Raw genomic sequence first — 576,716 nt, forward strand, 5'->3', positions numbered from 1 at the left:
CCCGATTCAGTGGTCCACTCCAGTCGCCGCGGTGCTGAGTGGCCGTGCCGGGTACGACGACGTCCAGCTACGAAGTGCGGCCAGGACCCTCCGCGGTATCGCTGCCAGGTGGAGACCTGACTGTACGGGAACCTGTTACTGCCGTTACATGAATGATACATTCGTCGTTTGGCTCCACAGATGCGACCTTTCAGGACAGTTACTCCATCATCTTATGTCGCTCCATCGCAACATATAACATAGCACGCAAATGGAACAGTTTTGCGTCCTCCAGCTTCTTGATGTCCTCTTGAAACGGAAACCATGTAACAACCTGGAACACAGTGTATACAGGAAGCCTACGCATACTGCACACTCTGATCGGTTTCTACTCACCTCCAGTAACCATCACAACTCGCAATTATGTACACTTGTTCACAGAGAGCGATCAGTCTCTCACCAAGGACGCTTTCCATCTGAGATGAAGCACCTAAAGACACAATTCCGAAGAAATGCGTACAGCAACAAGCAGAGAAGGCATGCTTATAGGAAGCCTTTACCTATATAACAGCAGGGCGAAAAAGAAGAGCACAAATCAGTACCAGGCAACACGTTTGTCATCAGTACATGAAAGTCATCAGACTCTCGAAGTGACAGCAAAATCAAATGTGTATTTTTGCCAGCTCATAAGACACCTGAAATACTAGGTTCGCAAATACGAAACAGTGATCCAGTTACTGTCAAATGTTTTTTATTCCATTCCATTCTTCGATCACAATATAAAGTCCTTCGACGATGACCATGTTTTGACGATGCCATTATGGCTTTATCACGTTATCACATAGTGTAGAAGAGGTCTGAAGATGGTCATTACTGACTGGAACCGGTCATCGTCGAAGGACTTTATATTGTGATCAAAGACTGGAATAAAAATATTTGAGGATGGTCTAGGCCTTCGAAAATCAGGTCTCTACGGAATCTCCTGCCAATACAGCAAGGCATATATTAGGGAAACAGTACACGCAGAAGAAGAGAGGTGGCGTGTATACAGGGTGGTCCATTGATAGTGACCGGGCCAAATATCTCACGAAATAAGCATCAAACGAAAAAACTACAAAGAACGAAACTCGTATAGCTTGAAGGGGGAAATCAGATGGCGCTATGGTTGGCCCGCTAGATGCCGCTGCCCCAGATCAAACAGATATCAAATGAGGTTTTTTAAATAGGAACCTCATTTTTTATTACATATTCGTGTTGTACGTAAAGAAATATGAATGTTTTAGTTGCACCACTTTCTTCACTTTGTGATAGATGGCGCTGTAATAGTCACAAATGCATAAGTGCGTGGTATCACGTAACATTCCGCCAGTGCGGACGGTATTTGCTTCGTGATACATTATCCGCGTTAAACTGGACCGTTTATCAGTTGCGGGAAAGGTCGATATCGTGTTGATGTATGGCTATTGTGATCAAAATGCCCAACGGGCGTGTGCTATGTCTGCTGCTCGGTATCCTGGACGACATCATCCAAGTGTCCGAACCGTTCGCCGGATAGTTACGTTATTTAAGGAAACAGGAAGTGTTCAGCCACATGTGAAACGTCAACCACAACCTTCAACAAATGATGATGCCCAAGTAGTTGTTTTCGCTGGTGTCGCAGTAGGAGACAAATTGCGCGAGAATCGGGAATCTCAAAAACGTCGGTGTTGAGAATGCTACATCAACATCGATTGCAGCCGTGCCATATTTTTATGCACCAGGAATTACATGGCGACGACTTTGAACGTCGTGTACAGTTCTGCCACTGGGCACAAGAGAAATAAAAGGACGATGACAGAGTTTTTGCACTCGTTCTATGTAACGACGAAGTTTCATGCACCAACAGCGGTAACGTAAACCGGCATAATATGCACCAATGGACAACTGAAAATCCACGATGGCTGCGACAAGTGGAACATCAGCGACCTTGGCGGGTTAATGTATGGTGCGGCATTATGGGAGGAAGGATAATTGGGCCCCATTGTATCGATGGCAATCTAAATGGTGTACTGTCAACATGATGGATGTCCGTCACATAGCTCGCGTGCGGTTCAAGCAGTATTGAGTAGCATATTTCATGACAGGTGGATTGGTCGTCGAAGCACCATACCATGGCCCGTACGTTCAGCGGATCTGACGTCCCCGGATTTCTTTATGTGGGGAAAGTTGAAGGATATTTACTATCGTGATCCACTGACAACACCTGACAACATGCGTCAGCGCACTGTCAATGCATGTGTGAACATTACGGAAGGTGAACTACTCACCGTTGAGAGGAATGTCGTTACACAATTGCCAAATGCATTGAGGTTGACGGACATCATTTTGAGCATTTATTGCATTGATGTGGTATTTAGAGGTAATCATGCTGTAACAGTATGCGTTCTCAGAAATGATAAGTTGACAAAGGTATATGTATCACATTGGAACAACCGAAACAATATGTTCAAACGTACCTATGTTCTATATTTGAATTTAAAAAACTACCTGTTACCAACTGTTCGTCTAAAATTGTGAGCCATATGTTTGTGACTATTACAGCGCCATCTATCGCAAAGCTAAAAAAGTGGATGAATCAGACATCAGATGAATCAGACATCAGGGGACCAGAACCCCCATCATCATAACCGTTTTTTTTCAGATTTCTTACGTGCCACCGCACGGTCAGATCGTATACGCTGTTTCTGTGGGCTACGTGGCATGGCGGCCTCTGCAGACGAATGTGAGGGAGGAGCTATAGGCACAGCGTTCTGCCCTTAGAACAAGGTTCATGTACTGCAGGTCCAGTTATTAATTCTGTGGAATTACCAATAGAACAGGTGATACTTGGTCGCTAATTTTTTCTCTTCAGGAGTGGTTGTAGGCGGAATATTCGGGAAACCGTCGGCGTCTGAAGACGAAGGAGCAGGAGGACGATGCGTTGTCGCAGACTGTAACGGAGGATACAAAGACGAAGGGGGGAACTCCGCTCCCTCTCCACACACAGTCAGCTCAAAAGTAACCACGTTGCGAGCAGGAGGGATGCCGGAGATAACTTCTTCGCCACTCACCGTACCACGAATGGGAGGTATCGTAGCATCGACAGGAGCAGGGTACACAATCGATGTGGAGTAGGTTGGTGCAAAAGGCACAGCCAAATCCTCAGCCGCACCACTTGAGTGCGTTGTCGCTTGTTTGCCACTGTCATGGGTTCTATCCTGGGGGCAATAGGATTCTGAGCCAGTCGCGGAGGTAAAAGCGGAAATTCTGTTGCACGAGACTTTTTGTTCATTATGATCTGAAGCAGAAGTAGGTCCGGCGTCAGCAGTGGAAGGAACAAGATGAGCAAGTCTATTTGCGACGCTGCATTAATGACGGCTTTAATACAAAAGCCCTCCGCGGACAAGTTGACCGAACGTGTCCACTTTTATTACATAGGAAGCAGGTTCCTTCTTGACCAGTATATATGACACGAACGCGATAACCACACACTAGTAAATGTGATGGAGCAAGCGTTTGACACGCATTTCCTTGGAACGAATTCCACTATAACACTGTAATCTGTGTTGAGTAGGCCGACGTTCACGACGGACGCTTTTAACGTTACCATAAGGAGTCAATATGGCCTTTAGTCAATATCAGCATCTGTGAGAGACACCATACTACCGGAATTATCGCGATGCTTGAACAGGACTTGAGCATCAATCGCGACAATAATCTTTCAAGGTGCAGGGGATCCATAAATATCACGTAAAAGACGTACCCGTCTGCGTCGAAATAAGTGGTGTACACCTGATCAGAGTTCACATGATTTGCATCGACAGGACAATCGTGGATTTCTAGAGACCCAGGCTGCACGTGTTGCGCTGTTTTATCCAAAGAGAAACTCTCAGTACCTTTCCGTGTAATACATGTGGAAACCAAGGTAGCCATAGCGGAGCAGCCGACGCCGCTGTAACTGGACGAACACAGACAGTAAGGCGGAGTGGAGGCGCTATGACTCACTCGACAGACAAAACAACACTAACGAGGTAAACTTCATACAAGCGAAGCTGCGGAAAGATAAATCAACAAGAATCTTCCCGCTCGGCGCTCAAAGCGGAACTGTGGTCTCGGCTAAGCAGGCGGGTCAGTTCCCACCTTCCTCTTAAGATACGGGGTGGTCCATTTAAGTCGGGCCAAATATTTAACGAAAGAAGCGTCAATAGAAAAAACTACAAAGCACGAAACTCGTCTAGCTTGAAGAGGGAAACGGCGCTATGAATGGCCCGCTAGATGGTGCTGCCATAGGTCAAACGGATATCAACTGCGTTTTTTTAATAGGAACCCCCATTTTTAATTACATATTCGTGTAGTACGTAAAGAAATATGAATGTTTTAGTTGGACCACTTTTTTCGCTTTGTGATAGATGGCGCTGTAATAGTCACAAACATACGGCTCACAATTTTAGACGAACGGTTGGTAACAGGCAGGTTTTTATTAAATTAAAATACAGAACGTAGGTAGGTTTGAACATTTTATTTCGGTTGTTCCAATGTGATACATGTACCTTTGTGAACTTATCATTTCTGAGAGAGCATGCTGTTACAGCGTGATTACCTGTAAATACCACATTTATGCAATAAATGCTCAACATGATGTCCGTCAACCTCAATGCATCTGGCAAAACAGTAACAGGTTCCTTGGGTTTTTCTTCAGTACCCACCAGTAACCGGAATAAGATTCTCTCCCACATCGGAGTTTGACATCAGTTCGAATAGAAATCATACAAGAAGTATCTTAACGTATTTAGCCGTCAGTATGAGCTGAGGTATACCGAATGGTTCATTATTTTCCTTTTATTAATAATGGTAGCCTTCGATATGACACACAGGGTATTCAGATCTGGTGCTGTAAATTGCAACAGTGTTGGTAAGCAATAGTCGTAAGAACGACATAAAACAGAGTTTCGTCATTCTACTACTACTGCCGAACTTCACCTTACAGCACCACATTTGTGGATCATCTGTTTCTCACATCGAAACCAGTCATCATTAATAAAAGAAACAGTGTTCCAGGCAGTGTTTTCCATTGATTGTAGAGACTACAATTTCCTGACTCAATTACGGAATCTCAGGTGTAAATTTCCAGACCAGCAGACATCGCGTTATTGTTCTGATTCAAGTTCTAGACCTCTCCTGATTGTGGTCCGTCCGTCGTACTGAGGCAAAATGGCCGGCACTGGGATTCACATTCTCCATACTTCCTCTCTGTAACACTGCAAACAGGACACAGCCTTCCACACTCCCTCACCACAGAGACCAGATACGTACACTTTTAACTCTTGCAAGACCGATACGGATACAACTGGAAAGCTCGCGCAAGAAATGACCTAAATTAAAAGCCAAATGTATGGATACAGTTTCGATTACGTGATCAACCAACTCGATTTAATGTTTTCGAGTTTTTCCCCCATAATTTCAAATCTTTGGTGAAATGGTTTCTCCTAACAGGCTATGAGCGACACAATAATGCGTTCTGTCAAATACTATACGTTCCTAGTATTGCTTTACAACTTTTGTCCTTGAATTGCGTAACTCTAAACTTTTTTCTGTTTTCTTCATCTTAACTGTTTTTCGATTATATAACGAAACAGGAACACCATTGAATAAAAGCACAAAAGAATTCTTCAAACTAAGTTCGTTAAATATAAGTCTATTTCTGTTATTGTATTGGTTATCCCTCTGTGATTTTACTGGAATAACAGTTGTACGTTAGAAACACAAGGTTTTGACTGGGTAGCCAACATTCTTTAGTAACAGAAGTCAGGAGCCCAAGACAGAACTGACTCTTTTGCTCACTATTAGTACTTCGGTCTCATGGACTGGAACCGTGGTGGATGCTTTTAGCGCATTAAAGACTACTGTGAGGCTGTTTTCAACCTGGTTACAACTGATTTAGAAGAACTTATCATTAATAAACAATAGCAAACTCTAACAATATGTTAATAATTTCCATTACGATGCTCCCCCCCCCCTTCTTCATAACGAATGCTTTGGAGGTAATCCTTTAATTTAACATCTCTTGCCTAACTTCTCCGAAGTTACCATTAATTAACCAATTTTATGCAATTAAAACTTTACAAAATTAACAAACAATATTGTTCAACTACAACTTTACAAAATTAACAAACAAGTTTGTTCAATTACAACTTTACAAAATTAAGAAACAATTTTGTTCAATTACAACTTTACCAAATTAACAAACAATTTTGTTGAATTAAAACTTTACCAAATTAACATACAACAATCTGCCTTCATAAATATGGTGCAGTATTTCATGCATTAAATTGCACTGCAAAACTGCTGTAGAAATGAAGTGACTTCTGGAGTTCTTGTTTTCTAATACTCAACTTAGTATCACTCACAAGGGTAGTTCTGCTTTTGTAATCAGTGTTGGTTTGAAAATATGGTTCATGTAACAATAAAATGAACAATGCATATTAATATTAGCATTTAGCGTGCATATTGCGGTTGTAATCATTCACTTAGCTTTCTGTCGTTCGATAGACGATCTAACAGGCTCCAGGAGTACTTAACATTCTGTGATAGTGTAATATAACTGCATTAATTCATCACTGACACTGTTGTGAGGTTCACTGTGTGTTGTATGTGCAATATTTCCACAAACGACCTTTCACAGGACTTGTTTTACGTCAGTGTACTTAACGTGAGTTACTGGTTTCTGTTTTTAATGTGACAGTCAACATTTGTTTGTTGATTACTGAAAAAAAAATAGTCAGCCGATACTCGGAGGATATTTAAGTAAAAGAAGTATTTAATCCAGCAGGAGCATTATATAAGCTTTCGGCTAGCTTTACGGCAGGATAACATCCTTAGCAAGATCGTACATCTTTCATTGTAGATCATGAAGTCTCCGGTTTTTCAGTCGACCTGTTTGGAGTCATATTGAGATGACAGTAAACCTGTGAAACGTACTGCTTCAAAAAAATGGCTCTGAGCATTATGGGACTTAACTGCAGTAGTCATCAGTCCCCTAGAACTTAGAACTACTTAAACCTAACTAACCTAAGGACATCACACACACCCATGCCCGAGGCGGGATTCGAACCTGCGACCGTAGCGGTCACGTGGTTCCAGACTTTAGCGCCTAGAACCGCTCGGCCACTCCGGCGGGCTGTACTGCTTCATTTAACCGTTTTCATGAACACAGTCACTACCTTATATTCGTAGTTGGAATAAATATATTTTATCGCATATTGTTCGTTGAATTACGTGATGTTCCTCTATTGTTACACTGTAGCTGAGGGATTATCGTGGCTCAGTGACATGGCGTTTCATCCCGGTGGTTGTCCAAGCTAATCTGTGCACCTGAGTAGCAATGGAAAGTGAAAGGCGTTTCCACAGGCAGTGCAGTATACCATAACCAGTAATATGGGAAGTGTTTATTCTTTCTGTATACCCAGCGAGATCTCAAATTTTAAGGAAGTACTCATACAGATGTCTGTAAAGGAAGTAACCAACTGATCAGAGGACGATGTTCGTTTGCACTATTAATCGCAATGGTTACTTCCTCTCAGCTAATCAGCCGAGAAATACACTCCTGGAAATGGAAAAAAGAACACATTGACAACGGTGTGTCAGACCCACCATACTTGCTCCGGACACTGCGAGAGGGCTGTACAAGCAATGATCACACGCACGGCACAGCGGACACACCTGGAACCGCGGTGTTGGCCGTCGAATGGCGCTAGCTGCGCAGCATTTGTGCACCGCCGCCGTCAGTGTCAGCCAGTTTGCCGTGGCATACGGAGCTCCATCGCAGTCTTTAACACTGGTAGCATGCCGCGACAGCGTGGACGTGAACCGTATGTGCAGTTGACGGTCTTTGAGCGAGGGCGTATAGTGGGCATGCGGGAGGCCGGGTGGACGTACCGCCGAATTCCTCAACACGTGGGGCGTGAGGTCTCCACAGTACATCGATGTTGTCGCCAGTGGTCGGCGGAAGGTGCACGTGCCCGTCGGCCTGGGACCGGACCGCAGCGACGCACGGATGCACGCCAAGACCGTAGGATCCTACGCAGTGCCGTAGGGGACCGCACCGCCACTTCCCAGCAAATTAGGGACACTGTTGCTCCTGGGGTATCGGCGAGGACCATTCGCAACCGTCTCCATGAAGCTGGGCTACGGTCCCGCACACCGTTAGGCCGTCTTCCGCTCACGCCCCAACATCGTGCAGCCCGCCTCCAGTGGTGTCGCGACAGGCGTGAATGGAGGGAAGAATGGAGACGTGTCGTCTTCAGCGATGAGAGTCGCTTCTGCCTTGGTGCCAATGATGGTCGTATGCGTGTTTGGCGCCGTGCAGGTGAGCGCCACAATCAGGACTGCATGCGACCGAGGCACACAGGGCCAACACCCGGCATCATGGTGTGGGGAGCGATCGCCTACACTGGCCGTACACCACTGGTGATCGTCGAGGGGACACTGAATAGTGCACGGTACATCCAAACCGTCATCGAACCCATCGTTCTACCATTCCTAGACCGGCAAGGGAACTTGCTGTTCCAACAGGACAATGCACGTCCGTATGTATCCCGTGCCACCCAACGTGCTCTAGAAGGTGTAAGTCAACTACCCTGGCCAGCAAGATCTCCGGATCTGTCCCCCGTTGAGCATGTTTGGGACTGGATGAAGCGTCGTCTCACGCGGTCTGCACGTCGAGCACGAACGCTGGTCCAACTGAGGCGCCAGGTGGAAATGGCATGGCAAGCCGTTCCACAGGACTACATCCAGCATCTCTACGATCGTCTCCATGGGAGAATAGCAGCCTGCATTGCTGCGAAAGGTGGATATACACTGTACTAGTGCCGACATTGTGCATGCTCTGTTGCCTGTGTCTATGTGCCTGTGGTTCTGTCAGTGTGATCATGTGATGTATCTGACCCCAGGAATGTGTCAATAAAGTTTCCCCTTCCTGGGACAATGAATTCACGGTGTTCTTATTTCAATTTCCAGGAGCGTATGTTCATCTCAGAGCGACGTTTCGACATGTTTCTTACTTGTCTCCGTTATGCCAGAAGATGACAAACGTTATTCCGAAAAGAATTTACTATTCTGTTATTTTCCTAAGAAAAGTCGTCAGAACTATGCTACGTGTTTGACATTGTAGGATATAAGACACCGAATAGCGTCAAATGCTTTTGTGCGTATTGAGTACTTTTTATTGTGAACGAATTGGAAAGCGAAATATATATTGTTGTGCAAGTGACTACGTACCTACCATCTAAGATCCGCAGGTGGAGACGGGTTGAGTCTCGTTTCCAGGGACCTTCCTGGTGCGTGACGTCCTTGGGGCGTGTGCGATCGATGTAATGGCACCATTACCAGATCCAATGGCTCGTAGCAGCAGGAGATGAACGCGTGCGATTTCGCTCTTGTCGGATCTTCGGCTGTCAAGAACGAAAAAGGCCGATGGTGGAAGAACTGAAGTAGCACAGGGGGCCGCGATTTTGCTACTACCATGCAGATTTTTTAATGAACCATACGCATTATTCGTAGCATCCGCTTTATCCTGGCTTAATTTGTAACTGACCCTCGTTGTAATCGACTGTATGATTACATTTTTAGTTAAAAGTACATCATACTCGTAGGTTTGGGCGCGAAAACTGCGTTCTTGCTTTCCACAAAGTTTGAAACGAATTTTCATGTTGTCCTATTAGTTGTTACTTTTATAATCTGCTGGAAATATCCCCAGGCAAATCTGTATTGATCAAGTTTTTTGATTTCTCCATAACTTGTTCTAGTAGTTTTGATCGCAATAAAGAATTAAATTAAAATTTGATAATTACCCATTTCTGTTGACTAACAAACATCTTCAGATCGTGCCTGATAAGGAATCAGTTCCCTTGCACAGTGTTAGCCACAACACCGTCGTTATTAAGTGGAATATAGGTCGTGATCAACACAGAATCAATACTTATGAACAGTGCTGGTCAGAGCTCCTTCGTTACTAGGTGTAACTCACACATGCTTACTGAGGAATCGTTACGTAACTACACTATTGGCCACGCCTTCTTTAGTAAGTGTAACACGTCAATAGTAAAAATTTCGTGAAAGTGTGGCCAATAACGTGTGAAAGAAGATATAACTACTTGCACCCTACACAGATTTGAACGTCCTTACAGTATTCAGTTTGGTGTCCGTCATATACTTCCTTCTGTTAACAGATCAACTGCTCCTTGATGCTTCAGGACATGTCCTATAAGCACGTATTTTCTTACAGTCGAACTGCCCCAAAAACTTATTTTACCTACCATAATGACAGATGCTTCATTTATTCATCTAATCTTCAGCATTCTTCAGTAGTATCAGACTTAAAGAGATCCATTTCTCCCTTTATCTGCACTCTATGGTCCATGTTTCACTTCTGTACAAGGTTAAGCTCAAGGCAAATACTTTCAAAAAACTTCCTAACGTACTTGTGTTCGATATTAACCTACTGTTGCTTCACATTTGCAGAAAGGCTTTCCTTCTCATTGCTGGGCTCCATCCTTTAGTTAGTTTGATGCCCAAATAGAAAAGCTATCACTTTAAGTGCCTAAATTCCTCACTCAATTCTCTGTGCATCAACTGATTTGATCTGACAACACTCTAATATCCTTGCTTAATTTTTTGCTTATATTCGTTTAATAACTTCTTCTGCGCTCCGCTGATCTTCCAAGTCTATTTCCAGCTTAGACAGAATCATAATGTTATCAATGAACATTGAAGTTCTCATGCTTTCTCCCTGAACTTTAATTTCACTACCCCACATCTCCTTAGGTTTCTGTATTGCTTGCTCAGTGTACAGATTGATAACACGGAGGACAGGCTACTACCCGGTCACATTTCCTTTTACGTTACTGCCTCCCTTTTCTGCTGGATCTTTCATTACAATTAAAATATCCGCTTGGCGCAAATCCACTGGGCTGATAGCGCCGTGTGGGCTGCTACCTGCTGTCACCGAGAAACTTCACCCATCGTGACAGCACGAGATGTGGAGCCTGCAGTCGACGGCAGTGCAGACGGGGTATCCACCAGTGAAGGGAAGAATGGCGTTAGACCGTTTGAAACTGCTTAACTTTTTGATTCCTAGACAAAAGCGTCCCTGGAGTTTGTTCCTTTCCCAGGTTAAGCCAGTGCATGTTCGGGGACTAACTGTTGGGCGCTACCTCTCAAATAAGGGGTATTCAGAAAGGAAGGTGTACAGGTAGCCCCTAAGGCATTTAGTCTTCTTGTCGAAGAGTACGGTCTTATGATGTGTGAGGCGCTCAGGCAAGCTTACCTAGTGATCCGCACTAATCTGAAGAAAGGAGTAGATTCGTCCTACGCTGTTTCGGATTTTTCCAGGGGAGGGTGCGTGAGATTTCCACCTAGTGTAGCTGAGAGAACTCAGCCATCGAGAGAGGCCGAGATGGGGAGTCTGCAGGCAGCAGTAGAAACTGCCGAATTTGTGGGTTACATGACCACCTGAAATATAAATGAGGTGTTTAAATAATTAAAATTCAGCTACTCACGGAGGTGTAATGTGGACCGTAGTTATCGTATAGCAAGTAATTTTGGTACATACGCTAATGCGTTAAGGTGAAACCGGTTTTCGCTGAAAAAAAAAAATAGTTCCAGTTTTGTCTACCACGTTAAAATCTGGCGCTGTACACAGTTTGTATGACGATTTATTTGACAAGCAGTAACGTGAACAGTATGGCTATCGAGAGGAGAGACCATGCGGTGTTAGTGAAACAGTTTTATGAACGGCAGGGATTACAGCGCTGCCTTAAGAGAGTGTCGCCACTTGAAAGGCCTGAGGAGAGGCCCGGTGTCATTAAATGGTTTAAAGAAGATGACTTTGAAGTTCGAAAACAAGGGTGAGCTGGAAGAGGAAGGCATCCTATCTGGATCGAAGTTACAGAGGAGGCAGCTGTTGCTGTAATGACCACGCAGCACGTGCCCCGAGTAATGATAGTGCTCTGCAGCGTCACGAGAATTGTCCATCCCATGGTCTATAGCACAGAAAGTTTTTCAATAAATTTTATACTGGTACTTGTACAAGACCAGTCAATCCAGCCACTGAACCTCATGATCCACGACAAAGTTTTGAATTTGCTGTTCACCGTGGAACGAAGCTTATGACTTCGGCCGGGCAGTATTCTATGGAGTAACGAGGTACATTTTACACTAGAGGGTGCAATGAATACACAATCGATTTGGGGTACTGTTAAATCGTGTTGTGCACGAAGGGCCATTGCTCTCGTCTTATGTGACTCTGTGGTGTGAATTGACACGCAGCTTCATTCTCGGTCCGTTCTTCTGTGAGGAGGATACACCCAGACGATCTGCCAGGTTTGCTGTGACGGCTACGTGGTATCCGGACCTCCTTGTACAGCGTCTGATTCCTGCTTTGTAAAAGTTGAAACCACCACCGTTTTCATGCAAGATGGAACAACACATCATGTCGCTCACCCCGTGAAAGATCTCCTTAATGCAACCTTCCACGAACGTGTTATCTCCAGATGTTTCCCAGATGCATGAGCTGTAACATCACCTGATATAAATCCATGCGTCTTTCAGCTCTAGGGACATTTAAAAAAGGAGTTTATGAGGGCGCCTTTCGTTTCTTCATGATGATGGCCATACAGAAACACTTTGTTCATATTCCATCAGAACTTCTGCGAGCTACTGTTGATCACATCGTTTTAAGGACGCAGCATCTCGTCGGTGTCTCCGGCGCTCATACTGAACAAATCGTGTAAGCAGCGGCTAGTAACAAAACCAACATTGTGCCTTTCTCACGTATTTGACGTTTTCTGCCCGTGTCACATTCCTAATCCGTTACGTATGGAAACATTTCAATAAATCTTTTTTACATTCACAGCGCCAGATTTTGACCTGGTAGCCAAAACTGGAACTAATTTCGTTCCAACGTAAATCGGTTCCGCATAACGCATCAGAACATCTATCAAATTTCGCTGCCACAGGATAATTGCAGTCCAAACTGGACCTCAGTGAGTAGCTGCACTTTAATTACAACTACCCGGTACATTTCCGGGGTGGCTAAACAGCAGACTTTCATAAGCAACGACTTCTCCTACATTATTTTCTAGCTTCATAAGTTATCTTAGTTGTTAAAATTTGTAAACCTAGGTTTGTTTGTCAAATGATATTAAAAGTAAATGTCGACTAGACCGCTCGCCGGGTGCAAGTCTTCCTATTTGACGCCACTTCGGAGACTAGCGCCTCGATGGGGATGAGATGATGATGATTAGGACGACACAACACCTACTCCCTGAGCACAGAAAATCTCCGACCCAGTCGGGAATCGAACCCGGGCCCTTAAGATTTACATTCTGCCGCGCTGACCTCACTTTAAAAAAAAAAAATCTCATTTTGTTCGTTGCATCTGCTGGGGCGGCCGTCTTAAGACATCCGTTTAAGTTCGTTGTTGATCGATTAACTCAGTTTTCTTTTATTACAGATGGCAGCTAACCCTCTGACCGAACACGCTCAGCTACCGTGCCGGCACCACTCAGCTACCGGGGGACAGACGAATGGTATTAACTGTTTATGAAAACAGTCTTGATATTTTGTAAATTTTGTGAATCAACAATTCTTGTTGCTAATAACGGCTATTATGTTAACTTTAATAGTTGTAAGATTAATAAATTATTAAGAGTGGTTCCCGTATTGAATTTACCACAGCCAGTCGATCCATTACTCACCCAAGTAAAATTCTTCCTGTTCCACTTTCAAAGCTATCGTCTCTTAGAACGCAGTCTGGTTTTTAACTATTTATTAGAAAGATAAATACCACTACATGTGGGAACACTGTAAGTCCGCTTCTGCATGGCCTCCCACGACACATTTTTGTATCGTTCAAACTAGCAATTTTCGGACGATGAATAGAGGAGAGCGCTCCAAATTTGCTCTCTTTAGAGGCGTATGGGCTTAGAAGCAAGCAAATGGCAGAAGAAAATCAAGTTGCAGCGAAAACACAATGGACGTTAATAAAGTCTAAGCAGTGCGTTAGAAAGCACGATGAGCTGAAGGGCATGGCAGCACAACACAATAATTCTCCCTTTAACAAGATCGTTGGAGACGGGTCCCTACATCAGTGAAGATAAATAGAAGAAAATGCCTATAACTTCACTGTGGAAACCTTTACTGATGCGAAAGTGCAGAGGAAATTAACCATTATTTTGATCTGTAACACGCTCTCTGTCTCTGCTATTGAATCCGGCTCTGTAGCTGGGCACTAACACATTTTATCTTGTTTGCTCTGTTCCACAAAGCACGCGAAACTGTAACTTAAGGCCAAGTCTATTAATTTAGGCAGCAAGACGTTTTATTTGTAGTTGATTTTAAAGTACCTATTACTGAGTAGAGTAACTCCATCTACTATGAAGTAGTCGAAGATGTCGAAGCTACGAACCAAAGGAAAACAGCTTAAGTTATTGCACTAACTTTGAATGAAGGCTAGTCGTAACACATGGCAATTCACTATTGATTATTCTCTCTCCATGCAAGCCTGGGGTATCCTCAATTGGTGCAGTGCGAATGAAAATAACCAAAGTAGACTAATTATCGTGTCGAAAGATCACACACTTCAGATATCGCACAAATAGTAAAAATGGCAGCATTAAGTCTTTGAACAAGATTCTGAACGTCTGCTTTCCACGACATTTTACTATCTATCCAAACACCTAGAGATTTGAACTGTTCAGATTCACGAATCATATGCCCATTCTGTGAAATTAAAACGTCAGGTTTTGTTGAACTTTAAAAACTGAGTGTTACTGTGATTCAGCGTTAGTTTATTTTCTACAGCCATGAACTTAGGTTATGAACTGCACTATCTGAAACCGAGCCAATGTTCCACACAGAATGCTTTATTACCAAGCTACAGAAACAAACAGCAAACAGAAATATTTTAGAGTTACCCATAATACTAGAGGGTATATCATTTATATAAATAAGGAACAGAAGTGGCCCCAACACTGATCGCTGGGTCACCCCCACTTGAGCGTACCCCACATCACAGCCACTCTCAACATTGTGAATAATGACAGTTCACTGTCTGTTGCTAAAGTAAGAGGTGAACCGATTGTGAGCTACTTCCCGTATACTGTAATGGTCCAACTTCTGGAGCAATATTTTCTGATCAACACAATCAAATGCCTTAATTAAATCACAAAATATGGTTAGCATTCGAAACCTTTTGTTTAAACCATCCCGTACCTTACAGAGAATGTAGCATTTTTAGTTGTTAAACGACTTCTAAAGCCGAACTGTACATTTAATAGCAAATCGTGTGATATAAAATGATCAATTATCCTTACATACACATCCTTTTCAATAACTTTAGCAAACACTGATGTCACAGAAATAGGTTTAAAGTTATCTTCATTATCTCTTTATCGCTTTTTATAAAGCAACTTTGCTACTGAGTACTTTAATCGATCACGAAACTGACCATTCCTAAAGTAAAAATTACAAAAAAGTTAGGCCTACATACAATTTTAACCATGTAATTAAAAATTGTATTTCCGAAAGCAAATGCTGAAATGCAATTATTGTTGTTCAACAGACTCAGAACATACAGTTTAATGTCCTGTAAAATTTCATGTCAATGACTACACTGGTTCCTGAAATATAGGGAAGCCAAGTCACTAAATTTTACATATTTGGGATAGGACGTTCCAACTCCCCTTAATATTTCTGAGACTTGTGACGACTTCGCACTCAGAGGAAGACAGAGTATGTTAAGAAACGTATTTATTCAATAGAAAGCTCGTTGCTGCGGTAACTCCCTGTTATAGGGTGAAAACTCGACTCAACAAAGAATTAATTGCTGATTTTTAGATAGGCAAGAAGAATGAGCGGCTTTTAGCGTCATTATACGAACAAATTCAACGAGAAAATACAATGCTGAAAAATAAAGTACTGAATAAAATATTTTATTATTTTTCTGACAGCAAGACATTGCATCTTAGCTGTCAATGTTATTCATCAAGGTTAGCCCTCTTACAGGGCGAAATCTCGACTCACCAAAGATCTAACAGCCAATTTTTTTAGATAGGCATGAGGAGTGGGTGGCTTTTAGGATAACAGTACAAACAAATTGAACGCGAAAATACAATACTGAATAAAATATTTTATTATGTATCTGTCAGCAAGACATTTAATCTTAGCTGTTAATGTTATTCATAATGGTTAGCCAATTTAAGTGAGCCAGTCAGTTGTGGCTCAAATGGTTCAAATGGCTCTGAGCACTGTGGGACAGTTGTGAATCGCAGCGATTTAGCCTTTCAGCGCTGTGAGGCATAGGATTTGCGTGAGTGTGGAAGGTTGGCTGGGGACTGTGCAACCACGGGCATCTAATCAATCTTCGTTTCACTAAACCACGATTAGCAGTACTAGAGCATACAGCAATTTCCTGTGTTCAGCTTTAGATAAAATGTGACACCTAAAAAATTATATTATTTCGAAAACTGGACAATAGCAATAAATATCAAGAACTCATCCTAAGATAAATTTATACGCTATATAGAAGTAAGACTATTGCTTCTGCCCACAAATGACTTTATAAGAGAGCACCAGTTTAAGTGGCGACAACAAACCGTATGTCTCACAAGAATAAGTGAAAGTCCAGTACTACAAACACCTCCATGGTATCCCAAACTGAGTACAGATAGGACAACACAGTCTCAACACAATATACGTGGACAAGCAACATAATGTGTAATCTACAAAGTATATAAACAGGCAAAAGGTAAAATGATTTATTATGAAAACAAAGTTCTGGATTTCTAAATCCACATGGCCTTGCTATGTTCCTCACAACAACTATACCGGGTCAACTTCGACTGTCCCAGCACGCACCGTCGCGCTATACTTCGGTAGCCGTAACCCCGACAGATACCGATTCCTGCCAACTGCAGTTATGGCACACACAGAAGCATATATCATCTTATGCTCTGCGTTGTACCAGTGTAAACGCAAGTCTCAACCATCCTCCCACAATGAGCTGAGGTTTATTTCTGCCCACCGGAAGGAAGACAACATCTGTTGCCGCAGAGCAAAGAAACACGAACTTAATTACACAGGCCTACTCCCGCAAGTTGATAACTAAGATTCGTTGTGTAAGAGCACTTATCATACTCGTTATTTAGTCAAACATGTTGCTGATCACTGCAGACTATGGATAATCTTTTCATAATCGTAGAGCCTACCCTCAAAATCACCCTCTCTGGCTATGTTGTCTATCATCAAGTTCGTTACACACACAAATCACTCATAGCACATCTGAAAGAAAAGAGTAAAATTAATTGTAGCTCTAAAAGATACAGTTCAGTTATCACACGATAAATACTATCAATCCAAAATATACATTGTTTTCTAACGCCATTCTAATAGAAACAATTTTCACGAGTACTGTTATGGCATGGAAGCACAAATACCTGAATTTCCACTATAAGACAAAGAAATGGGTAAATTTTCAAGCGTGCTACAGTAGCATACTGCAAGAAAACAACACATCAAACGCAAACACACTATTAACATTTCGTGGTCCCATTAAGGATTTTATCCCTTGATAATAAATAACCACACAAGAATTGATATGGTTACGCTTCCCCATGTAACAAAAAAAAAAAGAACTGGTTGTATGAAGTAGTATAGCTCTCAGCCGTACAGTGAATTTTGCACACCAGGTTTGCCATTCTGGCAGCCCAGTTTTATATCAGCTTCTTCTTAATGAGCAGACTGAAATAACATTTATATAGATCATCAAGTAAAGCAGACTAACATGCTGATAAATATTCAAAAGCTGCCAGTCTAGCTACTCCTGTAAACATTATGTATTCGGAAGCTAATTAATCAATATATTAATGTTCCATATAACTACTCCTGACAAGGTCGCCAATTGAAAGCCAAGCTCAACCTAAATTGCAAGTTGTTTACAGCTGTTTTTCTTCCAAGCCCATATAAATATGAGCAGAGATATCATTTATGTGGCAACTATAATGCAACAGAAAACAGACTGTAGAATAAGAGAAGGAAATCATTGATCACAAGTTTGATTATTTAGTCCCACACAAACGTAAAGGAACTTGGGAGTGCACAGACTATAAGCTGTTTGCGTAATTCCTATCTTGATGTTAGAAATCATTCACACCGTTCACATGTATGTGCAGTTTGTATGTTCAATAACAACTCTCAAAATAATTACTGTACATTGCGCGCATTCAAAAAATAAATAAATGCATACTATTGTATTTGCAATGCTTTGCTAAAGCCAAAAGCATGTAGCGATCTCACTACGACAATACAGCAGCATAAAATGAAAACAGCGCAACCATCAGTAAACGCTGCCCACGTAGGTCACTGGAACCAAAGCAGAAGCGAAAGGTAAGTATCACTAAATGCTTAAGTCCGTCTGTAATAAACTGAACTCTCACTGTAAGACCTCAGATTGGCTGCCATAATCAAAGAGCATCCAGTGAGACCTGTCAACCGTCAAGCTACCAATAGCCCAAATAACTATTAAGGTCATCGATACATGTGTTCAATACATGTGCTTCTCTTTGCATTTGACAGGATTACGTCATGTTAAGGTGTAAACGAAACCAGGCGAAAATCAAACTCGTTCCAAGGTATAAATTTCTTTCAGTCTTTTCGTGTATGCTATTACCTAACACAAGATCGTCATAGTCAAGTAGTTAAGAACCCCTTTAAGGTCCCAAACATAGATGCAGTTAAGTGGTGCGAAGAAAATTTTGCACTCGGGATCGTTCATTAGAGCCAGGTCATAAGAGATTCAGAATGCTTCCAGAGTCAAACAGCAATTTTTTTGGGAGCAGTGGTTCTGAAACTGGGTATTTAAAAATTATGAAATGTAAATTCAGTTATGTTAGGAATAATTTACTAAAATGTTTTGTAAGTTTTTTTGTAAGTAGTCCTAAATTACAGAATTTGGCGCAGCAATACTAAGGATGACACGGCAGCTTGTACACACTCCTTGGACCTTCACGACCTGGACGAGGAGCTCGTTAGATGGCGGAAGTGCGTATTGAGATGAAACTATCATCTGCAGAGAACATGTGACATGTCATTCTGAGATGTTAATTCAGTAACGCTAGGCTGGTTTCCACGAGTACTTACATCGGTGACGGGAATAGGTAAATACCTCGCACAGATTAGCGAGGCACCACCATTGCGTCCTCTGTTGGTCCCTGTGTCACATCCTTCTCCATATCTGTGCCGTAAATGGAGCCTGACGCTTCAGGTGTATTGCGGGAAGAACAGCCCGCAGGCGCCGCCCTCGCCCGGTACCCGCAGCTGAGCGGCCAAGTTGGCGCCAGAGATTAATTCAGTTGTACGCCGCCGCCCGTATTCGCTTCCCATTATAGAACTTTCTACAACCATTAGGACAAGTCGTGTAATTGGAATTTCCCGAGTGATTTAGGCGGCCTATTAATTGCCGCAAGGAGTAAGTTAGAGCAGTCAGTCGGCGGCGAGAGGCGTCACCGAAGACGCTCAGTTTAATTATATTGGCTGTCGCCGAACATGGCTAAGGGGGCGTCCGTCTTGTAGGCACAGTGGCCGAGAACAGCGTAGGCCCACTTACTGTGTAGAATCCTGCGCTTTAGTTGCAAGCAACAGCCTTTGTCGCCGACTGCAAATTTTTCACACCATCGATTCAGACGCTATAGCAAGATTCCAATCCTAGAAACTAGGGAAATCTCTGTCACGTGTCAAGGTCACAATGGCAGCTCTTTCCATGCAAGAGGAAGTGTTGAAGGGAGATCTCAACTGTTCGTACAGATGGAGAGGGTGTTAAATGTGAATTTCAAATCTTACGATTTCTCCAAAAAGATAAGCTAGTGTTCCTTCTCCTTCTAATATGATCGCTGGTTTATTTCGAAATCTCGGTGAGGTAGTTTTCTGGCGATGACACGTATTATGCGACAAAAAGCCTTCTACGTTTCGGTAAAGTGGCACCTCACGTTGGTCACAGCATCGCAGAAATTTCTGCCCTTCAGTGTACAGGGTCACCTGTAATAAACGTCAGACCCATTTCTCTGTGATGTTCTGGCAGCTAGTTACAATGTTGTTTATCCAATGTGTTGCCAAACAAACACCGCTCATCACGTCTTTCAAGCGAAACCTACTGTTGACGGAAGGCATTGGTGTGCTTCCCCTCATATCGCTGCTGGAGTTTTGGTTATTCTTCGTGTTTTAATTTCCCCTTTAACACATATCGAGGAGCTAATACCGCGCTAGACTAATTTGGGACAGATCAATCGAATGAATACGTCAAATTCCGTTTCAAAATTAATTTCGTTTGTAACAGGAAACAAGACGTGTTCCGTCGACAATAGGCGTCGTAATGACAGACGCGATGAGCAGTTTTGTTTCGAACTACTCCACTTCCACACTGAAAAACTAAATTGTAAATATTTGCCGAAACACTACAAAAAATGTCTGGCAACTCTTAGGAGTGACACCCACTATTTATCCGTATCCTCAAGTGAACACCTATCGTGACTATTCTGAGTTCTTCTCTAGGTGCCAACAGATACTAGGATACATATCCTGTTCTCCGCTCTGTACTTTACACGCTGTCTACTTAAGTTATAATCTCAATAGCACGTTCCGCCGTCTTCTCCCTTGGCAATGTGATGAATACCTACCTCACCAATAAATCTAACAATATGCGTAATAAGCCTATGTGTTGATATGGTCCTCCACGATCAATGTCTCACTAAAAATGCTTCAGAGTGCTATTGTGCACTCATATAATAAAGCTGGTTTCGATGAGGCTGCGAATTCGGTCTACTTTGTCCGGCATCTCGTCTCCTGAAATCGTCTAGAGGAAGCGGACGAGGAGCTAATGTGGTTTCAGATCAGTCTGCAATTTCCAAGCGGTCTGAAGCAAATACAGAAATAAAAATTTCCAGTGCTCTTATCAGCCCCAAACACTGTCACAGGGTACCTATTAAAAGACGCGGATTTTAGAACTCGGTTATGATACTTGTAAGAGACTCAAGGAACTCAGGTTTTGAACAGTACTTGTTTATTGCACTGTAAAATGGATCGACTGGGTTCAAGGGGTAAGAACTAACGAAGTTAGCAGTCTAGCAGCAAATTAAAATGCACAAATTTGCCTAAAGCACTTGAAGTGAGAAAAAAGTCGTTTACCCGAGACTGGAGTCAAGCGTCACGGAGTTGGTGCTATAACGTTATAGCCGATGAATACTTTGGATATTACTCGTTTAACGAATGATTCTTGAGGAGTTCTTGCAGTACAGTGCTTTTCCCGCTCTGCAGTCGGCCGAACGATCCTACCGGTACTTTACAGTTACTGAGGAACTGACATGAGGTTTTGCACCGGCTTGGTGCCTTCGGCCAAACACCGTCACGTCCTTCCTCTTCTACCATACAGGCGGGATGTTCCTGGCCTTTGGACTGACAAACTCCTTTCCTGACACCTTGGACATTCAGCTGAAATCTGGAATTGACTACCCTTCCTTTTAGGGCTAACAACAGCAGTGTTTCATGTCATTTTGCTCCGCTCTGAGAGTGGACACATGTATCTCTTGAAAGGGGGCCACAATCTCAGTAGCTTTACTCGTTTTCCACCTCACACTAACCTGCGCCAACCCACTGAATTTGCAGTTCTCTGTGGGAAGAATTATATTTTATGGATATACTGAAGCACTCCTATTTATGACTACAGTCTAGTGTGGCATCTGACGACAGCGTATAGACTTACGAGGATACCAGCTAATTTTTTGAACGAAATCTGCACCCCTGAGACAGTCCAAGATCGTCTGCAGGTACAATCTTCTTCCGTTACTGTTTACCCATTGTAACCTAAACGCTACCAACTGAACATGCCACCTTTCTTATGTACCTGGTTTCCGGTCTAAAAGTGCTGTCATGGCGAAAACAGCCTCAAGCTGAATCAGTCGACTAGTCGTCAACCGGCGACAAGCGGTAACTAGACGTCTATGCTATATAGATTGCTGGGAGTAGAGGTACAGATATTGTGATAAGTGGTACCTTGATAGGTACCCACTACAGTGTAATAGTTGTTATTACTGCGTCTAACCGTTTTTTCGCAAACACGGGAGATAGTTTACTACCTAATGTTCTCTGAAGGGTCGCAACTGCGCCACGAAGTGGACTGCACCTGTTCGTCTAGACTTTCCATTCTGCATCCACGTGTGCACACTTCAATATCAGACCTACTGCCCACGGGAAAATAAAAATTAATGGCTTGCTTGTGTCACGTTTAATTAAAAGTAATAACCAATCTAAAAACTTACCACTCGTAATACCTATATAATTATTAGTCTGCAAATGAAGCAAATACTGGTGTAACGTCATTCATTACACTGTCCTCAAGCCTTGACAGAAATATCTGCACTTATCTGTACTGTTAACACTCTGTATAATCGAGTGAATCCACTTTCTACAGCTACATCGAGGTACATGTAGGAAGACTATTCGGAAAATAAGGAACGACCGCTCGCGGAATAGAAACGACACTGAAAATCCGATGAAGCTTTGCACAGATGTGTTGGACAGTGTTTGTAGCATGCCTGTAGATAGCGTCCGCCGATCTTTTCAGTTCTGAGCGCACACTGAGCACATAAAGATGCCTAGAAAATGGCATCTCCCACCAACAATGAGGGCCTGGTGAGAGATTTCGCCCGATTTCATTGAACCCCACATAATGTATCTGTCATCCAGTTCCTTCCTCGTGACAGTTCTCGGCCGCACGTTGCAGAGGCAATGAGGACGCTCCTGCAGCGTGTTCGATGGGAAGTGTTTGATGATCCACAACACAGCCCGGAACTGGCTCTCTTTGATATTCATCTCTGCTCGATTGAAGTGCTGACTACAAAGAAAAAAAATTTGTCACAGACAACGAGCTACAGCCCTGCGTAGAAAATTGTCGGAAAGCACAGGAGGCTGCCTTCTATGACGAGGGTATTGGAAAGTGGATACAATGCTAAATATGTCTAAGTCGGAGCAGCGAATATGAAAATAAAACAGTTTTTATTTTCACTGCAGTTTTCATTCGCCACCGATCGTTCCCGACTTCCCAAATATCCCTCATATAGTGTCCGAAAATCATTGTGAAGTGCTTGGGAGAGCGTTTTAGTACCTGTATGAATCTCTTCCCTTTCCAATCATATACAGATATCGGGAAGAGCCACCGGCTAAATGCCTCTCTTCTAGGTTCAAGAATACCGCTAGATTCTTTACTTACTACTTGTTCCTGAAACATTGTAAAAATTCTGTCGTGAGGAAACTGGAGTCAGTCTACAAGCGTTCGTTACTTCAGGTTGCCACATTTATGCGAGCCTGTCACGTGAGCTCAACAGACGTGTCCTCATTCGTGCCGCCCCTTTCTGCTAGTCCTACTTTATTTGGTCGCTCACATTTGAGCAATGTTCTAATACGCGATGGATAAGTGATCTGTAAGCACTGTTCTGTGTAGATTGACTGCCTTTTCTCAGCGTACTGACAGTGGACTGAAGCATGGTTCAAATGGCTCTGAGCACTATGGGACTCAACTGCTGTGGTCATAAGTCCCCTAGAACTTAGAACTACTTAAACCTAACTAACCTAAGGACAACACACAACACCCAGCCATCACGAGGCAGAGAAAATCCCTGACCCCGCCGGGAATCGAACCCGGGAACCCGGGCGTGGGAACCGAGAACGCTACCGCACGACCACGAGATGCGAGCCGACTGAAGCATGCCAGTTGCCTTACCTACGACAGAGACAATGTGATCATTCCATTTCATAGCCCTAGAAAGTTTTACACTTAGGTATCTGAATTAGCTGACTGTTTCTTTAGAGCTTTGACAGCTATGTAGATCCTGTAAAGGATCATGTATTCTGTCACAGGATGTATCGATAGAAACGAGTTAGATGTAATAGAGTATATTCTGCTACATTTGATAAACAGATATGATCTGACCCACTATGTGTTTAATTACATACATCAAAAAAACGTTTTAACAGATATGATCCGACCCACTATGTGTTTAATTAACACATTAAAGTTTTGCATCACCCCGGTTGCCATCACTGCTGAAGATAGACGTTACTGTCGATATTTTATCACAGACCGTTTGACAGTTCAGAGATGTCACTAAATCCGCCCAAAGATGTAAACAACCGCACATGAGCAGCTCCTATTAAACGGAGGGGGTCCGACAGCCGATCAGTTCCAGTCATTCCACCAGGAAGTAAGTACACGGCTCGTGTTGTCTGTAGTTCAGCCATGCCTAGACGGTCAATACCGCGGTTCGATAGTGTCCGCATTGTTACTTTGTGCCATGATGGGCTCTCAGCAAGGGAAGTGTCCAGGCGTCTCGGAGTGAACCAAAGCTATGTTGTTCGGACATGAAGGAGCTACAGAGAGACAGGAACTGTCGATGACATGCCTCGCTCAGGCAGGTTGAAGTAGTTTAGTGATGCATTTTCTTGTCATCTTTGAGGAAAAAGCTTTCAGTTGTATTTTTTGAACTATTTCGTATTAAATTATCCTCATGTACAAACAGTACACATTTTGAAGACAACACATTTATGTATTTCATTTGACTGCGGTTATCATCTGGCCTAGGGTGTAAATGTTGGGCTAACCAGGTTTTGAGAACTTGGAAGTGCTGTAGAAAAGTGTAAATAATGTAGAATAGCGCTTCCGACCACATCATTTGTTCTCTAAAACCGCCACGACATTTCCCTGTCGCATGCGATTTTAGTCAATATCAACAGACTTTTGACTATCTTAAGACTTTTGCAGGTGTGCATTCACCATTTCTCCATGCCGTTTCTGTGTTTACCAATAGTCTTTGTCTAATGCATCATGTAAAGGATAATCATAGCTTCAGGAACATCTTTAGTTTTAATAGATACTGTTGTTTTGTCACTATCTTTAAATTAGTTAGTACTAAAGGCCTAAATATAGGCTACTATGTTTGGTCTAAATTTAGGCTATAGCTAGATTTTGGACCATACTAAAGGTCTAAATGTAGGCTACTATGTTTGGTCTAAATTTAGGCTATAGCCAGATTTTGGACCATTTTTCAGTATGAGCAACCAGCGCCGTTTTCATTCTAGAATGTCGAGAACAAACCCCAAATATTCATTCTAAAACCATGATATATCACACAGGGATATAGAAAGAAACAGAGCGAAACAGATTTCACCGAGGCGATTCGGAAGTCGAGAGGTAAAATTCATGGCGACAACTTTCTCAAGAACTCCCATCCACTTCGGACAGTGCTACTCCAGCATCATCTGACATGTCAGTCCCTTTAATTCACTAACCTCTGCCAAACATGTCTGCCTCATCGGCTGTTGGTCCATACGGCATTGGTCTTGTTCTTACGAAAAACAAAGCAAAAAGCAACAAAGGACCTAAGGGTTCCGTCCTGAGACCAGACAATGCTGACAAAGCAATGTTACAAAAGAGTCTTTACTGGAGAAAAAATGTCTTTTGATACCCTAAAACGTAATGCTAGAAAAGATAAACTGAAGTTTGAAAAAGGAGTGTCAAATCTCATCCAAGGAAGTTAAGGATCAGAGAAAAGAAAGAAAAGATATCAGTGGAAATGTGCGATAAAAGCAAGAAGAGTGATCAGATGAGTTACATGTAGATGAACTGGCCACACCCCTCATTGATGACAACCTGAGTGACATAGGCTTCCCTGCTGGAAACACCAGTCAGACACTGATGACACAAATGCCTGTTTTGCGAAGTAAACATTTCTGATGATGTGCATGGAGAGTTTTGTGTTACGTGCATTATGTGTAATGTGTGGTGTCGCAACGAATAGGCAGGAGCCGATAAAAACATTTATATTTGTGACTTCGTCGACAGAATGTAATGTTTTATGCCGTGTGAGCACATTCTTTGATAAACCACAGGGATTTAAAGACAAAAATAAGCCGTATTGCTTTTCGGCTAGTTTATAAAATGTTTCCGATATTGCTTTCTGTAAATAAACAGTATTTCAGTCGTTTTACTAAATTTTTTCAGCGATTTCCCTATTTTTAGGAGTAGCCAAAATTCGGCCCTCATCTCTAAGTTGTGTCAAATTGCCAACTTTTTTTTACATTCGAAATAAGAAAAAATGTGAGACTAGGTTATATTTTGACATAATGATTTCAAACAGGACATTTCAAACTATACTTTAATATAACATTCTTTAATTTACTTTGAACAGAACATGAGCTAGTCTTAAAAAGTAAATAACAGCCCAAATTTGGGCCATGTCCTCTGCATATTTATGGTCCCTGCAGAACCTAAATGCTGATAAATTTCTCTGTTGTCAGGTGTCAGTCTGGGCTTTAGGAACCGTAAGGAACAATCCACGGAGTCCTCCAAGAGAGCTAGACTGAAAGAGAAGCGGGGAGCCGGTCGCGCCCGTTTCGGAACCTGAGCGATCAGTATTTACTCTGCGTGAGCAGTGTAGAAACGGCGCCGGGCGGCGCTTTAAAATGTATGACGCTCTGTTTTCGGTGCTTTTATCGGGTCGGGCGTAAGCGGGCGGCAAGCGGAGCTATTGTTCCGCTGCTCAGCGAGACAAAAGACGCGGATCCCGTAAACAAAATTTAAGGGGGAGCGGAGCCGGCGGCGCGAGTTACAATGGACCGGCTGCCGCCTGCGAGGGTAAATAGCCCGCCGGTTAGGGTGCCTAATGCCGCCGCCCAAAAGCACAGCGGGGTCGACTGTCGCGTGCAAACAGGCTGCCTGCGGGGGCGGCGATGGTGGAGGTGGGGGCAGGGGCAGTAGGAGGGGGAGGTGGGCACTGTATACCTGGCGGGCAGGTGGCTCCCAGGTCTGTAATGATCTCGACTGTAACTTCATCGTAGAAAGATACGAGGGTCGAGTAAAATGAAAACCTTAAATATTTTTTTAAATATTATTTATTGTGCAGAAGTGGTACAAAGCTGTATCATTTTTCAACATAATCTCCCCCACGCTCAATGTAAGTCCTCCAGCTCTTACAGAGTGCATAAATTCCTTTAGAAAAAAATTCTTTTGGTAGTCTGCGTAACCACTCATGCATCGCGTGGCGTACCTCTTCATCAGAACGGAACTTCTTTCCTCCCATTGTGTCTTTGAGTGGTCCAAACATATGGAAATCACTTGGGGCTAGGTCTGGTGAGTGTGGTGGATGAGGAAGACACTCAAAATGCAGGTCTGTGATTGTTGCAACTGTTGTATGGGCAATGTTGGGCCTTGCATTGTGATGTTGCAAAAGGAAACCTGCTGACAGCAATCCACGTCGCTTTGATTTGATTGCAGCCCGCAGATGATTTTTTAGGAGATCTGTGTATGATGTACTGGTGACAGTGGTCCCTCTAAGCATTTAATGATCCAAAATGACGCCTTTTTCGTCCCAAAAGAGAGTCAGCATAACCTTCCCTGCTGATGGTTCTGTTCGAAATTTCTTTGGTTTTTGTGATGAGGAATGGCGCCATTCCTTGATCGCTCTCTTTGTTTGCGATTGGTGGAAGTGAACCTAGGTTTCTTCCTCAGTAACGTTTCTTGCAAGGAATTCATCACGTTCTCGTTCAAAGCGCCGAAGAAGTTCTTCACAAGCATCAACGCGTCGTTCTCTCATTTCAGAAGTCAGCTGCCGTGGCACCCATTTTGCAGACACTTCGTGAAACTGGAGCACATCATGCACAATGTGGTGTGCTTACCCATGACTAATCTGTAAACATGCTACAATGTCACTGAGTGTCACTCGGCGGTTTTCCTTCACTATAGCTTCAACTGCTGCCATCTTCTGTGGAGTCACAGCTCGTTGTGCCTGAGCTGGACGAGGAATATCTTCCACTGAAGTCACATCATTTGCGAACTTCCTACTCCATTCTTAGGCTTGCTGCTGTTACAAACATGCATCATCGTACTGAACCTTCATTCGTTGATGAATTTCAATAGGTTTTACACCTTCCCTACCGAATAACAGAATGCTGTTCTTCCCTGGTGCAAGTACCAAGTGGGGCGGCCATCTTTATACTGATACTGCGACGGTATGTGTGCATCTGCACTATGCTGCCACCTACAGGCCATTCTGCACGCTGTTTGTAGCACGCTTACCAACTTACAGGATAACGGCGCGAAATTTCGGTTTGTAATTACAAATTTAAGATTTTCATTTGACTCACCCTCGTACGTATTCAAGGAATTATTTTTTGTATGTTAGAAAGACCACTGGACGTTCGGTCGATACATTGGCTGTCATTACTTCATTTCGCTTCATGACCTTCATCGACTCAGAACGCAAATGAGAACGCAAGTAGACCTATGCAGAATACCTTTATTTTAGACAGCTCTCAGCCATCGCAGTCCACATACCCTGTATGTTGATGTATTCTTGTAAAGAGGCTGTTCCATTTATTTTGACCAACACAAATAACTTTTTGTCCAGTTGTTGTTGTGGTCATCAGTCCGACGACAAGTTTGATGCAGCTTTCCACGCTACTCAACTCTGTTAATGCCTCTTCATCTCCGAGTAACTTCTGCAATCTACATGCTTCTGAACCTGCCTACCGTATTCATCTATTTGTCTCCCTCTAAGACTTTGAACCCCCCTTCCCCCCCCCCCACCCAACACCACACTTCACACTTCCCGCATGTGCTATATTGGTGATCCCTTGCTGTCTCAGAATGTGTTTTATCAACCGATCCCTTCTGCTGTTCACTTTGTGCGACAAATTTCTTTTCTCTCCAATTATATTCAGTACCAAATCATTAGTTACGTAATCTACCCATCTAATCTTCAGCATTCTTCTGTAGTATCACATTTCTTATGTTCTCTTCTTGTCCATTTCTCACTTCCAAACATAGCTACGCTCTGTACAGATATTTTCGGGAAGACTTCCTGACACTTAAGTCTATACTCGATGTTAACGAAATTTCTCTTCTTCTGAAACGCTCCTCATGTCACTGCCAATCTACATTTTATATTCCCACTATTTCGGTAATCATCAGTAATTTTGCTGCCCAAATAGCAAACCTCATCTACCGTCGATGCAGTATCACTGGAATATTCTGCGATGGCGCGTATGATGGAGGCCAGTACCGAAGAGTGTCATGCTGAACAGGACCCCAAGTGCACTTCAGCGAGCCAGGGGCTGGCTGGGCGTCTTCAGCCGACAATAACAGCTGATTGTCCTGCCCCATCAAGCTGACCAGATGCGCGACAGGATCCCAGGACGCTGCCGCTACTGTGGGTCCAGACGGGCTGAGACACGTCGCTGTTGCAGACCCCGACAGGCTGGAGGCTGGAGGACGTCGCATCCGCTGATGAGCAAAGAAGCAAAACCGTTACAAGCCATGACAGAAGCACAAAGACACTCACACGGCAGTAATTCCCTTACTTCTTACTTCTTACTTCTCCGCGGCTTCGTCGTATTCCGTTGCTGCTGTGGCTGGACGGCGCTGGACGATCTCGACTGGCGCTTCATTCTGGATGACTGACTGTAACTGAGGCTGCAGAGCTGCTGGGCCCGCCTTATACCCCGTTGGCTACTGCCACTTTCCGATGCCTCTGGTGGTCTAATTGTGAACTAGACGAGTCGTTTGGTCCTCTTGATCAGAGGTAGATGTCTTGTGAGGTGGAAAACTGACTGAATTTCAAAAATGGCTTGCAGTTATAACAACAGCATTTGTCCGCCTAACTTACAGAATGCATCTTGGTACCTTTCCGTTGCATAGCTATTATCTCTTCTTCAGGCACTCATCCAACATAACTCCTTCCATTCTGCATTTGGGAGGCTATGGGTGCAGCCCTTGGCTGTATGCTTACAGGCAACATGGCTGTTAAGCTCCTTCCGGTCAGACACCAACAGCTCTTCGACAGAACACATTCCGCACAGCTGCGAGGATGGGTTGGAGGAGGGAAACTGGATGGGGATGAGTAGCTGCTCTTCAGTGGTATATAGCACGTACACGAATATGCTTCCACTGAAGGGAATTAGCAACAACTGCGTGCCTCTTCCGCTTTGGAAGAGTCAATACTTGAAAAAAGATTACGGTTAATAAAATGAAAGATCCACGCAGTGGACACCAAATGAAAAAAGCTACTACTTATGTTTCTGATCTAGATTGCCATAAAAATGCGAAGGAACAGTTAACCAGAACTCAGGGAGAAGTTGTAGTTTAATTCACAATCGATTTATTGATCTTAAACAAGACAAGACCACAAAATTATTAAAGAAACATCATACAAAAAAATATTTATTTAACAAAAGCCTTACTAAAATGGTATCTATGGTAGACAAAGTGATCTGCTGAGGATCGACACACGACACTAACCGGAATACTACTCGCTCTATCTCACTTCATACAAATGAATCCAGGTTATGGCATCAAACTACGTCACCACCAAGCACTTATATTCTACCATGGAAAAAAAGGAAAAATATGGTTCGAAAGAACAAAGTGCTCTAAGTCGCACCCTAGCATTGGCCACAAGTCTCACCGTTTAGGCAGAGACCTGCAGTTCTTTACAAGCGAAGCGCCAGTACAAGAGACTTGTACAAGAGTCTGACGATCTCCCTTTCTCTGTGTTGCCTCCCCAGCGCGGTTCCAAAAGCACATTTCTCTTTTTTGACTTCCCCCAATTTCGCACAGGGCAGTCACGAGCTGGAGCCCGGCGTTCTAAGCTCGGTGAATGGTCTTTGCACTGCAGACCGATTTGACCAAATAGAGACTTAAAGTTAATTGGCAGAAAACGAAAAAAAAATCAGCTTTTCTGTCTCTTTCCCACACGTTTTCCGTGTCTTTTGCTAATACAGTACAGGGTGGAAGCACAGCCCTCCATAAACAGCTTGTTATCTCCCCTGTTGTGTCCTTTTCAAAGTTTGCAAAGAATGGCCATAAACTAGCACTGACAAAACATGTTTTGAAACAGAGTCTGCACGTCTGGGCAGCAGTTTTCCTGTTCCACGGACATTTGCAGAACGTTTACATTTCTTTTGGCGGCTAGCTCGCTAACAAAGCCTACAATGCACTTTCAGTGACTTTTCGGCACTAGCCGTATACTTGGACGTCTGCCCCTGTCTGTGGCGCCAAGCTTAATGAGTTTCTGCACAATACTACAGCGGCGCGGGCCGTCTGGAAATGTCTCTTCATCGTTCTCCGGAAAAAATGCGATTTGTCGCCCCCCAACTCCCTGCTTTTACTACAGTCGTTTAAGTAGGCACCCTGTTCCTTTGAATGCAGCTAGAGTTTACCGTATTTCATTCCCTAGAGCATGCAAACAAGACCATAAGCTGGCCGTAGTGGCCGAGCGGTTGTAGGAACTTCAGTCCGGAACCATACGACTGCTACGGTCGCAGCTTCGAATACTGCCTCAGGCATGGATGTGTGTCATGTCCTTAGGTTATATAGGTTTAAGTAGTTCTACGTTCTCAGGAACTGATGACCTCTGATGTTAAGTCCCATAGTGCTCAGAGCCATTTGAACCAAGGCCATAAACTGCTTCTCAACATTTCATCACAATGTATTAAGTGAAATCGCCATAGATCGTATTCCCCTACACCAAATCAGAAGTGAGATTGCCCTGCAATCTCTCATACTTCATGTGGAATATCTCGGCAGTTTGAGCATGAGCATGAGCACGTATCGGTTGCGACACTCATCGTGGCTCCATTCCTCTGCACTGTCGCAATCTGCTGAACTGGAGTCCTCTGCTCCTTTCTCCTACACTCTTCCATTATCATAGTCTTCCATTCCACATGTAGTGAACTGTGGCTGCAGTCCTCCTTGGAATGTGTGCATGTAATACAGCTATTGAAAGGTGCTCTATCCTTCACATTCATCTCATTGATCGAACATATCACGATGCTTCCACAACGACAGTCCAGCATACACTGAACGGATCCCACCAATTCTGGTCAAACGAGTGGAGCAAAAAAAGGTCCTACTCAAATTTGTATTTCCCACCAATTGTCAGGTGGGGAGTTGGATGATGGGATGGACACGTGAGCACAGCCCTGGGACGATGAAATTCCCACCAGTATTGGAAATAATATTGCAACATTAAAGAAATTGTAAACGCCTTTGCTAAAATATGTAAACAATGAAATTTTTTACCATAAAACAAACAATACTATGAAGACGTTCTACCCTCTGGGACTACCTCGATATGACAACAAAATCAATTACAATCACGTTAAACTATTTACAAAATTGAAACAGATTTCCACTTAAGAAGACTTTTTGTCATAATTTAGACCCTCCAGACGACTGTCCCATCTCTAAGAACTTTCTACAAAATTGTATCTAATTCAATTAACTTGCTGTGCAGCGCTTTATACTTGACTTGGAAACTTTTCTTCTTCCACCTTGCTAACCTTTGAGTCACTAACCCTTTTTGTGACTGTCACTGATAGCGATGCACCACTCCGGCACTGGTCCTACCCCACACTTGTCCCATTTCGTGCCCTTTCTCCGCCGCTTTCACTCACCGTCGGTGGGGCCGCGAGTTGTGTCTGGCTAGGACGTTGCTCCCGTTCAGGGCGCTGGGGCAAGCACCCCCGCGTCAGCGGCTTCCTTGGCGTCACCTTACAGTATCACCTATGAGGAGTCGTAAGGTCAGTATTGCCTTGCCTTTTCCTATATTTCTCTGCAATCGAAACTGAGACCGAACGAGATGGCGCAGGACACGCACTCGGGAGGAGGACTGTTCACCAGCCGGAGTGGCCGAGCGGCTCTAGGCGCTTCAGTCTGGGACCGAGCTACCGCTATGGTAGCAGGTTCGAATCCTACCTCGGGCATGGATATGTGTGTGATGTCCTTAGGTTAGGTAGGTTTAATTAGTTCCAAGTTCTAGGGGACTGATGACCTCAGAAGTTAAGTCCCATAGTGCTCAGAGCCATTTGAACCATTTGAACGACTGTTCATACCCGCGTCCGGCCATCCAGATTTATATTTTCAGTGATTTCCCCAAATTGCTCCAAGAAAATTCCAGGGTGGTTCCTTGGGAAGGGCATGGCCGATTTCCTTCACCGTCCTTGACACAATATGAGCAGATACTTCGTCTCTAATGACCTCGGTGTCTGCGGGACGTTAAACCCAATTTTCCTTCCTTCTTTCGAAAATGATGTTCCCCGAGGTCGGTTTTTACCAGTTTTCCCATTCTTGTTCAACTGAATGTTCGGAAATTTTCACACCTGTATGCGCCTGCTTGCTTTGGAATTGGAATTATTATATTCTTCATGAAGTCTGAGGGTGTTTCTCCTCTCTCATGCATCTTTCTCAGCAGATGGAAGATATTTGTCATGACTGGCTCTCCCAAGACGAACGATACTTCTAACGGAATTATGTCTACTCCCGGGGCTTTGTCTCGACGTAGGTCTTTCAGTGTTCTGTCAAACACTTCGCGCATTATCAAATCTCCTATCTCATCTCCATCTACGTCCTCTCCCATTTCTATAAAACTGCCCTCAAGTAGATCTCCATTCTACATCTGCAACCGACCGCGGTGGTCTAGCGGTTCTAGGCGCTCAGTCCGGAGTCGCGCGACTGCTACGGTCGCAGGTTCGAATCCTGTCTCGGGCATGGATGTGTGTGATGTCCTTAGGTTAGTTAGGTTTAAGTAGTTCTAAGTTCTAGGGGACTGATGACCATAGATGTTAAGTCCCATAGTGCTCAGAGCCACATCTGCATCTACATAGATACTCCGCAAGCCATCGTACGGTGCGTGGCAGAGGGTATCCTGCACCCAGCAGCAAAATAAGGAATGTATGAAGTAAGACTTATTTTGGATGCAACGCGGAAAAGAAGCAAGCATTACTACCTTTCTTTTAAGTTCGTTCGTTAGAAATATGTGAACAGCAGTACGTCCCTTCCTCTAAAACTATTGCAAAACATCAGAGTGTATCATTCATGTAAACATGACGTTAGTAATACTGTAACACAAAAAAAGACTTCGGCTTTCGTTTACTATCACACACAGTGAGTATCCGGGATAACACAAGTAGTGCGCCTGTGGAGTTGACAGAAAAAAAAAGAAGAGACAAGGAATATACACCTATCGTTGAGGCAACCACATTCAATTGTAATTATGTGTGCTAACGATGTCCATAAACGAAACGAAGGTAGAAATGCGTTGCCTTGATTTGATACTTCTCGCTTCCAGAAATGTCACAATAAGAAAAGAAAATATCTGCAGTGTTCTTGTCAGGACTATGTCTCTACAGGGTGTTCGGAAATTCCCGTTAAGAACTTCCAGAACTTGTAGAGGGGAGTGAGTACGCAATATTTTGAATAGGAACTCATCTCTTCAGATGTTTAAGTCATGCACTTCTGCTTCACGAAATAAATTAGGCATGACACAGTATTAGTATTAGGAAGCATTATGAAAGGATACGTAAGTAAACAGCCATTTATCGCTAATTCACAAAAAAATGGCTCTGTGCACTATAGGACTTAACATCTGAGGTCATCAGTCCCCTAGAACTTAGAACTACTTAAACCTAACTAACCGAAGGAGATCACACACATCCATTCCCGAGGCAAGATTCGAACCTGCAACCGTAGCGGCAGACTTAAGTGCCTAGAACCGCTCTGCCACACCGGCCGGCGCTAAAGCACATTTCTTTGTATTAACACTTCAACATTTCGTGTTTACATTATTGCGAGACAAAAGGAACTCAGCAATCTTTACCCACAGAACAGTACCGACGCATTGCAACAGCGGCACGATGTGGCGACCACCACAGTTGTTCACACATTATACATAGGAAGCATGTTCTCGTACACGCTCTCCGTCCCACCTGATGCACACTATTTAAACTTATGCTAAGTACAACACACACACCCATACCCAAGTGAGTACTCGAACCTCCGGCGGGAGAGGCCGCGCGATCCATGACATTGGGCTTCAAACCGCGCGGCCACTCCGCGCAACCATGTGTATCCTATTGTCTACCAGGACAAGCAGCTCTGACACTTTTCTCTTTCTCTCAGCAGACGGGGGACCGTCGCTCATCTGAACTGGAACTGTCGTAGAACGGAAACGGTACGTTCCCAGACATGGGTTCCTACGCAAAGTATTATGTACTCACTCCCCTCTACAAGTCCTAGAAGTTTGTAAAGGGATTTTCCGAGCACCCTGTATACAGTTTGTCTTCCTGTGTAACTTCACGTCTACATTCAACCCCAGTAAAAGGAAACTAATGGTGTTCCACTTCTGGATTTACTGTACGAAGCACTTCGTTTGAAAGTACTACAGTACTGTACTGCATGTACCTGTATTGAAAATAAAAACTATTGCTGGTATTTTATTCATGAATGATTAGCATCTTCACCTTCTCTTTGTTAGTCAATATTGCACTCACAATAACTTTCAAATGTAGGTCCGCCTACAGAAGGGCTATTGATACAGCGTCTTAAAGACTGATTAGTATCGTAAGTTAGAGTATTCAGCATGAATCGTAAATATTTTAGTTAGATTTATTTTCATGCATATTGTAGTCTTAACGAATGAATCAACTACAGAATAAATCTGCTGTTAGTGCTTGCAGTAATACTTTAGCAGTCGTGGAACCAGTAATAGGAGTGTCTGGATTGTCAACATTATGTTTGTAGTAGTATGAAAGTAATATTCTCAAATAGTTCAAGTACATAATGCCTCATAGCTTTTAGAATCTTGCCGAAACTCATGTTGCGCACTGTCACTTGCTATTAAACTCTTTTCTATTGCTACTAGTTCTAGTTTTTACTTATCATCACCCAGCAGAAGAAGTTTTCTTATAATAAGAGTTGTGTGGATAATACATCATTTCCTACGTCACTCAATAACGCAAGAATAACGAACTGAACGACAGAACTAAATGTGTAAACATTAAAAATTTAGTTCTGTCCCACAGTCATTGTTTTTCAGGTTAGATTCAGTCGCATTTAAGTCATTTATTTATTCACACACAAAAGGTAACAAAACTTCCTTTGTTAGATAATGATTAGCAAAACTCAAAACTGGCAGCAATAACGAAGATTTTTATAGCAGCTGACGACATGCAAAGTGATTTTCTACGACTAGTATTTTGTAATAGCACTGTGCAACGCGTAGTAATTTAAATGTAATAATTTTCGTTATTCACAAACACGAGAACAAGTTGTCTTTGTGTTCTTTTTGAAATATATGGTTACTTTTACTTACTAAGGCGAGAAGTTACAATAGCCGAATAAAAGTTAACGATAGAAAAGGTACATCTTTGGAGCACGGAGCTACTTCTGTGGATTTTGGGAGGAATGTACCAGTGACACGATGCATAGTGCTCAGATACTGGCTGTGTTGTGCTTGTGATGCAATAGTTCAATTCAGTACCCCTTTCCGTCAGAGGAGATAGAGTGAGACTTATGCTTTGAGGATACTTTGAACTCTTTTTTTTTTGTGGAAGTTATTGAAGTTTGCCGGCACGGTAGCTCTGCTTGTTCGGTCAGCGGGATAGCAGCCGTTTGTAATAAAAAAAACTGACTGACTGGATCAATAATGACCTTCAATGGGTAAAATGGGACGTCCGCCCCAAACAAATGCAACAAAAAGAATTAGATCAGAACGGCGACTGTCACACAAGTAATGAAATAGTACGAAGTAATATAATTGTGAGTCAGCTTTTGACCAACTTCTGGAGAACTTTCGCCATTATTTCTTCCGCATTTACCTTCCTACTAATCTAGGAAATAAGTAGCTAGTATTGCACAATGTTAAATTCACCATTGCAAGTGGACTCTTTGGCCTAAATGTCTACCACTTCGTTTCCCTGTTACACCGTACTTGCGTTTATCTAGAAGAGGCCTACATATCGTAATACGCAAATGGTTGATTACTTCTTTCGCAGTATAGATGCTTCAGGACACTAAATACTGATGGAGCATGTTGCAGATTTTGTTCAATGATTCTACGATCACCGTCAGAATCTTTATGTCCGAAGAAAATACACATTTTCCTTTGTTTTCGAAAGTTGAGCCTCTGTAAGCGGCTCCTCAGTCAAGAGGCATCCTTGTATATGGGCCACACACCACTGTATTTGCAGTAGGATACTACGGGCGGCTCCACCCATAAAAATGAAGTTTTACCAAGTTTCCAGGTGGAAGTAAAAGTCTTGTTTAATGCAATGATGTGCACAGTAGTTTGTTAATTGCTATCTGGAGAAGATACATTATTATCAAAATCAGCAAAATCTTCCTGTTTTCCAAGAAACAAAGAAATAACTGAAGTAAGTATATATTAGAACTAGAATGGAGCATGGCACAGAAGTTTCCGTCCCCTAACTGTACAAACATCGAAGACTGTTACGGAATTCACCCAATGACATCGTATTTAAACACTGTAATGGCTACGGTGACATCATATTTGATGACAATTAACTAGCATGATTGCAGGCTACGGTAAGCACCTAAATATTCTTCCAAATGCGTAGCAACGCCACACTTTCTACACTGCCATGCCCTTCACTTCCTCTTTCTTCTGCGACCACAGTTCGTCATTTGATGCGCTTGGGTTTAGGAAGAAGTCTCTGATGGCATACATCTAGAAGAAAATGTTGTTTGGAAGCGAGGGGTTGAAAATACAAATAACCGCGGAAGGTGATTCTGGAGTCATTTGAAATATGCTATGATAAATATTAAACGAAATGTGAAATACGAGAGAAAAGGTTCCACAACTAATCGTGGAAAAACAAGCCTAAGGATATCTTTACTCAAGAGGCAATGCGGATATGTGACTTCCACTGCAGAATTCATTATAGTTATCTGTTCCCAGGAAGAAAAAAAGAAAAAAGTTGATGGGAATAACTATAGACCTAAACAAAATATTCTATGGAAAAATGTTTCCTGATGTAGATGTAGAGAGTTTAAAATGTTAATGCGAGATATGTTATAAGTGGTCGTCAAACAAGTCGGAAAGGTGATTACTAAAAGAAATATTGAGGTCAATCCAGTGCCTCAACTTCACTAGTTCTTTTGTAATTTGTTTGTACACGTAGATTACAGAAAACAGAACGCCGGAAATAAGTCAGCGATAATGAACAACATAATGAATGAAACATCTGTATGTACCGCATTTTGTTCTGCTACATAACCCATATTAACTCTTTCGGCAGAGTACTATCATTAGATTCAACAAGAAAGAAGCAAGCAATACACAATGTATTGTCACATTTTGGATCAAAATTTATCATTATAACAGATGATGTTTTAACTTCACTCCCCATGTAATTTGAAGTTAAATTATTATGACTGAATAATATCCAGATAGTTGAATGAAATTTTTGAACGAGAGAAATCGCTTTCCCAATATGTTTTACACAATTAGTTCCTACACTTCTAGGTAGAATTTTGCTAATATTTTGAATTCCCAAGTCTATAAAACAAAATGATTAGAACTTGCAGTTAATAATCTTCCTCTATCTGTCTCTCGATATCGAAGTCACGACCTGGAATAAAATCTCTGTGGCTCTGCAGAATTCCGGCGATCGTCGATTCTCAAAATTCTCAAAATAATCAGAGGCGCAGTCGTACGCCTTGGGGAAGCCGTCTTGTGTTATGTACTCACAGTGCAGAATGCGAATCAGTGTCCAAGTTTTGTATCATTTTCGATAAAGTCCAGAATTTAATTTCTTGAAATAGAGTTTAAACGACCCTGGTGCAGGCTCTACTGATTTTCCAAGATGCAAAGTTCAATACGAATTACGACAAACCAAATATTTTTTCGAGCCATAGACAAGGGAGGAATTAAAATAGCCAAGGAATTGAACGTACGTTTCTCAGTCGTGAAATTTTATTTTTCCATAGATGGTTTTCCTAGCTACATTTCAGAATACATCATCCTCTAATATGAGATGCAACGTTATCATAATTCACCAAATTACTTTCGGTGTTCAAAATGGCAACTTACAACAACGCTGCTAATTAGAATTCCACTGTGATTCTACTCTCCGCAATTCTCAATCAGAAGTAAGTCAATAGTACACGTAATGTTCCACATTCTATCCACAGAGTTTTTATATTGCGAGTCAGAGATAATCTGTCTCGCCCAGTCATAATGAGTCTTTGAGGAATATAAATTACTTGTGTGGTTGCACGCAAAGATTTGTTCAACAGAAATCAAACGGGAAGAGGTGATACTGAGATATGCAATATTTTTCTGAACTTCTTAACATCATCGATGGGTGGTACTTTCGGTTCAGAGTCACACATAGCTGACAGGCACACTTACTCTGGGAAATGTCTCTCACTTAATAGCGAAGCGCAGTGAAACAAACGCACAAACTTCTCTTTAGATAAGTAGCTCCAGCTTACAAACAAACTTTTCTCATTTCTAACGGATTTTACAAAACTTTACACGTAAATCCCTTCATTAGTGTCAACATCCTGCACCGCCATTCCAATGTTCTCACGCCTGTTCCCGCCATCGCAGTACGTCTTTAAACTTTAATGTATTGAATTTTGCACATAGTGAATGCAGAGCGACAAACGTTTCTCAACAATATTAATCACACAGAAAATTAAGCAAGTATTTTATGAATGTAAATACTTATCTTTAAAATACTGAATACATACGTGGATACACTCTGTTATCAGGGCATTATAAAGTGTTACAATGTGTATTATCTCGTTGCAACTAGCGTATAGAAACAGTAATTCATATCGCTGTTAAGAAATTTCTGTGCCAGTCTCATAACACACACATTGCAAGCAGCGCGTTCTGGATTCAAGTTATGGATCAATAGAGGACTAATGTCTCGCCCCATTATCTAGCTTGTGCCCTCAAGAAGATTAATGTCATGGATGTCTGGAGCTCCTCAAGCTGTACTTCCATCTACGGACAAGTTCCAGACTTTCCGAAGGCACAACATTTTTCTCACAGTGACACTTTTACCAAAGTCGCCATTTAGATACTGTCACTGATGTAATCGAAGTCCCATACTATAGACGGCTGAAACGCCCATGGGGAAGGCTGAAAGCTGTGGCTCTTCGGACTGTTGGTTGCAACCCGCTGTAAAGCACGTATACGGCAAGTGAAACTTTTGTCTGTGCTGCAGGACATCGTGGGCGGAATAAAAATGTGGACGCACTGTCGTTAGGGTATATTTTCCATTTTCTGTTTTGTTTCATGCACCGAAAACTGCTGCATGTGTTAGCATATAAGTCTCTGAAACTTTTGCTCCAGGGCCCCCGTAAAAGAGCTGACGATTCCTCAATAACTTGATAAGCCAAAATATGCCATTCGACGAGGTGACAGGAGCAGTCTCTTTCCGGCATAGAATCTACCTTATTGAATCCCTCGTGAATAAAATATGTGTATTAAATCTTACACTGAATATAATATTCACAGTTTGTTTCAAGTTGAATTTCAAAGTAAAGTTCCACACATCCATTCACTTCAGAGCAATACTTAAGAATATACTTCAACTATTAAGATCATTTCTCTGTGTTTACTGAGAGGATTATGCCGTTAGTTTGAAGCATGTTTGGGTTCTCAGTCACAAATCTTTCAAGAGCGAATTAACACCACGTATGGCTAGAATGCTTTACATTTGGATTAAAAACATAATTTTTACTAGCTTACCCCAAAATATACGCCACTTGGTCTCAATAAGCTCACGTATTTTGGAAATTTGTGGTAAGCTTCTATGGAACCAAACTGCTCAGGTCATCGGTCTCTAGAATTACACACTACTTAATCTAACTAAAACTGAGTGTGGTAGAACAACTCATTGATGGTACCTGGAGACAAAAATCGTATTGTAAAATTAGACTCATTCAGAACAGGCTGGATATTGTTAAAACGTGACTTCGCTGAGAACTTAGCATCTGTCCTGTGTCCGATATTCCTTGTCTTCTGCTTCTGTAATCATACATGCATGCGATGTGTGCATATGTGCTTTATTTTAAGTAATGAATTAAACTTTGCTTCATTCCAACACGTAATTTGCTATGTTACTCAATTCCTTGTCGAGATCTGTAAGAAACATGATCCGCCAACAAACAATGAGAATTTGAAATTAGCAACTACAGCTAAGCGAAGGAATACACGCGTCCTTATTTAGAAGCCAGAGGAACGCCTAATATGAAGTAATAATGAAGAAGATAGAGAGAGAAGAGATGGATGGGAGGGAGGGAGACTTTTGTCGTATCTCCAGTATACCCAAATAAAATATTCAAAATTGTTAGTGACGAAATATTACTTTAAAAAGGTCGGTAAAGTAATCGAAGAAAGGTTTAATGAATTTCTTAAGAAGACAGACTCTATTTCCTGATGTATTCACAAAATTCTGATACTGTGCGGTACAGTATTCATCGTAACACTTTCAATATTTTGTGTACAAGACATATCATTATCTCTTCGAAGCGGCACTGTGAACTTCGTGTTGCCAACCTGCATTTTATGTCCTCTCTAATTAGGTCCTCATTAGTTATTTTACTGACCAAATGTTCGATGTGATCAATTACTTACAGTATCTTATTTCCTAGTCTAATTCTTTACGAATCGTCTAATTCAGTTCGACTACATTCCAGTACCGTTGCTGTACTTTTGTTGAAACTCATCTTATAACATCTTTTCAAGGAATTATCCATTCATATAATCGATCTTCCAAGTCATGACCTGTCTCTGATGGAATTTCCATACCATTAAGCAAACAAAAATGTGTGTGAAATCTTATGGGACTTAACTGCTAATGTCATCAGTCCCTAAGCTTACACACTACTTAACCTAAATTATCCTAAGGACAAACACACACACCATGGCCGAGGGAGGACTCGCTCGCCGGGACCAGCCCCATGAAGCAAACCTCTTTGCTTTATTTCTCAGCTTCATCAATACAGGTAGTATGTCTATAAGACTTCTGATACACCTTGGAATGCAAGGAATGATGACTTCACAAGCCAGACCATTCTGATCCGTGACGTGATCACTCCTATCAGTGAGGTCACCAACCTTATCAGTTAAGTCATCATCATCATGTGACAAGATATGTCCACTTCCGCTGGCAGTGCCAACTCCCCTCCCTTACGCCTTCCATCGCAGCATTTTAGTCGCCATTAAATTCAAAGAGCTACTCAAAACCCAAGAGGGTGCGTATAACACAGTTGTGCTAGGTTATGGTAGTATAAAATTAAAAAAGAAATAAAAGTATCCAAGACGGTGGAACTAGCTCAGTTCTGATTTGTACACTCTCCCCTCACCCTCCCCAACCCACGCCATCTGTTCCAGGCATATCCCAGTACTTCGCAGCCTATTAAAGTGAGACAAAGTTAGTACAGTCTGGAACCGCAATTTTGGCTGTGCTCAGTAGTACGTGAACGATATGAATTTTCCACTTTGATCAAAAGTTTGCAAACGTCAGGAATTATTTGTTAAAAATTACATTTGCTTTATTTCCACATCTAACATACGTCAGTAAAACACATTCTCTGTCTCTGTGTCTCTCTCTCTCTCTCTCTCACACACACACACACACACACACACACACTCACACACTCACACACACACACACACACAGACACACACACACACACACACACACACACACACACACACACACACACACACTCACACACACACACACACTCTTGAAAAGCCACATAACCTGCATCTGAGCTCCACTGAATAACGATACATTAAGAAAGGTGTTCCCAACTATGTTTTCATTCCTCACGACAAAACAATTGTTTGTTAACTGTCTTATCGCAAATTTCATTTGAAACTACGTATGATTCGCTACGGAATATGAGAACGCGTATGAAACATACTATCCAGAAACAGTTACAAACCAACATTTTCTTATGGAATGTAATTAATAAATTATAAATATGTAGTTGTTGAAGCTGAATTTTACTTTAAATACTATCCTACAAATCTTCAAAGAATGGCATAAAATCAACTGCTGCCTGGTGCTAATGATACGTGTTGTCGCCAATACGTCACGGGGTTCATACTTCGGTGTGTCTACCGAACTTGATACAGAGACTCAACTTAACTAAATTCCATTTCTAAATTGTTCTGTGATTCTTGGCAATGTCAGTTCAACGTTTAAAATATTTGCAAAACACACCAGGAACACAAAAGACGCAATGTTTACATCAAGCGTCGCAAATTCATTTTTTACAGAGACATATCCATCAAACTGGTGTCTAAAACATGGTTGTGAACTCTAAAATAAGAAACGCAATGCCTAAATAGCTACAAATAACATGCTAAACAGATATTTTTGGCCTGAAAGGTCGGTACTAACCAGACGGGCAGAAAATATACGTTTTATTTAAATTTTAACATGCATTTGAACTGGTCACAGCAGAGATAAAGTAACAAACAAACTTAAACGGATTGAAATTTTTTCCAATACAACAGTTAACAAAACTGAAACTAGATACTGCCCCAGAGACAGCATGATTGGAGACAATAACAAGACTCTGAACAATAGTTGCCCTCTTGGTCCACAAAAAATAATAACGCACAAAATGTCTATCACAATCAGTCTGATCGAAATGGTACTAACTGCCAATTCACTACAACTTTTTAGACCGCCTGTATCAAATAACGACACTGACAGAGCTAATACGATAAATCATGGAAGTAGGTCGGACTGGATCCGACCGCCGGCTGGAGTGGCCGAGTGGTTCTAGGCACTAGTCTGGAACCGCGCGACCGCTACGGTCGCAGGTTCGAATCCTGCCTCGGGCATAGATGTGTGTGATGTCCTTAGGTTAGTTAGGTTTAAGTAGTTCTAAGTTCTAGGGGACTGGTGATCACAGTAGTTAAGTCCCGTAGTGCTCAGAGCCAATTTTTTTTTTTTTTTTTTTTTTTTTTGGATCCGACCAAAAATACATTTGTAAGAGGGACTACTTGTAGATATGACAGAAACTGCCACAACAACTACAGACGGTTACTACATCCCGGTGACACCAGTGGGGGGAAAAGCGTAGTATCAACAACGACGCAGGAGAAAGAAAGAGCCACAGCGGCGTGGTGTCCTGATTGCTGGAAACCTGCGCCATAGGCTCTGTTGGTGCTACGTGATGGCAATCAGTGCCTTGGCAAAACAAGTACGCACCATTTCTTTCTAAATACCTCTCATTTTTAGAAAGATGCTGTTATAATTTCCTTGCACGCTGTGTGGTTCTTTAGTGGATACAACAGCTAGGAACAGATGGCGTTCATGAACAGAGAATTCATATAGTAATTTATTCTATATCTAATGTCAAGTAGTAAAAATAATACATAACTTTGGTGCTGTAGTTGCAGCGTTAGCGGCTAACAGTAGATTTGAATGTACAAATGCATCCGGATACAATAATATTTATAAATCTGTCACTCTTCTACAAAATGTCTATTCAGAAGTTGTCGAGCCTTGGCCACTATGAAATTATGTAGATGTCATTCAGCTAGAAAACACGCAAAATGAGGTCACTGAATGAATGTTCGAACTTAAGTACGCCCATTGCTGGAGCTTAGGAGAGGGGATGGTTGCATCTCATTGGCAGCGGCGTAATAGTTCGTGGCGGCGCCCTCACGCCGCTGTGCCAGCTTTAGGAAACGTGGCGGCGTAATTGGCGGTAAGCGTATTTGAAAGTGGCAGCCACTCATCCGTATTCGTCTGCGTGGGCATACTATCGCCGCTCACCTTCATGTAGAGAGCCAAGCATTACTGCTAAGAGCTGTCTTCGTCTATGGGGTCCACGGCGGCATTCCATGCCTTTCATTTCGACCTGCTCTGAGCTGCGAAACTGTGTATAGTTGTCACACACGCAAACCACTCGCTCGTCAGATCAGTGTTCCCGATGAGTCGTTGGCATCATTGTAGGCTGTTTACCTCAATGCTTCCACACCCATCATCTTCAGCCAAGTCCCTGGAGGGCGTTGCCACAACAGAGTGTCGTTACAACTGTTATAGTGTGTTCACAAATAAAATTTATGTTTAATGAATAACGTTTACGTGATGTCCATTACGATTATCCGGGCTGTTATGCCGTGGTCGGTTGATGAATTCTGTGGCGATTCCCAACGTTTCGTCTCCGACTGCGGGAGACATCTTCAAGGGGGTCCGTAGCTCGATGGAAGGTCCAACACACACACTGGCTCGCTACTGACTGCAGTAGCGAGCCAGTGTGTGTGTGTTGGACCTTCCATCGAGCTACGGACCCCCTTGAAGATGTCTCCCGCAGTCGGAGACGAAACGTTGGGAATCGCCACAGAATTCATCAACCGACCACGGCATAACAGCCCGGATAATCGTAATGGACATGATATTTCCGGCCGTGAAAGTCTACGTTTACGTGATGACTCGTCATCCCCCCACCAACACAGCCAGATTCCACTGGTACTACGCACAGGGTGGTAAACTACCAGTTCCTGACAATCTCATTTCCACCAACTACCATAGTGTCTACCTCCCCCAGGCCAATCACAAAAGTTACTCTCAGATTTTAGAGTATGGCGTACATTTACTTACAATAAAATCTATCTCTGCCTCAAATAACTTCTCCATCTATCCACTATTCACAGCTACGAATACTACTATCAAAACTACTGTAACTCTATATACAATAATATCACAGCAATTACATGGATCTCTGTACATATGTGTATACCCGCACCACGAAGAAATTCTCTGAATGAGACGGAAGTAGATAGACGTGATGTTCATGTACAGTCAAACAAATGATTACATCTTCAGAAAGAGCTGGACGATTTTTTCAAGAGAAAGAGCTTCATAAATTAAGCAAGTCAGTAATACATTGGTCCATCCATACAGCCAGTTATTCGGCTTGGCATTGAATAAAAAAGGTGTATGTCCTTCAAATGGATAACGTGCCAATTTCTGTCCAGCTGGCGCATTAGATCTCCAAAATCCCAATCAGGTTGAAGGGCCGTGCCCATAATTCTCCACACTTTCTGAGTTGGAGAGGGATCCGGCAAACTTTCTGGTCAAGGTAGTGTTTGTTAAGCACGAAGACAAGCAGTAGAAACACTCGGCGTGTGTGGGTGGGCACTATATTGCTGAAATGTAAGCCCAGGATGGCTTGCCATTAAGGGCAACAAAACAGAGCGTAGAATGTCATCGACGAACTCCTGTGCTGCAAGAGTCTCGCGGATGACAGCCAAAGGTGCTCCAGACCATCGCCCATGGTTGTCGGGCCATACGGCAGTCAACAATCATGTTGGTAACCCAACTGTGTCTACATCTACATCTACATGATTACTCTGCAATTCACATGTAAGTGCTTGGCAGAGAGGGTTCATCGAACCACAATCATACCATCTCCCTACCATTCCACTCCCGAACAGCGCGCGGGAAAAACGAACCCCTAAACCTTTCTGTTCGAGCTCTAATTTATCTTATTTTATTTTGATGATCATTCCTACCTATGGAGGTTGGGCTCAACAAAATATTTTCGCATTCGGAAGAGAAAGTTGGTGACTGAAATTTCGTAAATAGATCTTGCCGCGACGAAAAACGTCTCTGCTTTAATGACTTCCATCCCAACTCGCGTTTCATATCTGCCTCACTCTCTCCCCTATTACGTGATAATACAAAACGATCTGCCCTTTTTTGCTCCCTTTCGATGTCCTCCGTCAATCCCACCTGGTAAGGATCCCACACCGCGCAGCGATATTCTAACAGAAGACGAACGAGTGTAGTGTAAGCTGTCTCATTAGTGGACTTGTAGCATCTTCTAAGTGTCCTACCAATGAAACGTAACCTTTGGCTCGCCTTCCCCAAAATATTATATATGTGGTCTTTCCAACCGAAGTTGTTCGTAATTTTAACACCCAGGTTCTTAGTTGAATTGACAGCCTTGAGAATTGTGCTATTTATCGAGTAATCGAATTCCAACGGATTTCTTTTGGAACACATGTGGATCACCTCACACTTTTCGTTATTTAGCGTCAACTGCCAGCTGCCACGCCATACAGCAATCTTTTCTAAATCGCTTTGCAACTGATACTGGTCTTCGGATGACCTTACTAGACGGTAAATTACAGCCCCTCCAGACTCGTCTTTGCTCATCATCAGGATTCAGTTCAACCAGCCCTCAACAACGAAGACATTTGTACTCCAGTCAAAGAGATTTCACGCAGAAGATGTATCTGGAGACCCCTGAGGACAGTAGTGAGACATCAAACTGACTGTTGCCTGCCAAACTGCCCAGAAACCAAAAGTGCTGGTCTGGGAAGCCATTTCTTTCCATAGGAGGACCTGTTTGGTTGTTATCCTTGGCACTCTTGCAGCACAACGTTGGTCAGCAAGGCCGCCGGATCTCTCCACAATTGAGAATGTTTGGAACATTATGGGCAGGGACCTCTAATCTGCTCGGGATTTTGACGATCCAAAGCGCCTATTGGACAGAATTTGGCACGATACCTTCAGGAAATGCAATAACTCTCAATCAGTGCCAAGCCAAGTAACTGTTTGCATAAGAGCCAGAGGTGGACAAAAGCGTTATTAGTTTGTCCACTTTATTAAGCTCATTCGATTTTTTGTCAAGGAGTGTACTTTTGTGTTACAATTCCATCTAGATTTCAGCGAGCCCTAACGTTTTCTGCAGTGTCGCTCTGAATGTCTTGAATATCTTCCATCAGCCCAAATTGATAGTGGCTCAAAAGTTGGAGGATAAAGCAGGTAATTCTAAGATATTGTACTCTTAACGGGCACACTACACTTCCCAAGAAATCTTATTTATCTATTCGCGTTCTTTATTACTGATTCCTTGAGTTAATTCTATGCTGTTTCGCAGTGCAATATTGTTCCAAAAATCTGCCGTCGCGGGGTAGCTCCGCGGTCTATGGCATCTTGTCACGGTCCGCATGGCTCCCCCCGTCGGAGGTTCGAGTCCCCCCTCGGACATGGGTGTGCGTGTGTCGTCCTTAGCGTAAGTTAGCTTAAGTTAGATTAAGTAGTGTGTAAGCTTAGCGACCGATGACCTCAGCCGATTGATCCCATAAGACCTTACCACAAATTTCCAAATTACCTAAAAATTGAGACGAGACCCGCGTTCCCGTACTGTGCCACGCGCGGCCACTCTAACATCAGAGGTTGGCACTAATCCAAGCATCTGCTACGTCCTCGGATCTATTAAGGAAGGGGGTAGGCGGGAACAAGATTGAAAGAAGTCATTAGACTAGCACCACAGTGCCAATTATCTCTGCGCATTGGAAGAAACATTCCAACATAGACTGTGAGTGGACTATTTCCGACGGGAAATTTTGCCATAATAGAAAGAGAAATTACCGCCAGTGATCTGGATATTTGTGGTCTTGGTGACACTCAATGGAATGGAATTGACCATTTCATGACCCAAGGGATCAATACTACGTACTTTTCAGGGAGTAGTGGTCAGCTGTGTTACCGGTCATGAACATGTTGATGACTGCATCATTTCTATTAAATTGAATGCTTCTCCGCGTAGAAATAGAGGAGTTTCATTAAAAACTGGAGCAAGTCCTTAGTAAGACCCGTGACGCAGAACAAACCATAATTCGAGGAGACTTCAACACTAAAACTGGAAATGCCATTGAAGCAAAGCACCTACATCTGTGGTAAGACCTTATGCTCTAGGTGAGAGAAATGAACCAGGCAGGTGTCAACTGGTGGTGGATTTAGATACCAGATTGACGTTATTCTAGTGCAAAGATGTTCGAAGTGCAAAGATGTCTTGGGTTGTAAGACCTTTCCTTTCAGCCGACTGTGATCACAACCTACTGTCCATGAAAATGCTGGTGTCATTCAAATCCAACAAGAAGAACGGTGGAAGACAAGTAACAACCAGAAACTAGAAAGCTCTTCGGAAAATTGGTGAACTTGTAATACCAAAATCCTACATTAGTCTTCGTAAGGAAGCACCAGCATCAAAAACATGGAACCAAATAAAGGAGGTCGTTTCCGACAGAAGCACGATCACAAAGTGCAAAATATCCTTGGTGATAACTGATCGCTAAACCGAAGAGAGAATCAATCTGGATCAAGAGATGTAAAAGAGACAAGCACAATGGAATGGTTCAAAGGACAAGTCATGCTTCATTCGCGGTATATTGATGTGCTAGAACAACACCATAATCGTTATCAAGTACCTGAAGTCAACAAGAAAACTCAACACCGCAACTAGTGATTTTAATCTTCGTACGAGGGTTGCAGGCGATGAAAATGTGACCCAATCGGAGACCAGGAAGATGCTATTGCGGCGTGTAAACAGTAATATGAGAAGTTGCAGTCTAGAATTACCAACAGTAGGGAGGGTCAATCAATTGAGCAAGCTACATCTGAATCTTTAATCTACGGAGCGAAATGAACACAGTTCACGTTTTGAAGTACTATGAATCCCCTGGTCTAGACAGTATATCTGGGGAAATGAGAGAGAAGGAAGTTGTCGACCTGCTACATTCATATTGTACAAGAATATGGGAAGTTAGGAGTAGTTAGAAGACTGCTCAAAGTCTCTCATCATCCACTTACACAAGAAATCGTCATTTCGGAATTGCTCCATCTACCGAACTATTGCTCTCATATCCTACGCAAGTAAAATTTTGCTCTACGTCTTGAATCAGCGTTTGAAGCCGTGTATTCAGCCTCACAATCCACAGAAGAAGCAAGTTTTCTTGAAGAAAAAGCAACTCATGAACGGATTCTCAACTTACGACAAATAATCGAGAAATAGCGAGAGTTCTGTGTTCCTGTTTTCATTTGCTTCCTCGACTACAGGAAAGCCTTTGGTTGTGTTATCTCCGAAAAGTTGTGCCAAGCGTTCACAGCGCTCAGTGTCTCACAACACTTGACAGCATCGATCAGCAGTCTATACAGTGATCATCTCCCAGCTGTTATGACATGCGCAGACGCTTGTGTACATCAAAAGATGTCAGACTGAATTGTGTTCTATCCTTTTAACTGCACAACATCAATGTATAACATGCCATTAGTTTACAACACGCAGAGAAATGGTATAAAGCAGTTTTCTTTTAGTGGGTTAACCATTCCTAACGCTTTCAGACCCTCTGGCTGCAGTTGTCTACATTAAATTTTACACTGTCTTAGTTGCAACTAAACTATTTTTCCCAACGAAAACCTGAGGTACACATTTGTGAATATTCAACCGTTTCATCGTGTGCAAGTGTTGCCAACTTTTGCACACTTGTATATAAAAATACCAGCAAGTCAATGTAGCAGTGCGCAGCAATTGTGACCACCAGAATGCACGAATGTGGTTGGTTCGATATATTCCATTGTATTACTGAATACTGTTACTTCTATTATTAAGTGATAATTTTACTATTTATTAGAAAGAGGAATATTTCGTAATTAGTTATTTTTAGTCTATAAAATGAAGCCAAGTATACGAAGTATGTTTTGAAATTTGGTACTTACTTTCGTATAAATTTTGCATGTAATATCATTAAAAAATCACCTAACAGCATTGCCACATAAAAAAACATTTTCCGTCCTCCAGAAAAAATTCATGTCTGAAAGAGATAATAACAGGCCATGAGTGCTGCATTTGGACGTACAAACAGTTGTGCAGTATGTAAGTCAACCAAAAGGAACATGTTACTTCTGCTTTTACACACAAAACACTTCCTTTATCTCACTCTCTCTCTCTCTCTCTATCTCTCTCTCTCTCTCTCTCTCTCTCTCTCTCTCTCTCTCTCTCTCTCTCTGCGGCTACAAGCAGAAGAAGTTTACATAATTCACTGGAAGATGGTCTTGATCATTGATCTTTGTCGCACCAGGAAACACATTCTTTCGTGGAAATAACTGGCAAATATTTTATAAGGAGCGCTCGCCAGTAGCGATGCTTGTCATAGGTGGGAAAAACACCTAAGAAAAGATTTTCATACACCACATAACAATTCAGCAAGTTTCTGTTGCGGTTAGTCATTAAAAATTATGTGCGAATAACAGGCGATTTGGGACCCATTTCGCCGTCGACCGCGTTGTGTTCGCGAGGCCGCTCTGTCCCGCCGTGGCGGCCTCCCGCGCTTCAGAGGCCATGCCGGCGGGTCGGCGGCGGGCGCAGGCCGCAAGCGTGCGCGCTCACGCGGCCTCTGTTTGCACGGCCGTGTGCGATCGATGAGTCAACTGTCGCCGTGGGTTACGACCCGACCCCGCAGAACAATGTCCCCAACACAGGTCACTCCGGGTTTCTGGGATCAGCAGCGCCGTTTGCACACCTGCCGGGACTGCTGTGGACCCCGATTACAATCGCGTAACTCCACTACAAGTCCAATAAGCTGCTACATTCTTACGCACACATCGCGATCTGGTAACAAAGGTATCTGGTCCTGCTCGCAAAATTCGCCAGCGTACACGTTCTTAACACTTTTCGCTCCCATCCAAGTACATTTGACAAAAATATTTACTAATGTCTCAGATACTTCACAAGACTGCGGCACCAAACACATTTATTGTGGCCAGCCACCTATGACGCTTCTGATCCATTCAAGAATACGATATAATAATATCTCTTTTGCTTCTTTTATTTACCACAACAAAGTAGCAAAATAACACGGCACGCTCGTATCAGCACACCTATTCGGACTACAATAACCAGTTATTAGCCAGTAAACTTTATTTAAATAAAATGAAAACTACAACTCACAATATGTTGAATTTATAGTTCGGAGCCAGCGGCAAAAAGAAAGTGAAATATATTTAAAAGCGTAAATTCTTAATAAAAATATAACATTAATATATGAATGCCTGAAGGTAAAACGTGAACAAATAGGCACTGCTAGTGAAATTATACCTCAACTGAATTTAAATTTCAGCTCTAAAAAAATCGCAAATCCATTAAAAACTAATCAACACAAGGACAGAACCAGCCTCTTGTCAAGGGGACTTTAAGCATGACACAATTTCACAGCATTTAAACCAACTTATCTTGGATAAAGTACCTTCTACATCCTCTGACTTAAATAGCATGATTTACGATTACAAATTTTTCTCAAGGAAGGATCTTTCTCATCAACATTGTGTCTTAGCACTACAGGCCCTTGAGAGAGCGTAGGCCCCGCTGACGGCAGCAACATCTGAGACAGCCTCGGACACGACGCAGACAACTTGAACTCTATAATATATGGAGAACCAAATAAATTTACAGTCAAGCAACGACCTGTGAACCCACCAATCTTTTACTCAGCACTAATATAAGGTAGAAAACATTGAACTAAACGATTAGAGCAACCAACTGTTTCGTTAAATACCACACAGCTCATATTGTGGCTCATATAGACAAATTTTCAGACATGGAGGTGAAATTTAATTATCACTATTCGGCTTGGCCGGCCGGTGTGGCCGAGAAGTTTTAGGCGCTTCAGTCTGGAACCGCGCGACCGCTACGGTCGCAGGTTCGACTCCTGCCTCGGGCATGGATGTGTGTGATGTCCTTAGGTTAGTTAGGCTTAAGTAGTTCTAAGTTCTAGGGGACTGATGACTTCAGATGTTAAGTCACATAGTGCTCAGAGCCATTTTTGAACTAATCGGCTTCTACCTTACCTCTGTACATAACCATAGTACTAAAGGGCATCACATTGGTATTTTATTACACAATTCAAGTTACAAAGCGTTGAGCGATTAAGAGGCTTAACTAAACTATGTATCGCCGAATACCACTAATGTGTACAAACAGATTTAAAGTTTACAGTGTTTATAATGACAGCTCCCAGATGCCACATAGTTTAAGAGTCACTAGCAGAACTACAGGAGCTTAGCGTTTGTCACTGCCTTCACGTTAAAACGTTTTAAATGGTATGTGTCTCTCACGACCATAGAAAGCCCATTTAAAAGGCACAACCAACTGATTGAAACCTGCAGAGCAATACAGAAGGGGCAGAACTCCGGCACTGCTGAGCCGAAAGTAAAGTATTGCAGCCACCACATGGCAGGGTTTCCAACAGAAAAATAACTGCCAACAACTTGGTATTTCGCAGCACAGAACTTAAAACGGCCCTCCCGCTACAAAGGAAGGCGTCTATGACAGCAGCATGAAGGTTGGAGATACTGCGTGATGCCACAGGACAGGACACAGCCACATCCAGGCCTAATGGCCCTCGAACAGCAACAACTTCCACTGCGGATGCAGACAACCCCATTTGCGCTACGCCGACTTGGAATCGCCGTGTCGGCGCCCTCAGCGGTACCGCTCCTTCGCATCTCGCCAAACCAACAGAGAGCCCACAGTGCTCCAGGGCTGACTGCCAGCTGTGACCGCTGTAGCCGTACCACGTTCGGTACACGAGAGCACTGCCCTCTGCCGAACGTGCTCGTATCTCTCTCCAACCACACTGGAAACCGACGTGTCAGCCCGTCTTAGCCCTCTTCTTTTAAGCTTCACGTGACCAACCACGCCACGTCAAAGCAAGCTAAGGTGATGAGCCGAGCCGGCAGCTGTGGCCGAGCGATTTTATGCGCTTCTGTCTGGAACCGCGCGACCACTACGGTCGCAGGTTCGAATCCTGCCTCTGGCATGGATGTGTGTGATGTCCTTAGGTTATTTAGGTATAAGTAGTTCAAAGTTCTAGGGTACTGATGACCACAGAGCTATTTAAAGAGCCGACAAATGGCTGGCGCCAGAGATAAACAGAAGGCGCCACGGCTCAATTTCCAAGAGCTCCTAAGAGTAGATGCCTATCTGTAGTTGTAGTGAAAACCAATAAACGAAATCTTCGCACTTACTCGTGCTAATGGAAATTTTCAGCATGTATTTTTTTACAAAAAAAAAGTTCAAATCTGTGCGAAATCTTAAGGGACTTAACTGCTAAGGTTATCAGTCCATAAGCTTACACACTACTTAACCTAAATTATCCTAAGGACATACACACTCACCCATGCCCGAGGGAGGACTCGAACCTCCGGCGGGACCAGCTGCAAAGTCCATGACAACAGCGCCCTAGACAGCTCGGCTAATCCCGCGCGGCCATTTTCTTTACAGCAACATATTTCAACGAGCTTAGTCGTGACGTGCCTTCACATTAGGTATGGATTACTTTTACAAGAGAAATAATGTGTCTTGAGAAACAGTTCCCTAAAATAATGTTTGCCTATTCAGTTTTGCCTGCCGGACTGATTCCCCTTATTGTTAACCTTTCCGAAAGGTCTATATCTCCTAACATGTATTTATTATACTGTTCCTGAGTTTACCTGTGTGTTTGAGTAACCCTAAGCGGACGTTAAGAAATTATTGATCCCTGATCGCCTGCTTTCAGACCCAAGTAGGAGCAATTCAGAAACCTAACGGTACTGTTTCAGAAGTTTCACTCTAGCATTCAACTTCGTTTGATTTGCAACCGTTTAATTATTGCCAGCTTAACATCTAACAGTGTCATATTAATATAAATAAAAAATTACGTCCACGACATTCCTCAGGCAATCGAATTGGGCCTATTTGTGTTCCACCCTTGATACACGTTTGATGTGTTCACGTAAAGGTTTCTACCCTGTTAACCGGTAATGACCATCACAGACTAGTATCAGAGCGAGTGAAGCAGCATCAGTTTGCTCTCTAACTGATGTATATATGAATTTATAGCTAAGCTGCAGCTTCCCGTCGGCCGCCTTTTCTTTTTTCAAATACTTTCAAAAGGGTTTTGATACATGAGGAACATCGAGGCTGTGTAGGAAACTGCTTCTCATTTTTCCCTTTCTTACACGTAAGAAACACCACGGTCATCTGAAGAACACATCACAGTTTGTTTTGGTGGGAGAGTTAGTGACAGACAGAGGATTTTAATTGGTCTTGGAATCATGTTCTGCTATCCCGTCAGTGAAAAATAACCATGAATAACTATGAGCCATCAACAGCAAAGGATTTGATTGCGCGATAAGCTAAGAGACGTCATCAATTATCTCACACATACTACAACTGAGCAGGCAAATAACACTTCATATCATCTACATCTACATCTACATATACATCTACATGACTACTCTGCAATTCACATTTAAGTGCTTGCCAGAGGGTTCATCGAACCACAATCATACTATCTCTCTACCATTCCACTCCCGAACAGCGCGCGGGAAAAACGAACACCTAAACCTTTCTGTTCGAGCTCTGATTTCCCTTATTTTATTTTTGTGATCATTCCTACCTATGTAGATTGGGCTCAACAACATATTTTCGCATTCGGAAGAGAAAGTTTGAAATTTCGTAAATAGATCTCGTCGCGACGAAAAACGTCTTTGCTTTAATGACTTCCATCCCAACTCGCGTCTCATATCTGCCACACTCTCTCCCCTATTACGTGATAATACAAAACGAGCTGCCCTTTTTTGCACCCTTTCGATGTCCTCCGTCAATCCCACCTGGTAAGGATCCCACACCGCACAGCAATATTCTAACAGAGGACGAACGATTGTAGTGTAAGTTGTCTGTTTAGTGGACTTGTTGCACTTCTAAGTGTCCTGCCAATGAAACGTAACCTTTGGCTCGCCTTCCCCAAAATATTATCTATGTGGTCGTTCCAACTGAAATTGTTCGTAATTTTAACACCCAAGTACTTACTTGAATTGATAGCCTTGAGAATTGTACTATTTATCGAGTAATCGAATTCCAACGGATTTCAGACTGTTTTTTAGGTGTTGTAAGAATATCAGTGTCATGGCAGACGACATCAAGATAATTTTTCCACTGCGACAAACATAATTGTACCAATGCAATGAATAGTTTAAACATATTATGTGTGATTTCTTCTGCTCACCTGATCATAAGAACCATAACTTCTCAAGACATACGAGCATACGGAACCCCAAGCCTATGGATCAAATTTGTGTAGACGCTGGTCTCTATAATATGTAAAACAAGTTTAAAAATGACTGAATAACATAAGCAATTGATATGCAAGTTCACTACCTTGCTACTGCAATACCGTTGCACATAACATTGACATGTAAATAAGTGATTTATGTAATAATACAAAATGGCTCTGAGCACAATGGGACTTAACATCTTAGGTCATCAGTCCCCTAGAACTTAGAACTACTTAAACCTAACTAACCTAAGGACACCACACACATCCATGCCCGAGGCAGGATTCGAACCTGCGGCCGTAGCAGTCCCGCGGTTCCGGACTGCAGCGCCTAGAACCGCACGACCACTGCGGCTGGCGTAATGATACAATACATCAGAGTGACTTGTATGTTCAGGATTTAAACACGCAATGATAATGAGACGAAACAGCAGGCGTGGCAAGGCTAGCCGAAAGACGTCCGTGTATCTTTTATCGGAGAACGGCAATGAGGATTTATGTGAAAGAGTGCACATAAGTCTAACTCCAACAGAGGTGTTAATTTTGTAAACTGTGGTAACAATTTCTGTACACAGGGTCGGGAAGCAAAGGTGCCAGGCACAAACCGCTTACTTTTACACTAGCACCAGCTGTTAGTATTTGTTATTAGTCAGTGGAAAAACTAGGACAGCCTCTCTATACCAACTACCTATTGCCCTTGCTGTAACTAGTGACACTGGTAACATTAGGTACTATGCTCTCGTTTTTCGTCACGTGACCAGTTACGTTTGTATTACTCCTCATTACTGTCAGGAGAGAGCGCTTACTGCTGACACAACTCTCGTACGATGGACTGCGAGTTGATGGGTAACCACTGATTAGCTTACAATGTAGTAGCAGGCATGTAACGATTTAGCAAGAAGATTGAATTCAAGTGCCATAAACATGGACGAATCCACGTATTTTGACTTACCACCGACAGTGTACAGAATAATAGAGCTGACATCATTCATGTGCTACACAATGCTATTTCCATACAACAGTTCTATCGTACCCTCCTCATTTAAGGGTTGTAACGAATGTCCATAATAATTATTTGTTGGATGTATTCCTATATGCTTGCCCCAGCAGTTCTACCTTCTGCAAGTTCCTAACTTTGAAGGCTATTCTTCGATAATACGTTTCATAGCCTACTGTTCCTTCTTATCAATAATTTCTTTATTTTTTCCTCGCCCATTCTGCAGAGACTTTTTTATTTCTTATTATCCCAGATTATTTCCAACAACATTCTGCATCACCACACCTAAAAAACTTCATTTACCTCTTATTTCGTTTGTACGCTATCCATCATTCACTTCTGTATAATAATTCGCTCCAAAAGTACAATCTCAAATTTCCTCTTCAAGTTAAGGTCAATGTCAGATGCTAGTACATTTCGTTCGGTCAGGAATCCCATCTTCGCCTGTGCTGGTCTGCTTATTACGCCCACTTTGCTTCGTCCATCATCATGCGTTATTTTGCTTCCAGGGTAGCATAAGTTCGTCTCTCCGTGCAATTCGTGATCGCTAACTTCATTTCTGCTAACCCTCATTACTTTTATCTTTCTTCAGTTCACTCTTTATCCATAGCGTGTGCTCATTAATTCTTGATTTCATTCAGTGCTCCTTCAATTATTGCTCGTTTTCACTGAGTATAGTAACGTGATCAGCTATCTGTCACTGATATCCTTTGATCCTGAATTACAGTACCACTCTTATATCTTTCATTTGGGCCATTGTTCCTTCCACGAGATTAAACAGTATGGGTGAGAGACTACGTCTCTCTCTACCAGTTAATCTTAATTTTCCTTCTAAGCTACTGTGCATATTGTATATAACTTTTCTTTCTCTATAGCTGCCGGCCGCGGTGGTCTCGCGGTTCTAGGCGCTCAGTCCGGAACCGCGCGACTGCTACGGTCGCAGGTTCGAATCCTGCCTCGGGCATGGAAGTGTGTGATGTCCTTAGGTTAGTTAGGTTTAAGTAGTTCTAAGTTCTAGGGGATTGATGACCACAGATGTTAAGTCCCATAGTGCTCAGAGCCATCTCTATAGCTTTCTCCAATTTTCTCAGATTTTCGAACTTCTTACCTCATTTTCAACTCTCGAACGTTTCTTTCGAGTCATCAGACCTTTGATTTTTCTTGATTTTTATGACGTCTTGGTGACATTGTAAAGTGCAAAGTGAGAACTGCCTGTCCAGTACCCTTATGTTTCCTAAAGCAAAACTTAATAACATCAATAGTTCCTCCCCTTCTCTCGTTCTCCAAGATAATAAATTTCAACAAAACAGGATTAGTTAAAGAAAAGCATATCTTCAATCGCAAACAACGCCCAGGAAGTAGTGACCAGCTTGAACACTCTACCTTAAAACACTGAGCGTATTTATGAAACTTCGCCGGCCGAAGTTGCCGTGCGGTTCTAGGCGCTGCAGTCTGGAACCGCGAGACCGCTACGGTCGCAGGTTCGATTCCTGCCTCGGGCATGGATGTGTGTGATGTCCTTAGGTTAGTTAGGTTTAACTAGTTCTAAATTCTAGGGGACTAATGTCCTCAGAAGTTGAGTCCCATAGTGCTCAGAGCCGTTTGAACCATTTTTTTCTTTATGAAACTTCTAGCAGGAAAGTTTTTGCTGCAGACGTCCCCTCCAAATACTTCCTGTACTTCATAAATATAACGGGTATGACTTATTTTGTAGCCCTAGACTCTATTTTTAACACCGTCTTCTTTCGTTGCATGGGATGTATAGCAAGTCGCAGTATGAACCCACCTCGTCATGATCCCTGCAGTATACAAAACGGATATATACATTTTGAGAATTTGTACTGGAGGTAAATTCAAAGATATAGTATTTATACAGATTTTTTTATAATTTTGAAATATCAAGCTTATACACCTGTTGTGATATGCACTTTTACCAAAAGACACACCAGATAAACATCTACATAGCTCATTCGATCAGGCGACGGCAAGTACCACTCATTTTTCACTTCATCTCTAATGTCCCTAATGTTCATGAGACGTTGACTCTGGCTCATACCATAGCAGAATAGGATAGTATAGTGCCACACTGCAGATCGCTTCTACGTTACTCTGGTACGCTGCTTCTGCCTGGGAAGAGAAACATGGCGGGGCTGCCGTGTTTGCGATGCTGGTCGCAGCGGACTGAGTCAGCGGCCGCCCCTGGCAGTCCGACTGTCTGCAACACTCTCCTCACAGCCCGCCTACCTACTGGGGTTCCGCACTGTAAACTACGGAGACCACAAACACACGTCAGTGAAACGCTCTCGTCGCTACCCTTCGTGTCTGATTTGGTACTTAAACCTCTCGCAACAGCTCACTAAACTCAAGGAACAAGCTGGGTTCGCACAACGATGTGTATGGAAAGCAGCTGTGATAATCTTCCTTTTTTCTTAGTTTCATGTCGAACTGCCTTTGACTGTTATTTTCAAATTTTGTGTTTGTGCTATTGTATGCGTCGACGATAATACTGTAGACAGCCATTTTCTTTTGGCTAATGACTGAAACTATGTATGGACTGATGATGCAAAAAATGCCATACCAAGAAACAACTGATTTAGAGTGACGTTGTAATTTGACAGGTTAATGTAAGCGCGAGATAAGTCATTGTAAAAGACAAATCCTGGTACATTCATAACCACTGTAATCGCCAGAATATTGAATGCAAGCATGAAAACTTGCATGCATTACATTCTACAGATGCCGCATGTCAGTTTGTGGGATGGAGCTCCATGCCTGTTGTATTTAGTCGGCCACTAAAGGGACAGTTAATGCTCGTTGTGGATAACGCTGGAGTTATCGTCCGATGATGTCTCATATGTGCTCGAGTGAAGACAGATCTGGTGAGCAGACCGAGGCAACATGTCGACATGAAACTTCCTGACAGATTAAAGCTGTCTGCCGGACGGAGACGCGAACTCGGGACCTTTGCTTTTCGCAGGCAAGTGCTCTACCAACTAAGCTACCAAAGCAACACTCACGACCCGTCCTCACAGGTTCAATTCTGCCGGTACCTCGTACCCTGCGTTCCAAACTACACAGAAGCTCTTCTGCGAACCTTTCAGAACTAGCACTCCTGGAACAAAGCATATTGCGGAGATATGGCTTAGCCACAGCCTGCGATATGTTAACAGGATGAGATTTTCACTCTGCAGTGGAGTGTGCGTTGATATGAAAGGCAAAGGTCCCGAGTTCGAGTATCGGTCCGGCACACAGTTTTAATCTGTCAGGAAGTGTTCTGTGAAATTTGGAAGGTAGGAGACGAGGTACTGACAGAACTGAAACTGTGAGGACGTGCCGTGAGTCGTGCTTGGGTAGCTCAGTTGGTAGAGCAGTTGTCCGCGAAGGCAAAGGTCCCGAGTTCGAGTCTCGGCCTGGCACACAGTTTTAATCTGTTAGGAAGTTTCATATCAGTGCACACTTCGCTGCAGAGTGAAAATCTCATTCTGGAACAAGTCGAGAATGTGTAGAGCATGTTGGGTGACAACAACGTTATGTGGGCGAATGACACCGTAATAGAAAACACGCTCTGGAATGCTGTTCGTGAATGGCAGCTCAAGAGGTCGAATCATCAGATTGACGTACAAATTTGTGGTCAGGGTGCGTGGGATAACTACGACAATGCTCCTGCTCTCATAGAAATCGCACCCCAGACCGTAAATCCAGATGTAGGTCCAATGTGTATGGCACACAGTCAGGTTGGTTGCAGACCCTCAATTGACCTCCTTCTTATCAGTACACGGCCATCACCATCACTGGTACCGACGCAGAAGCAGATTTCATCACAAAACACAACGGACCGGTACCCTGCCTCCAATGAGCTCACAAATGATGGTGATTTGGGGTCAGGGCGTCTGTTTCGTAGCTGTTCTTGGAGTGATCGACTTGTGACAGTTCCTTGTGCCACTGTGAAGCAAACTGCAACTCACATTGCTGTTGCAATGAAGTACGATGCGCTAGAACCATACGCCGAACACCATAGTCTCTCTGTAGTGCGACGTGGCCGTCCGGAGATCAGTCTTTTTGCAACCGTACACACTCGTGACCACCGTTGCTAGCAATTACGTACAGTGGCTACATTCCCGGCAAGTCTTTCTGGAACATCCATCTTCTCGTAGCCCTCTTACACGACCTCGTTGATAATGGTGTCTTTGTCACTTTAAGGGGCTCCGGAACGCTCTATGCTTGCAATGTTAAAATAACGCTTATAAATTACATCTTTCCTCACAAAATATTTGAGGTAGGAAGTTGAACTTTTTACAGATTATTTATTGCAATATGGGCTACAACTTAACACAGGGATTTTACAAAATTTTAGTTCAGTTATTAAAGATGATTTTTTTTCAATTGTAATGAAAATTCTCAACATTTATTTGCAATTTTTTATTTATATATTCAAAAATATACAGTTTTTTTTTAGAAAAAGTCTGTGTTAAATTATGCAGAAGTTACTGTGTAACATTTACTGAAAGTTTGAAACAAATATGTTTGGAAGATCCTTAGAAAACATGTAATTAGTATGAGAAAATAAAAGTTTTGGGAATCGAGCGACAAAGATTGGATTAACTTTTTAGTGCATTCCAGGTCCATAGGATGGATTATCTTCATCCTCTGCAAACTCCTCCTCCAGCTTCCTCTTGTTCCTCCTCCTGTTTACTCTTGCTTGTATTTCTAGACTCTTTACAGCCCTGTCTGCAGCCCGAAGGCGTTCCTTGTCTAAAGCAAGCATCGCTCGTATCATGTTAGAACCTATCTTCATTCCCATATTTCTAAATACCTTGCACATTACAATGTTGCCATAATTGAAAGTCGCGCCAGCATCATACACACCAAAGTGAAGTGTTTCTATTCCAACAAATACAGTCTTGGGGATTCTCGACCATATAACACTATTTACACTTTCATTGGGGTTTTGAGTTTTTCCGTGAATACACTTTTTCAACAGTTCAGGTGCTGCTAAGTCTCTGAAAATAGGTTTTATCACCTCCATTATTGCATGAGGCAGACTATGCTTATGAGTGTACACTTCACCAGTTAGCAATCCTTTGTTATATTTACACCAACTGTCTTCTTCTTTGGGACACAAGCTATGTTGGGCATTTTCATCGGTTGAAGAAGTATGAAAAAAAGAGCCCAAACAGCCTTCTTCATTTCGTCGACACTTTGTGTATTTTGCCTAATAGCCATTCCATAATAGTTCTGTATTTTGTCAATTACACTGTCAGTTAACCTTCCTTTCCAATCCAACCCTTTACCATCACTGAGTTTTTGTTTTTTGTACGAAGCTTTCAGTCGCCGAAGTCTTGTTCCCATTCGCTTCTGTACGTGTCCAATACACTCAAATTTCTGCACTACAACATCATCACCATAGAGCTTCTGTCCTTGAACATGTTTGAAACTTTTAGAATCACCATCACCAACGTAATAAACATATCGCACAGCGCCACAGTGGGTCACGCCCATGTAGAACACATTTCAAAAAAAATTTAAAACTAGTTGTAGTCTTCGGAATTGAATAAATTATATATCTATTAAAAGGTAATAGTCTGCAGATTCAGAAAACGCAAAAAAGTAAAAATTGAACTTTTCATGATTTTGAGCCTTTCCGGAGCCCCTTAAAGGCATTCTTTACTAACATCAACTCACCACGTCCAATGTGGAAGGTAACTAATGTCAGCGACCGTTACATTGTGTATTTAAAGCAAACCTTATTTGCATTCTCATAGTGGCGCTACTAGCGCCAGGCTTATGCGACTGGCGAGAAATTTGAATAAACGACATGTTCCAGATGCAGAAACATGCCTTCCAACTTTCATTTATGTCACACAACTCCTTCTTGGTGTTGTGATTTTTTTTTCAGTCAGTGCAATAGTGGAACGAATGGAGAAGAGAAGTAGACCAAGTCAGACAAACATGCGGTAGTATAAACGGCATGCTAAATTTGAATAACAGAAGCAGCTAACGATACTATGGATAGGAAGGTAGAAAATAGAGTGAGTTACAGCGAATATTTCAAACCTTGTGGCTCCAGCATGATTCTTGAGTTGAAGAAAGCAGATCGTGGCATGTCCTTCAGAACTGTTACAGAAATTTGTCGGGCAGTAGACAGCTCTACTCCAATTGTTGACACAACTGGTTCAAAAATGGTTCAAATGGCTCTGAGCACTATGGGACTTAACTTCTGAGGTCATCAGTCCCCTAGAACTTAGAATTACTTAAACCTACCTAACCTAAAGACATCACACACATCCATGCCCGAGGCAGGATTCGAACCTGCGACCGTAGCGGTCGCGCGGTTCCAGCGATCGAATAAAGGGTGGAGCCACGGATCGTAACACATCTTAAATGTAACGTCCATTGTTCAGAGTGCCGTCAGTGCGAACAAGAGGTGACCGAGACGTGTAACCGATGGTACCCCATACCATTACGCCGGGTGATACGCCAGTATGGCGATGACGAATATACGCATCCAATGTGCGTTCGCCGCGATGTCGCCAATCACGGATGCGACCATTATGATGCTGTAAACAGAACCTGGATTCATCCGAAAAAATGACGTTTTGCCATTCCTGCACCCAGGTTCGTCGTTGAGTACACCATCGCAGGCGCTGCTGTCTGTGATGCAGCGTCAAGGGTAACCGCAGCCATGGTCTCCGAGCTAATAGTCCATGCTGCTGCAAACGTTGCCGAACTGTTCGTGCAGATGGTTGTTGCCTTGCCAACGTCCCCATCTGTTGATTCAGGGATCGAGACGTGGCTGCACGATTCGTTACAGCCACGCGGGTAGGATGCCTGTCATCTTGACTGCTAGTGGTACGAGGCCGTTGGGATCCAGCATGCTAGCAGCAAAGTCGCGATACGATAGACCGCAATCGCGATAGGCTACAATCCGACCTTTATCAAAGTCGGAAACGTGATGGTACGCATTTCTCCTCCTTATACGAGGCATCACAACAGCGTTTCACCAGGCAACGCCGGTCAACTGCTGTTTGTGTATGAGATATCGGTTGGAAACTTTCCTCATGTCAGCACGTTGTAGCTGTCGCCTCCGGCGCCAACCTTGTGTGAATACTCTGAAAAGCTAATATTTGCATATCACAGCATCTTCTTCCTGTCGGTTAAATTTCGGGTCTGTAGCTCGTCATCTCCGTGGTGTAGCAATTTTAATGGCCAGTGGTGTACATGACCTGCGCGTAGACATCTGATGATATATGCATGGACAAAGCGACTACCCAAATGTCGGATTCCAGATACGCATACTCATTAACGTATTTCGTTACAAAGACGGTCAGACAAGTTGTTAAGGGGGTGGTTATAATATTTGGCTCACCAGTGTATATACACACATCAAAAGAAGTTTTGAATCACCTCGGTTCGGAAAGTTCCGGAACCTGTACAGAAAATTCGAATGGAGATCAACATAAACATCATTTCCGCCCTTTTTATTGCTCATGAAAGCCACATATTGCATGTTGTACCTTTGTACACAGCGGTAGCGGTACCCAGTAGCACGTTCTCTTGCATTGATGCATGCCTACATTCTTCGTGGCATACTATCCACAAGATAATCAAGGCACTGTTGGTCCAGATTGTCCCACTACTCAACGGCGATTCAGTATAGGTCCCTCAGTGTGGTAGGTGGGTCTCGTCGTCCATAAACAGCCTTTTTCAATCTATGACAGGGCGATGTCGTTATGCTGAAGGAAGTCATTCACAAGATGTGCACAATGGGGGTGCGAATTGTCGTCCATGAAGACAAATGCCTCACCTATATGGTTCCGATATGTTTGCACTATCGGTCATAGGATGGCAATCACGTATCGTACAGACGCTACGGCGTCCTCCATCACCAGCGGCGTACGCCGGCCCCACATAATGCCACCCCAAAACCGCGGGGAACCTACACGTTGCTGCACTCGCTGGGCAGTGTGTCTAAGGCGTTCAGCCTGACCGGGTTGCCTCCAGACACGTCTCCGACGATTTTTTAGTTGAAGGCATATACGACACTCATCGGTGAAGAGAACGTCCTGAGCGGTCAATTCGGCATGTTGTTGGGCCCATCTGTACCGCGCTGCATGGTGTCGTGGTTGTAAAGATGGACCTCGCCATGAACGTCGGGAGTGAATTTTCATATCATGCAGCCTATTTCGTGGCTTCACGAAAAGCATTATTCAAAATGGACGACGAGTGGCTTTCAGGGTTACTCCGAGCCATAATCCGTAGGCAGCGGTAATCCATTGCAGTAGTAGCCCTTGGACCGCCTGAGCGAGGCATGTCATTGACAGTTCCTGTCTCTCTGTATCTCCTCCATGTCCGAACAAGATCGCTTTGGTTGACTCCGAGACGCCTGTACACTTCCCTTGTTGAGAGCCCTTCCTGTCACAAAGTAACAATGGCTTTTGTGAACTACAGACACGGCGTGTATCTCCTTCCTGAAGGAATGACTGGAACTGATCCGCTGTCCGATCTCCTCCAGCCAACAGGCGCTGCTCATGCATGGTTGTTTACATCTTTGGACTAGTTTAGTGACATCCCTGAACAGTCAAAGGGACTGTGTTTGTAATACAATATGCACAGTCAACGTCTATCTTCAGGAGTTCTGGGAACCGAGTTGACGCAATACTTTTTTTGATTTGTGGAGAATAAGTAAGAGCGCTGCAGGACATTGCGTTAGAGAAAAGTGAGTCGCAGAATTGTAAGTAAAGCAACGGTAAATATCCGCTTTGTTTTATGTAAATTATTCATCGAGCAGATCACAGCACAGATAGAAACTGTTGTAAATTACATTGAAATATGTGGAGAAGATCCGACTCTTTAGAAATTGTCTTTCGGAAGACTGACAACAGTCACCATCGCTGCTAACAGCTCTCAGCATCACATTTCGGCTGACATCCACCGATGCGTGACATCTTTATTTCGATTACTTTCATCTTATTTACGACGAGCCTAATAAAAATTTCCAAAACTGAATGAATTACTGAGACTGGAGGTTTCTTTGAAGACTTACTGATATCTCGACTCTTGTGTTTACTATGACACCATTCGTCAAGCACTATAGATGCATCTTCAAAATTTTGCGACAGTATAAATTAATTCAAGCCTTCTTCCTATCTACGAATTATAGCGAGAATGATATAGAATATTGACTAAGTGGTCGACAGGAAACGTAAGTATCGTGACTTGGAGCAAAATCAGAAATTGTTGTGTGATATGTAAATGTTCCGCATCGTTGGGCCGCGAGACAGAGTTACCCTCAATCATTAAATTGGCGTCCACCTGCTCAAAAATGTCCTCTCGTTCTGTGGAGTCGGAACATCGTGTTGGTTAACTGTAGTGCGACTCGCCGCGGTTTTGTGAGGACGGGCGCGCTAAACAGGTGACGCTCGCCACCGCATTTGCTGCGTTACCCCCGGCGTTGCCCGCCGCGTTTGTGAGCTGGCGCGTTAACAATTATTCCACTGTTTCCTGCGTTTAATGTGCCCATTTCGTCAACCATTCGGCAATTATTTCGGAAATTACAGGGCATGTAATCGATGTGTGCTGAAAACGGCCTCGACAAATTGCTTTCCCCGTGTTCCCACATTGCAGAACACACTCTCCAGAAGCTACCAGCGACATGTTGACATCTCCTTCAGTTACGCTACAAGGACAGTGGTCACATTTCTTCTGCACCTCCTACGATGTACCTGCTATAAAATACTTCCTATATGCAATTAGGTTACCATTATCATGAAAATCTCTCTTCCACGATTTTACACTGAGTACTTTTGTTATGAGTAAGTTATTGTAACGAACTGCATAAATCGCAAGACATTGCACATTCTTTGTCGCTTAACTGACTTACGATTTTGAAAATACGTATAGGACTATGAAGAGTGAATATGAGTATGTGACTGGTTTTCATAGAGTCTGCTATGAACAATCACGGCTAGAAAGACTTGTGCCACTGTACGCCTAGCAAGGAAATTATCTGTACGTGTATGTACTGACAACCAGTCTGCCAAGGGTAGCGTTGGGAAGCAGTTTCCATGACGTCCCACAGTTTATGCCCAACACATATACTACTAGGTCGTAGGCCAAATTTATGGTATCGTGGCTGTTCTGACAGTCATTCTATTGTTAATGTACGCTTCCAAGATCCAGTCAACGCTAACTGAAGTCTGTCGGACCATTCCACATGTGAACGCTAGAGGATTACACTCTGACCTCTTGACAGCTAACGCTATTTACCAACTTCTTCTGGGGTTAGACGTTAACAAGTGTTAGTGGGGAGCATGAAGCAACAAGGAGCGACACGCGTGCTGGCGGTTCTATTTTGGTTTGATTTTGAAGTTTCATCCTTTTTATCCATATTCCATGGTGCATTTGTGTGACATCTTGCTGTGATGTACGATGCATCAACTAAGACTCCACCGACAACATTTTTCATGTTTCTCAGGGATATTTTCTGAGAATTTTAGTACAGGAGTCTTAGAGAGACGTTCACTGGTTGTTCCGAAATGCGTCTCTGAATTGGTGTGGTTCTTCTTGATTTCAGGAACTCTGTCAAATTGGTTCAAATTGCTCTGAGCACTATGGGACTTAACATCTGAGGTCATCAGCCCCCTAGAACTTAGAACTACTTAAACCTAACTAACCTAAGGACATAACAAACATCTATGCCCGAGGCAGGATTCGAACCTGCGACCTTAGTGGCAGCGCGGCTCCAGACTGAAGCTCCTAGAACCGCTCGGCCACTCCGGCTGGGGAACTCTGTCAGAACCTCAGTCTTAGACCTGACAACCTTTGTGAAACCTGCTCCTAAAAGGTACGGACATCATCTCCGCCACTGGAGGCTGGATGGTTTGATTCTCTTCCTAAAGCCGCCGTGCCGTGCTGCCTGGATCAGACTGCAGGTTGCACTGAAGCAGACTGTCCGCTCTATATCCCGCGTGGTGCCGAGCCTATAGGTGAGCATCCTTGCGAAGGCGTTCATGCGTGTCATCCACCAGTAGTCAACATGCAGAAGGTTTTTGACATGCTGATACTGTAGTGGATCACTGCTTCGCATTCGTCGTCGTTATGTTTTCAGCTTTAGCAAAACCCGGCACCTAATGGATTTTATTCTTGAAGAGAAATAAGCGAAGAGTTCCAGAAGGGAGGGTGGCGTGAAGTGTTCTGGGCAACCTTAGCAAATACATCCAACAAGTTACTTTAAGTGATGGTCCTCAGCTATAGGCTTCACAATTTTGCCTTCTGTGAGGGTTGAATTTTGTAGACAGTTTTGGGTTCATCGGCGTCAATACATTGTTTTCTGGAAGCTAATTGTAGGATTTGGCACCGTAAGCATTCTGGAGAAGACATCGTAGTTCGCATGTTGTGCTGTAGACCAATAGTAAGTTGTGGGGCGGAAAAATGCTCCTATCGGAGTGTGGTACCATTGTCTCATTCTACCTTCCGCAGCACCTTTAAAAATTTTCCCAAAAATTTCGGTAAGCGAACGTATCCACCCTTTATTTTAACGTGCAACTCATCTGTCACTTACACAAGCTCCCCTAATTACAACTTCAGACATCCACTAGTCCATCACTCTAAGTCGCTCATACCCATCCTTTACCATTTACCCACTTTCACTAACTCTTTCAGCCCAAACTCATTATAGTTATCTCTTTGTGTATCTCTGACTGTCACTGTCTCCTACAGCCCCAGTCTCCTCTGTTCGTTGCTACTACAGCTTTCTCCTCTCTCTGTCACTGTCTCACTCTCTCTCTTACTGTTACTATCTCATTAGTCCTTCCCACCGCTGCTGTCTCTTCTCACTATCACTCTCTCTCTCTTCCTCGTTATCATTGTCGTAGACTTCGCCTCTCTTTACCTCTCTCCCACTTCCACTTCTTCCTTCTCTTCACTCCTGTCCCACTGGCACTGTCTCCTTCACTCTTTTCCTAGCACTCTTCTGTCACTATGTTCCAATGTCACTGTGTGTCTCTCCTTCTTTCACACTGGTATTGTCTCAATTGCTCATTATACAGCACAACCACTGTCTCCTATCTTCCAGTACTTAAAACTTTTCCGTCTCTTTCACACTGTTTCTATTGCTTTCTCTCTGAGCATAAAAAGCACGCGTATGTCCGCATGCCAAAATTTTTGGAAACAATTTTAAAGTTGCTGAAGAAGGTAGAATGAGGCACCTAGTAGCCCATTTTCAGGCACGCTTTTTAAAAAGGAACTTATTCACCTTTTTCTTCTCCGATAGCAGCATTTTTCCGCTGGTTCCTTTCTTAACCATGCTACAGAAGGGCATGTCACTCATGAAAAAAAAAAAAAAAATTTAATGTGTCAGTTACATTTTGATGGTTTACTTACGTGAGATTGAAGTAAAGAAAAACTAATTTTATACCTCAGAATGGACTTCACGTGCACAAACGTTTTCCATGAGCTTCAGTATAGTGTTCCCAGAACCCTTGTAATGGTAATGTAGACATTTTACAGTATTTTTCTTCGTGCTAAGCCACTTTATAAACTACCTTTTCGACTCACGCCGGATTTTAGTGCGTATTTTACGTGTTAATGTAAGGTAACTTTGAACCTCTGTGTTACGGAAACGGCTAAGGAAATCAAGAAAATTTTCAAATTTGTTCGAGAGGAGGATCTTAGGAATTTATCGTAAGAATTACACCTATATGCTGTGCATAGTCGTCTAGGCATCCGCGGCTCGGTTTTGGTGCACAAATACCACGTTTTTGTGGTGTTTCTCAATTATGGATAAAGATTTTTAAAAACGGGAAGATAGTACTTCTAGATAAACGTCTAGAAAATATACTGTTGAAATTTGAGCAGTTTGCTGCGGTTAGTTATTTGGACATCCGCTGCTAACGGGTTTGCTCAAGAACTGCCCATGAACTAAATGATGCTTCCCTAAGACCCTCAAACACACCGTAGACCTCATCTAATGGAAAAAGAGCCAACCAATTTTCTCCATTCGCCTGAGCTAAAGAAAGTGTGCAATATTAAAACTTTGACCCTGTACTGTAGGGTAGTTACAGTAAGCCAATTCTACTGTTAGGTATACAAATGGTCCCTAGCCCAACAGCCATCAAAAACAGTTGACGCTACCTTCTATCACCAACAGAACCCGAGGCGTGAGCCCCAGAAAAAATTCCGTTTCCATGAGCGGGCTTTTCCAACATACTGCTAGAGCATGAGAAAGTCAATTAATATCAATGTTTGTCTTCCTGGTCCCGGCAAATAAAGTTTTACATATGTCTGGATCAATGGCTTAAATTTACAAACATTTCTTCAAATCTTCTTTCAGCTTGCCAACAGCTTTCCAATACCACGTTTCAATCTACCGTTTCGCCGAGAAACAAAAAAAGGGCATTTATGGCAAACACAGGCCGATAGTTACACCCATCGTAGTATGACCACAGATAAATGATTAAAATAATCCGTTAATAAACTCCCTTGTTACTACCACGTAGCCAGTCTCTATCGTAAATAGAAAAACCTATGCCGAGGTTAGTTCTCTTTGTCTGCAGCCGACATCACAAAGGTCTTACACCGAGCATTTATTGGTTTGTGCAGTAACACGGTCACGACGATGTACAAGAACTTACGTGCATCAATTCCTGATATGCTGGACGGCGGGATAGCAGCAGGTATGAGGTAATAAATATCAAAGAAGTCGTCAGCTGTAAGTTTTATAGTATACCGATTTCAACGATATAATACGCCATCATCAGGCCATAACAACAAATTTACAGAAATTTTAACAATAATAATTAGATAGAATAAAGACAGTATCTGTAGTACATAAAATAATATACAGGGTGAGTCACCTAACGTTACCGCCGGATAGATTTCGTAAACCACATCAAATACTGACGAACCGATTCCACAGACCGAACGTGAGGAGAGGGGCTAGTGTAATTGATTAATACGAACCATACAAAAATGCACGGAAGTATTTTTTTTAACACAAACCTACGTTTTTTTAAATGGAACCCCGTTAGTTTTGTTAGCAAATCTGAACATATAGACAAATACGTAATCAGTGCCGTTTGTTGCATTATAAAATGTTAATTACACCCGGAGATATTGTAACCTAAAGTTGACGCTTTATTGCCCAGGAGGACGATAACAAACATTGATAGTAATTGATATTCACATTAAAAAAATAATAGGTATAACAAGGAGCAATCAGTGAATTATTATTGGAAGAATATCTTGGTACATTAGTGTTCAACAGTTCCTTGGTTTTCTTCACATGATGTGAGGATTTCAGTGACTGAAGACTTATTTTCCCATTACATACAGTGTAATGCAGTTTTCTTTTTATTTAATGAATATTACCTCCGTCGGGAAGAAATATTTATTCTTCGACTTGACTCGCACTTTTCTTTGCGTTATTATAGTGTAATGCTATTAGATGAAAACAGTCTTGGTTGCAATTTTAGTTTTTTTATATTTTTTTAAATATAATGCTCGTTTCACAACAATTCCCGCAAACGTGACGTCATTTTGACTTCACGCTCTAATAGCCACTGACCAAAGGAGACTCCACAAAGCAGAAAAATCTGTGTTGGAAGCCACCAAAGAAGCAAGTATATTACGTGTGAAAGAGAAAGGAGGATGAACAACATAGGAAACGAGACGAATATGGACTTGGGATGCATTAATGCCATGCAAGTTTAATAGAAAAAGCAAGTTTTAACTTTAACTTGAATTTGGCGAAAGTTAAATTATTTCATGTTTTGGTAAAGTTTAGCTAAAAGCTAAAGATAGATAGCTGAAATTTTGTTACTGTCTTAAAACGTATTTAACTAAAATTGGACTATTCTTGTGACTTTGTAAATAAAATACTTTTTTGAAGAAAAACCCTTCATAATCATACATAAAAATTTTGTACTGCAATTTATCACAGCACTAATTTTTCAATAGTCTCCTTTAAAGATAGTAGTGTAAAGAACTTACTGGAGAAAGTAAAACTACTTTGTGTTTTAAGTAACGTGTACCTATGATGTACATAAATAATTAGCATCGTTTTTTTCACTTTCAACGAAAAAGTGTGAGACCTAAAACTGTGGTTCATACATAAAAATTTTCCCAAAATATGACTTGAGAGACGGGAAGCGTTATATGGGCTCACAAATCCTATACATTGAATAACACTGTTTAGAAAAAACAGTTTTTTTTCAAGATCCACCCTGATATTCACAGACCAGTCCCCTTAATTCCCTGTCCGAATGAAACATAGTTATGCACTTTTAATAAATTTATCATACACAAAATACCTAATTATGACTGTTGTCACCAAGTGTTGTCAAAACTGAAATCTAACAGATCTTTTTGTTTCAGCTGATCTAACAGTCCATGTTAATATATTCATCTACAGCATAGAAGGAGTTGCCTGCAAAAAGTCTTTCAAATTCTGTTTAAACTTTGATTTCTCTGAAACAAAGTTTTTAATAGTTGGTGACGATTTATTGAAAATGTGTGTTCTAGAATATTAGACCGCTTTTTGGCCCACAGTAAGTGATTTTTTATCTTCATGTAGATTGTTCTTATTCCCAGTATCGATACTACGTATTTAGCCATTGCCTGGAAATGGAGAGATACTACTTGCAACAAATATCATTAAGGAATAAATTTACTGGGAAACAGTGGTTAGAATCCAAAGTTCCTTGAACTGCTTTCAACATGATGTTTTTGAATTTACACCATAAATCAGTGTTATTACACACTTTCGCACAATAAGAACTTTTGCTCGGTTTGACGAGTTACCCCAGAATGTGATCCCAAATGGCATATAAAAATGAAAGTGAACGAAATATGCTCCTACATCTGACATCATACTCACTGCAAATACAAACCTGTTTAGACGTTTCAGAAATTCTGTGGTGTGCCCTTCCAACTGAATTTATTATAGAATTGTAATCCCAAACAATTTAACACTGTCAACCTCTTCAATCTACATGTCTTCTTATGTTATATACATGCTGGAAGGAAATATCTTACAGGTTCTGAACTGCATATAGTGGGTCTTTCCAAAGTGTAATGACACTGAAATAGCTTTAAACAATTTATTAATGTCAACGAAAATTTTATTAGCAGCCATTTCTGAATCTGTACTTCATTTACCACTTATTACAATATTTGTACCATCTGCAAACGAAATAAACTTAGCACCTAGCACTGTAATAGACGAGACTTTATGAACGTAGACAAGAAAATGCAACAGCCCCAAGGTGCAACCTTGAGGAACACCACATGCAATTATTTCACAATTAGCTAAAGACTGACTGCATACTCCACAGGTATTTCGCAACGACGCCCTACGTTTTCTGTTAGTTAGGTAAGACTTGAATCATCTCGCTACACTACCGGTAATACCATAATAATGTAATTTTTTAAGAGAATGCTCTGATTCACACACTCAAAGGCTTTTCAGAAATCACAGAAAATGTCAGTAACGTCTAATTTCTTAACTAGTGAGTTAAGGACCTTCCCACTGAAACACCCACTAAATCACGCAGGGCTAACAGGTAATTAGGATTGTGGAAAAGGCCAAAGGAGTTGCTATCGGATTCATTTCACATTTGTAATTTATTATCGTTTATTTCATAAATACACTTTTGAGACAATAAAATTTGCTTCGAGGATTAAGGCCTCCAAACAGATGCTTTAGAATAAGTTCAATTTTGAAAAGACATGACACACAGTTAAATTTACGAATAAGATAAATCGTATACTATATGAGATCAGCATACGGAGTGGCTGAGGGCCGCCAGATTAAAACTTCAAAATTACAAATGTACTGTGATTACTGAAGGCAGAAGGATACAATGTTTTACGATGCTAACAGGGCTGATGGCCAACAAGGTGCGCAAAATGAGACAAACAAACGCAATAAGATGGCTGAAGGATGCAAAGTTAAATTCTGCAAATTATGCTAATATACACTACTGGCCATTAAAATTGGTACACCAAGAAAATATGCAGATGATTAACGGGTATTCATTGGACAGATATATTATACTAGAACCGACATGTGATTACATTTTCACGCAATTAGGGTGCATAGATCCTGAGAAATCAGCACCCAGAACAACCACCTCTGGCCGTAATAACGGCCTTGATACGCCTGGGCATTGAGTCATACAGAGCTTGGATGCCGTGTACAGGTACAGCTGCCCATGCTGCTTCAACACGATACCACAGTTCATCTAGAGTAGTGATCGGCATATTGTGACGAATCAGTGTCTCGGCCACCATTGACCAGACGTTTTCAATTGGTTAGAGATCTGGAGAATGTGCTGGACAGGACAACAGTCGAACATTGCCTGTATCCAGAAAGGCCCGCACAGGATTTGCAACATGCGGTCGTGCATTATCCTGCTGAAATGTAGGGTTTCGCAGGGATCGAATGATGGGTAGAGCCACGGGTCGCAACACATCTGAATTGAAACGTCCACTGTTCAAAGTGCCGTCAATGCGAACAAGAGGTGACCGAACGTGTAACCAAATGCACCCCATACCATTACGCCGGGTGATACGCCAGTATGGCGATGACGAATACACGCTTCCAATGTGCGTTCACTGCGATGTCGCCAAACACGGATGCGACCGTTATGATGCTGTAAACACAAGCTCGATTCATCCAAAAAAATGACGTTCTGCCATTCATGCACCCAGGTTCGTCGTTGAGTACACCATCGCAGGCGCTCCTGTCTGTGATGCACCTTCAAGGGTAACAGCAGCCATGGTCTCCGAGCTGATAATCCATGCTGCTGCAAACGTCGTCGAACTGTTCGTGCAGATGGTCGTTGTCTTGCAAACGCCCCCATCTGTTGTTTCAGGGATCGAGACGTGGCTGCACGATCCGTTACAGCCATGCGGATAAGATGCCTGTCATCTCGACTGCTAGTGATACGAGGGCGTTGGGATCCAGCACGGCGTTCCGTATTACCCTCCTGAACCCACCGATTCCGTATTCTGCTAAAACCGCAATCGCGATAGGCTACAATCTGACCTTTATCAAAGTCGGAAACGTGATGATACGCATTTCTCCTCCTTACACGAGGCATCACAACAACGTTTCACCAGGTAATGCCGGTCAACTGCTGTTTGTGTATGAGAAATCGGTTGGTAACTTTCCTATTGTCAGCACGTTGTAGGTGTCGCCACCGGCGCCAACCTTGTGTGAATGCTGTGAAAAGCTAATCATGTGCATATCACAGCATCTTCTTGCTTTCGGTTAAATGTCGCGCCTGTAGCACGTCATCATCGTTGTGTAGCAATTTTAATGTCCAGTAGTGTATATTGCAACAAACGGTAAAGCAATACATTAAGTTTTAAAATGCAACACCAACGGCGGAAGGCCCACAATAACTTGTAAATTCTTGCAGATGAAATTACAATAACCTTTCAAGATCAGAAGGCGATAATGTTTGGACTTGAAGGAAACTCTGAGAACATGTTTCCAGGGTTGAAGGCCCACAACTAACCTTGCCAAATTAAAAATATAAGACACAGTTGAATTACAACAACATTAACACTGCCAAAACGATAATTATGAGAATGGCACTCAGGAGTCTCCAGTGGATCGGCCTGCCCTCCTTCACTTAGGCGAAACTGGTGGTGAGTCCACCTACACGTAATTCAACGTAATTCATGCGAATCTAACCAAGGGACAGTCGCGGACCGACCGACCAATCGCTTGCTTGCCACGACGAAGTACATGAGAACTCAAACACAAAAGGTTACGAACGTGATAATCGACAATAATGTATGTATTAGCTGTCAAAATTACACACCATGTTGTACAACGACAACAGGTGAGGAAAGGACGCTGCCTGAAATTTCGTTAGTGGTCAGGGCAGGTAACCGGAACACTAATGGCCACAAGGCAGAAAATTCCGCTGTTGCACTCAAATTGTAGTCAACCAATACAGTTAATTGCACCGCATGGCGGCTAAATTTTATTAATAGAAACACTCGGTGTTGCTCACAGGAAATCCTCCCAACAGCGAACCACTGAAACGAACCACCACAACATGAATGGATGTGGCTTGAATAGTTGAAACCACTACTCGACTTTGACGTCCTGGGTCGGTGAAGCTCGTAGCGATTGGACAGCTCCACACGCCCCGACACTGCGCAGGGACCGGCAGCGGACCCAGCCGGCTGCACGGCGCGGAGATAACTTTCCTGGTCCGCAGCAGCCGACCGACCACCTTAGAATGCCGATAACATCTAAAACAGTCGTCAGTGGACATAAAGCTAACTAGACACTGTAACGGAACATATTAAAGACTTTACTGTACCGAAGTATGCGATACCCTCCAAATTCAACCGGTTTAACGAGTATTTATGATTATAGAAAAGTTAGTGTGTATGTTAACAATGATTGCATAACATGTCTCCATAAACAGTCAACCCATTAAATTATACTGAGTAACTGACCCACACAGAAGTTTATATCACTTGATCACTGATACAGCAAATGTCATCATGTAAAAACACTGAGTTCATCTTAAATAATTAATATGAAGTACGAAAAATAGTGGACAACTTAGGTATTTTGGATCTCCTTAAATAAAAATCACCCAGTGAAACCTATTTGTTCATTAGGAGCGTTTTCACTCAGTATTCACGTAAGCAATCCTATTTTAGACGAAAACCAATGTAATTCTTAATAATTCATGTTATTTACTTATTTATGCAAATTAGAGAAGTCAATTGACAAACTTCTAAAAAACGGCCTTTTTGTAACAAAGAATTATTCTGTCAAGTCAACGAATCTGTCTGTCATTTTAATAACATGTTAAATTATGTCACTCGATGCAAATTAATAACTTTTCTGCACAAATTATGATAACAGATGTACATGTGACTTGTAAACTATATCTCTTTTTAGTAGTTCTTTGACAATGTTATAAATACAAGCAGCAAGAAGGGTCGGGAGGCAGTCGGAATGTCACTTTGGTAAAGTGTGTTTGTGTGTTATTGTTTGAGGTGGATAAACAATGCAAAGAACATGTAAAGAAAATACTACTTTGTGTCGTGTCATGGTCTTTGGTGGACAGTGGAATTAAGATGGCCACCAGAGTAATAAATATTTGAAGTTTACATATTTGTTGGTTTCGTTCGTTCTTTATCATCAAAAGCACATAAAAAACACGGGACCTCATGTTTGTAACCCTAGACAACCAGATGTAGAGCCAGCATCAGCATCGAGAGACAGCAGCGATCCAGCAAGTAGCAGCGATTACTACAACACAATGCATTTTAATTTCGCCAACCTAACATCAAGTGCTAACAAGCTCCGTAAATGGGAGTGAAATAGTGCGATTATAGCAATTAGCAATATCTACGACCAGGCGACCATTACAACACGCAACCTGATAAACACTGCACGAATACCTGAACGATACTCAACAGTTACTAAGCACAAACGAAGACACATCGGGAGTAGTTTGCGCACGCACACATACACACACACACACACACACACACACACACACACACACACACACACACACAGCCGACTCACGTACGATCAGCGAGCCAAAACGCGTCGTCTGTTAGGACGACCGACCGACGGTCCACCAAGGCCGTGGCCCGGTTCAAGTGATGCGTGGCGGCAATGGTCGGGCGACCCATGTCGACGCAGACCTCACTGCTGCTCCAACCCGACTGCACTAGTGCCACATTGCAACTACTCGACTGGCAGGTCCGGACTGCACTCCAGACGCGTTCCCTCTGACTGGCAGCCCGAAGTCGCGACCCGAACAGACAACGACAACAACAGACAACAGACAACGACCGAGCAGTGATAGCAGTCGAGCAAAGATACTACGAGAGGGGGTACATCGATACGCACTGCTAACGCCCCTCACGGTCAGCAATGCAGCAACTCACTGACAGTAGTACATTAAATTAACATAGTGAGGTTGAAGTACGTTAAAAACAGGGTGTAAATACATGATGGCGGGAACACGAGCCACGCACGGCTCACCCACTGTACGTTTTAATAGCCTTCCCTTAAGGGACACATATTGTGACTTGGAGAATATATTATTTGCATTCAGATGCTTAATGAGACACTTGAAAACAACCTTTTCAAATATTTTTGAAAAAAGGCGACAAAAGTGAAAGTGGTCAATAGTTTGAAGGGTCTCCTTATCCACCTTCTTGTAAATAGTCTTAACTTCAGCATATTTTAGCCTGTCCCGTAATGATCTTCAGATAAGAGGCTTAATACACAAATAACTTAAGACAGAACTCAACTAGCATGAGCGCTTTTTGATTAACCTTATCGATATGTTGTCATAACCACTAGAATACTTTGATTTTCATTTCATTCGTGATGGATGGTACTTCTTTGGAAGAGGTGAATGTTGTTTCAATTTCACTGAAGTTATTTGTAAAGACTGGCCTCAGATACGACATTGGACTGTTTACTAAAACTGGCAACACAAAGTTGGCAGTGACAGAAACAAAATACTTCCTTAAGGAGTTTTCAACTCTACATGTATTTGTTATCAATGTGTCATTTATGTTTAGAGTTATCTGTTCCTCTTCCTTTTTTGGTCCCACCTGTCTCCGTCTTCACTATATCCCATATACTTTTTATTCTGTTGCTAGCTGTATCTTTTTCTCATAATAAAGTTCCTTAGATTTCTGGATTACCTGCTACAAAATTTTGCAGATTTTTTGGAATGCATTAAATGCTAACTTCAGAGCTATTTCTAGATAGTAAGTAGATACAGTCTCTTTTATGTCCCACGTGATATCTTCATTCTTTGTGTAACCAATGGTTTGTTTTTTGACTTCTGTATGGTTTGAGTTACCTTTAGGGGAAAACAATTTTCAAAAGTGGAAGTAACATTGTTAATGAATACTTTGTATTTTTCATTTGTGTCAGAAATATTGTAAACAACTATCTAGTTCATGTGTTAGAGCAGTCTTCTAAAATTATCAATTTTTGGCTGATTTATTACATTCCTGTACTCTGATTTAATAGAGGTCGCAAAGCAGAGGGTTGAGTCATTTGTTAGTTGGGGCCGATGCTTCTAAACAATACCCATCATGGTGACTCTAATTGACGGTAATAAGTTTCATTTGTTCCCTTGGAAATTTGAATTATAGTGTTTTTACGTGTCTTTTTTTCCTTTCTTTGTACTGTCACTCCGTTTTGTATGTAGAGGAGCTAATCATAGGGAGTTGCTAGGAACCAACTGTAGGCGGTGTAGTACCTGTTGTCGGTGTACGTTTTTAATGGACTCAACGGATGTATGAGTCCTTCTAGAAGTAGTTTTGTTGCTACAGAGTATTTCTTGGCTGTGTGATGGCAGTGACAATGTATTCCTGTACGTGGGTCAAAGCGAGAGTCACAACCCTTATTCAAACTAATTTCATAGTGTAGCAACAAAAAGGGTTAACGTGGGCTTGCTAGTAAATGTTTACAGATAAATCTCTGGAGTAATTCGTCGCGTGTGCGAAAACAACAGCCTTCCAATAATTCCCATACACACTCTACGACAGTAAGTATGACACTCTACGAAGAATTGTCGGAATGCGACGGAAATCGGTAGATGTGATGTACATGTACAGACAAACAGATGATTACAGTTTCAGATAAATTGGCTGATTTATTCAAGGAAAGAGTTTCACAAGCTGAACAAGTCAATGAAGCGCTGGCGCAACTCTGGCCTTTCTGCAAGAAGTTACTCAGCTTCGTATTGATTGAAAGATTGTTGGGTGTCCTCCTGAGGGTCGCTGGTCATCGAGGCCCAGTTAGAAGCCGGACTCATAACTCAAGACAATTCTACTTCACTCAGTAAGATTCCAGGCCGAAAATGTGTCTGGAGACGCTTCGGACAGTGGTGGGTATACAGACCTCACTATCGTCTGCCATATGGCTAGGCAACAAGGAATGTTGGTCTGGGATACCATTTATTTACATAGTACGACCTCTTTGGCTGTCGTCAGCATCACGCTTACAGCATAGCTGTACGTCGACGACATTCTACGTTCCATTTTGTTGTCTTCCTTTGCAAGCCATCCTCGGCTTACATTTCAGCAAGATAATGCCCTCCCGCTGAATGCCAATGCTTCTACTGCTGGTCTTCATGCTTGCCAAACCCTAACTTCGACAGCATGATCAACAGATCTCTCCCCAGTTGAGGACGTTAGAAATGGCTCAAATGGCTCTGAGCATTGTGGGACTTAACTTCTGAGGTCATCAGTACCCCAGAACTTAGAACTACTTAAACTTAACTAACCTACGGACATCACATACATCCATGCCCGAGGCAGGATTCGAACCTGCGACCGCAGCAGTCGCGCGGTTCCAGACTGAAGGAGGACGTTAGAAGCATTAAGGGCAGGGCCCTCGAGCCAACTCGGAAATTTGACAAAGTAACGTGTCAATTAAACAGAATTTGGCACGATATCCCTCAGGAGGACATTCAATAACAATCAATCAATGCCAAGCCAAATAACTGCTTACATAAGGGACTGAGGTGGACCAATTGTAACACCTCCGATTTAATTTTCGACCCGATCTGATCTGATCTGATCGAATAGCAGCCCAATAATTATTAATTAATGTGACCGTGTACCTAATGGGGCTGGCAATCGGAATTGACTGCTACGGAGTTGTTACTTTCCAGTTTGTCCTTCTCAAATGCTGTAATAATGAAATGTCTGGTAACAAGAAGAACACCAACACAGTTTCACTAACCAAGAACCTATATTCGTCTCAAAAACACAAAAAGGAGGAGACAGCCACTGCCTTCGTCATACATATCTAATTACGGCTAATCTCAGCACAGGCTTCTCGTTATTCATTATCGTCACACGCAAATTCAACACTGCAATCCAACACTGCAATCCAACACTGCAATCCAAAATGATGCCGGCGCGGTAGACGCGAAACCAAAATATCGGCACTAGAAATATCACTGATCACTCTCGTAATTGTACTTCTTCACTTTCCCGGTATTATTCTAGCACAAAGGGGTTAAACCGCGGCGATGGCCACTCCCTTTGTCGGTAAAGCCTTGCATTACAACAACTGGCCTCCACACAGCTCGGCCCGCAACATGGGACTCCCTCTACTCACACTCGCCCTCGCAACACGACACAATCGATTGTTTGCCCTATCGACCTGTGCCGAGTGCAAACTTATAGTAAGGGCCTACGGACCCCTTACACAATGCATTATTGACTTTCTCCATTTATGAAGCTCATTCTCTTGAATAAATCATCCAATATTTGGGAAATTGTAATCATTTGCTTGATTATATATATACATCATATTTACCGATTTCTGTGCCATTCTGATAGTTCTTTCGTGATGTGTCGTTTTTCTGTCTTCGAGTGTACTTTTGTGCACAGTTCCATCTAGACTACGGCAATGAGTAACTATTGTAGCAGTGAGACTCTGAAATTCTTCTAAGTCTTCAATCAGTCAAAACTGATAGTGATCCAAATAAATTGGAGCAGAGTTCTACAATAGGTCATCCAAAAAAAATTGTGTGTCTTATCCCTAGCATAAACACTACACTTCCAAACAAATTTTATTAACCCATTCGCGTTCCGCACTGCTCATTCCTCGAGTTAGCTCTATGGCGTATCGTGTCGCAGTACTGCTCTTAAGAACTGAGACGAGTTCTGCGTTCCCCGGCTGTTCCGCGGGCGGCCAGTGTGCCACCGAAGGCTGGCGCTCGGCACGCACCTGCTACGCCGTGCCTGTGGTAATCGCGTCGCACGCGCATTACACGCTGGCTTCCGCTAAGCCGGCAGCGCACCCCGCGGCAGGCAAACACAAAAGGAGCGCAAACAGCCGGCGCGCCTATCCGCCGGCCGCGGCTTCGGCGTGGCTGTTGATTGCAGTGGCCCGGCTCTGCTTTTACAGTCCGTTTGATTGACGGAGCTGCCGAGACAAACGAAACAGCGGACACTGGCTTTGTAGTAACAATCAACATTTCAGCTGAAAACCATTTTTTCCTCCCAGAGTTTATGTTGGTTGTTCATCCACAAGATCACTACATGCTGGAAATGCAATAAAATGTCTCAAGATTATTCTGTATTTCTGAAGTCTTTTAGATTGATAACCAGTCACTCATACGCATCAGGCGCTATTTTTCTGTAACAACTATAACAGACACCAGACATGTACACAAAGTTTCTGCAACCATATACTGATCGGCCTATAGTTTGTACTAATATTTTTCGTCATTGGCGCCTGAGTAGTAGGTGCACCACTGCCGTCTCATTTTTAACACTCAGCCTTCCTTTTATGCATGAATCGCACATCTATAATATATTTTTCCGTTTGTAGCGTCGTTGTCACGAAAAGCAGAACCCTGGAATTAGAAATCCGATAGCCTCAAGAAATCGTTTGAATTTTGAATAAGATTTTACTGTGATGTTTTAGTATGTGTAGAATTTTATATGTGTAACCCCTTACACTAGTGAATCAATGAGTCGTACTTCCTCCTTAAGAGACTTTATTAAATAATAAAAACGATACAAAACTAATAAAAAATATTGATGCACATGGTTATACACAAGAAGCAAATCACTTCCTATGAAATATAAAATGGGAACAATTTATATGTAAGTTATAGGGTATACACTCTGTTACAGTCATTTTGTGCAGTTACCGGTACTGCTACTACCCCAGTTACGACCAAGGTTTTCGGAAGCAATACCTTGCTTACCAGGTGAATGTCGGAAGTCCCCTGCCACACATTTAACACACTCACGATTGGGATTCCCTCTACCACACTCCAAGGGTTGTAGGACATTCGGCTCTAAAGAATCGCGACTACTTAATGGCCCAGACCTCAAATGACTAATTTTGATGCGCAAAACTGAAGAAAATGGAAATATATGGTTTAAATATTAAAAACGAAACTCACTGAAGAGCTTTCAGCATTACAGTACATGATGATACATCGTTATATACCTCAACCTCTGAACTTAAGAGGTTGTTGAAACATCAACGTCACCGTTCTAAAATTAACTGAAGATCATTACTTTCAAAATGAACCCGTTCCATACACATCATCAACGTCTCCGTTCTAAAATTAATTGAAGATCATTACTTTCAAAATGAACCCGTTCCACGAACATTAAGTAACTGTTTATGCTGTGTAGCCATTCGGTATCAACACAACGTGTCCGTCAGAGAACAGAGGTCACAAATTTCTAGGTAAGCTGAAGATCCCCTCATGCACCAAAACATTAGGATCATCTACATCTACATCTACACCTACATCTACTCTGCAAATCACATTTAAGTGCCTGGCAGAGGGTCATCGAACCACCTTCACAGTTCTCTATTATTCCTATCTCGTATAGCGCGCGGAAAGAACGAACACCTATATCTTTGCGTACGAGCTCTTATTTCCCTTATTTTATCGTGGTGATCGTTTCTCCCTAAGTAGGTCGGTATCAGCAAAACATTTTCGGATTCGGAGGTGAAAGTTGGTGACTGAAATTACGTGAGAAGATTCCGTCTCAACGAAAAGCGCCTTTCTTTTAATGATGTCTAGCCCAAATCGTGTATCATTTCAGTGACACTCTCGCCAATATTTCATGATAATACGAAATGTGCTGCCTTTCTTTCAACTTTTTCGATGAACTCCGTCAATCCTATCAGTCTCCTTAGTAGACCTACTACATTTTCTAAGTGTCCTGCCAATAAAACGCAGTCTTTGGTTAGCCTTTCCCACAACATTTTCAATGTGTTCCTTCCAATTTAGGTTTTTCGTAATTGTAATTCCTAGATATCTACAGCCTTCAGATTTGACTGATTTATCGTGTAACCGATGTTTGACGAATTACTTTTAGCACTCATGTGAATGACCTCACACTTTTCGTTATTTAGGGTCGACTGCCAATTTTCGCACCATTCAGATATCTTTTCTAAGCCGTTTTGCAATTTGTTTTGCTCTTCTGATGACTTTATTAGTCGATAAACGACGACGTCATCTGCAAACAACCGAAGACGGCTGCTCAGATTGTCTCTCAAATCGTTTATATGGATAAGTAACAGCAAAGGGCCTATAACATTATCTTGGGAAACGCCAGAAATCACTCCTGTTTTACTCGATGACTTTCCATTAATTACTACGAACTGTGACCTCTCTGAACTCACAAATCCAGTCACATAACTGAGACGATAGTCCATAAGCACACAATTTCCCTACAAGCCGCTTGCGTGGTACAGTGACAAAACTCTTCCTAAAATCCAGAAATACGGAATCGATCTGAAATTCTTTGTCAATAATAAGCTAGTTGTGTTTCACAAGAACGATGTTTTCTAAAACCACGTTGACTGTGTGTCAGTAGACCCTTTTTTCTTTTCGAGGTAATTCATAATCTTCGAACACAATATATTTTTCAGAATCCTGTTGCATATCGCCATTAACGAAATGGGTCTGTCATTGAGTGGCTTACTCCAACTAACTTTCTTGAATATTGGTGTGACCTGTGCAACTTTCCAGTCTTTGGGTACGGATCTTTCGACGAGCGAACGGTTGTATATGATTTTCATGTATGGAGCTAATGCATCAGTATACTCTGAAAGGAACCTCATTGGTATACAGTCTGGACCAGAAGACTTTCTTTTATTAAGAGATTTAAGTTGCTTCACTACTCCTAGGATATTTACTTCTACGTTACTCATGTTGGCAGCTGTTTTTCATTCGATTTCTGGAATATTTACTTCTTCTTCTTTTGTGAAGGAATTTCGAAGGCTCTGTTTAGTAACTCTGCTTTGGCAGCATTGTCTTCGATACAATGTCCACTGTTATTGGGCAGAGAAGGCATTGATTGTTTCTTACCGCTAACATACTTCACATACGACTAGAATCTCTTTGGATTTTCTACCAGTTTTCGAGGAAAAGTTTCGCTGTGGAAACTGTTATAAGCATCTCGCATTGAAATCTGCGCTAAATTTTGACCTTCTGTACAAGATAGCCAATCTTTTGGATTTTTCGTCCGTTTAAATTTAGCATGTTTATTTCGTTGTTTCTGCAACAGTGTTCCGACCCGTTTTGTGTACCAAGGAGGGTCAGCTGCGTCGTTTGGTTAATATATTTGGTATAACTCTCTAAATTGCTGCCGATACTTTTTCTTTGAATTCAAGCCACAACTAGTCTACACTTATATTATTAATTTGGAAGGAGTGGAAATTGTGTCTCAGGAAGGCGCCAAGTGAATTTTTATCTGCTTTTTTGAATTGGTACATTTTTCGGTTATTTGTGGTGGATTTGGGGGCTACAATATTCAGTCTCGCTACAACAACCCTGTGTTCACGAATCCCTGTATCCGTTTTGTTGCTCGTTATTAACTCAGGATTATTTGTTGCTCAGTGGTCAAATGTGTTTTCACAACCGTTTACTATTTGCGTGAGCTCGTGAACTAACTGCTCGAAATAATTTTCAGAGAATGCGTTTAGCACAATTTCGGATGGTGTTTTATGCGTACGTCCGCAATTAAACATGTATTTTTGCCAACATATCGAGGCTAAATGAAGGTCACCACCAATTTTAATCGTATGAGTCCGGTAAGGGTTTGAAATAAAACTCAAGTTTACTTTGAACATTTCAGCAACTGTATCATGTGAATTGGGAGGTCGGTAAAAGGATCCAATTATTATTTTATTCCGGTTACCAACAATAACCTCTGCCCATACCACTTCACAGAAACTATGTACTTCAATTTCGCGACAAGGTAAACTACTTCTAACAGCAACAAACACGCCACCGCCAACCGTGTTTGGCATATACTTTCGGAACACCGTTAGGTTCTTCGCTAAGATTTCGGCTGAGATTATATCCGGCATTAGCCAGTTTTAGTGCCTATAATGATTTGAGCATCAGTGCTTTCTATTAGCTCTTGCAGTTCTGATACTTTCCCAACACAGCTACGTCAACTGTTATACCGATGTTTCCTGTATCTACGTTCTTCCTGTGTTCGGCATGCACCCTTTGTGACTGGTGACATTCTTGTGTTTTCCCGAGCACCTCTAACCTAAAAAACGCCCAATCCACGCCACACAGCCCCCGCTACCCGTGTAGCCGCCTCCTGCGCATAGTGGACACCTGACCTATTCAGCGGAACCCGAAATCCAACCAGCCTTTGGCGCAAGTCGAGGAATCTGCAGCCTACATGGTCGCAGAACCGTCTGAGCCTCTGATTCAGAACCTCCACTCGGCTCTGTACCAGAGGTCCGCAATCGGTCCTGTCGGCAATGCTACAAATGGTCAGCTCTGCTTCCATCTTGCAAGCAAAACTGGCAGCCTTTACCACTGCTCTTAGCCGCTCGAAACCAATCTCTTCTGATCCAAAGTGACACACATCATTGATACCGACGTGAGCAACCACCTGCAGTTGCCCGCACCCTGTGCTCTTCATTTATCCTTTATTTAGCTTAGCGAGTGACTTCTACTAGCTGGGTATCTACTTTATAGTTATTTTAAAAGTAAAACCAATTGCTCATTTGCTTAAAGTATATTCAGTTCAATCTTTCAATAATCAAAAGTAAATTGCTTGCCTTTTTCCAAATTTTACATCATGTTACACTGAGGTTACTGAACGTTTTCACTTTTTTTTCATAACAAATTTTAAGTTAAGACAGTTATTTATTCAACCAGTAATTTCACTTAACTTTACTTTCAAAATTTGGTATTTCAGAATGAGGAACTGCAAACTCAGTACTTTCTGATTCATTTATTTTCTCGTGAATTGTTGTGCTGTGAAAAAGCGTGACAAGCTTATGTTGCCACGCCAGTGATTATTTGCCTATATTTCTTTGCCATTACCTTTCTCAAGCGGGCTGGCGACCGTTTAATTATCCGATTTTACATAATCAGTGTTTTCTTTGTGTTATCAGTCTTTTTTGCAGTAAATAGCACGTGCCTCATGTGCGGTTCGTGAGCGATTGCATTATATTCCACCCATTTCAAAATCATCATCTAAATTTTGCTTAAATTTTGAATAGATTCTTCCTTGAGACGGATCTGTTGTATACTTTCCTCCAACTAACCGGTGTTATTTTTATTCGGCAGCGGTAGCCTTTTTCACTGTGAAACTTCATTAGGCACATGAAATCACGATCAGTTATATCGCAGTCCAGTAGGCTGATTAGGAAGGGGGAAGTTGCAAGCCTACTGGACGTGTGTAGTGCTACCCTGCCACTTTCCACACGTTTAACGGGTCGAGTTCAGCGCCGGAGCATTGAGGTGTTTAACGCGGAGTCTTTGGAAGATGCAGTTCAGGGGGAAGTGGTTGTGTTTGGTTACGTTTTTCGTACTCTAACTTGGGCACACTGATTCACGTTACAATCAACATGAATCAGGAAGTTTATTCCATCATTCTCGGTGGCCAAATGTGGTCCTTTCTTCTATTCTCTCGTGGTATCTTGCGTCAACAGATTTCTTGTTGTACGAAACAGTTGGAATCACCATCGCACGTCGATGGGCTCACTAGATCAGACGACTTAATGTCATACTAAATACCTGGTACTATTTTCATCAGAGGGAGATACGTAGCATTTCATACCCTAGCAAATTGGTAGCTCTGCGGAATAGAATCGCCAGTGATTTAATCAGGTGAATAGCGTATACCTGAAGGAACTTGTGTAACTTTTATCTCGCCGAAGTGGCGGCGTTAGGAAGGTTCAAGCCAGTATTGGAATGTATTAGTGTGGCATACCGCGCGGGGTAGCCGCGCGGTGTGGGGGGCCTTGCCACGGTTCGCACGCCCCCCCCCCCCCTCTCCCGGGGGAGGTTCGATTCCTCCCTCTGGCATGGGTGTGAGTGTTGTCCTTAGCGTCAGTTAGTTTAAGTTAGATTAAGTAGTGTGTAAGCTTACAGACCGTTGACCTCAGCAGTTTGGTCCCATAGGAACTTAGGCTACCACAAATTTCCAAAAAATAGTATGGCATCCCTCGGGCGTGACTAATGCTTTATCTGGTACGCTTATTTTAACTCTCTCAGAGGATAGTCTTAAGAGCTTAGGAGTAGATCGGAAATGCTGTAACATGAAATTATTTTTATTGTGTCGTTAGCGTTTTGTACAATATTATGTTATTTGGTTCAAGACAAGAATAATGTGAAACAGGAATCTGTCAGGTGGGAGAGTGATGTTGAATATTTCTCATGAACAATATGAAGGTACGTTTATCGGTAAGCCAAACAGCTATTGACAATTGACGGGTTTTCACTGGATGAATGGTGGAGTTGCAAAAATTAATACAAAGATAGTTGTGTATTGAATTCTGCAAATGTTTCATTACGAAATTTGTTGGTAGAACAACAAACTAAAATAACTCTGGCATTATTCGACATTAGTATGGCATATCTTGTTCTATTAACAAAATTAGTGTCCACTTTTTTACAAAGTAATTAGTGTCCAAGTACTGAACTGATAAAAGAATAGCCTTAAGCACTCTAATATTTTCAAGTGACACAAAGACTGATTACTATAAATTTTGATGCCATACTATGTGTTGTGCAAAATTTAAATTTTCTGAGATCGTAGTGTGTCTATTTGGCACTTCCACGAAATCTGAAATTATTTTCTGTGGAAATCTGTTAATTATGAACAGATAGCGCTGCTATACTTATAGAAATCGAATGGGATGAATTACTAATTCGGGGAGATTCTCTGTAACCTTAAAAGCGGCGTTTTCCGCATTAACATTTCCACGGCATCAGACTATTGACGCAGAGCACTGTTTTCCATATTCATCAACAGTCCATGTACCTGAAACAGTTTTCGCAGTCGTATTGGACAATCTGCGCTTGGTACATGTGAATAAAGTAACTTTACATTACCAAGTATCGAGTTATTACTGGAACTAAATTTTAATCCGTAACACCAACAATTTTACGAGCGCACCCACGGGCCACATCATACGGTATTTGCATGCATTAATAATCTGTTATTTTCACGTTCTATTATAAGTAGATACGAATATTTTTGTCGGTAGTTCTTCTTCTTTTTGGTGGCGTTTACCCCTCCTTAACACGAGGTTGGTATACTAATTTTTGGACATGGCATAGTACAGGGTGTGACCGGCTACCCTTCCTGTTATCATCGCTTTCCTCTTTGGCACGGAATTTGTGTAACACAACTGTCTGCGTCTGTTGTTACATCATGTAAAAGTGTGCGAATATTTCCAAAATGTTTGTGAATCTTAAGCGTATGTACCAGCTCCATGTTAATCTAGTTGGATGTAGGGAAACCACCTAGAATTCACATCCAGGCTAGTCGCACACTGATCGTCGTCGTTAATCTCCCTCCCTGAATCACCGAAGCGGTGATCTAATGCCTGCGGCTATCTGCGCGGCTGATTATGTTTGTCTGTAATTCGTTTCGTCAATTACGGCTCTTTGTGATTTCGAAAGTATTTGCATCACGTCTAAACCATTCCTATTTACTCCTACAGGCAGACGTACTAAGTAGCAGCCTTGTAGTCTCTGCGGCTTATCTCGAAGCTGTCTGCAACTGACTTTCTCAATGCAGGGCAGCGCTCAAAATGGTTCAAATGGCTCTAAGCACTTTGGGACTTAACATCTGAGGTCATCAGTCCCCTAGACTTAGAACTACTTGAACCGGACTCACCTATGGACATCACACACATCCATGCCCGAGGCAGTATTCGAACCTGCGGCCGTAGCAGTAGCGCGGTTACGGTCTGAAGCACCTAGAACCGCTCGGCGACAGCGGCCGACAAGGTCAGCGTTCAGTATAATATTACTATGAGATTTAAAACCGTACCCTAGAGCGTGTTGAACGTCAACACTAGAAAAACTATTGCCTTTAAGAATTACGTCGTTTTCAGATGTTTTTATGAAATAGTACTTTGTTAACAACTACTAGTTAATTCCCAGCTTTGATCGATGTGAAATGTACCTATGAACATAACATCATACCAGAATTAAATAGAAGGCAACGGCACTGGCTGCAGTCCATCCTCACAAACAGTATCAGAATCACAATAGATTTAGGTACGTTCTCATCGAAAAAGGTACAAAACAGATGCCGCATAATTCATCCACAGATGTCCGTCGGAGTACACTACTTAAAACACTGGGTGGTTATAGTTAACCTTTCCCTATTTAACACGTTATAACGCGGAAACTAACTACCGTACGAGTACCAAATTTGCGAGAATTTATATCCAGGACATGGGGAAGAGAAACAATGCAGAATCAATTCAATTGAAACACTTAATGGGCTACTACGGTACATCATGCCATTACATACCGGTACCATTACCGCTACAAAAGGGACTCCGTATGGCATCCCTTAGTGTCCAGAAGATTTTTAAAGCGCAGTATTTCATTCTGCACAGCAGGACGAAGCATGTCCGTAGGTATGCTGCGTTTCAGATCAACACGTGTGTGAACGTTCCCTTGGTAAACCTTGTCCTTCAGGTAGCCCCACAACCAGCAGTCAGAGGGAATGAGATCAGGTAATCGTGTCGGCCAAGCTTTTGGAAACGAGCGGCTGATAATTCGATATTTTCCAAGTGTTTTTCGGAGGAGCAAGTGAACTTCACGAGCCATGTGCTGTGGGGTCCCACCTTGCATTAAAGCTTTTGAGTTGAATGTGTCTCTCCTGTAGGGCGAGTATGACATGCTGGCGAAGCATATCACAGTAACGATGGCCAGTCACACTGCACGTCCTTGGTCCTTGAGCTCCAACCTGTTAAAAAAAAATAATGGGTCAATGATGAACTTAGCCGTGAAGTCACACCGTATGTTGACACGTTCACTATACGGAGGAACTTCATGCATAGTGACTGAAGGTGAAGATCCCCACATTCGGCAATTCTGTTTGCCCATCCCACCTGTCCGAGAAAAATGCGCTTCGTCTGTGCATAGGATGGTCCACGGCCAGGGCTCATCAACTTCACTCCTTGCGAGAAGTGAAGAGCGAAGTCAACATGTCGTTTTGCGTTATGTCCTGCAAGCTGCTGTACGCTATGGGTCTTGTACGGATACTATTTGAGAACAGTTCGAAGCACCTTCCGCACGGTGGATCACGGGACGTTCAACTGTCGTGACACAGCACGCGCACTGTCTGACGATCGGGAATTGCGCGCAAGCGTTGTCTGCCATAGCAACAGCGATTTCATCAACCATCTGTGACGCAAACTGTCGTCGGCCTTTTTCTGGAGCGACGCCCAGTCTCCAGGTGATTCTAACTACTTCATCATGCTCCGCATAGCAAGTGGAGAAAGAGTACCCTTCCGTAATTCTTTCAGCCGGCAATTTTCTCGAAATGCAGCTGCAGCATTACTGCTGTTTTGATAATAGAGCTTCACCAATAATGCCCTGCTGCTTTTGTCCAAGCTCATGTTGACACATCAACAAGTGCACTGCGACTGGTCAGGTGTGTGAGACTATGAATCACGATGACTGGTCACTGCACCTGGTGGCCAAAGTTGGAACTGGACGGTGGCGCTGTGACGCATGGAAATCATGCACCCCATACTCTGGACATTAACGCTATCAAGTTTGGTACTCGTATGGTAATTAGTTTCCGTGTTATAACGTGGTACGTAAGGAACATTTAACTATAACCACCTAGTATATGCATGACTTAATAGTAGGTACGAGAAGAACGGTTACAATAGATAATAAGTGGGCTACGCAATAAGTGAAACGCTGTTAAATTGTTCATATTTTATTTCGCTATGGTTAACTGGATGGACTCTATGGTCAAGAACAAGCCACCTGCCTATGATAATATAATAAAAGCAAGCAGCATTAGTGAACGATTCAAGTCCTTAGCTAAATTTTATATTCATTTATTTATGTTTTATTTTGTTTCTTTCATCTACGAATGATTCATACTACCGCACCTTTTCTGTCAGAATTATATACGAAGTGTATGAGAAAAGTAATGAGATTGATAACACCTCGGGCGATTTGGCAAAGCTGTCTTGTTCTACTTGTGTAGACAGATGTCTTCATACCTTGCAGATGCTCGGCCCAAGTTTTAGAACCGTAAAGCCGAAACGTGATTTTTGAGACCTCCATTAGTGAAGTTATTTTTCTGTTGTGTGTTACGAAAATGGAACAGCACCGTTATGCCTCAAGTTTTGTGTTAAACTTGGGGAATCCACGAGTGCCCCTTGGAAAGTTTAAGCAGGACTATGAGGAACGTTCCTTATCAATACGACAAGTTTTTCGCTGCCACAAATCACTTTTGGAAGCCGGAGGACACGTTGAAGATGAACCTCGCTCAGGGAGATCTTCAGCTTCGGATTTAGACGAATACATCGAACATGTGTATTCACTTGTGAGATCAGACTGACATTTAACGATAAGGATAACTTTCAGCGTGCATCAAATTTTGAACGGAGTTTGCCACATGCGAATAGTTTGTTCCAAACTGGTGCCGGAAAGCCTCATAGCTGAGCAGAAGGACAGGCAAGGAAACTTGCGAGTTGATCTTCTTGAGATGATTGGTAATAACCACGAATAGTTCAGTCGTGTAATCACAAGTGATGAATCCTTGGATTTTTTAGTGCGATACTGAAATAAAGCGGCTATGTGAGGAATAGCACGACCGAAAAAAGTTCGAATGAGCAAATCAAAGAACAAAACTATGCTGATTTGCTTTTTTGACACTAGGGACATCGTGCATAAAGAATTTCTCCCTCCGGGAGCAACTGTCAACCAGGCGTTTTACAAATATGTCCCTGAAAGGCTCAGTAAAAGGTGAATCCATTGAGGTTAGATATTGCAGCCAAGTGGTTCCTGCATGATGATCCCCCTATGTCACATGGTCACTTTTATCACGAAATTTTTTTCCCTCTATAGGCATTCCAGTTCTTCCACAAGAGGATCTCCATCCTTGTGCCTTTTTTTCCTTTCCCGTTATAGAAAGATCTCTCAAAAGCATGTCATCTTTGGATTCTGGAGAAAATACTAAAGACTGTGGCCGATATGTTAAAGGTGTTGAATCTTTTCAGCGCTGCTGCCAAGAATGCGAACGACTCCAGCGGTGTGTAGCTACCGAGGGAAAACTACCTCGAAGAGAACAATATTGTTGTTTGAAATATATAAGAATTCTGATAGATAAACAATCAGTCTCATTACTTTTCTCACATACTTCGTAATAACGAAAACCGGCCCAGGTGCAAACATGCGATAGTATGAAACATAAAGTTTTCAATTGAGATCCGTTCTAATTCTGTTCAAGGATCAGCTAATACCCTGAAAGACAATAACTTTTCAGAACGTTACAGTTTACGACTTACCGCACACTTGCACCTGTCAAAGGAAGTGTTACTCGTGGCTTCTTCGTACTCGATTGCAATACTACACTCGTCCCTGAAGTGATAAGCGAATTCCTTCAGGCACTGCAGGATAATCTCGTAAAACATAGCAAGACTTTAGAATTCACTGGTGATCTTGGACGCCAAGCAAGGTAAGTATTCTACAGGATGAGCCAAAACATTACAAACACTGCACTCTCTGAAGCTGAATGACTGTCTTCGGGCACGTGGCAAACTAAGCGAAGTCATGACTGGACGGCGAGTCAATGGAGACCAGTCGCCTGGTCAGAAGATGGCTTTTCTTGTTCCCTTACGTCGATGATCGTGTCTGGATACACTGTCATCCAGTCGATAGGCTGCTGTAATTTTATACCACATACGTATGGTGGTCAATGGGACCGGTATAAAGCTAAGATGGATTTTCACCTGAGCTTCTATGGGACCTCTGCAAATAATCGAAGACACCACATGAACTGTGGAATATGTGAACATTATTGCGGGCCACCTTCATCCCTTCATACTTTTTGCCTTCCTAGATGGCGATGTCATCTTCCAACACGATAACTGCCCCTTTCACAATGCCACAATCGCGCTAGAATAGTTTGAGATGACAGTGCACTCACTTTGACGTCTCGGCTGCCAGCTTCCCTTATCTGAACACGGTACAACATGTGCAGGCCTCCAAACCACCGATCCGTACTTTATGGGAATTGCGTGATTCGGTGCTGAATAAGTCTAGAAACTTACCAACGATATGTCTAAGCGATGTCACGAATAATTACTGTTCTGTAGCGCACAAAAGGCTGTTCATCATGTAGTCTTAAGTTTTTGGGTCAGTCCCCGACAGATCACCGATATCAAGCGCTATTAACCTTGGTTAGCACTTGGATGCGTGACCGTCATGGACTACCTAGCGCTGTTAGCAATCGGGGTGCACTCAACCCTTATGAGCCCACCTCAAGAGCTACTTGATTGAGTATCAGTGGCTCTTGTCGCGAAAACTGCCAACAGTTGGGAGAGCAATGATTAGTCAGGCACTGTGGCTCCCAGAATACTTTTGATATCAAATAGACAAGCAAATTAATTAAATTGATCAATTAATTATCCAAATTGCCAGCCCAACCCCAACTCACAGATGATGTCATGTATTTTCCCCAGCTGGCACGTGCATCCCCGCCCCCTGCCCCTCCCCAACCTCCCTCTCGCCCACCTACCCTATTGGCTGGAATTTCGAATTTTGATGAGAATTTCGAATATTGGCGGGAATTTCACTGTCCCGGGGCCGTCCTGACGTCTCACCCCACCCGGAACTGGAACCCTGGTCCTCCTGGACAGAAAGCCCAAATGTACCCCCCCCCCCCGCCCCCAACAAATTGATACTATCCAGATGCAGGAGGGAAATGTTAGGTTAGTGTGCTTTATTTATTTTTGTTGGGAAACTGAATGAAAGGTCGCGTGTAATTACATAATTAATCATAAAGGTCGGTCTTAATTACACGACTCTGTGCACAGCGCCACACAAGGGGCGCCCAGTATCGCAATGCAGCTCGAAACTGACGATGCCATATAACTGCTGTTATTCCACTGGGAAAAAAAAAATTCGCAATGCCACTCGAAACTTGTGGCAGATGCACTCAAACTTTACTCATCACCTACAAGCTGGCGAAAACAAGGTTGGAGTGGAAATTGCTATCCTTATTTTGTGGTGGGGATTGCGTTCAACTGAGCAGATGTTGGTGTTGAAAGGAAACAAGATTAATAAGTGTATTACCTGTAACCGTACAGTTGAGGTCTGTATCTATCGCTGTTTGATGTCAGAGTTCGCTACAGACGCCTCCCCCTGCACTGGTCGACAATCACCCAGCAGCCCAGGTAATCGAAGCGTGTATATGCTACCACAGCTCATGGAATTTTTTCACTTTTCTAATCAATTACACATTGAAATTGCCATGAAAAAAATCAGCACTCGTAATCAATGGGTTATAATACAACACTTGTTGGGGGGGGGGGGGGCGGGATGGAGGTCTGGGGAAAATCGTTGTCCCAAAAAATTGCAACAGGGCACACGTGGGTGGTAGTTGAATGTGAGTTCTCCTCGATGTACGATCAGGAACTAGCGAAATTAAAGACACTCTTACCTGTCCTCATCCCTTCCTCTCCTTCCCTCCTTTCACATATGGTGGGGATATAAGCTTTTTCAGATGGTAACTGCTACCACGCAGTGTGCTCTTCTCTGTGGCACAACGCCCTCCTGCATGAGGAGGCGTACGTGGTCCCTGGGCACGTCCGGCCCATCTTGGGGAGATTGTGGCTGTACAGTTCAGGCAACTTCTCTTCGCCAACATAAAATGTTTTAACGGCCACCAAACAATGGTGAAATGAATGATGATAAAATAGAGCTGTGCCCTAGTCAGAGCGCAGCTCTGTCCAGCGACCACACACATAGTGGGCCCGCCCCAGTACTTCCTGCAGTCCATCGTTCTGCCATGCAGAACACTTGTCAATGCACTTCCTATAAAAGAGCATTCATTAAAATGGAAAACACAATCGTGACAATAATAAATGTCCTTTTTCAGACATTTCAGACATGTGAAATAACATTACATAACACAGCCTTGTACTCCATTTGCTCATAAGTCGGAAAAACACACAGTAATTTCACATTCAACAACAAGAAGCTATAATTCGAGAGGACATTGCTGTTTCGTACACAATGTTAGGTCCCGTTTTATCAATGTGATGCTGTATCACACTGGCGTTTACGAAACAAATCATGAGAGCCTGTCTGGTAATAAAACCTAGTGTAAGATTTCATCGCACCTCTCTCTTCCGAAACATCTATAACAAAAACCATTTGCATGTTAATATTTGACATTTTCGCTCCATAATTCCCCTCTAGAGATCTACCTGTTATCCAGCAGATAATCATTCACATTAGGAACAGATTCGTCCGTTCTAGTTTTGTAAGCAATTTGATCATCACAGTTTGTTTCATGCAATCTACTCACATGTCAGCAAAAACACTATTATTTCAGGTTCCAAGAAGAACTATAGTTGATGTGGTGCCTGCTTTGTAGTTAGAGGCTATAAAGTAAAAACTAATCCAATAATAGCAGTGACAAATATTTTTAAATAGCCAATCGTGACGATAATAATAAAAAATTCATGATTCCACAAGAATAGTTAATTTCTATTAGCTTTATAAGCAGAATAGTGTAGGTTTGAGAGAATTATCTACATCCAGACTTTAACTGGGCATACCACTCCCTGTAATAGAACCTCTTATAAGATTTCACTGCATCTCTATCTTCCAATAGATCGAGAAACAAATACTGTCTTCGTATTGACATTGGGCATATTACATATAAACATATGGCTTCACGGAAGCAGGTGGCCAGTGGTTGAAGCCCCTTGTACAGACCCGTGTAAAGTTTTATCAGTGGTACCGAAGGAAGACCATATCCAACAGACTATCAAACACAAGAGAGGAATCCTGTGTTTATCTTTCATAAGCAGTTCAATACATTGTTTTCAACTGTAACACAGTGTATCACTACAGTTTTGTACACTGCCATACCCTTTGTCTTTCTACCATGACTTCGAGATCTGAGTCAGGTGATAAACTGATATTAACATGTTTCAATCAATTTGCTCTCAGAGAAAGCTGAACAACACATGGTGTAAACTATGCTGCTCCCACAGTACACAGAATGGTAGAAATAAAGCACAGAGGTGGTGTTTCCCATTGACAAACATTTGGAAGACATTGCAATATGTGGAAACTGGATGAGTTTGTGGAATTGTAGGGAGTCTCCAAACAGCTATCCAAAGGTGAATGATCTATACAGTTAACCTCATCTTCCACACTGATAGAATAGCATATGTCTTGGTGTTCCATATCAAAGAGCATTGATTCCCCATTTTGCAGTCATGCACATGGTTTCTCTTTCAGTGTTGACCATTGGTTGAAGGTGCTATTTGCAGCACGTAATAGGTACTAAAAATAAAAAGAAATACTGGTATTTATTGGTGAAAAAAAAATGTGGAGGAAATCACAGAATGGGGAAACAGGACGAGTCTGCGCACTGAGGAACACTTCCAAACAACTGTCCGAAGTTAATGACCTCTATAGTTAATCCCATGCTCCACAATGACAAGTAGTAGGTACTACTACTACCAAGGCTCTCTCCGTCTCAACCATTATGTGGCATTGAGAGAATACCAGTGAAGAGATGGGATGGGAAAGACAACATTGATTTAGAACGATGTATTCTAATACACACGACAGTTGGCAGTACGATCAATTTTTGCAATTTTACCAGTTGTCCTGTAATTTCAATTCCAGCCAATGACAAAGCACAATGTTTTACAATTTCTGTATCACCGCTTCATCACCCATGAACTACTTTGCAAGTACCATATACTAGGTTGGGAATGCAGATATCCATTTGATCATATACACTAAAGCATACCAGTTGTTCCGTAATTTCAACACGAGCTAGTGACACAGAAAAATGCTTCCTAATTTATGTATCACCGCTAATTCACACCTCCACTACTTTTCAAGTACCATATACTTGATTGGGAATGGAGATTGATGATTGTGCAGTATGTTCATTCGGTCATATACACTGAAGTATACCAGGCAGCGCCCTATACCGATATAGTCAGGTTATCTAAAAAAATTTCCTATGTGGATAGGCGACACAGAGTATAAACTCAGAGTATAAACTCAGAGGCTGACAGATCCCCCATACATTGTTCCTGACTAATCCTGCGTGCAACGTAATCGCCAAATGAATCCGCAACTGACCACAAGTATAAGGATCCTATACCAACTAAATTCCACATCTCATAAAGGAACAGAGCGATCTGTGTTCGTAACTTTTGTTCCGTACCAATCTTACCCATTGCACCCATCCAAATGCAAAATATCTTTCCACGTGCATACGTGTGGAGGAGGGAAGTACCCCTTATCAGTGTATAGTAGATATCAGAGTTGAGATTTTTGCTGTGATACAACAGACGGTTAAGAAGAAACGTGTGGTTTATATAGGACGGAGCTGAAGACAGGTGGAGTTTGAACCATTTCAAGTAAATCAACAGCGCTATTAATTGTGAGGTATTATCCCGCCGTCTGGAGGCAGTACCAGAAAGATAGGAATGTGGAAATGATCGTAGAGCATAAAAACACACTCCTGAGCTACACAGTTGTGCACCTAAAAATGCTATATTTTTAAAGCCATATGGCTTACTAAGTCTTAGTCGTGCGGAATGGAATGGCCTTAATACTCTAATGCAAGATACACTCCAGGAAATTGAAATAAGAACACCGTGAATTCATTGTCCCAGGAAGGGGAAACTTTATTGACACATTCCTGGGGTCAGATACATCACATGATCACACTGACAGAACCACAGGCACATAGACACAGGCAACAGAGCATGCACAATGTCGGCACTAGTACAGTGTATATCCACCTTTCGCAGCAATGCAGGCTGCTATTCTCCCATGGAGACGATCGTAGAGATGCTGGATGTAGTCCTGTGGAACGGCTTGCCATGCCATTTCCACCTGGCGCCTCAGTTGGACCAGCGTTCGTGCTGGACGTGCAGACCGCGTGAGACGACGCTTCATCCAGTCCCAAACATGCTCAATGGGGGACAGATCCGGAGAGCTTGCTGGCCAGGGTAGTTGACTTACACCTTCTAGAGCACGTTGGGTGACACGGGATACATGCGGACGTGCATTCTCCTGTTGGAACACCAAGTTCCCTTGCCGGTCTAGGAATGGTAGAACGATGGGTTCGATGACGGTTTGGATGTACCGTGCACTATTCAGTGTCTCCTCGACGATCACCAGTGGTGTACGGCCAGTGTAGGAGATCGCTCCCCACACCATGATGCCGGGTGTTGGCCCTGTGTGCCTCGGTCGTATGCAGTCCTGATTGTGGCGCTCACCTGCACGGCGCCAAACACGCATACGACCATCATTGGCACCAAGGCAGAAGCGACTCTCATTGCTGAAGACGTGTCGTCCCTCCATTCACGCCTGTCGCGACACCACTGGAGGCGGGCTGCACGATGTTGGGGCGTGAGCGGAAGACGGCCTAACGGTGTGCGGGACCGTAGCCCAGCTTCATGGAGAAGGTTGCGAATGGTCCTCGCCGATACCCCAGGAGCAACAGTGTCCCTAATTTGCTGGGAAGTGGCGGTGTGGTCCCCTACGGCACTGCGTAGGATCCTACGGTCTTGGCGTGCATCCGTGCGTTGCTGCGGTCCGGTCCCAGGTAGACGGGCACGTGCACCTTCCGCCGACCACTGGCGACAACATCGATGTACTGTGGAGACCTCACGCCCCACGTGTTGAGCAATTCGGCGGTACGTCCACCCGGCCTCCCGCATGCCCACTATACGCCCTCGCTCAAAGTCCGTCAACTGCACATACGGTTCACGTCCACGCTGTCGCGGCATGCTACCAGTGTTAAAGACTGCGATGGAGCTCCGTATGCCACGGCAAACTGGCTGACACTGACGGCGGCGGTGCACAAATGCTGCGCAGCTAGCGCCATTCGACGGCCAACACCGCGGTTCCTGGTGTGTCCGCTGTGCCGTGCGTGTGATCATTGCTTGTACAGCCCTCTCGCAGTGTCCGGAGCAAGTATGGTGGGTCTGACACACCGGTGTCAATGTGTTCTTTTTTCCATTTCCAGGAGTGTATATTTGTCCACATCAGACATACAGCCACCTTGCAAGTTCCCTACTCCAATCACAACGGGTGACAGGCTTTAAGAGGTGAAAAATACTTTCTTCTACACTGTTCTGATGTCCTAGGAAGGCATCGTCAGTGTATATCCATAGATAGAGCTGCTTCTAAACCAACTAGAATCAAGTCAGGAGACTGCTGTTCTGTCTCTTAGGAAATTAATGTTTTTATACGTCTTTTTCAGTCAGAAACATGTGTAACTCAATCGCACTTTGCGCATCAGTCATGCTTATTATTAGTAACAGTAGCGGTTTTGACGGATGCGGCTATGCCTCACTAGCAAATAAGAGAGGAAAAAACGACATGAATATCTTCGTTAGTTGATACATAGACCTACCACACACGCCCTGTTGCACGGAAATGCACACAAAGAAGTAGTAACTCCTTATGAGGGAGTAAGCAACACGATCTACCCCGATGAACCATGGACCTTGCCGTTGGTGGGGAGGCTTGCGTGCCTCAGCGATACAGATGACCGTACCGTAGGTGCAACCACAACGGAGACGTATCTGTTGAGAGGCCAGACAAACGTGTAGTTCCTGAAGAGGGGCAGCAGCCTTTTCAGTAGTTGCAGGGGCAACAGTCTGGATGATTAACTGATCTGGCCTTGCAACACTAACCAAAACGGCCTTGCTGTGTTGGTATTGCGAACGGCTGAAAGCAAGGGGAAACTACAGCCGTAATTTTTCCCGAGGGCATGCAGCTTTACTGTATGGTTAAATGATGATGGCGTCCTCTTGGGTAAAATATTCTGGAGGTAAAATAGTGCCACATTCGGATCTCCGGGCGCGGACTACTCAAGAGGACGTCTTTATCAGGAGAAAGAAAACTGGGGTTCTACGGATCGGAGCGTGGAATGTCAGATCCCTTAATCGGGCAGGTAGGTTAGAAAATTTAAAAAGGGAAATGGATAGGTTAAAGTTAGATATAGTGGGAATTAGTGAAGTTCGGTGGCAGGAGGAACAAGACTTTCGGTCAGGTGAATACAGGGTTATAAATACAAAATCAAATAGGGGTAAAGCAGGAGTAGGTTTAATAATGAATAAAAAAATAGGAGCGCGGATAAGCTACTACCTACAACATAGTGAACGCATTATTGTGGCCAAGATAGACACGAAGCCCATGCCTACTACATTAGTACAAGTTTATATCCCAACTAGCTCTGCAGATGATGAAGATATTGATGAAATGTATGATGAGATAAAAGAAATTATTCAGGTAGTGAAGGGAGACGAATATTTAATAGTCATGGGTGACTGGAATTCGAGAGTAGGAAAAGGGAGAGAGGGAAACACAGTGGATGAATATGGATTGGGGGAGAGAAATGAAAGAGGAAGCCGTCTGGTAGAATTTTGCACAGAGCATAACATAATCATAGCTAACACTTGGTTCAAGAATCATAAAAGAAGGTTGTATACATGGAAGAACCCTGGATATACTAAAAGGTTTCAGATAGATTATATAATGGTAAGACAGAGATTTAGGAACCAAGTTTTAAATTGTAAGACATTTCCAGGGGCAGATGTGGACTCTGACCACAATCTATTGGTCATGAAATGTAGATTAAAACTGAAGAAACTGCAAAAAGATGGGAATATAAGGAGATGGGACCTGGATAAACTAACTAAACCAGAGGTTGTACAGTGTATCAGGAAGAGCATAAGGGAACAATTGACTGGAATGGGGGAAAGAAATACAGTAGAAGAAGAATGGGTAGCTCTGAGGGATGAAGTAGTGAAGTTAGCAGAGGATCAAGTAGGTAAAAAGACGAGGGCTAGTAAAAATCTTTGGGTAACAGAAGAAATATTGAATTTATTTGATGAAAGGAGAAAATATAAAAATGCAGTAAATGAAGCAGGCAAAAAGGAATACAAACGTCTCAAAAATGAGATCGACAGGAAGTGTAAAATGGCTAAGCAGGGATGGCTAGAGGACAAATGTAAGGATGTAGAGGCTTATCGCACTAGGGGTAAGATAGATACTGCCTATAGGAAAATTAAAAAGGCCTTTGGAGAAAAGAGAGCCACTTGTAGGAATATCAAGAGCTCAGATGGAAACCCAGTTCTAAGCAAAGAAGGGAAAGCAGAAAGATGGAAGGAGTATATAGAGGGTCTATACAAGGGCGATGTACTTGAGGACAATACTATGAAAATGGAAGAGGATGTAGACGAAGATGAAATGGGAGATACGATACTGCGTGAAGAGTTTGACAGAGCACTGAAAGACCTGAGTAGAAATAAGGCCCCAGGAGTAGACAACATTCCATTAGAACTACTGACGGCCTTGGGAGAGCCAGTCCTGACAAAACTCTACCATATGGTGAGCAAGATCTAGGAGACTGGAGAAATACCCTCAGATTTCAAGAAGAATTTAATAATTCGAATCCCAAAGAAAGCAGGTGTTGACGGATGTGAAAATTACCGAACTATCAGTGTAATAAGTCGCAGCTTAAAAATACTAACGCGAATTCTTTACAGACGAATGGAAAAACTGGTAGAAGCCGACCTCGGTGAAGATCAGTTTGGATTCTGCAGAAATGTTGGAACACGTGAGGCAATACTGACCCTGCGACTTATCTTAGAAAATAGATTAAGGAAAGGCAAACCTACATTTCTGGCATTTGTAGACTTAGAGAAAGCTTTTGACAATGTTGACTGGAATGCTCTCTTTCAAATTCTATAGGTGGCAGGGGTAAAATACAGGGATCGAAAAGCTATTTACAATTTGTATAGAAACCAGCTGGCAGTTATAAGAGTCGAGCAGTATGAAAGGGAAGCAGTGGTTGGGAAGGGAGTGAGACAGGGTTGTAGCCTCGCCCCAATGTTATTCAATCTGTATATAGAGCAAGCAGTGAAGGAAACCAAAGAAAAATTCGGAGTAGGTATTAAAATCCATGGAGAAGAAATAAAAACTTTGAGGTTCGCCGATGACATTGTAATTCTGTCAGAGACAGCAAATGAATTGGAAGAGCAGTTGAATGGAATGGATAGTGTCTTGAAAGGAGGATATAAGATGTACGTCAACAAAAGCAAAACGAGGATAATGGAATGTAGTCGATTTAAGTCGGGTGACGCTGAGGGAATTAGATTAGGAAATGAGACACTTAAAGTAGTAAAGGAATTTTGCTATTTGGGGAGCAAAATAACTGATGATGGTCGAAGTAGAGAGGATATAAAATGTAGACTGGCAATGGCAAGGAAAGCGTTTCTGAAGAAGAGAAATTTGTTAACATCGTTTCTGAAAGTATTTGTATGGAGTGTAGCCATGTATGGAAGTGAAACATGGACGATAAATAGTTTAGACAAGAAGAGAATAGAAGCTTCCGAAATATGGTACTACAGAATAATGCTGACGATTAGATGGGTAGATCACATAACTAATGAGGAGGTGTTGAATAGGATTGGGGAGAAGAGAAGTTTGTGGCAGAACTTGACAAGAAGAAGGGACCGGTTCGTAGGACATGTTCTGAGGCATCAAGGGATCACAAATTTAGCATTGGAGGGCAGCTTGGAGGGTAAAAATCGTAGAGGGAGACCAAGAGATGAATACACTAAGCAGATTCAGAAGGATGTAGCTTGCAGTAAGTACTGGGAGATGAAGAAGCTTGCACAGGATAGAGTAGTTTGGAGAGCTGCACCAAACTAGTCTCAGGACTGAAGACGACAACAACAATAACAAGCAACACGATTAGCAGCCAGAGTAAATGTAACAGTCTTATTACTGTTTACTTTAGTATCATCACATTTCTAGTAGCATTCCTCTTGCAAAGAGAATTCCTGATCTGATGTTAGGTAGGTTTACTCATGTGTAGGATAATATAGCAGTTTAGTCCTAACACTGCGTCTCTCGAGTCACCCTCCTCTCTCTATTGAAGGCGGTATATAAGCATCTGTCCACTCTCCTACAGAACACTCTACGAAACGGCTTAAGTCTGAAAAACGCATTAATTTTTCTCCTTAATACTTTAGGGATAACATTGCTTCTGAGAACCAACCGTAATTCAGTGATATCCGTATTCGACTGCATGTGTAAGAACAGAGTTCTGGATTGGGATACTTACGTTACACCGCCGTTAAGGTAGCCCGTCTGTGTAATACTGATATCATCTTTGGTAAAGTGTGTGTTACGAAAACCAACGTAGCTCACAGAGGGAGAGGTAGGGTCAAAAGTGAATGCAGACAAAACGTATTTTTAAGCTTCTCTCGGTCTTAAGTCTGCGGATACCCACAACGCACCTCAGTCCCCCGCACTTCGTGATACTTTTTCTCTGATTTTATGTATTCTCAGTCAATGTACCTAATTTTCCTAGTTTTTCACGATTTTACATATTTCAGTTCCCTCAATTTTATTTATTTTCTCCAATTCGTTATAATTGTACCAGGTTGTAATCGATTTTTACAGATTTGATGCCATTTATCCGATAGTTTTCCCTAGGTATATTGTCATATTGTTGGCATACCCATGCGTTATTTGATTTTATACGACGATATCTGCGTGTCCTATACACGAGCCTAGTAAAAACTCCTAAGGATTCCAATCTTCCCGATGATCTACATGCATGAATTTTGGATAGGAAGATCAACGAAATGTATAGTAAGACTCACCTCGTACCTAGTAGCCTGAAAATAAATCCGTGTACTGCTACCAACACATTAGAGAGCTTGGTTTGTCTGCATACTCATGCAGCGATGCCCTTGATGGAAACTCAAAGTTTGTCACAGTTCTACACGTCCATTTGACTTCCACTCTACCATGTAGGGACCATCAACAAGGAGTTGACATGTGTACTGAGTTTATTTCTGCAGCTGTTCTCATATTTTCTCCCGTAAGTACTGTATATGCTCTCATTGCTTACCAGAGGTGCTTCGTTACTTTTTTTTAATTTTTTGTACTTTCCAACTCTGATACGTCCCCACAACCGTATCAGGACAACTACAAACTGTAGATTTCGGGTATTTCTTTTTGTCCTAATAATAAGTTATTCGATAGTTGACAGTGTGTCGACTGTACTTTGCATCCTGGAACGTGCCAGTTTCCCTTGTCCGTACGTACAGAGTGCGCATCCCTCGCAGTTTATAGACGAACAGCTAGCAGGTTATGCATTCCAAGCGCAACCTTCCGGCACTAACAACTCTACAGACATGCGTATAGATACTGTGCATCCATATTACCCATCGCGGAGTCTCGATTTCAACCACTTATACGTTAGTTTCGACTCTTCTCTAGCCCTGAAAATGGCGAAAAACTCTTCGAAAAACAATTCTGTAGGGGAAATAACCAAATTTAAATTCATCCTGCTAAAGAGCATAGCATCTTCGACGCAAGTTACATACCGATATTTCGCAACAACTTTGTCTAGATTCTCCAGTAGTTACAACAAACCGAGACATCCTGCTGCGCCTTTCACACATCCTTTTATACTCTTAAAGAGCAACGATGACGGCACATGATCTTCCCAGTTCCGCTAGAATGTACCCTACAAATGCGTTGTGTTGACCAGTTGACCACATGCCCCTCAATATGCGCATCCAGGCACACCTATGGGGCCGGAGACGACAGAGCGCACAGCGGTCTGCCTGTTCCGTTGGGTCTTCCGAGGCCTGTTCGGATGGAGTTTAGTTTATACTTTCGCATTGGGTGTAGTCTTATTTATGCTGATGTGTTGGGTGTCTTCACACGTCAACTACAAAATGTGCCGGTACCCTACCACGCATCTACCACATTCCTCAACATTAGGCTTGGATGAAATTTGAGCTCAATTAGACGGGCATTTTATCCGAAAGTTTATACTTTAAATAGATGTTTACTAACTAGAACAACATATAATACTGAGACCAGTGGCAGCTCGTAATCACACATTCGAAAGCATCTCGCAAACCGCTCGTTTGCGTACCCAGTCTCCTGCGAAGTGCTTGCTTCAGTTATCTCATACTTGCGTGGATGTCAGTTTTTACTAACGATTGAGACATACAGGGTGCCCCAAAGAACACCGAAAACTTTAAGGACAGGTTCCCTACACCACAACAAGAAAAAAGTCTAGTAATCAAGGGTTCTAAGGCACATACCTTAAGAGATATGAGCACTTATACCTCTTCGATACTGCGAAACACATCTCTTCTACCACAGGCTCTTTGCTCGTCATATTTTGAGATCAGGTAGTATGGCCCAAAACAATAAGAAAGTACAGTAAACATGGGTTGTAAAATTAATATCTTAAGAGCTATTTATACTTGTTCGATAGAAGTGCTGTGTTTCAGAGCAGCAAAGATGAACAGGTGCTCATAGTTCTTAAAGTATGCATTTTATACCCCATGTTTAGTAGAAATTTTTTTCCTTGTTTTGGTCATTACTTTCTCCTCCCCAGATATGGAGACCAAAAACCTTTCAGTAGAAGAGACCAGTTTCATAGTATCGAAGACGAACAAGTACTTACACGTCTTAACATATGAATTTAATGTCCTTGTTCACAGACATTTTTTACTTATTTCTGTATAAGGAACCTGGCGGAGAGAAGAACTTGTATGTATGAAGACTCCATGTTATATAATTTTCTTTAAGATTAATATCTTTGTTTCTCCATTTAAAAAGAAATAATTTAGCAGTTACTTCTTTTCATCAACAGTGAAGCAAAAATATTCAGTAGAACAACGTAAACCGCCACATACGTCTATTACATTTCTTAGAAGTGCTGCTGATACAGAATCCACGCTCAGCATATTACGTATTTGCTACTACGTGAGGATCTTTTATTAATTGAGGGGTCTCGGCAAGAAAATGCCAAGCCACATTTTTGGTCAAATGAAACAAACTGTGTCATTTTGTACAATGAGTTACACTGCAGATGACGGCATCAAGTGGTTCTGCAAAAATCTCATTACATGGCACTGTTTTCAGGTTTCTGTTCTTGCCCGAATGCTTCACACATCTTCCGTATCGGCAAGTCAATGTTAAGCAACACAACGAATTGGATGAAGATGGCTTCTGGAAAGAAACTGAACTTTTCTACGGAAAATAGTTATGAAGACACAGACGCTCTGAATATTTACCACTTTCTGAGGACGAAGTAGTATCATAAAGTGAAATTCCGGTGTTGCTTGACGTTATATTGTTCTAATACTTCACCATGTGTATTTGGTGGTTGGACAACGTGTGGGTTTCTGTTTTATGAGACACGTTTCTGATACTTATTTACTTGCCTTTATGAAATGATTACAGTATACATTACTTCACACTATTTAGGTTCTTTAATTTTTTGTTATATATATCAACATATGCCAAAAGTAATATCGTTGCTTCGCACTTTCTTGATCTAAAGATTCGAAATCTACATTCATGAAAAATTTAACAGGTATTCTGAATGGAAGAAACATCAGAAGTAAAAGATTGTTATTATGAGTTGTTTACAACAATATAACTTTAATATATATACATATATTTATTCTTGTTAGGGTGACAGTAGCTCTGTTTCTCGAAGAAAACCGGCATGAAATGAAAGATTGCCATTCAGTAGTGCTCCAAAACAACAAAGCTCCAGAAGAGGTTGCAACTCACGAAGGAGGTTCATACGAATAAGAACAGAAGAAATGAAGTTCGTGAATATACATCTACAGCAGATAATCCTGCTCCAGCAACAGCAATAGAAGAAATGTGTAAATGTCCGTCAAAATGCTTTCAGTTGGATAAAGAAGGAATAAAAAATGTGTTTGTTTGAGTTTGGGACTTGGGAGATTCAGATAAGCAAAATGCCTACTTCTCTGGCAGTACAGAAGCATGTTCTGTAAAACGGAGATAGAAAAAAAATTCTCCAGAAAATTGTTACAAAAATAGTATTTTCGTTTTTAGAGTGAAGATTAATGGAAAGTCGGTGAGAGTTTGTAAAACATCATTTATGAGCATTCATGGCCACAGAGGACATATCAAAAATATAACATCAAGAATAGAAATTAAAGTTTGAACATCTCCTTCTGATAAATTAGGTAAACATATCAACAGGTCTAATGCTTGTTCTAGTGATGCAATGAATAGTGTCCATGCTCATATTAAGTCCATTCCCAAGTACTGCTCTCATTACAGTAGGTCACAAAATCCTGAAACTGTCTACTTATGCAGCGATATGAATATCACACTGTCGATACTGCAAGAATGCAAACGTACAAGCAGTATCTCAAAGTTAGAACAGAAAAATAATCAGTGAAGAATATAATGTGGGCTTTAAATTTCCAGCAGTAGAGACAAGTAAAACATATGACTCCCTCCAGATAGAGGTAGAAAATGGGACAAGGGAAGGGAAGGCTGCCAGATGTATAAAAAAGGAATTGCACTTGCTTTATGCTGTATCCTTTCAGTCCAAACTAAGTGAATTTTCAGAGTTGTCCACGTATGATCCTAATACACATGTCATATCCATAGATTTGCCCGCTAATATCTGTTGCCTTCTACTCCAGTAAACCGTTGGCATGTAATGTTCAAATGATGATTGTGGACAGAATATTGGACATATGACATTGGTAGCTGCATTCTGAGATATTTGAAAACAACAACTATTTCAGCAAAAAAAGAAACAATATGTATTTTCCAACAACTGCAGGAGTTAGAATAGCAACTGGAATATAATTACAGTTTGCAGTTATCTGAGCCACACAAAGCGGTTTGAAGAAATTGAGCATTATTTCCTTATTCTTGGACACATTTACTCGCCCTCTGATGGAGACTTTGCTAAAATTGGAAAATATCAGATGGGACAACCCAATGTATACTCTCCATCACATTCGACATAAATAACTGCTTCTTGTGGCCGTAGACGCAAGTTCAGTGTCATAAATATGGAAAGTGGTGATTTCTTTGACATAACAAGATTGAAAAATGCGCTGCTTATTACTAATAGGAAACAATGTGTTAGTGGTGTTCAGCTTAAATTCTCGGAGGCTGTATGCTTCAGATTTGAACATACCAACCCATGTGCCATGAAACTGAGAAACAGAATGAACATGGAGTTTGAAGAGGTATCCAGAAGGCAGACAGGAAACCCAAGTACCATGGCTCTAAGACCGAAATATAGTGGACCTGTTGAAATTAAGAAAATCAAACTGAATGATGTAATGAAGCTAATGGATAATGTTCCACCAGTCTATCACAGCTTTCGTCGCAACTTGCTGCACGCTGCTGTTAGTGAGGAAGATAATGGAGAAAGAGGTGCAGAAGTATTTTATGTCATTATTAATCAATTTTTGAAATGCAACATTGTCTGTTAAGAAAAAAAGTAAATAAACATTTGCTTGTAAGCACTTACAATGTTAATTCAATATTTTTCTAATACAAAAAAGTGGTTCAAATGGCTCTGAGCACTATGGGACTTAACTTCTGAAGTCATCAGTCCCCTAGAACTTTGAACTATTTAAACCCAACTAACCTAAGGACATCACACACATCCATGCCCGAGGCAGGATACGAACCTGCGACCATAGCGGTCGTGTGGTTCCAGACTGTAGCGCCTAGAACCGCTCGGCACTCTGGCCGGCTTTCTAATACAGGTTACGTTTTTCATTCAACATAGGTTCCAGGCAACATATCATCTTATTTTAAAATATTAGTTTCTATATCATGTAGTTTAAAATATTTATTTTATGTTTCGTAAAACAAATGAAAATATACCAGAGAAATATACTACATGTGTTGAACCAAAATTTAATAATTCACTTGACTTGAGGATTTGCTCAAACATTAATACGGCTTAATCTCGAAAGCATAAAAATACGGCTCGGTACTTTCTTGCCAGGGCTCCCTCAGTTTAAACAGCGAAAAACCTGCATCCTCACATTATTTTAAATTCAGGCAAAAATTTTTGTCTTATGGTAATAAGTCCTCATTAGGAGAGAGATTTTCTGCAATAGTGGACGGAGGCAACCCACTTCTCTCTGTACTTCTATGCAAGCTATAAAATATAAGCACAAATTTGCATCATTTTGGCTTGTTACTCTGAGTGTATGATCACGTAGCTTCAGTAATTATACAGTCATACATTTCACCATGGGGGTACTGGTACTGGTATTGTCAAAATACCTTCGACATAAAATACCACTTGGTATTCCCCCTAAACTCGAACAGCATTCCAGAGGGTCTGCAGCTGATGTTCGAGACTTGAAAAAGTCTCTGAAACCATATCGTTTCATTTACTTACAGATTTACCAATCATGGTGGGGCAATTATCATCACAATGGGCAGGCATTCGGGGGTACAACATTTCAAATTTCCATCAGGCCACGCAGATTTATGTTTTCTTTGAATCTCCTAAAGAGCTCCAGGCAAATGCCGGTATGGTTCCTTTAAAAAGGGCACAGCCGATTTTCTTCCTCATCCTTTCGTAATCGGAGTTTGAGCTGCGTCCCTAATGAGCTCGCAGGCGATAGGACGCTAGACTCTAATCTTCCTTCTTCCCTTCAGTTCTTTGAGAGTACCTCTTACTAGTGATCCTAACAGCAGTGCTATTCCTTCAGAGGAATATCGTTCAGACGTAAAAATAAAATTACATCGTCTAGGATTTTCGCTTTCTTGACAATGTTATCATATGTTACCGTCCTATTGCTGTTTTGTTTTCTCTTTTATCAAAGAACTAATTTATTTCTTGGCACCATGTTTTAGTGGCGGAGAAATTTTTCAATAAAAAATTACCTTGGCCAACACTTTTCAACCTTATTCGTTTACCGTATCAGATGAATAGGTGATGTACTGGGCTGCTCTTGGTCAGCTCGCCTGGGACAGGTGTGACCGCAGAGCAGGGAGCAGCCGTGTTGCGGGCGGCCTGCCATCTCAGGCGCCACCTGCTCCACCTCCACCCCCCGTCGCCCCGTCCCAGCCACGCCCAATTAATGCGGCAGCGACTGGCGACCGGTGCCTCCTCGGCCTTCCTAATCAACTGGCGTGTAATCTCAGCCACTCGCCAATTAGGCTCGGAATGAGCCCAAATTGGGGCTATCGCCTCCGAGTGCGCCGTCTGCTGTGCCTGTGCTGCCTGTAGCCTTCCCTCTTTGCGGTTTCTCCGCATTTGGCCAGCTACGGCTGTGCTTTGTCACCTGCTGTACCGTGCTCTGGTACCTCGCTGTGAACATTACCTTCGCATAAGCGCTGTTAGATGAATGCAATAATTTCGCAACCTGTACATTTGCAAAAATACCATTAAGACCTTGGCCGATTAAAATTTTAATGACACTCTTATTACTGGTTAAACGACACTGAAGTTATTTCTAAGAAAATGATAAACAGTGCACATTATTTTCAAAGATAGAATCAGACTGACCTTTAACGTCCTACTGACGTCAAGGTTGCTGGAAACAGACTAGTATCTCATTTACATTTGTACAACAAGAAAAATATTAGGAAAGGATAGAATCTAGGGCGGATCCCACTCTGTTAATTAGCGCATCACTTTTCGTAAGCCCTCTAATATTCTTTTCGTACAAGCAAACCATCATCTTCTAGTAAAGAACATTATAAAGCTATACGGCATAATATGGAAGAGTGGACATCCCTAAATGTGCTCTAATATCCATTGCTAGTTAAAAGACAAACGGACTTCGAAACACGATTGTTTAACTAAACGTGTTTTATACGAAGAGAATCATTTGTGCTACTATAAGAAATAACGAAGAAGCAATATGCCGCGAATTGCTACGTCATAACAGAGGTTTTTAACTTACTGAAGTACTGTTGTTTCAGCCTGATAGAATGTTAAGAACGAGCACAATTCGTGAAATGCACTAAATTTTAGTGCGATCACATTATAAGTATCAAGCAGGCTGGATGATCCTTCTGAAGACTTGTCATCTCGAAAGATGAATATCATACTCTTGATACTGCTGATAATGAGACATTCGGCCTTCGTGTCAGTGACAGTCATTTCCCAGTGCAACGTCGATCAGGAAGACAGCAACTCTCAGCATGTAGCAGGTAATGAGAAACGTCTGTATGTCTAACTCTAGGCATCATGTTTTGGACAGAGCAATATCTGTAAAAATTTTCAGAATTTTCAGCAACGACGGATACATCTGAAACAGGATGCGGCTCGTTCTGATGCTTTGGCACACAGGAACGGTGCAGAAAATATACAAAGAAAGTACTTAACAGGGGCCAAATAAAACTGAAAAATTTGGATACTTTTTTTTCATTAGTTTTCTGACTGATTTCATTTCTCCTATGCTAACCTCTTCATCTCATAGTAGCACTTGCAACCTACATCCTCAGTTATTTGCTAGATGTGTTCCAATCTCTGTCTTCCTCCACAATTTTTGCCCTCTAAAGCCCCCTCTAGTACAGGGAAGTGATTACCTCATGTCTTAACACATGTCCTATCATCCTGTCCCTTCTCCTTATCAGTGTTTTCCACATATTGCTTTCCTCTCCGATTCTTCGCAGAACCGCCTCCTTCCATATCGTTTCAGTCCACCTAATTTTCAACATTCGTCTGTAGCATCGCATTTCAAATGCTTCGATTCTCTTCTGATCCGGTTTTTCCACAGTCCATGTTTCACTACCATACAATGCTGTACTCCAGACGGATGTTCTCTGAAATTTCTTCCTCAAATTAAGGCCGATATTTAATATTTGTAGACTTCTATTGGCCAGGAATGCCCATTTTGCCGTTGCTAGTCTCCTTTTGATGCCCTCCTTGCTCAGTCCGTCATTATTTTACTGCCTATGTAGCAGAGTTCGTTAACTTCGTCTAGTTCGTGACCATCAATCCTGATGTCAATTTTCTCACTGTTCTCATTTCTACTACTTCTCATTACATTCGTCTTTCTTCGATTTACTCTCAATCCATACTTTGTACTCATTAGACTGTTCATTCCCTTCATCAGATCATGTAATTCTTCTTCACTTTTACTCAAAATAGCAATGTCATCATTGAATCTTATCATTGGTATCATTTGGCCTTGTATTTTAATTCCAATCCTAACCCTTTCTTTTATTTCCATCATTGCTTCCTCGATGTACAGATTAAACTGTAGGGGCGAAAGGCTACATCCATGTTTTATATAATACGAGCACTTCGTTCTTGGTCGCCCACTCTTATTATTCCCTCTTTACTGTTATACATATTGTATATGATCCGTCTCTATCTATAGCTTAGGCCTACTTTTATGAGAATTTCGAAAATTTTGCACCATTTTACATTGTCGAACGCTTTTTCCAGGTCGACAAATCCTAAGAACGTGTCTTGCTTTTTCTTAGGTCTGGCTTCCATTATTAACTGCAACGTCAGTATTGCCTCTTTCGTGCCTTTACCTTTCCTAAAACTAAACTGATCGTCATCTAGCGCATCCTCAGTTTTCTTTTCCATTCTTCTGTATATCATTTTTGTAAGCAACTTGGATGCATGAGCTGTTAAACTGATTGTGCGATAATTCTCGCACATGTCAATTCTTGCCGTCTTCGGAACTGTGTGTATGACGCTTTTCCGAAAGTCGGATGCTATGTCGCAAAACTCATACATTCTACACACGAACTTGAATAGCCGTTTTGTTCCCACATCCCCCAATGACTTTAGAAACTCAGATGTAATGTTATCTATCCCTTCTGCCTTATGTGACCTTAAATCCTCTAGAGATGTTTTAAATTCTGATTCTAATACGAGATACCCTATCTCTTCTAAACTGACTCCAATTCCTTCTTCTATCACACTAGACGAATCTTCCCCTCATAGAGGCTTTCAATGTATTCTTTCCACCTATTCGCTCTCTCCTCTGCATTTAACAGTGTAATTCCCGTTGTATTTTTAATGTTATCACCCTTGCTTTTAATGTCACCGAAGGCTGTTTCGACTTCCCTGTATACTGAGTCTGTCCTTCCGACAATCATTTCTTTTTAGATGTCTTCACATTTTTCCTGCAGCCATTTCGTCTTAACTTCCCTGCTCTTCCTACTTATTTCATTCCTCAGCGACTTGTATTTCTGTATTTCTTAGTTTCCCAGAACATTTTTTATTTCCTCCTCTCATCGATCAATTGAAGTATTTCTTCTGTTACCCATGGTTTCTTCGTTACCTTCTTTGTACATATGTTTTCCTTCCCAACTTCTGTGACGGCTCTTTTTAGAGATGTCCATTCCTCTTCAACTGTACTGCCTACTGAGCTATTGCTTATTGCTGTATCTATTGCCATAGAGAACTTCAACCGTATCTCGTCATTACTTAGTACTTCTGTATCTCACTTCTTTGTGTATTGATTCTTCCTGACTAATGTCTTAAACTTCAACCTGCCCTTTATCACTGCTATATTGTGATCTGAGTCTATATCTACTCCTGGGTACACCTTAAATCCAGTATCTGATTTCAGAATCTCTGTCAGACCATGATGTAATCTAACTGAAATCATCCCATATGAGCTGGACTTTTCCAAGTATACCTCTTCCTCTTGTGATTCTTGAACAGAGTATTAGCTATTACTTGCTGAAACGTGTTACAGAACTCAATTAGTCTTCCTCCTCTCTCATTCCTTTTCTCAAGCCCATATTGTCCTGTAACCTTTTCTTCTACTCCTTCCTGTACAACTTCAGTCCAGTCCCCCATGACTAGATTTTCATCAGCCTTTACGTACTGTATTACCCTTTCTATATCCTCATACACTTTTTCCATCTGTTCATATTCAGCTTGCGATGTCGGCATGTATACCTGAACTATCGTTGTCGGTGTTGGTTTGCTGTCGATTGTGATAAGAACAACAATGTCACTGAACTGTTCACAGTAACACACTCTCTACCCTACCTTCCTATTCCTTATGAATCCTACTCCTGTTACACCATTTTCTGTTGCTGTTGATATTACTCTATACTCATCTGACCAGAAACCTTGTCTTCTTTTCGTTTCACTGATACCTACTATATGTAGATTGAGCCTTTGCATTTACCTTTTCAGATTTTCTAGTTTCCCTGCCACGTTCAGGCTTCTGACAGTCCACGCCCCGACTCGTAGAACTTTAGCCTTTCGTTGATTATTCAATCTTTTTCTCATGGTAACCTCCCCCTTGGCAGTCCCCTCCCGGAGATCCGAGTGGGGGACTATTCTGGTATCTTGCCAATGGAGAGATCATCAAGACACCTTCAATAACAGGCCACATGTCCTGTAAATACACGTTACGTTTTTTTAACTCAGTGATTTCCATTGTATTCTGCATCTTCATACCGTTGATCATTGCTGATTCTTCCGCCTTTAGGGGCAGTTTCCCACCCCTAGGACAAGAGAGTGCCCTGAACCTCTGTCCGCGCCTCTGCCATCTTTGACAAGGCCGTTAGCGCAATGAGGGTGACTTCTTATGCCGGAAGTCTTCGGCCGCCACTGCTGATTATAAATCAAAATTTGAACAGCGGTGGGATTCGAACCCGGGACCGAAGACATTTGACCCGGGACCGAAGGCATTTTGATTATGAATCAAAGACGCTACGCATACGCAACGGGTGCATACATGTTATCAAACAACACAGGGATTGTTACGACACAGAGTAATATATGTTCCAAGTTATTACATTTTTAACGGAATTCAAGCACCTCGACGTAAGATAGGCTGGTTACGCCATGATTAACGGCGAAACAGGAAGCACCGTGTCGCAAGACAGAGGGGCAGCACAGTCTGCAACTTTGCAGTAGCTGAGTGAGAGAGAGTATACACAGCTGGAAAATAGAAAAGGACAGCGACTAAGCAAAGTAACATGCACGCTCGTTCGTGCGGAGGGATTCCGCAAGAAGCATAAGACACGGCTAGGGAAAGCACTTGTAGACCAATTCAACAAGCTGCTAAGAGAGGATTAAAGCAAGGGTAGCAGAATAACGAGGCTACATGCAGTCATCGCTAGTAAACCGCACCTCACAGAATACTAAGCCCCAACACCAAGTAGAGGAGAGCGGCACACGTCAATTGGAACGATGGAGTCCGTGTCAACGACGTTCCGTTCCGTGACCATGTTATTTTAGTACGTCTTGTCTCAGATCAACCAGCGGAGTACTAGCCAGCCATGGAGTGCTGCGGAGCTGAACTGCACTGACGAACTTCATACAGCCGGCCGCTGGTGGCCGAGCGGTTCTAGGCACTTCAGTCTGGAACCGCGTGATCGCTACAGTCGCAGGTTCGAATCCTGCCTCGGGCATGGATGTTTGTGATGTCCATAGGTTAGTTAGGTTTAAGTAGTTCTAAGTTCTAGGGAACTGATGACCTCAGATGTTAAGTCCCGTAGTCCTCAGAGCCATTTTGAACTTCATACTGTACCAGGTGCTGTACTTTCTGAGTGCGGAACGGAAGACGACGACCAGGGTTCTTGACGGACCTCCCTAGGGTACGCCTAACCCCCTACGGGTGCGGAACGTACCAGGCCGGTAGTACTGGGTTCAACGTCTGTCACCTACACCACACCGCGGATGGGGTGGTCCATGGGAGAAGAGGCACAGGGTGGGATCGAGTACACTCCCTCAGCCGGTAACAGCTACCCATGCTGTACCAGGCTGGGCTAAGCATCCGTATCGACGCAAGAGGAACGTCTTCTCGCTAGGACGCAGGGGCAAGGATTGGCAGAGCGTCCGACACCGAGAATCTGTCCGTGACGACGACAAGAGGCGACTACGGCCAACAGTGCACCACCCTTTGTTAAGTTGTCACAATAAACGATTCACTGAGTAAGCATGTTTTCTTAGTGCCGAGAGCACTTCCAGATGATTCATGATATCGTGCAGAGGCGTCATCCGCTCGGCCCCGCTGTAAAATTTTACAGATTATGACGGTCATAAATAGCAAGAATTCCAATAGAAAGTAATCTTGCAAGATACAGACTGAAAATAGATATACAGAAACAAATTCTTCAGTCACAAAAAGAGAATTACTGTTAACAATTTGATATAGGCAAGCAGTGTAAATATCAAAACTCTGAGGAAGGAATATAAATGAAAATGTTACAAGGAGTAAGGATATTAATAATTGTTCTAAAATATGTTAATGAGGATAAGAAAAGGTAAAATGCGATACGACTGACTATTGGATACACAAAGCACATGAAGGAAGCAAAACAGAAACTTTCGTCAGGTACACAAAAAATAACAATTGTTTACAGTGGCAAAAGGTACACTAACAGTAGAGGAATAATTATATAAGAATTCTAAATTTTCTTTAAATGCTACGAAAAACAGTCTTCAAAGAGAGAAAATTCAGTTTTCGGTGCATTTGACAAATTGAAACACTGGGACAAAAGGTATGGAGGTACGGACGGGCTGAATATTTCAGTCTCATACCACAATAGATGGCTAGTTGTCCAGCAACCATTGAGATCAGGCGTTATAGCCGTCTCACATTGTCGCCTCTATATTTTGTGTACCTACTGAAGTGTCTTAGATGCAAAAATAGTGCTACGTGTGAACAACATTACAAATATAATTTTACACACCTTTCGGTGTGAAGAGATGAATGGCGTCTGAATACGACGGTATATCAACAGACTCAAACGTTCATAACGGATGGCAGGGACAAAGAATCCAGTGACATTTTTTTAAGTGCTTTATCTGAAAACTGCCTTGAGCAGTTAAACAGAGAACCTACTCGTGGAGATAACATATTAGACCTTCTGGTGACAAACAGACCCGAACTATTTGAATTAGTTAACTCAGAACAGGGAATCAGCGATCATAAAGCGGTTACTGCATCGATGATTTCAGCCGTAAATAGAAATATTAAAAAAGGTAGGAATATGTTTCTGTTTAGCAAAAGTGATAAAAAGCAGATTACAGAGCACCTGACGGCTCAACACAAAAGTTTTGTCTCAAGTACAGATAGTGTTGAGGACCAGTGGACAAAGCTCAAAACCATCGTACAATATGCGTTACATGAGTATGTGCCAAGCAAGATCGTAAGAGATGGAAAAGAGCCACCGTGGTGCAACAACCGAGTTAGGAAACTGCTGCGGAAGCAAAGGGAACTTAACAGCAAACATAAACATAGCCAAAGCCTTGCAGACAAACAAAAATTACGCGAAGCGAAATGTAGTCTGAGGCGTTCAATAAATTCGAAAGTAAAGTTCTATGTACTGACTTGGCAGAAAATCCTAAGAAATTTTGGTCTTATGTCAAAGCGGTAGGTGGATCAAAACAAAATGTCCAGACACTCTGTGACCAAAATGGTACTGAAACAGAGGATGACAGACTAAAGGACGAAATACTAAATGTCTTTTTCCAAAGCTGTTTCACAGAGGAAGACTGCACTGTAGTTCCTTCTCTAGATTGTCGCACAGATGGCAAAATGGTAGATATCGAAATAGACGACAGAGGGATAGAGAAACAATTAAAATCGCTCAAACGAGGAAAGGCCGCTGGACCTGATGGGACACCAGTTCGATTTTACACAGAGTACGCGAAGGAACCTGCCCCCCTTCTTGCAGCGGTGTACCGTAGGTCTCTAGAAGAGCGTAGCGTTCCAAAGGATTGGAAAAGGGCACAGGTCATCCCCGTTTTCAAGAGGGGACGTAGAACAGATGTGCAGAACTATAGACCCATATCTCTAACGTCGATCAGTTGTAGAATTTTGGAACACGTATTATGTTCGAGTATAATGACTTTTCTGGAGACTAGAAATCTACTCTGTAGGAATCAGCATGGGTTTCGGAAAAGACGGTCGTGTGAAACCCAGCTCGCGCTATTCGTTCACGAGACTCAGAGAGCCATAGACACGGGTTCACAGGTAGATGCCGTGTTTCTTGACTTCCGCAAGGCGTTCGATAGACTTCCCCACAGTCGTTTAATGAACAAAGTAAGAGGATGTGGACTATCAGACCAATTGTTTGATTGGATTGAAGAATTCCTAGATAACAGAACGCAGCATGTCATTCTCAATGGAGAGAAGTCTTCCGAAGTAAGAGTGGTTTCAGGTGTGCCGCAGGGGAGTATCATAGGACCGTTGCTATTCACAATATACATAAATGACCTTGTCGATGACATCGGAAGTTCACTGAGGCTTTTTTCAGATGATACTGTGGTGTATCGAGAGGTTGTAACAATGGAAAATTGTACTGAAATGCAGGAGGATCTGCAGCAAATTGACGCATGGTGCAGGGAATGGCAATTGAATCTCAATGTAGACAAGTGTAATGTGCTGCGAATACATAGAAAGATAGTTCCCTTATCATTTAGCTACAAAATAGCAGGTCAGCAACTGGAAGCAGTTAATTCCATAAATTATCTGGGAGTACGCATTAGGAGTGATTTAAAATGGAATGATCATATAAAGTTGATCGTCGGTAAAGCAGATGCCAGACTGAGATTCATTGGAAGAATCCTAAGGAAATGCAATCCGAAAACAAAGGAAGCAGATTACAGTACGCTTGTTCGCCCACTGCTTGAATACTGCTCAACAGTGTGGGATCCGTACCAGATAGGGTCGATAGAAGAGACAGAGAAGATCCAACGGAGAGTAGCGCGCTTCGTTACAGGATCATTTAGTAATCGCGAAAGCGTTACGGAGATGATAGATAAACTCCAATGGCAGACTCTGCAGGAGAGACGCTCAGTAGCTCGGTATCGGCTTTTGTTAAAGTTTCGAGAACATAAAGCAGTATATTGCTCCCTCCTACATATATCTCGCGAAGAAACCATGAGGATAAAATCAGAGAGATTAGAGCCTACACAGAAGCATACCGACAATCCTTCTTTCCACGAACAATACGAGACTGGAGTAGAAGGGAGAACCAATAGAGGTACTCAGGGTACACTCCGCTACACACCGTCAGGTGGCTTGCGGAGTATGGATGTAGATGTAGATGTAGAAATGTTCAAATTGGAGTGAAAGCAACACAAAAGTAACTTTCCATTTTTTTAAAGATTATCTACGAAGTATGACAGGTCCCCAAAATTGTACCAATGCTGTATTCATGCTACATGACAAAAAAATACTAGGCGATACTTATCAGCTACCTCTCTGCAAAATCACACGTATTCAGTAAATGTTTAACTAATCAAACAGAGAAAATATCAGATAATTCTGTCCTTGGAGGTGGACATAGCACAGAGGATTACCGGCAGCTCATGAACTAAATTACAGAATTGAGCAACAACTATGAATACTACTATCTGAGCAATTTTGATAATTTTAGCTAAATCTGTGCTGTCAGCCCTTGAAAACCAAAGCAGATGTTCAAAATATGTCAGTACACAGAGAAATATAATTTTAAGTGCTACAGTGACCATTAGGCTTCATCAGAACAGTGAGCCATATAACACTGAAGCAGGAATCAAGCGAGGTTTCACTTAATTAAAAATATTCTTACGAGTTTGGAAGAAATTACAACCGGGAAACAGATGCCTGTTAATGGCACATATTTGCAACACCTGATTTCACAGGCGTCCTTATACTGTTTTGTTCCAATGCAGATAAACGTTAACAGTGGCTAGAAGAGCTTCATAGAGCAAGTTTCAAAGAGAGACTCAGAAAGAGTAATAATTAGGCTAGAACGTAGAGCTTACGGCACAAATAAAGCAGTTCAAATTAACAATAAAATATTAGAAAAATATGATCATATTTTGTACTTAGTATATTTTAAGGCAAAGACTGTATGTACAATAAAAGAATTAAACTAAACAAGCAAGATGCCTGTAGTGCTTTCAGCAAACTAATGTTTTTTTCCAAAGTTTGTGACATCTTTCCAATCGAAAATTTGTAATATTTGCTTATTTCCAGATTTGTCTTCGGACAGATACACATGAAATCGAAAGCCATTTATGAATCGAGGGTGACCCAGTGGTTCAAAATGGTTCAAATGGCTCTGAGCACTATCGGACTTGACAGCTGAGGTTATCAGTCCCCTAGAACTTAGAACTACTTAAACCTAACTAACCTAAGAACATCACACACATCCTTGCCCGAGGCAGGATTCGAACCTGCGACCGTAGCGGTCGCGCGGTTCCAGACTGAAGCGCCTAGAACCGCTCGGCCACACTGGCCGGCTGGTGACCCAGTGAATACTGAACAAATTCATGTTAATAATCGCTAGCAGAGACTGAAAGACAATCACATTATCAGTGAATAGAGTGAATTGGAAGGCTTAATGTTACTGCAATTCAAATCAAATGGAACTTGGCAGGAAATGTAACATATAGATGTGAACTGGATGAAGAAAAATCTCTGCTGGAGATCAAGAAGCGAGAAAAGGTTGAGACGGTGACCTATAAGAAGTTGAATTGGTAACGTCACAAATGTAGCGCCCACAAGGAAAGACGCAATGTCGGGTCATGGTGGACGGTCGTTGAAGTCAGGATCTTGACAGTTCACCACTGGTGAGCGCTGGTTATCAGCAACTAGATAAGAGATGGCTTGTCTGATGCCCCAGCTGCTAAGGCGGTCGGAAAGCCGAGCGGTTCTAGGCGCTACAGTCTTGAACCGCGTGACCGCAACGGTCGCAAGTTGAATCCTGCCTCGGGCATGGCTGTATGTGATGTCCTTCGGTTAGTTAGGCTTAAGTAGTTCTAAGTTCTAGGGGACTGATGACCACAGAAGTTAAGTCCCATAACGCTCAGAGCCTTTTGAACCAGCTGCTAAGCAAACGCCATTAACAAAGTAAACATTTATTGTTTAAAGAGACACAATTGTCCTGATTCACGAGCCAGATACAGTGGCAGCAGGGCGGTGACAGCCCACACCCACACCAAAATGAGCTGACGCCAGAGTGTAGAGGACCGTCTCGGCGGCAGAGAGAGCAATGGCGTCAGCGCCCAGCGACGTCATGGGGTCGCTGGCCACGCCGTACTGTCGTTGTCGTCCGCGCTCTCTGTAATCACTGGCAGCTCCAGAAAGTAGATAACCAGGGGGTACTGTTCGGATCACAGATGGCAGCCCAGAAGTCTTTGTAGAGTGCATGCAGTCATGCTGAGCTTTGCAGTAATCTCGTGACAGGAAAAAGGCCAGCACATCGAAATCTGCCAGCAGGAGCGGAGATGGGCGCCAGCAGCGACGTGCCCCCACAGTGACGGATGATGGTCTTCTCCCTGGACCTACTGACCAGGCCGCCAGAGAAACCACACAGTCTTGACCTTGTAATACCACAGTCACTTTCGGCAAGTCGCCGCGAGCAGCCGTGGAGGACGAAGGGGCCGGACTCTCCAGGGCGAGCTACGGTCGTAGGTTCGAATCCTGCCTCGGGCGTGGATGTGTGTGATGTCCTTAGGTTATTTAGGTTTAAGTAGTTCTAAGTTCTAGGGGACTGATGACCACAGATGGTAAGTCCCATAGTGCTCAGAGCCATTTGAACCATTTGATCCAGGGCGAGCCCTCGGATGCAGTCATTCTGCAAGCACACAGCAGGAAGCTCACTTAAGAAGGGACACGGTGCGAAGGGCCCATCTGACTACGAGAAGAATGGCGAGGGCTCATCGACACCAGCAGCCACTAGCACTGAACGACAAGAACGTACGCGCGAAAGCGTCTGAGTTCTTCGGGTTTTGTGGCAGTCATTTTACCTGCCTTAGAAAACAGGAATGTGCCGACAATTTCAGCACCCTGCGAGCACAGGGAGGAGAGTGCACAAAGGGCGGTAAATGGCGCAGGGAGGCGCGTGACAGAAGCCAGCATTCTTAAGAAAACGTGTTTCCCAGCGGTGGGTACATTCCTTGTAAATGATAGACGCCGGCAGATTTTGAGACGGAGCCCAAACGTGAGTCTGTCCAGGCTTCACGTAGAGATAGTGGTTATAAAGAAGTATTGTGTAGCTGCTCTCCCAACAGCCTCGGAATGCAGGAAAACTTCTCAAGAATGTGTAATCATGAAAAAGATGCCGATTCACGAGGCACACGCCAGCCAACACCAGATAGAAAATTTCCACCCTGCACAGAGAGACGTGGCGAAGAGACGGTGGTCTGTCATTGAGCTACATTGAAATTTTCGTCCGCTAATGACAACGCCGAAAAAGAAGTATGTTTCGAAGAGGAGTTGAGCTGAAAGATGGATGAGAAGCGACATGTGGGGATTCGTGGAGACACCGCGGAAGTGAAAGGACATGGGTGCGCTTCCATCCACCGCCAACATCCGACACCGTTGTACCACAGCTTTGGCCACAGACTTGGTGTTTGTTTGTAATCGTTAAACTTTGTTATATTAGTGATGTTTGTTTGCAATTATTAACGTTTGTGATATTAGTGATTTGTCTGTTTCTTTCTTATGTGTCTATATTGCCATACGATAAATAAAATAATTGGCCACGCAACCGACAACGGGCAGACAACGCAGAAATCGTACCTGGGACCCGCCGCTACGCCGCGATTGCCGATGAGGGCACCCGACACTCGCGGCACATCTCCGAGGCGACGCGCCACACCGACCCAATTCCTGCCTCCGAGAGCACTACACGACCAACGATAATGAGTAATGGTGAGTCGATTCGTCCCCTCCTCATTCCCTTTAAAAACTGAGTCGTGTTTACGCCTAGTCAAATCGGCTCTGAGATTTATAATTTGGTTTTTGTTTGTCTAAATAGCACGAAAATAAATACATTTCTTTCATGCTTTGAAAATATAAGCAATGTTTTACATTCATACATGACCCCTTAATTTTCTACCCTTTGTGTGTAATTTCATTTAATTATTGATATCAATTAATTGTTGGCCGATAACGTGGGGCAAACTCATCAGTCATCTGCTCATCATTTCTTGTTCGGCAGCAGAGAGAGAGTAATGTCTCGAGTTCACTACATTTTGTGGCGCCCAGCGTGGGGCGACTTGATTGGTAATTTTCATGGTATCTGAAGTCACAAAAATAATCTCACGAGTTCACTGCAACCTGGATACCAGTGGTGCAGCTCTCTGTCACACAGATGGGATTTGCTGTCCATCAGACGTTGTGAAGTCCTAGACGATGATAGAATGACTGTGAACTGAGTAGATTCTCAACAAGAACAGTATTAATGTTTGTTATACAGCTTTGGCCTATATGCTTTGCTACTTCATCTCATAAATCAGCTTTTGATTCCCTATGCTTAGTATCTATTTAAGAGCCTAATTTATCTAACTTATGGTCTAGTTTGGCAATTAATTCTGACCATAGTTCTTGAAGATAACCCTTAACTCACTGAACAGTTTTTCGGCCCACCATGGACCATCATTGAACTATGGTGTCCATATAACCTACGGTATACTATAAAATGAACGTCTCAAAAATTATTTTACTCGTACACTATGTGATCAAAAGTATCCAGACACCTGGCTTAAAATGACATACAAGCTCGTGGCGCCCTCCATCGGCAATGCTGTAATTCAATATGGCGTTGGCCCAACTTTAGCAATGATGACAGCTTCCACTCTTGCAGGCACACGTTCAATCTGGTGCTGGAATGTTTCTTGGGGAATGGTACACCATTCTTCACGGAGTGCTGCACTGAGGGGAGGTATCGATGTCGGTCGGTGAGGCCTGGCACGAAATCGGCGTTCCAAAACATCCCGAAGACGTTCTACAGGATTCAAGTCAGTACTGTGTGCAGGCCTGTCCATCACAGGGATGTTATTCTCGTGCAACCACTCTGCCACAGGCCGTGCATTATGAACAGGTGCTCGACCGTGTTGAAAGATGCAATCGCCATCCCCGAATTGGGAAGATAGTGCCACGCAAAACAACAAGGTGTGCAAAGACCCTCCATGAAAAACACGATCGCACCATAACACCACCGCCCCCGAATTTTACTTTTGGAACTACACACGCTGGCAGATGACGTTCACCGGGCTTTCGCGTTACCCACACCCTGCCATCGGGTTGCCACGCTGTTTACCGTGATTCGTCACTCCACACAACGTTTTTCCACTGTTAAATCGTCAAATGTTTGCGCTCCTTACGCCAATCGAGGCGTCGTTTTGCATTTACCGGTATGATGTGTGGCTTATGAGCAGCCGCTCGACCATGAAATCCAAGTTTTCTCACCTCCCGCCTAACTGCCATAGTACTTGGAGTGGATCCTGATGCAATGTGGAATTCCTGTGTGATCGTCTGCATAGATGTTTGCCTATTACACATTACGAACCTCTTTAGCTGTCGGCGGTCTCTATCAGTCAACAGGCGAGGTCGGCCTGTACGCTTTGGTACTATACGTGTCCCTTCACGTTTCCACTCCACTATCACATCGGAAACACAGGACCTAGAGATGTTTAGGAGTGTGTAAATCTCGCGTACAGGCGTATGACACAAGTGACACCCAATCACCTGACCACGTTCGAAGTCCGTGAGTTACGCGGAGCGCCCCATTCTGCTCTCTCACGATGTGTAATGACTGCTGAGGTACCTGATATGGAATACCTGGCAGTATGTGGCAGCACACTGCACATAATATAAAAGAGTATGTTTTTGATGGTGTCCGGATATTTTTGATCACATAGTGTAATCTGCCGCGATGTCATAACGCAACCGGCGCGTAGATCACTTGTTGACAGGAGTGCTGGCGCTGCCGACGGATGCCCGCGAAGTTGAGACTATGTTACGCCCCCTCAACTACGAAGTCGCCATTTCACGCAAAACCGCCCCTGATGGAGTTAGACGTGAGGTACGTCGCACACCCATGTGAAGATTAACTGAGTGGAAAACTCCAGTGTTTGACGTACAGTCTCAAGCCGTCGTGTCGCTGCTGACCGAACAACTTACTAACAATGTATTAATTGTATTAATTTAATGCTACTAACATTTCGGCATTCATGGTGAAGGGGTAACGACTTTGGCCATCAATCACAACATCCGTGGTCACGGGTTCAGACCCCGCCACTTCTTAAGTTTTGAATAAAAGTAATCAACAAGCGATCGAAGTGTTTCAGCATAAAAATGACGTTCGCCAACGACCTTGCGAAAGAGAGCAGAGGACGCGGACTGAGGCAATTGGAACTCTCTTTCCCTTCGATGGGAAACTGTCCCTAAAACGCATAAGTATCAGCAATGATCAATGGCTTCAGGATGCAGAAGGCAACGGAAACCGCTGAATCATAGATACATAATGTGTAGCTACAGGATATGTGGCCTATAACTGAAAAAGTGTCATCTTGATATCTCCATGGCAAAAGATTCCGGACTAATGCCTCATTCGGATCTCCAGAAGGAAACTACTAAGGAACAGAATATAATGAGAAAATGACTGAATAACCAACGGAAAGATAGCGCTCTGCGAGTCGAGGCGTGGAATGTCAGTTGTTTGAATGTGGTACGAAAGCTAGAAAGTATGAAAATGAAAATACAAAAAAACTCTATCTACACACAGTGCAGGTCAGAGAAGTGAAATGGAAAGAAAACAGGGATTTTTGGTCAGATGAATGCAGGCTAATATCAAGAGAGCAGAAAATGTTGTAACGGGAGTAGTATTTTATATCAATAGGCAAGTAGGGCAGAGAGTGAGTTACTGCTACCAGTTTAGTGACAGGGTTGCTCTCATCAGAATCGACATCAAACGAATACCGAAAAAAATGGTTCAGTTATACATTATGAAGAGATAGTGAAAGTATATTAACATATTCAACGTATTCTTCAGTACGAAATGAGAGATGTAGGCTTCATAATCATGGCAGATTGGAATGCGATTGTAGGGGAAGAAGTAAAAGAAATTATTACTGAAGAATATGGGCTTCGTAGTAGAAATGAGTGAGGAGAAAGACAAATTGAGCTCTGCAGGACATTTTAACTAGTAATAACGAATACTCAGTTCAGAAGTAGGAGGTACACTTGGAAAACGCCGGAAGGTACGGGAAGATTTCAGTTAGATCACACCATTGAAATTCCGAAATCGTATATTGGGATGTAAGACGTGCCCAATAACAGTTACAGACTCAGATCACAATTAATTTCGAAGAGTAGGTTGACGTTTAAGAGACTGGTGAGGATGAAAAAAAGTGGGTAGAATAGGGATACGGAGATGTTAAGGAATGAAGATCTCAAGGCTCTAGATACTGCATTGATGAATAGCTCGTAGGCATTTCAGTTGAAGAGGGATTGATATCTCTAAAAAGAGCAAAGACAGAAGTTGGACTGAAAAACATAGGTACAAGGAAAGTAACTGCGAGGAAACTATGGGCAGCAGAAGAAATACTTCAGTTGATCGATGAAAGAATGAAAGACAAAGATATTTAGGAAAAGTCAGGAATACTGAGAAACAATTCATTTAGGAACTTAATAAACGTGAAGTGTAGAGAACCTAAGCCAACATGAAAAACTCAGAACAACCTTCGGTGAAATTCAAAGCAAGGGCGACAACATTAGGAATGCAATGGGATGAGTTTCAGACGAGTTAAGATCAAATAAGGCAGAAGGGATGGATAAAATTCCATAAGAATTTCTAAAATCATTGGGGGAGTTGCCAACAAGATGAACACTTACGTTGGCTTGTAGAATGTACTGGATTGCCAATATACCATCAAATTTTCGGGAAAACATCATCCACACAATTCCCAAGATATCAAAGGACAACAAGCGCGAGAATTATTGCATAATAAGCTTAGCAGCTCATGCATTAAAGTTATCGCTGTTAGTAGTAGTTTATCCTGTAGTGACGTAGAAGTGGATAGTTCCTGTGAATTATTATCGGTGGAGGTTACACTCAACAATCGAGCTAGATTAATAATTGGCTGCTTTTACCGACCTCCCGACTCAGCAGTATTAGTGACAGAACAATTGAGAGAATATCTGGAACACATTTCACATAAATTTTCTCAGCATGTTATAGTCTTAGGTGGAGATTTCAATTTACCAGATATAGACTGGGACACTTACATGTTTAGGACGGGTGGTAGGGACAGAGCATCGAGTGACATTATACTGAGTGCACTATCCGAAAATTACCTCCAGCAATTAAACAGAGAACCCACTCTTGGAGATAACATCTTGGACAAACAAACCAGAACTTTTCGACTCTGTAAGCGCAGAACAGGGAATCAGTGATCATAAGGCCGTTACAGCATCCCTGAATATGGAAGTAAATAGGAATATAAAAAAAGGGAGGAAGGTTTATCTGTTTAGCAAGAGTAATAGAAGGCAGATTTAAGATTACCTAACAGATCAAAAAGAAAATTTCTGTTCCGACACTGACAATATTGCGTGTTTATGGAAACATTTCAAGGCAATCGTAAAATGCGTTTTAGATAGGTACGTGCCAAATAAAACTGTGACGGACGCGAAAAACCCACAGTGGTTCAACAACAAATTTAGGAAACTACTGCGAAAGCAAAGAGAGCTTCACCGCAAGTTTAAACGCAGCCAAAACCTCTCAGAAAAACAGAAGCCAAACGATGTCAAGGTTAGCGTAAGGAGGGCTATGCGTGAAGCGTTCAGTGAATTCGAAAGTAAAATTCTATGTACCGACTTGACAGAAAATTCTAGGGAGTTCTGATCTTACGTTAAATCAGTAAGTGGCTCGAAACAGCATATCCAGACACTCCGGGATGATGATGGCATTGAAACAGAGGATGACACGCGTAAAGCTGAAATACTAAACGCCTTTTTCCAAAGCTGTTTCACAGAGGAAGACCGCACTGCAATTCCTTCTCTAAATCCTCGAACAAACGAAAAAATGGCTGACATCGAAATAAGCGTCCAAGGAATAGAAAAGCAACTGAAATCATTCAACAGAGGACAGTCCACTGGACCTGAAAGGATACCAATTCGATTCCACACAGAGTACGCGAAAGATCTTGCCCCCTTCTAACAGCCGTGTGCCGCAAGTCTCTAAAGGAACGGAAGGTTCCAAATGATTGGAAAAGAGCACAGGTAGTCCCAGTATTCAAGAAGGGTCGTCTAGCAGATGCGCAAAACTATAGACCTCTATCTCTGACATCGATCTGTTGTAGAATTTTAGAACATGCTTTTTGCTAGCGTATAATGTCATTTCTGGAAACCCAGAATCTACTCTGTAGGAATCAACATGGATTCCGGAAACTGCGATCGTGTGAGACCCAACTCGCTTTATTTGTTCATGAGACCCAGGCTCCCAGGAAGATGCCATTTGCCTTGACTTCCGGAAGGCGTTCGATACAGTTCCGGACTGTCGCCTGATAAACAAAGTAAGAGCCTACGGAATATCAGACCAGCTGTGTGGCTGGATTGAAGAGTTTTTAGCAAACAGAACACAGCATGTTGTTCTCAATGGAGAGACGTCTACAGACGTTAAAGTAACCTCTGGCGTGCCACAGGGGAGTGTTACGGGACCATTGCTTTTCACAATGTATGTAAATGACCTAGTAGATAGTGTCGGAAGTTCCATGCGGCGTTTCGCGGATGATGCTGTAGTATACAGAGAAGTTGCAGCATTAGAAAATTGCAGCGAAATGCAGGAAGATCTGCAGCGGATAGGCACTTCGTGCAGGGAGTGGCCACTAACCCTTCACATAGACAAATGTAATGTATTGCAAATACATAGAAAGATGGATCCTTTATTGTATGATTATATGATAACGGAACAAACACTGGTAGCAGTTACTTCTGTAAAATATCTGGGAGTATGCGTGCGGAACGATTTGAAGTGGAATGACCATATAAAACTAATTGTTGGTAAGGCGGGTTCCAGGTTGAGATTCATTGGGAGAGTCCTTAGAAAATTTAGTCCATCAACAAAGGAGGTGGCTAACAAAACACTCGTTCGACCTATACTTGAGTATTGCTCATCAGTGTGGGATCCGTACCAGGTCGGGTTGACAGAAGAGATAGAGAAGATCCAAAGAAGAGCGGCGCGTTTCGTCACACGGTTCTTTGGTAAGCGTGAGAGCGTTATGGAGATGTTTAGCAAACTCAAGTGGCAGACTCTACAAGAGAGGCACTCTGCATCGCGGTGTAGCTTGCTGTCCAGGTTTCGAGAGGGTGCGTTTCTGGATGAGCTATCGAATATATTGCTTCCACCCACTTATACCTCTCGAGGAGATCACTAACGTAAAATTAGAGGGATTCGAGGTTTTTCCGGCAGTCGTTCTGGAACAGGAAAGGGAGGTAATGACAGTGGCATGTAAAGTGCCCTCCGCCACACACCGTTCGGTGGCTTGCGGAGTATAAATGTAGATGTAGATGAATGAAATTGAGGACGTGTAACATGACGATCTGCCTTACTTTCGGAGAGCTAAAGTCAGCGGTGGGCAGTTTTGATGCTGCGGTTGATTGTGGAAGGAAGATTGAAGAAAAATCAAAACAGGAAAAGGCATTCGACGGTGTAAAATAGTGCAAGATGATTGAAATTCTGAGAAAAATAGCGGTAAGCTGTAGGAAAAGACGCATAATATACAATATGTACAAGAACCAAGAGGGAACAATAAAAGTGGAAGACCAACAACGAAGCGCTCTGATTAATAAGTGTGTAAGACATGAATGTAGTCTGTCGCCTCTACCGTTCATTCTATGCGTCGATCAAGTAATGATGGAAATAAAACAAAGATTCAAGTGCGAGATAAAATTCCTGGTGAATTTATATCCGTAAGATTCGGTGACTACATTGCTATTCTCAGTGAAAATGAAGAAGAATTACAGTACCTATTGAATGGAACAAACAGTCTAATGAGTACAGAATACTGATTGACAATAAATAAAAAAAAACATTAAAATTATGAGAAGTAGGAGAAAGAGAACACTAGAAACTTAACATCAGAAATGGAGATCAGGAAGTAGTCAAGGAACTCTGCTATCCAGGCAGCAAGGTAATCTATGTGGGACGGAGCAAGGAGGACATAAAAGGCAGTGGCAAAAAGGGTGTTCCTGACCGAGAGAAGTCTACTGTTATCAAACATAGCTCTCAATTTGAGGAAGAAATTTCCGACAAAGTACGTTTCGAGCTCAGTGTTGTATTTTAGAGAAACATGGGTTGTAGGAAAACTTGAACAGGAGAGAATCGACGCATTTGCGATGCGGTGTTACAGAAGGATGTCGATAATCATATGGACTTATAAGGTAAGGAATGAGGTGGTTCCCTGGAGCATAGGTGAGGAAAGTAGGACATGGAAAACACTGACACGAAGAAGGGATAGGATAACAGGACCCCTGTAAGACATCAGGGAATAATTTGCATAGTACTAGAGGGAGGCATAGAAGATAAAAAGTGAAGGAGAAGACAGAGACTGGAATACTTCCAGCAAATAACTGAAGACGTAGGTTGTAAGATCAAAAATGGTTCAAATGGCTCTGAGCACTATGGGACTTAACATCTATGGTCATCAGTCCCCTAGAACTTAGAACTACTTAAACCTAACTAACCTAAGGACATCACACACATCCATGCCCGAGGCAGGATTCGAACCTGCGACCGTAGCGGTCAAGCGGTTCCAGACTGAAGCGCCTAGAACCACACGGCCACACTGGCCGGCCTAGGTTGTAAGTGCTACTCTAAGAAGAGAAAGTTGTCACAGGAGCGTAATTGGTAGCGAGCCACCTGAAACCAGCCAAAAAAAGAAAGGATAATGGCAGAAAATTCGCCACTGTGGGATTTCTCTTATTTGATTGAGATAATTTGCTTTGTTCCTGCGTCTGTTATCTGAATCAGAGTCCCGTTCTCGAGTACATGAATAGATCTAAAATTCTGGCTCGTGAGAAATGTGCGGCCGGCCGCGGTGGTTTAGCGGTTCTACGCGCAGTCCGGAACCGCGCGACTGCTACGGTCGCAGGTTCGAATCCTGCCTCGGGCATGGATGTGTGTGATGTCCTTAGGTTAGTTAGGATTAAGTAGTTCTAAGTTCTAGGGGACTGATCACCACAGTAGTTAAGTCCCATAGTGCTCAGAGCCATTTGAACCATTTTTTTTTTTTTTTTTTTTGTGAGAAATTTGCAGCAAATAGGGACCTTACAGTCAAAGTCCCCTAACATGTGCAATGAACAATTGACTAAATTATCTATTTACGACCCTAAATGTAAATCTGAGTGGCTGTTAAATAAAGCTCATCCCTTTGTAAAATTACAGCGTCCAAAAAATCTCTATATTTTTGAAGGAGTGATCTGAAGAAAATATCATACACTGCCTTCATTTCGTCATATTAATCATTACACTTCAACATTATGACTTAAACACGAAATAACAGTCTTATCCTGAAATAAACTGGTACATACGTTCTGAAAATAATTATTATAAGTACTGAGTCTCGTAATCACTGACTAACGTTTAAATAATTCAAATTCAATTAATGAACACAGTGGCCTGGTACAATTATGTGAGTCTCATACGAATATAAGTCAGAGATAGGCGTGCATGTAATATCAAATTTTCGTTAAACGGTGTTGGTCTACAGGTGCCCCTTGTCCTTACCTTACATCCACTGTTGAGCAACGACAGGTACTTCGTTGCGCAGCGGGCTGATTTACTGCGTGGTGATGCGTGAGTTTGTTAGAAAAAGTTGTAAAAAATAATAAAGCAAATTTTTTGCTCCATTGGTAACTTAATTCGGTCAGTCAGTAACATCTTGTAAATCGCCCAAACCTTATTACTACCTTAGAGGAAAGAGGGAAAACTCCTTGGACGGCCAACGTAGGTGGACCGTCACAAGTTTTCTCCACTGAAACCGAAGTTCACAAAATACTGTATGCCACTTCTTTTAACAGCGCTGTCCTATTATCCATTTAATTAAACCTCTAAACACCTTGAACGACCAACCGTCTGATCATCCGCATGCGAGTCATCTCAAAGTCACTTTCTGTGTCCGATCGTACAATTATTCACTACCGCCACTCGCAAACGGCTTTGCCGACGGCCTCCTACTACTCGCGGTTTTAAACGTACCCATTGCTGAAGCCAGAGGTGCACTTTTACGAATTTACACAATTCGCCGATGATATTTCTCACTACGTTCGTATGCACATATCGATATTCGAAACAGTTCTGAGAGTAGTAACCTAACAACGTCCAAAATGATTTACAGTACATATAAAAAGTAGATCTAAGAAAATCAATGTCTAGGTTCTCCTTATTCTTGTACCTTTGTGCCACATCGGTGCATGGTCGGCACGGTTATTAACTGATTTGGCATTGTCAGTTTCCTCCCAGTTACCCTCTCCCCCATAAGGGACGTGTACTCCAACTGTCTGTGTGTACTGTTATTCATGTCAAAGTTTGCGAAAGTCCTCTACATGTTTGCGTATCGTGAAACTGAGGCGTGACGCAGGTACGAGCCCGGCACTTGCCAAGTGAGATGTCAGAAACCGCAGGCTAGCCTGCACACTAACCATCGTCGTTAATGGCATGGTCGGGCCGATGCGGGCTGACGAACCTCCCAGTCCCGGAGGCTGCGCTTTAACACGCACGGCTATCTCGGACGGCTAAAATCAGCTTCTTCCGTTTTATTACATTTTGTAACAAATATTTTACGGTAAATAATACTTTTACAAATATAAGTAAAAATAGAAGCAAAGAATTTGATCACCATTTCAGCTAGAATTGAACAGAATAACGCACCTAGTTCAAGCTATTGTGAGGAACTCTGTTGTCAGTTGGACAGCTTCCACCGCTTATACTTACCGCAGTACGCGGAATATAATCAAGAAAGTATTTCTTGTATGTAAAATAAGTAAAAGCTGTTAGCAACAACATCAGAAAAAAACAGTTGTACAGCCGCCCGGGTTGGCCGAGCAGTTCTAGGAGCTTCCATCTGGAATCGCGCTTATGCTACCGTCGCAGGTTCGAATCCTGCCTCGGTCATGGATGTGTGTGATGTCCTTAGGTTAGTTAGGTTTAAGTAGTTCTAAGTGTAGGGCACTGGTGACCTCAGATGTTAAGTCCCATAGCGCTCAGAACCATTTGGCAGTTGTACAGAAGTTTTAATTTTGAAATTCGTTCCTGAAAGACGAAATTCACAGTGCACCTCTTCCATTCAACCTCTAAATTATTGTTCACATATTTTTAGATGTCAGAAACAACTGGAGGGAATGATTCAGTGGGTGACATAGTTGTAATACATTTGTTGTACCATACATAGGAAACGTACTTAGGTCCATAGTTAATAATATTTATTGCGTCCTAGAACAGATTAATGTTGAGAAACTTGAGAGACCAGTTTGAATTACTATGATAAGTTACTGTCTAAGATAGTGATTAAAACTCTATACAGAAGTAATGAAATAATGGTAGCTTCAACAAACATATAAATACAACAGAATCAATCAAAATTCAAAAGTTAGAAAAGCAAAGTTTGATATTTTTTGGTTCATTCATTACCAGTGTTTTACAAGAAAAATTAGAGTGAATAAATTTGTAAAAGCGTGACTACGAGCATCATATCGTGAACATTGGGAATATCCGAAAAGAATGCTGTAGTTCTATTTTAAACATAATACTACACAGTGCAGTTAAGAAACAAGTGAAAGTATGACATAAGAAATGGAGAGCTATGGAACACAAGGACAGGACACCTGAATTTGTGAACAATTTAAAGGAATCAGAAGAACGGCCTGGTGGGTGTGACACGTGTTTGAACTCACATGACGGTATAAGGTCTTTTGTCTCGTGTCTCGGTAGGTCGCGGAGTGGGCCCCCTCGGCGCAGGACACGTGTTTTTCACGTGGGCTCCGCGCGTCGATCGGCCGCGCCCTGCTGCAGCAGCCGATGCAGCGCTAACAGCGACTCCGAGATTATTAATTCAGCGGGGAGTCGCTTCCTATTACCAAAGTTTTGGCAGGCTAAGAGGCCCGCCAAGGGGAGGTGGAGGCTAGGCATTAAGACAAGTTGTCGTAATTGGATTCCCTGGGGAAGGAGCGGCCAGTGAAGGATTTCCGCGCCCTGGCGGCAACACCAGCCCGAGCGCTCCGCCCAGCGCCGCGGCGCGGTGACTCCGGAGCTTCATCAGCGGCGTCCTCTCCAAAGAGGCCGCTAAGTGACTGCGCGTCATCAGGGCTGGCGGCGGGCCGTCCTTGGCTGGCCATGTGAAGGCTGGCGCTAAAAGGTCATGGATTAGCACGGGGAGACTGAAGGGACTTTGAATTCCTGTTTCCTTCCTGGTGTAGTTACCATCGTTTACTTTACTCTACGAAGGACGCTCGGGTAGCAGTTGTGATCTTGGGACACATGCAGCACAGCCTTTATGCTGATATTCACTCATAAAACCATCGCTCAGTGAGATCACACAATTTGAACATAAAACCTTTGTGTGGTTCGGTTTGGTGACTCGTTATATTATGAGCTGAATTTCAGTAAAGCTACACTATGTAGATCGTTGGGACACCCCATGATACTTGAGTGGAATTGAAGAACAATCATCATTACTCCCAAAAGGCACTTCAGACTGTCAATTCAATTACATCATTCTATAATGCATATAATTTAGGAACGGGCAACATGAACCAAACAAAGTATTTAAGAAGGAACGAGTCGTACTACCCTCTGTGCTATTACCAACCAAGTTCACATATCACCACAAGTATAATAAAAATCTTGCTTTCATATCGGCCTCTGGTCAATGTGTATGGAAACGAGCGTTTGGCGTCATTGGCCGGGAGGCCCCTTGCGGGGAAAGGTCCCGCCGCCTTGGTGCAGGTCTCATTACATTCGAGGCCACACTGGACGACCTGCGCGCCGCATGGGGATGAAATAATGATGAAGGCAACAAAACACCCAGTTCCTAAGCGGAGAAAATCTCCGACCCAGCCAGGAATCGAACCCGGGCCTGTAGGACGGCAATCCGTCACACTGACCACTTTTTTTGTTTTTTTTTTTTTTTTGTTCGGTACTGTTCGTTGCGTTTGGTCTGCGAGGACGTCACAAGACGTCCGTTCACGTTGATCGTTCATTGCTTGACTCAGTTTTTTTATTACAGAGGGTGAGCAGCCCTCTGACCGAACACGCTGAGCTACAGTGCCGGCAACCACTCAGCTATCGTGGCGGACTGGTCAATGTGTGAAAATAAATGACGTAGTGACACTGTTCAGTTGTATAAAACTATATAAAAAGAACACTAAAAAATGAAGAAATAGCCAGTTATAACCACACTTCAGTACCTGTCATCTTAAATAATATCACTAAAATCTTTCTTTCTTGTATTCTCCCTAGCTGAGATGAATTCCGTGAGTATGTTTAAGAATAATATAAAATGAACACTGGAAAAAGAGCCACGCATTGCAAAAATTCAGTACCAATTTTTCGTGAACTGTAATGATCTTACCGAACCAAACCCTTAATGTACTCTAATGTTTGGTAAATAAGTTTACAGATGCATAATGGTGAAATTTATTAGGCAAAGCTTAACGAAATTCTGTACCAATATCACATGGATTGTGATGATTTTACTGAACCAAGAGGTTAATATATTTTGTAGATACGTTTGGTAGATAATGGTTGGCACATAACGTTTCCATTTTCAAGCTGAAGCGTCTCGATTTCTGCTACACTGTTTTGGCAGGGTAACCAACATTCTCCAGGCTGTACAAATTGCAACAAGCAATACACCAACGGTTAATGATGTTGCGTGCGTCTAATTTTGAATTCCTCTTTAAAAAGCATCTTTAATTTCTAGGTGTATAGTGTTTCTTTACAAATTATATACTTCAGAACAGACTTTCCTAAAGTGTTCTTTTTAATAATATTGTCGTGAAATACTCTAACATTCTACGTGGTGTCTTTTTGTTCTAAGTCGTGTCTCCCTACCACTTTCGCGCAACGACGCTCTGAGCCTGTTGTTTAGGGAATTGACTAGTTTCAACCTGGGACCTGTTGCTCGTAAGGAGACGCCAGACCACACATGACATGTAGAGTTCAGGAGAGTTCAGTCAGACTAGCGATGATACAACCAAATACTTAATGATTTCAGAGTCAGCTCCACTGCGCTCACTGTAAAAGAATCTTAATACTAACTAAATTTAGTGGAAGGGGTTTAAGGATTTCCTATTTTTAGTTAGCTGGTAGCTGGTAAAATAACGTCGAAAAAGCAGTTAAGTTTACCATTGGAAATTGTATTCTATTCACAAAACATTGTTTATGAATTGCACTATTGATAAAAGGAAATATTTTAATACAGAATGATAAAAACACTTGGTTTAAGAATCGTGATAGAAGGTTGTATACATGGAAGAACCCTGGAGATACTAAAAGGTATCAGATAGATTATATAATGGTAAGACAGAGATTTAGGAACCAGGTTTTAAATTGTAAGACATTTCCAGGGGCAGATGTGGACTCTGACCACAATTTATTGGTTATGACCTGTAGATTAAAACTGAAGAAACTGCAAAAAGGTGGCAATTTAAGGAGATGGGACCTGGATAAACTGAAAGAACCAGAGGTTGTAGAGAGTTTCAGGGAGAGCATAAGGGAACAATTGACAGGAATGGGGGAAAGAAATACAGTAGAAGAAGAATGGGTAGCTTTGAGGGATGAAGTAGTGAAGGCAGCAGAGGATCAAGTAGGTAAAAAGAAGAGGGCTAGTAGAAATCCTTGGGTAACAGAAGAAATATTGAATTTAATTGATGAAAGGAGAAAATATAAAAATGCAGTAATTGAAGCAGGCAAAAAGGAATACAAACGTCTCAAAAATGAGATCGACAGGAAGTGCAAAATGGCTAAGCAGGCATGGGTAGAGGACAAATGTAAGGATGTGGAGGCTTATCTCACTAGGGGTAAGATAGATACTGCCTACAGGAAAATTAAAGAGACCTTTGGAGATAAGAGAACCACTTGTATGAACATCAAGAGCTCAGATGGAAACCCAGTTCTAAGCAAAGAAGGGAAAGCAGAAAGGTGGAAGGAGTATATAGAGGGTCTATACAAGGGCGATGCACTTGAGGACAGTATTATATAAATGGAAGAGGATGTAGATGAAGATGAAATGGGGGCTACGATACTGCGTGAAGAGTTTGACAGAGCACTGAAAGATCTGAGTCGAAACAAGGCCCCCGGAGTAGACAACATTCCATTGGAACTACTGACGGCCTTGGGAGAGCCAGTCCTGACAAAACTCTACCATCTGGTGAGCAAGATGTATGAAAAAGGCGAAATACCCTCAGACTTCAAGAAGAATATAATAATTTCAATCCCAAAGAAAGCAGGTGTGGACAGATGTGAAAATTACCGAACAATCAGTTTAATAAGCCACAGCTGCAAAATACTAACACGAATCCTTTACAGACGAATGGAAAAACTAGTAGAAGCCGACCTCGGGGAAGATCAGTTTGGATTCCGTAGAAATACTGGAACACGTGAGGCAATACTGACCTTACGACTTATCTTAGAAGAAAGATTAAGGAAAGGCAAACCTACGTTCCTAGCATTTGTAGACTTAGAGAAAGCTTTTGACAATGTTAACTGGAATACTCTCTTTCAAATTCTAAAGGTGGCAGGGGTAAAATACAGGGAGCGAAAGGCTATTTACAATTTGTATGGAAACCAGATGGCAGTTATAAGAGTTGAGGGGCATGAAAGAGAAGCAGTGGTTGGGAAGGGAGTAAGACAGGGTTGTAGCCTCTCCCCAATGCTATTCAATCTGTATATTGAGCAAGCAGTAAAGGAAACAAAGGAAAAATTCGGAGTAGGTATTAAAATCCATGGAGAAGAAATAAAAATGTTGAGGTTCGCCGATGACATTGTAATTCTGTCAGAGACAGCAAAGGACTTAGAAGAGCAGTTGAACGGAATGGATAGTGTCTTGAAGGGAGGATATAAGATGAACATCAACAAAAGCAAAACGAGGATAATGGAATGTAGTCGAATTAAGTCTGGTGATGTTGGGGTATTAGATTAGGAAATGAGACACTTAAAGTAGTAAAGGAGTTTTGCTATTTGGGGAGCAAAATAACTGATGATGGTCGAAGTAGAGAGGATATAAAATGTAGACTGGCAATGGCAAGGAAAGCGTTTCTGAAGAAGAGAAATTTGTTAACATCGAGTATAGATTTAAGTGTCAGGAAGTCATTTCTGAAAGTATTTGTATGGAGTGTAGCCGTGTATGGAAGTGAAACATGGACGGTAAATAGTTTGGACAAGAAGAGAATAGAAGCTTTCGAAATGTGGTGCTACAGAAAAATGCTTAAGATTAGATGGGTAGATCACATAACTAATGAGGAAGTATTGAATAGGATTGGGGAGAAGAGAAGTTTGTGGCACAACTTGACCAGAAGAAGGGATCGGTTGGTAGGACATGTTCTGAGGCATCAAGGGATCACCAATTTAGTATTGGAGGGCAGCGTGGAGGGTAAAAATCGTAGGGGAAGACCAAGAGATGAATACACTAAGCAGATTCAGAAGGATGTGGGTTGCAGTAGGTACTGGGAGATGAAGAAGCTTGCACAGGATAGAGTAGCATGGAGAGCTGCATCAAACCAGTCTCAGGACTGAAGACCACAACAACAACAGCAACAACAACATGATAAAAACCAACTGCTTTCAACGAAAATGTGAACGGTTATTCCCTGAGTGGGTTTCCAAGTTCTACAATGGATCGAAGGATGACCTATACCATATTACATCTATAATCTAGGTTTAAATTAAGTTTCACAAAAGAGAAAATTATCAAAATGGTCTACACTGAACCTCAATTATCTTTAATTACTTATCTAACTTGTCGTAAATTACAGTGGTTGATGTGTCTTCTCAATAATTATATAACAGAAAAATCATCGCGTTTCAGATTTTAACTTATGTAGCAAATGTGAATACCATGAGCTTCAATTGACGATCGACACTAGTATTACGTAAAAATGGGATGTAACAGATGAGACTTCTGCAGTGCTGAGTGAAGCCTTATGCGCTCAAAAATGCGGCATCGCTTGCGTTCATTACCTTGTCGGTGTCCGTCAGGGGGCGGTGGGCGGCACAGCTCCACGCACCTCGCTGTCTCGGAAGCAACTCTTTCCTAACTTCTCCTTACTACAATTTACCGTAGTTGGTTTATAAAATACTATCTGGCTGTGTTTTCATCTGACCAATCAGGGTCTCAATGTTAACCTTAAGCTTCGCCTACAAAAATTCTGTCTATACAATGAGAAACGTTAAACTTTTTGTGGTGGGGCAATATTTTTAACGTTTGCAACGTAACAGAGACGCGAAAAAGTCTCACGCTAAAACTTGCAGCTGGTATGGCCATTTTATTGTTATCGTAAGATCTATACTGTTCTTTTGGAGGTCTCTATCTTTTAACATGGGCTGGGGGTGGTCCTGGTGGTTGGCTGGCGACGTGGGTGTCCGTCCCTTTTCTTAGGGCCTTTTAGCTTAATACGGTTCTGCTCTCGGCTTCTGTTCTCGTTTCTTCCCTTGGAACTGCGTCTGTTTCACGGTGGGAAGGTATGACATGCATTTAGACGTTCTTGTGTTAGTCTGTGGTATTCCATTTGCTCACTCGTTGATCGCATTACTTTGGTTAACTTAATGTCAGGATTTATTCAGAGCTATGTGACATACTGCCGGATTTGCTTATCATGTCAGGGTTTTCATGGAAGGTGTTGGATTTGCCGGACACCTTACATATCACCACCCTTCGAACTTAATTTTTGCACTGAAGTTAGGCAATGATTGAATCGTTGTCTAAGTCAGTCAAAAATTATTCCTTTATCAAAATTTTGTTGCCTACTGTTAAGCCACATTATCTTGGTTCAATGCTACTTTGTATTACTAATTTATATTTTTATATTCTTCCATATTATTCTCAAAAATATGTTTATTTAAGAGCAGAATATTTTTATGTTATTATAATTATTATTTCTTAATTATTTTCTTTCTTTCTTTAAGTGTGAAGTTGGTTTTTAAGAAGTTTGTTATCGAAAGTGAGGAGTCTTTTACATCGATTTTCTTAGAAATATATTTCCTCGTCAGTATTCTCCTAATTAATTTCGTCCCAACATGATATTGTTATTTTCCTGCCTTCGTTTTCATATGGTCCCTGCGGATTTGTTTCTTCCTTCTTCTCTTCTCGTGATAAGGCATTTACTTCTGTGTTCAAGGTGCTGCAATTGTCCTGGGTCGGTGCGTCATTCCCTTTGGCATGGGCGCTTAGCTGTCAGTTCGAACGTTTTTCGGGGTTTGATGGTCTTACCTCCACCTCTTCTATCTGTATTCTCTTTTCTTGTTCAGCTTGTTGATATTGGTTTCTTTGTTGATAATTTGACGGTCTATTGGCACTACCATACCCGTTCCAGTTGTCGTTATTCCCTCTGTAATAGTTGTTGCCGTTCCTGGGTGAATTATAGTTATTGCCATATTCTCTTCTAAATCCATAACCGGTTCTTTGTTGAAATCTATTGTCGTTTCTTGGTGTGAAACCACGTGGTTCTTAATTATTGTTTCTTCGTACTGTGTCTTGTGGATTCCACTGCTTTTTGCTTTCGTTTTCACGTGCGCCTCGTCTTTTTCTTGCGTCATCTTCCGAAAATATGAACTCTAGTTCCCTTAGGGTACCTTTAAATGCTTCGACGTCATTGCCTCCGCGACCTAATAATGATTGCTGGTATTTCAATGGTAGCTTCATCGCGCATAATTTAATCAACTCTCCGTCACTGTATGGTACATCTAAGCATTGATTTTTCTTTGCCATTAATTCGAAAAATTTCACGTGACTCTTCTCTCCTGAATTTTCAAAATATGGGTTCTGTAATAATTCGTACTTCACTCTGTTCTGTGCTTCGCTGGACCAATATCGTAAGAGAAACTTCTGTCTGAAACCTTCGTACGATCGGCGTGTCGCTGCAACATTCTACATGGTTTCTGCGACTGTTCCTGACATGTGTACACATGTTGTGTTGTGGTCTTCAGTCCTGAGACTGGTTTGATGCAGCTCTCCATGCTACTACATCCTGTGCAAGTTTCTTCATCTCCCAGTACTTACTGCGTCCTACATCCTTCTGAATCTGCTTACTGTATTCATCTCTTGGTCTTCCCCTACGATTTTTACCCTCCACGCTGCCCTCCAATGCTAAATTTGTGATCCCATGATGCCTCAACACATGTCCTACCAACCGATCCCTTCTTCTACTCAAGTTGTGCACAAACTTCTCTTCTCCCCAATCCTACTCAATACTTCCTCATTAGTTATGTGATCCACCCATCTAATCTTCAGAATTCTCCTGTAGCACCACATTTCGAAAGCTTCTAATCTCTTCTAGTCCAAACTATTTATCGTCCGTGTTTCACCTCCATACATGGTTACACTCCATACAAATACTTTCAGAAATGACTTCCTGACACTTAAATCTATACTCGATGTTAACAAATTTCTCTTCTTCAGAAACGCTTTCCTTGCCATTGCCAGTCTACATTTTATATCCTCTCTACTTCGACCACCATCAGTTATTTTGCTCCCCAAATTGCAAAATTCCTTTACTACCTTAAGTATCTCATTTCCTAATTTAATTCCCTCAGCATCACCCGACTTAATTCGACTACATTCCATTATCCTCGTTTTGCTTTTGTTGATGTTCATCTTATACCCTCCTTTCAAGACACTATCCATTCCATTCAACTGCTCTTCCAATTCATTTGCTGTCTCTGACAGAATTACAATGTCATCGGCGAACCTCAAAGTTTTTATTTCTTCTCCATGGATTTTAATACCTACTCCGAATTTTTCTTTGGTTTCCTTCACTGCTTGCTCTATATACAGATTGAATAACATTGGGGAGAGGCTACAACCCTATCTCATTCCCTTCCCAACCACTGCTTACCTTTCATGTCCCTCGACTCTTGTAACTGCCATCTGGTTTCTGTACAAATTGTAAATAGCCTTTCACTGCCTGTATTTTACCCCTGCCACCTTCAGAAATTGAAAGAGTGTATTCCAGTCAACATTGTCAAAAGCTTTCCCTAAGTCTAGAAATGCTAGAAACGTAGGTTTTCCTTTCCTTAATCTAGCTTCTAAGATAAGTCGTAGGGCCAGTATTGCCTCACGTGTTCCGATATTACTACGGAATCCAAACTGAACTTCCCCGTGGTCGGATTCTACTAGTTTTTCCATTCGTCTGTGAAGAATTCGCGTTAGTATTTTGCAGCCGTGACTTATTAAACTGATAGTTCGGTAATTTTCATATTTGTCAACACCTGCTTCCATTGTGATTGGGATTATTATATTCTTCTTGAAGTCTGAGGGTATTTCGCCTGTTTCATACATCTTGCTCACCAGCTGGTAGAGTTTAGTCAGGACTGGCTCTCCCAAGGCTGTCTGTAGTTCTAATGGATTGTTGTCTACTCCCGGGGTCTTGTTTCGACTCAGGTCTTCAGTGCTCTGTCAAACTCTTCACGCAGTATCGGATCTCCCATTTCATCTTCATCTACATCCTCTTCCATTTCCATAACATTGACCTCAAGAACATCGCCCTTGTATAGACCCTCTATATACTCCTTCCACCTTTCTGCTTTCCCTGCTTTGCTTATAACTGGGTTTCCATCTGAGCTTTTGATATTCATACAAGTGGTTCTCTTTTCTATGAAGGTCTCTTTAATTTTCCTGTAGGCTGTATCTATCTTACCCCTAGTGAGATAAGCCTCTACATCCTTACATTTGTCCTCTAGCCATCCCTGCTTAGCCATTTTGCACTTCCTGTCGATCTCATTTTTGAAACGTTTGTATCCCTTTTTGCCTGCTTCAATTACTGCATTTTTATATTTTCTCCTTTCATCAATTCAATTCAGTATTTCTTCTGTCACCCAAGGATTTCTACTAGCCCTCGTCTTTTTACCTACTTAATCATGTGATGCCTTCACTACTTCATCCCTTAAAGCTACCCATTCTTCTTCTACTGTATTACTTTGTCCCATTCCTGTCAACTGTTCCCTTATGCTCTCGCTGAAACTCTGTACAACCTCTGGTTTAGTCAGTTTGTCCAGGTCCCATCTCCTTAAATTCCCACATTTTGCAGTTTCTTCAGTTTTAATCTACAGTTCATAACCAATAGATTGTGGTCAGAATCCACATCTTCCCCTAGAAATGTCTTACAATTTAAAACCTGGTTCCTAAATCTCTGTCTTACCATTATATAATCTATCTGAAACCTGTCAGTATCTCCAGGCTTCTTCCATGTATACAACCTTCTTTCATGATTCTTGAACCAAGTGTTAGCTATGATTAACTTGTGCCCTGTGCAAAATTCTCCCAGGCGGCTTCCTCTTTCATTTCTTACCCCCAATCCATATTCACCTACTACGTTTCCTTCTCTACCGTTTCCTACTGCCGAGTTCCAGTCACCCATGACTAATAAATTTTCGTCTCCCTTCACAATCTGAATAATTTCTTTTATTTCATCATACATTTCTTCAATTTCTTCGTCATCTGCAGAGCTAGTTGGCATACATACTTGTACTACTGTAGTAGGCGTGGGCTTCGTATCTATCTTGGCCACAATATTGCGTTCACTATGCTGTTTGTTGTAGCTTACCTGCATTCCTATTTGCCTATTCATTATTAAACTTACTCCTGCATTACCCCTATTTGATTTTGTGTTTATAACCCTGTATTCACCTGACTAAAAGTCTTGTTCCTCCTTCCACCGAACATCACTAATTCCCACTATATCTAACTTTAACCTATCCATTTATTTTATGCAGGATGATAAAAACCAACTGCGCTCAACAAAAATGTGAACGAATATTCGCTGAGTGGGTTTACAAGTTCTACAATGGATCGAAGGACGTCCTATGCCATATCACATGTATGATCTAAGTTTAAATTAAGTTTCAAAAAAAGAAAACTATCAAAATGGTCTACAGTGACCCTCAATTAACTTTAATTACTTATCTAACTTGTCGTAAATTACAGTGGCTGATGTGGCTTCTCAATAATTATATAACAGAAAAATCATCGTGTATCAGATTTTAACTTACGTAGCAAATGTGAATACCATGAGCTTCAATTGACGATCGACACTAGTATTACGTAAAAATGGGATGTAACAGATGAGACTTCTGCAGTTCCGAGTGAGGCCTTATGTGCTGAAAAATGCGGCATCGTGTGCGTTTATTATCTTGTCAGTGTTCGTCAGGGGGCGGTGGGCGGCACAGCTCCATGCACCTCGTCGTCTCGGAAGCAACTCTCTCCTAATTTCTCCTTACTACAATTTACCGAAGTTGGTTTAAAAAAAACTATCTGGCTGTGTTTTCATCTGACCAATCAGGGTCTCAATGTTAACCTTAAGTTCCGCCTACAAAAATTTTGTCTATCCAATGAGAAACGTTATACTTTTCGTGGTGGGGCAATGTTTTTAACGTTTGCAACGTAACAGAGACGCGAAAAAGTCTCACGCTAAAACTTGCAGCTGGTGTGGCCCTTTTAGTGTTATCGTAAGATCTATACTGTTCTTCTGGAAGGCTCTATCTTTTAACATGGGCTGGGGGGTGGTCCTGGTGGTTGGCTGGCGACGTGGGTGTCCGTCCCTTATCGTAGGGCCTTCTAGCTTAGCACGGTTCTGCTCTCGGCTTCTGTTCTCGTTTCTTGCCTCGGAACTGCGTCTGTTTCACTGTGGGAAGGTATGACATGCATTTAGTCGTTCTTGTGTTAGTCTGTGGTATTCCATTTGCTCACTCGTTGATCGTATTACTTCGGTTAATTTAATGTCAGAATTTATTCGGAGCTATGTGACATACTGCTGTATTTGCTTATCATGTCAGGGTTTTCATGGAAGGTGTTGGATTTGCCTGACACCTTACAATACGTATAACTGTTTGGTACGCAACTTAGCAGTTAAATTATAGCATTTGGGTGTTAACAATCGCTTCAGCTATGGGTTGCGCTAAAAGCCACATCCTCAGAAGAACATATCATTAAAATATATGATTATCGGTGGTTTGTTTTGACGTGCAATGAGTGATGGGGAAAAAAGATTTCAAGCTTTCCGCTCTAATGTTTTAATCATATTTTCAGCTGAAAATGTGACTTTCAGCACCACGAAACCTTTAGTGCCCAGTATTAAAGGACCAAATATAGCTGAAGCGCTTATTAATGCTCGAGATGAATACCCATAGCTGTGTTGCCCGACCTACAAGGTTGCCTATGATTACTCCAGTTTGTTTTTGCTACTTTCATTACGCTGTATTTTATACTGAAGTGCTATACAAGGATTTAACAAGGGGGAAGTAACTTTAACTTTTTTTACGTTGAAGTAAAGGTAAGGCACGCAAGTAGTGGTAAAATAAAGTATCAGTACACAAAATAATAGATGTGTATGTATACAGACGTATGTGTGTGTTATCTCCAGCACAGCAACTACAACAACATCAGCCAAACGTTGTACACGTTGGCAACTTAGGTAATGTCGGAAAATGAGGAAAAGTGATGTGAACCAATCAGGGCTCACCGTTTAAAGACCACACGCTGTCAATGAAATAATTTCACAGAATATTAAAATTACAGGGCGCAAATGATTAACCTACTAAATTTATGACCGTATCGATGGGTAAAAACTCGTGGAAGAATTTCATCTTTGTTCAGAAACAAATGTGCGTTCCATTTTTAAAATCGCATTTGCATTGTACATATCTGGCACCGTTGTGCCCCTCATGGGTGATTGATCATTATCGTCCTTTTGGCGGTCGACTCCAGTTGCTGTTTTTAAATGGCGACAGCATATTCATCAGATCAGTACCAGACAAGAAAATGTAAGGTGAGCTGTGTGCGTACAATAATTTCAACAATTTCTGTTGGTATTACAACTGTTTCATTGTCATCTGAAATCAACTATGTGCCACCGTCGTATTTATCATAGGCTGGTTACCATACCAACAGCGATAGTTATACAAACGATTAACAGTAAATTCCTCTTCTATTTTTAGTACTTGTATTATTGCATATGAAAAGTGATACATTACAGCCACTGGATATTTCCTAGCCTGCACGTAGTCCTATTAACGGCGTACTAATAAATTTTCCATTTCTGAATCAACAGTGACAAGAGTCCAATGGAGCCTCTCCAGGATTTTAGTCACAGTGTTCTAGCTCTTCGCGTCCGATACGTCTTCGTCACTTAATAATTATTGCTCTTCCTATTCTCCAGATCACTGGAATACGCCTACTAAAGACTCACTAATTAAGAATAATTTCTTAAGGAGGAACTATTTGCTGGGCTTTTTGTTGTTTCTATATTCTTCCTTTTTTGTGCTGAATAGTGAACTAGCAGATTTTTGATCTATGGGATAACAGACGTACAGTTTTGTAGTAGGTGCACTTTCCCACGTAAAGATTTTAAAGTATTCGAATTATAATTCCCTGTTTCCAATCACTATACATTACAATTTGATTCTAGACTCTGATTATAAATCCATACGAATAAAGATGAACACTTCCGTAAATTAAGCATTTTATGCCCTCTTTTGGAATACCGTCGTCCGATGAGCAAAAAATCCCACCAAGGCGCCTTTAACAACTCATAATAACAAGACTCAGCCTAACGAAGATAGCTTACAACAGATCTAGGAACGTCGATCATAACACCACCATGCAAACAGACGAAACTTCCAAAATCAGGCCTCACCCTTGAAAGCCTTGGTTCACTTATGGGGAAGGAGTATTAACTACAGTTCCTCGTCAACACTAGGGCTTGTGAAATCAGAGTTGAAGAAACTGATACTCCATGAAGGAGAAAGAGAGACATTTTCAGTTGTACATCATCATAAGGAGAACTCCCATAGTGATTTTTCACTTGTAGTTACGACGAAATACCTTTTTGTAGCGGCACGGTAGGCCATCAGTCCAGAATATTGTGCGACTTTTTCAACACAAAACTCATTTCTGGATGTAATTTGAAGCGCGCTAATATTATCGGAAAGCGTTTCCAATAAAATGATTTCAACATCTGCCTTTCATCCGAAGTAATGAGCGAATATCACATTCTGTGTACCGTCCAACTGTGACGCTAGCGCGACGCTTTTCGATTACATTCCCAAAGCCATCCAGTTAATTTGGTGGCTCATCGCGGCGTGGCCGGATGTCGCCACACACAGAGCGGGTGTCCTCCTGCCTGTCACGTGTCACGTATCTGTGGAACTCTAATTAAAATTCATTAACTCTTTATCAAATAATCTTTCCCGTGTCGGTTTAACATTTATTAATGTTCTACAGCGATAACTCTTCATTTCCTTGGCTGACATTTTTTTCTGCGCATTTGGTCATATTAATACATCTGTTCTGTCAAGAATTCCATAACTTTCTATTATACTTTAAATTTAAATGAAAACAACGTGGTCATGTTTCTGTATCCGTTTATTACGATTTGATTTTCTACCCTTTATGATACTAATTTCAAACGAGGTCTAATATTCATAAATTCATGCAGAGAGGAATAAGTTCTAATGAAGTGTATCTAACAAATAAGGCTCGAGTATTAAGGAACTTCGGATGATAATCAACGGCTCCTAACACCAACAGTTACTACGTCATGGCTTTGTAAATATCACGTGGAAAGAAGAGACCACAGGAGACATCAACGAAACTATTGACGTCGTCCGATGGCCCCAAAGTGATAAGTATTTTGCATCGTAATGAATGACTCTTGGGAGGCATTTATAGAACATGACTACAAAGAGAATGCTCTTGCGTAATGAGACCACTTATAGTGACAATTGGGACCTCTTAACTTCTGCATGAGTTTCCACAACTTATTGTTAAAGGTATTGTGGATGGAGGAAGAATACACAGCTTCTCTCAGCTTTTATTCAGATAATACAACTGCCGAGAGAGTTTCAAGATATTTCAGAGATATGAAGTACTTCACTGTAGTAGATCATGAATCTGACTCAGACATCGATTACCGTGGGACTGTGGAAACTTAACGCTCAGTTTTTCCATTAGAATTTAACAATATAAGAAACATGGTCATTTTGTTAGTACTGACTGCGAAATTTTAGGGAAGTATGTGGGGGAAATGAGACTATAATGACGTACTGGAGTAAAATGTTATAGTGAGGCTCCCAGCGAAACCAGCTAAGTGGCACCACCTATACTAAGCTATATAGAAAGGGCGACTGGCAACCCTGTCCCTAAGTAAATGGCGACGAGCTGCCAACTTCCGTTTTGGTATTGTGAACGAAAAACTACTAGGTAAGCCTCAAACTTTTTACTTGGAACTGTGAACGGAAAACTACTAGATAAGCCTCCTTCTTTTGACTTTTATTCACAAACATTCATTCATTAGAAATGTAGGTAATTACATGTTTGAGAAAAGTACAAGGTATCTTGTAGAGCGTACTTTCATCTATGTTTTGAGCGGCAGAAGTTTCTGCTAGAGCACGCAGTAGTTGAACGTTTCTCAAATGAATCAAAGAAGGGGTTTCAGGTCACAGCGATAGACTATGTGTCGGGGTAAAATGACACAGTGTATCATTTTACCCGTACTTCTGTTCTGTGTAACCTTTGATATTATTTAAGATATATATTTTACGTATTTGTTTAAATTTAACAACAGCAGTATGTCACTCTTCAAAAAAATAAATGAAACGAAACATTAAACATGAATTGATAAATTTGCAATGATACACAAATGAAATCGATTAACGGAGACTAATTTACCCTTTGGGAAGTCAGGCGATAAAGTAAGACAGTCTTGGGATACGGTGCAGACGCAGCAGCCTTTAGATGCTGTTACCAGAGGCGTAATGGGACTGCTGCGGGCGTCGAAAGCATTTGGAGTTCCCCAGGCTACGCTTAGAAGACGAACTTTGCGTGCGAACAAAATCTTTAGTGACGTTTAGGAAGGACTGGCTAGATTCCAGCCAACTCTCAACGCTGCACTAGAGAATGAACTGATGCAACACCCAAACTATTGGAGCTGCGCATGTATGAATGACTATGATGGAGGTGAGATAACTTGCATTCCAAACAGGTGGGAAAAGGAAAGAGAAAACTTAATTTTGGAAAAGAAATATTCTACGAAAAATCCTTTTCGGTGACAACAGTGATGCTTCCGAAGATTATTTCTGTTTGTACTGCTTCAAACCATAATCACACTCGAAACCCGGAGAACACTGGTTAAGGTGTCACCGGTGTAATTTGTGAGTACACACTGAATTTGCTGAAATAAGCCACAGAACGAAAAACTTTATTCGTGATGTCTGTAAAGAGATGGAATTGGTGACAAACATTTTTTTTTTTTTTTGAACGGAACTTATTTTGTTGTTTCATGGAGTAAAATTCGGATTTCTACTTCCTGACATCACTTTTTGTACAAATGAACTGAAAAATCTTAATTGATACTGTTGAAGAATTGCTTCTCTAATAGTCTTTTATTTGTTAAGTAAAAACCTATTAAATATATAAAATATCTCATGTTTATCGTAATTTCCTATTTTTTCTTACTCCTTTGTCATTTTACCCTGACATCGGTCTAAACTGACACATTTCGCACTTTGTGCAAGAACGTCAAAAATGTATGGTGTACATTAATTTAAAAGCATGGAACCAAGACAGTGAATGAAGCACGATCTTGATAGAGATTTTCTTAACTGCGTGGCTTATGAAGCAATAATGACCTAAAAACAAAATGGTATGTCATTTTTGCTGGACTTCCCCTAGTATTTGGGAAAGCAATTGTTCTGTTTACCCGTTAAAATCTGTTTCGCAGGGGAGTAGGCACGAGATAAAGTGAAAATAATGAGTTTGAAGCAACATTAAGTTTCATCACAAGGGGTCACTTCCCGCAAATGTGATTCACTCCAGTGAAGTACTTAAGCAGCTGAAAGATAATGTGCTAGACAACAAGAAGTTGAGTTCCATGTCCAACTTTGTGTGTGTTCGTGTGTGCGCACGAACACGCGAACGAAGAATTGTAATCCACACCCAAGTTGAGGCAAACATATAAGGTAAAATTGTTTGTAGATATATAATCTCTGTTAACTTTCGATAAACTTTATTTTCTCCACTTTATACCTGTGCCTATGGAAACGAAGCTCATACAAATTGACTGTTCGCAACTCTCATTATTCATACTTCGAAAAGCTTCACACACACACACACACTCACACTTACACACTCATACATGTCCATCTTTATATTACATCACATCTTCTATTATTATGATGTATACTTGCCAAATTTCGTACTTATTTATATTAGAGAAAGTTATAGATGACAGGTACTTCTAACGTTATGTAGAAGATAAATTATTATAAAATGCTTTGCAAAGAATCACGTCTAAGGAAATCATCTATGTTTTGAACATTTTTTCAACATATTCCGACGAGCTTATCTGTGAATTTACCACTTTCCGTTCCACAGGAACAATTTGCACTTCCTCCACACCCTATACAGGCAAATTTTCTTACTGAATCAGCATTAATTTTCAGTTAGAAAATACTTATATAAAACATCCCGGAACGTTATTACTTTACATTTTATATTTCACTGTCGTCTTCATTGTGGGTAAATAGAGGACAAACTGTTCTTGGTCGGAGTCATGCCGAGTCATATTGTACTAGACTTAACTGTGCATCAGATGTAAGGAAAAACATTATCGTGTTCATGTTCCTCCACTAATTCAGGAAGATTTCACAACTATATCCATTTAATCTTCCTTCGTAGTCGAGTTATAACGACTGTAACACAGCACTGTACAAGCGAGACAAGGATATACTGAGGACAGAAGTGCAAGATTTCCCAGCACTCCTTATCTGGATTTAATTTCGAGTATGACATTGGTTGCGTAACTTTATCTGTGGTTTCTACATTACAACTTCGTATATCACATCCATGTTAATGCTATAAAGAAAATTTGTCAGTTTTCTCTCTAGGCCCTACGAACCCACGCTTCCACACACTTCGCTGACCTAAAAACACAGTGATAATAAAACGTATTCCATATTTAGAGAAATAGTAATATGGACCGAAACAAAAAAATTGAGTAAACGAGGTGTCTGAAGTGCGTACCGTAAGAGCTATGACCACTTGTTCGTCTTCGGTGCTGCGAAACGCATCCTTTTGTACTTCAAGTTCCTAGCTATTACGAATGATGTATAGAATGCAGTAAATGAATGTGTAAATAAATGAGAACACTTTATTTTGTTATTGTAAAACATCAAACCAAAGGTTCAAGCATTAAGGTAACGGGGACCAGTTCATCAACCGTTAAATGTTTTGTGACGTGTTGTCGGACATTTAAGAGAATATGGGTTTGTGCTGCTTCACGCATGATCCACATCTCTAGTCGTTGGAGTAGTGCCTCCTCGACCAGGACAGGCAAGTCGTTTCATAGGAACTGACGATAGATTGCAATTGTCAACCTTTTTCATAGTGCCCGCATCTCGTGGTCGTGCGGCAGCGTTCTCGCTTCCCACGCCCGGGTTCCCGGGTTCGTTTCCCGGCGGGGTCAGGGATTTTCTCTGCCTCGTGATGGCTGGGTGTTGTGTGCTGTCCTTAGGTTAGTTAGGTTTAAGTAGTTCTAAGTTCTAGGGGACTTATGATCACAGCAGTTGAGTCCCATAGTGCTCAGAGCCAATTTTAGCCTTTTTCATAGTACTTTCGTTTTAATCTTTCTTCAGTCATCCCGGCCCATACATTAGCTGAAAATCGGCGCTGATGCCTTGCTTCTTCATCTGTGTGTGGATGTGCATCATCCCACACATGTTGGCTTCACAAACTAACAATCCCATCTCGCGTGAAACCAGCCTCGTCTGTGAACAGCATCTTAGTTACGAAAAGCTTATCTTTAACACATATTTGTAACATTCTGGCAGCCTGATCTTGTGGCCGAAGGGCAAACAGATGCTGAAACTCTATGTACAGTAGTTCCTGGTTCTTATTCGAGTAGTTGCAATACTCCTAATCACTAGAGCTACGGAACCAGAGTTTTGCCGCTGAATAATTGTGCAGATGATAGATTGGATTGACGGTGATTCCATTTGCAACATCGTAACATAAGATCTTCGTCTATCATTCTCCTGTGAGAAATAATAGTCTTCTATTATGCTAGTAAGTTCAAACATGAAACATCAATGTAAAATCAGTTATCAAAACCACCGAAACAGAAACTGGTTTCATTAGAGCTAATGCAGAAATTTGAATACAGTTTACAGTAACAACACAGACAGACCCTTACTACATGTTGTATCAACGGAAAATAACAGAGTAATACTTCCTTATTTATTTGCTGAATTCTGCAGGTCGATCGTGCAGTAGAAGGAGAAGAAGTAAGATGGGGTTTAACGTCCCGTAGACACCAAAGTCATTAGGGTCGGAGCAAAAGGTTGGATTGTATCAGAGATGAGAAAGGAAATCGTCGTGCTCTTCCAAAGGCATCGCCCTGGCATTTGCCTCTTGTAATTTAGGGAAATCACGGGAAATCTAAATGAGGTTGGCCTCACGCGGATTTCGATCGTCATTCTCCTGGATGAAAGTGCAGTATACGGTAGATGGCTTGGTTCAAATGGCTCTGAGCACTATGCGACTTAACTTCTGAGGTCATCAGTCGCCTAGAACTTAGAACTAATTAACCCTAACTAACCTAAGGACATCACGCACATCTATGCCCGAGGGAGGATTCGAACCTGCGAGCGTAGCGGTCGCTCGGTTCCAGACAGTAGCGCCTAGAACCGCATGGCCACTCCAGCCGGCTGTACGGTAGAAGACATTTGTTTCACACAAGCAGAAACGAACAAATCCTCACAGCTCCTTGAAAGCCCATGTTTAATGGAAATATTTGTCTTAGTTTGGTCCAAACTACCACCACTGAAAATATTAATATATCTTCTGTAAATGAAATATATTAACTGAATTCCACGCACAAAAAAACGAAGTGTTGTGATATTTATACAATGTTTGTAATGCAGTACTACGATACAGATTCTTAATATGTTACATTCTACATCAGTGTTTCCCAAACTTACTGAGACTATTATCCATGAGTGCAATCAGATATTAGCGAAATCCCCTCCCCCTCCCCTCAACCCCTTACCAAATACCATCACTCCGTCACACCCAACGCCCGGCCGCTACCTCTACCATTAGTAATTTTAGCACCTAATTTAACTTTAGAAGCCCGCATCTTGTGGTCGTGCGGTAGCGTTCTTGCTTCCCACGCCCGGGTTCCCGGGTTCGATTCCCGGCGGGGTCAGGGATTTTCTCTGCCTCATGATGGCTGGGTGTTGTGTGCTGTCCTTAGGTTAGTTAGGTTTAAGTAGTTCTAAGTTCTAGGGGACTTATGACCACAGCAGTTGAGTCCCATAGTACTCAGAGCCATTTGAACCATTTTTTTTAACTTTAGAATGAAAAACTATTTTCATTTTATTAAACCAAAAACTAATGAGACAGTTTGTACTGCTTATTTAAAACAAGCCTTACGTGCGCATGCGCGCGCGTTTGTGTGTGTGTGTGTGTGTGTGTGTGTGTGTGTGTGTGTGTGTGTGTGTAGACTGATGAAGGAATCCTGTGAATCGCGAGAACTACCTACAACTTCTTCTATCCACAGTGAGGGTAGACAATTCTAACAAAACATGCTTCCTCTGCACCACTTCTCGTCCTAGCGACACTTTATCTACCCACACCCATCAGCGATGTATTCATGATTCACCTCTGACTGCTGCCACTAATAATAATAATAAAAACAATAACACTGAGTAGGCCTTACAGCAATGCAGTAGTCATGACATGGTTACTACTATGTTGTGCTGTCCATTTCCGGCCAGTGTGGCCGAGCGGTTCTAGGCGCTTCAGTCTGGAACCGCGCAACCACTACGGTCGTAGGTCTGAGTCCTGCCTCGGGCATGGATGTGTGTGATGTCATTAGGTTTACGTAGTTCTAATTTCTAGGGGACTGATGACCTCAGATGTTAAGTCCCATAGTGCTCAGAGCCATTTGAACCATTTGTGCTGTCCGTTACTCGATTTGTCTGTTGTGATCACGCTTTTCCTAATCCACTGCAGTAACTAACTGATCTCAGAGATAATTTTTCTTCAAATATTTAAGTCTATGTAATGTAGACGCCTCAGTTTTACGGCTATGTGAGGAGGAAGATATTGTTTCATTCGTTTTGCAAGCTGTAGCCTCCATCACATTATGCCATGCATTAATGCTGAAATTTGAAAACAACATAATTATTGGTATCTTACGTAATCACTGTTACAATCTTATTATAGTGAGAGTAGCAATGATGTTTACAGAAATTAGCCAAGTGAGAGTGGGACTTGCACGCTGGGGGTTCCACACAAATTTAATTATGTATTAGACAGTTCATCCATCCTGAGAATCAAGGATGTCAACCATTTATGCCTGTTATCTACGTCGATACAGGAAATATAGGTCCATGGAATTACAAGGAGTTTACGAGTATCGAAATATGTGACATGACTGGTATTATCGTTTGACTCAATTTAGTTAGTAAGATAACGTTTAGTATACTGCAAAGGGACAATAGACTTTATTATGTGACATAAATTGCAACTTGATACGTTTTTCCATCCCTGAGGATGAGGGATCGTAACAGATGGACGAAAAGACAGAGAGTCTGATAACAAATAACAGAAAAAATGTTTTCCGTGTGATGTAAGTACAAGTTAGCAATTTTTCGGAATTTCTCCTTTATTTTCCGTTGAAATCATGCTACTTGGTAAATTTCGTGATTATAGGTAAAAAAAGTACTCTGTAGGTTCTGATGCTTGATTTTGCAAATATCAAAATATTTAACATAAATTATCGTATCTTTTGATTGCAGTGACTTACAAACTTTCCTTTTGTACACAGCCAAGTGACCGTAGACCATAATATGTGAGATAAATTTCAATTTTGTACGCTTACGCCCGTTATCAGAAAGAGGGCTTAGAACAGTCGGACAGAAGAACAGCAAAGTGATCCTATAAGGGTTTTCACCGAGTGTGGTACGGAAGCACTTGAAAAGATTGTTTCATGACGGAAACACAATCGACTCCTTTGTTTTTGGCCCTCAGAAAATTTTATTTTATCCCTCTGGGGATAAATACCTCCAGGTTGGCAACCACTGTTCTACATAAATGCACTATTAATCATACATATAGTTCACCACAGACGTCGTTATAAAATTTTATTTCTTGTTTTAGGTCCTAAATAGTTAGGAAGGAACCAGCGATCCTCGTTTTTATGACCATCATCATAATGTTGTTACCCTTTTTTTTTCTTTTTTGTCTCCTCCTCTTCCTCCTCCTCATCCTGAACCTCATACGTTCAGGACGATCGCACCAGCAATTTTGTCGCGTACATTGAACATCCTCGACAGATTAGATCCGAATACCGGATCAGAATCCAAATGTGAGCCTGCCTCTGAGGAGCGACTGTTCACCTCGTTTGATTTTGTATAGATTGCTGGTAAAACTTAATATGGTTCATTTATGGAAAATATTTTTAGGGCAACGGAGAGTGTTTGGAAGCAAGACATGCAGAGAAAGCTGACGAATTTTCCATGTGGCAGTAATGTGGATGCGGCTTATGTCGTTGCGTTGGAGTGCTCACAGTTAAAGTTAAGCAACAAACGTCAGAATCGAAATTAGGGTCAGTTATGGAGTATCAGGAGATCGTGCAATTTCGTTCTCGGTATTTCGGCGTCTCTTTCGTATAGTGTTGTGTCCTGCCAATGAAGACTTGAGTACAGGCCTCATGAAGGTCTCTCTATCTATCTTGTTTCAAAACTCCTCGGATTCTCTGTGACTATAAAGCGCTAGCACGACTAGGACAAAGGATGTTGAGGAAAGCCAGTGCTTCCGGGGGATGATATGTTTTGATTCTGCAGAATGCATTGATTAATGTCCGAAAATTAAACATTATTATGGTTCCAACAACGCAGGTTATTGCCTCCGTCTACACTGTAATGTTTGAGAAACGTGAAAATCACCTTGTTCTTTGAATATTTCTTTTCCTGATATTTGGTTATTTTCTTCGTGTTAATCCTTTGACTGACATTGAGACTATGTGCCCTGCGACAGGTTGTCAGAATACCAATGGGAATTTGCTGTCTCTTATTGTTACCGATCAATGTCCAATGGTAAAGGTAAGCCTACTAATGTTTTACAGATCTCCTATAATTTCAGAATGTTCCTGTAGGTTGTGCGGTCATCAAGTTTCGTTGTTAACCCTATGTTATGCACTGATACAGAACTCGATTTTTCATATTGTGACATCTGACTACGGCAGTAATTAAAATGACCATACATTAAAGTCTTTCATTCCGGAAAAATAAGGTAGTCGAAGGATTTTAGAGTAGAGCCTACCCCAACATTTGTAGCTGGGAAAAACGAATATTGAATACTTTATTTTACATAAATCGATTTAATATCTTGCAGGCAACAAGAACATGATCTTTCTCTGCACGAACGAGAATTCAGCTGACTGCTAAGGGAGTACCGTAAATAAGTTTTACCGTTGCGTAAACTTTTCACTGAGACAGCGCAATTCTTTCACGGAGTATAACTTGGTCTTTGTTGAAGTTGCCGCTTTTAATGAGCCCTAATTTGTATCAACGGAGCGGAGGTAATTTTCTTTATGAAATATTGCGGGCCAACGGCTCTAATTGCGTGGTTTCCTCAGTTTGCTCTTTGAACTTCTCAGAGGTTTCTGAGAAAGACACATATTTATGAAGACAGTGCTTCCCTCTGTTGACCCTTATGCTTAGCGTTTCCAGTATAGAAAATATAAAATTAAAACAAAGTCGTGTATCGCAACTACTTAGTTCAGAATTTGGATACTCGTCTGTGATAAAACTGATTGTGCAGAACACTGTCATAAAACCAGTAGTACAAAATACTTGCGCTTCCCTTTGGGAACAGCAACACAAACTTGTTGCCAATATTCTGCGTGGGCGTAGAGACTATGGGACAGAAACACCAGTAAATGATTTATGGTAAAACAAAGGCAGTTGACTGAGATCATGATAGATGGCTCTTAGTTTCGGAGTAATCCCTTTGAAAAATTTGTTTTGTTATATTGTTGACAATAATCTCTACTGGTGCCTGCATTTGGTTGGTTACTGTCGGAGTAAAACGACTTTCTACATGTCCTGCTGAAGGAATAGGATTTTTGGAGATGCATACACACATTCTGGTGGCAGCTGTAAATCATTACCGTTGTCACGAAAATGCTGGGAACATCATTCAGAGGGCAGGACTGCCAGTTTCAGAAGACGCTTCCAATAAGTCTCTTTGATTAATGAATTCCCACACTTGCAGATTATATAGTCTAAATCGGAAATTTTTTTTTGCCCGATTAGTGACAGAGCTTAAAGGAAGAAACTTATTTATGCTTATGCAGATCTACTCAGAAAGAAGGAACAGATTTCACACAAAGGATAGAAATACAATTCCAATGTTCCTGGGAAGAGAACAGTTCAAATTTTTATGCATTCAATTTGAGCACCATGTGTCACACGACAAATATCAAAGTTGGGTCATTTTCTGTCACATACGATGCAGCTCTACTCTAGTTTTCAAACTCACAGCTTCAACAATGCTATATCGTAGACTTTCAAGAGTGTCAAGCATACGGGAGGTAAAAAGTGGTCTTTCACGTGACTCCATAGATAAAAGTCACAAGGTGTGAGGTCTGGAGACCTAGGAGGCCACCGAAGTCTGGAGACCTACAAGACCACCGACGATGAAGTTCATCTTCTGCTCCTCCTCTTCAAATCCAACGTCCTCGAATTGTGTCATTCAGGTAACGTCGGGCGCGCTTAGAGAAATTAGGGGGGCACCATCTTGCACGAAGATGAACTTATCTGAATCATCTTCAAATGGAGGAAGTAACCAATTTTGAAGCATGTGGAGATAGGTTAATCCTGTCACAGTTTTCTCGATTAAGAAGAAAGCAACAGCTCCAATGCGGCAGTGATCGGAACGCCTACCCGAACTGTTCAAATTTTAAACAGCTGTCTGTCCAAGGACGTTGGAATTATGGTGCTGCCTTTTGTAATTTGGAAGATATAAATTTTTGTTCCTTCTTTTTGAACAGACCTGTTTTTGTGTTTATCACAAGATAAATCTAAAGATCAGGATGGATTTAGTAGACATTTTCCCTTGGTGCGTGAGAAATAGTTAACGTGAACGAACAGAAACAAAAGAAAGCGTAGACCAGGAAGTGCTATCTGGAACATACCTAATTACCGCATTGGAAATTACATTTCTTTTTTTTTCAATTATACCTAGTATTACAGACTGTGTCTCATTTTGACTGTTTAACGGCATACTAAATAGGCATATTAATAAAATATGAAACAGTTTTTAAAATGGATTTGTGGTTTAGTCTAACGATATTTAAGATCTCTAGTAAAGAGGAAGATTATACTATAATTACTCCTATAGATATAGCAAAAACGTTTTCGCCTAAAGCGACAGGAGAAATACTGAATATAAAAATATCGTCTTTCATAAATGTATGTATGACGTACTTCACTTATAATGTTACAAGCCTTTCGACAAATAGTTTTGACAACATTTCCTGTCCGCCAAACCTGATTATATGTTTTCGCGATTTTCTTGAGACGCAGCGAGTCAGTGATGGAGTACAGTTCTTCAATTAAGCTTATATGCGGTTTTATGGACGCAGCCTACTTGTAAAGTACCACCAAGAGCTGAAATCCGGTTTACAAACCAGTATACTGTCCGCAGCAAAAAAAACTATAGGAAATGAAATATCAGTTGTATTCTACTGCGGAGAGACAACGACAAAATAACTGGACAATTGTGTACTGCTGAATTTTCCATGCTATACGCGCACTAAATACTTGCAGTGCTGACAAAAAACATCTTGAGAAAATTTTGAAGTTTCAGAGGTCTAAGTATGAATAGCCAAGCCGTTAGTCTATCACACACCTTACAGAGATCGGCACTAAAGAGCTTAAAACATTGAAAATCCCTTTTACTACACTCCTGGAAATTGAAATAAGAACACCGTGAATTCATTGTCCCAGGAAGGGGAAACTTTATTGACACATTCCTGGGGTCAGATACATCACATGATCACACTGACAGAACCACAGGCACATAGACACAGGCAACAGAGCATGCACAATGTCGGCACTAGTACAGTGTATATCCACCTTTCGCAGCAATGCAGGCTGCTATTCTCCCATGGAGACGATCGTAGAGATGCTGGATGTAGTCCTGTGGAACGGCTTGCCATGCCATTTCCACCTGGCGCCTCAGTTGGACCAGCGTTCGTGCTGGACGTGCAGACCGCGTGAGACGACGCTTCATCCAGTCCCAAACATGCTCAATGGGGGACAGATCCGGAGATCTTGCTGGCCAGGGTAGTTGACTTACACCTTCTAGAGCACGTTGGGTGGCACGGGATACATGCGGACGTGCATTGTCCTGTTGGAACAGCAAGTTCCCTTGCCGGTCTAGGAATGGTAGAACGATGGGTTCGATGACGGTTTGGATGTACCGTGCACTATTCAGTGTCCCCTCGACGATCACCAGTGGTGTACGGCCTGTGTAGGAGATCGCTCCCCACACCATGATGCCGGGTGTTGGCCCTGTGTGCCTCGGTCGTATGCAGTCCTGATTGTGGCGCTCACCTGCACGGCGCCAAACACGCATACGACCATCATTGGCACCAAGGCAGAAGCGACTCTCATCGCTGAAGACGACACGTCTCCATTCGTCCCTCCATTCACGCCTGTCGCGACACCACTGGAGGCGGGCTGCACGATGTTGGGGCGTGAGCGGAAGACGGCCTAACGGTGTGCGGGACCGTAGCCCAGCTTCATGGAGACGGTTGCGAATGGTCCTCGCCGATACCCCAGGAGCAACAGTGTCCCTAATTTACTGGGAAGTGGTGGTGCGGTCCCCTACGGCACTGCGTAGGATCCTACGGCCTTGGCGTGCATCCGTGCGTCGCTGCGGTCCGGTCCCAGGTCGACGGGCACGTGCACCTTCCGCCGACCACTGGCGACAACATCGATGTACTGTGGAGACCTCACGCCCCACGTGTTGAGCAATTCGGCGGTACGTCCACCCGGCCTCCCGCATGCCCACTATACGCCCTCGCTCAAAGTCCGTCAACTGCACATACGGTTCACGTCCACGCTGTCGCAGCATGCTACCAGTGTTAAAGACTGCGATGGAGCTCCGTATGCCACGGCAAACTGGCTGACACTGACGGCGGCGGTGCACAAATGCTGCGCAGCTAGCGCCATTCGACGGCCAACACCGCGGTTCCTGGTGTGTCCGCTGTGCCGTGCGTGTGATCATTGCTTGTACAGCCCTCTCGCAGTGTCCGGAGCAAGTATGGTGGGTCTGACACACCGGTGTCAATGTGTTCTTTTTTCCATTTCCAGGAGTGTATATACCATAAATCTCCAGCGATCATTGATTTCATCTAACCTTTCCATAGTCAAGTAGTTGTATTTAAGCCTAATTCTTGAGCCAGACATACAATATATGCGCTGAAGTGACGAATGTCGTGGGACAGCGATGTACTTACATACAGATGACGGTAGTATAGCAGACACAAGGTGCAAAATGACAGTACTTTCGTGGAATTTGTTCTCGGGTGATTATTGTGAATAGGTGTTCGACGTGGTTAAGGCCGCACGATTGGAGTTAAAGTGGAATGATTGTTGGAGCTCGAGGAAGGGGACATCAGATTTCGGAAATCGTTATGTATTTCAGTACTCCGAGGTCTACAATGTCATGAGTGCACCGAGAACACCAAATTTCAGTCGTTGTCTATCATCAATGCCTTCGCTTAACGACCAAGAGCAACAGCACTTACGTATAGTTGTCAGTGTTAACAAACAAAGAACACTGTATCACATAACCGCAGAATTAAATGTATGACGTAGGAGCAATATATCTTTTAGGAGCGTGCGGCTAAATTTGGCTTTAGTAGGCTATGGTAGCAGACGACATGCGCGTGTGCTGCTGTAATACACTGATTATTCCTTGTTACTGAAATGTTATCTTGAAGCTGTGAGAAAGAAGGACAGGCATTCCAAGGCGCGGAAGCAGAGACGATGCTGAGGGCAGACGAAACTAGGAGAGATATTGTTACATGAAGTAAACAGTAAGGGGAGAGCCTTGCGAAAATGCAGATGCCCCCAGACGCGGTCCAAGGGCGTTAGCTACTCTTCAAGGAAGTAACATGTAACGTCATATGTCGTCTAGACGCTGTAGTAGGTTGCCACCGTAGAACTTTGTAACCAACAGGCACGTGTTAGTGTATAAAGCCAGCTTGATACTAGCCGTGAGTACAGCAACATCAGTAGACTCACAAGGGTTAGAAGAGAGCAAAAACGGCAAAAACTGCCGTTGACCTAGCAGTCCCTACTCCGTGGAGCACGAGGGGCGGGGCTAAATGTCGTATAATAGTAATGTTGCAACCCTTATGTGGCAGAACAGTTACGTTTAGCTTTCAGCTGAACAATGTTGATACCAAAAACGGACTTAGTTAGTGCAACTGCATTAACATCCCCGCCTTAGGAGCAGTAGAGGGGACCTAACTATACCATGATTGGCAGGCACCTGCAAGAGACCTACGGGAATGGCTGGGTGGCTTTAATCGGGAAAAACCGTGCCCCCACGTGACTCTTTAAAACCCCTTGATTCCGCATTTTGGCAGAGCTCTCAGTCAGACGATCAGGGCGCCGAATCCGCGTCCGTGGACTCCAGCCTCGGTCCAGCTCCGCGTAAATCTGCTCGCTCTCTCTCTTGGAGTGCCTCAGTGAACAGTGTCACATTCATTATGTTTTGTTTTTCAACTAAGTTGTTGCCTTAAGATGCTGATAGTGTTTGCTACTGTGGTTAGCATCCACTCCTGGGACTTCTGCACTGGCTTCTGTTGTAACAGTGCTTTCTCTAACCCTAGAACTAGCCTCCAGTGTACTAGTTAGTCCTGTCTGGAATAAATAACTATTTCAAAACCCTGTTTCTCCAAGAGTCTCCAGAAAGAGTTTCCTACCGAGTCTCACCATCTGCATTTCTAGTAAATGCCTGTACCAGTGTTGGCTCAGATAGAAGAAAACAAACAAATGCCTCCATTGTGAATTGTCCTTCTGCCTTCTGCTCCGTAACGCTCGGGAGCGCATACTGACCAGCAACCCCTTTTTCCCTCTCCCACCTATGTCGGGACACGACAATGTCTTTTCCAACAGCACGACATCGCCTGCAGCGCGTCTCCCGATCTGGCTATGGAAAATCCGTGGGCAGTGACAAGCAATCCTTTGGCTACATGGGGCACTGAAATCGGGGAAATGAAAACGACCTTAAGCAGCAAATTAGCGAATGTATAGAAGACTCGGGACGCAGAGAATAAGATCCGGAAGATAAAAACTGATACAAGTAGGATAAAAACAGTATAGCGGACAAAATGCAGTTATTAGAGGAAAGTGGAATTAGAATCTCAGAAGTAGAAATGAAGGTTCACACCAATGTAGTAGCAGTACAGCGACACACCGAAGGAGGAAATGATGCACTGTAGACTGGATATGAGAAGCAAGAAAGGAAGATCTGGTCGGCATTTGAAGTAGTGAATGTTAGGATAGTTAATTGAGGAAAGTGTCACTGCTGGTTCGATTAGTATAGCTCGCACATTTAAATTTGCGGATACAGTGTGGGAGTGAGGAAGAAGTACGTACAACACGTGTGTCAGCGCAGGGGGGAATGATAAGTGATATGCGTATGTGGCAAGAAAGTAATCAGTTACGGTTTCCTTTGGGAATGAAACATAATATCAAAGAATATTAAACTTTGTTCTGGTATAGGAAGCTACCATGGTGCTGATTTTCTCGCTCCATGCAAATACGATTTTATAATAGTAATCACAGTGTTCACATAAAATAAGTTAAATGTGCTATGGTAGATTTGGCTCAAATATGGGCAGATCAGAATTATCAGTTATTTGTAGACTTTGCCGCTTTTGAGAGAATTTTGTTACCTAAATATCGGGGACAGGCGAAACCAACTCGTCTGTAGCATAAGTTTCTAAATGGGTCGGATTATAGTAAAAGAATGCTCGTTTGTTTTGTTTTGAAGTCAAACGTCCATTCGTTTAGTAAGCCAGTGAATCAGGCGCAGCTCTCGTCTGTTACATATCTACAGAGCGCCAAGTTAAGTGTTTTCAAATGGTTCAAATGGCTCTGAGCACTATGGGACTTAACTTCTAAGGTCATCAGTCCCCTAGAACTTAGAACTAATTAAACCTATCTAACCTAAGGACATCACACACATCCATGCCCGAGGCAGGATTCGAACCTGCGACCGTAGCGGTCGTGCGGTTCCATACTGTAGCGCCTAGAACCGCTCGGCCACCCCGGCCGGCTAAGTGTTTTCCTGGTAATATATTTATGAAAGTTCATGCATGTTTTTCAGTTTAAGAAGTATAAGCTCGCATTTTGTAAGCTAAATCCAGTCCAGATTTTATTTCAATATCGTTCGTTGAGGCATCAGTTTCCACTGGTGAGACATCAGGAGGGTAGCAAGTTGCATATCTAGAATTCTGTTTGCTTATATAGTTTACTTCTTCAGTTAATTTTGCCACGATGGGTAGGATGTGTGCGTGCTTCTGCGTACGCAGTTGAAGCTGACCACAGTTCGCGAACAGCTGAATGCGCTTCCTCGTGGTTTAGCAGTGGCGGAGAATCTGGCGCTTCGCATGGGACACATCAGATGTCGCTTGTTTCGCCCACAGGATCTCCTGCAGAGGCACCTCCTAGTGTACTCGATGTGATAGATCTGCCCTCACAGCCGAGTGAGTGGCAGTTGGCAAGACGTTCGTGACATTCGATGTGGAGGGCCAATGTGGAGACTGACCGTCTGGCTTCACCCATTCACCCTGTGAGTGGACAGGTGGCCGCTCCTTCGGCAGGTCCGAGTAGGCCCACGGTAGAATTGGTTTACTAGTTATCGGGAGCTACAACGTTAGGCGCCTTATTGATCCCATTAGACAGGTAACATTCACAGCTGGAAAGAAAGCCAATGTACACTCGGTATCTCTGCCAGAGGGTGTCATACGAGATGTGGAGGCGGCCCTGCCTGCGGCTATAGATGGTGCAGGGTGCAGTCGTCTGCAATTGCGGTCTACATCGGCAACAACGACACCTGTCGTGTGGGTTCTGATGCCTTCCTCAGTTTATACAGGCGGAAGTGGTGAATTCTGCTGACCCACGTGTGGGGTTCAAGCAGAGCTCGCAATCTGGAGCATCGTTCCAGAGCTGATTTGGGTCCTCTGGTTTGGAGCCGAGTGGAGGGTCTCAAGTAAAGGCTGCAGATTTCTAGACTTGCTTTATAGTGTGAGGATTTTTAGGGCTCCCCATGATAGGTCGGGGGTGTACTACACAAAGGAAGCAGCTACTCAGGTGGCAGAATACTTCTGTTCGCAAAAGAATTTCTTAGGCTAGGTCGTAGTTTGAGGTACTCTGATGCACAATCGTCAGTCGGTATTCAGCAAGGGAAGTCAGACCTTATTCTGAGTAAAGACACTGGACTGTAAAAATATTATCAGTATATTGTCGAAATATTTGTAACAAAATCACGAATTTACTGCCTTCCACGAAAGTTTTCGCGCTCAAAGTATTCTTGGGACTGAGAGCTGGCTAAAACCCAAAGTGGAATTCTCTGAGATATTTAGAGAGTCATGGAAGGTGTATCGGAAAGACAGATTAGAGGCCATAGGAGGGGGAATGTTCATTGCTGTTGACAAAAGTATTGTCTCTATTGAAATCGAGATTGAGAGCGACAGTGAAGTTATCTGGTCTAGGTGAAACGAAGTTGATTGTTGGATGTTTTTACCTTCCATCCCATTCTGCTGTGACAGTTCTATATTCATTCGAAGAAAGTCTACGGTCTGCAGCGCGTAAATAACCAGACCATGCAATGCTAGTTGGAGGCGACTTTAACCTACCGAGTATAGACTGAGACGTCTATGTATTCACTGTGCGGGGAGAAGGGGGGGGGGGGGTCAGGGGACAATCGTGCGAAGCCCTTTGGAACACGTTTTCTGAAAACTGTCTTGAGCAGCAAGTTCGGCAGCTCACATGCAAAACAAATATCTTAGATACTGTAGTTACAAAAAGGCCGAACCTCATCGACAACGTCAGCATAGAAATGGGAATTAGCGCTCATCATGTCATTATAGCAACTACCGTTGCGAAAGTTAATAAATTAGTTAAGAAGGCTAGGAGTGCGTTTCTGCTAGAACGAGCAGACAAGCAGTTGTTAGCATCTCATTTAGACAGTGTACTGACATCCCCAACTTCCAGTAAAATTGATGTAGAGCAATTACGGGCAAAGTTCAAACAGATAGTAAATAGTAGTATGTGCCTAGTAAGTGTATTAGTGACGAAAATGACCCACCATGGTGTAATAGCGAGATTCGAAAAAGGTGAGGAAGCAAAAGCTGTTGCATTCTCGGTTCAAAATAGAACGGGCAACCGATGACAGGCATTGGTTAGTAGAGATTCGCGCGTCTGTGAAAAGATCTGTGCGCGAAGCATTCAACAATTACCACCGTCATACCTTAGCAAAATATCTGGCAGAGAACCCTAGAAAACTGTAGTCTTATGTAAAATCGCTAAACGGATCTAAGGCTTCCATCCAGTCACTTGTCGACCAGTCTGGTGTGGCAGTTGAAGATAAAAAAACGAAAGACGTTTTAAATCTCATGTTTAAGATGGCGTTCACGCAGAAAAATCGTACAAACATACAATTGTTTGACCACAGCACAGACTTCAGTATGGATTCCATAGTAATAAGTACCCCCTGGATTAGAGAAACAACTGGAATAGTTGAAAACAAATAAGTCACCGGGTCCGGATGGAATCCCAGTTGGGTTTTTCAAAAAGTGCAGTCTACAACACTGGACTTTTAGCAAAACTGCATCTATTGCGAAACTCTCACTCAGTGCAAAGTTCCAAGCGACTGGATAAAAGCGCAGGTGACTCCTGTACATAAGAAAGGCAAAAGAACGGAAATTACAGGCCAATATCCCTAACTTCTATTTGCTGTAGAATCTTTGAACAATTTCTCGGTTCCGATATAAGAAAATTTTCTGTAGACCGAGAATCTTATATCCACGAAAGCATCGCTCGTGCGAAACTCCCAGTGAAACTCAACTTGCCCTTTCCTTACTGCGGACTAAGGATGAAGGGCAACAAGCAGATCCCGTATTCCTAGGTTTCTGTAAATCACTTGACACGGTGCCCGTTGCAGGCTGTTAACGAAGGTACGAGCATATGAAATAGGTTCACAGGTATACCTGTACGAGTGGCTCGAAACTTCGTAAGTTGTAGAACCCAGTATGTTGTCCTCAACGGTGAGTGATCGTCGGAGACAAAGATGTCATCAGAAGGGCCCCAGGGAAATGTGATAGAACCGCTACAAATGTAAGGATTTTGCGGACCGAGTGGGTAGCAATTTGCTGTTGTTTGTTGATGATGCTGTGGTGTACGGTAAGGTGTCGAAGTAGAGTGACTGCAGGAGGATACAAGATGACATATGCAAAAATTCTAGTTGTTGTGATCAATGGCAGGTAGCTCTAAACGTAGAGAATGTATGTTAATGCTGATTGTAGGAAAAATAAATCCGTAATGTTTGGATACAGAATTAATAGTGTCCTACTTGACACAGTCATGTCGTTTAAATATCTGGGCGTGACGTTACAGAGCGATATGAAGCGGGGAGCATGACACGGTTGTGGTAGAGAAAGCGAATGGTCGCCTTCGGTTTACTGTGAGAGTGTAGAACGACTGTACTGACTCCAACATACACGGATCAGCCAGAACATTGTGACCACGTACCTGATAGCCATTATGTCCCCCCTTGGCCTTAGTAGGTAGCTGTAGGGAGTTGGCACCACATCTGCTCACACGAGTCACCTAATACCGGTCAGTTCCGGAGAAGAGGCGATGAACTCTGACTCCCCGTTCAATCACATGCTGTATGTGTTCGGTCGGGTTCAGATCTGGCGAGCTGGGGGCCCAACACATCAAGTAGTGGCGAAAGAAGCGCTGCATCATTGTGAGAGATACAGATGCGAGAGAGTGTGCCCGGACTTACTCCTGTTCACTGCTACCAGCTCCCCGCCATCATCTCGCGCCTGCGCTTAAGAAACATTCATCAAAATGTGAGAGAGAAATCAAAAATTAAAAAAAAACTTTTCCAACCTTCGTCAGTGTATGCTTCAGTATATTAATAATGACATTGTGAATTATCAGAATGAACTAATGAATATGTTTCGCTTAACATATTATTTTAAGAAAAAATTAGTGGCGCTAAATAATGAAGCTAAAAAGCTTAAAACTTTTCAGGACGTGCAAACGTATGACATTATTAAAAGTTACAAGTTTCAACTTAATCGAATTTTGGTCAAACTTACTCTTTTACGAAAAATTACAGACGCTTAATATTAGACTCAGAAAGATGAATATTCGTATATAACCTCAGTTAAATGTATTAATCTTATACTCGTGACACCAATGAGCTACCTCTATTAGTTTTAAAGTTAGTTCCTAAAAACCCGAATTGGAACGGAAACGTCCCCATTCATAACTGACTAAGTATCATTTGTATTTGTGATAAAAAAGCTCTAATTTCATCACTTGATTACATTCATTAAATAATACAGCTATACTAAGTTTCAAGATTATATTGTAAATAATACTCATTACAAGGAATCTTAAAAAGGTCATGTTCTATTGTTGGTTCCGGTCAAAAAATTATAATCGGCGAAGTTCAGAAGCAGTCGAGCTAAAAATTCCTTAGTAACTGAAGCAAATATAAATTTAATTATATAAAAACCATGAATGTTGTAAATTGTTACACAAAAGAGATATTAATTAAAACATGTCTGAGAAAGGGGCCATTTAGATGATGGGACTACCTGCGCTTAGGGTGGTTATTTGCAAATCTCCCGTTTGGCGGTCCATACAGCCCAACTATAAATACCGTCAGAGAGCGAGAGTCAAGGCTCTTCACACCAAGATATGTCTGAAGCATCAGTCAAAAGCGTGTGTGGTTGTGCCTCGCATGACGTCACAGCCAGGCAGCTACCAAAAGCTTTTTCCGTAAAGTAGAAAGTGAAAGCGAGAGGACACACCGTCCAGAATCGCTTTCACGGAAGTAACTGTCTGTGTGCTGCCCGTAATTTTATCAGAACCGCATGGCAAGTGGCAAGATTATTTTCCACTTTTAAGGAGAGCGATTAACTTTTGGTGATTAGAAGTCAGGGTGATAGACTATTTTACCTGCAACTTTCTGTAGAGGTCGGCTCTGAACTGTTAATAGTGTTGTTTCTGATAGGTAAATTACTGTTATTATTAGGAATTTTATTATATCTTGTGCGTGTGAACTTTACATGATATACGAATTAGTTAAAACTCAAAACTTTTATTTATAGCTATTCTTCCTGATCCCTCTGAGTAAATAGCAAATAGGAACACTTTTTTTTATTAAAAGTGGACTTGCACACTGTAAATTATTTTCAGTATGTTCTCCGTCGCTTTCTGGCTGACCGAAAATCAGTTATCAGGCTCTTGAAATCGCCGAATATATTTTACTCGCTGCCCCAAACTATGTTCCTTGAACCAATGAATCACTCTCCTGGCCTTGTCATATCGTGCACCGTCTCGTTGAAAAATGCCACTGCCGTCGGGAACCATTATAGTTATGAAGGGGCGTTCGTGGTCTGCAACCATTGTACGATACTCCTTGGCCGTCATGGGGTCTTGCACGATGTCCACTGTACCCACAGATGGCCAGGTGAATGTTCCTTAGAGCATAATGGAGCGGCCGCCAACTTGTCTCCAACCCGCAGTACAGTTGTCAAGGAGCTGTCCTCCTGGAGGACGATTAATACGTGCCCTCGCATCGGCATGATGAAGAAAGCATCGGTATTCATCAGACCACCATCGTTAAGAATGTTCGGTACTCTGTGTGTTCAGACACACGGCATTAAAATCTGATGTTAGTTCCGCCACAGTTCGCCGCCTGGCCTGATTTACCAGTCTGCCCAGCCTACGACGTCCGAAATCTGTAACGAGGGGAGGCCACGGAACCCCACGACGTCTGGACATTGCTTCATCTTGGTTTCCCCATGTGTTGAAGAAGCTCACCACAGCATTTCTCGAACATCCGACAAGTCTTGCAGTTTCCGAAATGCAATCGCCGGGCTTCCGGGCCATCACAATCTGACCTCAGCCAGACTCAGAAAGATCGCACGTCATCCCCATTCTACACATGTGTAGCACGCTTGCTGAAAGTACATACATCGTGGGTGTGTCTGATTAGCAGGCGTTCCTCGCCAGATGACGCTGATACTGCCTAGACGAGTTTATATCGATAGTAGGTTGGTACTGATAATATTCTGGCTGATCAGTGTACATTGCGCGTAAGGACGACGGAGATAACATACCAGAAATTAAGACTGGTACGGAGACCTAGGTATAGTCGTTTTTCTCTCGCCCTATTAGCGAGTGGAATAGGAAGGGAAATAACTAATAAAGGTACGGGAACCGTCCGCCAAGCACCGTACGGTGGGTTACGGAGTATCTATGTAATGTATATGTACAAAAGCAAGGATAAGGGAATTTGAAGTAAACTGGTTGAGCCATATTGATATACTGTTAAAAGCACTTACAATAGTAGTCACATTAATGAAGCTCCTAGCTTTGAGATTTAAGTGGGATCTTATTCGTAACCCCCAAAACTTGGTGAAGGTATTTATTAAATTTATAGACCCAATGGAGAGGGACGTGTTTTCGGCGAAAAGGTAACGATTACAGAAATTTTGGCCGGTAACAAGGGCAACGTCAAGACAGCTGTAATAATAGCTGTAAAGAAAACTGGCCGAGGCTTCATGGCCACCACAAGGTGGTTTATAAAAGCCACTCCTCTCTGACTACCACAAAGATAATTGTAATAATAATAACAAGAACAAGAAGAAGAAGAAGAAGAAGAAGAAGAAGAATGGACACCGTCAGCATTCGGATAGACCCCGAGGTTCGAGGACTAGTATGTGACTCTGCTGTTATCCAAGGAGAGGTAAACGACTGTGCAAGGGAAAACACTGGATATGGTTTTGGGGGAATGAATCGTAAATGTAACTGTTATAACATTAAGTCAGAAGAATAAGCTGTTATTATGATAGATTTTACACTGCAGAACAACGACTTGTGTTACGGCTGTAACAAGAAGAACAGGAGAAGTAAAGGATGCTGCAAGAACGTTAATAGGGAGCGTCGTGATAAAATGTTTACTTACTTACTTTCTTATACTGGCCACACAAACCGCAACCGGTCCTTGGCCTCACTCAGTCCAGCTTTCCACACTTTCCTTTCATCTGCATCTTCATCTCCCAGACCCAGTATCTGCAAGCCTCCCATGGTATTACCCTTCCATCACATTCTCGGCCGTCCCAGTGGTCTCTTTACTTCAGCTTCTCCATCCACTACAGCCTTTATTACCGTGTTCTCCCATCTCCTCCTCACCTGTATGTAGCATCTTAGCCTCTTAATTTTCAAACGCACTACGAGTTCTCTCTTTTTCCTCATTCTCCACTGTTCATTTTCTTTCACTGGTCCACATATTTTACTCAGTACTGTATTTTCAAAAGTGATGAGTTTTTTCTGTGTCTTCTTTGTCAGGGTCCATGTCTCACTTGCGTAGCACCCTATTGGCTTGATGATGGTCTGATATATTTTTATTTTTGCCTGCCTAGATAGTAACTTCGATCTTATGATGTTGTGCTTAGCTCCTAGACATCTTCCCCCAGCTTGAATTCTTGTCACTAGCTCTTCTTCTGTAAGGTTTTGTTGATTGACGTTAACAAGGAGGAATGTGAAGGTGACTGTCTTCTGTATTGTTAGATTTCCGATTTTTAGATGGTTTGCTCCCAAATCGTTCTTCTTTCTCTACCATGAATTTCGTTTTACTTTCATTTATACTTGCACCTACTTTCTTAGCTTCTTCCATTAGCATAGACTCCATTTTGCCAGGCGTGTTTATAGCGATAAGAAGTGCAATAGTATCGAAGGAAATTGGCGGAGATCCGAAATGTGAAATGATTTGGGTGAAGGTCACGGTTAAAGCAGGCTCAGACATGGTAATTGGATGTCTCTATAGGCCCCCTGGCTCAGCAGTTGTTGTGGCTGAGCACCTGAAGGATAATTTTGAAAATATTTCGAGTAGATTTCCCCACCATGTTATAGTTCTGGGTGGAGATTTTAATTTGCCGGATATAGACTGGGAGACTCAAACGTTCATAACGGGTGGCAGGGACAAAGAATCCAGTGAAATTTTTTTAAGTGCTTTATTTGAAAACTACCTTGAGCAGTTAAACAGAGAACCGACTCGTGGCGATAACATATTAGACCTTCTGGTGACAAACAGACCCGAGCTATTTGAAAAAGTTAAAGCAGAACAGGGAATCAGCGATCATAAAGCGGTTACGGCATCGATGATTTCAGCCGTAAATAGGAATATTAAAAAGGGTAGGAAGATTTTTCTGTTTAGAAAAAGTGACAAAAACCAGATTTCAGAGTACCTGTTGGCTCAACACAAAAGTTTTTTCTCAAGTACAGATAGTGTTGAGGATCAGTGGACAAAGTTCAAAACCGTCGTACATTATGCGTTAGATGAGTATGTGCCAAGCAAGATCGTAAGAGATGGATAAGAGCCACCGTGGTACAACAACCGAGTTAGAAAACTGCTGCGGAAGCAAAGGGAACTTCACAGCAAACATAAACATAGCCAAAGTCTTGCAGACAAACAAAAATTACGCGAAGCGAAATGTAGTGTGAGGAGGGCTATGCAAGAGGCGTTCAATGAATTCGAAAGTAAAGTTTTATGTACTGACTTGGCAGAAAATCCTAAGAAATTTTGGTCTTAGGTCAAAGCGGTAGGTGGATCAAAACAAAATGTCCAGACACTCTGTGACCAAAATGGTACTGAAACAGAGGATGACAGACTAAAGGCCGAAATACTAAATGTCTTTTTCCAAAGTTGTTTCACAGAGGAAGATTGCACTGTAGTTCCTTCTCTAGATTGTCGCACAGATGACAGAATGGTAGATATCGAAATAGACGACAGAGGGATAGAGAAACAATTAAAATCGCTCAAAAGAGGAAAGGCCGCTGGACCTGATGGGATACCAGTTCAATTTTACACAGAGTACGCGAAGGAACTTGCCCCCCTCCTTGCAGCGGTGTACCGTAGGTCTCTAGAAGAGCGTAGCGTTCCAAAGGATTGGAAAAGGGCACATGTCATCCCCGTTTTCAAGAAGGGACGTCGAACAGATGTGCAGAACTATAGACCTATATCTCTAACGTCGATCAGTTGTAGAATTTTGGAACACGTATTGTGTTCGAGTATAATGACTTTTCTGGAGACTAGAAATCTACTCTGTAGGAATCAGCATGGGTTTCGGAAAAGACGGTCATGTGGAACCCAGCTCGCGCTATTCGTCCACGAGACTCAGAGGGCCATAGACACGGGTTCACAGGTAGATGCCGTGTTTCTTGACTTCCGCAAGGCGTTCGATACAGTTCCCCACAGTCGTTTAATGAACAAAGTAAGAGCATATGGACTATCAGACCAATTGTGTGATTGGATTGAGGAGTTCCTAGATAACAGGACGCAGCAGGTTATTCTCAATGGAGAGAGGTCTTCCGAAGTAAGAGTGATTTCAGGTGAGCCGCAGGGGAGTGTCATAGGACCGTTGCTATTCACAATATACATAAATGACCTGGTGGATGACATTGGAAGTTCACTGAGGCTTTTTGCAGATGATGCTGTGGTGTATCGAGAGGTTGTAACAATGGAAAATTGTACTGAAATGCAGGAGGATCTGCAGCGAATTGACGCATGGTGCAGGAAATGGCAATTGAATCTCAATGTAGACAAGTGTAATGTGCTGCGAATACACAGAAAGGTAGATCCTTTATCATTTAGCTACAAAATAGCAGGTCAGCAACTGGAAGCAGTTAATACCATAAATTATCTGGGAGTACGCATTAGGAGTGATTTAAAATGGAATGATCATATAATGTTGATCGTCGGTAAAGCAGATGCCAGACTGAGATTCTTTGGAAGAATCCTAAGGAAATGCAATCCGAAAACAAAGGAAGTAGGTTACTGTACGCTTGTTCGCCCACTGCTTGAATACTGCTCAGCAGTGTGGGATCCGTACCAGATACGGTTGATACGAGACATAGAGAAGATCCAACGGAGAGCAGCGCGCTTCGTTACAGGATCATTTAGTAATCGCGAAAGCGTTACGGAGATGATAGATAAACTCCAGTGGAAGACTATGCAGGAGAGACGCTCAGTAGCTCGGTACGGGCTTTTGTCAAAGTTTAGAGAACATACCTACACCGAGGAGTCAAGCAGTATATTGCTCCCTCCTACGTAAATCTCGCGAAGAGACCATGAGGATAAAATCAGAGAGATTAGAGCCCACACAGAGGCATACCGACAATCCTTCTTTCCACGATCAATACGAGACTGGAATAGAAGGGAGAACCGATAGAGGTACTGTAGGTACCCTCCGCCACACACCGTCAGGTGGCTTGCGGAGTATGGATGTAGATGTAGATGTAGATTCCATGTTCTTCAGCACACTATCATCCGCAAAAGCCAGGCATTTATCTTTTTTCCTATGGTGACTCCAGCACTTTCACGTGATACTCTCCTCAGGATGTTGTTGAGGGCCACATTGAACAGGGTTAATGATGTAATATCTCCCTGTCTCACTCCTGTTTTTACTTCAAATGCTTCCTCGGATTATGTTCTTATCACCGTCGTTTTATCAAAGACTTTTGTGTCAAAGTCAGGACACTCCAAGAGCTGTTAAAAGCCGATGCTAAATCTATCTGGGGTGGTGCTCAACAAGATTCTTTCGATGTGTGCGAAAAGCTCTGACTACTAACCCTGTAGTTGGTGTGCATGATGAGAGAGCACCAACAGAACTACACACAGATGTCAGTGGGTATGTGATCGGTGCTGTTCTTGTGCTAATTTCGGATGGAAAAGAGAAGATTATAGCTTATGTTTCTATGACACTCACAAAAGCCGAGAGAAACTACTCAACTATAGAAAGAGAATGTCTTGCTGTGATCTGGGCCTTGTACAAATTTGGACAGTATCTCTATGGAAGGTCATTCACAGTTGTTACAGACCATCATTCACTTTGTTGGATGACAGGTCTTAAGAATCCAGCACCACGACTCGCCAGGTGGGCACTACGTCTTCAAGAGTACAACATTACCATAATATGCAAAAGTGGAAGATGCCGACTGTCTCTCAAGAAACCCTGTGCAAGACCATCAAGACTTCGATGAAGATAGTGACTGTCTCGCTGCACTCCAGGATCACTCTGCTGAGCAGAAGGAGGACGCCAAGGTATCTCAAATTATGCTTGCCTTAAATCGGCCAGAGGATGTGAAAGGACAATTTAAGGTAGATAATGGATTACTTTGCAAGAAAAACTTTGATCCGTTTGGAAAGATGTGGCTACCAGTGATTCCATCACACACATTTTAGTTAGCTTTATCAGCTTGTCAGGTATCCGATACTCTTCCATAATTATCCATATTTCATATCTTCCTATGCTGTCATATGCTGTGTTGAAATTTATAAACAGGCCAAAGGTATCATGATTGTGCTCCCAGATCTTATCTAATATTTGTCTTGGTGTGAATGTTTGGTCCATTGTTGATTTACCTTTTCTGAACCCTGCTTGTGCTGTGCCTATTACTTCCTCAATGTATAGGACGAGCCTTTTCAGTATAATACTTGATATTACTTTATAGCATGTGCATAGGAAAGATATTCCTCTGTAGTTGTGCGCCAGCATTTTGTCTCCTTTCTTGTGTATAGGACATACAGCAGCAGTTTTCCATTCCTCCGGCATTATTTCTTTTCTCCACACCTCTTTTATGAGTTTGGCTAACCATTCACGTATCTTCTCTCCGCCTTCTTTGATGAGATCTGCTGATCTCATGTCCATGCCAGAGGCCTTCCCATTTTTTAGTCTTTTTATTGCCACCTTCACCTCCATCAGAGTTGGTTCTTCGACTACTGGTTGTACGTTCTGATTGTTTTTTGCCCCGTTTATCTACCGGGTTGTTCATGAGTTCTTTGAAGTATTTCCTCCAGTTCTACAAATTTCCTTCACTCTTGTCCGTTATCACAGACAGCCTTGTACTCTATGACTATTCATTGTTCAGTAAAACTGATTAATATTGTGTATTGAAACGTCCCCTTATGAAAAATTGTACAATTTTAGGAAGACAGGATTGAATACAGCACTTATGGTCTCGAATTAACATTAAAACATTCACAATTTGTACACAACAGGTTCAAGAGTTAAAGTAGGTATTGCATGGGATATATATATGATCTAAAATATCAACATCAGATATCACATTTTAGTATACAATCACAAGACAGTTTTCTTTTTAAAGGTTGTAACGCATCAACAGACTATTTCTACGTACGTTGCCTTCACAGCAAAGTGCCTTCAGAAGGTGGTGTGCTGCATTGCTCACACGCCTCTTGGAAGACTTTACACATTTTTCACGTCTGATTTTACACACATAAACTTCCTTTTTAAGATTTCGGCTACCACAGTTCTAAAGGTGTGTGTGGAACAAACAGTATTCATAAACCTAAGGAAAGACTAACCGGATAAAATAAGTATCTGTGTTAGTTGAAAGTTGCAGTTTTAAGGCCTGTGCTCCAAAAAGTGTAATTCAATGAGCACACCAGTATCTGAAGAAAGTTATCAATAATGTTTCCAAAACTCCTTCAAAAATAATCACAGTACTGTCACATTAAAGGACTACTGGACTAGAATAGTAGACTAGAAACACAGGGACACCTATTTTAGGCCACATGCAGTTAGCTGCTGACACCAAAGTTTTGTATCCCTTTTTTTTGCAGAGGTGATTTCATACAAACCACATTTCTGCTGTAGTCATTATAAATATCTTCCATCTTTCACGGAATTATTTGCTTCTGAGGCCCTTTAACAAGCTTGTGCCCCAAGATATTTTTTATATCTAAAAGATGACAAAGAATTTTAATCTTAGGCCGAACTCTTGGTATTAAACTACTCCCAAATTAAAATTTCAGTCTTAAGCCAGGTACTACAACAGCAACTGCTGTGTACCCTCTTCACTAAATGTGAGTACTTCGTGTTTTTTCCCCAGATCAGCACATCCAGTGAACACTTTTGAACTTTTATCATTTTGTTATGTATATCGAGTTGCATGTTCCATGAGAATTTTTCATTCTACACAAATCAATTTCTAAGCTTTAATTATTCAAGCCTCTGTGTAGCTCAACTATAACTGGACAATACTTCCGATTCTCTACAAACTACACTTAACAGGTAATACTAGATATTTATTTATTTCCTAACAGCCTAAATGAGATCTATTACTACGCTGACATGCACAACAAACAGCAGTGAAATTATGACAATTTAACGTAGTGGTTAACAACGATTCTCTTCTGTTTTACGAGCTGAAGCTTATTACTTAACCACCAACAACATCCCACACCACCGTTTCTTGTACAGCAGTCTCTCATGCAAACAACGAGCGCTCTTTGTTACGCAGTAGCCAAAAACTCAGGCTGACATTTTGAGACTGTTATGAAAATTACACTCACTTCTACTAAATATGGATGTAGAAGCTGTGCTCTTACTAATGACCTTGATAAGTACAGCAGTCCAAAAGTTTCTCTGGTCATGCACATCAACGTAGCATTGTAAGACCTGCTCTTGATATGCAGATTAGCATGTATAAAGCTTCACTTGTTGATTGCCCATTGCTGTACTCCATTTAATAAACTAACCTAATAACCGAGTAAGTTGTGAGCAAGTCATACTTCAAATAATCAGAAATCTGCACTCTTTAAAAAACATAAAAGCATATCAAAAATTTTATTAAAGTGCTCTACAGGATTTCCAGCAATAATTGGAGCAGCAATAACAAAAATTCATTGTGCTAGAAAAAAAATATATATGAGAAGGTGCAAGAAAAGTGTTTAAAGCACTTAACAAAATACGTTAAGTGCTGAATACTGTCACACTTAGTTTTTACCCTCAGCTACCGTGTAGGGTAAATAAATGTTTAAGTACAGCAGTACCCATACTGCAATTGTAATCCCCTTCCCTGTGTTTATTATACATGCTACCATCAATACATACACTGCATATGAAACCTCCCCTTTGAACAATTTATAGATGACTGTGCTTAAACTGACACACAATATTTTTAGCGCAACGCAATCTGACTTTCAAAAATCCCTACAAAAGAATGGCCCTGACTAACATTAACCTATACCTTTCACAAATCACTTACCTCACAAAAATCTTCGTTACTCAAGCTACAGCAATACAGCGAGCGCCACTACTGCCAGCTAAATAACAGATTCAAACTATGGAAGGCACTAACTACTAGTAGGCATAGTTAGCAAATGAAAGATTTTAATAGAGAACAAATATGTATTTACCTTAAAAGTCATCAAAAGTCATAATATATACAGCAGTTCATGACAGTATTGCAAATTTCAAAACTCCGCCATCTCTCTCCTCACATCTACCACTGCTGGCGACTCACCTCCAACTGCGCAATGCTACTCGCTGTTCACATCCAGCTGCCACTGTCCAACACTACAATGGCAGACAATAAAGCAAACTAGCCACAGACTGCACACAGCACAGCCAGTGATTTTCATACAGAGCGCTACGTAACGTTGCCAATAAGAAAGCATAAACATTGGAGGAAGCTATGACGATTTTGAGAGTTGACTGAGGTGTTATGATATTATTATGATGACGATGTGTATTACGCTGTTGCGGTATGTTTATGATCAATAAGCTGATGCTATATGAGGAATTTGATTATGCTACATATTTATTATGATGAAATATTGAAGAAGTGTCGATGAATATGTATATGTGTAATAAGGTAAGGAATAATGAGTAGTGGTTAGGGACTCTGACTTGTGAAAAAGGATGTTGGAAACCAAGTTAAGAGTTATGAAATGTGTGTAAATGCGCGAATGTATCAGAATGCCGATGAAAACTTTTTGAACACTGTTATATTCATTGGATTTTGTTTCTACAGATTTGTAACGCAAATTCTTGACCTGTGAAATATTTTTATATGAGACTGTCACTGTAGTGGAAACTGCTGTCGTAAATATTTCGGTAAGAAAGTTAAGTGACCACCTTCACGTAATGCGTCATGGGCAGCTGAGCGACAGTCGCCTGGAAAAAAGCCATTAGTGTGTTCCTTTCAGAGGCACAGGTAGAAAAGAAAAGGGAGGCCATTATCCTCGCTATTGACATTCCTTTAAAGAAAGCATCGCAAATACGACACGCTCAAACTTGAAAACATATGATTATACTGTGGAGCTCTTAATTTATGATATTTACTAAATTGCCTAATGAAACGATGAGAAACATTTCACGGCTATTGTCTTGCTAGTTGAGAGAATTCTTTTGCCTTTGGAGACACCATTTGCCTAATGAATGACTTTTAATATGTTGCTTTATACATATATTTGCTCATTTTGTTTAATATCTAGTTTCTAGCTGCACTGCAGCATTGGTTAAAATAAAATTTAATAGATGTACTCATATAGTTATTTTATGCCTACAGATCCAGTCAATTATAAATTTATGATCTACTTGCAAGAAAACGAGGGCACATAAATAGACATTTCCCTTCACAGGAATTGCATAAATAATTTTTTTACGATTTGGTAACTTATCTGCTAGCGTAAGTTTTTGTGATGCAACACTCTAGTGTTAAGATGTGACATAGGTATTAAAAATGGCCATTTTTAATGTAATAATTTTTCTGCTTGAGCTTTTTCATGTTTAGATATAAGCTATTGCATTTGCTGCTGCTGTTTGCCAGGCATAATGTTACAGAATTTGACTTTGTAATACACTGTTAAGCCAATTTTGTTATGGATTTATTTTTCTTGTTTGCTGCACAGTGCCTTATATTAGTTGAAATATTGCAATTGCTTTGGCTATTTAAATTTTTTGTCATTGATGTTTGTGTTAATTGTTTTGTGCTGCTGCATTGCCTCGTCCCTTAGTTTAGCATCTGAGCTCAGTAGATTTAAGTTAGATTAAGAGGGGGTAGCCTATAAGAGAATGAGTTGCGATGAATTTGAAGAAATGCACTGAGAGGTTATACGAGAAAAATACAGAAAGCATGCTTGGATAGGATTTTTTTTTGGTGGAAGCAAAGGTTGGAATAAGACGAAAGATCTATGGAATGAAGTTTGGGTTGGACTGCAGTACCAAATGTTACACTGAAAACAAACCCTGTTCTTTCCTTTTGTGTATCCCTCTATGTGTTTGTGTACCCTTATGTATTTGTTTTCTTCCTGTCTCTGTGTACTGTTTCACAGAATTTTTTTCTCTTCTAATACTAAGCTACATTCACTATGATGAGGAATACTGTTATCCTCAAATATAATTGGCATTAATAATATGTTATATGCTTAGACATTATTTATCTGTACTCTTTTGTTGCTCATGTGTGAAGTTGATGTTTCAAAAGTTATTCTGATCTTTTATGTATGTACTTATGTCATAATTCCTGTAACACTGATGTATCTGTTTATTTCTATTCTTTTGTAAAGAATGTACTACTACAAATGTTATCTGTATTGTTATGTTCTTTAATGATGTATTTTGTACCTTTGTTATTGTATTCTTATGTTATAAAATTGTAATTGACACCAGTTCATCATATTATTAACTTGTAAGTTCCATTTCACTGCAAACGTTTCTGTTGGTCATAGTATATGGACAACATGTGAGAAGTAGGGACTGATAGTGTTAGCACGTGTGTTAATAATTCAGCAAGGGACTGGATAACAGCACTGCTGGTTCTAAGGACAATTCCAAAAACTTTGTGAGTGCACAAGGGGTGGTTATGGACTTGCTATATTATCCGCTAGACTCTTCAATAGTGATTGTGCACCTGCACAGTCACAACAGATGGCTGCTGGCCATCTCTACAAGGACTACAGTGGGTCTGCATCTTTGATGACCCAACAATACCATTATCTCTACAAGGTCTACAGTGGGTATGCTCCTTTGATGACCTAGCAATACCATCATTTCTACAAGGACTGCAGTGGGTCTGCACCTCTGGTGGCCCACCAATACCGTAATCTCTACCAGGACTACAGTGGGTCGCTCTGTGATGACCTACCTACCAATATTCTTCAAAACGTCGAATGACTCTGCTGTGGGTTTGCTCTGATGTAGCCCATTACCTGTCAGCATGTCAAGAGTCAGCATTGTCTTTCTGTTGGAAGGACAACACTACTTCTTCAAGACTGCATGGAAATCCACTACTTCCATGTGCATTTTCTTTTACTGCTCAGACTTTGGGAAAAACACTGCAATTTTACTGTGATGGCCAATCTGGACTGTCTTTATGGACTGTGAGTAAAATTTTAGCTTTTGACCAACATTTTATCAATAACTGTGTGCATTGGATATCTTTGTTATTGTAATTATGAAAAATTTTATCAAATCATTATTGGCCACTGCCCAAAACAATTTGTAAATTTTTTTTGTGTGGAGCATGGGGGCTATGTAAGTAGGCTGTTTATGCTTTCTTATTGGCAACGTTACGTAGCGCTCTGTATGAAAATCACTGGCTGTGCTGTGTGCAGTCTGTGGCTAGTTTGCTTTATTGTCTGCCATTGTAGTGTTGGACAGTGGCAGCTGGATGTGAACAGCGAGTAGCATTGCGCAGTTGGAGGTGAGCCGCCAGCAGTGGTAGATGTGAGGAGAGAGATGGCGGAGTTTTGAAATTTGCAATACTGTCATGAACTGCTGTATATATTATGACTTTTGATGACTATTAAGGTAAATACATATTTGTTCTCTATTAAAATCTTTCATTTGCTAACTATGCCTACTAGTAGTTAGTGCCTTCCATAGTTTGAATCTGTTATTTAGCTGGCAGTAGTGGCGCTCGCTGTATTGCTGTAGCTTGAGTAACGAAGATTTTTGTGAGGTAAGTGATTTGTGAAAGGTATAGGTTAATGTTAGTCAGGGACATTCTTTTGTAGGGATTTTTGAAAGTCAGATTGCGTTGCGCTGAAAATATTGTGTGTCAGTTTAAGCACAGTCATCTATAAATTGTTCAAAGGGGACGTTTCAGTATGTCTGTTTATATCTGAAAGCTCTTTTCTCTCGCCTTATTAAACTTTGCATTTCTCTCGTGGCTTTCCTGTACGTTGTTTGGTTTTCATGGTTGTTATTGTTCATCGTTGCCTGTCTGGCTCTTTTCCTGCCCTGTACTGCTTTTCCGCATGTTTCATTGAACCATGATTTGCGCTTTATATTTTATTATTATTACCACTAGTACTTCATGCGCTGTTTCCCTCATAACTGTTGTTATCTTCTTCCATTTTGTGTTGTTATTTTTATCTTGTTTTCTATTGTTGTCATTCTCTAATTCAATGAATCTATTTTTAAGCTTAATCTTAAACTTTTATGCACCTACTCCTCTTTTAGCCTACTCACATCTACTCTTTGGGTTATTTTACCACTGTTGTTCTTACTTGGTTGTTTTGGTAATTATTGTTTCACTTTATGAGCACAAAAGAATTGTCTGTTCCTATCTCATCCTCTCCCATTGTCCTAACACCTGTTATTGCCTTTTTATGTTTTTCTCAATCAAAACATGGTCTATTTGGCCCTAGTTAATCCATCCTGTGAGATCCATTTGCTTTATGTTTTTCTTTATGGGGGAATGATCTACTTGCAATTTTCATGTTTCTAGCTGTGATGAAGTTGTTGAGGCTTATACAATTATTATTATTTGACTTAGGGTGAAGGCTGAACACGCCTATATTATGGTTGCCATTGATGTTCTTGTCCTATTTTGGCATTTAAGTCTCCCAGCACAATTTTGATGTCTTACTGTGGTAATCTGTAAGACACCTGGTCTAATGTGTCATAGAATTCATTTTTTATGTCTTACTCCTTGCCCTCAGTTGGGGCATGGACACTTATCAATGAGATATTTCTATATTTGCCTTTGATTCTGATGTAGCATATTCTTTCATTGACAGTTTCTAGGGTCATCGTGTAACGCCGGAAATGCATAGCCTCCTATTTCCATCTATTGTACTATTATTTTCTTTCCTTGCTTTGTTACCTCAAGATATGACGTTTCTGTCTCTTTGTATATTGTAATTGTTTTACTATTTGTATATTTATGCATTTATGTCGATTTATAATTGGTTTGTTTCGTAAATATAATTTGTATTTTTACGCTGGGTCTTGCCTAGGGAAAACTGCTATCGAACGATTACGTCGATAGGTCGTGTGAAGAATCAAAGTGTGTAGGATCTTTGGTAGTGTTAACTCTGCCGCGTGGAGCGCGGGCTGAGCAGAAGGAGTGTGGCTGGAGTAGCGAGTGGAGCAGGTGTGTTGTGTGACGCTCCCGCGAGTTGCCGCGCTTTCGGGGTTTGGCAGCATGTAATTGCGCTCGACTTGCGATGATAGTTTCTGACATGGTGTCGCGGACGGGAAACATTAACTAGCGCACATCAAGAGCCCGTTTCGTCTGGTGACCGTGTCGAGAAGAAGGCGCGCCAACATCCAGCTTCTGCAACAGCGACGGCCGACAATGAGTGACTGTCGCCACCACCTCGACCGACGGCTTCAAACCTTCAATCAACCGACAAGGAAGACTGGACGCACGTAAAGTTTTAGAACTGTATGGCAGACCTCAGCTTTTCAAACTGTTCCATTTTCGTCACTATAATTACAGCAACTTAGCATGAACGTTTGTTGCTCATTGTCCCAATTGCATTACCAAGCAGAGTCCCTTCCTTTTCCGAAATGAACCCGAGTGTCGTTGAAATTCAAACGCCAGCATTAAAGTAATATAGCTAACTCGTTTTCACTGCTTTAATTTCAAAATTCGGTTAAAGTATTTATAGCTGGCTACACTATTTAGATTACACAAGCACAAATTAAGAGTGCGAGTTTTGTTACCATATTTTAGCTTACCTGTGACTGCAGCTCAGCTTGGTACGTACTAAATTTTACTATTGTTAATTGTTCGGAATCATTTAATTCAAGTTCAAAGTTAAATCTCTTATTTCTAAATTGCGTAGATTCAAGTAGTTTTTGAAATGATTGTTGAGGTAGTCCAAGACTAACCGTATTTTACTGAATTTCGATGTGCTTCAGAAAGAAAGCTCACTATTAACTTCAGTCACTAAATTAACTTTCGATTTTCCGGTTTTATTAATTCTTTTGCTAAATTAAGTCAGAGTGTAGCGAAATTTATTACTTCTGACAAACTTTCAGTTTTCACACTACACGTGTCAACCTTCAGTTGCCACACTTCTAGTGCTAATTATATGTGTAATAACCTTTCTTTTTCAGTTACTATAGTAATTGTCCTTAGGACTGGCGACCGTGATTTCCCCCAAATCTCAAATACCTAATTACCGCTAGTTAATTGTTAACGTAACGGCTGCACATTTACTTTCTTTATTAACTTTACCCCTTTTCAAAATTAATTTCCACCAGTTTCATTAGCACATTTCCTTTCATTTAGATGTAACCCTTTCCTCCCTCTTTACCGACAGGTTAACTTCGGTGACGATTGCTTTTCCAAAACTCCCATTAGGTACACGCGGTTTCATTTTTCACTGTCATTAAGGTCGGTAAGTGAGGGGGAGGTTACACGTGGCGACCTGGTGACATGACAATCTTCGGATTTGAGGTTGTTCTGGACACGAATTTTGCATTGTGCAAATCTCATAACAAAGTACTGGTTACGTACAGGCCGTTACGTCAGCGAGAATAAGTAGTGGGAGTAATCCTAATTATATTTGAGATTTGTCATTTATATTGAACATTATTAAAATGAGTGAAGGCAACAATTACGAAAATTTGGTAGACTTGGATACGGAACAATCGGTCGAACAGTGGGAAACGCGCACGGCGGTTCCCATTGTTCAGGGGCAGGCGGCTAGCATGAAAGACGCGACCGCCGAAACGCAACAAAGAGCAGAAATGGAATTCCAAACTTTAGAAAATGTTTCGGAATCGGAAGCGAAAATCAAATCTGTACCCCTTGATGATGAATACCGGGGAACATATATAGAGGAACCAGCTACGGAAGTAAAACCGGTAGTCTCCGGGAATTTAACTGATTTATTGAATGTTTTGATTAATGAAATCAAGTGTCAATCGGCAGAAATTATAGCTCTGTCTGCCAAGCAAGAAGCTCAGTCTGCCAAGCAAGAAGCTCAGTCTGAAAAAATTGAACGAAAGTTAGACAATCAGAACAAAGCTATTAATGTTGTTAACAACAATGTTGGAGTTGTTAATACAAAAGTTGATAAAATCAAAGAAGATATTGTTGTAATTAATACCGAAATCGGTAATCTTAAACAGGAAATTATAGGCGTTCAGGCGGAAATTGCGAGCATAAATACTCGTTTTGATTCCGAAATTAGCAGAATCGAGAAAAGTGTAGGAGAAGCAGTTGCTCTGATCATCGAGAATAAGGTGACGGAACAAATTCAATTAGTGAAGAAAGAGGACCAACAGAAGGCGGAAACTTTAAAGGCTTTAGTGTCTGAAGTAGACACTAAAGTGAGGGAGCAGGCTAATACCTGCGAAGAGAAAAAGAGGGAAGTGGAAACGCTTGCGACAACCACTTGCCAAGTAATTACGAGAGTGTCGGAATTAGAAAAGAAACTTGACGAAAAACAGAGCTATGTGCCAATCTGTGCACATAGTTCGGAATTGTTGACGAAAGAGGAGCGGTTCGACCCCTTGAAAAAAGGCGGTATACACGCGACGGATTTCATTAAGAATTGTGAAAGAGTTTTACCCAGATCATGGACTAATGAGAGAAAAATTAATGCGGTTATTGATGTGCTGGCTGGTGATGCCAAGCGTTGGGGCTTAAACCTCAACATTACGAACCTAACTTTTGACGAGTTTAAAAATTTGTTTCTGGCTGAATACTGGTCAGAGCAAAAACAGCAAAGTGCCTGGCGCGAATTTGTCGTATGGAGGCCTTTCGATGCGAATTCTCGCGGTTCGATGAAGGAGTTTTGTGAGGGCTGGATCCGCAAGTTGGAATATTTGCGTGATCGCCGCACGGAATCCGAAATAGTCTGGGAACTCTACAAAAAGCTTCCAGATGATACAAAACGCTACGTAGGAAGCAATTACAGGACAATAAATGATTTCCTGGACAGAGTCGATGACGAGGACAATTGGCGCAATAATCGCGACAGTGGTAGAGGCCGTGGTAACAACAACGGGTACCACAGCAACCACAACAACGATAACCATGGAAATAATGCATACCGCAACCATGGCAGCAATAACAATAATGGTTCGGACCGTAATAACAATCGGTACAATGCAAATAATAACAGGAATGACGGAAACCAGTATCGTACTAACGTGATACGGGCCTCACAGAATAGTAATAACGCCAGAGGGTGTGATGAACCGCCTCAGCAGCATCCGGGGAGCGGATCTGCTGGGACGAGACAGGGAAACCATTAGCCGCGCCGGTGAGGGGCCGACCGGGCGTGGAGAAATTTTGGAGGCCCAATAACAGGAGAAAACCCAGGTGTCGCCGTTATGAAAATTCCGTGTGGAATAATCAACGGCGGGAGAGTGTGCCAGTGTTAGGAGAAAGGAGTGCGCCCACAAGTAGTAGATCAGCTGTATACACGGCAGTAGGAAGTACATTCACTGTCAGTGAGAACAATTTAAGTAGTGTTCCGGAAATCGATTATAAAGTGGCAGCTGTAATACCCACAGCGGAACTGGAGATTGAGTTTAATAATGATTCACAAGTGTTGAGAGAAGATCAGATGTCGGATAAAACGTCCGTCATCGAGCGAGGGGATGCAGAGAGGGATGAGGTCTGGTTAAGGCAGTTCGGTCGCTTATACGACGAACTAAGAGATTATAGGGGTCTGTATGGGAGAAGCGTTTATGGGGAGCGCGTGCAGGATTTTCCGCGTCTCGTCCCGCAGGAAGATAGTGTTTGTGAAATGATAGAAAGTTCTGGCCCTAATCGGCAGACTTTACTAGAAATAGTTGATGTTAAGGGGGAGCACGAGCAAGATTCGTCGTGTTTCGTCTCGCAGGAGTTAGATGTTGAAGTAGTAACGGAAAGTTCTGGCCCTAACCGGCAGACCTTACCGAAAGTTTCAGTGGTAGAAGTAACTGACCCATCCGACGCAAACCTCCAGTTTAAACATTGCGAGAGTATTAAGGAGAAAGATTGCGAAAATTTTAGTGATAGCCGGACACGATTGGTAGAAAAGCACATAGATTACAACGTGTATGAGGTCAGAGCTGACATTATACGGTCAGACGATAACAGTGTGGGTTGCGCAGATCTAGCGGAAGTAATTGCAGAAACTACTGAACACATTCCTCCAGGTAGATTGGCGGATGAGATTAATCTGACCAAAGTGGAATCAACGAAGGTGACGATTAATGAATTGATAGCAAAGCAACACTCACTAGTTGAGGAGTTACAGGAAAAGGTTTCGTTATTGGAGGCGAAGCTACAGACTAAGCCTCAGGACAAACGTGTTGAAATTAAAACTGTAAGTGAACAGAGGCTGAAAAAGCCGCCAGATAAGCCGGATTTAGGATCAAAGCCGGATGGTTTTTCCTGGAATGACCTGGATATAGACGAGGATTTACTGTGGGAAAATAAAGAAACAGTCGAGGACAAGTGTAGACAGATAGTAGTGTCTGTTAATATGCACGACCTACAACTAAACGTGTTGATTGACACCGGTGCAGAATTGAGTGCTGTAACTGGGAAAATATTTGAGTTACTGAAAGACAGACCTGGCATCGTAGTTATGCCAGCAACAGGAGTGAAAATTATCGGTGCTACTGGGAAGGCCAGTAAACCGGTCACAAAACAGATTTTTGTCAACTTCGAGATATGTGGGGCACGATTACAACAAGAGTTTGTCGTCGTGCCAGACTTGACTACGGAAGTAATTACCGGGTTAGATTGGCTACTAAAGTACGGTGCAGTGATTAATTGCGAAAGTAAAACTTTGACATGTACGTCACAAGATAAAACGATAATAGTTAGTTTTGACGAGGCAGGAGACGGTGTGCATAAGCAATACCAGCCTATACTCATTGTTAACTGGCCGGATGACATTGACGTAGGAATGAATTTGAACTACTGTAATGTGAGGAATCTCGGCATTGACAGAAGTAAAAGTTTAGTGGAAGAGATAATCAAATTCCCTCCACGGATTGACATTAGTATTGGTGTGAAAAAAGATCGTTTGCGAGAAGTAATGAAGCTAAAAGCCGATGCTCGCATGCGTCGTCATGACGCTAAAGCGCGTTTTGCTAAGTTTGCAATCGGAGACTTAGTACTTGTAAAAGCTCATGAGAAATCGAGCAAGTTTGTTTATAATGGACCATATAAAGTCATTGGTATACCTCACACAAATGCTTATTGCTTAGAGTATCCAAGCTCTGGAAAACGATTAGGTATACAGAATATTGTAGACTTGAAATTGTACCAACCTTGGATCGATTAATACCACACAATGGGTAATTTGTACAGTATGTAAATATAGAGTGTAAGATTTAAGGATGTGCCATGTTGCGATGCTTTTGCCTGACCTAGAGGTCATTAAAGAAGTTGTAATTAATAAGTAATTAATTTTGACTAAATGATTCAAGAGTAACTGATTAGTAATCATCTGAAAAATCCAAGCTGTTAGTTTAAGTTTTCAGCTGAGTCACAGTAGATTAAGGAATGTAAATATGATATTGTAACTTGCTGTAATATTTCATGAATGTGTGTTTTTATTAGTCATTGCCGATGTACTTAGACGCTGTTTTAAGTTTCAGGCTAGTACATGCGTGTGATGATGGACAGTGTTGAGTTATCCACTGTGATAGTGTTTATGGACTCCTTGAGATTACTCGGGAGTGAGTTTTTCCGAAAGAATTCAGTGAAACGGACGTTCTGGAAACGCCGTTACAAGGGCGAGTGAGATCAAGCGTGCCGCACAGGCGGGCGCAACAATACTGGCAAGGCGAAGCCGCTGTCGGCTCTTGTGCCGCTGTCGGCTCTTGTGCCGCTGTCGGCATTCTTTGTACTTGCGGGTACGGAAGGCGGAATTGTTTTTCTTCCTGGACAGCTGATGTGAAGGAATTCTGTTGTCAATATTTATGTTTTTGTCGATCTGCTGTATATTATTTTCTTGTTTAGCGTTAAGTGCACACTCATGACGAGAATATTAATTATGAAAAGTTTATATAAATTATGTATTCTATGTAATTAATTATTAATTTGCGAATTTTGATATACCTGTTTTTTATGACCATGTACTCTGATTAATTTTGCAAATAGTATTCCATTTCTTATAGTGTTACGAATTTTAATGATTTTGGAATAGCTAAACCATTTTCTATGTTTTTTATGAATTTTGATATGTTGTCAACCTGTTTTACTTTGTGCAAGATGACAGAGTGGAATAAGATTAGGAGTATCTCCACTCAATTATTATTGTATAAAAATTGGTTTATGATTAACTAGACGAATGCTAAATTTTTTTGATGTTTTGAGCGTATGCATTTCTGCTGTTTCTTTTTTGGGACATTTTCTGAGTCTGTTTACGTTACACGAACATCCTCAGACAATGTGGGGCACGTGTAACGCCGGAAATGCATAGCCTCCTATTTCCATCTATTGTACTATTATTTTCTTTCCTTGCTTTGTTACCTCAAGATATGACGTTTCTGTCCCTTTGTATATTGTAATTGTTTTACTATTTGTATATTTATGCATTTATGTCGATGTATAATTGGTTTGTTTCGTAAATATAATTTGTATTTTTACGCTGGGTCTTGCCTAGGGAAAACTGCTATCGAACGATTACGTCGATAGGTCGTGTGAAGAATCAAAGTGTGTAGGATCTTTGGTAGTGTTAACTCTGCCGCGTGGAGCACGGGCTGAGCAGAAGGAGTGTGGCGGGAGTAGCGAGTGGAGCAGGTACGTTGTGTGACGCTCCCGCGAGTTGCCGCGCTTTCGGGGTTTGGCAGCATGTAATTGCGCTCGACTTGCGATGATACATGGCTGTGTGTGTCGCCTTATAGGCGCATGACCTTGAAGCGGACTTAGCCGCTGAGCGAGGTGGCCGCGCCACACGGCCCCTAGTATTACTAGGGCCGTGTGGGGCTATAATGAAACGCTTCCGGTTGCGAAATGCTGAGTCACGCTCGCTTACTGAATGGGCGCGCGAGTGGGGGCAGGAAGTTCACATCCTGTTCTGAGGCAGCAGCATGCTGAGTCGACTCGAAGCAGCTGCACGGAGCACACAGCCATGCCGTACCGTCGTAGAAGATGCGATGATAGTTTCTGACATGGTGTCGCGGACGGGAAACATTAACTAGCGCACATCAAGAGCCCGTTTCGTCTGGTGACCGTGTCGAGAAGAAGGCGCGCCAACATCCAGCTTCTGCAACAGCGACGGCCGACAATGAGTGACTGTCGCCACCTCCTCGACCGACGGCTTCAAACCCTCAATCAACCGACAAGGAAGACTGGACGCACGTAAAGTTTTAGAACTGTATGGCAGACCTCAGCTTTTCAAACTGTTCCATTTTCGTCACTATAATTACAGCAACTTAGCATGAACGTTTGTTGCTCATTGTCCCAATTGCATTACCAAGCAGAGTCCCTTCCTTTTCCGAAATGAACCCGAGTGTCGTTGAAATTCAAACGCCAGCATTAAAGTAATATAGCTAACTCGTTTTCACTGCTTTAATTTCAAAATTCGGTTAAAGTATTTATAGCTGGCTACACTATTTAGATTACACAAGCACAAATTAAGAGTGCGAGTTTTGTTACCATATTTTAGCTTACCTGTGACTGCAGCTCAGCTTGGTACGTACTAAATTTTACTATTGTTAATTGTTCGGAATCATTTAATTCAAGTTCAAAGTTAAATCTCTTATTTCTAAATTGCGTAGATTCAAGTAGTTTTTGAAATGATTGTTGAGGTAGTCCAAGACTAACCGTATTTTACTGAATTTCGATGTGCTTCAGAAAGAAAGCTCACTATTAACTTCAGTCACTAAATTAACTTTCGATTTTCCGGTTTTATTAATTCTTTTGCTAAATTAAGTCAGAGTGTAGCGAAATTTATTACTTCTGACAAACTTTCAGTTTTCACACTACACGTGTCAACCTTCAGTTGCCACACTTCTAGTGCTAATTATATGTGTAATAACCTTTCTTTTTCAGTTACTATAGTAATTGTCCTTAGGACTGGCGACCGTGATTTCCCCCAAATCTCAAATACCTAATTACCGCTAGTTAATTGTTAACGTAACGGCTGCACATTTACTTTCTTTATTAACTTTACCCCTTTTCAAAATTAATTTCCACTAGTTTCATTAGCACATTTCCTTTCATTTAGATGTAACCCTTTCCTCCCTCTTTACCGACAGGTTAACTTCGGTGACGATTGCTTTTCCAAAACTCCCATTAGGTACACGCGGTTTCATTTTTCACTGTCATTAAGGTCGGTAAGTGAGGGGGAGGTTACAATCACATTGGCCATTATTTTATTATGAATCGCAAATCCTGTCCCAAATATATGGTGAACATGCTTGTTTCCGCTGTATTTGATCGTGTAGCACAGGAGCTGATAGCGGGATCTCGTAGCGTTTGTACTCAAATACGCTACATCTGCAAACTCAATCTCGATAGCGACCGTAGACAAAAAAAACTTGCATTAAGTGATTACTAAAAGAAAATAAACTTTCATTTCATGTAGTGGTGATCAGTACTGTTAATTACTCGTATTTGTTCAGGCTCAAAAAACAATGAAGTGTAACGTAATCACAGCGTGGTTGGATAATGGGTCAAAGTTAAATTCACAAATAAAACTATTCACAAATACGAGATTTCACCCGCCAGTCGTATGTTATTGTGTTCATTATAATACGCGCCATAATTTATTATGATTCTACTGTGATAAGGCACAGAGTAAAGGCCACATGCTTGGCTGGAGGTTACAATAGCAAAATACCACTAAAAAGAAAACTAAATAAATTCCCAAACTTAAATTATTCATCATCGTGCTCAATATGATACACGTAGTCGTTTCATTGTAGTCCTACCGCAGTGAGATAGAGTGAACAACGAAATTAGTAAATAAAATTAAATTTCGCATGGAAATGGTATATCATTATGTTTATCATAACACGTTCAATCAGTTTATTATGGTTTAACCACAGTGAGAGAGTAAGAGCAACGGCCTTGGCTGGTGCGAGAAAACCTATACTTTGTTTACTGCCAATAAAACACATTCTGAAAATTTTAGTAGTGTGTATTTCGTTTTACCCATTTATTGTGTTCCGTAATATGCGTAAATGTGCCCCCATAGATCGCAAATATGTACCATACCCATCACAGAAGAATTCGTGATGAGCGCGATGTTTTGGTGTATGTCTGGCTCTAAGGTCTCAGCCACTTGTAAGGATAGTGATAGGCTTTGAAATTCGAGTTTGAGATTTACTATTCGGGTCACATAAATAAAACACGTGATTCACACACTTGAAAGGCAACCGTCAGCCGCCATCTGCAACACGCGGCGGGATCTGGCAAGTTGGTGCAGTGATCAGCACACTGGGCTCGCATTCGGGAGGCTCGTATTCGCATCCGACCATCCAGATTCAAGTTTTCCTTCATTTCCTTAACCTGTTCCAGGCAAATGCCAGTATGGTTTCTCTGAAAAGGAATGACCGCTTTCCTTCTTTATCCTTGAATAATTCGGAGATAGCCCTCCGTCTCTAATGACTTCGATGTCGACGGGACATTAAATTCCAAACTTCTTCCTTTTGCAAGACAGGACGCTACGTCTTACAGGCTAGGAACCAAGCTACCAAGCACAGCCGTTGCTCCTCCTGCTAGTATTTCTCTCACTCGCTCATATCCACAGCATAGTGGGTGGCTTCCTTGCTTTCATTAAGACTATTGTGCCACGATTGACACTGCACCGTTCCGTCCCACACTGTGGAGCAGCGAGACACCTGAGGGCGGAAATATTTTTTGGTGCAGAGCTGATCCGGCCACAACTGCATAGGCGGCTGGCGACGGCCACTGTTAACAGCCACGGTTTCACTTCCGTTGGCACTTGAGTCTTACCGGGTATGGAAGGGTTCTTCTACACGACATGTCAACAAGTGTCCTGAGGCAGCTGTCAGCAACGCAGGAAGAATCTGGAGGAGAATATTTTCCTGTCCTGTCCTGTGTTCGTAAATGTATAAGTTAAAATCGTCTATTAGAATTGCGGTTATATGAACTTCCCATTGCACTACTTGTTTGCTAAAATGGCCATATCAACCAATCATCTAACTCTAAACTGCCAAAATTTTAATAATTTGGGAACAATCATATGTCTTCCTTTTTGTTAAATTCAAATTTTATTTTCTTGGTAAATAGTGGGCAAGATCTGACGTTTAATTATGTGCCTAATCAGTTATTCTCTACAACAACAGGTAGCCGCGTGTGTTATCCCTCTACAGCCCGCCGGCCTGGGTGGCCGAGCGGTTCTAGGCGCTACAGTCTGGAACCGTGCACCTGGTACGGTCGCAGGTTCGAATCCTGCCTCGGGCATGGATTGTGTGATGTCCTTAGGTTAGTTAGGTTTAAGTAAATCTAAGTTCTAGTGGACTAATGACCTCAGAAGATAAGTCTCATAGTGCTCAGAGCCAAAGAACCTCTACAGCCCCATGTGAATTCAAAGTCATATACCAGTTTTATCGTTATTTTCTGTACGCTTCTGAATATAGAATATCTGTGGAACACATTTCAGTTTTAGGGCCTTGTCACCAGATGCCATACCAAATCCAGTGAGACGCACATGGTGAAATGTCTACTGAGCCGTTACTTCACTATTTGTTTATCATGTTTATTGTTGTGTCATAAGAAGGAAAAAATGTTACTGATATTCTATGAGTAGTCTAGTTAATGTTGTTGTTGTTGTTGTATTGTTCAGTCCAGAGACTGGTTTGATGCAGCTCTCCATGATACTTTATCCTGTGCAAGCTTCTTCATCTCCCAGTACCTACTCCAACCTACATCCTTCTGAATCAGCTTAGTGTATTCATCTCTTGGCCTCCCTCTACGATTTTTACCCTCCACGCTGCCCTCCAATACTAAATTGGTGACCCCTTGATGCCTCAGAATATGTCCTACCAACCCATCCCTTCTTCTAGTCAAGTTGTGCCTCAAACTCCTCTTCTCCCCAATTCTGTTCAATACCTCCTCATTAGATATGTGATCTACCCACCTAAATTTCAGCACTCTTCTGTAGCACCACATTTCGAAAGCTTCTATTCTGTTCTTGTCCAAACTACACTCCTGGAAATTGAAATAAGAACACCGTGAATTCATTGTCCCAGGAAGGGGAAACTTTATTGACACATTCCTGGGGTCAGATACATCACATGATCACACTGACAGAACCACAGGCACATAGACACAGGCAACAGAGCATGCACAATGTCGGCACTAGTACAGTGTATATCCACCTTTCGCAGCAATGCAGGCTGCTATTCTCCCATGGAGACGATCGTAGAGATGCTGGATGTAGTCCTGTGGAACGGCTTGCCATGCCATTTCCACCTGGCGCCTCAGTTGGAGCAGCGTTCGTGCTGGACGTGCAGACCGCGTGAGACGACGCTTCATCCAGTCCCAAACATGCTCAATGGGGGACAGATCCGGAGATCTAACTGGCCAGGGTAGTTGACTTACACCTTCTAGAGCACGTTGGGTGGCACGGGATACATGCGGACGTGCATTGTCCTGTTGGAACAGCAAGTTCCCTTGCCGGTCTAGGAATGGTAGAACGATGGGTTCTATGACGGTTTGGATGTACCGTGCACTATTCAGTGTCCCCTCGACGATCACCAGTGGTGTACGGCCAGTGTAGGAGATCGCTCCCCACACCATGATGCTGGGTGTTGGCCCTGTGTGCCTCGGTCGTATGCAGTCCTGATTGTGGCGCTCACCTGCACGGCGCCAAACACGCATACGACCATCATTGGCACCAAGGCAGAAGCGACTCTGATCGCTGAAGACGACACGTCTCCATTCGTCCCTCCATTCACGCCTGTCGCGACACCACTGGAGGCGGGCTGCACGATGTTGGGGCGTGAGTGGAAGACGGCCTAACGGTGTGCGGGACCGTAGCCCAGCTTCATGGAGACGGTTGCGAATGGTCCTCGCCGATACCCCAGGAGCAACAGTGTCCCTAATTTGCTGGGAAGTGGTGGTGCGGTCCCCTACGGCACTGCGTAGGATCCTACGGCCTTGGCGTGCATCCGTTCGTCGCTGCGGCCCGGGCCCAGGTCGACGGGCACGTGCACCTTCCGCCGACCACTGGCGACAACATCGATGTACTGTGGAGACCTCACGCCCCACGTGTTGAGCAATTCGGCCGTACGTCCACCCGGCCTCCCGTATGCCCACTATACGCCCTCGCTCAAAGTCCGTCAACTGCACATACGGTTCACGTCCACGCTGTCGCGGCATGCTACCAGTGTTAAAGACTGCGATGGAGCTCCGTATGCCACGGCAAACTGACTGACACTGACGGCGGCGGTGCACAAATGCTGCGCAGCTAGCGCCATTCGACGGCCAACACCGCGGTTCCTGGTGTGTCCGCTGTGCCGTGCGTGTGATCATTGCTTGTACAGCCCTCTCGCAGTGTCCGGAGCAAGTATGGTGGGTCTGACACACCGGTGTCAATGTGTTCTTTTTTCCATTTCCAGGAGTGTATATGTCGTCCGTGTTTCACTTCCATACTTGGCTACATTCCATACAAATACTTTCAGAAACGAGTTCCTAACACTTAAATGTATATTCGATGTTAACTAATTTCCCTTCTTCAGAAACGTTTTCCTTGCCATTGCCAGTTTACGTATTATATCCTCTCTACTTCGACCATCATCAGATATTTTGCTTCCCAAACAGCGAAACTCATTTACTACTTCAAGCGTCTCAGTTCATAATCTGATATCCTCAGCATCACCCGATTTAATTCGACTACATTCCGTTAGCCGGCCGCGGTGGCCGTGCGGTTCTGGCGCTGCAGTCCGGAACCGCGAGGCTGCTACGGTCGCAGGATCGAATCCTGCCTCGGGCATGTGTGTGTGTGATGTCCTTAGGTTAGTTAGGTTTAAGTAGGGGACTTATGACCTAAGATGTTGAGTCCCATAGTGTTCAGAGCCATTACATTCCGTTATCCTCGTTTTGCTTTTATTAATGTTCATCTTATATCCTCCATTCAAGACACTGTCCATTCCGTTCAGCTACTCCTTTGCTGTCCCTGACAGAATTACAATTTAAACGGCGAACCTCAAAGTTTTTATTTCTTCTCCATGGATTTTAATACCTACTCCGAATTTTTCCTTTGTTTCCTTTACTGCTTGTTCAATATACAGATTGAATAACATCGGGGATAGGCTACAAGTCTGCTTCTGTCCCTTCCCAACCGCTGCTTCCCTTTCATGTCCCTCGACTCTTATAACTGCCATCTGGCTTCTGTACAAATTGTAAATAGCCTTTTGCTCCCTGTATTTTACCCCTGCCACCTTCAGAATTTGAAAGAGAGTATTCCAGTCAACATTGTCAAAAGCCTTCTCTAAGTCTACAAATGCTAGCAATGTAGGTTTGGTTTTCCATAATCTGTCTTCTAAGATAACTCGTAGGATCAGTATTCCCTCACGTGTTCCAACATTTCTACGGAATCCAAACTCAACTTCCCCGAGTTCGGCTTCCACCAGCTTTTCCATTCGTCTGTAAATAATTCGCATTAGTATTTTGCAGCTGTGACTTATTAAACTGATAGTTTGGTAATTATCACATCTGTCAACACCTGCTTTCTTTCGGATTGTCGTTATTATATTCTTCTTGAAGTCTGAGGTATTTCGCTTGTCTCATACACCTTGTTCACCAGATGGTAGAGTTTTGTCAGGGCTGATTCTCCCAAGGCTGTCAGTAGTTCTAATGGAAAGTTGCCTACTCCCGGGCCCTTGTTTCAGCTTAGGTATTTAAGTGCTCTGTCAAACTCTTCACGCAGTATCATATCTCTGATTTCATCTTCATCTACATCCTCTTCCATTTCGATGATATTGTCCTCAAGTACATCGCCCTTGTATAGACTCTCTATTTACGACTTCCACCTTCCTGCTTTCCCTTCTTTGCTTTGAACTGGGTTTCTATCTGAGCTCTTGATATTCATGCAAGTGGTTCTCTTTTCTCCAAAGGTCTCTTTAATTGTCCTGTAGGCAGTGTCTATCCACTACAGTGGAGAGGGAAGCATAATGGCCCCGGACCGAACCCTCCCGGTGGATTAACTAGGAGGTTTCCGAGTGGCGACTAACCTGGATGTGGTTTCTGAGTGGTTTCCCATACTCCAATAAGTGAATGCCGGGCTGGTTCTCATGCTCGGATACATAGGACTTAAACATTTACTACACTTTCTCACACTTGCATACAAACTTTACTCTGTATGCAGACACACTGAGTACACTGATTATGACCTGAGGGATGAATACGACACTGATGACCTTCACTGTTTGGTCTCTAAACACTTACTGAGCATTTATTCAATTGTATTTAAATCGTGGGTAATCTGAAGCTGGCTGCTTAAAGATGCGCATTGTGGCTATTGTTTCAGTTAATTTACAAAATTTATTGTCAAAGGTGGCCAGTGTGCATAATCAGTTAAATTCATCAACCGTTTAACCTAAGGAATTGCGCCTGAGAATTATTGTTTGCTTTCTTTGCGTTAGAAAACTTCGTTAAGAATAAGCGACATAATCAACCATCCCTTTCACTTCCTCTAAACTCTGGTTCAGTTACATAATTTTTATTTGCTTGTTCACATGTGAAACCTGATACTGGGTACTAGTGCATTCTTTCCTGCCGATTAAAGTGCTATTCGTTTGTCTGTTTGTAAATTCTTAAGGCAGACTATATTTCAGTTAATGGGCTCCTCCCGTTGTTGTTATTATGGTATGGCCATTCCTGGTCACCTACATTCCCGCGGAAAGCTTTGCCTACTTGATCTCACATTGGCTGCTTAACTGACGCCTGTTAGTAGGATCGAGTCGGATGCTTCCAAGGCCCCGTGGTACAGCATCACCTTCCTTTCCTCTTGTCAATCGGCTCTGAGCAGGTTGGAAAATCCCTGTCTTCAACAACAGAAAATTTGTTCATATGAAAGGTACCTTTCGTCGGAAATATTGTGTAGGAAAATCTTTGAAAAACATCCATGTTGTAGGCTACACATTTATAACAACTTTAACAGGGGGATTTCTAAAAGTACTGATTAGTTTTAAGATAACAATTATCTTGGTAAAAAGTGGACATAAAAAAAAACTGTCTACTCTTCTCCGTGTATGTAAGTCTCTAAGTCACGTGAGAGATACAAAATAGGAAAATGTCTGTCACGTAGAAGAAGGTGTAATTAGATGAATGACGAACATTAACTTCACTTAATGAAGTTTTATTCAGAACTTGCACATAGAAGAGCGCGGAGCGAACTGGCTTCGGCCAGAACACATACGGTATATACACAGTTACAGAACATTCCAGTATAATGATTCTTGACATTTTTTGATACTTCTAGAATGTACTCGACCCGAATATAATTTTACAATTCAAGTGAGTTTTGAACTCACGACCCTCCCCGCAATAGCCTAGTATCATAACCACTACACTGCAGTGACTGTGCTACTCAGCTTATTCTGTGACAGTGTGCACAATACTCCAATGAGTATACCTTGTAATTTTGAACAAATTCTGGCAAGTACAGGTTGAGAAAAAGTACGCTTTATTCTTAGAAAATACAGCTTATAGGAAATAGTTATTAAAATTGCCAATGCATTCAAGCTCCATATGATGGATTCTCTTCATCCTCTTCCATCTCATCTTGCAATAACGTTTTTCCTGCTTGTCTGCACTGTCTTTCCCTTGTTTAAACGCCTCTAACGGTCTCTCTGATGCAATGCTTATTTTTATCTACATTTATCATTTGTTTCACTGTGAAATGTTTAACAGTTTGATTCAGTCTTCACACTGTGCAAAATTTCCTTCATTGAACGTTATCACTGCATCAAAGACACCAAAGACACCATCAAAGACACCAAAATGCGATCTAGTAATATCCGCAAACACTGTCTTCGGAATTTTAGCCGACATTATGCTTTCATGGACTCGTTAGGATTCTGAGTGTGGCCATGAAGACATTTCTCCAATAGACTTACATCAGACAAATCTTTTCTTTCAAGATATCTAGTACGGCAAAAGAAATACGTGTTTTATGAATAAATTTATAGTCATTTTTCTGTGCTCTGTTGCATTTGCACCATTATTCACTTTCTGGAGAGCGTAGGCCATTAATGGGTTAAAGGTGAAACAAAACTGCCCATGCAGTTTTTCTCATATCTTCTGCGGTGCTAACAATATTCCTGATGACCATTCCCCAAAATTTCGGATTCGTTCTAGGACAGATTCTGTGAGTCTATTCTTACTGTCCTCTGCCATCTTCCTATTTCTTTCCCTGGTATGCAACTTTCAGTCGTTGCAGCCACATACCCACTTGATTTTGTACATGACCTATGCACTGCTTAGTGAGAGTTACATTTCCTGCATGTGACTTCTCTTCATCAGCTGCTTTGAAAGCTTTCGAATCCCCATCGTCTAAGTAATTTATCTCAAAGGCAGAGGATTTAAAAACCAAATTTTAAGCTAAAAACTGTCAAACTTACATGGTGACGACTGCACAATGAATGTTTAAATGAATTAATAAACCAAAAGTAAGGCAGAAATATGTATGTATTATGTATCATGGAAAAAGTAAACTCCGTAGATTATGGTCGCTGAAAATAATTAAAAATATCAACACTTCAACATATCCAATGCCCCCTAATGCGGAGGCAGCAACGGCCTTGCCGCAGTGAATACGCCGGTTCCCATGCGATCACCGAAGTTAAGCGCTGTCGGGTGTGGCCGGCACTTGGATGGTTGACCATCCCGGCCGCCATGCGCTGTTGCCATTTTTCGGGGTACACTCTGCCTCATGATGCCAATTGAGGAACTACTCGACCGAATAGTAGCGGCTCCGGTCAAAGAAAACCATCATAACGACCAGGAGATAGAGATGGGCAAAACTGTTCTTTTCAGAGATTGGATCAGAACTGTTCACTCCCTGAAATGAATTAGCTCTTTTTCATGACTCACCACTCATTTACAATATAAAATAAATGGAAGGCACATTGCCCTTTAAACTTGGTTTATTCCAGTACTATACCTGTATTTTGATCTTATTTGATCCTATTTTGAAGTAACACAGATAATGAGTAAGAATTTTGTATTGTTTATTGAAATTTCCACTATATGACAAAGTTTTTGATTATTGATTTATTTTGCACTATCGTGGTTTTTTGGGTGATCGGAAAATGTTGTAACTTGAGATTTACATTAACAATATATTTGGCTATAACGTATTAAAATTTCATTAACCTCATACAAATACATGGCAAGCAATATATTTTTAAAGTGAACGTTTCCTTTCAAAGACGCCTAAAATCGCAAAATCCGTACCAGAATAGGAAAAAAAAATATAAATTTGACTGTAAAACGAAAGTGCTGCATATAGCCTTACGCAGAATAAAACAAGGAAAATATTGGTGTATCACATTTTGCGATACGTTTATCGGTTCGCTCGTAATTAAAGCGTAAATTCGAGTGTCTATAATAAAAATCATATAGTAAGAGGAGTCATCAGGAACCTAATCTAATCAGTTTAAACAAATAAAAATAAAATAAAAACAATTGATGTATACATAACATAATAATGTAATATACATAGCGGCATTACTACGAAGAACAATATCCAGTGGGGACGAACTCCGATGCAGAGGCGCTGAGTCGAGCAGGTCGAGCCGCGAGCTGTATTACTGCGTGAGTTGAGACCGCAGAGACCACAGTGACACCTGAGTCGCTTTGCTCGACGCTCTGGCTAGAGTCGAGACGGTGGGGCGAGCGTTGAGCGGGCGAGTTCCGAGGGAGGGGGTAGCGGTGAACTCACCCGCTCCGAGACAAATAGTTCGTTCCCTTGCGAGCGGGTTTTTGCAAGTAGTTCCTATGTTATCCGCTAGGTGGCTCTCTGTCCTGTTGCTCGCATCAACTGCCCAGAGGGCAGGACGTGCGACTGAAACGATCGCCGACAGAGTGCGATGCGAAGTTACGCTGCGCCAGACACTGCGCGGCCAAGGTAGAAGCAGGGCAGAGGCCGGCGCTGGCTGTGTTGTGTGGCGTGCACTGTGCTGTGACCAGCAGAGGCGCTGCTGATATGCTCCGTCTCTCTCTCTCTCTCTCTCTCTCTCTCTCCTCTCTCTCTCTCTCTCTCTGCCGTGGGAAACGTTTGGAGCTACCGTTCTTTTTTTCTGAATCACTGATTGTTCACTCCTTTGAAAGATTGAACTCTATGAAATAGTTCAAGAGCGGATCCCCCATCTCTACCAGGAGAGCGGTGTGCTGAGCACACGCCCCTCCTATCCACATCCTCGACTGAGGATGACAAGGATGACACGGCGGTCAGATGGTCCCGATGGGCCACTTGTGGTATGAAGACGCAGGGCTTTTTAAAGTGGAGGATATGCGAGGTGTACGACCACATACCGACAGGCTATATGGACGCCAGATTCTTACCAGTGGGAGAGTAGGGCGTATGGAACGCCTACAGTGAGCGTGAAGCCCTCGGGCGCGGACGGTATGCGAAACACCGAAGCGAGGAACACGGAAAGGTTACGGGAGGGATAAATCGGCAAGTACATAAGCAAGAGCACTCCTCACGCCGCTTTAGTACGTCAGGACGCTCCTGTTTGGTATGAAGATAATTGTACTTTGTCAAATGAAGTCAACAGCTGCTAGCAAACCTGCGGAAAAACAGGGTGGTTGTAATTAGGCTTTCGCTACTTGAGCCAATATAGACGGGAAACTACTTACCGTATGGGTATCGAACTTTATAGGAATGATATTCGGACAGTGCACTGTAGGATTTGCGTTGGAAGTAGGGTTAGTATCATGACATGCCGCTAGTTGCCGGCACTAGCGCGCTAAGTTACGGTTGAAACATCAGTGTCATTTACAGTTGAAGACAATGAATATGAGTGTGCAGATGTAAGGAGGATTCTGCTCGTAAAGCAGGTTCCTAAAAAGGACGGAGCTTCGCCTCACATTGCTCGTGAGGTCACTCAGTTACTCAGTTACTCATTTGGAGGAAACCGAATTATTGACCGATCGTCAGAAACTGCTTTGCCACCGAGGTCATCAGAACTGAAGACGTGTGATTTCTGGCACTGAGGTTACTAGAGGGGCAGGATTTATCAACGGAACACTGACACTCGTTGAAGGCTGAAGATGAGTATCGCGGAGGAGGTAGCCAATATACCACCTGAGACGTTTCAGAAGTAGTAGAGAAATCTCCAGTTCCAAGCTGTCGTGGATGTAGATGGTCACATTGAGCAACTTTCGTAACCTGGAAGGTAAGCCTGATACGTAGTTAAAAAGTATGTTTCTTTTAGTGGTTTATTCGTTACTTCTCTTCTGCATGCCCTTCAAAATGTTCTCACGAAGTTTCGTTGCCCTACGATGACTCATTTTTCGTAGTGCGCCCCCTCAAGCAGTGGACGTTTAATTATACACTCCTGGAAATGGAAAAAAGAGCACATTGACACCGGTGTGTCAGACCCACCATACTTGCTCCGGACACTGCGAGAGGGCTGTACAAGCAATGATCACACGCACGGCACAGCGGACACACCAGGAACCGCGGTGTTGGCCGTCGAATGGCGCTAGCTGCGCAGCATTTGTGCACCGCCGCCGTCAGTGTCAGCCAGTTTGCCGTGGCATACGGAGCTCCATCGCAGTCTTTAACACTGGTAGAATGCCGCGACAGCGTGGACGTGAACCGTATGTGCAGTTGACGGACTTTGAGCGAGGGCGTATAGTGGGCATGCGGGAGGCCGGGTGGACGTACCGCCGAATTGCTCAACACGTGGGGCGTGAGGTCTCCACAGTACATCGATGTTGTCGCCAGTGGTCGGCGGAAGGTGCACGTGCCCGTCGACCTGGGACCGGACCGCAGCGACGCACGGATGCACGCCAAGACCGTAGGATCCTACGCAGTGCCGTAGGGGACCGCACCGCCACTTCCCAGCAAATTAGGGACACTGTTGCTCCTGGGGTATCGGCGAGGACCATTCGCAACCGTCTCCATGAAGCTGGGCTACGGTCCCGCACACCGTTAGGCCGTCTTCCGCTCACGCCCCAACATCGTGCAGCCCGCCTCCAGTGGTGTCGCCACAGGCGTGAATGGAGGGACGAATGGAGACGTGTCGTCTTCAGCGATGAGAGTCGCTTCTGCCTTGGTGCCAATGATGGTCGTATGCGTGTTTGGCGCCGTGCAGGTGAGCGCCACAATCAGGACTGCATACGACCGAGGCACACAGGGCCAACACCCGGCATCATGGTGTGGGGAGCAATCTCCTACACTGGCCGTACACCACTGGTGATCGTCGAGGGGACACTGAATAGTGCACGGTACATCCAAACCGTCATCGAACCCATCGTTCTACCATTCCTAGACCGGCAAAAGAACTTGCTGTTCCAACAGGACAATGCACGTCCGCATGTATCCCATGCCACCCAACGTGCTCTAGAAGGTGTAAGTCAACTACCCTGGCCAGCAAGATCTCCGGATCTGTCCCCCATTGAGCATGTTTGGGACTGGATGAAGCGTCGTCTCACGCGGTCTGCACGTCCAGCACGAACGCTGGTCCAACTGAGGCGCCAGGTGGAAATGGCATGGCAAGCCGTTCCACAGGACTACATCCAGCATCTCTACGATCGTCTCCATGGGAGAATAGCAGCCTGCATTGCTGCGCAAGGTGGATATACACTGTACTAGTGCCGACATTGTGCATGCTCTGTTGCCTGTGTCTATGTGCCTGTGGTTCTGTCAGTGTGATCATGTGATGTATCTGACTCCAGGAATGTGTCAATAAAGTTTCCCCTTCCTGGGACAATGAATTCACGGTGTTCTTATTTCAATTTCCAGGAGTGTATTAAAGAGACAGAATGTCTAGAGTGGTGACTATCACTGTGGAGATAACAATGACCTTTACGAAGCGTTCGTTGTCCGAATTAGCAGGAGCGCGGCCGGTGTGCAGGACCGGGCCCTTCATTACGGCGTCACCGGCCTGGCAGAGCGGCATTCGCGCCGGCCGCCCGTGTGCCGGCGGGGCACTTGCCCGGAGAGCGGCGCGCCTTATCGAGTGGCGCCGTGCGGCTGCGCGCGGGCTCGTTAGCGACACAATCGCTGATTGAGTGTACGGCCGCCATTATCAGCGTTAATCAGGCCGTCGGCTCGTTACACGGGCCCGCCAGGCCCAATAAAAGAGGCCGCGCCTTTGTCCGCCGGCCGCGCGGTTGACGTGTTGTTAACGCCCGCACACCGCCCCGCGACCGGTAATTGGTCGGACCACTGCGGCGCGAAAGGCGCCACTCGGCGCGCCCCGAGGATAAAACTCGCCCGTAATTGCCTCGCCGCGCGTACGTGGAGCCGCGCGCCATTGCCGTTAATTTGGACTTGTCCGGCCGACGCGACAGTCAGGTTTTGCGCTTTTGCCGGACACTGCAGTTCCAGCGCCGTTCAACAGGCTGTTTGCCGGCGTTACCCCAGAGGGTCCACAGGACCAGTTGTCTGTAACGCGCCCGTGCTTTCAGATAACCTGGTGGAATGGACCGCTCAGGCGGATGATGGTCAAATAGCCATACACGCAATTATGGTGGTGGCGGAGCTCAAAGTGCCGTCTAACGGCGTGAAGCTGGGCCGGTCTCATGAGCGAGAATATGGAACCGTTAAGAACAGGCGACTCTGTGCACCATTTCAGACAGCAGTTTTGGTGGACCAGGGGGCGGATGATGGGAAGTATCACTCATAAAATATTACAACACCCGCATAGAAGCCCACTGTTTTCATATGAGTGCTGCACTTAATAGGGAATATAGCCTCTCCTATATACATTCGTAGAATGGAGCCTCTAGTTACTTGACTGAGAAGTAGCAGCTCCAGCCTCGTAAACTGACACACGACCGGGAGATCGGTGTGCTGACAACGTACCCCTCCATATCCGCATCCATAGACACCTGTGGACTGAGGATGACACGGCGGTCGGTAGGTACCGTGGTCATTCATTATCTGTTCGGACGCAGTTTAATGCGAGCCTTTCCTAGCTGAAACGCTAATGGCTGGCAACCTCGAAGATAGATGGTCATAAGCTTTACTCATCGACTTTGCTGTTTCGCTCTTAGATTCTAAAAACCGCTATTAGACGTCATATTTTTCAATGGGACTATTGTTCCCGGAAAAAATGGCTCATAGCCTTAAATATCCAGGTTTCGACCAAGGGATTCTGAATATTTACCTTAGTAAGCAAATGGATTCCTCCTCACAAATATCCCTCTCTGCTATTTTATAAGAGCAGGGCTGTGTAAGGTGCTGAATATCGAACAACTCGATCTACTTTGCGGGTTAGAGAATGTATCAGGAAAAATAACTAAGGTGTTGATGTTTCTCAGATCTTTTAACGTTTATTCACCAGTATTTTGTCAACTTAAAATCCATTTACAAATTGTAATGCATGTACGTTCCACATCTCCTCACAAACCACTGGATTGATTTCAGCCAAACTTGGCATACTTACCACTTACTGTAAGATTAACTATGGGCCTAAGAGCCACCCACCTATCAAAGGGGTGGGGGTGAAAAATCAAATAGCCGCCCGGGGTGGAAGCGCGGTTCTAGGCGCTACAGTCTGGAACCGCACGACCGCTACCGTCGCAGGTTCGAATCCTGCCTCGGGCGTGGATGTGTGTGATGTCCTTAGGTTAGTTAGGTTCAAGTAGTTCTAAGTTCTAGGGGACTGATGACCTCAGAAGTTAAGTCCCATAGTGCTCAGAGCCATTTGAACCATAATACATTCCACATACACTAAGCACATATAACGCTCAATGTATCCGAAAAATTATGTCATCGTGAAGCACATAGTTCAGCAGGTACGACGTAATAAACATTGAGCTGCTTGAAAATGAAACTGCAGGGCGAAATTCGATAGACATACAAAGGTAATATGTGTACAAATACATGTGAAATACGTTTAATATTTGTGAAATATATTTGACGTGTGCATATGCAGTCAAAGCGACAGGAAGAAAGCTAATCCTAAGCTCATGGAACGTTTTCAGTCATGTTAGGTACGCGTATTAGTTACAATCTGCAAAGAAACACTGTAGGGGTAAGATCCACCGGCCTCCTAGTGCGGTGAGTGCGATAATGTGCAGAGAGAAGGGTGAGAAGGAGGAGATGGACAGACACCAAGGACGGAAGGAGGAGGTAGCCATAAATAGTATGAGGTGGACAGAGGAGGATGGAGCAGACGACAGAGCCAGGAGAAGCAGATTGACCGAGGTAGTGCGGGATGAGGAGACGGGCAGAGAGAGGTGCAGGAGGAAACTGAGTGGACAAGGAGGGGAAAGGTGGGGGGGGTTGGATGGGGTGGGCAATGAGAGCGGGTGGATGAGATGGAGAGAGAGGACGTGATGTAGGTGTCGGAGAGAGGTTGGGAGGGGGGGGCGGGGGAATGAGGAGACGGTCTAATATAGGAATAGAATAAGTAATACCGGGGAAAATCCTGCTACTCAGCTACGCCATAGATAAATGTTTCGCCGATTTCTTGACTCGTCAGATTTGTGTGTAATCTCCAACTATGGACTGCTTCTTCTGTTGACAAAATGAGGATTAATCTGTAGCCCGAGTAGTAATGTATTTTTCGACGTCATGGGTCTTCCATATTCTACCAGAGATCACGTCGACGTATAGGATGGAGCACCTTTGTTAGAGGTACTGATTTCATTAAATGGTTGAAAAATCACTTTATTTCTTTGTAAACTTGCAGCATCAATCATCCGTTTCATGCACCCTTAAGGGTTAGCCACAGTCTCAGCTAAATTTCTTGTTGGACATTCTGATCTCAATGGCTTCTTTGATGACAGCATATCAGTAGGTAAATATTGGTATGATACTTCCTATTCATCAAAAAGAATTATATTTTTGTTTACAATGCTGTATTCTGCAACAGCAGATTTGGGGGAATCACGGTACTCAAGGTGGAGTCTTTGCTCTACGCAGCGTTCTGAAATCTTTGACGTTGACCTATGTCTGTAACCGCTGCCGCATTCATAAAGAAATTCATAAACTGCAAGACCGGGAGACCAAGGCTATCTTTTACTGGAGCGTTCAGATAATGGACTGATGGTTTTGACTGCTTGTTTCAGGTCCGAAGAAAGGAAAGAGTGCTAAAGGCTGATCATCTTGTGGTTATTATCTCCGTGCTTTCTGTTCTTAGATGTAGCTAACGTAACACTAGAACCACGGAAAATCTGATACCGCTAGAACAGCGGGAAATGAGTTATTCATTAAAAAACCACGACATTAAAGTTAGACCTATAATTTTTCCATTAATCACCTTAAAATGTGACTTCTTTCTAAACTCCGTAATATTTCTTATTTATTTCACTCCCTTTCTTTGAATCACTGTTTTAAACTTTGCCCAATGGTACTTGCCACACATGTTTCCCGCAAAAGGAATTTTTGCATTTCTCTGAAATTTCATTTTTCGTGTTTCCTCTGCACGTTCTAATTCGTTACTTCTTCCGGTTTTTTGATTAGTTCAGTCACAGAGCCACTTCGTTCGATCAGCTTTGCTTTAGCTGTCTTGCTCTTAGTTATGTACCATTCATGAGCTCATTTACCAGATGAAGAACAAACGCCTCCCCTTAAAATTAATTTTAGTTATTAGATTATAGATGATCCACGGATTTAGTGCTGCCATCTCTGTAAAAGACATGCATCGGCCATATACAGCAAACAACATTTTGAGAGCCCTGTAACAACCCACTGCATCTGGTCTGAAGCATGCTCAGTCGGGTTCATACCAGGAAATTCTCCGTGCTACTCCATTTTGTCGACTCCTGCTTTCCAGAATATGGTGTTCACCAGGTGTGCGAGGCGTGCTTGTACTAGTAAATATGAAGGTCATTCTAAAAAAAATGTACTTTACGACGGGCTCTCTTTCCAATCTCTGCCAACGTGTGGCAAATTTTCCTAATTGTTGGTGACAGAATCTCACTAATAGTTGTAAGTAGGCTGTTTAGGTTTTCTTAGCGCTCTGTATGAAAATCACTGGCTGTGCTGTGTGCAGTCTGTGGGTGGTTTGCATTGTTGTTGGCTATTGTAGTGTTGGGCAGCTGGATGTTAACAGCGCGTAGCGTTGCGCAGTTGGAGGTGAGCCGCCAGCAGTGGTGGATGTGGGGAGAGAGACGGCGGAGTTTTGAAATTTGTAATACGGATATCATGAACTGCTATATACATTATGACTTTTGAACACTATTGAGGTAAATACATTGTTTGTTCTCTATCAAAATCTTTCATTTGCTAACTATGCCTATCAGTAGTTTGAATCTTTTATTTAGCTGGCAGTAGTGGCGCTCGCTGTATTGCAGTAGTTCGAGTAACGAAGATTTTTGGTGAGGTAAGTGATTTGTGAAACGTATAGGTTAATGTTAGTCAGGGCCATTCTTTTGTAGGGATTTTTTAAAGTCAGACTGCGTTGCGCTAAAAATATTTTGTGTCAGTTTAAGCACAGTCATGTATAATTTTTCAAAGGGGACGTTTCATATGTCGACCCTTAGCCCAGGATACCTCACTGGAATCTTCTGATTTTTTTCTTGTAGTTTGTGTAATTAGTGTAGCTATTGTTTATTGCTAGCGCGTAATTATAGAGAGAATTTCCTTTGTTGTTGTAGTTTTTCATTGTTGTACAGTAAAACAATTGTGGCATGCATGTAGATCTGCACCAAGTATTACGCAGCTGCGCTTGCAATTAACGAGATATTATTTTCAGTGCTATGTTAATGTGTTTTCTTATTTTGCTCTTCAAATTGTGCTTTTCTGTGTTATCGTGTGAAATATTGTGACAATAATGGCGTGTGAAAAACGTAACACTAGGCTCCAAAGTAAACTGAGAAATAATAGTGACGACGAGCGTAGCTTATCAACACCACTGTGTAGTGAATTAACAGACATTCGAAGTAGTAATTTGGTAATTGTGCATAGGGAAATGGAGCGGGCGGCAAATAATGGTGTAGACAGTGAAACAGATAGTGAACAGGGAAGCATTATCGATCGATCGGTCGGCAACAGCTCGCCTCAGGAATCCGAAATGACAGAACACAATATTGCAAATACTGTAGACTTAGGTTTTGGGTCCTCACCGTTTTCTCAAATGAGTCAAGACACATTTTCTGCTTGTCAAAATGTGAATGTTGCCGGTGAAAATGCACTGCCAAAACCATAGAGAAACAGATTCCAGACACTCATACATTATTATTGCAATTAATGCAACAAATGGAACAAAATCAGAGACAAACACAGCAAAAGCTTCAAAAGTTAGACACAATAGAACAACACCAGAGACAAACACAGCAAAAGCTTCAAAAGTTAGACGCAATGGAACAAAATCTTCAAAAGTTAGACACAATGGAAGAAAATCTTCAAAAGTTAGACACAATGGAACAACACCAGAGACAAACACAGCAACAGTTAGACGCAATGGAACAAAAGCTTCAAAAGTTAGACTCAGTGGAACATAAGCTTGAACAAACACGTGAAGATTTAACTACTGAGTTACATAACATTGAATCGAAATGTCAAAAACTCTGTAATGACGTAAAAACACAAATTTGTGAGCATTTGCAACCAATATTTTCGCGTTATGAAAATGCATTACAGGATTACGAAGCAGCCATAAAAGAACTGCAAACTACTGTTCATGAAAATCATGAGACCTTGCAAGCTAAAATTGGCTCAGTTGCATCTACCGATTCGGTTATGCAACTTGCAAAAACTCAGGAAAACTTAAGGGACACAGTAGATACGATTTCAACACAAATGGACACTCTGAAACTTGGTCCAGAAAAACACACAGAGGAAATAATTTCACTAACGGATAAAGTAGCCGAACCTTCAGATCAGTTCACTAACTTATCTACAAAGGTAGATGATGATCTGAATGACACAAGACCTGTAGCCATCACAAACACAGAAGGGTATGAACAAATTAAGAAATTCAAACAAAATCAGAATCAAATTAATACACAACACAAAAGAGAAATCCGGGAAGTACAAGATCAATTGGCACAAGTAATACAAAAATTACATATTTCAGAGGACACTCACGCTCCAACACGGGAAGAGGGACTTAGAAATATGGAACAACCGCAAAATAATAACACAGGACACTTCGGAAATTATGAAAGAAATTGGCAAGGCACACCGAATTTTGAGATGGAACCGCCGAAACGACGTAACAATGACCGACTTGTAGCTCGCCGACATGATGATTTTGACTATAAGCTGTTTATTACTACAAGTAAATTCAAAACATTTAAGAATTCTGGCAACGACATTCATCCACAAGCATGGCTCCATCAATTCTCTCATTGTTTTCCTCCCAACTGGTCGTTAGAGCACAAATTAGAATTTATGTGTGGCTGCTTAGAGAATGAACCAGCTGAAAGAATGCGATCGGTCATTTACGATTGTCACAGTGAAGGAGAATTTTACCATGCATTCCTCTCAGCATATTGGTCTCAAGCTACACAAGACCGAGTAAAACATAGCATCATGATGATGAAACACTTTGAACAATCTGAATTTTCCAGTCTTGTCAAATACTTTGAAGACATGTTGCACAAGAATCAGTACCTGTCACACCCATACAGCCCCTCAGAACTCATGCGCATTTGCTTAATCAAATTAAAGGTCACATTCGTCGCCATTCCGCGATGAAAGAAATAATAACTGGACATGACAAGGCTAATCACAACACAAATCGTGACCAAAACAGACAACACCCGTATGACAACCGTTGGCAGAGTAGTAATAATTACAGGGAAAGATCACCTCTCCGTGGTAATGACTATCACAGAGACAATCAGAGAAACAGACAATATGGGAACCAAAACAATTATTATTACAGGAGACAGAATAACTTTAGACGCAATGGTCCAGCGCGCAGTTACGATTCAGGGAGAAATTCTCCACCACTTAACTGACAAGAAAGAAACTACAGGAACTACCGACATGACGACAGACGATATGATCGTAACGACAGACCTGAATTGCATCAGAACTGGCGGGATTCAAACAGAGCAGGGCGCTCTCGACAAGACGAATTTGTAGAAGTTATGTCTCCAAATCCCAATAACGATGGGCGCCAACAAAGAGACAATAGGCAATGACTCATACCGCTGGCAGCCACAAAACGTACGTATGAAACTGACGACGCAGCTGCTGTAGCTAGTAATTACGTAAGAATGGAAGACATTAGAGACATCTTACTCCAGGAACACGACAACATTGCATATATAACAACATTGCATATCCTGTGATTCACATTACAGTAAATGATGTAAAATTTACGGCAGTACTTGACTCTGGCATCCCATTTCAGTAATTAGCGAAACAGCCTTCAGCAAATGCAACAAATCGAACGATTGTCCCACACTTCCGTTACGTAAGATTAAATTACAAGGTGCAATCTTTGGAAAATGTGTAGATGTGCGCCAAGAAACCAACTTAGAATTCTTTTGTCAAAGCCACAGCTTCTCTATGAACTTTCTTATTGTTCCATTATTGTCGACGGAAATTATATTGGGAGTAGACTTTTTGAATGAATACAAAGTATTCTTAACTTTCACGATGCTGAAATAAGTTTAGAGAAAGAAGGTAGGTCAATAGCTTTGAAATTTGAAGGTTGGCTCTCAAACCATGACGAAGAAATTAATCGGATTTACCTCCTGTTAGACAACAGTTCGGAATTTTCTACGGAACTAGACACTAACGATCACTCTGCAAGTACTGACAGGGATGATATCGACGGCATATTTGAAACTAATGAGTTAATTCAGAATAAAATTCAAACAATTGAGAATTGTAATGACACTGATAGCCAGGACCATTTTGAGGTTTTGCAAGCACATGCCACAATTTTTACTCACAAAACAGGAACAATCAAGAGATTTCAATACCAATTTCGTGTTCGTGAGCATACTAAATTTTGTGTTAGACCATACGTAATTCCAGCACATTATAGGGACTGTGTTAGAACAGAAATACAATCAATGCTTGACGAGGGCATTATTGAGCCTGCAGTAAGCTCATACATCAATCCATTACATGTTGTTGAGAAGAAAAATGGATCGATCAGGCTTGTCTTAGATTCAAGACAAATCAATACTATCATCATTCCTGAAACAGACAGGCCGCAAACGTTAGAAGAACTTCTTCAAAATTTTAATGGTGTAAAAGTGTTGTCTTCTATTGATCTCAGATCCAGCTTTTATCAGATCGAACTTCATTAAGAATGCAGAAAATACACAGCTTTCCTTTGTTTCGGCGTTTGTTATCAGTTTCGGAAACTTCCTTCTGGTTTGAACATTTCTTTGGCAGCATTCATTCGCGGGCTAAATTCCATACTAACCTGAGTTCTTAAAACGTCACATCACCTTATATGTGGACGATATTCTGATAGCAGAAGCCTCATGGGAACAACACAATCGCATCCTCAACAGCGTGTTACATATTTTTGCAGAATCTGGAATTACAGTTAACTTGGAAAAGTCTGAATTCGGTAGGACAAAGGCGAAGTTTTTGGGACATATTATTTCTTCTGAAGGCATTCAGCCAGATCCTGAATAGTTTGAAGCAATCAGAGCCATTCCAGTTCCATCCACAAAAAAACAAGTCCGCAGTTTTCTAGGTCTCGTAAATTTTTACCGTCGTTCTCTGAATATGCAAATTCTTGTTACACCAAAACTTTGTTCTAACTGGAAAAAATACTATTTGGAACTGGGACGCACAAGCACAGCTGGAATTCAATTCTTTGAAAGAATCGCTACTTAACGCGCCAATACTAACTCATCCAGATCTGTCACAAGATTTCTGCCTTAGCACGGATTCTTCTAAAGTAGGTCTTGGTGCCCATTTATTTCAAGAAGCCATAGAAAATGACACTACCGTTCAGAAAACCATTGTTTTTGCTAGCCGAGCGCTAACAAAATCTGAAAAAAATTATTCCGTTACTGAATTAGAAGCTTTAGCTATCGTTTGGCATTTAACAAATTCCGTTTCTTTCTTTCTGGTAAGCACGTAAAAGTATACAGTGATCACCGTGCATTACAATTTCTTATGTCTTCAAAATTAAATCATGACAGGTTAAAACGCTGAGCATTGTTTCTGCAAGAATTCCACTTCACAATAGTCTACATTCCCGGCAAGGACAACATTGTTGCGGACGCACTGTCACGCGCACCGGCTTGGCTTGAGAAAAGTAACACAGAAGGCAACCTCGAGAAAAATTTCAGTATTCTTTACATTCAGAAAGTCGCCTTTGAAAACTTCATCACCACATCCTTAAAGGACATTGCTCATGAACAAGACAAAGATCCGATTTGGAAAGACATCAAGAGCAAATGGCATGAAAAGACACACACACAGATTCGGCATTATTATCTGGATAGAAACAACATACTGTTCAAACGCTGTACTGTTGATGACAAGCTATGGGTACTTTGTATTCCTGACGATTTTGTTAATAAGCGCATTTGGTACATTCATTTCAGCTACGCACATTTTGGTCCACGAAAATGTTATCATATTCTTCGAACGACTTGTTATTTTAACAATATGCAAAAGAGAATTCTAAGAGTCTTGTCTATTTGTAAACTTTGTCAAAAGGCGAAACCATCTACTATCTCACATCGTGCTCCGTTGTTTCCTATCGTTCCTTCTAAATTAAAAGAATTTGCTGCTGTTGATCTCTTGGGACACCCTGTCAGAACATCGAATGGATTTTCGTACGTTCTAGTCGCTGTTGAACTTACTTCAAAATTTGTTTCTTTCACTCCGTTACGTAAAGGCACTGGACGGTCTGTATCCAACGCCTTTGTTAAAAATTTCTTACGTGTAGTTGGCCACGTTGCTAAAGTCATTTCAGATAACGGACAACAATTCAGATCTGCTGTTTGGTCACGCATGCTTCGGAACCATAAAATCATACCTGTTTTTATTTCATTGTACTCAGCACATTGTAACACCTCCGAACGGATTATGAAAGAAATCAATAAGCCTTGCAGACTTTATTGTCACAGAAAGCATCAGCATTGGGACAGATATTTACACTTATTTCAAAACGTGCTGAATGAAATGCCTCATGACTCCACTGCTTTACCACCTACTCTTGTACTGAAGAATGAAGAACCACCGAACAGAATCAGAGAGCTTGTACCTTTCCCGAATACACGTATACTTCGACACAAAGACATAACTGATTTGGCTCTTAAAAATATAAAATCTGCAGCAGACAAAAGGAGAAAACTACACGATAAAGAAAATGCAAAGAAATTATGTATTGGTCAGAAAGTTCTCATTAAAGCGCATTCATTGTCACATAAGAAGAAACACTTGAGTCACAAATTCTTTCTAGTTTACAATGGACCTTACAGAATCCGACGTATACCACATGATAATTGCATTGAAGTTGAAACTCTGCGTACTAGGAAGAATAAAGGTTTACACCACATTTCACATGTAAAACCCTTTATTGAAAGATAATCTGCTTTTTAACTTTGTCTTTGCCATATAACTTTTCACTTTACATTGCTAGTATGCTTTGTCAGACTTAGAATCTGTTAACATGCAACAATGTTTGAAGTTAAATATCCAGTCAAGAACCAAGAGAACTTATTTAAACAGAAATTACGAATGCATTGTTATTGCAAACAGACGACACAGTGTAATTGTGTGTGTACATTCTTGCTTGGTAGTTGCACGATTACATAACGACTATAAGGCTCACATATTTAGAACATTTACCACTACTGCTAATGAGATTTTAAGGCGACATTTTGGTTTGCTTGAAAATACATTCTGGATTTAAAGTACTTTCTGTGAGATACCAGATGACACAGTGGTTAGTTTATGTGACAGCTACACGATTTTATCACGACACTACTAATGAGTGACAATTTACAATGTTGTTTTTGCGGTGTATCTGTTTTATATCTGCACAGTTTTTCTGAATTATTCTGGAAAGTAAAACATGTTTAATAGTAACTTTGTGGTATAGCTACAATAAGACAGCCTTTTTTTTATTTGTAGCACAACAATACGTTACAGTGTAGTACTTTCTTGATCATGGTACTGTACGTAATAACCACGATATCTATACCCAAAGCATTTCACTTTTGTTTATCCTGAGGTAAGTACATTGGCTTCTGCAGAACTTAGCTTTTGGAGGAAAATAACTACGACACTTCAACAGAGATTATCTTACAACAAGACGCACAGTTTAGCGCTACAGTACACGTTTTTGAGTGATTAATTTTGTACTTACAACATTTACTTTTAAAGATATTTCAAGTACAATGATACAAAGGTTTTCCGTGACACATTTCATTCCATTGCTGTAATCTGTAACACCTGAGGGTATAATTACATTAATCCTCAGGGGGGTACAGGCTTACTCTGTGTACCATGTGTTTGGCAAGCACAAGGAGCCCTAGCTAATATGGTATTTGCTTATACAACTTTACACATCGGTACCATATTTCTTTAACACATAATTACACAGCTATCTGATCATTTAACTGAGAGAGACACACTTTTTTACTATGGCAGTGACAGATGTTTACGCAATTACACCGTTGGATAACTTCACACTTATGAAATTATATTTGCCTGTACTGTGTGAACTCTTCATATTTTTTCAGAACCATTGTGATACTATGAGAGCTTTGAATGATGTATTTGGTATCAGATCATGATTTTTAAAGTATGTTTGAGGTAGATGACACTTTTGACATGAGCAGAAAAGTTTTTTTAGGTTTTGAAATTATTGGAGGAAGCTACGACGATTTTGAGAGTTGACTGAGGTGTTATGATGTTATTATTAGGATGAATATGCGTATTATGCTGTTGCGGTATGTTTATGATCAATAAGCTGATGCTATATGAGTTATTTGATTATGGTACATAGCTGTTATGATGAAATATTGAAGAAGTGTCGATGAATAAGGTAAGGAATAATGAGTAGTGGTTATGGACTCTGGTTTGTGAAAAAGGTTGTTGGAAACCAAGAATCGTACTTTAAGAGTTATGAAATGTATGTAAATGCGTGAATGTATCACAATGCCAACGAAAATTTTTTGGACACTGTTATATCAATAGGATTTTGTTTCTACAGATTTGTAACGCAAATTCTTGACCTGTGGAATATTTTTATATGAGACTGTCACTGTAGCGGAAACTGCTGTCGTAAATATTTCGGCAAGAAAGTTAAGTGACCTTCACATAATCCGTTGTGGGCACGACACATTACGCGGGCAGCTGCGCGACAGTCGCCTGGAAAAAGCCATTAGTGTGTGCCTTTCAGAGGCACAGGTAGAAAAAAAAGGGAGGCCATTATCCTTGCTATTGACATTCCTTTGTAGAAAGCATCGCAAATACGACACGCTCAAACTTGAAAACATATGATTACACTGTGGAGCTCTTAATTTATGATATTTACTGAAATGCCTAATGAAATGATGAGAAACGTTTTACATTTATTGTCTTTCTAGTTGAGAGATTCTTTTGCCTTTGGAGACGACATTTGCCCAGTGAAAGACGTTTCATGCATTGCTCTATATAGGCTATATATATTTGCTCATTTGTTTAATATCTAGTTTAAAGCTGCCCTGCAGCAATGGTTAAAATAAAATTTTATAGATGTACTAATATAAATATTTTATGCCTACAGACCCAGTAAAGACTAACTTTATGATGTACTTCAAAAAAACGAAGGAGCAAAAAAAGACATTTCCCTTCACAGGAATTGCATACAGAATTTTCTTTTCAAGTACTTGGTAATTTCTTTTGTAGAATAAATTGTGATGCATCACTCTAGTATTAAGATGTGACATAGGTATTACACATGGCCATTTTTACTGTAATATTTTTTCTGCTTGTGCTATGTCGTGTTTAGATATAAGTTATTACATTTGCTGCTGCTGTTTGCCAGGCATAGTGCTACTGAATTTCACTTTGTACTATTCTGTTAAGCCAGTTTTACTACTGATTTATTTTTCTTGTTGCTGCACATTGGCTCATATTAGTTGTAATGTTGCATTTTCTCTGTTAATTTAGATTTACTGCTGCTGCCAATTTGCATTTTTTTCATTGCTGTTTGTATTAATTGTTTTATGCTGCTGCATTGCCTCGTCCCTTAGTTTAGCATCTGAGCTCAGTAGATTTAAGTTAGCTTAAGAGGGGGTAGACTATATAAGGAACTGACTATGGACAATGGGGAAAGATTGCATTGAGAAGTTATATGAAAAAGATTTGGGCCAAAATGAGTATTGTACACTGAGAAATAATTATTTTGAAAGAAATATGAGTAGAATACAGAAAGCAGGTATAGATAGGACTTTTTGGGTATAATGATGAATGAAGGAAGATCTCCAAGAAGCAAAGATAGTTTTGTTTGCAAAATACTGCAGTAAAACAAACCCTATTCTTTCCTTTTGTGTTATCCCACTATGTGTTTGTGTACCCTTGTGTATTTATGTTCTTCCTGTCTTTATATGTTTATCTGATAAGACTTATGTTGGAGAATTTTTCTAATACTCAGCTACATGAACTATGATGAGGAATACTGTTATCCTCAAATATAATTTGCATTAATAATATGTTATTTACTTTGTAAAGATGTTAGACATTATTAATTCTGTTCTGTTTTAATGCTCATGTGTGGAGTTGATGTTTCAATAATTATTCTGATCTTTTATGTATTTACTTATGTCATAATTCCTGTAACACTGATGTATATGTTTATTTCTATTCTGTTGTAAAGCCTGTACTGCAAATGTTATCTGTATTGTTATGTTCTTTAATGATGTATTTTGTACCTTTGTAATTGTATTCTTATGTTATAAAAATGTAATTGACACCAGTTCATCATATTATTAACTTGTAAGTTCCATTTCACTGCACACATTTCTGTTGGTCATAGTATATGGACAATATGTGAGAAGTAGGGACTGATAGTGTTTGCACATGTGTTAATAATTGAGCAAGGGACTGGATAACAGCATTGCTGGTTCGAAGAACATTCCAAAAACTTTGTGAGTGCACAAGTGGTGGTTATGGACTTGCTATATTATCTGCAAGACTCTTCTATGGTGATTGTGCACCCGCACAGTCACAACAGATGGCTGCTGGCCATCTCTACAAGGACTACAGTGGGTCTGCATCTCTAATGGCCCACCAATAACATTATTTCTACAAGGACTGCAGTGGGTCTGCATCTCTGGTGGCCCACCAATACCCACTACAGTGGGTCTGCTCTGTGATGACCTACCTACCAATATTCTTCAAAACGTCGAATGACTCTGCTGTGGCTTTGCTCTGTTGTGACCCATTACCTGTTAGCATGTCAAGAGTCAGCACTGTCTTCCCGTTGGAAGGACAACACTACTTCTTCAAGACTCCATGGTAATCCACTACTTCCATGTGCATTGTCTTTTACTGCTCAGACTCTGAGAAAAGAAACGACAGTTTCACTGTGATGAATGATCAGGACTGTCTTTATGGACTGTGAGAAAATTTTAGCTTTTGACCAAAATTGTATCAATACATGAGTGCATTTGATTTCTTTGTTATTGTATTTGTGAAAAAATTTTAACAAATATGTATTGGCCAGTACCCAAAACAATTTGAAAAATTTTTTGTGGGGAGCATGGGGGCTATGTAAGTAGGCTGTTTAGGTTTTCTTAGCGCTCTGTATGAAAATCACTGGCTGTGCTGTGTGCAGTCTGTGGCTGGTTTGCATTGTTGTTGGCTATTGTAGTGTTGGGCAGCTGGATGTTAACAGCGTGTAGTGTTGCGCAGTTGGAGGTGAGCCGCCAGCAGTGATGGATGTGGGGAGAGAGACGGCCAAGTTTTGAAATTTGTAGTACTGGATATCATGAACTGCTATATACATTATGACTTTTGAACACTATTGAGGTAAATACATTGTTTGTTCTCTATCAAAATCTTTCATTTGCTAACTATGCCTATCAGCAATTTGAATCTTTTATTTAGCTGGCAGTAGTGGCGCTCGCTGTATTGCAGTATTTCGAGTAACGAAGATTTTTGGTGAGGTAAGTGATTTGTGAAACGTATAGGTTAATGTTAGTCAGGGCCATTCTTTTGTAGGGATTTTTTAAAGTCAGATTGCGTTGCGCTAAAAATATTGTGTGTCAGTTTAAGCACAGTCATGTATAATTGTTCTAAGGGGACGTTTCATAGTGAGCAGAAAGAAATATTTTTATGTGGCAGTTTATGCCTAAATTGTCTTACAACATATCTGATAGTGTACTGTGCATATGCCAATAGACAGTATAAACTTATTGTACTGTTATTTTCTGCAGCCTTGCGAGTTTGCTTTGGCTGGCTCGTGACAGGGAATTTAAATTAAAATCATCAGAGTGTCTTCAATTTGTTCAGTGTTGAAAGCTTCTCTTGAACAGGTATAGGACAGCAGGCGTGCTGGAGGAGGGCCTGCGTGCCGCAAGAGCATCGTGCGAGACAGCTAAACAAATTACGTTTTAGCAAGCTAAACATATGAAAGCCAGGGGAAGCACTCAGAGCTTGGGACTGGGGAATGTGTCTATTGGTATGTGATCAAGGAATATTCTTTTTATGTACGTAACGGGGACCGTCACAATAGTTATGAAGGTAGAAGGTGTGTTTGGTATGGTCGAGTTGGAAACCTGTCACGAGGTGATAGAGATTTTCTGCATTCTTCCCCATGACGCATCGTTATTGATTAATAATGACAAAATTTTTGAGTGGATTAGTTTAACAAATTTATTATTGGTGAGAACTCGTAAGGCCTGTAGCAGTTGTCCAGTGAGAGTCCTACACTGGCAGAACCAGCCAAGTTTCGGAGAGCGAAGTCTCGAAGCACTTGCTTCAGGGAGACTGGAGAGAGAGTCACAATTTCCAGCCGTTACTGCTGCCATCACCCTCCCTCATACCGTTTAAGAATGGTTAGCATTATCCGGCGATGCATTCATCGAGTTAAGAGGAAACGAGGCTACTTAATTTACGTCAGGTTTTAACTGTGCAGTTTTGACTTTCTCAGGCAGCTAATTGCTACCATCATGCAGTTTGACAAATATACTGGAGCCCAAAATTAAATTTTGTAAGCTTGCGTTTACCATGCCACAAAACAGTATAAACAGGTGATGGCAAAGAAGAAGCAATGTAAATAACATAGAACGTAAACGACTGCAACATGCACAACAGTAGGCAAAAATGTTCTTTCTTTCTTCCAACTCAACAGATTTGCACACACATTACGACAACTGATTAATGTGCTCGCTATGGAGTGTGACCACCATTGGCGCCTATACTGGCCTGACAGCTATGGTGATTGCTATGAATAACGTCGTCAATGTCATGTTGAGGCAATAATGACCATTCTTCCTGCGGAGCTGATAGCAATTCTTTGAAGAATGGTTGTTGACGTTATGTAGCCCGTCTCCCTAGTGCTGCTATATGCGATTCAAATCGGGAGAGCGAGCAGACCACGCCATGCCTGAAGTATCTTCCGTTTCCAAGAACAGATCAACAACTTCTGCTCCGTGAGGTCGGGCATTATCGTCCATCAATACGAAGTCTGAGAGCACAGCACGTCGCAACCGTACGTGAGGTCCCAAGACCTCGTTATGATACCAGACAGCAGTTAAATCTTTCCGATTTACCCGTACAGTAACATGAAGAGGTCTTCTAGTGGTCAACAAAATCCCTGCTCATTCCATTAGCGATCCTCCTCGATATCAGTCTCTTTCCACGATGTTGTGGTCTCAAAACCGTGTTCCACATTCCCTTCAGATGCTAATCGGTCGAGAATCTCTCTCCAAATAAAATCTGGACTCATCTGTGAAGAGAAGATTGGTCCACTGTTCGACTGTCCAGGTGGCGTGTTGATGACCCCACTCTAGACGCTCCATTGTGTGAATAACGCGTCAGAGGCAACCATACAGCCATACTATAATGTGTCTGTGACTGTACATAGCGATTGTGATTGTGGGGCTACCCGGCAAATACTACTCCGTTTAATAGCTGCCCTGACGTCATCTCTGGGGTGGTTTTCCTTTTACAGAAATGTCATCTTCCGTGCAGCACAGGATCGTACAGACATCTGTTGACAGTTTGTACGATTATATTGTGAAATAGACAAAGGACGGGGAAATACCAGTTTCTTGCTTTCATTTTGGACGCCTTTGTATATTGGTGTTCGTACTTGCTGTTCCGGATTCTTTCTCTAAAGCACTTAACATTTTCATAGTCATTGGCCGTATCCATGACAAAGTTTCGTGTTATGTTTCCACGTGACCATCTACCTGTACCAAGGTTATAGTTCATAATTACAATCCTGTGTCATCTTGTTAATTGTTTACATCTTTGACTCACTGTGCAAATGATTTGGTTTGTGTCTTATGGTGCTAAACCTAATATTACAGAGACCGCTAGTTTTCTTTTATATTTAGATAAGCTCCTTCGTAAATGTAGCCATGTGAGGTCTGTTACCCGTACTCAGCGCTTGGTTGCGCCACCCCCACTAATTTTCGTTCAATGACCCACTTGTTCTCGTAAATTTACATCTTATGGGGGAACTTCACTTTCCTGTAGCTCAACATGGATCGGAATTATAGCATCTTATGGGTAGGCTAAATAATTCAATAGACACTTCACAAACTTAACAGTTTATTTTGCGATTTTAAAACATGTAACAAAAAGACCCTCTCAAATGTAAAGTACATACTATATAATACAGTTTCTGAATGGCAGAAAGTCCATACTATTTACAAATTTACAGAGTTCCCAAAAAGTGCATCATGTATAATACTGTACGAACGAATACTCTTGATGAAGAAGGATTGGGGTGACGGATGTGGCTGACGAAATCATTTCAAGGAATGAGGAAAAAATTCAACGGGGTGAATGCTTCACTATTGACGGAATGAGTTTCAATCTTGATGACATTTTGTGATCAGTTATTTACCAAATTGTTAATGGTTGTTTCCGGTAAAACTAGTGCGTGTCATGAATACAAAAAACAACGGTCGTGAGGTGCACTAGCTTTTCTCACAATATGGCAATGATGGTGAGGAGTTTTTGATCCACACCTGGTAATTAGCCCTGAAAAAGTTCAAAGTAAACAACAATTACAGCCGAGTGTAACTTTAATGTGCTCCAGAACAAAATTAGATTAATCATTCATAAATTATACCATTGCTATCGCGCTTCCTCTCACTGCTAAACACAGGAGCACCAAGAAGGAGCAAATTGATCACCAACTGATTTCATAAGGTACTGACGGAAAAAAGCAAAATTTAGTGCACACTGTATGAATGTGTGACGCTGCAGTGCATGTTCACGGCGCAGCTGTCAAAGACACTAAACAGGGGACTTGTCGAGACCAGAGAAGAACGTTTTAGCAAATTTCATTCCGTGTACGCAGTTGGAAACAGTAGCTACACTCATGCTCACAAATTAAGGATAATGCTGATACATGGTGAAACAACGCTCTGGTGGGTGGTTTGCGGGTTTAAATCACCTTGGGGTATGACCATGCGGTGCATTTGATCTGCGGTCGTCGCACGGTGGCGCTGGCAGCAGTTCACATGTGCAGAGGTGTGTTGGTTCATATTAGAGTACACTGCAGCGAGTAAGTTTTCAGACGTGCTGATGGTGACTGTGTGTTGAAAATGGCTCAAAGAACACATATTGATGACGTTATGAGGGGCTGAATACTAGGGCTACTGCAGGCTGGTCAAACACAGCAGGTAGTAACATGGGCCCACCGTGTGCCAGGAAGTGTGATCTCAAAATTATGCCGACGATTCCAGCAGACAGGAAACGTGTCCAGGCGCTACAGTACGGGACGTCCATAGTGTACAACAGCACAAGAAGACCGATATCTCACCATTAGTGTCCGCAGACGGCCACGGAGTACTGCAGGTAGTCTTTCTCGGGACCTTACCGCAGCCACTGGAACAGTTGTTTCCAGACACACAGTCTACAGACGACTGAACAGACATGGTTTATTCTCCCAGAGAACTGAAAGGTGCATTCCTCTGACCCCTGATCACAGGAGAGCCCGTAAACCCTGGTATCAAGAAGACAGTACATTGTCATTGGAACAGAGGTCCCAGGTAATGTTCACGGAAAAGTCCAGGTATAGTTTGTACAGTGATTCTCGCCGGGTTTTCGTCTGGCGTGAACCAGAAACCAGATACCAACCCCTTAATGTACTAGAAAGGGACCTGTATGGAGGTCGTGGTTTGATGGTGGGGGACGGGATTATGATTGGTGCACGTACACCCCTGCATGTCTTTGACAGATGAACTGTAACAGGTCAGGTGTATCGGGACGTCATTTGCACCAGTATCTCTGCCTTTCTAGTGGTGCAGTGGGTCCCACCTTCCTCCTGATGGATGATAACGCACGGCTCCACCGAGCTGCCATTGTGGAGGAATACCTTGAAACGATATCAGGCGAATGGAGTGGCCTGCCTGTTCTCCAGGCCTAAACCCCATCGAGCACGTCTGGGATGCTCTCGGTCGACGTATCGCTGCACGTCTTCAAACCCCTACGACATTTCAATAGCTGCGACAGGCACTGGTACAAGAATGGGAGGCTATACGCTAGCAGCTGCTCGACCTAATCTAGAGGATGCCAACCCGTTGTGCGACCTGTGTACGTGTGCATGGAGATCATATCCCATACTGATGTCGGTGTACATGCGCAGGAAACGGTGGCGTTTTGTAGCACATGTATTACGGAAAGGTTTTCTCAATTTATCACCAATACCGTGGACTTACAGATCTGTGTCATGTGTGTTCCCTACGTGCCTATGCTATTAGCGCCAGTTTTGTGCACTACCACGATGAGTGGCATTACATTCTGAAATTATCCTTAATTTATGAGCATGGGTGTATGTCTCGCAGACAGGCGTGTCAACAATGCACTCAGATGTTAGCATTTGAGAGAGGAAGTGTAGCTGGGGGTCAAAGAAGCCGGTCAGAGTAATCGGCGAATCGTAAAACATCTGAATAAGGGCGACGCCACTATTCCACGACGTGAATGCTGGTGGAACACAGCGTCAAGAAGGAAGCAGCCGACGTAGAGAGACGACGCAAAGTGAGGATTTCATTATTATCACCGAACCGACGTGGAACTGGTGCCTCAGTGACCATAGGAGCCTTAACAGGCGGCTCACAGAAAGGGGGCTGGGCTCACTGCGTCCCTTGGACCGTCTACCATTGAACTCTGTATACCAACAAGCCCGTTTGCAGTAGTGTCGAGCACATTCGACCTGGAATCTCACTGACTGGAGTAGAACTGTCTTCAGTGATGAGTTCTGCTTCGAAATGAGCCTTGACGACCAACGAAGACGTGTCTCGAGACGCCCCAGACAGTGGTGGAATACCAATCTGTCACCCATCATACCGGCCGAAACCAGGAGTCACGGTCCGGGGTACACATTTCATTCCACAGCAGGGCACCTTTGATTGTAATCCATGTCACACTTAGAGCACAGCGGTATGTCGACTATATTCTACACCCAGTTTCGTTGCACTTAATGACAAGTCAACATGGGCTTACATTTCAGCAAGATAAGGCCCCCTGCATACTGCGAGAGTTTCTACGCTTGGCCTCGTGCTTTCCAGATCTTACCTTGCCAGCCAGGACGTCAGACGTCTCCGAAGTTGAAAATCTTTGCCAGTAATGTCGTCAGATGTTTCCCCAGTTGCCCAGTTGAGAAATTTCCAACCAGTTCGAGATTTTGACAATTTAACGCGGCAATTGGACAGAATTTGGCACGATTCTCAGGAGGACATACGACAACTTTCTCAATGCCAGTCCGAATAGCCGCTTGCATAAGCGCCAGAGATGGACCAACGTGTTGTTGACTTACTCAACTTGTCAAGCTCTTTCTCTTGAATAAATCATCCAGTATGTCTAAAAATGTTTCCTTTTTATTGCCTGTACATGTAAGGTCACACCGAAAAGTATCCAAAAGATCTGAAATGCTTTTCGCCTGACTAGCATGCATCCCACATAACATAGCTGTCTTCCGGGTTCTCTGTCATCTTTGGCTGAATGGCTCTGAGCACTATGGGACTCAACTGCTGAGGTCATTAGTCCCCTAGAACTTAGAACTAGTTAAACCTAACTAACCTAAGGACATCACAAACATCCATGCCCGAGGCAGGATTCGAACCTGTGACCGTAGCGGTCTTGCGGTTCCAGACTGCAGCGCCTTTAACCGCACGGCCACTTCGGCCGGCTCTGTCATCTTTGCAGTGTAGTTGTTTGACTATACAAAATGGATACCACAAGGGATCACTACAGAACAAGGATAGATGTTATTAGAGATGAGTCAGTCCTTAACACTATTAAACTCAGTTTTATTACATTAAGTGACATTTAAAAATCACTATCTTTCTCATTATAATTTAACCCCATCACATTTCAGCAATTTCTAGGCGAAACTAAATATTTCTATGAACAGCCTATTTAGGGGCAATATCCAGACTCCTGAAGTTCACTGACAATTCGAATTAATTTTGTCGTTTAAAAGATTTTCGCACGCCTGTGAAACGTCATTCATGATATCATAAATTGGATTTTGAGCTAACCAGTGAAAAGGAACGTGATTAACAGTGCCAACCGCTCTCTGGAAACCAAAATTAATATCGTATCTCGAGTAACGTCTGTCTACTTATGAATGAGCAATTATGTGTCCACTTGTCTGAACTTTAAACCAATTGACGTACTTTGTTGTTCTGGAACTAGATCGAAACCAAGCACCCGTAGAGATTGTAACCAAGCAAAGCTTTCATCCCTGACCAAAACTCGATCACAACAACGTTTGTCGTTGGTGACTAGGCATAAAGAGTCGTGAAATACCGACGTGTGCACCAGTACTAGTTATGAAATCTCAACTTTAATATGTTTATGCTCTGGTTGGAATCCAGTCAAGACCCTTATCTCCCTGTTGAGTAATGCCGAAAAACGTTTGATACAATTTCACGTAACAGCTTTTGCACCTGTTGAAAATAAGTGCCGTTTTGTAAAGTTTTGTGGTGACTCAAGCCCCGCACGTAATCCGAATGTTATCTACGTAAAATCAGATGTGTGATATCGATCTTTTATACCATCAGTGAGATAGTCGAATTTGAAATGAGGATAGAAATATTTTGGCCTGACCGAGGATCAACATAGGCACCTACCGCCATTGCTTCAAGACCACGAATTGTTTGCTCTCCAGTAGCGAGATGTGAGCATTTTTGACAAGAAATAACGGCACCGACCGTTATTGTTGACAGCACATGAAGAGATTAGTAATTCAGTGTGCATATGCTAGGGCTTGTAAACAAACCATGAATATTTTATGCTGGACCAGGATTCGAATTCACGTATGTGCCTTTCCTGGAGACGTAGACGAGTTTAAATACTGGGGAAAACAACGAAACGATCGCACTATATATTTCCATGTTGGCCAGATACCACGAAAGAGGGGATCCGAATTCGAATCCCAGTAAGGCACCAAATTTTTCAGTGACTCAAGTTCAAATAAAATGAGAGCCCTGCGAGCTGAAATGAGCATTGGCTCGTAAAATAAAATAAACTTTCTAGTGTAAGGAATCTCACTGGTGACAGAGTTTCTGTTTCCTGCGACTTTCGCCAGTGCTATGGCCCAACCTAAACCGGCTCTGTCACAGTTGCTAGCGAAGTAGTGTGATGCTTACAACGCTGATTTTGAACTACGGTGCTTCCTAACTTTCTTCACTTGGCTGATCTAGATGTGAAGGTGGTCTGTTCGTCTCTGTTTAATACATATGACGGAACTGGCAAACGAAACAATACCTCGCAAGTAAGAAACTGAGACCAATGAAGCCCACATACGCTACACTGATGACTGTATCATAACATATTAAGTGCTTACTTTACAAATTAGATGAGGTGAAAAAAATTCAGTTCTCTATTAACTGGTTGTTTTGTCAGCAGGTTTCTGACACGGAAATTAGGATAGTCTCTTGCCATCGGGATAGAAAGACAATTTTAGTGTCATAACCTCGATTACATGCTATGCTGAGATTTTCACTATTTCAATAAATTACTTAGATCGAGAAACACCATTGCAGAGTATGAAGTTAGCAAATACTTCGATTAATACTGCTATTATCGCTATTGACTTCTTCAATTTGCTGCTACCACACGAGTGCTTGAAAGAAGCATTTAATGCCTTTTGGTCATTTCAGAAGCAGCAACCCAGGAAAGGTAGATATTTGGTTCGCAGCAAAGCTTTGTGACCTTCTTCGACTAGTGGACCGTAGCTAATAGCTGTTTAGTTCCTTCAGCCACTAGGGAATAATTTCAAGTTAATATCGGACATCTCCAACTATTTCTACATTACACTAATCTGAATTAACTAATGAAGACATTACTTCAAACAGAAATTGCATTGCAACACTTCATTTACTTCAACTTAGCAACGACCGTTGTAATATGCTAAAACTGGCGGTAAACACCACTTTCAGAGTCTGAGGATGTTAGTGCCTTCTGATTAAATCTCACGATCATTCTCTCCAGATGACTTGCTCGACACCATCTGTGACAAATAGTACAAGGAAGAAAATATTGAAAAGATCAACTTTCTTCGTTACAGTAAACTCTGTTTCGTGGTTCACGTTCAAATTTTCGCGGAATCACCCTGTGGTATCCACTTCAACAATGTATTTCAACCTTGCCAAACTGACTGAGGCCTTACACTTAGTCTACAACCATAGACTCTAACTCTGTGGAACGCCAGTATCAATAAACTGATTAGCGAAGACTGTTTACCGCTGCTCTTTGTCACCGAAAATTACGAGCCCTAGCACATGCACACCGAATTACTAGTCTCTTCATGTCCTGTCAACAATAACTGTAGGTACCGTTATTTCTTGTCTAAAATGCACTCATCTCGGTAGTGGAGAGCAAACAATTCGTGGATAGGAAACAATGGTGGTAGGTCCCGGGTTCGATTCTCGGCCAGGCAAAAAAATTGTATCCTCATTTCAGGTTCGAATATCTCGCTGCTGGTGAAAAATTTTGATATCTAACGTCTGATTTTACTTGATTAACAATCTGATTACGTACTAGGTTCGAGTACCTCTCACAAAATTTTGTATCATGACAATTTGTTCTAACATCTGCAAACCTTGTTATCTGAAATTGTATTAAACGCCGGGAAAGCCTCCGATCACATATGTATTGAAAGTGTTCTATCGTTAGTTAACGGGATATTAAAGTTGAGATTTGCTAACTAATACTGATGCTAACTTCGATATTACACTACTCTTTATGCGTAGTCACCAATGGCGGACCTTGTTGTGGTCGAATCTCCGTCAGGCACGAAATCTTTGCTTAGTTAGAATGGCTATGGTTGTTTGGTTTCAAAATGGTTCAAATGGCTCTGAGCACTATGGGACTTAACTTCTGAGGTCATCAGTCCCCTAGAACTTAGAACTACCTAAACCTAACTAACCTAAGGACATCACAAACATCCATGCGCGAGGCAGGATTCGAACCTGCGACCGTAGCGGTTGCGCGGTTCCAGACTGTAGCGCCTAGAAGCGCTCGGCCACTCCGGCTGGCGATGTTTAGTTTCAATCGATATCCAGAACAAAAATGTTCCGACATATCTTTTGAATTTGAGGCAGGTGGGCAAACAGTTATAAGTACAGAGAAATTACTGGTGATACGGTATTAATTTTGAGGTTTCCATAGAGGGGTTGCCGTTGTTAATCGAGCTGTTTTTAACTGGTAACTTCAATATCCAATTTGTGACAAACCACTCGTATCAGGAAAGACGCTTTACAGGTGTGGGAAAGCACTTTAAAGAGCAAAAATGCTTCGAATGGTCAGAGGACTTTAAGAATCCAGTTAGTGCATTAAATTATCTTATAAGAAGATTATCAGTTTTGCCTAAAGATTGTTGGAATGAATTGGGCAAAGGAGTTAGTTAATTCAAAGTCTAATGAGTGTGGTAGTGATTTTTAAATATCTCTTACTGTTTTAAATTTGAGTCTAAAAGCGTTAAGGACTGTATTATCTCTAATGACGCATTTCCTAGTACTTGCAACATGGTTGTCTTGATTTACATGTGGGCCGACTACCTTCCAGAACGGTGTTCTCTAGTGATCTCCTGTGTATCCGTTTTATATTGTGAATCAACAGTACTGTAGATATTTATATGACCTGCAAGATAGCTGCGTTATGTGGGCTGCACGTGAATCAGGTGAAATGCAGTTCACGTCGTTCGGATACTTTTGGGTATAAAATTACATCACACCTATCGATTTCCGTCGCATTCGGTAAATTCCTTCCTGGTGAGTTGGTTTTTCACTTTTTTTTGCGCCATAGAGTGTGTATACAGGATGGTCCATTGATAGTGACCGGGCCAAATATCTCACGAAATAAGCATCAAACGGAAAAAACTACAAAGAACGAAACCCGTCTAGATTGAAGGGGGAATTTATTACATATTCGTGTAGTACGTAAAGAAATGTGAATGTTTTAGTTGGACCACTTTTTCCGCTTTGTGATAGATGGCACTGTAATAGTCACAAACGTATAAGTATGTGGTATCGCGTAACATTCTGCCAGTGCGGACGGTATTTGCTTCGTGATACATTACCCGTGTTAAAATCGATCGTTTACCAATTGTGGGAAAGGTCGATATCGTGGTGATGTATGGCTATTGTGATCAAAATGCCCAATGGGCGTGTGCTATGAGTGCTGCTCGGTATCCTGGACGACATCATCCAAGTGTCCGGACCGTCCGCCGTACAGTTATGTTATTTAAGGAAACAGGAAGTGTTCAGCCACATGTGCAACGTCAACCACGACCTGCAACAAATGGTAATGCCCAAGTAGGTGTTTTAGCTGCTGTCGCGGCTAAGCCGCACATCAGTAGCAGACAAATTGGGCGACAATCAGAAAACTCAAAAACGTCAGTGTTGAGAATGCTACATCAGCATCGATTGCATCCGTACCATATTTCTATGCACCAGGAGTTGCATGGCGACGAGTTTGAACGTCGTGTACAGTTCTGCCACTGGGCACAAGAGAAATAACGGGATGATGACAGATTTTTTGTACGCGTTCTATTTAGCGACGAAGCGTCATTCACCAACAGCGGTAACGTTAACCGGCATAATATGCACTATTTGGCAACGGAAATCGACGACTGCTGCGTCAAGTGGAACATCAGCGATCTTTGCGGGTTAATGTATGTTGCGGCATTATGGGAGGAAGGATAATTGGCCCCGATTTTATCGATGGCAATCTAAATGGTGCAATGTATGCTGATTTCCTACGTAATGTTCTACCGGTGTTACTACAAGATGTTTCACTGCATTACAGAATGGCGATGTACTTCCAACATGATGGATGTCCGGCACATAGCTCGCGTGCGGTTGAAGCGGTATTGAATAGCACATTTCATGACAGGTGGATTGGTCGTCGAAGCATGGCCCGCACGTTCACCGGATCTGACGTCGCCTGATTTCTTTCTGTGGAGAAAGAAGAAGAATATTTGATATCGTGATTCACCGACAACGCCTGACAATATGCGTCAGCGCACTGTCAATCATGTGCGAACATTACGGAAGGCGAAGTACTTGCTGTTGAGAGGAATGCCGTTACACGTATTGCCAAATGCATTGAGGTTGACGGACATCACTTTGTGCAATTATTGCATTAATGTGATATTTACAGGTAATCACGCTGTAACAGCATGCGTTCTCAGAAATGATAAGTTCACAAAGGTACATGTATGACATTAGAGCAACCGAAATAAAATGCTCAAACGTACCTACGTTCTGTATTTTCATTTAAAAATCCTACCTGTTAGCAACTGTTCGTCCAAAATTGTGAGCCATATGTTTGTGACTATTACAGCGCCATCTATCACAAAACGAAAAAAGTGGTCCAACTAAAAGATTCATATTTCTTTACGTACTACACGAATATGTAATAAAAAATGGGGGTTCATATTTAAAAAAACGCAGTTGATATCCGTTTGACCTATGGCAGCGCTATCCAGCGTGTCAACCATAGCGCCATCTGGTTTCCCCCTTCAAGCTAGACAAGTTTCGTTTTTTGTAGTTTTTTCGTTTGACCCTTATTTCGTGAGATATTTGGACCGGTCACGATCAGTGGACCACCCTGTATATTTTAAAGAGGTTTTGTCGTAACTATTTTTGGCCTTTAAGGTTTTTCGACATTAAAGAGCGTAAATTTCGTTGATGTTGTACAGCGAAATGTCGCGGCCGTGTGACTGTACGTTCCACCTGAGCAGCCCCCCCCCCCCTCCCCGCAGGTGCGCGCCGCTGCTCCGGAGCCTTTGGCGCGGTCCAGTGAGCACGCGGGGCTGGCCACCGCCCTTCAGCGGCCGTTCAGAGCCGCCGCGGACGCCGCCCGCCCCCTGCTCGTCGGGTTGAGCGGGCACAGCCTCCAGCCGGCCTGCGCGCGGAGATGACGCAGGCGGCGCGCCGGCGCGTCGTGTCTGCGTGACGCGGCGGGGCGGCCCGCAAAAGAGCAAACTTGCCGCCGCCCGGTCCGCTCCACTCGGCGCTTTGTGACGGCAAATCCTGTTTCGCCGGCGTGTATTTGTCCTGGCCGCTTCCTCGTGGGCGCACAGCCGAAACAAAGTCGATAAGCCCGCCAGAGTTATTCACTGCGTCAGCTCCCTGCAAAGCGGAATCCCCTCGAATTACGCCCGTTGTCGTCACGGAGTATTATCCGGCAGATAGGGGCATTCATTAACTTTCACATCCCGTGACTTTGTCCCCGTGCTGTTTGCTTCTGACGTGGCTGCTCTGCGAACACGCCACACCCTGTAGACCGGGACAGGGCATCCCTGGCCAGCTGAAGCGCACGATAGTAATATGTCTGGGAGATGACTGCTTAACATAGTTACGGCATATTAACACATTAAGAGACCATTTAAAAAAGAAAAAAATTATAGAACAGAGAAATGTACCAGCCTCAAAGGGAGAGCCGAGATGTTACAGCAGTGTGCAGGTAACAAGTAGGGGCGGGAAAACCGACAGGTTAAAACGTATACTTGTATTTTAGTTCGGAAAACCGGTATTTTTCGACATTCGTTTGTTCTCGGGTATAACACTTATTTTTATTTTTTACTAATAAGCGAGTAGAAAACAGAAATATCGATTACCCATAGAAGCAATGCTCCCGGGTTCCCGGGTTCGATTCCCGGCGGGGTCAGGGATTTTCTCTGCCTCGTGATAGCTGGGTGTTGTGTGATGTCCTTAGGTTAGTTAGGTTTAAGTAGTTCTAAGTTCTAGGGGACTGATGACCATAGATGTTAAGTCCCATAGTGCTCAGAGCCATTTGCACCATTTGAACCAATGCTAACGCCGCTTTCACACTATACGGTTTTGACCGTACGGCAAAAAGCCGTACGAGTTTTAGCCGTGCCTGTGTTGCTTTCACATTACACGGCTTTTTGACGTGACCAGTTGTTGGTGTCTATTCAGTTTGCTTAATGTGTGTATCAAGATGAACCGTAAACGAGTTGTTGCTTTGTGGTTGCTTCATCGTCGCCGCAAAAGAAAAGGTCGTCTTTTGTGGGTACACCCCATTAACCAGAGAAGAGACGAAGTGGGTTTATTTTATACACTCTTTGAAGATTTGAGGAACGACGGAAATAAATTCTTTAACTATTTCCGAATGTCTATTACCTCGTTTGACGAATTACATAGAAAACTAAAGGATGTGTTACAACGACAAAACACACAATTCCGCAATTGCATCCAACCTGTTCAAATGCTGGCTATCACGTTAAGGTAATTTAATACATAAAAACTAGTTCTGTTTATTTACTTATTTATTTGTGTTTTACATTTTTATTACGCTCAGATTATGAAGTAGAAAAGTCAATATCAATATCAGCAGTTGAAACCAAAGAGTTTGTAGCAGGACTGACTGTACTGTCACTTTGTGGCGACAGGCTCTCTGCAAAAACGTTGTAGAACTGCGTTGTTGATGGTGGGCCTTCATGGCTACTTGTGGAAGGCGAAGGGTATGGTGGTGGCACTTTATTAATTCGTTGATAAGAACTGCGACCTTGAGAAGTCTGTAATGGTTGTTCGAGAAAAGTAGTTGGGTTTGGTGCAGCTGGAGGAGGACGAATCTGATGCGTATGGTAAGAGGATATTGGAGCAGCATTTTCCATAGGTGAATAAGAATAAGCTTGAAATCTATTATTATAGGGCATGGGAGGTGTGTAATGGGTAAATGGAGGAGGTTGAGCTGTCAATATATTTCTCCTTTCATATATATTTTCTATAACTTTGAGGACTCCCATCTGAAACTGAAGATAATCCTGTTCATCAAATTTTTCCAGATGAGGCTTCAGACTAAGTAAAAATGACATTTTGCTGCAAGGTTTGTCTTCTTCCAGAGCTCGTAATATTTTCATTTCGATTGCATCAGGTTTTCTATGTTTTCTGTTTGTATGGCACTCGCTTTTGGATGTTTCTTGTGTGGGTGCTGTATCAAATGGCCCAGAAACATTCTCAGTATTTTCGACGGAGCCCTGCGTTTCTATATCTTCTTCCAGTCTGGCGGTGCGTTCCGATTGAAAACTGTCCTCCGTCTCTCGAGCATCATACAGCTTTTTTAGAAACTGCAGCTGATCAGAATATACATACTTTTTCTTTTTCTTTGCTGCTGAGCCACTTTTTTTCGCAGCTTGAATTTTTATGTTTGACTTCACAAAGGAGTCTCGTAGATTGGTCCACCTCCGTATTACTTCTATACCTACATCAAAAGGAAACAAAACTGTATGAAAACATTTTAATTTTGTATAGAAAAAAGCAAAACTGTAACAAAAAATGTCCACTGCAAACTAAATGTCACTGATTTTTTTTCGTTTTGTTCAGGTATCTGGCAAGCGGTTGTTCCTTCACTGACTTACATTTCCAGTACAGAATTGGGATTTCTACAGCAAGTAAAGTGGTTAATGATGTATGCACAGCAATTTGGTCATCACTGCGGGAAGAATGTATACAAAGACCGACCAAAGAGGTATGGGAATCAATAGCGGCTGGATTTGAACGTACTGCTAATTTCCCCCACTGCTTAGGAGCGGTGGATGGAAAACATATCCGTCTTACTGCCCCATTTAATAGCGGATCAATGTACTTCAATTACAAAGAATACTTTTCTGTGGTTCTGATGGCTGTAGCGGATTCCAACTACAGGTTCATTTATGTCGACGTAGGAAGTTATGGCAAAGACTGTGACTCTTCAGTGTTCAGACGGTCCAGTTTATGGAAGTCAATAGAAAGTAATTCCCTGGAATTTCCAGACGTCCAATGTCTGCCTGGTACGGAAGGTCCAAAAGTACCCTACTTCTTCGTGGGAGACGCAGCATTTGGCCTACACACGCATTTGCTCCGGCCTTTTGGGGGAACAAACTTGACAGTTGAGAAACGTGTATTTAATTACCGTTTGTGCAGAGCAAGGAGGTATGTGGAATGTGCTTTTGGCATCCTCACCAATAAGTGGCGGTTGTTTCACCGACCTTTAAATGTTCATCCAGATTTTGCAGTAAAAATGGTTAAAGCTTGCATTGTTTTACACAATTTTGTACGTCAGAGAGATGGATTTATAATTGAAGACACCACATCCTTCACTGGTTTGGAAGACTTAGCCCAAGATGCCAACATAAGAGGAGGACTGACAGCCAACGCCATAAGGAACACTCTTTGTAAATATTTTATGACAAATGCTGGAAGCGTGTCATGGCAGATGTCAAAGATATAAATTAACAAGCCTTTTCCTTTTTGTAGATTGTTTGTGAAAGCCTGCGACTGTATAGTAAATAGTTTTCTTTATAAATAAATTACTGCTACCACTCACGTTTTTAATCGTTTTGTTTATATTTTGTACGACGCGTTTCGGGAAATAATTCCGATCTTCAAGTGCGTTTTTTTCTCTAAGTTTTCATTATGTGTAGTGTTTTTTTATTTGTGAGGTCTTGTGCGTGTTTCTCTTATAAATTACAGTAAAGAAAACAGAATGCAAGACCTGACACATAAAAAGACACCACACATGATGAAAACTTAGAGAAAAACGCACTTAAGGATGGGAATTATTTCCCGAAACGCGTCGTGCAAAATATAAACAAAACAAAAAAAACGTGACTGGTAGCAGTAATTTACTTATAAACAAACGATTTACTTTTAGAATAAAATTTATAACGTTAAATAAAAACTGTTTAAAACGTATTAAATGTAATATTAATATATTAAATAAATACTTACCAAACGCATTTTTATCTTTGTCTTCCATCTCATCAAAATCTTGCTTCAGTGCTACGCAAACTTCCCGCCAAGCATTCTTTGTAGCAATACGATCTCTATACGCATCTAGAGTTTTGTCCCACAGAACAGGTCTTACTTCCACCAAGGTTATCAAAAGTTCAGTATCAATTTCATCCATTCTTCTACACTTTTCAGTAAACAAGAATAAACACAAATGAATAAAACGACACTACAACGAACTAGTCGACGCCGTACGGCTCAAAACCGTCCAGTGTGAAAGCATGCACTTAGTCACGTAGGCCACTGTTGTCGAACTTGCCGTACGGCGACCGTCTGTTGTAGTGGCAAGACACGGCTGCAGCACGGCACGGCAGCGGCATTTTGCCGTCGCCGTATAATGTGAAAGGCGCCATACATTTCTTCACACCTACAGCCGTACGGCTTTTTGCCGTACGGTCAAAACCGTATAGTGTGAAAGCGGCGTAACATTTTTCGTTTTTATACAAACTTTTTATTTCGTAAATTTCCACGTTATTTTGAAGCACTGCGTTATTAAGAAAATAGGAATAGTGATCAGTGCTATTTTAATAACAATGCCGACAGAAACTCGTAACAAACAAATGACATCAGAAATGGTAGAGCATTGTTGAGAAAATAGTGATACTGTTGCCGCGCGCCGTGGCTTAAGGAATGCTTCTAACGGTATTATTGCATCTAGGAGTGAGGGCGCCTTGGTCTGCTTACCAAAAGGAGTGGGGCCGCCTTGGTCTGCTTAACCGTTAGCTTATATCATGATATTTAACGATGAGGTGCTGAGACACTTGATAATACATGCACAGCTGTCTTGAGATAATTGACAGTGCCATTCATTTTCCTGCCACTGCGTTTTCCCACTGTATTTGTATCCGATAACGGCCGCGGGAGGCCAAGTGAAGTAATATCGTGGTGGGGTAATACGAGCAGTGGGCAAGACTTAGCCCCATCTGGTCTATACGGTAGTTGTCAATGTAGCCATCAAATATCCGTTGTATTGCACAATGGCACTAACCCTAGGCTCCCCTAGTCTGGAAATATTTTTTTGAACTGATGTAGCAATGAAGTAGAATGCTTCGTTTGCTTTAAAAGATTAAATATACAGGGTGAAAGGTATTTAAACCAACAAACTCTGGGAGGTTGTAGGGGACATCAAAACAAATATTTTTCCCTAATGTCATTTTTTCCTATGAGGATTATTTAAACCAATGGAGGCCCTATTACGATCTTCACTTGTTAGAGGGCGTATTACGCTCTTCAGTTGTAGGCAACTGCTGTCCGCCAGTGTAGTAGTCCATTGTCTCTGTTTACTAATGGATCGATAGACCTGGAGTGAGTACAAAATGGCTCTGAGCACTATGGGGGACAACTGCTGAGGTCATTAGTCCCCTAGAACTTAGAACTAGTTAAACCTAACTAACCTAAGGACATCACACACATCCATGCCCGAGGCAGGATTCGAAACTGCGACCGTAGCGGTCTCGCGGTTCCAGACGGCAGCGCCAGAACCGCGCGGCCACTTAGGCCGGCGGAGTGAGTACACTGATATGGTTGGTGCGTACTACGTAGCACACCACAACGGACGAGCTGCACAGTGGGTTTATCAACAACAATAACCTAATCGCCGTATGCCGCATCATACGACCTTTGCTGCTGTGTACCAACGTCTGCCTGAGACCGGGTCATTTAGCAGATTACCTGGACAGCGACGCCGTCGCACGGTAAGAACGCTGCAATTTGAGGAAGCTGTCTTGCGGCATGTGGAGCGGGATCTCTTCAATCAGCACTTGTGCAATTGCACGTAACATGGGGACGAATCAGACGAGTGTAAGAACAATCATTCGAGAGCAATTGTTACGTCCATTTCACATACAGCGCGTCCACAACCTGGAACCAGTTGATAATCAATACAGAGCACAGTTTTCGCAGTGTTACCTGGAACAGTATGAAATACATCCTACAGTTCCATCCTCTGTGTTGTTTACCGATGAAGCAACGTTCGGGCGTGATGGCGTCTTCAAGATGCTGAATTCGCATGTTTAGAGTGAGGATAAACCACATGCAGCAGTTCCTAACGCTCATCAAGTGCCATTCTTCGTTAATGTGTGGGTCAGTGTTGTCGGGGACTGTTTAATTTGGCCGTATCTCCTACCTAGGCCATTAAATGGCAGGCACTATTACAATTCTCTCGCTAGAGCATTGTTAGAATTGCTGGAAGACGTCCCGCTTTTTGAAAATCTACTGTAATTGAAACTGGGTTGTGGTAATGTGTTGTCTCTTGGTCATAAAAAATGGAAAAGTGTTTGTTGGTTTAATTCATTTGCCGCCAGATAAATCTTCCTCTACCAGTTTAAATACTCCTCATAGGAAAAAATTACATTAGGGAAAAATATTTGTTTTGACATCCCCTACAATCACCCAGAGTTTGTCGGTTTAAATACTTTTCACGCTGTATGTCTGCATTTCTATGAAATAATGAAAGAAGAAGACAATTACGGCAACAGCAGTAAATTTAAAACTTAAGAACAATTCAGTGATAGTATATAGTAAAAATAGAAAGCACCTGTCGTGCTGCCTGTGTCTACATAACATGCCTATATCAGCCTGTAGTCTGAAAACGTACAAATTAACACGAAAAGCATCTCAGTTTTTACCCTTTGGCACTGATTATTCGTAATGCCCAAATAGTGGCATAAGCTCCGATTCCATCATGGTTTTCTGACGAAGAGAAGAAAAAAGCCATGTTGTTAGCTTGCCCTTCGCATGCTGCCTCTGAGTGGACAGCTGGTCAAGATGCTAGAGACGTCATTGTATACTAAATATTATTTAGAGTTTCTATAACAGTTTCAACACTCCAATGGAAATACTGGGCCCAAATTACATAATACCGTACTGTAGTGGAATTTTCTTCCATCACGACACGCACATCACAGACATCAACAAGAAAAACACTCTGGGAAATGATTCCAGAAAGTTACAAAATTGATGGACGACCAGGGACATTGACAATGAGACACAACATTAACACCATCTCAGCTGAAGCAATATTTGCGATGAAAAATTCTGGTAAAATACACTTGGGCAAATGTGTGCAGAAAACTAATGTCTGCGAATATTTCATGTGAAAATTCTTAAAGTTTTAAACAAAACTAACTTTATTAACAGTCTACTTGTTTTTCAGCTCTTTGTGCTACAGCTCTCCGAATTGTATCGTGTAACATGGTGGTCTGTGACGTACCTAGGTCGGTGCTTGAGAACCAGTGTGCTGTAATCGAGTTTCGAATTCGAAGAGTTCGACAACACATGGAGCAGCCTCTTCCTCAGCATGACAGTAACACGCACGAGAGGTGCGATATCTGCAACAATAGGACGTTTTGAGTTCACAGTCGTCGGCCGCTGAGGCCGAGCGGTTCTAGGCGCTTCAGTCCGGAACTGCGCGACCGCTAAGGTTGCAGGTTCGAATCCTGCCTCGGGCATGGATGTGTGTGATGACCTTAGGTTAGTTAGGTTTAAGTAGTGCTAAGTCTAAGGGACTGATGATCTCAGATGTTAAGTCCCATAGTGCTCACAGCCATTTAAACCATTTTTTTGATTTCACAGACATCGATCATCCTCTTTACAAGACTTGGCCCCGTCTGACTTTTATTTGATTCCGGAAGTTACAGAACGCCTTTAAGGTCTTCACTCTGATAGTGATGAAGCGGCGGAAGTAGAGGTGGTTCCCAACAAAAGCAAGCATTCTACAGTGAGTGTATCAATAAACTGGCCTCTTTTTGGGAGAAATATGTTTGTTGCCAGGGTGACTATATTGTGAAATAAATGTTAAGACATGAATAAAGGAGACATAGAATGTTAATAACGTTTGTTTTATTTAAAACGCTTTAAGAGTTTTCATTTAAGTATTCCGAGGCATTACTTTTCATCCAGTCAAATACATAAGCAACAAATGTGAAACTAAGTAGGCTGATAAAAAACCTACTGATCATACTGTAATAATAATAAAATTTATCTAGGTTAAAGTAAGAACAATGAACTCTTTGTTTCTGAGGGTAGAGAACTTGAGTATTATAAGTAATACAGTTTGTTGATGACACGGCTCGATTCCCAGAATCTCATCAGATTTGTCCAGAGTTTGGGAGATGGGGAAAGGAGTCCACAGATCCCTTTGAACCCAAATGAAGAACTGCTTGACTAAAGAAGCAGCGCACATCAGGATTCACCTACTGCCAATAACAGCTGGTAGGGTTGACAAGAAGATGATCATATTTCCCACGTTCGTAGATCACCCCTCGTACTGCCTTATAGGCAGCAGTCGGTCAGCTGGAACAAGCCGAATCCCTAAACCGTGAGCAGTGTTTCCGTTTTTTACTATTTATTGATCATACTCTTTTGCTGCATAAATTCAAATGAACACTAGTAACCTGTAGGTTGTAAATAGTATTGTACTTGCTCAGTGTATGAAATCTGAAACTGATTTCGTGGAATATAAAAAATTACGTAACTTTCAATAAATTCAGGCACTCATCTTCACTGAACGTCTGACAGAAACTGATTTGCGAAGACTGAATATGTTAGGTTTCCTAACAGCATTCCTGCTGTTATCGTTGGAAACCTTTCGCTTAAATGACCTAGCCTCCCCGAGTAAATCCTTGTGTTTTAGCTACCAGTATCCACGAGACTCTCAATGGTTGGTTGGTTGGTTTTGGGGAAGGAGACCAGACAGCGAGGTTATCGGTCTCATCGGATGAGGGAAGGACGAGGAAGGAAGTCGGCCGTGCCCTTTGAAACGAACCATCCCGGCATTTGCCTGGAGCGATTTAGGGAAATCACGGAAAACCTAAATCAGGATGGCCGGACGCGGGATTGAACCGTCGTCCTCCCGAATGCGAGTCCGGTGTCTAACCACTGCGCCACCTCGCTCGGTGACTCTCAATGTTTGCACGTCTTAAACCTATGTTTTTCACTGCAATGTACCAGTTTACTTGCTCTGATTTTAGTTCGATGGGTTTCTAATGACAAAAGTGCTACACTAGCTGATCCTGTGACAAGGAGAATAATGCAGCCTCGTTTACCCAACAGAAATTTCTGACCGAGAACGCCTCGCTAATTAGCTATCACGTGGTAATGATTTACATAATTTTCATCAAAGGAACAGATATGTTCTTCTTTCCAGACACAATTTCACTTCTCCCCGTTAACAAATTCCTCCCATCGAATATTTCAAGATGACTGGAGGACATATTTTCCAATATCCGTAACACTGCTCATCAAGAGCTACTAAAGTTCGCGGCTTCTTTCATCGGTGAAACTACGTTTCATGTAATATGCGGCCTGAGGCTTTTCCGGCACATTCTTCCCAGGTCCTAGCGTGTACTGCAATCGTCGAAGGTCCACGATATTTCGGCAAACAAGCGTTCCGCCATCATCAGATGGTACTAATGGGATGAGGTGTCTGTGGTGTGCTTCCAGTATTCTTACGTACGGGTTCAGAGTTCTGGCCTACCCTCACTCTGTGCCGTGGTCGGTGGTAGGGGGAACGCATGACCGCGATGGCGGCAAGGGGCGGGAGGGCGTCAGTTGACTGCTGGCCTCCGTCCGCGTCGCATCTCACGTGCGGATTATCTATGACTGAGCCTATGTAAGTAGGCTGTTTAGGTTTTTATGTTGGTAACGCCACGTAGCGCTCTATATGAAAATCACTGGCTGTGCTGTGTGCAGTCTGTGGCTGGTTGGCATTGTTGAAATAGTCGCTATTGTATTGTTGGGCAGTTGGATATGAACAGCGCGTAGCGTTGCGCAGTTGGAGGTGAGCCGCCAGTAGTGGTGGATGTGGGGAGAGAGATTGCGGAGTTTTGAGAGCGGGTGATTTGGACGTGTGTCCGCCAGAAAGAGTAAATTTGTAATACTGGATATCATGAACTGATATATATATATATATATATATATATATATATATATATATACTCCTGGAAATTGAAATAAGAACACCGTGAATTCATTGTCCCAGGAAGGGGAAACTTTATTGACACATTCCTGGGGTCAGATACATCACATGATCACACTGACAGAACCACAGGCACATAGGCACAGGCAACAGAGCATGCACAATGTCGGCACTAGTACAGTGTATATCCACCTTTCGCAGCAATGCAGGCTGCTATTCTCCCATGGAGACGATCGTAGAGATGCTGGATGTAGTCCTGTGGAACGGCTTGCCATGCCATTTCCACCTGGCGCCTCAGTTGGACTAGCGTTCGTGCTGGACGTGCAGACCGCGTGAGACGACGCTTCATCCAGTCCCAAACATACTCAATGGGGGACAGATCCGGAGATCTTGCTGGCCAGGGTAGTTGCCTTACACCTTCTAGAGCACGTTGGGTGGCACGGGATACATGCGGACGTGCATTGTCCTGTTGGAACAGCAAGTTCCCTTGCCGGTCTAGGAATGGTAGAACGATGGGTTCGATGACGGTTTGGATGTACCGTGCACTATTTAGTGTCCCCTCGACGATCACCAGTGGTGTACGGCCAGTGTAGGAGATCGCTCCCCACACCATGATGCCGGGTGTTGGCCCTGTGTGCCTCGGTCGTATGCAGTCCTGATTGTGGCGCTCACTTGCACGGCGCCAAACACGCATACGACCATCATTGGCACCAAGGCAGAAGCGACTCTCATCGCTGAAGACGACACGTCTCCATTCGTCCCTCCATTCACGCCAGTCGCGACACCACTGGAGGCGGGCTGCACGATGTTGGGGCGTGAGCGGAAGACGGCCTGACGGTGTGCGGGACCGTAGCCCAGCTTCATGGAGACGGTTGCGAATGGTCCTCGCCGATACCCCAGGAGCAACTGTGTCCCTAATTTGCTGGGAAGTGGCGGTGCGGTCCCCTACGGCACTGCGTAGGATCCTACGGTCTTGGCATGCATCCGTGCGTCGTTGCGGTCCGGTCCCAGGTCGACGGGCATGTGCACCTTCCGCTGACCACTGGCGACAACATCGATGTATTGTGGAGACCTCACGCCCCACGTGTTGAGCAATTCGGCGGTACGTCCACCCGGCCTCCCGCATGCCCACTATACGCCCTCGCTCAAAGTCCGTCAACTGCACATACGGTTCACGTCCACGCTGTCGCGGCATTCTACCAGTGTTAAAGACTGCGATGGAGCTCCGTATGCCACGGCAAACTGGCTGACACTGACGGCGGCGGTGCACAAATGCTGCGCAGCTAGCGCCATTCGACGGCCAACACCGCTGTTCCTGGTGTGTCCGCTGTGCCGTGCGTGTGATCATTGCTTGTACAGCCTTCTCGCAGTGTCCGGAGCAAGTATGGTGGGCCTGACACACCGGTGTCAATGTGTTCTTTTTTCCATTTCCAGGAGTATATATATATATATATATATATATATATATATATATATATATATATATAATGACTTTTGAACACTATTAACGTAAATACATTGTTTGTTTTCTATCAAAATCTTTCATTTGCTAACTATGCCTATCAGTAGTTAGTGCCTTCAGTAGTTAGAATCTTTTCTTTAGCTGGCAGTAGTGGCGCTCGCTTTATTGCAGTAGTTCGAGTAACGAAGATTTTTGAGGTAAGTGATTCATGAAAGGTATAGGTTATTGTTAGTCTGGGTCATTCCTTTGTAGGGATTTTTGAAAGTCAGATTGCGTTGTGCTAAAAATATTGTGTGTCAGTTTAAGCACAGTCATTTATAATTTTTCTAAGGGGACGTTTCACCAAGCACTCTCTCACACGCTTTAATTGGCTGGAAACCCATTTACAAAATTCCTTTTAGGTGTTCGTCTTTAAAATAGACATAGAATATTGCGCGACGAAAAACGTTCATAGTAAATTCGTTTGGGTCGCCTATTTCTTCCTTACTTTGGCGTCGCTTCCCTGATTATTTGAAAGATGTGCTTAAGCTAGCTTTAATAAATGTACTTAATTCGTTCGATATCCTCTTCAAGCTAAGTCAGTCCCACGCCGCACGCTTCAAACACTCTGCCTTATCAGGTGGCAGTGCATAGGCGGATAACACATGGGGATTCGCAATTTGTTCCCGACTCTCCTTTGGAAAATTGTACCCGCAGAATACGATAGCTGTAGCTTGCTTGTTTAACACTGGAAGCTCTCCGTTTCCAGTATCAGCAACGAAACCTATGAAAAAAACTATAGACGTCAAAACAACATGCACGAAAGTGAAGACAGCAGCTGAACGTTCAAATAACGCTTACAGTGACGTCGTGAACAGAAAGAGGACGACGGTTCAGACCCGCGTCCGGCCACCCTAATTTGTTTTCCGTGATTTTCCTTTGAAAGGGTATGGCCGGCTTCCTTCCCATAGTTCCCTAATCCGTTGGGACCTATGACCTCGCTGTTCCGTGTCCTCCCCCGAACCAACCAACCAACAGAGAGAGAGGAGCTGCGGAACGGCATTGTTGGCTGCGGCGCCACTTGGTGTGGTGTCTCTTGCCGCTGCGCATATCCGCACCACCAAATGAGGGAGCTGTCCGCTATTTCGGCCGGGTAGCTGCGCGGTCAACGAGGCAGATTGTTAAGCGAAGGGGGCCCGCGTTCGACTCCCAACCGGCTCAAGGATTTTCTCTCCTCCAGGACTGGGTATTTCCGTGTCCTTTCGTTCGTATCGTCATAACTAACACCATGCCGTCCGGCGATACCACAGTGGTGTCGTGCGCGAAGCAGCGGTCTACGGCCGGCGACACCACAGTGGTGTCGTGCGCGAAGCAGCGGTCTACGGCCGGCGACACCACAGTGGTGTCGTGCGCGAAGCAGCGGTCTACGGCCGGCGACAACACAGTGGTGTCGTATGCATACTATCGCTCAGTGGCCGGCGACAACACAGTGGTGTTGTAAGCATAGAATCGCGCAGTGGCCGGTGACATCACTTTAGCCGGCCGTGGTGGCCGTGCGATTCTAGGCGCTACAGTCTGAAGCCGAGCGACCGCTACCGTCGCAGGTTCGAATCCTGCCTTGGGCATGGATGTGTGTGATGTCCTTAGGTTAGTTAGGTTTAATTAGTTCTAAGTTCCAGGCGACTGATATCCTCAGAAGTTATGTCGCATAGTGCTCAGAGCCATTTGAACCATTTTAACATCACTTTAGTATATTTTGCATTCTGTTGGTGTTTTGTTCAGGTAACAACAAGTTACACACGTCAACAAGTACGTGCCCATTCATCATGGCAGACGGAAGAGACGATACGATTATTTACGATGAATGCGCGGACGTCTTGTCTGACGTTTCGGACGACTTGGACGAGTGGGAAGAAGACATTGAATATTAAAAAAAATGAAAGTGCAGTAGAATCGTCGGAACACAGTGAAATACGTCCAAGAATAATTCGGCAAACGCTACGGTTGCCAACTGTTCGGATGAATCAGAAGAAGGCGACAGCGCACAGTGGTCAGACTTTGATTTACCTAGGACCAATAATAAATTTGAAGGATCTCCCGGTCCAAACATATTGCGCAAAGATACACAGAGCGTCGAGGATATCTTAGAATTGTATATTTGGAACGATCTATTTGAATATATTAGCAACGAAAGAAGAAAAATGGATTTTAAAAAATGCCAAATTTGTCAACGTTACGGGACCCGAAATTATAAAATGGTTTGGGCTTGCTATCCTTATGGGAATTATAAAAAAAGCAAGGATCGATGATTATTGGTCAACGAATCCGTTGATAGACACACCGATATTTCGCAAAACGATGCCCCACAACGGATTCAGACAAATATGATCATTTTTACATTTTTCCGACAACAACAATAAACCCGATAATGCAGACCAGCTTTTCAAACTGCAATTCGTAATTGATTATTTTTGCAAGAAGTTTAAAGAAACCTTTAATCCAGTCAAAACATCTCAATTGATGAAGGAATGATACCGTGGCATGGACAGTTAAATTTTAAAGTTTACAATCCGTCGAAAATTACGGAATATGGCATACTCGTTCGGATGCTGTGTGATTCCAGTACGGGATACATTTCCTCATTCAGGATATATAGCGGCACCCGAAAACCTTCAGCAAAATTAGTGAGGTAACTATCGACACCTTCTTATGGAAAGTGGCATCACCTCTACATGGACAATTATAATAACAGTGTAGAACTTGCAGAGAAGTTACTTGAAAAGAAAATTCGAGTTTGTGTAACGATACGGCAATATATAGGTTTTCCGGAAAAATCAAAGCGCGCAAAAGTTTGAAGCTTTTCATCAACGGAAAAGTGAAGTACTAACACAGGTATAGAGAGCTTATAAAACTAAAACGATACGAATGATCTCTACAATATATAATTCCACTTTGACTGACACTCAAACAAAATGTAGAAAAACCAATTACACAATTTAAAAAAACCTGAAAGTGTATTAGACGACAACAAACAGATGAAAGGAGTGACTCGGGCTGACCAACATTTGAGTTATTACCCTATATACAGAAAAACTATAAAATGGTCAAAAAAGATTTACATGTACCTCTTTAACTGTGAATTATTTAATGCGTCCCGTACAAGGCAGTATTTCAATACAGAACACAAGAGTCTCCGGTTTCACGATTTTTCATTGAAAGTGTCTGATTCGTGGATAAAAGACCATGTACCTGCTTCTGAGCAAAACTTGGGGGGTTGCCACTATATCGCGTACGTCTCATCATGATCCGGTTGACAGAATTTCCGGTCACATAAAGCAACACGAATTAATGTTTATTTTCGAAACGAATAAACGAAACCGAAAGAGCTACCAAGTATGTTCCAAAAAGAAAAAAAGGAGAACAACAAACTTAATGTGCAAGTCTTATGGAGTTGCGTTACATCTTGGAGACTGCTTTACTTCATATCACACGAAAGAGAAGTACCAAGTACCAAAGACAATGCAAATAAACAAATGCAAGTATATGAAAAACAAATTTTGTGTTTATTTACATTCGAAATTTTATGAAAGTTGGGGAACAGTGTTGTGAACTTATGAGACCTAACGACGAGATTAGTGAAACTTAACAATTTATAATCTCCCGATAATGTCAAGAATGGCCGGCGACAAGCCAAGTAATCCGATCTAGCGCTGCCGGCGCCAAGCCAATACATTTGTACGAGACGTGCGGAGGGCAAAGTACTAACATTGCACTGTTGAGATGTTTGAATGGGTCCCAAAAGCCAATAAATTGGAAAACACTAGAATTATAGAGGAACTGTAGACTTGGCAATATGGGAAACTGAGATACTAGCAATAGTGAACAGTCTAGCCCGTTACGCACTCTTAAAAAAAAAGAAAAAAAAAGAAACCAGCAATAAGACACTAGTGATGCCTTAGCAAAGAGTTTACCACTGCAGACTGTGACCATTAACATAGACAAATGTAATGTATTGCGAAAACATAGAAAGAAGAATCCTTTATTGTATGATTATATGATAGCGGAACAAACAAACATTGGTAGCAGTTACTTCTGTAAAATATCTGGGAGTATGCGTACGGAACGATTTCAAGTGGAATGATCATATAAAATTAATTGTTGGTAAGGCGGGTGCCAGGTCGAGATTCATTGGGAGAGTCCTTAGAAAATGTAGTCCATCAACAAAGGAGGTGGCTTACAAAACACTCGTTCGACCTATACTTGAGTATTGCTCATCAGTGTGGGATCCGTACCAGGTGGGGTAGACAGAGGAGATAGAGAAGATCCAAAGAAGAGCGGCGCATTTCGTCACAGGGTTATTAGGTAACCATGATAGCGTTAAGGAGATGTTTAGCAAACTCAAGTGGCAGACTCTGCAAGAGAGGCACTCTGCATCGCGGTGTAGCTTGCTCGCCAGGTTTCGAGAGGGTGCGTTTCTGGATGAGATATCGAATATATTGCTTCCCCCTACTTATACCTCTCGAGGAGACCACGAATGTAAAATTAGGGAGATTCTAGCGCCCACGGAGGCTTTCCGGCAGTCGTTCTTCCCGCGAACCATACGCGACTGGAACAGGAAAGGGAGGTAATGACAATGGCACGTAAAGTGCCCTCCGCCACACACCGTTGGATGGCTTTCGGAGTATAAATTTAGACTGTAGATGTAGAATATGTTGTTTAACAATGGCAACGAAAATCTACAGATAATACAAAAGATTAGTAAGATACTAAGAGTTCATTTTCAATTAAATATGTTTTGAGCACAGATTCTGTCACCAACAAAACTAAACTGCATGTGCTTATTACATTAGGAATTTCGTGTGTAGCCGAGAAGGCTTCTGGAAGCAGCATCACATATTGGTTGTCGTATGTCGAAAGTATGCATGAGTTATTGAAAACGATCAGTTGCGACCGATTTAGCCATGAGAGAATTTACAAGAGTATTGGACTGCAATACACTGTATTCTCCATGAGTTGGCGGTGTTGTATGCGGTATTCAAACGTGTAAGGATGATGATGCTGTGGGCTCTTGGAAACACTTTCTAAGTAAAGGATTAGATTGGCTGAAGAGTAATTTAGATGAAAAACAGTAGGGGATGAGTACTAGGGAGAGTGAAGAGACGCGAAGTAGGTGGTAGGAGAACTGACTCTCTTGCTCCTCAGAGTAGTTTTTGCGATCACATTATCTCTTTCAGGTTTAGAGTCACCACATACTTTAAGGCTGCCCGTTTCCACACAGATATCTGGCTCCAAAGAGGATAATTCCGACGAAGATCCTGCAAAGATTTACTCGATGTAATTATATCCGCACCTAAAAAATGTCATTCATCCCAAATGGGTAAATGTACCTCCTCATCTCACATTGGGTTGACTCTGCATATTTCCGTTTGCTGAACTACTTTGAAATCAGACGCTGAATAGGTCAATCTGACGACAACCAATCTTAATCACTAATAACGGAGATTTCTACTTCCATTATTACGTAATAAAAATACTTTCTAACTGTTATATCTACATCTACATTTTTTTTGAGTCATTAGTCTTCTGACTGGTTCGATGCAGCCCGTCATGAATTCCTCTCCTGTACCAACCTCTTCATCTCAAAGTAGAGCGTCCAACCTACGTCCTCAGTTATTTGGCAGTTTTATTCCAGTATCCGTCTTCCTCTACAGTATTTTGCCTCTACAGCTTCCTCTAGTACCACGGAAGACATTCCCTGATGTCTTAACAGATTTACTATCATCCTGACTCTTCTCCCTGTCAGTGTTTTCCACATTTGTTTCCTCTCCGATTCTGTGCAGAACCTCCTCATTCCTTACGTCATCAGTCCATCTAATTTTCAACGTTCGTCTGTAGCACCACATCTCAAATGCTTCGATTCTCTTCTGTTCCGGATTTCCCACTGTCCATGTTTCACTACTATACAATGCTCTGGTTCCAAAAGCACACTCTTAGAAATTTCTTCCTCAAATTAGAGCCTATGTTTGATACTAGTAGACTTTTTTTGGCTAGGAATGCCCTTCTTGCCCATGCTGGCCTGCTTTTGATGTCTTCCTCGCTCCGTCCGTCATTGGATATTTTGCTGCCTAGGTAGTAGAATTCCTACATATACATACATATCCTTAAAGTCATCGTGCAGTGCGTGGTGGACAGTCCTTGTCAAATCAGAAACATATGAGTGCAATCCTATGAAGAAAGCTGTTGTCATCCTGGAAGACGAAAGTTTGCACAGCAGTCTGCGAAGAGGTATTACTTGATAAACACGAACGAGTGAGCCCAGTTATTATACGGAAAGCGCTTCCAACTCATCGGCGAATCAAATCCGGTCTCAGACACACCTTCTATACACTGTGGGTTAAACCCGTCTTGCAGTCGTTGACGCATAGCGGAGAGTGCCCTATACCATTACTAATTATTTCCTTCCCGGTTCAACTTGCAAACAGAGCGAGGGAAAGACGACTTTCTATATGCCTACCTAGGCAACTAATTTATCTTATCTTTGTGATCCCTCCGAGAAATGTAGGTTGGCGGCACTAGAATCATTCTGCAGTCAACTGCAGATGCTGGTTCTCTAAATTTTCTCAGTAATATTTCTCAAAAAGAACGTCACCTTTCCCCTGGGACTCCTATTAGTGTAAAACATGCGTTTTATTCGAACCTACCAGTAACGAGTCTAGCAGCCCTGCTCTTTACATGCTCGTCCCATTTCATATCGTTTTGCAGTGTTATGTCTAGATATTTAAACGACGGACTCCATGAAACCACACACTGCTAACGCTGTTTTCGAAAATTACGCGTTTGGTTTTCCTACTCATCTGCATTAACTTACATTTAGAGCTAGCTGCCATGCATCATGCCCACTAAAAATTTATCTAAGTCATCTTGTATCCCCTAATAACAACCTACCCGTACACCACGGCAACCAGCTTTGGATCGCTGCTCACCCTGTCGACTAGATCACAATTACACTCTGAAATTATTAAACTAGAGAGAAGTTACATTTACAACCTAACCAAGCTGTGGCTCACACTGAATCAGCATGTTTGGCCTCTTTGTTTACTGTGCATTCTGAAAGGCTTTATTGGGGTCAACGATAAACGTTATTTAATCCACTGATCCCATTTGCGTTCAAGATATGTTGCATTCATACTCTGTACAATAATCTTTGCTCTCGTAGACTGTGGCTAAGTTATAACAAAATAATTATATGGAGTGATTCCGTGATCGCCGGCCGCGGTGGTCTCGCGGTTAAGGCACTCAGTCCGGAACCGCGCGACTGCTACGGTCGCAGGTTCGAATCCTGCCTCGGGCATGGATGTGTGTGATGTCCTTAGGTTAGTTAGGTTTAAGTAGTTCTAAGTTCTAGGGGACTGATGACCACAGATGTTAAGTCCCATAGTGCTCAGAGCCATTTTTGATTCCGTTATCATGTTACAAACTTCCAGGGATGGTGGAAAAGTGTAAATATACCAGTTTGCGGTAAGATACCGAGTCTACAGTTATGAATGAAAAATCGTTTTGATATCTCTGGCAGCAGGGCACATGAACCAGTACGGTTGCTGCTAAGACTGTACACGTAAGAAAATACTAGAATGCATACAAAAGAGCTTGAGAACTTGTTCAGTAGAAGAGATATGTTCCAGAGTATCTAAGATGAACGAGTACTCATAGCTATTAACGTGTGTATTTTAGAACCCACATTTATGAGATTTTTGTTTCTTTTATTGGTTCATTCTACCACCTCTCAGAAGTTACCTCACCTACTGTCTTAGCAGCAGCAATACCGGTACATGTATTGCGCTGTTAGGTCTATGAGAACGATTTTCGATTATAGCTTTCCACTCGGTCGTTTGCAGATCACGGTCCCTTACGTTTAATTTATACATTTACTCTTCCCCACCTTCCCTGAAAACTTGAAACACCATCACAGAATCATCCAGTACATAAGGGTATTGAAAGGGGGCACGACTCCATTAACATATAACGCCATCTCTAGCTCGATAATAACCTAAAATGGAAAATTAACGCAATCTACGTACTTCTTTCGGTATACTATACCCAGATGAGACCGTCATTGCTGATTAGATCCTGATATGTTGAGGCGATGTTGACTGCTAGATTTGTCGAGGTGTTTCAAATAAGTGTAGATAATCTCTACAGAATTAAGAACGAACGATTTAGAGGGCCAATCGAGGCTAGTCTACTTTTGTTGTCCTCCTTGCTCCGTCCGTCATTGGTTGTTTTACTGCCTAGGTAGCAGAATTCCTTAACTTCATCTACTTCGTGACCTCAATCCTGATGATAAGTTTCTCGTTGTTCTCATTTCTAGTACTTCTCCTTACCTTCGTGTTTCTTCGATTTACTCTCAGTCCATACTCTGTACTCATTAGACTGTTCATTCCGTTCAGCAGATCATGTAATTCTTCTTCACATTCACTCAGGATGGTAACGTCATTAGCGAATCGTATCATTGATATCCTTTCACCTGGAGTTTTAATTCCATTTTTGAACCTTTCTTTTATTTCCATCACTGCTTGCTCGACGTACAGACTGAACAGTAGAGACGAAAGGCTACATCTTTGCCTTACACCCTTTTTAATACGAGCACTTCGTTGTTGGTCGTCTAGTCTTATTATTCCCTCTTTGCTGCTGTACATATTGTATATGACCCGTCCCTCCCTATACCTTACCCTACTTTTCTCAGATTTCCGAACATCGTGCACCATTTTACATTGTCGAACTCTTTTTCCAGGTCCACAAATCCTATGAACGTGTCTTGCTTTTTCTTGAGTCTTGCTTCCATTACTAACCGCAAGGTCAGAATTGCCTCTGTCGTGCCTTTACCTTCCTGAAAACCAAACTGATCGTCATCTAGCACATCCTCAATTTTCCATTCCTCTGTAAATTATTCTTGTAAGCTGTTAAGCTGATTTTGCGGTAATTCTCGCACTTGTCAGCTCTTGCCGTCTTCGGAATTGTGTGGATGATGCTTGATGCTTTTCCGAAAGTCAGATGGTATGTTGTCAGACTCATACATTCTACACACCAACGTGAATAGTCGTTTTGTTGCCACTTCCCCCAATGATTTTAAAAATTCTGATGGAATGTTATCTATCCCTTCTGCCGTATTTGATCTTAAGTGCTCCAAAGCTCTTTTAAATTCTGATTCTAATACTGGATTCCCTATCTCTTCTAAATCCACTTCTGTTTCTTCTTTTATCACATCAGACAAATCTTCCTCTGATAGAAGCTTTCAATGTATTCTCTCTCTCTCACCCCCCCCCCCCCCAACCACACTCTCCTCCGCGTTTAGCAGTGGAATTCCCTTTGCACTCTTAATGTTATCACCGTTGCTTGTAATTTCCCTGAAGGCTGTTTTGACTTTCCTGTATGCTGGCTCTGTCCTTCCGACAATCATTTGTTTTTCAATGTCTTCACATTTTTCCTGCTGCCATTTGGTCTTAGCTTTCCTGCACTTCCTATTTATTTCATTCCTAAGCGACTTGTATTTCTGTATTCTTGAGTTTCCCGGAAAATTTTTGTACTTCCTCGTTTCATCGGTCAATTGAAGTATTTATTCTGTTACGCATGGTTTCTTTGCAGTTACCTTCTTTGTACCTAAGTTTTTCTTCCCAACTTCTGTGATGGGCCTTTTAAGAGATGTCCACTCCTCTTCAACTGTACTGCCTACTGAGGTATTCCTTACTGCCGTATCTACAGTCTTAGAGAACTTCAACCGTATCGCGTCATTCCTTAGCACTTCTGTATCCCACTTCTTTGCGTAGTGATTCTTCCTGATTAATGCCTTCAACTTCCACCTACTCTTCATCAGTACTCCATTGCGATCTGAGCCCATGTCTGCTCTTGGGTATGCCTTACAATCCAGTATGGAATTTCGGAATCTCTGTCTGACTACGATGTATTGTAACTGAAATCTTCGCGTGTCACCCAGCCTTTTCCAAGTACACCTCCTCTTCGTTTGATTCGCTATTACTAGCCGGAACTTGTTACAGAACTCTATTAGTCTTTCCCCTCTGTCATTCCTTGTCCCAATCCCATATCCTCTTGTAATCTTTTCTTCTACTCCTTCCCCTATAGCTGCATTCCAGTCTCCCATTACTATTACTACGATGTAATGTAACTAAAATCTTCGCGTGTCACCCAGCCTTTTCCAAGTACACCTCCTCTTCGTTTGATTCACTATTACTAGCCGGAACTTGTTACAGAACTCAATTAGTCTTTCCCCTCTGTCATTCCTTGTCCCAAGCCCATATCCTCTTGTAATCTTTTCTTCTACTCCTTCCCCTATAGCTGCATTCCAGTCTCCCATTACTATTAGATTTATGTATTTAACTTCTTTATTCCTATCCCTAGTCCGTAGAGATTTAGGAACATCTTGGTGGAGACGTCCAGTTGCTTCTCACGTGAAACAACAGATGTCCGGCATTTATGACTGCGCAAAAAGCACGGCCAAGCGAGGCGACTTTCGAATGCTACTGCCAACGCCGTCTCCGGTCGAGGTCGTGACGACAGTGCTGCGGCGCAGCTGACGATGGTCGTGGCCTCCCTCCAGCGAATGGGCGGCTTTCTGCTCTGTCGGCGGCCCTCTCGCTGCTCACGGCAGGCTACCCAGTCCTGTTGGCGAACAGCGACCCCAAACAGTATTTCAGTGTGTAGTCCCAGGTGTCGCACCCTCGTGGTGTAGGCTGTGACTCTGAGACGAGAATAATTTAGCACACGAATCGCTCAGTACCTATATTCTCCATACTATGTTCATTTAGGGCTTAAGACACGTACTGCAAGCAGTTACATGGTGGCAAGTGAGGAAAGGTTTCCGTTCTTCCGCTATTGTATTGCACTGTCAGATGTTGCTATACTGCACCCAGCTATGTTGCAACGCCAATCGGCCGGGTTTTGCTTTGCAACGCATAACCTTCTCGCCTGCCTACAATAGCTCTGTTGGAACTCACTCTCACTCTGGCGCATTTTTTGGCCGAATATGGTCGACACGCCGCACACCATTTGAGAGAGACAAAACCGCTACATGTCTCCTGTCAGATGCTACTTACAAGGGAACCTCCCCATCGCACCCCCCTCAGATTTAGTTATAAGTTGGCACAGGGATAGGCCTTGAAAAACTGAACACAGATCAATCGAGAAAACAGGAAGAAGTTGTGTGGAACTATGAAAAAAATAAGCAAAATATACAAACTGAGTAGTCCATGGGATGGTAAGCAACATCAAGGAGATTCTGAGCTTACGAGCGCCGTGATCCCGTGGTTAGCGTGAGCAGCTGCGGAACGAGAAGTCCTTGGTTCAAATCTTCTCTCGAGGGTAAAGTTTAATCTTTTATTTTCAGACAATTATCAAAGTTCAGGCACTCACACATAATCAACTTCTCTCTCCAAAATTCCAGGACATGTTCAGATTTGCTTGGACATATGCAGGATCTGACGGTCTACACACGGAAACATTTGAAAACGTAAAAAACATATGTTTTGACAGAGCACAGGGAAAACTGTGCCACTGTGAAACTGTTGCATTCATTTGTTGCAGTTTATGTGACAAACTCTTATGTTTTCATCACTTTTTTGGGAGTGATTATCACATCCACAAGAAAGCCTAAATCGGGCAAGGTAGAAGAATCTTTTTACCCATTCGCCAGGTATGCAGGTTAGGTGGGTCGACAACATCTTCCTGTCATGTGACGCACATGCCGTCACCACTGTCGTATAGAATATATCAGACGTGTTTTCCTGTGGAGGAATCGGTTGACCTATGACCTTGCGATCAAATATTTTCGGTTCCTATTGGACAGGCACGTCCTTTCGGTACTAATCGCACGGTTTTGCTGTGCGGTCGCAAAACACAGACACTAAATTTAATACAGTGAACAGAGACGTCAATGAATTAACGGACAGATCGTAACTTTGCGAAAATAAAGAAAGTAAAATTTTCACTCGAGGCAAGACTCGAACCAAGGATCTCTCGTTCCTCAGCTGCTCACTTTCACCACGGGACCACGGCGCTCATAAGCTCTGATTGTCCTTGATAATGCATATGTTGCGCATGGACTACTCAGTTTGTATATTTTGCTTATTTTTTCATAGTTCCACACAACTTCTTCCTGTTTTGTCGATCTGTGTTCAGTTTTTCAGGGTCTATCCACTGTGTCAATTTATAACTAAATCTGAGGGGGGTGCGATGGGGAGGTTCCCTTGTTAGTGTCTGTCTCCTTGGCTCATGAAGACATATGGCTTGAAAGCCTTTCCGGACTGAGTGCCTAGAACCGCTCGGCCACCACGGCCGGCTGTACGAATTACATCTTACAGATGTAATCAGTACAACACAAATGATTTTGCACTCTGTATCCTGCAACACAATAAACTGAGAAGTTCTGAGCTGTTGTGATAGCAGAATTTCATCTCAAAGCCGCTGTCTCTGCAAGCACATATTTTGAAGTTCAACAGCAACATGAGCTCACGTGCATAGCTGAAAAACCTTATTCGAATTAAAGATCTCATCAATGTTGATGGCAACTTACTCTCTCTCATCCTCAAATACTGCTAAAGTGGATGTAGTGCATTCGATAATGTAGTTCTTAAGTGAACATATGTTGAGATACGGAACATGTAAAAGTTTAATTTGATAAAATACCACAGGGAGTAGAAAATTGGTAAGGAAAAATTCCACATTGTATTCAATCTTAAAATGTTATTCAGTAACTGAACACAGAATTTCATGTTTCATGCACAAATTACATTCAGCAGGCCATGAGAGTTTAGATGACCATGTCTATATGAAAATGACGCAAAAATTGACCACAAATTAACCATAACGCGAGAAATATTAATTGCTGATTGGATGAGCAATTAGTTAAGCCACCTGCATGCTTGGAGGACTGGGTAAGTGTGTAGATTTCATTATCACAAGGCAAGTAATCTAGACAGATCGGCAAATCCTCATAGCAGGAAGTGGAATAACAGAATGCCTAGTTGAAAGTGACCCTTTACCTGACAATCAAGCGGTCTAGTGAACTGATTCTGCCGCCAACCTTCCTACTGGCTGACTCAAGTCACAGCACAGACAACTTTCTGAGACATAACTCACAGTTTGCACCCAGCGAAATACCACTACACCAGACAGTTAGACCACTGCAGGCGACGTGCAAGCCATGCCGGTTACAAGTGGACATCCCAGGTATAGGGAACAAACTAAAGTTTATCGAACACAATTTTCACAAAAAATATTCTCCAGAATATCGTTGTTTAATAAGTGAAACGCCGCGTGGAGTGGCCCGTGGTTTGAGGCACCGTGTAACAGACTGCGCGGCCCTTCCCACCGGAGGTTCGAGTCCTGCCTCAGGGCGTGTGTGTTATTCTTAAAAATGGCTCTGAGCACTGTGGGACTTAACTGCTGAGGTTATCAGTCCCCTAGAACTTAGAACTACTTGAACCTAACTAACGTAAGGACATCACACACATCCATGACCGAGGCAGGATTCGAACCTGCGACCATAGCGGTGGCGCGGTTCAAGACTGTAGCGCCTAGAATCGTTCGGCCACCCCGGCCGGCTGTTATTCTTAGCGTAAGTTAGTTCAAGTAGTGTGTAATTCTAGGGACCGCTGACCTCAGCAGTTTGGTCCCTTAGGATTTCACACTACGTTTTTAATGAGTGAAAAAATTTGGTGCTAATCCTTCAGTAAGAAACAAAATAAATGATGGTTCATAAATAACGGGGCCACTTAGATATCCAGAAGCACAAAGTAAATAAATTTGATCTGTGCTACTTGAAAAAGAGATAGACACGCTTTTTAAGATCTTAAGAGCTTTACTTTAAAAATAATGTAGTCACGCACGTATGAAGATATGCTGTTTGCCAGCAACCTCTACTTCCGCCATTTGGGCCATCTAGTGACCTGGCTGGAATGCTGTGGACTTTCTCTGTTGGTCTGGCCGCAGAGTTTAGGGTTTGAGAAGTTTCACGCCGTCTGTACTGTTAGAGCTGAGTTCGCTGCAACCCACATGACGAATAAGTTGTGCTTGGTGCTGTCGGCGCCGTAGGGCTAGGGTGCCGTGGCAACAGGTTCTCTGAAACAGATACATGCCTTTCAATGCGTGGCTGAATATGTGGCATAAGACGTGTCTAACAACATACGACTTTGTCTGCTACTGGGAGCGATAGCGTCTGTTAGGTATCTAAAAATGTCCATTGAAAGCCGATCCTCTTACGGCGTTCGGTCAGAAACTCGTTGAGATGGCCCTGCATTGACAACAGACATTGCTGTCAGGTTTGAAACTGACTTTCACTGATAAGGTGTGACAATCACTGTTCTTAGTCTTGTTACATGGCTGCGAATGGTAAACCATTTATTGTTGACTGGTGGACAACCTTCGTAGATACAATCACGATAGTTCCACTCTGTTACTGTCACGTCATCCACCCATTCTACTACACTGATTCCACAGAGCTGATCCTCCGATACACACCACATCACTGCCATGCTTTACATCAGCCGTGGTGTAACAGTTCTCCACCATCTACAGAATGCCAAAGCGATCAGGGGCTGACAAATTTTTCGTCCGATGAGATTATTTTCAGCTTCGGGAATGTAGAACAGGCCTATGAAAGGAAGTAAATTATCGAATATCAGAATTTACGATCAACTCTGGTTACGTTTAGTTGTGACGTATTTTAGTACTGTGAAAAAGCATAAAACTGCACGACACACCCGGACACGGTATTTGCTGTTGGTGCAGGTCGCCATCTACCGACAAATGTATCATTACTACACACCACAGCACTGGGGGCAGGAGAGGATGGCACGCAGGAACACTTCATTTAAAAACTGCGTCGGTCGTCGAGAGCTATTAAGAATCGTGATAACATCATGCGGGTCATCGGAAAGCCTAAGAGACGTGTATCCGAATCGGTTTTCAGTTTTGTTACCAGATGAGAGCATCTGAACGTATCTTGCCCCCACCCCCAATGGATTGTCCCACCGAGATTCTATGGTTGTAAGGTGGCTCTAATTTCGCACCTTACAAGCACCAATCTACATACTTTGAGATGATTTGAAACCGAAATAGGTATCATTTGACAGGTTGCACATCGTATACATGGATATTTAAAGAAGACTGACGTTGTCAAGTACACCTTGTAAATACTTATTAACGCTTATTGCATGAAAGGTGATGGAGTGTCCTTATTATCAAAACGGCGTAATGAATTATTGCCTATAGTAGTAGAGGTTGGAACGCCAGTGGAAATGAAACGGAAAGCATAACTCAAGCCCTGGGTGGAAAAGCCCGCACAGGTGTGTTGCTCTTGCTTAACACAGGAAATAGACTAGGCTAACGGTCGGGGCATCGGAGGGCTGACGCACAATATAGCGGCGGCTGGTCGGTGTTGTAGCGGGGCTGGAAGGATAACTGGACAATACTTCAGAATCTGAAAATCTTGGACGCAGCAAAGAGGAACGAGGAAGCCTCACCTCGGAAATCATGCAGGCTGGGTTATTTCCAAGGATTTTTACTCTGAGAAGGGTACCATTGAATGTATTCCTAATTAATGGGGATAGGTATTTCCTCACAGACTTTCGCGCTGCACGACAAAAGACTAAAATATGGTTGGTCGGCTTTCGGAAGAATCTGTAGAGAAGGAGAATATTCCGTGGTTTCGAGAATATGATTCGCCTTCTGCAGTTACGAGGGAGGGGAACCGAGCTTTTCTGGGAAGCCAGCGGTGGAGAGAAAAGTAGTCTCCCCTTTTGACCACCTGTGTTTGACGGTCGCTCCGTATCAGCTTTTTTTTGGTACAGATGGACTTGCTGTCTTTGCTCTCAGGAGTTTTTACAGTTAGAACGGTTAGCCACTGTACTGTTGCGAACTGACAAGATTATGGACTTCGCCTCCGGTTAGGGAGTCGTCGTTGAGTACGCAGCGTTCAGTGATTGAGAGCACTTCTTCTGTCTATACTCAGGTAGAGACGTTATCTGAATTCCGTCCTTGTGCCTGGAAGTTCCCGTTTCTTGTCTGTCTTCTGCCATCCTAGTGTTCTAAAGAGTCTATTTTGTGGCTGGAGTTCTTCCATCATCGCTGACATGTACGAGAACCATCACTCCGACGCACCTGGAGCAGTAGATACAGTGATATTGCTAATTGCTTCGGCTTATTAGAGCTATAAGGCTAAACAGTGGTGATCACGTAGCTCTTATTTACACCGAGGTTGCACACCACTGTAGATCATCTTTGAAAGCAGTGTCTTCTTGTGTTTGGTACGTAGATGATGTCAGTCATCTCACGTTATTTACATAAAAATGGTCAGATTTGGGCAATTGATCGATCATATTACGTAGGAAATCCTTTTGTATCTCTTTATGTCCATTGGACATTGATATATAAACATTTGTAAAATATAAAGGGGTTGTAATCTATAATACATGTATAATCAGAAACAGAATTTATCATTTGTAGTTACAAATTCCCTTAATCATTCATTTATTTTTATGTTGTAGTTTATATGTTAAAGAGCAAGAAGAGGAGATCATATGACCATTAAGAGATCCTAAGATCTGCTTCAGGGGGTGGTCAGACAGGGTCAAATCTTCATTTTAGCGTTCATTATTTTCCACTGGGCACATTCATTTTACAACCGCCTAGAGTAGCATCTTGGACCCTTCTTCGATTCTTCTGATAGTAGTTATAAATTGCTTTGAAACCTCGTAAATTAAAAAAAAATGTTTTCCTATTTATAATGTTTATGTGTCATTGGTAGTGGTCTCAGCTTTCGTCTATAGTTTGCAGTGGTAAAGTCACGAGATAACATTTAAAGGAATATTTGTATATTTTACTGTATTTCTTTTCTTGCGCTTCAGCCCGCTGGCTGCTTTTTATTAATATTTATGTTATGTTCTTTGTCGTTGTATTTTGTTTATATTGTAACAACACTGCTCGTTCATGACGCTGCCATTAGTTTACCTTCTTTGTTGTGGATATCTTATTTTACATGCCCGTTACATAATAAACGTGGGTAGTGTAAATTGTGTCTACTTTTAAGACAGAATTTTGTCAGGGATCAGTCCATGATAACTAGGGCGAAAGCGGGCGTAGTAGCACAACAGGTCACTAGTTATAACAATTTAGAAATGGCAGATATATGGGGAAGTTAAGAAAGCCAATGGGGTGAGAAAGAGTTAGCTTTGTTAGCAGCACAAGGCACAGGTGAGGAGAATACCGATCCAAGGAACTTCTTGACGATGATAAACACAGTCAAGCCCGTGGTGGGCAATCTGAAAGCGAAGATGAATACCAAGAAATGGAAAGGGAAAAGGGCAGAAGATCACCTAAGAGTGGGGAAAGAGGAAGTCACAATAGGAGAGATGTAGATAACGCAGGTGTGTTGGAAATGCTTGTATACCTAAAAGCAATGGGAAGTGAAATGGGAAATAAAATTCAAAAGGTCAGCTTTGATTTGGGAAGCCAAATAAAAAGGTGGAATGATGAAGTAAGCGCTGAATTGGGAGATCAAATAAGAAGGGGGAATAACGATGTACGCTCTGAAATGTGAAGTAATATTCAAACCTTAGTGCTAAAATGGGAAACAAAATTCAAAACGTTAGTGCTGAAATGGGAAATAAAATTCAAAACGTTAGTGCTGAAATGGGAAATAAACTTTAAAACGTTAGTGCTGAAATGGGAGGTTAAATTCGAAACATTAGTGTCAGGATTCAGTAGAAAAATCATGAAACAAAGGAAGTGAAAAATGAGGTAGTGACGCTCCGAACAAAACTAGAACGAGAGATTGCACAGATCAGAAGAACTGAGAATGAGGCGCGATTACTAGCGATGGGTGCAAAGCGGATTGCTCTTAAAACATTAGGGAAGACAGAAAATACCACAAAGATAGGTAGAGGTGCATTAACGAAGTTGCAGAGGCGCTTGAAACAAGTAGAAATAATGCACCTGCAAAAGACAAATGGCTCTGAGCACTATGGGACTTAATATCTATGGTCATCAGTCCCTTAGAACTTAGAACTACTTAAACCTAACTAACCTAAGGACATCACACACACCCATGCCCGAGGCAGGATTCGAACCTGCGACCGTAGCAGTCGCGCGGCTCTGCAAAAGACAGCAGGCATTGACCGCGGAGCTCTCACAATTTAAACAGAACAAAGAAAGCGAAATGAAGCAATTAGCTGAGGAAGTCAGATCGAAACCTAGTCAAAAATCACATCTCAGAAAAGTAAGCAATTGGAAACCGGAAGAACCTGTTCAAACTCAGCACAATCGTGTCCAAGCCCAGACGATACTAGAATGTGCTCGAATGCATGAGTTGCTCATCAACTACAGACTGAAAGAATATCTGCAGAGCAACGAAATATCGCTAGAGATATTGCCCCCGCGTCTACACAGGGACGACTGGGTCGCAAATTGCGAACACGGAGAACAGCAATGATGTATTTCATATACATAATTGGTACCCGATAATGCGCACCATAGGTCATTTTTTCAGTGATGAAAACGTGTCAGGAAGTAGAAGAAAAGGCGCCCAATGTAACGGTAGACAGGAAACGTTAACGCCAAGTGAGAATGTGATAGGCCAAGCGCGAAGAAATTCTAATGAAATTTTCTATTTTAAGCATTTTATCTCTGTACGACAATTCCAGCATTACAAACACGAAGGTAATGTTTTACACCCAAAAACTTTTATTGCATAATTTGATTTATCATTACCTCCTCACTGGCCACCGATGTACAAACTGGACTTCGTATGTTCACATATCGAGGGAACATCTGCCTAATGCATGCGGAACATTGCAAAAACGTGCACGTCATACGAAGTGTTTCGTGACGCATTTTCAAACAAATACTGGTCCAAGGAGACACAGGACAGGATCAAACAGTAATAATGATGAGAAGAGACTTGGAGAGTGCAGGGTTCCGCAGTGCGGTGAAGTATTTCGCAAACGTGACCAAGAAAAATCAGTATTTGGACGACCCATGCACGAAGGCGGAGATCGTAAGCTTGTGTTACATGAAGTTGACAATCTCCTACCAGTAAACGCTCGTCAGCCGATGTGGAAGAGATCTAAAAGGATTCAAGGGTATCCTAAGGGAGTTGGAGTTCGATTTCAACGAGCAGCAGGCACGAGAAAAACGTAGGCAGAGAGGCGTGCAAAGTGAAAGAGGGGAGAATAACGGAGAGAATTATAGAGGCAAAACTATGTAAATCGGCCGCCTCAACGAAACATGGACCATAGATATCGTAGTGGGAATAATGTACATTGGAAGAACTATGGCAGAGAATATAAGCAATAAAATGAACGCAGATGGGGCCACAAAATAATGGCGCATCATGAAGGGTGAATAGAGAAACTCGTCAACGGTCTGACCCAGATGGTTTGGAATGAATACCAACAGGAATCTGGAACAATCAGTTGAAATTAGACCACCTAACGCTGGGAGAGTACGCCAAAATGACGTAGAAAGTGAACAATGACTAGGCCAGTCGACGGCATTAGTGAAAATGCGTCCGCAAACCGTCTCGGAAGTAATAACATAAATTTTATAGAATACGAGGACATGAGGGAGATATTACTTGATGAAATTGAAACGTTACCAAAACAGGAAATCTATCCGTTAGTAAAAGTACAAATTGAAGGAAGTGAGGGTACTGCTGCAATAGATAGTGGAAGCGAACTCTCAGCTATTTCAGATAGGCTGTTCGCTAAAAGCAAGGATTCAGTTAATCAAAATGGCTCTGAGCACTATGGGACTCAACATCTTAGGTCATAAGTCCCCTAGAACTTAGAACTACTTAAACCTAACTAACCTAAGGACATCACACACACCCATGCCCGAGGCAGGATTCGAACCTGCGACCGTAGCAGCCCCGCGGTTCCGGACTGCAGCGCCAGAACCGCACGGCCACCGCGGCCGGCGATTCAGTTAATCCACCGATGCTCACAGTACATAAAAGAAAGGTATGAGGTCCGTTAGTTGGAAAGGGTATGAAAATATCGCAACAAACATGTCCAGATTTTCTATTCCAAAGCTATCATTGATCTAGGAAGAAGGGAGTTAATGTTAAGGAAAGAGAATAAAATAAAAATTAAATTTGATAAGAAGGCAATAAAAGCTCAAATTCCAGCGAGCTGTTTAAAACTACAATTCACGGACCAACGCGCAATTCAGAGGAACGAGTGTAAAAAAATTATGAGCATAGAACGAAGTTCAAACTGGAACGTGAGCAGATTAATGAAATTAACAGTAAGATTGAGTAGAGAATCTGGAAAACATAGACAATATGGACAGGCAAAGGCTGGAGCTTGCATTCAAAAACTACGCAGAAATCTTCTTACCTAAAAGCGGATGCACTAAGGGGTATCGCCGGCGGTGTGGCCGAGCGGTTCTAGGCGCTTCAGTCTGGAACCGCGCGACTGCTACTGTCGCAGGTTCGAATCCTGCCTTGGGCATGGATGTGTGTGATGTCCTTAGGTTAGCTAGGTTTAAGTAGTTCTAAGTTCTAGGGGACTGATGACCTCAGATGTTAAGTCCCATAGTGCTCAGAACCATTTGAACCATTTTGAACTAAGGGGTATCAATATAAATTTGAGATAAAGAAACAGAACGTTTCAGGTACCTCCTTATGCCATCCCATGGTCATACTGGGAAAGGGTTCTAGGTGATCTACGAAGAATGGAGGACGAAGGTGTAATTTAGGCCGCAAGATCTGAGTATAATAGTCCACTACGCATACTAGACAAAAAGGACGGTGGAATTCGACTGGTGTTAGACTCACGCCAAATAAATATCATTATTTTGACGGAGACGGATCGCCGTGAAAGGCTTGAGGAGTTCTTTCAAAGACTTCACGGTGTTTCGGTGTTTTCTTCACTTGATTTGCACTAGAGCTTTTGGCAGATAGAGCTCGATCCTCACTGCCGAAAATACACGACCTTTATTGCCTTCTGAAAGTGTTTTCAATTCAAATGGCTCCCTTTTGGATTGAATATATCTTCAGCTGCATTTATCAGGTGTTATAGCCAGAGTGAAGAGTTAAAAGAGAAGATCACGTGTTATGTAGACGATTTATTGATAGCAGAAAATACCTGGGAGAAACGTAACAAACTCTTAGAGGAAGTGTTAGGCAGTTCGGAAAGGTATTGGGTGCCTGCAAATATTGACGTCTTGTTTTGGGAGCCGTAGGGTTAGCTTTCTCGGACACGTGATAACAGGAGAAGGGATTAGTCCGGACCCAGAGACGATGGCAGCAATTGCTAATTTTGCCCGTCCTACAACCAGAAAAAAACTGAGAGGGTTTCTAGGGATAATGAATTTTTATAAAAAGTTTATATATGTGGAAACATTAGCTAGTCCCCGACCCAGCCAATTGTCGGGGAATGGTACACCCTGGGTGTGAGATGAGTGTGCAGACCGAGAATTCAATAATTTGAAGGCGGCATTCATCACTGCTCCTATTTTATCACGCCCTAACTTATCGCAGGATTTTGGTATGGCCACTGACAGTGCGAAGACCGGTTTAGAATTTGAACAAGACGGCAAATTAATATACAGAACAATCGCCTTTGGCAGCAGGGTACTATCCAAAAGTGAAAAGAATTGCTCTGTTACCGAACTTGAAGCCCTTGCTATAGTATGGGGATGTAAAAAGTTTAGATACTTTCTGTTCGGTAGAGAAAAGAAGTCTACACGGGCCATAGGACCCTAGAATTTCTCCTAACAGCCAAACTTTCACATGGAAGACTAGCGAGATGGGTAACTGTGCTTCAAGAATATCAGTTTTCTACAGTCTATGTGCCAGGTCCGACAAACGTTATTGCTGACGCCCTGTCCCGCTCACCTATTGGTGTTACAGAAGAGAAAGCTGAAGCATTAGATCAAGAGCACTTTTATTTGTTCTACCTCAAAAGGGTTCCATTTGAAAACTTCGTCACTCCAACAATGCAGAATATCCAGAATGAGGAGGGCAAGGACCCAGATTTAGTCAAAATAAAGGAAAAATGGAAGGACCGGACGCAGACCCACATAAGACAGCACTCTTGAGAAAAGGGTTTCAGTTTTAAAGGGCAAACGTTAATGTTTCGTTGCGAGTGGTGTGCATGCCAAATGAGTTAATATATAAGCTTATATGGTAGACACACATAAGTTACGCACATTTCGGTCCACGATAATGTTTTATGAAAATGAGGAGTGTCTGCTATTTCCAAAACATGGAGAAACTTATAATGAAGGTACTAGCCATCTGAAAAACTCCCTAAAGGCGAAATCCATTACTGTAGGGACCCAGGCTCCATTATACCCTATTATTCCGTAGAAACTAAGGCATATGGCAGCAACGGATGTAATGGGACCGTTACCCATCACACCGAGGGGCCATCAATATTCATTGGTAGTATTGGAGCTGACATTCCAATTTGTAACGCTGACACCACTAAAAAGGGCGACTGGTGCAACTGTGAGTAGAGCCTTGTGCAGAGACTTCATAAACCAAGTGGGAACTGTAGATTGTATTATCTCAGATAATGGACCTCAATATAAACCAGAGGTATGGAAAAGAGTATTAAGAAGGTACAAAATAAAACCCATATTTATTAGTAGATTTCATCCGAGTTCGAACCCCGCGGGGAGAATGATGACAGATTTGGGTAATTTATGTAGACTATACTGTGGAAAGAATCATCCATGCTTGGATGTATTTCTTAAAGATTTTCAGGATATTGTAAACGAGCTCCCCCACAGTACCACACTGATGCCACCTAAGATGGTTCTGAAGAATAAGGACCCTCCAAATAAAATTCGAGGACTGATCGATTTTCGACAAAGGACCCGCGGACAACATAAAGTCATAGTGGAGGAGGCTTTGCGCATTATTCAGGTCGCTGAATAGAATTCAAGGTGCACGCAGACCAAAAGGCGCTCTTAAGGGAATTTTTAGCTGGACAAAAAGTCTTAGCTAAGGCTTATAGGTTGTCCAGAAAACAAATGAAGCTATGTCAAAAGTTCTTCAAGAGATACAGCAGCCTTTACGTACAAGAAGGTCCCCCGCACGCAAATACAGTTGAAGTTGAGTGTGCGACATCAGGAAAATCTTTGGGATTCCATCATGTGAGCTATCTCAAGCCATTTATAGAATAAATAGGAAGAATTAAAGTGAGCGTGTATGGCGAAAGTAAAGTATAATGCACATAGTTAGTAATTATGTTCAAATATTGCACTGAAGTTATATGTAGATTTTTCAATATTTTCTGTGCTATTATCATGTTAAAAGACGTACTACAGTGCATAAAAAAAGGGCAGGATGTAGACGACGAGGTATTTAGGGTATGTTTCATTATGTAGGCTATAACTACGTGCACAGCAAGCTGAGTGTACAATTTAAATGGTGTTTGGAGTTTAAGATGTGCTATCTGTCCAAGAAGGAATAAAGTAAAAATGAGAAACATGTGGTACTGCAAAAATATTGCAAAGATGTGTAAAAAATAAATTTATTGCCCAGTTTATGTCGAATGTATTAGTAGAGAATGTCTGCATTTCGAAAAAAAATTAGATATACTTAATGAAATGAGTGTCTATGTTCCATGTTCAGCAATGGGATCACAAATGAGTGACTTGCTAGTAGTGGTCTGGAGTGACAGCTATGTGTGTCATCCAAGTATGAATTGTCTCCATTCAGACAAACGAAAGTTCACTAGGTGGCCTGCTCTACGTGGTTACACGAGAGCGCACCGTTATTTGTATATGGAAGTGTTGTATTTATGCTGTTCAGAGAGATGGTAGAATTGCGTACATGGTGGCCAGTTCTGCAGAATACCATATGAGTGCAGCAAAGTATTGTTTGAGTGTTATAGCGACATTAAATGGGAGTGTAATAAGGGGATGTAGACATGTAAGAATTAATATAGAAAAGTAGAAATGCTATACATTCAAAGCACATGACATCGTGGGTAGTACATAAGGGCATGACAGTCGTGTTGATGAGCAGTGATTTTATATAATGTACTAAAATCTTTACATTTGCGGGTACCACTAGTAAAATAAAATGTAACCTTATTAACATAAAAGGAAGAGTTAACTACAGATAAAGGTAATACCAGCAGCTCTGGAGGAAAGACAGCGACAGAGAAGGTATTAATGAGTAAAAGCGTGAATGAGTAAAGAGAGTATCAGTAATTTTCTACTAAACTTGCTATGTAGCTTATGACTTTTCCACAGGAAGCAAGCCGAAGCATGAAATGAATAAGAGCCCCGCCTAATCATTCATTTGAGAATGTTTGTGCAGACGTGCCCTTTATTTTTCACACATGCTCAAGACGACATCCACGACGAAACTAAGAGCCATGAGATCGTACCATCTTGTGATACCAAACGACAGTATTCTACTTTGAATAGGGTTGTTGTTACACTACTACAACATCCTACTGGTCAGTAGTTTAACAAGTATTTTAACAAGTAGTATTTGCGATTATTGACATTGGGATCTGGTGATGATCATAATTCTACTGTTATGTGTATTTTTTCATAGGTATACAGGTGCCAACAGATATTTAATAAATAATTTACATAGGGTGAGGAGTATGTTCTCTTATAATTAACATTAACTTTGTACATGAAATTTTTCTCAGAATAATAAGAGTAAATAAGTGAGTGTCTTGGCTGATTGTAGATTGTACAACTAGAACAATAATATGTGTAAAGATAAATGACTTCACTGGTGAGGGCATCTTAAAAAAAAGTCAGTGATTTTGTGTTATGTATTGTATAGTATTTGTGTAAATTGGAAACTAATTGTATGTTTTATTGGGTACAGGATTCACAAAAAAGCTTTGCGAGACACACTGGAAGCAACAGTGTGGGTGGAAAGGGAGGCTAACGGCACAGCTGCAGAGAAAATCAGAAGCAAGGGACGCCATCAGTAAGCCAATGCAATGTCTTGGACTTGGGCAAACAGCAGGCCTAGGCTGCCTGCAGACCTTGGGTGACCAGCAACGACAGAGCAGGTAGCGAACGGCCATCTGCAGCAGCCCTGCTGGGTCAGGTCAAGATGGGTGTTTAAACGGCTACTAATGACTTGTCTCCACTGTCGTATTACATTATGGAGATGAGATAAGCAAATTACACACATGATCCTACAGTAACTGCTAATAGCTGTACAGAACTTTGAACTCTCTCTGCTTTCCTTCTACTGTTCTCTACCGGACAGAGACTGGTAAACATCTGAATCTGTACCAGTCAGTCACCTGGCACTGACTTCTGAGGAATGTGAGTCACACACTATGACTCACGTTCCATGTATAATGTCACGAAACAGATAACCTACCTGTCCACAATTAATGATATCCTTATCGAAAATGCACTGTTTGTCTCAAGAGAAAGAACCGACATGAAGTACAGAAGGGTGGAAACACAAACATAGTAAAAAGAAGACTAGCTACCGTTGCACTACTCTTAGCTGACACTGAAGAATATTAAGTGACATATAAAGATACTACCTAACTGTGTCCCTCACACTGCGTGTAAAGTCGACGAAAACTTGGCTGTTTCAAAACGTAAACCCACTTATCTTGCTGTATATTCCGAGGATCCTTTCACATCATCAACTCTACGAGAGGCTTGTAACCTGACAGGCTCAACAGGGTCCAAAGATGGACTTGAAAATCCAACATGACCATTCTGAAATCTTTTCTTCCTAATCTTCACAAAAAAAACTGTAGCTTCCCCTCGTACACAAATGAAGATGACATTGTGTTGTGAAATCCGAATCAGTGTGTGATTCTTGATTTTAAAAAAGCCATATAATTTGATGAATACTGAACAGTTACACCGACAAACTAACAGTTTCCGATATATTTATCATTTTTGTAAACATATTGAACTTATTTATCAGGGTAGTCTTAAGAAAATATTTGTGTATTTAGTTAGGTAAAATTATTTTTTGTCATTCTCTTTGATAATGAGACTATATGCTTCAAAATTTTTAAATATTTGTGATTTATTTATGTAAAGTTATTGTTGGTCATTTCCTTCGATAATGATGCTGTGGGTTTTAACGTTTTAATGTGAACAAGAACAAGAACATTAGTTAAAATTGGTGGTCGATCCGAACTCTTATTACAAAAATCAGTTGTCACAGTAAAAGTAAATGCAGTCTGTCAAAGAATGCTTTAGAACATAAGATATGTGAAACGTTTAAAGAGTACACACGTTATTGAAACACTAGACTATGACAATCAGTTTGTGAAATGATTTTTTTAATACAAACCAAGACCATATATATGACCATGTAAAATTTATGCAGGAGGTTTTAGAGAATTTTATTAAACTGTACAATGACCAGTAGATAACCTCTAGAATAATTGACATAACTACTCGTTTCACATATTAATGGCTAAATGAAGCACATGTAATTTATTAGATGATGGATATTTCTTGCCACAGCCTATGGATGAATGACAGAGAACATGGGCCTCAAGGCAAATGGTTCAAATGATCTGAGCACTATGGACTTAACTTCTGAGGTCATCAGTCCCCTAGAACTTAGCACTACTGAAACCTAACTAACCTAAGGACATCACACACATCCATGACCGAGGCAGGATTCGAACCTCCGACCGTAGCGGTCGCGCGGATCCAGACTGTAGCGCCTAGAACCGCTCGCCCACTCAGGCCGGCGGCCTTAAGTCTAAAAGAAAGATGGGAACTGCCATTTTTCAAAGAGCATAAAATTTTTGTAATGTTAGTTAAATTTCTTTTGATAACATGGGTTATTTTGCATTTTATTGTATATTCCAACTGTCATGTCTTGGAAAAATGTTGCAAACGTAAGGAGCAGACATATTAAATAATAAACACGTAGTAAATAAATTTATGGCAGTAAGCCCATGAATGAAAGCCGAATGACTGTAGAAGAACATGTCATGATTCAATTGTTCCTCTGCCCATGTATTCATATTAGTTCGCTTGTACAGACAATTGAAGGTTGTATTATTTTGTACTGGATGAGACAATACTATAAGAATAACCTGGTACAAAATAATTCATTACGTAAGGGTATTGTAAGGTGGCTATAATTTCGCAATTTACAGGCACTCATATCCATACTTTCCCATGACCTACAAACACAATTAGGTATCATGTGATGGGTTGTACATCATGTATATGAATATTTAAAGAAGACTGACATTGTCACGTACACCTTGTAAATAGTTGTTAACGTTTATTGCATGAAAGGTGATGGAGTATCTTTATTATCAAAATGGCATAATGAGTGACTGCCTACACTAGAAGAGGTTGGAACGCCAGTGAAAATGAAACGGCAGGCATAACTCAAGCCCTGTGAGGGAAAGCCGGCACAGGTGTGTTGGTCCTGCTTAACACAGGAAGTAGACAAGACGGACCGTCGGGGCACCTGAGCGCTGAAGCAAAATTCAGCGGCGGTTGGCCGGTACTGCAGCGGGGCTGGAAGGATAACTGGGCAATACTTTGGGATCTCTGAAAATCTAGAACGCAGCAGAGAGGAACAAGGAAGCGTTACTTCGGAAATCACGCAGGCTGGGTTATTTCTGAGGATTTTTACTCCGAGATGCCTACCATTGTATGTATTCCTAAGTAATGGTGATAGGTATTTCCTCGTAAACTTTCCGCGCTGGACGACGAAAGACTAAAATTTGGTTGGTCGGCGTTCTGAAGAATCTGTAGAGAGGGAGAATATTCCGTGGTTTAGAGAATATGATTCGCCTTCTGCAGCTATGAAGGAGGGGAGCCGAGCATTCCTGGGAAACCAGCGTTGGAGAGAAAGTAGTCTTCCGTTTTGAGCGCCTGTGTTTGACGGTCGCTCAGTATCGGCTGTTGTTCGTACAGGTGGACTTGCTATCTCTGCTCTCAGGAGTTTTTATAACTAGAACTGTTAGCCATTGTTCTGTTGCGAACTTATACGATTCTGGACTTCACCTGCGGGTGGGAGTCGTCGTTGAGTACACAGCGTCCAGTGAGTGAGAGAACTTCTTCTGTCTATACTCAGGTAGAAACGTTATCTGAATTCCGTCCTTGTGGTGAGAGTTCACGTTTCTGTAGAACACAGAGAGGAGAAAACAGTATTAGATTATACTAGTCAGAGGACAGCCTTCTCCTGTCCTAGTGTTTGAAGGAGTTTATTTTGTGGCTGGAATTCTTCCATCACTCCATCGCACCAGATGCAGTGCATACAGTGATATTGCTAATTGCTTCGGATTATGAGGGCTACAAACCTAAAAAGCTGTGATCACGTTAGTTTTATTTCCACTGAGGGTCACACCACTGTATATCATCTTTGAAAGTAGTCTTTTAGTGTTTGGTACGTAGATGATGTAAGTTATCTCACGTTATTTATATTAGATCGCGTAGCCATAAAAAGGAGCAGATTTGGGCAATTGATCAATCTTAATAGCTAGGAAATTCATTTGTATCTCTTTATGTCCGTTGGACATTGATATATAAACATTTGTAAAATATAAATGGGTTGTAATCTACAATAACTGTATGAGTAGAAACAGAATTTATCATTTGTAGTTACTAGTTCCCTTAATCATTCATTTATGTTTATGTTGTAATTTATATGTTAAAGAGCAAGAAGGACGAGATCATATCATCATTAAAAGATCCTACGATCTGCTTCAGGGGTTAGTCAGACAGGGTCAAATCTTCAGTTTCGCGTTCAGTATTTTCCATTGCGCACATTCATTTTAGACCCGCCTGGAGTAGTATCTTGGGTGGTTAATCACAAAAAAATTTGGACGTTGTTCTAAACGGAGTTAACTGTTGGACAGGCTAAGCAAAACAATTTTATAGATATTATTCAAAACCTTTAAGTGTTAATGTAGGCCAGCTAAAGAGGCATCCTGTCTCTGAACTGCGGGTGATAATGACAAGAAGCCGGTCCATTACTTCAGTTCCGAACGATGAGATTCTCTTATCAAGTGTCCTGTGTTACCAGATAGTTCTTTTGTTCTTTTCTAGTTTAGGTGTAGGTTGCTTTGTTAATGAACGGGCATGTTTAGAGGCTTCACGGAAAAGCACAAATTGTAATATCACTTTGTCAACCAACTCACTCCGGAAAAGTGCAAGAAATAAATTACAAACCAAAATGTATGCCAACAGCCACTGGGAGGAAATGAGAACACTTACGCTCACGCCAGGAAGCTGCTATGATCGTTTGTCGCTAGCCATCCAGCTTATAGTCATGAAATACCTGTACTATACCTTTGGACCATGCGCAGTAGCTGCTAATCAAGTTAATATATTGTTCTCAGTGTTTACAATAATTGCGTTTCAGGCAGTATTACGTTATGGAAACCCTATCTGTCTCACGCTGATGAATAGCTGCCCATTCAAAGCATGAAGTTCACATCGTTTTGTGATAAACAGCTGTTTTCTCACTACCTGAATAAGTGTCCGAGACGGGTTGAATGCTGGATATATGGTTACATTCTACAAGTGTGCTGTCGGTGTTTTGTTGTTCATATGAACGTCAACTCGAACAAATGGATAGTTTATGCAAATGAAGTTCAATCGACCGCAGTTGTGTCTCAACCAAGAGAGCTGAGCCACGAACAGATACAAACCGCGCATTAAACGACATGTTTAATGAGATGACATGTAGTATAAAATACAATTATACTATTGTGCGTACTGCAACAGCCCATCAAATGAAGGGAAGGGTATTCACAGTTTATATAAAGAATCAGGTAAACATGAAAACGAAATTAGAAATGTTAATAAAGTTAACCCGTGAATCTGGTGCTCGGTGTTTCATTTGGTTTCTCTAATCGAGACATTTTCAGTTGAAGCGTCTATTTCTTGACGTTGATTGACATCCCAATCACACAATTTGCAACGCTGACAACGTGTTCCAACTTGCAAAGCATTTAGTATTGGCGTTTGAGAGTATATGCGGCAAACGGTTGATTTTTTTTTTAGAAGAAGATTAAGAGAGGTTTCACTGTGACTATGAAGAAACGCAACGGATACGGTGCTCAAGATAAATAGTTTCTTCCAGGTTATCCTTCTGGCTTCATCAAATGGAAGGAACACAGAATCCGACACTATTTCTTCTATTCGTATTAATCGACTGAAATTAACAACGCATGCAGTTGGAGTACTCATACAGTTACAGTTATCATCTATAAAAAATAAAGTTATGCAATGAACTTTTGTTTATTTGCAGATAAATAATATAATGTTGACGGTTTAAACCTTACTCGTCTTACTACCCTAGTTTCGCTATAAGTTATCACTGTACATTCCACATCATGAAGGCAACAGAACATCCTTATTTTATGTTGCTTTCAAATTCTTCTGCTACGTGTCCACTCGGTGTAATTTAGCATCTATACTTCCTGTGTACACCAATAGGACAATAATACGTGTTTTACAGGAATTAATAGCCAACAGTTTATTTACAAGACGTTTATTTCGTCACAAGTAGCTTGCTTTGCTGTTGACCATCCGTTTACTTCGAAGTATGCCGGCACAGGGCAGGTCGCGTGAAAGCTAATCCTTTCGCTGACTGCTCAGGTTTGAAAGGAAGTGAGGCAGCTGCTTAAATTGAATTTCCACGGCGGAGCTTCCACACTCTGCCGAAAGGGATACGCGTTAATCAAGTGCTCATTAAAATAAATGTCACTGGCTTCAGGGCATTTTCAATAGACTATTAATTTTCTTGTGTTCGCTGCTCTTTTCCTTATTAAACTAAGGAAATGAAGACGACGGAGGAGAGAGATACGGAAATTTCATTGAAACTGAGTGAATAATCGGCTAGGATTTATTTCGAGGCTCAGATGTTTCATTTCCACCCAGTCTGCTGTCAGTGAGGAGGGAGTTCTCAAAAGATTTCCGTTAAGAAATATTTGTGTCACTTCTGGAAACCTTCTATGGAAGCGCTTTTCCGAGGTTCCCTTTTCACATTCCTGATTGATACTTCTCATCCTGGAACAAACATTCAGAAAATATATTTTTTTTTATTTCATGGTTTCTTATTCCAAACACAGAGAATAATTTACGTCCTCAATCGCATTGTCAGCAGTATTTTTAAACTCCCTATATAAAGTCTGCTTATGAAATCCTTTAAATTGTTATCATTAGTGGCTATTCAATTTAGAGTGCGCTGCATACATGAGATTGAGAGTGAAGTGCACTGAACAAAGACACACATAATATAAATGACAGAACTGTTGATTCACTTGCACTAGATGTAACTAAATCCCTTTACAGACTTCGGGGACAGGTTTCTTATACCAAAACAAAAAGAAATTCTAGTAAACATGGGTTGTAAAATGAATATCTCAAGAGCTATGAGCACTTCTTCAGTAGAAGAGATGTATTTCACAGCAATGAAGATGAGAAAGTTATCAGAGGTTTTGAAGTATGCATTTTAGAGCCCATATTTACTGGACATTTTTCGTGTTTTATGCTATAGTACCTCCTCCCAAAACACCGAAATTAAACACCTACGTATTCTAAAACAACTACATCAAGTTCAGCTGGTGCACCAGCATGCTTGTACCATCTATTCACCATTAGGGACATCAGCCGAAAAGCAGCCGTTAGCCACATTTCCCACGGTATCAACTTCTTACATGTGCATTCCCCCACCACCACCGTTACATGCAAGCTGTTTCCACGTGTTGGAGCTGTAAAGGCTACTTATATGACTTTCAAGCTGGCGGTAAGTGAAATTATTCCTAAGGCTGGTACGCAGCTTTCAGCCGAAGAGCTTATAGCGGCGTTGACGAAGAAGAAACGGGGTCACAGTTGTTATCTGCGGAAATGGGCATCTTGTAGGAATCGTTTGGGAGCATCAAATATCCTAATAAGGGAATTACCTGACGAGAACGATGTTTCGCTCGAAGATCATTTTCGGTAGAGTAAAATCTATAGAAAAGTTTTATACAAGTACGCTAGATGCCATGCCAACTCTAAGAGAACAATACACTGAAGACACGTCAGAAAGTAAAGTTTTTCTCTCAATAGTTCAGCTTTGTTTCTATTTCCAGATTTAATCAACGTCCTGATAGCTCACACGTGCTCTAAATATAGATTTGTCTTAGCTATACGGCACTTAGTTTGGTAACCAAACTTTGTACTTCCGTAGAGAACGGTCATTACTCGATGACGACGCCAATATGAACACTGTTATACCGGGTGATCAAGAAGTCAGTATAAATTTGAAAACTTAATAAACCACGGAATAATGTAGATAGAGAGGTAAAAATTAACACACATGCTTGGAATGACATGGAGTTTTATTATAACCAAAAAGTACAAAACCAAAGTATTGCTAGACGCGTGAAAGATCTCTTCCGCGCGTCGTTTGGTGATGATCGTGTGCTCAGCCGCCACTTTCGTCTTGCTTGGCCTCCCAGGTCCCCAGACATCAGTCCGTGGGATTATTGGCTCTGGGATTAACTGAAGTCGCAAGTGTATCGTGATCGACCGACATCTCTAGGGATTCTGAAAGACAACATCCGATGCCAATGCCTCACCATAACTCCGGACATGCTTTACAGTGCTGTTCACAACATTATTCCTCTACTACAGCTATTTTTGAGGAATGATGGTGGATATATTGAGCATTTCCTGTAAAGAACATTATCTTTGATTTGTCTTACTTTGGTATGCTAATTATTGCTATTCTGATCAGATGAAGTGCCATCTGTCGGACATTTTTTGAACTTTTGTATTTTTTTGGTTCTAATAAAACCCCATGTCATTCCAAGCATGTGTGTCAATTTGTACCTCTCTATCTACATTATTCCGTGATTTATTCAGTTTTCAAATTTATACTGACTTTTTGATCACCCGGTATTTATAAAGTATTTCAAGTGGTTAAGAGTGATTTTAAATCTCTCTAGCCACGAATAAATTTCTATTTAAATGTTATATTCACACTCAAAGACTAAGCAAAAAATTATCATTAGAATGGAATAAAAAAATACCTTTACATTACTGACTTTTTTGCAGTAATATACACTCCTGGAAATGGAAAAAAGAACACATTGACACCGGTGTGTCAGACCCACCATACTTGCTCCGGACACTGCGAGAGGGCTGTACAACCAATGATCACACGCACGGCACAGCGGACACACCAGGAACCGCGGTGTTGGCCGTCGAATGGCGCTAGCTGCGCAGCATTTGTGCACCGCCGCCGTCAGTGTCAGCCAGTTTGCCGTGGCATACGGAGCTCCATCGCAGTCTTTAACACTGGTAGCATGCCGCGACAGCGTGGACGTGAACCGTATGTGCAGTTGACGGACTTTGAGCGAGGGCGTATAGTCGGCATGCGGGAGGCCGGGTGGACGTACCGCCGAATTGCTCAACACGTGGGGCGTGAGGTCTCCACAGTACATCGATGTTGTCGCCAGTGGTCGGCGGAAGGTGCACGTGCCCGTCGACCTGGGACCGGACCGCAACGACGCACGGATGCACGCCAAGACCGTAGGATCCTACGCAGTGCCGTAGGGGACCACACCGCCACTTCCCAGCAAATTAGGGACACTGTTGCTCCTGGGGTATCGGCGAGGACCATTCGCAACCGTCTCCATGAAGCTGGGCTACGGTCCCGCACACCGTTAGGCCGTCTTCCGCTCACGCCCCAACATCGTGCAGCCCGCCTCCAGTGGTGTCGCGACAGGCGTGAATGGAGGGACGAATGGAGACGTGTCGTCTTCAGCGATGAGAGTCGCTTCTGCCTTGGTGCCAATGATGGTCGTATGCGTGTTTGGCGCCGTGCAGGTGAGCGCCACAATCAGGACTGCATACGACCGAGGCACACAGGGCCAACACCCGGCATCATGGTGTGGGGAGCGATCTCCTACACTGGCCGTACACCACTGGTGATCGTCGAGGGGACACTGAATAGTGCACGGTACATCCAAACCGTCATTGAACCCATCGTTCTACCATTTCTAGACCGGCAAGGGAACTTGCTGTTCCAACAGGACAATGCACGTAAGCATGTATCCCGTGCCACCCAACGTGCTCTAGAAGGTGTAAGTCAACTACCCTGGCCAGCAAGATCTCCGGATCTGTCCCCCATTGAGCATGTTTGGGACTGGATGAAGCGTCGTCTCACGCGGCCTGAACGTCCAGCACGAACGCTGGTCCAACTGAGGCGCCAGGTGGCAATGGCATGGCAAGCCGTTCCACAGGACTACATCCAGCATCTCTACGATCTTCTCCATGGGAGAATAGCAGCCTGCATTGCTGCGAAAGGTGGATATACACTGTACTAGTGCCGACATTGTGCATGCTCTGTTGCCTGTGTCTATGTGCCTGTGGTTCTGTCAGTGGGATCATGTGATGTATCTGACCCCAGGAATGTGTCAATAAAGTTTCCCCTTCCTGGGACAATGAATTCACGGTGTTCTTATTTCAATTTCCAGGAGTGTAAATCTCGTCTAAATGGCCGACTCCCTTCCCCGCCCTTCCCTAATACGATGGCACCGATGACCTCGCTGTATGGTCCCTTTCCCCATATCGATCAGCCACAATAGTCCAGGACTTTGAGGCAAACGTTAGTCTCCTCCCACAAATTTTTTTAGGGTATGAAATGTTCCTTTTACGCTATGAGACAAAACACGAGAAGAACTGAACTGCCTCCATGAAGACGGAATTCTGTCTCTAACAGCCGATTGGCAACACCGTCAGTCATCATGGTGAAAATCAATGGGGATCTGCGAGTTCGTGGGGATTTTAAAGTAACAGTCAACACACAATCAGTTGTTGACAAATATTCCATTTCCAATACGGACTATTTACGGATGGAAAGATGTCTGCAAAGATTTATCTTTAAGATGCAACCTGCTTCCCGAGAAGTGCTGGTCATTACCGCATCGCCAGAGTGCCAGCCATTCACCAACAATATTTTCAACAACTCTTGCGGAACGTTCCGTCGACACTAAACTGTCTCAGTGATATCCTATTAGCTGGAAAAGATATAGCAGATCTCACACAGAACTTAGAGACCTGTTCACCGTGTCATCGTGTCTGCAAAGGCAAATCTCCACTGTTACCGGGAAAAAAGTGAATTTTACTTAAAAAGTGGAATATCTTTGACATATTATCAGTGCTTCGGGCATTCGACATACACTACAGCATATAGCCTCAATAAAGAAGGTACCAGTGCCTCAAGACAAGTCGCAGTCAATATCAGTATTAGGTCAAATAAATTATTACTGTCGCTGCTTTCCGTGTGTTGTGGCACTTGCAAAACCACTCCATCGTCTCGTCCTGATGAATATATTTTGGCAGTGGTCCCCAAACTGCGATAAAGCATGGTAAGACTTAAAACAAGCTCTGCTCTGGCCCAAATGTCTCACTAATGGACGTCCCCACTGGATTCAAACCTCTGTCACTCGATTTCTGGGGTAGGCCATGATCGAGGTAAAGCTCCCAGATTGATGCCATCACCGGAAGCATGTCAACTGAGTCTGACCACAACGGTATTCTCCATCTATGGATGTCCTCTCTTAGTTTTCTATCCCAGAAACCGTGACATCTAATTTTCGACTTACTGGAGATTTGTAGCCAACATGCAATGGTCAAGAACATGAAACACACACGTGAAGATGGTCGATCAACATCCCAGTCGTCACCAAAGGATGTGAATCAACGACTGGTTTCACCCCCCTCACATCCCCCTCCCCCCCTCCCCCGGGTTGTCGGACAAGAATGTCGCCGAAGGTTCCAAAGATTGCTTCCTCTATCCTAGGGGGGGAGGGGGGGGCTGTTGTGGTGACAAGTGCAACAGTATCCCACACAACATACGTCATGGCAACGGTACTCTAGTCTTCGGCAGACGGAAATTCAAGCCAGCCAACTTACTAGCAGAACAACAGAGGGCGACTTCAGTGGTCAGACCAGCAGCAGCTCCAAGGCCCACACGTAGCCTCAGTCAGAGCGCACCGGCCGAATTATTTCCTACATCGCCAAAACTAAGTCTGAGCTGAGCCAGTGAAACAGAGGAGACGGCTATTGAGGCACGCATCGCGTTGGCAGCGAGCAGTTCCAGTGCTAGTTGTATTGGGTAGACGTTACCTGGACTATGCATTACCACGATCAATGGGTCTGCTCTTCACCGTCATCGTGAAGTGAGATTGGCCAAACGGGACGAGGTGGAAGCTCGATGCCGAGCCGCCGATTCCTCGTCTGAATCTGGCAGCGGTACTTGTAACGCGTCCGTTTCACAATCAGTTTCACTGTCCACAGTCTTGGCCTGTTGCGTTTTAGGATGGGGGGGGGGGGGGGGGGGGTGCGCATGACGCCGCGAACAAAGCAAGCTCTGACGGTCGACGAACCGCCACGCCCTTCGCTGTACTGAGCTCCTCACGCTCTAACATCTCAACTCTGAATGCGTGCGTGCGACGTGCGTGTCTGCCATAACGCTGTGAGCCTAAATAATCGTCTCGCGGAGTGACATCTGTTTGAATGGCTTGCCGTAAGCAGGAAATAGTTCGGCCTGTGCACGCAGACTGGGGTTTCACGCTGGCATTGCAGTTGGTTACGTCGTCCTCGGTCGGTCTGCTAGCAGGGCGGCTGGTTTGAATTTCAGCATCCTGTGTCTCGGGTACCGTCAGAATAACGTATGTTGTGCGGGTTACTTTTGATGCCTGTTGCACTTGCTGCCACAGCAGATCTATGTTAACTTCAGAATCAATGGTAGACTTCTACAAAACTTAGTTAGTTTATTTCTCTTCTAGTTTATTGTATTTTAATTAATTAATTAATTTAAGAGACTTGTTTATGAAAATTCTCTGCTTATTATTTATTTTTGGTATTTTTAGTTATGATTTCCAGGATTTTAGCTTCAGTGTTTTAAAAGTTAAAGGATATAAGTCTTTGGTTTTAAATACCACAGGAGGGCTAGATATATGTCCCGCAGCGTCGATCTCGCTGATACTCCTCGTCGGAACTGCTCCAGTTGAAATCACTAAAATATTTGTTTCGCTACGAAGATCGTTCGGCACGTGCTATGTTGTATGACGAGTATGAATTGATGTGTCCAACTCTTTTATCAACGAAACGTTTATTGCTTCTGACATATTCTCTCGAAGAATATTGACTGTGAAATGATGCAGGCTCGCACTGCACCTCCGATCGATCTACGTCACGTTATATCAGAAGAACGTTTGTCAAATCTTTTATAAATTGATAAAAACACACCTTGAATGCGTATTATCTTCTTGAATTTGTTTGTTGTGCATCGACTAACTAAACATTGACAATGGAACTTAACAGCGTCGCACAGCAACAGCAAAATCTCTCCAACATGAAACACGTCCTATCTCTGTAATCAATTCACACAAGAGTCCTCCAATATACGTCTTTGGTTACTTATTCCAGAGACATGCGGCAGTAGCATGAAACCTCCAATTCTCGCAGGCAGTTTATACTACTCTCAGCATTAATAATTCGCTGCAACGTTAAACCGTGCTTTGGCAACAACTTTATTGCGTATGGTATAAGGCATTGGATGTGCTCTAGAAATCTTACGCAATTGATGTGTTCAAGGATACGTAAACTTGGAACCCTGCTGCACAGCCAAATGTAGCTTCAAACAATTGCCTACATTACACCCTAGATGTCTCAAGTTGTTGGAAATGAATCGTGGTTGAAACGATTCAATTGGTCTTGAATTTGAAACCAAAAAGCGTCTTAGTCAAACTGTTGCCACTACCAGCACCGGAAGTTGACGAGCAGCGTTCTTATACTCTGTTAGGATTAGGATTCACCCCTCAATAGGATCAACTGTCCACTGCACTTAACAATTCTGCGCTGTGGGTTCAACAGCTACTGTGAGCTGATGTGACGGTTTACGTCCATACCAGTCAAAGACAAGGCCTGACATGTGTCCAACCGGACTTCTTCCACTTCTCCATTAATTTCTAGTTGCAGCAAGAGTTTCTACATCCAGAACATTTTTACTATTGGTATCGGCATTGAAGCACGCTGAGGGCTGTCAGTTAAAGCAAAGGTAAAGACTTTCTAGATGATTCGGTTTGCGGCATGCGAAGCGGATAACGTTGTGGAACGAGTATTGACGTTATTGACATCCTGGGACACAATCTTGTCTCTTTACGAACGACATGGATAAACTTTTGTATGAACTTCCGCTTACTTTGGGACATTTCAATGGACAACAAAGTACTTCTATTTGTGTGTGTCTACCAGTGATGATGGTAGCTGATTGCCGGCTACCGAGTACCACTTCGCCGGAATACCGGGCGATACGTGCTCGGTAAATTGATTGGTTCTCTTCGGTTAAACATAGAACACAACGGTGCCTAATATTACCAAGAAATTGACAGCAGAAGTGTTGTGGAACATAGCTTGCACTGGTATTGTTACTTCATGGGCTTTGGTCATTGATTTAGATGATATAGAGCCTTTGCACTAACTTCCCTAACAGAAGCTAGACATATAATATGAACATGGGTTAATTATCCCAAGTATGATGTGCCACGTTGTTTACAGGAAAAACCGCTGTTGCGTACTAACTTTTGCAAGTAAGCAGCCTAAGCCGTGTATATTTGCTTACGTTGCGTAGCACATTTATTAAATTTGAGTGTACTTGCAACAACGTGGATTTGGTGACTAACAGTCAGTCATAAAACCACGAGTATTAGAAAAGTTCAAAGTACTAGAGGCTGACGTTGGGCGTAGTTTTTACAACACTTCGTACAATTTATTACTAGGTGGCTGTCACAGTACACTGTGATTTTCAGTGTCGTTCATTTGACGTTCCTTGCAGTGAAGAACAAAATGACGTCAACATATCTCGTGACTTTCATTTGCCTTGTCGAAGAAAGCGAGTGGTTAAGAAAGAGGAGTTGATGCTACATCTCCGGAACTGTTGTTTGTTTAGAGATACTGTGACAGGAATTTCTCTTTTGATGTTGTTGCTGTTGGAATTACTAGTACTTTTTTTCCTGCTCCTGTGGATGCAGTTGCTGTTGCCGATGTTGCTCCGACTGCTACTGCCACTTATAAATTCAGTATCGATGCTGCACAATGTAGAAGTTGTTTTCGCCACTTTTCTGTTCTGTTCTCCGTAAGCAGAACCTAGTTTACGATCACTCACACAAGCGGTGATGCAGATATCGGTGGAACAGACAGACATTTCCTGTAGTAATTCACGGCAGAGTGGATGGCTAGCCGGAAACAAGCCTAGAGAGTAGCGAAAACCGTCGTAAGCACGCGCAAACAGTCCGGAGAGTATTCTGAAACGAAAGGCGTAAACACAGGTAAGGTTAATCGCTCTGCTAACAATGGCGCGCATCGCAGGCTTCAGACAATAGTGTAAACTGCCGGACAAGCGTGGGGCCGTGGTTATCTACGGACGCTGATACTTCAGTAGACGGCTAGTGTGCGCGCTGCAGCGGCACTCTCCGCGGCAACGAGCTGTGGCATACTATGAAGCCAGAGTATTTCTGAGCGTTCCTACATATGAATAATCGGTTGGGTGGGAGTTTGAAAAACTGTCAGATACTAAGTTAAATAAAATTGTAACAATATAATCGATTGGTGCAGTGTAAGAAGGGCTGTAGGAAGCCGGTATAACAAAATTTTGTGTGTCAGAGTGAAATACTTTCAGGGAGAAACCGCACGACTAAGCAGTTCGTCTGTCAGAAAAGCCCAAAAAGTCTCGAACAGCTTAGTAAGACGAGCGGTAAAGGGCCCAATCTGCGAGAATGGGTATGACGACGGGTAAAGAGCTCAATCCGAGAGAATGACAATAATACGGCCACAAAGAAAAGGTAAAACAAAACTCTAGAAATATTTCTTCTTGTTAGTACGTTACATGCTCCAGTAATACCTAAACATGGATAATAGCTATACTTATACAGGGTGAATCACTTCAGAATTTCACCGCAAATACTTCTGACAGCGAATGCACTAACGATACGTAGTTTCCACAGAATCCAGTTCTAGGCAAGGGCACGTATTTGTAGTCAATGCACAGATTTTGAGATGGTGAGCCGGCCGCGGTGGTCTAGCGGTTCTGGCGCTGCAGTCCGGAACCGCGGGACTGCTACGGTCGCAGGTTCGAATCCTGCCTCGGGCATGGGTGTGTGTGATGTCCTTAGGTTAGTTAGGTTTAAGTAGTTCTAAGTTCTAGGGGACTTATGACCTAAAATGTTGAGTCCCATAGTGCTCAGAGCCATTTGAACCATTTTTTGAGATGGTGATGAAAGTTCAGTTGTTTACAACAGTTACAAATTTTTAAATGGTACAATGCCTATTAACAGAAAAATCCTAAATGTAGCATAAATGAAAATTTTTATTTTACTTGTTGCAGAAAGCTAGTGCAAGTCGTAACGAGTTATCGTATTGTGAACATTGTAAACACCGACAGTTGGTTGTTCCATCCTCATACTTAAATGCTAGGTGACGATGTTATTTTTATTTACATTGTGTAGTGTGTCCAGTAAGATCGTACTGCGATGGTTTTGTCACAAACTGTGGGATAGTGGATGTAGTAGGACATGCTTGGAAGATAGTATTTCCCAATGCGACAAAGCGGACATGCTCATGGTTTATGGTGAACGTAGGAAGTATGCCGTTCGTTAGCGTACCATGTACATAGGAAGACATTCCAATAGACGTCAACCTCTTCAACCTCTCAAAACATTTACAGGTGATATGAAACGGCGTATACTGGTGCCTGCGCTGCAGTTTCCGCTGAAATGCTACAACGTGTACAGCAATCGTTGCACGGCTGACTGCAAACTTGTACTGACTCTGGTAGTGGTCATTTTGAGCACAATCTTTGAGGGTACATTGGTTCTTGTCGCATTCATTAGTTTTTGCTACATCACAGAAGTAGCAACTGTCGGTATTTACTATACTCATACTACGATATGTCATAAACTACTTACACTATAGACTCCTGAAACAAACACCAGTGACGCTCTAATTTAACCCTCTTGAGTTTATTACTACCAACAGGCATTCTTTCATTGAAATATTTGTACCTTTTTCAAATAAATACACATCTGAAACTCATAATACAGTGTGTTTGGGCTCCATAGAAAGGCCCCTGCCTACAATTTCAGTCTGTGAAATCTCTATATCAGTGGTGCCTTCATTACCCAATATTTGTGGTGCAAGTATTAAGTTATTCACCCTGTATTTATACGCTGACAGAAAAAATGTCACAACGCCAATGAGTTGTACGATATAAACAAAAGTTAGTACGCGTGTTTCTACATCTGAGAGATAATGTCCCGTAAGAGTGGCGCTAGTAGCACCCTGTGAGGATGAAAATCAGGTTTACTTTAAATGCACGTTGTAACGGTTTTGATAGTAGCGTTTGAAATTGAACGTGGTGAGTCGATGTTCTCAAGAATGCCTTTAAGGCGTCAAACAAGCCACTATCAACACCTAACTGAGTTTGAACGAGTTCGTGTAATAAGGTTACGAGAAGCTGGATGTTCCTTATGCAATATTGCAGGAAGACTTGGCAGGAATGTAGCCACTGTACAAGACAGCTGGCAGCGGTGGGTACGAGAATATGCGGTATAAAGAAGAGCGGGCCTCGGACTGCCACGTGGCACTATCGAGAGGGAAGACAATGGAGTTCATCATATGGCTCTGGCAATCTTATTTCATCTGCAGCAACTATCTGAGCAGCAATTGGCAGTACAGTGACAACAAACTGTTACAAAATGGTTACATCAAGGACAAACCCGAACCAGAAGCGCTGTAGTGAGCATTCTACTGACCCTAAACAACCGCCATTTGCTACTTCCGTACTTCATTGGCGTCAAGCTCATTGGGTTGGGGGAGGGGGGCATGGTGGAAATCTTGTGTTTTCTGATGAAATCTGGTTGCCTTTCGGTGCCAGTGATGCCCGTGTTTGGTTAGAAAGAGACCAGTTAAGGGCCTGCAATCAACCTGTCTGAGTGCTAGACACACTTGACCTACACCAGTGGCTATGGCTATAGTTTGGGGTGCGATTTCGTATGACAGTATGAGCACTCTCGTGGTAGCAAGCTCCTTGCTTTCAAGTTTGTGCTTCAATCTTGCGATTCGACTTCTTGTGCTGCCATTCATGAACAGTATTCCAGGGGGGTTTTCCAACACGATAACACATACCACAATTGTAACCCAATATGCTTTACAGAGCGTCAAATCGTTGTCTTGCCCTGCTCGATCACCAGATTGGTCTCCAATCGAGCACATATGGGACATCATCGGACGTCAACTCCAACATCATCCACAAACAACATTACCCGTTAATATATTGGCCGACCAAGTGCAACAGGCATGGAACTCCAAAAACTGACATTCGGTATGTGTAAAATACAATGCATGAATGTTTGCACGCTTGCATTGAAGAGTCTGGTGCTAACATCGTGTGACCTTGCAATGTTAATCACATTTGTTACTAAGAAAAATATATTCCCGAAATTTCGTTACTCTACAGTAATCATTTTTTGCTGTTGTGTTTTCCTTAGTGTATATATATATATATATATATATATATATATATATATATATATATATATATATATATATATATATGTGTGTGTGTGTGTGTGTGTGTGTGTGTGTGTGTGTTTGTGTGTGTGTGTGTGTGTGTGTGTGTGTGTGTTTGTTTTTTCGTAGGTTGGGGAAGGGGTAATTGTCTGTCAGTTACTTCAATGTCAGTCCTCTTTCTTTCGAGAATTCTCAGGAATTATCGATAGGGAAGATCTCTAATTAGTTTCAGTTGCCATACTCCTCCAAATAAATTTTAAGGGGCGTAAATGATGTCCGTCAGTAGGAATGAATCGAACAGTCACATCTCTCAGTGTTACCTTATATGGGATTCCTTTGATACAGCCGCCTTCAATCATACCTTTTTTAAGTACAACTTCCACATTATACTGGCCAAACATATTCCGATGTAGGAATTCTGAGTCTCCAGAATTAAAATATCTCTCTCCATCTGAATGTATTCGAGTCCTTCCTTGGGCACGGGTGCGTGTATTGTCCATAGCGTAAGTCCGTTTAAGTTAGATTAAGTAACGTGTAGGCTTAGGGACCGATGACCTCAGCAGTTTGGTCTCATAAGACCTTACCAAATCTAAATGCAAAGCGTTATGAGAAATAGTGTGAACTCTAAATCCCGTTTCTTCGGGTCATATGCACGAATAATGGATATTAAAAAAATGTAGAATTAAAATATGAAGAAAGAGACATTATCACATCTAAGTTCCATTGTTTTTCGGCGAATTATACTGACAGATTTCAGATAGATTATATAATGGTAAGACAGAGATTTAGGAACCAGGTTTTACATTCTAAGACATTTCCAGGGGCAGATGTGGACTCTGACCACAATCTATTGGTTATGAACTGTAGATTAAAACTGAAGAAACTGCAAAAAGGCGGGAATTTAAGGAGATGGGACCTGGATAAACTGACTAAACCAGAGGATGCACAGAATTTCAGAGAGAGCGTAAGGGAACAAATGGCAGGAATTGGGGAAAGAAATACAGTACAAGAAGAATGGGTAGCTTTGAGGGATGAAGTAGTGAAGGCAGCAGAGGATCAAGTAGGTAAAAAAGACGAGGGCTAGTAGAAATCCTTGGGTAACAGGAGAAATATTGCATTTAATTGACGAAAGGAGAAAATATAAAATTGCAGTAAATCAAGCAGGCAAAAAGGAATAGAAACGTCTCAAAAATGAGATCGACAGGAAGTGCAGAATGGCTAAGCAGGGATGGCTAGAGGATAAATGTAAGGATGTAGAGGCTTATCTCACTAGGGGTAAGATAGATACTGCCTACAGGAAAATTAAAGAGACCTTTGGAGATAAGAGAACCACTTGTATGAATATCAAGAGCTCAGATGGAAACCCAGTTCTAAGCAAAGAAGGGAAAGCAGAAAGATGGAAGGAGTATATAGAGGGTGTATACAAGGGCGATGTACTTGAGGACAATATTATGGAACGGAAGAGCATGTAGATGAAGATGAAATGGGAGATATGATACTGCGTGAAGAGTTTGACAGAGCACTGAAAGATCTGTCGGAACAAGACCCCGGGAGTAGACAACATTTCATTAGAACTACTGACGGCCTTGGGAGAGCCGGTCCTGACAAAACTCTACCATCTGGTGAGCAAGATGTATGAGACAGGCGAAATACTCTCAGACTTCAAGAAGAATATAATAATTCCAGTCCCAAAGAAAGCAGATGTTGACAAATGTGAAAATTACCGAACTATCAGTTTAATAAGTCACACCTGCAAAATACTAACGCGAATTATTTACAGACGAATGGAAAAACTAGTAGAAGCCGACCTTGGGGAAGATCAGTTTGGGTTCCGCAGAAATATTGGAACACGTGAGGCAATACTGACCCTACGACTTATCTTAGAAGAAAGATTAAGAAAAGGCAAACCTACGTTTCTAGCATTTGTAGACTTAGAGAAAGCTTTTGACAATGTTGACTGGAATACTTCCTTTCAAATTCTGAAGGTGGCAGGGGTAAAATATAGGGAGCGAAAGGCTATTTACAATTTGTATAGAAACCAAGTGGCAGTTATAAGAGTTGAGGGGCATGAAAGGGAAGCAGTGGTTGGGAGGGGAGTGAGACATGGTTGTGGCCTCTCCCCGATGCTATTCAATCTGTATATTGAGCAAGCAGTGAAGGAAACAAAAGAAAAATTCGGAATAGGTATTAAAATCCATGGAGAAGAAATAAAAACTTTGAGGTTCGGCGATGACATTGTAATTCTGTCAGAGACAGCAAAGGACTTGGAAGAGCAGTTGAACGGAATGGATAGTGTCTTCAAAGGAGGATATAAGATGAACGTCAACAAAAGCAAAAAGAGGATAACGGAATGTAGTCGAATTAAGTCGGGTGATGCTGAGGGTATTAGATTAGGAAATGAGACACATAAAGTAGTAAAAGAGTTTTGCTATTTGGGGAGCAAAATGACTGATGATGGTCGAAGTAGAGAGGATATAAAATGTAAACTGGCAATGGGAAGGAAAGTGTTTCTGAAGAAGAGAAATTTGTTAACATCGAGTATAAATTTAAGCGGCAGGAAGTCGTTTCTGAAGTGTAACATGGACGATAAATAGTTTAGACAAGAAGAGAATAGAAGCTTTCGAATTGTGGTACTACAGAATAATGCTGAAGATAAGATGGGTAAATCACATAACTAATGAGGAGGTGTTGAATAGGACTGGGGAGAGGAGAAGTTTGTGGCACAACTTGACTAGAAGAAGGGATCGGTTGGTAGGACATGTTCTCAGGCATCAAGGGATCACCAATTTAGTATTGGAGGGCAGCGTCGAGGGTAAAAATCGTAGAGGGAGACCAAGAGATGAATACAGCAAGCAGATTCATAAGGATGTAGATTGCAGTAGGTACTGGGAGATGAAGGAGCTTGCACAGGAGAGTAGCATGGAGAGCTGCATCAAACCAGTCTCAGGACTGAAGACCACAACAACAACAATAACAACGTTGTATGGAGATTATGATCACGTAAAATTATTTCAAATGAGACATATCTTACATTCCTTGCCATTTTATTAACGCATTACAATATTAACTTGCTATATCATGCGAGTAATTATTGTTTTTTAGTTTTTATGGCTCTAACTTTCTGAAACAACTAGCTAAAAAGGCACCAAGTTCTTGAGTTTGTGCTGACCAAGGCAACGTTCTACAAAACTTCGAAATAAATCATAAGAATGGTCGCATTGAATTTGTACCCAAAGAATAAAGTATGGCAGCCTTTATAGTCGATGTCACTAAATTAGCAACTGTTGTGGAATTAGTCAAATGGGCTACTTTAGGAGTCGCAGAGGCACGAGCGTCAACATTTCGTGGCAGTATGACAGTAACTTAAAACTAGCTCACACTGACGTGTCGTTGACACCACGTAAGGGTACGCAGAGATGTTGAGGGAAAAAGAATATCATCGTTGCATGTCAAACAATGTTCAACAGATTGAAAATACGACATTGTAAAATTTTGTAGCTCACTTGCTTTCTGCTACCGCCATCAGGAATTTACCTCCCTTGGGCTACAGTTTATACAGTAAAAGGAACCAGTGTATGAGGAGAAACAGCAGTGAAACAACACATAAAACTATAAAAAATCTTCTCCTAAAAAGTAGAATAAATAAGTAAATGAAATATGGCTATAATCACAACTTCCTCCAATACAAAAACATTTCTCTATAGCTTACACTTTCCCAAATACGAATACGAAGACTTTTACGTCTATCGAGTGGTTAAAGAAAGAAATCGTGTAGTGCAAAGAAACATTCTCCTAGGCAGTCATTGTGGTAGGATGGTTACGGGTTGGCCCTCGGCTCCCGCTGGCGGCCAGACTACGAGCCCCTGTTAGGTATGCAGCCCTGTCACCCGGCTGTGACCTCTCGCCAAGCTGTGGATCCCGCGACGGCTGTCAGCTGCTGACGCAGGCAATCCGCGCTGACAGACAGCGGGATCAGCGCGCCGCTGATTGCGGACCTCACCTCCGCCCTGGGAGCAGCAACTGCAGTTAGATCAGCGCAACCTGCCCCCACCAGTAGGTATCTGCAGCTCAGACAAATGCTACAAATACTGTCTGAAGATTAAGTAGTGAAAATAATAGTAATAAAAAAAACTGAAAGACAAAACATGAAAATTGACTGTAAATGACCGAAAATTTTCGCCAACGTCGAATCTGTAGTATATCTGTAGGAAAATATTCTGTTACTAATACGCAAATAACCTAATGAAGTAAGTGCATTATTAGCTTATGTTCGATAGGGTCTGCAGGGTAGTATGTCAGCAAGTGAGTATCAAGGAGTATCAAGACTCGTCGCTGTGTGGTACCAGTTTTTATTTTTTCCCTTTCACTGCAGGTCTGTTTCGACTAAACTGACATTACCGAGTGACTGCAGCACAATGTGTGTGCCATTCTCATTATTCGTTTTTATGTTATACTACAACGTTTATGAGCATGGATTACAATTTACTTATTGACATAGCCCCGCAGACCTTAGCTGGGATAGATACCGGGGAAAATATAAGACAACGCTGATATGACAGTACCTTGAATACGTGGAAGTTGTGGGGAGTACGGGCACGCACCATTTATCTAATGAAAGTTTTTTATCTTTAAAATTTTACAACTTCATTAATTTGATTTTAAAATAGTAAGTGAGCATTCGTTATCTGAACACAAAGATCGTCAATATAGTTTCTTAATGAAGGTTCATGATTCTTTTTAACCAACAGTCTCTTCGAATAATAACAAATCAAAGAACAGCTCTCAGAATCGACTTACAACGCTTAAAACTCAAAATCCCTTTCCAAGCAAAGGAAAAAATACAAATTCCATAATAAAATAAAAGATTCTAACGCAAACATGGCAATTCCACAATTTTCCTATGCATCATCTGTGATCTCTGAAGGCAATAAAATATTGATCACAAAATTTTAATTAAGCAACTTAAATGCAATAAAATGTGATTACTATCAATGTACACAAATCCCGTAGCCTCTACGACGCGCACCGTATCTCAAAACATTTTTCTTCCTTTTTAAGCATTTTACACCATTAACCTCCCTACATGAGAAGCACACGACACTCAACGAATTATGACAAGTAATTAAGCAAAGATTTTATAACTAACCAGGCATATAAATCTTTTCCTTTTAAAATAAATAAAAAACAAAATTCAACTATTAAGCTCAGTGGTTACATCCGTTAAAAATAATGTACAATACGTATCTTTTGATTTCATCTTGGTCATACACCGTGCTGTCCTTCAGGATCACATGCGGTACGAGGAAGATTTTCCACGATGTACAAAATGTTAACAGGTCGCAACCAACTTACACAAATTGCATACTGGGATTGTACGTTGATATGGATGTGGCTCGCTAATCTTAAAACGGGCGAGGGAGTATATGCGGTACTATAGAACACTTCGACTATACCGCACCGCACCGTACCGCACCAAACAGCAGTACGGTGGGGTAGACAAGAGAAATCAAGAACTGTTACAAGGCAACCTCAGTAAAGTCAGTAAGAAAATATTTGCGGTTTAAAATCTTGGAAGGGCCACACCAAACCACAGAATGACATCACAAGCTAAATTATGAAAATACTATCGGCGAGCTCGCCACGACAAATAGAGCCGTAAAATACCATAAGAAGTGAACTGCAATTATTACGGTTGATTAGCGTCCGACCGAAAAGCTCCACAGTCAGTCTTTCTATCACTAAAAACACTTAATACCTCCAAAGTTCACTCGTGGACACTACCAGAGTTCCAAATTATTCGTTTAACTGTAGATGGAGTTAAACGCGCTGGGGGGACGACTTAGGTTTCTTAATAAGACAAGCAATGTTTCGGTCCCTCACTTGGACCTACCTTCGTTCCAAAACAGTCATTCACTTTAAAACAGCTAAATAGATGACAATACCGATATCAACACTCTCGACCCTAGCTGCGCTCTAACTGGAGACTGCAGGTTCGAAACATGCTTACACCACTCAAGTCTGATACATGCGCCACCAACCTGCACCTTTTTAGAATTCTTATGTTCATCCCATACACCAAACTTCCGTAATTCACCGTCAGGATCCAAGAGCAGAACCAAGAAAGAACTTCTCAGCCCTTGAATGACCACACGATGATCGCCATCTGGACAACGCCGGCCCTCCACACTTGCATCTTCGAGCCCACGGCGTTCCGTCACCAACCGACTGCTTCCGTGGAGCCCAGCGACCAAGCGGCCTTGCTCTCCGACACAGACGTCGCTCCTCACGCACAGTCCAGAGCTAACTCACAGCAACCCCCGTCTTCCTCGTTCTGTCTCCTCGTGGCGCGTGGGAAGCCAACTCACCAAAGCTATGCTGTGACCAGAGAATCCAATCCGATCTCGATATTGACATCACGGCGAGTAGTGAAAAAGCTGGTGATTTAAAAAGCAAAAGAACGTTAAATATCGAGCCGTACCGGCTACTTATATATTTACTTGGATTCACATACATATGAAATCTTTGGCAAATGTATTTGGCTGTCGTTCTATATTGTCTGAATTAATTGCATCTGCAATCGTTATAAAAATAAGTTACTACGAACATACATCAACCATAGACATACGCTCAACCAAGTTATGTAAATACACTACGTGATGAAAAGTATCCGAACACCAGGCTGAAAATGACTTACCAGTTCGAGGCGCCCTCCATCGGTAATGCTGGAATTCAATATGGTGTTGGCCAACCCTTAGCCTTGATGACAGCCTCCACTCTCGCAGGTGTTGGTAGGAGTTTTGGGGAATTGCAGCCCTTTCTTCACGGAGCGCTGTACTGAGAAGAGGTATCGATGTTGATCGGTGAGGCCTGGCACGAATTCGGCGTTCCAAAGCATCCCAAAGGTGTTCTATAAGATTCAGGTCAAGATCTGTGCAGCCCAGTCCATTACAGGGATGTTACTGTTGTGTAATCACTCCGCTACAGGCCGTACATTATCAACAGGTGCTTGATCGTGTTGAAAGATGCAGTCGCCATCCACGAAATGCTCTTCAACAGTGGGAAGCAAGGAGCTTAAACATCAAAAAATGTTCAAAAGGGCGTGAATTCCTAAGGAGCCAAGCTTACGCACTACTTAAACTAACGTTTGCTAAAAACAACACACATAGTCATGCCCGAGGGAGGACTTGAACCACTGGTGGTAGGGGCTGCGCAATCCGTGAATGGAGCCTCAAACCGCGCCTTAAAACATCGGTTTAGGCCTGTGCTGTGATAGTGCCGTGCAAAACACAAGGGTGCAAGCCCCCTCCATGAAAAACACCACCGCCTCCGAATTTTACTGGTGGTGCTGCACACGCTTTCAGATGACAGTCGCCGCGCATTCGCCATACCCAAATCCTGCCATCGGATCGACACATTGTGTGCCGTGATTCGTCTTTCCACACAACGTTTATCCACTGTTCAATCGTCCAATGTTTACGCTCCTTACACAAAGTGAGAGGTTTGGCATTTACCGGCTTGATGTGTGGCTTATGAGCAGACGCTCGACCATGAAATCCAAGTTTTCCCACCTCCCGCCTAACTGTCACAATACTTGCAGTGGATCATGATATAGTTTTTAATTCCTGTGTGATGCTCTGGATAGGTCTACGTATTACACATTACGACGTTCTTCAACTGGCGGCGTTTTATGTCAGTGAACAGACGAGGTTGGCCTGTAGGCTTCTGTGCTGTACGTGACCCTTCACGTTCCCACTTCACTATCACTTTGGAAACAGTGGACTTAGGGATGTTTAGGGGTGTGGAAATATCGCGTACTGACGTATGATACAAGTGACACCCAATCACCAGGCCACGTTCGAAATCCGTGAGTTCCACGGAGCGCCCCATTCTGCTGTGTCACAATGTCTCATGACTACTGAGGTCGCTGATATGGAGTACCTGGCAGTAGGTGGCAGCACAATGCACCTAATAAGAAAAATGTTTGTTTTTGTGTGTCTCCGGATACTTTTGATTACATAGTGTATCATCTGTATAACAGAGCTTATACATTGTGAACATATGACATCACAGTTGCAAAACATTCAATGTCATAACAAAGTAATTTTTACCTTAATTCAGCAAACGTAGAAAACAGGGAAAATGCAGTTACCAGGGTATTAATGTATGTTAACCCATTTAGACAATATATACCCGTACGTAAAATCCATGCTCAATGTTCTGCTTTAACAGAGGAATATATAATGAAAATAATGTTACCTACATTTTAGCTCTGATCGCCTGATAACGGCAATTCAGCCGAAACAGAAACAAATGAAAGCTAATATCACACAACAGTGAGTTTGGACACTCGTTATGAATAAGTGTATTAGTTCGATAACATTTTGATCATGTTGACATGTTCATTGCAGAGCCTGTTGGTCACATTTGGTTCTCGTTTGATAGAGGAGAATGCAAGGATGTCTTGAACCAGATGGAACACTGGTTATCTCACTTCAAGCCACCTAATGCTGTTCAGAGAACCTCAGATAAAAATCTTCCATGTGTTATCTCCTGTCTTTTGGGATCGACCTTCGTAGTGCTGCTACGCCGTTCTAAACATATTCGTGTAATTTCAGGGAGCAGTACCACCGTAAACAAGTCGTTCTTTATCGTTCCAACACATACTTAAAACTACGAATTGTTTTGAGGAAGCCTTCGTGCATTGTCATTTCCTTTCCAGAATATACCATGGCTTTCACTAAATTTATAGAATTTTCTGTACACAAAACTCCAATATCGAGTCAGCATTCACATTCTTCTTTCGTTAATTAATCTTAGCTTCCATTTTGTCACTGTCTAACACAAACACAACGGACAAAAAGTTAGTCACACCCAGGAGAGAGACCATTAACTCCATGTCTCGACATTATATAACTTGCAGCGGGCGGTCACGTTACGCTTCCCCTCTGACGTTAAGGCCTGACAGTGGAGTGATGTGTATGCACCAGTCGGTTGTACGGGATCACCGCAATAAGATGGGGCAAAGTGGGGACATGGAAAACCTTTAGAGATGAGCTACTGTGTTTAGACGTGCCCGCAGCGATACGGTGAATGGAGCTGACCTAGTTTTGACATATCAGTATGTGCCTCCCAAATTGTCTACAACGAATGGTAAACCACTAACACCAATATAACACATCGCAGGAACAGTGGTCGGGAAAGGATCCTGACAGGAAGTGTCCCGCCTTGTTAATGGCAATAGATTCCATACTTGACAGAAATAGCAATTCTTAATGGATATATGTTATCAATCAGTTTCCGAGCGAACATGGCGATGAGAACTGTCTGCAGTGGACGTTTGGAATCGGGCATGTCACGAAAAGCCATTGATCATATAAGCACATAAAGATGCAAGTCTTCAGTTGGCCAAACAGCAACGATCATTTACTGACTTGACGCGTGTAGTGTTGTCAGATGATCCATCATTTAGTCTCTCTTAAAATGACGCAAAATGTCGAATGTTTTATTTATTTATTTTGAGTACGGGTCGTCATACCATCACGCGGGCGAACTGATTCAAATTACCGTTAGAATGAACTAGGATGTTTATTTTAACACACTAACTTACCATGTGTCAGCCCTTCTTTTACATCTTCACCGTGTTGGCACTGCCATCTTCCAAAAGCTCAACTATTGTGTTCACAGGACTGCAGGATTACAAGAAATCTCAGGCACCGCATGGCACATCGACTGGCCCCTGCATCCTCTTAATGCCACAGAAAATGCTGATCTTCTGTCGCCGACCACTGCCCCAAATACAGTCTTGAAATAATATACAATGAGACCAGTGTCGTGGTGCAAACGCCAAGTCTCTGGGACATCATAATTGAGAAAATTTAATGAACAGGGCCGTCAGTTTCATATTAAATAATACTTTGGGTCCGGCACAGTATTAATTAAAACATCACTGGGCGTCACATCAACCAGAGTTGGAAATCGGTGAAAGAATTTACGTTTCACAGAGTATCAGTGCGAGCTCTGGAAAACAGCAAACACCAAAGGGCATAACAGGCGTCGGGAATCGAACTCAGCTATAAATAGTTGGGCGAAAGCATTGATACTTCACCGCCTGGTTGGAGTCCAGGTAGCGAGTACACATAATGGAAAAACTCGCAGGACCTGAAGAAGACGACTGAGGCGGTCGTCGAAATATTGTGCAGAAAATGGGAAAAGAAACAACTCAGCGGATCACCCGAAAGCATACCATTAACCGACAGGAAATGCCTGGGCTATACGGAATAATGGATGTAAACTTATCTGCAATTCTGTAGCACTAATCATCAAGCCGGGCTTCGGCTGGGTATGGGAAAGCTGAAAAATTTGTGACTCTTTTTTCTCACCAAACTCGAGACATCAGCTCGATATCTTAGGAATGTGACAAATTTTTTGTCCAATGTGATAATGTTACTGTCAAAATGAAATCTAACAATAATTAAATAAAGTCACTTAGAAAAAAGTCAAGATCGCAGAATTATTTATTAAAATGAAATAAAGTCACTTAAAAAAGGTCAAGATCAGAGAATTATTTATTAAAATGACAGGTCAGATTATGAGCACCATTTAGATGGAACTGGTGGCGTGGTGAACAGGAACCTGTGCTCACAGTCACAGTTAACCGTTACGACCACGCCCAGCTGTTCACCACGCCACCACGCCACCATCTCCAGCCAAATGATGCTCATAATCTAGAGATAGCCGTATGAACGTGCCGAAACCGGCCATTGTATTTTAAATGATCATCAAGAACTGATCACTGTACCCAATTACCATGTTGGTTAAAAAAATTAATTAAACGTGTATGAGAAATGTCATCCATACTGGTGTGTTGTATGCAGAAAATTATTTAAATACAACTAGAACAGTGGTATACTCTGGTAAGGGAGTGCTAACATACGAAGTCTTCCCCCAACAATTGTTAGCGTTACTTATGTTTTAGGACCCTACAAAACTACCTGAAAACGGTGGTGCTGCTCTCTGGAATGACACAAACAAATGGTGGTATATTCTGGAATGGGAGGGTTAATGTATTAAGTCTTCCCCAGAGTAGTTGACAGTGGTTATTATGTGTCAATGTTAGGTTGTGTCAGGCACAAACTGCAGTCGGAAATGTGCGTTGTTCTGTAATGTGTGTTAGGTCAGGTAAACTGCTGGCAATTAAATTTGCAAGACTATGTGGACGCAATGCAACAAATATCGAATTAACTTGAACTGTACGACGTGCATGTATATGTGACAGATCAACATATCAGCGCAACCACAAAGATATTTACGAGTAACGTCCCCTCCACTGAGGTGACAAAAGCTATGTGATAACGATATGGACAATACAGACGACGTGCACAAGGTATAAAAGAGCAGTGGATTGGTGGAGCTATCATTTGCACTCAGGTGATTCACGTGAAGAAGTTATTGCCGCATGACGGGAATTAGCAGACCGTGTGATAGATAGTTGGAACTAGATGCATGGGACAATCGATTTCTGGAATCGTTAAGAAATTCAGTATTCCGTGATCCATAGTGTCAAGAGTGTGACGAGACCGGGCGAGGTAGCACAGTGGTTAGCACACTGGACTCTCATTCGGGAGGACGACGGTTCAATCCCGCGTCCGGCCATCCCGATTTAGGTTTTCCGTGATTTCCCTAAATCGCTCCAGGTTAATGCCGGGATGGTTCCTTTGAAAGGGCATGGCCGACTTCCTTCCCCGTCCTTCCCTAATCCGATGAGACCGATGACCTCGCTGTTTGGTCTCTTCCCCCAAACAACCCACCCAACCCAACCCAAGTGTGCCGAGAATCCCTAATTTCAGAAACAGTTTCTCAACACGGCCAATGTAGTAGTCTACTGCCTTGCCCTAATGACGGAGGGCCGCGGCGTTTGCGCAGAGTCGTTAGCGCTAACAGACAAGTAACAGTGAGTGAAAAAACCACAGGAACATCTGTGGGACATACAACGAACGTATCCTTAGGGGTGACGCCTTTGTTTCATGATCAAAACTTCCTCGGTCCCTCGTTCGAACCCCAGCACCACTTATGAATAAAAATCATCAGTATATGCGGCCGAAGACTTCCGCCATAAGAAGTAACTCTCATTCTGCCAACAACCGAATCAAACGGAGAGAAGGAGCGGACAGAGGTTCTGAGGACTCTCTTGCGCTTGGAATGGGAAACTGCCACTAACAGTGGAAGAATCAGCAATGATGAACGGCATAATGGTGCAGAAGGCAATGGAAACCGCAGCATTAAAGACACAAAGTGTGCATCAACAGAATATGTCGCCAGTAATTGAAATAGTGCTATGATGATCTCTCCATTGACAAAAGACTCCGGACTAGTCCCCTATTCCGATCACCGAGAGGGGCTGCCAAAGGAGACATGTCAATGAGAAAATAGATTCAATAATCAGCGAAAGGATAATGTTCAAAGAGGCAAAAGTTTGAACTTGGTAGGGAAGTTAGAAACATGGAAAGGGAAGTTCAAAGGCTCAGTATAGGTATAGTAGACGTAAGTGAAGTGAAGTGGAAAGAAGTCAATGATGTCTAGTCAGAAGCGCAAAGATAATATCAACAGCAACAGTAAATGGGATAGCGGGAATGGAATTCGGTATGGATGGGAATGTATGGCAGAGAGTGTGTTACTGTGGACAGTTCAGTGACATGGTTGTTCTCTTCAGAATCGACAGCAAACCAAAACCGATAACGATAGTTCAGGGATACATACAGACGTCGCAAGCTGCTGATCAAGAGATATAGAAAGTATATGAGGACACTGAACGTGTAATTCAGTACGTAAAGGGAGATTATAATTTAACAGTCATGGGACTGGAATACAGTTGTAAAGGAAAGAGTGAAATAAAGGGTTACAGGAGAATATATGCTTGATACTAGGAATGAAACAGGAAGAAAACTGTAATTCTTGAAGTTTTACCAGCATACTGAATGCTCGATTAGGTTTCGGGATTACAGCCGGATCATGCTGACTTCTTGCCACGATATTCGTCCAGCCATCTTCAGGTGACTGCAATTTTTTTCCCTTATTGTATTTCCAATTCCTCATCTCTGGTGGGCTGGCAGCAGCATAGGCGTTGCTCTTCAGCTGAAAGATATTACAAGTAGACAGAAAGACATTTAAAACAATATAAAGAAGAAAACATGGCGGAACACAGAAACCAATATGCGGAACATATGAGAAGAAAGCATAAAAAAGTGGCGACTGTAAAACGGAAATAAAAATCTAAAAAAGTATGTTACACAAAAAAAACACTGTAAGGATTATAAGGCACCAGGAAAAGTATGGCTGGAACATAAAGAGTTGCAGAACAATTAAAACAACCACAAGATGGGCGGCATAGCATGGAACAATCATGGACTATATACAGGTCGAACACACAATAAAAACCACATCATTGATGATACTGTAGAACGGCACTCCATGCAACACTAATGTGGCACACTTGAATATAAACCAGGGCGGATATGCCAGGGGTGGGGGATGAGGGTGAAGGGAAAAGGAGTGGAAAAGGAGGTGAAAAGGAGGGGAGAGAAAGGGAAATAAAGTGGATGGCACGCCAAAGGGGGACCAGGCAGGGGAGGGATGGGAGAGGAAAACAGCCAAGGAAGGTGTGCAGGGACTCATGGGGGGAAGGAAGGAAATCTGCTCTGGGACAAGGAGGCGGGAGGAAAAGTGGGGTCCATGGAGGGGGTGGGGGATGAGGCCAGAGTACAGTTGGTAGGAAGGGTAGATGTCACAGCGAAGTTCAACATCCTGGAGAGGGAGGTGTTGGAAATTGCCGTGATGAAGGAGATGTGGAGGTGGAGCAAGAGTGGGATACAGCAACAGAGGTAGAGCACTGGGCGGGGGGTGGAGTGAAGGAGGAAACCAGGGGGTGGGTGGGTGGGGAAATCAAGCCATCATATACTGTAAAGGATGGAGAGATGTTGGAGGAAAAGGAGGAATGGAGAGGGAAGGGATGATGTCATACAGGAGTCCTGTGCAGGAAGGAAGGCAGGTACAGAAGACAAGGTGGAGCCTGTGGCGTTCTAGGATTTGGAGGGCTTTATAAAAGCTGGGAGGGGGGGGGAGGGCGAAGCGGCGGAGATCCAGGCTATGCTGGCATAACAGAGGATAGGACAGATGAGGGATTTGTAGGTGTGGAGGATGGTGGAAGGATGCAATCCCCATGTCCGGGCAAACAGGAGTTTCAGGGGGCAGAGGTGGTAATGGGCTTTATGGCTAGATGGTCAGGAGATGAGGCATCCAGGTGAGGTGACAATTGAGGGTGAGGCCAAGGTATCTCAGGGTAGGGATGAGATGCATGGGACGAGCACAAATGGTTAGATAGAAATCATGTAGACGGAAGTTCGACCAGCTGTCAGCAACGTTACCGCAAGAAGGTACTTTTCGATGCTCCGTGGTCAATTTAGCAAATACGTTTTGGACAAAGTAACACTGCCTGTGCTTGGGAAAGGCTTCAGCTTCGTCCCTATGCCGCGAACCCTTCCTCTGACTGATTTTATTAGTGCTGTTGAGGAAGCTGATAGACCTCTTCCTAGTGATGCTTCAGAAGAAATAAGACGTGAAACATGCTGTGCACTCACGAAAGCTCCACCTCAGAGGAGCAACATTTCTGCCATGGAAAGTGCCACACTACGAAAGCTATGAGGAGATCCTCACACGGTGGTTTTACTACCATACAAGGGAAACATCATAGTGCTGTTGCTACATGATGATTATAAACAGAAGATTTATAGCTTCCTGAGTGAACCAATGTGCCGGAAGATTGACAAAGACCCCACAGCGAAAGTGGAAAGGAAAACATCAGCACTGCTGAATTCTTCTTCTATTCTCCAAGAAGTGACCAAAAGACTGAGGCCTCATAGTTCTGTGCCACCCAGGTTATGTGGTCTTCCGAAGGTCCATAAAATAGAGGTACTGTTATGGCCAATTGTCAGTAATATCGACGTCCCCACGAATGATTTGGCAATAAACCTTGCCTCTCTACTGAGACCTTTTGTGGGGAAGTGTGTGCATCATGTTCGCAACTCGGTTGACTTTATCAATAGATTGAAGTCACTTCAAATCACTGAAACTGAATTACTAGTGAGCTTCGATGTCATCTCACTTTTCACTAAGGTTCCTCTTATGGACTCTTTGTCACTAATCAGCAATAGGTTTATTAAACTAGCGTGTTTATGTCACTCTTCTCTAACAACAGAACCCTTAGCCTGTCACGGGAAAAGCCTCATATAACACTAACGTCCCATGAAACACGCTAATGGTACTCTCTGAGAGGATTTAGAATTTTGACCGCGCTTGTGCCTAATGGACAAAGGTACCGGGCTATAATTTTGAATATGGTGAAATTAACAGAAAAACTAAACGGACTTAAACCGTGTGGTAAATTCATAATTGAATGAAAAAAAGTTGAATAGTCGCCAGTCCTATTAGGCACAATAATTTTGAAATATATGAAGGGCTTATTTCAATGTTGGTACAAGTCCATTACCTCCAGTTTTCTGCCTATAATGCTTCTGAAATTAATGATCCAAACAAACAGAAAGAAAGGTTCATCTCTAGCAAGAAGCCATATGGTTGAACATTTCTGGTATCTCAACTGGATATTTTTGAGCGTTCATTTAACTTTAGGACTGTTTATCTCAAAAAGAACAAAAATGGACTTGTACCAGTATTGAAATATGCCGTTCATATGTTTAATAAAACTGAATATTGGTTCTTGAATTTACTTTCCTTGATATTTCGCTTTGAATTGCTCACAGGATACAAACTGGCGCAGTGTACTCTGAACTGTGTGTAGCAGCAGTTACCAATGATGTACACACTAGTGAACTATAGGAAGCAAATTTGCACCAAGCTCATACTAATGACAGCTGCACTCAAGATCACTACTTAATCAAATACTAAAATGTTACTGCCTGAAGTGCAGAACTAAATTTGGACATGAAGGGCTTTTATCTTAACTAACATAAAAAATTAAGATGAATAATATTATAAATACACTGTTTCAATTCCTCTACATGTATCAGTTTTCCTTAGCAACATTAATAGTTCAATTTTCTTTATAATAGGTGGAGAATATGATGGAGACTCATAAACTAGTATAGTTTCGCTAGTCAAACTCTCTCGCTATTACAGTAGAAAAGACTAATTCAAAAGCTAATCATTCACTTCACTTGGAGTAGTTCATAATTTAATTTGCAAGATGATAAAATTCAACACTTTGCTTAATTAACTTCAGAAAAGGAACCATTCATGATAGAAATCAAAACCACATTATTTTTAAAATGAGCTTCAATTATTTGCCTTTTCATCACCTGTTAACTTCAGAAAAGGAACTATTCGTGATAGAAATCAAAACCACATTATTTTTAAAATGAGTTTCACTTATTTGCCTTTTCATCCCCTGAGAAGCAGGTATTCTAGACAACAATATTTACGCAATCTTGCACTGTAATCCTACAAAAGTATATTTTGTAATAAACTAAGGGTATTTTAGCAAAAACCTATTCAGCTTCACTTTGGTTGTTTTAACTTTAACCTTTACTACTCCCTTTATAATAGAAAAAAGTCGCTTTTAAACGCTTAAATGCAAGAAATGTTCATTTAAATCAGGATACTCTGTTTTAGTAGCACTTAGGTGAGGACCCTGTATAGGTTCGTGATCAGGATAGAAAATATTGTTCTGAACATGGATTTACAATGTTGTGATTATTATTATTAAAACCACAAACAAAATAAATGGTCCATGATCATATACGTTACTGATTGTATGAAGTTAGTAAAGCAGTGGCGAAGATTGGTGGCAAGCGACATGGCGTCTAACTGTACTCACGGCTCTTGATGTTCGTATGCTCTATGAAAAATCTCCTTCTGGCGTCGGGTTTTCAACACATTAGAGCCATTCCTTTATGCTGAGAGTACCAAATAATAGCCAGATCCACATCTGAGGCAAATCCTTTGTAAAGCAGCTTCCAATTGCCTCTGTTAGCACAGTCAAAGTGTACTGTGCTACGGCTAGCCACATACTGCAAACCGTTCACACCAAGGAGCCACTCAGTTCGACCACCAAAACCACCTTTCACATCGCGCGATTACATTTCTGTAGCAGAGGGACTTCCCTGCAGCTTTTACATTTTACAAATACAAATGCCCTAGGCATGAACCAGCTTTCAAGAAGCATTTTTATGAACATACTCATATTAAAATAATTTATCATTTTAGCATATCCTTTTGCTTTTCTCATATTTACACTACAAAACTGTAATTTTCTTGGCACATATCAAGGAGTTTAAATGAATCATAGTACACACTCCATAACTGCAGATGCACAGTTCCATAATATGAACCTAATTCCCATCGATATAAGTGTTACACATGCTGCATGTTTCATTGAGGTTTCCTGACAGGGTTACATCTATGAAATATCAATGCAACAAATTTTTTTCAAATACATTACCGAATAAACACTACACATAACTGTTTATGTAAAATACTGTCTCATCAAGTACTAAAAGAAAAACATGAATTTAGTTTACCTTCAGAAAATGTATACTATTCTACACATGAGTCCATCTCGTGAAAAATATGTAAAGGAATATCGCTTACATACACAGCTTACATTACATACAGTTAGTCCACACCTATTTGTTACTGTATGATCATTAAGATACTATGTTTTGTCTGCTTTAAATATTCATGCAGTTCATGATGAAAACACAATACTCCTTTGTCTGCCACATTTCGCTGTCCTCCTGATGATGCTGCAATATTCAATCAATGCAGTCCTTAAATATGTCATAGCCTGGAGTTTACATGTAATTTGTATATCCAATTATGTTATACCAAATCAGAAACTTATAGACATGTATCAGAAGTCTCATAACAAAAAAGTAATTCCAACATAACAACACTTGACAACACGACATTATGCACAAGAACATACAGAGTAAAAAACTGTATGATTAAATACACAAACACTTTTTCATTTTGTCCCTTATTACTCATTTCTGTGCATGTAAGGTTTTAAATGTACAATGTTACGAACATCTAATGACTTCTTTGACTTAGTGTGCGGAGTTCCTTGCACTACAATGGGAACATTATAAATATATCTGAACTTAGAAATTTTTAGTTTATTTCACTAGATTTTTCGCGAGTTTTTATGAGAACAAAGTCCCCAATTTCGAATTTGGTCACTTTAAGGCCCTTATGGTACCTTTAGTTCTGGCTTTCGCTTTTTCCTTCATTCTTTTTCTTACTATGTCTTTTTTCTCTCTCAGACCCAGTTCTACATAGGGTGTAAATTGTAATGTTTCTTCAACTATACTTTTTCACTTATGAATAAGTAGAATTTCCTTGGTGTAAATCCTGTAGTTTCATTGTGGAGGGTATTAATTACAATTCCAAAATCTGCAATAAACTTGTCCCATACCTTATGATTGTGGTGGTAGTAAGTTCGACACAATCAACCTAGTTGACACCTATGACACTCCACGATATGTTACTTACTGGTCAATCACATGCGTCTGGGGGCTTCTTTGGTTTTCCGATTTTGAAGTCTTTCATGGCTATAATCTACTACTGCCACCGTATCTTAACGTCTGATGGCTCTTTCTTTTTCGGTTCCATATTTTCTGCCGGATTTTGTTTGGAAAATACTTCATTTTGCTTTTCAGATACATCTTCCGTTATACTTTGCTCCCTTTCCTCTATTTTTACATTTTATTCGTATGAACTATCATTTATTTCATATTCCCCGTCTGATTATAACATGAACGCCACTCTTGACAATGAGTAAGCTCTTCTTTTGACCTTTCGTCAGTTTACTTATTTTCAAAATTTCGATTCTTTCCTAAAATCTCTATTTCATTTTCAGTCACAAACGTTTCTTCAATATTACTTTTGATGATGTCAACTTTAAATTTATATTTCAGTGGTTTTCATATACGCATCTAAAATCTATATTCTCATGACCATCAACAATATTTAATTGTAAGAGCCTTTCATCAACCAGCATCGCCTCATCCACACTATTGAGAATTCCATCCTCCTCCAGATTTCTATTTATACCAACCATTTTTCTGTTTCTAGCACCAATTTCTTTAGCACTGGCTGCTTGCATGCACAGTACCTTCCTTTCGCTTACCAACCACTTCTTCTGAAATTGCTGCTTGCGCACCTTGAATTACGCTAATTACTTTCATATCCTTTTCATTTTCGGCTAACGCCCTCTTGTTGACGTTTCCACTTTCGTTTCTTCTTTTTATTCATTCTCTAGCCGTATAACACTTTTCAAAATTTTCCCACTCATATTGCTTTAAACCGTAAAACAAAACATCATGCCACTGTGCGATCCCCGAAGACTCCTTTTTGCACAAAGTGTCTGTGTATTCGCTTTTACTTAATAACGTGCCCGATTCCTTTCTCATTTCAGTGATATTTCCCACCGAAACAGGTCCCCTTGTGACGTCTTCTCGTCCTACTGCCGATAATGCAGCCGTGCTATAAACAGCTGATCGCTCTGCTAAGTGCAATGCATGGGGTTGCTTAATTTGCAAGCTGGTGCCTGCAGCATAGTCTGTCTCCAGTGGCTCACTTATGCCTGCACCTATTGTTCTGCATGCCGCCGGCAGGAGTGGCCGAGCGGCTCTAGGCGCTTCAGTCTGGAACCGTGCGACCGCTACGGTCGCAGGTTCGAATCCTGCCTCGGGCATGGATGTGTGTGATGTCTTTAGCTTAGTTAGGTTTAAGTAGTTCTAAGTTCTAGGGGACTGATGACCTCAGAAGTTAAGTCACATAGTGCTCCGAGCCATTTGAACCATTTTTTGAACCAATGACGAGAAGTTTTTGTGATTATTTCCCATGTAACAATTTTAATATTCTGGGAGCTTTGTCCATAGTTCCCACACTATTTCGGATTCTGTTCGTCTCTCACTTGTGTAAGTTTCCAATATCACATTTCGCAAAACTCTTTCATTGAGCTTCTGCCTCTGGTGTCATATAACCTTGCCATGATGAAGTCCTGCCATAGGCAGTCTTGTTTTTGCTCTGGCCGGTATTCCTCTATAAATAATTGTTTAAATTCGCCCAACAGTATCTGTATCCAAATTTAGGCCCCATCTTTTCGCATCACCAGCTAAGGTGCTAATAACCACATTGATCTTTTCCTGGTGTGTTTCACAGTTTTTCAAAAAATCTAACAGGTCCTATTCATTATGCTTTTTTGCTGGATCGAATCGTTCTTCGCCCTGTACAAACTATTCTGTCAGGGACCCAATTCGGGTTTTCTGTTTTTTCCGTTCAAGGTCGCTCACTTTACCTTGAATTTGGGAAGTGGTCTGCTTACCTTTCTTTTCACATGTTGCCATTTGTTTACTAAGTTGATTTTCGGAATAGTTCACCGTTTGTCTCACTGGAGAAATTTTGGTTTTACATTTGTATAGTAATTCCGTTTTGAGGCTGAAAACTTTTTCATCAACTTTTGTTACAACCAAAGGTTCTACAATGCCTTTAATTTTCTTTATTTTGGTATCTAACCTGTCCTTAATGACATTAATCTGCCCTTGCATAGTGGCGACTTTGTTATTGATATTATCTATTTCAGTTTTTAAGTCCTTGATTGCATTCCTCACAACACCTACATTTGAATCGATCTGTTTACTGATTTTAGCACCTTGAATTTCAATTAGGTGAAATTGTGCTTTAATTACATCTGCCTATGTTTTAAGCTGATTGTTAAGATTACTACCTTGTGCTGCAATCTGTACAGACTACATTTTTAACAATTCGTTCATGCTCAGTGTTTTTTCGTTATCTTATTCTAAGGTGTCCTCACACTCACATTCTACCTCTTGTGTTTGGCTCGGTTCACTTTCGATGAACTGAAAATTTCCATCGATTCCTTAACATAACCACAGTCTATTTCCTGTCCTCCTTCACATCTTGTTTCATTTGCGACGAACTCATCATCTGAATTTGATCATTGACCTACGAATGGTACTCAATTTAAGCCTGTTGCCGTGCCATGGCGTCATCTGTGATCTCATCTAGTGAACTACTGCCACCTAGCACACTATGTACTCTTCCGTTTCACCCGTTCTGACCTACTGTCATCTTAGTACCCATTTTAATGTTGTTAACTCTTTGTATTTTATCTTTTAAAGACCTACAAATTTTCCTGTTAATTATTTTGCTCGATCTATTGCAACTTCACACCGCTGGACTTTCAATGCTTGTCTTACAATTGTTTCACGCCCAAGATTTTTCATTACGTTCGCACGTTTTCTCCACAGCATTGTGTTGTCGTGATTTGTTACTGCCTTCTTGGGCGTTATTTTTGGTGTGCGTCTTTTTCGGCGTTGTTGTAGATACCACCCTGACTACACCGTTAAGCCAGGGTCTCTTATGGATAACGCCCAGCCTTCGAAGTCGTGGCTAGGTGACTTGTCCACCGCCCCATGAGGCAATGTGGTGCCTCTTTAGCAGCGTGCTGCCAGTGGCGCTAATACTACCACCTCCCAACGGGCTAACGACCACATGTGGTGTGCCGAATGCCAACAATCTCTGGTCACTTTCAGCACTGACACTAATCGAAGTGTGCCTCTCCCACACCCCCATCTGCAGGACTGCTCATCGTCGTAATCGTCGTCAACGTCGTCATCATCTGACAGTTCACCTGGTCTCCTGGTGGTTAACCTTTCACCTGTCAGCTATCCCTACCTATCGAATAAGTCACTTGCTGTAACTCACCTCCACTTGGATGCAGCTCTTCAGGTTGCTCCGTCCACTTCCTTTCACCAACTGGATGGACTTTCTGATGCCATCATCCACGTTCGATCACATCATCACAAGCCATCCTACAACTCGTCCGCACATGCTTGTCACAGTGGCAATGGCTCCTGCTTGGATGCCTCCATTCCAGGGGAAGACGCACGTGCTTCGGCCATAGCTATAGATCTCGTTGCTGATCTCTCCTCTCAGGCTGCACCATCAGCCCCACCAAATCACCACCACTTTTCCGCCCCACCAAGTGCTGCTGTATCTACTCCGTCTACTTGGCCTGATGGGACTTCTGAGGGCTTCACTCAGTCCACACCATCACAGGAAACCCAAACGTACTCATCGTGGTGGCAGTGGCTCTGAATCTGAAGTGCCCTCTCAAGGGGAAGCCGTGCCCGATGATGCCATGGACGTGGGTCCCACTCTTGGTCCCACTTCTCAGGCTCCACCATCTGTGACGCCGAAGAAGGAGAAAATTCCTCCGGTTGTGGTATACCATCCATAGAATTACCTAAAGCTGAACACTGACCTGCAACACCGCATCAGTGGCCAATTGTGGGTTGTCTTTCAGAAGGTCCATGTCCAGTACCTCCTTGATAATAAAGAAGATTACCAACTGTCTTTGACTTCGTCAAATCACGGGAAATGCCTTACTGCACTCATCAAGTTTCTGGTGACTGGAAGAGAAAAATTGTCATTAAAACTTGCCACCTGAAGTTACGGAAGTGGATGTCAGGAGCAAACTGCTCCGTCTCAAGTTCATGGACCCTTTCGTCCATCAATACAGTAAGAGGGACCTGAAGACCCGGAAGTTAAACCCATTGTCCACACATGTGGTCTCCCTTTCTAGAAGGGATGATATTGAAAGGATCTATCAAATCCGGTATCTTCTGAGCACTGAAGTGCGCATTGAACCCTATGAAGGCCGCGCTGTGCCCTCCATTTGCTACTGGTGCCAGCACTTGTGCCACACTGCTAATTACTGTTCCTTGCCATTGTGGTGTGTCAAGTGTGCTGGACCTCATGCATCAGAGACATGCATCCTCCCATCCTCAGAGAAGCCCATGTCAGGGCACTTCTCATGACCCCCACCACCTGGCCTCCTGGAATGATTGCCCTGTGTATCAACAGGCATTAAAATCTTTCTGCCCTCCCAGGAAGAAACCTCAGTCAAATTGGATGCCTCCACCCCTGTGAGACCTCGCCCATTTCCCCCTCGTCTGGGGATAACCTGAGGTTCCTCTGACAGTAGATGTTCAGAGCCCAACTGCATTTGCAACACAGGAGTCCCCTTCAGTTTAGTACCATACACTGGTCTTTGCTGATGTGGCTTGGTCTCCTGTTCCTCATCTGTCTGCTTTGGAGGCCACTAACTATCACCAAACGAGAAGACCAGCTGAAGCATCCTCACGACCACCTGCTGAAGTGGCTCAAACCTGTCAGGGTGGTACCTCCTCCAACTCCCGTGCCTGCTTGTCGCAGGGTCCAGCATCACACCCAGCAAGTACGCCCTGCTGGGGAAGCTGATACATCCTTTCAGGATTACATACGTGAAATCCTACAGGTATTCTCCTTTTCCATGAAACCCCACATCAGGGCTGGTTTCCTTTACATGGCTCAAAAAATCCGTTGGTCAGAGGACGGTCTCACGAAGGTCATCGCCCCTAGGGATGTCATCGTCTGAATCCTTAATGCCAATGGTATCATAAGGATGAAGACTGAAGTGAATGCCATCATTCAAGACCACCATCTAGATACTCTCCTTATTACTGAAAAACACCATAAGGTAACCAACGAGTTTCGCCTACGCAACATGGTCTGCTATCAGACAGACCAGCTCATTCGCCGTGGTGGAGGCACAGTCGTGTTCCTCTTCAGGGCGTTGGTACACAACCAAGTGGCTCTTCAGCCACTGGACTGCACAGAGGCCACAGCTGTCACTGTCTCCACTTGCCTTGGGGCTGTCAATTTTCCTGCAGCTTATTTGAGCGCTAACCAACCACTCCCTGAGGCAGACCTCCGCAAGCTGAAGTCATTTGACAAGCTTATCATTGAGCCTGACCTCAATGCCAAACATCCAGTGTGGCATTATCGTGTCGCCAATCCCATAGGTCTCCTCGAGCTGGAAGACACCTTGGCAAAGTCCTACACGCATGCCAGCCCGCTCCAACTGGAAACTGGACATTTTTAATGGGGCCATCCTTAAAAACGCTACTGTACAGTTTTCCTTGGGAACAGTACATGACCTAATTTCTGACCATGACCCGGTACTTCTCGACCTTACCGATGTTGCATTGTCCTTTGACATCAATTCTACTGTCATAGTTACTGATTGGGACAGATTTGCAAGGGTCCTCAACAACAGCACCCGGCCTGACAAGGTCTAGGTCCGGCCGGGTGCTGTTGTTGAGGACTGTTGACAATTTGTCCCAGTCTTGTTAGTGCAGTTGACTACCTCACTGCGAAAATCCAGTGAGTGGTAAAAGTCTCCACTTCCCACGTTGCTAGGGCTCTAACCCCACTGTATGATTAACCTCCACTTTTGCATGAACTCAAAATCCAGAGGAACCGCTACTGCCACCTGTGGAAACAATACTGTGACCCTTGGGACAAGCGTTGCATGAAGCATCTCCAATGGGAGGCAACCCAACCAACAGACAACCGACAGACCAATCAACCAAATCAGTTTTGTTCCACGCAACCAGCAAAACGACCACAAGATTTCAATACACAGCACACAGAATATTGGCGCTCACAACGACCAACAACACCTCAGCACCATGCTGGATAGCAACAACACAACAAGGAAAATACACTGCCTAAAATTACATCAATGACCAGGGCAGGTAACCGGGACGTCAATAGCCACAAGGCAGAAGATACCGCTGGTGAACTTCCATAACAGGTAATAAATTAAGTTAAATTTCGCAGGAAGATTGCTGGAATCTTAGCCGACTTAAACACACACGTTGTAGCTCGTGGGAATGTCCCAAAAGCGACAACCAGTATCAGACGAAAAAATGTAAACAGTTAAGGCTCCAAGGTAAGTTAAGTATGGACTCAACTTTCACGTCAAGATCGGTGGTCGACGAACTCTGTAGCACTCGTAAGCAGCACCTCACACTCCAACCATGCGTGCACGCCACCATTAGCTCCAGCCCGACCCCGCGCGATGGCGGATCCCTTGCTGCTCCACGCCAACCGACCGACTGGACTGCTGGTCCGTCCGCGACTGCTGTTCAATCGTGACTGCACCCCTGGTGCGTCTCCGACTCACTTACTCCCCGATGCTCGACGACCCGGAAATAGTATCGGTCGCTCCAGAGATGGTACGACAGAGCGCTGCTGCTGCTGCCACTCACGGGTAACTAAGGCAGGAAGTTAGTGACGCCAGTAAATGGAATAAGAAAATGAGGCAGCACTACCGTAATAGATGACGACAAACAATTAGTGGGATGAACACGAGCCGTGCATGGCTCATTGTGCTGGCGTTCCTCAGAACCGTGACAAATGACCGCAGATTCTTTGTCTAAAGGGGGAGCCGTGGTCTCACAGAGAACTCGCCTGCTGCAGCCCAGTGTTCTGCAATGGATTATTTAACGTCAATGCGACTCCTATAATAAAGGAAATATCAAAAAACAAAAATACTATTGCGACGATAATAAATGTCCTCTTTCCACAAAAATAGACAAAGTCTTCTTTCTTATGGTTTTATGAGTAAAATTGGTATAGTTTTTTACATTCGATTGCAGGATACAATTCACATCTCATTGCTTTGTGGCGGCCAACGAAGCGAACCGCCACCGATCACATATGATCAGCAGAGACATGTCCACCAAATGCAAAAAAAAAAAAGAAAAAAACAAAAACTTCGACTATTTTGTTGCGAAAATTACTGATCACCATATAATGACTTCGTTATCTCGAAACAGTTCAAAATGGTTCAGATGGCTTTGAGTACTATGGGCTTAACTTCTGCGGCCATCAGTCCCCTAGAACTTTACTGAAACCTAACTAACCTAAGAACGTCACACACATCCATGCCCGAGGCAGGGTTCGAACCTGCGACCGTAGCGGTCGCGCGGTTCAAGACGGAAGCGCCTAGAACCGCTCGGCCACTCCGGACGGCTCGAAACAGTCATCGGAGTAAAGAAAAAGCGAGAATATAAACTCCAAAGGAAAACAATCTATATTGAGCTATTTCTTTCAGCTTGTTGAACAAATTGCACGACCTGAAAGTGTCTCTCGTGTTCAGTGTCTGTAAATAAACTGTCATGCATGTGTGTGATACAGACATTTCGGTCAATCTTTCAGGCCATTGGCTCACATGTCGAAAGAAAAACACATTCACTTTTAGTTCGACGACAACAAGAAGCTATAATTCAAGAGAACGTAGCTGTTTTGTACCCTATGACAGGTCCCCTTTTACCAGTGCGATGGTATATCACACTAGCATATACGAGCAAATCGTGCCAGCCTGTCTCACCCAGCGTAGCTGCGAGATTGAAATTATGTTAAAAGATATCGCCACAGCGAAAAAAAGAAGCGTATGTCAAGAATCATCGCATTGTGCCATAGCCATCTCGTCCACCCACCAGGCGGCACGTCATTGACATCAGTTCGATAGGCTAAGTAATTAAATTGATCATGAGAATCAGTCTTCAGGGCGAGTAATTTTTTCTTTTCAGTAGTCGGACTACACTCAAAATGTAGGTCAAATGGGAATCCATGGGCGGAAGACGATGTTCTTTTTGAGGAACAGTATTGAGAACTGACATTAGAAGATGACCACAGAGGGATTCTACAGCCCATATCATGCATTTCGCGTAAGAATTGAGCTGTTAAAAACTCAATCGTAGCGACTATGTTACCATCACCCTGCATAAAAAGTGGTCTTGAGCCTATAACACACACATGAGCACTGACAGTGTGAAGGTTTCAGGTAGAAATGCTGTCTGTGATTTTGAATCAAGTCTATCCATTCTACCACGTGCCTGTGTTGGATCCTGCAGAGACATCTTGTAATCATTACAGCCACTGGTGAATCATAATCGTGCCACTCTCGTATCTCGAAACCAATCACTTTTGTCGAGTCTATCTGCTAAGGAACCCATACAGCAAAACTCCAGAACCATTTTTGAGACTCCCTCTGCATCTTGGTCGTGATCGAAGTCGCTTCCACAGACCGGTATAAAGTTTCATCACCTGTACTGCAAGATGACCATATCCAACAGAGTATCAATCACACGAGAGGGTTCCTGTATTGTTCCTTCATAAGTAGTTTAATACATCGTTTTGTCGGTTGTAGCTCACTCAGTCAGTGTACACTGCCATACACTTTGTTTTTGCTACCATGGCTTAGAGATCCGTGTCAGCTGCTACTAAACCGACATTAACGTGTTTCGATCCTCTGGCACTCACAGAAATCTGAACATCGCATGGCATAAGCTGTACAGGTACCACAACACAGGCTGGTAGAAATAAAAGACAGAGGCGATGTTTCTCATTGACAAAAATGTGGAAGACATTGCAACATATGGAAACTGGAACATTTTGCTGTACTCTAGAGCGCTTCCAACTACCATTAGAAGATGATGACATGTACAGTTAATCTCATCTTCCCCACCGACAGGGTAGCGGATGTCTCGGTGTTTCAATTTGAAAATCATTGTTCCTTCATTTAGCACATATGTACATGATTACTGTCCCGGTGTTGACCATCTCCGGAAGCTGCTGATTACAACATGTGTGGCATAGTACAAATACACTCCTGGAAATGGAAAAAAGAACACATTGACACCGGTGTGTCAGACCCACCATACTTGCTCCGGACACTGCGAGAGGGCTGTACAAGCAATGATCACACGCACGGCACAGCGGACACACCAGGAACCGCGGTGTTGGCCGTCGAATGGCGCTAGCTGCGCAGCATTTGTGCACCGCCGCCGTCAGTGTCAGCCAGTTTGCCGTGGCATACGGAGCTCCATCGCAGTCTTTAACACTGGTAGCATGCCGCGACAGCGTGGACGTGAACCGTATGTGCAGTTGACGGACTTTGAGCGAGGGCGTATACTGGGCATGCGGGAGGCCGGGTGGACGTACCGCCGAATTGCTCAACACGTGGGGCGTGAGGTCTCCACAGTACATCGATGTTGTCGCCAGTGGTCGGCGGAAGGTGCACGTGCTCGTCGACCTGGGACCGGACCGCAGCGACGCACGGATGCACGCCAAGACCGTAGGATCCTACGCAGTGCCGTAGGGGACCGCACCGCCACTTCCCAGCAAATTAGGGACACTGTTGCTCCTGGGGTATCGGCGAGGACCATTCGCAACCGTCTCCATGAAGCTGGGCTACGGTCCCGCACACCGTTAGGCCGTCTTCCGCTCACGCCCCAACATCGTGCAGCCCGCCTCCAGTGGTGTCGCGACAGGCGTGAATGGAGGGACGAATGGAGACGTGTCGTCTTCAGCGGTGAGAGTCGCTTCTGCCTTGGTGCCAATGATGGTCGTATGCGTGTTTGGCGCCGTGCAGGTGAGCGCCACAATCAGGACTGCATACGACCGAGGCACACAGGGCCAACACCCGGCATCATGGTGTGGGGAGCGATCTCCTACACTGGCCGTACACCACTGGTGATCGTCGAGGGGACACTGAATAGTGCACGGTACATCCAAACCGTCATCGAACCCATCGTTCTACCATTCCTAGACCGGCAAGGGAACTTGCTGTTCCAACAGGACAATGCACGTCCGCATGTATCCCGTGCCACCCAACGTGCTCTAGAAGGTGTAAGTCAACTACCCTGGCCAGCAAGATCTCCGGATCTGTCCCCCATTGAGCATGTTTGGGACTGGATGAAGCGTCGTCTCACGCGGTCTGCACGTCCAGCACGAACGCTGGTCCAACTGAGGCGCCAGGTGGAAATGGCATGGCAAGCCGTTCCACAGGACTACATCCAGCATCTCTACGATCGTCTCCATGGGAGAATAGCAGCCTGCATTGCTGCGAAAGGTGGATATACACTGTACTAGTGCCGACATTGTGCATGCTCTGTTGCCTGTGTCTATGTGCCTGTGGTTCTGTCAGTGTGATCATGTGATGTATCTGACCCCAGGAATGTGTCAATAAAGTTTCCCCTTCCTGGGACAATGAATTCACGGTGTTCTTATTTCAATTTCCAGGAGTGTAGAAAGCTCCTGTCACCTTATTGGTGTAAAAAAAACGTATGGAAGGCATCGCAGTATGTGGAGATACGACCAGTCTGTGGCATTGAGGAACGATACCAAACAATTGTATGGAGGTGATGACCTCTACATTTAATCCTATGCTCCACAGCAACCAGTAGCAGATGTCTGGTGTTCCACCACAGCTCCCTCCATCGCAACCGAGTTGTGTCAGTCAATTATTATGTGGTAATCATCAGCATACCCAGTGGAAGGACAGGATGGAAAAGACATCGCTGATACGGAGCGATGCACTGTAATACACGCCGCAGTCGATAGCGAGATCAATTTTACCCAGAGAGAGCTATATCTACCACATTCAGCAACCCGTGTAGAGGCCAAGTGAGCTTAATTAATACTATAGGACCGTGTTCCGACCACTCGCTGGAAATGGGAACATGTCGTTGTTGCTCCTCCACCCGTGTACGATGTGTAAGGTCAGTGCCAAAGGAAGCCTTCTCCAGAAACACGACGTAGCATAAAAGGCAGTATGAGCAGTTATGGTGGTGCTTCTTATTGGAAAAATTAGGAAGACTCGACATTATACAGACACTGCAGTCTGAAGCAGATCCGCGTCCCGCAGGGTCCATTCACGTCTGTCATCCACACATTCTAACATCGTTATTAGGTACCATCCAACAGAGAAAAATTGCGAACTACAAAGGCATCACTAAATTCATCCAATAGATTTTTACCTCATCTCTCTCTTTCGATTTATCGAAAACGAATACGTCCATGAGCCAGCATGGAACATATGCGGTGATCTTAACTAAATATACAGGTATTGATCCATTGGATCATGCGACCAGTGATCGACATCGCTTGCACAGACTGTCGTAAAGTTTCATCGCCTGTACTGTACGAGAAACATCACCCACAGATTATCAGTCGCGGGAGAGAGTCCCTGTTTCATTGTTTGATACACGGATTTTTCATTTGTGAAACCCTTTGTACACTGCAATACCTTTTCTTTTGTCACGACTTCGACGTCTGTGTCAGGTTGTAAACTGACATTAAGACGTTTTGGTCCGTTGGCTCCCCCAGAAAACTAGATACACATGTTGTAAATCATGTTTGTGATGCTGATTCCACAACACAGCCACACACTGGTTGATTGAAATAAAAGAAAATCACAATACAAGGAAACTGGAAGAATTTGAAGTATAGTGGAGCGTTTTCAAACTGGTGTCCGAAGGTGATTGACGACCTCTACATTTAAACTCATAATTCACAGTGACGGGACAGGTGATGGCGCTGTGTTCCGTCTGATTGTTTCCTCATATTGCTGCCATGCATGCAATCATTGTTTCGGTGTTAGCCACCCCCAGAAGGTGCTGCCTCCTCTTCCAAGTCTCTCCACCTCAAAGAAGCGATGTCAGTCAATTATTATGTGGTAATCAACAGCATTCCAGTGGCCTGTTGGGATGGAAAAGACACTGTCGATGTGCTGTAATAATAAGCAGCATAGTTGTTAGTGCATTCAGTTTTCGCAATTTTCTTGTAATTTCAACACCGGCCAATGATGCGGCAGCATGCATACCAGTTTCTGTATCACCGCTACACAGCCTCTTACTACTTTGAGAGTACCATCGCAAATGTATGTAGATGACTGCGCATACATTGTTAAATCTCAAACATATAAACCAAATTATGCCAGACAGTGACCCATATATCTCTAGCACTTCGATCGTAGTGCATAACTTACGATCTTTCTCTATGTGGACGGATTCTCGCATTCTTAGGATAAAGACAGAGACCGAAAGATTTCCTCGCATTGTCTTTGACTAACACTCCCTGCAGTACTGGCACCGATTTAATCTGCAGCTGATCAGAAGCAGACCGCTACATTCCACTTTTCGTGTAGGAACAGTGCAAACCGAGGTTGTAACTGCTGTCCTGCACCCATCCAAGAGCACAAGACTTCGCCAGATGTGCGAGTTCGAGGAGGTTAATACCCCTGATCAGTGAATAGTAGATATGAATCTATTGTGATGATGTAACAGATGGTTAAGAACAAGAAACTCGTGTTCTTATACATGATGAAGCCCCAGACGGACAGAATTTGCTGCATTTTACGTAAATCAACTGCGCTTTCAATTCTAATGTATTGTTCTAGTGTCTAGAGTTATTACCGAGAAGATATTGGGAAGATAGAACATAAACACATGCCCTCCTAAGGCTACAAGGCTCTTCACTTAAAACACGCTATAGTGTTAGATCGTTGCGGTTCCCGAGCTGTTAGTCGTATGGAATGCAACGCTGTTACTATCCAAATCCAAGAAATATATTTCCAGCGCATGATGTACCTTCTCTTTTGAGGTTTCTCTACGATAAACTATGGCGATAAACTGTAAAATGAGAAACTACTTGCTTAAAATAGAAATTGCTTGTGCTAAATGTACAATATAACTTTCCAGAGGTGTATAGCTCCAACTATTCACATCCGATCACGGTTCAAGAAATTATACTATGCTCGCACCAGTCCTATATAAAATGATCGTTAGTAAGGGAGAATGTCTCTTACAAAGAAAGAGGCAAACGCATAGCAGCGGTGTCTGACATGTACTTCACGACATAAGGCCACTAACTCCGTAAACAGGACATTGGTCAAGCAGGTGGATACACGAGGATTGTAGTATCTCACAAAAACCTGTCCCTTAGAATCACCGTAGTTATGGAACTGAAGACTCGATTTTATGCCCAAGATGCGGCAGGGGAATGAAGTACTTCGCATAAATCTTCGTTCATTTAGAGGAATGTATCGAGACAAGATGGAAGTCCTCTGATGAGAGAGTTCTTCTGTTAACGACCGCAAGTAGACAGTGCTCTAAGTAACACAGAACACGCAGTTGTATGCAAGTCGAATGTATGTTATGTCACACTACTGATGCATCCCGACAGAACAACGGAAAAAAATGGTCAAATGACCTGCAGCAAGATACCCCACTCTCTCTAGAATGCATCATCGGTCGACCACTAAATCCTATCTCGTTACAACTCCATCTCAACCAATCACTCCATCCACTCTCTGTCATCCTTTAAGACACAAACGCAAGTAGGTTTAAAGGGAGATGGTTCCCGTTTTTCCAGGATAACATCAAGTACATTACTCTACTTGCGCGTGTCACCATTACCTCAATAGACATACAGTAGAATGTTGCTTCAACGAAAAATAAAAAACTCTTTTCCCGGTTCCTGGTGCTTCCATATCAACGTTATCCCGTATTCCTCTTGCTGTCGTATACGCGTTCCCATGTACAAGAGTTGTTGTGCACCAATCAGAAGACATACAAGTACTCCTTCAATTTCCCGCATTTCGACGTATTTTCCCTTAATTTATACGTATTTTCCGTCTTTTTATCGATTTTATGTCACTTCCGTCCATGCGATCACGACTTCTCGTTACGTGCTCTAAAATGCCTTGTAAATGTAGTACAGCAGCCAACACCTAGCGCAAATGCACTATTTTTCTGGTTGGGTGGCATAGTATAGCACTGTGCTCGAGCGAATCAGAAGGGGGACATCTTGATCAAAGAAGACCGTAAGCATAACCTTTCTTGCACTGATGTGGATAGTCTTGGTTTTTTTGGTGGTGGTGATCCTGGATGCTTCCAATGGAGGCTTTGTCGTTTTGATTCTGGTTCAAAGTGATGACACCATGACTCATCTCCAGCCACCACTCGTGCCAGGAACGCATTCCCTTCCCGAGCATAGCGTTGCAGATGAGCAAGGCAGTGAGCCATTCGACATGCTTCTTGGTATGGTTGAAAACAGTGGGGCACCCATTAGGCACACACTTGGCACATGTGCAGTCATTCCTTCACGATGGTGTGAACACTTCCGACGCTCTATCCGACCATGCCGGCTATGGCTTCAACTGTCACTCGGTGGTCCTGGGTAATGAGCGCATCCACCAGCTGGACGACGTCATCAGTAATGCAGTGTGGTGCTACATACCGTGCATCATCGGCTAACGATGTCTGTCCTTCCCTGAAGCGCTTTTGCCATGCCTCGACCCTTGCAAGAGACATGCATTGTTCGCCTTACAATTGTGACATTTGTCAATGAATGTCCGTTCCTCCTACTCCTTCCACTGTCAGAAAACGAGCAACACCTCTTTGCTCTTCTGTTGACACCTAGATGACACTGTCTGCAATGCGACTGGCAGCTTTGGATGATCGATGCATGCTGCTGATAGCTTTCTAGAGTCATGTGACGTGCACACATGCCCTCTAGCGATGGTCTGCGAACTTCCAGGATCTGGTCGGAACCACACCTCGTTACACATGCCATGATATTACCCCCCTGTCACCGGTTTGCGCGTTCCAGACTCTGGCTCATTCCTTTTTGAATGCCCCTTATTCGTTGAGGAGAATGCACGTTCGACCACCACCAACTTTGCAGTCTTTCAGGATGACGATTTTCTGCATTATGACCCACTCATTATGAGTGCTGGTTTTTTCACAACTATTTCGAAGTGTAATCATAACTATGACACATTTTTCCGTTAAGTTAGCGTCTATTAGCTACGATTACCTGGGCTGCAGTATGATTTTTGAGCAGGCGTCTGTAGCAAACTCTGACGTCAAACATCGATAGATAGAGTCTGCTTACAAGTAATTCACTTTTTAAACTTCTCTCTGTCCAGCACCAGCATCTCATCAATTGAACGTATATCCTGCCAAAAAGAATAAAGATAGTGCCTTACACCCCTCCCCTTTTTTCTGCCAGCTTGTAGCAGATGGGTAGAGCTTGAGTGTGTCTGTCACTAGTTTCAAGTGGTTCTGCGAAATTTTTTCCCAGCAGGATAACAGTAGTTGTATGATATCACCAATTTTTGAGTTGTATTGCGCTTTTTTGCCATATTTGTGTAGTGCTATGCATATAGTTGTGTAATTAGGTCGAACTTTGTGATCGATATTTTCGTCAGTTTCCCTACCAAAATAAATAAAATGCACTAACCTAAGCTTCTTCTCCCGCATCTGGACAGTTTCCATGTGTTGGGGGTGATGATCTTGGGCTTTCCATCCAGTAGAATCAGGGTTTGAGTCCTGGAACAGCACCACTATTTTTAATTTCCTGTCAATTCCAAGCACATCTGGTGGTATAATTTTGTTGGAGAGGTGCAATTGTGCTTTCCGTCCAAGAGGACCAGGGTTCGAGTCCCAGAAAGGGCATTGCCAACTTTACTTTCCCACCAATTCCCAGATGGTGGGTAGGGATGGGACGTCAGCACAGCCTTGGGACAAAGAAATTGAGACCAAAATTCGAAATTATAGCCAAAATTTGAAATTTCTGCCAATAAGGTAGGTTGGGGGAGGAGGAAGGCGGGGAGGAAGTAGAGGGAGGAGGGGCTGACGCCCACGTGCGGGCTGAGAAAAACACGTGACACCATCAAGGGTTGGGGTTGGGCGTGGTTGGGGGTGATTTTGGGGGGGGGGTGATTATTTGATCAATTTAATTTGCATATCAGTTTGATATCAAAATTGCACAGAGGCTGCCACTACCCTACTACTAATATTATACCGTTTCTCATGCCTTCACCCAGTCCGTCATTACCAGCAGTACTCCCAAAGGAAGAGTGGTTCCAGAATTTTCACCATTTTCTGGACTTGAGGAAAACTGTAGTGCTGCTCCATTTTACTTGCGGCGGTACCTGTCTGCTTGGTCGCCCACGAGCTGTGCTCTTTTGACAGTTACGCGCTTATTTGTCTGTCGCACTGGGCAGCTACTTAGCCTTACGTCTTCGATGTCTGCTCTCTCGTGGATGTTGATCACGCAGCAGCGGGCATAAGCTATAAGATGTAGGAGAGATGTTCTAGGTGCTTGAGGGGGTGCAAGCCTGGCGTAGCTGGGGAGTTGGGGAGGGGGGGGGGAGGAGTGTGATGTATTACGGTCCTCACTGGTTAACAGTTCCTAGGCAGGTGCAGCGGTACAAATTGTAAAGTTATTTTTCTGTTTTGTCATTTATTTCCTGACAATTATGGGAATAAACGGACGACTAGAAAGCCTATGGACTGGCCTGATCCTTTCGCAGAAATGACCGCGTTTTACCGCTAAAGTAGCAAGTAAAGAAAAAATAATGCCTCAAATACTTGATGAGGCGAAGTCAACGACCTTAAATTGATAATTTTTTTTCCTTTTTTAACATGGAGCACTTTTATTATAGCTTGTCAATCATTAAACTAGCTTTACGATTTGATTGGCCTATGAAAGATTTCGTTGTGTTATTAGGTTATTATTTTGAGGTAATTATGGATCTGAGTCTTTGTTGGTGAAGGTATTGTGAACGTAATAAAAAAAATTGTTGGATGTTATACCTGGTTTTGGGTCTCGTGGATTAAAAGAAGGTATTTTTCCGCAAAATGTGTAGCTGATTCTACACTATGGACCGATGTAAGTGTATTACATTGAAGTTTCCATGGTGATCAGGTTTCTACTGCAAATTGATAAACGTTGCAAAACCATGATACACGTAACAGATCGTTTCGCTGTTTCAGAGCCCAGTAATCTGATTAAAGCCTCAGAAACGGAACTGCTACGAATGCAAATGTTTAGTTGACAATTATAATGAGAGTTCTGTAAGATTTCTGCAAGCTTTTGAAGTTCGAAAAGACTACCTGTAGACTATTACAGTTCGTGGCCGAATACCAATTTTCAGAATCTGTTCCCACTCTCATTTTGGCGTTTAGGTATTTCTTAACTTTGTGTATTTCGGGTGCGTCATATGAGAAGAGTTTTCCAATATTCAAACAAAATAAAAATTATGTCCACTATGATTCAAACACTACTCTCTAATTATTCAATTTAGTCAATGGAAAACAGTGGCACAAGGCGTGGTGACTTTGATGACACAATTTAAAAATTTGTAGCCGAAAAATTAGAAGGAGGACGTCCTAAGTTATATGATAAAGTCACCTATTTCAAAATTTTTAGCGGAAAAATTAAAAGGAGGAAGTCCTAAGCTATATCAAAAAGTCACATACCAATAAGAAGATCTTTCGTTATTTGTACTGCTTCATTTATAATCAATTGAACTGTGTTATCTACAATAAATACGTTTAAATTACTTATTTCTTTCGTAAAAGTTGACCATACAGTAGCTAACATTCAGTGCTTAGCATTCGGAGCTTAGCATTCGGTTGCACTAGCCAGTACCTTCTCACAACCTTATCCCGTACCAGTGTAAAAAATTCCCACACTAGAAATGTAGTACTCGGGTCGTTTTTATTATTTTATTTATACAGACTGTATTTTTGCAGGTTTTTTTAATTGATTGAACTCTTTTGCTCTTTCTTGTGGCGTATAAGCATATCACCTGGGAGGAAAGCAAGCAAGATTTTGACGAATCCTGATCCCTGTAGTGGAAACGTTCGATGCATTTATGTAAAAAGAACGGTAAGTTTGCCGAGGTACGGCGGAATAAAGCCGGCCGAAAATTACAATTCTACAGGATAGGCCTGTGGTACGTGACGGTACCTGCTGAAGTCAGGAAGCACGCATTTTTGTGGCTGGCTATGGCTTTCTGCTTGTCACTGCGGCAGGCCGGACGAGGCGGGAACTCTCCATGATGACGCACCTCCGCCGCCGCAGCCTCCGTAATGTTGCTAATAGCGTGTCTGCTCCTTGCGGGCCACTAACGACCCAGGGGATCTCCTCGGCTGTGCCATTATTCAAACAAAGGGCTGCCGGCGCGGACGACCCAGTCGGTGTTTCGCAGGCAGCCCGAGATCTGGGGAATTTCTTCGAAGCAACGACTCACGCCGGCCCGCGAAGGTTATGCATGCAGTACTGTGTGTGTATGTGTATCCTTTCTTTGAATGTACAACAATCTACCTCAAGATACCAGAAAACGTTCTTGTTATTATCGTTCCCTGCAGTCGGAAGACAGGTTTGATGATGCTCTCCAAACTATTCTATCCTGTACAAGCCTCTTCATCTCCAAATAACTTCTGAAACCTACATCCTTCTGAAAATAGTTACTGTATTTATCGCTTGGTCTTCCTCTACAATTTTTACCCAACACACCTCCCACCAATACTAAATTGGTGATCCCTTGAAGTCTCAGGAGGTGTCCCATCAATTGATCCCTTCTTGTAGTCAGATTGTGCTACAAATTTCTTTTTACCCCAAATCCATTCAGAACCTCCTCATTAGTTACATGGTCTATCCACCTAATCTTCAGCATTCTTCTGTAGCATCACACTTGCAAAGCTTCAATTCTCTTCTTGTCTAAACTGTTTATCGTCCATGTTTCATTTCCATACATGGCTACACTCCATACAAATACTTTCAGATAAAACTTCCTAACACTTGAATCTACATTCAATGTTAACATACTTCTTTTCTTCAGAACCGCTTTTTCTGCCTTTGCCAGTCTACATTTTATATCCTCTCCACTTTGGCCATCGTCAGTTACTTTGCTGCTCACATAACATGCTTTAAGTGCCTCGTTTCCTACTCTAATTCCTTCAGCATCATTTGATTTGATCTGGCTACATTCCGTCATCCTTGTTTTGCTTTTGTTCGTCTTATATCCTCCTTTCAAAACACTGACCATTTGCTGTCACTGACACGATTACAATGTCATCAAGAAACCTCAAAGTCTTTGTTGCTTCTCTCCGAACTTTAACTCATACTCCAAATTTTTCTTTTGTTTCCTTTACTGCTTGCTCAGTGTACAAACTGAATAACATTCGAGATAGGCTACAGTCCTGTTCCACGCCATTCTCAATCATTGTTTCCCTTTAATGCCCCTCTACCCTAATAACTGCTGTCTGGTTTCTGTACGACTTGTAAATAGCGTTTCGCCCCTTCTATTCTACCCCTGCTACCTTCAGAATTCCAGTGAGAGTATTCCAGTTAACACAATCAACAGCTTTCCCCAAGTATACAACTATTAAAAATGTAGGTTTGTCTTTCCTTAACCTATCTTCTAACATAAGTCGTAAAGTCAGTATTGTCTCATATGTTCCTTCATATCTCCGGAATCTAAATTGATCTTCCCAAACCGTACTTCTGTAAAGAATTCATATTAATATTTTGCAACCACGCCTTTTTAAATGAACAGTTGGGGAACATTCACATTTGTCAGCACCTGATTTCTTTGGAGTTTGAATTATTACATTGTTCCTGAAGTATGAGGGTTCTTCACCTGCCTTATACATCTTGTACCCCAGTTGGAAGAGTTTTGTCATGGCTGGTTCTCCCAAGACTATCATCGTATCTGGCAATTTGTCGTCTATTCTTGAGGCGCTGTCTCGAATTAGGTGTTTCAGAATCTTCTCACAGTATCATATCTCTATATTTCATCTACGTCCACTTTCATTTGTATATATTGCCTTCAAGTTCATCTCCCTTGTATAGACCCTTTACATACACCTTCCATATTTCCGCTTTCCCTTCTTTGCTTAGGACTGTAGGCAGCATGTATGTTTCCCCTACTGATACATGCTTGTAAATCCTTGCTTTTGTCCTCTATCCATTCCTGCTTAGCCATGTTGCATTCCCTATCACTCTCATTTTTTAAAAGTTTGCATTCTCTTTCACCTGCTTCATTTGCTGCATTCTTATATGTTCCAATTTCATTAGTTAAATTCAGTATCTCCTTTGTTATCCAAGGATTTCTATTAGACCTTGTCATTTTACCTATAAGATCGTCTGTTGCCTTCACTATTACATCTCTCAAAGTTATCCACTCATCTTCTACTATTTACTTATCCCCTGTTCTAGTTAACAATTGCCTAGGAACTCTCAGCAGTCTCTGATTCTTCCAAACTATCCAGGTCACATCTCCTTAACATCCCACCTTTTTGTAATTTCTTTACTTTTAATCTACAAAATAAATTGTGGTCATTGTGTACGTCTACCCCTGGAAATGTCTTAGAATTTGGTCCCAGAATCTCTGTCTTGCTGCTGCATTACCCCTATTTAATTTTCTATTTGTTACTCCATACTTACCTGATCAGAAGTCCTGTTCCCCCTGCCGTTGCACTTCACTAATTCCCACTACATTTAACTTCAACGTATCTATTTCACTTTCTAATTTTTCTAGCCTACCTGTGCGATTAAGGGATCTAACTTTCCCTGCTGTGATCCATAGAATCCATTTTTTTTGTCCTCGTACTGACGATATCCTCCAGAGATCCGAATGGAGGACTATTTTATCTCCGAAATATTTTACGCAAGATGATGTCATCATTTAACCATACAGTAGATCTGTATGCCCTCGACATAAAATATAGCTGTAGTTTCCCATTGCTTTCATCCATTCGCAGTACCAGCACAGCAAGGCCTATTTGGTTGATGTCACAAAGCCAGATCAGCCGGGCATCCGGCCTTCTGCCTTCTTAACTATTGAAAAGGCTGGTGCCCCTCTTCAATAACTGCACGTTTATCTAGTCTCTCAATAGATATGCCTCCATTGTGGTTGCAATTGCAGTGCTACTATTTGTACTACTGAGGCACAAAAGCCACCATGCCGACGGTAAGATCCATGGTTCATGGTGGGTATAAGACATTCTTATAGTTCTGATAAGGACGAAAATGTACTTAAATAACATTATATTCAAGGATTGTTAGAATAAATTTACAACCATTTTTCAGACGGTTTCTAATAATAGTATGGAAACTGCTGCTTCAGTTAAACGTGCTAGTAGCAAAACGGTTCCTACGAGATAACTGCCCATCACTACCGCCTAAACACGCACGTTGAAGCATTGTTTCGAGCAACCTAGCATCAGTAGCATGTGGATACCCGTTGTCATAGGCGCGTGTAGGGCAGAACCCGTCCATGAGTGGAATGTGTTTTTGTGTGTGGGGGGTGGGGAGGATGGTGGGAGGGGGGTTAATATATGTTTCCTGTGATTTCTTCTTTGAAAGTACAGTGTTAATGCCTTTCGCTGCATCTTCAATCGGCCGTTGTAACGCCTGTATTTACTAATACGAAGGGAAGAGAAGACGTATGTGCTGTGCCATGTAGTCCTGGGTACAGTGGAAACATTTTAGCTGCTGGCTGATGGGTTAAGTCAATGTTTTCAGGAACAGAACAGCACAGCGTTTTCTCGAGAAAAATGGAGCACCTTGACGCACAAACATAATGAGTCAGGAGAGACCTCTTCGGATATGATCAATGCACAGACATACCACTAGAGAAGAGATGTTGCAGCAGATAGAGTCTTGCTCTGGGAAGGCAGAAACAGGCCTTCACATGTTTTCTAACGTTTAAGTCCCGCAGAGATATCACGTAGTGTGAGAATGGAAAATACAGGGGATTTACCTGCAGGTCTTAAGGAAATTGGCATCGCAAGTAGAGCAGCTGCGAACCACCATATTTTTTACATGGAGGTGAAGTGTTATAGATGCGGACGCAAAGGGAATGTACAGATGCAGTGTCACCAACCTGAATGCTTTAAGTATGGCCGAGAGGCACACTGAGCATAGGATTACGAAAATTATGGAAAGCAATGATAGCTAACACAAGCAGTCGTTGTATGAAAACGGGAGTGCTTCGCCCTTTGGAAGGCATTCCCAATAGGACGTAACATGGTGCAAAGATGCATAGACGCAACGCTGTTTGTCAGTCTACGTAAAAAAGAAAAATAAATTTTTGGAGGACATAAGTGCGCATGTGTCAGTGTGGACCTGACAGGGACGAGGAAATTCTGTTCCTACGTCATAGGTTGTTTGGAGTTGGTGATAACAAGATATACTCGCTGGATATGAAATTGCTCAATTTCAGTATTGCAACTAGTGGCTTACAGGAGCGTGTAGAAGTATTGCAATACCTAGGTGAAGGGTATTGAGCAGTTCTCGGGCTAGATTTTCTCGGCGAACATAATGTCAAAATCGTTCTATCACAATATACGGTGGAGATCAGTGGATCTATGTTTTCGTTTGGGGATACAGCTGCTTGGAAGCAATGTCACAAGATGCATCCTCCACGAAGTTGTTGCCAGCTACACTACACATTAACATACTAAAGATTGGTTCCCATTATAAAGTACTAGCAAGTACGCAGAACTTATTGTGGGTTTCCGTTGATACTAGATTGCCACATGAAGCATAATATGTGGTACATCCATTAAAATAAAGTGAGGAGTTGGATAGAATGCACTCGTCTGTGGACAGACGTGTAGCACTTGCGAGTTATATTAGTGGTGAAGTTAAGGTTCCTGTAAGTCTGGGTAAATTTGGTCAAGAGTCAAATGATGGCCACATTAAAGTTATTAGATGAGGAAAATGGGGTCTTCTCTGAGAACGACCAGAGCTGAACCAGACTGTCGATGCAGCAACGTGATAGGCACTCAATGGCAGGCTTATTACTATCGTTCATAGATTAATTTAACATGAAGGGGCCTTTACCAGCATTACCGCTTATCCAGCACTGTATAGCTGAAAATGACGATGTGTCAATGTACAGGAAGCTGTACCACATGGCAAGACATCTTGTACCCATGATGAGAGATTTCGTTCAACAGTTAGCGGGTGGTATTGTGGGATTCAGTGATGGGTTATGGAGTGTGAATATCGCCATCATGCCAAAAAAGGCAAGAGATGGTATAGGTTCCGCTGTGATTATCGCTACTGAAATGCAAAACTGTGATGAATGTATATCCGATCCACAATATTAAGGAAACATTAGACAACCTAGGGCAGTGCTAGTAACTTACAACAATGGATCTGAGAAGCGAGTAGCAACAGTTGCGGTAGCCATCTAGAGCAGACCTCCTTCAGGATCCCATGGATACATTATCATCATATACAAATGCTGTTTGGGCCGAAAAACACGCCAACTATCTTCAAAGGGTATTAGATGAAGCAGTATTGTGGTTATAGCCAAAAACTTACATATTGTATTTGGACAATATCGTCACATTTTTGAGGGGTATGCAAGAGCACGAGGAATGCTTAGAAAATGTGTTCAGCAGGTTATCACCTGCACATCTGATACCTAGCACAGAGAAGCGCCATTGCACAGATGCAAGTGAATTATATTGAGTATGTGATTTGTTGGAAAGGTGTTCAAACCGGTCTTCATGTAACAGAGGCAACCCGAAACTTTGCAGTGCTGCCAGTGATAAAACAACCACAGTCACTTCTGAGATTATGCAATTATTATTGCAAAATTTGTAAAGAATTTTACACAAATTACGGAATCCTTAAATCATATGTTGTGGAATTTAACTGGACACCCAAATGTCAAACAGAATTCGTGACACTGAACGCAAGATTACTTGTTATTCTGTTGCCGGTCTTACTTGATTTTGAGAAGGAATCTTCTATGATGCTACCAATGAGGCACTTACTTGTGCTTTAAGCTAGAACATCAATGGGGCAGAAAGCATCCAGCAGCCTGTGCTTTAAGGCAATTGAATAAAGCAGAGCAGAATTATTCCACTATGGAAAAGGAGATGTTGGCAGTAATATAAGGGATAGCATATTTTTGTTTTTATTTATATGGATCGAAGTTTAAAATCATCAGAGACCATACATCATGCAGATGATCGCTTGGGCTAAAAGACCTGTGAAGCAGGTTATCGATATGGCCACTCAAATTCAGCGAGCTTTATTAAGAAGTAGTGTACAAATCAGGAAAGAACATGCAAATGTGAATACTCTAAGTTGGAAAATTGCAGTGGGCAAGAGCTGACCTGAGTGCCAGAGAGTACAAGTGACAAAAAAGGACTACCTGGTATTCAGGTCACAATTACAGTTCGTGAAGCATTAGGGCTTGCTCTGCAAATGACAAAATGCGGACCACACATAGTGGTGCTTGTGATGTTCAAGAAAGAAGAGCTACATCATCAAGCACATGATCATGTGTTGTCAGGTCACAGATGACTGTTGAGTGCCAGACAGCCATGAAGCTGTAAGGTTTTAGTAGCGAACATGGAAACATTATATCGAATAATATGTAAAGAACTGCATGCCTTGTGCACAGAGGGCAAACCTTGTTCGTCTAAAAATCTCTTTAGAAAACTTCCCAGAGGCGTTTAAAAATTTACATGTGATTGGACTCGTTGTTTTGCGACCTTTTAATAGTGCACCCACTGGGAATAAATACGTATCCACAGCCGTACATCATTTCTATACGTTGTTAACAATGGTGTCGAATCCACATCAGCAGGCCAATACAGTAACCTAGGCTTTGGTGAATGATTGGGTTATTAAATTTGGAGTACCTGATACCATAAGTACGAGTAAGAGCATAAATTTTGTGTCCGTTTCATCCACAGACTAACGACAGACAGAACGAGTGCTTAAGACAGCCTCTAAAATGTTGAATTATTACGTTATTAGCAGACGTTCAGACTTGGGAACATATTTGCACTATGTAGTTTCTGTGTATAATTCTAAATTGCATACTTCGGCCTTTTGATGTGCTGTGCGGTAGGGAAATACTGCCCTTCTTTGATGTCTTGGTTCGTAAGCTAGGACCAGGCGGTGAGCCGCTTAAGAAATTTACTGAGAGGTTGCGGGAGGTATGGCAGAAAGCAGAGCGAGCCAGTAACAAAGCTTTGGTACAACAGGAACAGTCCCCACAGCATGCACAGTTACCGGAATATTAAGTGGGTCAGTGAGTGCTGTACGGCCACCAACACATACACACATAAAGGGAAGAGTAAAAATTTTTAAGGAAGTGTAGAGTTCTTGTTATGTCATCGAGATAACTTCTCCAGTAATTGTCGAAATGCAGTTACCAACGAAACTGTCTGCCACTCACGTGAGTCGAGCTAAACGCCTCAAGGGAACGACAGATGTATTGCTTCAAGTCCTGACGATGAAGTCGAAGTGCGCGTGAACAACAAGGAATGTTCGGAAGCGTATACCAGTAGACAGGGCAGGATGCGTATAAGGTACCCTACGGATTAATGCCAGGGGCAAGTACTCTAGTTATGTTATGTCTATGTGTCTGTATTCAAAGTACTACCATTGATTGCTATATTTCTCTAATAAGCGTGTCTTATTTCTTTGGTATTGTATACGCTGTACGAGTTTTCGAAGGAGGGAGGGGATGATGGAAGATCCTTTCCTTACGTGGCGGTTGACTAAGTTTTACCAACTAGCAAATGTGGAAGTAAAAACGAACAGGGCAAAACTAGACGTGTTTGTTCGAATATTAGTCGTAGGGACAAACACGCAGTATCGATGTTACACAGTTCACCCACATCCAGTAAAATGGACAGTGATACGGAAATGTGTTCAAGTAAAGATGCCCTCTTTGACAAAGCTGCTCGAAAAATAAGGGTGGCTTCTTATACCGGAAGCCTTCGGTCACCATTCCGGATGATTTTTATTCATAATTGGAGCAGGGGTGGGGTAGAGCCCGGGAACAAGAACTTTTTGCTCAGGGGGCAGAGTAGGGACTGGTCTAATCCCGAGGCCCGGCCACAGTGTGCCCCTCATCACCACTGAGCCAGTGTGGCATAGGAAAGTGGAAGACATGAGGATCAACTTAAGTGCAAGGCTTTTTATTTCCTTTTTATTTTAGTTTGTTTATTATTTATTATTTTCTAATTGTTAGTAGCATTCTGAGTTACTTGCATATCGATGTAAAAAGGAGTTGAGGTCTTGATGAAACGAAAGGACAAAGAATAAAAAAGGGCCGGACTCCCTGTATCCGAGGTGCCGAGGGAGATTGCACGGCGAGCTTGCATCTGCCAAAGCCCGGATCACGGAACAACGAGGGAAGATGAAGAGGGATCACGTTACCGTGTTGATACCCTTCAACTATCGCAAGTAGGAGCCGGAAAGGGGTTAGTGCCGGATGATAGAAGAGGGGCGAAGAAAATCGAAATGGAAAAAAAATATCCTCTCATGTACGGCACGCTCTGCCTCCTAGACCAAAGGTCTAGTGTTGATTTAAGGCATGTAATTTAAGTAGCGGCATAGTGGAAAGAAATAAGACACGATACCTGGTAGCAGTACTACTTTTATCTTAACTGAAATAGAGAAGCATTAGTGCCAGACTTTATCATCTCAATAATTAGAAACGCATCTTAAACAATAGTAGATTGATCCTGCAACATTAATACCACAGGAATCCAGAACTCTGACTTTTTATTCTATCGTGCTGTCGCGGGAAGCCGTCACTACCGCCAATAATTAGGTATGACGGTTCACAATTATGAGGATATAGGAACAGACTTTTTCGATGACATGAAAACATGTATACAGTCATATTTGTATATACTGTGCTATAGAACGTTTCTGTGACACTTCAGAAGATTTTACGCGATCGTAAGAATGCCACATTTGAGTGTTTGTACACGGCGAATACAATAAGTTCTTTGAGAAATCACAGTTGTGAATGCAACTGAACAGGAAGCAAGTCGTTTTTGTGCTTCTATTCACAGGATGTAACGAAAGGGTACCAGCAAAATGACTTTCAGGGTGCCTTGAGGAATAAAAGTAAAATTAGTAGCAATTCCATGAACGTGCTCCAGCGATGTTACAGCCCAAGATCGCGGCCAAGGCCTGTCGCTATCCCACTGCTTCGTCAGCCAACATACTGCTGCGACCCGGCCGTGAGGTTGCGTTGTAATTAGGAGTTCGAACGAAGTGTGAGGGAGAGCGGTCCACTGCACTCCTGGAAACATCAGTTAGCGTTATCCGTACATAAATTTATTGCCAAGCAAATTTACCAAAATTACAGCTTCTTCAGAGCTGCAGCGGGTACAGGGCTAGAGACGCACGTGCCATGAAGGAATTCTGGCGCCTCGTGACGTTGATGCCACAGGTGAGTGCCTCAGCCGCATTTAGAACGGACATCAGCAGCAGGCGGAGCAGGCGCTGACGTGCTGTGGTGATCCCGTTCGGCTCACGCCTCGGAGCTGTTCAAAATGGTTCAAATGGCTCTGAGCACTATGGGACTTAACATCTGAGGTCATCTGTCCCCTAGGACTTAGAACTACTTAAACCTAACTAACCTAAGCACGTGACAGGATTCTAACCTGCGACCGTAGCGGTCGCGCGGTTCCAGACTGAAGCGCCTAGAACGGCTCGGTCACAGCGGCCGGCTTAGAGCTGTCGATCAGATTTAGTGCTCATGTGGAGTCTGCCGATGGTGGTCCAAGATGTTGGTTGTCGTGCAGGGAGCTCCTGGTCACCCGCCATGGATCTATCTAGGCTTTAGCAGCTATTCACGAGTCGACCAGGAGGTTGCGACGACGCACCTCGATTGGTCAGTGCGAAAATGGCACCTTGTAGGTCACACGCGATGAGCCAGCGGAGGAGGAGGGCTGGCCAGTCACCAGTCTTCTCATCTGCAATGACCCAGCAGGCAGCAGGAGCAGACCTTAAACGTTTGGCTGCGCCAGTGAAGTCAGCAAGAAGGTAACAGGCTTACCATTATCAGACAGCTCGTCATGGTTTCTTTGATGCTTAGGCTGTCGTTCTCTCTGGTCCTTCGACAGAGTGAGAGTGGCAGCATGACAGAATGTGTTCAAAAGCTGCGTTATTTATTAAAGATGAGCACCCACCTAAACACAGTGGCACTAAGTGCACGATCGTATTTGTCCCCATTGTCGGACCTGTCAGCGCTCATTGCCTGGCTGTGTAAATTCCATAACGGTTCTAAGCCGTCGAGATCAACTTTTCTGTCGACGTTTGATTTTGTAGTGTTACATAACGTTACACAGTTTTTACATGTTACCTCACAGTGCCTCGTTGTGTAGTACAGTGGCGCTGATATTCATTTCTGTCCTGGTACCGAGGTCTACTGCATTGGCGGTAAACCACGTTGACATACCAACTGGCATATCGCTTCAGTTCATTCAACTCCATTCCGACATCGCCTGCTGAAACTGTAAGTAAAAGTTTTAGCCTGCACAATGAAGTTACTGTGTTGTGCAACATTCCTTCCTCATTACAAAAAAATTCTCCGCAAATTTTGCATCTAGTTAGCTTCTACACATTTCATAAATTTAATTACATAAATGTACCTGGTGGAAACTTCGGTGCACTAGAAAATTAGTACATAGGTTGTTTCCTCACTCAGCATTGTCATGCTAAGGTTTGAGCGTTATCTTACTGCTGTGCTCGGTTCTTCGTATTTAGAATTCCTTCATTCTGTGTTGCTGTTTATACTAGTTAACCACTCGACAGGTACCCGATGTGTTGGTAAGTCTGGCGGATGTAAAATCCTACGCCTGTGACAAAAGTAAAGTACGCAAATCCCAGTCAGTAACATGTGGAAGCTAGTTGTCGCAACACTTATGCTTCATTGGTTCTTCTTGTATTGTTGAAAATGCTGCAGCATTTTCCTCATGGAAATTTTGCCTTATTGAGATGTTATCAATTTGTCTAAGGCATGAATGAGATCGGGTTATCTCATACTTCGTACCGTTCAACATGATACCACTACCAAACTTCATAATTACAAGCTATACCATAAAAATTGAATATAGCCAGTTCACTTCCATCTTTTGAAAATGTGGTTGTGGTGTCAATACTTCTTTCCAGGAGCTCGTTGCGCTCGACTGCCTTGAAACAGTGGATTTTCGCATATCTGTACGGCAGCCTGCACTTCCCTAGTTGGACAAACGGTTGACATTCTCCGTGAAACACTCCTATAGGTCGCTCAGTGACATGAGAGCGTGAGCCATTCCATACTAACCCACCCCTGCTCAAATTATGAATAAAACTCATCTGCAATGGTGGCTCATGACTTCCGGTACAAGAATTCACTCTTATTTTTCGAGCAGCTTTGTCAAAGAGGGCAACCTGTTACCCTTGACAACGGTCAACTACGTGAGAATACAGAAGGCAATGGAAACCACTGTATTAACGACCATTATGAGTATCCACAGGACATGTGGCCTGTAATTGAAAATGTGATCCCTCCATTGGCATAAGATTACAGTTAAGTCCCACATTCGGATCTCCGGGAGCGGACGGAAAAAGGGGATGCGACCATGAAAATAAGATCGAAAAATGAACGAAAAGATAACGTCCTACAAAACAAGGCATAGACTGTCAGAGGTTTGAACCTAGTAGGAAAGCTATAAAATCTGAAATAGGGAATGCTAAGGCTCATTCTAGATGCAGTGCGGGTCAGTGAAGTGAAAAGAAGACAAGGATTTCTGGTCATATGAGTAAAGAGTAATATCCATGGAAGCAGAAAGTGGTATAATAGGAGTAGTATTCGTTATGAATAGGCAGTTATGGCGGATAGTGAGTTTCTGTGATGACTTCAGTGATAGAATTGTTCTTATCGGAATCGACAGCAAACCAACGCCGACAACAATAGTTCGGATATAATGCCGACGTTGCACTAGAGAGTAGGTGATGACGTTGAACCGTAATTCAGTACGTAAAACGAGATGGAGGTCTAATTGTCATGATGGATTGGAATGAGGATGTGGGGGAAGGAGTAGAAGAAAGGATTACTGGAGGTTATGAGTGTGCTACTAGGAATGAGAGAGGACAATGGCTAATTGATTTCTGCAATAAATTTCAGCTAGGAATAGTGAATGCAGTCCTTAAGTCTTAGAAGAGGAAGAGCTGTACTTGGAAGAGGCCTGAAGATGCAGAATGATTCCAGTTAGATGACATATTGGTCAGAAGAAGGTCCCAAAATCAGATATTGGATTACAAGGGGTATCCAGGAGCACATATAGACTCAAATCACAATTTAGTAGTGATAAAGAGTAGGATGAATTTTAATAGACTAAACCGGAACGATCAGTATGCAAAGAAGAGGAATACGGATATTCTAAGAATTGAGGATTTACGCTTGAATATCTGTGAGTCTGCAGACACTGCAATAACCAATAGCTCAGTAGGCATCTCCGTTCTAAAGAGAGCAATCATAGAAGTTAGGAAGGTACAAGGAAGGTAACAGCGAGGAAACTATGGATAACACAACAAATACCTCAGCTGATCGACGAAAGAAGGAAGTACAAAACTGTCCAGGGAAATTCAGAAATACAGAGATAGAAGTTCAAAAAATGGTTCAAATGGCTCAGAGCGCTATGGGACTTAACTTCTGAGGTCATCAGTCCTCTAGAACTTAGAACTACTTAAATCTAACTAACCTAAGGACATCACACACATCCATGCCCGAGGCAGGATTCGATCCTACGACCGTAGCGGTGGCGCGGTTCCAGACTGAAGCGCCTAGAACCGCTCGGTCACCAGAGGCCGTCGAAATAGAATTCACATAGCAGTGAAATAAATAGTAACTGCTGAGAAGCTGAGGCGAAATGTGAAGAACTCGAGAAAGAAATGATTGTCGGAAGGAGTGACCCAGCATATATATAAAAGTCAAAGGCACATTCTGTAGATTTAGAAGCAAGGGTTGTGACATTAAGACTGTAAAGGGAATTCTACCGACAAATGCTGAGGAGAGAGCAGATATGTAAAAAGAGTACATTGAGGGCGTCCGTGAGGGGAAGGTTTTGACTGATGACGTGTAAATGGGTTATAGCTATCGAATGAACTGTGTATATAGTTATTTATTATATTACGTGGATATCCAAACTAACAAATTCATTGAAACGATCAGTTCAACTTTGAGGCATAGTACGAATCATAAGTGACGTGACCTTACGAATAAATGTGTACACCTTTCAAAATACACACATGAAAACAAGTTTTGCATCACCCCAGCTCCCAGAATTCTTGAAGACAGACGTTGACTGTGGATATTGTAAGAGACACAGTCCCTTTGACTGTTCAGAGGTTTCACTAAATCCGCCCAAAGATGTAAACAACCATGCATGAACAGCACCTATTAGACGGGGGGGGGGGGGGGAGGGCGACAGCCAATCAGTTCCAGTCATTCCACGAGGAAGGAGGTTCACGGTTCGTGTTGTCTGTAGTTCAACCATGCCTAGACGTTCAATACGGCGGTTCAATCGCGTCCGCATTGTAACTTTGTGCCAGGAAGAGCTCTCAACAGGGAAAGTGCCCAGGCGTGTCGGAGTGAACCAAATCGATGTTGTTTGGACATGGAGGAGATACAGAGAGACAGGAACTGTCAATGACATACCTCACTCAGGCCGCCCAATGGCTGCTACTGCAGCGGATGACCGCTACGTACGGATTATGGCTCGGAGGAACCCTGATAGCAACGCAACCATGTTGAATATTGCTTTTCGTGCATCCACAGGACACCATGTTAAGACTGAAACTGTGTGCAATAGGCTGCATGATGCGCAACTTCACTACCGACGTCTATGGCGAGGTCCAGCTTTGCAGTCAGTACACCACGCAGCGCAGTACAGATGGACCCAACAACATGTCGAATGGACTGCTCAGGATTGGCGTCACATTCTGTTCACCGATGAGTGTCGCATATGCGTTCAATCAGACAATCGTCGAGACGTGTTTGGAGGCAACATGGTCATGCTGAACGCCTTAGACACAGTGTTGCGAGGTAACGGGTGAGTTGTGGCGCCTTGGAAATATTCTAAGTTCGGAGTTGGCGTGGCCGCATGGGCCGGTCGGCAAGCCGGGGCCCGGCAGCAAACTCGTGTTGCCAAACGTTACCCGGACAAGAGGGGTAGCCCCAGCACGTGGTCCAGACCGAGCACGTGCCTGGGAATTTCTTGGTGACGCTCTGTCGATGAAAGAGACTTGTACGCCCAGAGTGCCAAAGTTGGCGGACTTCGTGTCGTATAGAAATTAATAATCGCCAGAGGAATCACGAGACCTTAAAAGGAAGCATGTACATCACCGTTATTTGCACGTTGATTCTGATGATGTGATCAGCTTTTCAATATCATTATTAGTTTAAAGTTTAGTATCTGATTGTAAATTATACAAGTAAAACCCAGTAACGAATTTTCAAAATCTGAACGGCTCATCCAAGCTTATAAATATAATTATTCATCTCTGTCTGTGTTTATATCCGATATGCGCTATTCATGACGAAATTGGTCAATTATTTACTATGTTTCAGAAAGCACAGAGACGTTAGGTTACTGGCCTACTTTTGCTTGTTATTCATTGATATATGTCCATTTAATTTGTTTCTCAATTTAATAACATGTGTTAGAGCATGTCCATGGTCCAGCCGTAGGAACATTTATTTAATTTCAAGTTGTTTAAATGAAAATCCAGCATTTCGTATGTGTTAAAATACGTTTGTGAATATGCTTTGTCTTGGAGACATGGAGGGAGCGCTCTAGCCAATCCCAGCGCTCGTGAATGGAGAGACTGGATGGAAGAGGCACAAGAGCATTGCTTCCAGAGAGGACAGGGACTTAAAATAGTGTGGCGCGAAGGGCAGGACGCAGGACGGCACAGGACACGGGGGAATGCTGGACGTGACGGCGTGACGGACGCACGGTTGTTGCAGAGACTTGGAGGGTGTGAAGCGGTTTGAACGTGGTCACGGCAGATAGAAATACACTCCTGGAAATTGAAATAAGAACACCGTGAATTCATTGTCCCAGGAAGGGGAAACTTTATTGACACATTCCTGGGGTCAGATACATCACATGATCACACTGACAGAACCACAGGCACATAGACACAGGCAACAGAGCATGCACAATGTCGGCACTAGTACAGTGTATATCCACCTTTCGCAGCAATGCAGGCTGCTATTCTCCCATGGAGACGATCGTAGAGATGCTGGATGTAGTCCTGTGGAACGGCTTGCCACGCCATTTCCACCTGGCGCCTCAGTTGGACCAGCGTTCGTGCTGGACGTGCAGACCGCGTGAGACGACGCTTCATCCAGTCCCAAACATGCTCAATGGGGGACAGATCCGGAGATCTTGCTGGCCAGGGTAGTTGACTTACACCTTCTAGAGCACGTTGGGTGGCACGGGATACATGCGGACGTGCATTGTCCTGTTGGAACAGCAAGTTCCCTTGCCGGTCTAGGAATGGTAGAACGATGGGTTCGATGACGGTTTGGATGTACCGTGCACTATTCAGTGTCCCCTCGACGATCACCAGTGGTGTACGGCCAGTATAGGAGATCGCTGCCCACACCATGATGCCGGGTGTTAGCTCTGTGTGCCTCGGTCGTATTCAGTCCTGATTGAGGCGCTCACCTGCACGGCGCCAAACACGCATACGACCATCATTGGCACCAAGGCAGAAGCGACTCTCATCGCTGAAGACGACACGTCTCCATTCGTCCCTCCATTCACGCCTGTCGCGACACCACTGGAGGCGGGCTGCACGAAGTTGGGGCGTGAGCGGAAGACGGCCTAACGGTGTGCGGGACCGTAGCCCAGCTTCATGGAGACGGTTGCGAATGGTCCTCGCCGATACCCCAGGAGCAACAGTGTCCCTAATTTGCTGGGAAGTGGCGGTGCGGTCCCCTACGGAACTGCGTAGGATCCTACGGTCTTGGCGTGCATCCGTGCGTCGCTGCGGTCCGGTCCCAGGTCGACGGGCACGTGCACCTTCCGCCGACCACTGGCGACAACATCGATGTACTGTGGAGACCTCACGCCCCACGTGTTGAGCAATTCGGCGGTACGTCCACCCGGCCTCCCGCATGCCCACTATACGCCCTCGCTCAAAGTCCGTCAACTGCACATACGGTTCACGTCCACGCTGTCGCGGCATGCTACCAGTGTTAAAGACTGCGATGGAGCTCCGTATGCCACGGCAAACTGGCTGACACTGACGGCGGCGGTGCACAAATGCTGCGCAGCTAGCGCCATTCGACGGCCAACACCGCGGTTCCTGGTGTGTCCGCTGTGCCGTGCGTGTGATCATTGCTTGTACAGCCCTCTCGCAGTGTCCGGAGCAAGTATGGTGGGTCTGACACACCGGTGTCAATGTGTTCTTTTTTCCATTTCCAGGAGTGTACTTCAAAAAATGGTTTAAATGGCTCTGATCACTATGGGACTCAACATCTCAGGTCATCAGTCCCCTAGAACTTAGAACTGCTTAAACCTAACTAACCTAAGGACATCACACACATCCATGCCCGAAGTAGGATTCGAATCCTGCGACAGTAGCGGTCGGGCGGTTCCAGACTGAAGCGCCTAGAACCGCCCGGCCACCAGCGGCCGGCAGAAATACTTCGGAGTACCGACTTGGGTACTTGTGAGGTTCCCGTGGCTTCTACAGTGAAGATATAGTATGCGTTTAGAAGTGAATATCTCGAGAGCTATGTTGTTGTTCATAGCTAAATACGTAAAGTAGAAATCTATTGTTTCCCTGTCATTCAACTTATATTTTATTGAATTGCTGGATTATCGACACCAATAAGTGTTTTATAGTTATAAAGGGCATTCTTAAAGGTACTTCTGCTATCGTACTCATCATTTAAATTCGATGAACTAGTACCTGCAGAATTTATTTAATTGCAATCTTTCATTTATAAATGTCTATGTACGTTCGAAATTCGCAATTGCTAAGTGATACGAACATTTGGCGTTCGATCCATGTGTCTACTCATATTGTGGACTGTATACTCAGCAGTATTTGGCTTGTAATGCGGCAATTACGTATCCCAGCCCCTAGACATCGAAACCAGCCAAAAGATTTAATATTTGAGCTCTGATTCGGAGGGTACATAATTGAAGGCCACCACCACACCATCATCACATTTAATATTTTTGGAAGTCCGCAGTTGGGTGCTCGTCCAGGATTTGTGCCCTGCAAAGTGGTAATTCATTTGCTCTCTGTTATTCAGCGTACTAAATGAAGTGTAAAAACCTTTGCCAAGCCAACGGAGATTTCTGTAGAGTGAAACTCTCACAAAAAAACAGTGTGAGACCGGTTTCTTTTTCATTTCTTTTCTCTCTTTCTTTCTTTTTTTTTTTTTTTTTTGCAAATTATGCAGTCATTTTCACAACTAACGCATACTATCATCGATAGAGGTCCTGATCTAAAGGCAGTTTGCATAGGGGCTCGGAGTCTAAATAAGTAGGGTGCAGGGAACAGTAGTGGTTAGCGTGTTTAACGGACAGCGGTACCGGAGACGATTGGAACTCGCGGTAACCGGCAGCAGCTACAAGTACGTCAGGCGACTTCTCCAGTGGTGGAAGTAGATCCAACAGCAGTACGACGGCAGCATGTCCGAGTACTCGAGGGCCGTCTCCAACATTGTCTTCCTCTACAACCGATTGTATCACCATTGCGAAGGGAACCATCTCAAATAAGGTAAGTGCCTGCGCAAATAGTGAGATTGTGTTAAACTCTGAACTTCATGCTCCACTTATAGATATCGTGGATATAAAACAGCCACCTAGTATGTGTAATTTTGAAAACTGATGTGAGCCGGTTAGTCCTAAATCAGAGCACGAAAGTGTAACTAGTAGGAATTCAGGGAAGTGGAATGAATGTAGGGGAGATACGATGTGTAAGCGAATGCGAGTGATCCAGGGACTGGGAAATAATGTGAATACAATGGCAAAAAATATCAGTACAATTCAGTTACGGATACAATTCGGACTGATATGGGTACAATGCGAACTGAAATAGTTTCCGCTGTGAAAGAGGAGGTTCAAAAATTTATGAGTAACCTTGAAAAAGCAATTGATGATAAATTGTGTCCGAGTGGATATATGGAAAATTACAGACGAAGTTGTAATAGTAAAATCTAAAATCGAATCAATGGAAAAAGATCTTGGGGAAAAATGTATAAGATAGGCAGAACTTCGGGGCAAGCTAAGCGACTGTATAAAAGCGCAAGATGCTCATAAAAGCGATATAGTTCAAAAGGCTCTGAGCACTATGGGACTTAACATCTGAGGTCATCAGTCCCCTAGAACTCAGAACTACTTAAACCTAAATAACCTAAGGACATCACACACATCCATGCCTGAGGCAGGATTCGAACCTGCGACCGTTGCGGTCGCGCGGTTCCAGATTTAAGCGCCTAGAACCGCTCGGCCATAAAAGCGATATAAATTTAACAATTAGTGACATTGCCAGTCGTTTAGGTGAGGGGGAAAAAGAAGTGAGCAAAATTAAAGATAAAATAGAGTCCAGTATCACTAGTGAAAGACAATTTAAAAAACAATTGGAACAGATTGATTTAAATTCATTAGCCTTCCAACAGGCCACACCGGTTATAAATATCCCTTGGGCAAATACTGGATCTGTGAAATACCTTTGGAAGATATCACTCAGTAAATTTCTAAGCTGCGTGTAGGGAAGCTTTTGTTCACGGCATGTCGCACTCACTACTAGCACTCCGTCTTCCGGCCACGAGTGGCCTACAGGGACCATCCGACCTCCGTGTCATCCACAGTGGAGGATGCGGATAGGAGGGGCGTGGGGTCAGCACACCGCTCTCCCGGTCGTTATGATGGTATTCTTGACCGAAGCCGCTACTATTCGGTCGAGTAGCTCCTCAGTTGGCATCACGAGGCTGAGTGCACCCCGAAAAATGGCCACAGCGCATGGCGGCCTAGATGTTCACCCATCCAAGTTCTGACCACGCCCGACAGCGCTTAACTTCGGTGATTTCACGGGAACCGGTATATCCACTGCGGCAAGGCCGTTGCCCACGGCATGTCGGACGAAGCGAAATTAAAATATGTTAAACGACATTTCGAGGGAGACCCACAGTCGTGGGCAAATGTTAAATGTAGTTCGGGCGAATCGTACGAAGAGTTCGAAAATAGTTTTTTGAATAAATTTAGGAGCGACGAAAAACAGACGCGGATACAAAATGAATTTTTAAACGAGCCGTGTTTCAGGTACAGTAATGAGACGATGAGAGATTTTTGCAAGCGTGAACTTGGCAAGCTTATGCATGTGAAACGGAAATCACCGCGTAAAAAAGGCGATTACCCGAATTTTTGCAGTGGGATCTTGTCCATAGTCCATGTGATTCCGTGGACAAATTTCTAGAATTTGTAGAAAAATTAGAGAGGGCTTTGAAGTTCAAACCTCAGAGCAAACCGGGTGGTGGTTATAAAAATGGGAATCCAAATAGTCACCACTATAATAATAATCGTGATAGAAATCAAAGGAAATCTCAGGCAGATAGTAGCTGGAATGAGCAGAATCGTCGGAGAACGAACAGGAGTGATAACTTTCGTGAACGGGGTCCACGTAAAGAAAGCGGATTTGACGGGGGAAATTCTCGCGAAGTGCAATCACGTAACAGCCGGTTGAGAAACTGATTTCGCCACATCTTATTTCCGGAGATGGCGATCTGAACAGGCGGTGAAAAGGACTGGAGATAATGGTAATGGTAGAAATGTTGATAAGTATGGAGAAAGGCAACAAATATGTATGCTAAAGACAAAGGCAAAGGTGGCTCTTTCAATAAAAGCAGGTGCGAACGGCGGGAGCATAGATTTGTGAGAGATTTAAGTAAAAGTAATGGGAATAAATTTGCAGGAAACGATGTAAGCTATGAACGTGTAATGCAGGAGTGTGTGAATGGTGATGAATGGAAAGATTCAATGTTTCAAAAAGAAGTTAAAGAGGAGGTAAATTTTGTGAAAGCAAATTGTGTGGAGAGTTCATCACAGGTATTAGCAAACTGTAGAAATTGCAGTAAGGAAGGTGTTGTAGTAGTAAATATTTGTGAGTCGTCGAAAAGCGTCGATTTTAGTGAAGGCGGCGTAGCCTTGGTCTCGCCAGCTGCAAGTGAGGCAGATTTTGTTTCGGTGGAAATCGTCGATGTTACTAAAGGAGGCTTAGCATTGGTCTCGCCAGCAGTTTAAGTTAAAAATGTATCGGCAGAGGTAGATAATTTCAGTTTAAAGGAACAAAGTAATGTTAATTTATATAATGATGTAAAAGCTACTAGTATTGATACTTCGGAGGAAGGAATTTACGCGTTTCTAGTCACGAATGAAGGCGAAAGGAAACCTATTGATGAATGTGTCGATCTAAAACGTTTGTCAGAGTATTAATGTGAGAATGTATGTAAAGTAGGATAGGGGGTTAATCTGGATGAGAAGTGTGTAGAAATGGCAGTGTGTGCTGATTCTTGTCCGATCACATCGGAATGTAGCAAGTGTGGCATCCCCAAAATTGTACAACAAGGCAGCAGCAATCTGTGTAATGTAGTGGCGGAGGATAAAGCTATGTAAGATTAACGCAAAGTTAATTTGTCGACGGAGGGAAGTAAGGTTTCTGATGTAAATTTTTGTAGTAATTTGAATAGTGTATCAAAAAATATGGTTGCTGACATGAATATTTATGGTGGTGATGGCTTAGGTATCGATGTATTAGTTCAGGAAGATAAAGGTTTTAACAGTGAATTGATGTGTAATTTTGTTGAAGCTGCAAGTGTCGATATTTTGGAGGGGAAAAACAATTAAGTTGTGCATGCTGTGGGTAGTGAATCGGCGAAATGTGTGGGAGAACTGACAGACAATTTAGAGAGGGCTGAAGTGAATAGTGTGGATGGGGATAGTTCGTGTAATGAAGTTCGTACATATTGGTATATGAAGGAGAAGTGTGGTTCTAGTGAGACTGATTGGCGTTGGTACAGTAAAACGTTACTGTCATTGCTGCCACATACGTGGAAACCAGAGAAGTTAAATATCATCAAGAGTATATAGAGAAAGGGGAGAAATGAAAAGCTGTTCTAATTTGTAATTAGTAATTTTGGAGGGATAATTTATATGTTTATTTGGGGATTCATTAGTAATTTGTCAGTTTATTGTGGCACTGTACTTGTGCAAGAGGGGGAAGTTTAGGCACTGAGGGTGCGTGGAGGTCAGTGACCTCGAGGATTTAAGTAAAATATGTATTGATTTATGCTTTGTATAAGAGAGTGACAAAGAATTTAGTGGTCAATTTGAAGGGTATTGAAATTTTAATTGTAAGCGCACACGATTTTTGGTGCGTGGATGTAGGAAGGATTGATTAAAGTCAATTAAAAAGAACTTACGGGAATTTGAGCGTACAGTGATTCAGCCGTTTGCCTTGTGACTTTGTTCCTAAAGTACCGTTTTCCGCTGGAGTGAATCTTAAGCAAGGATCCTGGTTGGTTTTGGGAAATTGTTTGTTGAGAGGTTTCTACTTTTGGTTTCTTTGTAGACAGATTTCTCACGATAAACGGTGGAACTCGGAATTCAGAGGCAGACACTATTTCTGCGAGGCACTTGGTCAAAAGACTGATGTGAGTTGATCAATGTTCGTGGTAAACTCAGTGTGAGCGTGTGTACTGCGACGGAAAAAATTAGTGCATGAAGGAGCCTTAGCACTGAGTGAGTGGCACAAGAAGTGCTTGCGAAATCACACACAAGTAAAAGTGCATTTAAAAATTGTACTTCTTGTCTAAAAAAATTTTATATATAACTGAAATCCAGGCATTTATTTAATATGTTGGTTTAAGTTTATTCCGAAATTCATGCTACTCCCACACAACAACAAAAATCTTGTAAACACTATTGCTCTGGCATATTAATCACTTAATTCTGTTCTTTGAAATTTGTTTTATATGTACTTGTATGAACTGAAGGGTGTTACTTCTAAACATTCTGGCAAGCTAGAATGTTAATAAATGGAGGTGTGTGAGGTAACTGGTGAGCTGTGGAGCCCTGGAAATATTCTAAGTTCGGAGTTGGCGTGGCCGCATGGGCCGCTCTGCAAGCCGGGTCCCAGCAGCAAACACATGGTGCCGAACATTAGGTGGACAAGAGGGGTAGCCACAGCACATGGTCCAGGCCGAGCACGTGGCTGGAAATTTATTGGCACTGCTCTGTCGATGAAAGAGACTTGTATGTTGAGAGTTCGAAAGATGGCGGACTTCGTGAAACCATCACGGCAGACATTTCACAGTTCATATAGAAATTAATAGTAGCCAGAGGAATCATGACACCTTAAAAGGAAGCACGTACATTACCATTATTTGCACAATGATTCTGATGGTGTGATCAGATTTTCAATATCATCATTAGTTTAAAGTTTAGTATCTGATTGTAAATTATACAAATAAAACCCAGCAACGAATTTTCAAAATCTAAATGGCTCAGCAGGACACGGAGGAGTGCTGGATGTGACGGCGTGAAGGACGCACGGTTCTGGCAGAGACTTGAAGAGAGTGAAACTGTTTGCGTGTGGTCACGGCAGATAGAAATACTTCTGAGTGCCGACTTGTGTACTTATGAGGTTTATGTGGCTTCTGCAGTGAAGACATATTATGCATTTACAAGTAAATATCTCGCAAACTATGTTGTTGTTCATAACTAATTATGTGAAGTATGAATCTATTGTTTCCCTGTTATTCAACTTATATTATATTTAATAGCTGGACCATCGACACCAATAAGTGTTTTACAGTAATAAAGGGCTTTCTTAAAGGTACTTCGGCAACTATGTATCCCAGCCCCTAAACAACGAAACCAGCCAAAACTTTCAATATTTTAACTCTGAGTCGGAGGTTACGTAGTTGAGGGCCACACCACCCCACACCACACCATACGATATATTAATTGAAAGCTCGCAGTGTCCAGGTAGTGCACCAACGTGGAGGTTCCCAGCTGTCTTGGGGTGGCATGTAGGGCCAACGTACGCCATTAGTGCTTGTGGAAGGCTGGACGATATGTGAATACCATCCTCCAAACCACTAGTGCAACCATATCGGCAGCATACTGACGAGACATTCGTCTTCATGGACGGCAATTCGCGCCCCCATTGTGCACATCTTGTGAATGACTTCCTTCAGGATAACGACATTGCTCGACTAGAGTGTCCAGCATGTTCTCCAGACAGGAATCCTATCGAACATGCCTGGTGTATATTTAAAACGGCTGTTTATGGACGACGTGACCCACCAACCACTCTGAGTGATCTATGACGAATCACCGTTAAAGAGTGGGACAATCTGGACCAACAGTGCCTTGATGAACTTTTGGACAGTATGCCACAATGAATATAGGTATGCATCAATGCAAGAGGACATGCTACAGCTTATTAGAGGTACCGCTATGTACAGCAATCTGTATGGCGGTACAACATGAAATGTGTGGTTTTCATAAGCAATAAAAAGGGAGGAAATGATGTTTATGTTGATCTCTATTCCAGTTTTCTGAACATGTTCCGGAACACTTGGAACCGAGGTGATGGAAAACTTCTCTTGATGTGTGTATTATAGACACAAGCTTTGAATTATTTAAAACCTTTTTCTGCATATTAGGCCGTCCAGGTGCGAGATTTTTGCTATTATTCTCTTCAACGAAACTGGCCCAAGATGGCTACCAAAGTCCTCCAATTGTATCACACTATGATGGGACAAAAGCATGGCTCACACAACCATCTGTCATAGAAACTGGAGACGTCATTAAGGTAAAATGACTGATCGCTGGTCACCAAATGAAAATGACAACGGGAACAATGAGAATAGTGTGCAAAGCGTCACAGTACGGACAAAAATATTGCTATTAGTCTTCCTAAAGAAAATTATTGGTAATCTATTAGTAATTTTGGAAGTGGCTTTATGCTACTGCAAATGTTTTAAGGTAGTTAGTTAACTATCTAAAGAGAGACTTAGTAGTGGAAAATATTGTAGATTTGCCTAGTCATGACATTTAGTCTCATACAGTGAGAACGGAAAAGTTGCTCTGAGCCATAAAATTGTAGAACCAGTATTATTGAACTCACATTGATTCTAGGATAAAAATTTGAAGTTAAAGTAGTTTAGGAACACCTTAATGTTATTCATAAGAATTTTGAAGTTGCGGGTTGGGGTAGTTACGTCTAACAGCAAATGTTAAATGTTTTGTTGGTTAACTTTGTGTACTGGGTGCATCCATGTAAATCAGAAATATAAAAATTCAGTTACCAGAATCATTTACATAGCGTTAACCATGGACACTACAGTTTTATTTCTCAATCGACGCGTACATCTATTGCCAAAGTTACCATATGCTCAAAGGTTACTACAAGTTTACCCAGTATACCTGTGATATGTTTGAATGAATGAATGAATGAGGATATGAATGTATATAGTCTATGTAGTTTAAAGAGAACTCAATGAAGAAGCAGCTAATTAGAGTATAGCAGTTTGTCAAAAAGAAGGTGGCAGCAGTTATAGCGAAGAGTATAGACTCAGAAACAGATACAGTCGGAGACAGTAACAACAATTTAGTAGTAGAGATTAATCTGCGTTTTAGAATGGACGAATGCATCATAAAATAACAATGGACTTAGTACGTAACTGTCAATTGGTTGTAAATGGAAATCCCCACGAGATGTTTAACAACAACATCAGATTACAAGGTTCGTCCTTGGTCGGTACTGCACCTAATAAAATTAATCGTCATGTCGTAGCAGAAAGATAGAAAGAAGAAAGAGGCAGCTCACGGATGGACAGCAAACGATGTACAACTATAGCCCCGTGGTTTCATTCTAGGTATTGTTTTACCCTGCTTCTATCAAGTCGTTAGCGGAGTACACCACCAGAAGTTCAAAAAGCTAACGGCTGTTTTATAGTAAACGAGACGGTCTAATTCGGATGAAGAAGGAGAGGGTCATATGTAAAAGCAAACTAATAAGCTGGGGTGTAATAGGTCAAACCGTGATGAAGTACAAATCGAATAATATCTAGTAACTACACTGACGTAAGGTCAGTCGTTTGTGTAGTAAGTGGCAGACTTCGGTCTATTGACAGAATATGAGAGTAATGTTTACAAAAATAGTACTGCGGACCATCCCGGAATATTGGCCAAGTGTGTGGAATGCTCCAATAGGCCTACCGGGGGATAGTGAACGTATAGAAAGGACACCACGAATCGTCAAAGGTTTGAGTGACCAATGGAAGAGCGTAAAGGACATGTTGAAAAAACTGAATATGTAACGTCATGAAGATAACCGTAAACTTTCCCGAGAAGGGCTATTTACGAAGTTTCAAGAATAGGATTACACTACAGTATAGGATTATACTACAGACCACAACGTATCGCCCCCATGAGGATTGAGAGATTAGACAAAATCCATCTCATACAGAAGCGATCAACATTCTTCTCACGCTCTGTAATTGAGTGGAATATAAAGAAACCATTATAACTACAGCACTTTACAGTTGTTTGAAGAGTATGGACGTGGATCAAGGTAAATACAGTCCACATCAGTAGACTTAACCATGACACGCGACGGTTCGACCACAGCCATTGTAGCTCTGTTATATAATCTGATGTTCCCAACTCTGCCGACGATATACCTAAGTAATTACCTGTCGAATTCATTGGAAAAATATCTTTCTGGATAGTGGCATGGAGCATTTATTGGCTCTATGTTAAATGAGTAAGAAGTGTGTGAGACTCTTATCAATACGAGAACAAAAGTAGTAAAATGCATAAAAGCAGTCTTTCTAATTCTCAGTTCGCAAACGTTCATGCCACTATTACTCGGCAAAGAATGTAATGATGCTATGTATTCCTCGACAAAACGGAAGGGGCTCCACTCTACATAATGAGTTAATGCTGGCAGTGGATGCAAATTGGTATCACTCTGGGTAGGAGTTCTTTTGATCTTTCACTGCAGTGTATAATACACTTACAGCTAGCTTCACCTAATGAGTGTTGTGGGCAGGAACCTGGGTAGTTTCCAGAGTAATAGAAGTTTACTTTTGGTGTTCTTTTCATGCTTCTCTGTGCTCGGCTGCTAGTGAGATATAAAATTCTTCAGACATACTACAGGAGCATTTGTTTTTAATTTATTAATGGCTTTTGGACACCATCCATACAGCCAGCGTCAGACTAACTTGCAGTGATCGCAATTTTACCGATTATTAATTGAAATTCCACTTGAGTGCGAAAACTGCAAATTGTATAAATGAATTAGTAATGCCAGCTGCAAGAGCGTTAGAAGATTAGTCATAAATATTTATTTGTAGAATCAGACTACCTTTGGGCCACGGTTATTCAATGAATTTACAAATTACGTGTACCCGTATGAAAGGGCACTAATAACTTTCCCATTATCAATTTCAAATTTCTGAAAGACGTTACTAGGATGATTGGAACATACTTGCTACGAGATAAACGGAAATTTCAGGCCGACTTAAATGAGAGAAAAAGCTGTAGTTATTTTTACCGATCGATGATCGTTCTGCCGTCGACGAAGCTGACGGCGCGCAGTTGTCAGTTTTCCTAGGTGCGTAAATTTGTCGCTGTTTTGGAATACGCTTGTCTTTCACTGTCCGACTCGAGGTGCACGAAGCCGCGTGAAACGTTTTCGCAGGCGCGGGGAGGTGCTTGTCAGAACGTAAAAATGAAAGTGGTGTTTTTTATGATTTGAAAACTGCGCGTGATAGAATGATGAGAGAATTACATGCTGACACCTTCTTTAATTCAATGAAAATTTTTTGCTATAGGAATAGAGATATATTTAAGCTTTTAAGAAAAGTTGCTTTTCCACGCTACTCAATATTTATCACGCCATATCTTCTAAACAATAATTTACTCTTATAGTTTGTTTCAGTAATACATGTTGATAACGTGAGCAAACTTTCTAGTCAGTAGTCCCAGTAACACTGAATTAATGAATTAAGACGTCACGTATGGCGCTGGCTTTTTAACAAACCAGCACCTGAAATGTAGTAAGTGAAAGACATTAACAAGTTTGTTTGCGTGGCCATCCTACACAACAAGCTACTTGTTTTGTAAGTAAATCCACATTTTCGTGCTGCAACTTAATTTATTGTTCCCAGGCGCGTTTCGGCTTTTTCTTGCTGTCAGGCATCTTCAGTGGGACAGTTTGTTGGCATCTGCGTTTCCTTTCATGTGGTCTGGAGGTCGTACTACCACTTTACTTCCGAAACGTAATCACAATTTTGTATTCCGAACTTTTTCTTTCACGCTGTACAGCATGTTTCTCCTTCTTCTTTGTGGTGCGCTACTATTCTTTTGCCACTAGATATGTGTTATTAGGGAACATATTATGAAGTCACAATACACACATTGTTAAAATCACTGTGTTCGAACAAGTAGCTGTAACTAGTGGCAGAGGAATAACAGTGCACCACAAAGAAGGAGAAACATCGGGAACAGTGTGAAAGAAATAGTTCGGAATACAAAATTGTGCTTACGATTCGGAAATAAAGCGGTAGTGCGACCTCCAGACCAGATGAGAGGAAACGCAGAAGCCAACAAACTATCCCATTGAAGATGCCTTAGAGTAAGAAAGAGGCGAAACGCGTCTGGGATGAATAAATTAAGTTGCAACATCAAAATGCGGTTTTATTTACAAGACGAATATGACAACCTTTAACTTTTACTCTTTTTGTGGGAGTCAAAGCGAGGAGAAGTTTCGGAAAGGTTTGAATTTGTTTTTTCGTTTTGTTCGAAGTCTTTTTGTGTTACAGCTTCCCCTAGACGAGAGCCGTATTGTGTGGTTAGTCGGCGCAACGCGGGTTCCAGCGCGCTACGAGGAATAATTTGCTTGGAGTGGTGCAATGCGGTGCGACAATAGTAGCAGAGACTACGAAAGCAGAATACGCAGCGCAGTGATCGACCTAAAATGTAGTTAATTTTGGCACTCCGATAGTACGTGGAAGCTAGGGAGGAGGAGGAAGGCTGTATATTCTTGGGAATACTCGCGAAGCGCAAAGCTGTCACACAAATGGTCTTACATAGTGAAGAAGAACTTGCAAATTACATTTTCGTAACAAAACAGCTGGTCGGCGATGCTGAGGAATGCCAACTCCCATTGTCTTATAGTGCAGACGTATCAGAAATTAATGAAGTGCCAAAGGATACAGTTAAACCATTGGTAGGTGTCGGCGGCCACTCCATAGCTGAGGGATTAACTGTGAGGAACGGTTTCACCGATTACTTCAACGGATCGAATTTTGATCGTCGTTCACAGTAATAACAGCATCCAACTCATTATAGCTGTTAAAATAAAACAGCTTTCAGCCGTCAATTTTCAAGCCTTTTTCTAAGCTTATTGCATAACTTATGATGTATTATATCACCTAGCCGCACGCCTGTTACTGTCAGACTTACCACTTTCGTGACAACGTGGTTTTATCTTTTCCATATTTCGATACTTACCGGTTAGTGGAAATTCGTTACGGTATATTACATTAGACTCATATTTTCATCCATTAGAAATGTTTTATTAAATAGGTTGCATCTTATGAGTCGTGATCAATAAATTGCACTGATGTAATGTTATTCTCCTTTTATTAATTATTAGTGTTAATGATGATACAAGTAGTTAAGGGTTGACCTCCAGTAAGTGGTATAAGTTTTAGTGGTATATGGTAACATGTAATCAAACGTTTTATGTTCAAAAAAATGGTTCAAATGGCTCTGAGCACTATGGGACTCAACTGCTGTGGTCATCAGTCCCCTAGAACTTAGAACTACTTAAACCTAACTAACCTAAGGACATCACACACACCCATGCCCGAGGCAGGATTCGAACCTGCGACCGCAGCAGCAGCGCGGCTCCGGACTGAAGCGCCTAGAGCCGCACGGCCACCGCGGCCGGCGTTTTATGTTCAGTCTGAACTCGTCAGTATATGACTACATTATTTACTCCAGTTGTTTCAAGGGCATTGCATTAGCATTATAACGTGATTATCTATGCGTAACACGAAATATTGACCTCCATTTAGTAGATTCCTTTTTACGTTTATACGACGTATATACTTTGCTCACTAATTTAAGTTAATGTAGTGTGCACTGTTCTCTTATTTTATTCCTTCATTTATCTGTAACTATCTGTAACTTCCTGCACTGCTTGATATTGTTATTGTTATGTTATTACATATTACCGCTGAATATAAGACTTGCAACGCGCCCCCTTTTTTGTGGTTATCCATTTCATACTGGTACCATTGTTGTCAGTACACAGGGTCTGAAGATGGAGTAGTAAAAGTCTGAAACTGGTTGCCCAATAAAATAAGGTTGAAAATTGATGGCTGAAAGGTGTTTTATTTTGACATCTTCTATCGAACAATCGGGTCCCGCAAACATCGCTAAAAAGATGGTCACACAGAGACATTATAACTGTGATCAAAGGCTCGGTACAAATGTGTTTACAAATGTATTACATTCGACATAAACAAATCCATTTCATCTTAAAAGTTTTATTAATTTCTCTTCCGATTTCTGCCCAGAATATTGTGTATTGTGTATTGAACCAGGGACATAGAAACGACGGAGAGGATTCATCCCGCTGTAGCCCTCAGTGGTTCACAACCGCACAACATCCCACAGCAGTCCACCCAACCCACCGCCGCCCCACACCGAATCTAGGGTTACTGTGAGGTTCGGCCCCCAGTGAATTCACAGGGAACTTCTTGTACCAGACGAGTGTAGCCTCAAATGTTTGCGTGTTGGAGCAATTATGGTGTAAGCGTACATGGAGACAGAGTTGGCGCAGCAACCACCGACATAGTGTAACAGGCGGAATAAGGGGAACCAGCCCGCATTCACCGAGGCAGATGGAAAACCGCCTTAAAAACCATCCACAGGCTGGCCGGCACACCGGACCTCGACACTAATCCGTCGGGCGGGTTCGTGCAGAGGACTACCACGCCTTCCCACGTTAGACCGCGCGGCTAGCCAGGCAGGCTCCGCCCACATTAAATCCTTTTGCATTTAATTTTCCAACTCGGTGTCAGCCATGTTGCACAATGTATGCTGTTCAGACACCAACTCGATGAGCTGCTCATCCTCTGAGGCAGAAAAGCGGTCAGCCCATAGTTATGATGAATGTTTCAATATTTAGAGCGGAAGCATTACCTAGTATTTTGCTTGCTGTGAGCACGAAACAAATATTGCAGCCGTCACCTCATAGTCACGGCTGCTCAGCTCGACTTCGCCCCACTCCTCCAACCAAGCAAACCGCTCCGACTTGCGGGACAGACTCGTCCCGAAGCACGCAGCTGTTTCCCGCGGGAAGAGCCCACGGCGGTACTGCGTTGCCCGCACCGTAGGATAAATGTCTGTCATGTTTGCCTTGACCGTTTTACACAGCACCTTGCGGTAAATTCCCGCAGCTAGGAAGACATAGCCTCAGCGGCGTGTCGTAGCATCGCGGAGGGAGCGGGTGGGCCTGCTGAAGACAGAACGCTTCAACTCTCGTGAGCTGACGGAGCTTGTTCGGCGAGCAGTGCGTGTCTCCCTCCGGCTGTTAGTGGCGGTGCGTGACCGGCTAAGATCACAACTGTCCTTCCAAGGTTACCTCTTTGCGTTCTCCAGAGCTACATATAGGCATGACCATTCATTCCATTCTCTGTAAATTCATCTTTACACATTTTGTTGCGAAACCTCGGCAGTTCAGTCTATAATGTCGAATCGAAATACTTTCAGACGTCGCTATTTCCAGTTGTTATTTTATTTGAGCGAAAGGATAGAGGATCTAAGGCTGAACCTTTTGGGATTCCATCGATGATTTCACCAGCCTGAAGTAAATCTTGCTTGTACACCTGTAATTAATTATTCAGTAAATGTTTCTATTATCTTTTCATCGAGTATCACATGAGTTTTTTGATGAGCATGTAACCTCCCCCTCACTTATCGACCTTAATGACAGTGAAAAATTAGACCGCGTGTACCTAATGGAAATTTGGGAAAAAGCAATCGTCACCGAGGTTAATTTGTCGGTAAAGAGGGAGGAAAGGGTTAGATCTAAATGAAAGGAAAAGTGCAAATGAAACTGGTGGAAATTAATTTTAAAAAAGGGGTAAAGTCAATAAAGAAAGTAAATGTGCGGCTGTTACGTTAACAATTAACTAGCGGTAATTAGATATTTGAGATTTGGGGGAAATTACGGTCGCCAGTCCTAAGGACAATTACTATATTAACTGAAAAAGAAAGGTTATTACACATATAATTAGCACTAGAAGCGTGGCAACTGAAGGTTGACACATGTAGTGTGAAAACTGAAAGTTTGTCAGAAGTAATAAATTTCGCTACACTCTGACTTAATTTAGCAAAAGAATTAATAAAACCGGAAAATCGAAAGTTAATCTAGTGACTGAAGTTAATAGTGAGCTTTCTTTCTGAAGCACATCGAAATTCAGTAAAATACGGTTAGTCTTGGACTACCTCAACAATCATTTCAAAAGCTACTTGAATCTACGCAATTTAGAAATAAGAGATTTAACTTTGATCTTGAATTAAATGATTCTGAACAATTAAAAATAGTAAAATTTAGTACGTACCAAGCTGAGCTGCAGTCACAGGTAACCTAAAATATGGTAACAAAACTCGCACTCTTAATTTGTGCTTGTGTAATCTGAATATTGTAGCCAGCTATGAATACTTTAACTGAACTTTGAAATTAAAGCAGTGAAATAGAATTAGCTATATTACTTTAATGCTGGCGTTTGAATTTCAACGACACTTGGGTTCATTTCGGAAAAGGAAGGGACCCTGCTTGGTAATGCAACTGGGACAATGAGCAATAAAGGTTCATGCTACGTTGCTGTAATTTTGTGATTTAAACAGTTTTAAAAGCTGAGGTCTGCCATACAGTTCTAAAACTTTACGTGCGTCCAGTCTTCCTTGTCGGTTGATTGAAGGTTTGAAGCCGTCGATCGAGGAGGTGGCGACAGTCACTCATTGTCGGCCGTCGCTGTTGCAGAAGCTGGATGTTGGTGCGCCTTCTTCTCGACACGGTCACCAGACGAAACGGGCTCTTGATGTGCGCTAGCTAATGTTTCCCGTCCGCGACACCATGTCAGAAACTATCATCGCAAGTCGAGCGCAATTACATGCTGCAAAACCCCGAAAGCGCGGTAACTCGCGGGAGCGTCACACCACACACCTGCTCCACTCGCTACTCCAGCCAGACTCTCTCTCTGCCCGCGCTCCACGCGGCAGAGTTCACACTACCAAAGATCCTACACACATTGATTCTTCACACGGCCTATCGATGTAATCGTTCGATAGCAGTTTTCCCTAGGCAAGACCCAGCGTAAAAATACAAATAATATTTACGAAACAAACCAATTATACATCGACATAAATGCATAAATATATATACAAATAGTAAAACAATTACAATATGTAAAGACACAGAAATGTCATATATTCAGGTAACAAAAATAAGGAAAACAAATTTATAGTACAATAGATGTAAATAGGAGAATATGCATTTCCGGCGTTACAAGCATGTCACTAATTCGGTAAGACTTTAGTAAAATGGCAATACTGGTACATTCAAAAGCCTTGGGTTAAAATAAAATGTACAGTTATCTTATTATTTATTGTTTTTAAAATGTTTCTATTTCTATGAAAATAATATGATCTTTGCGAATTGGAAACATTAATTTGGTAAAGTTGAAAATTCCTAAATAGGTCTCCATTTCTTGAGAATATTACTTTTCAAAAAATTTTGATCATTACGTTACCAATGAAACAAGTCAGTAACTGATGTCGGTCGTCACATCATATTTCCTACATTGGTTGAACATTAGTAAATTAAAACTCTTTATTATAAAATGGTAGTTCAGATGTCTGAAGTTACTGACCTGCTTCATTGGCCTTGTAAGTTGAATAGAGTAAGTTCAATAGAAGGCGCATGAGACATTTGATGCACTGGTGCCCATCCTAAATTCATAACTCCAAAAAACACGCAGAATATTTTTTTCCAAAACCTTTTGTTCTACATATTTGCTGTTGTGGAGGTTATAGAAACATTCTTCCTGCTTGTTTTGAAATTTAATTCAACCTTTTCCGGGAAGTTGCGCTATCGGAGCACTCCATCGAGATTATATCTGCCCATGATCTTCGCCTGGAGCAACTTGCTGTTAAAGAGCTGTTGTGCTGTGAGAACGAGAGAGTGACCACCGTTCGCAAGAGTTGAAGAATGTGTATGGAGAGGACATTGCTGATTGTCGAACAGTTAGCCGTAGGGCAAGCAAATGATGTGGTAAAAGTGATCACGCAAATACTCGGGGTCACCTGTGGATTGGCGGACTCAGCCCTGCACAGACTCCTGGCAATGTCGACCGTGTTTGGAATTTTAATTCGTCCGACACTGTGCAAAAACGACATCTTGTAGGCCATGAATGTGTCAACATACTGTAAAATTCTCAAAGGTTTTTTTTTTTAATGTGGTAAGTTCCTATGGAACAAAACTGCTGAGGTCATTGGCCCTTTCTCAAAGGTACGGAAATTAAATTGGACGTTTTAAACGCACTCTTCATTTCTTTTGTAGTGACCATACCAGACTGAAGTAAATATTGCTTGTACACCTGTAATTAATTATTCAGTAAATGTTTCTATTATCTTTTCATCCAGTATCACATGAGTTTTTTGATGATTACGTCACTAAATCCGAAGGCTTTAGTAAAATGGCATTTACTGAATAATTAATTACAGGTGTACAAGCAATATTTACTTCAGTCTGGTATGGTCACTACAAAAGAAATGAAGAGTGCGTTTTAAACGTCCAATTTAATTTCCGTACCTTTGAGAAGGGGCCAATGAGCTCAGCAGTTTTGTCCCACAGGAACTTACCACTGTTTTTTTTTTTTTTTTACTGAAGCTCAGTAGCAGTCAGAGAAAATAGCCAGAGTGAAATACTGATCAAGAAGAAGCTACGACAATTATCAGTATGAAGTGCTTACCAGTGAGACCTGGCTGGGCTCGCACCGGGCTGAAATTAGCTGCTGCACCCGCCGTGGGGAGGGCGGCCCTTTCTCCGGCGTGAAGTGGCGCGCTGCCGGCAGAAGCGGCCCCCCGTGACCCACCGCGGCGCCCTGCCCGGGATTTGGCGTGCCCAGCGGCCCGCGAGCGGAATCCTAATGGGGCCCTTTTGTTGTTTGGCTTCCACGGCTTCGCTGGGCTCTCCGGCAAGTCGTGCCTCGGAATTCCTCAGCCGGCCCTTAAAGGCCGGTTCCCACTAGAGCGCGGCGGCGCGGCTTGCGGCAACGGCAGCGGCAAGCGTTTTCCGCGTTGACGCGGCGGCTCGCGGAATTGGCGTTCCCATCTGGAAGCGGCAGACGTTAGCGGTAGCCAATGACGGACAGCCACTGAGGTACGGGGCAGGACCCACTGAAACGCGCGGTGCGTTTGATTAACTATATCTTACACCTACATGAAGGAAAGACGAAGTTGGGTGAAGACATACCAATTTTTCATTTTCTGTACAATGTACTCTTTCACATATTTCATTATTCATGTTTTCTCATTTCACCATGAACAGATTTCATGACTACCGTTCACGATTGTTCACTATCTCCTAACACATTGAAACAATGTACGACAAAAGAAATTATTCAGATAGTTAAGCGAGACAAAAATTTAAAATGTGATACGGTAGCAGGTACACGAAACAGTAAGAACACAAAGGCTAGGTGGAAGGGATGAAAGTGGAAGCCACCTGATAGAATTTCCCACAGAGCATAATGTAATCATCGCCAGCACCTTGCTTAAGAATCACGAAAGAATAATATATATTTCGAACAGTTTTCGAAACCAGATTTTAAATTGTAAGACATTTCCTGGTGCAGACGCAAACCTGACTGAAGACTGTCAATAGCAAGAAAAGCGTTCTGAAAAAGAAAATTTGTTCACGCCGAATATAAATTCTAATGGTTGGATACTATTTTACAAAGGTATTTGTGTGGAGTGCAGCCTTGTACGTAACTGAAACGTGGACGATGAACAGTTCTGTCAAAAAGACAATAGACGCTTTCAAAACGTGGTGATTCATAAGAATGCTGAACATTAGATACGAGGATCGTGTGACTAAAGAAGAGGTACGGAATTAAATAGAGGAGGAAGAGGAAATTACGGCACAACTTTGACAACAATAGGGGTTAGTTGACAGGACGTATTATGGGGCGTCAAAGAGTGAGGACAAAGGGGTTGGGTGATACTATTCTGATAATAATCATCTGTTGAAATACTATTCTACTATTTTATCTATTAATGTAAGTAGTGAATTTACTCTTCCATGCACTCCTCCACAAAACATTTAAACCAAAACTGAATCAGCTGAACACCAAATCTTTCAACCGCTGTCTGACAACTACTGGATTCACTTTCAACTTTCTATAACTATCACCGGCTAGCCACACACACATACAGATATAAGGAGAACGAAAATAAACAAACATTAGTTTTCAGCATACAATTCTGCAGTTTGGCAACATGTACATAAACAAACCAGACAGGAAGGGACATGAGGTGAACACACTGTAGTTACGACGTCAAATCAGAGTTTTCAGTAAAACGTCTACTGCTAGTGACAAAAGAAAAAAGAGCGAACATGAAAATGTGCTTATGTTCCATAATCTAAGTTTTAGTTCAACCTCCAGCATGTGACCAGGTGAGGGGAAACGTATATGTCCGTCAAAACTCGATTCACTGTAAGTAATCAGTCATTTACGTAAAAAAAGATGTTAACTGTTTTATAATCTGCAAGTATCACATATCAAAACAAAACTGAATCATTCTAGATTCCACCGAAGGTGCCATAAAGTAAATGGCGAAACGCGTCTTGAATCAGTAAAGTACACTGGATAGAGAAAAAAGAAAGGAAATAATCAATAGCTCTACATATTTAGTAAATTACATCTTATGTTATACCAGCAAATTAGTTTCGGCTTAACTTCTCATTCGACATGCTATTAATGCCGTTTAAAAAAATTCATCTATCCCTTCTGAAAAACTGTAGTTACTTTCATATCTCGGTAGATAAACAGATTTAGGATATTTATCATGCGACGAAATACATGACTTTTCACAAGTTATCGTTTGCAAAAAAACACGTTTCGATTTCTTGAAACGTTTACGAAATTTGCGGTTGATACAACCACATGGTTTACGACGAGCAGGACGAAGTATCGGTCGCGTCGCGAGCGAGCCGCGGTCGGTCACGGCACAGCCCGTCCGCCGACATATCATCCAATATCTCGAGAACGGTGATAGCTATCGATCTGCTCTCAGCTTTAAAAACAATTTCGATATGTTGACTAAATTTCATACGCAATAATGTATAACCTAAAATGAACTGTACGCAAAGTCCACGCAATGCGTTTTCACCTCTGCACACTCATTAAAATTTCGTGTAAAGGTTTACGTAAATGCGATACAGCAAGTAACTACGACGAATAACGAAAAGAAATTCGGTCCTTTATCGAGAGAAGATATCAGGCTATAACATGCCCAAGAATCAAATTTTTCTACCGAATAGTTTCCTCGGAATCGGATGATATGTTTTTCATAGCTGCCGCCGCGTCCGCGCCAGCGCTTCGGCGGAAGTTCGTGTGGCCCGGGGTGCCGTACCTGACGTCACGCTCAGCGCGTTCTGTGATTGGCGGCGCGCACCTGGGGCGCGTCACGCGGCAGCGGAAGCGGTTCGACATGGGCAAACCGCGACGCAGAGCTCGCCGCGCCTTGCCGCTGACGCCGTTTCCATGGCAACCACGCCGCTGACGCGCGGTTTTGACGCGCGGCAGCCCTAGTGGGAACCGGCCTTAAGAAAGGGCGCCGTCCCGCAAGCGCACTGCATCGTTATTAGCAGTCCGCGACTCCACAGCCGGTCGCCACTCGTCCCCCGGCCCCTTTCACTTCCCCGACCCAAAGGGAAGACTTGCTCTGCTGGGACTCAGAAGCACGTGGGTCCAGGGTAAGGGCAGGCACCCGGCGACCAGTCGTAGTCACTAGTTCTCTGAGATCACTGGACGATGTAGTACTTGCCACACGACCAAACCTTACTGAAATAAAATAGAAGACAAGGTGTCAAAAAATTAAATATTACTTAGCAGAAAATAACTGACGCAATATTTTGTTTGCAGTTTAGCTAAATTAAAAACTTCTTAAGATCATTTCTCACTAATAATACACCTTCGATTACAGTTGGTGCTTTGGCTACATAGATTGTAAAACCACAGCTCCTAGTGTATAGTAATATACTGTAATATATAGTGGGTAATTACCACAGCAGTTTGGAAGTTGTACAAGCCTATTACAAATGTTCTCGAGATCGTTTGTACAAATCTGACCTTTACTATTGTTTTAATTTATTTCAAAACAAGAAGCTTATGAAATCTTTCTTTCCTGGGTTGGCTTAATATTTCATGTGCGTCAGCTGTATTTATTCGTCGCAACTGAGAGAAATGTCATCCAGCGTTAAACAATATCTCTGCACTTCCTTGATTATGGACAAAGACAGCACGTGTGTGCGTTAATTTTTGAGAAGATGATGTATTCTAGAATAGTATCTCACCTTAGCACCGAGCGAGGTGGCGCAGTGGGTAGACACTGGACTCGCATTCGGGAGGACGACGGTTCAATCCCGGGCCGGCCATCCTGATTTAGGTTTTCCGTGATTTCCCTAAATCACTCCAGGCAAATGCTGGGATGGTTCCTCTAAAGGGGCGCGGCCGACTTCCTTCCCTAATCCGATGCGACCGATGACCACGCTGTCTGGTCTCCTTCCCCAAACAACCAACCATCACCTTAGCAACAATAGTATCCTTAGCAAATCACAGTGAGGGTTTCAGAAGGGCTGCTCTGCTAGGAATGCCATTTACTTGTTCATTCATCTGATTTTACAAACATTAAAGAATAAAATAGCGCCGGTTGGTATTTTCTGTGACCTCTCTAAGGCATCTGACTGTGTGAATCACAGTGATCTTCTAGATAAATTGACGTTTTGTGGGACTGTTGGGTTAGCCAACCAATGGATAACGTTATATCTAGCTACAAAAATTCTGAGATTGAACTTAGTAATTCAGCAGTACAGTCCAGAGAGATGATTATGACCGGAGAAAAATCACACATGGAGTTCCCCAAAGTTCAGCCTTAGGTCCACTACTGTTCCAAGCATACGTAAACTATTTTTCATCTAGTATACAACAAGCAGAATGTAGATGGCAGAAGTACTGTAATCAATCCAAGCATATTTACAGAAACATAATAAATTATAAACAAAGTTCTCAGAAGTATCATAGACTGGTTTTCTGCGAATGGCCTCACTCTCAATTTTAAAGAGACACAACATATTCAGTACTGTACATCTAGGCTTACTACACTAATGATAAGTGTAGTGCATGGTGAGGAACTCATAAATAGGGTGGAAACTTCAAAATTCTTAAACGTCCGTATTGATGATAAATTGGAAAAAAACATGTTCTAGAGAGCTCGTAAAACGACCTACTTCGGCTAAATTTGCTCTTAGAATCATTGCAAATCTAGCAGAGAGGCAAATCAGTAAGTTGACATATTTTGCACATTTTCATTCAGTAATGTCATACGGAATAATGTTCTGGGGTTACACTTCTTTAAGAAAGGAAGTCTTCACTGCGAGAAAAACTTGCTGTAAGATTAATATGTGGTGTTCAGGCACGATTATCTTGCAGACATCTGAGTAGTTTGACAATCTGATCACTGCTTCACAATAAATTTATTCCCACACAAAGTTTGTTGTAAATAATTCACTCCAGCTCAAAAGGAACAATGAGTTACACAATTACGATACCAGAAGGAGAAACGACATTCATTACTCCACGTTAAGGTTTTCTTTAGCACAAAGGGGGTACACAATTGTGTAACAAAAAAAATTTATCACATACCCAGAGATATAAAATGTGTAACAGGCAGCAAAGTTTCTCCTCGACAACTCCTTTTCTTCCGCAGAAGAATTATTAATGTAATGTATAAAAGTCGTAAAGTCGTGGGTAGGAACTACTAAATCACATCTGTATATCTTCTTTCGTTCTGTAAAATATAAAAGAAACAAAAAAATACTTAGAAATGATCAGAATGTAATCATATGTACAAAATAACTTGTGATGTGAACGTAAATTGATTAGTTCCACATCATTACAGCCTATCGTGAAAAAGTATCCATGGAATATGTAACTGACAAACTAATTGGATCTCCGGTGGTCGCGATGTGTCTTTAGGGGCTGCCAGCATATTGTGGATGTCGGTATGTTACCTGGAGTAGCCGCATCAATCGTGCCGATGTTGGACATGAAAAATCATACGGTACTATCACTGGTTTCTCTTGTGTAATAATTACTTACAAAAATTTCTTTCCACATACACTCATGTATTACATAACAATTATCAGGTCTGATAGCAGGATTTGGCTAATTTTCTTGCGAAGGAAGGTTTACTCATAAGTTATCGTGTTGTTCATGGTTAACAATGCAAAGTTTCATCGCGCTAAAGGACATAATTTTTTAGTCTTTGATTATTATTATCAAATGATTCGTCTGTGAGTCCATTCATCCTTGCTGCCTGTCATGGTTTCATGCACTTTTTAGTGTCCCTGTAACTTTCATGAACTGAACTGTTTCGATCTCCTAAGTGGGTCAAAAGACGGTGCATTCCAGATCAGTAGTTAGTCCGACGCGGGTTACTTTGTTGCTCGACCGCCGTCTCAGCAGCTGTATTCCTTCTGTGTTCTCAACTCGAGATCTCGAAACAAACTTCACGTCAGTGCTGCTTTCGAAGATCATCCATACTTCTTTACTTTTATAATGAATAATACACCTGCACTTTTATGATCCAGCATAACGAAGATTTAGGTAACCTGTCTTGCACTTATATTCACATCTTACATAATCATTCGTAAAGACGTAACATATTTGCACACACAAGAGAGTGCACTGACTGTCTTTTGAAAACTGAAGCACTAACATCAGATTCTCTTTAGCTCATGTAGTATCTTCACTTCTAACAGCCTCCTGGTGTAGCCGCGCGGTCTGGGCACATTGGCACGGTCCGTGCGGGCTCCCCCCCCCCCCCCCCGTCAGAGCTTCGAGTCCTCCTTCGGGCATGGGTGTGTGTGTGTGTGTGTGTGTGTGTGTGTGTGTGTGTATGTGTGTGTGTGTGTGTGTGTGTGTGTGTGTGTGGTCTTTAGCGTAAGTTAGTTTAAGTTAGATTAAGTAGTGTGTAAGCCTAGGGACCGATGACCTCAGCAGTTTGGTCCCGTAGGAACTTATCACAAATTTCCAAAATTTTTTCACTTCTAACATTTATGCCTGTTCTGAAAGCTGACTGTTAGTGTGAGCACTTCTGTTACTATTACGACTAGACTTTCTTGTTTGACGAACACTGAAATATTATGTGCCCATATGGATAACATTTAAATTAAGGTACAAATTTTGTATTGCCATTTTCTTTACAAAATGTTTTAAAATACATTTATTTTTCTCTTCTTTTCTGTTTGTCTACATAGATGTTAGTGAACTTCGGCTTGAACTTACAGAGGTTTGCATAAATGTTTTACGTTTTGACGTATTTTGTCTTGTTTTGTGAGCTTGATTTGGATATCAATGCTCGAGCCTCTATTTTCCGAAAACTTTGCGACTACAAAACGCTTCCCACGTAAAGATCAAACATCTGCAACAGAAGCTGATTCTACTCGTTACAGAAATGTCAAAATAAAATTCTCTCACAGATTCCCCGTATCTCATGTTTCTTTGGACTAGTGGTTCATGAAATTATCTGTTCGTAGTCACGTACCGTACACTACGTGAATACTCAGCATTAGGCCGGAAGTAAAGTTTTCTTTTATATTAAAACATAACACTGGACATTACATTACACAAGAAGGAAAAATGATGGTCGTATATAAAAAACATTTTTTAGAGAATGGGGAAAATCTTGTATCTAATGCTACTCTTCCAATCAACTAATTCACTCTGAATCAACAAGCACGTCTTTTGTAATTTCCATTCAAATGCTGTGTATGTTTTGCTTAGGAAGCTCATTTGCCATCACCATCGTCTACATCATATGTTCTTCTTGGTTGTGCACTTCAGTGTTTACAGCTTAAAAAAAATGTTTCAAATGGCTCTGAGCACTATGGGACTTAACATCGATGGTCATCAGTCCCCTAGAACTTAGAACTACCTAAACCTAACTAACCTAAGGACATCACAAAACACCCAGTCATCACGAGGCAGAGAAAATCCCTGACACCGCAGGGAATCGAACCCGGGAACCCGGGAGTGGGAAGCGAGAACGCTACCGCACGACTACGAGCTGCAGACTTACAGCTTAAAGACTACTTAATATCTTAATATGGTATTTGCTTATACACTACTTTCAAACTACTATTTACATATGTACAAGTGGAAGTCTGCTGAAACAGAAAATCCTCTCGTCTTTACTCATATACTTTCGTTCCTGATACTGAGGTCACTACTTAGCACCACATCTCTGCATCAGTACTCTTAGGGTCACTTAAATCTCTTCACACATAGTTAAGTGTTATCTTATATGTCACGCTTCAAAATAAATATTATTGTTTATACTTTTTATTTGTTGTCTCTCGTTTAGTTCACAGACCGGAGCAGGTGAAATGATGAAAGGTTTTGTGGACGACTACATCCTGTATACGTAATCTTTATAATTCCAGGTTTCTTAGAAAATACTTGCACGGACTGGGCGAGAAGATCGTATAACCGATTCTGTTGTAAGTCATTTAAACACTCTGTTTGCCTTAACTTGTTTTTATCTTCAGACAGGCTCGTATCTGAGTCCTCATTTTCAGCCATATGTTCCACAATTTACCTCTTTACCAATTCTATTACCACTTCCTTCCCCATCTTCCGTAAAAAAACAAAGCCTAGTCTCGCTTCTAGACTCACTCCTTTTTCTCTTAGGAATTCAAGACGTAGGATGCAAATTACTGATAAATTCTCAGCCGCCAGGAACGTGCACAAATAGGCTCCATTTCCCATACGACTTCCCCTGTGTTTGCTCGTTAACACATTGCGAGTTGGCATGAATAGCACCAGTCATTTTACATTTATGTACGGGGAGAGTAAGTACATGGGTCTCACCATTTACCTTCTTAAAAAAAGCATCATTAATGCCGCTTGTATTTCCTCATTGTATTGCTTTTCGCATATCTTTGCCTCAGTACATAATTCTTCTTTCATTTCGTTCCCATATCGAAGCACATTACGGTGTTCAGAATTACGGTTATCTGTGTTGTTGTGATTCTGTAAATGACTGTGACTCATTCCGTTCTGCTTTCAGCATCAGATCGCGAAATTCGGTACCATTTAGTTTGACTGTCCAGTCATATTTGGACAGCTGACTTCCACTGCTTCGACTACCCTAACATCATGCCTATGAGGTAGCTAGTTCTACATTGGACCTGATTCATTCTGACTTTACGGTTGGGTGTGGGCACGTTTTGATCAGGTGGTGGACTACCGTTTTGATACTACTGCCCTGTATAATATTGTTGCGAACCGCTATTATATTGATTCCTATTGTTGCTGCCATTGTGATTTGAGTTGTAACCTGGGTGTGATCTGTTATCAAATATATGTCTCTTATTACCATTTGGCATATGATTGTTATTAACCTGTGGACGGAAACTATTATTGTGTCCTCCCTGCATGTGTGTATTATTATTCTGAAATTACGATTTATACTTCCGTCATTATTGTCACTATCAGAGTTCACTTACTGAGAATCGTATTTATTATTGTTATTATTATTTTGTTTCTTTCCTCCATATAACAATCCTAGAGAATTGACCACAGCCAGGAAATTTTCTAAATCTGTATCTGGTACATTAACAAACTTGTCTTATTGTTTTAAAGTAATTTGTTTTTTAGAATTCTTAACACATCTCGGTGTGAAATAGGTTCGACTCAATATTTTGTCTTATTTAAATATAGTTACATCTATTACTCACTGTACCATTGTTAGTATTGTATGGTTCTGGGCTATAAACGTATTTCCTTTTCTTTTCATGTACACAAGTTGACCAATATTTGGCTAGGAATGCTCTTTCAAACTGCGCAAGGGTTTCACATTTTTCTGCTGTAGCAGTAGCCCAGAGAACTGCGTCACCAGGCGTATCCTTGCTGTTCGGGGCTTATTTTCGGAAAACACCTCGAAATGTTTCGATCAATACCATGGGATGTGGTCTTTTTTTTATCTGGGGTATAAATCTGAAACTGTTTGTGTTTGATTAAGCTTTCCTCTGCCAGTATGCTGCATATGGTCATAGCACTCACAGCACCATACGAAAGACTGCTTAACACTTTTGGATCGTTTGAATATTCGTTATACGGTTGTTCATGATGATCAGTACCGTAGCGTACATCTCTGCTTGAACGTATGGGTGTGTATGCAGGTCTTCTTTCTTTGTTTCCCGTAATTCCACTTGTCATTCTTTCATTGCGCTAGTAACTTGGTGTGTTTCGTTTATTAAGGTCTCTGTGTTCTCTTTTGTACCTAGAATAGTCTGTAAACTGACCTCCTGTATGACATGTTGTAACGTTTTGTATAATTTGTCAGTTACCTGTGTGTATTTGTGCGCTAACCGCTTACTGAATCCAGTTACCACTTTTTGTAATTGTTCTTCGAACAGCTTTATAATCTACATAAAAGTTTTCTGGGTTTGGTACCGCGTCATAATGTAAAAAACTACTGCTGCTATAGAAAAGCCAACGTTTCGGCCACGATTGCAGCGGCCTTCTTCTGGGTCTAATTAATCATTAGACCCAGAAGAAGGCCGCTGCAATCGTGGCCGAAACGTTGGCTTTTCTATAGCAGCAGTAGTTTTTTACATTATGACGCGGTACCAAACCCAGAAAACTTTTATGTCGACTGACTCTGGCCGCGGAAGCCTACGCAATTATATTAGCTTTATAATCTGTTCATTGTTTTTTAAAGATAAATTTTGTTCCTTTTCACATAAGCTTTTAACTCTAATAAATGCGAAACGACGCCTCGCTTGGTGTAAGGAGCGTAAACATTAGATGATTGACCAGTGGAGAAACATCGTATGGAGTGACGAATCTCTGTTCACAATGTGGCGATCCGATGGCAGGCTATGGAGATGGCGAATGCCCGGCGAAAGTCATCTAAAATGGTTCAAATGGCTCTGAGCACTATGGGACTTAACTTCTGAGGTCATCAGTCCCCTTGAACTTAGAACTACTTAAACCTAACTAACCTAAGGACACCACACACATCCATGCCCGAGGCAGGATTCAAACCTGCGACCGTAGCGGTCGCGCGGTTCCAGACTGTAGCGTCTAGAACCGATCGGCCACGAAAGTCATCTTCCAGCGTGTTTCGTGGCAACAGTAAAATTCTATGGCGTTGGTGTTATGATGTGGTCATGTTCATCGTGAAGGGGGCTTGCACACCTTGTTGTTTTGCGTGGCACTATCACAGCACAGGCCTACACTGATGTTTTACGCACTTTCTTGCTTCCCACAGTTAAGAGCAATTTGAGGATGACGATTGCATCTTTTAAGATGATCGAGCACCAGTTCATAATGCACGGCCTGTGGCGGAGTGGACACGACAATAATACCCCTGTAATGGACTGGCCTACGCATAGTCCTGACCTGTTTTCTACAGAAGACCTTTGGGATGTTTTGGAAGGCCGACTTCGTGCCAGGCTTCACCGATCGACATCGATACCTCTCCTCAGTGCAGCAGTCCGTGAAGAATGGGCTGCCATGCCACAAGAAACCTTCCAGCACCTCATTGAACGTAACCCTGCGAGAGGGTAGCTGTCATCAAGGATGAGGTAGGGCCAACACCATATTGAATTCCAACATTACCGATGGAGGTCGCCACGAACTTGTAACTCATTTTTAGCCAGATGTCCGGATACTTTTGATCACATATTGTACTTATATTTCAGCAAGTCCATGTGATGTGGTGCAAGCTCTTCCGTAATAGCCCATGTTAGCCTCACTGCTGATGATATGCAAGTCCCACTATATATTCGAATCTGGTCGGAAAATACTGACAGACGAGAACAAGAATAGTGACTGAGCTGAGACTGCGACTGTTTGACTGCGATTGACTCGGCCCTCCAGTCCACAGCGGCGATCTAAATACTGGCGGTCGAGAGGGCGTTGACAGCGCATTGGTTGTGAATCTTTGGCCTCTCTCCTGATAGGCACGCTTGATTGAGTTCCTATTATAGGTCTTCTTGCAACCTCCTTGCCTACCGGTTTTCTGGCAACAGCTTATGTCAGCACAAACACTGATCATACAAACTGATCTCTCTATATGTAGCTGATGAAGTTCATAATGTTTCAAGAAAGCTTGAATATCTCAGTACTTGTAATATCTACAAATCACCTAATGTAGCATGGCCGCCAAATGTTCTACCAAGTATTGTCCATCTATCAATATATGCTGGAGATTTTAACAGCCACCATAAGAAGTGGAAGTATCGACAGGGAAACGACTGTGGTAATGCACTTGTTGAGTGGGCTAGAAACAAAAACCTTTATGTAGTTCTTATGCCAAGAATTCGGACACTTTTAGATCAGTTGCATGACAGAGAGACAATAACTTGAACCTTGGTTTTTTCCTCATAATCGTAAAGAGCAACCGATTCTTACATCAAGAAAAGTATTGTTACATTTCCAACATAGCCAACACCGATTTTTTATTCTCAGCACTTGTTTTTCCGCCTCAGTGTTTAAGTAAGTGCCATGTCCTGGAAGGAATTTTGAAAGGCAAACTGGTAGGGTTTCTCAGACAACCTCGAAAACTATATAGCCCCAGAGCTACGTCGTTTTGTTGAAGCTGTTCTTGCATTTTCTGAGAAATATGTTCTTCAAGGATATACGAGAGAATATATCCAAGGGCGGGATGAGAGATGTGAATACCTACATGAACATTTTAACAATAGTGGAGACAATGATACTGCAGATGAACTTGTTCATAGTCTTGATAAAGCAAGGAAAGTGCGGAGGTTTGAGACAGTAGAAAAGTTGAATCTCGACCATTCAAGTAGGGAGGACTGGTACTTGCTCCGTATATTGGGTGGCTCCTGTAATAAATCTCGTGTTTCAGCCAGTTATATTGCTAACCACACAGTAAAAATGTCCAGATCGTCCAGGGATAAACAGCGTATCAACAGAATCAACAGAATCAGAGCAGATCCAAAAACTCTGTCTCTAAGCGATCCATAACTTTCCCCATTCACCCTAGATGAAACAGAGGTAGCTGTAGCTGAGATTAAAAGCAGAAAGGCTCCAGGATCTGATAATATATATACAAAATTTTTCTCCCACCTTGGGGAAAATGCAAAACACTGGCTGACTCACTTCTTTTCTACTATTTTGAAGGGAGAAACACTTCCCAACAAGCTGAAAACTACCAAAATTGTGGAAATCTTAAATCCTAACCAACACCGGATCTCCCGAAACGATGAGGCTAGTTTCCCTGCTTAGTTACCCCAATAAGCTCTCGGAGATACTTAGTTACAACATAATTAGCGCGTGTGTTTTACAACAAATTACAATTCCAAATTCCAAACAGGTCTCTGCGTCGTTGGAGTGAGTCTTGGTCTCGACAGCCGAATCTAGTTGTCCGTAGAAAGAACTAGGCAAGATCGTTAAAGATCCTGCGGATATTGAAGAAGCACTCTCTCAGCCAGAGTTCGCTAATATCATATCTTATTTGTTTATCTAATATGCTCCATTATATTGTAATATCGCGTGTTTTAAGATTAACTTAATGTACTAGCTGTAGAATTCTAGAGAAACAAAGAAAATACAAATCATTCGATCACGTGAGGTGCCACACATACCAAATACATTGTTAGAATACATCAACACTTAACAATTTGCTGCAGAATCACATTTATATCTGCTTACACAATTTCTGTTTGCAAATGATTTAGTTCTTAAATGGACATTGAAGTAAGATCGTTTTGACTATTTTATGTTAAACTATCTAATAACGATGTCATTGTACGCATTACTGTTACGAACCCGTTAGCCCCCCAGTAGAGGTCCTGGTTTTTCAGGTAAGTATGAAGTTGTACTTGATACCAAAGGGTTTCATAGAACTGAGGGCCTAACTGAATTACAAAAGTTGTAAAAATATGTTGTGGAGTTACGAACTGAGTCTGCTTTATTGACGGGCGATCCTCCTCCTTTTTTTTAGTATTTGCTTCCTGAGAGTGCCTGCTCTTTCGTTTATCTACTACAGTCTAATAGCAGGTAGTCAATAGTTCGCTTTCCTCCATTACACGGTCACTGTACCACTTCCGTTATTGTGAGTGGCTTATAATTGGGGCTAAATTTGCCATGGGCTGCAGAGATCGGTGATAAGGTAGATTGAACGATAAACATAGGTGAACCGTTGCAAAATACGGCTTTGTGTTTTTCCAGTTTTTAGTTCCTTGCCACTCAATCGCCCATTTGCTTAAAAACTCTTTTTTTAATACACTATAGCAAAATAAAGAAAAAAATTCTTTACCTCGGTTGAGTTGTTCTCTTAGCTAGATTATCAGTTAGTTCACTGCCACACACCACTGTATGAGCTTCAGTCCATTCGAAATCTGTCTGCCTTTTGCGCATCTGCACTCATCCGGTTTTCCATTGTGATTTCTCAGTCAAAAGGTTAAGATTATTCGAATTTCGTAAAGAATACAATAATATCCTTCTGTCAGTCTGCAGTTCAACAAGTCTGTCAATATTCGTTAGATTGCTGTTTGACTCATTAGAATAAAAAATTTTTTTGATTGGCGGTACCACGCTAACCAGACTAGTCGCAATCATAAGGTGCATCAAATGGAAACGACACAGACGGCAAAAAAGTAAGTAAACTCTTTGCTATTGCAGAAGTAACTGGTATAACTGTTCGTGCATTCATCTTACTGTGAGACAAGACAAGAGAAAGCCTGTGGAACCATGGAACCATGACTGTAATCAGGCAAGCACCTTCTCGTCCCAAGATAATCGATAACCATGAATGTCTTTCTTCAGAGCTCAAAATGTATGGAAATCGCGTGGTGGTAAGTTCCTATGGGAACAAAGTGATGAGGTCATCGATTCGTAGGCTTACACACTACTTAATCTAACTTAAACGCTAAGGACAACACACACACCCATGCCCGAGGGAGGACTCAAGCCTCCTGTGGAGGAGGGGGAGGGGGGAGGAAAACCGTGGCAATGCGCACTGAGACCGCGCGGCTGCACCGCGTCGCGCTCGTGAGGGGGGTTCGGGTTTGTATGGAGGATGTGTAAGGACTTCCTACCGAAATTTCGAAGATGTACTCGAAACAATCTGCCAACAAAATGCCCGGTCACATGTTGCCAAGTCTGTTTCGACTAAGCTGTGTAAGTTTCGTTAGGAATCTCTCCCCCTGCGATTTCCACATTTTTAGCTCTGAAGAATGACATTCACTGTCGTCAGTTTTCTTGGGAAGTAGAGGTGCACGGCTGGGTATAATCAAGGTTACCTAGGCCACCGTGAACATGGTTCCAGGAAGGCACTGATTGTCTTGTCTCACAGCAGGATAAATTTGTTAACAGCTATGGCGAGTACTTTTTAAATAATAAACAGTTTAATTGCTTTTTCCATCCGTGTCGTTTTTATTTGACTGCCCCTTACAGCTTCACGAACATTCTGTTTAGGAAGTGTACAAATTATGATGGTCGAAGTAGAGAGGATATATAATGTAGACTGGCAATGACAAGGAAAGCGTTTCTGAAGAAAAGAAATTTGTTAACATCGAGTATAGATTTAAGTGTCAGGAAGTCGTTTCTGAAAGTATTTGTATGGAGTGTAGCCATGTATGGAAGTGAAACATGGACGATAAATACACTCCTGGAAATTGAAATAAGAACACCGTGAATTCATTGTCCCAGGAAGGGGAAACTTTATTGACACATTCCTGGGGTCAGATACATCACGTGATCACACTGACAGAACCACAGGCACATAGACACAGGCAACAGAGCATGCACAATGTCGGCACTAGTACAGTGTACATCCACCTTTCGCAGCAATGCAGGCTGCTATTCTCCCATGGAGACGATCGTAGAGATGCTGGATGTAGTCCTGTGGAACGGCTTGCCATGCCATTTCCACCTGGCGCCTCAGTTGGACCAGCGTTCGTGCTGGACGTGCAGACCGCGTGAGACGACGCTTCATCCAGTCCCAAACATGCTCAATGGGGGACAGATCCGGAGATCTTGCTGGCCAGGGTAGTTGACTTACACCTTCTAGAGCACGTTGGGTGGCAAGGGATACATGCGGACGTGCATTGTCCTGTTGGAACAGCAAGTTCCCTTGCCGGTCTAGGAATGGTAGAACGATGGGTTCGATGACGGTTTGGATGTACCGTGCACTATTCAGTGTCCCCTCGACGATCACCAGTGGTGTACGGCCAGTGTAGGAGATCGCTCCCCACACCATGATGCCGGGTGTTGGCCCTGTGTGCCTCGGTCGTATGCAGTCCTGATTGTGGCGCTCACCTGCACGGCGCCAAACACGCATACGACCATCATTGGCACCAAGGCAGAAACGACTCTCATCGCTGAAGACGACACGTCTCCATTCGTCCCTCCATTCACGCCTGTCGCGACACTACTGGAGGCGGGCTGCACGATGTTGGGGCGTGAGCGGAAGACGGCCTAACGGTGTGCGGGACCGTAGCCCAGCTTCATGGAGACGGTTGCGAATGGTCCTCGCCGATACCCCAGGAGCAACAGTGTCCCTAATTTGCTGGGAAGTGGCGGTGCGGTCCCCTACGGCAATGCGTAGGATCCTACGGTCTTGGCGTGCATCCGTGCGTCGCTGCGGTCCGGTCCCAGGTCGACGGGCACGTGCACCTTCCGCCGACCACTGGCGACAACATCGATGTACTGTGGAGACTTCACGCCCCACGTGTTGAGCAATTCGGCGGTACGTCCACCCGGCCTCCCGCATGCCCACTATACGCCCTCGCTCAAAGTCCGTCAACTACACATACGGTTCACGTCCACGCTGTCGCGGCATGCTACCAGTGTTAAAGACTGCGATGGAGCTCCGTATGCCACGGCAAACTGGCTGACACTGACGGCGGCGGTGCACAAATGCTGCGCAGCTAGCGCCATTCGACGGCCAACACCGCGGTTCCTGGTGTGTCCGCTGTGCCGTGCGTGTGATCATTGCTTGTACAGCCCTCTCGCAGTGTCCGGAGCAAGTATGGTGGGTCTGACACACCGGTGTCAATGTGTTCTTTTTTCCATTTCCAGGAGTGTAATTTGGACAAGAAGAGAATAGAAGTTTCGAAATGTGGTGCTGCAGAAGAATGCTGAAGATTAGATGGGTAGATCATATAACTAATGAGGAGGTATTGAATAGGATTGGGGAGAAGAGGAGTTTGTGGCACAACTTGACGAGAAGAAGGGACTGGTTGGTAGGACATGTTCTGAGGCATCAAGGGATCACAAATTTAGCATTGGAGGGCAGCGTGGAGAGTAAAAATCGTAGAGGGAGACCGAGAGATGAATACACTAAGCATATTCAGAAGGATGTAGGTTGCAGTAAGTACTGGGAGATGAAGAAGCTTGCACAGGATAGAGTAGCATGGAGAGCTGCATCAAACCAGTCTCAGGACTGAAGACCACAACAACAACAAAGAAAGCTAGAATTTCATTGTTATCAAAAAACCTAAATATCATTTAAGGGATGTACTGGGCGATGACATTATTTAAGAGATGTAATCTAAATTTATGAAGTTCAATTAGTGCTCATCATTTGTGGCTTTGACAACTTCTATCTACTTCCACTGTTAGTATGCCCTGTTGCACTAACGGCTAAATACAATTACAGCCCCATGGTTCTTCCCACTACGATTATGGGGCCACGTTGCACTGCACAGAAATAATGCGTAACATGAAGTGTCCAATTTGGTACGTTCTGGGAATAACAAGAGGATTGTCTGCAGCACTACACATAACTCCACAGCTACCTGAAACGGGGTTATTTAATTTCCATCAGCTTTAGTTACAAACTTTAGCTGCATCTCAAGTTAGTTTATACAACGGTTCCCTGGAGAGAAGATTAAAGGCTAGGTGGCGCTCTGCGTGCCTGCCTCCCTGAGTTACCAAAGTGTTCCACTGTCAGTGCCTCTAAACAGCGCGTAAGTCGTCGGATTCATGAAAGTTGGAGAACGCTTCATCGCTAGTAAATAGAAGATAATGGCTTGTAAATCCAGATCTACAAACAATATGAAATTTTCCAGTGTCATACCCTAAACATGTGCTCAGTGTGAGACACTACTAATTCCTCCGTGAAACGAAGATGATAAGCTCGACGAAACAATGACGTGCCAGTGCCCGTCTTGATGCTTTATACACTCTACTTTACTTTCAATTTCACAATCGATCATTATAATGTAAAAACAAAGGTACACTGCTCACACTTCCATCACAGACATTTACACAAGTACTCACTAAAGGACAACTTTAGTATTTCTGCTCGTCCCGTGACAATTCATGTAAATGTCCTGCAACACCGGAATTAAAATTATAATCAAGGAAATAAGTTAATCCGGGACTGTCTTCTCTGTCAGATGTAGTTTCCTCAGTGACGAATGAATTATGTCTGGACTGATCACTGAAAAAGATTTTACTCTTTGAGTAACATGTATATGAGCTCCTAAAAATTGTTTCGAAAGCGTATAAAATTCTAGCCGTGTGATGGTCAAGGAAACTTTGCGTAAGCAGTCATCTTGATATCAAGCTCTATTCATCCAATCAGCTGTACTGTCGTACATTGCGGCGATTAGCATTTACATCGGTTCTACGTTTCTCTTCAAAAATGAAAAACATCAAGAGTAGTGTGACGTTGACAGTTGTGGCTAACACAGTATAGCTCTATTACACTTTCTCCATTCGTGTATTGTATCGCCAAGTAGAGAGAGCAGTAATCTGAAACGTTTAGCTACAATTTTTCTTTATTTTATTTGTGATACATGAAGATAGTCGTAGAAGAATTTTGGTATCACAGATTCTTTTTACTCCAAACCTGCTTCAATTTGTTTCGATACAGAATTCCAAATTTTATTGATCCTAATGAACGTGATGTTCTCTCTAATTTAGAATGTGTTCATATATTAACTTGCGTCATTGGTCTTCAACACTGAGTCAATGTGACGGTGAACCATTTATCGCTGCTGATAGGATGACTCACAACAGACCGAATGACGTTATAATAAAAATCACGGTTGTGTATAAACGCAGATCAAAGCTTAGTAAGGAATTAATAACTCAGAAATATAAAATTAATATCCACCAGAGAGGTAAATTTCTTTTTTCCATACAAAGCACCGAATCTAGCAGTAGCATTGACATTCTTCACCTCTCTCTTCCAAGGACATCACAGTAAGGTAAATTTCAACGCAGTATTCATTTTCTAGTATTCAAGATATCCTTTCTTGCGTTTTTGGGGCCTTTATTGCCACCCCAAACCCCCTGGGACAGAATGAGTGTACCCCAGCTGTCTCCGTCTAGTGTAAGCCATGGAAGCGTGCAAACGTTTGCAGATGTCTGTGAGTCGTGTAACTGAGGCGGAACGCGGGGAGCAGCGGGGTATTCACCTAGCAGGATGTGGAAAACCGCCTAAAAACCACATCCTGACTGTACGGCATTCCACCAGGCGGATTAGATCCGGGTCTGGCGCGCCTACTCGAGTCCAGGAAGCAGTGCATTAGCGGTCTGGGATATCCTGCCGGGTCTTCATGATATTCTAATAAATATAATTAAATTATGTTTTCATTGTGCTCTTTGTAATAAAGAAAATACATATACGCGTTTCGATCGAAATGCCGAATATATGTCGTATTATTTTACTCATTTGTGCAATTACGAAAAAATCCCCAATTTTGATATGGCACATAGGTAACAGAAGAATGGAATTCCGCAGGTACAGAATTCTGTGGTTTATCAGTTATCTATATGCCGTTAAGTGAAATTTTGCAGCGTAATATTCTACTAATTATAGTATATACAATTTTGGTAGAAATAGGAACGTGGACTACATTTATACGTTTCAGACGGAAGAGATGGCGGCCACTGAGTGACGCGCGTTTCTTTGGCTCGCGAGTTTTTCCGCTCATTGAAGGTGTTACAGAGAAGTGCGGCAGTCCACAACGTGTGCATACGACTAAACAAGTGTTACTTGCCGTGGTGTGTTGTTCTCCGTTGATTACCACAAGTGATAAGTGATAAGTGAGTGAAAAATGGGAAGAGCACGAGTAAGCGGCAGCAGGCGAGGCTACAGGGGCGCAGGCAGCGCGGGCGCCCGGTCTCCGGCGGCAGGTGAGGCCTCGCTTCCCGACATCGGGGAGCTCGTCCGGTCCCAGGTGAGTGCGGCGCTGCACAGTAAAGACACTCTAGACGTAATCGTGCAGTCCATCACGGACTCTGTGACGGCCGCGGTCATGGAAAAACTGCAAGAGTCTGTCGGGCGCAACAGCACCGAAATCCAGTCTCTTAAAAAGTCCCTGGCCGCACAAGAGAAAAAAGCCGCCGACCTAGAAGCTAAACTGTCTGCGGCCACCGATGAAATTGAGCAGTATCAACGAAGGAACAGCTTGCGCTTGTTCGGGGTAGCTGAGAACGATCGTGAAAACACCGACGACCTGGCCATTAGCCTCGTGCGTGAGAAACTTGGCGTGCAGATCGACGTGACCGACATTGACAGAAGCCACCGTGTTGGGCGCAAGATACCAGGTGCCATGAAACCCAGGCCCATAATAATTAAATTTGTGTCATACCGGAAAAGAGCTGAAGTGTTTGCCCAGAAAAGAAAACTCGCCAAGAGTGGGGTTACCCTGAGGGAAGATCTGACGCGCGAAAGACTAAAAGTTTTGAACACTGCGATCACACAGTTTGGCCTTCAAAATGTATGGACCCAGGATGGCAGGATCGTAGTCAAGACGGAAGGAGGGAGGAAAACGGTGACGAACATGTCCGAACTGAAAGTCTGAGCGAAATATCGCGAGACACAAAGTCTCATATTGTACTCTGTCTAATATAAGTTAATTTTTATTCTTTTTTTTCATTTTTTTACGTAAATATTGCTTTGTTATTTCTATAAGCACCATAAGGACTCTCTTTAAAATCAGTCAATTGTTTCACATCAATATTGCTTCTTTATTTGTCTATCATAAGTGCTCATGCATATTCATATTATCAGTCAAACGGGAATTAACATTGTCCATTAACAGGAATCTCCTTAAAACCGCCTTTCTATATCTGTCATTTTCATCCTCGTCACTACCTCTACTACTACTATTATCTTTTTCGTAACCACTACTGCCACTTTCCATCTTTCTTTTTGCTCCTTTCTCCGATACCTCCAGCTTGTCTTTCACCTTTAGCTCACAGACGCTTGAGTCAATCACGACCTTGGACACACCTGTAAATATGTCTTCCCCCGCGAAATCCAGCTTTTGTCCCTCTTCCGGCCAACAGGTAGACGGAGCGCGCTCGGTCCTACAGGCGGCCACAATGGGACGGACCGGTTCCGGCGACGGGTTCTTTGTGGCCCACGCGAACGCGCAGTCGCTAACGGCTCACTTCGACGAGTTCTGTGACCTGTTCTGCCAATCGCTGTTCCATGTTATCCTCGTCTCTGAAACTTGGTTGAAACCAAACATTTCTTCCGACGCTATCCGAATCAATGGTTACTCTCTCCTAAGGGCAGATCGTGAAACACGACGCGGAGGTGGTGTGGGTGCCTATGTTCGCTCTGATCTCAGACCTACTGTACTATGCACATCGGATGCAAAGGGCGAAGGAGAAGCAGAGTTCTTGTTTTTCGAAATAAACACATCAAATCAGAAACTGCTAATTGGAGTAATCTATAAATCTCCAAACGTCGGTGCTATGTCCTCCTTTCAGTCTGCCCTGTCCTCGCTCGTGACACTGTATGAACACATAATCATTATGGGCGACACAAACATCGACTTACAGTTAAAATCTCCCTCTGCAGAAAAACTAAGGAGACTGTTCCACTCCAATGATATGAGTTTAACACCGCTGGACCCAACTCATCACACGCCACACAGCCATACACTCATAGATATAATAGCAACAAAGCGACCAGATAAAATAATTCGCGCCAATCAGACATCCGCTCCAGGACTCTCTGCTCACGACGGCGTGATATTCTTAAATTACTCAGTGCATACTACCAAAGAAAAATCTCACCTGGTAACCTACAGAAACCTAAAAAATGTTAACCATGACGCTCTTCAAAAGGATTGCTCAGACATCCCTTGGCATGATATAAGCAATGAACCGACTTTAGACGGAAAAATTCGGGAATTATGTCGCAAAATTATTACACTGTATGATAAACATGCTCCTCAACGCACTGTCAAGGTAAAGAGAGCTCCCGCTCCGTGGCTCACCACTGCATTACGCCAGTTAATGAATAAACGTGATGCTGCACATAGGGCCTTCAAGCGTAACCCAACTCCCGAGGCGTACGAAGCTTATAGGAAACTCCGAAATAGAACCAAGCAAAGCGTGAGGAATGCCAAAATCAGACATGCCCGCTCTGTCGTATGCGGTATAACAAAACCTGCTGCACTGTGGAAAAAGCTGCGCAGTTTCGGTATAGGGAAGCGAAGATCTGACGCTGTTTATCAAGCGTCTGCAGAAGAATTCAATGATTTCTTCTCAACAGCTATAAACTGCCACGCAGCGACAAATTACCAGCCCCAAGATATCAATCTCTCGAGAGACAAGTTTTACCTAAAACATGTAACTACTGGCACAGTACACAAGGCAATTATGAGAATCTCTTCCGAGGCAGTAGGAAATGATGGAGTGAGCATTGGCATGATTAAGAACGTCGTAGACACTATTACTCCAGTTATCACAGACATCTTCAACCTGTCTCTTGTCAGTAGTACATATCCTACTGAGTGGAAGCAAAGTTTAATTCAACCTATACCCAAGACTGACAACCCTAAGTCGCCAGGTGATTACAGGCCGATCAGCATACTACCTGCAATATCTAAAGCCCTAGAATACATCGTCCATGAACAGCTGACGGATTACCTCAAAACTCATAACATCCATAACAAATATCAGTCAGGCTTTCGAAAGCACCATAGTACAGCAACTGCATTAATCAAAGTAACTGATGACATTAAACATGCTATGGACAGACGTGAAGCTACCATCCTAACACTGCTTGACTTTAGCAAGGCTTTTGATACAGTTGACTTTGATATATTACTAATTAAAATGAAACAGCTGAATTTCTCAAACAGCGCTATACACTGGTTCGACAGCTACCTCAAAAACAGAAGTCAACAAGTCATTTGTGGGTCGGAAAAGTCATCATGGAAAAACGTGCGCTCTGGAGTTCCCCAAGGCTCCGTCCTTGGTCCATTACTCTTCTCACTGTACATTAATGATATTTCTTCAGTGATTCACTCCTGCAACTACCATCTATATGCCGACGACATCCAACTGTACATAAGTGCAAGCCCCAAGAACATTGCTGACGCAGTAGCGAGTATGAACGCAGATCTTTGCTCTGTTTCTCGATGGGCACAGAACCTAGGTCTGAAACTACACCCCAAGATATCCCAGGTCATACTTATATCTCATCCAAAGTTAATCAGTCGGTACTTTCGCGAAACAGTCCCTCAAATACTCCTCAATGGTACCCAACTACCATACCAAAAAACAGTAAAAGACCTTGGAATAATCTTGGATGAACACCTAAACTGGGAAGAACAAACAGTCACAGCTTGCCGGAAATCGCTCTCCTCCCTATATGCAATTCAAAAATTTAGAAAAATATTTCCAACGCATGTTAAACAAAAATTAGTCCAAACACTAGTCTTGCCTAATCTTTACTACTGTGATGTAGTTCAACACGGCACAAATAGTGAAAATTCGAGATGCCTCGAGCTAGTGATGAATGCTTGCGTTAGATACGTATGCAATATACGGTTGTATGATCATATCAGTCCTTCATACTCCCAGCTAGGTTGGATACGCCCACATAAGGCACGCGATCTCCACACGATGTGCTTACTTCAACGATTTCTTAGCCACTGGTGCCCCCAATACTTATCTTCTCACATTAAACACCTATCATCATTCCACAACCGCAATACCAGATCGGATACATCTAGCATCTTGGCTGTACCTTTACATAACACAAAATCTTTCTCTGTGTCATTCTCCATCTCAGCCATACGACTATGGAACGCGCTCCCCTGTGATCTGCGTCTTATCCAGAACCACTTAACATTCAAGAGGGAACTCAAGACTTACATATTAGGGGCGGTATAGCCACCATTGTCGTGCCCCTCTCATCTTTTTCTTTCTCCTCTCCATCATAGCTTCGAATTTTACCATTCTATTTCTCCTCCTCTAACTTATCTACCTTTTCTATATCTCTTTCACCCCATTCTATCGTCTTATGTCTCTGCTTGATGAGAATAACTCACAAGCTGCAAGAATATAACGAGAAAATTCCCAACTAGCAATAGGACTGACATTCATAAAAGAAAAAATATGTTCACTTTCCTATACATAGTCATTACTATTATTATTATTCTTGATTATTATAATTACTTTTTGATTGTTATAATTATCATTGTAGTACTTTTATAATCTCTAATTTTTTCTGTAACATTAATACTGTATAACATGTTATATGTCCTTAATGTTCTGTAGAAACTGAAATTTGTTGAATCTGAGTATGCCTGGTTAGGTGTAAGAGAGGGCCTGAAGGCCCTAATCTTGCCAGGTAAAATAAATGCATAAATAAATAAAAATAAATAAATAAATAATTAATGAAAATTTAACAAAGGCCCTGTGGTCTCGCCGTTTCGGTAGCTCAGTGTGTACAGTCGAGGGACTGGCAATACTCGATACTAAGGAAAACGTTTAAAGTTCTCATCTACTAAATTTGGGAGAGGTCATGCGTCATTCGCACAGAACTGATGAAGACAAAACGACGAAGAAACAGCAGATACTCATAGAATAAAAAAAGATAGGTGATCTAGTGGTGTCTGAACACAGCCACTTCTTAAATTTTGAATAAAAATCAGTACCAACGGCGGCCGAGGACACCCGAATTAGTCAAAGTAGCCAAGCAGCAGGTGTAGTTTCAAGGTAGTCTCTTGCCCTTGAGGTGGGAAATTTCTCATAAAAGGTGGAAGAAAGAGCAATAATAAACTAAATGAGGATGCAGAAGGCAATGGAAACCATTGCATTAAAGGCAATATAGTAGGTATCCCACCGAACATGTGACCTGTAATTGGAAAAGCAGCGTCATGAGGGCCCGCCATTCGGATCGATGGGAGGGAAAATCCCAATAGGGGCGTGATCATAGGAAAAAGATTGAATAACCAAAGAAAAGGCAATATTCCAACTGTCAGAGGGTGAAATGTTAGAAGTTTGAACGTATTAGGGAAACTAGAAAATCTGTAACCTGAAATGCAGAGGCTCAGTCTAGGTATAGGGCGTCAATGAAGTGAAACTGAAAGAAGTTAAGGATCTCTGTTTACGCGACTATAGTGTAATATGAACAGCAGCAGAAAGTGGTTTAACGGGAGTAGGATTCTTTATCAATTGGAAAGCAGGCCAGAGTGTGAGTTACTGTGAGGAGTTCTGTGACAAGGCTGTTCCCGTCGAATAGGCAGCAGGATGGGTGCACTTAAGTGTTTTACAGAATACCTAAGCGTAATTTAAATTACACATGCACAATGAAAACCTCCAGTGAGTCGTCTCTTATGTCTAATGACGATGACTTAATGCAGCATAGTATAGATACACTGTGTGATCAAAAGTATCTTGACATCCCAAACAACATACGATTTTCATATAAGGTGCATAGTGCTGCCACCTACTGCCAGGTACTCCATATCAGCAATCTCAGTAGTCATTAGACATCGTGAGAGAGGAGAATGGGGCGCTCCGTGGCTCTAACGGAGTTCCAACGTGGTCAGGTGATTGGGTGCTACTTGTGTCATACGTCTGTGCGCGAAATTTCTACACTCCTTAACATCCCTAGGTACAGTGTTTCCGATGTGATAGTGAAGTGGAAACGTGAAGGGACACGTACAACACAAAAGCGTACAGGCCAACCTCGTCTGACGACTGACAGAGACCGCCGACAGCTGAATAGGACCGGCCGGAATGGCCGAGCGGTTCTAGGCGTTTCAGTCTGGAACTGCGCGACCGCTCCGGTCGCAGATTCGAATCCTGCCTCGGGCATGGACGTGTGTGATGTCCTTACGTTAGTTAGGTTTGAGTAGTTCTAAGTTCTAGGCAACTGATGACCTCAGATGTTAAGTCCCATAGTGCTCAGAGCCATTTGAACTATTTTGAGCTGAAGAGGGTCTTAATGTATAATAGGCAGACATCTATCCGGACTATCACACAGGAATTCCTAACCGCATCAGGATCCACTGCAAGTACTATGACAGTTAGGCGGGAGATGAGAAACCTTGGATTTCACGGTCGAGCAGATCCTCATAAGACACACATCATGCCGGTAAATGCCAAACGACGCCTCGCTTGGTGTAAGGAGAGTAAGCAGTCGACAACTGAACAATGGTTGGTTGGTTGGTTGGTTTGGGGAAGGAGACCAGACAGCGTGGTCATCGGTCTCATCGGATTAGGGAAGGATTGGGAAGGAAGTCGACCGTGCCCTTTCAGAGGAACCATCCCAGCATTTGTCTGGAGTGATTTAGGGAAATCACGGAACAATGGATAAACGTTTTGTAGAGTGACGAATCACGCTACACAATATGGCGATCCGATGGCAGGGTGTGGGTATGGCGAATGCGTGGTGAACGTCATCTGCCAGTGTGTGTAGTGCCAACAGTAAAATTCGGACGCGGTGGTGTTATGATGTGGTCGTGTTTTTCATGGAGGGGGCTTGCACCCCATGTTGTATTGCGCCTACATTAATGTTTTAAGCACCTTGCTGCTTCCCACTGTTGAGCAATTCGGTGGTGCCGATTGCATCTTTCAGCACGATCGAGCACCAGTTTTACTATGCACGGCCTATGGCGGAGTGGTTACACGACAGTAACATCCCTGTAACAGACTGGCCTGCACAGAGTCCTGACCTGAATCCTGTAGAACACCTTTGGGATGTTTTGGAACGCCGACTTCGTGCCAGGCCCCACAGACCGACATCGATATCTCTCCTCAGTGCAGCACTCTGTGAAGAATGGGCTGCCATTCCCCAAAAAACCTTGCATCACTTGATTGAACGTATGCCTGGGAGAGTGGAAGATGTGATCATGGCTAAGGGTGGGACAACACCATATTGAATTCCAGCATTACCGATGGAGGGCGCCACCAAATTGTAAGTCATTTTTAGCTAGGTGTCCGGATACTTTTGATCACATAGTTTATCTATCAAGTCTTGTACTGTCGGTTCCTGTCATCGAACGGATGTTAATCTTACTTTCTTATTCTCTTCATACCAGGATTGTGTCACCAGATGAGTGATATCTCGATGGTATTCTAAAAGAAAACCACTTTAGATCATGAGAGATGACCATGTAAGGAAGTGAAGTATTTCCGTCACTCCGCTTTAAGCCACATAGAAGTAAGGCATTTCTTTGCTAAAAGAAATGCCCATAACAGTATTCGAAGTCCCTCAGTATCTCGTGAGATACTCCTATATCACGTCTATATATCCTCCTGGAAATTGAAATAAGAACACCGTGAATTCATTGTCCCAGGAAGGGGAAACTTTATTGACACATTCCTGGGGTCAGATACATCACATGATCACACTGACAGAACCACAGGCACATAGACACAGGCAACAGAGCATGCACAATGTCGGCACTAGTACAGTGTATATCCACCTTTCGCAATGCAATGCAGGCTGCTATTCTCCCATGGAGACGATCGTAGAGATGCTGGATGTAGTCCTGTGGAACGGCTTGCCATGCCATTTCCACCTGGCGCCTCAGTTGGACCAGCGTTCGTGCTGGACGTGCAGACCGCGTGAGACGACGCTTCATCCAGTCCCAAACATGCTCAATGGGGGACAGATGCGGAGATCTTGCTGGCCAGGGTAGTTGACTTACACCTTCTAGAGCACGTTGGGTGGCACGGGATACATGCGGACGTGCATTGTCCTGTTGGAACAGCAAGTTCCCTTGCCGGTCTAGGAATGGTAGAACGATGGGTTCGATGACGGTTTGGATGTACCGTGCACTATTCAGTGTCCCCTCGACGATCACCAGTGGTGTACGGCCAGTGTAGGAGATCGCTCCCCACACCATGATGCCGGGTGTCGGCCCTGTGTGCCTCGGTCGTATGCAGTCCTGATTGTGGCGCTCACCTGCACGGCGCCAAACACGCATACGACCATCATTGGCACCAAGGCAGAAGCGACTCTCATCGCTGAAGACGACACGTCTCCATTCGTCCCTCCATTCACGCCTGTCGCGACACCACTGGAGGCGGGCTGCACGATGTTGGGGCGTGAGCGGAAGACGGCCTAACGGTGTGCGGGACCGTAGCCCAGCTTCGGTTGCGAATGGTCCTCGCCGATACCCCAGGAGCAACAGTGTCCCTAATTTGCTGGGAAGTGGCGGTGCGGTCCCCTACGGCACTGCGTAGGATCCTACGGTCTTGGCGTGCATCCGTGCGTCGCTGCGGTCCGGTCCCAGGTCGACGGGCACGTGCACCTTCCGCCGACCACTGGCGACAACATCGATGTACTGTGGAGACCTCACGCCCCACGTGTTGAGCAATTCGGCGGTACGTCCACCCGGCCTCCCGCATGCCCACTATACGCCCTCGCTCAAAGTCCGTCAGCTGCACATACGGTTCACGTCCACGCTGTCGCGGCATGCTACCAGTGTTAAAGACTGCGATGGAGCTCCGTATGCCACGGCAAACTGGCTGACACTGACAGCGGCGGTGCACAAATGCTGCGCAGCTAGCGCCATTCGACGGCCAACACCGCGGTTCCTGGTGTGTCCGCTGTGCCGTGCGTGTGATCATTGCTTGTACAGCCCTCTCGCAGTGTCCGGAGCAAGTATGGTGGGTCTGACACACCGGTGTCAATGTGTTCTTTTTTCCATTTCCAGGAGTGTAGATGAATACCTACCTAAGGCTATTAATAACAAACTTTATAGTTGGAATCCGCAGAAATATTCTTTTTAATGTACGCCCTATATCCTATTATGGTGGTCATATTTATAGAAGCTTTCTGTCACATGAAAACTGTGTGCCAGATACGGACTTTAATCTGAGATATTTGCCTTTCATGTTCAAGTGCTCGAACGATGAGGCAAAGTTCCCAGGTTCAAGTCCCAGTCCGGCATAATCTTTTAACTTGCAACGAAGTTTAGGAGCAGTGCACAGTGCACTGCAGAGTGAAAATTAATTTTTAATATTTTTATAGTTTCTTATTTAAAGTAATACTGTACTACAACATATGAGTAATTGAGTTATAAACACAAAATAAATTTTAAAAATAGCGGTTGTTTTGTCTCCTGGTGCTCAGATAGTGTGGCATGCTTCGAAACCCCAGAATACACACTGACAACAAATAAAGTACATTATAATGTTATGATTACTTGACTGTGGCTGCCGCATGCAGGCTCTGACACCAATTACACCACTCTCAGTCAGCAGATCGATATGTCAACAGAATAAAAGACATTATAGTTCTGACGATGTGCAACTAGTACAGCTACAACCGTCACCAGAATATTTCATTACAAATACGTTATTGTTAATATGATGCTGCATGGAAACTGCCTCGCAAAGGACAATAATTATTCAACTTACTGAAGATTTCCATACAAATTTAATAAGACAAATCTTTTTCTGAGCCTCTCTCTCACTCAGACACTCAAACACATCCTCTGTCTGTCTGTCCCTCTCTCCCCCTCTCTCTTTCTAGCTATATTGTCATATAACACTTTTGACTGTCTTTGTGTCATAAGACATTTGGACGACTGGTAGCCTCGTCATGGCAAGTTAAACTCTGATCTAAGGCTTGTTTTCCGCATACCTCATGCGATCCAGTAGAGCATTCTACTCTGCCTCCTGTATCCAGTTATATCTGATAGTTAAATGAGCCATAGTGGTGTCGTGAGTTGACAAGTTTACGAAGCAATATTAGTGTAGTCTCTCCAGTTACCTGTTTCTGATGTTTCTTTTTGAAACTCAATTTATTCAAAATCTCGATGACTTGTACTTGTAGGTTAACTGGTAACTGTTTATATATTCGTGATATCACTAGGAATAACACAATGTGACTGACAATAAATGGCTCTGAGCACTATGGGACTTAACTTCTAAGGTCATCAGTCCCGAGCGGAATTGCAACGTATAACATGTTAGTTCACTTCATTACAACATAGATGCACACTTACGGCTTAAAGAGATATGGAAGGAAACTTGTCTACCACGTCGTCCAGCGTTAATGTTTTCCAGCTTATTTACAACTAAAATGAGTACACGTTTACACACACTGTGGTGTTTATTTACATGTACATTCTTTATTTCCTGTAAGGAAACAAGAAGGACGAGCCTGATTACTAGGAAGTCATGCTACAGTAGGCCGTCTGAACGGCCACCTGTACCTGAGGTATCGTGCAAAGAGCTCTACCTCAGTTGTTGAAGAACGTACCCTTGGATGTTCATGAGAGGATGTGGCAACAGCATGACGGAGCACCGCTTAACTTCAGCGTGAACATCCGAAACCATCTCAGCGTTGTGTTTTCTGGTCGCAGGACTGGAAGGGGTGATCCTATTCCACGACTTGCCGGGTCACCAGGCCTGAGTCCCGTCGGTTATTTGCTATGGAGGTATCTACAGTCACTTGTGTATGAGACCCCAGTGGATAAGGAGATGCAATTAATTGCCAGCATTGCAGCTGCCTGTGATGTGATTCGAAACACACCAGGGATATTTGTCAGGGTGCTTCAGAAACTTGTTCGCGGATGTCTCGGTTGCATTGAGGTTGATGGCCGTCAGTTTCGGCACATTTTGTAAGATACGGTACAAATGATATGTTCATTGAGTAACTAACGTAAATAAAAAAGTACACAATAATGTGATTTTATTCCTATTATTTCCTTAAGCTGGCTTCTCCGACTCCAGGTTCCGTACGTCAAATTGTTCAGTGGAGCATCCTCTATGTCCTGTTAAATTTTTTCAAGCTTTTACGGAAACACACAGTAGATATGAAGATTTACTTAACTTCGTACAATCCATTTCCACAGAAATGTTCTAAGTATTTTTAACTGTTTCTGAATATTGAAATATCACTTGACCCAGATAAATGTACGAGGCCTGTCACTTGAAGAATAACTGGCATTAAGTTCAGGCTAATGTGATGATGCTGTCGCCTTGAACGTTGACTGCGACCTGGCGCGAGTTTTCCTCTGCTCGACCCGTTAGTAGACGAATCGTTCCAGTAGCGTAGAGAAACTGTAGAAGGCTTGGCAACATCGGCGTTTGTCACTCATCGGTGCTGCATGCAGCGACTGTACTCTTCTGTCGTTTCATTGCGAAGTGCCGACCTTGCTAGGCCGTTCCGCTCTTACAACGACGCCACAGAAAGACTACATAAAACTGATCGCAAGTTTCCTGAACAGAAACCGCAGTTTAAGAAAACAGGAGACCATGTTTGGTGTCACAACTATAGCGCGTCTCCACAACAATAAAGCTCAGAGAACAGGCAAGACTGCTTGCCAGCAGAACATCTATATCTACATCTGTAGTCCGCAAGCCATCTTACGGTGCGTGGCGGAAGGTATTTTGTGGACCACTGTCATTTTCCTCTTTTCCTGTGCCAGTCGCAGATGATGCGTGGGAAGAACGATTGCGGGTAAGCGTCAGCGTGGGCTCGTATCTTTCTAATTTTAGCTTTACGGTCTTTTCGAGAGATATACGTGACAGGAAGCCATATATTGGTTGATCCTTCCAGGAATGTACGTTCTCTGATTTTCGACAATAAAATAAAGACGTTAATTGTTTACGTTGAAGAGTATAAGATATTAAGTAATTTTGTAAAGGATAACTGCCATTAGTTTGACCAAAGTTCAAAATTCCAGTCGCCGATTCACCGAGTATCGGTGTTTAAATTTTACTGATTGCAGATGCAGCAACGAAGTACTTTAGTGGACCTTGTCAGGCTCATTCAGTTTCACAATTTGTACGTAGCATAATAAATTCCTCTCACATAAATGGCTTGCCCAAGAATAGATTAACTAGAGTGGAAAAACCACAAACAGAGCAAGTGAGGAGATAAATAGATGAATTTCATAACAAACACACAGTGAAAAACGGTTATTAGTTTTCCTCAAGTTCCACACGCCAATTTGTTCCTCTAGCTTTGATTACACTGAATGCTGGAGAAATGGATTGTTAGATGAAGATAAATTAGGGAATTAGAACGCCATCCATAAAAGTCCGTGAATTAAAAACAGCGACATCGTTGGAACATTTTAAGTTCGTAAAGTCCAGTTATAAAGGCACATTTGCATGCCGAGCGTGAGTTTCCTCGGAAACGCGAAATATTAATTAAATAAATAATCAGTGACAAATAAATAAAGCCTATGGCACACAACTGCAGCGCTGTGTCGCTGATAAAACAAAAGCACAATTACGTTACTCTTATGTTTGATTAAGAAAAGGGAGAGCTGTGGTAGAAGTGGTGCGAGAAGCACGTATTTTATTCTATTGTCTGGCACACCGCCATATTTCATGTTATTGAAGAATACTGCGAGTTGCAACCAGACTAGGCACTCGATTCTGTAAAGAATTTATATTTATAAAAGTAAGTAGGATTATGAACTGTAGGCTTATTCATTGAATATATCTGATTTAACTAACTGTGTAATTTTTTTATGTTTAGTAGACAATCACCTCTGTACGACGTATTGGCATGGCTGGCAAATTATTGAAATATTGAGATTTAGATTATGAGTCCGCACCTACCGCAGCAGTCTTTGGAAACGATTTATTTACGAAGTCCGATTATTTCAGTTTTATTTCACGGTCAACTACGACTAACATTGCCTTTATGAGAAAGCCATTGTCAAGCGTCTGATACCGAATAATTATACGTCCATGTTCCAGATAAGCAAATATTAATTACATCCAATCACTATCATACATAATTAATAATTAATATTTAAATAATATTTTTTATTTTATTTATTTTATATTGGCGACTGCGTGTCGGACTTGTTATTTTGTCATTTGTTACATTGTTCTCTTTGTTTCATGTGAAAAATCAACTTTCTGGACCTGGACGTGAATGTATGAGAAATAACAAAAATCTGAAGATATTTTCCAATTCTAAAATTTTGCAGGAAGACGCAATGAAGCTTCCAGCAAAATAAGGTAAGACGCAGCATCTTTGCATTGGCAGGCTTGACCAGGCGCATAATTCAGTGTATTAGCTCTTCAGTAGATTCTGTAGTATTTCTTTCGCGAGTAGCAGTTTTCAGTGATAAATTTCATTCTCAGTGCTTTTCCTTAAACAATAACTTCTGCAACAATACCAATACACGAGTGTACAATATGGCCGACATCTGTACGATACGTTGTAACATGGCCAGCAGCCATTAAGAATAATCCGATATTCAGTTTATATTTTTAAATTAACAAACAGCCATTGTTGCTACGAGCGATTCATGTTCAACTGCATTTTATTTTAAAACCAGTGTCAAACTTTATTTTCTTGAAGCATACCATACCTGTGGCATGGTCATAACTAGAAAACAATACGCAAAGATGGAACAGCAAAGACATACTATTCAGACGCAATTCGACTCGGACGAGAGACAAATGTTAGAAAATGACTTTACGACAGCAACCGGTAGTGACGATTCATCAAATATTGACGCAAGTGTTAACGGAAATTTTGGCAATAGGCCGTCCACTACAAAAATTTCAAAGTCTCAGTCAGAGCCCATGTTGATGCATGACGTCACGTCTAATGACGCGACGGGGGCACAGACCTTGCAAACAGTAAACATTGCCAACATGTTACAAATGCTAATGAAACAAAACGCAGAAAATATGGCAACCTTAAGGATGCAGAACGCGGAAAACATGGCAACCTTAAAGACACAAAATGAACAGTTAAAGACACAAAATGAACAGTTAAAGACACAAAATGACGAAATTAAATCTGATCTCATAGCAATCAAGACATGTAGTGACAATTTATGTAAACGTGTGGAACTTATAGACGCCACACTGACCAAACAGATGACTGAGCTCAGTACGAAATTTTCCAAGCTTAATACGATACAAGAAAAGACTACAAATGACGTAGCACTTTTACAGACACAATTTAAAAACCTTAATGTCACGTGTGAAGCTCTTACTGAACAAATTCAAACATATCCTTCAGTACACGACAACCTTGCGAAACGAATTACTGACGTGCACAATAAATTTGACGATGTTGAACAACACCTGACTGACATCTTACAATCTGATGCCACAGCTCATTTTCAAAATATTAATAAAGAATTTCATGATTGGGTAGAGAACAAAGACAAACATTTTGATAGATGCATACGTGAAAATTTACCAACAATTGTGCACGACTCCGTAGCGGAATACATCACTAATAACAAACAGCTGATTAGTGACGCAGTACAATCCGTCACTGCACCCATGAGACAATTCACGGATCAACCACAGTCTGAATGTAACGAAAATATCAGTCAAAATGTACAGTTCAGAAACCAATATACATTCGAGTATGACGCACACATACCGCACACGACAAACACACAAGAACAAAACACACCACGATTACAACACATACCACGACGTGCAAACACAAACACAAGCTATTATCATGGTAAACCACAGCAACATTATCGTAATTACTCGCCATCTGAACATTGCAGTAATTACAGTGGAACAAATCCATATCATAATGCAAAGGAAGAAGAAAGCTTAATAAAACACAGGCAATTTCAGACTTTTATCCCAGAAAAACGAACCATTCATCCGGTGATTTTTCTTAAATCTTTTAGTAACGCATTTCCACGCACTTGGAGTGACCGGAAAAAGATTTCATATATTGTCGGTCACATCCAAGGCGATGCAGCTGTCTGGGCATACAGTCAAGCTGACGTATGTACCACGTACAGTGAGTTTGAGCGTGCTTTTCTGAACAAATTCTGGTCGCAATCCGTCCAGGAGCGACTCAGAAAACAAATTTTAGAACCTGAAACTTTTAACAGTAAAAATGGCAACTTACGCAGATATTTTGAAAAATACTTGAACATGGGACACTTTTTAGACGAACCACTCGCAACGCGTGATATACTCCGTGCGTTGAAGGCCAAATTGCCTTTCAACATTAAAGAAAAACTCCTACATATCCCGGATGACGATTCAGATTATTTTTTAACAGCCTTAGATTCGGTTGACATGTTACTTGAAGATCAGCGCTTCGCGCGGCAAAACAGCAGCCACAATGTTTACACTAGTGGTATGCAAAACATGCAGGCTTGCCAACTCAATTCTGGCGCGCCCACAGTTGGATACGCGGTACAGCAAAAACAGCAAACTCACAAGCCGTTTCAATACGAAGATCAAAATCAACACGCGTATTCCAATACAAACAATAGTTACAACAGTAATAACACTTCATGCGGCAATCCATACAAAAGGCACCGCGGTAATAACTACAACGGTAACAACGGATACAAAGGCAACAACAAAAACACAAACAGAAATAGAAATAATAATAACTACGAGCCAAGACAGCATCAAGGTTGGACTCGTAACGATCAGTACTTCCATTCAAACTCTGCTTTACCACAGCATCCACCAGGACAAAATTGGAGCATGCCTTACGACCGACAGGTAAGTTATAATGCGCAACAGCAACAACAACCGCAAAAGTTTGGAGATCATAATAGGCAATATCCGAATGTGAATATAATAGAAATGACACCTGATGCACAACATCAATCTGTGTCAGTACCTAGTACAAATGCTAATCCGACAAACTAGAAACAGTCACTTCTATGCCCCAGGTCGTGGCTGAAGAATTCTTGCGGGGCGACTGCAATGTTAATCAGTTATTTGACACCACACTTGAACAACAGAATAATGATATGCCGAATAATTCTAAACAAAAATTACCTGTTTTATTTATAAGATACAACCACAATGAGAATATATCAGATGAACTTTTACAAGACAGTACACAATGTCGTTCAAACATAAATGAAATTGTTTTAGCATCTACTACTGGTGTAGTAGGTGGGATTCCAACTACTATTATCCTAGATACAGGTGCAGCTGTGAGCGTTTTGTCTTTTAATTTCTATAAAAAGATGTGTGAATTGGAACCTGTGCCTGAGTTTCCTGCCCAAAACTGTAAAATAACTACTGCACTAGGTAATAAGTCATGTAGGGTTACGAAGCAAGTTTTTGTAAACATTAAAATAGGTAATGGAACCGTACAATGGCCATTCCTGGTTGTACAAAACCTTGTGACAAATTGCATATTAGGAATAGATATTATGAGCGAGAAGGACTCTATTGTAGACTTCTCCAAAGGTAAATGTATTTTAAATGATAAAGGCAGTGTAATTATTATTGATTTGGACAGGAGAACTCTAAAGCATGACAAACACTGTACAGGGTACAAGGTTCAGTTAGTACTTGACAATGACATTCAAGATATGCAAACACACTCATCTGACACAGAGCTAATGGACTTGAAAACATTGCTTGATCATAAGATAAGTGAAGCTACAGCTCTCAGTGTACATGAACGTATAAAACTACAGGAAGTGTTATCCAAATATTTACAAGTTTTTACCAAACGATTAGGTGTTATCAACACGTATGTATACAAGATTGAAGTTAAGCCTCACAAGATATTCTACCACAAGACATATAACGTACCGTTATCTCAACGACCTGCTGTGTGGCAAGAATTAAAACAAATGTTAGACTGGAAGGTCATTGAACCATCCACCTCACCTTATTGTAGTCCTCTACTTGTTGTCAAAAAATCAAATGGAAGCATTAGGTTAGTGTTAGACGCACGAGCAATTAATGAAATAATTTTACCGGTTCACACAAAACCCGAAAATTTAGAAGAGCAATTACAGAAATTTCTAGATGCAAAATATTTTTCCACAATAGATCTCGCTAATTCGTTTTGGCAGGTGGGTATCACTCCTGATTCACGGAAATATACTGCATTTATGTTCGGGGGGCGAACCTATCAGTTTTGTGTTCTACCTTTCGGACTGAATGTCAGCTCTGGGGTATTCATTACAGCCCTGGATACCGTGCTTGGCGACGATTTAGTTGAGACAGTCACACACTATGTAGATGATATACTGATAGCTACACAGTCTTGGAAGGAACACGTTGACACACTTCAAAGAATTTTAGAAAAATACGCACACCGAGATCTTAGAGCATTTCATGCTGAATAATGTCAAAGTCATACCCATCAAAATATTGCTAAGCAACTCGAAAAACTCTGTTGTCACAACACAGATAATAAGTAGTGTAGAAATTTTCTTTTCAGCGGTTCCAGAGTCGCAGTTGAAGGCAGAAGAACTCTTCTTTCAGCGCGCGCCACCACCTGGAAGACGGAATATCAAAATAAAATTTATGATTACGTAGCAGTGAATGATATATTAATTTTTCACGGAACATTTGTTATTGTAGGTACCACTGACTTGGTATGACACCTGACGAACCGACAGACGTCATCTATGAAGCGATCTTTTACTTTGAGAAATAGATTAGACGCACATCTCCCAACACGAAAAGCATCTATCAGTAGTCAAGGCCACACAGACACTCTACACACACGCACAAAACGCGAGGAATCGAACATTTTCTCTCTCTTACTATTTTGAATATTTATTGAGTAGTGAAAACGCCTGGTCTTGCCTACTGATGTAATGAATGTTGTGTCTAACCTATCTTAATTTCAGATGACATCACGTGACACAATGTAATAACCTATAGCTATGTAATGATGATGCAAACATGTTTATGTGCAACTGTATTATGTTTATGCTAAGAAAATATGTGACGTGTGTATGTATAATTACTTATTCTTTTAACTGATGTATCATGTAACTGTTACTATGTAAAAATTTGAACAAAACGAGTGCCAAAAAGACATTGCATAATGAACCTCTGTTCACGGACATTAACGAACATTACTAACTCTGCAACTACGCAGAAACCTATGTGAAAGAAACGGTTAATGCCATTCATTATGCAGCGTATCTATGTAAACGCGATGAATGATTTCTTTGATTAATAACTACGAACATTTAGGTGAGCTATATTCAGCAAAAAACTGAAAATGTGAAGGGCATAATTCGTGCATCGTCTAGTGACATTACTACAGTACCTAACTTCAAGATGTTAACTGGATTAAATGGACACAAAGTGCCTGTCCAGAAAACAACACGACGGGTGGAAGAATTTTGGTTGGAACTTCAGGGAATGAAATGTTCTCGAAATGTGATGGACACTCTTACCTGGACTGTCCAAGGATCGACGACAGCTATGTGCCGTCCGAGGTTCTGCAACCAAGCTTCCACGGAATGTAAAAAAAAAAAAAAAAAAACGAACTGCACGTGGACCAATTACTCGACGGGTCACGTCTGATCTGTAATGAGCAATGTCTTTAGTCACAACGAACTGCATCACAACGACTATAATGGAAATGGGAAATGGACACGTTTATGTATTAATCACGTTGTTATACAACGATGTTACTGTGATCAAAAAAAAAACTTTACCACGACGATACTAACCTATAAAAAAAATTATTGTGCAGCAGATGAATATGAACTGTAATAACGACACGATGTGTATAGGTCAACGCACCTGAAACATACGGACATTTTTCTTTGAAGTATTTCAAAACAATACTATGTAACTAAGAACATTCAACAATCTAAGTTGTATTGTGTGATAACAAATATTGTAAATTTAAAACTAAGTTACCTGTCATAGAATGTAGTCTTCATATGTAATCTTGGTTGAATATTTTGTTTGTGCAACGACTGAGAAACGCGCGCACACGAACAATATGAACTGCAATACTGTGCCGCGTGATCTAACTGTACGATATAATGCCAGTGCCGGAGTCACACAGACGCTTCTGCGCATGCGCGCACTCTATCTGCCAACATAAGAACTTTTACGGCGCACCCGCGTCATTCAAATTTTGTATATAATGTGTATAATGTAAGTCATGTAAATAGTTGTAGATAACTTAGATTTTCTTGTGCCTTTAGGTGAATTGCTCGCCTGCAGGTGTGTCCTTTCGCCTCGCAATTCAGGGGGCAATATAAAGGCACATTTGCATGCCGAGCGTGAGTTTCCTCGGAAACGCGAAATATTAATTAAATAAATAATCAGTGACAAATAAATAAAGCCTATGGCACACAACTGCAGCGCTGTGTCGCTGATAAAACAAAAGCACAATTACGTTACTCTTATGTTTGATTAAGAAAAGGGAGAGCTCTGGTAGAAGTGGTGTGAGAAGCACGTATTTTATTCTATTGTCTGGCACACCGCCATATTTCATGTTATTGAAGAATACTGCGAGTTGCAACCAGACTAGGCACTCGATTCTGTAAAGAATTTATATTTATAAAAGTAAGTAGGATTATGAACTGTAGGCTTATTCATTGAATATATCTGATTTAACTAACTGTGTAATTTTTTTATGTTTAGTAGACAATCACCTCTGTACGACGTATTGGCATGGCTGGCAAATTATTGAAATATTGAGATTTAGATTATGAGTCCGCACCTACCGCAGCAGTCTTTGGAAACGATTTATTTACGAAGTCCGATTATTTCAGTTTTATTTCACGGTCAACTACGACTAACATTGCCTTTATGAGAAAGCCATTGTCAAGCGTCTGATACCGAATAATTATACGTCCATGTTCCAGATAAGCAAATATTAATTACATCCAATCACTATCATACATAATTAATAATTAATGTTTTATTTTATTTTATTTATTTTATACAGTGTCGAAAGTACAATCTTTCTCATACATTATGGTCATGCCAGACGTACTATGTTGTGGAGCTTTCTACAATTACTCCTAGGAACAAGATTTTCAGTTACCTCTCATAATGTTGAATGTGCCCTCCTCCCACCAAACAACAAATACCCAGACGATTATCCAGTTCGTTCCATACTTTTGTGAGCGTTTCAGGAGTTACAGCTTTGACTTCTGTTTCGATACGCAACTACACCTCAACCAATTTTAGAAAAGGAGGCACATTAACGAAAAAAAGAGCGCCCTTAAAGGCCAATAATGCATTGCGAGATCCGTACGCCCTTTCCCGCCGACCCATAGTTGAAATATTTCATTTTTACAAAATGCTCTTTCATTCACATGTGCTGTTACGTTTTATAGACTAGTGTTTTCAAAGTGGGAAAGGGGTCACAAAGACTTGGTTTAGGGGCGGGGGGAGAGGGGCGCCGACGCAGGAGTGACCAATTTAATGACTTCAGACGATGAAACGAGTACTTGCAACACAGCCGATAACATATGCTTTGCAAAAAACATCTGCTACGATAGCAATATCACTTGGAAGTGACAAGCGCATTGTAAAGCCGCTCACGTTCAGATGTGATACTTATTTTTCGTAATGATTATCAATTTAATTTAAATATGTTGAACACTGCAAATGCTAAAAATACTTAAAATGATGTCTATCGAACTCTTTCGAAATCTGCAGAACGAAGCTATGCGGCGTTTGTCAGTAAGCCCAGCACAGAGTTCACCTCTGAGAAGTTTGTGGGAGGAGAGAAGGACGGCATTAACCTCCAGATGAGAACGGCAGTGTGGGGGCAACGTCTTGCGCGGTACTCTCAACAAACGGTACTGGCCATTAAAATTGCTACACCAAGAAGAAATGCAGATAACAAACGTGTATTCATTGGAAATATATATTACACCAAAATAGACATGTGATTAAATTTTCACGCAATGTGGATGCATAGATCCCGAGAAATCAGTACCCAGAATAACCACCTCTGGCCGTAATAACGGCCTTGATACGCCTGGACATTGAGTGAAACAGAGCTTGGATGGCGTGTACAGGTACAGCTGCCATTGCAGCTTCAACACGATACCACAGTTCATCAAGAGTAGTGACTGGCGTATTGTGATGAGCCAGTTGCTCGACCACCATTGACCAGGCATTTTCAATTGGTGAGAGATCTGGAGAATGTGCTGGCCAGGGAAGCAGTCGAACATTTCCTGTATGCAGGAAGGTCCGTACAGGACACGCAACTTGGTGTCGTGCACTATCCTGCTGAAATGTAGAGTTTCGCAAGTATCGAATGAAGGGTAGAGCCACGGATCGTAACAAATCTGAAATTGTTCAAAGTGCCGTCAATGCGAACAAGAGGTGACCGAGACGTGTAACCAATGGCACCTCATACCATCAAGCCGGGTGATACGCCAGTATGGCGATGACGAATACACGCTTCCAATGTGTGTTCACCGCGATGTCACCAAACACGGATGCGACCATCATGATGCTGTAAACAGAACCTGGATTCATCCGAAAAAATGACGTATTGCCATTCGTGCACCTAGGTTCGTCGTTGAGTACACTATCGCATGGATGTGTGTGATGTCCTTAGGTTAGTTAGGTTTAAGTAGTTCTAAGTTCTAGAGGACTGATGACCACAGATGTTAAGTCCCATAGTGCTCAGAGCCATTTGAACCATTTTAACACCATCGCAGGTGCTCCTGTGTATGATGCAGCGTCAATGGTAACCGCAGCCATGGCCTCCGAGCTGATAGTCCATGATTCTGCAAAGAGCAATAAGATGCCTGTCATCTCAACAGCTAGTGATACGAGACCGTTGGGATCCAGCACGGTGTTCCGTATTACCCTCCTGAACCCACCGATTCCATATTCTGCTAACAGTCATTGGATCTCGACAAACGCGAGCAGCAATGTAGCGATACGATTAACTGCAATCACGATAGGCTACAATCCGACCTTTATCAAAGTCGGAAGCGTGATGTTACGCATTTCTTATCCTTATAGGAGGCATCACAACAAAATTTCACCAGGAAACGCCGGTCAACTGCTATTTGTGTTTGAGAAATCGGTTGGAAACTTTCCTCATGTCAGCACGTTGTATGTGTCGCCACCGGCGCCAAACTTGTGTGAATGCTCTGAAAAGCTAATCATTTGCAAATGACAGCATCTTCTTCCTCTCTTCCTGTCGGTTAAATTTCGCGTCTGTAGCACGTCATCTTCATGGTGTAGCAATTTTAATGGCCAGTAGTGCAGTTTTCGCCCCGATCATCTGCTATGGTAAAGATTCACAAGGAACTAAAACAATTGGTGAAACCGCATTTAAAAACTGCTCACGTTGAAGTTTGGTTGTGAAACACACACACACACACACACACACACACACACACACACACACACACATAAAGTCCTACAACGCATTTCAGTAATTGTGCTTCGAACCAAACAATAAATCGTTACGATCGGCAGCATTGAGAGAAGGCACGAAGTACAACAATTTCTACAGACATCTAGGACGCTTGAGCTCACCTCCGACTCTAACCGACACACTGCGTGTTGATTCCTTTTTGTAGCCCTGTGACTTGATCAGGACCGCACAAAATGGTAGTTGCTCGTCGTCCGCTTCATTTCTGAATGCCTTCATATTGTTAGTTGTGATTGCCTTGAAATGAATCATTGTTATTTCGGTAGAGCTTTATAAAAAAAGTTGAAAAATATATTCTGAAAACTTTTAATTTTTAATAAAATATACCAAATATTCTCGCCATTCATTAAACAGAAATGTTATCCCCTTTTGAAACTGTGAAAGTAACTGAGCAACCAGCCTAGTGCATGTCTGAACACTAGGCGTAAAAAAAGCGGAGACGTCAACTTTTTGGAAATTAATTCCATTTTAAGCTTGCCATCAGCAGGAAAATTTGTAGGTGTTTCTTTCATAGTCGTACTCAGGTCAGCAAGTTGCTTCAGAGTTCAATTCTTGAAAGTAACATTAATTTCTGTTCCTAATTATGTAAGCTCTGTATCATGCAAGGAATATGAGAACTTACTGCCAGCGACTGGTACATTGCAATTTCTCTGATAATCGGCTGAATGAAAGCGAAAGGCTCGGACATCGTCCTTTGTAAAGATGTTGACCATGTACTAAATTTTGTGAGGAACCCTTTTTATATCCTCGGGTGTTTTCCCCTCTCCCTTGGAGACTCTTGTTCAAAATATGTAAGTAATTAAAAATATCAGCGTGAAATGCTAATTTTAAAAGACGAGCAGGCTCACAAATGTAATTCGCATATATATATATATATATATATATATATATATATATATATATATATATATATAATCTTGTAAGACCATTAAAAATTCAGTTTTTAGTTCCACAACTCATATTAACACCTTCTTTTAGGGAAACCACCTGGCTTCTGTTTGATAAAGTGGATTTTGATGGAGCGAGCCATGTCTTCACAAACGATCCCAAACAGCCCTGTTTGCAACGCTTCACCTTTAACAGAGTTCACAATTTGATCACCTCTTCAGACACTTCATTAAAATCAGACGGTGAAACAGTGGCTGTCTGAGCTTTTCAGTGATTAGAGCAATGTGTGCATGAAACAGTTGGCAGTACTCATTTTAATTTCGCAATGAGTCCACTTTCATTTAAGTCATAGCCTTAGCACCATTGCTACAAACGGCGATTCATTTTGTCGAATGAAACTCGCAATTGTGAGAGCTACCTACAAAAATGTCGTACAAACACTAGCCAGTTACACTACTGGCCATTAAAATTGCTACACCACGAAGATGACGTGCTACAGACGCGAAATTTAACCGACAGGAAGAAGATGCTGTGATATGCAAATGATTAGCTTTTCAGAGCATTCACTCAAGGTTGGCGCCGGTGGCGACACCTACAACGTGCTGACATGAGGAAAGTTTCCAACCGATTTCTCAAACACAAACAGCAGTTGACCGGCGTGGCCTGGTGAAACGTTGTTGTCATGCCTCGTGTAAGGAGGAGAAATGCGTACCATCTCGTTTCCGACTTTGATAAAGGTCGGATTGTAGCCTATCGCGATTGCGGTTTATAGTATCGCGACATTGCTGGTCGCGTTGGTCGAGATCCAATGGCTGTTAGCAGAATATGGAATCGGTGGGTTCAGGAGGGTAAAACGGAACGCCGTGCTGGATCCCAATGGCCTCGTATCGCTAGTAGTCGAGACGACAGGCATCTTATCCGCATGGCTGTAACGGATCGTGCAGCCACGTCTCGATACCTGAGTCAACAGATGGGGACGTTTGCAAGACGACAACCATCTGCACGAACAGTTCGACGACGTTGGCAACAGCATAGACTATCAGCTCGGAAACCATGGCTGCGGTTACCCTTGACGCTGCATCACAGACAGGAGCGCCTGTGATGGTGTACTCAGCGCCGAACCTGGATGTACGAATGGTAAAACGTCATTCTTTAGAATGAATCCAGGTTCTGTTTACAGCATCATGATGGTCGCATCCGTGTTTGGCGACATCGCGGTGAACGCACATTGGAAGCGTGTATTCATCATTGTCATACTGGCGTATCACCCGGCATGATGGTATGGAGTGCCATTGGTTACACGTCTCGGTCACCTCTTGTTCGCACTGACGGCACTTTGAACAGTGGACGTTACATTTAAGATTTGTTACGACCCGTGGCTCTACCCTTCATTCGATCCCTGCGAAACCCTACATTTCAGCAGGATAATGCACGACCACATTTTGCAGGTCCTGTACGGGCCTTTCTGGATACAGAAAATGTTCGACTGCTGCCCTGGCCAGCACATTCTCCAGTTCTCTCACCAATTGAAAACGCCTGGTCAATGGTGGCCGAGCAACTGGTTCGTCACAATACGCGTCACTACTCTTCATGAACTGTGGTGTCGTGTTGAAGCTGCATGGGCAGCTGTACCTGTACACGCCATCCAAGCTCTGTTTGACTCAATGCCCAGGCGTATCACGGCCGTTATTACAGCCAGAGGTGGTTGTTCTGGGTACTGATTTCTCAGGATCTATGCACCGAAATTGCGTGAAAATGTAATCACATGTCAGTTGTAGTGTAATACATTTGTGCAATGAATACCCGTTTATCATCTGCATTTATTCTTGGTGTAGCAATTTTAATGGCCAGTAGTGTATCTTCACTGGAAGCTCCTTAACGAAATAAAATATCTTGAAACCGCACAGGTACCACTGACTGCGCATAACCTGAAACATCGGTAAAGTCATCAAACTGCAAAACAAAAAGTGGACTCTTCTTTCACTTTTCGACCAATTGTTCTCGAATGGCTCTGAGCACTATGGGACTTAACATCTGAGGTCATCAGTCCCCTAGAACGTAGACCTACTTAAACCTAACTAACCTAAGGACATCACACACATCCATGCCCGAGGCAGGATTCGAACCTGCGACCGTAGCGGTCAAGCGGTTCCAGACTGAAGCGCCATGAACCGCTCGGCCACACAGGCCCTTTTGTTTATTCCGAGTTCAGTGGTATGATCAGAGGGTAGTACGTAGATATTTAAAATCAGATAAAATTAATTTAAATAAGAAAAATAAATAAATAATCCTTAGTATATTATTATTATTATTAAAAACAAATAACAATATTATTTTATTACTTGAATAGCAGTTTGCTACTGGTTAAGTGTTGTCAGTTTTCTTTCGCTGAACTTCAACGGTTTATCAGCTTCCTTTGAATTTCATTTGCGACATGACGCAAAACCGTTGTTGGTTTTATATTTTCACGGGACAATATTTCGCCGTAATTTACAAACTGAGGTTTATAAACCCTTACTTTAAATAATTGTCGCTATGATATCTATATTTTTTATTTTGACTCGTCTTCGTCACTGCCACTTATACTCTAAGTAGAGAGCTGCCCAGATCTGTTGAGAAAATTTTCATTTCATAGTACCTCAGAGGGAAGCGCAAAGACAAAAAATCACTTCCGTACTCGCTGACGTACTCGAACAACTGTTTAAAGGAAACGAAAACGCTCGCCTACACGACTGCTGGTCCCTTCTTGCACAGTGAACTTCATTTCTCGAACAATATAGTATCAATAGAAAGAAAAATAAACACGTTGCCCTTAAAATCACTGGGATTGTTTTATCCTGGGGGAGGGGGTGGGAGGTCACCACAATTTTTTCATTTGTAAAAAGGGCCGCGTATTCTAAAAGAATGAAAAACACAGTGGTGAAGTTCATCACCTATCAGTAAGGAAACGAGAAATTTCCTTTCTTTTCGACACTAGCGCCTCAGATGAAATTTTAAGTACCAATAGTTTAATTTTACAGTATTTACCTTTCATTAGCCACAAAACAAACGTTCACTGTACCAGAAGCTATCTGAAATACGATGAAAGGGAGGTCCGCTTTTCGCAATGCATTGGTTAATCAGCGATTCATGGGAGCTCGATCCACTAACTACGGAGTAACTAGGTCACAAGCAATTTTCGGAGAATGTATCCATATCACCTCCTGGGATTTCATACAAAATTAGGTTCTAATAGTTACGGGTATCTAGAGAGCAGCGCTGCGTTTCGGCTTCCATGTTCACTGTAATATAATAGTGTCATCAACCATTGGAACAGCGACTGCTTTTCAAAAGAGTGAAGTGCCACTGACCTTTAAATGAAACAGTTAATTAAAACAACTGCATTTATTAGTTTCACAACACGACAACACATGTTGCATGTAGTTTTAGTGACTACGTATGATTGTTGTATTTTCTGGCACACTCCCGCTTCACATGAGTTATTCAAAATATGAATTTCCTCCGAAACAGTTTAAAGTCCAGAGCTGTCTACAGAAAACCAAAATCCTCATGAACTTGTATAGCTACTGGACGACTACCAGAAGTAATTCCATGTGCGATCACAGACGAAAATATTCAGCAATCAGAATATTTCTAAGTCTGCAACCTAGCAACCGTCAGAATTTCTCCGACGACTGTAAAAATATTTCAGTCCAATTCTGATCTGTGTATTTCCAAGTCTTATAACTTAGCAAACTATCAGAATTCCACGCATGCGACCGTTTCAACACTGATCACACGAGCCTCGTGTTATACATGGCAAAAAACTCGTCTTTCGATCGCACATCTCGCGATTTGTGTATGAATTTTCAGTGATTAACATTTCTCGTACAATCTATGGAGCAATGATACCCCGTACTGTAGTATAAACATTTGCACAAAGGCAGGTCATTAAAAAGAGTATGTTATTATTATTTTATCACGTCTAGGAAGGGTAAATCATCAGCTTTTATTTCGTGGCTGTTATAGGGAGCGGATGCTATTTTTGGAGATGGGAATGAGCGATCGCGTCCTTTGAAACGCCTTAATGCTGGTTTCTTCGAGTCAGATGGAGTGCACCGTAGCTTGCAGGATCTCCATCAACTCTCTACTTTTTCATGTTGCACTGGTTTCCTAATTTCCAATTAACATCACCAACATTTTTACTAAAATTGCACGAAAAATATGAAAAAGTACTGATGATACAAAATACAAATATTAATTCCTAACTTTGGTACTTGATTGGTATTCTACTTTGCTCTAAGCTTCTTAGCGCCATTCATCGGCCCTGTACAGTCAATAAACGAAAAGTTCTTTCATTACATTTATGATAACATGTAAACCTTTATGCTTGTCTAGCACCTAAACTAATTTTGTTAAGAGATTCAGCGTAAGAGTAACTGCTTCGTCTCGAAGAGACCTTTACCCTGATTTGCTTACTTTTTGGATAGCTGTTGTGATCTTAGTTCTAAAAAGCCCGTTAGATGGCCAGATGCTGTCGCAGAGGACACAAATGGTTCAAATGGCTCTGAGCACTATGGGACTTAACTTTTAACGTCATCAGTCCCCTAGAACTTAGAACTACTTAAACCTAACTAACCTAAGGACATCACACACATCAATGCCTGAGGCAGGATTCGAACCTGCGACCGTAGCGGTCACGCGGTTCCAGACTGTAGCGCCTTTAACCGCTTGGCCACACCGGCCGGCCACAGAGGACACAAGGGGTTGCGGATCACATCACGTGTTTCCGGTCAAACTAGGTCACTTCCTACCCTCCTACTTCAACAAAAGCGTCTACCTCCTCGTTCCTGATGCCTGGTGGCTGGACACTGACCATCGTGCGCTGGCCGATCGGGCCTCTGGGCTCTCACTCTCGCGTGGGCACTCGCGTGCGTGATATAGTTCGGCGCGCAAGTGTGTAGCGTCGCAAGAACAACATCAGTGTTTCACCCTTCCATGAATTGGATTGCGTATAATATACACAATAAATAAACTAAGAACTAATCGCACGAATATTTAAAACCAAAATCTGCAGATGAAAAACCCTTTTCTGAGCTGCTTGACTGTCCATCAAGTCATTCTCAGAGGTTTTTACGAAATACACATCCGAAGAGGAAAAAAGGCATTATTCGAATGGGACGGAAATTAATAGATTTTATGTGCATATACAGACAAACAAATGTTTACAGTTTCATAAAAAAACTGAGAAATTGTTCTCGAGAACGAGACTCAAAAATTGAGCAAATCAGTAACGTGGTGGTCCACCTCTGCAACTTTTGCAAGCAGTTATTCGGCTTGGCATTGATTGGTAGAGTGATTGGATGTCCACCTGAGGGACATTGAGCCAGATTCTGTTCAATTGGCTCGTAAGATCGTCAAATTCCTGAGGCTGGTTGGAGAACCCTGCCAGTAATGCTCAAAACGTTCTCAATTGGAGATAGATCGGGCGAGCTTGCTGCTCAAGAGACGCTGTACAAAGTCTTGCCGTGTGCCAGAGGGCGTTACCTTACTGAAATACAAACGCAGGATTTCTAGCCCTAAAGGGCAACAAAATGAGGCGTTGTCGTCGACGTACGAAATGTGTCGTGCCGTATGGCGGGCGACAGTCAAATTGGTATTCCACGGCCGACCGGGGCGTCCTCAGACACGTCTTCGCTTGTCATTTAGATGCAGGATTCATCACTGAAGACAGTTCTACTCCAGTCAATGAGACCACAGGCTGAAGACGCACCAGGGGCGTCCCTGACAGCGGTCGGATACCACTTTGACTGTCACCCGCGACAACCAGGTGTCAAGGTCTGGGGTGTCATTTCTTTTCATAGCAGGACGCCTTTGGTTGTCATCCGCGACTACCTTAGAACACCGCGGAACGTCGGCGATATTCTATGTCCGATTTTGTTGCCCTTCGCGGCAGGCCATCCGGGGTTTACACTTCAGCAAAATATGCTCCCCCCCCCCCCCCCCTGCTCACACACAGGGGGAGTGTTTCTATTGCATACCTTCTTGCCTGTCAAACCATACCTCGGCCTGCAAGGTAGCCTGATCTCTCCCCAACGGAGAACATTTCGAGCCTTATGGGCAATGCCTTCGAGATTTTGACGGTCTAACGCACCAGTTGGACGCCAATTCGACAGAATGTGGTACGATATCCCTCATGACGACATCCAGCAACTCCATCAATCAATGCTAGGCAGAATAGCTGTTTACATTAAGGCCAGTGGTGGACCAACGCGTTATTGACTTCCTCAATTTTTGAAGCTCGTGCTCTTGAATAAATCATGTAATTTTTTCTGAAATTTTAGTGATTTATTTGTCTGTACGTGGACATCACATCTACCGATTTCCATCCCATTTGGACAAATGCTCCGTGGAGCGACTTACAGTGTAACTGATGGGAATTAAATACACCTACAGCGTTGTGGAGTGTCTTGAGAAACATTGATTGCACGTTATCCTTTTCTTGAATGCTTGCCTCCATATTTCCTAACCGATAAGTGGAGTCTTCCACGAAATCGAATTTACAAAACACAAACTAGCACTCGGTATTTATCAGGTCATAAGGTTTCAATGATTTGCAAAGAACTTGGAGTAATTTGTAGGAGCTTCTGCATGTGAGACGCTCTAGAGGAAACAACATGTAGCCCCAATGCGTAATAAGAATTAAGCATAACCGAGGATGGAGCGCAACTGAAGTAGACTGGAGCAACGGTAGCGGCTGCAGCAGCGGCAGCAGTAGTGGTCTGCACTGGATCCAGCAAGTCGGAGCAGTTTGCAGGCGCCTCTAGTTCGCAAGCGCGGCTGTGCTGGGCTGCGTTACGCTTCCGCCCGAGTGCGCGTTATGGAATTTTTAATCTGTGGCCGCCCCGAACATGGCCACTCGTTTCAGAGAAAGCGTTCTCCTCCACAAAAGGAAGCTCTCTTCTCTCTGACAGCTCCACCACGGCATGCCACAGAGCCGGTCAGAAAAGTGATTCTCCTGTGTGTATCGCAATATTTCATTTCACCACATCTTCTGCTCTTTTTATTACATATTCCGGTTTATGCCACTCACGGGAGCAGCCTTTCGTGATTAATACTCCTATGTACTCGAGCGTTCAGGCGTGTAAAACGGTTTGCCTTCAGAAAATTATTACATTAGGGATTTTTATGGTTCCTCATATGCTCATCAAAGTACATTCGTTTACCTTACAAATTTAGATTACCACCAACTGCTCTAACTCTTTGCTGACTGAAAATTATAGTTTATTGTACATCAGGATACAGCTGACTCTGTTTCCCACCAGCTTACTACCGGCACTACTCCCGACCGGAGTATTAGACGCACGTTTGCTTACTAGTCGCTGCAGACAACATGTAGCGGGCAACAGGCACATCTAGTAAAACACATCCAGCAAACAAAATTCTAAAAAGCCACAAATCTCTCATTTCCTGCAGTAAAAAGTATATTAACTGTGGAACCGTAAATGATATGCAGTAACAAGTTCCTACTTTTAGCTTGAGATACTGGACTGGTGTCTTGAAAGGAGGATATAATATGAACATCAACGAAAGCAAAACGAGGATCATGAAATGTGATTAATGCCCGAATTAAGTCGGGTGATGCTGAGGGAGTTAGATTAGGTAATGAGACACTTAAAGTAGTAACGGAGTTTTGCTATTTGTGGAGCAAAATAACTGATGATGGTCGAAGTAAAGAATATATAAAACGTAGACTGGCTATGGCAAGGAAAGCGTTTCTGAAGAAGAGAAAATTGTTAACATCGAGTATAGATTTAAGTGTCAGGAAGCGATCACGTGAGAACCAACTCGCTTTATTTGTTTATGAGACCCAGAAAATATTAGATACAGGATCCCAGGTAGATGCTATTTTCCTTGACTTCTGGAAGGCGTTCGATACAGTTCCGCACTGTCGCCTGATACACAAAGTAATAGCCTACGGAATATCAGACCAACTGTGTGGCTGGATTCAAGAGTTTTTAGCAAACAGAACACAGCATTTTGATCTCAATGGACAGACGTCAACAGACGTTAAAGTAACCTCTGGCGTGCCACAAGGGAGTGTTATGGGACCATTGCCTGTCACAATATATATAAATGACCTATTAGATAGTGTCGGAAGCTCCATGCGGCTTTTCGCGGGTGATGCTGTAGTATACAGAGAAGTTGCAGCATTAGAAAATTGTAGCGAAATGCGGGAAGATTTGCAGCGGAAAGGCACTTGGTGCAGGGAGTGGCAACTGACCCTTAACATAGGCAAATGTAATGTATTGCGAATACGTAGAAAGAAGGATTCTTTATTGTATGATTATATGATAGCGGAACAAACACTGGTAGCAGTTACTTCTGTCAAATATCTGGGAGTATGCGTGCGGAACGATTTGAAGTGGAATGATCATATAAAATTGGTTGTTGGTAAGGCAGGTACCAAGTTAAGATTCCTTGGGAGAGTCCTTAGAAAATGTAGTCCATCAACAAAGGAGGTGGCTTACAAAACACTCGTTCGACCTGTACTTGAGTATTGCTCATCAGTGTCAGATCCGTACCAGATCGGGTTGAGGGAGGAGATAGAGAAGATCCAAAGAAGAACGGCGCTTTTCGTCACAGGGTTATTTGGTAACCGTGATAGCGTTACGGAAATGTTTAGCAAATTCAAGTGGCAGACTCTGCAAGAGAGGCGCTCTGCATCGCGGTGTAGCTTGCTCGCCAGTTTTCAAGGGGGTGCGTTTCTGGATGAGGTATCGAATATAGTGCTTCCCCCTACTTATACCTCCCGAGGAGATCACGAATGTAAAATTCGAGAGATTCAAGAGCGCACGGAGGCTTTCAGACAGTCGTCCTTCCCGCGAACAATACGCGACTGGAACAGAAAAGGGAGATAACGGCAGTGGCACGTAAAGTGCCCTCCGCCACGCACCGTTGGGTGGCTTGCGAAGTGTAAATGTAGATGTAGATGTAGACTGTAGCCATGTATGGAAGTGATACATGGACGATAAATACACTCCTGGAAATGGAAAAAAGAACACATTGACACCTGTGTGTCAGACCCACCATACTTGCTCCGGACACTGCGAGAGGGCTGTACAAGCAATGATCACACGCACGGCACAGCGGACACACCAGGAACCGCGGTGTTGGCCGTCGAATGGCGCTAGCTGCGCAGCATTTGTGCGCCGCCGCCGTCAGTGTCAGTCAGTTTGCCGTGGCATACGGAGCTCCATCGCAGTCTTTAACACTGGTAGCATGCCGTGACAGCGAGGACGTGAACCGTATGTGCAGTTGACGGACTTTGAACGAGGGCGTATAGTGGACATGCGGGAGGCTGGGAGAACGTACTGCCAAATTTCTCAACAAGTGGGGCGTGAGGTCTCCACAGTACATCGATGTTGTCGCCAGTGGTCGGCGGAAGGTGCACGTGCCCGTCGACCTGGGACCGGACCGCAGCGACGCACGGATGCACGCCAAGACCGTAGGATCCTACGCAGTGCCTTAGGGGACCGCACCGCCACTTCCCAGCAAATTAGCGACACTGTTGCTCCTGGGGTATCGGCGAGGACCATTCGCAACCGTCTCCATGAAGCTGGGCTACGGTCCCGCACACCGTTAGTCCGTCTTCCGCTCACGCCCCAACATCGTGCAGCCCGCCTCCAGTGGTGTCGCGACAGGCGTGAATGGAGGGACGAATGGAGACGTGTCGTCTTCAGCGATGAGAGTCGCTTCTGCCTTGGTGCCAATGATGGTCGTATGCGTGTTTGGCGCCGTGCAGGTGAGCGCCACAATCAGGACTGCATACGACCGAGGCACACAGGCCAACACCCGGCTTCATGGTGTGGGGAGCGATCTCCTACACTGGCCGTACACCACTGGTGATCGTCGAGGGGTCACTGAATAGTGCACGGTACATCCAAACCGTCATCGAACCCATCGTTCTACCATTCCTAGACCGGCAAGGGAACTTGCTGTTCCAACAGGACAATGCACGTCCGCATGTATCCCGTGCCACCCAACGTGCTCTAGAAGGTGAAGTCAGCTACCCTGGCCAGCAAGATCTCCGGATCTGTCCCCCATTGAGCATGTTTGGGACTGGATGAAGCGTCGTCTCACGCGGTCTGCACGTCAAGCACGAACGCTGGTCCAACTGAGGCGCCAGGTGGAAATGGCATGGCAAGCCGTTCCACAGGACTACATCCAGCATCTCTACAATCGTCTCCATGGGAGAATAGCAGCCTGCATTGCTGCGAAAGGTGGATATACACTGTACTAGTGCCGACATTGTGCATGCTCTGTTGCCTGTGTCTATGTGCCTGTGGTTCTGTCAGTGTGATCACGTGATGTATCTGACCACAGGAATGTGTCAATAAAGTTTCCCTTTCCTGGGACAATGAATTCACGGTGTTCTTATTTCAATTTCCAGGAGTGGAATTTGGACAAGAAGAGAATAGAAGCTTTCGAAATGTGGTGCTACAGAAGAATACTGAAGATTAGATGGGTAGATCACATAAGTAATGAGGAGGTATTGAATAGAATTGGGGAGAAGAGGAGATTGTGTTACAACTTGACTAGAGGAAGGGATCGGTTGGTAGGACAAGTTCTGAAGCATCAAGGGGTCTCCAATTTAGTACTGGAGGGCAGCGTGGAGGGTAAAAATCGTAGAGGGAGACCAAGGGATGAATACACGAAGCAGATTCAGAAGGATGTAGGCTGCAGTAGGTACTGGGAGATGAAGAAGCTTGCACAGGATAGTGTAGCATGGAGAGCTGCATCAAACCAGTCTCAGGACTGAAGACCACAACAACAACAACAACAACATTTTTTTTTCAATGTAGTGTTTGTACAGATACAAGCAGATCATACTTCTCAGTGTGATATGGATATTCCGAAAGAGTTTCCTACTTGATAATTAAACTTCTAAGAGCCTGTTGTTCTTTAATTCAAAAGCACTGTTTTGCTCGAGTATGACAGTGTGAATAGTTAAAAAGTTACAAATAAGTTCTAGTGTACTGGAGCATCTCAGCAGTAATCAGCAAGCAAATGTTTTATTTAGCATTTATGGAATGTTCTGTAAGGAATACAGACATATTAAAAACTGAAAATAATGATATTTGAGAACATTAATATTGTGTTCCAACTTTTAATATTTAATTTAGGTACACAGTAACTGAACTTTGTCTATATTTGTTTCTGCACGTCAAAACACACGTTTACGTACTGCCATACGATGTCTGTTAACACCATGATCGTGTCCGATGGGAATAAAAGATTCATGTTTTGTGTGGATCGACAGTGTGAGAATGATGCAATAACTGGTATATCATGAGATGATTTGCTATTAGGTAAATTTAAACATCCATCTCACTTAAAGGGTAGTCAATGTAACAAAATAGAAATCTCTTGCTGTGTTACAAACTGCAAAATCTGGTTATGGACACATGCGTGGGCGTACGAAACCGAAGTCATGTGCAGAAAATATATTTACAAACTATATTTACAGCTGGTTAAGGTCTCAAATAAAAACAAAGATGCGCCACCTCTGTGTCGGCTGACAAATAGCAGCATAACGTACATCTCCATATTTTTACTACAGACGACACCGCGAAATCGACGAACGTGTGTGAAATTTATATACAAGGAAGTGCAGACTAGCAAAGACAGTATTAGAGCCATTATTCTCAAAGATTCAGATATATGGTGTGTCAATTCACGCTTCGTGCAGCATAAATTGGGTGAATAGCAGGCAACAAAGGTGGAAACGTAACAGTTACCAGTAGAGATTGACCTGAGATCTATTGTTCAGTTTGGAGTAGGAAGAATAATCTTCCTGGCCATATTAAACAACAGTCTGCTCTACATTTAAAAGGGCATTCGAAAATGTTTCATAAGTATTTTTTGATTTACAATGACTGAAAGCGTTCCTTATCTTTATGAAGATTGACAAGCGTGTATTTTGTCCAGTTTATTTCCTTTTGATGTATAAGAAATATATTCTATTTATATGTCATTAGCTTTCGTGGCTGCAATCCATTTCAAAAAAATTCCTTTGAGGTTTTGGTATCATTACATGAAAACTGGACATCTGTAATACTCTAAGTGGCAAAAAATTGATTCTGAATTATTCTGTATATTTTCATTTTTATCAAAAAAATTTTAATAATAAACCTGAGCTATATTTGCTGTCCAATTTCAATGGTTACCTTCATATTAAAATGGCAGTTTTTTAATTTCCTTCCTCTTATGAACTAAAAATAATATTTTTCACGGAAAAATGTGGAACGTGCCTAGTCCTACACTTTTATCAGAAAAAAAGGCGGAAGTGACAATGAAAGATATCTCAGGTTCCTTTGATAACTTTTAATAGTTATATTGCACCAGAATATTATCATGTAGTTCATTATTTTGAATCCCTACTTTTAAAGAACTCAAAGCAATTTTAATTGATTAATTCTTCGCATAACTTATTATCTTCCTTGAAATATGGCAGCATCTGTTGCAGATCTCTCTTCTTGTCAGCTGTCAAACTGTTTTTACACGGTAGTGAAGGTAGAACCAAGCAGTTGGTTATTTTATTGCTAATCCCTTGTTTGAGAACCTCGCAGGTGCTCAATGTTGAATCGATTGCTTTGCGGAAATCAAAGAAGCCATCAGGTTGGAGCATGGTAACTAGAAAGGAATTTTTCGGTGCTCCGTTCACCATACGCTTAATGAGATCCTTGGTCATTTGACATGTATCTACCATTTAATTTCGGTGACTCGTTTCAGCCAGTACAGATTATCTTCAGACCTAGGTGTAGCTCTTGTGGGTCGTCAACTCAACTGGATATTATCATGAAAAGTTTAAAAGCAAACTGCTAAAGCGTGATCGCTCTTAGCATGCTGTAGCCTCACCAGCGTGCCGAACTTATCTCTCATGCCATGTGCCAAGCTTTACATGCACCTGTAGCGTGGCAGTCGACCTTTACCTATATTTCCCCTGAATTTTATTCATGTAAGTGTTCGGAAAAGAAGCTGTAAAAAGCGCAAACTAAAAGTATAAAACTTAGGAACCTGTAAACAGTGATATGACTGCTCTACCCATAAATGAAATCCCTAAGTGAACAAAAATCATCGACGTAATTGATTATACGAACCATTACACAAGGGTCTTCGATCTCATTTTTTGTTCTTATTGTTTGCTTATTTTGCTTGCTACCTTTGTTACCTCGTTCGAATATGAATCGCGTTAGCATTGACCTGATGTTAATTTAGATAGGTGTACATCTTTTATTATTATCTGGAAATAAATGTTTAATCAGATTCCAGGAATAATTGAGTCTATAGGAATAATATAAAAATATTATGTTCACAGACAGTTACCTTTTTTGGTTTTTCTACATAACTATCAATTAGTCGCTATGATGGCCAAAAGTAAGTTGTGTGTGTCAGTTACTTCGAAAATATATTGTTAAATTCATTTTGTATTTCGTTTAAAATTCCACTTCTTTCCGTATAAGAATAGTAATTGTGAAATAGTGAAATACGGAAGCTTATCTTTTGGTCCTCGTTACTTTCAAGCACCATTTCATCTTCTGTCTTTAAATTCTGGTAGAGCTCGCAGTCATTTTTACATGACGAAGTTCGATTATAAATTACGTATTCTTTACCGATAGGAAACAGCATTAAATTTCACGTTCAATTTACGGATTACCTGCTTTCCAAGCTAACTGTGGGCCGTAGTTACTTTAAATATGCTACTAAAATTGATTAATAATTTGCAATAATCTACGTAAAAGCATTAACAAAAGAAACGAAGAAACTATATTTTATGAAAAGAGGTGCCAATTTTCTTTAACGTTGCGCTAATCGTCAAGCATTTCGAGTAAGGGTTTACAGAAAGCTAATATTTTCATTTCCCAGATATTTTACTTCAATTCTTTGCAAGAGAGGCGGTGACGTTGAACAACTCTGTCAATGGTCATGGTATTTAGCCCACTTTTGAGGTCGTTGGCAATGGGAATTAAGTTCATTTTCTTGATCTAGCTGGGTATTTTTAAGTTTCGCACTTAGCGTTTCTAATATCCATTTTTCATATGTGTTAGTATAATTAGTCACCCTGACGAAGGCTGCCTGTAATGGGAGTCGGAATGTCTGTAATTTTATGATGTAAAGCGCTCACAAGAATTTTTTTGAAATATTGTCCTTTGTTTTTACAGTATAAACAGTCAGCGATGTTGGCATAGACTTACAGAAATTTGGGAATAATATTGTTTGTGACATTTTCATTCTTGTGGAAATTTTTATAACATATAAATTCTCGTGCTGGAATTAATAGAAGAACGAGGTACCTATCTTGAAATTTATTTACAGCGGAGTGCGTTTCGAGCACTTGCACATTCTGTGCTGGCTAAATTCAGTTGTGTGTCAGTATAAATAACTGTACTGCATTTGGAATACTGTAGTTTTGTTTTATTCTGCGTCTAGCAGCTCTTAATTGTAGTATTACACACATATCATAAAAACCTGCAGACATATTATTAGACATCGCATCGCAGCAGTTAACACGTTTCTGATTAACGTGTTATCAATACGGTGACGGGCAGTAAACCGTTAGCAACAAAATACTCTCACCTGAATGAAAGGAAGGATAAAAAATTAGTGCGATCGTCAAACTGATCGTTGACAAGTGGTATTTTTAAAATCGATGGGGTGGGAAAATAGCTGAATTTTATTTCCGAAAATCGACATATTGTCATCTGGAACTATGCGACCTTTGAAAACGTTTGCATAATAATTTATTACATTAACGATTGTTGTCTGTTTTCGCTCTTTACAGTATCTTTTCCGAACATGTATAGGGTATATCATAATAAATTGCGTAAATCCAAACAGTTGAAAGAACGTGATACTAGACGCAAAAAAGTCTCAGTGAATATGGGTTTTTAATGCATACCTTAGTAGCTATGAGAACTTCTTCACCTTCGATAGCGTGAAACAAATCTCTTCTATTGTGGGCTCTTTGGTTTCCATATCTTAGGAGGAGTTTGTGACGATCAAAACAGAAAAAAGTCCATTAAACATGAACTGTAAAGCACATACCTTGCGTGCTATGAGTACTTGTTCAGTCGAAGTGTTTCAGTACAGCGAAGACGAAGAAGTGATCACATCTCTTAAGGTATGCATTTTGGAGTTAATGTTTACTGATGTTTTGCTTCTAGCATCATGTACTTTCAGCTATAAGCGCTTATGCCATTAGTTATTGTACACCTTGTGCACACAACATTCACATTATCGGTTTCGGTAAATAGCTACCACGTTTCAGATGTGGTAATCCACCACAAAAATTTTTTCTCCCTACTCGTTTTACCATTTTCTCCCGTTTTAAGTAACCCTTCCTCCCGTAACACATATACAACAGTAGAGAGCGATGTTTTAACTTCAATCGTTTTAACACGTGGCGATGTGATGTACATTAATCGAAATATTTCAGTCGAGCACGTGCTTAACTGTTTCTGTTATACCCTGTATTTGTACGAAACATTATAGTGGATTTTATCACACCGGAAGACAGTACCTGTTTGCTGAAAACGGTAATGCGAATATATTATATATATATATATATATATATATATATATATATATATATATATATATATATATATGTATATTAAGCAGTGGTTGACGTAATAAATTATTATAGAAGGTGTGCCTTAAGTTTATAAATGCAGCACAGGCGGTGCGCGCTGCGAGGCTGCTGGGGCGGGCGTTGATCCCCGCTTCTCAAACGCAGTCGCATTAGTGTCGGTCACGACGCGCTCAGCGCAAGCGGCGATTATCCGTACGCAATTTGCCGTCGGATCCAGGCCATACGTTTTCGCATGGGAGCAGGGAAGCGTAGCTGGTAAGTGTACAGCCTTGCGTGGCGTGGCGTGGCCTCACATCCTGGCAGGCTGTAGGCTGCAGGTGGGCAGATGACAGGATACGGCCTGTGGCAGCCTCACCGACACAACAGCCACGCAGCAGCCTCTGAATCTGATGACGCGTTTACCACGACGTTACTGGCAGCTTCCTGTGTGCGAGTAGAGGTGTACGCACGGATGAGAGCCATCACGCGCCGAACTGCAACAAAAAGGAAGGGGCTAAATAGCTCAGTAGCAGTAGAATACGCCTAACACCGGTTCACTGCAGTATCCTTCATTTTCTTCAGATGGAGAAGCTTACGTCCACTAATCAGCTCGGTTTGAGGAAGCGTCGCTCGTGTGAAACTCAGCTTGCCATTTTCTCATATGATATGCTGCGAAATATGGATGAACGGTAATGCTGCCGCACAACATGTAACGCCGGAAATGCATATCCTCCTATTTCCATCTATTGTACTATAATTTTTTTTCCTTGTTTTGTTACCTGAAGATATATCGTTTCTGAGTCTTTGTATATTGTAATTGTTTTACTATTTGTATATCTATATATTTATGTCGATGTATAATTGGTTTGTTTTGTAAATATTATTTGTATTTTTACGCTGGGTCTGGCCTAGGGAAAATATGCTATCGAACGACTACATCGATAGGTCGTGTGGAGAACCAAAGTGTATAGGATCTTTGGTAGTGTCAACTGGAGTAGTGCGGTTGAGCAGGTGTGTTGTGTGACGCTCCCGCGAGTTGCCGCGCTTTCGGGGTTTGGCAGCATGTAATTGCGCTCGAATTGCTACGATAGATTCTGACACGGTGTCGCGGACGGGAAGCATTAGCTGACGCACATCAAGAGCCCGTTTCGCGTGGTGACCGTGTCGAGAAGAAGGCGCGCCAACATCCAGCTTCTGGAAGGAAGACTGGAAGCACGTAAAGTTTTAGAACTGTATGGCAGACCTCAGCTTTTCAAACTGGTCAATTTGTGTCACCAAATTACAGCAACGTAGCATGAACATTTGTTGCTCATTGTCCCTATTGCATTACCAAGCAAGGTCCCTTCCTTTTCCGGAATGAACCCGAGTGTCGTTGAAATTGAAACGCCAGCATTAAAGTAATATCATTCCATTTCACTGCTTTAATTTCAAAGTTCAGTTAAGGTATTCATAGCTGGCTACAATATTTAGATTACACAAGCACAAATTAAGAGGGCGAGTTTTGTAACCATATTTTAGCTTACCTGTGACTGCAGCTCAGCTTGGTAGGTACTAAATTTTACTATTGTTAATTGGTCAGAATCATTTAATTCAAGTTCAAAGTTAAATCTCTTATTTCTAAATTGCGTAGATTCAAGTAGCTTTTGAAATGATTGTTGAGGTAGTCCAAGACTAGCCTTATTTTATTGAATTTCGTAGCGCTTTAGAAACAAAGTTCACTATTAATTTCAGTCACTAAGTTAACTTTCAATTTTCCGATTTTATTGATTCATTTGCTAAATTAAGTCAGAGTGTAGCGAAATTTATTACTTCTGACAAACATTCAGTTTTCACACAACAGGTGTCAACTTCAGTTCAGTTCTAATTATATGTGCAATAATCTTTCTTTTTCAGTTATTATAGTAATTGTCCTTAGGACTGGCGACCGTAGTTTCCCCCAAATCTCAAATATCTAATTACCGTTAGTTAACTGTTAACGTTACGGCCGCACATTTATTTTCTTTATTAACTGTACCCCTTTTCAAAATTAATTTCCAACAGTTTCATTTGCATTTTTCCTTTCATTTAAATGTAACCCTTTCCTCCCTCTTTACCGACAGATTAACTTCGGTGACGATTGCTTTTCCCAAATTCCCATTAGGTACACGCGGTTTAATTTTTCACTGTCATTAAGGTCGATAAGTGAGGGGGAGGTTACAAACAGACTGTTAAAGAACGTACGGGCATACGGAATAGGTTTCCAGATATCTGAGTGGCTCGAAGAGCTCTTTAGTGTTAAAACCCATTATGTTGACCTCGACGGCACGTTTTCATCAGAGACAAGAGTATCGTCAGGAGTGCCCAAGAGAAGTGTGGTTGGTCCGCTACTACTTTCTTTATACGTAAACGATCTGGCGAACAAGGTGGGCAGCAGTCTGCTGTGTTTTGCTGATGATGCTGTGCTATACGGTATGGTGTCGAAGTTCAGCGACTGTGGGAGGATACAAGATAATTTAGACAAAATTTCTAGCTTGTGTAATGAATGGATGCTAGAGAAATGTAAGTTAATGCGGATGATTAGGAAAAACAAACGCGTAATGTTCGTAAGAAGCATTATTAGCTTCCTAACTGACATAGTCGTTTAAATATCCGTGCGTGACGTTGCGAGAAAGGAGAATCTGATGACTGTGTTAGGAGCAGCGAATGGTTGACTTCGGTTTATTGGTAGAGTTCCAGAAAAGTATGCTTCATCTGTAAAGAAGCTAATGCGACCTGTTCCTGAGTACTGCTCGAAAGGTTCAAAATGGCTCTGAGCACTATGGGACTTAACATATGAGGTCATCAATCCCCTAGAACTTAGAACTACTTAAACCTAACCAAGCTAAGGACAGCACACACATCCAAGCCTGAGGCCGGATTCGAACCTGCGACCGTAGCGGTCACGCGGTTCCAGACTGCAGCGCCTAGAACAGCTCGGCTACAACGGCCGGCCTGCTCGAATGTTTGGGGTCCATACCACGTCGGAATAAATGAAGACATCGAAGCAATACAGAGGTGGCGTGCTAGATTTGTTGCCGGGGACAACACGTGTGTGCCACAGAAATGCTTCGGGAAATCAAAGAATAATTCCTGGTGGAAAGGCGACGTTCTATTCGAGGAAAACCGTTGAGAAAATTTAGAGAACCGGTATTTGAAGCCGACTGCAGAACTATTCTGTTGCCTCCAGCACGCATTTTGAGTAAAAACAATAAATGTTCAAATGTGTGTGAAATCTTATGGTACTTAACTGCTAAGGTCATCAGTCCCTAAGCTTACACACTAGCTAACCTAAATTATCCTAAGGACAAACATACACACCCATGTCCGAGGGAGGACTCGTACCTCCGCCGGGACCAGCCGCACAGTGCATGACTGCAGCGCCTGAGACCGCTCGGCTAATCCCGCGGAGCGAGTAAAAACAATGACGGTAAGATAAGAGAAATTAGGGCTCAAACGAAGGCGTTCACACAGTCGTTCTTCCCTCGTTCTATTTGCGAGTGGAACGGAAAAGCAAATGACTAGTTGTGGTGCAGGGTACCCTCAGCCAAGCACCGTAGGGTGGCCTGCACATTATCTGTGTAGATGTGTACGTGTTATCAGGAATTAGACTTTATATGATGGAAAGATGTATATAATGACAATCAAATTAAAACGGGACGGATGGAAAAAAAAGTAATTAAACTTATAGCGCTAACCAGTTATACGTCACTCTTCCCCAACAACCGTTCCTTTAGTCCTGTCACGGGAAAAGCCACGTATAAAGCTAAACTTGCCACGTATAATGCACAAGCGTACCGTGAAACAAGCTAACTTTACCCTCTGAGCGGATTTCGATTTTTGACCGTTCGTGTATCTAATGGAGAAAGGTATCGGACTATAATTTTGAATACGGTGAAACTTACAGAAAAACCACACGGTCTTTAACCTTGGGAGTTAATGAAAGTGGTAAAAATTATATGTGAATGAAAAATGAACTTTCGCCAGCCCAATTAGGCACATTAATTTGGAAATATAGTTTAAGAAAATTGAAGTTTGGTTATAAAAGTTACTTTTGTTGACATTTCCTATTGAATAGCGCACAGAATACAAACTGACACAGGTCACCCTGAGCTGCGTGTAGCAGCAGTTATCAGTAACACCAGTAATCATGGAACGCAAATTTGCACCAAGATCATACTAATAACCACTAGACCACCAATACAGAAACGTTAATGCATGAAGTGCAGAATTAAATCTTGACATGAGGGGCTTCTATCTTAACTGACATGAAAAAAAAACACAAATAAAGATAAATAATATCATAAATACACTGTTCATACTCCTCTACATATATCAGTTTGCCTCAACATCAGCAGTAGTCCAATTTGCTTGGACTCATATTCTAGTATAATGTCACTAGTCAAGCTTTATGATTATCTCAGCAGAAAACATACATTCAAACAAAGCTAATCCTTCACTTCACTTGGAGTAGTTCATAATTCACCTTGCAAGACAAAAAAATTTGACACTGAGCTTAATTAACTTCGAAAAAGGAGCCATTCATGATAGAAATTAAGACCACACTAGGTTTAAAATGAGCTTAACTTATTCGCGTTTCTTATCACCTGTGCGGCAGGTATTTTAGTCAATAACATTTACACAATCTGGCACTTTATTCTGTCGAAAGTATACTTTGCAATAAACTGAGAGTACATTAACCATATCCCATCTAACTTCACTTTTGTGGTTTTAACTTCAATTTTACATTTGACAAAAAAAATGCCTTTGAAACACTTGAATGCCAGAATTGTTCATTTAAAACAGAATACTCGGTTTTAGTATCACTTAGGAGAGAAACCTGCATAGGTTCGTGATCAGGGTAGAATATATGGTTCCGGACACAGATTTATACCATTTGCATTATTATTAAAACCACACACACAAATTAACTGGTCCATGCCCATATACATAGCTGGATGTATGAAGTTAGTAAAGCAGTGGCGAAGTTTAGGTGGCAAGCGACATGGCGGCTAACTGCACTCACGGCTCTTGATGTTTGAACGCTCTATAAAATCTCTTCTTGCCATCGGATTTGCAACATATCAGAGACATTACTTTTTTCCGATAGTACCAAATAATAGCCAAATCCAAATCCGAGGCCAAAATCGATTGCCTCTCTTGGCACCATCGAAATGTACCGTGCCATGACTAGCCACATACTGCTTACCGTTCACACCATGGAGTCGTCCAATTCGACCGCCAAAACCATCTCTTACATCGCGCCATGCCACTTCCGTTGCAGAGGGTCTTCACTACATCTTTTATATATAAGAAATACAAGTGCCCTAACCACGAACGAGCTTTCAATAAACATTATCTTTTTTATAAACATACATACATTATAAAAATTTATTATTTTAACTAATCATTTTGCTTTTTTCATATATACATTACAAAACTCTAAATTTTCTCTCACAAATCAATGACTTTAAAACTAGTTCAGAATACGCACTTCATAATTGCAGATACACAATTTTATAATATAAACCTACCTTTAATCGATATAAGTGCTAAAAACTGTTTTTTATTTCCAAAGTAATAGCTACAACTGTTAATACATTTTTTCCACTGTGAAACAAGACGGCCAGTGCCTTCCTGGAAAAGTGTTTGTGGTTATCTACAGAACAGTTATGTTGATCACTTTTGAAATAATAATCAATTTACTTACTTCTTTGCACTTCACTCGTTTCCATTTAATAGCCGCTTACAATACCTGAGTCTTTCTGCATGTACTCTGCTCACTATTAAATTTGCAACTGCAGATAAGGTAGCAAATATATCTGAAAGGTGGCTGTCTAAGCCCATATCATTTAAAATTTTTATTTGTAGGCATATGTTTGGCAGACTCCTGAGTGTGCTGCACGCCTTGGTTTTCTGTGTGTTGTAATCCACTGGGAAGCGAATACGCATGACACGACAGTATTTACTTTGTGTAATCACCAGCACTGCATCCTCGTGCTCTCGATATCACAGAATAATCTCTGCATGTATGAATGTGTGTGTGTGTGTGTGTGTGTGTGTGTGTGTGTGTGTGTGTGTGTGTGTGTGTTTCTGTTCGAATCTACCAACAAGGGAAGCAGAGACTCTCTTGTATTGTTTCATCGTTTGGTGTCAACTTCGCTGAGCTTCTGCAGAGACGTTATTACTTTCGGGTCAAAACCATTCAGTTTCTGTCGGAAACGTTGGCTTTAGAAACATCCCATTTCACATTAATAAAAAGGCTGATATTCGAGGCAAACTCAGTTGGCTGGTCTTTCTGAACGGTTGAAGAAGTTTCATTTTCTGTGAATCAGTTCATTTCCCACTCTTCTCTCTGGAGGTGCCATTGCCTATCCACTCCCCACTCCTCTTAGAAAACAGCTGGTCCCCGTGGCAACAGTCACTGGACAGAATCTTAGGATTCTCATTGTGGGTCAGGATGCTGGTAGGTTTATTATGTTCTTTGGAACATGTTTTGGCACATTTTTATGTTTCACTTAGCGGGAATATACATTCGATTGGCTTTTTCTGGCCATCTCATTCTCCACTTCTCTATGATTTTCTCCTCATTTTTTCGATATGTCCAGCTTCTCCACACCCCATCTCCACCTTCCTCTCCCACGTTATCACTCGCTTCTCAATAGCAGACGTTCTTAGCACCAAAATATTTCTTTCCACATTGAACTGATACGTGTACCAAATTTGGTTGAAATCTTTCCAGGAGTTTAGGATGAGAGTTTTACGGGTGGCTTTGCTCGTGTACGTACATGTCAAATATATTTCGCGTATATTTAACATATTTCACACGTTTTTGTACACATCTCTAGCGAATTTCGGCCTGCAGTTTCATTTTCACGCAGCTCAGTGTTAATGATGCTGTGCCTCCAGGACTATGTGTTGCACACTGACACAATTTTGAAGGTACATCCAGTGCTATATGCGGCTCCTGTCTGCGGAAGTGTTGGGAATGGGCTCAGTAGAAAGTAATTCATAAATTAAAATGTCATGCATGTGTAGAAGTTTTCCATGCGGCGCAGTGTTTATGTCTCCATGTCTCTGAACTACACTCATGCTCATAAATTAAGAATAATTGCAGAATGTGGTGTCACACAACGTGGCACAACACAAAACTGTCGCTAATAACGTAGGCACGTAGGGAACACACATGACACAGAGTTGTAAGTCCACGGTATTGGTGGTAAGTTGAGAAAACCGTCCCGAAACGCATGTGCTACAAAACGCCACTGTTTCCTGCGCATGTACCCCGACATCAATATGGGATATGATCACCATGCACACGCACACAAGCCGCACAACAGGTTGGCATATTCTGGATCAGGTGGTCGAGCAGCTGCTGGGGTATAGCCTCCCATTCTTGTACCAGTGCCTGTCGGAGCTCCTGAAGTGTCCTAGGGCTGTGAAGACGTGCAGCAATGCGTCGACCGAGAGCATCCCAGACGTGCTAGATGGGGTTTAGGTCTGGAGAACAGGCAGGCCACTCCATTCGCCTGACATCTTCTGTTTCAAGGTACTTCTCCACGATGGCAGTTCAGTGGGGCCGTGCGTTATCATCCATCAGGAGGAAGGTGGCACCCACTGCACCCCTGAAAAGTCGGACAGACTGGTGCAAAATGACGTTCCGATACACCTGACCTGTTACAGTTGCTTTGTCAAAGACATGCAGGGGTGTACGTGCACCAATCTTAATCCCACCCCAAACCATCAAACCACGACATCCATACAGATCCTTTTCAAGGACAAATAAGGGGTTGGTATCTGATGCCTGGTTCATGCCAGGTGAAAACCCGGCGAGAATCACTGTTCAGTCTATACCTGGACTTGTCCGTGAAAATAGCCTGGGACCACTGTTCCAATGACCATGTACTGTGTTCTTGACACCGGGCTGTACGGGTTCTGCTGTGACCAGGGGTCAGTAGAATTCACCTTGCAGGTCTCCGGGCGAATAAACCATATCTGGTGAATCGTCTGTAGATTGTGTGTCAGGAGACAACTGTTCCAGTGGCTGCGGTAAGGTCCTGCAGTTTCCGTGGTCGTCTGCGGGATCTGATGGGGAGATGTCGGTCTTCTTGTGGTTTTGTACACTGTGGACGTCCCTTCCTGTATGAAAACATCTGCACACTTACTCGCTGCACTGTACTCTGACATGCACCAACAGACTTCTGTGTATGTGGACTGCTGCCAGCGCCTCTGTGCGACGACCGCAGGTCAAATGCACCGCATGGTCATACCCTGAGGTGATTTAAACCCGCAAACCTCCCACCAGAGCGTTGTTTCACCATGTATCAGCATTATCCTTAATTTATGAGCATAAGTGTATATATCGTACAATGATATAATTTTGCTGATACGTCTGCAAAACGTGTTACGAAGACAGTTAGTAGTAAAGAAGTAATTTATTTAAACGTCATGCTTCAGGCAGCACTATTACTGCATGAATTGCGAAGATGTAGTAACCGATAAACTTTTTCCTTTGATAATTTTTTGGGGGTTGACAGCGACAAAAAGTTTTGTAAAGGTTTCAAATCATGTGTAGGTTTCATCTTAAGTCCCTAAGTGCTCTCATGCTCACATACCTGAATAAAGTATGGATATCCACTCGTCGTGGGCTACACAGACTTCTCACACTCCCACCCCCACCCTTGTGATAGGTAGGTGTTGTTTTCTACCACAGCGATTTTTTCCAGACATTAAGCGGCATGGGTACCAAGTTTGGGGGAAACCGGTGCAGTGGTTTAGGAGGACATGTGGTACATACATACCAACGTACATCCATTTTTGTTATATTATGAATTCCATGTTTGAACTCAGTCTCTATTGACTTCGTCTTGGACTGCTGTATGCTTTCTTTGCTCCTTCCGTGGACCCTATTTCTCGTCAAAGAATTTAACTTGAAGTATTAAACCGTTCTGGTCGGTAAGAACAAACTTTGTAAAAAATAATTTCAATTTTTTTGAAGCGTAGATGAAGAATATACTTACTCTGAATACAATTCCGAGTATTTGGATTCGTAGAATAGGTGTTCATCAGATTCGCTTTTTTTCTATTTCTAACCATAGCATCGTTTGAATTCATAAACGCAAACATAGAAGACATGCAACCACAAAATTTATAAAAATGTACAAGGCCCAGGAGGAACGTAACATTTTTTGAAAATGGACTGTAGCTCATGCGCCACAGTCAATAGAGCTGTAACAGAACGCGCATCATGTCGATACATGATATGTCAACCGATGCTGCGGACTGTCTGAAAAAGTAACGGTAGCGTCCCGTGCGTCAGCATCAAAAGAAGCAAAGCAGACGCCGCCCCCGTCGGCAGTGTGATAGCCTGTCAATGAAGCCGACACACACACACATATACGGGACGCGGCCGAATACTTGTCGATGTAATCCGCCTGGAAAAGCGATACGGCGCGTCACGCACAGGGCGCTCGCTGCCTGCCACTCTCCGCATGGTGCCTCATGCGTGCCGCCCTGCCCCGCCCTGCAGCTGCGGGGGCGGTCCGCGTTCAGGCGATGACGAGGCCAGGTCGTACCTTCTGCCGAAGCGAGCCGCTCTTGAGGTTGCATAGGTGGTGTTTCACAGTACTGATACGTAGTTGAAAGGAATAGGCTTTCTATCTTTTAATTATGAGACTTCAGTCTTCTGACTGGTATGTTGAAGCCCACCACGAGTTTCTGGAGTATCTTATTAGAAAATGAATTTTTTTTGTCAGTTTCTTTTGGAAGAACAAATTGTTATCGATACAAAATGTTTTTGCGAGTGGTGTACGTCATAAATGTTTAAAGGCTATACACGCTTTCAAATTAGGAAGTTTAATATTTCCTGTATAAATGTGAAAGTAATTGCGAGGGTTCTTCTTAGTACACTTCTGCAATACACGTAGGGCACAGAAATAACATGGTTCAAACGGCTCTGAGCACTATGGGACTTAACGTCATCAGTCCCCTAGAACTTAGAACTACTTAAACCTAACTAACCTAAGGACATCACATACATCCATGTCCGAGGCAGGATTCGAACCTGCGATCGTAGCGGTCGCGCGGTTCCAGACTGACGCACCTATCTATCCACTTTTATACTCAGTACTTTGTATACTGACAGTAACTGGAGCAAGAAAATCAATCTCGGGAAGTAGAAGCGTCTGTACCTACATGCGCATAAAGAGTAATTAGATACCACAGAAACACAGCTTCAGTACTGCACTATATCCCCCTAAATCACTAATCTTGTCCAGGTTGAATGTCTTTCACTTTTACACAACCGTAAAATGATAATTAATTATTTTACCTTAAACCTTGAGTCAAACCGTTATCGATTTTGGACTTTTTTTTTACATCAGTTCTGTACCATTTGTAGAAAAATATTTGTGATAGTCAGATCTTAGAACTCCTGTGCAATGATAATATAACTGTCTGTGCACTTTATGTAGCGCTATTTCATAAATAATTACTGAAAATAACTATTTCCGCGTAACTGCGGACAATAAGGACACTGGCGATGTTACGTTCGTCTTTGCAGCAGCGAGTGCTACAAATGCTGAAAACTCAAGAATGTGGCAAATTGGAATTACGTTACTACACAATAAAACATATAACCTCATTTATTTCGGAATAGATCAAATTTAACAGAATAAGAGACCTGAGTACAGAAAATAGCTATTACTCACATCGAGTACATCATATCAATAGCAAGCGAACAAAACGACAAGACAATAGCAAAGAAGAACAGAAAAAGGGACAGATCTCCCAGCGATAATCTTAACCCACGACTATATATATATTAATTGATAGCAGCCAGCGATGACTTGTTGGTTTCTTCTATACACATCATTGTCATAGTCTCTACCAATCATAACGAAATATTTGCAAAAGGTACATAATTACAGATTTTATCACTGTTTCTAGAATTAGAATAATATTTCACTTTCAACAAATATATAGTTTGTATATTTCATATTTAGTTGTCAAAAGTACCCATCCCGCTCGGGTTGGGGATTTTCTCTGCTCGGGGACTGGGTGTTTGTGTTGTCCTCATCATTTCATCATCATTGTAGTCATTCGTGACAGTGGCTAGGTTTGACTGTGAACAAAAATTGGACTGTGTAAAAAATTGGGTCTTCGTATGGGCGCTTATGACCACGAAGTTGAGCGCCCCACAAACCAAACATCATCAAAAGTATCTATGCGATGCTATATTCAATAACTTCCAGATGTCTTGATCACACGTTTTATTACTTCCAAAATGACCTTACGCCTTTCGAAATTCTGTTATTTTCATAGGCTATAAAATACAACACAAAACAGGTATCGAAAAATATGAAGAGCCGGCCGCGGTGGTCTAGCGGTTCTGGCGCTGCAGTCCGGAACCGCGGGACTGCTACGGTCGCAGGTTCGAATCCTGCCTCGGGCATGGGTGTGTGTCATGTCCTTAGGTTAGTTAGGTTTAAGTAGTTCTAAGTTCTAGGAGACTTATGACCTAAGATGTTGGGTCCCATAGTGTTCAGAGCCATTTGAACCATTTTTTTGAAAAATATGAAAATATTTTACATTTTATCACTGATTGGAGACATAGTACAATGTGTAGAACATGGCTTTCTAGTTAATAGCGTTATGTCAATCATACCAAATTGTTCATTAGATACATTGCATCTCAGCAACATTCTCAATCACGAGAAAAGTGCAGTTAGCACTTACTTGCAGGCAGCAGTAGCCGGCTGCGACACAACCAGCAACAGGGAAGCAAACCGATTTTGTGACGTTTACGATTTCCTAACCAGGAGCGAATTTTATAATATCATCTGTGTGCTTTGATAGTTTAGTTGTGTTTCTGCGAGTTTATTTAATATCTAATCGCCACAGCTCTCGCGTTTCTGGAGGTGTCGGAAAGTAAATCGATTCCTTGACATATTACAAGTTCCTAATCAGGGGCGAAATATTTAGTTTTACCTGAGTGCTTCGGTAGTTAGGTTTTTAAATCTCTGCGTGTTAATCTAATTTATTAGACACAGTTCCTGCGTTTTCGTCAAGGTTTACAGTAGAGTTGCGCAACACGTGCCGATAGTCCGTTTATCTGCATAGTTTAGTTTTCGACGGTCTTGAGTATGGACAGGGACTGCGATTTTTGTGTGCGGATGCGAGCCGAGTTGGTGTCACTTCGCTCTCAGCTTCAGGCTGTGATGGCTTCGGTTACGCAACTTGAGGCTGCAGTGGATGGGCACCACTGTTGTGGGCCGGCCGTGGGGATCCAACGGACGTCCAGCATGCCCGAGTTCCCCGATCGGTCCTCACCGGTGGACAGTTCAGTTACTGCTCGCACTGAGGTTGACCCCTCACCTGTGGTCGAGTGGGAGGTCGCCCTGGGGCGTAGCAGGCGGCGAAAGACTTCCCAGGTGACCGTACGTAAGGTCTCCCCTGTTTGTCTGACAAACAGGTACCAGGAGCTGTCTGTGGCGGACGCTGTAGCTGAGCCAGATGCTGTCGCCTATCCTGTTTCAGAGGAAACCTCTCAGCCTGCAAGATCCGGGCAATCGCAGAGGGTGGGAGTATTGATATTTGGAAGCTCAAACGTTAAGGGCCCCTTAGGGACATGGCTTCCAAGAAGGGAAAGAAAACCAATGTACACTCCGTGTGCATTCCGGGTGGAGTTATTCCACATGTGGAACGGGTCCCCTCGAATGCCATGAAGAGCACTTCGGTACCAATGATGTGCGTCACTTTGGATCAGAAGAGATTCTCTTTGGTTTCGAGCGGCTAACAGAAGAGGTAAAGGCTGCCAGTCTTGATTGCAAGATAAAAGTAGAGCTGACCATTTGCAGCATAGTCGACAGCACCGACTGTGGACCTCTGGTACAGCGCCGATTGGAGGGTCTGAATCAGAGGCTCAGACGGTTCTGCGACCATGTAGGCTGCAGATTCCTCTACTTGCGCCAAAGGATGGTTGGGTTTCGGGTTCCGCTGAATAGATCAGGAGTCCACTATACGCAGGAGGCGGCTACATGGGTAGCAGGGGCTGTATGGCGTGGACTAGGTGGTTTTTTAGGTTAGAGGGTCTCGGGAAAACACAAGAAGGGCTTCAGCCACAAAGGGTGCAGGCCGAATACAGGAAGAAAGTAGATACAGGTGTTGTGTCTAGACAAGACAGCCTAGACACAATGAGAGGAAGCCGAAAGGCACGTGCTTAAACTCACGCAGGCTGGCGTGAGGTCTGAAACAGGATACGTAATGAATGCTATAAAGAAAAGTACGTAACTTCTGGAATACTTAACTTTAATCCACATTTGTAGAACATCGCTCTTGATGAACCATTAATAGAATCTCAATATCTATACTGGTAATGGCGCCTTGCTAGGTCGTAGCAAATGTAGCTGAAGGCTATGCTAACTATCGTCTCGGCAAATGAGAGCGTAATTCTCAGTGAACCATGGCTAGCAACGTCGGCTGTACAACTGGGACGAGTGCTAGGATCTGTCTCTAGACCTGCCGTGTGGCGGCGCTCGGTCTGCAATTACTGACAGTGGCGACACGCGGGTCCGTCGTATACCAGCGGACCGCGGCCAATTTAAAAGCTACCACCTAGCAAGTGTGGTGTCTGGCGGTAACACCACAACAGGAACCATCGGTATAACAGTTGTAAATTGTCATAGCTGTGTTGGGAAAGTACCAGAGCTCCAAACGCTAATAGAAAGCACTGATGCTCAAATCGTTATAGGCTCTCAAAGCTAGCTCAAGTCAGAGATAAACTAAGCCAACATTTTTGCGAAGAACTTAGCGGTGTTGGCTGTGGCGTGTTTATTGCCGTTATAAGTAGTTTATCTTGTCGTGAAATTGAAGTAGATAGTTCCTGTGAGTTAGTATGGGCAGAGGTCATTGTTGGCAACCGGAATAAAATGATAATTGGATCCTTTTACCGACCTCTCAATTCAGATGATGCAGTTGCTGAAAGGGGGAGACAACCTGAGCAGCCGTCTTAGGTTGTTCACAGATGACGCTGTCGTTTATCGACTAATAAAGTCATCATAAAATCAAAATAAATTGCAAAACGATTTAGAAAAGATATCTGAATATTGCGAAAATTGGCAGTTGACCCTAAATAACGAAAAACGTTAGGTGATCCACATGAGTGCTAAAAGGAATCCGTTAAACACCCGTTATATGATAAAACAGTCAAATATAAATGCTGTAAATTCAACTAAATACCTAGGAATCACAATTACGAACATCTTAAATTGTAAGGAACCCATAGAAAATGTTGTGGGGAAGGCTAACCAAAGACTGCGTTTTACTGGCAGGTTACTCAGAAAATGTAACAGATCTATTACGGACACTGCCTACACTACGCTTGTCCGTCCTCTTTTAGAATACTGCTGCGCGGTGTGGGATCCTTACTGGATAAGACTGACGGAGTACATCAAAAAAGTACAACGAAGGGCAGCACATTTTGTATTATTGCGAAATATGGGAGAGACTGTCACTGAAATGATACAGGATTTGGACTAGACGTCATTAAAAGAAACGCGTTTATCGTTGGAACAGAATTCTCACGAAATTCCAATCACCAACTTTCTCCTCCGAATGCGAAGATATTGACACCGACCTACATAGGGAGAAACGATCACCACGATAAAATAAGGGAAATCGGAGCTCGTACGGGAAGATATAGGGTGTTCGTTTTTTCCGCGCACTGTACGAGATTGTGATGTGGAATTGTGAAGGTGGCTCGATGAACCCTCTGTCAGGTGGTGTGGCGATTGCACACTCTAACCTTGTATACCAGTAACACAACCAGTTTGTAGTTGCAACACTTCTTTATTGATTACACATACACATGAATTCATCAGCAGTAATAATCAAGTAACAACATTTGTATATCAAGGCCCTATCCACAATCAGTATTTACAATATTAACCGTCACACTTGTGACAACGGCCCCTTTACGTGCCGGTAACAACACACAAAATAATAGTTGAAATAGATAACCAAATGTTTACAATGCCGGCTATCGCCTTTCTCACTCAGTTTCACACTTGCTGAAACGTTAAAATTAATTTGATTTTATCTGACCTGAAGGGTACTATTAATTGTTCTGTTTACACTTACCATTCAACCACAGTCGATGTCCGGAAGATTCCAGACTTTATGCAAGCTTAAGGTAAAACGTCAATTTTATGAACATGTGATGGTTGCGAGCAAACGTTAATCTATTATCATTTCACAAACACGCATCCAAAGCGTGAACTTATACTCAACTTTAGGCAGTAGGAAATCTTCTGCCTAAAACAAGCCTCTAGTTGAATGGAATCGAGAAATCGTGCGTTAACGGAGTCCGGACGGTCCTGAGTTCAAATCCTGAGATTTCCGTCACACTGCAAGCTCGCGGGGCGAGGTTTGCTAGCGTCGACCATTATACACGTTTCTGAAAACAGGAAAACATGAGCGGCAGACACACTGTAGTATATACAAGTTACACACACACACACACACACACACACACACACACATATATATATATATATATATAAATGAAACGTGCAGTACCTAACGTGACAATCAACCTTCAGGTAGGTATTTGAAATTGCAATAGAAAACTAATGTCACTTCAATAGTTCGCTAATGCGATAAGCACGACATCTATGGCCACAGACAAAAATAATAAAAAAAAAAAGACAATGGTTCAAATGGCTCTGAGCACTATGGGACTTAACTGCTGAGGTCATCAGTCCCCTAGAATTTAGAACTACTTAAACCTAACTAACCTAAGGACATCACACACATCCATGCCCGAGGCAGGATTCGAACCTGCGACCGTCACAGACTTACTCGAGCCATGCGCAGACCCACTCTCCTCGACTTGCGCACGCGCGCCACCATAAATAGCCTGCCTCAAAGACGCAAAGAAACAAGGCACAGGGACAACGATCAAAAATGGAAGTAAGAATCGACATCTCCTGGCGGCAGAAACCCACCGGCTTAAATGTGATTTGCAGAGTATCAATGTAGATGAAGATGTACTTGTTTCTGGATGGCAGATACAGTGTGCATGGTGCACACTTGTGGTTCTCATACGTGGTCCACCAGAATCTCGATGACGAATATACCTGCAATGACGTGCGCATGCAGTCTAACATCGAGCCACTGGCACATCCGAATACCTCAAATATTTGAATGTTGCACGATTCGACGAACCGGCCTAATGGATACCCTCAATGAAGGCCGTTTAAAGCCGACCAGATCTTCCGTGTGCTTGACTTCTTTTCTCAGGCACTGGATATACTTTGCTGGTTGGTGGAAAAGGTTGCTTCTCTTCGCGTACGGAAGGCGAGCAGTTAGTCTCTTTCACCAGCACGACCTGACGTGATGCTGACCCCTAAATCTCTGCTTCTGCTCGTCAACTAGAACTCGGTAACAGGAAACAAAGCAGATAATTGATGATACTGTTATCAATAGGTAAGTGAATCAATTACTTTAATTATGGCGGTTTTCTTCCAGTGTATGAGCATGGTTGTGATAAACGTACAGTAGAAAGAGTGGAAGCGGAAGGACAGACGGTTCAACAAACCAGCAAAACAAACGACCAGACATATTGAAAATATACCTAAAACAAGAAAATAAAATATAAAACCAATGCGCCATGAAGGAATTATCCGAATGGAGTGGAAAGAAAATAAAATATAAAACCAATGCGCCATGAAGGAATTATCCGAATGGAGTGGAAATTGGTAGATTTGGTGTATATGTACAGACAAACAAATGGTTGTAATTTCAGAAAAATCGAATGATTGATTCAACAGGAAGAGTTTCGCAGTTGGAGCATGTCAATAACGTGTTGGTCTACCTCATACCCTTATGCAATCACTTATTCGGCTTTGCATTGATTGACAAACTGGAATGTCCTCCTGAGGGATATTGTGCTAAATTCTGTCATATTGACGCGCTAGATGGACAAAATCCCGAGCTGGTGTCAGGCCCTGCCAAAAATTCTCCAGATGTTCGCGATTCGGTTAAGACCCGGCACCTTTGCAGGCCAAGGTGTGATTTGGCAAACACGAGGACAAGCGGTGGAAACTCTCGTCGTTTGTGGGCAGCCATTATCTTGTAGAAATGTAAGCTGAGAATTGCTTGCCATGAATTGCAACAAGATAGAATATCGTGGACGTACCGCTTTATCCTGTAGAGGCTGCTGCAGAGGGGAGACATTGTAAAGGAAGGTTGTCCTTACACGTCTCATCACTTTAGGACGCATCACTGAAGACGATTCTACTCTAGTCAATGAGAGTACAGACCGAAGACGTGTCTGGAGGCTCCCTAGACAGCTGTAGGATACCAGCCTGACTGTCGCTCCGGCGTACTGGCCGACAGCGGGGAGTGATGATCTGAAGTACCATTTCATTTCATATCAATACTTCGTTGACTGACACCCTTGGTACCCTTGTAGCACACTGGTATGTCGTCGATATTCTGCGCCCCGTTTTGTTGCCCTCCGCGAGCAGCCGTGCTGGGCTCACATGCCCGACTCCACACGGCTAGAGATTCTACTGCTTGTCTGCATGCTTATCAAACCCTACCTTGGCGATGAACGTCACTGGGTCTCTCTCCTATTGAAAACGTTTGCAGATTTTAGGGCAATACCCTCCAACCAACTTGGTATTTTGACGATCTAACATTCCAATTGGACGGAATGTAAGCCGAGACATCCATCTGAAGGACATCCAACAATTCTATCAATCAATGCCAAGATGAATAACTGCTTGCATAAAGCTTGAGATGGGTCAACGTGCTATTGTTTGTCCTGACAACATGGTGTCGTTTACCTTAACGATTTATAGGAATAGTTTAATCGCAAGATTTAGTCGTAAAAGGAAAGAAGGATCTCTCTCTATCGCTGGAAAGCGACAACTGTTTGACCAACAACCATCTTCAGGCCATACTTTCACTGTAATTGGTACCTGTGACGTCAGACAGTGTTAACCACTATAAAATACGAAATAAAGTCCAAAATTTGTAACTTCTTTATGGGTATTCAACCCAAATCAGCCAACAGCGCTCAGATGGCGATAAAAAAACACGGAAAGTAAACGCACTGCATTATTTCAAACATAATATATACGAGGCATAGCTTTCTTAGAACTGTTTCTTGATATTGGGTTGGTTACAAGTTGCATTGGAGCTTCAAAATAGTGATCAAAATTACTCATTGCACCTTCAAAGAAAGGTCAGTACCACATCTACAACAGCACTACTAACTAGTTCCTAGGTTGATACGAGCGTCAGTAGCTTACTAGGCGTGGTCTTATTGAAAGCGATAAGACTTTAACTTTCTTCCTTTGACTGCAGACTGAGTTTTAAGTTTTACAGGCACCTATAGCTTTAAATCCGAACGACATCAAAATCTCTTTGTCTCACTTTCCACATACATAAGGTATTACGGTATTACTAGAGGTTGAAGTAGTGAAAAGTGTTAGAGAGTAATTCTTGAAAATCCTGGAAATAGTGGGGCAAAACTTTTTATGTGTAATTTCTCAATCTCGGTAGTTCGCGCACAAGTGTTCACAAGGCGACATTCTCACGGACTTACTAATAAGTAACTAAAGAGTAATAACGAATGCCGGCCGGAGTGGCCGAGCGGTTAAAGGCGCTACAGTCTGGAACCGCACGACCGCTACGGTCGCAGGTTCGAATCCTGCCTGGCATGGATGTGTGTGATGTCCTTAGGTTAGTTAGGTTTAAGTAGTTCTAAGTTCTAGGGGACTTATGACCACAGCAGTTGAGTCCCATAGTACTCAGAGACATTTGAAACATTTTTAGTCATAACGAATGACTAAACTAATATAAATAAATGGAGGGTGTAGGTGAAACTCAGCAAGAACCGAGGGTTCGACTTATTGATGAAGCAATGGAACACACATGGGAACACGATTCCATGTTCGAAAAGGTTGTCGATGTCAAGCTAACATAAAACATTATGAAAACAGAAAAATGAGAAGTACGAAAGACTAACGAGAGGACAACTCCACTTTCAGTGTAGTAGATATACTGATGGTAAGACTGGAAGCTAAGTCCCCCGACTTAGTTGAGTGGTCAGCACGTCAGGCTGCCCTACAACGAGCCGGAGTACGGTTTCCGCCCGCGTCGGAGATTTTCTTCAGCTCAGGGACTGGGTGTTGTGTTGTCCTCATCATCATTTCATCAGCGGAAGTCCCCCACGGTAACGTCATCTGAAAAAATTTGCCCTTCGGCGGCCGAACTTTCCCAGGTGGGGACTACCGGCCGTCAGTGACATACAATCATTTCATTTTCATTAGAAGCAAAGGTGCAAATCCATTCGTGCACGTCAGGTACACTTTAGATAAATGAACAGAAAATTGTAACGCCGCAAGAGGAGAAAAACGTGTCAGCGAACTTAAAACGATGTGATCTGAAAGGTTCAAGGCTTAACAAAATTGGTAGGTGTAGTCTGCGCACGTCAGTCAATGAGTGAGTGACCGAGGATTCTATAGACAAATATTATATTCCTGGGAGGATGCAGTCAGCTATAATGAAACGTGCCTTTCTCGCTAAGTCGAAAAATAGCGAAGCAGGTACAAGATAGACCATCTAATAGTCAAATCGATGTACACACTGAATGCAAACTGGAGAGGAGCTTTTCACTTGTTAGTTCGGTTTTCTAGAAGACAAAGGTGCCCCACTAGTTTTTCTATGTATGAGTAACAATGAAAGGAAAAATTAAAGTAAGTCAGCGTACTTATGCAGCATAAAGGCTGGATAAATGATGGCACAACAAAGCGAATGTGAAAAAATATAGTTAAATAGGACGACATGTGCTTCTGTTTTTGTTTTATTTATTTATTTATTGTTCCATGGTACCAAATTAAGGAGAAGTCTCCACGGTCATGGAACGAGTAAATACATGAAATTATAACACGATAGTAGAAACAGATAAAATTAAATATAAGAAACATATTCAGGCACCAACTCGTAAGTTTAAATAAAGAAAATAAACAATGTAACACTGGAATTTGCTTAATTTTTCAGCTCTTCCAGGAGCTCCTCGACAGAATAGAAAGAGTGAGCCATGAGGAAACTCTTCAGTTTAGACTTAGAAGTGTTTGGGATACTGCTAAGATTTTTGAGTTCTTGTGGTAGCTTATTGAAAATGGATGCAGCAGAATAGTGCACTCCTTTCTGCACAAGAGTCAAGGAAATGCATTCCCCATGCATATTTGATTTCTGCCTAGTATTAACTGAGTGAAAGTTTCTTACTCTTGGGAATAAGCTAATATTGCTAACGACAAACGACATTAAAGAAAAAATATACTGTGAGGGCAATGTCAGAATTCCCAGACTATTGAATAGGGGTCGACAAGAGGTTCTCGAAATTACAACACATATAGCTCGAACAGCCTGTTTTTGAGCCAAAAATACCCATTTTGAATCAGAAGAATTAACCCAAAAAATAATAACATACGACATAAGCCTATGAAAATATGCGAAGTAGACTACTTTTCGTGTTGTACTGTCACTTATTTCAGATACTGTTCTAATGGTAAATAAAGCAGCATTTAGTTTCTGAACAAGATCCTGAACACGGGCTTTCCACAACAGCTTACGATCTATCCGAACGCCTAGGAACTTGAACTGTTCCGTCTCGTTTAAGATATGCCCATTCTGTCTGATCAAAATATCAGTTCTTGTTGAATTGTGAGTTAGAAACTGTAAAAACTGAGTCTTACTGTGATTTAGCATCAAATTATTTTCCACAAGCCACGAACTTATTTCATGAACAACATTATTTGATACTGTTTCAATATTACATACAAGATCCTTCAATAACAAGCTGGTGTCATCAGCAAACAGAAATATTTTTGAATCAAGGGTAATACTAGAAGGCACATCACTTATATAAATAAGAAACAACAGTGGCCCCAGCACCGACCTTTGGGGAACGCCCCACTTACCAGTGCCCCATTGAGACTGAACATCACTACCTCTCTCAATATTGCGGAGAATTACCTTCTGCTTTCTGTTCTCAAAGAGGCGAAGGAATTGTAAACTACTCCCCTTACTCCATAATGGTCCAACTTCTGCAGTAATATTTTGTGTTCAACACAATCAAAAGCCTTCGTTAAATCAAAGAAAACACCTAGCGTTCGCAACCTTTTATTTAATCCGTCCAAAACCTCACAGAGAAAAGAGAATATAGCATTTTCAGTTGTTAAACCATTTCTAAAACCAAACTGTACATTTGACAGCAAATTATGTGAATTTAAATGCTCCAGTAACCTTGTATATACAACCTTCTCGATAACTTTAGCAAACGCCGATGGCATAGAAATAGGTCTAAAATTGTCAACATTATCCCTGTCTCCCTTTTTATAAAGTGGCTTCACTACCGAGTACTTTAATTGGTCAGGAAACCGACCACTCCTAAAGGAAAAGTTACAGATATGGCTAAGTACTGGGCTAACATAAATAGAACAATACTTCAGTATTCTGCTAGATAACCCATCATATCCATGAGAGTTCTTGTTCTTTAGTGATTTAATTATTAACTCAATCTCCCTCTTGTCAGTATCGTGGAGGAGCATTTCAGGTAACAGTCTTGGAACACTTTTTTCTACGAGCGCTATATGATTCCCTGGTAGGACTAGGTTTCTATTTAGTTCACCCGCTATATTCAGAAAGTGGTTATTAAATACTGTACATATATGCGACTTATCGGCAACACAGACATTCCCACTATACACTGATTCTATATCCTCGACCTGTCTCTGCAGACCAGCGACTTCCATTACGACTGACCATATGGTTTTAATTTTATCCTGAGACTTAGCTATTCTATCTGCATACCACATACTTTTTGCCTTCCGAATAACATTTCTAAGCACCTTACAATACTGTTTGTAATGGGCTGCTGCATTTAGATTTTGACTGTTTCTAACGTTTTGATATAATTGCCACTTTTTTCTACGAGATATTCTTATCTCTCTAGTCAACCACCCAGGCTGCCTGTTTGTGCTAGTACCCTATTTTGAACATTCTAACGGAAAGCAACTTTCAAAGAGCACGAGAAAAGTCTTGAGGAAAGCATTACATTTATCGTCTACTGTATCAGCACTATAAACATCTTGCCACTCTTGTTCCTTAATAAGATTTACTAAGATTTACAAAGGTCTCTACAGGAACTGGATCAGCTTTCCTAAAAAGTCGATAACTATATATAACATGTGTTGCAGCACAAAAATCTTTTAGAGTTAAAATTTCTGCATCATGTTCTGAAAGGCCATTCACCTTTTTGCTAACAGAATGCCCTTCTAGTAAAGAGGAATGAACAAAAATGTTGTCTATGGTTGTTCTACTGTTCCCTTGCACTCTCGTTGGAAAGAATACGGTTTGCATACGATTATATGAATTAAGGAGGTCTACCAGCGTCCTTTTCCTTGCACAGTCACTTACACAATTAAAACTGAAGTCACCACATATAACTAACTTTTTGTATTTCCTATAAAGTGAACCAAGAACCTCCTCTAGCTTTAGCAAAAATGTTGTGAAATCGGAGTCTGGGCATCTATAAATAAAAACAGTTAGAAGTTTAGATCCACTAAATTTAACCACACCTTTTCAGCACAGTACTTTGAAACATCAATTGACTCAAATGGGATGCCGTTTTTCACATACATGGCTACTCCGCCACACCGCAAAGAGCTCCTAGAAATGCTGCCAACCAACCCGTACCCTGGTAAAGGAAGCCTCTGAATTATCACCTTATTCAAGAAGTGTTCAGATATACCAATAATTTCAGAGTCAACATCTATAGGCATTTCACTAATTTTATCTCTAATACCTTGTATATTTTGATGAAATATACTAATTCCCTCATTACTCGGATACCTAAGCTTTGTCGAAAGTTGTTCCTTTGTTAGAGAGACTTCCCTTAAGCAGGAATGCCTATCAGCTGACTTCAATCTAAAAAAGGTGCAGCTCTAGCACCCACTACTACAGGAATTTTCGCATGAGTGATACAACCACCCCCACCTATGCTGCCACCTATAAGCTTTGCCAACCTCCCCTTCCCATACCTGTTGGAGTGCAGGACATGTCTAGTGAAACCCGCCCAGCTGATAGACTCCACCGACACCACTGAAATGTAACCCATGCCTTCTGTCATCAGCGCACCCCCAAGTCTAATGTTATACCGCCTGACGGCTGTATTAAGATGAGGCCGATCGTGACGCTGAAACAGTTCCACGAAATGCACATCCGTGTTGCCAGTCTGAGTGCCTATCTTTTCCAGGTCACCATCTATGTCATACCCCACATCCCTATCAATACTATTACCAGCCCCACCCACAATCACTACCTGATCCTCTTTAGTAAAATCCCTATATAACCCCCTTATGTTAACAGTCACCTGAGCCAATCCTGCATTAGGCTTCACAATGCTGGTGACCTGGTACTCACTCCACTTCCTGCAACTGCTGGCCTACACCTCTGCCATGAGAACTACCTAACAGCAGAACCTTCTTCTTTCTCTTCGACTTTGCAACTGTCCTAGCTACCGTAACTGCTGAAGTCTGCTGCATACTTCTTACACCTACAGCTACTAGAGATTCCTCTCCACTAGACTCTGACAGTGGGTCATATCTATTGCAAATGCCAATAGTAAAACTATCTGAAAATCTCCTTCTCCTAGCAGATCTCTTGCCAACAGCCAGTTCCCATTCCACAACCCCTTTCTCCCTCCTCATCCTCTCTAGCTCCTCCTGTGCGTTTTTCAACTGCACCTGAAGGGCACAGATCTTACGCTCCTGCTCCTCTATCAACTTACTATTGCTACATAACCTGCAGTTCCAGGAGAGGATCTCACCAGAATGCCGACTGGCTTCCCCACTGTATTCCGCCAGTGAAAATACTTCTCTTTATCTTGTATATAAAGAGACACTGGGAAGAAGTTAATCAAATTCAAAAGTGGCGTCACAGTACAGTGATGAAGTTCTCAAGTAACATTTCCTTTCATGTAGAAATTCAGTAAACAAAACTGTTAATGACGATGTTCTCTTAACGCTTGCCACATAGATCAATTTAAATATCTAAAGACAAATAAACTATATATCCATCATACGCTGTGCCACGGAAGTACGAGAACGATAGTGTGTGTGTGCGTGTGTGTGTGTGTGTGTGTGTGTGTGTGTGTGTGTGTGTGTGTGTTTGTTTTCTCTCATATTTTCAAGTTTAGTACAATGGCAACTATGCGAGAATTACGTAAGACTCATCTATCAACAGCAGAAACACATTCATTTAGTGAAGAATATTAGAAGACGTACCGATGATTTATTTGAACATTTGCAGTAGGAGGCAACGTAGAGGAAGTTAACACAAGAAAGGTAAACTGCATCAAATCATTGAAAAGAATTATGACAAACAAGGTGAAGTCTATTCTTATGCATATGAAGTATTAGCAATTAATCATGGATGTGTGAAGAATGCCCATGTTATAAAGAAATTAATATATCCTTAGATCACTTGTGAGATCGCTAGCTTACTGACTCACTAAAGAAAAACTGGAACTAAAATGAAAACAAAATATCCGAACTATGTGGAACATTTGTTACAGTAGGAGACAACATTATATGCCTATTGTATCCCAGCATCTTACACGATATTTAAACGAAATATACGGAGAGATATAAATTGAATCAGAGTGGAATACCATTAAAGAATGAGTAGACGTGGCGACTTGACATTTTCTGTGAACGAGAAAGGCATGTAACAGGAACATTAGCTTTAAAATGTAGAATGAGAATAAAGCAAGGACTCTACAAAAAAGGATACCACCTTATTTAATTCACTTAAGAGCAAACGCAGCAGTCTAAAATCCAACATCAAATACAGTTAGAATCGTCTTTAAAAAACGCACGGACACAGAGAGAGCTAGAAGAGAGCTGGAACTGATTCATTATTAATACATGCAAACATGTGAATGGACGCCAACGGTTAAAATGAAAGAACAAAAAATGAAAAGGGCAGTCTAGAATACAACTTATTAAGGAAGAAGCTTTGAAAGATCTATAGAACCTCGGAATTTGAAAATACTGGTGTAGACATATTAAAGTATAATGCAAAATGTGTCTTCTTGTTAGAGGAAATTAAACAAAGGAGAAGACCCTCCAGCAAATCTATATTGATTAATTCCGAATAATTTTTAAGTTTCTTTCGCATACCTACTCGCTTCAAGAAAGCACAATCCAATTGTGATGGGACTATTTCTCATCCTAACAGTTTCTCTGAAAACATTTGTAAGAATATTATCTGAAAAGTGAAAGGATTTAATAGTCTTCTCCTGTCACCGGTCATCGAAAATCGATGGATGTTAGTCACTCTCGATAGTGAAACTTTAATGAAATTCTTACAATGTGTAAAAGTACAAATTAACGCAGTCGTACATAAACACTGACGAATATAGATTCTTTCTCTATTACGAGAATGAGAAAGAGCCGATATGGAGTTTGAATCGCTTGGTCGTTGAACAATGCGGTTCCATCGATTTTTAATACGGCGTCTGAAAAATGCAAATTACAGGTTCAATTCATTAATAATGTTTATGACTGTAATGATGATATTTTAAGTATATCTATGAATTATTGGTATTCAGCAAGCAGGCTACGGACAAGAACTTACATCACGTTTCCTCGACAACAGGATAAATAAGAAACTAAGTAAGGCTCCACGAAACAAGCGAAGCGAGAAACACTGCTTGCTAAAAAAATAAATGACAAATCACGATAGCAGCTTCTCAGGCGGTTTACACATATCTTTGATTTATGAACTTTTTAAATATTTAGTAGATTGTTTTTATCACATTCATTTTCTTGGATTTATTGAAAGAAATGTTACACCCCCCCACTTGAATTCAACAGGCATTTAACGCATTGACTTCGTGCATTCAGTTATATATGTAGTCTTCATTTCGTGCTAATACGCCATATATATATATATATATATATATATATATATATATATATATATATATAACTTATTGGTCGTATACTTTAACGAATTGTGGGATTTGGAATCATTTAACTGAGCACGTTTACTTATTTCTAAGCGTTTCCTCTCCGTTCAGAATCGGATCACGGAAACAGCGTCTATAAACCAGATCGAGGCATTCATACCCCATCCCATACCCGCAACAAAATTTCAACTTGAATTAATAAATATATATTGATAATTATGCAATGAATGAACATAGATGAGCGTTTAGAAAATGTATTTTTTCTAAACAAATTGATTTTCGGAGCTTAAGCTCCGAATGCTGTAGTCTTTATACTGACCAATAGATAAGAATGAATACAGTAATGTCTTTCATGTGAGATAAAAAAAATATTTAAAATTTCATTATCCTTTGTAAAGATAATGTTATTGACATTTAGTTGCTTGACGGCTTGTACTGCGTGGTATCAACGGACCGGCGACGGTACGGGACGTCGATCGTCGACTCCACGATCCATGGCGAATCGGCGGGAACATGGAAGCTGAGCACGGTGGAGCTGCTAATGACCGGAAACATCAGGTAGAATTAGTAGATCTCAAGGAGTCATTGGGAAGCTCGTCAAGAGTGGACATGAAACATCGAGTGGGAAGTATCAGCGTTACATAATAACGAAATTATCTCAGGTTCTTTAGAAATAAAGTCCATACTAATAAATTTATGAAATTTCTACCGGTTACTTACAACGTACATTTACATCACGTCCTCTACACTTACAATGATTATTTATAAAGAAAACATTTTTAAATGTTACTAGCGTATTTGGGACTTTTGTCTTACGTCTGGTTTTAGCTGGTAAGCCTGCTTAGAGGCACTAACACAGTGCATTATTTCAGAAGTTTTCCTCAGTTCATGAGCTATTATACGAGTGGCAACTATGAGTTTATTTATATAAACGTGCGCTTCAAGCAGTGAAAAGGGGTCTCTGAAGGGCACTTATATGCATTTCTTTTTTACACAGATATCAACTGAAACCTTAAAACACCAAATATCTCAGGTATATACGCCGACTTCACGAGCAGAAGATGAAGATATAGGCAGACCTTATGAGGATATTGAAAGGGTAATTCAGTATGTAAAGGGAGATAAAAATCTAATAAACATGGGGGATTGTTGTGAGGTTTTAGGAGAAGGAATAGAAGAAAGTGTTATGGGAGAATAAGGGATCGGTAGTAGGAATGAGAAAGGAGAAAGAGTAATTAATTTCTGCAATAAATTTTATCTAGTAATAGTAAATATTCTGTTGAAGAATCACAAGAAGAGGAGGTATACTTGGGAGATACGGGAAGATTACAGTTAGATTACATCATGGTCAGGCAGGAATTCAGTTATCACATATTGGATTGTAAGGCGTACACGGAGTACATATGAACTCAAACGACAATTTAGTAAGGGTGAAGAGCAGGATGAAGTTCAGGAGACTAGTCACGAAGAAACAATGTGCAAACAAGTGAGATACGGAAATATTAAGGAAGAAAGAGATACGACTGAAGTTGTCTGTGCTTATAGATGCTGTGATAATAAATAGCCAAGTAGGCCCTCTAAAAAGGGCAATCACAGAATACGGAGAGAAAAGCATAGGCAAGGGGAAGGTAGCTGCGAAGAAACCATGGGCAACAGGTGAACTACTTCAGTTGATCGACGAAAGAAGGACGTACAAAAATATTCAGAGAAACTCGGGAATACAGAAATAAAAGTCGCTGGGGAATGAAATTATAAGGAACTGCGGGGAAGCTAAGTAGAAATGGATGAGTCAAAAATGTGAAAATGTCGAAAAAGGAATGCTTATCGTAAGAACTGACACAGAGGATAGAAGTATCAAAGCACTCTTCGGTGAAATTATAACCACGATTAGTAATATTAAGAGTGCATCACGAGTTCTGCTGCTAAATGCAGAAGAGAGAACGAAGAGGTGGGAAGAGCCCGTTGAACTCCTCTAGGAGAGGGAGTACTTGTCTGATGACGTGTTAGAAGATAAAATAGGGGTCGACAGGAAAAATATGCAGAATCCAGTATTAGAATTAGAATTTAAAAGATCTTTCCAATACTTAAGATCAAATAAGGCAGAAGGGATAGATCACATTACATCGAAATTTCTGAAATAGTTGGAGAACGTTGAAGCGAAACGATTACTCACGTTGGTGTGCATACTGTATGAGACCCAGACTTTAGGAAAAACGTTATCCACAGAATTCCGAAGATTACAAGTGCGTCAAGTGCGAGAATTGTCACACAATCAGCTTTATAGATAGTGGATGGACGTTGCTAACAAGAATAATATATTGAAGAGTGGAAAAGAAAATCAACGATGTGTTAGATGAAGATCAGTTTTGGTTTAGGAAAGGCAGGGACACCAGAGAGACAGTTTTCATGTTGCGGTCGATAAAAGAGGCAAGACAACAAAAGAAAAAAAATTCAAGAAATGCCCACAATACTGGTCGAACTGGAAAAAGCTTTTGACAGTATAAAACGGTGAAAGATGTTTGAAATTTTGAGAAACATAGGGGTAGGCTATAGGGAAAGACGGGTAATATGCAATATGTACAGGAACCAAGGTGGATCAGTAAGACTGGAAGATCAAGGACGAAATGCTCGGAACAAAAAGAGATATAGTCTTCTTTCGCTCCTACAGTTCAGTCTATAAATCGAAGAAGATATAACGAAAAAAAAAAAAAAGAAATGTTCAAAAGTGGCATTAACAATCAGGGTGTAAGGATGATAATGATAAGATTCGCTGGTGATATTGCTATCCTCAGTGAAAATGAAAAAGAATTACAATGTTTGTTGAATGGAATGAACAGTCTAAAGACCTTAGAATATAGATTGAGAGTAAATCGAAGAAATTTGATTTAATTAGAAGTGACGGAAATGAGAACAGCAATGAACTTGACACCAGAACTGGTGATGAAGACGAAGTTAAGGGATTGTGCTACTTACACAGCGAAATAACCCATGATGGGCGGAATGAGGAAGACACAAAAAGTAGAGAAACGCTGGTAAACAGACCCAGAGAAATCTACTGCTATCAAACATAGACTTTCATTTGAGGAAGAACTTTTGAAAATGTGCGTTGCCGGCCGTGGTGGCCGTGCGGTTCTAGGCGCTACAGTCCGGAACCGCTGGACTGCTACGGTCGCAGGTTCGAATCTCGCCTAGGGCATGGATGTGTGTGATATCCTTAGGTTAGTTAGGTTTAAGTAGTTCTAAGTTCAAGGGGACTGATGACCTAAGATGTTAAGTCCCATAGTGCTCAGAGCCAGTTGAACCAAAATGTGCGTTTGGAGCGCAGCATTGAATGGTAGCGAAACATGGACATTGGGAAAACCGGAACACAAGAGAATCGAAGAATTTGAGCTGTGGTGCTACGGAAGAATGTTGAAAACTAGGTGTACTAGTAAGGTATAAGGAAGTTCCCGCACTATCGGCGCAATAAGAATATATGGAAAACACTGTCAAGAAGAAGGGACAGACGACATCTATTAAATCGTTGGGATTTTCTTCCCCAGTACTAGAGGGTAAAGCTGTATAGAAAGACAGAGATTGCTATACTTACAGCAAATAAATGAACACGTAGTTTGCAAGCGTTAGTAACCGTATGAGATGAAAAGTTTGGCACAGGAGAGGAGCTTTTGTTGGGCCACATCAAAGCAGTCAGAAGACTGATGACTCAAAAACAGAAACAAAATAATCAGAAGTGGCAGTGCTCCACAAGTCGTGCAGAATTTTCACCACCAAGCAGTGACTGTCCATGAACTCTGCGCCTCCTTACGTTTTTAAAGGTTTTGTTGTTTCATGTGACTCACTGAAATTACTCACATGAGCCTCTTACTTCTAAATCTACATTTACACACGTACGCCGCAGGAAGCACTTCATTTCCTGTTTAGCCTGAACCATAATTTATCTTATCTTACCATCTTCATCCTTCTGTGAAATGTGAGTTAGCGGGCACAGAATCGTTCTGCAGTCATCTTAATGCTATTTCTCTAAATTTTCTCAAAAGTGCTCCTCGAAAAGAACGTCGCCTTCCCTCCAGGGATTCCCATTTGAGTTACATAGCATCTCTGTAGAACGTCTGTGCCGGCCGCGGTGGTCTAGCGGTTCTGGCGCTGCAGTCCGGAACCGCGGGGCTGCTGCGGTCGCAGGTTCGAATCCTGCCTCGGGCATGGGTGTGTGTGGTGTCCTTAGGTTAGTTAGGTTTAAGTAGTTCTAAGTTCTAGGGGACTTATGACCTAAGATGTTGAGGCCCATAGTGCTCAGAGCCATTTGAACCATTTGAAGAACGTCTGTGTTGTTCGAGCATACCAGTAACAAACCTAGCAGCTTGCTTGGATGTCTTCCTTTAATCCACACTGGTGCGGATTCCAAACACCCCAGTAGTACTCAAAAATGACTCTCATTGGTGTCCTACGTGCGGCCTCCCTTACAGATGAAGCACACATTCCTAAAACTCTAATAAACCGATATCGACCATACACCTTTCGTACTGCTATCCTTACACGCTCATTCCATTTCATTTCGTTTTGCAACGCTACGCCCAGATATCTAAACTATCTGACTGTGTCAAGCAGCACATCACTAATCCTGTATTCGGACATTACGGATTTATTTTTCTTCTCATCTGCATTGACTTACAACTTTTTACATTTGGAGCTAGCTGCCTTCAACAATTCCTTAAACATAAGCACTTGGTCAGTACCTTCGAATTCACTTAAGCTTTATTTAGCACTTATTTTTACGTAGAAGCATTCACCTACTATTTTTCCACGTGTGTATTTATTTAACATTCACCTTCTCGTGGGATCGAACATTTCCCCTCCTTTTGCCCCAGGAATTGTTAATTTTTGTTTGCAAATGGTTTATGTATTTACTCATGTACGAACCTTGTCGTAATTCTTATCTGTATGCTGGATTACCTACTGAACACAATGACCTGGCATTTAGGAATAAAGGTATCCTTTTTCCCAATTAAGCACATACATTGATATTGAGGACATCATTGCCCCATCCAGAAACCAGAAATCGCAGTATGTCCCTCAGTTAAATGGAACGTGAAACAGAAAAAAGCACGTGTATACAAACAGAATTGCACCAGAAGTGGTAATAGAAATGATGGACAACGTAACTATGGTCAGGCATACACTAAATAATTCATGGTCAATTATTGTACACAGAATCGTGACACTGAATCATCTACGAAATAAAAGGAAAACGTGTAAACATTAGCAACTACATAGGTTGCAAAAAAATCAGTCTTAGATTACTGAATATAGAAGTATAACCATAAGTGCAATTACAAGTAGAAAAGGTTTGTTCACCCTCTAAACAAGGGAATTGCTTCAAATTCCCTCTTGTATTAATGGTCCCCAACGGATACAAGAAATCTGTTTACTGCAGTTCTGCTTCGTAATTAGTTTGTATGGCTTATTGAACTTGATGCATTACAGAATGTTCCATTTTCGACTGTGTATTACACATTCTAGTAGAAGCATTCATCTTTCATTGGTTTATATTTTTTATGTACTCTCATTTCTCGTATATGTGTTACATACCTTTTTGTGAAGCCTGTGTAACAAAGCATCACGGTAAAAATTAGGAAAACATTTTTGGTTCAGCACTTAACTATACAGGTATATACACTCATAAAATTAGTAAGAATAAATAAATAATTCTATTTCTTATGGTCGATACCAACCAATCCAAAAGTTGTCCAAATGTGCATACCTTAATGATCCATTTAAAATGTAATTCACTTAACCACTGCTAAATTAGAACTATACGAAATACAGTGAAATGAGTGAACTGTGTTTATGTTTTCTTGTTTTGACCGCACAGAGACTTTACTTTAAGACAAAGTTCACACACTCTTACCTATAGGTGCTAGTTCATTACATAAGGCAAACATAAATATTTGATTATATGTCAAATAAAACGATTGAAAAAAATTAAAATTGATCCAAGATTTTGTCATTGAACATACTTTTCTTGTCTTTATGATGGTATAACTCATTTACTTTTTGGTGTTCTAATCGCTTGTTCGACCACATCCCTATATACCGATGGGATGGAGTACATCACTTGACAGTATGCCTTGTGGGGCAGTAATTCCATAAGAGCCTAATAATAACTGCTAAATACTTTAACAATATTTTGGCTATCTTGCACGCTGTTCCTCATTAAGGCACTCAGATTCCATAGTTTTCCTACAAATTGTATCTGAGTCGTTATTCATATTGACAGGGTAGTATGAAGTAAGAATACATAGGAACGAGACTGGTTACTGTAGGTTTCAACGCCTAAGGTTTTATTATTCTGGTTCTCACCCTTCGGCAAAGTCTACCATGCTGCGTTTACGATTTTAATAACTGTAAGACAGTATTTTCATCATCAACTATGAGATAGCACTTTCCGCTAGGGAAGTCTATTTTTGCACAGCCTCCTCGCAAAAACCCATATCCCCAAAATACAGTTCACAGACAATCCCTTTACTACCAGTAATGTGCAAAGTATGTCTCCTCTGCCAAAATCTACCTTAATCTTTGCCTGCGTCTTTATACCTTGACATCTAGCATGAGTAGTATCAGAAACCCCACGATTCTGCACCGGCAGTGAAGGTACTGTAGCTGTCTCCAGTACCATGTTAAAAAAATTAGTCGCTACAAAACTGACCATTGCACGAGTGTCAGTTACTATAATAGTAGGAATCTCACCAACTACTGCTCTAACAACTGCCTGAACAATTTCTTCATCCTGTTCTTTACACAATTCAGTCATCACAGAGGTCATCCCTCATGTCAAGCCATCAGTGTACCTTGACATATTAAACTGCTGATCTAAGTTAGTGCTTCATCCCATGAGCAGCATCAGAAAGGTTCTGTGGTTGTGAATAGCTTGTAATACTATGAGGGCATGCTGGAAAATAATGCCTCTGATTTTTTATTCTATTCTCAAAATCGGCTGAGGTATTACAAGTCACGGATATTCCTTTTTCGACTTCCACACTTCACTGACCGTAGTTGCAACCATCTTCCACTAGATAGCTCCGAGTTGTGGCATGTGACATGGTGTTGTGGGACGTAACTATGCCGGTGAGCTGTAATTCAGTTTATGATCGAAATCTAAGAGTTCATCAACATACGAAATACCCGCTTCTTCAGCATGGCAATGGCATATCACACACGAGCACTGTGACATCTGCGACAACCTGATGCCCTGGGTTTACTGTCATGTATGATCCTCCATACAGTTCCGGCTTGGCCCCATCAGATTTCCATTTGTTTCCAAAACTTAAAGAATACCTTCGAGGACTTCACTTTGATAGTAATGAAGCGGTGAAAGGTGATGTTTTGACTCTGTCAACGACTTTACAAATTCTACAGTGACAGTATCAACAAAGCAGTCTCCCACTGGGAGGAATGTACTCTTCACAAGGGTATCTATGTTGAGGAATAAACATGTATAGATGAAGAATAAAGATTTAGACTATTAACAAAGTATGGTTTATTTAAAAAACTTCAATAGTTCCCACATAAAAAATTCAGAGGCATTACCTTCCGGCATGCCCTTGGAAATGAAGTGGATGGTATTCTCGCATCACCACAAAACACATTCTGCATGATCCTGTGGCTATTGTTACCAGTTTGGAGGTGGTCCATTGTTCGAGGTTTGTCTATGGCGCGGGTCTGAAACATTTGTCTTAGTGGTGGATGGCTCGTAAAGTGCAAGTTCCACTGATTCCCGAAAAGGTTTTATCAGTGATATGGATGTTAACTATTACGGTTCATATCCGATCGTACTTGAGACTCAACCTGTTGTTATTTCTTTGTCTCTTATTAGGTTGCTACATATTTTGTGTGTTTTGCTATCTGTTTCGATTCTCATATCCGCTCCTGGTCCTACGCCGTTGCCAACAAAGTTAACGTTTTTGCTGTGACTGTTGACGTGATAGTTGGAATGCGCTGACTGCATGCAGCCGTTGCCAACACTACTCTCAGAATGTTCTTGTAACAACAGAATCTAGTCTCAATAGGAATTTTTCTGAGATGGTTTCATTGACATGAATTTACTCCTCACGAATACTGAGTGGTTATTTTGCTCTGAATATTCTCAGGCCATCCCTATGCGAAATCGGTTCGTCCTAGTACAGCGTTTTGTTTTTGTACCGTTCCAAATGTTTTCTCAGGTTATCTTGACTGCTGTTGTATTGTTCAGGATTAATGACTTCCCTTCAGAGTTATAGACACAATGTGACCACTATTTTTCTCAGGACACCTGTTCGGATTTTTGTACGTAGTACATTTTTCCGCTGATTTTATTGGCAATAGGGGTCCTTCACCAATAACGTAGTTTGTGGCAGATTGAAGTATTTGATAATCTGTTCAGGTTTTTGGAAAAATGCCCTCAAAAGCCATTATGAATATGATGGAAGGTATTGGTCTCTTATCTGGATAGAAAATCTAAAACTGTCCGTGCCTTATCAGGCTTTCCTCCAATAATATTGATGATAAGGAAGGTGCTGCCGCCAAAGCTTATGCTGAGTGTTTGGGAGACAGACTAAATTGTTCCATATTATGCCTATACACTCCGTCAAGGGGGATTGGGGCAGTACACATGCCACCTGTCTTAGAAATTAAAGTAGGTGAGCTATGCATACTATTCTTTGCTGTTGACAACTATATACTGAATGTATGAATTTAAAATAGCTGACAACAGATAATTAAACACCGGTGGCACTCAGAAGGACTCCAGGGAGGTCGGTCTGCACTCGTTCGCTTAGGTGAGACAGGTGGTGATCCCAACTATACTTGATCCGTCGGAACCCAACCAGAGGACAGCCATGGACCGACCGACAAACCGCTTGCTTGCCACGAAAGAGTACATGAGAATTCAGACCAAAAGTTACGAGCGTCACTAGTCACAATCAAATACATGTGTGTACTAAGCTGCCAAATCTACACACCATGTTGAACAGCAGCAACACTACCTAAAATTAAGGTAGTGGCCAGGGCAGGTAACCAGAACACTAACGGCCACAATGAAGATTCCGCTGATGCACTTGAACAATAGTAAACTAACTTGATTAATTCCACCTGACGGCGGCTATTTCTACCATTTCAAACACTCGTTGTTGCTCATAGGAAAACTCCGCAGCAACCGACCGACTAGCCGCAGAATCCTGACAACATCTAAAATAGTCGTCAGAAGAAATAAGGACAACTACACACACAATCTGACACTTGCCCGAACGATACCCAACAGTAACTGAACACGCACGAAGACAGACAAATCGGCAGGCCACACACACACACACACACACACACACACACACACAGCCGACTCATGAACGATCGGCGAGCCCAAACGCGTCGTCCTGTAGGGCGACCGACCGACGATCCACCAAGACCGTGGCCCGGCTCAAGCGGTTCGTGGCGGCAATGGTCGGGCGAGCCATGTCGACGCAGGCCTGCTCCAACCCGACAGCACTAGTGCCGCATTGCAACTCCCGACTGGCAGGTCCGGACTGCGCTCCTCACACTTTCCAACTCACTGGCAGACCGGAACTCGCTACCCGAAATCGCTTACGACAGACAACCACCGGGAAGTAATAGCAGTCAAGCGAAGATACTACGAGAGGGGGTATACCGATATGCGCTGCTAACGCCGCTGACTGTCAGGGAAAGCAGCAACTCAGTGACAGTAGTAATTTAAATTAACGTAGTGAGATGGGAGTACGTCAGAAACAGGGTGTAAAATACATGATGGCGGGAACACCTGCCACCCATGGCTCACCTTTGAACACGTGTGTGTGTGTGTGTGTGTGTGTGTGTGTGTGTCTGTGTGTGTGTGGTGCAGATCTTTCACCTTCACGGTAAGGTTATGTAATTTTTTTAGTGTATGCCTGGCGTGATTTTTATGCATCATTTTAATACTACACAGATATTGGCTGGAAGGCGTAGGGGTAGGGGGCTACAAAGCACAACTGGGCAAGTGGCGTCTTTTAATTTGATTTATTTGAACTCCATTCTGGTTGGCTGTCTCGTTTTAATATTGCGTGGTGAGTGGCTGCTATTAGGGCAAATGATCTATTTCCGCCATATTGGACTTTAAAAATTGTGAATATCCCGCCATCTTGCATTTTGTAACATCCGACCAGAGTGATCTTCTATTTTTACATTCCTCACAAGCACCTTCTCGGATTTTTAATTATTCGCCATCTTGGTGGCGTGATTTGCACTGAATGTAGGAAGCCCAGACCCTGTTCATAGGCAACCCAATGGGCAAAGTTCAACATGTCGCAGATAGTACACAGACAATACCACTGACGGTGTTGCGCCGTCGCTTTTAAGCCTAAATCTTTGACAAGTAAGTACTCAGAATACCATTAAATAGTAGAAAGAAATAGTGAAATTAAATAAAATTGCATATAAGAAAGTATATATAAGTACACGAGGTGATTGATTAATCTCCTTCTGGTTAGTACTGTAACCTAAACCAAACAGTTTAAATTCAATTCAAGTACTTATTAACGAAGTTTGCATACAAATGCGAATGACACATTTACACAAATTTTAAAAATTATAAATCAGCTGAAGAGAAATCAGCTAAGCAGTGAAAATGTAATCACATAATGTGAGCATAGCATTTAAACACAGTACTATACACAAATGAAGTTTAAACATCATTTTAACTGTCGAAAATCAGCAGCAAATTCTTAATGTTCAGCATCGCGAAAGCCTCATCAAAAACCAAACAAATATTTCTAAGCATCCAATTCGCCACCTCTATAACAGCAAATATGGCATCCTAACTGCACCATGCACCTACCACTCTGAGCAATCACCGACAAAATACCACCAAAAATACGTCAAGTTTGCTTGTGCCTGCACTTTCTGTGATGTCATACTTACAAAATGACCACCATTAAATTAATTACATTTATTAAAGTTGTGAATAAATTACATTAATTTTAAGGCTGCATTCAAGTTGAATTTATAACTACCTAAATGATCGAATTGTGGTTACACTGACCTCAGGAATATTCGATAATCGTCAGGAAGACTCATGTTGAATTTATGTTACGTTTATGCATGTAAAATAGTAATGACACAATTTTCATATAGATTTAGTAGTTTTTCATTATTATTTACACACATACCTGATTATGAATGTATTGTGTTGTCACTATTACTGATATCGTCAGCCTTCGTATGACACATTGAATGATTGGTTTACTTTTTATTAATTTTATAAATTATAGTAATTAAAACATTTAAATCCGTGAAAGTAGATGGTTCAGATTCAAAACTGAAGCTGCAATGAGCTCGTGTCACTATCTCGGTTTCTTTGGTGTATTTGGCTTCTTTATATTAGCATGTATGTAATGATGATATTTCTTTTTCGTTTAAGCATTCTTATTCGTTCTCTTTCCAGATCATCTGCAGCCTTCATGTTGCCATTGTGTTCCAATGGCTCCTGGGATTTTCGTAGCTCACCCATTCCAGTCAACTGAGTCCTGCATGCCTGTGCCTTCCGCATGGTTCCTGGGCACTGCTAGATGTTCTCCCATGACCGGCCAGCCACACCGTCTAATGTACACACCGCTGCATTTTGTCTCTCTTGCCTATCGTTCATAATGTGACAATCTCTCAAGCTTACAATTACGTTGGGGTATTCAACCGTAGAGTGGTACATGTAACGTAATATGTGTAATGGAAAGGACCACAGGTGAAAATCATTTTGATTTTAGAAAAGGTACAACACGCCACGGTGATGCGGTACTGTCGGAATAACCTGTAATTAATTTCTGCACAGTACTGATGAATGACACAGACGGACCCTGAAGATACTCTAATGAAATCTGTGTGCAATTAACTGTGTAAAGGCATATTCATACTGTGTGGCCCTAGTAGTGGACCCTAAGTTGTAAAACTCGTAATATAACAATAAATGATATCAAATATGCCACAGAAAATACCAATAATATTTAAGTGAGCAAGTACATTCCACTACCGAAAGGAGAAATATTAATCACTGATTTGGCGTATTTATTGCAAAAGAAACGTGTACTGAGTACGATGTTCAAAAATCATAATACAAAAATCACATACAATTAAAATACGTATAAATCGCAATTATACAAGTAGTTGCTCCGTTGGCAAAGTTCGTGAAGAAGGTTTGAAATTCTCTACGCGACGCCTCGCTCTTCGAGTATCAACGTTAATGTTATCTAACTGATCTTAAGTGACAGTGATTGTGAAGCACTAAACTTTAAGACTGTGCCACCTGCATTAATTGAACAATAGCTGCTGCAGGTCGAAAGAATAAGCCGTGGAGGGTGCCGGAGCTGCAAAGATGCTCACCACAGACAACTGCCACTCGTTAGTGAACCCTGTGCTTCAGCGCTGCAAGTCCGCAAGTCCACGACCAGGGCGCCGTTGCTCAGATCTGACTGTTGTCTCCGCCTCGATCACTGCCCTGGGCGAACTCTGAAGCTTCACGTCACGCCTTCCCTGGACGAAATCTCCCAGAAATTCTCCTGAAAAAATCTTCCTCTGCCAAAAATGCTCTTAGTGGAGCACCTCGAAAATTTATAGTTACTACCTGCACGCAGCAGGAATTCTCCACGGCAATCGCATAATCACATATCAGTGCAAAGCTGACTCCAGAAGACGGGCAAAAGTCACTACCTTAGTACTTCTTCTGATGTCACTATGTTATTCCCAGTTATGACGCCTATATTCAGTGTACAAGGGAACCGAAACATCCCAAAAAATACAACAATAGTGCTAGCGAAAAACTGTCAGGCACCCAGAAACACAGGAATATATAAGACTCTGACAAGAAACTTTTTACAGTGCTAACATACATGATTCTCCTTAAAAGAAGGTCCTCCGAAAGGCGACCCACCAAAACCCTGCAGAGTTTTCTCTCTTGTCAGGGAACGTATTTCCAGGGCACTCACCCTCTGTGTGCCAACAACGCCTGGAAGTTGTAAAACGAAGTGCGGCTAGCATTTGGAATAATATACCTCAGCACTTTAATAGCATGGCATTGTACGTACCTGGGCAGCTCCCTGGTGTCTTGGTCCTTCAGCTCATCTTGTGCGTGACGTGAAAGACTGCGTGCAGCCCAGACTTGCGCTTCAGCCTTCCCAGTTTTGCAACCTTTAATGCGGCCCTGCAGTAACTCTGTGAGTAGCGTGTCTCTCCCCTTAGAGTGACAACGCAAACATGTCACAATGTTTTAATCAACACAAAGAGACATCTGTCACTTCTAATTACCCAGTACAACTAGGTATCAAAGCAATCATATGCAATCGCTGTCAACCCACTTTATTAAACACCACAACTGCCCTAATGCCTGCTTATTAAGGGTGCATCAAATGCGCATGTATTCATGAACTGTATTATTTAAATATTAGACGCAAACCCTAAGGACTTGGCATTTCTCAGAGGGAGAGGTTGTAGTGTCCTAAATGTATTTCTCTCACCTTTGGGAAAAATACGTAAAATGTTTAAGTCTCCGTAAACAGTCAACCTTTTGTAGCTAACATGTCTTCACACATATACAATGAACTTGTTATTTATCGTTAGGATTGCTTATGCATACGTTCCTTTCAGGAAAATTACATTCGTTAGCGCACACATTTACAACTGTGTTGGTGCTTAAATGATATACATCTGCCTGGGAAAAATGTCTTTCGTTTAATTTTATTCTCCTTAATGCCCCATTTTATACTTTTTAAGTATAAAAGAAATCATAAATAAATTTATTCTTGTGTGACCAATATTACCTATTGTGCACTGTACGGTTCTGATCTGTTCTACGTGTGAATCATGATGAAATGCTCTGTCTTCGGAAATTGGTGTGTATATATTAGCTTTAACTCTAAACGAAATGATGTTTTTGTTTACCATGCATCTATTCTAGAGTAAGTCGATCCTTCTTTCAAAAATCGTTCAAATGGCTCTGAGCACTATGGGACTTAACTTCTGAGGTCATCAGTCCCCTTGAACTTAGAACTACTTAAACCTAACTAACCTAAGGACATCACACACATCCATGCCTGAGGCAGGATTCGAACCTGCTACCGTAGCAGTCCCGCGATTCCGGACTGCAGCGCCTAGAAGCGCACGGCCACCGCGGCCGGCGATCCTTCTTTCCATTATTAATAAATAAGTATTATGCAAAGTCGGTGTTCACATAATAAACACATTTCCTTTGTTTCTCAGTGCAATCTTGGCTCAGTGAGATTATACCTCGCTAGACAGAAATTACACACACTAATAGCTAATTATTTTTGCTAACAGTCTTTTAAATCAGTTTAAAGAATATGAAACTACTTTATCTTTATTTCGCCAAAACTATTTTCATTGAATTAGTTTCAATGTGATGGCGATTTCTTTCTTTGGTACTTGCTTTCGATCTCTGACGTACTCTGACGTATAAAAAGCACTTGGAAAAAACAATCCAAAAACTAAAGACCCGAAACCAGCTGGTACAAAATGGGGTGCTGACGCATTGATTCTACGTACTACAGTTCGACATTAAAGAAGAGTAGCGCAAGAGATGGAATACGAGGTGCATTGAAGTTCTAAGGCCTCCGATTTTTTTTCTAATTAACTACTCACTCGAAATCGATGAAACTGGCGTTACTTCTCGACGTAATCGCCCTGCAGACGTACACATTTTTCACAACGCTGACGCCATGATTCCTTGGCAGCGGCGAAGGCTTCTTTAGGAGTCTGTTTTGACCACTGGAAAAACGCTGAGACAATAGCAGCACGGCTGGTGAATGTGCGGCCACGGAGAGTGTCTTTCATTGTTGGAAAAAGCCAAAAGTCACTAGGAGCCAGGTCGGGTGAGTAGGGAGCATGAGGAATCACTTCAAAGTTGTTATCACGAAGAAACTGTTGCGTAACGTTAGCTCGATGTGCGGGTGCGTTGTCTTGGTGAAACAGCACACACGCAGCCCTTCCAGGACGTTTTTGTTGCAGTGCAGGAAGGAATTTGTTCTTCAAAACATTTTCGTAGGCTGCACCCGTTACCAATTTGCCCTTTGGAACGCAATGGGTAAGGATTACGCCCTCGCTGTCCCAGAACATGGACACCATCATTTTTTCAGCACTGGCGGTTACCCGAAATTTTTTTGGTGGCGGTGAATCTGTGTGCTTCCATTGAGCTGATTGGCGCTTTGTTTCTGGATTGAAAAATGACATCCACGTCTCACCCATTGTCGGAACCTATGAAAAGAAAGTCCCATTCATGCTGTCGTTGCGCGTCATCACTGCTTGGCAACATGCCACACGGGCAGCTGTGTGGACGTCCGTCAGCATTCGTGGCACCCACCTGGATGACACTTTTCGCATTTTCAGGTCATCATGCAGGATTGTGTGCACAGAACCCACAGAAATGCCAACTCTGGGGGCGATCTGTTCAACAGTCATTCGGCGATCCCCCAAAACAATTCTCTCCACTTTCTCGATCATGTCGTCAGACCGGCTTGTGCGAGCCCGAGGTTGTTTCGGTTTGTTGTCACACGATGTTCTGCCTTCATTAAACTGTCGCACCCACGAATGCACTTTCGACACATCCACAACTCCATCACCACATGTCTCCTTCAACTGTCGATGAATTTCAATTGGTTTCACACCACGCAAATTCAGAAAACGAATGATTGCACGCTGTTTAAGTAAGGAAAACGTCGCCATTTTAAGTATTTAAAACAGTTCTCATTCTCGCCACTGGCGGTAAAATTCCATCTGCCGTACAGTGCTGGTAAAATTCCATCTGCCGTACGGTGCTGCCATCTCTCAGACGTATTGACAATGAACGCAGCCTCATTTTAAAACAATGCGCATGTTTCTATCTCTTTCCAGTCCGGAGAAAAAAAATCGGAGGCCTTAGAACTTGAATGCACCTCGTACTGCAACAACAGCACATCAATTTGTCCAAGACCCACCTGCCAGCCTACCACGATTTCATTTGGAGAAAAGTGAGTGGACAAGGCAGGTGCAACGCTACGATGCACAAGCGGCGAACCCGAGATTCTCCAGCCTGTGATTGTGAGACCCAAGAACAAACTGTTCAACATATTGTTAGAGATTGTCCTCAGAGGAAGTATCCTGGACCATATAGTGACTGAAATAATGCTACTCCCTCTGCTTTTAGTTGGCTTCAATCATTAGGTATTGAACTATGATTAAATATATCTGTCTTCTTTTTGAGCTTGCAATTATATCAGTTAAAGTAGTCAGCAATATTAAGTTAGTAATTTTCACAATTTAAAAATGTGTATAAAATTTGTGCCAAAAAGTAAAACTAAACTTAACTAAGTATACATGTAAAATGAAACTTTATGTACCTGTCAATGTTTGCTGTTGTTGACACACAATAAATAAATAAATAATTAATAAAATCTACGGTGATGCAACGATTATTCTCCTAATGCTAAATACTCAATTTTGGCCCATCACACTCGAATTTAATGAGGAGATGCTGAGAAAATTAGATTAAAAATGAGACACTTAAAGCAGTAATCTGTTTCACTATTTGGGAAGCAAAACAACTGATGATGGTCGAGGTAGGGAAGATATAAAATGTATTGTGGCAATGGCAAGAAAATCGTTTCTGAAGAAGAGAAATTTGTTAACATCGAGTATAGATTTAAGCTCAAATGTTCAAATGTGTGTGAAATCTTACGGGACTCAGCTGCTAAGGTCATCAGTCCCTAAGCTTACACTCTACTTAACCTAAATTATCCTAAGGACAAACACGCACACCCATGCCCGAGGGAGGACTCGAACCTCCGCCGGGACCATCCTAGATTTAAGTGTCAGGAAATCCTTTCTTAAAGTATTTGTATAGAGTGTAGCCATGTGTGGAAGTGAAACAAGGAGGATAAACAGTTTAGACAAGAAGGAAATAGAAACTTTTGAAATGTGTTGCGATAGAAGAATGTTGACGATTGGATAGGTAGATCACGTAACTAATGAGGAGGTACTGAATAGAATTGGGGAGAAGAGAAATTTGTGTACAACCCAACAAAAAGAAGGAAACGGTTGGTAGGACACATTCTGGGGCATCAAGGGATCACCGATTTACTTGTAGTACTGGAGGAGTGGGTGAGTGGGGGGAAACATTGAGGCAGATGAATACAGTTAGCCTCTCAGGTCGCAGTAGTTACTCGGAGATGGAGAGCCTCGCACAGGATAGAGCAGCACGGAGAGCTTCATCAAACAAGTCTTTGGACTGAAGACCACAACAACAAGAAGCAGCCAGAGGTTCTACTGGACACCATCCGGTCAAACAGCGTTCTGCGGGCGCGACAGCTCTGGCCGCTCAGCTGTGCAGTGCACCTAGCGAGTGGGGCTGACAGCCAGGAAAGGTAAGGACGCCTGCAGTCGGCCGGTATTAGATCAACGCAGTCGTATTGCAGCATGCGAAACAGTTGTATTAAATTAGATTTGTGCTCTGCATTAGGAATACTATGGCGTGTACGCACTTGTCCTCAGAAAGGCAAAGTGGAGAAGCAACATCGATCAGTTCGGAATGGGAATTACTTTACCTTCTGTATCGTCTTAAGAAGATGTAAGTGCTTCATTAGCCATTGCACTATTATGAGATGGAGACACACTCCTTGGAACCTCATTCCAGTTTAGCCACACAGATTATGTAATATGCTTGTCTTCTGAGGAACTAAAGTGAATTCTCGTGAAACTGAACGCTGCCGTTAGGGAAATAAGTGCCGGCCGGTGTGGCCGAGCAGTTCTAAGCACTTCAGTCTGGAACCGCGCGACCGCTACGGTCGCAGGTTCTCATCCTGCCTCAGGCATGGATGTGTGTGATGTCCTTAGGTTTCAGTAGGGGTAAGTAAGTTCTAGGGGACTGATGACCTCAGATGTTAAGTCCCATAGTGCTCAGAACCATGTGAACCATTTTGAGGGAAAGAAGTCAATTAAAGGTAAGCTGAGTAACGACAGAATTTTTTTATGACTGACATCGCCAGTTATTTGAATTCATTACATCTCTTAATGAAATGGGAAATTTATTTGGTAACAGATGTAGCGGACAAGATTAGTGCTATCACACAACGGTTAATCGTATATAAACATCGCCTTTAAGTTTATGACATGGAATATTTCCCAGAACTCAAGATAGTCACGTTTAGATTGAAAATGAGTGACTATGCTTCAGTAATTGAAACATTTCATTAGTTCTAAAACAGATAACAAACTTCGAACTGCAGTTCTAAATATATTTCATATTCTAAAGTAGAATTATGTATAAATTCATAAACATCCGAAATGTTAAATACCTGTATGTAAAGCTTGTTGCAGTTCTGCTCGCTGTATTAACACTGTGTAATGTGCTTAACGTAGTTAAGTAAGAAAAATAAAAAGTTAAAAAGAATAAAAGGTAGAAAATAAACTCTTGTGATAAAATCCTGCTGATAATAGTATTCCCCACTACGCTCCTCCTACGTTATAAGTCTCAAACACGTCTTCCTAAGGTTCCCTCATGTGTAGCCGTCTTACTCACCCGCTCGGAACAGCGCTGTGGTGAGGTGAGCTGGGGAGCTGAGCAGACTGGGGAGCTGAGCAGACACATTTGCGTTTGCGGAGCGAGAACGCTCTCCCGGAGTGGAGATCTCTGCCAGGCCTATGTTAGATTAACTAGAATTCCTGGTGAAAAATATAGAGAAATGGATAAAGGAATAATCTCAAGAAAGTCTTTGACAGTGTAAGACGCATCAAGTTAATGGAAATTCTACAACTGAAGAAGGCAAAATGGAAAGACAAGAGACTAATTAGTTATATACAAGGCAGAAAGCAAACACGAAACTGAAAAATGGTGTAGCAGACCAGTTTGAAATTAGAAGGGGAGCAACACAGGGTGTCTGTATTTCGACAACTGTTTGCCGTATATATCACAAACATGATATTGAAGACGCAAGAAGTAAAGAGGGAAAGAGTGCGGATGGGAGCTCTTGAGATCAGTTGCATCAGATTTGCTGATGATATACTTCTCCTTCCAGGTGAAAAAATCCTTTCAGGGAACATTATCCAGAAGGAGGATTGCAATAATGTGGAATGAAAATCAGCACAAAGAAAACTGTAAAGTGATGAGAGTACATGACAAAGAATTTATATTTGAGTCATCAGTCTTCTGACTCGTTTTATGCCTCCCGCCACGATTTTCTTTCCCCTGTCAACCTCTTCATCTCAGAGTAGCAATTGCATCGTATTTCCTCAGTTATTTGCTGGTCTGCAGAATGTAATCGATTCTCTCTTCCTCTATTGTATTTACTCTCTACACCTCCCTCTAGAAACATTGATGTCCTTCCTCCTGTTCTTCTTCTTGTTGGTGCTTTGCATACAATCCTTTCCCCGCCGAATCTGCGGGAAACCTCCTGATTATCAGTCCACCTAATTTTCAACATTCTTCTGTAGCATCACATCTCAAACGCTTAGATTCTCTTCCGTTGATGTTTCCCCATAGTCCGTACAATACTGCGCTACAAACGAACATTCTCAGAAATTTCTTCCTAAGATTACAGACTACGTTTGATCTAGTACAGTTCTCTTGGCCAGGAAAGCCCTTTCTGCCAGCGCTGGTCTGTTCTCTACGTCCTCCTTGCTCTGCTCATCATGGACGTTTCGTTTCCTACGTAGCAGATTTACTTCATCTTCATCACCACTCCTGGTGTTAAGTTTACTGCGTTCTAATTTCTGTTACTTCTGATTAATTTCGTCTTTCTTCGACTTACTCTCAATCCATATTCTGTACTCATCAACAGTTCAGTCCATTCAACATCATCGAAATTGTTCTTCACTTTCATTGAAGACAGCAGTGCCATCAGCGACTGTTATCACTGGTCTTTCACACTGAATTTTAAATCCTGTCTTGAACATTTTTTTTTCATTCAGTCAATGCTTCTTCAAAGTACAGATTGAACAGAGGGCCGAAAGACTACATCCCTGTCTTACAGCCTTTTTAATCCGAGCACATCATTCTTGGTTTTCCACTCTTATTGTTCCCTCTTGGTTCTCGTACACATGGTATATTAGCCGTCTGTTTCTATACTTTACCCCTCTTTTTCTCAGAGTTTCGAACATCTTCCACCATTTTATAGTGTCGAACGCTTTGTCCAGGTCGACAATTCCTATGAAAATGTATTGATTTCCTTTTCAATTGTGCTTCAGTTATCTGTCGCAACTTCAGAATTGCCTCTCTTATGTTTTCACCTTCCCTAATGGCAAACTTATTGTCATCTTCAATTTTCTTTTCCATTGTTCTGTATGTTATTCTTCTCAGCAACCTGTATGCTCTGGACTGTTAAGCTGACTGCGACAATTCCTGCATTTGTCAGTTTGCAATCTTCTAAATTGTGTGGATGATGTTATTCCAATAGGTATTTAGCCACCAGCTCCATACCTTCTAAATACCAATGTGATGTTTGTTGCCACTCCCTCCCCCCCCCCCCCCGTCCCTCCAGCGATTATAGAATTTATAATGGAATCTTATCCATTCCTACTATTTTATTTGATCTTAAGTGGTCCAAATCTCTTTAAATTAAAATATTTTATCCATTTTTTCTTCCCTATCGACTCCTGTTTCTACTTCTATCGCGTCATCATACAAATCCTCACCTTGTAGAGTACTACACTTTCTTGTCATTTCGATGAGATATTCTGAATGGCTTCCATTTAAGATGTGACAATGTGTAAGTAAAATTCATTGTTTGAAACCATATTTGACGTTAGGCAACTAAGCTACGATTACTCTCTAATGTAACATACAAAGTAACATACATTATGAAACATGTACGTAATGAAGACAGGTGTAGCACAGCATTGTCATGTTTGCCTAGCGATAACTTGCTGGATTTCCATTACTTTTACTGATAATCCAAGTGGGTTCGGATCTCGCTGGAGATTTGCTACGGTTTGGAAGCCTTCCTCTCCTCGTCTGTATTCTACCTGCAAACGGCCAGAAAGAACTTTAGTGACAAGCTCTGCATCGTAAGCCATCTCACAACTCCATTCAGTACATTTTTGGAGTGAGCGGAAGTTTTTGTCTTGGAAATATTCAGTTAATAACAAGAGATGCTCAGAAAAGACTCAAAGGAACCATTAATGACAGTAATTTGCGTGTTGCCTGTCATTTAGGAAATCATCATATAATACAAACGGTACGGAAGCACTGAAAGCACTGAGATAATCTGGAGGTGAAAAATGTATTGAACAGCAGAAATGCACGCTTTCTGATATCTTCCTTTTTGTATCTGCATCAGAAGAAATGCATTTTCCTTGTAATTATACAGTTTGATTTCTGTGTATCTTACTTGACTCACTTCGCAACATTAACTGAGACAGACAGTTTTCTTTAATTACATCAAACTTTCGTCGTGGCATGGTGATGGAATATCTGCTTATGGACGAGCAATTTCCATATGAGAAATTTTGCTGTCACTGTTCCGTAATTTTATGACACTTGCGTTAGCAGCTATTAAGTCCTCACACTCTTCCACACAGCGGCGTCTGCCAAATAAGCAAATCTGATAAAACCAAGCAGAATTCTTTCTGTGTCACTCTTAATGAACGTATGTTCTTCCTAGCTCTGTACATGGAATTGAAAGTCTGATGAACAGTCTGCATTTCTGTCGAAGATGCACTGTGCGCATTCTACATCTACATCTACATCCATACTCCGCAAGCCACCTGACGGTGTGTGGCGGAGGGTACCTTGAGTACCTCTATCGGTTCTCCCTTCTCTTCCAGTCTCGTATTGTTCGTGGAAAGAAGGATTGTCGGTATGCCTCTGTGTGGGCTCTAATCTCTCTGATTTTATCCTCATGTTCTCTTCGCGAGATATACGTAGGAGGGAGCAATATACTGCTTGACTCCTCGGTGAACGCATGTTTTCAAAACTTCAACAAAAGCCCGTACCTAGCTTTCATGCGGTATATCACTTCCTTTTCATGAAAACAGTGTTAAAACACACGCCATATCATATCATTCTGTAAGCATACCGCTCGCGGTTGATAGATTGGCTTAATGGTTATGCCATCAGTTCCTAATCCTCTAGTCGAGGATTTGCATTCTGTCACTCCACTTAATTTTAATTTACAGTAGACGTTATTAGTTTAGGAGGACAACGAGAATGATTAAGTATCGTATTTTCAAAGAATTCGTAATTATAAAATTGAGAATTTAGTTGATTCAAACGCTCGACGACGTCTACAACGCAGTTCTTACCCCAGTTTTTTTGTTATGTGTTGTCATTTCTGCTTGTCATCAAAAGAAAATGTCATCTCCTTTGTCCCATCGTCGGTACTCGCGTACTGCCTGCACGTAGATAAAGAGAACACAAATTAATGTGATGTTTTTTCTCGACTTAAGAAAACTAAATACATTCTCCTTGATATATACATTGGCACTGACGTGATGTGCTATGTTACATGAGTGTGTTTAACGACTGAAGTGAGTGAAACTGATAGCCTAAATTTAATGTACAATTTGCTACTCTTGAAAAAAATTTAAAAAAGAAAAGAAAAGGGAGAGATAAAACAAACAAATTTCCTCTTCTCCGAGGTAAAAAAAATCATGCGTTTATCACAAACAAAATTTTTTCCTGAACAGCACAATATTTCAATAACGTGTCCAGTTTCCGTTCTCCTCCAAAACTGCTTTTAGCCGCCGGGGAACCGTGGCAACAAGTTTCCGAATGAATCTGTTATTCCGTGTCAGCTCTTTCCATAGGTCATGAACAGCTTCGGACAGCGCTTGCCTGGTTGTCGGTGCTGGTCTTCTATACCTAAGAATTTTCTCCATCTCTGTCTATACGTGCGCTATGGGACTGATGTGAGCGCCTTTCGGAGGAGAGTCCAACAGCTCAACGTTTTCATTCGTTTGAAACCGGTGTTTTGCACAGTTCGCTGCGTGGAGAGAAGACCGGTTGTTTTGCAAGACTGTTCTGCCTCCAGAAAATCTCAGAAAAACATGTTGTCGTTGTTGTGGTCTTCAGTCCTGAGACTGGTTTGATGCAGCTCTCCATGCTACTCTATCCTGTGCAAGATTCTTCATCTCCCAGTACCTACTGCAACCTACATCCTTCTGAATCTGCTTAGTGTATTCATCTCTTGGTCTCCCTCTACTAGTTTTACCCTCCACGCTGCCCTCCAATGCTAAATTTGTGATCCCTTGATGCCTCAGAACATGTCCTACTAACTGGTCCCTTCTTTTTGTCAAGCTATGCCACAAACTCCTCTTCTCCCCAATTCTATTCAATACTTCATCATTAGTTATGTAATCTACCCATCTAATCTTCAGCATTCTTATGTAGCACCACATTTCGAAAGCTTCTATTCTCTTCTTGACCTAACTATTTATCGTCCATGTTTCACTTCCATACATGGCTATACTCCATACAAATGCTTTCAGAAACGACTTCCTGACATTTAAATCTATACTCGATGTTAACAAATTTTTCTTCTTCAGAAACGCTTTCCTTGCCATTGCCGTTCCACATTTTATATCCTCTCTACTTCGACCATAATCAGTTATTTCGCTCCCCAAATAGCAAAACTCATTTACTACTTTAAGTGTCTCATTTCCTAATCTAATTCCCTCAGCATCACCCGATTTAATTCGACTACATTCCATTATCCTCGTTTTGCTTTTGTTGATGTTCATCTTATACCGTCCTTTCAAGACACTGTCCAATCCGTTCAGCTGCTCTTCCAAGTCCTTTGCTGTAGAAGCATTAAATTATCCACCATTTCGCAGTAGTAATGACTAGAAAACGGACGGTCCAGTGGTCACAGAACGCTGCAACCACTTGCTGATGTCCATCCCTAAACTGTAACAGCAGTTCGTCCGTACCTTTGCTTCTGATGGATATATTCGCTGTCGAATCTCGCCCCACTTGGTCAATGTGGACGTGCCGAAGTATTTAGTGCAACAGAAAACACTTTCTCGACCGTAAATACAACTTTTTTCCCAGTACGAAAGTGGTTTAATATGGCAGCCTTATGTTTCTCCTTCAACATTTCCTTAAGCGCTGACATTCTTTTAAATTCCATTCTCGTTGAGACGATGACGAGTGGTCGACCTACTAACACTTATCTGGAGGATGATCCTAATGTCTGCGCTAGTCCTGAAAAGGTGTACATCACTGCAATAGAGCAGACTGTTGTCTTCATGCTCCGTGGTAGGCAGTGGATTTCCTGGGCAATGAAGACGATTAACGTGGCCTTCATCAGCCATCCTCTTCATCTAGAGACATATCGTAGATTTTCTGTACGCTAGGACACGGGAAATGGCGCTGGTACAGTATCAGTCTTCATAAAGTGCATGAATGCGACTTTTATCAAATTTCTTGAGCTGTGACATTTATCAAGTAAGTAATTACCGACAAGGCAGGGGGAAACGAACAGCTATTTCTGGGCCTCATAACTCAAATTCGTTCCCTATTACATGCTTTGAAAAAGATTTAATAAATTCCCTATGAGTATTGTTTAGACTTTCATATAAATGTATTTTTTTTTCTCCTAACATCATATTTAGTAATAATAATCACGCATTATCAGAGGTAATTGAAAAATTTAGATTCGCGTTGCGATGCATGTTATGTTGTTCCAGCTATCGTATTTTAGTCAACAGTGTTACCTCACATATTACACCACAGAAGTACGTAACAGTGCTTCATACGTGGGAGAATAGTGGAGAAGGTAATGCGGTGAGTTTGTAACCTCTGGTTATCGGGTTCGTATACTGCGATTTTTACGAATTTTAATTTGTACTGACGTTGACATTTGTGCATATGGCTTCCAATGCTCGTTGGAAGAAGGCGAGGACACACGGTCTCTCCTGGTTTTCCTGTTATAAATTTTTCTGTTATAAATACGCATCAGTACGACGATGAACTCAGCCTTCAGTTGTTAATCGTTTTGTATCTTTAGCAATACGTTACCCTTACATTTTAAACTTGGTTTCAACTAACGATTTCTACGGACAAAGGAACACGACGTGTGATATCTCTTTGGCAAACTTTAATGCAGTTTTATCAGATGAAATGATCGACCTGGCCCTGGCTTTGTTTTTCAGCCTTTTCCTACCTGAACAAATAGCTTTCCTTATTCGGTACATTTTTGAACGTTGCTACTGTCACCACGACTACGTTAAAAGAAATTTTCTTATGAACGGTAAATTTCGATTTTTGCAGCGATTACTGGCAGCAATTTACAGTATGCTGCTGGTGAGTGGGGAAAAGCTTGCTGACCAGAAAACTAATCTCCCACAAGGAAGGGAGAAACGAAATGAAACCCCTCATGTTGGGCGGTCTTGTGGCTTCCATTTCAGTGATTACAGTATCAAGTGAAACGAACGATGAAATTGCCAGTGGTGTCAGTATGACGTTGCAGTACCTGGGGTCTGAAATGATGCAAAGTCAGATTGGGTCAGGAATATACCGAACTGGAAGCCACGGCTCTAATAAATATTGCTATTCGTATGCATTGACGCACAGAAAACTAATACCGTAGTATAGTTACAGAGTCAAATGCGCCATCTGCGTATTTTCCGGTGAGAAAGAGCAGTGGTAAACAGTCTTCGCTACATCAGTTCACTGAAAGTGGTATTCCACAGAGTTATAATTCCTGATTGGTAATTAAGTGTAAGGCCTCTGGGTCGATGTCACCTTTACAACGTTGAAATATTTTTCTACATTCCTGAAGTGGATACTACTGTTACAGTAATTCCACGGAATTGTGATCTTGGAGCACGTAAACTAAATTTATTGCAATGTGGAAAACAGGTGATCTTCTGCAAGATTTTCTTTCTTGTACAACGTCAAATAGGTGACGTCGACCAAATCATCTAGACACAAAGATCGTGACATTTAAGAAAAGTCATTAACATACTCTGGCTCTGAAAGTGGTGTTTACCGCCAGTTTTAGAACTTCGCAAGCGTCGTTACAAAATGATTCAAATGACTCTGAGCACTATGGGACTTAACTTCTGAGGTCATCAGTCCCCTAGAACTTAGAACTACCTTAAACTAACTAACCTAAGGACATCACACACATCCATGCCCGAGGTAGGATTCGAACCTGCGACCATAGCGGTCGGGCGGTTCCAGACTGTAGCGCCTAGAACCGCTCAGCCACTCCGGCAGGCCGCGTCGTTACAAAGCGAGAGTAAAATAAGTCGTACGATGTAATTTCTGGTATGAACTGAAGTCTTCATAAGTTAATTTAGGTTTAATGTGATGTACGAATAATTAGAGATGTCCGATATTAACTTGAAAATTATTATCTAGAAATGAAAAGAGCTACATAGCTACTCGTTACGATCCACTTGCCACATAATGCCGCCACCATTTCTTGAGGACTAAACATTTACCTGTATCTGGGCAACAGTTTCTACAAATGACCAAGTAGAAATAAATACTTCCTTGAAGGACGCGTGTAGCAGCAGCAGAATGAGAAATTTAATTGCGATAATGGCAGTAATAATCGAAGTATTTGGTAACTACATATTCTTCAATGGTATTTATCGATCTGAGAAAGTTCATAAATATTGAAAATGTGGCTTCAAATCGGAGCTATGAAGCCTAAAAGCGTCTTTCATTCCACAGACATGAGACTAGCATAACTTACATGTCATAAGCGCGCTGATAATTAAGCACTTAATACGTAACTGAGTTTGTTTCACCTTGTGTACGTTGTAAACTAAGCGCATCATACGTTACGGCGCAATCATGAATGTAGCAAATGTGGGCTCCAGTGGCCTTGTCGACTGATTCTAGTTTCTAAGTTGTGTAGCATGTGTTCAGTTCCTGTTTCTATCACGTATTCTAAGCAACCACGATCTCCTTCTCGTCTACTAATGCCAAGGGAAGAATTCCATCTTGCACCGTAGTTTAGAATCCGCATTATAAACGTCATTTCTCTTCATCACCACATGGGGCGTAGCTGGTTTAGGTTGATCCATAGCAGAGGCGGAAGTCGCGGCTAACAGAAACTCTGTTACCAGTGAACTTAACACTATAAACTTTATTTTATTTAGTGAGGCGATGGTCACTTCAGGTCACAGAGCTCTCATTTTATTTCAACTTGAGACGTTGAAAAATTTGTTACTGGACTGTCATTCCAATTCGGATGTCCTCTTTCGTGGTATCTGATCCAAACGGTAAAAAATACTTGAATCATTTTGTTGTTTTCCACGAGATTTGAAGCTCTTCTAGGCCTCCACGAAAGGCATACATGTGGATTCGAATCCTAGCCTAGCACAAAAATATTCATGGTTTCATTTGAAGCCCTAGCATGTGCGCACTGAACTACTGGTGATAAATAATTTTCATTTCTAATGCCTCTTCGTTTGTTGTCAATAGTAACGAACGGTAGGTACCATTATGTATAGTCAAACACGCACACATCTCACTACTGGCGATGAAACAATTCGTGATAGAAAACTACCTTGGAATGTGTTAGGTTCCAATATTGGACAGGCAAAGAAAATTATATCCACGTTTCATATTCAAACACCTCGATATCTAACATCTAATTTTACTTAGTTAACAATCTGATTACGTGCTGGGTTCGAATACCCGTCACAAAACTTCACGTCATGGCACTTCGTTTGAAACACGTGAAAACGTTGTTACTTGAAGTTATATTAAACTTTCCCTTAGTTAGCTAACATTGAGATAAGTGTCTTGACAGGATTCCAGGCAATGCACAAAAATTTTCAAGTTGTGATTTGATAACTGATATTTGGTGTAAACTTCGACATTTCACGACTGTTTACACCTAGTCAACAGTGATGAACGTTGCTGTAATTGAGTCTCGGTCACGCACGAAAACTTTGCTTAGTTACAATGGATGTCAGTGCTTGGTTTTAATCCAGATGCAGAACGAAAAAGTTCATCGAGTGCTTGCCGCTGTTATTCGCGTTGCTTTTAACAGGTTAGTTCAACATCCAGTTTATAACAAACCACTCTTATCACAAACGACGTTTCGCTGGGTAGAAAAACCTTTTAGAGACCAAACATACATCGAATTATCAGAGAACTTTACCGTTCCAGATAGTGTCTTGCCGGACAGAGTTATGTGTCATAGTGATCTTGAAATGTTACTTTGAGTTTACAAGCGTTTGGAACTTCTGATTCATCTCCAATTACACGTTTCCTAGTGGTTGCAACATCTTGGTTTTGATTTACGTCTTGACTGATTACCTTAAAATACTGTGTTCTCTAGTGATCTCTGGTGGCATCCATTTCGTATGGTCAGACGACCGAACTGCAATGAGATTAGATGTACTGCACAACTACTACGTTATGTGGGCTGCGTGCGATTCCGGCAAAATGCAGTTCTGGTTGTTCAGATACTTCTGGGTATGATACACTACTGGCCATTAAAATTGCTGCACCACGAAGATGACGTGCTACGGACGCGAAATGTAACCGACAGGAAGAAGATGATGTGATATGCAAATGATTAGCTTTTCAGAGCATTCACACAAGTTTGGCGCCGGTGGCGACATCTACAACGTGCTAACATGGGGAAAGTTTCCAACCGATTTCTCATACACAAACAGCAGTTGACCGGCGTTGCCTGGTGAAACGTTGTTGTGATGCCTCGTGTAAGGAGGAGAAATGCGTCCTATCACGTTTCCGACTTTGCTAAAGGTCGGATGGTAGCCCATCGCGATTGCGGTTTATCGTATCGCGACATTGCTGATCGCGTTGGTCGAGATCCAATGACTGTTAGCAGAATATAGAATCGGTGGGTTCAGGAGGGTAATACGGAACGCCGTGCTGGATCCCAACGGCCTCGTATCACTAGCAGTCGAGATGACAGGTATCTTATCCGCGTGGCTGTAACGGATCGTGCAGCCACGTCTCGATCCCTGAGTCAACAGATGGAGACGTTTGCAAGACAACAACCATCTGCACAAACAGTTTGACGACGTTTGCAGCAGCATGGACAATCAGCTCGGAAACCATGGCTGTGGTTACCCGTGACACTGCATCACAGACAAGAGCGCCTGCGATGGTGTACTCAACGACGAACCTGGGTGCACGAATCGCAAAACGTTATTTCTTCGAATGAATCCAGGTTCTGTTCGCAGAATCATGATGATCGCATCCGAGTTAGGCGACATCGCGGTGAACGCACATTGGAAGCGTGTATTCGTCATCGCCATACTGGGGTATCACCCGGCGTGATGGTATGTGGTGCCATTGGTTACACGTCTCGGTCACCTCTTGTTTGCATTGACGGCACTTTGAACAGTGGACGTTACATTTCAGATGTGTTACGACCCGTGGCTCTACCCTTCATTCGATCCCTGCGAAACTCTACATTTCAGCAGGATAATGCACGACCGCATGTTGCAGGTCCTGTACAGGATTTTCTGGATACAGAAAATGTTCGACTGCTGCCCTGGCCAGCAAATTCTCCAGATCTCTCACCGATTGAAAACGTCTGGTCAATGGTGGCTGAGCAACTGGCTCGTCACAATACGCCAGTCACTACTCTTGATGAACTGTGGTATCGTGTTGAAGCTGCATGAGCAGCTGTACCTGTACACGCCATCCACTCTCTGCTTGACTCAATGCCCAGGCGTTTCAAGGCCGCTATTACGGCCAGAGGTGGTTGTTCTGGGTACTGATGTCTCAGGATCTATGCACCCGAATTGCGTGAAAACGTAATCAGATGTCAGTTCTAGTATAATATATTTGTCCAATGAATACCCGTTTATCATCTGCATTTCTTCTTGGTGTAGCAATTTTAATGGCCAGTAGTGTAGTTCGTAATTAGGTTTGTACGGAACCCTCAGAGTGTGAGACCTACTCGCACTTGACCAGTGTTCATTTGCGAGGAGTGAAGAACAGCACTGGCGACCATGAGGGTGAACGTGTATTGATTTCCTATAACATGTAGACAGTTTCGGGCGTTGAAGGATGTCGTACTTCGTATGCGGTACGCAGTCATGTTATTTTGCGCGGCTCTCGGGTGCAGGTTGCGTGTGTGTTTCTCCCGTGATTACTCGGGCCAGTGGCGCGTCGTGCTACAGATGATAATCCCGCGGGATCCCCGCCGCCTTTCAGCGGGCAGGAAGTATCGCCCGCCGCGCAGAGACAAGCCGACAGACGAGGTGGGCTCCAGCCGGCGCTGCCAGCCCTGGCGGGAACTGGCCCAATCTGCTGATGGCAAGCCGCGCCGCCCTCCTTTCATCTGCGCTAACAAAGTATCGCGACTCATCCATCAAGACGGCGCAGCCATTGTGGCCGACACACGCCACAGCAAACGCTAATGGCTTTATGTAGTGCATCAAAAGCCTTTCTAAATATTACAGCGACGCTGCGCCGCGCCGCGCCGCGCCGCACCCGCCTTCTTTGCCACAACTGTTCGCTTCTCGGCGTCGAGCCAGGTCCCCTCCTACGCACTCTTACTCGTAGAACAGTTACCGACGCAACTTTGTTCGAAAACTTGGCTTAGAAGTCAGATTTTGGAGCAACGGAGAACGGGTCCTGTCTCCAACCTAATTAACGAAAGTGTTTCCAGGTATTTTGTGCTACCGTCAGTTCCAAAATTCCATGACGTATGTCAGAACAACACGCTGCAGCCAAATATCGTTACACTTTAGATTATGCACAAATAGTTCCTTTTCATATCACTCCCTACTTCGGAAGAAGGAAGATTATAAGTTAACATCCCGTCAATAGCGAGGTCATTAGAGTAGGAAGGAAATCGTCTGTGGTCTTTTCAAAGGAGTGATTTCGGAAAACCACAGAAAACCAAGGTATGGATGGCCAGACACCCATTTAAACCGTCGTCCTCCCGAATGCGAGTTCTGTGTGCTGACAACTGCGTGACCTCGCTCGGTTCCATATTTCGAAATAGCCTACTAACATCTTCAAACATCTTCAAACCCCACCTCTCATAATGTATTTTAGGATATATACACAGATTTTCCACAAATTATGATAAAATGCGTTGAACATGTTTCCCGCATTTCTAAAATATATCTTATCCCAGAAGCGGTGATCACAGATCTAACTTTCTTTGTATATTATGGTATCAACGACAGCTCGGTCAGTATTTTGAGAGCTATAAACGATTAGGTTAAAGGTGACAGAAGAACTCAAACGAAGACTTGTTAGTGATATCCTGGACTTTTCCTGAAGTGACTCACGAAAACTGTATAAAATATCAGTGGATTAGTTAAGATCGTAACCCATCCAGAGAGTGATAAAAATGCCTTAGCACAGCGCAGTCGTGCTTGTAAAATTGAACAATTATTAAGTTAAAATTTATGACACCTAGTTGCCAAATGATTCAGTTTTCAGATGACAGATGGGAAGAACCTGAACATGTTGATACGCCTGTACAGCTGAATATAAATTACTGACAAAGGGGTCTAACGAAGAAACCGTTTTCTGCTGCTGTTAGTATCAGAAAGTCGATTATTCTGAAACCGTACACAAATGATCAGAAATGTCACAGTTATCTTGAATGCCCTTGACATCAACAACCACATAACCAGCTGCAACTACACACCAAAGACACCATCTAAGACGCAAAGATTTCGACGAAATGCTCTTGTACTTAAATTATGAGAAAATACAGTGGTTGCAAAGTGACACGATTCACAACATTTGTCTACTGAGATCGCTAACAAGTAAGAAGTGTAAGATTTTGTTTCAGTTACGCCTGTTTTTTAGTCCTCCGCAGTGCCGTCAACCCCTTAACAGGTGCGACCTCTGTTAAATCGGTTGTACAGTACAATACGATTAACCTGAGGTGCGACTAGTGGCTCGTCTTTTAGTGCTGAATCGTCTCGTCTAGCAGCAAATTTACCATTTATTACTCTCTCTCTCTCTCCCTCTCTCTCACTCTGTTTTACTCATTTTGTGTGTGCGTGTTTGTGTATTTTGATAATCTGTGTTTGTATCTGCGTCTTCGAGTCCCACTTTGGTTTTTATTTCAGGCGTTATTAGAAATATATACGACCTCGGTAAATCTAATTATTACTATTTCTAAAGTGAAAAAATACTACATCATTTTAACAATGACCTACGAAAGCGCCTATTATTTGTCTACGCATCAATCACACTTCAGAGATAGGAAAAATTAGTTGAAAAATTCTGAGAAATGAACGACAGCTGCAGAAATGAACGACATGGATCTACATTATGTTGATGACGTCATGATTGCAACCACAACGGGGGCATACTTTCAGCAAAATCGAAAATTGCGTTCACAGATTCCAATAACGTGGACAGCGTAAGGACCCCAAAAAAGCCAAATAAGTGAAAATCACAATCATGTAAACCCTTGGTTCCATTACGCCAAACCATATTGCTTCAGAAAAAGAACAAAATTTTCGATATCTGGGATATCCACGCGCGCTGCCAAAGGAGTTGCACGTGGAAAAAAATCCACTCAAACCTGATGTCTAATTACAAGTCATAGAGCGTAGCAGTGGGTGCTGAGGATTGCAAGAAATCAGGCCTATATCGATACCCTTGAAATTTGGATGTTCCGTCGGATAAAAAGAATGACTAACGGATTGCATTAGAAATACAACATCAGGAAACACGTGAGTGCGAATCCAAACCATACAAAAAATGCAAGAAGCTTGCTCCGTTGTTGTGTTGTGGGTACGCACTTGAGCAGTACAGGGCACAATGAGAAATACTGCATACCATCTCAACGTAGGTGGACGAAGGCCGCGAGAAAAACGAAAGAAACGATGGAAAAATACCCTCAATATCGATAAGCATCCACACATCCACACAAATCACTGGACAGGAAACATGCTGCGAACTTCATTACTACGGGAGAGGCCTAGGAAGATATGGAAGAAGGAGGCTTTGTTGCCTTCGTGACTACTGCGCGTATTTTGAGATCGTATTTATAGCCACTGGGCGTATAAATTTGTTGCATCTGTTAATAACAACCTGGTAAAAACCAGGACGCTATTCCCTAATACAGTCCTGGAAATGGAAAAAAGAACACATTGACACCGGTGTGTCAGACCCACCATACTTGCTCCGGACACTGCGAGAGGGCTGTACAAGCAATGATCACACGCACGGCACAGCGGACACACCAGGAACCGCGGTGTTGGCCGTCGAAGGGCGCTAGCTGCGCAGCATTTGTGCACCGCCGCCGTCAGTGTCAGCCAGTTTGCCGTGGCATACGGAGCTCCATCGCAGTCTTTAACACTGGTAGCATGCCGCGACAGCGTGGACGTGAACCGTATGTGCAGTTGACGGACTTTGAGCGAGGGCGTATAGTGGGCATGCGGGAGGCCGGGTGGACGTACCGCCGAATTGCTCAACACGTGGGGCGTGAGGTCTCCACAGTACATCGATGTTGTCGCCAGTGGTCGGCGGAAGGTGCACGTGCCCGTCGACCTGGGACCGGACCGCAGCGACGCACGGATGCACGCCAAGACCGTAGGATCCTACGCAGTGCCGTAGGGGACCGCACCGCCACTTCCCAGCAAATTAGGGACACTGTTGCTCCTGGGGTATCGGCGAGGACCATTCGCAACCGTCTCTATGAAGCTGGGCTACGGTCCCGCACACCGTTAGGCCGTCTTCCGCTCACGCCCCAACATCGTGCAGCCCGCCTCCAGTGGTGTCGCGACAGGCGTGAATGGAGGGACGAATGGAGACGTGTCGTCTTCAGCGATGAGAGTCGCTTCTGCCTTGGTGCCAATGATGGTCGTATGCGTGTTTGGCGCCGTGCAGGTGAGCGCCACAATCAGGACTGCATACGACCGAGGCACACAGGGCCAACACCCGGCATCATGGTGTGGGGAGCGATCCCCTACACTGGCCGTACACCACTGGTGATCGTCGAGGGGACACTGAATAGTGCACGGTACATCCAAACCGTCATCGAACCCATCGTTCTACCATTCCTAGACCGGCAAGGGAACTTGCTGTTCCAACAGGACAATGCACGTCCGCATGTATCCCGTGCCACCCAACGTGCTCTAGAAGGTGTAAGTCAACTACCCTGGCCAGCAAGATCTCCGGATCTGTCCCCCATTGAGCATGTTTGGGACTGGATGAAGCGTCGTCTCACGCGGTCTGCACGTCCAGCACGAACGCTGGTCCAACTGAGGCGCCAGGTGGAAATGGCATGGCAAGCCGTTCCACAGGACTACATCCAGCATCTCTACGATCGTCTCCATGGGAGAATAGCAGCCTGCATTGCTGCGAAAGGTGGATATACACTGTACTAGTGCCGACATTGTGCATGCTCTGTTGCCTGTGTCTATGTGCCTGTGGTTCTGTCAGTGTGATCATGTGATGTATCTGACACCAGGAATGTGTCAATAAAGTTTCCCCTTCCTGGGACAATGAATTCACGGTGTTCTTATTTCAATTTCCAGGAGTGTATCTTAACATACCTCCTATCAACCTATCCATTCTTATGTTTAGTTTTACAAGTAATATATTTCCCGTCGATTCTGTGAAATAATTTCATGGTATACTTAGCATCACTCATAACGAAAGCTTTCCCACAGTCTGTGACTCACTGCCATTCTATGCTGCTCACCTTACATACATTCTCAAATATTTCATTTTCAAATTAATGTCAATGTTTAGTAATAGTAAGAGTACACGGTTCAATCACCTTAATATGACCACCTCCTGTTTTCAATGTCAACGTGCAATACTACTTACAGACAGCAGATGGCAGCGCTAGAAGTGGAGGGTATATTCATGATATAGGGGGTTGTCGTAAAGCAATAACGGAGTGATTTATCTGACGTCCAAAGGTGCATAATCAGTGGATTTCGGGACAAAGGTGGAATCATTTGCGAGGTGGCTGAGTCTGTAAGCAGTTCACGTGATGCCGTTGTTAAAGTAGCCCATATATTGCAAAATGGCGCTATGCAGAAGTGGCGCCGATGGAATTGTGGTCACCACTGCCGTAGATGACAGGGGTGAACGACGGCAGTGGATATGTGTATGGGGAAATAGACGTGCAAATCTTGAGCAACTGACAACCCAGATGAACCTAGGGCTACGATCAGTGTATTCCCAGCGACTGCTGTTGGGTATTGGCCTCTGCTGCAAGCGCCTGGTTCATGCGCCCATGCTGACTGCCGGTTTTCGCCGACGAAGACAGGAATTTGCACGCCAGCACCGCTACTAGATTTTCCAGATAAACCACTTCCTCTGCTGAATTTGACAGATGGCCATTCACTTGTGCAGCGTGAAACGCTTGGAAGCAAAGTGTTCAGGCATGAGGAGGGAACATTACGTTCTGCTGCTCTTGTGCTTTCCTCTGAACGTTCTCGTCATATTGGAAGGCACAGTGGATCAACACAAGTATGCATCTACCCTTGGGACCATGTCCACCACTACATGCTATTCGTTTTTCCTCGGCACAACGGCTTTTACCACCAGAAGAATGCAGCGTGTCACAAAGATCAGCTCATAGTTTCGTGCGTGGTTCGAAGAGCACCAGTATGAGTTTACTCTACTCCCCTGGCCACCAAATTCTCCCAGTTTAAACCCAGTTGGTAATCTGTAGAACCACCTCGATTGGGCTGTTCGCGTCAAGAATCCTCGACCGATAAACCTAGTCCACTTGGCCACGGCAATGGAGTCACATTCGATGCGTTCCAAAACGTCACGGCCCTTCTTCCTGCACGTCTCACAGCGATCCACGCTGCAAAAGTGATTATTCAGACTTTCAATAGTTGGTCACACTGAAGTGACACAACAGTGTATGTAGCAGCAGTAGTTATTCCACTTTCACAAGGATACTGGACATGTCGTGGTATTAAATTTTAGAACAAGAAAAATAGCATAATTCATATGCACAGGTTTTTGACTTAGATGGAGCAATTCGACTGTTTCACAAGCTGCGGCATCGTCGCGAAAAAACAGTGACCATTATATGTAATAAGTTTCCTTTAATTTACATCTATGGTCACAAACTTTTTGTTAACAGATTACCGGTTTCGGTGTTTAATGACCATCATCAGATCAGTTTTATGAAACAGATCTGATGATGGTCATTAAAGACCGAAACCGGTATTCTGTTGCCGGCCGGAGTGGCCGAGCGCTTCTAGGCGCTACAATCTGGAACCGCGCGATCGCTACGGTCGCAGGTTCGAATCCAGCCTCGGGCATGGATGTGTGTGATGTCTTTAGGTTAGTTAGGTTTAAGTAGTTCTAAGTTCTAGGGGACTGATGACCTCCGATGTTAAGTCCCATAGTGCTCAGAGCCATTTGAACATTTTTGAACCGGTAATCTGTTAAAAAAATTGTGACCATAGACGTAAATTAAAGGTAACTTAATTCGACTGTTGTTTTTCACCTTATTGGTCATTAATGCACTATCTTGAATTCATCTGTGGATATCTTGAACGGAAGTCTGCTATAACGATGTGTCCAGTTGCTACGCATGGTATATCATACAAATAATTCAAGAACACATTCGTGGCTAACTACTGATTGAAGGGTGTGCGGGTGAGAGCAAATGCCGAAATGATTTTAGGATGTGACCTGACCTGAAGGGGTCAGATTCGGAGTCCAGTAAAGTTTTTAAAGGGCATGTTGAAGAAGAACAAATTTCTTACTGTTCCATGTAGTTCTTCTGAGATAATACTCGTACATTTTTGGCATCAGAAGTTACGCGCGAATTAGCAGCAGGTTCTGGTGGGACATTGTGGTGAAGATATTGAAGCCTTTAAGAGATAATTTCAAGATTTGGAATTTGAATAAAGAGGAGATGATGGTTGAAACAGACAGTACACAAAAGGAATAATTTTCAAGAGAACAGTGAGTTCATAACGATCCCAACAATAATCGTCCTCAAAAGAATGACGGAGAACATTTCCTACTGTACCAACTAAACCTTGGCGGATAGGATAGTTAACAGAACAACAGTAATCCTAAATTCAGACCAAGTGCAAATGAGTGGGAGCAACCTTGACAACAGGCAGACATTAGGGAATTTTGGTCCTCAGATCCTCGATCGAAGCAGAATATTGGCCCTTCGTTAGTGCAAGGGTCGGGAGCTAGCGGGGAACTTTAACAATAGGGACCTATTATAGACCTCCAAAGGAGAGAAATGTATATCATAAAGCACGAGAACACAAGAGACGCTTTATCAGAAGGAAAGGAGAGGGCAATCATGTAAAATCGCGCCCAGTAGTTTCCATATTAATAGGGGATGTTGGTCTAGAGGCTATTTTAGAAAATGTAAGCAGATGTCGGAGAGTTCGGAAAAAAACTTGTAGTCGTTTCAGTTCCTCTGTCATCCATATTTTAGTGATTTAACCTTGCTGATAAGTGACTCATACTTTTCTCTGTCCATGAAGACACAATTATAATTGGTGTTCCCCGTTCCATTCTAAGATGTTTGTAGTAATTGACTTATTCACCCACAGCTGCACTGCTGCGTAATATAAAAATAACCGACTGACGAGAATTATACAGATGCCTGGTACCGTTGTTGGGCGCATCATTAATAATCTGCAACTGTACAGATCCAATAACTAAGACTAGTGAGGATATACTGTCACTAGCGGATGTGGTTTTTCTTTCAGTTTATGGTAAGCTTTCACTGATCATTTTACTGATGGTAGACATGCTCTAGGGAAGTTTACCTCCCCTAACCATTCAATTCCACCATAACATACGCAACAAATAACCTAGAAAGTTGCGTGCAAATGCTACTCTGAGAGGTTGTCACTGGAGAGACATTCGTGATGTGCTGCATCGAACCAGTCATGATCTTGACGACACGAAATGAAAAAGAATTGAATACAAAGATTGGTTGGGTGAGAAACAGCAATTTTCAGAATGAGATTTTCACTCTGCAGCGGAGTGTGCGCTGATATGAAACTTCCTGGCAGATTAGAACTGTGTGCCCGACCGAGACTAGAACTCGGGACCTTGCCTTTCTCGGGCAAGTGCTCTACCATCTGAGCTACCGAAGCACGACTCACGCCCGGTACTCACAGTTTTACTTCTGCCAGTATCTCGTCTCCTACCTTCCAAACTTTACAGAAGCTCTTCTGCGAACCTTGCAGAACTAGCACTCCCGAAAGAAAGGATACTGCGGAGACATGGCTTAGCCACAGCCTGGGGGATGTTTCCAGAATGAGATTTCCACTCTGCAGCGGAGTGTGCGCTGATATGAAACTTCCTGGCAGATTAAAACTGTGTGCCCGACCGAGACTCGAACTCGGGACCTTTGCCTTACGCGGGCAAGTGCTCTACCATCTGAGCTACCGAAGCACGACTCACGCCCGGTACTCACAGCTTTACTTCTGCCAGTATCTCGTCTCCTACCTTCCAAACTTTACAGAAGCTTCGTGCTTCGGTAGCTCAGATGGTAGAGCACTTGCCCGCGAAAGGTAAAGGTCCCGAGTTTGAGTCTCGGTCGTGCACACAGTTTTAATCTGCCAGGAAGTTTCAACAGCAATTTTGTTTGAAATATACGAGGCGTGTTTTTTAAGTAGGTACCGTTTTGAAATTGAAAAACGACGTGCTAAGGTATCTCAATAATTTTATTTTTACATGAAAGCCTGTACCTTAATATACAATTTCTACATAGTTTCCGTCAATATTGAGGCACTTGTCACAACTTTGTACAAGTTTTTGAATACCCTCCTCGTAGAAGTCTGCTGCCTGACTTATTAACCACTGCATCACCACTGTTTTGACTTAGTCTTGAAGACGCTGACCGCACAGGTGTTTCTTCAAGTGCAGGAACAGATGGTAGTCACTGGACGCGAGATCGGGGCTGTACGGAGGATGGTCTAGAGTTTCCCAGCAAAAAGATGTGATGAGATCTTTTGTTTGATTCGCCACATGTGGACGGGCATTGTCTTGCAGCAAAACGATGCCCTTTCTCAACTTACATGGACTGTTGCTTTGAATCTGGTGTGACGTAGGCACCCATGTTTCATCGCCCGTACCAATTTGGCTTAAGAAATCATCACCGTCGTTATTGTACCGCTCAAGGAAAGTCAATGCACTGTCTAAACGTTTGGTTTTGTGCACATCCGTCAACATTTTCGATACCCAACGCGCGCAGAATTTCGGTGATTTAAGTGCTGGGTCACAATGCCATACAAAACACTACGAGAAACATAGGAAAGTCATCCCGCAAGGATGATATCGTAAAGCGTCTGTTTTCTCTCACCCTATTCTCCACTTCCTACACCAAACTTTCATTAACGACCGAAGAACGCCCACTCCGTTGTTGATCATGCACATTTGTGCGGCCAACTTTAAATGCTCTTACCCACTTTCTTAGCATTCTATCACTCATAATGTTTCCTCCGTAAACTGCACAGATCTTACGATGAATATCGATCGCTTTTAGGCCTTTACTAAGAAATTTTATAACAGCCTTAAGTTCACAGTCGGCAGGACTCACGATTATCGGAGGCATCTTAAACACTCACTAAACAACGTAAACAAGGAAGAATCACACTGTAATGGCGTCAGTGTGTAGATCAAGGTACAGGCTTTCATGTAAAAATAAAATTATTGAGATATCTTAGCATGTCTGTTTTTAAATTTCAGAACGGTACTTACTTAAAAAACACGCCTCCTAGTTCAAGTAGTGATGCAAATAAAGGAATCAAAGAGTGAAATGGATCGTCACGAAACAAATACATATATAAACAACAATACAGTGCAATATATTGCAGTTGCTATTTTTTCTTTAATTTCACAAAATTATGGTCGTTCTAGACATTATAGGTTTTATTGGGCACGAATAAGATCAGTAATAATGTAGAAATCAGTCGCTACCGCGCGGAGTGACCGTGGGGCTTGAGGCGTCATGTCACGGAGTGCGCGGCCAGTAACATCCCCCTCACTTATCGACCTTAATGTCAGTGAAAAATTAAACCGCGTGTGCCTAATGGGAATTTGGGAAAAGCAATCGTCACCGAAGTTAATCTGTCGGTAAAGAGGGAGGTAAGGGTTACATCTAAATGAAAGGAAAAATGCAAATGAAATTGGCGGAAATTAATTTTGAGAAAAGGGTAAAATTAATAAAGAAAGTAAATGTGCGGTCATCACGTTAACAATTAATTGGCGTTAATTAGATATTTGAGATTTGAGGAAAACTACGGTCGCCAGTCCTATGGACAACTACTATAATAACGGAAAAAAGAAAGGTTATTGCACATATAATTAGCACTAAAAGCGTGGCAACTGAAGGTTGACACGTGTTGTGTAAAAACTGAAAGTTTTTCATAAGTAATAAATTTCGCTACACTCTGACTTAATTTAGCAAAAGAATTAATTAAAACCGGAAAATTGATAGTTAATTTAGTGACTGAAATTAATAGTGAGCTTTGTTTCTGAAGCACATCGAAATTCAGTAAAATACGGTTAGTCTTGGGCTACCTCAACAATCGTTTCAAAAGCTACTTGAATCTACGCAATTTAGAAATAAGAGATTTAACTTTGAACTTGAATTAAATGATACTGAACAATTAACAATAGTAAAATTTAGTACGTACGAAGCTGAGCTGCAGTCACAGGTAAGCTAAAATACAGTAACAAAACTCGCACTCTTAATTTGTGATTGTGTAATCTAAATATTGTAGCCAGCTATGAATACCTTAACTGAACTTTGAAATTAAAGCAGTGAAATCGAATGATATTACTTTAATGCTGGCGTTTGAAGTTCAACGACACTCGAGTTCATTCCGGAAAAGGAAGGGACCCTGCTTGGTAATGCAATTGGGACAATGAGCAACAAAGGTTCATGCTACGTTGCTGTAATTTAGTGAGAAAAATTTAACAGTTTGAAAAGCTGAGGTCTGCCATACAGTTCTAAGACTTTACGTGCTACCAGTCTTCCTTGTTGGTTGATTGAAGGTTTGAAGTCGTCGATCGAGGAGGTGGCGACAGTCGCTCATTGTCGGCCGTCGCTGTTGCAGAAGCTGGATGTTGGCGCGCCTTCTTCTCGACACGGTCTCCAGCCGAAACGGGTTCTTGATGTGTGCCAGCTAACGCTCCCGTCCGCGACACCATGTCAGAAACTAACATAGCAAGTCGGGCGCAATTGCATGCTGCCAAACCCCGAAAGCGCGGCAACTCGAGGGAGCGTCACCCAACACACCTGCTCCACTGCCCTCCTCCAGTCAGACTCTCTCTGCCCGCGCTCCATGCGGCAGAGTTAACACTACCAAAGATCCTAAACACTTTCGTTCTCCACACGACCTATCGATGTAATCGTTCGATAGCATAGTTTTTCCTAGGCCAGACCCAGCGTAAAAATACAAATAATCTTTACACAACAAACCAATTATACATCGACATAAATGCATATATATATACAAATAGTAAAACAATTACAATGTATAAAGACACAGAAACGTCATATTTTCAGGTAACAAAATAAGGAAAAAAAATTATAGTACAATAGATGGAAATAGGAGGATATGCATTTCCGGCGTTACAGGCCCCTCCCGCCAGTGGTTCGAGTCCTCCCTCGGGGCATGGGTGTGTGTGTCGTTCTTAGCATAAGTTAGTTTAAGGAGTGTGTAAGTCTAGGGACCGATGACCTCAGCAGTTTGGTCCCTCACGAATTCACACACATTTGAAATCAGTCGCTTGGTCTCAATCGTTCGTCAGAGGTGAACTGCGCCGTTCTGACGTCAGCGTCCGCCATTCCACAAACGGTTCGGTCGTGTGGGCCCGACTGCTGCCCACTGGAGCTCACAGTAGCTCACGTTAATGGAGCGGCATTAAGGCCGTTTGGCGGGTCCTGGACATGCGCTCCGAGAGCTGCAGCGGACAGCCGGCGCACTGCAGCCGCTAACGTACGGCGCCGCACGGCGGCCGCTCCGCTGCCACCGCTCCCTAGAGGCATCTGACAGAGGCGGCGCTCCTGGGACTCAGTGGCGGGTACAGGAGTGTGGGTGGGGGGACAAAAGTTTTCAATTACCTGAAGTTGTTATATATACCTGTTAATTAAACGGTTTATGGTACTTTTACCAATAACCAGCTTCTGCATTCAGATCGATAACTTAATCAGCACAGACAGCACCCTCTCTAACAGAAAGGTGGAAAGCAGAATCACCATGAACAGAATTGTATGAGCGACCGCATATGATCCGTATATTGCTGCCGAAATGTAGCACAAAACAATCACTGCAGTTTTACAATATCCAAGAGACTCCTAGGCCAATGTGCGAATACACCCCTAAAAAATCACTATACCTGCCAAGGTTTGGATGACGCCATAACGCTCTTCAGTATGGTCACTTTCCCCTCAACTGTAATATATTTTTCTGCTGTGCTCTGATGAGTGCCTTCTAACTATGAGAAACTCCTCTAGTCAAATTATTTTCAATCCTTATACACGTAGGAGATTAATAGTAATCTATTTAAATATTCCAACGTATTCCAACGCAGCCAAACACTGAATACCCATCGCAAAATATATTCCTTCTTATAGGTGTTGCACTCACTAGGATATTTTGCATCTGCTAATATCTCAATGTCCTTCTTCTTTATGGGTTGTTGGACAAAAATATGGAAGCACCGCGAAAAAGTCATGCTTCAACATACGCTGAGGTGACAAGTAATGCAATAGCAGTATGCACATATGCAGATGGCGCTAGTATTGCGTACACAACGTATAAAAGGCCATTGCATTGGAGAAGCTGTCTTTTGTTCTCAGGTAATTCATGTGAAAAGGTTTCCGACGTTATAATGGCCAGACGGCGGGAATTAATAGGCTCTGAATGCGAAATCCTAGTTGGAGCTAGACGCATCGGACATTCCATTACAGAAATCTTTAGGGTATTCAGTGTGATCAGATCTACAGTGTGAAGATTATGCCGAAAATATCAAAATTCAGTCACTACCTCTCAACACGGAAAAGGAAGCTGTTGAACAATGGAGAGTGTAGTGGGACGTGAAATTGAAGCGTCCCCCATCCACCAGTGTCAGCCCAGTTTGCAGGTGAATATAAGTTTAATTTACTGTTTTGTTTATGTATTTTTGTAATATTTGTAATACCTGTGTATTATCTAAAGTTTTGTATTCATTTTTTACGTTTCATGTACGGAGAGGGCGGCGCAACGAACGGAGACAGCATCTTTGCTGCCGGGACCAGAGAGAAAATTGCTGGCCACTATACGTCGCGGGTCGACAGCCAAAGAGCAACAGAAGATCCTGAAACCGAGTTGTTGCGTCGTGCTTCTAAAAATTAATTAATTGAGAATTTGTAATGTTTGTACAACAATGACGTCATAGAAAGTTTAATCATGTTGTAAATGTTCAGTTCTGTCTTGTCAAGGCTCAGGTTCACGTCTATATGTAGGAAGATAATAAATTAGTGGATGCTACTAAAGTTGAAATACGTGTTCCGAGAATTTATTTATGAAGAATTATGTGAATGAATTAATAATATATTTGACAATATTATTAATTTTTGACAACGTCCATCGCGAGTTTGAATCTCGAAAGTTTATTCAATGTGGTTCTAATATTTATTAAATCAGATAACGTGCATTTCTGAGGAGAAACAAACGACATCTAAATTAAAAAAAAGTTTGCGCAAACCAATTGGACTGAGTGACGTAATTCTGCGCATACGAATCAAATGATGTTTTACAGTTTCGTTTAAGAACCATTCTGAGACAATTTAAAAATAGTACAAATAATTTTGAAGTGTGTTGTAACGGCTGTAGGTGACGAAGTCTACACATGGTCATATGTCAAAAGAAAATCGTTTATAAAAAAAACTTACGTCGTTACACTACAAGAGCACCGGCGTTTATATAGAGTTGTCAGTGCTAACAGGTAAGCAAAACTGCATGAAATAACCACAGAAATCAATGTTGGACGTACGAAGAACGAACACGTTAGGACAGTCCCGCAAAATTTGGCGTTAATGGGTTATGGCAGCAGACGACCGAGGCCAGAGCCTTTGCTATCAGCGCAACATCGAGTGCAGGGCTCCTCCTGGACTCGTGTCCATACCAGTTGCACCCTAGACGACTGGAAAACCGTGGTCTGATCAGATGAGTCCCGATTTCAGTTGATAAGAGATGGTGGTAGGGTTCGAGTGTGGCGCACAACGCATGAAGTAATAGTCCCAAGATGTCAACAAGGCACTGTGCAAACTGGAGGTGGCAATGGCGTGCACAGTGTTTGAATGGAATGGACTAGCTCCTCTACTGCAACTGAACCGATCATTGAATGGAAATGGTTATGTTCGGCTACAGCGAGACCATTTGCAGCCATTCAGGAACTTCATGATCCCAAGTAAAGATGGAATTTTGTATGATGCCAGTGCGACGTGCCACCTGGCTACAGTTGTTAGCGATAAGTTTGAAGAACATTCTGGACAATTCGAGCGAATGCTTTTGTCCACCCTGATTGCCTGGCGTTTATGGGACATAATCGAGACGTCCATTCGTGTATAAAACCCTCCACCGGCAACACTCACGATTATGGACGGCAATAGAGGCAGCGTGGCTCGAAATACTTGCGCCGACTTGTTGTGTCCATGGTACGTAGAGTTGCTGGCCTGCGCTCGGCAAAAGAAAGTCCGACACGATATTAGGAGGTACTCCAAGACTTTTATAACACCAATAGGAATGCAGGTACTAGTCAAGCCTACAGGCTACGCTATTGTATTTGACCACGAACAGCTACTGTGCGTGGAAGTGTCTCCCGCAGTCAGAATAATGTCATGTGTAGCTGTGAGTGCATTACGCCGGAGCACAGTGAATATGATGTGGGCAAATTGTTAGCACTCGTTTGGTGGGTGCTTCCATAAAAAAGAGAGCCGGAATGCTTTTGGTGTTCAGGAGGCACCATATAGAAGATTTCTGCCGCATGCAGGAAAGTGGAAATAGAATCTTCTGTTACGAAACGGACGAAAGTGCGTGTTGAGTTATCGTGACAGACGTTCATTCATAACGATTGCCACCGCGCGTGGTAACCGCTACACGTTATTATGCGTGGTAGTGTGTTGTGGTTTTGGTGATTCCATATTTTTGTCCAACCCCTGTAGGTCCATATGAACGCAGACATTCGTCCAATGCTGAAGATTACCCATTTGTGTCGCAGATACATTCCCGTGTGTATCTCATTACGCTACTAGGCTTATCTTATCCACAGATTAGTGAGACTGTATGTAACTGATGCTACCTGACTTGTACTTTAAGCTGTTGATGAATCAGATGTCATCAATAGAGATATTAAAATACTGTAATTATTCTCTAGAAGCTTGAAAGTATTTGTGAGGGGCACATCATTGAGCCGATTACGTGCTAGCACATGTGGAGGTCGCCTAACCCATCTGGGGTATTTAGGATTTTTATATAGAATTTTATTTCTTTCACCGCATTTTTCAAACATATTTCCAGTATAACTTCACCGTGGCCTACGTGCCAGGCAAAACCGTAGCGTCAGCAGTGGCTTTTGTTTCGGTAACCTGCTGTCAAATCAGCTATCCGTGCCACTGTGGCTAATCAGTGGACACCATAGGTGAGGCGTTATGCGTTGGCTGCTGTCCGTTTCTTGGTGTGTGGGACCAGGATGGGCTCTTCCTCTTTGAACAGTCATCAGCTAGATCAGATATGAACGAATCCTCTCTCTCTCTCCCTCCTAATTACCATCGAACATGATTCCGCTACAGAACAGTGACCTGGACAGTTTATTAGTCCGTCTTTCTACACGGGCACTCGCAATTGATGGCCCTGAGCACTATGGGACTCAACATCTTAGGTCAGAAGTCCCCTAGAACTTAGAACTACTTAAACCTAACCAACCTAACGGCATCACACACACCCATGCCCGAGGCAGGATTCGAACCTGCGACCGTAGCAGTCCCGCGGTTCCCGACTGCAGCGCCAGAACCGCACGGCCACCGCGGCCGGCTGCACTCGCAATTGTACACCGTAATGAGATAATATATCTAATAATGATTTTAAAACTGTCTTTTTATTTCGAACACACCCACGGGATACCCAAGTCCCTCAACATTCTGAAATACGCCACTGACACTAGGCCCGCACAGAATGAGTTTGTCTTGCGGTTAACAGGTTTCATTTAATTGGACAGCAGTCATTGAAGCTTATGCCTGTCAGCTACACAAATATTTTTAAATAATAGCAATTATTTTTCACTTTATTGTTTCACACCACTATGGCTACTGATAGAAAAACCGGAACGACACATAGAGCTACCACGAACAGCATCTTTAAAGAATTTGTGACCTAATAAGTATATGCTATCATAGCTGAATTTGTCTTGACATCACTATGAGTTCACACGTGCTGCATGAAAACGTGTTATCTGAAATCAATAGTAATTATAATTTGATGTGACTCGACGGCCAAATGCAGCGCTTTTAACTGGAAGCCATTCTGGCGACTTGCGTCACCTTGTTGTTGTTGCGATCTTCAGTCCTGAGACAGCTACTCTATCCTGTGCAAGCTTCCTCATCTCCCAATACGTACTGCAGCCTACATCCTTCTGAATCTGTTTAGTGTATTCATCTCTTGGTCTCCTTCTACGATTTTTACCCTCCACGCTGCCCTCCAATACTAAATTGGTGATCCCTAAACGCCTCAGAACATGTCCTACCAACCGATCCCTTCTTCTAGTCAATTTGTGCCACAAACTCCTCTTCTCCCCAATCCTATTCAATACTTCCTCATAGTTACATGATCTACCCATCTAATCTTCAGCATTCTTCTGTAGCACCACATTTCGAAAGCTTCTATTCTCTTCTTGTCCAAACTATTTATCGTCCATGTTTCACTTCCATACATGGCTACACTCCAAACAAATACTTTCAGAAACGAATTCCTGACATTTAAATCTATACTCGATGTTAACAAATTTCTCTTCTTCAGAAACGCTTTCCTTGCCATTGCCAGTCTACATTTTGTATCCTCTCTACTTCGACCATCATCAGTTACTATGTTCCCCAAATAGCAAAACTCCTTTACTACTTTAAGTGTCTCATTTCATAATCTAATTTCCTCAGCATCACCCGACTTAATTCGATTGCATTCCATTATCCTTGTTTTGCTTTTGTTGATCTTATATCCTCCTTTCAAGACGTTGTCCATTCCATTCAACTGCTCTTCCAAGTCCTTTGCTGTCTCTGACAGAATTACAATGTCATCGGCGAACCTTAAAGATTTTATTTCTTCTACATGGATTTTAATACCTACTCCGAATTTTTCTTTTGTTTCCTTTACTGCTTGCTCAATATACAGATTGAATAACATCGGGAAGAGGCTACAATCCTGTCTCACTCCCTTCCCAACCACTGCTTCCCTTTCATGTCCCTCAACTCTTATAAATGCCATCTGGTTTCTGTACAAATTGTAAATAGCCTTTCGATCCCTGTATTTTACCTCTGCCACCTTCAGAATTTGAAAGAGATTATTCCAGTCAACATTGTCAAAAGCTTTCTCCAAGTCTACAAATGCTAGAAACGTAGGTTTGCCTTTTCTTAATCTAGCTTCTAAGATAAGTCGTAGGGTCAGTATTGCCTCACGTGTTCCAACATTTCTACGGAATCCAAACTGATCTTCCCCGAGGTCGGCTTCTACCAGTTTTTCCATTCGTCTGTACAGAATTCGCGTTACTATTTTGCAGCCGTGACTTATTAAATTGAAAGTTCGGTAATTTTCACATCTGACAACGCCTGCTTTCTTTGGGATTGGAATTATTATATTCTTCTTGAAGTCTGAGGGTATTTCGCCTGTCTCATACATTTTGCTCACCAGATGGTAGAGTTTTGTCAGGACTGGCTCTCCCAAGGCTATCAGTAGTTCTAATGGAATGTTGTCTACTACTGGGGCCTTGTTTCCACTTAGGTCTTTCAGTAGTCTATCAAATTCTTCACGCAGTATCTTATCTCCCATTTCATCTTCATCTACATCCTCTCCCATTTCCTTAATATTGTCCTCAAGTGCATCGCCCTTGTATAGTCCATCTATATACTCCTTCCACCTTTCTGCTTTCCCCTCTTTGCTTAGATCTGGGTTTCCATCTGAGCTCTTGATGCTCATACAAGTGGTTCTCTTATCTCCAAAGGTCTCTTTAATTTTCCTGTAGGCAGTATCTATCTTACCCCTAGTGAGATAAGCCTCTACATCCTTACATTTGTCCTCTAGCCATCCCTGCTTAGCCATTTTGCACTTCCTGTCTATCTCATTTTTGAGACGTTTGTATTCCTTTTTGCCTGCTTCACTTACTGCATTTTTATATTTTCTCCTTTCATCAATTGAATTCAGTATTTCTTCTGTCACCCAAGGATTACTACTAGCCCTCGTCTGTTTACCTACTTGACCCTCTGCTGCCTTCACTTCATCTCTCAAAGCTACCCATTCTTCTTCTACTGTATTTCTTTCCCCCATTCTTGTCAATTGTTCCTTTATGCTCTTCCTGAAACTCTCTACAACCTCTGGTTCTTTCAGTTTATCCAGATCCCATGTCGTCAAATTCCCATCTTTTTGCAGTTTCTTCAGTTTTAATCTACAGTTCATAACCAATAGATTGTGGTCAGAGTCCACATCTACCACTGGAAATGTCTTACAATTTAAAACCTGGTTGCTAAATCTCTGTCTTACCACCTTGAATTGGCGCAATAAATGCTACTGTGTAAAGGAGACATACACTTTAACGTGGAAACCAAACCACGTGTCGTTCCTGACTAATCTTTTCATTACTGAGAGATGAAGGTAGGTTCAAGGCAGAACATTTCGTAGTCGAAATAGTATTCGATCATGCAACATTTCGGCTTCCAGGCACACACTTAACGCTTGACCACCAAGTCTAACTTTATCATTGTAAGTCATTTTAATATTACTGTTTTGAACAAGGCTGTTACTCAACAACCGTATATTAGTTTCAACATATGATTAAATAGTCAACCGGTTGTATATAAGAAGTAGGTGCCTAGACCTAGACTTCGACACCTACTAGGAGTGTCTTTATCAGAATTAATTGTTGCTAAATTGTAAAATTACATTGCTAAAAGCAATAGTCAGAATTTACTAGTTCTGCTCAAGTCAAAAGTGCAATAAAAGTTTTAGTCTTTGCCACGTGTGCTCATCTATAAACAACATCACACATTTTAATACAGAAAGTGTACCAGTTTGGTTTTGATGTAATTAAATGTATTTTTTAAAGAAAAATATGACGTGTATTACAATAGAAGACGACCCCAGCGCAGTTTTGAGTTCATAGAGGCTGGGTCCCAACAAAGAAAATTTTTTTTACACTTTGCGTTCAGATGACTACTTAAATACGATTAGAAACGATATGAAGGCTCGCACACCAACATCTGCTAAAGCGATGTTTAATGGGATATTAAATAAAATGGCTACAACCTTCTCACCATTTCTTCAGACGAATGCCATGTGGGAGACGTAGGCATATCTTTTGAAGCTTGCAAGAGGTCACTTGATTTAATCATAAATATACGGATCTCCAAGTGACGTTAAATGTTTTTATCATTACATAAAGAAAAGTATTATCATTTCAGCAATCTTCAAATCGTGAGCTACACACTTAATTTTTGTATATGAAGTTAGTGAATTTACTCATGGCACTTTTTTTTCCTATGTCTGCAGTCACTTTCAGAACTCGAATTAATAATAAAATTTAATAAAATTAACTAATATAATTTTGAATTGTTAGTGCAACTGTCTATCACCACAACAAAATAAAAGCAGTGAATGTTTGGAGGAGTATGAACGAGAATAGTGGCGTATTTAAGTTTATAAAAATAATCACAAGTTTTTATTCATCTTTTTATAACTAAAATCGAGCTTATAAATCTTACAAAAAATGACAAACAGAAATCAAAAAACTGGCGAAGTTTGATTGGCAAAGCATTTATTGAGGTGCAGACTCTATAAATTTTCCCCTGAATTAATCCAGAAGCAACGACAAGTAACGATCGTTTTGGGCACCTCTGTGCCAAGTGCCATCGCAGACTTAACTTTGTTGTGTGTTGTTTTCATTCTGATCATGCACAGAGCCAATTCCAAGAGGGAACCGACGGTAATCCAAATCCCAGTGGATTGGATACTAAGCGCGTAAGACAGGTAGGTAAGGGGTTGATCGAGCATTAAGTGGAGTGATCATCCAGTAAGGAATTTCTACGTGTTGTCTCATGTCATGTGTTTGAAGAGGACTAGACCGCATCTAAGTTTTCTAATAGTAGTTGTAAATACGTCGTAAGGACATGCTGACCCAAACTAGTTTAAGAGTAGTTAGAGATTGACCCAGGCCCAGGTTTTTCCGAACGGGGGAATAATGTAGGGTACCACCGTTCAAGACAGGAAAAAGTTAGATACAGCGGAATATTTCTGAGCACACAAGTTACATCCAGGTGCGGGCCTGTTGATGGTAAGTTGGGCTTACAAGCGTTTGTGAAGCAGGAATGCTGAAAAGAGTAAATGCAGTGGTTTGCATGACGCAAGTTACACGCAGATAGGGCCCACAGCCAAAACCTAGGTGTTATGACTACATGACTCGGAGTAGTGCGTTAGCAAAACAGAAGCACACAGTGTAATACCCCATCTGTCACTTATCTGATTTTGGTGTGTGTTCACCCCAGGTAATTGACTAACAAATCAACAGAGAGTGCAAAACTGCTGCAATGTCGAATAACGCAAATAAAGTAATAAAGCTCTGTGACTCCTGATTGAACTGCGGTGGCAGTGTTGACATTAATTGATTCAGAATTGATCCCTTTTAATTAAAAAGGGGTGCACATTGATCTTATTCACCTATTGAACACCAGATGCAAATGTTGAACATAAAATTAATTAAGAAAGTGACTTGGGATTTAAATTACTTGATTGAAAACAGATGGAGACGATTAGCACAGATTTATTTTAACTCACGACCTTCAATCATCACATTACATGACTCTCCTAACAGGCACTGGTAAAAAAATTACGTTTGCGTGGAGTAAAGCGCGATAAATCAAAAGTAATTCCTATCGACTGACCCAGGAGTAATGTGAAGTGTGACAAGAATTCTACAATACATGGCCCATGAAACCCTTGTGGAAACTTTGCCGACGTGATCCAACCAATTAATCAGTGGCCAGAGGGGGCGCAATATCACCGAATTCAACGTGGCGGAGTGGTGTCATTGTGCGGACGTCAGGCGACCTCGTGGTGCTGCAAGGCTGCGCTCATCTATTCACTCATAGCTATCTTGCTCAGTACATAGCTGAACCAAAACTTCCTATCTCCAAGCTCAATCGCTCACTCTTTCTCGGGCAAGCTGAATAAAGAATGCCACGTCCACACTCTAGGCAAGCTGGGAATGGAAGACTGCTACTGAGACTTCTGCCAGTCCACTCTTCACCTCAGTTTTTCCTCTAACAAAATCACTTACGCCAATTGCAGCGCAAGTCGCGTTAATTATACATCGCTTCCCAGCGCCGACCAATGCCTGCTCTGGGAAGTGAACAAATTCCCACAAAATTTCCCTTCCTCTCAACTTCTTCTATTTAGCTCCCCACAGGCCACCCATCAAGGTTAGCGCCTGCACAAACACAAAGTTTTCCAGAATTCCGACTCCCAGGAGAGTACTTCAAATTCCTTGGTCCTAGTTCCCACCGGAGGTCGGCGTATTTCATGCTGTCGCTTTTCACCTGATTTACTTCAGGCTCTGCAGACTGTGAATTCACCGTGAAGTTGCTATAGTCAGGAACACGCATATTTTGACCTCTGTAGACCTCTCCACCGTAGCTTTGCGCGGCTTTCCTGCCTGTTTCACAGAAAACGGGATGACAGACATTTATCAAGAGGCGTAAAGTTCTCCGTCTGTTTCCCGGTACAGCAGCATGGAGTTAGGGTCAACCACCCACTCACTGTCACTCATCTTAAGTCGGCTGGAGGCCGCACACTGTTACCGCTTTCTCAGAGCTTGAGCCGCCCTAAGCTGCCTATTGTCGCTTCCCTTAGCCGCTTCCCCGTCTGGCCACACTCAACTCTAAATGCTTCCCTGGGGTAAACTAGCGTCCAGTAAATTGACCCTTTTCCAAAAAGTTTTCATGTCGTGTGACTTACTTTAAAACCATCACCCGACATTAATTATTCCACTACATCCATACTATACCCTCTAAAAGATGCATTGTGCCTTTTCAGTCCTTTTGTTCAGCCCTACTGCTCACTCAACGTGAGTTAGTTGATCTTTAATGACTTCATGTATGGGGCATAGTTCTTGCCATCTTACACAGCCTCTCTCTTCAAATCAGTTTTGTAGTACAGGTGACGACTTCTATGGTGTTAGCACCTGTGGTACAAAATTAATATCTCCACACTGGTATTTTTAATCTGTTTGCGTGAGTGGTTATGGGCGATTGATTACCACTGCCTCCTCTCTGATGCAAACTCCCACTCATTCATAGGGCACCTGCCTTCAGTGACTAGATTAACTGTTAAAGACGTGGTCATTATTTAGTCTAATTTTACTTTAATCTCTGCCGATTCATGAGACAATTATTGGTCAGAGTACTCAAAAGAAAACTACAATTATATTACAAGGACACACGTTGCAAAGGGAAAATGCACATGTTTAAGCACCTCTGTGCTTGTCATTTGCATGGCAAGACCTGCAATTATAACTTAAGGTCCATTCACTCTCAGTTATCCATCCCTACTCGACTTAAATTACTAAAAATGTACATGAACTATATTCGTGTAACATTTGGTGAAGTTGATAGTAGTTCCTCTCATAAAATTACATGTGAATCCCCCTTTCACATTTTATAAATACAGGTCTTTTTTTGTGTCTGTCTCTGGACGTTTATATTGTGCATGGTGTAAGTGTCTGGCCCAGTCCAGTGTCTGGATTGTGTACACACACACACACACACACACATATATATATATAACACAAGCAAAATGACAAGAATCATTGCGTTTTGAGCAACCACTGTTGTGTATTTGTAACGAGGTATAAGTATGAAATATTATTTTAATACAAACAGACGTGACATGACAAATATATGACGTTTTAACAAATGGCACATTTATAAAATCATAGCCATCTTATAACATAATTCATAAACAGAACAAATGAGTACATTCGTTGAACCGCATGTTATTCATTTGAATCCACACTGACACACTCACACACACAGCACAAGTTTCTTGCAGGAACGGAAGTGACAATAGTTCTGACTAGCAAGTTTAGGGATGGCTAACGGCTGAGAAGAGAGCAACGTCGATTACGGCGATGGCGCCACAGGCGCCCACATCTTCTTTAGGTAGGATGGCTCTCACCTAAGAGCTCGTTGTTGACATCTTGTCGGACAGGCACAAGACCCCATCGGTGCATCTATGATTGGTGACCTCTCGCGGCTCAGCCACAGGTCATTGCTCATTCTATAGACGTTTTAGGGCAAGGCAGGGGTCGTGATAAGACAAGAGCCTATTTTTTGCTCAGGACCTCAAAGTTGGTGTCATTAGGCACAAAAGGTCAGCTGGGCTGTCGCTCCACCTGATTTGGTGAGCAACAAATACAGAAACCTTCTTGGACCTCTTCATTGCTACACCCGATCCGCACTGTGTACAGAGACCAGCACCGACCTCGTACACAGAGGTGCTGGATCTCACCTCTCCTTGGCTGCTCAGTTGACCACCGGCCCGTCGAATCAGGGCGTGGTCTGCATGCCATCGTCATCGTCAGCTGTGTGCTCCCCTCATTGTGTCGTCCTCGTTCCTTGTCAGCTCGTGTGTGGTGTGCAGGGTGTCGTCGCATCAACTCCCTCTCGCTCAGTTACGCCACCTTAACAAGCTAACTAATTTTAGTACATGGAAAGAGCTAAAAGTGCTAATGTTTAACCATCAGTACCATACATTTTTTTTAAATACATAAACAAAAAAAATGTACAAGACAACTTGCTTCACAGTCATTCACACACACACAATCAAGGGATAGGGAATCAAGATTATCTGGACATGATCCCATCACCATTTCTAACTACCAATTCCTACGACTAACAAGGAGTTGGCCAACCCAACTACATATCTACTATTTACTACTTTTTATCTCTAATCTTATTTTTTCTTCTGAATTCCCTATGTGGCAGACGTCCCTCTTATTGTGCCTGCGAACATGTATAAAACACAACAAACTTAGACATGTGTCAGTTTTACCAAGATTTTTGTTGGAAGTTTGGATAGCGTCCTTTATCGTGTTCTATTGTTACACTTCTTCTCTCCTCTATTTTCTTCCCGTTTTCTCCTTTTGTCACGATTGGTTTTATAAGGCCTGTGAATATGTTTCGGATTAGCAATGTCATAATGGCACAACACAAATATAGCTCACTGCTCACACTCGCAGTTGTTACACTATCTTGGCATCAACAAGTATTTCTGGCGTATCATTGCTGCTGTTCGCTCTCTAGATGTTTACATCCGGTTCATTTCAACATACACTGAGTGCGCTAATTCACGCTACTGCGCATAGCTGTCCACCTCTTACGTATTCAGTGGCATACGAGATGTGTCGGTGCGTCCTCATACTGATCTACGGGACTGGCCACCTTAAATATGTTCTCCAATGACGGAGATACAATTACGGGAACTTTTCTGTGATTTATAGAATTCCTAAGTTATCTTTTACTAGGAGTACGCCCAGAAATACTTGTATTCCATTCTTTAATCATGTGTATTTACAAAATACTCTAGTGCACTTTACTTTTTTAACATTGAGAGGCGAGATATCATTATTAATAATAAAAACGCAAAATATCGGCACATATAAACGAGACATTCTACCACTAAGATCAGTATATACACAAACAAACAAGACACTTTAACAAAAATCCTTATTCTAAGCCTATATTTACTACAATTCCATGTACAAAGTCTGCAGTTCATCACTCCACAAATGCCTTTACATGCGCTATCGGATGCACCCCCAGTGATTTTCCTGTCTTTATGGATTCTACTTCCAATCTACATCTACATCTACATCTATACTCCGCAAGCCACCCAACGGTGTGTGGCGGAGGGCACTTTACGTGCCACTGTCATTACCTCCCTTTCCTGTTCCAGCCGCGTATGGTTCGCGGGAAGAACGACTGTCTGAAAGCCTCCGTGCGCGCTCTAATCTCTCTAATTTTACATTCGTGATCTCCTCGGGAGGTATAAGTAGGGGGAAGCAATATATTCGATACCTCATCCAGAAACGCACCCTCTCGAAACCTGACGAGCAAGCTACACCGCGATGCAGAGCGGCTCTCTTGCAGAGCCTGCCACTTGAGTTTGTTAAACATCTCCGTAACGCTATCACGGTTACCAAATAACCCTGTTACGAAACGCGCCGCTCTTCTTTGGATCTTCTCTATCTCCTCCGTCAACCCGATCTGGTACGGATCCCACACTGATGAGCAATACTCAAGTATAGGTCGAACGAGTGTTTTGTAAGCCACCTCCCTTGTTGATGGACTACATTTTCTAAGGACTCTCCCAATGAATCTCAACCTGGACCCGCCTTACCAACAATTAATTTTATATGATCATTCCACTTCAAATCGTTCCGCACGCATACTCCCAGATATTTTACAGAAGTAACTGCTACCAGTGTTTGTTCCGCTATCATATAACCATACAATAAAGGATCCTTCTTTCTATGTATTCGCAATACATTACATTTGTCTATGTTAAGGGTCAGTTGCCACTCCCTGCAGCAAGTGCCTATCCGCTGTAGATCTTCCTGCATTTCGCTACAAGTTTCTATTGCTGCAACTTCTCTGTATACTACAGCATCATCCGCGAAAAGCCGCATGGAACTTCCGACACTATCTACTAGGTCATTTATTTATATGTATTGTGAAAAGCAATGGTCCCATAACACTCCCCTGTGGCACGCCAGAGGTTACTTTAACGTCTGTAGACGTCTCTCCATTGATAACAACATTCTGTGTTCTGTTTGCTAAAAACTCTTCAATCCAGCCACACAGCTGGTCTGATATTCCGTAGGCTCTAATTTTGTTTATCAGGCGACAGTGCGGAACTGTATCGAATGCCTTCCGGAAGTCAAGAAAAATAGCATCTACCTGGGAGCCTGTATCTAATATTTTCTGGGTCTCATGAACAAATAAAGCGAGTTGGGTCTCACACGATCGCTGTTTCCGGAATCCATGTTGATTCCGACATAGTAGATTCTGGGTTTCCAAAAACGACATGATACTCGAGCAAAAAACATGTTCTAAAATTCTACAACAGATCGACGTCAGAGATATAGGTCTATAGTTTTGCGCATCTGATCGACGACCCTTCTTGAAGACTGGGACTACCTGTGCTCTTTTCCAATCATTTGGAACCTTCCGTTCCTCTAGAGACTTGCGGTACACGGCTGTTAGAAGGGGGGCAAGTTCTTTCGCGTACTCTGTGTAGAATCGAATTGGTATCCCGTCAGGTCCAGTGGACTTTCCTCTGTTGAGTGATTCCAGTTGCTTTTCTATTCCTTGGACACTTATTTCGATGTCAGCCATTTTTTCGTTTGTGCGAGGATTTAAAGAAGGAACTGCAGTGCGGTCCTCCTCTGTGAAACAGCTTTGGAAAAAAGTGTTTAGTATTTCAGCTTTACGCGTGTCATCCTCTGTTTCAATGCCTTCATCATCCCGGAGTGTCTGGATATGCTGTTTCGAGCCACTTACTGATTTAACGTAAGACCAGAACTTCCTAGGATTTTCTGTCAAGTTGGTACATAGAATTTTACTTTCGAATTCACTGAACGCTTCACGCATAGCCCTCCTTACGCTAACTTTGACATCGTTTAGCTTCTGTTTGTCTGAGAGGTTTTGGCTGCGTTTAAATTTGGAATGAAGCTCTCTTTGCTTTCGCAGTAGTTTCCTAACTTTGTTGTTGTACCACGGTGGGTTTTTCCCGTCCCTCACAGTTTTACTCGGCACGTACCTGCCTAAAACGCATTTTACGATTGCCTTGAACTTTTTCCATAAACACTCAACATTGTCAGTGTCGGAACAGAAATTTTCGTTTTGATCTGTTAGGTAGTCTGAAATCTGTCTTCTATTACTCTTGCTAAACAGATAAACCTTCCTCCCTTTTTTTATATTCCTATTAACTTCCATATTCAGGGATGCTGCAACGGTCTTATGATCACTGATTCCCTGTTCTGCACATACAGAGTCAAAAAGTTCGGGTCTGTTTGTTATCAGTAGGTCCAAGATGTTATCTCCACGAGTCGGTTCTCTGTTTGTTTGCTCGAGGTAATTTTCGGATAGTGCACTCAGTATAATGTCACTCGATGCGTTGGCATGCGCTATTCTCCGCAAGCGCACAGGCCCACTATACGCGGCGAAGAACTTCCTTTGCTTGTTTGACAGCTGGTGTGTCTTAATGAGTACCTTTTCCCCAACCACAAATTGTCGTACTCGCGTCCTTTTATCCACTCGTGCTTTGCGCTTCTCGCCTGCACGTCGGATATTTTGTAGGGCTTCCTCCACGACGGTCCCATGTCGCTGACGTGTTCTTGGAGGAAACTCCACTAACTGACGGAGCCTGTCCGGCGGGTCCCGGTTCTTTAGTACCGTAATTGGAGCTGACAGTGTGGTGCTGTGGGGTATCTCATTAATTACTTCCTGGAAATCTTTGATGAAGATGTCCCACGTGGCGTGCTTCTTACTGCAGTACAATCTGCAAAGGTTTCGTAAATCCTTCATTGTTCTTTCAGAGGGATTAGAGCTGGGGTGGAAGCGGGATATGAAAACTGGTTTAATTCCATGACTTTCAAGTGTTCTCTTCCATACCTCCGACCTGTAATGTGGCCCATTGTCTGACAAAATATACTCTACTGGCCCTACCTGTGCCAGGAAATCTTTACGTAGCGCCTTGCTCACCGTTGTCCCGGTTGCTCTTTTCAATGGTGTCAGGGTGACGTACTTAGACATTAATTCTAAGACCACCATGATGTATCTATAACCCCTTTGTGTGGTTGGTAACGAACCCATCAAGTCCGTCGCCGTTGTCTGTCATAAATTTTTCGGAATAATGGGGTACACAGGCAGCTGCATGGCTGCAGTACTTGTTTTCGTCTTCTGACACTTCTTACATACCGCGAGAACCTTGCGTATTCGCCTCTCGATGTTTTTGAAGTGACAGACGCTTTTTAGTTTCAAGAAGCACTTCCTGGGTCCGAAGTGAGCGTAACTGAGATGTGTATACCAGATGAGTTTATTTATTACTTCCTCTGGCACACACACAACCCACAACGTCTCACCCGGATTTCTTCTGTAAAACAGGACCCCCTTTCTTAACAGATAATGCTGCCTAAGCCTGGCTTGCGTTCTATCTTTCCACTTTTCTTTTATTCCTCTCAGCACAGGATCTTCGTCTTGTTCTCGCCCAATATCACGCATTGCCTCTGTGATATAATTTTCAAATGCCACTTTTCGTAGATAGAACAAGGAGAAATGTTCTTGTTCCAGTTCTTCAGCCTGATAATCGCTTATCCCCAGAGGGGAACGGGATAGTGCATCCGCTATTACATTTGTGGGTCCCGGTACGTAGACTATTGTGAAATTGAATTCCTGGAGGACAGCAACCCATCTCGCAAGCCTCCCATGCGTTAATTTGGCAGTAAGTAAGAACTCCAGAGCTCTATGATCGGTATAGACACGTGCCTTACGTCCGAATAAAAAGTACTTGAACTTCTGGAAACCCCACACTATCGCGAGGGCCTCCAGTTCGGTTACTGAGTAGTTCCTTTCGCTTTTACTCAGCATCCGACTCCCGAACGCGATCGTTTTGTTTATCTTTACTCCATCTTCTTCATATTCTTGGAAGACCATTACGCCTAGCCCGGTTTTCGCGCTATCCGTGGCCATACAGAAGTCACGCGCCAGATCAGGATGTGACAGAATCGGAGCTTTTACCAGAGTTGATTTTAGCATACTGAATTCTCTTTCTGCATCATTGTCCCATACCCACGCCGCATTCTTTCCGGTTAATTGACACAGTCGTGGTGTCGCTAATGCCACTATATATATGAATTTTTTGCAAAAATTAACGACACCGAGAAAGCCTCTCAGCTGTTTCCTTGTGGTAGGCGTTGCAAATTCTGCGATTGCTCTCATATGTTCTGAGTCTGGCATAATGCCTTCCCCTAAGATGACATGACCCAAAAAATGTACTTGTCTTCCTCCAAAACAGAACTTTTTTTATATTTACCGTCACCCCACGTTTCCTTAATTTGGAGATCACTTCTCCTAGAAGATTGTTGTGAGATTCCCATGTCTTTTCCGCAATGAGGATATCATCAACGTAACATGTTATTTTCTCCCTTACCCCTCATCCAAAATTGTTCCTAATCCTCTTATAAATGCTGCAGACGGAATATTCAGGGCAAAGGGGAGTCTCTTAAATTGATAGCATCTACCAAATGCGATGAACGCCGTGTATCTTCTACATTCTGGATCCAACTCGATTTGCCAGAAGCTGGATTTCAAATCCAGAGAGGAAAACACCGAAACTCCATGGAATTTCTGCAGCAACTCATCGAGCCTCGCGGGTCTGTCGGTTTCCGGAACTATGATCGTATTGATCTGCCGGGAATCTAACACAAGTGGAATTTCCCTTTCCTTTTGTCTACAATCCTGAGGGGGCTGTTGTATTGTGACTTTGCTGGCTCTATCACATCCTCCCTCTGCATCCGCTGGAGTTCGATGAAAACACGATCTCGGTACGACCACGAAATCGGGTACGGCAGTGCTCGAAACGGTTTGTGCCTCTTCACGTCAAATTTATATTGATAGCCCTTTATGGAGCCCGTCTTGGGGAGAAAAACTTCAATATTCCTTCTTAGCACATTGTCTAACCCTTCTTTGTCTGCGTCTCTTATGACCTTTATGCCCTGCAATTTCTCGCTTATTTCCTTATGTATTTCTACTAACTGTACTTGTTTCGAAGTACTATCTCGATTGTCCTGTCCGCCGTGGGCTTCACCTGTTGACTCCTCCTGGTTTGGAAACTGTAGTCTGAGACAGCTCTTTCGTACCTGCCCTGGGATTGCTTGTTCATCGAAACGAAGATGGATTTTGTCATCCTCTCCTGATGTGACTTCTCCTCGACCCAAATCGATTATGGCTTTGTTCGTTGATAGGAAATCCATACCAATGATAATATCGGTGGACAGTTTAGGAATGACAAAAAGATTAGCAGTCAACTGATGTCCAATGACATTCGAATTCTAAACGTGTCTGTTGAGATATTTCTATACTCTTTCCAAGTAATGCACCCCTGACCTCCGTCTTTTGTGTGGCAAGAGTCGGTGGGTTCAGTACATTCTTACATGTCTAAAATACCTGTTCTGAGATCGCTGAAAACTGGCTTCCACTATCAATTATAGCGGCTACCGTTAAGTCACCTATTTTGATTTTGACTACTGGGTATATTTCTTTATTTTGTGCCCTTCCTTTTCTTGGAAGGAGTAGCTCGGTGACATCCTCGTATTCGATAATGTTTATGTTATTGACTAGTTCCGAGGTTACGGACGTTTTGCAACTCCTGTCCGCGCTCTGGTCTAGTCATTCGTAATCCTGCCCATAAGGTGGGATGTACCAGGCTTCGGAGGGCGGACTTCGACCTCTTCCTGGTTGTTATTTTGGTAACCATAATTCGTGTTCCTTCCCGATTGCTGATTACCGCCCCAGGTTGTTGCACCGGAGAGTGTCGCTCTTCTTCCATGTACCTTCTTTTCGAGTTGTCATTACTCTTATTTTGATTGTGGCCGTTGTAGTTCGGTGCTACCGTACTATCCCACTGGGGTCCATTATTGCGACGGTTGTTATTTAGTTCACGCTGTCGGCGTTTCTCCCGCGCCTGTTCTTCTTGAAAGGCGAATTCCAGTTCTCACAAAATGCCCTTAAATACCTCAGTATCGCTACCGCAACGACCGGCAGCAAGTGATTGTTGATACGAGATGGGAAGTTTCATGTAGCATAATCTGATGATTTCTGCACCGCTAAATGGGTTGTCTAGATACTGGTTCCTTTTGGTCATATTTTCAAAAAATTTGACCTGACTCCGGTACCCTGCCCCTTCCATATCTCTGGACATCATAATTTCTTGTTTGATCCTTTCTTGGGTTTCTTTAGACCAATACTTGCCCAAGAAGGCGTTTTTGAATTCTTCGAACGAGACGCTCGTCTTCGCTACGTTTCTCATGTACTCAGCGGTCGCGCCCTCCATATGGGAACACACAAAATCCAGCTGGTACATCAATCGCCAGTGTGGAAGCAAAGATAACTCGAATTAGCCCATAAAAATTTTTGGATGCAAGCTATTACCTTCGGCCTTGTAGTGATGGAACTTTCGGATTGATACAAAATGCTTGTAGTCAAACCGGTCATCATTCCAGTTATCATATCGACCGTTCTTACGATGCTTCTAACAGCCGTGTACCGCAAGTCTCTAGAGGAACGGAAGGTTCCAAATGATTGGAAAAGAGCACAGGTAGTCCCAGTTTTCAAGAAGGGTCGTCGAGCAGATGCGCAAAACTATAGACCTATATCTCTGACGTCGATCTGTTGTAGAATTTTTTGCTCGAGTATCATGTCGTTTTTGGAAACCCAGAATCTACTATGTAGGAATCAACATGGATTCCGGAAACAGCGATCGTGTGAGACCCAACTCGCTTTATTTGTTCATGAGACCCAGAAAATATTAGATACAGGCTCCCAGGTAGATGCTGTTTTTATTGACTTCCGGAAGGCGTTCGATACAGTTCCGCCCTGTCGCCTGATAAACAAATAAGAGCCTACGGAATATCAGACCAGCTGTGTGGCTGGATTGAAGAGTTTTTAGCAAACAGAACACAGCATGTTGTTATCAACAGAGAGATGTCTACAGACGTTAAAGTAACCTCTGGCGTGCCACAGGGGAGTGTTATGGGACCATTGCTTTTCACAATACATATAAATGACCTAGTAGATAGTGTCGGAAGTTCCATGCGGCTTTTCGCGGATGATGCTGTAGTATACAGAGAAGTTGCAGCATTAGAAAATTGTAGCGAAATGCAGGAAGATCTGCAGCGGATAGGCACTTGGTGCAGGGCGTGGCAACTGACCCTTAACATAGACAAATGTAATGTATTGCGAATACATAGAAAGAAAGAAGGATCCTTTATTGTATGATTATATGATAGCGGAACAAACACTGGTAACAGTTACTTCTGTAAAATATCTGGGAGTATGCGTGCGGAACGATTTGAAGTGGAATGATCATATAAAATTAATTGTTGGTAAGGCGAGTACCAGGTTGAGATTCATTGGGAAAGTCCTTAGAAAATGTAGTCCATCAACAAAGGAGGTGGCTTACAAAACACTCGTTCGACCTATACTTGAGTACTGCTCATCAGTGTGGGATCCGTACCAGATCGGGTTGACGGAGGAGATAGAGAAGATCCAAAGAAGAGCGGCGTGTTTCGTCACAGGGTTATTTGGTACCCGTGATAGCGTTACGGAGAAGTTTAACAAACGCAAGTGGCAGACTCTGCAAGAGAGGCGCTCTGCATCGCGGTGTAGCTTGCTCGCCATGTTTCGAGAGGCTGCGTTTCTGGATGAGGTATCGAATATATTGCTTCCCCCTACTTATACCTCCCGAGGAGATCACGAATGTAAAATTAGAGAGATTAGAGCGCGGACGGAGGCTTTCAGACAGTCGTTCTTCCCGCGAACCATACGCGACTGGAACAGGAAAGGGAGGTAATGACAGTGGCACGTAAAGTGCCCTCCGCCACACACCGTTGTGTGGCTTGCGGAGTATAAATGTAGATGTAGATGTAGAACTTCGGGACGTGGACGAATTCGTTCCGACACGCTATCGTCATCTCTCCCCTTCTGTATGTTCGACAGTTGTTCGGTACATCTAATCAGCTGACAGCAATTGTGCTCACTCGACTGCTGCGCGCTGTCCGTGTTTACCTCGGTTGTTGCCTCAGAGCTGTGAATGAAGGCATGGCTCCCGTTGCTTATAGTGCTGTGTTCCGCCAAATGACGGTTCAGTCGACGCAGTAATTGCACCCTTCTCCTTTCCTGATGTCTCTGTAATGAGACGTTTTACCTCGTCCTCTAAATTTCTTTTTAATATCGCCACCTCCTCTTTCAACATCTCGTTAGGCCCTATGTCCGGTTGCTTTTGTTGCTTTTCTTCAACACGTTTTATCCGGCTTTGTAGCCTTGATAACATGACATTTCCTACGTTTGCCGTGCTTTGCGTGGAGTCCCGAGTTTCGCTCGCTATTTTCCTTGCACCTTTTACAATTAATTTGGCTTCAAATGCCGTTCGTTTGATCTACATCTACATCTACATTTATACTCCGCAAGCCACCCAACGGTGTGTGGCGGAGGGCACTTTACGTGCCACTGTCATTACCTCCCTTTCCTGTTCCAGTCGCGTATGGTTCGCGGGAAGAACGACTGTCTGAAAGCCTCTGTGCGCGCTCTAATCTCTCTAATTTTACATTCGTGATCTCCTCGGGAGGTATAAGTAGGAGGAATCAATATATTCGATACCTCATCCAGAAACGCACCCTCTCGAAACCTGGCGAGCAAGCTACACCGCGATGCAGAGCGCCTCCCTTGCAGAGTCTGCCACTTGAGTTTGTTAAACATCTCCGTAACGCTATCACGGGTACCAAATAACCCTGTGACGAAACACGCCGCTCTTCTTAGGATCTTCTCTATCTCCTCCGTCAACCCGATCTGGTACGGATCCCACACTGATGAGCAATACTCAAGTATAGGTCGAACGAGTGTTTTGTAAGCCACCTCCTTTGTTGATGGACTACATTTTCTAAGGACTCTCCCAATGAATCTCAACCTGGTACCCGCCTTACCAACAATTAATTTTATATGATCATTCCACTTCAAATCGTTCCGCACACAAACTCCCAGATATTTTACAGAAGTCACTGCTACCAGTGTTTGTTCCGCTACCATATAATCATATAATAATGGATCCTTCTTTCTATGTATTCGCAATACATTACATTTGTCTATGTTAAGGGTCAGTTGCCACGCCCTGCACCAAGTGCCTATCCGCTGCAGATCTTCCTGCATTTCGCTACAATTTTCTAATGCTGCGACTTCTCTGTATACTACAGCATCATCCGCGAAAAGCCGCATGGAACTTCCGACACTATCTACTAGGTCATTTATATATATTGTGAAAAGCAATGGTCCCATAACACTCCCCTGTGGCACGCCAGAGGTTACTTTAACGTCTGTAGACATCTCTCTGTTGATAACAACATGCTGTGTTCTGTTTGCTAAAAACTCTTCAATCCAGCCACACAGCTGGTCTGATATTCCGTAGGCTCTTACTTTGTTTATCAGGCGACAGTGCGGAACTGTATCGAACGCCTTCCGGAAGTCAAGAAAAATAGCATCTACCTGGGAGCCTGTATCTAATATTTTCTGGGTCTCACGAACAAATAAAGCGAGTTGGGTCTCACACGATCGCTGTTTCCGGAATCCATGTTGATTCCTACATAGCAGATTCTCAGTTTCCAAAAACGACATGATACTCGAGCAAAAAACATGTTCTAAAATTCTACAACAGATCGACATCAGAGATATAGGTCTATAGTTTTGCGCATCTGATCGACGACCCTTCTTGAAGACTGGGACTACCTGTGCTCTTTTCCAATCATTTGGAACCTTCCGTTCCTCTAGAGACTTGCGGTACACGGTTGTTAGAAGGGGGGCAAGTTCTTTCGCGTACTCTGTGTAGAATCGAATTGGTATCCCGTCAGGTCCAGTGGACTTTCCTCTGTTGAGTGATTTCAGTTGCTTTTCTATTCCTTGGACATTTATTTCGATGTCAGCCATTTTTTTCGTTTGTGCGAGGATTTAGAGAAGGAACTGCAGTGCGGTCTTTCTCTGTGAAACAGCTTTGGAAAAAGGTGTTTAGTATTTCAGCTTTACGCTTGTCATCCTCTGTTTCAATGCCATCATCATCCCGGAGTGTCTGGACATGCTGTTTCGATCCACTTACTGATTTAACGTAAGACCAGAACTTCCTAGGATTTTCTGTCAAGTCGGTACATAGAATTTTACTTTCGAATTCACTGAATGCCTCACGCATAGCCCTCCTTACGCTAACTTTGACATCGTTTAGCTTCTGTTTGTCTGAGAGGTTTTGGCTGCGTGTAAACTTGGAGTTAAGCTCTCTTTGCTTTCGCAGTAGTTTCCTAACTTTGTCGTTGTACCACGGTGGGTTTTTCCCGTCCCTCACAGTTTTACTCGGCACGTACCTGTCTAAAACGCATTTTACGATTGCCTTGAACTTTTTCCATAAACACTCAACATTGTCAGTGTCGGAACAGAAATTTTCGTTTTGATCTGTTAGGTAGTCTGAAATCTGCCTTCTATTACTCTTGCTAAACAGATAAACCTTCCTCCCTTTTTTTATATTCCTATTAACTTCCATATTCAGGGATGCTGCAAAGGCCTTATGATCACTGATACCCTGTTCTGCACTTACAGAGTCGAAAAGTTCGGGTCTGTTTGTTATCAGTAGGTCCAAGATGTTATCTCCACGAGTCGGTTCTCTGTTTAATTGGTCGAGGTAATTTTCGGATAGTGCACTCAGTATAATGTCACTCGATGCTCTGTCCCTACCACCCGTCCTAAACATCTGAGTGTCCCAGTCTATATCTGGTAAATTGAAATCTCCACCTAAGACTATAACATGCTGAGAAAATTTATGTGAAATGTATTCCAAATTTTCTCTCAGTTGTTCTGCCACTAATGCTGCTGAGTCGGGGGGTCGGTAAAAGGAGCCAATTATTAACCTAGCTCGGTTGTTGAGTGTAACCTCCACCCATAATAATTCACAGGAACTATCCACTTCTACTTCACTACAGGATAAACTACTACTAACAGCGACGAACACTCCACCACCGGTTGCATGAAATCTATCCTTTCTAAACACCGTCTGTACCTTTGTAAAAATTTCGGCAGAATTTATCTCTGGCTTCAGCCAGCTTTCTGTACCTATAACGATTTCAGCGTCGGTGCTTTCTATCAGCGCTTGAAGTTCCGGTACTTTACCAACGCAGCTTCGACAGTTTACAATTACAATACCGTTGCTGCTTGGTCCCCGCATGTCCTGACTTTGCCCCGCGCCCGTTGAGGCTGTTGCCCTTTCTGTACTTGCCCGAGGCCATCTAACCTAAAAAAACCGCCCAGCCCACGCCACACAACCCCTGCTACCCGTGTAGCCGCTTGTTGCGTGCAGTGGACTCCTGACCTATCCAGCGGAACCCGAAACCCCACCACCCTATGGCGCAAGTCGAGGAATCTGCAGCCCACACGGTCGCAGAACCGTCTCAGCCTCTGAATCAGACCCTCCACTCGGCTCTGTACCAAAGGTCCGCAGTCAGTCCTGTCGACGATGCTGCAGATGGTGAGCTCTGCTTTCATCCCGCTAGCGAGACTGGCAGTCTTCACCAAATCAGATAGCCGCCGGAAGCCAGAGAGGATTTCCTCTGATCCATAGCGACACACATCATTGGTGCCGACATGAGTGACCACCTGCAGATGGGTGCGCCCTGTACCCTTCATGGCATCCGGAAGGACCCTTTCCACATCTGGAATGACTCCCCCCGGTATGCACACAGAGTGCACTTTGGTTTTCTTCCCCTCCCTTGCTGCCATATCCCTAAGGGGCCCCATTACGCGCCTGACATTGGAGCTCCCAACTACTAGTAAGCCCACCCTCTGCGACCGCCCGGATCTTGCAGACTGAGGGACAACCTCTGGAACAGGACAAGCAGCCATGTCAGGCCGAAGATCAGTATCAGCCTGAGACAGAGCCTGAAACCGGTTCGTCAGACAAACTGAAGAGGCCTTCCGTTCAGCCCTCCGGAATGTCTTTCGCCCCCTGCCACACCTTGAGACGACCTCCCACTCTACCACAGGTGAGGGATCAGCCTCAATGTGGGCAGTTTCCCGGGCAACCACAGTCGTAGTCCAATCGGGGGATGCGTGGGACGAGCTGGCCGTCCCCGACAAACCCCCCATCCGGACCCCCACAGTGATGCCCATTGGCAACAGCCTCAAGCTGTGTGACCGAAGCCAACACTGCCTGAAGCTGGGAGCGAAGGGATACCAACTCAGCCTGCATCCGAACACAGCAGTTGCAGTCCCTATCCATGCTAAAAACTGTTGTGCAAAGAACGTCTGAACTAATCTACACAGAGCGCAAACAAAACGACACAAAATTTAAACGGTTATTAAAATACAAGATTGCCTAGTAAATACAGTAATGCTGCTACTTGCGCACTGCTGACACACTGCTCGGCGGCGGAAGGAGACTACGCGATTTTACACTATTCAGGTACTAAAACGCGATGCTACAACTCTCAAATAGTATAATACGCCCGAAATTTATGAATTAAACAATGCAAGTACCAAAAACACGCAAAGAAATTAAGAATTAAACTATGTAACAAATGAGTGAGCTAGGAGTATACGACTTGCTGCTGCAGCTGCTTATCCAACGGCGGCAGGGAGCACACTGACTGTGACTAACCGACACTGGCCGTTCAAAAACAAAAACAGAAGACAGACGACTACGCGAATTTACACTATTCAGTTACTAAAACGCGATGCTACAACTCTCAAATACTATAATACGCCCGAAATTTATGAATTAAACAATGCAAGTACCAAAAACACGCAAAGAAATTAAGAATTAAACTATGTAACAAAAGAGTGAGCTAGGAGTATACGACTTGCTGCTGCAGCTGCTTATCCAACGGCGGCAGGGAGCAATCTCTTTCTCTATTTTGACGCCGAGATTCTTTACCTCCTCTTTTACTTGCTCTTTCAACTCCGAATTCGCCTTTTTAATTTCGGCATTAAGGTTCTCTTTCAGCTCCGAATTCTCCTTTTGAATTTCGGCATTAAGGTTGGCGCTCTGCTCTAAGTTCACGGTTTGCATCTGTTGCAACAGGTCCGTAATGTTTTTGAGAGTAGCCGAATTTTGATCCTCGTCCTTTTGTGGTTGAAAATGCGGCTCTTGTCCTCTGTTCTGCGGAACCCTTCGATATCTAGACAAGTACCGTCTCTGCGCCCTTGTCGGATCACTTGTGAAAGAATCGTTTGATAATCGTCGGACACCGTTTTGTTCCAACACACTCTGGCTTCTTAGGCTGGATCTTCCATACTTATGGATTAATCCTGTACTCCCTGCGTCCCCCGAGCCCTCAGTATCACTGCCTGAATCAACGTCCTTGCTATTCAGCGGACTAAACCAGTCATGAGACGCAGTTTCAGGAAGTTCCAACTCGCGTTCGTCACGCTTATCGGTAGAGCTTTCCCTACTATCGCCAATGCTCTGCCGAGTAATAGTCTGATTATATTCTGCCGTTGTCTTGGCTTTTCCCCTCGTTATCATTAGCACTTTTATGTTACACGAAAACTCAAAACCCAGGTACCCCTTACACTCAATAATTAGATAACACAAAACATGTATCAGGACACAAATTGATACACTGGGTGTGAGCAATGACTCGACAAACAGTTCATCAATAATTCCCTCAAAAAGGCTAGTACCAATGATTGTGTCCTGAGTGCTCAGCATCGGCTGATTACGGCACTGCACATCATAAGTACTCCAACAATTCATAAATACAATGCAGAGGCACCTATAAATGTCGGTTTGAAAGGACAGCACATGAAGAAGACAATGTAACTTATTGTAACTAATGCTACCCGTTTTTCAATTAAAATGGCTAAGCAATGGATCACGTGGAAAAATTTCCTATTTCAAGACTACTTCCTAGCAAATCCCAAAGAATCGTATCCTGGCATGGGTCAGCCATATGTAACACCCTACCCGTCATTTACCTGGTTTTGGTGTGTGTTCATCCCAGGTAATTGACTAACAGATCAACAAAGAGTGCAAAACTGCCGCAATGTCGGATAACGCAAAGAAAGTAATAAGGCCCTGTGACTCCTGATTGAACTGCGGTGGCAGTGTTGACATTAATTGATTCAGAATTGGTCCCTTTTAATTAAGAGGGGGTGCACATTGATGTTATTCACCTATTGAACACCAGATGCAAATGTTGAACATAAAATTAATTAAGAAAGTGACTTGGGATTTCAATTACTTGATTGAAAACAGATGGAGTCGATTAGCACCGATTTATTTTAACTCACGACCTTCAATCAACACATTACATGACTCTCCTAACAGGCAGTGGTAATAAATTACGTTTGCGTGGAGTAAAGTGCGATAAATTGAAAGTAATTCCTATCGACTGACCCAGGCGTAATGCAAAGTGCGAGAAGAATTCCACAATACATGGCCCATGAAACCCTTGTGGAAACTTTGCCGACGTGATCCAACAAATTAATCAGTGGCTGGAGCGAGCTCAATATCACCTAATTCAGCTGAGTAAAGAATGCCACGTCCACACTCTAGGCAAGCTGGGAACGGAAGACCGCTACTGAGACTTCTGCCAGTCCGCTCTTCGCCTCGGTTTCGCCTCCAGCAAAATAACTTACGCCAATTGAAGCGCAGTTCGCGTTAATTATGCGTCGCTTCCCAGCGCCGACCAATGCCTGCTGTGAGAAGTGAACAAATTCCCACAAAATTTCCCTTCCTCTCAACTTTTTCTATTTAGCTCCCCCCCAGGCCACCCATCAAGGTTAGCGTCTGCACAAACACCAAGTTCTCCGGAATTCTGACTACCAGGAGAGTACTTCAAATTCCTTGGTCCTACGTTCACATCAGAGGCCGGCGTATTTCATGCTGTCGCTCTTCACCTGATTTACTTCAGGCTCTGCAGACCGTGAATTCACCGTGAAGTTGATATAGTCACCAACACGCATATTTTGACCTCTGTTGACCGCTCCACCTTAGCTTTGCGCGGCTTACTCGTCTGTTTCACAGAAAACGGGATGACGGACATTTATCAACATGCGTAAAGTTCTCCGTCTGTTTCCCGGTACAGCAGCATGGAGTAAGGGTCAACCACCCACTCACTGTCACTCATCTTAAGGCGGCTGGAGGCCGCGCACCGTTACCGATTTCTCAGAGCTTGAGCCGCCCTAAGCTGCCTATTGTCGCTTCCCTTAGCCGCTCCCCCATCTGGCAGCACTCAACTCTAAATTCTTCCCTGGGGTAAACTAGCGTCCAGTAAATCGACTCGTTCCCACAAAGTTTTCATGTCGTGTGACTTACTTTAAAACCACCACCCGACATTAATTATTACACTACATCCATACTATACCCTCTAAAAGATGCATTGCGCCTTGTCAGTCAGTTTGTTCAGCCCTACTGCTTGCTCAACGTGAGATAGGTGATCTTTAATGACTTCATGTAAGGGGCATAGTTCTTGCCATCTTACAACAGCCGTGTGTAAATAGGCGCTGTTTTGTAACGAGGGGGATTCAAGTGTGGCAGCTTTCCTGGAAGGTGGGCCGTGTCACACCACCAGCTACACACAGCAGCAGATGGGACGCCAGTGTTCCAGTCCACGGAGGGTCGCTGGTTCGAACCCTTGAGGCTAATGCATAGTCCATAGCCAGCCAGTGGAGGGTCACTCGACAACTCGCTACCGTGGGCAGTTTTCTTGGCTGCCAACACACACCAGAGGCATCCCAAGGCGAGTGCCACAGACTTGGCTGTCAGATTGCAGGCACTTCTGGTCACCGCAATCTTAACCACGACAGCGAAGAAGTACGCAGTGTTCATCTCTCACTTCACATTCACCTGAATGTCAATTATATCGCCAAAGCGTTGACCGTTCATGTGAATATCTACACTTTGTCATTTTGTGGTAGGTACGTATTCAGAACACAAATTTTCGTTACACGTGAGGATTTTATTGAGAGAAGTATTGTCCGAGTTCTGTGTGAGACAAACTTTGACATCCTATTTTCTTCTCCGAAACATTCTGGAAAATATCGTGAGCTCTTGATTTTGAGATGTTGCTTCACTGGGATTTGTGATGCAATAGTGTTGACGCAATACGATAGCACGTCCACTACTGAACGCTGCTGGTTCACAGCTGACAAGTCTTATCCACACCTTGATAGTGGATAGTTGAAGCTGCCACCGTATTTACTGCGCTGACGTGGCTTATACGCCAGGAATAAAATCAGTCTCATAACTGTTTGGACGAAGTCTTCTGTTATTCTCAGCCCTCGATTGGTCGCAAAATTAAAATCCAGTGAAGCTCTGCTCAGATGTGTATGCCCGACGATCGCGTCACGTCGCACTTTTCAGTTGTGAGTGCACGGCAAACACGTAAGGACGCGCAAGTGCGAAAAGACTGCTGACCAGTTTCGTCTGATTTCATTCAGCGCACGTAACGTAACTGTCATGCATTTCCTTCTTCATTACAATTCCCGGCCGCACATAGCAGTGGCAACGAAGATGCTCCTACAGAGCTTTCGATCGGAAGTGTTTGATCACCCACCGAACAGCCCGGGCTTGGCTCCCTCTGATTTTCATCTCTTCGCTCACATGTACTGCTAGCTATAACGACAGCCTTTTAGCACAGACAACCAATTCCAGACCACCGTAGGAAATTAGTGAAAATCACAGGCGGCTGCCTTCTGTGACGAGGTTGTTGTGATTTAGTATCACACTACAACTAAACAGAAGTGGTGACTTTGCAGAGAAGTGGCTGGAAGGAGTAACAAAATGAGGCACATAAGACACTTTTGATTTCCACTGTGATTTCCATTTCGTGACCGACCGGAAAAAAGCGCTCATAAGTGTTCTTTGAAACTTTTGCGGATCCCGTTATACAGTAGGAGGGGGATCTTTGGCAACAACTGAGCTTGTATATGCCTGATCTATCATAGGGTGATTGGAAAGGAGGGGGGGGGGGGGAGGGACGGAACTGTTATTCATTAAGTTGCGAACAGCAAGTTGCTGTAACTCATCGTTTGTGTGAAACCTTATCTTTATAATTTTGTTTTCAAACAAGTTGCTTATTTTGTAGGATAAGCTTCCTAAAACAAACTGGACAGGTGCGAGTAGGTCTCGCACACTGAGGGTTCCGACCAAACTTAATTATGTTTCAAGACAGTTCATACAGTCCCGGAGTCGAGGATATGGACGATTTTTGCCTGTTGTGTACATTGATCCTGGGAAGATATTGGTCCTGTGGATTCCAGGACTTTCCAGAATATTTTAATTTTAAGTTTGACATCAAATGAGAAAAGAAAATTTATCCGTGTGATATAATTATAAGCTAACAATTTTCGGATCTTTTCCTTTACTTGGATTATGAAGCATTGCTTTTTGCCGAATTTCATGATTTTAGGTCAACGGAAAGTATCTTATGGGTTTATATGAGTGAGTTTTCGAGTATCAAAATATGTAACATAAACGGCTGAATCTTTTGGTCGCACTGACTTAGAAGCTTAAATTTTGTACACCATCGAGGGACCGTAAGCGTTAACAGGACACAAATTTGAACCTGATACATCAATTCGTTCCTGAGAAAAAGGGTTGTTAACAGTCGGCCAAACAGAAGGGCAATAGAGCGTTCATATAAGGGTTCCGTTTCTACAGACTAAGGAACGGAACCCTAAAAGGTAATGCCAACATTTATTTTACTGTATCGTACTAGCTCTGGCGGCGACTGCATGGACGTCTGTTAAGAAGCTTTGTTGTCAGACCACCCCAAGAAATTTTCACCAGAGCGAAAAATAATCAATATTGCATATACAGAGTAAGCAAAATGAGATTTTAAACTTTGGAAAAAGAAATGGAGGCCCCTTACGCTGCCTTGGTGTACATCTTATTACATTCGACGCCACATTGGGATGGGGATGAAAAGATGATGAAGACAACGCAACAACCAGTCCCTCAGCGGAGAAAATCTCCGACCCAGCCGGGAATCGAACCCGGGTCCCTTAGGACGGAGATCCGTCATGCATTTTAAACTTTAATAGTCCATTAACCATGAACAAATACGTTCGAAAAGACAAACGACGCAGTTGTTCCCAATAAATAACATTAACAATAGTTCGTGCACGATACCTTCTCTTTTTTGTTAAAATTACCCTGTATGTGAGGAATGGTTTCAACAAAACAAGTGATGTTACGAAGATATAACAATCTAACGTAAAAACTATAATATGGAGACATTCTAATAATAATTATATGTATATCAGTTACGTAAAGAATGGACAACAAAACTGTGACAGATATTCCGATTTGAATAGCAAAGGACATTCTGACAGTACTTCTGGAAATAATCATATGTATGTTACCTAGGAAAAGAATGCACAACGAAACTGTAGCAGATATTCAGATAGGAATATCAAAGTAATAACGAAAATATTGAACGAACGTTTTAAGAACTTGCTGATTTCGAGAAAAGTTCGTTAAAACTCGTTTCTGTTTCATTACAGATTACCGAGAGATTATAACTTGCACTCAGAGATTCATGTAGACTTTATATTAATGACTTTTACGGTGCTTTTATCTTTTTACTATTTGATTACGTTTCAAGTGCATTAAGTCGTTGACGTTGTCTACAAAGTTTTGCTCCAATCCCGCCGAAAGAAAGCTAAGAGATTCATTAAAAAGTAGCCGCTTTCATTATCCGGCAGCCAAATATACTGACGATTGTGAGTCTTCAGGTTTTCGCGGCGCAAAGACTGCTCCATTAAGTTTCGGGAATGCAGCCGCATGAATTCTGCTTCTTCTTCTAATATTTCGGCTGTATACCTTTCAGCCATCTTCAGAGAGAGCCGTACGACTGATGCTCCAGCGCTCGCTCCATCCTTTTTAAACTCGCGGACCGCGCCACTGCGCATGCGGCCACAGATAAACAAGGCGCCAGTGGTGTTAATCGGCGGCAAAGACGTCCAATGTGCATCGGATAATGTTTGTAGATGACAGAGGAAAGCTGTTATTGAAATCGTGAAGCATTTATAGTCGTCCATTAAATAAAATACCAAATACACAAAATATTAAACATTCCATTTTAGCATAATATATAGACATGGTTCTTCTATCGGGTTTGAGTTCATAGTTTACCAAAGCTTATCCAAAGAAACTGTGTTGCTTCACTAAAAGGACAATTAAGGTGAGATCAGATTTACGAGCTAAGATGTGGTGACAAGCTGACCATTTTTTATTTGCCATAAGATCTTTCACCGTTGTGACAGAAAGGCCTGTAATCTGGGTATGGAACTGAGAGCAGTGGGAGTCTTTCCTCACAGTAACTCCCACCAGGTGTCTCACAGAGAAACGGAGCACGCTGTCCGACAGATTAAAAGACCTTTTCAGGGAAGTGAAAAGATAGCGGTGCGGCGCTTCTCTTGCAGCCATCTCCTCGAGACTCAGGGCAAAGGAAAGACGAGCTCTAATTTCATATCGCCGCTGGGATGTGTACTGGTGGTCCTCTATGGTCTACATTTGATACCTATTATAACAACGAGCTGAGTACTTAAGTATTTCGTTAAAAATGGTTTGCATCAAATCTTTGATTCGCAAAATGAGGCTGCGAGAACCTGCGGCGGTGCCTGATGACCTTCGTAACAGATTAAATTAGAGAATTAAATGTCTTTGTCACATAGTAATTTATTAAAATTCATTATTGGTTTCGGCTTTGCAGCCATTATCAGATCTAGAAATGAAAAATATGAACAAAAAAAGTGCCTATAAACTTATAAATCAAGAAAAACGACTTAGTGAACGTGTGAAATAGGTGAACTAGTTTCACTGAGTGCAGCGGTGATACGTAGGTACGTAGTCAGTACGTACTGGAACAATTGCGGGAGCTGTAAAGTAACAGTTAAAATGATCGGCGCTGGTAAAACGTCTGTTGCAGACAGTTAAAACATATATAGGATGTCCCACTTAAGACTGCCACCTCATAGATTTCCGAAATGAAAAAAAAAAAATCTGTAAAATGTAACTGGCCAGGGATGCATGTATTTCAGGGACTCACACAAGCCGGCCGGAGTGGCCGTGCGGTTCTAGGCGCTACAGACTGGAACCGAGCGACCGCTACGGTCACAGGTTCGAATCCTGCCTCGGGCATGGATGTATGTGATGTCCTTAGGTTAGTTAGGTTTAATTAGTTCTAAGTTCTAGGCGACTGATGCCCTCAGCAGCCATTTGAACCATCTGACTCACACATTGGGAAGAATGCGTCATCCATAAAGGTCAACAAAACACCATTTTCAACACAAAGTTACGTTTATTTGTATGGCACATGTACGTTTATTCTACAGAAATAAAAAACTAAACTTATAGTTAGTAATGGTAGACATGGCGTCACTGTTCTAAACATCATATATCTGAATATTGGTCACTGAAGCATGCTAATGGCGCCGAGGTTTCCTGTAGTGCGCAGAGCAAGGGTTGCCTGTATTGTCCTGCAGTCTGCTGTCACTAGTTCACACAATGAGCAGGAATGCAAAATCAAAAAAAGTAAGCAAAGATCACGTCCAACACAACGTTGTATTTATTGAAATAACATATGTATGTTTTTACTGCAGAAATGAAAAAAATATATGTAAAAATGACTGATAAGACGTGGTTGTAGTATTATAAACACAAATATAGCCCACGGAAACTTCAGGTTTATCCACGAAATCAAGCACGAAATACAATCACACAATTAACCGATAACGTCACGACCGATGAACCTGTGTCACCTAAACAGATGTTCGATGTGCCCACCGATTGCATCAGAACAATTGCGCAGTCGGTGAAAAAGAGAGCGTTGCACAGATTGTAGCGTTTCCACAGATATTGCCCCAGAAGCAGTGGTAATACATTGGTTGAAATTCCTCTTGTGTTGTTGGGCGTTCGTGGTAAACACATTTATTCATTGCTCCCCAGAAGTCTAGCGGCGTAACGTTGGGGAACCGAGCTAACCAGCTCACGGAATCTCTCTGTCTTGTCCACCTGCTTGGAAACAATACATCTACAATTTCCCTGAAAACACGTGCGTAGTGCTTAGGGCATCCATCACGCTGGAACCACATTGACAGACGCGTTTACAATCTGCATTCGTCCATGAGAAGGTGTAGAGAGTCTTGCAGAAACGATGCATATCGCCATCCGATAAAAACAGGCACCTACAATACAGGTACCAACGATGCCGCACAAAACACTGAGACCCCACTGCCGTCGATGAGCAACCACACTAAGGATTTTGCGCGGACCATTACCGCATGCACGGTTGATTCACATAATCGCTATTAGGAAACTTAGCTTCATCTGTAAACGACCTATCGCGTAGGAAGTCAGGACGACACTACAACCGCTGAGGAGCAAAACGACAGAATTCAAAGTAGGTTCAATGCCTCTGCAAAATTCTCCACGATCGCGTGCAATCTGTCGTACACAACGAATAGTTCTCCGTCCGTAACGCCTTTATTTCACAGTAACACTTCCGCCCACATGTTCTCCCATCCCGTCCCTTCTTGTCAGTGGCTTTCGTATTATTGGCCAATGATACGAAAAGCCTACTAGTGCCCCACCTTATAAATTCACGTAATTTTGTTCTTCTTGTATAGCAGCACATCTCAAACGCTTGAATTCTCTTTTCGGTTTTCCCAAGTGATTCGTTATCATACAACGCTGTTCTCCAGCCGCGCATTCTCGGTAAATGCCTCAGCTGGATTGTGTGCTGCAGCAATCAGAACAGCAATTTCGTTGTCATTGTTAGTTGCTGTATTTGTTTGTTGACGTTTTTGGAGAGCCCAGCCTCCTCTTTCCATGAAATTTGTGGAGGTGTTGGAAGCGATACGACTTGAAGGACACTAGCATTCATCGTGTACTGATAGAACTGTGGTAGCGAATCTAGATTTTCTTCATTACTGAAGATATGCATATTACGAATCATACGTGAAATGCATATCAGTGTATTTTCCTGTTTGGAACGTACAGTAATACGGCAGGCCCGAGCAGGACACACTAATAACCTGAACAATGTGGGTAGGACGTGCATACTGACGGTGGTCTGTTTACAGCAGGATGCTCGACAGTGCAGGCAACCCTAGCCTTGCGAACTAAGGCAGAAACCACGGTGCCATTGCCATACTTTGAAGTCTAATATTCAGGATTTGTGATATTTAGAACACTGAAGCCAAGTCTTCCATCATCATTAATTGTACCTTTGGTTTTCGTTTGTGTCCGGACACCCACAAAAATATACGGTTTTCATATTAAGGGCATTGTGCTGCCACCTACTGCCAGGTACTCCATATCAGTGACCTCAGTAGTCATTGGACATCGTGAGAGAGCAGGATGGGGCGCTCCGCTGAACTCACGGACTTTGAGCGTGATCATGTGATTGGGTGTCACTTGTGTCATACGTCTGTACCAGAAATTTCTCTAGGTCCACTGTTTCTGATATGATAGTGAAGTAGAAATGTGAAGGACACGTACAGCACAAAAGCACACAGATCGACCTCGTCAACTGACTGACAGAGACCGCCTACAGTTGAAGGGGATCATAATGTGCAATAGTCAGACATCTATTCAGGCCATCACACAAGAATCCACTGCACGTACCATGACAGTTAGGCGGGAGGTGAGAAAACTTGGAGTTCATGGTCGAGCGGCTGCTCATAAGCCACACATCACGCCGGTAAATACCAAACGACGCCTCGCTTGATGTAAGGAGCGTAAACATTGGACGATTGAACAGTGGAAAAACGTTGTGTGGAGTGACGAATCACGGTACACAATGTGGCGATCCGATGGCAGGGCGAATTCCCGGTGAACGTCATCTGCCAGCATGTGTAGTGCCAACAGTTAAACTAGGAGGCGGTAGTGTTATGCTGTGGTCGTGTTTTTCATAGAGGGGGCTTGCACCCTTTGTCGTTTTGCGTGACACTATCACAGCACAGGCCCACACTTATGTTTTAAGCACCTTCTTGCTCACCACTGTTGAAGAGCAATTCGGGGATGGTGATTGCATCTTTCAAAACTATCGAGCACCTGTTCATAATGCACGGCCTGTGGCAGAGTGGCTACAGGACAATAAAATCCCTGTAATGGACTGGCCTGCACAGAGTCCTGACCTGAATCCTTTAGAACACCTTTGGGATGTTTTGGAACGCCGACGTGCCAGGCCTCACCGACCGACATCGATACCTATCCTCAGTGCAGCACTCCGTGAAGAATGGGCTACTATTCCCCACAAACCTTCCATCATCTGATTCAACGTATGCCAGTGAGAGTGGAAGCTGTTGTCAAGGCTAAGAGTGGGCCAACACCATATTTAATTCCAGCATTACCGATGGAGGGCGCACGTACTTGCAAGTCATTTTCAGCGAGGTGTCCGGATACTTTTGATCACATAGTGTTCATGTGCCATTTAAAGAAAACCTAACGTTGCGTTGAGAACGGTGTTCGTTGATCTTTATGCATTATGCGTTCCTGTCCATTGTGTGAGCCCCGGGCATAGTTTCATCCCTGGACAATTACATTACATTTTATATCTTTTCGTCAGAGGCATCGCCACAGCTTACAGGCGGGTACTGTCACGAATGAAGTACTGGTCTTAAGACATTCTGCATAAAACTAAATCGGATATTTTGAAAGCTGCTTTAGGAAACAGCTTAAGTCTTAATATGGGTCCAAAGATAATTATAAGTTTAAATATCTTAACATGGGCCCAAATATAATTATAAGTTGAAACTGTAAACGGTAGCTGCAGCACGATAAAGCTAAATGACAGGGGCATGTCGAAGGATAAAAAAAGAGTCACAGGCATAGCGGACATCCCAAAAATGGATCTAAGAAACCACGGGTGGCGCGCGGATAAGTTATAATGTAAATGGATTATCGTTTAGGCCTAATGTAAGCAACCTGCATATTGTAGTCCATGTTAATCACGGTATGCTTTGGCGCAGTCAAACTAGCCACCTTCTGATTCATTAATTAAAATTCAAAACACATAAAGAAACTGGCTAACATAATAACAAGTTGCTCTCAGTTTAAGTAAACCTTAGAAGCCTGACTACTTAGCCTTTATAACGGAAATCTCCAGTACGTTGCAGAAACTGTAAATTCGGGTGCTTAATCCATTTAAAGATCGTTCTAGGTATATAAAATATTAGGATCCGGTGTTTTAAATAAAACAAATTCCAGAAAATCTTCGTTTTGACAGTCGTATATTTTCTCAAACAGCAGAGTTACCAGGGTCTTCCGTCACAGGACATCACAACACGAACTTCTTCTCTGCTCTCTTCGTTTTACATGCAGCACTGGTTATGTACTTCGCCTGAATCTACATGCCCTTTTGGCCTCTTTGTTTATAAAATAGTTTTATCGAATTAAAATTAGAAAATTTCATTAAAATTCTGTTTGGAAGCAAACAAATGTTCATTTATTATGAATATTGTTTCAAGACTTTACTTTTAGGTTCTGAAACGAAAATAAAGTGATGAACTGAGGTTAACAGTACGATCCAAAATTACAAATTTCTTATTAATTACTGAATAACTATTTGTGCTTACGTAAGACGGGGAACTTTACAGCCTGTGGAATAAGATTAGAAGCTTCTCATTTTAAACAGAATCTTTGTTTTCTCAGAATCCCAAAAAGGTAATTTGTTTATATCAGAAATTTCTAGAAGACGTATTACAAAATTAATTACAGGCATTCTGAGTCTTGTATCCTTAATAACACGATTCCCTAAGATCCTTAGTGAGTTTAATTATATCTGATGTGAACTAATCGAATTTTAGTGATTAATTTGGTAATTAATTACAAGCTGGAATTTGATGCTTAAATTATCATGACATCTCCATTTCTTATTTTCAAAATTTACATAATTAGTTTTCCCATGACCGTTCTCAAATTGCTGATTCCGAAATAATGCATTATCGGTAATTTCAGATTTTGGCTAATTATTTTTACCTTGCAGGCTGTTAAGTTAATTAGTTACACTACATACATGCATTAGTATCTGATTGTAAATTACAAAGCAAAAGATGTTTCATCACATATTGCGTTCGGTGTAATGTGGATCAGGTAGTATTCAGAAAACCTGTTTTGGGCGGTATCGAAAATTTCATGAAGTGTCCCTCATTATGTCTTATTGCAGCAGTCAAATGCTGTCCAAATGCAATTCCGTTTTGTGGGTGAATGTATTCCTTCAACATAATGTTAAAATTGATGCCACTCTGTCCGAGATAAAACTTCCCAAGATAACTGCCTTGTGTTTTATAGACGTCTCAATTCAAAAATTTGTTACGGTTGTCATCTATCTTATGTCTGCACTGCATTTTTAGAGTGCTGTTATTTGAAAATAGCAGCTATCGGTTCTGTTCTTTAATTGGTTCTCTACCTGTTCAGGGATTTTTCCGTAATATGACATTCGGACTAATTTTTTCTTATTATTTACTGTTTCCTTTGGCCGTGAGTGTTTGTATTGCTGTATTTTCTTTATTTAGTACGAATGTGTGTAAAACCTTTCTGTGTACACAACTGCCATGGATCTTTGTTGCAGTATATCTAGTTCCTTAGGTATGTCTTTATTGTCTAATGGCAGGCGGATAAGTCGGTGAACCATAAAGTCTCTGGTTCTCTTGGATCGCGACGGATGGGAAGATTTAGCGTTAATAGTGCTACACATGTAGGTTTTCTATAAATACCGCATGTATGCCTAGTTTTAGTTTTATAGATTGTTAATTCCGAAATGTTAACCAAGTTAGTCTCTTCTATTTTGGAGGTGAAGTTGATTTTTGGGTGCATAGAACAAAATAGTTGTGCAAAGACGTTGATATGTTAGCGCTTCCCTTTAGCATCACTAAGATATCATCTACATAACGTTTGTAGTATGTGACTTGATCTTCACAGTCTGGGAATTTATTAAAAATTTTATTTCCAAGTCATTAATTAATATGTCAGCTAATGCCCAAACCAAGCTATTTCCAATTGCAAGGCCTTCTTTTTGATAAAATATCATGTTATTAAACTTGAAGTAATTCTAGTAATTATAGTACAGCACGAGAATCTAGTATTTGAACGAGCCCTATGGCTTCTGCTGTGCTAATTTTCTTGTGGAACATCAGGTTACGTTTTATAATCTCGATAGTTTCATTAACGGGGCAGTTAGTATGTAGGTTGTGATGTGAAACGATGCCGATGTTACATCATGAGAAACAGTTATGTTTTTAATGGCGTTAGGTAGTTCACAATTGTTCGTAATGGAAGTAGGCTGTTTAGGTTTTTATGTTGCTGACGCCACGTGGCGCTCTGTTTGAAAATAGCTGAGTGCTCTATGTGCACTCTGTGGCTGGTTGGACTTAATGTTGGATTATTTGCTAGTGTAGTGCTGGACAGTTGGATGTGAACAGCCCGTAGCGTTGGGCAGTTGGAGGTGAGCGGTGGTGGATGTGGGGAGAGAGATGTCAGAGTTTTGAGAGGTTACTATGAGCGGACGATCTGAAAAAAGAAATTTTTAAAACTGGATGTCACGAACTGATATATATTATGCGTTTTGAACACTATTAAGGTAAATAAATTGTTTGTTCTCTATCAAAACCTTTCATTTGCTAACTATGCCTATCAGTAGTTAATGCCTTCACTAGTTAGAATCTTTTATGTAGCTGGCAGTATTGGCACTCGCTGTAGAGCAGTAGTTCGATTAACGACGTTTTTGTGAGGTAAGTGATTCATGAAAGGTATAGGTTATTGTTAATCAGGGTTATTCTTTTGTAGGGATTATTGAAAGTCAGATTGCGTTGTTCTAAAATATTGTGTGTCAGTTTAGTGATGATCAGAATAAGTAAAGACAAAACAGTCTCAGTACATTTAGTTTTATTCAGCTGTTTGAAAATAAAATAACGTAAGAGTTTTCCAGCACTGTCGTTTATAATTTTCTACGGGGACGTTTCACTAACTCCAAAGTTTTCGTGAAATGAATACGCTGCATCCACTTTTACATTTATTAAGTTTGTGTCCAACGCAGGTCGTATGGTTAACAACAGGACTTACTAGATCACCCTTCTTATGTGTCTTTACTTGAGACCTAAGCTCGAGGATGCTCGGATTAATCATTTTAGAACCTATTGTTTCTTTCCCTATAAGTGAAAATGTAGAGTTGTCAAGTCCTTGTGTACCTCAACGATAACGTTTCTTGAAAAAAAGTGTTTCAATTATACTAATATAATAGTGTGACAGAATAGTTGCTTTTATGTGCTTTAGTGACTAAAGCCTTATGGGTTTCTAGTTTAACGTTGAGATTTTTCAAAAACTGATACCTGTAATTTTTAGTATTGATGTTATTACTTATCTATACTGATTTTTACACTGATATCCACGAGCTCAAGTGTTCCATTTTTGCAATGTCACTACTTATTTTTGTTTCTCCTATGATTCATTTACTTTTTTAGCTTTTAATTATGACTTCATATAATACTGTAAACCTTTTTCTAATAGAGATTTTCATCTCGGCTTAGGCCGTTATCTCTTAAGACAGGGCTTAACAAATGGCCGGTTTTGAGCGCGAGTACTCGCGTCTGCTCAGGCACGTGCTCGCGAGCAGGTGCAAGGTTGCGGAGTAGGGTGGGAGGGGGATGAGGGGAAATGCGCGCGCACGTTTGAATAGGGCCGCAGCGTGCCTATTGAATTCGCGCCGACTGTGTAACGTTTAAAGTACTACGATCAGCTCTAACAGTCACTTCGCTGGTTAAGAATCATGTCAAGTCACCGTTGTGTAACCCCAGCCATGCTTTCGCACTTCAACCCCCATTGGGAGGAATTGTATCTGTTTACAGAAAAAGATGGTGTTGCAAAATGTTTAGTATGTCACAAAACGCTGAATTGTTTTAGGAAATTTAATTTGCAGCGACATTATATGTCGTACCACGCGAAAGACTACGGAAGTGGAAAATGTGATGGACCAGATCGTGCACAGGAAGCTATTAAACTTAAAAGGAAGCTATCCGAAGAAGATCTGGACGACGAAGAAAAATCAACTGAGGCAGCTCTCAGAGAGAGTTACAAAGTTGCTTTGCTTTTAGCAAAATCCCTGCGCCCCTTCACTGATGGCCGTTTAATAATAGAATGTTTGGTAGTTGCAGCGGAACATTTGTGTCCATCTCAAGTTGAACAGTTTCGGATTGTGCCATTATCTAACATGACCATTATGCGTCGCATACAGGACATGGCAGACGACGTCCAGTCAGCTTACAAATATCTGTAAAGATTTTATGGCCTATTCTCTAGCTCTGGACGAAAGTGTTGATATCACTGGAACAGCGCAGCTTGCCATATGTAGTAGAGGTGTTATTAGAGATCTTCAGGTGAGGCAGGAGCTCCTCGATGTAGTTGCCGTGAAGAACACTACAACCGGAGGTGATATTTTAAGTAGTGTTGAAGAAAGTGCTGAAAATATAGGATTGTCATGGAATTCTTTAGTTTCAGTGTCTACAGACGGTGCACCAGCGATGACAGGGAAAAAAATCAGGTTTCGTTGCGCTGTTGAAGGAGAAAATGCAAAAACTGACCGTGCCGAATGAAATAAGGGGCGTTTACTGTGTGATCCATCAGGAAAACTTATGTGCAAAGAGTATCACTCTAAAAAATGTGATGAGCGTTGTTGTTCGTACAACCAATTATATAAGGAAGCATGGGCTACAACACAGACTATTTAAAAGCTTTCTTGAGGATGTAGAAAGCCAGTATGGTAGCCTGCCTTATTACAGCGAGGTCCGCTGGCTTAGTCATGGCGAATTATTTAATCGATTTTTTTGCCTATTAGATGAGATAAATATGTTCATGGAAATAAATAACACGTGTGTTCCTGAATTGAAAGAGCCTTCATGGAAATGTGATCTCGCGTTCGTAGCAGATTTAACTAGCCATCTGAATGGTTTGAACATTTCACTACAAGATAAAGATCTGCTAATTACTCATTTCATAGATCGAATACGAGCTTTTAAAATGAAATTGACATTTTGGGTGCGTCAGCTGGCAACAGGAAATTTAGCTCATTTTCCTAAATTATCATCCATGCAAGATGTTCACAAAGACTGTGAACGTTATTCACATAGTTTAGTTGCCCTTAAGGAAGAATTTGATCAACGCTTTCATGATCTGACAGCACTAGACAGCGATTTTGATCTGTTCTCCTGTCCATATTCAGCGAATATTGAAGAAATTGTCCTGAGCTGCAACTAGAAATTATTGACCTACAGTGTGACAGAGAATACTGAGACAAATTTCAGAACAAGAAAAACATTTTGGAATTCTACAGACATTTCCCTCAGGACAGATTTCCTCGTTTGCACAAACTGGCGGCTACAATAATATCAATGTTCGGTTCCACGTATGTCTGTGAACAACTGTTCTCTGCAATGAAATATAACAAGACGCGCCTGAGAAACGCGTTGTCTGATCGAAATTTAAACTGCGCACTGCGCCTACAATGCACAAGAACAATTACTCCGAACATAGACGCTATTGTAAAGGGCAAAAAGTACAAGATAACCGAGAATCCCACACGTCAGTGACACTTTTTATTGTGTAACAGTTCACAAATTAATACGAATGTAGAGGCATACACTAAGCTAATAAAATTATGTGGCACGTGTACATTCTCCTTTATTTGTTTCATTTGTGGCAGTAATAATTCGTGAGTGATATCCCTGCAGGTGGCTGCGGATTTACATTGACTGGCTGTTGTGTGCCCCACGTGACTCTCCCCACTCTCTGCTCTGGTCCGGTAGTGGGGGTAGCGTGCTCGCGCTGCTTCATGCTCGCTTGCTGCTTGCTGCTCATAGCTTGCTCCGCGAGCACGTATGTTGTGAAGCCCTGTCTTAAGATTCGTTTTCTGCTGCTAAATAAATGACATTTTGTGGCATTTACTGTGTGGTTTTTACTGACTTGTGAGATCTTAACAACTTGTAATTTTTGGATGACTTTGCTCTATTTTTAGGTTACTTTTCTTAATTCTTTCAAAAATTTCTCTCCACACAAAGTGAAACAGTGTAGCAGAAGCCTCACTGTTTCACTGTGTACCTCATATGATTCGTTACTTAACGGTTCTTTCCGCTTCAATGACTCGTGTATTTGAGTTTTAATCCACAACCATTTACTTGTAGCATTAACCAACTATGCAAAAGTTCAACATTTTCTTATTTTATTTTTAAAATAGTTAGGTACAGTACGTAGGGCAAGGCACTGTTAGTTAAATTCCATTTTTAGCACTTCAGTACTTACCTGATGACTAATTTTGAACAGCCTTTTGATTCCTTCAAATGCTGGATGTGGCACCATTTAGATGAGAGATGACATAAACAGTACTAAGGTGACAGCAATTAAATGTTATGAAATTCTGTAAACACCACAACAGTCTCCAATCGCAACTTTTCAGCTCTAAAATCTATTTTCGTCCATATTACATTATTCTATAGTTTGTTCCATAGAGTGTTCGTGGGTTGATAATCAATTTTAATTTTAAGTTTACGCAACCATTATGCGATATTATATCATAATAAGAAGAATATAAATATGTGACTTACGAAGAAGGTTCAAATTCAAATTGCTCTGAGCACTATGGGACTTAACTTCTGTGGTCATCAGTCCCCTAGAACTTAGAACTACTTAAACCTAAGGACATCACACACATCCATGCCCGAGGCAGGATTCGAACCTGCGACCGTAGCAGTCGCGCGGTTCCGGACTGAGCGCCTGAACCGCTAGACCACCGCGGCCGGCTTACGAAGAAGGTACCTTCCCACAGATCACATGAAGGAAGCTTTAACATACTTTTCACTGTACGTATGAATCGCGTTATCTCTGAACGTATCCCGAGAGAGGGAAACTTGGGCAGGGGTGTGGCATGGAGAAGATCCTTAAGTGTACTAGGCCTAGTATATTTATGAAAAAAGGCCAGGGAAGACTGAAGATATTGCGTGGTAGCTCCATCATGAAAGTAATCTCACCGAAGCGAAATTTCCCTCGCTAGGAGATCTCTCCAAACGAGTTACAAAATTGATTCAGGTCTGTGGACAGCTCTGAGGATGACAGAAAGTTGGTGAGAAAGGACAATCAATTTGAACGGTTGAGAACATGAAAATGCAACGTAGAATGCAACGAAATATGTGGAGCGGAAATACCAAAAGATGATCGATTTCATTGTGTCTTTCGAGGTGAAGGAGACGGGCTTTGCTCGTTAGTAATTCGGTGAAGTCTCCTTCTTCACTGGGTTACATGTGTGAAAGTTCTTTGTCGTAACATATCATGAGGCATCATCAAACGAAAAACCCATTGCCTTGTTGATATAGCCGTCCTTCTCTGTCCCCAACAATCGTTATTATTTAGTTATAGATGCCGCAGTATTTTCCATTTATAACACTTCGAAATACGGATATTTTAGGTACACTGAAAATTCACAGAAATGGAGGAAAGCAGCTTGTAAACGCGTCTGTCAATGTGATTCCAGCTTGATGGATGTCCTGAGCACTACGCACGTGTTTTCAGGGAAGTTGTAGATGCATTGTTTCCAAGCAGGTGGACAAGACAGAGAGATTCCGTGAGCTGGTTAGCTCGGTTCCCCGACGTTACGCCGCTAGACTTCTGGGAAGCAATGAATGAATGTGTTTACCACGAACGCCCAACAACACCAGAGGATTTAAACCAATGTATTACCACTGCTTCTGGGGCAATATCTGTGGAAACGCTACAATCTGTGCAACGCTCTCTTTTTCACCATTGTTCTCATGCAATCGGTGGGCACATTGAACATCTGTTTCGGTGACACAGGTTCATCGGTCGAGACGTTATCGGTTAATTGCTTTTCGTGCTTGATTTCATGGATAAACCTGAAGTTTCCGTGGGCTATATGCCACAAATATTTGTGTTTATAATACTACAACCAAGTCTTATCAGTCATTTATACATATATTTTTTCATTTCTGCAGGACTAACATACATATGTTATTTCAATAAATACAACGTTGTGTTGGACGCGATCTTTGCTTACTTTTTTTTTATTTTGCATTCCTGCTGATTGTGTGAACTAGTGACAGCAGACTGCAAGACAATACAGGCAATCCTTGCTCTGCGCACTACAGGAAACCTCGGCGCCATTAGCATGTTTCAGTGACCAATATTCATATATATGATGTTTAGAACAATGACGCCAAGTCTACCATTACTAACTATACCTTTAGTTTTTTATTTCTGTAGAATAACGTACATGTGCCACATAAATAAACGTCACTTTGTGTTGAAAGTGGTGTTTTGTTGACCTTTATGGATGACGCGTTCTTGCCCATTGTGTGAGTCAAATGGTTCACATGGCTCTGAGCACTATGGGACTTAACTTCTGAGGGCATCAGTCACCTAGAACTTTGAACTAATTAAACCTAAGGACACCGCACACATCCATGCCCGAGGCAGGATTCGAACCTGCGACCGTAGCGGTCGCTCGGTTCCAGTCTGTAGCGCCTAGAACCGCACGGCCACTTCGGCCGGCTTGTGTGAGTCCCTGACATACATGCATCCCTGGCCAGTTACATTTTACAGATTTTTTTTTTCATTTCGGAAATCTATGAGGTGGCAGTGTTAAGTGGGACATCCTATATATGTTTTAACTGTCTGCAACAGACGTTTTACCAGCGCCGATCATTTTAACTGTTACTTTATCTTTCAATGTACAGCTCCCGCACTTGTTCCAGTACGTACTGACTACGTACCTACGTATCACCGCTGCACTCAGTGAAACTAGTTCACCTATTTCGCACATTCACTAGGTCGTTTCTCTTGATTTATAATTTTATAGGCACTTTTTTTGTTCATATTTTTCATTTCTAGATCTGATGATGGCTGCAAAGCCGAAACCGATAATGAATTTTAATAAATTACTATGTGACAAAGACATTTAATTCTCTAATTTAATCTGTTACGAAGGTCATCAGGCACCGCCGCAGGTTCTCGCAGCCTCATTTTGCGAATCAAAGATTTGATGCAAAACATTTTTTAACGAAATACTTAAGTTGTCAGATCGTTGTTATAATAGGTATCAAATGTAGACCATACAGGACCACCTGGACGCATCCCAGCGGCGATATGAAATTAGAACTCGTCTTTCCTTTGCCCTGAGTCTCGAGGAGATGGCTGCAAGAGAAGCGCCGCACCGCTATCTTTTCACTTCCCTGAAAAGGTCTTTTAATCTCTCGGACAGCGTGCTCCGTTTCTCTGTGAGACACCTGGTAAGAGTTACTGTGAGGAAAGACTCCCACTGCTCTCAGTTCCATGCCCAGATTATAGGCCTTTCTGTCTCAACAGCGAAAGATCTTATTGAAAATAAAAAATGGTCAGCATGTCACCACATCTTAGCTCGTAAACCTGATCTCACCTTAATTGTCCTTTTAGTGAAGTAACACATTTTTTTTAATAACCTTTCGTAGACTCTGAACTCAAACGCGATAGAAGAACTATATATCTTATGCTAAAAGGCAATGTTTAATATTTAGTGTCTGGGTATTTTATTTAATGGATGACTATGTATGCTTCCCTTCGCCATGAACCATGGACCTTGCCGTTGGTGGGGAGGCTTGCATGCATCAGCGATACAGATGGCCGTACAGTAGGTGCAACCACAACGGAGGGGTATCTGTTGAGAGGCCAGGCAAACGTGTGGTTCCTGAAGAGGGGCAGCAGCCTTTTCAGTAGTTGCAGGGGGAACAGTCTGGATGATTGACTGACCTGGTCTTGCAACATTAACCAAAAGGGCCTTGCTGTGCTGCTATTGAGAACAGCTGAAAGCAAGGGGAAACTAAGGCCGTAATTTTTCCCGAGGGCATGCACCTTTACTGTATGGATAAATGATGATGGCGACCTCTTGGGTAAAATATTCCGGAGGTAAAATAGTCCCCCATTCGGATCTCCAGGCGGGGACTACTCAAGAGGACGTCGTTATCAAGAAAAAGAAAACTGGCGTTCTATGGATCAGAGCGTGGAATGTCAGATCCCTTAACCGGGCAGGCAGCTTAGAAAATTTAAAAAGGGAAATGGATAGGTTAAAGTTAGATATAGTGGGAATTAGTGAAGTTCGGTGGCAGGAGGAACAAGACTGTTGGTCAGGTGAATACAGGGTTATAAACACAAAATCAAATAGGGGTAATGCAAGAGTAGGTTTAATAACGAGCAAAAAAGGATGAGTGCGGGTAAGCTACTACAAACAGCATTGTGAACGCATTATTGTGGCCAAGATAGACACGAAGCCCATGCCTACTACAATAGTCCAAGTTTATATGCCAACTAGCTCTGCAGATGATGAAAAAATTGAAGAAATGTATGATGAGATAAAAGAAATTATTCAGGTAGTGGAGGGAGACGAAAATTTAATAGTCATGGGTGACTGGAATTCGAGTGTAGGAAAACGGAGAGAAGGAAACATAGTAGTTGAATATGGATTGGGGCTAAGAAATGAAAGAGGAAGCCGCCTGGTAGAGCTTTGCACAGAGCATAATTTAATCATAGCCAACACTTGGTTCCAGAATCATGATAGAAGGTTGTATACATGGAAGAATCCTGGAGATACTGGAAGGTATCAGATAGATTATATAATGGTAAGACAGATATTTAGGAACCAGGTTTTAAATTGTAAGACATTTCCAGGGGCAGATGTGGACTCTGACCACAATCTATTGGTTATGAACTGTAGGTTAAAACTGAAGCTGCAAAAAGGTGGGAATTTAAGGAGATGGGACCTGTGTAAACTGACTAAACCAGAGGTTGTACAGAGTTTCAGGGAGAGCATAAGGGAACAATTGACAGGAATGGGGGAAAGACTTACAGTAGAGGAAGAATGGGTAGCTCTGTAGGATGAAGTAGTGAAGGCAGCAGAGGATGAAGTAGGTAAAAATACGAGGCCTAGAACTCCTTGGGTAACAGAAGAAATATTGAACTTAATTAATAAAAGGAGAAAATATAACAATGCAGTAAATGAAGCAGGCAAAACGGAATACAGACGTCTCAAAAATGAGATCGACAGGAAGTGCAAAATGGCTAAGCTAGCATGGCTAGAGGACAAATGTAAGGATGCAGAGGCTTATCTCACTAGGGGTAAGATAGATACTGCCTACAGGAAAAATAAAGAGACCTTTGGAGAAAAGAGAACCACTTGTATGAATATCAAGGGCTCAGATGGAAACCCAGTTCTAAGCAAAAAGGGAAAGCAGAAAGGTGGAAGGAGTATATAGAGGGTCTACACAAGGGTGATGTACTTGAGAACAATATTATGGAAATGGAAGAGGATGTAGATGAAGATGAAATGGGAGATACGATAGTGCGTGAAGAGTTTGACAGAGCAATGAAGGACCTGAGTCGAAACAAGGCCCCGGGAGTAGACAACATTCCATTAGAATTACTGATGGCCTTGGGAGAGCCAGTCCTGACAAATCTCTACCAACTGGTGAGGAAGATGTATGAGACAGGCGAAATTCCATCAGTCTTCAAAAAGAATATAATAATTCCAATTCCAAAGAAAGCAGGTGTTGACAGATGTGAAAATTTCCGAACTATCAGTGTAATAAGTCACAGCTGCAAAGTACTAACGCGAATTCCTTACAGGCGAATGGAAAAACTGGTAGAAGCCGACCTCGGGGAAAATCAGTTTGGATTCCGTAGAAATATTGGAACACGCGAGGCAACACTGACCTTACAACTTATCTTAGAAGAAAGATTAAGGAAAGGAAAACCTACGTTTCTAGCATTTGTAGACTTAGAGAAAGCTTTTGACGATGTTGACTGGAATACTCTCTTTCAGATTGTAAAGGTGGCAGGGGTAAAATACAGGGAGCGAAAGGCTATTTACAATTTGTACAGAAACCGGATGGCAGTTATAAGAGTCGAGGGGCATGAAAGGGAAGCAGTGGTTGGGAAGAGAGTGAGACAGGATTGTAGCCTCTTCCCGATGTTATTCAATGTGTATATTGAGCAAGCAGTAAAGGAAACAAAAGAAAAATTCGGAGTAGGTATTGAAATCCATGGAGAAGAAATAAAATCTTTGACGTTCGCCGATGACATTGTCATTTATCAGAGACAGCAAAGGATTTGGAAGAGCAGATGAACGGAACGGACAGTGTATTGAAAGGACGATAGAAGATGAACATCAACAAAAGCAAAACGAGGATATTGGAATGTGGTCGAATGAAGTCAGGTGATGCTGAGGGAATTAGATTAGGAAATGAGACACTCAAAGTAGTAAAGGAGATTTGCTACTTGGGGAGCAAAGTAACTGATGATGGTAGAAGTAGAGAGGATATAAAATGCAGACTGGCAATGGCAAGGAAAGCGTTTCTGAAGAAGAGAAATTTATTAACATTGAGTATAGATTTAAGTGTCAGGAAGTCGTTTCTGAAAGTATTTGTATGGAGTGTACCTGTAGGGAAGCAGCCTACTCACGCCTTATAATATTCACATCAGTCTTTCCATTGTGTGCCAGCCAGTCCGCTGTAACTACCTCTGACGTCATAAATATTTCGCAATACTTTAAAAATCAAGTAAGTAACCTGAAACGTTTCTAGCTTGTCAGGAGTAATATATAATCAATATCTGTTGAATATCAATTTAATTTTCGAAATTTGGACGTTTTTCTGTAAAAATCATTGGCGCAATTGAAAAGGGCTAGAAACTTAAAAATTTATATTTAGATTCCTTTTGCATAATAGTTTAGTAGAAACAGTATCCTGGATCTCAAAAATTAAAATTTTAGTTGTAATTCATGATTTTCTGGTTTTTATCATAAAAATTAAGGAAGCAAGATAGATTAAGTAGGCGAATAAATAAAGCTAGGATGTTTAAATTTAAGTACAAGGGAGATCTGCTATAATCATAAAAATGTGAGAAGTTTCAACAGAATAAAATATATAGAATATAAAACTATAGCTATAGCGTATCTCCAAAAAGCAAGGTCAGAGCTCGTATACTGCATGTAGTGTAATTAAATTAATTCTCTCGCCCAAAATATTTGACTTAGCCACGTCAGACTTTTATTATGATTACTTACTTGTGTGCTGATTGCACAATTAAATTGAAAGCTTCATCGGCCATCAGCAAAGGAAGCAATGATTTATTCGATAACTTAAAGTGGTGCATTACTAGCCCAGCGGCTAGTCGGGAGAGCAGTTTTGATCACGCGTCCCTTAGCCGTCCGCACGGCAGCTTTATATGTAAGAAAGCTGCGCGAGAAGGAAGGCCCCAGTTCTCTCCAGACGCTGATTAGCGCACCACCTGTGCCGGGAGTCGCGTCGCGTCGGTGTCATTGATATAAACAGCGTCGGATGCCGTAATAAGTTACTCGGGATACGCGTAACCATGAAATCGTTTTCGAGTGAAGTGTTAATTCTGGGATGACTTTAATGATATATCTTCAGTTTTCGTATGGCGTATTTTCATGTGCCGCCGCAGGACAGACATTCTACCATTATTTAGCGTGGCGTTTGATGAACATTATCATCAAATTATGGCGAACATTCACTTAAACATTTAATTTGAACAGTTATAGTTGCATCAGCGCATTAGACTCTGAACTGCTCTGGTAGTTGGATTGTGTGGATCCTTTTTCGTCTGTGACTTTCAGAATATAGTGAACATTTTAGAGAGAATGGTTTTTGATTATGAATCTTAGACAATCTCCTAATTCCTCAGAGCTATAAGCTGTAGCTATAAATGTATTTCTCAGATGAAGTGGGCACTAGGAATTCTAATTACAGGCTTCACGTTTTGCAAATCACTTTCTGGTTGCCAATATTGTAGTTAGAGAGCCAGTGTTGAGAACGGCAAACAACAGCATTAAATAAATAATAGGAACATTTAACAAATATTCCACTCGCTGCCCCACATATGGTGCCAATCGGCCAGGAAAGAAACTGAGTAAAAGTGAAAGTGATTTTTAAGTATTCAGATTCAGGAGTGAAATGCGACACGCAACTGAGTAATAGAACAGTGATAGTGTTACGTGTGCATGTGAATGATGCAATTGGATTAACAACGCTTCTGTATTTACGGAGCTGGCACTGAGTCTAGTGGCACTGCCGGCATCATGAGAAGCCAGGTTTGCCTCACCACAGTCGCTCGCCGGAGCAACCGGAGCCGCGCCTGCAGTTGCGGGCCACGCAAACATACAGCAGCCGTCAAAGTGCCGTCTGCAGTTCAATGCACCGCGTCGCATCAGTAATCCTGGTATACCATGCCGGCAATTCCATACGTCGTGCACGAGGAACTAAGTTAAGTGAAAAGCTCCACTAAAAGACTGTCGGCAATGGAACCGCCAGGAGAAACTGAGGTTAAACTTAAATCCGAACCTATGTGTATTGAGGGATCTGTAAATCCAGACAATGGTTCAAGTGTAAATATGCATGAAAATAGTAATGTTAAAGTGAAATATGAAGTATTGTCTCCTGACAGTAGTGTGATTCAATAATAGAGACCCCTGTAGTAAAGCAGAAATCAGAAATTGTTAATTTATTGGATGATAGTTTATCTGATGAGTTAAAAGTGAGACAGTCATCAGAGGTGGTAGAGTTTAAAAAGGATAAGTTAGATATGACTGATCAATCAGATTTTTCATTTCGTTTTGATGATTCTGGTATTGGAGCTAGTTTTTCATCACGTAAGTGTGATAAAAAACCAGCTAGTGAGCAACCCAAAGATACTGGGGCTATTGATTTAAATGTTATATTACAAGCAATAGCTACCAGTAACGCTAAAATGACAGCTGAACTAAAGTGTGAAATAACTGAGGTCAAAAGCAGTAATGCTGAATTAAAGTGTGAGATTGTGGCCAGCCAAACCAATTTTAATAAACGATTGGAGGTAATGGACAATACCTTCAAGGCTGGTTGCAATAAGTTGAAAGAGGATCTGGACATTTTGAATTATAAAATTGATTACAATCATGAGGATATTAAGAAAAAGGTTGCTCAACAATTTTTTGAAATGTATAAAACAGTAAAATCCGAAGTTTCTGAGGTTCGCAAAGACTTCCAAATGGAAGATGCGAAGCTGGAGCACAAGTTAACAGAAAAGATCGAGGTGGAATCTGAACTGTGCTCAGATAGGTTTAACGATGTTAATATAAAAGTAAACATATGTCAAGCAGAAGCAGATGCAATCGAAACTGATACTACTCATATTGTGCAAAGAGTAGATAATGTTGAAATGAGAGTAGAAAATATTAATACTAACATTGCTAACATTGAGAGCAAAGTAGCTTCAGTAACTTCTGGTAATGGTAGTATACAACAAGTTGTAGCTGCAAACGCCGCGTTTATCGGATGTCGGCAGCTCTTGCGATTCGATCCAGATAAAAATATCCATCCACTAGATTTCTGGAACGATTTTGAAGATGTGATTCCACCAACTTGGTCTCAACGAGAGAAAATCTCATTTATTAGAAGCCATTTAGCAGGTGACGCCATGCGTTGGTCAGCTGATGTCATGTTGAAGTGTAAAACATTAGCGGAATTTAAAACAGCTTTCATTAATGAGTATTTGTCTAGCAATAAGCAAAATGAAGTGTTGAGAGAATTTTGGAGTGGAAAACGCTTCAATGCAGGCAAGGAATCTATTAAAGAGTTTGCTAGGTCATGGATTTCACATTTGTCACATTTGACCGAAAAGCTAAAACCTGAAATGATAATACTAGCTAGGTCTTGAAGCCAAACTGCCATGGTATTGGCAAACTAGAATTATATCTGCCCCTAGAGACAATCTTGATCGTTTCTTTGAATATTTGGAACGTGTAGAGCGTGTGGCTGCCAATGAGGAGCAAGCACGTAATAACAGAAATGCTAATAACACTAGTAGTAATTTTAAGAACGAGCAGAATGGCAATGTAAACATCGGAACAGTAGGTGTTCGCCATCCTAAGAAAGGTAGGAATTGGAGAAATAATTACCAGAACCAACAATGGCATCCAAATGATAGTAATTTTGTTCCTAACAAAAATGTGCAAGTAAACGACAGTGTTGAAAGCAATGCTGTGCCAGTTAACTATAATGCAAATAAAGGTAACAGTAGTAGGCAGAGGCTGGAAAACTAGATCCCGTCTATGAGGATACTGGCGCTCACCAGGCGGTTGCTTTTCCTAAGCCAGTAATTACAGTAATTAGTATGACAGATCAGAATACTCAAACTGAGGATTCGGATGATGGGTCGGTAGCATCCAATGATACTGCAGAAATATTAAACCACTCACAGTATTTGATAGATACCGTGTTAGAGACGCTTTCTGAGTGGGAAGAGAAAGAGAAGGCGCAGCAGTGTAACAGTAGGGAACAGCTACAAAATACTGAATTGTCAGGTGAAGAAGCAGAAGAAGTTCATGCTTATATTGACGATGAGGATAATGTGCTCTTATCTAAAGTGCCTGTGCAGTATGTTGATACCGTACTAATAGATTTAGGACAGGAGGTAAGTGAGAATGTAGAGGATAACCTGTGGGGGGTGATGAACCCAGTAGCTGTGATCAGTTGTCACTGGAGAAGGAGCCCGACCATAATAGTGAAAGTGGTTTAGCTGTAACTAGTGTTATGCCCGGTCTGGAGGCGAAGAATCACTCATACTACAGTAATTTGTGTCATGTTCAGCAAACTAAATGTAATGAAGTCGTGTGGTGTTTCGATTTGAAATTAATAGACCGACTGGAAACGCAGCTGAAAATGTAGTTCAGGAAACCCCTACACACTTTGACCTAAATGTAATGAAGACAGATGTCGATCACTTTAGTTGGAGACAAATCCAAAAGGAACTATTGGATGAGTTTGAGGAACCACCTGTACAACCTAGAATAAGCCACCCTACAATAATAGTGAATATGTTGGGTATCAATGCTTTACTGCCCTTTGATATTAATGGTAATTTAATTGATCATCCATGCTTAATTGTAAACAATCTCAGTATTGAGGTTTTAATTGGCATAGATTTCTTGTCGAAATATCAGAGTGTTGTTGACTTTGAAAGAAGCCAGTTAAAATTGGCCTTGCCGATAACCGGAGTAATTTATTGATAAACATATAGTAACTAATGATGAAACTTGGGAGCTGCCTATACGAGTTATGAAAAATAGGAGATATTGGGACGAAGGTGTTAATCTTAGTAAAAGTAAGCTAAACACAAAACAAGAAGAAGCAATTATTTTGGACAAAATAGAAGCTAAATTTCAGGAAATCGATAAAATGTCAGCTAATCAGAAGGAAGAACCGAACAGGTTTTAAAAAGGCATCATAAGGTATTTTCAAATCGACCTGGCGTGGTCAAAGGTTATGAATGTCAATTAAAGGTGAAACCTGGCCAAGTGTTTTTCAGGAAGCCATACCAAATACATGTAGCTAGGAAGGAGGCGGTTCGAAAGGAGATACAGAGAATGCTAGAGTGGGGTGTGACTGAAAAAGCGGTCAGTGAGTACAATAATCCTCTTGTTGTTGTACCAAAAAAAGACGGGAGTGTCAGATTGGTCTTGGACGCTCGTTGGTTGAATGAAATAGTGGTTAGGGAAAGTGATAGACCGCAGAACATGGACGAGTTATTGCAAAAATTCCGGGGAGTAAAATTCTTAACCTCTATGGAGATCACGTGTGGATATTGGAATTTGCCACTGGCGGCAAGTTCAAGGAAGTACACAGCTTTCTTGTACGAAGGAGTTTGTTACCAATACCGTGTGGCACCTTTCGGACTTTCTGTTTGTGCCTTCGTACATGTGATGTACCATGTTTCAGGACCAGCCTTAAGTAATAAAATAACAGTCTACCTAGATGATCTGTAGTAGTAGTAGTGGTTAGTGTTTAACGTCCCGTCGACAACGAGGTCATTAGAGATGGAGCGCAAGCTCGGGTTAGGGAAGGATTGGGAAGGAAATCGGCCGTACCCTTTCAAAGGAACCATCCCGGCATTTTCCTGAAACGATTTAGGGAAATCACGGAAAACCTAAATCAGGATGGTTGGAGACGGGATTGAACCGTCGTCCTCCCGAATGCGAGTCCAGTGTGCTAACCACTGCGCCAGAGATGATCTGTTAATAGCAACTCCTACCTGGGAAGAACACATAGTTTTATTAGAGGAAGTGTTAGAGGCTATTGAGAGAGGTGGCATGAAACTAAAGATTGAAAAGACAAAGTGCGTTAAAGAGGAACTAGGTTTCTTGGGATATATGATAAGTGGAAAAGGTATTCTGGCTGACGCAGGCAAGCCCGCAGTCATTGAAAAATTTGAGGCTCCCAGAAACAAGAATCAGTTGAGATCGATGTTCGGTCTTGTCGGCTTCTATAGGCGTTTTGTTAGTGATCAGGCTTTTAATGCACCCTGTCTTCACCTCCTGCTGAAAAAGAATACCCCTTGGGTTTGGACAGCAGAATGCCAACAGGCGTTCGAGGTGCTTAAACAATCTTTAATTAATAGTCCTATTTTACATCATCCTGATTTTGAAACCCATTCTGTATGTCTGTTGATGCTAGTGGCTATGGTATAGCTGTGGAGATATTCCAAGTAGAAATAGAGAACGAACAAGAAGTGCACAAGACTATAGCTTTCGCAAGTCGATCTTTACAGGCAGCAGAGAGAAATTATGGCATCTCAGAACTGGAAGCATTGGCAATTGTATTTAGGGTACAGAAATTTGAGCAGTATCTATTAGGTCACAAGATAATTGTTTACAGTAAGCATAAGGCGTTGACCTTTTTGAAGACCTGTAAGTTGAGGAATGCTCGTTTGGTAAGATGGTCATTGTATCTCCAGAAGTTTGACCTTGAAGTTAGATATATTCAAGGGAAAGACAATCTGGTAGCTGATGGGTTATCTAGAAGTGCGGAGCTATGTGATGACGCGGGAATTATAGCAACTGACCTAAGTGAAGTACGAATGTTTGCGTTGCACGAAGTAAAGGAAGAAAGTGCATTAAAGAGGGTGATTAAGAACTTGAGACTTGAGCGGAATGCAGATGACCAGCTGAAATTAGTGAAGAGCTATTTAGGAAATGCGAACTATCTTAAGGTTTCGCAATACAGGGCTATTACAAATGATTGAAGCGATTTCATAAATTCACTGTAGCTCCATTCATTGACATATGGTCACGACACACTACAGATACGTAGAAAAACTCATAAAGTTTTGTTCGGCTCAAGCCGCACTTCAGGTTTCTGCCGTCAGAGCGCTCGAGAGCGCAGTGAGACAAAATGGCGACAGGAGGCGAGAAAGCGTATGTCGTGCTTGAAATGCACTCACATCAGTCAGTCATAACAGTGCAACGACACTTCAGGACGAAGTTCAACAAAGATCCACCAACTGCTAACTCCATTCTGCGATGGTATGCGCAGTTTAAAGCTTCTGGATGCCTCTGTTAGGGGAAATCAACGGGTCGGCCTGCAGTGAGCGAAGAAACGGTTGAACGCGTGCGGGCAAGTTTCACGCGTAGCCCGCGGAAAATTGGCTCATGCCACAACTGGAGACCGACAGCGCCGACTTCATCTTTCAACAGGATGGTGCTCCACCGCACTTCCATCATGATGTTCGGCATTTTTTAAACAGGAGATTGGAAAACCGATGGATCGGTCGTGGTGGAGATCATGATCAGCAATTCATGTCATGGCATCCACGCTCTCCCGACTTAACCCCATGCGATTTCTTTCTGTGGGGTTATGTGAAAGATTCAGTGTTTAAACCTCCTCTACCAAGAAACGTGCCAGAACTGCGAGCTCGCATCAACGATGCTTTCGAACTCATTGATGGGGACATGCTGCGCCGAGTGTGGGAGGAACATGATTATCGGCTTGATGTCTGCCGAATCACTAAAGGGGCACATATCGAACATTTGTGAATGCCTAAAAAACTTTTTGAGTTTTTGTACGTGTGTGCAAAGCATTGTAAAAATATCTCAAATAATAAAGTTATTGTAGAGCTGTGAAATCGCTTCAATCATTTGTAATAACCCTGTACTATTGTCTGCATAAAGGTATTCTGTTTAGAAGGAAAAATGTAGGAGTTTCAGAGTGGAAGCTGTGCTTTCCCTCACAACATGTAGACTTACTAATCGACTATGTACACCTGAGGTATGGGCACTACGGTGCAAAGAAGTGCATTGCCAAATTAAAAGAGAAGGTTGTGTTTGACAACATGTACCGCCGTGTTTCCAAGCGTCTAGCATCTTGTGTAGGGTACCAGAAAGTCCGTGCTGCTAACACCAGAATACAAGGGGATATGCACTCAGTAGAGCCAACTGAAACCCTAGAATTACTGGCTTGTGATTTGTTTGGCCCCCTTCCTGCTTCGAGAGGTGGGTGCACCCATGTTTTTGTTGTTGTGGATTGATTTAGTAAATATGTTAAGCTATACCCAATTAAAAGAGCAAATGCAAAAACGTTGGTAGAAAAGTTGGAAAAAGATTTCTTCATGAACGTTGGCGTTCCAAAGAGTTTCCTGTCAGACAATGGGCCTCAATTTACTTCTGATAGATTTAAAGAATGTCAGGATAAGGCCAGAGTGAAACATCTGAAAATATCTGCGTATTTCCCCCAAGGAAATATGAGTGAACGTATTACGAGAGAATTGAATAGGCTTTGCAGGACTTATTGTGCTCGGAAACACTCAAGTTGGGCAGAGCACATGAAGTATTTTGAGAATGTAACTAACAACTTAAGGCATGATGCAACTGGTTTTGCGCCTTGCGAATTGATGTTTGGCCAAGAACCACACAATGTGATTGCAGATATGGTAGAATTCCCTATTCTAACGCAAATATCCACAGACGAAAAGAAGTTAAGAGCTAGGGCAAATATAAAGAAAAGAACCTTAGAAAGAAAGAAGCGTCATGACGCAAAAGCTGTACCCACCAGTTTTGAAATAGGTCAGTTAGTCCTTGTCAAAACCAAGGAAAAATCAAAGAAAATAAATGCAGAAACAAAGAAATTCATGTTCGTATACCAAGAACCTTTCAGGATTATAGGAAAACCACATGCCAATGCATATAGGCTAGAGTACCCTAAGAGTAAAAAGCTATTCGGTCTCAGGAACGTGGTCGACCTAAAGAAGTTCATAGGTAGTGAATGAATTCTGTAGGGTGGAGGTTGTTCTATAACCTCTACACAGTGTGGCAGCTGTGCAGTCCCAGCTGTGTGAGATCTTCTTTCCTTTTCAGGTCTCACTCATTCTTCATCTTTCCTATCCACCAAAATCTCGGCTCTTACTCTCAAATACTAAAATCTTCCGGTACGTCTATCAAGCCAATAATAAACTAATGAATTCTGTAGGGAGGAGATTGTTCTGTAACCTCTACACGGTGCGGCAGCTGTGCAGTCCCAGCTGTGTGAGATCTTCTTTCCTTTTCAGGTCTCACTCATTCTTCATCTTTCCTATCCACCAAAGTTTCGACTCCTTCTTTGCAACACGAAAATTTTACGTCATGGCTATCAAGCCATGAGTTCTGTAACCATTCTATCCACCGATTAGTGAAGAAAATACCTAATGTGACAAACCTAACAGTGACATAAACAATAGAGAAGTATGACATAATTAAGATACAAATGTAATTGAGTAACAAGTATGTATAGAACCCTGGTAATATTGGAAGTACAAAGTGTTGTTTTATTGGAAATGGTCCCACAATAATATTTAAAAAAGATATACAAGTTCGTTTATAAGCAGGATCTGAAGTGGCAATGAGACCTAGTATATGCATTAGAGCTAACTAATAAATAGTAAGAGAGAGTGCTTAGTGTTATGAAAAATAGACAGATAAGTTGTAAAAATGAACTCACCTTGTGTAGCAAGGAATGGCAGTGTAATAGAATTGAGTAGTGTTTGTGGTTGAGACGTGAAGGACACGTCCCTGAAGTATGTATAAGGTTGGAGCTGGCCATTATTTTGGTGTGGGTGTGCGATGTCACACCTACATGTATTGAGGTTATGAGTTGGAGGCGTGAATACGACCATAGGTGCCCTTATGTTAGATGAGACAGAGCAGCTCATGGTGTCCTATAGGTTTAAGGAATTTAGCATTACGCTCGTCCATAATTACTTAATGCACTTTAGTGGTAGGTCGAGAGAGACTACCTGTGGTTTCAGCGTCCGATCGAGTGGAAATGGATTGCCACGTGAGCACACTGATAAGCTGCAATACACTATAGGTATGAAATAAATGTGCTATCCTATGCTTTAAATTTTAATGGATGGAGTATTACTTAAGTTCATACACTAGCAAAGTAAGTAAGTACATAATTGCAGATGTGGAACTGACACAGCAGCAGAAGACCAATAAGTGGATTTAGTAGTCAACTAAACGTAGTGTGTTTTCAACACTCACATCTGTACTATTACCACAAGTTACTCACATGTACAAAGAAGCTGAGAAGACAACTACTAATCAAATATACTCGTACTATCTCTAAGAATAAGGTAATCGAAGATGCGTCAGCTAAGTAAATAAAATACAAATGTATCAAGAATGTACCGAGCATTGGTCCAGTGTTCTGGCCCAGAAATAATAAATTGAGATTAAATAGGAACCTTGATTGTATGCCTTGAGCATAAATTTTCTCTAGTACGTGACTAACGGCGTTTTGAGCCATTTGTCTACCGATTTTATGACAGTTAAGTAACCGCGAGAGTAAAATTGAAAAAGTTCTGTTAACTTTGTTCCAGCAACATATTGAAAGATAAAATGTATATATCCCCATTTCATTGTGACCCACCCTTAGATATTAAGTGAACAGAGTCTGAGGCACTCTTTTTGTTTGTTCTACAGGACAAACCAGATAATGGCAGCCTGGTAGCTGCGTGAAAGCGTGGAGTGACTTGGACACAACTCACAGTGACCCCTCCCCTTTCCCCATGTAATTTAGAGTGAACGTGAAGGACGCACACCATAGCAACTTCCCCTCCTCTACCCTTGTGAATGGAAGTGTAGAACGCCAGCCAAAGCGGCTACAACCACGTGTATAAAAATGAAATTGTCATGATTTGTGAAATTTTCTTTCACGTTTAGAAAAGACTGCTAAGATATAATTATCTGTTTATGTATCATGAATAACTATGTTATTTTCTTTGAATTTGTGTATGTAGAAATATTTACAGACAATTTAATGGATTTAAGATTTTCATAATTTTACATATTTATGTGTTTGTCTGTCTAAGGCAATATGTATGCCAAAGTGTTTCATTGATTTTCTTAAATTTTGAGTGATAATGTTGCTTAAGAGGCAGTGAACATGCCAGCAATTTAAATAATTGAGTAGGTAATAAGTTTTCTTTTAATATTTCTATATGTTTACATTTCAATTTTAATTTTCATAGGGAGTTAAGCTGTACTCTTGCTTCCCTTTCTGTAATTAATTTTTTTTCATTTACATTAAAAAAAAGTTAAGTTGAGGCTGATGTAGGGAAGCAGCCTACTCACGCCTTGTAAAATTCACATCACTCTTTCCATTGTGTGTCAGCCAGTCCGCTGTAACTAGCTCTGACGTCATAAATGTTGTATAATACTTTAAAAATCAAGTAAATAACCTGAAACGTTTCTAGCATGTCAGGAGTAATATATAATCAATATGTGCTGAATATCAGTTCAATAACTTTAACCATTTTCGAAATTTGGACGTTTTTCTGTAAAAATCATTGGCGCAACAGAAAAGAGCTAGAAACTTAAAAATTTATATTTAGATTCCTTTTGCATAATAATTTAGTAGAAACAGTATTGTGGATCTCACAAATCAAAATTTTAGTTGAAATTCATGATTTTCTGGTTTTTATCTTAAAAACTAAGGAAGCAAGATAGATTTAGTAGGCGAATAAATAAAGCTAGGATGTTTAAATTTAAGTACAAGGGAGATCCGCTATAATCATAAAAATGTGAGAAGTTTCAACAAAATAAAGTATATAGAATATAAAACTATAGCCGTCAGACTTATATTATGATTACTTACTTGTGTGCTGATTGCACAATTAAATTGAAAGCTTCATCGGCCATCAGCAAAGGAAGCAATGATTTATTCGATAACTTAAAGTGGTGCATTACTAGCCCAGCGGCTAGTCGGGAGAGCGAAATTGATCAGGCGTTCCCTTAGCCGTCCGCACCGCGGATTTATATGTAAGAACGCTGCACGAGAAGGAAGGCCCCAGTTCTCTCCAGACGCTGATTAGTGCACCACCTGTGCCGGGAGTCGCGTCGCGTCGGTATCGTTGATATAAACAGCCTCGGATGCCGTAATAAGTTACTCGGGATACGCGTAACCATGAAATCGTTTTCGAGTGAAGTGTTCATTCTGGGATGACTTTAATGATCTATCTTCAGTTTTCGTATGGCGTATTTTCACGTGCCGCCGCAGGTCAGACATTCTACCATTATTTAGCGTGGCGTTTGATGAACATTATCACCAAATTATGGCGAGCATTCACTTAAACATTTAATTTGGACAGTTATAGTTGCATCAGCGCATTAGACTCTGAACTGCTCTGGTAGTTGGATTGTGTGGATCCTTTTTCGTCTGTGACTTTCAGAATATAGTGAACATTTTAGAGAGAATGGTTTTTGATTATGAATCTTAGATAATCTCCTAATTCCTCAGAGCTATAAGCTGTAGTTATAAATGTATTTCTCAGATGAAGTGGGCACTAGGCATTCTAATTACAGGCTTCACGTTTTGCTAATCACTTTCTGGTTGCCAATATTGTAGTTAGATAGCCAGTGTTGAGAACGGCAAACAGCATAAATAAAAAACATATATTCTATTATTCCACGTGTCGCCGCCCGACATACCCACGTATGGAATTGAAACATGGACGATAAATAGTTTGGACAAGAAGAGAATAGAAGCTTTCGAAATGTGGTGCTACAGAAGAATGCTGTAGATTAGATGGGTAGATCACAAAACTAATGATGAAGTATTGAATAGAATTTGAGAGAAGAGGAGTATGTGGCACAACTTGACAAAAAGATGGGACCCTTTAGTAGGACATGTTTTGAGGCATCAAGGGATCACAAATTTAGCATTGTAGGGCAGCGTGCAGGGTAAAAATCGTAGAATGAGACCAGAAAATGAATACACTAATCAGATTCAGGAGGATGTGGGTTGCAGTAAGTACTGGGAGATGAAGAAGCTTCCACAGGATAGGGTGCATGGAGAGCTGCATCAAACCAGTCTCAGGACTGAAGACCACAACAACAACAACAACAAACATGTATGCTTCACGATTTCAGTAACCGCTTTCCTCTGTCATCTACAAACATTTTACGACAGGTAAACAAGAAAACAAAACTAAGCAATGCTCAAAACTAAAAAAGTTCAGTAACGTCGTAGACGAATGAAACTGAATGCGCCATACCACTGTCGCAACACAAGACACAATCTAGGAGGTACATGGGGTTTTCGCTAAGTTATTGCGTATAATGTGGTAACTATAGTGATGCATACAAGTACTTTTCAGTATATTTGGCTGCCGACTAATGGAAGCGGCTATTTTTCTATGAAACTGTAGGCTTTCTTTCGGCGGCATTGAAGCGAAACTTTGTAGACAACGTCAACGACTTAATGTATGTGAAACGTAATCAAACAGTAAAATGGTAAAAGCGCCATAAAAGTCATTAATATAAAGTCTACATGAATCTCTGAGCGCAAGTTATAATCTGTCGGTAATTTGTAATGAAACAGAAACGAATTTTAACAAACTTTTCTCGAAATCAGCAACTTCTTAAAACGTTCGTTCAATATTTTCGTTATTACTTTGGTTTTCTTATCTGAATATCTGTTACAGATTTGTTGTCCATTCTTTTCCTAATTAACATACATATAATTATTTCCAGAAGTACTGTCAGAATGTCCTATGGTATTCAAATCAGAATATCTGTCACAGTTTTTTTGTCCATTCTTTTCGTAACTGATGTACATATCATTAGAATATCTCAATATTATAGTTTTTGCACCAGATGGTTATATCATCGTAACATCACTTGTTTTGTTTAAACTATTCCTCACATACGGGGTAATTTTAACAAAAAATAGAAGGGAGCGTGCACGAACTATTGTTAATGTTATTTATTGGGAACAACTGCGTCGTTTGTCTTTTCGAACCTATTGGTTCATGGGCAATGGACTATGAAACTTTAAAATGGGTGACGGACTGTCGTCCTGAGGGACCCGGGTTCGATTACCGGCTGGGTCGGGGATTTTCTCCGCTCAGGGACTGGTTGTTGTGTTGTCTTCATCATGATTTCATCCCCATCCCAATGTGACGTCGAATGTAATAATATGTACACCAAGGCAGCAGTAAGGGCCTCCAGGCCAATAACGCCAAACACTCATTTCTTTTTCCAAAGTTTAAAATTTCATTTTGCTTACTCTGTATATGCAGTATTGATTCTTTTTCGCTCTGGTGAAAATTTCTTAGGGTGGTCTGACAACAAAGCTTCTTAACAGACGTCCATGCAGTCGCCGCCAGAGCTAGTACGATGCAGTAAAATAAATGTTGGCATTACCTTTTAGGGTTCCGTTCCTTACTCTGTAGAAACGGAACCCTTATATGGACGCTCTATTGCCCTTCTGTTTGTCCGACTGTTAACAACCCTTTTTCTCAGGAAGGAGTGGATGTATCAGGTTCAAATTTGTGTCGTGTTAACGCTTACTGTCCCTCGATGTGTACAAAATTTAAGATTCTAAGTCAGTGCGACCAAAAGATACAGCCGTTTATGTTATCGGCAGTAAGTATCGCACTGTAACGTACGCAGTTTATTGTTGTCTGCCTTTCCCAACAATGTTCCAGTACTGGACCTTGTGCGTCCGAAAAAACCGTAAGCATAAGTTTTCCTGCGGACGGTCGGACTTGAACTTTTTCTTGCACGGTGACTTTGGATGTTTCCATTCCATACTCTGCCGTTTACGCTCCGGCTCGTAACAATGGATCCATGTTTCGTCACCAGTAGTGACCCTGTCTAAGAAGTTGTTCCCTTCGTTACCATAGCGGTCCAAATGTTTTTTGCACATGCGCGTGTGTTTATAAAACTGTGTGAGCTTTTTTCGGACCCATCTTGCACAATCTTTATGAAACTCAAGTCTGTTGTGGATGATTTCTTAGGCAGAACCATAACTAATTTGCAGACGATGTGCCACTTCGCCAATAGTTAATCGGCTGTCTAAGAGAATCATTTCATGCGAATGCTCAATGGTTTCTTCATTTGTGGCGGCATTCGGTCGTCCGGCTGCTTCATCGTGCGTATCACATGTGCGACTATCTCAGAATTTTTCAATCCATTCGTAGACACTCCGTTGTGGCAAAACACTGTTCCTGTGCTGTGAGGAAAGTCTTCAGTGTATTTCGGCCCCATGAGACGCCTTCCGACCATAAAAAACGGATCACTGAACGTTGCTCTTCTTTTGGGCAAATAGACAGCGGAGCAGCCATGATTGGCACCACGGCCACGATAACGAATCTAACCTAGCAGCTTGAAAATTGCGAAGATAAAACAACAAATAAACAAATCATGCGTCATCAAAGTAAAACAAAATAAACAAAAATATAACTATATTGCGGATAATAATTGACTTACCCTCATATATTATTCTCAAAGCAGTGTCGGATTCACTCCAACAGAATCCTTTTGAATGCGAAGAAATCAATAAAATTGTCAACAGAGCAAGAATACTTACAAGGATTTGGGATGATATAGCAGCCTGATACATAAGAATAACTTATTAAGCAAAATTACTTCACTCAGTTTCTATAGAAGAGACAATATTCTATACACCGACTAGATTTTCTAGTTTTTCATCTTCCATAGAACTAGACGGAAATTTTCTACGTCGGCAAAATTGCAAGATCGCAATATAACATTATCAAGACCACTTAGATAAAACGAAGCTATATAAGAACAACAGGCAGCAAGTGCCAGCTGGGGCTTTCCCGCCGAAGAGGTTTTTCCCTCAGCCGTAAGTCAAACGCCAGGTTTTGGAAAGATCATCTTACTCCCGACTATCCATCAGTATGCAAAACTGAATAAGCACCCAACTGCCCCAAATAAATAGTGTCACAACAGCACAAACTACAACTACTGGCAGTCGTTTTCCTCAGAGGTGTAGTGAAAGATCTTAAAGAAAATGTTAGTCTTTGAGTATTATGCTTCCATCTGTTATGATTGGGGCGTTTTTCTGTAGTGGAGGAAACTGTGGAGACACTGTTACGAAGCAAGAAGATTAAAGATAAAATTTAACATGACGTATATCATAAAAACGATTATTTTTCATTTATTAGTCTAGAGTCGCGGATTTTATACACAAGTGATCTCATCAATTCTTACTCCATGTATCATTTTATACTACGATTACTTAGTTCAATTAAACTTTACACTTATGCTCTCTGAAAATATATTAACAGCCACTATTATTCATCAATTACAGCCATGATATCACGTAAAATATCTGTCTACGATTTTACGTTGACAATTCGCCCTTGCTCTTAGCTTCACATCCTTTCAGACATAACCATTACCGCAATGAGGCTTTCATTAGGAAAACGCAGAGTAAATATAACTACTATAGACATTCTAACGTTTGTATGTATATGTCTGCATTTGTTAGTTTGTGAATGTGAATGAGGGCGTGAATATGTTTACCCATCCCAGAAGTCAAACCGAACTAGTAGGGTAAATGTCTTCAGGCCAGTTGTATAGCTACAGTCTATCTACTCAGCACTGAAGTATCTTGTGTTATCTACACCTGTGTACATTCTCCGCAAGCAACTGTGTGCTAACTGGCAGGGACCCCTTCAGTCCCTACCAGTCATTTGCTGTCCTGTTCCACTCGCAAATAGAACGAGGAGGAAACTACTGACTATACGCCTTCGTACCAGCCCTAATTTCTCTTGTCTATGCTGGTGGCAGCAGAATCGTTCTGCATTCAGCTTAAAATACCGGTTCTCTAAATTTTCTCACTAATGTTTCGAGAAAAGGATGTCGTCTGTTCTCCAGGGTTTCCCTTTTGAGTTCATGAAGCGTCTACGTAACCCTCGTGTTTTGATCGAGCCCACTGGCACACTCTGAATTGCTTCGAAGTCATCCTTTACTCTGACCTGGTGTGGACATCAAACACTTGAGCAGTGGTCTATAATGGATTACATTCCTCATTGGTAACGTCGTGATCGACATGAGAAATGACAATTGTGAAGAGTCCATATTGTGTTTTATTGTGTGACTTTATTGTCTTGATGGTTGCTTCCGGTCTGTAAGTGGTGCCAACTGTTTTCTTTTCTTTTTAGTTTGGTTTCAAAGTCAGTTTGGTAGATGGTGAATTTGACATTGTGCCTTCTGAAATTCATGTGAATAAAAGATTATGTAAGATTCAATTGTTTGAGTGCTTTTTATCCTTGGGATATCCATATTTTCAATGATAACAATTCTGGGTTGAATGTTCAGATATAACTTTACTGGTTTCTCGCTATATTCTGTGGATGCAGTGGAGTTTCATCTCGACGTAAACCTGTAGCGTACCTTTGGGGATCGGTTGGTGACTTGAAATTAAGCAGGTGTGTTTGTGTCAGATGAGTTGTTTTCTGACAGATTTTTCGTTTGACGTGTAGAACGTTGATTCTGAGTGTAGAGATGGGATGGTTCACCAGCCTGAAAAAGTTACTCGCTTTTTCTAGTTCTGTCCTTAAGCTCTGTGCCTTTGCCTCGGCAGATCGGGGCTGACAGTCCTCGGGCAAAGCCCTGGCCTGCAGTATACCCTAACCATCCGTCCCTAAGTTTGCAATTTTTTACAACCAGAGGGCACTGCAATGGGTAGTTGTACAGTGAGTACACTTGCTGACGTTTTTGTTAACCATATCTTTAAGAAATTCCCACCACAACTGATAAAATTTAATACTGTAGTAGGTGAGTGGTCTTCAAAGGATCACTCAGTGACGTTGACATTATGTTAGAACAACTAAATAGTAAGGACACTTCATTAATTTCACGATAGAGGCAGAAAAACAACATGCTGTTAACCCTTTGGATCTGATTATAAAGGTGGCAATGGTGCTCGTAAATTTGGCATCTATCCTAAGTCCATTAGCACTGATAATGTCATCCACAATAATTACTGTCGCTCACAAACCCACAACAAGACATTTTTCCATTCATTTATTTATTTACAGACTAATCAGTCTTCCACTAGATAAAAAACGAAATTAACAGAGAACTAGTCATCCGTTGGCGTATAGCACTGAACAACTATTTCGCTGCAAAATAACTCAGTCACAACACTACTGAGAGAGATCACATAACAGAAAGAGGAAGAAGCTGAAACTACAAATTTATCACTACCATATAGCGGATCTGCTTCTGAAAGTAAACGTAAACAATTTCATAATCAAAGTAAGAATAGGCTTCCGTCCTGACAACACGTTAGGTCTCACTAAACATCACAGTATCCAACACAATAAGCCTTACATACAATCTGGAGTTCATAAAATCACTTGTGGAGAATTCAATAACTTTTATATAGGATAAAGTGGTAGAAGTTTCAACATTTGTTTCAGAGAACACAGTAACACCAGTGATACCTGTAAATCATTCTTTGTGCACCATATTTGGGAGATTAAACACAAGTAAATAACATTGAAAACTCTTCAGAGACTCTCCATACACTAGGAAAAAGAAGACAGTTTGATTGTTTAAAAGAGAGAGAAATTTATAGCGCGTTTCGAGGTCAGCCATAATATACACTCCTGGAAATGGAAAAAAGAACACATTGACACCGGTGTGTCAGACCCACCATACTTGCTCCGGACACTGCGAGAGGGCTGTACAAGCAATGATCACACGCACGGCACAGCGGGCACACCAGGAACCGCGGTGTTGGCCGTCGAATGGCGCTAGCTGCGCAGCATTTGTGCACCGCCGCCGTCAGTGTCAGCCAGTTTGCCGTGGCATACGGAGCTCCATCGCAGTCTTTAACACTGGTAGCATGCCGCGACAGCGTGGACGTGAACCGTATGTGCAGTTGTCGGACTTTGAGCGAGGGCGTATAGTGGGCATGCGGGAGGCCGGGTGGACGTACCGCCGAATTGCTCAACACGTGGGGCGTGAGGTCTCCACAGTACATCGATGTTGTCGCCACTGGTCGGCGGAAGGTGCACGTGCCCGTCGACCTGGGACCGGACCGCAGCGACGCACGGATGCACGCCAAGACCGTAGGATCCTACGCAGTGCCGTAGGGGACCGCACCGCCACTTCCCAGCAAATTAGGGCCACTGTTGCTCCTGGGGTATCGGCGAGGACCATTCGCAACCGTCTCCATGAAGCTGAGCTACGGTCCCGCACACCGTTAGGCCGTCTTCCGCTCACGCCCCAACATCGTGCAGCCCGCCTCCAGTGGTGTCGCGACAGGCGTGAATGGAGGGACGAATGGAGACGTGTCGTCTTCAGCGATGAGAGTCGCTTCTGCCTTGGTGCCAATGATGGTCGTATGCGTGTTTGGCGCCGTGCAGGTGAGCGCCACAATCAGGACTGCATACGACCGAGGCACACAGGGCCAACACCCGGCATCATGGTGTGGGGTGCGATCTCCTACACTGGCTGTACACCACTGGTGATCGTCGAGGGGACACTGAATAGTGCACGGTACATCCAAACCGTCATCGAACCCATCGTTCTACCATTCCTAGACCGGCAAGGGAACTTGCTGTTCCAACAGGACAATGCACGTCCGCATGTATCCCGTGCCACCCAACGTCCTCTAGAAGGTGTAAGTCAACTACCCTGGCCAGCAAGATCTCCGGATCTGTCCCCCATTGAGCATGTTTGGGACTGGATGAAGCGTCGTCTCACGCGGTCTGCACGTCCAGCACGAACGCTGGTCCAACTGAGGCGCCAGGTGGAAATGGCATGGCAAGCCGTTCCACAGGACTACATCCAGCATCTCTACGATCGTCTCCATGGGAGAATAGCAGCCTGCATTGCTGCGAAAGGTGGATATACACTGTACTAGTGCCGACATTGTGCATGCTCTGTTGCCTGTGTCTATGTGCCTGTGGTTCTGTCAGTGTGATCATGTGATGTATCTGACCCCAGGAATGTGTCAATAAAGATTCCCCTTGCTGGGACAATGAATTCACGGTGTTCTTATTTCAATTTCCAGGAGTGTATTTTATACGAACCGATTGATATTCAAATACGAAGGTCCTGGACTGCTTCAGAAACACCTTATAAGCTAGTTAACCCTGTCATATATTCTAGACCATACAACGCTTATTACTACTTTACACCTTTCCTACACTTATATGGTAAAGATGTGGGGCTGGGTCGTCGGTCTTGCTTGAGTAGCTCAGTTGATACAGCACTTGCAAGCGAAAGGCAAAACTCCCTAGTTCGAGTCTGTCTGGTACACTGTTTCATTCTGCCAGGAAGATTCATACCAGCACACAGTCCACTGCAGAGTGTAGATTCTTTCTGGATACACTTATGTATTTCTTGGGCATGTTTTACTATGTGCACCGTTACTTTCATCTATATTTGTGCTTTTAAACCATCTTCTATATTTATATTTTCGGATATTGTTTTATTTTGACCTGATTGTGACTTTATCTTTTAATCTTGTATCAATTGCAGATTCCGTTTTTACTTCACACTGCAGATTACGTTTTTACTTCTTACATATTTCCGTCACTTTTCTTTTTTATACACACACACTTCAAAAATCACATACTATTGACTCCATATCTTTGAACTCCATAGTTCATACTGTGAATTTACATATTTGCCGATTTTGTGATCCAGTTTCCACGCCTACTACACGAAATTTAAATTTCAGTGTTTACATCATCATTTCGCCAGCCCTATAATATATATGGTATACGAAACATTTCGTAAAAATACATCTCATGCAACTGCTCTTACACAGCACGACATAGCTTTATATTATTGGGTGGCTTACATCATCCCACGTAAGTAGCTTTAAAATTTGGACTTTCAGTGTTTTTCAATTTCATAACTGTAGTGTTTAATTACTACCGATTGTTTTCAGAACGCTTGACAATGATGACATGTAGAAATCTCAGTCGCAATAAATAATGTTTTAACAGACAAAAGTGGAAATGATTTCATTTAGGAATTTCACAATGGCTATGGAGCTAGTTATCATCAAACTCCTTTAAAAAATCTTCTCATTTCTTTCCTTATCGAATGCAAACTAACAGTTCTGCACATACATCCATACCCTGCAAGCCAATTTACGGTATGTGGCGGAGGTTACTTTGCGCACCAGTGTCACTTCCCACTTTTTCTGCTCCAGTCACGCATGGTTCGTGGGAAGAAATACTGTTCGATTGCTAACAAGCCTCCATGTAAGCTAGAAAAGACCTAACTGCGTGTTCGTGGTCTTTTCACAGGATATACGTAGGAGGAACCAACAGATTGGTTGACTCTTCTAGGAGTGTACGCTCTCGGAACTTTTAACAGTAGAGAACAACGTGGTCTCTTTTGAAGAGTCTGCCAATAAAGCTAGCAGCATCTCCGTGACGCTTTCGTCTGTTATGATGTTGTCTTCACATGTTGCCAAAATAAGGTGTAAAATTTTGAAACTAAAAATCATCAATGCTGGTGTTCCGCAGCTCTTAGATATTTGTTAAAGATTATCATCTAGATACCTTGAGTTGTACTTTATTAGCCAAACCTGTTTTTAGGTGTATAACTCATCGTTAGTGGCATCAAATAGGGAACACACAGCCGATTGTGCATCAATTTCCATTATATGACGACTGTATACATAATAGTAGAAACGTAGGTGTACTTCCATTATGTATCTCTGCATCAATGACATACTTGTCGCTGATAAATAGAAACACAATGTAAGTAGACTTTTTCTGCTATTATATATACAGATTTACCTTGTCGAAATTGATGTGGGTAATAGATATTCAAATGGAGCCCATGGTGTTTAGAAAATGTTGTTTCACAAATTTTGAAACGGTGTCCAAATAGGATGTGGAATCGCAATGTGTCAGATTAACATTGCAGACACAGATTTTGTACTCGCAGCAGTGACGACTGCATAACTAAATATTTAAATGCAAGTCCTCATTATTTTTTACACTCACTAGTTACATAATGCACTCTTTGATCGTCACCCTCATTGAGCTAACTTTCTAAATATGGATCACATTTCAATACACAAAATATTGTGGTCAGTTGTAATGGTCCCATTTGAAATACAAGGTGCATTACGTATTTATTTCGCCTCAACTCATTATAGTGCGACAAAGCAGCATTTATAACGTTTTATTACTAAGTGGGGAAGAAGGCAACGGCAAATCACCTCCATTAGGACCTTGCCTAGTAAGGCGGTGCGGGTCTCCCGCATCGTTCCCCTACGCTCTGTAAAGAAGCATCGGACTTCATTTCATTTCATTACTAAGTGGAATAGAAATTCTTAGCGTGAAGAAGCAATATTTTTGTTGTATTTATGATGTTGTAGAAAGAGTAAGTTGTGAGATATTACGTCACGACAGCGCGCGAGATCAAAGATGATCACACGCCGCGCTGCGGTGCGAGAAAGATGCAGTCAACTAGCTGACAACGAGACAGCCACGAGAAAGAATATATTAATTGTTAAAAGTGCAGTTAACGCTGTTCATTTACTGGTCCCAAATGACGTTATATGTATGATATAGTATTATGGTTTTCACTAAGGTCCGGTAACGCTGGCACCTTGAGTAAGGTTACAGCTACGGTATAGAATCCTTAGGTTGACTAATTCGATGCAGGTGTGCGGGGAGAAACATTGGATGTTTATTTTTGAAATTAATTGCGATTTTTGGTCATCATAATTTGGTTGTCTCACTGCCTTTGAGAGTCTGAGTTACTGACTTCAATGGTCGTAAAGCCGACTTTCACCGAAGTTGCTTAGCATTGGTTGCAAGCTATTTAGTAGCTGATCTTATTAAGTTTCTGGAAGAAGATAACTTATGTTTTGTCGGCAGAAATACCAAACCATCTGTCTAAAAACAATGGGTAATTACGAACTGCCTCACGTGAAGCATGCCGTAGAGGTTAATTCAAGTTTTGTCGGTAAGAGTCCGATTGGTCGGGGTTTGCAATTGATTAATGTCTGACTCTCTAGTGAGGACAGAGGTGTCCTTTGGTATTGCAGTTGTGGTGAGAGACTTCCTGGAGTACGAGGCTACTCGCAGAGTTTGCTACTTGCTACTGTAGAGTCAAGGTGAATGACAGTGGACTTCTAATTCAGTTCATAACTATCCAACAGTAGCATAAATTCATTTTATGATCAGATCATTTGTGGCGTCAGATGTGATTATTTTGTTTGGTCCATTGTGACGACAGGTGAACAGAGTTAGCTACTACATTAAGTAAATGTTCAGCAAGTGGCCATTGGGATTAAATTAGGTAAAGATTCATCGTAGTTAGAAACCAGTGAGCGAAGAATTCCAGCTTTGTGACATCACTAACTAGGATTAAGGCATAAAGTGTCAGTGGTGAGTTAGTGATTTTCTTTATTTTTTTAAAAATTGAATTTGATTAGACATCTGTGTAGTTTCTTTGGGGGCACGATTTACGCATTGTTAGCTGCATACTGTTGGCCGTAACCTTCAAGAGTCGATAGACCGCTGCGAAGGCCGACATGTTAAAATTTACTTCCTGTTACGAGGTTCATTTGGTAGTTGCGTAGAAGATGAAAGACAGAAACGACGTCGAAAGAGGTACTATCAGAGGAAGTACAAGTAAAGAGAATACGAAATTATTTTATGTATAAATAGCTGAAAAGCAGGCGTATTAAAGACAACAAACACAAATAAGTATTCATGAACTTGGTGTGACTTGGGTAGAGAAACAAGTTTCAGTAACCAAAAAAAGGGAGGGTTTCTACAGTTTACAGTTCGTGGTATTGAGATAAAGTAAAAGATAATAAATATTAGTAGAATCGGTGAATGATAATCCTCTCAAAGACCAAAAAATATGGAGAAAAATTTCTGAATATAAAAAGTAGTTAGATAAACATTATTTTATCATCGACAAGTGTTGTACGCTTGTAAACATTGACATACAATATTGATATTATTTTTACAAGCGGTGTAGTATCGCTCACTTAGAAAGAAAAGGTTTTATGGAAGACACTGTATGATTAATTTATATTGACGTGAAATACTGAATCGTACGTCTTGCTAGAGTTGATCACTTTGTGGCATCATAAAAGTATATAATAAGTCAATGAACTATGGACCCAAACAATAGTAATAAGGGTATTTTCCCCTAAAGAGCTAATAGTAGGTAACTTAAGTACTTTATTCGAACCCTGTTTTTTTTAGAAAGAATTAACTCTTTGTGTTCGGATTTCGTTTAATAGTTCTGCTCTAGTTACGTTCACTATTGTCTGTAGTGCGCGGTGTAGGGTGATCAAGATGCGCTTCATTGCAGGGTACGAAAATTTGATATTGGTTGCTAATTAGGTACCGAGTTTAAACGACCGCTGACACTCAATATTACTAACGCTTACATCAGAGTAGACTGCGGGTTGTCAGTAACATCTAACTACCAGCGGTATGCTGGAGGGGTAGTAGTAACGCCCAGCTACCTAATCCACACTGAAGGCTTGTGAAACGTCGAACGAAAGCTTGCTAAACGATCATTGATACCATTAACTAATGTTAATCTGCGAAGGTCGTCTTGTATAAGGTACCTGGTTTGGATTCTCAAGTAATGTAGGTTTCGTTAACTCTTAAACCTTTGGTGTTGATACCGATACCACTACATACGTGGCTCGTTTGATTTAATAGCCACGACTTAGTGGACCGGTTGGTTGACGAACCGTGGATCACTCGTTGAGTTCCTGTCACCTACACTATCACAGTATGCAGTCTCCACATGTAATACAGTCCGTTTAATGGCCAATTTCACAGTCTCTCTCCTAGAAAAGACATAGAAAATAGCTGGGTATACTACCAGGAGAAACTATAGTAGGTTTATGGTCTCTTGATGAGATTGCTTCCTGTTTTATGCACATCAGTGTATTGTTCGCTTCTACCTCCCGACGTCAGCAGCTCTGGATCTGGAAAAAATTCTCTCTTTCAATTCTACACTTTTGTTTTTCTTCTTTCTGCAAAATATTCATCCTTTGCGATGTTTCCGAACTAGTTTTCTTCTCGATATTTTGGTGTGCTATTAGAACAGTGGTGAAGCACACGCTTCCTGGAAACTTCTGAGTTCTTCTCGTTTCGTGGCGTTAGGCCTGCGTTCTCCTTATCAACACAATGTCTCTGTGAACCTTTTCCGCTTTCAATCAGAACTAAAACCATGCAGCCTTCGGTAAAATAATCAACTTCTCACTAATTAACCCCGTGTACGTGGCAGTCGATCCATATACATCCGAGTTTCGACCAAGAGTCACTGCGCATCAACAATTTGCATTCTCTCCAAGTTGCACTTTCCACTCGTTACTACGAAGGAAAAATCTTCTTACAAAATTATTTTCTACTAATATTCGGCCCAACACATCCACCTGTCTTAAAACTCTTTAGTCCCGTTACTTCTGGGTTGACAAAATTTATCGTAGATTAGAAATTCCCTGCTGTAGCAAAGATTCAGAATATACAGAGGTTTAGTATAATTGTACTGACGTGTATAATTTTACGAACTCATACGAAATACAACTTATTTTCATTTGGGTTAAGACCTGAAATAAGTAACAGAAGATCAAACTAATCCCTGATTACATATTTACTACAGGTGAATATTAAACAAGTGTGGAGCTTTATCAGTAAACTCTTCCGGGCTAAGTTGCCGTGGTCGATCTGTAGAACTTCTTCTCCCTGACGTTTCGTTCTCAACTACGGAGAACATCTTCCGAGGTGAGTCGACTCACCTCGGAAGATGTTCTCCGTAGTTGAGAACGAAACGTCAGGGAGAAGAAGTTCTACAGATCGACCACGGCAACTTAGCCCGGAAGAGTTTACTGATAAAGACGCCGGCCGTGAAAGCCTACATGGAATGAAGTGTGGAGCTGTTCGGTGTCCAGGAAGGGCTGGAAATATGCCTATTACAATTCGACTTAATTTTTTTCGCTGGATGTTTTCCTCTGTCTTATATGAAATTATGTTGAGTCGGGTGTTAAATGAATTTAGTTTTTCTTCTCTGTATGATGTTTACTTTAGTATTTATTCATAATATTTTCTATCAAGGTGTTTTTATGTGTCTTCTCCATCTCCGAATCTTCATTCCTGTTTTTTCCCCCTGTTTTCCCAGAAAACACTTTACCATAAAAATTAATGCATACACACCAAACTATTAGGACGAGATGATCAGTAAATATTCAGTGACTTACACAGAATACATTCGAATGCTTTGAAGGCATCAATGCCAAACATATTCACTGTGTCGTAGCAGTCTACAAATATTAACTGCTGACGTTTCATTGATTCATGTTCCGCAAGAATGGTGACTACATCCTGAGTAGGAACCCTCTACTTACCATACGGCAGTAGGAAACAGTGAAGCAATGCTCGTTCAAAATGCTTATCACACTACCGTTGAAACATGATATGGTGTGACCGAGCGAGGTGGCGCAGTGGTTAGACACTGGACTCGCATTCGGGAGGACGACGGTTCAATCCCGCGTCCGGCCATCCTGATTTAGATTTTCCGTGATTTCCCTAAATCACTCCAGGCAAATGCCGGGATGCACGGCCGACTTCCTTCCCCATCCTTCCCTAATCCGATGAGACCGATGACCTCGCTGTCTGGTCTCCTACCCCAAAAACCAACCCCCCAACCCCAATGATATTGTGTTCCTAAATTTGCTTCTTTCAATTATAAAGAATCTTACTGAACTTCGATATTATGAATGCCGCAACATCCGTGACGAATAATACTGTAACAGCATTTATCCATGACATAATTCCGAAGTATTTCAGTAGACTTCTTCACGTGCATTATCAACTGATATCCTTAGTGTTGAACGACAGTAACAGATCTTGCAAGAAGATATTTCATTCATTATCCTTTCGTTTTTCTCAAGAGCATATCAGTTGCCGATCAAAATAAAGAAGTAGACTTATTGATTCAGAAGACTGATTGAAAACAGTCAGTAATCCCTGTTCAGCGTCAGTATAGATTTTTCGAGGTTTTACGTTACTTTTGAACACGCAAGGGATCGTTTCACATCTGGAAAATGAGTTTTAATAATTTAGTTCCTTCGTAAAATTTACTAAATCGTTGCTCATATTCTTAAAGCATTTAACTGTTTTTGTCCGAACAAAATGAAGAAATATTAGTAACAGCTCATTTTTGGGCATACTGTGTTTGAATGGTATATACACTGAAGCGCCAAAGAAACTGGTATAGGCATGCAAATTCAAATACAGAGATATGTAAACAGACAGAACACGGCGCTGCAGTCAGCAACGCCTGTCTAGATCAACAAGTGTCTGGCGCAGTTGTTGGATTGGTTACTGCTGCTACAGTGGCAGGTTATCAAGATTTAAGTGAGCTACAACGTGGTGTTATAGCATGCACACTAGCGATGGGACACAGCATTTCCGAGGTAGCGACGAAGTGGAGATTTTCCCGTACGACCATTCCATGAATGTACCGTGAATATCAAGAATGCGGTAAAACATCAAATCCGGAAAAAGATCCTGCAAGAACGGGACCAACGACGGGTGAAGAGAATCGTTCAACGTAAAAGAAGTGCAACCCCTTCCGCAAATTGCTGCAGATTTCAATGCTGGGCCATTAACAATTGTCAGCGTACGAACTATTCAACAAAACATCATCGATATGGTCTTTCGGAACCGAAGGCCCACTGGTGTACCCTTGATGACTGCACGACACAACGTTTCACGCCTGGCCTGTGACCCTCAACACCAACGTTTTGTGGTTAATGAGTTGATACATGTTGCCTGGTCGGGCGAGTCTCGTTTCAAATTGTATCTTGCATATGGACGTGTGCAGGTATGGAGACAACCTCAAAAACCCATGGACCCTGCATGTCAGCAGGGAAGTGTTCAAGATGGTGGATACTCTGTATTAGCTGAGCGGTTTAAGGCACTGCAGTCATGGACTGTACGGCTGGTCCCGGCGGAGGTTCTTGTCCTCCCTCGGGAATCGGTATGTGTGTTTGTCCTTAGGATAATTTTGGTTAAGTAGTGTGTAAGCTTAGGAACTGATGACCTTAGCAGTTAAGTTGAACATTTTTGATGCTTGTAATTTTGTGGGCCGTGTGCAGTTGGACTCATATGGGACCCCTGATATGTCTAGATACGACTCTGAGAGGTGACATATACGAAAGCATCCTGTATGATCACCAGCATCCATTCATCTCCATTGCGCATTCCGACGGACTGGGGCAATTCCAGCAGGACAATGCGACATGCCAAACGTCTAGAAATGCTACAGAGTGCTTCCAGGAACTCTCTTCTCAGTTGTAACACTTCCGATTGGCACCAAACTCCTGAGACATGAACGTTATTGAACATATCGGGGATGCCTTGCAACTTGCTGTTCAGAAGAGATCTCCACCCCGTCATACTCTTTCGGATTTATGGACAGCCCTGCACGATTCATGGTGTTAATTCCCTCCAGCACTACTTCAGAAATTAATCGAAAATGTTCAAATGTGTGTGAAATCTTATGGGACTTAACTGCTAAGGTCATCAGTCCCTAAGCGTACACACTACTTAACCTAAATTATCCTAAGTACAAACACACACGCCCATGCCCGAGGGAGGGCTCGAACCTCCGCCGGGACCAGCCGCACAGTCCATGACTGCTGCGCCCTAGACCGCTTCGCTAATCTCGCGCGGCGATTAGTCGAGTCCAAAAAAGGTTCAAATGGCTCTGAGCACTATGGGACTTAACTTCTGAGGTCATCAGTCCCCTAGAACTTAGAACTACTTAAACCTAACTAACCTAAGGACATCACACACACCCATGCCCGAGGCAGGATTCGAACCTGCGACCGTAGCGGTCGCGCGGTTCCAGACTGGGGCGCCTAGAACCGCTCGGCCACCTCGACCGGCAGTCGAGTCCATGGCACGTTATACTGCGGCACTTACCGCGCGTTCTCGGCAGGTGTACCAGTTTCTTTACCTTTTCAGTGTATAAAGTGACATGAATCGGTAACTTGTATTCATGTTGAGCGTTACTTCAAAAAATTAAGCAAATGCTTAAAGTCATTCACAATCATAACTTAACTGTCGCGGCGTGTCACTGTATATTTGGACGATAAAAACATATAGTTGGAGAGATGTGCAGAATTTACCACTGTGTCTATATCTCATGAGCAATAGTTCTCTGAATTAACAACCAAAGCTTGTCCATTATTACCTTAACTAGTAGAGTATCCTTCACTAAACGTGGGAAATTAGAGGCTAATAGAATTATGACTCAACGCCTGACTGCCGTAGGACTTTGGCATAGCGTCGGTGATCTATTGTTTTTACAGAAGGAATGTTACGTTACTTTTATTAAATAAGAAAACTTCTTCGTGGCAAAGATTACTGTGTTACACAGAAATATTAGGGGCTGTAAAATACAGATGGAAACAATGTAAGTAATCCGTTTTATTATTTCAAAAGCAATCGCCAAAACTGTTAACATAATCATCCCACAATGAGACAAGATAGTCAATGCCTTCATGGAAAAGTGTTTGCGGTTGCCTATGGAGCCATGATTGTACCCAGGCGTGCACTTTTCGAACGAAGCAAACCGACGGCCACGAATGTATTTCTTCAGCGTTCCAAAAATGGGAAAACGCATTGGGAGAAATTAGGACTGTATGTAGGATGTGTAAGGCCTTTTCAGTGAAACTTCCACAGCTTGTTCGAAACAAACTCGGCGACATGTGGGCACTGAAGTCATTGATCGTCTTGTCTTATAATGGGATAAATGTATTAACGGTTATGGTGATTACTTTTGAAACAATAAACAGTTTACTTACTTTTTCCATTTGTCCCGTCGAAACAATAAACAGTTTACTTTCTTTTTTTCCTTTTGTATCGTTTTCATGTGACTGCCCTACATAAACATGTTATACGGACACATTTTCCTAGTTGCTTTGTATCACTGCGGCAAAGAAGAACATTTAAGAGGAGAAGATGGCCAGATTAATTTTAAAACGAATCCAACGGGTTTGTGTTACGGTCTGTTACTGTGTATGTGCTTTACGTCGAACACTCCACGGCAGAAACCAAATAGTAACGGAGGCAGTGGGTGGAAGCTGGCCACTGTGCATCAGTGTATGTGTAGTCGATTTCACTTTCAAAGGATATGTCTACAATTTCCTTAGAAACCAAGTAGGAATTAATAACTGCCTACAAATACTGCGAATGTCTTGTGAACCCAATGGGTCTTGATCCGATAATAATAACTCATGTACCTCCAGGAGATAGCATGTCCTAAGAAAAATTATGTTGACACCAACAATTCTAAGGATTTCGAGCGATGAACTTTTGGAACATACATCCATTTCTCCAATAAGTGCTACCCTCCTAGTTCCATCTATACCCACACGTACATATATCTGTGATTGGACATGTTTCTGAATCAGACGAAGAAGTTCACAGCAGTCAAAGGGTCTTTTGCAATCTTTTCTGCGTCGCACATTGCGAATAGAATATAGAGCAGGGAAAATGTTTGAAAGTTGCTCTTTAGAATGTCGGATTTCAAAGTATTCGTTCTTCCGTGAATTCCGAATAGCAAGCACGTTGCAAAAATATTCCGTATCGCTTAATACGAGGAATTGCTATCTCAACCTTTGACTACCTGAGTAAGGGCATGTTTGCGATGGAAAACTTCGGTGGCTGCAAGTGCGAACCAATGCGAATACAGATCCCGCGCTGTCTCGTGTCTGACTCAATCAACGAAGAACGTGGCATCACAGTGTGTTCTACTTTTTTTTCTGTTCCTGACTACATTTACGGCTGGCCGTGGCTTCCACATTTTGGTTAAGGACGGTCGATGTAGTAAGTTGCTTTGAATTTGCATTGTCATTTTCACGCAAAGAGTAGAGAGTTGTATATGTGTGGTGAGGATGTGTCGTGCATTTTGCAGCTTGTCATAAGCATTTGATGTGTCTTTGCGTGTGTTCAAATTTAAGTTCCGTTACTCAGCGAGGTAGTTCAAGCTGCTGCAGTCTCTTGTTTATATTAGTTCATCCGCATGTTGACTTCATCGTACTCTATTTATTCCAACGTTTCCAGAATTTTCTAATGTATCTGGAATTTATCTTTGTTCGGTAATTTCTTATAATGTTGTCTTGCATGCCACGGTGTCCACGTACAGACAGTTGCACTGATCCTTGTGTCACATATTATAGACTGAGTAGTAATAATCATATATTTAACTGAAGCTTCTATGATTTATTTTCATTCCAGTATCATGAAATTCAAGTTCCAAGATGCAACTATTTGCGTGTATTTATTTGTATTTTACAACCTGCGTCTAATTTCGAGCAACATCTGTAATATGAACTCAACCTTCAGCAGGAACGGCAGTTAATGCGAAGCAAAACTGCATTGGGTGTTGTGTGATGTCCTTAGGTTAGTTAGGTTTAAGTATTTTGAAGTTCTAGGGGACTGATGACCATGGATGTTAAGTCCCATAGTGCTCAGAGCCATTTGAACCATTTGAACCAAAACTGCATTGAGGGTACGTTTTTCTGAGGACAGCAGCCATCAGAGATCTGTTACTTTTCTATGTTTGGTTAGCATCTTGTAAGGTAACTGACGTTGTGGACATTGAGAAACTGTTTGCTACTTATCAGATTGTAATCGATGAGGCTGCTGTATGTCTTTATATTTTACATGATTTAACTACCAGGTGGATCATTTATACGTCCTCCGAGTTAGATTATGGAATTGCTACAAGCGATCTAAAAATTCTCTCAAGTAATCATTTACGCCCCCATTTACTGCCGTTTTGCAAAGTAAGAACTGCCTACTCTTCAATATGTTTTTGAAAGATTGTCAGATTGCGTTGTAAATTATTTCATGGGTCAAAACTTTATTTACAAAGAGGCACATATCCAGGGCATTTTTGTGGACTCATTTATTATGTAGTCAAATTATGACACGAAAAGAGTAGATCGCTCACAAGTTTGATCGAGCTAGACAAATGTGAGTGAATTAGTGAATTACGAAATGCAATCTTTAATAAATGAAATTTTCACATTGCCGTCGTAACATATCCATATGTTTGCAAGGCAGCTACGAAATGTCTTCTGATTCACATAATTCCTTGAAATATTCATTCAGATGTATGAAACGGTTTGCGGTAATGCTCAGTCCGTAATTTTTGAGAAACTGCAGCAATTACTCATCATTGCAATTATTACTGATGGAAAATTTACCTCCAGATGTGACATTGCTGGTACCTAGTTTGTTCTGATAACGGCTTCGGTTTTGTGGACAGCTTTGGCGTGTGCTCTGTTCCATGATGCGCACGACGCATAATCAGACCATTGATGATGAACACGGCGCTTCCCATCACTGACGGCATGGCACAACAGCAACACAGGACTCTGAGCTGTGGTCCATACAAACACAGAAAGCCGCAACCAGTGCAGTTCCGTGATTGGAATTTCACTAATGTGCTTTCACAAATGCTACAGCAACAGCGGCAACCCAGAAAATGCCGGATGTCAGACTCGCTTTACAAAGAGTCGGAAAAGATGAACTCCATTGTATTCCAATAATTAATATTCAGAGCTGGAATAACGTATTAAAAAGTTGATTCTAGAAGTAAACTGACTGTCGACCAACGGTGCTTTACGTTCCACCCTACGTTCTGTGGTGTAACTCGAGTACGGTAATATACGATATGTACAAGAACCAAGAGGGAACAATAAGAATAGAAGGCCAAGAACAACATACACTGATTAAAAATGGTGTAAGAGAGATGTAGCCGTTCCCATGCACCCAACGGTTTAATCTATACATCGAAGAAGCAACGACTGAAATAAAAGAAAAGTTTAAGAGCGTAATTAAAATTCAAGGTGAAAGGATATCAGTGCTAAGATTCTCTGTCACATTGCTGCGCTCGGTGGAAGGGAGGCAAAGTTAAACGGCCTGCTGAACAGAATGAACGGAGTAATGAGTACAGAATATGAATTGAGAGTAAATCGAAGAAGGACGAAAGTAATGAAAAGTAGCAGAAACGAGAACAGCTAGAAACTTAACATCAGAATTGGAAATCACGAAGTAGATGGAGCTAAGGGATTCTGTTACCTTAAGAGCAAAATAACCCACGCTGGACGGCGCAAAGAGGACGTGAAAGCAGACTAGCATTGGCAAAAAAGGCATTCCTGGCCAAGAGAAGTGTACTAGTATCAAACATATGCCTTAATTTCAGGACGAAATTTCTGAGAATGTACGTTTGGAGCACAGCATTGTATGGTAGTGAAACATGGACTGTGGGAAAACGGAACAGAGGAGAATTGAAGTAGTTTAGCTATGGTGTTACAGGAGAATGTTGAAAATTAGGTAGACTCAAAAGGTAAGGAATGAGGAGAGCGGCGAGAATAGGAATGTATGGAAAACACTGACGTGACAGGATGACAGGTCATCTGCTAAGATAACAAAAACTAGCTTAAGGGAACTGTAGAGTGCAAAAACTGTAGAGGAAGATAGACTTTGAAATACATTCAGCAAACAATTGAGGAAGTAAGTTGCAAGTGCCACTCTGATATGAAAAGATTGACACAGCAGAAAAATTGGTGGCGGGCCTCATCACGCTTCCGTATTTACTACACGTACGTCGGACAGACACGAATGCCACTCTAGTCCCTTGCGTACGAATCGGTGCTTATATTCCCGCATCGGAGTCGAGCTACGTTGCATATACGCTGCATCACGCACTGAAACGGAAATTCTTCGATCGCCCCCTACAAAGGGTGCAACTGGTATAAATGCAGATATCTCAGTGACTTAGGACGGTGTGCTGATCAACATTACATCATTATTTACGTTATTTGCAGACTAATAATTACGATTATAACTTGTCTTTCGTTATTAGGTTGGTGAGTATCTCCAAGAACAGTACGTGTGGCAACAGCAAACCACTGATGTTTATTTTCCCCTGGGCTGCAGGTCATGTCTTGACGTGTGGATGCTTACATGCAAAACAAGTACTCTGTAGTGACAGAGGTACTCCACTTAGTGGTGCAGTTATGAACCTGCAGAAAACATCAGCTCATTAAATTTGTGCGTGTTTTCGGGAAGACTGTTCGACGCAGAGACAAAACAACCTAAACACTTAAGTGTGTGCATATTAACGTATCACATATAAAAATCTGCACTTGCACCCATTACGCACTGTACATTTCAATCTCTCCAATGAATTGCTTGTGATGCCGGCTTAATACTTAGGCCCGTATTATTGAAATGGTAGTTATCTATACATTGTGTCCACTCTTATTCAAACACGTAGAAAGACATTCCTATAACGCCTGCTCCACTTTAAGTTCTGTTCTTCAAATACAGACAATGGACGTTTATGTTTACGCCTCTTCGATTACGTAAAGTGTTGCGTTATGAACATGCTGTCATACATTTCCCAATGCATTTTCAACGAACGGTCACTGAAAGTAATCACAAATTTAAAATATTAGGAATTTTTCCCTCTAAGAGCCTCATCTAGAAAGCTGATAGAAATACAAGTGTAAAAAAATCTATGCTCGTGTTACATTCAAAGAATTATGAGCAATTACAACTCACCGTACGTCTAACGTAAGTTTCAGGGACACGCCGTCTAAGGCTAGCGTTTCTGATTGGTAATCAAAAACGTTCTCGGTCCCGTATTGGAACCCCGCCGCTGCCTAAAGTTTGAATAAAAACTATCAGCAGCGGCGACCGAAGACTTCGTGCATAAGAAGTTACTTCCATTCAGCCAACGACCCTCTCAAAGAGGGCGAAGGACAGAGGGTCATGACACTCTCTTGTCCTTGTGGTGCAAAACTGCCCCTAAACGCGGAGGAATCAGCAATGGTCAATGGAGTGAGGACACAGAATGCAATGAGACCACTGCACAGACACATAATGTGTATCCACAGGACATGCGGCCCATAACTGAAAAGCGTCATGATGAACTCTCCATTGGCAAAAGATTCCAGATTAGTCTCCCATTCGGATATGTGGGAGTGGACTGCCCAGGGGAAGATGACGATGAGAAAAATATTGAATAACCAATGAAAGGATAACGTTCTACGAGTAGGGGTGTTGAATGTCAGAAACTTGTACGTGGTAGGGAACCGATAAAATATGAAAAGAGAAGTTTCAAGGCTCAGTCTAGATATCATAGGGGGTCACTGAAGTTAAATGGGAAGATCACATGGATTTCTGGTCAGCTGAGTGCAGGGTAATATCAACAACAGCAGAAAATGGTACAACGGGAGTAGGATTCGTTATGAATATGAAGACAGGGAAGATAGTGTGTTGCTGTGAAAAGTTTTGTGAGAGAAGCGTTCATCAGAATCGACATCAAACCAACACCGACAACGATAGATCATGTATCGTCGCAAGCCGAAGATGAAGGGAGAAAAAGTATGTGAAGGTTTAAAAGGATAATTCAGTACGTAAGGGGAAATGAAAATCTAAGTTACTGGGGACTGGAATGCCGTTGTAGGGGAAGTAGTAGAAAAAAGGGTTACAGGAGAATATGAGCTTGGTAGTAGGAATAAGAGAGAAGAAAGATTGAGTTCTACAATAAATTTCAGCTAATAACAGCGAATACTCTGTTCAAGAATCACAAGAGGAGGAGGTATACTTGGAAAAGGCTGGATGATTCGGGAGGATTAGATTACATCATGCTCAGGTAGAGATTCCGAAATCAGATTTTGGATTGTAAGGCGTACCCATGAACACATACAGACTCCGATCAAAATTTAGTAGTGATGAAGAGTAAGCTGAAGAATAAGAGATAGTCAGGAAGAATCAATGTCAAAGAAGTGAAATACGGATGTACTAAGGAATGAGAAGATTCGCTTGAAGTTCACTGAGGCTATAGATACTGTGATACGCTCAGTACGCATGTCAGTTGAGGAGAAATGGGCATCTCTAAAAATGGCAGTCATAGAAGAAAACCGTCGGTACAAAGACGGTAACTGTGAAGAAAACATGGGAACAGAAGAAATACTTCAGTTGATCGAGGAAAGGAGGATGTACAAAAATGATGATGGCAGTTCAGGAATACAGAAATACAAGTCACTTAGGAATGCAATAAATAGTGCAGGGAAATGAAATAAAAGTGCAGAGAAGCTAGCGCGAAATTGCTGCATGAAAAACGTAAAGGAATCTAAAATAAAATTATTTAGGAAGGACTGACTCAGCATACAAGAAAGTCAAAACAGCCTTCGCTGAAACTTAAAGCAAGGGCTATAACATTAGGAGTGCCGTGGGAATACCAATCAGTGTTAAATGCAGAGAGAGAGAGAGGACAGATGGAAAGAATACATTGAAGACCTCATTGCGGGGGAGGACTCATCTGATGACGTGACAGAAAAAGAATCGGAAATCGATATAGAAGAGATAGGGGATCCAGTATTAGAATCAGAATGTAAAAGAGCTCCGGAAGACTTAGGATTAAATAAGGCGGAAGGGATAGATAATATTCCATCAGAATTTCGAACATCATTGGGGTAAGTCGCCACAAAACGACTATTCACCTTGATCTGTAGAGTGTATGAGTCTGGCGACATATCATCTGACTTACGGAAAAATATCATCCACACAGTTCCGAAGATTGCAAAAAGCGACAAGTGTGAGAATTATCGCACAATCAGCCTAACAGCTCATGCATCCAAGTTGCTGTCAAGAATAAAATAGGCCTATAGAAGAACGGTAAAGATATAGAGAACGTGTCAGATGACGATCAGTTTGGCTTTAGGAAAGGTAAAGGCATAAGAAAGGCTATTGTGACGTTGCGGTTGACAATGGAAGTAAGAATAAAGAAAAATCATAATGCATTCATAGGATTTTTCGACATGGAAAAAGTGTTCAACATTGTCAAATTGCGCAAGATGTGCACAGTTCTGAAGAAAATGGGGATAAGCTGTAGGGAAAGACGTATAACATAAAATATGTACAAGAACCAAGACGGAATAACAAGAGTGTACGACCAAGTACGAATTGCTCGGATTGAAAAAGGTGTAAGACTGTTCAGTCTGTACATTGAAGAAGCAGTGATGGAAATATATTCTCCTGGTATGATGAAATACTATTTTCTTGGATACATATGACTCTCAGCTTTATCTAATAAGGATAGAACCTGAAGAAATGAATTAAAATTTCTTGTTACATATGGGATTTGAATCCAGGTGATAACTGAAGTTTGTGTTAGGGACGGCACAGCACTGGGGCGTCTGTGCAGCTGTAGGCACAACACTGTAGTGGTGTAGTGGTTGGTGCATCTCTCCAGTGAGCAGGAGACAGGGGTTCAAGTCGTGGCTTTGGCTCTAATTTTAACTCATTCAGCTTCTATCTTTTTCTAAATTCTGTCTGAACGGTAGTCTAATGTCGCTTCTTAGCAAATTTGCAGTAGCTGTCGATTATGCTACTGCATAATAAATACTGAGTGTTCTTACCTCTCTCTCTTCTGTAACTCCCATTCAGTGTTAAAGGTTTCTGAAGGTAGATCGCTAAACTTCCCTCTCTATGCTAACAGCCGCTGGACCTATGAACATGCTTCCTACCACAAAAAAATAGCGAAGTGTAAGCAGCACCGACCCACAATTCTGCTGAAGTGAAGAGAGCTGTGCCGAACGAAAAATGACACAACGCAGTACTATATGAAATGCCACACTGTACCGGGTACTTCCGAGAAGAACCGAGCGAGCCCAAGACAGAACGACCCCAACAAGCGTACAGTCTGTAGGCAGCCTGCACAGCTGGCCATGGGTGGATGGCCACGCCACACAGTCGAGCAACTAACTTCAAAGCCTTTTTTTTTTTTTTTTTTGGTCATCAGTCTACTGACTGGTTTGATGCGACCCGCCACGAATTCCTTGCCTGTGCTAACCTCTTCATCTCAGAGTAGCACTTGCGACTTACGTCCTCAATTATTTGCTTGACGTATTCCAATCTCTGCCTTCCTCTACAGTTTTTGCCCACTACAGCTCCCTCTAGTACCATGGAAGTCATTCCCTCATGTATTAGCAGATGTCCTATCATCCTGTCCCTTCTCCTTATCAGCGTTTTCCACATATTCCTTTCCTCTCCGATTCTGCGTAGAACCTCCTCATTCCTTACCTTATCAGTCCACCTAATTTTCAACATTCGTCTATAGCACTACATCTCAAATGCTTCAATTCTCTTCTGTTCCGGTTTTCCCACAGTCCATGTTTCACTACCATACAATGCTGTACTCCAGACGTACATCCTCAGAAATTTCTTGCTCAAATTAAGGCCGGTATTTGATATTAGTAGACTTCTCTTGGCCAGAAATGCATTTTTTCCCATAGCGAGTCTGCTTTTGATGTCCTCCTTGCTCCGTCCGTCATTGGTTATTTTACTGCCTAGGTAGCAGAATTCCTTAACTTCATTGACTTTGTGACCATCAATCCTGATGTTAAGTTTCTCGCTGTTCTCATTTCTACTACTTCTCATTACCTTCGTCTTTCTCCGATTTACTCTCAAACCATACTGTGTACTCATTAGACTGTTCATTTCGTTCAGCAGATCATTTAATTCTTCTTCACTTTCACTCAGGATAACAATGTCATCAGCGAATCGTATCATTGATATCCTTTCACCTTGTATTTTAATTCCACTCCTGAACCTTTCTTTTATTTCCATCATTGCTTCCTCAATGTACAGATTCAAGAGTAGGGGCGAAAGGCTACAGCCTTGTCCTACACCCTTCTTAATACGAGCACTTCGTCCTTGATCGTCCACTCTTATTATTCCCTGTTGGTTGTTGTACATATTGTATACGACCCGTCTCTCCCTATAGCTTACCCCTACTTTTTTCAGAATCTCGAACAGCTTGCACCATTTTATATTGTCGAACGCTTTTTCCAGGTCGACAAATCCTATGAAAGTGTCTTAATTTTTCTTTAGCTTTGCTTCCATTATTAGCCGTAACGTCAGAATTGCCTCTCTCGTCCCTTTACTTTTCCTAAAGCCAAACCGATAGTCACCTAGCGCATTCTCAATTTTCTTTTCCATTCTTCTGTATATTATTCTTGTAAGCAGCTTCGATGCATGAGCTGTTAAGCTGATTGTGCGATAATTCTCGCACTTGTCAGCTCTTGCCGTCTTCGGAATTGTGTGGATGATGCTTTTCCGAAAGTCAGATGGTATATCGCCAGACTCATATATTCTACACACCAACGTGAATAGTCGTTTTGTTGCAACTTCCTCCTATGATTTTAGAAATTCTGATGGAATGTTATCTATCCCTTATTTGACCGTAAGTCCTCCAAACCTCTTTTAAATTCCGATTCTAATACTGGATCCCCTATATCTTCTAAATCGACTCCTGTTTCTTCTTCTATCACATCAGACAAATCTTCACCCTCATAGAGGCTTTCAATGTATTCTTTCCACCTATCTGCTCTCTCCTCTGCATTTAACAGTGGAATTCCCGTTGCACTCTTAATGTTACCACCGTTCCTTTTAATGTCACTAAAGGTTGTTTTGACTTTCCTGTATGCTGAGTCTGTCCTTCCGACAATCATATCTTTTTCGATGTCTTCACATTTTTCCTGCAGCCATTTAGTCTTAGCTTCCCTGCACTTCCTATTTATTTCATTCCTCAGCGACTTGTATTTCTGTATTCCTGATTTTCCCGGAACATGTTTGTACTTCCTCCTTTCATCAATCAACTGAAGTATTTCTTCTGTTACCCATGGTTTCTTCGCAGCTTCCTTCTTTGTACCTATGTTTTCCTTCCCAACTTCTGTGATGGCCTTTTTTAGAGATGTCCATTCCTCTTCAACTGTACTGCCTACTGCGCTATTCCTTATTGCTGTATCTACAGCGTTAGAGAACTTCAAACGGATCTCGTCATTCCTTAGTACTTCCGTATCCCACTTCTTTGCGTATTGATTCTTCCTGACTAATGCCTTGAACTTCAGCCTACTCTTCATCACTACTATATTGTGATCTGAGTCTATATCTGCTCCTGGGCACGCCTTGCAATCCAGTATCTGATTTCGGAATCTCTGTCTGACCATGATGTAATCTAATTGAAATCTTCCCGTATCTACCGGCCTTTTCCAAGTATACCTCCTCCTCTTGTGATTCTTGAACAGGTTATTAGCAATTACTAGCTGAAACTTGTTACAGAACTCAATTAGTCTTTCTCCTCTTTCATTCCTTGTCCCAAGCCCATATTCTCCTGTAACCTTTTCTTCTACTCCTTCCCCTACAACTGCATTCCAGTCGCCCATGACTATTAGATTTTCGTCCCCTTTTACATACTGCATTACCCTTTCAATATCCTCATACACTTTCTCTATCTGTTCATCTTCAGCTTGCGACGTCGGCATGTATACCTGAACTATTGTTGTCGGTGTTGGTCTGCTGTCGATTCTGATTAGAAGAACCCGGTCACTGAACTGTTCACAGTAACACACCCTCTGCCCTACCTTCCTATTCATAACGAATTCTACACCTGTTATACCATTTTCTGCTGCTGTTGATATTACCCGATACTCATCTGACCAGAAATCCTTGTCTTCCTTCCACTTCACTTCACTGACCCCTACTATATCTAGATTGAGCCTTTGCATTTCCCTTTTCAGATTTTCTAGTTTCCCTACCACGTTCAAGCTTCTCACATTCGACGCCCCGACTCAAAGCCTTTACATAATAGAAAAATGGATGAAAAATCTCAGCAAACCTTTTTTAGATTCATTGATTCGGCGTTGGAATTACAAAATTCACAATAGTGTATCCAAATTGGAGGATAAAATATTGTATATTTAGAGGACTGGAGCTAAACTTTGGGTACAAAGTATAGTAAGGTCGCTGATAACGAATTATAAGTCGAGATTGGCGTATTGAAATGTTTCATTCGATATTCTACATTTTTCAATCGGAGTCAGTGCACATTCGTCGATTTCGCATTTTTGCCCTCAAAAGCGTCCCTGTCGGGTTTTCCACTGTGACATAGAAATGTAGATCTCTTATCTCAGGTGGCATCTGTTTATCTTTCTCAGTTGTCATTTTCTCGACTCACGAGGTGGATGGACCAGCAGATGCCAAAAGCTGATGGCGTACAACATGGCAGAAATTATAATCGTATAAAAATAACTTTTGTCAGTTTGTCACTTAACGAAAAAATTTGTGGTCACGGCTCCGAATAGCTCCCCAAGACTTCTACGGAAAACCCTAATGATTTTTTTGTGCAGATATAGTTTATGAGATAACTGCAATAACAAGGGACCCATTTTTAACGTGTGGGAATGCTGCTTGGTGGAAAAACGACAGTCCACTAGATACGTGCAAAGATGTGCACGCAAATATTTTTGAACATGCTAAGTTCACTATCCAGGAAGAATGAGAGTCATTTACACAAGCAGAGCCACGCAGAGAAAATTTTATATACAACGGCTTCGGATAATATCGGTACTAGTTTCGGATTAAATCGATTTCAGTCACTATATCGGTTAAAAATGTCATATATATGCCATCTGTAGCGCCGCGAATGTTATTTTATCCTGACAACTGTGCAGGACCGGTGCCATATAAAAACAGACCGCACAAATAATATCTCAAAAAATGTCGTCGTTTACCGCCAACTGTCAAGGCACGTATCGTATCGACTTGAGAGAGGAGTGACACCGCAGCTCTGGGCAAGTATGCACACATCCAGTCTGCACGAGATTTCGTGGGACTACACTCGGAACGCGCAACATTTTCTTCGATTCTGTTCACGTATTGAAGAGAGTTGGCTCACTGTGGTAGACTGAATACTATGCCAGCATCATTGCAGAATTATGTAGGTGGCTGGCCTGCATGAGTCTTGACTGGCTGAGGCTAATGCCGCAACAACGTGAAGTGATTCTCACTGAGTTTCAGTGAGATCCAGTGATTTGCAAAAATCAATCTGTCTTAGGGATTTCCATCACTGATGTGATCAAGAAGCGTGTTTCTACTACATCTTGAGTACCCCACTGCTGTCACCATCAACACATATAATTTTCGTTGCAACTGGCTACTTTCGGTCTGATATCTCATCATTCGGAAATTACATTCGATGTATTCCGGAACGTAAGAGCTAACAAGTTTGATGAGATAGGCTTTTCATTCTTAGTTAAGAGGTTGTAGAAATACAGCGTAAAAAATTAAAATGTAAGTATATTAACTGTTGATCTTGTAAGCCTCCTCATCGAATACGAGGTCATATTGAAAGTCGTGAGCAGTCCTTTGTTACAGCTGCAACTCCCGGAAATAAAAACAACTGCCTTATCATACAAATTTTACACTTTGTGTTGACATGTCATGACGTAGCTAACCTTTCTCACGTGAACAAGGGATATATTTAAAAATGGTCAAGCATAGATAAACAGCATGATAAAGATTATTGACCCAAAACCTAAGTAAGCACTGTCCTACCCTATGGCAAGGTAACAAAGTGGCAGTCTGAGAGGCAGAGGAGAGCAGTTGAGTGTCCGAGTACATCCCGCTGATTACGGTTAAGATGCTGTATCAGATAAATCGTGCCACTGTTTAGAGTTTGTCAAATGTAAGTCTCATCGTTTTGGAGCAGTACGTGATTGTTAGGCGTAGTAATCTGCATACGGCGCAGATGGATGATAAGTTACTGTGTAATCGTGCTTTGCAAACCACTACAAAAGAACTTACCAGAATTAAAAATGGCATCGCTTCAAATAATCTGCGTGGTTTCATTTCAAAACTAACTCCTGTCAAACGTCATACTACACCGTTTATTACTAATCCAGACCCTGAGTCCGGCGAATGCACGACCAGCGCTTTTACTGTGCAGAGGGGACATCCCCATTTGAAAGAGACATATCAGTGTATTTCAGTGAGACACGATGGACGTGAGTGTCTCCACCAGCAACCTCGCCGAGTTCAGAGAGCTGAGATTCATCCCATATCTCATCGAAGATATGAGATGTGTGCATGGGCTGCAAAAGTATTAACAGATGGATTAAATATTTCAAAGTTCAGAACATAAGTATCTAGATCTTGTCTACAATCAAGTACTTTGTTACATGAATACTGTAGGTGCTGTAGCTGACAGCAATCAAATAACACAAAACAGCGGATGCCCTTCAACTGGTTGCACGATACGCAACAAGAAAAAAACTGCCAATACAATTACAGAAAACAAACGTGTCACTATGAATTAAAACTGTCACCGTTAACTTGCTGTAGGATATAGTACAGTGCATAAAATAATTCAAAGCTTGTATTATCGCAGCCTTCGTACCAATTCGACCTCATTATTTCTGACCAATGAACACAATGTAAGCAGTAAAACCGTTGCATAAAGCTTTCTCCAGAGACTTCTAAGATCTTCCACTGCACACTACAATCCCGATTTGGCGTGTTCAAATTACCATTTTTAAGGTTCTGCGGTCTAGGAGTAGCAAAGCCAGCACTGCGAGACACTCTGCTGGACAGTCAGAAAGCACTGCTTCAGTTATTTTAGGCAACGGATTTCTAGAGAAAGGGGATTTTGAGCCTTGAACAACTATGGGCAACATTTGTTTGAATAAGTGGATACCTTATCGGAAAGCGACAGAAATGTCTGCAGATAAGACCGTTGTACATGGTTTGTCTAGAATATTCAAAATCGTCATTCATAACAATGGGTTATCTATAGTTTTCAGTGTGACTACGCACAGCTGTCCTACTAAACATATTTACTACAATTTCGTCCGTTAACGCACCACCTGAAACTTGCGGAACCAAATGATGCTCCTTATTGAGAATTAGAAACAAAGACAGGGCTGCAGCTTTTTTCCCATACTCTTCAACCTGTAAATGTAAGCGGTGATGGAAACTGTTCAAGAGCGGGATTAAAGTTCACGATGAAAGGATATCATTCATAAGATTTGTTGCTAACATTGCTACTCTCAGAAGAATTACAGGTATGTTGAATGGAGTGAATTGTCTAATGAGCATACATTATAGATTGAAACTAAGGTGACAAAAGGTGGAAGTAATGAGGAGTAGTAGATATGAGATTAGCGAGAAACTTAACATAAAAATTGGTCACCAAGAAGTACGCAAAGTGAAGGAATTCAGTTACCTTCAAAGCAAAATAACACTTTATGGGCGAAGCAATGAGGGCATAAAAATCAGACTTGCACCGACAAGGATGGCATACGAATATCAAATATTGGCCATAATTTGAGATAGAAATTCCTGAGAGTGTACATATGGTGCACAGAGTTATGTGGAAATGCACTGTGACTTTTGGAAAATTGGAAAAGAAAAGAAGTGTTTGAAATGTGGCGTTATGGAGGGCTGTTGAAAATGAAATGGAGTGATAATGTAGAGGATAAGGGGTTATTTTTAGGAAATATGGTACGAAATTGTGATTTAGTGTGTTTCAGTGCTCGATGCGCCAACCTCATGGCAAATGGCGGACGAAGGCCGGCCAGCGCATTATGCAGGTGACACGGTTTTGCAACGAGCGTCGGTATGTGTGTACGTGCGCAGCAGCCATCAGAACGCAGAATTAGCAGAATTACGCAGGCGCGGTTGGGTTAGCCAACTCATAGAGAATCTTCTAATAAACACGCCGCCACGTAACCGCTGGATTCAGCAGCATCCTGCACTATTTAAGGGGATGAGAGGTGGGCGTCGGCATTTGGTTCGCTTGATTGGGCGCTCGGTCGCTGTCACGTCGTCGTCATCAGTGACGCTGTCCCCGAGGACCGGCCAGCGGGTGGCGTTGCCCGCTGCTGCACCGGCGACTCCCGGCGTCGTCACGAGCCGCCGCGTCTGCAGGAGGTGCGCTGGGCCAGGCCTCGTGCTGCTAACCTCCTACCGCCTGCGCAGCCGCTGACCGAGCCCGGCGTCACGTTCCCCAGGCTGCGTGCATCAGCACGTCTCCATCACAACATGAGTGGTGGAGCTGAGCTACCGGAAAATGTATTGGAAGAACCAACAATCAAGAGGAAGATTGCTAAATACAGCCACCTTCTTCTACCCAGACCACGTCAACCGCTCTGGTCATCATATTACAATAAGATAAGGAATGAAGAAATCCTTTGCAGAGTCGATGAAGACAGGAAGATATGGAGAAAATTCATAAGAAGCAGAGACATGTGTTAAAATAATGGGGAATAACTTCCCAGGTACTAGAGCAGGGGCAGCTAATATTTTCGCTCACGGGCCATGCTCTGGCAAGTGCCACAGCGCTGATGCTCACTGCACGTTTCCCCAACCGCCATCCCAAGCTGTTTGAGCGAATAAAGGGAGAGGAAATCTGCTAATAAGCCACATTCAAATTGCAGCGCAGCAGCATTGCATATGACTTGGTTTTGTATTTCACATTTGTCAACAAAATAGATCACAAACAAAACAAATTTTCAGCATTATTTATTTTTTGAGGCATATGGACAGACGCAGACAATTTCACAGATTTTC

The sequence above is a fragment of the Schistocerca cancellata genome, chromosome 1 (genome assembly GCF_023864275.1).
Source record: "Schistocerca cancellata isolate TAMUIC-IGC-003103 chromosome 1, iqSchCanc2.1, whole genome shotgun sequence".
In the NCBI taxonomy this organism is placed as follows: Eukaryota; Metazoa; Arthropoda; class Insecta; order Orthoptera; family Acrididae; genus Schistocerca; species Schistocerca cancellata.